The 576,716-nt window shown below is 45.4% G+C and overlaps 1 protein-coding gene and 2 pseudogenes across 1 annotated transcript; 2 read left to right on the forward strand and 1 right to left on the reverse strand.

The window, feature by feature from the left end:
- Positions 1 to 15,124: 15,124 nt before the first annotated feature.
- LOC120989596 (beta-1,4-galactosyltransferase 1-like) lies at positions 15,125 to 342,901 on the reverse strand. Its single transcript, XM_040417800.1, has 8 exons — positions 342,855 to 342,901; positions 341,532 to 341,596; positions 246,009 to 246,125; positions 241,517 to 241,743; positions 179,180 to 179,367; positions 90,974 to 91,096; positions 20,529 to 20,633; positions 15,125 to 15,983 (listed from the first exon to the last, which is right to left on the reverse strand). Exons 1-8 carry the CDS (start codon positions 342,881 to 342,883, stop codon positions 15,839 to 15,841), a joined length of 999 nt encoding a protein of 332 aa, XP_040273734.1. The 5' UTR covers positions 342,884 to 342,901; the 3' UTR covers positions 15,125 to 15,838.
- LOC120991906 lies at positions 81,819 to 83,563 on the forward strand (annotated as a pseudogene).
- A 30,002-nt stretch (positions 342,902 to 372,903) lies between the features above and the next one.
- LOC120992995 lies at positions 372,904 to 373,081 on the forward strand (annotated as a pseudogene).
- Positions 373,082 to 576,716: the final 203,635 nt, after the last annotated feature.

Raw genomic sequence — 576,716 nt, forward strand, 5'->3', positions numbered from 1 at the left:
TTTGGCCTCAATGGTGATGCTGATGATACTCTGCAACATTATTATAACATATCAAGGGGGCTATATATTTGTGCTCTGCTTGGTATGCCAGGTGGCATTTAGACTTTTTATATATAACCGGGCTAACTATTAGTAGGGTAGTGTGGCTGACTAGCCTTATATGTATTACTCTTTATGTTGACTATGTGTGGCCTATATACCTGTGCAGTTTCCGCTCTTCTATTTTTCAACTTTTATTATATGTGTAATTATGTTTCAATAAAATATTTTATATATTTGTTTATTTCAGTTTGGGCTAGGAGTTTATATTCATAGGAGTCTTCTTGAGCTATATTACTATGCCCTTTATTTGCTAATATTTGGCTGAGGTACTTGTTGGTTTAAGTGATATGAGGGCACACCATTGCTGAGGCCAGTCATTGCCTGCAGTGGCACACATGAACCCGGGGACTGGAAGACCAGGTAACTATAAAAAAAAAAAATTCAGCATGCACAATGGCCTGCTGTTGTTAATAAAGGAAAAAAACCTCTTTACAGATTACATCCTACAGTCACAAAACAGATCAAAATCCAATAAACAGTTATTAAATATGAAAAGTGTACCAGAATATTTAGAGGTTGGAAAACATTTTTAGGCCATTATTTTAAAAAATGTAACATACTTTACAGCTGACATTAATAGGTTGTTTGTCCAGTATTGTTTTAACATAACAAACACAACTATGAAAGTCTTAAAATTGCAATGCAGGTTTTTTCTTGATAATCCAGTGAATTATTCCTTTCTCATACAGCAAATGAGCCAGGTTTGTTAGTTTTATTAGCAATAAACAAAGTTGTAAAATTGTCACAAGGGTCATGATGTTGAGGTTTGTGATCAAGACAAGGGTTTCCAGTAAACTCCCAAAATATGGAATGCTGCACGGAAGGTCATTTTCTGTGCTGAACAAAGCCACAGTTGTCATACACTTTGATAGAACTGTATTATGCAATGTTTTTTTTTCTTCATGGGGATCTACATCGTGTGCAGGTATCCTAATGGAACACTACAGTTGAGTAATGCACATTGATTCTTCATGGCCTTTAAGAATTGGAGTGGACATATAGTTGTGTTCAAAATAATAGCAGTCAGACATAACTAACCTGATCAATCACTGTTTTTGGTAGAAATTATATTTCTACATGGCAAATAATTTACTAGCAGGTGTAGTAGAGTAATAGTCATCACATGCATGCTGCTGATTATGTGTAATTGAATCACTAATTGAAAGGGGCATGTTCAAAATAATGGGGAGAGTTTTGTGTACTATAACAGTACACCAATTGATACCTTCTGGCGCAAATACACAACCTCAGTAGATAGGTAAAGGATGTTTTCTTGATGAGTGATGACAACGCGTTTCGGAGTCAATATACTCCTTTTTCAAGTCTAAAACATCACAAAATTTAATTAAAAGGGTTTTTTTTTGTGCAAAAATAAGTTTATATATATATATATATATATATATATATATATATACACACACAAATAAATATACACATAAACATGTAAAAGTAAAAAAAATACGTGGTTGGGAGGGGTTAAAATTGTACACGCATGTATGGATGTATATAGTAAAATAAAGGCAGAAAATAAATATTAATAAAGAGTGTATATATATGTATGTGTGTGTGTGTATATATATATATATATATATACAGTCCTGATCAAAAGTTTAAGACCACTTGAAAATGGCAAAAAATTATATTTAGCATTATATTTAGCATGCCTGGATCTTAACAAGGTTCCAAGTAGAGCTTCAACACGCAACAAGAAGAAATGGGAGTGAAAAAAAACATTTATTAACCACCTCCGGACCGCTGTACGCACAGACGCGTCCTGGAGGTGGTTGTTTCATTCCGAGTGGACGCGCCGGTCGAGTGGACGCGCCGGTGCGTCCTCTCGCGAGACGCGAGATTTCGGTCACAGCCGGCCCGCGCATGCGCATCGCGGGCCGGCAAAAGTTCGAGGAGAATTGCATCAGCAACCTGCCAGCCAATGATCGTCGCTGGCAGGTTGCTGATTTTTTAAAAATCGAATCACAAGCCATATAACAGATCATATTAGTAAATATGATCTGTTATATGGCTTCTCTGCTCCTGTGCTGGTCCTTTTCGTCGGTTGGATCCAGCACAGGAGCAGACTGAACTGTGAGTAGCACCAACACTACACCTTAGCCCCAGATCACCCCCCTGCACCCCAATTAACCCTTTGATCGCCCCTGTCAATCACTAGTGAAAGACAAAAAGTGATCAGTGTAAACTGTCACTTTTTTTTTTCACTAGTATTGGCTGTTAGGTTTTAGGGATAGTTTAGGCCCCTTGGTTAGGTAGTTAGCGTCAGTTAGCGCCCACCGCACCGCAGTCACTTTTATTCGCTGATTAGCGTATCGCTAATCAGCATTTGTACTTTTATAGTATCTGTAAGTGATCAAAACTGATCACAGTCAGATCTATAATAGTATTAGTGTCACCTTAGCTCGCCCTCCACCCAAAACGCAGTGTTTGCCCGATCAGGCCTGATCGGTCGCCCACACGTGCGTTCACCCACGCCCGCCCCACCGCAGTGACAAAAAATTATTATTTTTTGATCACTGCAGATTCACTTTACACGCACTGCGGCGATAAAAAAATCAGTTTTGATATTTTTTATCAACCGCAGCGGCCTCCGGTACTTCGCTAGCCTCCCCTTTGTAAGACAGGTTTGCTTTTTTTCTTGGGTAGTCTCAGGGAATACCCCTAAATTTAGTAGTCCAAAATGTCAAACAGGGGGTATTCTTCTGAAGAGGCCTACAGGATTCTGACCCAGTCGGATGAGGAATGGGAACCCTCATCTGACGAATCTAGCGGGTCAGAATATGAACCTGTAGAAAGCAGTGGCTCTCTGACCCAAAGTTCGGACGAGGAGGTTGAGGTCCCTGGCAGCACCAGGCGTACCCGGCCCCGTGTCGCTAGACCACAGGTTACGCAGGATCCGCTTCAAGAGCAGCAGAGTGGGGCTGTCGCTGCCGGATCACGTGGTGAGGCATACACCAGCAGCGCAGCCCTTCCTGGACCTAGTACCAGCACTGCCGTACAACCTGGTGAAGTAGCGAGCACCAGAAGGGCAGTTGAAGCTGGTACGGTGGCACGTGCAGTAGTTACCCCGTCGCAGCCACCGCGCAGACAGGCCCGTAGAGCCCCTAGAATCCCTGAGGTGCTGGCAAACCCTGATTGGCAGTCACCAACTTCAGCCGCACCTGTAGTTCCCCCTTTCACCGCCCAGTCTGGAGTTCGGGTTGAGACGGCTCAAATCGGTTCGGCCCTGGGATTTTTTGAGCTGTTCTTGACTGCGGAGCTCTTGGACTTAGTCGTGGCAGAGACAAACCGGTATGCCACACAATTTATAACCGCAAACCCGGGAAGCTATTATGCCCAGCCTTTCCGGTGGAAACCAGTCCAAGTTTCCGAACTTAAAATTTTTCTGGGCCTTCTCCTCAACATGGGCCTGACAAAAAAGCATGAATTGCGGTCATATTGGTCCACGAACCCGATTCATCACATGCCCATGTTCTCTGCTGCTATGTCCAGGACACGATTTGAGGCCATCCTGCGTTTTCTGCATTTTAGCGACAACACCACCTCCCGTCCCAGAGGCCACGCAGCTTTTGACCGGCTCCACAAAATTCGGCCCCTCATAGACCATTTCAACCAGAAATTTGCAGATTTGTATACCCCTGAGCAAAACATCTGCGTAGACGAGTCCCTAATACATTTTACCGGGCGCCTTGGCTTCAAACAATACATCCCAAGCAAGCGTGCCCGGTATGGGGTCAAATTGTATAAGCTCTGTGAAAGGGCCACAGGCTATAACCACAAATTTCGGATCTATGAGGAAAAAGATCAGACCCTGGAGCCAGTCGGTTGCCCTGACTACCTGGGGAGCAGTGGGAAGACAGTCTGGGACTTGGTGTCACCCTTATTCGGCAAGGGGTACCATCTTTATGTGGACAATTTTTACACAAGTGTGGCCCTCTTTAGGCATTTGTTTCTAGAACGGATTTGCGCCTGTGGCACCGCGCGAACTAGTCGCGTGGGCTTCCCCAATCGGCTTGTAACCACCCATCTTGCAAGGGGGGAGAGGGCTGCCTTGTGTAACGAAGAACTGCTCGCGGTGAAATGGAGAGACAAGCGTGACGTTTACATGCTCTCCTCCATTCACGCAGACACGACAATCCAAATTGAAAGGGCAACCCGTGTCATTGAAAAGCCCCTCTCAGTCCACGACTATAATGCGCTCATGGAAGGGGTGGACTTCAATGACCAGATGTTGGCTCCCTATTTAGTTTCCCGCAGAACCAGAAGCTGGTATAAGAAGGTGTCTGTATATTTAATTCAATTGGCGCTGTATAATAGTTTTGTTCTCTACAGTAAGGCTGGGAGAACAGGATCCTTCCTCAAATTCCAGGAAGAGATCATCGAGAACCTCCTTTACCCAGGAGGTTCCGTGGCCCCATCCACCAGTGTAGTTAGCCGTCTACACGAGCGACATTTCCCCAGTGTCGTTGCTGGTACCTCAACCCAACCGCCACCATCTGTAGCAGGAGTGGAATAAGGGGTGACACCCGCTATTTCTGTCCTGACTGCCCTGACCACCCTGCCCTATGCTTAGGAGAGTGTTTCCGGAAGTACCACACACAGGTACACCTAGCATAGGGATTGCATCTCACAGGACAGGCACACAGGGCTATTAGGGCCCTTTTACTCACAGCTGCTGCAAACCTCTCCTTTCACCTGGGATAAAGTGCATAACGTACTTTGCCACATCTTTGGGCGATTTGCGCTTTGCACATTGTCCTATGGGGAAGGAGAGGTTTGTTCTATGAAGGTAAAAAAAACTAAACAAAAAAAAAATTACCGGTAAGTAAAAAAGTTAAAAAAGTTAATATGTTCTGTTCTAAAGTTAATAAAGTTATTGCGTTGCGGCCTGGTTTTTTCTTTTTTTTTTTTTACCTTTCAGGTGGACCAACCGATCGACTAGCTGCAGCACTGATGTGCATTCTGACAGAAGCATTGCGCTGCTGTCAGATTACACGCAAGTCGGTGTATGCGGCGCTGCAAGACGAGATTTCTCCTCTGCAGTAAAAGATACGTTTGCCGAGGCATATGAGCTGAGGAGGTGGCGGTGTACATATACTTTGGCAAACACTTTGTATATATAAAAAAAAAAATCCCGGCAATGATTTATTCATCCACATCGATTGATGTGAATGGAGAAATCGGGTTTGCCAGGGCATACGAGCTAAGTGGGTATGGATGTTGGGCGGAGCTCCTATGTCCTAGCAGACGCCTTTCCCCTCCTTTTTCTTTTTTTGGCAGAGATTTTTTTATCCACATTGATCGATGCGAATGAAGAAATCTGTGCCGTTCATTTTTTTTCTTTCAGCCCAGAGGCTGAACGGAAAAAAAAAATCTCATTACCTGTATGCTCAATATAAGGAGAATAGCAGAAACTCCTAATGCTGGGCATACATGTAATGATTGCGGAGACCCTCAAATGCCAGGGCAGTACAAACACCCCACAAATAACACCATTTTGGAAAGAAGACACCCCAAGGTATTCGCTGAGGGGCATATTGAGTCCATGAAAGATTGAAATTTTTGTCCCAAGTTAGCGGAAAGGGAGACTTTGTGAGAACAAAATCAAAAAAATCAATTTCCGCTAACTTGGGACAAAAATTTTTTTTTCCTATGAACTCGCCATGCCCCTCATTGAATACCTTGGGGTGTCTTCTTTCCAAAATGGGGTCACATGTGGGGTATTTATACTGCCCTGGCATTTTAGGGGCCCCAAAGCGTGAGAAGAAGTCTGGTATCCAAATGTCTAAAAATGCCCTCCTAAAAGGAATTTGGGCACCTTTGCCCACCTAGGCTGCAAAAAAAGTGTCACACATCTGGTATCTCTGTATTAAGGAGAAGTTGAGGAATGTGTTTTGGGGTGTCTTTTTACATATACCCATGCTGGGTGAGATAAATATCTTGATCAAATGCCAACTTTGTATAAAAAAATGGGAAAAGTTGTCTTTTGCCAAGATATTTCTCTCACCCAGCATGGGTATATGTAAAATGACACCCCAAAACACATTCCCCAACTTCTCCTGAGTACGGAGATACCAGATGTGTGACACTTTTTTGCAGCCTAGGTGGGCAAAGGGGCCCATATTCCAAAGAGCACCTTTCGGATTTCACTGGTCATTTTTTACAGAATTTGATTTCAAACTCCTTACCACACATTTGGGCCCCTAGAATGCCAGGGCAGTATAACTACCCCACAAGTGACCCCATTTTGGAAAGAAGACACCCCAAGGTATTCCATGAGGGGCATGGCGAGTTCCTAGAATTTTTTATTTTTTGTCACAAGTTAGTGGAAAATGCTGATTTTTTTTTTTTTTCATACAAAGTCTCATATTCCACTAACTTGTGACAAAAAATAAAAACTTCCATGAACTCACTATGCCCATCAGCGAATACCTTGGGGTCTCTTCTTTCCAAAATGGGGTCACTTGTGGGGTAGTTATACTGCCCTGGCATTCTAGGGGCCCAAATGTGTGGTAAGGAGTTTGAAATCAAATTCTGTAAAAACTGACCAGTGAAATCCAAAAGGTGCTCTTTGTAATATGGGCCCCTTTGCCCACCTAGGCTGCAAAAAAGTGTCACACATCTGGTATCTCCGTACTCAGGAGAAGTTGGGGAATGTGTTTTGGGGTGTCATTTTACATATACCCATGCTGGGTGAGAGAAATATCTTGGCAAAAGACAACTTTTCCCATTTTTTTATACAAAGTTGGCATTTGACCAAGATATTTATCTCACCCAGCATGGGTATATGTAAAAAGACACCCCAAAACACATTCCTCAACTTCTCCTGAATACAGAGATACCAGATGTGTGACACTTTTTTGCAGCCTAGGTGGGCAAAGGGGCCCATATTCCAAAGAGCACCTTTCGGATTTCACTGGTCATTTTTTACAGAATTTGATTTCAAACTCCTTACCACACATTTGGGCCCCTAGAATGCCAGGGCAGTATAACTACCCCACAAGTGACCCCATTTTGGAAAGAAGACACCCCAAGGTATTCCGTGAGGGGCATGGCGAGTTCCTAGAATTTTTTATTTTTTGTCACAAGTTAGTGGAAAATGATGATTTTTTTTTTTTTTTTCATACAAAGTCTCATATTCCACTAACTTGTGACAAAAAATTAAAACTTCCATGAACTCACTATGACCATCAGCGAATACCTTGGGGTCTCTTCTTTCCAAAATGGGGTCACTTGTGGGGTAGTTATACTGCCCTGGCATTCTAGGGGCCCAAATGTGTGGTAAGGAGTTTGAAATCAAATTCTGTAAAAACTGACCAGTGAAATCCGAAAGGTGCTCTTTGGAATATGGGCCCCTTTGCCCACCTAGGCTGCAAAAAAGTGTCACACATGTGGTATCTCTGTATTCAGGAGAAGTTGAGGAATGTGTTTTGGGGTGTCTTTTTACATATACCCATGCTGGGTGAGATAAATATCTTGGTCAAATGCCAACTTTGTATAAAAAAATGGGAAAAGTTGTCTTTTGCCAAGATATTTCTCTCACCCAGCATGGGTATATGTAAAATGACACCCCAAAACACATTCCCCAACTTCTCCTGAGTACGGAGATACCTTAGGGTGTGTACTTTCCGAAATGGGGTCATTTTTGGGGTGTTTGTACTGTCTGGGCATTGTAGAACCTCAGGAGCTGGTGACAGGTGCTCAGAAAGTCAGAGCTGCTTCAAAAAGCGGAAATTCACATTTTTGTACCATAGTTTGTAAACGCTATAACTTTTACCCAAACCATTTTTTTTTACCCAAACTTTTTTTTTTTTATCAAAGACATGTAGAACAATAAATTTAGAGCAAAATTTATATTTGGATCTCGTTTTTTTTGCAAAATTTTACAACTGAAAGCAAAAAAATCGTTAAATTTCGATTAATAACAAAAAAAGTAAAAATGTCAGCAGCAATGAAATACCACCAAATGAAAGCTCTATTAGTGAGAAGAAAAGGAGGTAAAATTCATTTGGGTGGTAAGTTGCATGACCGAGCAATAAACGGTGAAAGTAGTGTAGGTCAGAAGTGTAAAAAGTGGCCTGGTCTTTCAGGGTGTTTAAGCACTGGGGGCTGAGGTGGTTAAGCATTCAATTTAATGAAAACAACGAATAAACTGAAACAGGCTGTTTTTCAGCTGATCAAAAGTTTAGGACCACACCTCCAAAAAAAAAACTAACCCCCCCCCCCCCAAAACAGAAATACAACCTCCAAACATGAACTCAGTAATGAGTAGCTCCGCCGTTATTGTTTATCACTTCAAAAATTTGTTTCGGCATGCTTGATGCAAGCGTTTCTATGAGGTGAGTGGGAACATTTCTCCAAGTGGTAAAGACGGCCGCACGAAGGCCATCTACTGTCTGGAACTGTTGTCCATTTTTGTAAACTTCCCTTGCCATCCATCCCCAAAGGTTCTCAATTGAATTTAGATCAGGGGAACACGCAGGATGGGCCAAAAGAGTGATGTTATTCTCCTGGAAGAAGTCCCTTGTCCTTCGGGCATTGTGTACTGTAGCGTTGTCCTGTTGAAAAACCCAGTTGTTACCACACAGACGAGGGCCCTCATGAGGAATGCTCTCTGCAACATCTGGACATAGCCAGCGGCCGATTGACGCCCCTGCACTTCCTGAAGCTCCATTGTTCCACTGAAGGAAAAAGCACCCCAGACCATTATGGCGCCCCCTCCACTGTAGCGCGTAGAAAACATCTCAGTTGGGATCTGCTTGTCATGCCAGTAACGTTGGAAACCATCAGGACCATCAAGGTTACATTTTTTCTCATCAGAGAATAAAACTTTATTCCACCTTTGAATGTCCCATGTTTGCAAGAAAGCACCAAAGTCCAAACGAGCAGTTCTGTGGCGTTCAAGGAGACGAGGTCTTTGAAGACGTTTTTTTGTTTTTGAAGCCCTTCAGTCTCCGATGCCGTCTGATGGTTATGGGGCCGCAGTCAGCACCAGTAAGGGCCTAAATTTCGGTCGAGGATCGTCCAGTGTCTTGACGGACAGCCAATTGGATCCTCCAGCTCAGTGCTGATGAAATTTTTTGGGGTCTTCCACTTGACTTTTTTGTTACATAACCCTTAGGATCATTTAAGAAATTCCAAATGACTGTCTTACTGCGTCCCACCTCAGCAGCGATGGCGCGCTGTGAGAGATTCTGCTTATGCAGTTCAACAACCCGACCACGTTCAAAAAGGGAGGAACGCAGACCCCGCATAGCTTTTCCGAAACTCCAATTATCGAAAGGGTTGGGGGGAATGGCACTACCCGGTGTGAGATCATATAATTTAGCCAGTCTTTTAAGGCATAGTATAGACTGTATCTTCGGATCCAATTTCTACACTAACTCACTGTTGGAGGCCCAATTAGCTCGACCATGGTCTTTGGGGGCACTCCTCCACACGAAATTCTGTGCATTACCCTCTGTGGCCAAACAGAGTACTCTATTGACAGACACCATAGCGGCATGGAAAGGGGTACGTAAAATCTTCAAACTCCCTTTCATGATATCAAAATACATGCCAGTCTGGGGCCACCCGGAGTTTCCCGCAGGTAATGAAGCACAGCATTTTGTCTCGTGGAAGCGAGGGGGTTTGGGGAGGGTTCAGGACTTCTGGGATAGGCAAGCAAATTCCTATTTGTCATTTGCTGAAATGCAGAATAGACATTCACAAATTAAACCGCAACACTTTCTGGCCCATTCCCAGCTAATGGGATTTCTTAGATATAGGGTGAAAGACCTGAGTGGGGAATTCACAGCCAATGCCTTTGATCAGGTGGTAGGAGATGGGTCTAGGAAAAGGTCGCTTTCAGAAATCTATCACGAGATACGGGGACGCAAGCAAAAATATCTAGCAGACAGCCTATTCTCCCACTGGAAAAAAACGTTCCCCTCACTAGATGCAGATACATTAATCCTTCAAGGATGGAACACAGTCAATAAAGTGATAATCAACCAAGTCTGGAGAGAATCACATTTCAGATTTATTCACAAAGCCATTTATGGGTTCCAGTCCTCGTCACCCCTTCCTTCTTCTGACAGATTGACTAAATGCCCTAAGTGCCAGTTGGAAAAATCTGACCTGTGCCACGGTGTATGGTCCTGCTCGGCCTCCCAGAACTTTTGGAAGTTAGTCAAATCCCAGATAAAACGTTACCTGCAAACCTCGATACCCTTGACTCCTGACTTAATGCTCTTCCATGCCCGGCCAAATGGTTCCTATGTGCAACCGATTATACATATCTTATTGTTGGCAGCCAAACGCTGTATTTTTAGGCACTGGCTCAAATGCCGTCAATGACGGAGGTTCTTAATCATGCCAAACATTGCCTGAATATGGAGAGGGTCGAGGCGGAACAGATGGGAGGGCGGTTTATAAACTCTTTTTTTAAGAGTGGTATATTCCGATGAAGACATGCGCACTTTAATGGCCCCATTCATCCTTTCAGAGTGGTACCTGAAAAAGAAAATAGCCCAAACTTTGGGAAGACTTCAGATTGATTGAAGAGTAATGATATTGCATTAAGAGAAGTAGAGAGAGAGTGGGAGGGGGGTTATTTTGTAATTTGTAGTTTGTATTCGACAATGTTTTAATAATGTTGAATAAGATTGAAAAATGTAAATGTACGGCCTGTACCACTGATAATTACTTGTTTTTTTATGTTGTACCCTGTAAAATTTGTTCACTTTATTGAAAATCAATAAAAATTATATTACAAAAAGGGAGAGTTTTTTTGCCTTTGCCATCACAACGTGTGAATACCTGACAGAAAATGACAATGAATCCACATCTTTGCAGAGATTTGGCCTTTTAAAGGCATGTGGTCCTAAACTTTTGATCAGCTGAAAAACAGCCTGTTTCAGTTTATTCGTTGTTTTCATTAAATTGAATGCTCAAAAAATGTTTTGTCTCACTCTCATTTATTCTTGTTGCATGTTGAAGCTCTACTTGGAACCTTGTTAAAGCGAACCTTTCACCTCATTTTCACTTTATTAACTAGCAACAGTACCTTTATAGATCATCTTCAGTGTGTTCTTATACATCCTTGTGCCGCTTTCATGCGCTGTATCTGCCTGAAAAAATCGTCTTATAAAGTTATAATTTCCTGCTCCAACAGTCACACTAGAAGTCAAGGGGGTAGCCCTTACCTCACCTCTGGCTGTACCTCCCCTGCCCTAACCCCGCCTCTATGCACTGTAATTGACAGCCGGCTCAGTCGCCAGGACCGCGCTTGTCAAGGCTGCGCATGCGCCGTCCTCCTCATTCGCCGCTCAATCCCGTCTTTCGCGCAGACTCCTTTATAGTCGGTATTGTACCACTTTTATCTAGAATGACCCCCATTTCTTAGCTCTATTGTTTGCATATGACATTACTAAATGCAATTGTAGACCCAGAACCTAATAGTATAGAGACAAGTATTGTAGGGGAGGATTGGGCTGGAGATATAAGATTTGATAATTGAATGATGGATGGGTTAACAGATGACATGCAGAGGGAAGGGGATGGGGAGATTAATAAAAAAGGAAACTAAATAGATCATAAGATGAGGCAGGGGTGATGTGTGATGGGGCCAATGGAACATGTGGGGGGAAAAGGGGGTGAGAATATGATGGATTGAGGGGAGGGAGGGGCTCCTGTACGGTGTAAATGACGGCAAAATGGATCATTGGCAAGTAGGGAAGGGGACTCATAACTATATTATTGTGTGATGATGGCGAGGGTCGTGGGCAGTGTGCATTGTAATGAAGTGATGGCAAATGAGGGAGTAAACTAATAAGGATAAGGACATAGCCAAGGGCCAGTAGTTGAGATAGAACTGGTCAGAAACAATTGCTTTTCCAGTGATTCGTTTAGGCCATACGGTTCTATGGTTTGTATCTTAAAAATCCAAAACATTTCTTTGCGTCTCAATTTCTGAAAACGGTTTGAATGGGTGGCTGGAATTTGTTTGATTGGTGTTATAGAAAGGTTTGTAGGGTCTTTGTTATGGACTTGGAGGACATGTCTAGATACACCATGTTTGGTAAAACCGTTTATTATATTCCAGCGGTGTTTGTTGATCCTTTCCCTCAACGTTTGGGTGGTGCGGCCTATATACTGTAGTCTGCATGTGCATTCTAATAAATAAATAACGTAGCTCGAGGAGCAATTTAAAAAAGATTTTATCTCAAATTGCTCTCCTGTAGTATTACTTGTAAATCTTGAGATCCGAGAGGAAATATTCAAGCAACATTTGCAAATATAACAAACTGTTGAACACAAAATACCTTGGGGTGTCTTCTTTTCAAAATGGGGTCACATGTGGGGTATTTATACTGCCCTGGCATTTTAGGGGACCTAAAGCGTGAGAAGAAGAAGTCTGGAATATAAATGTCTAAAAATTTTTACGCATTTGGATACCGTGAGGGGTATGGTGAGTTCATGTGAGATTTTATTTTTTGTCACAAGTTAGTGGAATATGAGACTTTGTAAGAAAAAAAAAAAAAATTATAAATCAATTTCCACTAACTTGAGCCAGAAAAAAAAAAAATCTTCTATGAACTCGCCATGCTCCTCAAAAGTGATCTTTATAGCGCCACAGCGATTTTACGGTGTTTTTGCAGTGATCAGGAAAAAAAATATTCGGTCACTGCGGTGGGGCCGACTGAACGCAAGTGTGCACACAAGATCAGGCCTATAGAACATGTCCTATTCTTGTCCGCAATTGCGGACAAGAAAAGGCATTTTATATATAGTTCTGGCAATGTGCAGATCCGCAAAATTCCGGAAAGCACATTGCCGGTGCCTGTGTTTTGCGGATCCACGCTGTCCGTGTTTTGTGGATCCGCAAAACACATACGGACGTCTGAATGGAGCCTTACAGGGGGCTGATCAATGACAGGGGGGTGATCAGGGGTTAATAAGGGGTTAATAAGTGACAGGGGGGGTGTAGTGTAGTGTGGTGATTGGTGCTACTTTACAGAGCTGCCTGTGTCCTCTGGTGGTCGATCCAAGCAAAAGGGACCACCAGAGGACCAGGTAGCAGGTATATCAGACGCTGTTAACAAAACAGCGTCTGATATACCTTTCAGGGGTTAAAAAAATCGCATCTACAGCCTGCCAGCGAATGATCGCCGCTGGCAGGCTGTAGATCAGCTCATTTACCTTCCGATCGTGCGCGCATTCACAGGAAATCTCAAGTCTCGCGAGATGACGCGCCGATGCGTCCAAGAGGAATAACCCGACCGCCCGCAGGACGCATCCCTGCGTTAGGCGGTCGGAAGGTGGTTAAGGAAGGAAGGCAGCAAATGTTGTACATGCTGGTTGCAGTGCATTTCTCTCTGAAATTCTGAGGAAAATGGGTTGTCCCAGACATTGTTGAAAAGAGCAGTGTACCTTGATTAAAAGGTTGATTGGAGAGGGGAAAACATATAATGAAGTGCAGAAAATGATAGACTGCTCAGCTAAGGCTACTTTCACACTGGCGTTTCTGGGTCCGCTTGTGAGATCCGTTTCAGGGCTCTCACAAGCGGCCCAAAACAGATCAGTTTAGCCCCAATGCATTCTGAATAGATAAGGATCCGTTTAGAATGCATCAGTTTGCCTCCATTCAGCCTCCATTCCGCTCTGGAGGCGGACACCAAAACGCTGCTTGAAGCGTTTTGATGTCCGCCTGACGATGCAGAGCCAAACGGATCCGTCCTGACTTACAATGTAAGTCAATGGGGACAGATATGTTTTCACTGACACAATATGGTGCAATTGAAAACGGATCCGCCTCCCATTGACTTTCAATGTAAGTCAAAACGCATCAGTTTGCATTATCATGAAAAAAAATATGCAAACGGATCAGTTGTGAACGGATACAAGCGTTTGCATTATAGGTGCGGATCCGTCTGTGCAGATACCAGACGGATCCGCACCTAACGCAGGTGTGAAAGTAGCATAAAATGATTGCAAATGCTTTAAAATGGCAACCAAAACCTGAGAAGACGTGGAAGAAAGCGAAAAACTACCATTCGAATGGATAGAATAGCCAAAATGGCAAGGACTCAGCCAACAATCGGCTTCAGGAAGATCAAAGAAGGTCTAAAGTTACCTGTGAGTACTGTTACAATTAGAAGACGCCTATGTGAAGCCAAGTTATCTGCAAGAAGCCCCCGCAAAGTCCCACTGTTGAAAAAAAGACATGTGCTGAAGAGGTTACAATTCGCCAAAGAGCACATTGACTGGCCTAAAGAGACATTTTGTGGACTGATGTAAGTAAGATTGTTCTTTTTGGGTCTAGTGGCCGGAGACAGTTTGACAGACGACCCCAAACACTGAATTCAAGCCACATTACACTGTGAAGACAGTGAAGCATGGTGGCGCAAGCATCATGATATGGGGATGTTTCTCATACTACGGTGTTGGGCCTATTTATCGCATACCAGGGATAATGGATCAGTTTGAATACATCAGAATACTTGAAGAGGTCATGCTGCCTTATGCTGAAGAGGAAATGCCCTTGAAATGGGTGTTCCAACAAGACAACGACCCCAAACACACCAGTAAACATGCAACATCTGGGTTCCAGACCAACAAGATTGACGTTATGGAGTGGTCAGCCCAATCCCCGGATCTTAATCCAATTAAATACTTATGGGGTGACATCAAAAATGCCGTTTCTGAGGCAAAACCAAGAAATAGAGAAGAACTTGTGGAATGTAGTCCAATCATCCTAGGCTGGAATACCTGTTCACAGGGGCCAGAAGTTGGTTGACTCCATGCAACACAGATGTACAGCAGTTCTCAGAAACAGTGGTTATACAACTAAATATTAGTTAAGTGATTCAAAGGAAAGCAAAATCTTCAAACATTCTCCAGTTTATATAGTGAATGTTTGAGTTTGTAAAGAAGAATACAAACACTGCTATTTTATTTGAACAGTAATATTCACTTGTCTTAATTTTTTTTTTTAGAGGAACAACACAAATTTGATAACTTTTCTTCATGTTTTGAATTGGAATAGAATGTGTAGTGTTCCCAATGCATTTGTGTGTATGGAAATAAAAGCTATTAGAAGGATTTTGAGCTTTTAAACATACTGCTATTATTTTGAACACAACAGAGAAGATGCATATTTTGGATGAAGGAAATTATTCAGTGGGTCACACATGATTTAAACCTAGACTTTTTCATGACCTGTTCTTTCAATACTCATACTATGTGAAGTAAATCAATTCAGATCTGTAACCATTTCCCCTGAATATTAATATACAATATATGAATGTAGAATAAGCATCAAGTTCTTCAAGCAGATGCACATCTTGCATGGTTGATTTTCAAATGATCAATGGACATCTGTTTAGAGGGATTTGCCTCTACACAATCATAAAAAGTGTATTAAGAAGTTTCTAGGGTTGTAATTGTTCTGTAAAATATCTTCATCCGTTGCATCCACCAGTTCTTCTAGTCTGTACTATGGGGGAGATTTATCAAACTGATGTAAAGTAGAACTGGCTTAGTTGCCCATAGCAACCAATCAAATTCCACTCCTCATTTTCCAAGGAGCTATTTAAAATGAAAGGTGGAATCTGATTGGTTGCTATGGGCAACAAAGCTCGTAATACTTGACACTAGTCCTAGTCTTTACTTTATTCTGAAATTCTTTCATTCTTGTAGAAGCCACAAATGTTTGGAAAATATCCTTCACGGATCATGCTTTCTAGTTGATTGATTCCTCCGGTACACCAATGTCAACTGTCACCATGGTGTATAGTCTATGTTTCGTAATACTGATAACTGTGTAGGTTAATGAATTCAGTCCATCAAAATGCATTCGTTTTGATGCGTTTCTTATCAAATGGACACTAAACATGAAAAAAAAAAAAAAAACATTATATGGAAAATATGAGATATAGAAACATGTAATTATACAATATAGTAAAAATCAAAACATCCACATATATTCAATTAATATGATCCAGATATGAGATTATATCGCTTAAAGAAGGACTCCAGCATTTATTTTGCCTAGTGCAGCAAAGGCTATTAAAGAATAAGAGGTCCATTCACACGTCCGCAAAATGGGTCCGCAATTTTGCGGAACAGGTGCGGACCCATTCATTTTCAAAGGGGCCGGAATGTGCTGTCCAGATCCGCACTTCTGTTCTCCCAAAAAATAGAACATGTCCTATTCTTGTCCGCAATTGCGGACAAGAAAAGGCATTTTCTATGAGAGTGCCTGGCGATGTGCGCACCGCAAAATGCGGAACGCACATTGCCGGTGTCAGTGTTTTACGGATCCGCAAAACACATACGGACTTGTGAATGGACCCTAAAGTAGAGGCTCTTGATTATGTCTTGTACATACAGTACAGACCAAAAGTTTGGACACACCTTCTCATTCAAAGAGTTTTCTTTATTTTCATGACTATGAATGCATCAAAACTATGAATTAACACATGTGGAATTATATACATAACAAACAAGTGTGAAACAACTGAAAATATGTCATATTCTAGGTTCTTCAAAGTAGCCACCTTTTGCTTTGATTACTGCTTTGCACACTCTTGGCATTCTCTTGATGAGCTTCAAGAGGTAGTCCCCTGAAATGGTTTTCACTTCACAGGTGTGCCCTGTCAGGTTTAATAAGTGGGATTTCTTGCCTTATAAATGGGGTTGGGACCATCAGTTGCATTGAGGAGAAGTCAGGTGGATACACAGCTGATAGTCCTACTGAATAGACTGTTAGAATTTGTATTATGGCAAGAAAAAAGCAGCTAAGTAAAGAAAAACGAGTGGCCATCATTACTTTAAGAAGTGAAGGTCAGTCAGTCAGCCAAAAAATTGGGAAAACTTTGAAAGTAAGGGCTATTTGACCATGAAGGAGAGTCATGGGGTGCTGCGCCAGATGACCTGGCCTCCACAGTCACCGGACCTGAACCCAATCGAGATGGTTTGGGGTGAGCTGGACCGCAGAGTGAAGGCAAAAGGGCCAACAAGTGCTAAGCATCTCTGGGAACTCCTTCAAGACTGTTGGAAGACCATTTCAGGGGACTACCTCTTGAAGCTCATCAAGAAAATGCCAAGAGTGTGCAAGGCAGTAATCAAAGCAAAAGGTGGCTACTTTGAAGAACCTAGAATATGACATATTTTCAGTTGTTTCACACTTGTTTGTTATGTATATAATTCCACATGTGTTAATTCATAGTTTTGATGCCTTCATAGTCATGAAAATAAAGAAAACTCTTTGAATGAGAAGGTGTGTCCAAACTTTTGGTCTGTACTGTACCTGTTTTAGTTGATGAGCCAAGTATGGGTGGTCTACCATCTTTGCTTCTTTTTTCCCCACTCATATTTTTCCCCTAACATGACCTAATTTTGCATCTCGCTTGCCATAGACAGGTGGGGTAGAGTCTTTTCCCAACTATGGGGAGCAAGGGATAGGAGTCAGAAGTTCCATGACTCAAAGCTAACTCGCATTGCAGGCTCTCAGTGTATTCCTATGTGATGCAGTTTCACAGTGCTCTCCGCTACTTGAGATTGGTTTCTCTAAATCAGGCAGAATTCTCTAAATCATACAGAATTCACAAATCGCAAACATAAGAACTGGGTGTCAGTGGAGTGGTATAACTCTCCAGCTAATCACTTAAGGAACACATCAGTGCAGTCCTTGTCCCTTGGAGCATCCCACTGGGAGGAGAAAGAGGAACAAGGAGAAAGCTTAGTGGGAAGGAGTGATGTCTGAGAGCTGCCAGGAGGGATTTAATAGATGCTGATGTAATTCTATATTTCACAGAAGGTCAGCCACACGGGTGAGACTGATCTCCTGTAAGAGAATGGAGATGCATATTTAGGGACTACATATGTATATTACGTATATTGTTTGGTTGCCATTGTAGTGTGTTTTCTGTGGGAAATGCAGTGGGTGAGAATAAGTCAGCACAAATGAATATGATCACTAGAGGCATAGTGGGCATTGAGGAACCTGGCTCATCAGAGTAGTCAGATGGTGTGTGGACAACGTGACCATCTTGTCGAGGCCAGAAAGTGGTGGAGTCAGTTCCCTGTGATGTATAACTGCAGCTAAGCTGGAGTTAAAGAAATTCGATTGCTAGAATACTGTTGGCGAGTTTGCATTATATATCCCGAAAACAATTCCTGGAGTGCTTCTTTAAAGATTAAGTATTAACCTAATAATCTTTCTTTAACAGGTTAGAAGAAAGGACAGCTTTTATCAAAAGCCCAGAGACCCCTTTAATGGAGAGTCACGGTTTGGAAAGATTTCAGGCCTCAGCAATTTAAATCTAGAAAATAAACAAATATTAATTTTGAAGCATTTTGCCTTAATCTATAGGAGAGGCAGAAAACCCGCAGCCAATGGAAGCAGGGCAGCCTCTGTATTCTGTCTTGCTCTTATCAATGATCTTGCTTTACGTCAATGGAAATTTTTTTTGCATGCACTAGTTTCCTGGACATTCAGGAAACTAGCGCAGATGCAGTGTGTTTCCATGGAGGCAGTGAGATTTCTGATGGACACATCTGGTTACATGACCCTCTGACCATTTTCAGGATGGGACTGGACAGCATTGCTTTTTACAGTAAGAAAACAGCCCAGAACCTCTGATAAGTATATATTAGTAAATGTCCCTTTAGACAGGATGATATGCAGCAATCTTCTCCACAGTGTGGAGAGGAGAGATCGCTAATGCCATTTCTTGTCCCCATACAGACTTGTTGTTTGTCAGCAGCAGATGCTGTTTACACCACACGATCTGCTGCTGGCAAATGACAATTTTTGTGTCCCCACGAATGATCTATTACCTGATGAACAAACGTTTTGCTTTACGCTGCCAGATAATTTCTAAAGAGCGTTCCTGTGAATTCTCATCCCAGGTTCTCAGCTCATGTTAAAGTCCCTTAAAGCGGTTTTCCGAGAATTTTTTATTTTTTTTATTGATGATCTATCCTCTGGATAGGTCATCAGTATCTGAATGATGGGGGTCCAACACCCGGGACCCCTGCCGATCAGCTGTTTGAGAAGTCTGATTTGAATGAAGGATGCAGTAGGGGAATAGGAAAAACATAGTGACATATGAGAGCGGCTGCTCATGTTCCCGCTCCCTGCAAATCAAGACAGCGAACACTTCGACAATAGCCCTGCTACAAGATATCTTTTGATTATCTTCTATAAGCAGCAGTAAAGGCAAAATATTGGTTCTGCATGTTTACTGCAAATTAACAAATGGGTACAAAACAGTAACTTGAAAGGTTACATCACTGATACACAGCAGTATCAAGCTAATAACAGATCCGTTTGTATTATCTTTAACATTTTTGAACTCTATTGAAAGTCAATGGAGGACGGATCTGTTTTCTATTGTGGCAGAGAAAATTGATCAGTCCCCATTGACTTGCATTGGGGGCCATGATGGATCCGTTTTTTCCCAGGACGGAAAGCAAAATACATGTTGCGGTTTGCTCTCTGGTCTGGGAACGCAACTAAATGGAACGGAATGCATTTTGGAGTATTCTGTTCAGTTTTGTCCCTATTGACAATGAATGGGGACAAAACTGAAGCGTTTTTTTTCAGTATTGAGCACCTATGACGGAACTCAATACTGAAAAATACCGGAAAGTACCCTTAACTATTCCATTCTACTCCTATGCTTACCCCACATACTCCATGGGTCCCCCATCTGAAGTCACTACAAATGAATTAATCAAACAAAATGTAATCGAAACTCTATATGTATGGAAGACACATTACTGTATTAATCCCTAACTATTAAGCAATAATCTTATAAAATTAACTCCAGACTGCCAGCAATTTTAACACATTCTTTTGGGGAAAACAAGGTTTATAGTCATTATAGATATCTATAATAAAAGTTATTGTTATTTATAGTTTGATTAAAGGGGATTTTTTTGGCCTGACAGCCTATTAATTTGAGTAATTTATGTACATCCCCATCACATTTGTGTACATAAATTGTAAATGGCACATGATAGGTGGGAGACCATTTCTAAGAATCAACACGTGCACAATTTTGTAGTAACACTACCTATCAAAAAATAGGGGGTCATTTACTATCCAGAAATAATGCTATATTAGGTGTATTTCTGGCACAGATTGCGGTGCAAAGGTTATTTGCGCCGCAATCTGTGACTTTTCCCTGCATATGCCAGGTCTAAAAAAGTGGGCGTGGTGGGGAAGGGGATGGGCAGGCAGGCTTGTCTCATTAATCGCTTTCTAAGCCTGTTTGAGTTTACTGTAGTTTGCAGAATACATTCAGTCTTATAGCCCAGCTGTATCCTTAAACCTCTGTTAAAAAGAATTTAACATTCTTTTAGATTGCATTGATTTGAATACCCTGCAAAATTTTTACAATTTTGCTTTCATTTAAACAAACCTCTTTGGATTTTGTTCATTACCAACGTCTCTGTGGTGTAGAATTGCTTTTGCTTTTGAAATATTGTAATCATGGCGTTCAATCTGCATCCCTGCAGCTTTTACCCTAAATAAGAGGGGAAAAAGAAGGTTATTCTTTCAATCTGAGCTTGGATTGTGCATCTATGTCAATTGTGAGAGAGGAACTTAGAGGCTATGGATGAACACCTTTTGGGAGCATTTATTTTTACTTAAATGCATGTATTTCAAGATGCAAATAATTTTTGCAACAGGATTTTATTAAACATTTGCAGCATGGAGTCTGCAGCTTCCATATATCACAGTACACAGCAGGCTGCACAATGCCATATACATTTTAATCCCTTAGAGAGTTTATCTAGTGATTCAGTCTCCAAACCCTCTCTCTCCACTCCTGGATGATTTCCTAAGCAGAGTCAGCTCAGCATAGATAAGGCAGAAAGAAAAGAGATTACAGCAGCATCTCCGGTGTATCCTTTAATGAAGCCTTGAGTGCGTACAAAAAGCAAAAATACAACGTTTCGGCTAGATAGTAGGCTTTATCAAGCATGTGAACAATGAAAATAGCAGCCATAAATATTCATAGTTAACTCCTCCCACCAAATGGTGGAACCAATCATCATAAAACCACAACCCACTAATAACATCTGTGTAATTAAAAAGTGAACACAGTAGTGTAGTGTTCTGATATCTAATCAAACAAATCAGTGCCTAATTAATACATGTGTGTACCTTATATAAAAGGATCACCATCTGACAGCCTAGAATGTACCTAGACTCCATATCGGCGTCTGGCCGGGTGCATTGCGCATGTCCGTGACGTCATTGCGTTGCCGTTCCAACGCATGACGTATAATGAATGGGCACCCAACTCATTCTGGGCTCCCTCATGATCGGCGTATACACTCCACTCAGTTACATAGAGGGCGCACATTGTGCGCGTCATCAGACCGAGTCCCATGTGAATCACATGATCGCACGGGAGTCACATGACCGCAATGCATTTATCCATATCATAGATGAATGCAAATGTCACTCTGTAAATAACCATGCAAAATAGATAAAGGGAATTATATGGGGGCAAATATAAAACCATACATATTGTTTGGACATAAAAATGTCTCCTAATGATGATAAATTATTGGACCCCATATTACAAATATTAACCCACCATGTTAATCATCTATATTACATAACAGAGTGTAAAAAAGGGGGCAATATGATCCCTACCATATGCATGAATGACAATAAGGAGTACATTACTACGGCTAGACTTCAGACAGACATAAATTACCAAATGTGAGGTGTGAGTGACAATTAAAAATAATGTCCATAAAAAAACATGTAAAACAAGCCTATACTGAATTGGACAAATAACTAATAGAGTGTACTACCTGTCTATACTATTCACGTTAAATTCAATATTGAGCCCATGGAGTTGTAAAGTTTGTAAGGTAAAGATCCATTTTAACTCTTTCTTTCTAAGGGTACGTTCTCTATCGCCACCCCTTCTCTGAGCGTCAACCGAATCTATGACCCGGAATCTCCCGGAATTGACAGAGTGACCACATTCGATAAAGTGTTTTGCCACTGGTTTATCCATCAATTTTTTTCTTTATTGTACTCTTGTGTTTATTAATACGTTCCCTAATCTCCATAGTGGTTTTACCCACATAAACTAAGTTGCAGGGGCATTGGATCATGTAAATTACTAATTTGGACCGACATGTGTAAAATTCCGTGATGTTATACTTTTTTCCACTGTATGGGTGGACTAAAGTATTTCCCTTGATCATGTTTCCACAATTACAGCAGGCTAGACACGGGAAATTACCTGTTTTTCTAGGCCTCAAATAACCTCGACCCATGTCACCTATATCTGTTTCAATCAGTTTGTCATGTAGGTTAGTGCTCCACTTATATGCCATAAGTGGCGGACTGCCAAATTCCCAAATCGTGGTTAGGCCTCTATGCAAGATCTGCCATTCTTTTCTCAAAACCTGTGCTATATTAGCACTATGGTTGCCATATGTGGATACAAACGGAATACGTCCCATGTCCCTATTTGTTGCGGAAGTGTGGAATGTGGTCTCTCTGTCAATCAGCGAGATATTTTCTCTGGTGTTCTGCAGTAATCTGCCCGTAAATCTCCTCTTCGAGAACTTATTACACATCTCATCAATCCGATTGACAAGTACATCATCCTCTGATACCACTCTCCTAACACGCAGCATCTGACTTCAAGGTAATGAATCAAGCATACGTCAGGGATGGTTACTGTCATGTCTCAATAGATTATTTCTATCAATAGGCTTCTGATATAAATCTGTCTTGACTTTACCTCCCTCTGTATAAACCCTAACGTCAAGGAATTGTAATTCTTCCCGGGAAGCCGTCACAGTGAATTGAAGGCCAGGTACACCACTATTCAGATGATGGTGAAAATTAATCAATGAGTCAATAAAACCCCTCCAAATTATAAAAATGTCGTTGATGTAGTGCCACCAGCACAGGACCCACTCCATAAAGGGAGATGAATATACCAGTCTGTCCTCCACCTCAGCCATAAACATGTTGGCGTAAGTTGCTGCCACGTACGAGCCCTTGGCCACACCCCGCTTTTGTTGGTAAAAGCTGTTCCCAAAGAGGAAATAATTCCTCTTCAGGACCAACTCCAGGAGGTGGAGAACAAACCGGCGAGCCTCAGGAGTGAACCCTGTGCCGGCCAGAGCCATATCGACGACATTCAAACCATATTCATGTGTGATCGACGTATACAATGATACCACATCAAAGCTGACAAGATAAAACTGTACTGGTAAAGTGATGTCACGCAATTTGGTCAAAAAATGGCCAGTGTCCCTAATGTATGAGGGAGCTGCGGTTGCATGGACACTAAGCAATCTATCCAGAAATATAGCAATAGTGCTAAAGATAGAACCCCTACCAGACATTATAGGTCTGCCCGGGGGATCAATCAGACGCTTGTGAATCTTAGGGAAAACATATATGAGGGGGGTAATGGGGTGCTGTACTTTCAAATAATCACATAAATCCTGATCTATAATGCCCTGTTCTTGGGCTGTATCTACTAGATCATTCAACACCCTAGCAATATCCCATTTGGGGTCACATCCCAGTGTTTCATACACTTCCCCATCCTCCAGCTGCCTCCGTATCTCTCCAATATATTTGTCCGTGTCCATCACAACCACAGCTCCCCCCTTGTCTGCAGGTTTGATTGTGATATCCTTGTTTTCAGTGCTTCTCTTTCGCGGTGTGTCATATTGTTTTTTTTTTTATATGTCTGCTTACTACGTTCCTGTAGGGTCCTGATCTGTTTAGTGACCATCTGAATGTATGATTCAATTATGTGATTATTCTGTGGAGGTACAAAGCTACTCTTGTTCCTCAACTCAAACTTCGCCAAGGATAATTCAACTGCATCTTTATTTAGTGTGCTCCTAACATCACCAGTAGTGCTAAAATAAATTTTTTAAGTCTGTCTCCTGAAGAACCGCTGCAGATCTAATTCAATCTCGAACCAGTCAGTGTCAGTCGTAGGACAAAAAGACAGTTCATGTCCCAAGACACTGATTTGATCAACACTCAGTTCAATGGATGAGATGTTTACCACCAGCTGGTTTATTTCTTCTGCGTGCGTCTCATCGGTCTCTTCCGTGCACCCTGGTTGTAGCCCGGATATACAGGGGGAGGCAGATATTTTCTGGGCCCTGTGGTGCTTCCTGCCGCCTCGTCCATGTTTCCTTCCATAGTGTGTTTTGTTCTTCCTAAAAAAACGGATTGTAACGGTCGCGTACACACACTCACAGGGGGGAGGGAAGTGACCACTGCGCTCCACCCTTACCCCTGGCCCTGCCTACTTGCCTTACGAGTCCTAATGACAGGGGACAACTGGACGGCAATCCCTAGCTTGAAATAAGTGCAGGGATGACAGACAGACAAACAACAGAACGTGAACGGACCGAGTCAATACAAAGTACAAATGGAGCAAGCAGAGAATTGTCAGGAGAAGCCGGGGTCATAAATACCAGGAGAGTCGTGAAGTACCAAAGGAGTCAGCAGAGGATCGTCAGGAGGAGGCCGGGGTCAGAATACCAGGAGAGCAGCAAAGTACACAAGGAGCAGGCAGAGGATCGTCAGGAATTCAGCAGGAGGTAAGTACACCAGGAAAGACAAAGTCACAGGTGGAACCTAAATTAACAGGCAACCTGTGGCCAGCAAGCTGCCTGTATTTATAGTGGGGGGTGAGGGTCATGTGACGTGGCCAGCGTCACATGACCGACAGACCAACCAGTCGAGCACCGAGTGATCAGCTCAGCGCTCAAGGCAGACTTAGGAACAGTGGGCCTCCCAGCTAGCAAAGTCGCCCTGGGAACGAGGTCAAACACAGATCCTCGGTCTCGTATCATCATTAGTGAGACATTTTTATGTCCAAACAATATGTATGGTTTTATATTTGCCCCCATATAATTCCCTTTATCTATTTTTCATCTATGATATGGATAAATGCATTGCGGTCATGTGACTCCCGTACGATCATGTGATTCGCATGGGACTCGGTCTGATGACGCGCACAATGTGCGCCCTCTATGTAACTGAGTGGCGTACATACGCCGATCATGAGGGAGCTCAGAATGAGTTGGGTGCCCATTCATTATACGTCATGCGTTGCGACGGCAACGCGATTACGTTATGGACATGCGCAATGCACCCGGCCAGACGCCGATATGGAGTCCAGGTACATTCTAGGCTGTCAGATGGTGATCATCTTATATAAGGTGCACACATGTATTAAATAGGCACTGATGTGTTTGATTAGATATCAGACTGTGTTCACTTTTTTATTACACAGATGTTATTAGTGGGTTGTGGTTTTATGATGATTGGTTCCACCATTGGGTGGGAGGAGTTAACTATGAATATTTATGGCTGCTATTTTTATTGTTCACATGCTTGATAAAGGCTACTATGTAGCTGAAATGTTGTAATTTTTCTTTTTGTACGCACTCAAGGATTCAATGAAGGATACACCGGAGATGCTGCTGTAACCTCTTTTCTTTCTGCTGTTCGGTGGACTGCTGCGGATCTGTGGTCCTGTTGTGGCTGATGCATTCTGGTATTGTTGGTGAGTTCCGTTGGTGCTGCTCTACACCTTTGCCTTTACACATAGATAAGGCAGAGTCAGTTTAATACCATCCCTGCCTTCTTGATCATTGTATACATGGCATTCCATGAGCGCCATGTAGACAGATTAGTAACTTGCAATGCCTTTTACTCCTTCAATTATGATAATGGGCCTTGGGTAGCTGTATGAGCTGCTGGGACTTTGTAACTGGCCCATATGTCATCCCATTTTTTTGGGATGGCACAATGTATTAAAAAAATAAAAAAATACAAACAGGCTTGTACTGACCTGTAGGAGAACAGGTACCCCACAAGGAACAGGTGAATTTATTGGCGGGCCCCAGAGGCAGTAGTGGCACTGCTTTGTAACACCCCTTGTGCTCTGCAAACAACCCCCTCCCCTTGATTGACAAGGGCTAGACATGCTGAGGGCAGAGCTGTGAGCTAGTATGAAAAGATCATATACACTATGTATATGATTCACCACACTGAGACCTGCTCAGAAAGCTAATCTACATATTATTGCTTTATTCACAAGCGGAATATATGAATATAAAGACACCAGTAATGTGTGGTATCTTATAAGCACAGAAAAAAACGACATATCGATGTTGTAATGCTGTAGCTTGGTGCTAAGTGCTTGGTTTGGCATGTAGAAATCCCAGGTTTGAATTCTGGGGGAAACTTCCAGGTTTTTTTCTTCAGTTTTTTTTTCTTCCACATTTAACCGATAATAAATGACCCCCATAGACTTTTATTAAGACCGGCTAGCGTAAATTTTGACCATTTTCTATGCCTAAAACAGGCGTAAAAAATGATAAATGAGAGGAGCCTGCGTCGCCCCCTTCCCCGCCCATGCCACACACCCTTTTTGTGAGTGGAGAAAAGTCGCAGTTTGCGGCGCAAATTACCTTTGCGTCGCAGTCTGAGACAGATATACGCCAAAAAGTGGCGTATATCTGTTAGTAAATGACCCCCTATATCATTATCATATTGAGAATAATGTTTTAGGCTTAAAAAGCTAATAAATGTTGCTGGTTTCTTTAATCATATTTTGTGTCTGTGTATAAATCAGTAAGGCCCCTTGCAGACGAGCGTGTGCAGATTAGGTCTGGATGCGTTGCGATTTCGTTCAGTGAAAAATTTGCGTTTTCGCAAACAAAGTAATTCAGTTTTGTCTGCGATCGCGTTCAGTTTTTATCACGTGGGTGCAATGCGATTTAATGCGTTTTGCACGCGTGTGATAAGAAACTGAAGGTATGCAAACAACATCTCTTAGCAACCATCTGTGAAAAATGCATCGCATCCGCACTTGCTTGCGGATGCAATGCGATTTTCACGCAGCTCCTTAAACTTCTATGGGGCCTATATTTTGCGTGAATATCGCAGAATATAGAACATGCTGCGATTTTCACGTAACGCACAAGTAATATGTAAAAACCAACACACATGTACACAGCCCCATTGAATGAATGGTCCGGATTCCATGCGGGTGTAATGCGTTTGCATCACGCATTGCACCCGCGCGGAATACTCGCTCATGTGAAAGGGGCCTAATAGGTTATAGGTTCCTAAATAAAAATAAATAAAAACTCTATTCTCAATATAGTTAGTAGGAAGGATGAGCGAAGCGAGCTTCGGACGCTACATCCCAAGTCACTTCGCTAAAATATTTGTTTTAATGCTGTACGGAGATCCCTCTTCGTACAGCATTAAAGGGTTTCTGTCATGAGAAATAACATTATGTAGCTGACTGACATTAGCGATGTGCTAATGTCAGTCAGCTACATAACAGTGTGTTTTATAGCTCCCTGCCTGCCGCCGTTCTCTTAAAATAAAGACTTTAAAAATATGTTAATGAGCCTCTAGGTGCTATTAGAGCGTTGCTTCAGCACCTAGAGGCTCGGTCTACGCACCCTTTGACATGCCCAGGTCCAGTTGATTGACTTTCGAGTTCGCCTCAGTGTCCCATAAATCCCGCGCCGTCCCTTTTAGTATTTGGCGCAGGCGCAGTGAGTGAAGGACGCGCTCCTGCTCCCGGCTTCCTTCCTTCGGCGCAGTGAAGAAGCCGGCAGCAGGAGCGCGTCAGCTACATAACGTTATTTCTCATGACAGAAACCCTTTAACCACCTCCGGACCGCCTAACGCAGGATCGCGTTCCGGAGGTGGCAGCCCTGCGCAGAGTCACGCATATATGCGTCATCTCGCGATGGCTGAGATTTCCTGTGAACGCGCGCACACAGGCGCGCGCGCTCACAGGAACGGAAGGTAAGAGAGTGGATCTCCAGCCTGCCAGCGGCGATCGTTCGCTGGCAGGCTGGAGATGTGTTTTTTTTAACCCCTAACAGGTATATTAGACGCTGTTTTGATAACAGCGTCTAATATACCTGCTACCTGGTCCTCTGGTGGTCCCCTTTGTTTGGATCGACCACCAGAGGACACAGGTAGCTCAGTAAAGTAGCACCAAGCACCACTACACTACACTACACCCCCCCCCCCGTCACTTATTAACCCCTTATTAGCCCCTGATCACCCCATATAGACTCCCTGATCACCCCCCTGTCATTGATTACCCCCCTGTCATTGATTACCCCCCTGTCATTGATCAACCCCCTGTAAAGCTCCATTCAGACGTCCGCATGATTTTTACGGATCCACTGATAGATGGATCGGATCCGCAAAACGCATCCGGACGTCTGAATGAAGCCTTACAGGGGCGTGATCAATGACTGTGGTGATCACCCCATATAGACTCCCTGATCACCCCCCTGTCATTGATTACCCCCCTGTCATTGATTACCCCCCTGTCATTGATCAACCCCCTGTAAAGCTCCATTCAGACGTCCGCATGATTTTTACGGATCCACTGATAGATGGATCGGATCCGCAAAACGCATCCGGACGTCTGAATGAAGCCTTACAGGGGCGTGATCAATGACTGTGGTGATCACCCCATATAGACTCCCTGATCACCCCCCTGTCATTGATTACCCCCCTGTCATTGATTACCCCCCCTGTCATTGATCAACCCCCTGTAAAGCTCCATTCAGACGTCCGCATGATTTTTACGGATCCACTGATAGATGGATCGGATCCGCAAAACGCATCCGGACGTCTGAATGAAGCCTTACAGGGGCATGATCAATGACTGTGGTGATCACCCCCTGTCATTGATTACCCCCCTGTAAAGCTCCATTCAGATGTCCGCATGATTTTTACGGATGCACTGATAGATGGATCGGATCCGCAAAACGCATACGGACGTCTGAATGAAGCCTTACAGGGGCATGATCAATGACTGTGGTGATCACCCCATATAGACTCCCTGATCACCCCCCTGTAAAGCTCCATTCAGATGTCCGCATGATTTTTACGGATGCACTGATAGATGGATCGGATCCGCAAAACGCATCCGGACGTCTGAATGAAGCCTTACAGGGGCATGATCAATGACTGTGGTGATCACCCCATATAGACTCCCTGATCACCCCCCTGTAAAGCTCCATTCAGATGTCCGCATGATTTTTACGGATGCACTGATAGATGGATCCGATCCGCAAAACGCATCCGGACGTCTGAATGAAGCCTTACAGGGGCATGATCAATGACTGTGGTGATCACCCCCCTGTCATTGATTACCCCCCCTGTCATTGATTACCCCCCTGTAAAGCTCCATTCAGATGTCCGCATGATTTTTACGGATGCACTGATAGATGGATCGGATCCGCAAAACGCATCCGGACGTCTGAATGAAGCCTTACTGGGGCGTGATCAATGACTGTGGTGATCACCCCATATAGACTCCCTGATCACCCCCCTGTCATTGATCACCCCCCTGTCATTGATTACCCCCCTGTAAAGCTCCATTCAGACGTCCGCATGATTTTTACGGATCCACTGATAGATGGATCGGATCCGCAAAACGCATCCGGACGTCTGAATGAAGCCTTACAGGGGCATGATCAATGACTGTGGCGATCACCCCATATAGACTCCCTGATCACCCTCCCTGTCATTGATCACCACCCCTGTCATTGATCACTCCCCCTGTCATTGATCACCCCCCTGTCATTGATCACCCCCCTGTAAGGCTCCATTCAGACATTTTTTTGGCCCAAGTTAGCGGAATTTTTTTTTTTTTTCTTACAAAGTCTCATATTCCACTAACTTGTGTCCAAAAATAAAATCTCACATGAACTCACCATACCCCTCACGGAAACCAAATGCGTAAAATTTTTTAGACATTTATATTCCAGACTTCTTCTCACGCTTTAGGGCCCCTAGAATGCCAGGGCAGTATAAATACCCCACATGTGACCCCATTTCGGAAAGAAGACACCCCCAGGTATTCCGTGAGGGGCATATTGAGTCCATGAAAGATTGAAAATTTTGTCCCAAGTTAGCGGAACGGGAGACTTTGTGAGAAAAAAATTAAAAATATCAATTTCCGCTAACTTGTGCCAAAAAAATTTTTTTTCTATGAACTCGCCATGCCCCTCATTGAATACCTTGGGGTGTCTTCTTTCCAAAATGGGGTCACATGTGGGGTATTTATACTGCCCTGGCATTCTAGGGGCCCCAAAGCGTAAGAAGAAGTCTGGTATCCAAATGTCTAAAAATGCCCTCACAAAAAGGAATTTGGGCACCTTTGCGCATCTAGGCTGCAAAAAAGTGTCACACATCTGGTATCGCCGTACTCAGGAGAAGTTGGGGAATGTGTTTTGGGGTGTCATTTTACATATACCCATGCTGGGTGAGAGAAATATCTTGGTCAAATGCCAACTTTGTATAAAAAAATGGGAAAAGTTGTCTTTTGCCAAGATATTTCTCTCACCCAGCAAGGGTATATGAAAAATGACACCCCAAAACACATTCCCCAACTTCTCCTGAATACGGCGATACCACATGTGTGACACTTTTTTGCAGCCTAGGTGGGCAAAGGGGCCCATATTCCAAAGAGCACCTTTAGGATTTCACAGGTCATTTACCTGCTTACCACACATTAGGGCCCCTGGAAAATGCCAGGGCAGTATAACTACCCCACAAGTGACCCCATTTTGGAAAGAAGACACCCCAAGGTACTCCGTGAGGGGCATGGCGAGTTCCTAGAATTTTTTATTTTTTGTCACAAGTTAGTGGAAAATGCTGATTTTTTTTTTTTTTTTTTTTTTATCCAAAGTCTCATATTTCACTAACTTGTGACAAAAAATAAAAACTTCCATGAACTCACTATGCCCATCAGCAAATACCTTGGGGTCTCTTCTTTCCAAAATGGGGTCACTTGTGGGGTAGTTATACTGCCCTGGCATTCTAGGGGCCTAAATGTGTGGTAAGGAGTTTGAAATCAAATTCTGTAAAAAATGACCTGTGAAATCCGAAAGGTGCTCTTTGGAATATGGGCCCCTTTGCCCACCTAGGCTGCAAAAAAGTGTCACACATCTGGTATCTCTGTATTCAGGAGAAGTTGAGGAATGTGTTTTGGGGTGTCTTTTTACATATACCCATGCTGGGTGAGATAAATATCTTGGTCAAATGCCAACTTTGTATAAAAAAATGGGAAAAGTTGTCTTTTGCCAAGATATTTCTCTCACCCAGCATGGGTATATGTAAAATGACACCCCAAAACACATTCCCCACCTTCTCCTGAGTACGGCAATACCAGATGTGTGACACTTTTTTGCAGCCTAGGTGGGCAAAGGGGCCCATATTCCAAAGAGCACCTTTCGGATTTCACAGGTCATTTTTTACAGAATTTGATTTCAAACTCCTTACCACACATTTGGGCCCCTAGAATGCCAGGGCAGTATAACTACCCCACAAGTGACCCCATTTTGGAAAGAAGACACCCCAAGGTATTCCGTGAGGGGCATGGCAAGTTCCTAGAATTTTTTATTTTTTGTCACAAGTTAGTGGAAAATGATGATTTTTTTTTTTTCATACAAAGTCTCATATTCCACTGACTTGTGACAAAAAATAAAAACTTCCATGAACTTACTATGCCCATCAGCGAATACCTTGGGGTCTCTTCTTTCCAAAATGGGGTCACTTGTGGGGTAGTTATACTGCCCTGGCATTCTAGGGGCCCAAATGTGTGGTAAGGAGTTTGAAATCAAATTCTGTAAAAAAATGACCTGTGAAATCCGAAAGGTGCTCTTTGGAATATGGGCCCCTTTGCCCACCTAGGCTGCAAAAAAGTGTCACACATCTGGTATTGCCGTACTCAGGAGAAGGTGGGGAATGTGTTTTGGGGTGTCATTTTACATATACCCATGCTGGGTGAGAGAAATATCTTGGCAAAAGACAACTTTTCCCATTTTTTTTATACAAAGTTGGCATTTGACCAAGATATTTATCTCGCCCAGCATGGGTATATGTAAAAAGACACCCCAAAACACATTCCTCAACTTCTCCTGAATACAGAGATACCAGATGTGTGACTTTTTTTGCAGCCTAGGTGGGCAAAGGGGCCCATATTCCAAAGAGCACCTTTCGGATTTCACAGGTCATTTTTTACAGAATTTGATTTCAAACTCCTTACCACACATTTAGGCCCCTAGAATGCCAGGGCAGTATAACTACCCCACAAGTGACCCCATTTTGGAAAGAAGAGACCCCAAGGTATTTGCTGATGGGCATAGTGAGTTCATGGAAGTTTTTATTTTTTGTCACAAGTTAGTGAAATATGAGACTTTGTATAAAAAAAAAATAAAAAAGAATTAAAAATCAGCATTTTCCACTAACTTGTGACAAAAAATAAAAAATTCTAGGAACTCGCCATGCCCCTCACGGAGTACCTTGGGGTGTCTTCTTTCCAAAATGGGGTCACTTGTGGGGTAGTTATACTGCCCTGGCATTTTCCAGGGGCCCTAATGTGTGGTAAGTAGGTAAATGACCTATGAAATCCTAAAGGTGCTCTTTGGAATATGGGCCCCTTTGCCCACCTAGGCTGCAAAAAAGTGTCACACATGTGGTATCGCCGTATTCAGGAGAAGTTGGGGAATGTGTTTTGGGGTGTCATTTTACATATACCCTTGCTGGGTGAGAGAAATATCTTGGCAAATGACAACTTTTCCCATTTTTTTATACAAAGTTGGCATTTGACCAAGATATTTCTCTCACCCAGCATGGGTATATGTAAAATGACACCCCAAAACACATTCCCCAACTTCTCCTGAGTACGGCGATACCAGATGTGTGACACTTTTTTGCAGCCTAGATGCGCAAAGGTGCCCAAATTCCTTTTATGAGGGCATTTTTAGACATTTGGATACCAGACTTCTTCTCACGCTTTGGGGCCCCTAGAATGCCAGGGCAGTATAAATACCCCACATGTGACCCCATTTTGGAAAGAAGACACCCCAAGGTATTCAATGAGGGGCATGGCGAGTTCATAGAAAAAAATTTTTTTTGGCACAAGTTAGCGGAAATTGATATTTTTAATTTTTTTCTCACAAAGTCTCCCGTTCCGCTAACTTGGGACAAAAATTTCAATCTTTCATGGACTCAATATGCCCCTCACGGAATACCTGGGGGTGTCTTCTTTCCGAAATGGGGTCACATGTGGGGTATTTATACTGCCCTGGCATTCTAGGGGCCCTAAAGCGTGAGAAGAAGTCTGGAATATAAATGTCTAAAAAATTTTACGCATTTGGTTTCCGTGAGGGGTATGGTGAGTTCATGTGAGATTTTATTTTTTTGACACAAGTTAGTGGAATATGAGACTTTGTAAGAAAAAAAATAAAAAATTCCGCTAACTTGGGCCAAAAAAATGTCTGAATGGAGCCTTACAGGGGGGTGATCAATGACAGGGGGGTGATCAATGACAGGGGGAGTGATCAATGACAGGGGTGGTGATCAATGACAGGGGTGGTGATCAATGACAGGGGGGGTGATCAGGGAGTCTATATGGGGTGATCACCACAGTCATTGATCATGCCCCTGTAAGGCTTTATTCAGACGTCCGGATGCGTTTTGCGGATCCGATCCATCTATCAGTGGATCCGTAAAAATCATGCGGACGTCTGAATGGAGCTTTACAGGGGGGTAATCAATGACAGGGGGGTGATCAATGACAGGGGGGTGATCAGGGAGTCTATATGGGGTGATCACCATAGTCATTGATCACGCCCCAGTAAGGCTTCATTCAGACGTCCGGATGCGTTTTGCGGATCCGATCCATCTATCAGTGCATCCGTAAAAATCATGCGGACATCTGAATGGAGCTTTACAGGGGGGTAATCAATGACAGGGGGGGTAATCAATGACAGGGGGGGTAATCAATGACAGGGGGGTGATCACCACAGTCATTGATCATGCCCCTGTAAGGCTTCATTCAGACGTCCGGATGCGTTTTGCGGATCGGATCCATCTATCAGTGCATCCGTAAAAATCATGCGGACATCTGAATGGAGCTTTACAGGGGGGTGATCAGGGAGTCTATATGGGGTGATCACCACAGTCATTGATCATGCCCCTGTAAGGCTTTATTCAGACGTCCGGATGCGTTTTGCGGATCCGATCCATCTATCAGTGCATCCGTAAAAATCATGCGGACATCTGAATGGAGCTATACAGGGGGGTGATCAGGGAGTCTATATGGGGTGATCACCACAGTCATTGATCATGCCCCTGTAAGGCTTCATTCAGACGTCCGTATGCGTTTTGCGGATCCGATCCATCTATCAGTGCATCCGTAAAAATCATGCGGACATCTGAATGGAGCTTTACAGGGGGGTAATCATTGACAGGGGGGTGATCACCACAGTCATTGATCATGCCCCTGTAAGGCTTCATTCAGACGTCCGGATGCGTTTTGCGGATCCGATCCATCTATCAGTGCATCCGTAAAAATCATGCGGACATCTGAATGGAGCTTTACAGGGGGGTGATCAGGGAGTCTATATGGGGTGATCACCACAGTCATTGATCATGCCCCTGTAAGGCTTCATTCAGACGTCCGGATGCATTTTGCGGATCGGATCCATCTATCAGTGCATCCGTAAAAATCATGCGGACATCTGAATGGAGCTTACAGGGGGGTGATCAGGGAGTCTATATGGGGTGATCACCACAGTCATTGATCATGCCCCTGTAAGGCTTCATTCAGACGTCCGGATGCGTTTTGCGGATCCGATCCATCTATCAGTGCATCCGTAAAGATCATGCGGACATCTGAATGGAGCTTACAGGGGGGTGATCAGGGAGTCTATATGGGGTGATCACCACAGTCATTGATCATGCCCCTGTAAGGCTTCATTCAGACGTCCGGATGCGTTTTGCGGATCCGATCCATCTATCAGTGGATCCGTAAAAATCATGCGGACGTCTGAATGGAGCTTTACAGGGGGGTAATCAATGACAGGGGGGTAATCAATGACAGGGGCGTGATCAGGGAGTCTATATGGGGTGATCACCACAGTCATTGATCACGCCCCTGTAAGGCTTCATTCAGACGTCCGGATGCGTTTTGCGGATCCGATCCATCTATCAGTGGATCCGTATTCGCTGATGGGCATAGTAAGTTCATGGAAGTTTTTATTTTTTGTCACAAGTTAGTGGAATATGAGACTTTGTATGAAAAAAAAAAATCATCATTTTCCACTAACTTGTGACAAAAAATAAAAAATTCTAGGAACTTGCCATGCCCCTCACGGAATACCTTGGGGTGTCTTCTTTCCAAAATGGGGTCACTTGTGGGGTAGTTATACTGCCCTGGCATTCTAGGGGCCCAAATGTGTGGTAAGGAGTTTGAAATCAAATTCTGTAAAAAATGACCTGTGAAATCCGAAAGGTGCTCTTTGGAATATGGGCCCCTTTGCCCACCTAGGCTGCAAAAAAGTGTCACACATCTGGTATTGCCGTACTCAGGAGAAGGTGGGGAATGTGTTTTGGGGTGTCATTTTACATATACCCATGCTGGGTGAGAGAAATATCTTGGCAAAAGACAACTTTTCCCATTTTTTTTATACAAAGTTGGCATTTGACCAAGATATTTATCTCACCCAGCATGGGTATATGTAAAAAGACACCCCAAAACACATTCCTCAACTTCTCCTGAATACAGAGATACCAGATGTGTGACACTTTTTTGCAGCCTAGGTGGGCAAAGGGGCCCATATTCCAAAGAGCACCTTTCGGATTTCACAGGTCATTTTTTACAGAATTTGATTTCAAACTCCTTACCACACATTTGGGCCCCTAGAATGCCAGGGCAGTATAACTACCCCACAAGTGACCCCATTTTGGAAAGAAGAGACCCCAAGGTATTTCGTGATGGGCATAGTGAGTTCATAGAACTTTTTATTTTTTGTCACAAGTTAGTGGAATATGAGACTTTGTAAGAAAAAAATAAAATAAAATAAAAATCATCATTTTCCGCTAACTTGTGACAAAAAATAAAAAGCTCTATGAACTCACTATGCCCATCAGCGAATACCTTAGGGTGTGTACTTTCCGAAATGGGGTCATTTGTGGGGTTTTTCTACTGTCTGGGCATTGTAGAACCTCAGGAAACATGATAGGTGCTCAGAAAGTCAGAGCTGCTTCAAAAAGCGGAAATTCACATTTTTGTACCATAGTTTGTAAACGCTATAACTTTTACCCAAACCATTTTTTTTTTACCCAAACATTTTTTTTTTATCAAAGACATGTAGAACTATAAATTTAGAGCAAAATTTCTATATGGATCTCGTTTTCTTTGCAAAATTTTACAACTGAAAGTGAAAAATGTCATTTTTTTGCAAAAAAATCGTTAAATTTCGATTAATAACAAAAAAAGTAAAAATGTCAGCAGCAATGAAATACCACCAAATGAAAGCTCTATTAGTGAGAAGAAAAGGAGGTAAAATTCATTTGGGTGGTAAGTTGCATGACCGAGCAATAAACGGTGAAAGTAGTGTATCTCAGAAGTGTAAAAAGTGGCCTGGTCTTTCAGGGTGTTTAAGCACTGGGGGCTGAAGTGGTTAAAATGTACTGCCTCTGATGAGGCAAAGTTAGTTATTCATGATGTCATGTGAGACTTTGTTGAATAACTTCGGTATTGACTGTTACCTCAGAAACAAAGTCTTTTATGACTTCACGAATAACTAACTTTGCCTAATCGGAGGCAGTACATTTTAATGCTGTACAGAGACTGATTCAAGTATTAAAATAATTTTTTTAGCAAAGCGACATCGGGTGTAACGTCCAAAGCTTGCTTAGCTCATCCCTATGGGCTCATGCACAAAACCATATGTATTTTGCGGTCCGCAAAAAACATGCATGAGGTCCGTGTGCATTCCGTATTTTGCGGAATGGAACAGCTGGCCCTTCATAGAACAGTACTATCCTTGTCCATAATGCGTGTAACTTAAGTGTACTCACTGTTAACAGGTGATTCTGGGTCCCCTCATGTTTTAAGGTATTTTCATCATTTCTACACGGCTCCGACGGTCCCTCCACGCACTGTTTACATCTCTGTTTATTTTTTGTCTAACTTCCTGCCACATCACGTGCTTTCAGATGACTCTCATCTCTACCGTGACTCCGCCCCCTCATTGTTATTCCGCCTCCTGCAGCACATCGCCACGTCCTCCATGCATCCGCCCCCCTTGAATCATATTCCGCATAGTTCCCTTGCCTCCTTCATTGTGAACAACACGCCCTGCCCGGTGATGTCACCGGACCGGAGGGGCGTGGCTTAGCACAATCTGTTGCCGCCGAGGTACCGCCCCTCCGAGTGCTCTGCATAATGCCTGTAGCTGAAGGTGACGTCACCGGGCTCCCTGCGAAGCGGAAGAAGCGGCTTCGCTCTGCAGAAGGGACCCGGTACGCCACTGAAAATTTGTGTAATGAATACGGGGCATCAGAAAACTATGGGAAAGGTAGGACAGTCATTTAGGAGATATTTATGTCCTTGTTAAACAATTAAACCAATGTCCCCAATCCCGGACAACCCCTTTAAGCTTAGGATTCCTACATACATTGCAGACAACCTACCACCAAGCTATAGCATTATCACAAAAGGATGTATATTTTTTCTATGCTTATAAGCCTACACATATTATTAGTTTTAATATAATCCTAAATTGTGCTTGTGAATAAAGCAGTGATATGTACACTGCTCAAAAAAATAAAGGGAACACAAAAATAATATTCTTCTGAAATACTTTGTTCTTTACATAGTTGAATGTGCTGACAACAAAATCACACCAAAAAAAAAAATGTAAATCACATTTTTTAACCCATGGAGGTCTGGATTTGGAGTCACCCTCAAAATTAAAGTGGAAAAACACACTACAGGCTGATCCAACTTTGATGTAATGTCCTTAAAACAAGTCAAAATGAGGCTCAGTAGTGTGTGTGGCCTCCACGTGCCTGTATGACCTCCCTACAATGCCTGTGCATGCTCCTGATGAGGTGGCGGACAGTCTCCTGAGGGATCTCCTCCCAGACCTGAACTAAAGCATCTGCCAACTCCTGCACAGTCTGTGGTGCAACGTGACGTTGGTGGATAGAGCGAGACGTGATGTCCCAGATGTGCTCAATTGGATTCAGGTCTGGGGAACGGGCGGGCCAGTCCATAGCATCAATGCCTTTGTCTTGCAGGAACTGCTGACACACTCCAGCCACATGAGGTCTAGCATTGTCTTGCATTAGGAGGAACCCAGGGCCAACCGCACCAGCATATGGTCTCACAAGGGGTCTGAGGATCTCATCTCGGTACCTAATGGCAGTCAGGCTACCTCTGGCGAGCACATGGAGGGCTGTGCGGCCCTCCAAAGAAATGCCATCCCACACCATTACTGACCTAATGCCAAACCGGTCATGCTGGAGGATGTTGCAGGCAGCAGAACGTTCTCCACAGCGTCTCCAGACTCTGTCACGTCTGTCACATGTGCTCAGTGTGAGCCTGCTTTCATCTGTGAAGAGCACAGGGCGCCAGTGGCGAATTTGCCAATCTTGGTGTTTTCTGGCAAATGCCAAACGTCCTGCACGGTGTTGGGCTGCAAGCACAACCCCCACCTGTGGACGTCGGGCCCTCATATCACCCTCATGGAGTCTGTTTCTGACCGTTTGAGCAGACACATGCACATTTGTGGCCTGCTGGAGGTCATTTTGCAGGGCTCTGGCAGTGCTCCTCCTGTTCCTTCTTGCACAAAGGCGGAGGTAGCGGTCCTGCTGCTGGGTTGTTGCCCTCCTACGGTCTCCTCCACGTCTCCTGATGTACTGGCCTGTCTCCTGCCTCCATGCTCTGGACACTACGCTGACAGACACAGCAAACCTTCTTGCCACAGCTCGCATTGATGTGCCATCCTGGATAAGCTGCACTACCTGAGCCACTTGTGTGGGTTGTAGACTCCGTCTCATGCTACCACTAGAATGAAAGCACCGCCAGCATTCAAAAGTGACCAAAACATCAGCCAGGAAGCATAGGAACTGAGAAGTGGTCTGTGGTCACCACCTGCAGAACCACTCCTTTATTGGGGGTGTCTTGCTAATTGCCTATAATGTCCACCTGTTGTCTATCCCATTTGCACAACAGCATGTGAAATTGATTGTCACTCAGTGTTGCTTCCTAAGTGGACAGTTTGATTTCACAGAAGTGTGATTGACTTGGAGTTACATTGTGTTGTTTAAGTGTTCCCTTTATTTTTTTGAGCAGTGTATATTAGCTTTCTGAGCAAATCTCAGTGTGGTGAAGCTATAGTACATAGAGAATATGGTATGTAGATGCTAGGACACAGCTCTACCCTCAACATGTCTAGCCTGTCAATCCTCCAATTTCTCATTTGCATATGAATAAAAACGCATATATCTCTGCAGCTGTTTAGCATACAGACAAAAGAAAGGTATTATTGTAATCAGCATGATGAGCTCTACCAGCCAGTATGCCAGATTTAATGGGGTTGATCCTGGTGACAGAACCACTTTAAACTACCTTACCTGAATGAAGATTTAGTTTTTATATGGAAGTGGTGAATGTCACAAATATATTTACATTACAAAAACTCTGTTTATGTTAACCCCTTAAGAATGCAGCCAGTTTTGGCCTTAAGAACGCAGCCCAATTTTCCAGGGGGGCCGGAGGGGTGAAGATGGGGATATGTCCAGGTTCAGCTCTGAACCCGGACAACCCCTTTAATAATTAATATTTAATGCTTTATGTTGGTATTTTTTTTCAAACATACTTAAAATTTTGGAGGGCTATTAGAAGTTTAAGTTTAGCAACAATTTTTCAAGGAAATTCCCCAAATAATTTTTTTAGGGACCAATTCAGTTCTGAAATGACTAAGGTATATATATTAGAAACCACACATAAATTACCTCATTTTAAACACCACCCCTCAAAGGATTCAAAATGACATTAAGGAGATACGCATTGGTTGCCAGCTGTATTGTAGAGCCGGCACCCGGTCACAATGACGGAGAATGGTGATCCTGCCGAACCAATCATTTAACCCATCAGATGCCACAATCAACTATGATCGCAGAATCCATGGAGTTAGGCGGAGGGATGTGGCTCCCTCTGCCTTCTGATCAGAGCCACCGCAGTGAAATCGTGGGGCTCTGATCGGTTACTATGGTAGCCTGGATGCTGCTGAAGCCGTCCAGTCCTGCCATGGTAAGTTTCCACTGCAGTGAATGCCGTAATGGAAAATACGCAATTTGCCATTTTTAGTCATCTTATCCCCCCCAAAAATTTAACACTGATCAAAAAGTTGTACATACCACAAGACAAGCCTTCATACAGCCCTGTAGACTGAAACATCTAAAAAGTTATGGCTGTCAGAATACGGTGATGCAAATAAATATATATATATTTTTTTAAAGTTAAACGAAATAAAAACTATGCAAGTTTGGTATTACCGCAATTGTATTGAGCCAAACAATAAGGATGTCATTATCTGAAAAAGATAATCCCTCATATAGCGATGTGAATGGAAAAATAATAAAGTTATGGCTATTGAAATGTAGGGAGGAAAAATAAGAAAATGTAAAAATTAAAATCCTGGTCTTTAAGGGGTTAATCCATTTTTATAACATTTTTATAATATCATGGTTTAAAAAAATAAACCTCAATGTTTATTACCCTGATTCTGCAGTTTAGAAATATCTAATCTGTGGCCCTAGTGTGCTACTTGAATCAAATGCAAAAGAAAAGAGAAGCGCACATGGGAAGGACCACTTGAAAAGGCAGAGTCTGACAAATAGTTGCTCACCTGTATGTGCAGGAAGCACAGCACTCAGAAAGGCATATATGTACCACCATTGGCTGCTGCGCAAAGTATCTCGGTCACCAAGAGCGGGATAAACATCAGGGTCCAGGTAAGTAGAATAGGAGTTGGCGCTGCTCATATCAGTGGATGGACAGCGAGGAAATGAACTGTGTTAAATAGCTTTTATTTGGAAAAGAATAACATTTTTCAATCTGACAAAGGGACCCATCTGACCACGAAACATGTTATTCTTTAGTAAAACACATTTTAAACTGTTCATTCACTCACTGTTTATCCACCAATACAAGCAGCACCACCTTCTATTCTACTTACCCTGAATAGTGTCTTAAATACCAGCCTCAGAAATGAAGGTGTACTTGGTGGATTTTGGGAACTCCATTTTATATCTATATTTCTTAGGCACCATTACAGACAGGTACCAAAACTTCTTAATAAGAATCCCCCTCATTTTGGCTCCACAGATGTTTCATAAAATTTATGATAATTTCACCAATGGTAACCTAAAAAGCACCCACAAATAGGGTTGAGCGAACCCGAACTGTAAAGTTCGGGTTCATACCTGGACCCGAACGTTTTCGTAAAAGTTCGAGTTCGGTGTTCGGCAATTTAATGGCGCTTGTTGAAAGGCTGCAGGGCAGCCAATCAACAAGCGTTTAACTAGTGTGCCCTTATAAGCCATCACAGCCATGCCTACTAATGGCATGGCTGTGACTGGCCAAGTGCAGCATGTGACCCAGCCTCTATATAAGCTGGAGTCACGTAGCGCCGCATGTCACTCTGCTGTTACTAGTGTAGGGATAGGATGCTGCTGCTGTGAGGGAGAGATTAGAAAAGACTCTGATATCTGCACTTGGTGGGAAGTCAGAGATCTACAGCGTTTTTTGTTTTGGCGGTGCAATGCAACATTTTTGTACCCTGCCCTGAGCCCAGTGAGACTGAAAAAAAAGTTTTAATCCGTCTGTTAGTAAGGTGGGCGTCGGCGGCCATTTTGTCCAACAGCAGTGCACTAGCATTGCATATGTGCCAGGGACAATCATTTAATCCTGTTCTTGTAGTTCAGTGACAGACATATACCCATTTTTAAAGTGCACCTGCACTGCATATGTGCCAGGGGAAGGGAAAATAATACTGTCTGTGAGTTCAGGGACCCAGAAGGTGACATATCCCCATTTTATTCTGTAAAGTACCCCTGTGCTGCATTTCTGAGAGTGAAATATAATCAGTTAAATCCATCTGTTCTATTGTGGGGTGAAATATTGACATTTTTTGTTGTAAAGTACCTCTGAGGCCTGCATTGCATATGTGACAGGCAGGGGTGATGTATGAACTATTTAAGTTAAAAACCCCCTGTGCTTAATTTGTGAGATTGAAATATAATCTTAGTTAAATCCATCTGTTTCATTTATGGTTAAAGAAACCCTTTTTTGGGGGCAATAAAGTACCTTTTTGCCCTGTACTGCATTTCTGACAGTGCAATAAAACCACCAAATACTGCAGTTACATTTTTTGCTGAAAAATTAAAATTGTTTTTGGTATAAAGTACATTTGCGGCCTACGCTGTGTTCCTGTCAGTCAAATAAAACCATCAAATACCGCTGTTACATTTTTGGGCTTCAAATTCCCATTTTTGGGTGTTAAGTACATAGTAACATAGTACATAAGGCCGAAAAAAGACATTTGTCCATCCAGTTCGGCCTGTTATCCTGCAAGTTGATCCAGAGGAAGGCAAAAAAACCCTGTGAGGTAGAAGCCAATTTTCCTCACTTTAGGGGAATAAAAAATTCCTTCTCGACTACAATCAGGCAATCAGAATAACTCCCTCGATCAACGACCCCTCTCTAGTAGCTATAGCCTGTAATATTATTACGCTCCAGAAATACATCCAGGCCCCTCTTGAATTCCTTTATTGTACTTACCATCACCACCTCCTCAGGCAGAGAGTTCCATAGTCTCACTGCTCTTACCGTAAAGAATCCTTTTCTATGTTTGTGTACAAACCTTCTTTCCTCCAAACGCAGAGGATGTCCCCTCGTCACAGTCACAGTCCTGGGGATAAATAGATGATGGGATAGATCTCTGTACTGCCCCCTGATATATTTATACATAGAAAAAAGATGACTGAGGGGAGATCTAATTACTAACGTGAATAACCCTAATTTTGATAATCTTTCAGGGTACTGTAGTTGCCTGCACACGTGACAGGCAGGCACATAAATTCAGCAAATCCATCTGTTCCATTGTAGGGGTGACATATCGACTATTTTTTATGTAAAAAACCCCCTTGCTTTATCTGTGAGTGTGAAATATAATCTCAGTTTCTAGGGTTAAAAAAAAAAAACTTTTTTGGGGACAACAAAGTAGCTTTTTGCCCTGTGCTGCATTTCTGGTAGTTAAAGAAATACAGTTAAATCAATCAGTTTCATTGTGTGTGAGAATCTTTTTAATTTTTGGCAATAAAGTACCTTTGCTGCCATAGCAGACCGGGCAATAATTTTAAAAAAACCTAATCTTTTCCATTGTTGGGTGACATTAACCGGACAGTTATTTAAAAACGTATTAAAAGCAGAAAAATCGAAGGAAGGCAGGAGGCGCGCGACAAGTGTTAAGGCTGGCCGCAGGCTAGCCTGGATTTGTGGGAGGGGCCGGTACCTGTCTTAAGCAGTCTGGCTCTCCCAGGCAGCACGTCGGCATTCGGACGTCTGCTACTTCCGGGTGTGACGTCATCAGCAAGCGTCCTGCACGAGTCGGATCTCAGAGAAGCCGGGTGTACCTTTCACTTCAGTCTGCAAGCTGTTGAGGTCGTTTTCCAAGATAACTGGTTTGTTTGGGGAGCGTGGCAACGTGGAGGAGGGTAGGAGGGTGTGTAGAGAGGGGGAAGTGTGCCGGAGGATCGCTTCTCCTCACTGCGTTCAGGCACATGCAATTCAAGTTTTGGCACCAATGGGCAGCATTATCACATAGTTGGAGCTCATTGCCTGTCTCAGCATAACCTGTATCTAAGTTCATACAGGGGCTGCGAGTCATCTGGGCTCAGCAGGTTAAACTCTGGCAGCTGGCTCCTGGTGCCATTACTGAGTTGATTACTTACAAGGTTGCTGCTTGTGCACATGTTTGACACTCATCACATACACTACATACATACCTTAGACACATAGTTCGCACATCAGGCAGTTTGACGAAAAAAAAAAAAAAAAAAAAAAAAGGGTACAAGTGGATTGTTAAATAAAGTAAAAAAAAAAAAAAGAGAATTTTTTGGGATTAAAAAACAAAACAAAAACCGTTATCCACCAAGCTTCATCCATACACCTCTAGCATAGGTACATCCGCCAATACAGCTACACGCTCGCACGACATACACACCCCGTGTCATCTCGTAGACTAGTGTCATACGGTCTGTTTTCCACAAATCTTATACTTACATACATCACCTACCACGTCTGTAGGTTCTTTAGCCCGCAGTATTCGTTTTTAATTAATCTGCCACGTCACAGATTCACACAAACTCGGGCTCGCTTCATACGTCAGTGGAAATGACTATCATACTCCCTGTCAGCCTCGAAGGCTTTTCGTTCAATCGTTTCAGGGGAGGGGCTTAGATTCCGTCATCTTGTTTGTCAGCTTACGGGCAGTAGGTCGTAGGGTTAACAGGTTTTTTTTTTTTGTTGTTGTTGTTTTGTGGTGTTTGTTGTGTTGTTTGCAGTGGTCTACGCCATCTGCAACTTCAGCCAGTGCAGGCTCCGGCATGTCTGTGCCACATGTTTTAGGGCACATCCGGTCACGGTCTGCACATTGAAGCCGGCGTGACTGAGCCGGGTGAATGTGGAGGCACTAGACCAGCTGCTGCGGCTTCATCCGGTTCAGCCGTTCCGTACATTCCTGGTGGAAGGGTTTTCACGGGGGTTTCACACTGGGCTCATCACCTTGCCCCAGCAGACTCATGAATGCCCCAACTTGCAGTCGGCTTCTAAACATGCTGGTCTGGTGGATTCACTCTTGGCAGTTGAGCTGGACAAGGGTTTCATCATTGGTCCTTTCCAGTCCCCTCCTTTCTGCACTTGGAGGGTGAGCCCGGTGGGGGTGGTGCAGGGAAAATATTCCAATAAATTTCGTTGATTTAGGATTTGTCTGCTCCACATTCTTCCCACGTTCCTAGTCTCAACTCGTTGATTCCGTCCGAGGAATTTTCCTTGAAGTATACTTCCGTAGACCAGGCTATCCAGGTCATTCTTCAGACAGGCATGGGGGCTTGGCTGTCCAAAGCAGATGTCTCTGATGCGTTCAAACTGCTGCCCATTAGCCCATCTCTCTGGCAGTGGCATGGCATCAAATGGAGAGATGCGTACTATTTCGCCACCAAGTTGACGTTTGGTTCCTAGAGCAGCCCCAGTCTGTTTGACAGGTTAGCGCAGGCACTGGAATGGATTTTGTTGGAACAGGGTTGCCAGAATGTCATTCACTACCTGGATGATTTTCTGTTGATCGAAGAACCCTCACAGGCACCTGTTGACTTGCAGGTTCTCTTGCAGGTCTTCAAGGAGTTAAACATTCCAGTGGCCGAACACAAAACAGAAGGGCCTGCGCAGGTTGTCACGTTCTTGGGGATCTCTCTGGATTCACGTGCCATGTCAGCCAGTCTGCCACAAGACAAACTCAACAGAATCAAATCAGGTGTCCGTTCCTTGCTCATGTCTCAGGTTTGCACCAAGAGAGAATTGCAGTCTGTTGGGCATGTTATACTTTGCCATGAGGATCATTCCTCAGGCTAGATCATTCATTTCAAGATTGCTAGTCTTATTACAACAGACCAGTGATTTGGACGCATCAGTGCATCTTAATGCGAACGCCCGAGCAGATCTGTTCATGTGGGACAGATTTCTCAATGGGTGGAACGGCATTTCCATGTTTATTCCGAGGGCCACTTCTGATTCTCCACACGTATTTTCAGACGCGGCTGCCTCGGTAGGTTTCGCGGCCATATTTGGCTCACATTGGTTTACCGGCTCATGGCCCACACACGTGCTACAGTTGCCGTGGTTTTCTCAGATGTCGGCATTGTTCGAGATCTATCCTATCGTAGCAGCTGCTATAGTCTGGGGGCATAGGTGGTCGGGTCACACGGTGGTTTTCCACACTGACAACATGGCGACCGCAGAGATCATTAACAAGGGCAGATCTAAATCGTTACTCATCATGTCTTTCATGCGTAGATTGACCTGGATAGCTCTGGAACAGGGGTTTCATTTTCATGCCCTGTTTTTAGACGGGGTCAGCAACGTTGCAGCTGATGCTTTATCTCGTTTTGATTTTTCTCGCTTTTTCTTACAGAACCCAGAAGCAGACTCAGTGGGCACCCCGGTACCGGACCGGCGGCTGCTGGTCTTGGATTAGACTCTCTGATGGTGGTCGCCAGTTCACTCATTACCAAGTCTTTGTCGGCCAGTACGTTGCGGTTGTACCTGCCGAGCGTGGGTGGTTTTTTCGAACTTTAAGTTGGCATATCCTAGAGGTGACACAGGTCAGGTCAAGTATATGGTGGCTTTCGTGTCTTATTGTCATTCGGTATTGGCTTTATCCTACAACACCATTAGGCTATATTTGGCTGGGGTGCAGCATTTTTTGGCACTTCAAGAGCCAGACAGACCCTCTATATTTTCAGCTCAAGGCCATCCTCAGAGGCATTCAAAAAAGCCAGGTCACGGTCAAGTCGGTCCGTCGACCTATTAAGGGGGACACGTTTCGTAGCCTGTCGGAAGTTCTCACATTGTCACCATTCGGAGTCCTTCCCAGCCTGGTGATCAAGGCGGCGATGTACTTGGCGTTTTACGGGTTTTTAAGACCAGGTGAAGTGACACAGGCCAGACAAGGGGCGGTGGCTCTCCGCAAGGGAGATTTAGTCAGGATGGGCAGTAACTCATTTGCAGTTGCCTCACAACAAAACAAGGCAGGTAGGTCCCGGCCATGTAGTTAAGTTCTTCCAGACCACAAACGCATGGTGTCCAGTGACAGTCTTGGACAACCTCTTGCTGGCCCTTAGTCTTCACAGCCCCACCGACCCATTACTTCCATTCCCTGTTGGTCCACTGACGTCCAGCCAGTTCATCAAACATATTCGCATCCTGTTGACCAGTGTAGGATTGAATCCGGCTCAATTCTCGGGGCATTCTTTCCGCATCGGTGCGGCATCCGCAGCGTCCAAGCATGGAGTCCCTGTGCATATCATTAAACACTTGGGGCGCTGGCGCTCGGGGTGCTTTGTACGGTATATCCCGGAGCCACAAACGGAGCTGGTCCAAGCATTCAGTACATTGGCAGAGTAGCACCTCAGGCCAATCCTTCCCTCACTGGTGGGTTTTGCCCCCTTTTTCAGGCATACCGACCTAGTGAGGCCAAGGCACACCTCAGGCCAATTAGGTAGGGGGGTGGTGGTTGGGCATCTTCCACTCGTTTAGGTCCTGACCACAATTACCCACTCCTAACAATACAGGACTCTTAAGATGCCCTGTTATTGGAATGAGTAATGAAAAATTACAGGGAATGTCACAGTGGTATTTTGGATGAGGAAACATTATACAGGAGAGGTCCTGCTGCCGCTTTGTTGACTCTAGATTACTTCTGCCTAATCGCACATCCCTGTGACGTCCACGATCCAATTGGATATCCTCCCTATCAACTTTCGATGTTCTTTTATGCGCCTAACATGGTGACCACCGGTAACTGGGAATCATTGTTAAATTTTGGAGAGGGAGTCTGATAAATGGCTACAGCTACTAATTCAAAGCAAGGCAGCATGAGTTGCGAGCTTGCAGGTGAGCTGACCCTGTAATCGCTCATGTGTGCCAGGCTGCCCAGAGGCAACGACAAGCTGTCCTCTGTGGGAGGTATATCGTCTGTGTCCTCTGTATTCCCCCAATATACAAAAACGGTTTGGCAGCACTACTGTCCCACATAAGGGAAAGCCATTCAGGAAAATACCTTGAAGGTAGTGGTGCACGCAGATGGGGACCCTGGCTGATGATCCCAACGTCAGAATATATATACAAGAAATCCGCAGCACTCGTCAATGTGATAAATCCAAGGTGGTTTATTCCATATACAGCAAGATGGTGCGACGTTTCGACCTAACCCGGTCTTTCTCAAGCAAGGTTGCTTGAGAAAGACCGGGTTAGGTCAAAACGTCGCACCATCTTGCTGTATATGGAATAAACCACCTTGGATTTATCACATTGACGAGTGCTGCGGATTTCTTGTATATATACTCTGTATTCCCCCAGCCACGCACCAGTGATGCCCATGAGCTGGTTTGGGTGCCACCCTGCTGTGAACACAGTTCCTCCTCCTCCATCTCCTCCTCCACCACCTCATCATCCTCCAAAACTGTCCCCTGGCTGGACAGTTGTGTACCTGGTGTATGTTGGTGCAAGAACCCACCCTCGGAGCCACTTGTGAATGACTGGCCTGAAACATTTGTAAATGATCCCTCTTCCTCCTCCTGTTCCACATCCTTTTCTATCATCGCCCGAAGCGTTTTTTCAAGGAGACATAGAGTGGGATAGTAACGCTGAGAACGGCGTCATCGGCACTGGCCATGTTGGTGGAGTACTCGAAACAGCGCAACAAGGCACACAGGTCTCGTATGGAGGCCCACTCATTGGTGGTGAAGTGGTGCTGTTCCGCAGAGCGACTCACACGTACGTGCTGCATCTGAAACTCCACTATGGCCTGCTGCTGCTCGCACAGTCTGGCCAGCATGTGCAAGGTGGAGTTTCACCTTGTGGGCACGTCGCATATGAGGTGGTGAGCAGGAAGGCTGAATTTACGCTGCAGGGCAGACAGGCGAGCAGCAGCAGGGTGAGAACGCCGAAAGCGCGCACAGCACAGCATTTTTCCCATCCAAAAAAACCCTGCTCTGCCTAGGTCACAGGGACCTAAATTTCTAAAAGTCGTCTGTTCCATTGTTGGGTGACATTAACCCATTTTGGCCGTCAAAAAAAACCTGCTCTGCATTGTTCACAAGGAACTTAATTTAGTAAAAACGTCTGTTACTTCGGTGGGTGACCGCAAAAAATGAGGAGAGCGTCAAACAAGGGACGTGGCCCTGGTCGTGGTGCTGCTGATGTTAGTGGAGCTCCTGTTGCAGGGAGAGGATGTGGTCGATCTGTGCCAGCTACACGCTCAAGTGAAACACCTTCCTCAGGTGCAAGTAGGCGACAGAACCTTCAGCATTATTTGGTAGGGCCGAATGCGGCTCTACGAATGGTGAGGCCAGAACAAGTACAGGCGACAGTAGATTTGGTGGCTGACAGTGCCTCCAGTTCCTTCACATTGTCTCCCACCCAGTCCCCTGCTGAAAGATCAGAGTTGGCACCTACAGCCCATGGCCATCAGTCTTTCACCTCACCCCCTTGCAAATCAGCCAAGCAATCTGAGCCCCAAGTCATGATGCAGTCTCTTCTGCTTTTTGATGACTCTGCTGGCAGGGTTTCCCAGAGCCATCCATATAGCCCTGCCCCAGAAGTGGAAGAGATTGAGTCCACCGATGCACAGACACTTATGTTTCAGGATGTGTACATGGGAGGACCACCACAGCACGTCTTGGATGATGACGAAACACAGGTGCCAACCGCTGCAGCTTTCTGCAGTCTGCAGACCGACAAGGAGGGCAGGGGTGAAGACTGGGTGGAGGATGATGAGGTCCTTGACCCCACATGGAATCAAGGTCATGCGAGTGACCTGTGTAGTTTGGAGGAAAAGGCGGTGGGTGCACAGAGCCACCAGCACAGCAAAAGAGGGAGCAGGGTGCAAAAGCAGAGTGGCAGTCCCCTAAACAGTTCGCCTGCTACTGCCCACCGCACCAAGGGACCGAGTACACCAAAGCCAGCTCTAAGTAGTTCCCTGGCATGGCAGTTCTTCAGACAATGTGCTGACGACAAGACACGAGTGGTTTGCATGCTGTGCAATCAGAGCCTGAAGTGAGGCATAAACGTTCTAAACCTGAGCACAACCTGCATGACCAGGCATCTAAGTGAAAAGCACGAGCTGCAGTGGAGTAGACACCTCAAAAACCAAGAAAGGTCTCTGGCTCCTCTTGCTTCCTCTTCTGCTGCAGTCTCGGCCTCTTCATCCCCCTCTGTAGTGACAGTGGCACCTGCCACCCCGCAAACAGAGGATGTGGCAGCAACGCCACCACCTCGGTCACCAAGCATCTCCACAATGTCCCATGGAAGCATTCAGCTGTCTATCTCACAAACACTGGAGCGAAAGAGGAAGTACCCCCCTACCCACCCGTGATCCCTGGCCTTGAATGCCAGCATTTCCAAATTCCTGGCCTTTGAAATGCTGTCATTCTGTCTGGTGGACATGGACAGTTTTAAGAATCTGATGGCGGTAGCTGTTCCAGCCGCCACTACTTTTCCAGGCGAGCCATCTATTCCCTGCACAACCAAGTGGGGGACAAAATCAGGTGTGCACTGCGCAATGCCATCTGTGGCAAGGTCCACATAACTACGGATATGTAGACCAGTAAGCACGGTCAGGGACATTATATCTCCCTAACAGCACACTGGGTAAATGCAGTGGCGGCTGGGCCTGAGGCGGATAGCAGTTTGGCGCATGTCCTTCCACCACCGAGGATTGCAGGGCGTTTCTTTTTGCCTCCTGTTGCTTCCACCTCCTACTCCGCTTCCTCATCATCTACCATCTCCTTATCCGGTCAGCGTAACACCTTCTCCACCAACTTCAGCACAGCCATGGGTAAACCACAGCAGGCAGTTTTGAAACTTATCTGTTTGAGGGACAAACCCCACACCGTGCAGGAGCTGTGGATGGGCATGGAACAACAGACCGATGAGTGGTTGGTGCCAGTGAGCCTCAAGTCCGGTGGTGTGTGATAATGGGCGAAATCTCGTAGCAGCTCTGGGCCTAGCCAGTTTGACGAACATCCCTTGCCTGGCGCCTGTGCTGAATTTGGTGGTGCAGAAATTCCTTAAAAATGACCCCAATATGTCAGAGCTGCTGCAGAAAGTGTGGGACGTCTGTGTGTGCTTTCGGCGTTCTCACCCTGCTGCTGCTCGCCTGTCTGCGCTGCAGCGTAACTTCAGCCTTCCCTCTCACCGCCTCATATGCGATGTGCCCACAAGGTGGAACTCCACCTTGCACATGCTGGCCAGACTGTGCGAGCAGCAGCAGGCAATAGTGGAGTTTCAGCTGTAGCACGTACGGGTGAGTCGCTCTGCGGAACAGCACCACTTCACCACCAATGAGTGGGCCTCCATACAAGACCTGTGTGCCTTGTTGCGCTGTTTCGAGTACTCCACCAACATGGCCAGTGCAGATGACGCCGTTCTCAGCGTTACTATCCCACTTCTATGTCTCCTTGAAAAAACGCTTCAGGCGATGATGAAAAAGGATGTGGCACAGGAGGAGGAGGAAGAGGGATCATTTACAAGGGTTTCAGGCCAGTCATTCACAAGTGGCTCCGAGGGTGGGTTCTTACACCAACATACACCAGGTACACAATTGTGGAGGATGACGAGGTGGTGGAGGAGGAGATAGAGGAGGAGGAACTGTGTTCACAGCAGGGTGGCACCCAAACCAGCTCATGGGCATCACTGGTGCGTGGCTGGGGGGATACAGAGGACACAGACGATATACCTTCCACAGAGGACAGCTTGTCTTTGCCTCTGGGCAGCCTGGCACACCTGAGCAATTACAGGGTCAGCTCACCTTCAGGCTCGCAACTCATGCTGCCTTGCTTTGAAGTAGTAGCCGTAGCCATTTATCAGGCTCCCTCTCCGAAATCGAACAATGATTCCCAGTTACTGGTGGTCACCATGTTAGGCGCATAAAAGAACACCGAAAGTTGATAGGGAAGATATCCAATTGGATCGTGGATGTCACAGGGATGTGCGATTAGGCAGAAGTAATCTAGAGTCAACAAAGCGGCAGCAGGACCTCTCCTGTATAATGTTTCCTCATCCAAAATACCGCTGTGACATTCCCTGTAATTTTTCATTACTCATTCCAATAACAGGGCATCTTAAGAGTCCTGTATTGTTATTTATCATCACTACCTCCCCGAGTCGGTAGTGGGTAATTGCCACGCGCCTCCTGCCTTCCTTCAATTTTTCTGCTTTAATAACTTGTCCCACCATCTCCACCCAATCAGATTTCAGCCATTGACTTCCCTTGGATGTGGAATCCCTTTCTTAGGCTCCCTCTCTGTCATGGAATCCTGATTCCCCGTTGCCCATGATCACCATGGTAGGAGGATAAAAGAACATCGAAAGTTGATAGGGAAGATATCCAATTGGATCGTGGACGTCACTGGGACGTGCGACATGGTGGAGCAGTATGTGTGCACACGGCTACACGTACTGACTGATGGGTCTGCCCCCTTCAACTTCTGGGTCTCCAAATTGGGCACATGGCCTGAGCTTGCCCTTTACGCCTTGGAGGTGCTGGCCTGCCCTACAGCCAGTGTATTATCTGAACGTTTATTTAGCACAGCAGGAGCGGGTTATCACAGACAAGCGCAGCCGCAGCCAATGTGGACAAGCTCACGTTCATTAAAATTAACAAGGCAGGGATCCCACAGGACTTGTCTGTACCTTGTGCAGAATAGACATGTATACCGGCCTCACCCAGCCATTGTTGAACTCCAGCGCACTCTCTTCGGGTTTGGGGTCAACTTGAACTTTTTTGCGAAGTTTGGCCGAACCCGAACTTCCGCTCAACTCTACCCACAAATTGATATGCAATTTCTCCTAGTATGGCAATAGCCCATATGTGGTCGTAAAATACTGTCTGGGCACACAGCAGGGCTCAGAAGGGAAGGAGCACCATTTGGAGCATGGATTTGTTTGTTTTTTGCAGGGCAAGCTAAAGTTTTTATTGGTAACAATTTAGTGAACATATGGCTTTTTGATTGCTTTTTATTCCATGTTGGGGGAGGCAAAGTGATAAAAATACATTTGCAATTTCTGTGTTTTTTTATGGGGTTCATCATACTGTAAAAAATGATATTTTAACTTTATTCTGCTGATAAGTATGACTATTTTTTATAGACCTAGAACCCAATATTAAGCCTCTGGCTGCCATGAGAAACACTAATGCTCTAAGATCATAGCAAAGAGGTTTGAAGGGGTATAGAGTGTGTCCCCTCCCTCTGTCAACCACTTAGATGCCACAGTCACTGTGAAGGACTGAACTGTCACTGGGGCTGCTGGAGAAGCCTGAGGGCCAGCCTACTTCCTACAGACTATGGACCGAGAACTATGGAGACCCCCTCAGACCTTTTGGGGTTACAAGGAACTATGAACCCTGATTTATATGTGTAATTTATATGCCACATATTTCCTATTGCCCATTAAATAGGCATGGTGTGGATTCAGCAACACAAAAAGGGTTAACTCTGCACTGAGACTCCCACTGATTGTGTTAGTGATAGGATTAAGATAGTTGATTATAATAGCAGTTGACTCCTATGATACACTCAGGAGATAATCCCATCACATGTGTCTCCTCTTCCCATTCATTCATTATGGAGGTGGTGAAGATATCTGTTTGCATGTTCATTGTTGATTGCGTCAAAGACAATGCCAGTGTGTTTGTTAATTGCGTCACAGACAATGCCATTGTGTTTGTTGAATAGGGTTAGTTTTGTGTTTAAACTGTACAGGATTGGCTGCTATGTCATGTCCTCAGTATGTCATGTCAAGTCAATGCTGTGTGTTCAATAAAGAGTTCCTGTTTTACATTCAACATAGAGCCTCGTCTCGTGTGTGGGGATTGCTATACGCTGAAGATTTGCTATACTCCCCTGGCTATAACTACTAGCTCTTGTAAGAGCTGTTCCTGTTCCTGGTTCCTGTGGTGGTTATGGTGTTGAGAAGAGTGCTTGGGGTCCTCGGGAAGCGCTAGGAGCAACTATAAACGGAGGTAACCGGTTGGGGTGCCAGGAGATCCGTTACAGCCACTAAGAGGTTAAGCAGATAGTTGCAGCAGGAGCACATCGGTAAGTTGCAACAAGCCCCTATTGTAGATTGCACAGCAGTGTTTCCCATTACAGTGCTGTGATTGGTCAGTCAGTATTGACTAACCAATCACAGCACTCACCAGACAGGGAAAACTGACAGGTCACACCGACACTACACAGATGTAGCAGGGTTGACACGCAAATTCTTAACTCAAATTTCTTAACTCATCACGTTATCTTGAAACTAAAGCCACTGAAAAGCAATTGAAGGTGTTTGCTTAAAGGGATTCTGTCACCTCCCCTAACCCAAAATCGGATTTTAAAGCAGTCATGCAGCACAGCTTACCTTGAATCGGCTGTGCTCTTCTATCTTGTAATCCGTCCAGTATTTTATGAGAAAAACGACTTTTATGATTATGTAAATTAGCCCCTTAGTGTGCCCAGTAACGCCCCTCTTACAGTGCCCAAAACGCCTTCCTTCCGACTGCCTAACCGCCCACAGCCTCTCATCCCTCTCCTCCCCCTCCCTCACGGCCGAACGAACTGTCGCGCAGGCGCAGTACCCACTGAGGGCTGCACCAGTGCGATCTGCAGGAGACTGAGGGCAGGAGCTTCATCCTCGTCACTGGGCGTGCGCCGAGCCCAGTGACGTCCGAGCGAGCATCGGACGTCACTGGGCTTAGCGCATGCCCAGTGGTTATTGTTCAAGCTGGCCTTACACATGAGATTAAAGGGAATGCGTCATCAGAAAATGACCTGCTGTTCAAATCATTTCACCTTCCAAGAGCTATAACGTTTTTATTTTTCCGTCTATAGAGCTGTATGTGGGCTTATTTTTTGCGGGACAAGTTGTCAGTATGATCACAACGATACCAAATGCATATAGTTTTTTTTTCTGTTTTACTACTTTTTTTTAATAAACCCCCCCCTTTTTTTTTAAGGAAGAAAACCTTTTTGCACCGCCACTTCCCACAACCCATAACTTTTCTTTTTATGGAGTTGTGTGAGGGCTTGATTTTTGCAGGACCACTTGTAGTTTTCATTGGAATCATTTTGGAGTGAGTGACGCTTTTTGACTGCTTGTTATTAAGTTTTTTCTGTGGCAACTAAGTATAAATTAGCAATTCTGTCTTTTTTTTTTATGGTGTTCACCATAGAGGATAATTTACATGATATTTATATAGTGCGGGTCGTTACAGACGCGGCAATACCAAATATATGGGGGAGAATTTTTTTGCTTTTTTTTTTCATTGAAAAGCGTATTTTCAATGAAAAAAAAAAGCTTTTTTTACTGGAATTTTTTAATTAATAAATGTGGTTTTTTTTCAATATTTTTTTACCACTTAATAGGGGGACTATAACAGACAACATTTAGATTTATTTTAAAATAGAATGCACTTTGATGTCAGTGCTTTACTTACATTGACCAGTAGGCTGCACCAGAGAGACACAGCCTGCTGGAAAATACTCAAGGCTGGTTGAAGGCCTATATCAGACCCCAGCCGACCATATATTAGAGCCCCGCAGTCACATTTGCGGGGCGCCGATGGGAGACAGAGGGAGTCCGCTCCCTCTGTCAGCTCTTTACATGCAGCGGGCACCATTGCCCACAGAATGTGAAGCATTAAACAGCCCGGATCGGCACTCCTGCCCGTCTGTTCTGTTAGAGCAGCACCATGGCTCTCATATGAGAGCCGGACCCGTGCAGCGCTTAGACTGGGCTGCCGTAAAAAAGCACCAGCCCAGCCTAAGGCCCCTTTGTGACCTCCCTAAAAAGGTGTATGGGTGGTCACTAAGGGGTTAATAATGTTTGATATTTTTAATTTTCCATGTCACTTTTTTATATTTAAACTAAAACAAAAAATCCTGCAGTTTTTGCACTGGCCGCTAAGCCTAATAATTGGCACCACTTCTTGGTTTGCAGATCCCTTTACTGCAATTGTATATTATTGTAATCCTGCCTGTAATTATATCACCTCTGTGTATAGATAAGCCTCTTTCACATGTCAGTGTTTTGGTCAGTGACTTCCATCAGTGATTGTGAGCCAAAACCAGGACTGGAGCCTCCACAGACATAAGGTATAAGGGAAAGATGTGCACCTGTTGTATGTTTAGAGCCGCACCTGGTTTTGGCTCAAAATCACTGATGGAAATCACTGACCAAACACGGAAGTGTGAATGAGGCATAAGACAGGATCCACCATTCATAATAGGTGATTGTCAAAGCTTTTCTATTCTTTTCCTTGTACAATGACCTCTGCACAGGCCACAGAGCAACAGATCAGGCGAGATGGCCACGCCTATAATAATTTTCAGGAAATAAAATAAAAATCTACAATCAGAAAATAAAAACTGATATTGAAAAAAAGGAGCTACTATCTGATTTTAACTGGCAGAAAAATTTTAGTGACACATTTTTAAAGGCCCCTTTTACACGGGTTAGTTTTCCGCGCGGGTGCAATGCGTGAAGTGAACGCATTGCACCCGCACTAAATCCGGACCATTCATTTCTATGGGGCTGTGCACATGAGCGGTGATTTTCACGCATCACTTGTGCGTTGCGTGAAAATCGCAGCAAGCTCTATTTTGTGCGTTTTTCACGCAACGCAGGCCCCATAGAAGTGAATGGCGCTGCGTGAAAATCGCAAGAATCCGCAAGCAAGTGCGGCTGCGGTGCGATTTTCACGCGCGGTTACTAGGAGACGATCAGGATGGGGACCCGATCATTATTATTTTCCCTTATAACATGGTTATAAGGAAAAAGAATAGCATTCTGAATTCTTAGTACAATAGGGCTGGAGGGGTTAAAAAATATAAAAAATAATTTTACTCACCTTAATCCACTTGATCTCGCTGTCTTCATCTGTCTTCTGTCTTCATCTTTGCTGTGCACAGGAAAAGGACCTGTGATGACGTCACTGCGCTCATCACATGGTCAGTCACATGATCCATCACCATGTTAAAAGATCATGTGATGGACCATGTGATGAGCGCAGTGACGTCATCAAAGGTCCTATTCCTTAAAGAAGAAGACAGAAGAGATGCCGGCTGCGCGATCAAGTGGATTAAGGTGAGTTCAATTATTATTATTATTTTTTTTTTTTAACCCCTCCAGCCCTATTGTACTATGCATTCTGTATTCAGAATGCTATTATTTTCCCTTATAACCATGTTATAAGGGGAAATAATACAATCTACACAACCTTGAACCCAAACCTGAACTTCTGTGAAGAAGTTCGGGTCTGGGTACCACATTCAGTTTTTTATCACGCGCGTGCAAAACACATTGCACCCGCTCGATAAAAACTGAACAACAGAACGCAATCGCAGTCAAAACTGACTGCAATTGGGTACCTACTCGCGCGGGTTGGACCTTATCCGGAAACGCTAGTGTGAAAGAGGCCTAACTGTTTCTAACAAGTGAGGGTGAACAAACATATGTCAGATATTTCTACATTGTGCATGCTGAAATGAAACACGCTCTGTCTTTTTTTTTTCTCCAACGTCTAGGAGGATCCTGATGAAATCATTAATCTGATGTGTATGACCAGCTTCGCCCTTTTGCTGTAAACTTACTGGTCAACTTTTATTAACTCTTTCTGGGGGGATGAGAAAAAAAACTGCAATACCCCCTTTGATTTTTTATTGTAAATTTGCAACATTCATTTTACAGCATAAATAACATACCGTAACTTTATTCTCTGGGTCAGCATGATTACATCTTTTTATAAGTTTTCCTACTTTTGCACAATAAAAATCTTTTTGTATTGCTGTATCCCGAGTCTTATAACTTTTTATTTATTTATTTTTTTTTTTTTTTCTAGGGCTTTATTTATTTATTTTTTACTTGTAGTTTTCATTGGTACCGTTTTAGGGTACATAATGCTTTTTATTGTTTTTTTGGTAGCAAATACGAAAAAACAGCAATTATGGCACAGTTATTTTTACAGTGTTCACTGTGTAGAATAAATTACATGATAAATGTATACTGTGGGTAGTTAGAGGTTCAGGAATACCGAGATTGTGGAGGGTTTTTATTTTTGCAATTTTTGCAAAATGCTTTTCAATGGAAAGAGGTGTATTTTTTTTTTAACCTGAAGATATTTTTTTAAAATAAAACTTTAGTTATTTAGTTTTTTTTACCATATATTAGTCCCACAAGGGGACTTCTGGGGACCTTCATTAGGGCCCCAGCTTCCGTTCCGGAAATCTCATTTATGGGGTGCTGATGCCTGAAAGAGGGAGCTCCGTAGGTTAAAGGTGTCTAAACGACATGAATCAATGCTTCAGCCAGTTTAAGCTGTTAGATCAGGAACCTGGCTGTCATATGAGAACAGACCTGTACAACGCTTATTCTAGGCTGTCGTAAAAAGGCGGTGGCCTAGAATAAGACCCTTTAATGACTGCCATAAAAAAGGGTATCTGTGGGTATTAAAGGGCTTCTGTCACCCCATTAAACCGTGTTTTTTTTTTCTTTACTAATAATCCCTATAGTGCGATCTCAGCATACATAAGCTAATTAATGATTTTCGTTCAGTAGAATTTGCTAAAAATCGATTTTTGAAATATGCTAATTATCTTGCTACCAGCAAGTAGGGCGGCTACTTGCTGGTAGCAGCCGCATCCTCCGATCGTAATGACGCCCCCTCTGCATTCTGATTGACAGGGCCAGGGAAGGGAATCGTTCTCTGCTGGCGCTGTTAGAATTTGAAATCTCGCGCCTGCGCCGTACCTGTCTTCAGTCGGCGCAGGCGCACTGAGAGGCGGCCGCTCGCTCGACCGCTCTATCCTCAATGCGCCTGCGTCGATGACGTCATCGCATACACCCGCAAGAGAAGACGCCGGCATCGCTGGAAGGAGGCGGAGAGTCTGGATGACGTCGCTAGATGCTCGAATCAGGTAAGTATGTATGTAATAAGCATGCTGCCACAAAAACCACCAACAAAATGGGAATAAAAAACAATAAATGATTTTTATCAAAAGTACAATTATTAACACTATACCACCAACGAATATGAATAATAAGCCCTACTCAATAAATATACAGATGCTTATATATGACACATATATAAATATCTGTATATATCTGTCAAATAGTGTATATATATATACATATATTTTAGTGTAAGTGATATATATCATTATATATGTTTCTTTGTGTATATATTACTATATATAAATATATGTTCACGGACTGGCATATATATACACATAGAAACAGATATAGAGATACACATAAATATATATATATATATATATAGACATAGAGTAATTCCGATATATTATCATAAAGATATATATAGAAAGAGTCGTGATAGACAGGCAGAGAGGGACAGGCAGAGATGGACAGGCAGACATGGACAGGCAGACATGGACAGGCAGAGATGGAGACGCAGAGATGGACAGGCAGACATGGACACGGGGAGATGGAGACGCAGACATGGACAGGCAGAGATCGACAGGCAGAGACGGACAGGCAGAGACGGACACGCAGAGATGGAGACGCAGAGATGGACACGGGGAGATGGACACGCAGACATGGACACGCATACATGGACACGCAGACATGGACAGGCAGACATGGACAGGCAGACATGGACAGGCAGAGAGGGACAGGCAGAGAGGGACAGGCAGAGATGGACAGGCCGAGATGGACACGGGGAGATGGATACGCAGACATGGACAGGCAGAGATGGACAGGCAGAGATGGACAGGCAGAGATGGACAGGCAGAGAGGGACAGGCAGAGATGAACAGGCAGAGATGGACAGGCAGAGATGGACAGGCAGAGATGGACAGGCAGAGATGGACAGGCAGCGATACATAGACAGCGATACATAGGCAGTGATACATAGGCAGAGATACATAGGCAGAGAATGTCTGCCTGTCCCTCTCTGCCTGTCCCTCTCTGCGTGTCCATGTCTGCGTATCCATCTCCCCGTATCCATGGCTGCCTGTCCATCTCTGCGTCTCCATCTCTGCCTGTCCATGTCTGCCTGTCCATCTCTGCCTGTCCATGTCTGCCTGTCCCTCTCTGCCTGTCCATGTCTGCGTGTCCATGTATGCGTGTCCATGTCTGCGTATCCATCTCCCCGTGTCCATGTCTGCCTGTCCATCTCTGCGTCTCCATCTCTGCGTGTCCATCTCTGCCTGTCGATGTCTGCCTGTCCATGTCTGCCTGTCCATGTCTGCCTGTCCATGTCTGCCTGTCCATGTCTGCCTGTCCATCTCCCCGTGTCCATGTCTGCCTGTCCATCTCTGCGTCTCCATCTCTGCCTGTCCATGTCTGCCTGTCCATGTCTGCGTCTCCATCTCTGCCTGTCCATGTCTGCCTGTCCCTCTCTGCCTGTCCCTCTCTGCCTGTCTATCACGACTCTTTCTATATATATCTTTATGATAATATATCGGAATTACTCTATGTCTATTTATATATATATATATATACAGGGAGTGCAGAATTATTAGGCAAGTTGTATTTTTGAGGATTAATTTTATTATTGAACAACAACCATGTTCTCAATGAACCCAAAAAACTCATTAATATCAAAGATGAATATTTTTGGAAGTAGTTTTTAGTTTGTTTTTAGTTTTAGCTATTTTAGGGGGATATCTGTGTGTGCAGGTGACTATTACTGTGCATAATTATTAGGCAACTTAACAAAAAACAAATACAGTATATACCCATTTCAATTATTTATTTTTACCAGTGAAACCAATATAACATCTCAACATTCACAAATATACATTTCTGACATTCTAAAACAAAACAAAAACAAATCAGTGACCAATATAGCCACCTTTCTTTGCAAGGACACTCAAAAGCCTGCCATCCATGGATTCTGTCAGTGTTTTGATCTGTTCACCATCAACATTGCGTGCAGCAGCAACCACAGCCTCCCAGACACTGTTCAGAGAGGTGTACTGTTTTCCATCCTTGTAAATCTCACATTTGATGATGGACCACAGGTTCTCAATGGGGTTCAGATCAGGTGAACAAGGAGGCCATGTCATTAGATTTTCTTCTTTTATACCCTTTCTTGCCAGCCACGCTGTGGAGTACTTGGACGCGTGTGATGGAGCATTGTCCTGCATGAAAATCATGTTTTTCTTGAAGGATGCAGACTTCTTCCTGTACCACTGCTTGAAGAAGGTGTCTTCCAGAAACTGTCAGTAGGACTGGGAGTTGAGCTTGACTCCATCCTCAACCCGAAAAGGCCCCACAAGCTCATCTTTGATGATACCAGCCCAAACCAGTACTCCACCTCCACCTTGCTGGCGTCTGAGTCGGACTGGAGCTCTCTGCCCTTTACCAATCCAGCCACGGGCCCATCCATCTGGCCCATCAAGACTCACTCTCATTTCATCAGTCCATAAAACCTTAGAAAAATCAGTCTTGAGATATTTCTTGGCCCAGTCTTGATGTTTCAGCTTGTGTGTCTTGTTCAGTGGTGGTCGTCTTTCAGCCTTTCTTACCTTGGCCATGTCTCTGAGTATTGCACACCTTGTGCTTTTGGGCACTCCAGTGATGTTGCAGCTCTGAAATATGGCCAAACTGGTGGCAAGTGGCATCTTGGCAGCTGCACGCTTGACTTTTCTCAGTTCATGGGCAGTTATTTTGCGCCTTGGTTTTTCCACACGCTTCTTGCGACCCTGTTGACTATTTTGAATGAAACGCTTGATTGTTCGATAATCACGCTTCAGAAGCTTTGCAATTTTAAGAGTGCTGCATCCCTCTGCAAGATATCTCACTATTTTTGACTTTTCTGAGCCTGTCAAGTCCTTCTTTTGACCCATTTTGCCAAAGGAAAGGAAGTTGCCTAATAATTATGCACACCTAATATAGGGTGTTGATGTCATTATACCACACCCCTTCTCATTACAGAGATGCACATCACCTAATATGCTTAATTGGTAGTAGGCTTTCGAGCCTATACAGCTTGGAGTAAGACAACATGCATAAAGAGGATGATGTGGTCAAAATACTCATTTGCCTAATAATTCTGCACGCAGTGTATATATATTTATGGGCAGGGCTGAATGCGTCTTGGACGTGGGTAAGGCATGCCGAACCTGAACTATGGCTGAGTTGTGCCGGGAGCCACGGGCGTGGGTAAGCCTGGAGAGGGCGTACCCTATTGGAGTGTGTGAAAAAAGGGGTGGGAGGGAGGGGTAAGTGAGACACACCACCTGAGGGAAGGAATTGGCAGGTATATATAGGGAGCCAACGCCCTGCCCACAAATACAGGCTGAAATCAGCCTTAATACTTATGGGCAGGGCTGAATGCGTCTTGGACGTGGGTAAGGCATGCCGAACCTGAACTATGGCTGAGTTGTGCCGGGAGCCACGGGCGTGGGTAAGCCTGGAGAGGGCAAAAAGACAAGTACACTATGTTGTCTAAACCGGTTTATTCATATACTTCCAACTCGCATGACCTATAACGCCAATGACTGAAAAGCCTGGGATATTTCCCTGTGTGGGTTTGGAATGTATCTAATGAAACAAGATGACCTCCAGTGCCCCATGGAACGAATGACATGAGCAGGGACTTGGTGTTTCGACGCCGACGAAGCCGCTCCGATGCGGAACGAGTGACCCGAGATGACTCCTGGGTCGTACCCAAGGCCTGCTGCCAGAGAACGAATATGGGACATGAATTGGTTTGAAGAGAGGGGTTTGTCTTTGAAGGGCAGGAGAGGACTGTTACGAGGCGCTGTCTGTAACAGGGATAATAATTTGTTGAGGATCCGAACTGGGCACCAGTTATTTTGGGTAGGGAAATATTTAGTCTCCGTGGGTGGCCCTGCTTGGTTTGTTTTGGTCAGTGAAAGGCTGAGTACGAAATAGTCATTATGCCACGACAGCTGTTCTTTGCGGAGACAGCCATGTCCCGGAGAGCTGCCAGTGAATTCTCCTGGCCGGAGGGAGCCGTAAAAACTTAAAAACATGGCTGCTTGTATTACCGTGCTGGTCAAGGGCCCAAAAGGACAGCCATCTAGGGCAGAAGACAAATCCCTGAACAGCTTGCTGGACACCCACGGGTGGGAGCCTGTTTTGCATTTTTTTGTATTCCCCTGAGGGCCGCCTTGATTGCCTGGTTTGAAAAAAATAGAAGATCGACCCAGATTACTGAGCATGAAGTGATGTTGGAGGCCCGCTAGGTATAACTTGATGGTATTATAAGAGAGTTTAAGTTGGGAATAACAGAAAGCTATGAACGCCAGCAAGTATGATGTTTCGTCACGGCCGCCCTGAGGGTAAAGGAGTCTAAAACTATCAAACGATTTCAACCCGGCTCTGTAATTCCTGGCCGTATTTGGGGCTAATGATTGACTTATGAGGTGTTTTGCTGTCGAAATCAAAGACTCTAGCCCATCACTAGAGTGTTGTGTGTCGGGATTGAGGCTCCCGTGGGGTCCGCGTCGGGCATCTCCTGAAAGAAAACCAAAAAATTAAATCTAGACAGTGCATCTGCTGCTACATTTCTTTGACCCTGAGACATCGTGGATCCGCCTTTGACTGAACCTGACTTTGATGAATGACTTGCTCTGGATTGCCGCGAACAGAAAAAACCAACAATAAGAGCTAAATAAGGTATATACAGACTGGGATATGCAAGGATAGAACCTCCCAGTGCTATTACCCTCGTTGCGTATGACTTACCTTGCAGGACTTTTAGCCTACTTTGAGAATGATAGTGGCCGGAGACACTTCTAGGAATCTGAGGGAAAACATTTAAGCAAACTGAATAACGTAGCCGTGAGAAAAGGATGGGGACCGTGAAACCCCTTGATTGTCCGGAAGGCTCCTAAAAGCCGAGCCTGTACAGACTAGAACGGGGTGTGGCGAACCCAATATGACATATGATGTGGATACAGCAGTGGCTAACTTGGAGGTCCAGTTGTCACTCAACATTTAGCTCATCCTAGGGGTAACCCGGACAGGACAAATGGTGTGACATGTTATCAGTGGTAGCTGAACCTGGACAACCTATGTGACGTACTACATTAAACATGGCCTGGACGATCCAGGTGACATACTACATTAAACATGGCCTGGACGATCCAGGTGACATACTACATTAAACATGGCCTGGACGATCCAGGTGACATACTACATTAAACATGGCCTGGACGATCCAGGTGACATACTACATTAAACATGGCCTGGACGATCCAGGTGACATACTACATTAAACATGGCCTGGACGATCCAGGTGACATACTACATTAAACATGGCCTGGACGATCCAGGTGACATACTACATTAAACATGGCCTGGACGATCCAGGTGACATACTACATTAAACATGGCCTGGACGATCCAGGTGACATACTACATTAAACATGGCCTGGACGATCCAGGTGACATACTACATTAAACATGGCCTGGACGATCCAGGTGACATACTACATTAAACATGGCCTGGACGATCCAGGTGACATACTACTTAAAAACGTGGCCTGGACGATCCAGGTGACATAACATTAGACTTGGCCTGGACGATCCAGGTGAAATACCATATTGAACATAGCCTGGACAATCCAGGTGACATACAACATTGAACCCGGCCTGGATGATCCAGACGACGCACAACATTAGACTCGGCCTGGACAATCCAGGTAACATACTACGTAAAACTCGGCCCCGTATGATCCAGGGGACATATAAAAACTCGGCCTGGACGATCCAGGTGACGTGTTACATTGGCTCGTTTGAAAAACTAACTGCGTGTCACAACAATGGCGAAATTGAAGGTCCAGTTGTCGCCCAACATTTAGCTCATCCTGGCGTGACCCAGAGGCAAGATAAATGATGTGACATGGTATAAGTGGTAGCTGAACCTAGACTATCCAGGTGACATACAACGCTAAAGTTGGCCTGGACGATCCAGGTGACATACAACATTGAACTCGGCCTGGACGATCCAGGTGACATACAACGTTTAAAGTTGGCCTGGACGATCCAGGTGACATAACATTAAACACGGCCTGGACGATCCAGGTGACATACAACGCTAAAGTTGGCCTGGACGATCCAGGTGACATACAACGTTTAAAGTTGGCCTGGACGATCCAGGTGACATGACATTAAACACGGCCTGGACGATCCAGGTGACATACAACGCTAAAGTTGGCGTGGACGATCCAGGTGACATACAACATTAAATTCGGCCTGGACGATCCAGGTGACATGACATTAAACACGGCCTGGACGATCCAGGTGACGTACAACATTGAACTTGGCCTGAGTGGTCCAGGCGACAGATGATTTAAGTACGCGGTATATGTGATAACTGAACTGATCGCGCGCCGCTGACGAATCTTTCCAGCCAAACCTGCGTTTGGAAACAGGGAGCCTGCCACGCGCAATTTCTGACCCCTGACACCTGCTGGCAGTGTGAATCCCTGCTTCCATGCCGTGACACAATTCTGACCTGCAGGGACCAAGTAACTTACTGGCCCATGTGCTGTTGATTAATATATGCAAATACGCACACCAAAATTGCCCCTGACACAGGCTGGAAGCTGGGCTGCCGCAGTTTGGCGTAACGCCGGCAACAATGCCCACTGCTTCCCATCTGTGCCGCCTCTGCTATATAGCGTCTCTGCTGGGGCAATGATTTATTATCCCCCCTTTTTTTTTTTTTAATCTGGGGTGGATATTTCCGAGTGGGCATGTGGCGCACTCATGGCCGCTGCAGGGAGGGGAAGGGGGACCCCCGTGCTTGCTACCCTGCTTGGACTGGGATGTGCGGTCCCCAAGTGCGAGCCTGGAGTGGACGGACGTGTGTGGGAGGTGTTGCGATCAGTGCTCGGCTGGAGGATGGCAGGCGGAAGTGGATGCGTTCCACCTTGAACTGCAGAACCTTTGTGGAGGAGTGCTACTGCCCGTAGCCGTGAGTAGGCGGGAGCTCATGCTCCAAGAACTTATGTGTAACCGAACGACCTCTCTTGATATCGTGGCGCTGTGTAGCGAATCGCACTTGAACAACCCGACGTGAAGCTGGAAAAAAACAGACGTGAAGCTTGCATGGCAGCTAGATGTGGCTCCTCCTACAAAGTAAGTGAGACACACCACCTGAGGGAAGGAATTGGCAGGTATATATAGGGAGCCAACGCCCTGCCCACAAATACAGGCTGAAATCAGCCTTAATACATATATATATAAAAATATTTATGTGTATCTCTATATCTGTTTCTATGTGTATATATATGCCAGTCCGTGAACATATATTTATATATATATATAGTAATATATACACAAATAAACATATATAATGATATATATCACTTACACTAAAATATATGTGTATATATATATATAAATAGCATATATATATATATTTATATATATATATATATATATATACACACTATTTGACAGATATATACAGATATTTATATATGTGTCATATATAAGCATCTGTATATTTATTGAGTAGGGCTTATTATTCATATTCGTTGGTGGTATAGTGTTAATAATTGTACTTTTGATAAAAATCATTTTATTGTTTTTTATTCCCATTTCGTTGGTGGTTTTTGTGGCAGCATGCTTATTACATACATACTTACCTGATTCGAGCATCCAGCGACATCATCCAGACTCTCCGCCTCCTTCCAGCGATGCCGGCGTCTTCTCTTCCGGGTGTATGCGATGACGTCATCGACGCAGGCGCATTGAGGATGGAGCGGTCGAGCGAGCGGCCGCCTCTCAGTGTGCCTGCGCCGATTGAAGACAGGTACGGCGCAGGCGCGAGATTTCAAATTCTAACAGCGCCAGCAGAGAACGATTCCCTTCCCTGGCCCTGTCAATCAGAATGCAGAGGGGGCGTCATTACGATTGGAGGATGCGGCTGCTACCAGCAAGTAGCCGCCCTACTTGCTGGTAGCAAGGTAATTAGCATATTTCAAAAATCGATTTTTAGCAAATTCTACTGAACGAAAATCATTAATTAGCTTATGTATGCTGAGATCGCACTATAGGGATTATTAGTAAAGAAAAGAAAAAACACGGTTTAATGGGGTGACAGAAGCCCTTTAAGTGTAGGGGTGGATTTGCCATAGACCTTACAGGGAAATTTCCAGAGGAAAAAAAGTCTGCTTTGAGAGCTGCACTTATACAAGCAGACAAACAACGTGAGTTTGTGAGCCTTCGCGTGTTTGAGTTCGTGTGTGTGTTTGTATTAAGTGTGTGACTTTAGATTAAGTGACTTGAGATTCAGGGATTTTAGGAGGGGACTACAATAAGTTAGAGTCTTATCACTGCACCATATTGTATTTTTTCTCTTTTCTTGCGTAATCCCCATTTAGTATGTGTTCCATTATTGACAGCACAGTCCAGTGCACATCTTGTCTAATGAATGCAGTCCTGGAACAGCCGTTTGAGGGTGCAAATCTTTGATCAAAATGTGAGCAAATTGCCCGTTTGGAATCGCAGATCGTGTATCTAACCGGGAGAGTTTCAACACTGAGAAACGTTGACAATTTGTAAAAGAGTTTGCTGCTCACTGAGCAAGCACTCTATGGGGTAGATGTGGCGGAGGGTGGTAGCGAGGAGGCTCAGGTAAGTGAGATAGCTAGCTGGATAATAGTTAATAGAGTAACTAATGTGGGTAACCTTATTAAGACTTAACATTTATTAAGTATACATTAAAATAGGCCCATATCAATTGATAAAAATACAATGGAACTTAAAGGATAACTGTCACATTTAGACCCTAATTTTAATTTTCATATATGTAGTTACTAATAACATGATATTCCAGAATCAGTTACTATTAGACTGACTTACCCCATATTTAATAAGATTTAGCCTTAGCAGCCAGTCTGCATAAAACTGCAATTTCACTATTCAGTTAAGATGGCCGCCACTGCCCTCACCCTGAGGCTAATCCCACCTGCCCTCACTACCCGCAATGCATTGAGCTCCTCACATGCACTAGCCAGTAACAATAGCCCCCCAAAAGTGTCAGTAACCAGAGCCCTCCCCCTAAAGGGTTAATCTCCTGCAGCACAAAGGGGTCCTCTTACCACATGTTGCTTTCATTTATACACTGAGCAGATGGCGGATCTCCCTTCCCTGGTCTGCGCTGCTCCAACCCTGCATTCTCCAGCTCTGCTGAGTGAGGGAGCGTCTGCCAAGCGCAGGGACAGGGAGAAGTGCACACAGCCCAGGCACTGTTATCAGCTGCTGGGGAGGACCTGGCTTTAATCATTTACTTACAGTCCCTGGCTGTCAGTAATGTGAGCCTGCACGCTGCGTGCTCCGTCCTTCAACAGATAGACGGACCATGCCTAGCAACCCTATTTTATTCACAGGTAAAAATAGGCAGTAGAGGGAACAAAAATTTGGAATTAAGGGGTAATTGAATACACAGTGAAAAGTTGAAATAGGGCCACCAAGGTGATATTAATCACCACAATCCAATACGCCAAAAAAATAAAAAAAAAATACGACAGTTATCCTTTAATCAAAAAAAGGGAAAGAGAATGGACGTGATGCCACATCTCTGACCCATGTTTCACCTCCACATGGACAGATGAGTACACTTGAGCGATTGATCACCACTCGTTATGTCACTGTACACCTGTTTGTGACAATGTTATTGTATAACTGCTGATTGTATTTGTAGCCCATACTAGGGCAATTTGGGCACTAGGACTACTTTGACACTAGTGCTATCTTGGCACTACATTGCCACAACAGTCATATTGTCCCCTAATGATTTGGCAAGTGCCATTGAAACGCGTTGGGACACTTTGTGGAGTTGGTGTGAGTGTTGGTTTTCTCTCTGTTTCATCCCTTTGACGAAGCCGGGCAGTCATTGCCGCATTGCAAAGGGACCACCAGGGTCACATAGGAAGATAAACTCTTGAGGGAGCTGTTGGGACATTTAGGGTAAGAGACCTGGTATTGTGTCCCCTTAACCCATTTCAAGTTTATATACTATCCTCATTTTTGGTCCTGTTGGGTCATGCTGTGACGCACATTTCATGGGTGCTGTTACTTGGGCACCGTGATTTGTTATTCTCATTCCCTTTTTTTGATTAAGTTCCATTGTATTTTTATTAATTGATATGTGCTTATTTTAATGTATACTTAAAGGGTTTCTGTCACCCCGCAAAACTAATTTTTTTTTTTTTTGGATAGTTAGATTCCTCATAGTGCGATATAGGAGAATATAATGCTCTTACTTACTTTCATGCGGCCGATTCTTTATAAAACAAACTTTTATAATATGTAAATGAGGGCTCTACCAGCAAGTAGGGCGTCTACTTGCTGGTAGCCGCAGCAGCAATCCGCCCCCTCGCCGTGTTGATTAACAGGGCCAGCCAGGATCTCCTCCTCCGGCCAGCCCTGTCAGTAATTCAAAAATCGCGCGCCTCGCGTCATTCGGCGCAGGCGCTCTGAGATGAGGAGGCTCGTCTCCTCAGCACTCCCTCAGTGCTCCTGCGCCGATGACGTCTTCTCTTTCGGTGATGTCATCGGCGCAGGCGCACTGAGGGAGTGCTGAGGATACGAGCCTCCTCATCTCAGAGCGCCTGCGCCGAATGACGCGAGGCGCGCAATTTTTGAATTACTGACAGGGCCGGCCGGAGGAGGAGATCACGGCTGGCCCTGTCAATCAACACGGCGAGGGGGCGGATTTCTGCAGCAGCTACCAGCAAGTAGACGCCCTACTTGCTGGTAGAGCCCTCATTTACATATTATAAAAGTTCGTTTTATAAAGAATCGGCCGCATGAAAGTAAGTAATAGCATTATATTCTCCTATATCGCACTATGAGGAATCTAACTATCCAAAAAAAAAAAAATGAGTTTTGCGGGGTGACAGAAACCCTTTAATAAATATTAAGTCTTAATAAGGTCACCCACATTAGTTAAGCTTTTTATTTATTTATTGGGTTACTACTACTATCTATCTACTTTTGACCAGAAATACCTGGTTGTGTTAACCTGGATACCAGAAAGCAGGGTAGAGCGAAGAGTGCCAGGGAGGCTAGCACTGATCTGACACACCCCAACAAGTTTGCAAGGTTGGCATATGAGGGGGATGTTCAGGGAGAACAGTGCTGCAGCCGGACCCTTCCTCTGCCAGTCAGGGGAATGTCAGCTTCAGTAAGCAGAGGACCAGGAGAGCAGGGCAGGGCAGACAGGTGCTGGTAGTGGGAGACTCAATTATTACGGGTACAGATAGGGCGATCTATCACAAAGACCGGGATCGTAGAACGGTGTGTTGTCTTCCTGGCGCTCGAGTTCGACACATTGCGGATCGGGTTGACAGATTACTGGGAGGGGCTGGAGAATATCCAGCAGTCATGGTCCATATCGGAACCAATGACAAAGTTAGAGGTAGGTGGAGAGTCCTTAAAAATGATTTTAGAGATTTAGGTCACAAGCTTAGGGCAAGGACCTCAAAGGTAGTGTTTTCTGAAATACTACCTGTACCACGAGCCACACAAGAAAGGCAGCGGGAGATTAGAGAGGTTAACAAGTGGCTCAAGAACTGGTGTTGGAAGGAGGGGTTTGGGTTCCTGGAGAACTGGGCCGACTTCTCTGTCGGGCTACAGGCTCTATGGGATGGGCTGCACCTCAATGGGGAAGGGGCAGCTGTGTTGGGGGAGAAGATGGCTAGAAAGTTGGAGGAGTGTTTAAACTAGGGACTGGGGGGGAAGGTAATTATGTTATAGGATGGGAAGATAGTGCAGATGGAGACCGGGGGCAAGGTAATGGGGCTGTGGGAGGAATGGAAGGAGGGACTAGAACAGTTCAGAAGGAAAGGTGTAGGGTAAAAAAATATCCATAAACCTCTTAATTGTATGTATACTAATGCCAGAAGCCTGACTAATAAAACGGGTGAACTGTAATTAGTGATATTGAGGAGGACTATGACATAGTGGGAATAACTGAGACATGGCTGGATGATAGCTATGACTGGGCAGTTAATGTACATGGTTACAGTCTGTTTATAAAGGAACGCAAAAAACGGAGAGGGGGAGGGGTCTGCCTTTATGTAAAGTCCTGTCTAAAGCCCAAAGTCCGAGAAGATATAAGTGAGGGACATGAACATGTGGAGTCACTGTGGGTAGAAATATATGGAGGCAAAAACAATATTAAAATACTAATAGGAGTTTATTATAAACCACCTAATATACCAGAGTCCACAGAAAATCTGCTAATAAACGAGATACATGTAGATGAGGCTGCAGATCATAATGGGGTCGTTATTAGGGGGGGGATTTCAACTACCCAGATATAGACTGGGAAACTGAAACCTGTATATCTCATAAAGCGGGAATAACCAAAGACAATTACCTTTCCCAACTGGTTCAGGACCCAACTAGAGGGACAGCCACACTGGACTTAGTATTAACCAATAGACCTGACAGAACAACAGATGTGCAGGTTGGGGGACACCTGGGAAATAGTGACCATAAAGTAATAACCTTCCAATTGTCATTCAAAAGAGTGTTTCTTCAGGGAGGAACAAAAATACCAAACTTCAAAAAAGCTAAATTTAGCCAACTAAGAGAGGCCATAGGCCTAACTAACTGGGACAAAATCCTCAAAAATATAAATACAGCCACGAAATGGTATATTTTTATAAGCATCCTAAAATCTAATTGTGAGAGGTACATACCCTATGGTAATAAAAGGTTAAGGAACAAGTGAAAACCAATGTGGATGTCACGGCTGTATGTGAGCAACAATAGTAATACACAGGACAGAGCTACTGACTGGACCCAGAACTAGGGAGGATAAAGGGTGACCCCTGTCCGACCCTCAACGCTCTCCCTATTCTGCTAAAGCACATGCCCGGATCCCAATGGCGGAACGAGGCATGCCCACGTGCCTAAGACTAATGACCACTGTAACCCCTACAATAGTGGAAGGGGCACGGCCACCAGTGCCCTACTCAGTATATGGAGGGAACCGTGGCCACCTCAGATCCAGTCAGAAAATAAACAGGAACACCACAATGTCTGCACACTTAGCTGGAGGTGTTGCAGCCGCAGAGAAGACAGATCCAAGGACAGGCTGGCAATATCCGGAGTGCTAGCTGCAGCAGAACACAGGTCCAGTGAACTGATAGCTACAAGTGAAGAAACTAAAGCAAGAGCTACAACTGAAGTGAGAAGTATAATCCACATCCTATCATAGGAGGAGGGGTGATATAAAGAGAGGGAAATCAAACACATGAAGAACAGCTGTGGTGAAAGAAACCAAAAGTAAACAGAGTAGTGAGAACTCCTCCCAGCTCTAGTAGTGACATCATCACAGGGGTGGAGAAACAGAGCTGTGAGAACGTCCCAAAGCTCTGGTAGTGACAGTGGATAAATAGAACTCTAAAGAAAGCATTTAAATCACTAAAACAGGAGGGTAGCGAGGAAGACTGAAAAATTATAAGGAAAAAAATGGCATATGTAAAAAACCAATAAAAGCAGCCAAACTACAGACTGAGAGATTAATTGCCAAAGAGAGCAAAACTAACCCTAAAATGTTCTTCAATTATATAGATGCTGAAAAGTATAAATCTGAAAGTGTCGGCCCTCTACAGAGTAATGAGGGGGGAGTTGCAGAGAGTTATGAGGAGAAAGCAAAGCTATTAAATATTTTTTTTCTCCACTGTATTCACTGAGGAAAATAAACTGTCAGATAAAATGCAGAATTTAAAAGTTAATTCCCCATTAAAGTGCCCTGTCTGACCCAGGAAGAAGTACAGCTGCGTCTTTAAAAGATTAAAATAGACAAATCGCCAGGACCCGATGGCATACACCCCTGTATCCTAAGAGAATTAAGTAATGTCATAGCCAGACCCTTATTTCTGATATTTAAGGCCTCTATATTGACATGGAGTGTTCCACAGGATTGGCACATAGCAAATGTGGTGCCGATATTCTAAAAGGGTCCAAAAACAGAGCCCGGAAACGATAGGCTGGTAAGTTTAACATCTGTCCTGGGTAAACTGTTTGAAGGTTTTCTAAGAGGTGCTATCTTGGAGTACCTCAAGGAAAATAAGCAAATAACGCCATATCAGCATGGCTTCATGAGGGATCAGTTATGTCAAACTAATTTAATCAGTTTCTATGAGGAGGTAAGTTCTAGACTTGACAGCGGCGAATTAATGGATGTCGTATATCTGGACTTCTCCAAAGCATTTGACACAGTACCACATGAAAGGTTAGTATATAAAATGAGAATGCTTGGACTGGGAGAACATATCTGTATGTGGGTAACTAACTGTCTCAGTGATAGAAAACAGAGGGTGGTTATTAACGGTACACACTCAGATTGGGTCACTGTCACTAGTGGGGTACCTCAGGTTTTGGGCCCTATTCTCTTCAATATATTAATGATCTTGTAGAAGGCTTGCACAGTAAAATATCAATTTTTGTAGATGACACTAAACTGTGTAAAGTAATTAACACTGAAGAGGACAGTATACTACTACAGAGGGATCTGGATAGATTGGAGGCTTGGGCAGATAAGAGGCAGATGACGTTTAACACTGACCAATGTAAGATTATGCACATGGAAAGGAATAATGCAAGTCACCAGAACATACTAAATGGTAAAACACTGGGTAAGGGCTCGTTCACACGACCGTGCCAGTTTTTGCGATCTGCAAATTGCGGATCCGCAAAAAACGGATGCCGCCCGTGTGCCTTCCACAATTTGCGGAACGGACCAGAAGGCCCATTATAGAAATGCCTATTCTTGTCCGCAAAACCGACAAGAATAGGACAGGGCTCATACTTTTTGCGGGGCCACAGAACAGAGCAACGGATCCTGACAGCACACGGAGTGCTGTCCGCATCTTTTGCGGACCCATTGAAATGAATGGTTCCGTATACAGACCGTATGTGGAACGCATAAAACGGCCCGTATACAGAACGCAAAATACGTTTGTGTGAACGAGCCCTAACACTGACATGGAAAAGGACCTAGGAATTTTAGTGAACAGCAAACTAAGCTGTATAAACCAGTTTCAGGCAGCTGCTGCCAAGGCAATAAGATAATGGGTTGCATCAAAAGGGGCATAGATGCCCATGATTAGAATATAGTCCTACCACTTTACAAATCACTAGTCAGACCACACATGGAGTACTGTGTACAGTTCTGGGCTCCTGTAAACAAGGCAGACATAGCAGAGCTGGAGAGGGTCCAGAGGAGGGCAACTAAAGTAATAACTGGAATGGGGCGACTACAGTACCCTGAAAGATTATCAAAATTAGGGTCATTCACTTTAGAAAAAAAGACGACTGAGGGGAGCTCTAATTACTATGTATAACTATATCAGGGGTCAGTACAGAGATCTCTCCCATCATCTATTTATCCCCAGGACTGTAACTGTGACGAGGGGACATCCTCTGCGTCTGGAGGAAAGAAGGTTCCTACACAAACATAGAAGAGGATTCTTTACGGTAAGAGCAGTGAGACTATGGAACTCTCTGCCTGCGGAGGTGGTGATGGTGAGTTCACTAAAAGAGTTCAAGAGGGGCCTGGATGTGTTTCTGGAGTGTAATAATATTACAGGCTATAGCTATTTGAAATGGGTCATTGATCCAGGGAGTTATTCTGATTGTCTGATTGGAGTCGGGAAGAATTTTTTTTCCCTTTAAGGCCCCTTTCACACGAGCGAGTTTTCCGCGCGGGTGCAATGCGTGACGTGAACGCATAGCACCCGCACTGAATCCTGACCCATTCATTTCAATGGGTCTGTGTACATGAGCGTTGTTTTTCACGCATCAGATCTGCTTTGCGTTAAAATCGCAGCATGTTCTATATTCAGCGTTTTTCACGCAGCCCTGGCCCCATAGAAGTGAATGGGGCTGCGTGAAAAACGCATTGCATCCGGAAGCAGGTGCGGGTGCGATGCGTTTTTCACTGATGGTTGCTAAGAGATGTTGTTTGTAAACCTTCAGTTTTTTATCACGCGCGTGAAAAACGCATCAAAACGCATTGCACCCGCGCGGAAAAAACTGAACAACTGAACGCAATCGCAGACAAAACTGACTGAACTTGCTTGCAAAATAGTGTGAGTTTCACTGAACGCACCCTGAACGCATCCGGACCTAATCCGTCACGCTCGTGTGAAAGGGGCCTAAGTGGGGAAAATTGGCTTCTACCTCAGGCCCCTTTCACACGAGCGAGTATTCCGCGCGGATGCGATGCGGGAGGTGAACGCATTGCACCCGCACTGAATACTGACCCATTCATTTCTATGGGGCTGTGCACACGAGCGGTGATTTTCACACATCACTTTTGCGTTGCGTGAAAATCGCAGCATGCTCCTCTTTGTGCGTTTTTCACGTAACGCAGGCCCCATAGAAATGAATGGGGTTGCGTGAAAATCGCAAGCATCCGCAAGCAAGTGCGGATGCGGTGCGATTTTCACGCACGGTTGCTAGGAGACGATCGGGATGGAGACCCGAACCTTATTATTTTCCCTTATAACATGGTTATAAGGGAAAATAATATCATTCTGAATACAGAATGCATAGTAAAACAGGGCTGGAGGGGTTAAAAAAATAATAAAAAGTCATTTAACTCACCTTAATCCACTTGCTCGCGTAGCCGGCATCTCCGTCTGACTCTTTTACTGAATAGGACCTGTGGAGAGCATTAACTATAGTTTAAGGACCTGGGATGACGTCACTCCGGTCATCACATGGTACGTCACATGATCTTTTACCATGGTGATCTTTTACCAAAGAGTCAGACGGAGATGCCCGGCATCGCGAGCAAGTGGATTAAGGTGAGTTAAATGATTTTTTATTTTTTTTAACCCCCTCCAGCCCTGTTTTACTTAGCATTCTGTATTCAGAATGCTATTATTTTTCCTTATAACCATGTTATAAGGGAAAATAATACTATTTACAGAACACCGATCCCAAGCCCGAACTTCTGTGAAGAAGTTCGGGTTTGGGTACCAAACACGCGCGTTTTTTCTCACGCGAGTGCAAAACGCATTACAAGGTTTTGCACTCGCGCGGAAAAATCGCGGGTGTTCCCGCAACGCACCCGGACATTTTTCCGCAACGCCCGTGTGAAAGAGGCCTCACAGTTTTTTTTTTTTTACCTTCCTTGGGATCAACTTACAGGATAACAGGCGGAACTGGATGGACAGATGTCTATTTTTGGCCTTATAAACTATGTTACTATGTATTTTGTGCTGCTCGCAATATTTTGTGATGGACTGTGGTATTTGGCTCTGTTGGGTTGGTATAATGTGCCACAATGTGGTATTGCCGGTCCCGCCTACTTGTGTTTGTCCTGCCTTCCATCAATTTGGACTTGACTAATAATCTTTATTTATTGAGCACCAACATATTCCGCAACGCTTTACATTTCTGAGGGAATTGCACATGCACAGACAAAATCAGACAATATACAGATGTAGGGCTAGTGATCACAGTAGAATCACGTGAGTGCAGAGCGATATCCTGCTTCATTAGCTTTCGAAGCACGTAAAAAGAGTAATGATAAAATTCAGGGTGCAATTTGGGTTTGTAAACAGCAGATGGCGCATGAAACTGCCACTGCTTTACATTGTTAAAGGATTCCTGGTCTATAACATCGTACTGTATACAACAATGATACCGTGCGCTCCTCTGTAGTAACTGGATGTGATAGTTCGGAACCTCTCCTGTACTGCCGTATCCCATATTTGAATGTTTATTGTTTTCCCGTCTAATTCTATAGTCCTGATTTTTTTATTTTTTTTCTGGAAAGTATTTATTACCGGTTACTAGCCACCAATATGCAATGTATGCAAAACAAAGAAACACGCCATTGTTCAAATTTTAAATATTTAACCTGCTATGATATGGACATATAGAAAATGCTTGGAATGTTTTTCAGCCTTGCTTGCAGATTTCAACAATTGTGCTTGACATGTCTGTATCACCTTGAAATAAAACCAAAACTCAACTCAACTATTCCTGAATGGCACAAGGTAGGTTTATAATTGCGGCAACTTGTCAACAAAAAAATTCGAGGAATGTTGTATTTTTTATAATTCTGCATTTGCGGCACACTCTGACGCCATTAATTTCTATTCTAGCAGAGCTACATTGTGATCCCGCTGTGATTCTTGCGCACAGCATCGCAAGACCAAGATCACCATGTAGCCCTAATATTCATCCACTTGTGCGGCACAAAAATCCACGTGGAAATGGACACGTAATGCACATTTTACATCCACAGCAGGTCAATTCTTTCTGTGGATTACCCTCTTTGCACTGAATAGGGTGAAATCCATATCAAATCCATGTATAATCCATGTGGCTGTACCTCCAAGGGGTGAATTTTTTCATGCATAGACAATTTTTCCAACCGATTTAACAACATTTTTACTGGCTGTCATTTGTCATTTACATATAGTAAATATTAGAAATAATGGTGGAGATTTGTGACCAGAAGTTGCAAGTCTTGAAAAATTGGCATAAATCATTAGGAACAAGACACACTTCTTTCTTTACGGCCACTGTATCTCCTGCATATACTGTATGCACCAATAATTTGTGAAACAAAACAATTTTCATACATTTTGTAAATTTACGACCTATTGTAGTAATCATTCCATTTATTTAAATGGGAAAACCTGTACTTAAAGGGTGTGTGATGTATAGTACATGGCTATCTCCTACAGTAGGTCTCAATAATGCCTATACAGTAGAAGTGTCAGACGTCTGTACAGGTAATTTTACTCTCATTTTTACGCGTTAGGCTACTTTCACACTGGCGTTTCTGGGTCCGCTTGTGAGATCCGTTTCAGGGCTCTCACAAGCGGCCCAAAACGGATCAGTTTAGCCCCAATGCATTCTGAAGGGATAAGGATCTGTTCAGAATGCATCAGTTTGGCTGCGTTTAGAAACTGAGCCAAACGGATCCGTCCTGACTTACAATGTAAGTCAATAGAGACGGATCCATTTTCACTGACACAATATGGTGCAATTGAAACCGGATCCGCCTCCTATTGACTTTCAGTGTAAGTCAAAACGGATCCGTTTGCATCATCATGAACAAAAAAAAATTAAAATTATGAACGGATACCACCGTTGGCATTATAAGTGCGGATCCGTCTGTGCAGATACCAGACGGTTCCGCACCTAACGCAGGTGTGAAAGTAGCCTTAGACTTTCTTTGGTCTTTCATGTTATTTTCAGAAAATATAAAAAGGCAGATGAAGAAGCAATGAAAAATGTGAGCGGTATAAACCTCTATAACAGGCCAAACAAGAACATTTACTCTATTCAAGCAATTTACAATATGCCAGCCAATAAAAGCTTACCAACATACTGTAATAAAAACAATCCCAACAGAGGAGCAGTCATCCCCTCATCAGGAAGCTCACTAAAGAAGTACAGCTCTGAGGGCCAAATCCCTGAAAACATATCTACAGTATTGTCAGCAAAAGTGCGAAGGAGGACAAAGAGCTATTCAAGCAAGAAGCAGTCCTGAACCACTAATTCATTATTGATGGAAATATCCTATGCCAGAAATAATACAGTAAAAACATTTTTTTTAAATCTGCAGGATGGCAGTTTACGTCACAGACTTTCACTGCAGATTTTACCCTATGGAAATCCATAGCAGTTCCACTTTTAAAACTTCTGCAGCGAATCCGCATTATATATACAGAAAAGTCCATTATATATACAGAAAAATATCATTCCTAAATGTACTGTAAGGGCTCACATGAGCGGCAAGATTGTATTGGATAATACAGAAGGTAAACCCGCCTTTAATGTTCAGATCGGAACAAGCGCTCGTGTTTGCAATAGCTCCATTACCCCTGAGGACATGTTGGGGGAGCTGTGTCTTTGATGTTTTTTTTTTATTTATTTTTTTAAGAAATAGGGTCTTACTGTATACTAACACAGTAGTAGTGGCGGAGTGTTCTGCAGGCACACTGCACAGCAGTGTGTTATAGTGATAGCTGATAGAAAGGGAGATAATAGCAATGGTAATAGATACAGTACATACATGCTTAACGGATCTAGCATCCATACAACTAAGGCTACTTTCACACGAGCGTTCGGGTGTCCGCTTGTGCGCTCCGTTTGAAGGGGCTCACGAGCGGCCCCGAACGCATCCGTCTGGCCCTAATGCATTCTCAGTGGAGGCGGATTCACTGAGAATGCATCCGCCTGCCAGCGCTCAGCCTCCGCTCAGTGAGCGGACACCTACATACTGCTTAACGGATCTAGCATCCATACAACTAAGGCTACTTTCACACGAGCGTTCGGGTGTCCGCTTGTGCGCTCCGTTTGAAGGGGCTCACGAGCGGTCCTGAACGCAGCCGTTCAGCTCTAATGCATTCTCAGTGGAGGCGGATTCACTGAGAATGCATCCGCCTGCCAGCGCTCAGCCTCCGCTCAGTGAGCGGACACCTGAACGCTGCTTGCAGCATTCGGGTGTCCGCCTGGCCGTGCGGAGGCGAGCGGATCCGTCCAGACTTATAATGGAAGTCAATGGGGACGGATCCGCTTGAAGATGACACCATATAGCTCAATCTTCAAGCGGATCCGTTCCCCATTGACTTTCAATGTAAAGTCTGAACGGATCCGCTCAGGCTACTTTCTGACTTAGAAAATTTTCTAAGTAATAATGCAGACGGATCCGTTCTGAACGGATGCAAACGTCTGCATTATCGGAGCGGATCCGTCTGATGAAACATCAGGCGGATCCGCTCCGAACGCTAGTGTGAAAGTAGCCTAAGGCATCTTTCACACTACCGTTTTTTTTTTTCCGTTATGCAGGCCGTTTTTTTCTTCCGTATATGGTCCGTATAGGGAACCATTCATTTCAATGGTTCCGCAAAAAATACGGAATGTACTCCGTATGCTTTCCGTTTCCGTATTTCCGTTTCGTTGAAAGATAGAACATGTCCTATATTTGGCCGCAAATCACGTTCCATGGCTCCATTAAAGTCAATGGGTCTGCAAAAAAACCGGAATGCATACGGAAATACATCCGTATGTCTTCCGTATCCGTTCCGTTTTTTGCGGAACCATCTATTGAAAATGTTATTGCCAGCCCAATTTTCTCTATGTAATTACTGTATACTGTATATGCCATACGGAAAAACGGAACGGAAAAACGGAACCGAAACGGAAACACAACGGAAACAAAAAAACGGAACAACCGATCCGTGAAAAACGGAATGCAAAACACTGAAATCGACATACTGTAGTGTGAAAGAGGCCTAATAATGAGATATTGACATTGAATGTGATATTTTCTTTTTAATTGATATTAGAAATTTTTTCGTTTATTTCATTTTCATATGTTTTTTAATTAGGTTTCTAAACAGGTTTATGTTTAATGGAACTGTGCTATATTAAATATCTAGTATACATACAAAATATTTTGGATGTTTTCAGATAAACAGTGCCTGTCTTATCTTTATATATAATTTATTAATTTTGAAGGGGTGACAGTAGAAGAAAGAATAAAAAATAGTAGAAAACCTGAGAGGAAAGAAAGCTTAAATGAAAGAAGAAAATAAATGAAGACGAAATCATCAACAAGGGCTCTTATTAGGGCCGCTTAACTATTCAAGAAAGAGCCTCTCTTGAAAAAACCATATACAGTGAAATTACATTTTTATTTTGGTCTAATATTATTTTTTTTCTAGGGATTGAATCTGGAGCAGGAGCACTGAGCAGCACTTCATACTGTAGTTGCTGCTCAGTGCTCTATAAAAGAAATGGGAGGAAAGGGTTAATATCTACCCTTTCAGGGATTGAGCCTGGAGCACTTCGTAGTTGCTGCTCAGCGCTCCATAAAAATCACTGCCCCCTTCTCCATCACCGGTGCTTCAACTGGAGCAGTGATGGAAGGAAGAGGAGGAAAGGGTTAATATCCATCCATTATCTATCTATCTATCACACATTCTGTATTAGGGCTCTTTCACACCTGCGTTCTTGTCTTCCGGCATAGAGTTCCGTCGTCGGGGCTCTATGCCGGAAGAATCCTGATCAGGATTATCCCCATGCATTCTGAATGGAGAGAAATCCGTTCAGGATGCATCAGGATGTCTTCAGTTCCGGAACGGAACGTTTTTTGGCCGGAGAAAATACCGCAGCATGCTGCGCTTTTTGCTCCGGCCAAAAATCCTGAACACTTGCCGCAAGGCCGGATCCGGAATTAATGCCCATTGAAAGGCATTGATCCGGATCCGGCCTTAAGCTAAACGTCGTTTCTGCGCATTGCCGGATCCGACGTTTAGCTTTTTCTGAATGGTTACCATGGCTGCCAGGACGCTAAAGTCCTGGCAGCCATGGTAAAGTGTAGCGGGGAGCGGGGGAGCAGCATACTTACCGTCCGTGCGGCTCCAGAGTGACGTTATGGCGCCCCAAGCGCATGGATCACGTGATCGCATGGCACGTCATCCATGCGCATGGGGCGCTCTGACGTCATTCTGGAGCGCCCCGGGAGCCGCACGGACTGTAAGTATACCGCTCCCCCGCTCCCCGCTCCTACTGTGGCTGCCATAGTAACACTGAAAGCATTTTGAAGACGGATCCGTCTTCAAATGCTTTCAGTACACTTGCGTTTTTCCGGATCCGGCGTGTAATTCCGGCAAGTGGAGTACACGGCAAGTGGATCCGGACAACGCAAGTGTGAAAGAGGCCTTACTCTTCCATGCAGTATAAGTACAACCTCTGTCATGATATTTCTATGTGGTACCATGTGATCTCCGTCGGGTGGCTCGCCCCCTGGGTGTGCATTAATCCGATGTAATCAACCCTCTGAGACCGATGTAACCTTGTTATAGTGGGTGAGGATCCATGCAGTCTCATGAAGTCACTCCAGTATGCTGATGTGATTGCACCATGGAGGCAGTTACTGTACATCAGAGGGGTGACACCACATATGGCAGTATGTACTGCACTATAGCACACACTGACTGCTATACATAACATGGTGTCTTCACACTCACCTCTGCTTATCCCTCCTCTTACTTTAGCCTATAAACAACAGATTGATGCCATCCTGGAGGAGGCACAGCATGGGTAACCGTTCAATGTCCTTTTGATTGTGAATGAACATGTTTTTTGCACTTGCACTTTATTGTTAATCATGCATATACAGATGGACTGATTTATGGACGTAGTATCCGCTGTGTTTATCCTCCAGACTATGTCGCTTTTTCCCTGCACCTATGCTCTTTTTAATTATGTTTGTGAAATATTTGTAATCATGTAATAAAATGACATTAATTTATAAGCAGTCTGGCAGTTATTTGTAGGTCTTTAATTTGCTGATGGTCTAGAAATTATCATCGTGCTCCGTGAAAAACAAAACAAAAAAACAGTAATTTAAAAGATGAAATTGGCCCTATGATATAATAAAGATAGATACTTTAGATTATTCCTATCTCATTATGTTTGCTTTTATTTATTCAACTAGAATTTAGGTCGTAAATTTACAAAATGTATGAAAATTGTTTTGTTTCACAAATTATTGATGCATACAGTATATGCAGGAGATACAGTGGCCGTAAAGAAAGAAGTGTGTCCTGTGCCTATTGATTTATGCCAATTTTTCAAGACTTGCAACTTCTGGTCACAAATCTCCACCATTATTTCTATTACCGTATTTACTATATGTAAATGACAAATGACATCCAGTGAAAATGTTGTTAATCGGTTTGAAAAATTGGCTATGCATAACAAAATACACCCCTTGGAGGTACCTTCATATGGATTATACATGGATTTGATATGGATTTCACCCTATTCAGTGCAAAGAGGGAAATCCACAGAAAGAATTGACCTGCTGTGGATGTAAAATGTGCATTACATATCAATTTCCATGTGGATTTTTGAGCCGCACTAGTGGACGAATATTAGGGCTACATGGTGATCTTGGTCTTGCGATGCTGTGCACAAGAATCACAGCGGGATCACAATGTAGCCCTGCTAGAATATAAATTAATGGGGTGACTCGCATAAAGTATGTGCCGAAAAATGCAGAATTACAAAAAATACAACACTCCTAGATTTTTTTTCTCAGCAGAGGTGCATTTTATTCCTTTGGCATGATACAGTAGTTGTCACTCAACCAAGATCACCATGTACAGTAGCTAAACCCATAATCCCAAAAGCCTATTCACTTACTACCATTATACACTGTATACCTTCTGACCTAAGTACAATGATTGGAAAGGGAACAGGTGCAGCAAGTTTTGATGAGTTTGGGAATTCTAAATACCAGAACCGTACAGTAGGACAATGAGCAGCTCGAACAGAGCCATGATGAATGCGTTTAAGAAATTTTCGACTATGGCAGACAGAATAAACCTCCCCCGCAATATCGGACAAATAATTTATGTGTGTGAACAGAACAAGTGTATGAACAGAAAAGCTTGAAGGGTAGAAGTAACAACACCATAGCTTCTGCATGTCTGTGTATTGCCTGTAGACAAGAAGGTGTAACCCGAACATTTAAAGAAATCTGCGCCGTCTCAAGAATCTCCAAGAACGAAATTGGCAGATGATTTAAGCTGATCTTGAAAGTGCTGGAAACAAATATGGATTTGATTACAACAGGAGACTTTGTCCTGGTTCTGTTCAAACTTGGGTCTCGCCAAACAAGTGCAAATGGCAGCTACTTACATTGCACGCAAAGCTGTGGAGCTGGACTTGACTCGACACACCTGTTGACAAGTTGCCGCAATTATAAACCAACCTTGTGCCGTTCTGGAATAGTTGAGTTCAGTTACGGTTTTATTTCAAGGTGATGCAGACATGTCAAGCACAATTGGTGAAATCTGCAGCAAGGCTGAAAAACATTCCAAGCATTTTCTATATGTCCATATCATAGCAGGTTAAATATTTAAGATTTGAACAGCAGCGGGTTTCTTTGTTTTGCATACAGGGTAAACTGACGGCTAGTAACAGTTAATAAAAACTTTCCAGAAAAAACTAAAAAATCATGTCTATAGAATTAGGCGGGAAAACAATAAACCTTCAAATATGGGATACGACAGGACAGGAGAGGTTCCAAACTATTACATCCAGTTACTACCGAGGAGCGCACGGTATCATTGTTGTGTAGCGTACGATGTTACATCCAGTTACTACAGATACTGATACTACTGATTCATTGCGTACTTTAGTTTAACACTGTCAACTACTGGCCTTGTTGTGTATTGCTGTAGTGAAAGAGGTAGCCATTCGTTAGTAAAGCTATGCTAAAACAGTGATCACTAATGCTGCTGCATCTGTATAATAACAAACTAATCAACAATTAAAACAAGATGAGCCCCTACTTACAGTCTATGAGGATGCAGGAGTGGCACAAAAAGTAAAAAGTGTTTTCCGATGGTTTTTGATAGCCGCTGCACTTGCCAGGGACAGATTAGACTTCAGTTAATTTGTAATTTACACCTTTTTCCTGGTGTAAATGCTAGAAAATTTGCTTGGGCCAATGACTCTGCCTCCTCTATGCCCCCACCACTACCCAGTGCCAAGGATGCTGTTAAAACATTGCATGCACCTAAATTTAGGTGTTCAAATGTTTAAAAATATGCAAAACAAGGTCTTGCAACCTTTTTTTACACCAAAGCAGATGTTATGTTCTTTGATAAATGCCCCATCTTATTTAAATAGAGGCGTACATACACTCACCTAAAGAATTATTAGGAACACCATACTAATACGGTGTTGGACCCCCTTTTGCCTTCAGAACTGCCTTAATTCTATGTGGCATTGATTCAACAAGGTGCTGATAGCATTCTTTAGAAATGTTGGCCCATATTGATAGTATAGCATCTTGCAGTTGATGGAGATTTGAGGGATGCACATCCAGGGCATGAAGCTCCCGTTCCACCACATCCCAAAGATGCTCTATTGGGTTGAGATCTAGTGACTGTGGGGGCCATTTTAGTACAATGAATTCATTGTCATGTTCAAGAAACCATTTTTCCAGTCTTCAACAGTCCAATTTTGGTGAGCTCGTGCAAATTGTAGCCTCTTTTTCCTATTTGTAGTGGAGATGAGTGGTACCCGGTGGGGTCTTCTGCTGTTGTAGCCCATCCGCCTCAAGGTTGTGCGTGTTGTGGCTTCACAAATGCTTTGCTGCATACCTCGGTTGTAACGAGTGGTTATTTTCAGTCAACGTTGCTCTTCTATCAGCTTGAATCAGTCGGCCCATTCTCCTCTGACCTCTAGCATCAACAAGGCATTTTCGCCCACAGGACTGCCGCATACTGGATGTTTTTCCCTTTTCACACCATTCTTTGTAAACCCTAGAAATGGTTGTGCATGAAAATCCCAGTAACTGAGCAGATTGTGAAATACTCAGACCGGCCCGTCTGGCACCAACAACCATGCCACGCTCAAAATTGCTTAAATCACCTTTCTTTCCCATTCTGACATTCAGTTTGGAGTTCAGGAGATTGTCTTGACCAGGACCACAACCCTACATGCATTGAAGCAACTGCCATGTGATTGGTTGAATAGATAATCGCATTAATGAGAAATAGAACAAGTGTTCCTAATAATTCTTTAGGTGAGTGTATAAAGCTGCATGAGCCACCAGCCAATGGAGAACTTCTGAGTGCATGTGGTGTGGTGGATACCGTTGTATGAAAGGATCTGACGAATAATGATGATGGGGGGGAGGGGGGTGAATGAAGAAGATTTAGATTAGGAGATATGATAAGCTACCCTAAAAAGATGTATTTTTAGGGTGCACATAATTAACCAGATTCAAGTTGGGAATGAACCAGATTCAAGAGAACTATTGCCACTCGAGAAAAGTCTTGGAGATGGGGTTGGATTATGGAAGATGGCAGTCATAAATCTTTGGCAGAATGGAGAGCATGGTTAGGGTGGTATACAGAGATGAAGGTGGAGATATAGGGAGGTGTAACACTGTGGAGGGCTTTGTGGATGAGAGTGGGAAGTTCAAATTGAATTGTAAACTGTATGGGCAACCAGTACAGTGACTGGCACAGAGTGTATGCATCGGTGTAGTGGCTGGATAAATAGATTAGCCTGGTTTTTAGTGTTTTGTGGTAGTGCAGGGGTGATGTCATAGGATGAGGGATACAGTTGGGTTTCATCATCATACAGATGGGACAAAAAATAAACTGCTGATAGTCTGTCCCATAGGGCCATTGCTAAGAGGAAAGAGGAGAGGACCTATGATTGAGACAGCAAGAAAAGGAGAAATAAAGCCAGCAAATGATAAACTGACAAAGCAGAGAGAGAGAGAGAGAGAGAGAGGAAGAAAACCAAGACAGAGCAATGTCCCTCAGGCCAATAGATTGAATCATGCTGAGCAGGGCTGGTTTTAGACAAAATGTGGCCCTGGATAAAATCAATAGTGGGGCCCCAAATCTTGTAGTAATGTACTAACAACACAGTTACATTCTGTCGATTCCAGTGCTCCCTCACAGGTTTACACCCCGTAAAGCTCCTCACACAGTTCTTCACCCTAATGGCCCCAGAATATGCCACATGCCCCCTCCCCTCACATCAATGAGTTCCCCTTACTTAAAGGGAACCTGTCACCAGTTTTATGGTGTCCTAACTAAGGGCAACATAAATAAGTGACTGATTCTCTTAGCAAAATGCTGGGTCACTTTCTTTAATTGACCCAGTCAATCGGCCAACATCTTGTATTGAAAAGCTCCAGCTCATAATGATGAGTCCTGAATATTCATGAGCTCCTAACTCTCCCCGCCCACCTGCTGCTGATTTGACAGTTTTTTTTTTCCATATGAATCAGCAGCAGGGGAGTGGCTATAGCTCTGAATTAAATATACGCTGGACTCACTGACATCACGCTGGACTCAAATCAGCTCATCGGCATGCGGCATCTTTGTGTGTATATTATGAGGTAACCATCTGTCACACCAGTAAGTGAATACATCTAAGGTACTTTTTAGTAGTTAATGATTGTATATAATTAGTTAGATTATAATCAAATATCCACATGACAGGTTCCCTTTAAAGCATCTGAGAGTGTTAAAAACTGTAAGCTCGGGATTCCTCTTCAGGCGTGCTTTCCCACAGAGGAGATCAGGGAAAGCACCCTGTTCTAATAATGAGTCGCAGCCTGTACTAGGCTTCCAGGCTCATTGTTAGTATACCCTAGTTCCGGCCACTAGATGGCAGCACTGAACTGTGATAAAGTGATTTCTATACAGAATAATGGAGCAATTTACATCTGATGAGTGTAAGTTGTGGTCCACTTGGGGGACTTAACAAAAATAAAAATAAAAAAAAGTTTTGAAAATATAAAAAACCATAAAAATAAAAAAAATCACCCCTATTCCCAAAAAGGAAAAAGAAACAAAAAAAATATAGAATTATGGGCATCGCTGCATGCGAAAGCGCCAATACTATTAAAATATAAAAAAAAGTTAGCCCATATGGTGAATGGCATAACAGAATTTTTTTTTAAAAAGGCAGTTTCTTTATCTCCCAATAAAATTTTATAAAAGTGATCGTCATACACAGCCCAAATAGTATTGTCAAAAATGATAGATCGTCCTGAAAAAATTGAGCCCCCACACATCTCCGTGGATATAACTATAAAAAAAGTTATGATGGTCAGAATATCGCAATGAAAAGAAAAAAATAATATTTTGTACGAAGTAAGTCCTGATGAGGCTTAGCTTGATGCAGTGAGCAGGCCTATAGAGGTCCTGATTGGGGGTTGCTGTTAGGGTTTGCCACCTTTCCCAACAAAAAATACTGGTTACACAAGTTAAAAAGGTTGGTGTGGGTTAATACGGTTGTTGTTTGATCATATTTTACGTTTTGCTCCATTTTTTTCTCTCAATAAAATCAAACTTTTCACTGTGACACCTTGTATATTTAAGTTTAATTTAGCCTCTATTTTTAAAATGTTTCTGTGGGGATTCAAAACTCACAACCTTCTACATTAAGGGTAAAAAACCTTAACCACTGGGCTGTAGAGCTCAATGCTATGATTTTTGCTGAAAAATCTTATAGAAGTTTCTTTTGTAAGGTTGTGAGTTCAAATCCCCACAGAAACAATTTAAAAATACTGGTTACACAAGTTAAAATGGTTCGTGTAGGTTAATACGGGTGTCATTTGATCATATTTAATGTTTTGCTATTTTTTTTCTTAATAAAATATAATTTTTCACTGTTGGGAACACCCTGTGTATTTAAGTTTTATTTAGCCTCTATTTTTAAAAAGTTTCTGTAAGGATTTGAACTCATAACCTTCTACAATAAGGACCAGAATCTTAACCACTGGGCTATAGAGCTCAATGCCAAGTCAGTACTGAAAAACCTCACAGAAGTTTCTCTTCTGTTAAAATCAGCATAGAAGTTTCTCTTGTATTATACAAGAATAACTTCTATGAGGTCTTTCAGCAGTAACTAAGCATTGAGCTCTATAGCCCTAACGTTTTTACCTGTAATGTAGAAGGTTGTGAGTTCGAATCCCCACAGAAACAATTTAAAAATACTGGTTCCACAAGTTAAAAAGATTGGTGTAGGCTTATATGGGTGTTATTTGATCATATTTTAAGTTTTGCTCCATTTTCTTCTCAATAAAATCAAATTTTTCACTTTTGGTAACACCCTGTGTATTTAAGTTTTATTTAGCGTCTATTATTAAAAAGTTTTTGTAGGGACTTGAACTCACAACCTTTTACATTAAGGGCAAAAACCTTAACCACTGAACTATAGTGCTCAATGCTATGTCAGTGCTGAAAAACATCATAGAACTTTCTCTTCTGTTAAAAACAGCATAGAAGTTGTATTATACAAGAAAAACTTCGATGAGGTTTTTCAGCACTTACTTAGCATTGAGCTCTATAGTCCAGTGGTTAAGGTTTTTGCCCTTAATGTAAAAGGTTGTGAGTTCAAATCCCCACAGAGACATTTCAAAAATGTAGTCTAAAATAGATTTATATACACAAGGTATCCCTGAGCATGCTTGGGAATACCCCTTTCATGTTCATAACACTGGCTCCATATATGGACATATGCATATATGGAGTCAGAGCAGGGACTGAACAGGGGACCCCTTAGAGGATTGGGGCCCTGGGCAATTGTCCAGTTTGCCGGCCCTGATGCTGAGTAGGAGTTGGTGTCAACTAACAAATTATAGATTCAAAACATACCTGGTGGGTCAGATAAGAGGGTTTGGACCTGGCTTGTGCTTCAGAGATGCTATAGAGGTTGATTGATCATGTGTTCACTAATTGAAGTACCAGCGATGCCCAACAATACATGTTAACAGCATTACAAACATACCTGTATGTCCTTTTTGATATTTGTACATAAACTTTAATTCTTATTGAAAACGGATGCCCAGTGCCCAGCTGCGCAGGCTTTGATTTTCAAAGTGTCCAAGCATTCCTCCCCAGGCTTACACCCCTCCCCCGATGTTGTGGGGATTCTTCTACAACTCTCATATGGGCAACCTCTGTTGAGTTCCTGGCACCTGTGCAGAACAGCTCCCTGATGCGATCGCCAATAGAAAGGAATGTAGTGCACACACGCCAGGGGCACAGCAGAGGGTGCCAGAGTGAGAGTTGTAGAAGCATTATCATGATGTCAGGGAGAGAGAAGGAAGCCTGGGGAGGAGTGCTTGGGCACTCAAAGCTTGTCCAGCTGGACACTTAAACAGCTATTTTTTATTAAGAATACAAGTTTGTTTTCTGCACATCTACAAATATCACAAAGGACATACAGGTATGTTTGCAGGATTTGGGCATTGCTGCTACTTTATTATTAATGAAAATGTGCTGACAGACTCCCTTTAACATGTTGACAATTTGGGAGGGATCAGAGGATAGGGTGAGGAGGATGGGCTGTAGGAGAGATAGAGTCTCATTATTGTTCCGGTGCTTATGGAAAGAGTAATCTGAAGTACAAGAGGTGCAGCATAATGTGACTTAAACCTGTGTACCCGGATATTTAGATCTGGCATATGTCATGTATACATGCTATCAACTTTAAGAGGGACACCCCTCTAGAAGACCATTTGTATTGTAATGTTATATATTATGTTGTGGCAGTGCATTTCAGCAGAGGACAGTATTGTTGGCAAAGGTTTACAGGAACAGGGACTGTTCCTCCATCTTGGTAGGAGTGGGCTGATCCTGCTTCCTGCCAGGGGGTGGGAGTTCCAGTGTAGCTAGAGTGAGGAGATAAAGCACATGCCAGAGTTCCTACTCCCAGGAACCAAAGATTCTTCTCTTGAGAGACCAACACATCAGAGAGATCAGCAAAACTTGAAAATACTGCTTCAACAAAGCATCTATATGACAAGATTGCTGAGTGATCAGCGAAATACAGCTCTACAAACAAAATGCTAATGTGAATATATAGTCATCCAACCTGCCACCATACCTCATCAACTGGTGCCAGAAACTGCACTTTGTATTTGCGGTTGCTGGATGTAGCACAAGTTATATTAATAATTACAACTGATAAAAAGAGACTACTATGCTTATTTCTGGCCTAATTCTTCAGACTACATTTTCACTGCACTAATCCCTAGGGGGCAACTGCCTGAGAGAGAGCACACTGCGACACAACATTTCATCAGGGCCACTACCACTCCTATTCTCTGCACCTGCTGCTCAAGGGCCCGCTGCATATATAAATTTTAAAGGATTTTACATATAGTTAGGTCCATATATATTTTGACACTGACACAACTTTTGTTTTTATTACCTGTTTACTAAAACATATTCAAGTTTTAGTTATATAATGGACATGGACATAAAGATAGGTGATGTCCATGAGTTCAAGACTTTAGGCAGTCATTGCCAATAAAGGGTTTTTAGCCAAGTATTAGAAATTAACATTTTAGTTACAATTATTTAATTTGTCCAATTACTTTTGATCCTCTGAAATGAAGGGATTGAGTTTAAAAAATGCTTTAGTTCCTCACATATTTATGCAATCATTTTGTTCAACCCACTGAATTAAAGCTGAAACTCTACAGCTTCAACTGCATCTGAATGGTTTTGTTCAAAATCCATTGTGTTAATGTACAGAACAAAAATTAGATTTTTTTTTTATCTCCGTCCAAATATATATGGACCTAATTGTATGTTTAGAAGAACAAACCTTTCATATAGCTCATCATCTTCTCCTCCCCAGCCCCAAAACATGTTGGAGAAACCATTTACTTGTAAGAACTGCTCCTTTGTAAAAGCCACTACTCCGCCAAACAATGTTTTGTATGGTAACCTGAAAGTATATAACATACAGCATAAAAAAGTTATCAATAATAACGTACATTGCAATAAAGTCTTAACATACATTAAAGGAGTTAGCCTATGAGTATTGTAAAAACTCGAAATCAGATATCATATAGTACTTGACCGTTTCTTCCTAACAAACCTAGAATATGCCCTTTTGAGTATAATAAAGCCTTTATTCTTTGACATATTCACGGGTACTGCACTATGTTGCTGATCTTTTAAAGGGTTACCGCTGTCCTGTGAAGTTTCGGTCGGCAGTGTGGCGTGTGCCTGTGGGGAAGTTTCAGCGTGGGATACGATTTAAACTGCGCTTTCCTTTAACAAGGCGTTTCCAAACTATATCTCCTTTGAAGCGCGGACCTGGACTCTGGTTTATTGATAGAATATGCCCTGTACCTCACATGGATTTATAGATCTGACCATCATTTGCTGTGTTAATTGTATTTCAAGCTGGCAGTTCAAGGGGCCTGCACTTTCTCAGGGACTTGTCTTTTCAGCTGCAGATGGTGGCGATTGAAGGATGTAACTGGGCATGTATGTCAACCTCAGAATTCTGGACAGAGAATTTAGAAAAAGAGCAAACAGCAGGTGGCGTTATATAGATAGATTTCAGTAAATGACTCAGTGCCTATACTACATTTTTAATTACATGCTGTGACAAACTGCCATTTGCCACTGGGCATTATAGAAAACTTATGGCTAGCCTCCTGCCCTACGACTATGGCCCCGGGACATGTTGCCCTTCAGGAACAGTGTGACAGAACTGTGCCGCATGTCTGGACTATTGGTGGGACTGAACGCGGTCAGCGTGTATACTAAAGATTCTGTGGAACTAAAATCGGATGCGCAAATACACGAACACCGCTGACCCTTACCTTCTTCCATACTGAACTTTCAGCTCCAGAGACTAAGTCCCATTCGAAGATGGGACTTAGTCGTTTTTCTGCATGAAATTGACCGATCGCACAGCCCAAATCTATGGAACTGTTTTGGGCAGGAAATTGTGCTTGCGGTCGGTCATAAAGGACTTCCACTTAACTTTTGATCCGCTGGAGGGATTTGTGTGATTTTTGGAAGTGTTTCTGTTTGATGTATGCTGAGTTTAAATATGTAATTTTTATGGAGATGGAATGTATGGTTTTAAAGTTACAGTGTATGTTTAAAAACTGTATTTTTACTGTCTGTGATAGTTATGTTAATCCATAATTATATCACAGACAGAAGGGAGGATTTTGTTTATTTGGGTGGTAATTCCTGCCCTGTTGTTCCCACATGTGTATTGGTGATTTCCCTTTGTCCTGAGAGATAATTGAATTGCTCTTCGGGTGTCTCCACGGCAGAGAGGAGGAAACCATGATGCATTGTGGGGACCTGCATAAATACGGGCGGGTAGCCCTCAATAAAGAGTTCAGTTCAGTTCAGTTCATGTTTTCCTAACCCTTCAAAACGCAGCCTTGTCTTATCTTATTGGAGGGAATTGCTGTATCACGCTGGGGATTGCTATGCTCTGCATATTCCCTGGAGGAGAGATCTTTTCCCACACGGTCCTGAATGCTGGAGGTTCATTCAGGGTGGAAGGAAGACGGCGCGGCTCCAGTTAAGCTACGGCGGTTGTGGAGTCTGCGGTGGTTGTGGTGTCCAGTGCGGTGCTTGTGGTCCTCAGGCGCAAGCTAGGAAGCGTCCATTGACGGAAGGGGATCCGTTACATTGGTGGCAAGCGGTGGGATGGCTTCCCTAGTGCGAGGAGCAGCATCCTGGGAACACCAAGCAGAGCTGGAATATTGGTATAGTCACGTACGGTTTGACGCTATGCTGAAGAGGCGGTTGGCTATCTACGGGCCCCACCTAACAGAGGAACTTGTACTGGAAGTGAGGAGAGAACTGGCAGAGTATCTGCAGCAGGAAGCAGAATATCGGGCAGCAAAAACGTGAGTTACAGGGGGCCGAAGGTGTCGTCCTTCCCCCCCAGCAGCAGTGTGTACCCCAGGGGGCCGAAGGTGTCGTCCTTCCACCCCAGCAGCAGTGTGTACCCCAGGGGGCCGAAGGTGTCGTCCTTCCCCCCAGCGGCAGTGTGTACACCAGGGGGCCGAAGGTGTCGTCCTTCCCCCCCAGCGGCAGTGTGTACCCCAGGGGGCCGAAGGTGTCGTCCTTCCCCCCCAGCGGCAGTGTGAACCCCAGGGAGCTGAAGGTGTCGTCCTTCCCCCCCAGCGGCAGTGTGTACCCCAGGGGGCTGAAGGTGTCGTCCTTCCCCCCCAGCAGCAGTGTGTGTTACAGGGAGCTGAAGGTGCCCTCCTCCCTCCCCAGCGGCAGTGTGTACCCCAGGGGGCCGAAGGTGTCGTCCTTCCCCCCCAGCGGCAGTGTGAACCCCAGGGAGCTGAAGGTGGCGTCCTTCCTCCCCAGCGGCAGTGTGTGTTACAGGGAGCTGAAGGTGCCCTCCTTCCTCCCCAGCGGCAGTGTGTACCCCAGGGGGCCGAAGGTGTCGTCCTTCCCCCCCAGCGGCAGTGTGAACCCCAGGGAGCTGAAGGTGTCGTCCATCCTCCGCAGCGGCAGGGTGTGTTACGGGGAGCTGAAGGTGCCCTCCTTCCCCGCCACCGGCAGTGTGTACCCCAGGGAGCTGAAGGTGTCGTCCTTCCTCCCCAGCGGCAGCCTGTGTTTCAGGGAGAGGAGCGCAGCACCCTCTCTCCCCAGCGGCAGCTTACCATAACAAGGGGAGACACCAATCGCCCAGACGGCGCAGATGGGACCGTGGTCTCTGCGCCTGACCTACCAGGATGCTGGACAGCCTGTCCAGATCCCCCACTACCCTCACCAGGACAACAGGAGGAGGGGGTAAGTACAAATTCCCCTCCCCAGTTAACTTCTAACGTGGCCTCAGGGTTAACAGAGGCGATGTTAACCCCTGCTGACTCCCATGTTCCTCTGGCTACTGAGCCGGACTATGGTCTCAGCACCCCAGCAGAAGAGCTGGCAGCTGGGCAGAGTGCAGTCGGCCTCTGCCCTCCCTCAAGTCCCCACAGCATGTTGCCCCATCACCACAGCAAAATATCCAGGTGCAGTAACTGTTTCTTGTGGGTGGGTCACCCTTGTACCTGTTTGTTGTGGGTAGGCTACTCGGGCATTTGGTTACTGTGGGTTGGTGGATCGACTAACGGAGGCACTGACCGACAGAAGGTCAGGTGCCTGGTTAGTCTTCCTTCCAAAGGGGAGATGTGTGACAAACTGCCATTTGCCACTAGGCATTATAGAAAACTTATGGCTAGCAACCTGCCCTACGACTATGGCCCCGGGACATATTACCCTTCAAGAACAGTGTAACAGAACTATGCTGCATGTCTGCACTGTTAATAGGACCGAACACGGTCAGCGGTGTATACTAAAGAGTCTGTGGAACTAAAATCGGATGCGCAAATACATGAACACCGCTGACCCTTACCTTCTTCCATACTGAACTTTCAGCTCCAGAGACTAAGTCCCGTTCGAAGATGGGACTTTGTCGTTTTTCTGCATGAAATTGACCGACCGCACAGCCCAAATCTATGGAACTGTTTTGGGCAGGAAATTGTGCTTGCGGTCGGTCATAAAGGACTTCCACTTAACTTTTGATCCGCTGGAGGGATTTGTGTGATTTTTGGAAGTGTTTCTGTTTGATGTATGCTGAGTTTAAATATGTAATTTTTATGGAGATGGAATGTATGGTTTTAAAGTTACAGTGTATGTTTAAAAACTGTATTTTTACTGTCTGTGATAGTTATGTTAATCCATAATTATATCACAGACAGAAGGGAGGATTTTGTGTATTTGGGTGGTAATTCCTGCCCTGTTGTTCCCACATGTGTATTGGTGATTTCCCTTTGTCCTGAGAGATAATTGAATTGCTCTTCGGGTGTCTCCACGGCAGAGAGGAGGAAACCATGATGCATTGTGGGGACCTGCATAAATACGGGCGGGTAGCCCTCAATAAAGAGTTCAGTTCATGTTTTTCTAACCCTTCAAAACGCAGCCTTGTCTCTTTATTGGAGGGAATTGATGTATCACGCTGGGGATTGCTATGCTCTGCATATTCCCTGGAGGAGAGATCTTTTCCCACACGGTCCTGAATGCTGGAGGTTCATTCAGGGTGGAAGGAAGACGGCGCGGCTCCAGTTAAGCTACGGCGGTTGTGGAGTCTGCGGTGGTTGTGGTGTCCAGTGCGGTGCTTGTGGTCCTCGGCGCAAGCTAGGAAGCGTCCATTAACGGAAGGGGATCCGTTACACATGCAATTGCAAAAGTATTCAGATCCAGGTGCTGGTTTGAAAAATGCTGACCATTTTCATAAGACAACCCCTTTAACCACCTCAGCCCCCAGTGCTTAAACACCCTGAAAGACCAGGCCACTTTTTACACTTCTGACCTACACTACTTTCACCATTTATTGCTCGGTCATGCAACTTACCACCCAAATGAATTTTACCTCCTTTTCTTCTCACTAATAGAGCTTTCATTTGGTGGTATTTCATTGCTGCTGACATTTTTACTTTTTTTGTTATTAATCGAAATTTAACGATTTTTTTGCAAAAAAATGACATTTTTCACTTTCAGTTGTAAAATTTTGCAAAAAAAACGACATCCATATATAAATTTTGCTCTAAATTTATTGTTCTACATGTCTTTGATAAAAAAAAATGTTTGGGTAAAAAAAAAATGGTTTGGGTAAAAGTTATAGCGTTTACAAACTATGGTACAAAAATGTGAATTTCCGCTTTTTGAAGCAGCTCTGACTTTCTGAGCACCTGTCATGTTTCCTGAGGTTCTACAATGCCCAGAAAGTACAAACACCCCACAAATGACCCCATTTCGGAAAGTACACACCCTAAGGTATTCGCTGATGGGCATAGTGAGTTCATAGAACTTTTTATTTTTTGTCACAAGTTAGCAGAAAATGATGATTTTTTTTTTTTTTTTTCTTACAAAGTCTCATATTCCACTAACTTGTGACAAAAAATAAAAACTATGAACTCACTATGCCCATCACGAAATACCTTGGGGTCTCTTCTTTCCAAAATGGGGTCACTTGTGGGGTGGTTATACTGCCCTGGCATTCTAGGGGCCCAAATGTGTGGTAAGGAGTATGAAATCAAATTCTGTAAAAAATGACCTGTGAAATCCGGTGGGGAATGTGTTTTGGGGTGTCATTTTATATATACCCATGCTGGGTGAGAGAAATATCTTGGTCAAATGCCAACTTTGTGTAAAAAAATGGGAAAAGTTGTCTTTTGCCAAGATATTTCTCTCACCCAGCATGGGTATATGTAAAATGACACCCCAAAACACATTCCCCAACTTCTCCTGAGTACGGAGATACCAGATGTGTGACACTTTTTTGCAGCCTAGGTGGGCAAAGGGGCCCATATTCCAAAGAGCACCTTTCGGATTTCACAGGTCATTTTTTACAGAATTTGATTTCAAACTCCTTACCACACATTTGGGCCCCTAGAATGCCAGGGCAGTATAACTACCCCACAAGTGACCCCATTTTGGAAAGAAGACACCCCAAGGTATTCCGTGAGGGGCATGGCAAGTTCCTAGAATTTTTTATTTTTTGTCACAAGTTAGTGGAAAATTATGATTTTTTTTTATTTATTTTTTTCATACAAAGTCTCATATTCCACTAACTTGTGACAAAAAATAAAAACTTCCATGAACTCACTATGCCCATCAGCGAATACCTTGGGGTCTCTTCTTTCCAAAATGGGGTCACTTGTGGGGTAGTTATACTGCTCTGGCATTCTAGGGGCCCAAATGTGTGGTAAGGAGTTTGAAATCAAATTCTGTAAAAAATGACCTGTGAAATCCAAAAGGTGCTCTTTGGAATATGGGCCCCTTTGCCCACCTAGGCTGCAAAAAAGTGTCACACATCTGGTATCTCTGTATTCAGGAGAAGTTGAGGAATGTGTTTTGGGGTGTCTTTTTACATATACCCATGCTGGGTGAGATAAATATCTTGGTCAAATGCCAACTTTGTATAAAAAAATGGGAAAAGTTGTCTTTTGCCAAGATATTTCTCTCACCCAGCATGGGTATATGTAAAATGACACCCCAAAACACATTCCCCAACTTCTCCTGAGTACGGAGATACCAGATGTGTGACACTTTTTTGCAGCCTAGGTGGGCAAAGGGGCCCATATTCCAAAGAGCACCTTTTGGATTTCACAGGTCATTTTTTACAGAATTTGATTTCAAACTCCTTACCACACATTTGGGCCCCTAGAATGCCAGGGCAGTATAACTACCCCACAAGTGACCCCATTTTGGAAAGAAGAGACCCCAAGGTATTCGCTGATGGGCATAGTGAGTTCATGGAAGTTTTTATTTTTTGTCAAAAAAAAATCAGCATTTTCCACTAACTTGTGACAAAAAATAAAAAATTCTAGGAACTCGCCATGCCCCTCACGGAATACCTTGGGGTGTCTTCTTTCCAAAATGGGGTCACTTGTGGGGTAGTTATACTGCCCTGGCATTTTCCAGGGGCCCTAATGTGTGGTAAGTAGGTAAATGACCTGTGAAATCCTAAAGGTGCTCTTTGGAATATGGGCCCCTTTGCCCACCTAGGCTGCAAAAAAGTGTCACACATGTGGTATCGCCGTATTCAGGAGAAGTTGGGGAATGTGTTTTGGGGTGTCATTTTACATATACCCTTGCTGGGTGAGAGAAATATCTTGACAAAAGACAACTTTTCCCATTTTTTTATACAAAGTTGGCATTTGACCAAGATATTTCTCTCACCCAGTATGGGTATATGTAAAATGACACCCCAAAACACATTCCCCAACTTCTCCTGAGTACGGCGATACCAGATGTGTGACACTTTTTTGCAGCCTAGATGCGCAAAGGTGCCCAAATTCCTTTTAGGAGGGCATTTTTAGACATTTGGATACTAGACTTCTTCTCACGCTTTGGGGCCCCTAGAATGCCAGGGCAGTATAAATACCCCACATGTGACCCCATTTTGGAAAGAAGACACCCCAAGGTATTCAATGAGGGGCATGGCGAGTTCATAGAAATTTTTTTTTTTTGGCACAAGTTAGCGGAAATTGATATTTTTAATTTTTTTCTCACAAAGTCTCCCGTTCCGCTAACTTGGGACAAAAGTTTCAATCTTTCATGGACTCAATATGCCCCTCACGGAATACCTGGGGGTGTCTTCTTTCCGAAATGGGGTCACATGTGGGGTATTTATACTGCCCTGGCATTCTAGGGGCCCTAAAGCGTGAGAAGTCGTCTGGAATATAAATGTCTAAAAAATTTTACGCATTTGGATTCCGTGAGGGGTATGGTGAGTTCATGTGAGATTTTATTTTTTGACACAAGTTAGTGGAATATGAGACTTTGTAAGAAAAAAAAAATAATAATTCCGCTAACTTGGGCCAAAAAAATGTCTGGAGCCTTACAGAGGGGTGATCAATGACAGGGGGGGTGATCAATGACAGGGGGGGGGTGATCAATGACAGGGGGGGTGATCAATGACAGGGGGGTGATCAGAGAGTCTATATGGGGTGATCACCACAGTCATTGATCACGCCCGTGTAAGGCTTCATTCAGACGTCCGGATGCGTTTTGCGGATCCGATCCATCTATCAGTGCATCCGTAAAAATCATGCGGACGTCTGAATGGAGCTTTACAGGGGGGTAATCAATGACAGGGGGGTGATCAGGGAGTCTATATGGGGTGATCACCACAGTCATTGATCATGCCCCTGTAAGGCTTCATTCAGACGTCCGGATGCAGTTTGCGGATCCGATCCATCTATCAGTGGATCCGTAAAAATCATGCGGACGTCTGAATGGAGCTTTACAGGGGGGTAATCAATGACAGGGGGGGGTAATCAATGACAGGGGGGTGATCAGGGAGTCTATATGGGGTGATCACCACAGTCATTGATCACGCCTCTGTAAGGCTTCATTCAGACGTCCGGATGCGTTTTGCGGATCCGATCCATCTATCAGTGCATCCGTAAAAATCATGCAGACATCTGAATGGAGCTTTACAGGGGGGTAATCAATGACAGGGGTGTAATCAATGACAGGGGGGTGATCAGGGAGTCTATATGGGGTGATAACCACAGTCATTGATCATGCCCCTGTAAGGCTTCATTCAGACGTCCGGATGCGTTTTGCGGATCCGATCCATCTATCAGTGGATCCGTAAAAATCATGCGGACGTCTGAATGGAGCTTTACAGGGGGTTGATCAATGACAGGGGGGGTAATCAATGACAGGGGGGTGATCAGGGAGTCTATATGGGGTGATCACCACAGTCATTGATCACGCCCCTGTAAGGCTTCATTCAGACGTCCGGATGCGTTTTGCGGATCCCATCCATCTATCAGTGGATCCGTAAAAATCATGCGGACGTCTGAATGGAGCTTTACAGGGGGGTGATCAATGACAGGGGGGTGATCAATGACAGGGGGGAAATCAATGACATGGGGGTGATCACGGAGTCTATATGGGGTGATCAGGGGTGATCAGGGGCTAATAAGGGGTTAATAAGTGACGGGGGGGGGGTGTAGTGTAGTGTAGTGGTGCTTGGTGCTACTTTACTGAGCTGCCTGTGTCCTCTGGTGGTCGATCCAAACAAAGGGGACCACCAGAGGACCAGGTAGCAGGTATATTAGACGCTGTTATCAAAACAGCGTCTAATATACCTGTTAGGGGTTAAAAAAAACACATCTCCAGCCTGCCAGCGAACGATCGCCGCTGGCAGGCTGGAGATCAACTCTCTTACCTTCCGTTCCTGTGAGCGCGCGCGCCTGTGTGCGCGCGTTCACAGGAAATCTCGCGTCTCGCGAGATGACGCGTATATGCGTCCAGGCGGAATGAATCAACCACCTCCAGGACGCGTCTGTGCGTACAGCGGTCCGGAGGTGGTTAAACTAAAGTTACAAATCCCTAACTATTATCAGGAAAATACATAATAAGAATATATTGTGGTAATATTAACAGAAGAATATTTGGTAAAGTCCTGTGTTCTGCCCATTTTGTGCATAATAAATGTATGTAATGTGCTGTAAAGATTATACTGAAATGTTATGTTTGACGTTGCAGCCATCTAGTGGTCAAAGTTAGTTTTTACTTTGCCAGAACTTTACAGGAAGTGTATTTTTCTCTGATTCAGAGGCAGTAACCTTTAACCTGGAACTGTATTTCCTCCATTTAATGACTGCTCCTGGATCTAGCAGGCTGCATGCAGAGGAGCTCTTGATCTATTCCTGGACTTATGATGGAATTGTCTGTGAGTACTCTCACTGATTGAGTGAGGCTGCTGTATAATGTTTAATGTACTGACACATATGTTTTGTTTATGTTTATATTGTAGTTTTACAAATATATTCAGAAAAGAGAATACATACAGATCTGATGTCTCACGTTTCTTGACTTCTGAATTATTGTTAAGCTGTCTGACTAGTGTTATACAACAGTTCAATAACGCGAAGCAGAACAGTAAAAAGACAACCCACGTGGCGGTCTGGAATAAACTGAGATGCCATTACTGCAGAATGAGTCTAAGATCAGGAACAAAGTACCAGGCTGATGCCATGCTACCGCCGACATAGCAAGGCAGGGAGAACATTCCCAGTGCCCAGCAAGATGATGCAAAGTCGCATGTGTCCAGAACTTCACGGGCTAGCAAGATGTCCTCAGCAAGTTCCTCAGCAGTTAGAGCTCGTGCCAAGGCAGAAGCTGCCCGCGTCCAGCTACAGTACGCAGAAAAAGAAGCCACGATGATGCAGGAGTTAGCAGCAAAGAAAGCTGCCATAGCACAAGAGAAAGCAGCTAGGGAAGCTGCCATAGCACAAGAGAGAGCTAAGGAAGCAGCTAAGGAAGCAGCTAGGCAAGCTGCCATAGCATAAGAAGAAGCGGTTTTAGAATCAAAATTGCTCACCCTGCAGCGACAGACTGTAGCTGCAGTTGCTGAAGCAGAGGCCGCTGCCTACATGGGAACAAGTCGGTCAGGAAGTGAAAAATCATATAAAGACTTAGAGGTTCCAGATAAACCTCTATTCTCTGCAGATCGTACAAGTGAGTACGTCCAGAACCTTACTAATGCGCATACAAAGGAACAGTCTCTTAAACCTGAAGCAAAGGAATTCAGGCCGAGATCAACATACCCCCTGAGCAGGCCCAATCAACCTCATGAGGTCAGCGGCTGCCAGCAAACCAAGAAGGAAGCACCAGAAACCCCTAAGAACAAAAAACAAGTTTTCCCATCACCTCAACCTATAGATTACATACGCGAACAACAATATGCAGTGGATGTCACCAAATATCTCATCCGCAAAGAAATGGTTAGCTCAGGCTTTCTCCAATTTGATGACTGTCCTGAAAACTACTGGGCATGGAAATCTTCCTTTCTGAATGCCACTGAAGGTCTGAACTTATCACCAGCAGAAATGCTTAGTTTAATGATAAAATGGCTTGGTACTGAGTCAGCAGAGCATGCTAAGAGGATGAGAAGAGCAAACCTGTTCAACCCTGCAGCAGGACTCAACATGACCTGGAGAAGACTAGAAGAAACGTATGGATCCCCAGAGGTAATAGAAGGAGCACTGTTGAAAAAACTTGAAGTCTTTCCCAAGGTGGGCTACAGAGACAACATGCGGCTACAAGAACTAAGTTATCTTCTACAAGTTATCTTCTACTAGAGATAGAATATGCCAAAGAGGTTGGCTACTTGCAAGGACTTTCGTATCTAGATACAGCTAGAGGCACTAATCCCATAGTAGAGAAACTACCCTCAAATCTGCAAGACAAGTGGATGTCTGTAGGAGGTAAATTCAAAGAAGATTATGGAGTCGCTTTTCCCCCTTTCTCTGTGTTTTCTAGGTTTGTCCGACAGCAAGCGAAAATCCGAAGTGATCCCAGTTTCGCCTTCACCACCAGCGGCAATCAATCACACAGACCTGAGAGACCTCACAGACCTCACGGTAGGACCTATGTATCCACAAACAAAACAGCTGTACCTTCAGAAGTCACAGACTACCAAAGCACCCACAAGGTACACACCATAGAAAACCCTGATAAACATTGTCCAATACACAAAAAACCACATCCACTAAAGAAATGCAAAGGCTTTAGAAGCAAACCCATTGCAGAGAGGATGTCCTTCCTTAAACAAAACGGCATCTGTTTCAAGTGCTGCGGATCTACTTATCACATTGCCAAAGACTGCAAAATACCAGTAGAATGTACAGAATGTGGCAGTGAGAGACATATTGCAGCTTTGCACCCTGGCCCTGCCCCACTAGAGACTGTAGAACCCAGGAAAGATCAGGGCAGGGAGCAACAATGTAATGTCTAATTGCACCGAAGTATGTGGACAAGGCAAGAGTGCACGATCATGCTCTAAAATCTGTCTAGTGACTGTGTATCCCACTGGCAAGAGAGAAAGGGCAGTGAAAATGTATGCAGTGCTAGATGAACATAGCAACAGATCCCTTGCAAAGTCAGATTTCTTTGATATCTTTAACCTTAAGGCAAGTGCAGTTCCATACACTCTAAGGACATGTGCGGGGACAATTGAAACCACAGGGAGAAGAGCTACTGACTTTACCATTGAATCCTTCAATAAGAAAGTGCAGTTCCCACTTCCTACCCTAATAGAGTGTGGCATGATACCTGACGACAAAACTGAGATTCCATCTCCAGAAGTAGCTCATCACCACCCTCACCTCCGCTCAATTGCTCACCTTATCCTAGCTGTTGAGCCAGATGTTTCTATCCTTCTACTTCTTGGAAGAGATATCCTTCAGGTACACAAGGTACGCCAGCAGATAAATGGACCTTATAATGCCCCCTATGCACAGAGACTGGACATGGGGTGGGTCATTGTAGGAGAAGTTTGCCTGGGGACAGTGCACCAGCCTGACAACATTAGCACTTTGAAGACGTCTGTGTTAACAAATGGACGCACATCCCTTCTCAGTCCCTGTCACAATAACTTCATTGTCAAGGAAAGCTTTGGCAGGTCAACACAACACTGTGACTCTTCTACACTATATGGTAAAGAAGAAGTCAATTCCAACATTGAGACAGACAATCTAGGGATAACAGTATTTCAGAAAACTAAAGATGATGATAAACAGGCCCTCTCTATAGAGGATCAGATCTTGCAGATTATGGATAAAGAGGCTTACCAAGATGACAATCACAGTTGGGTGGCTCCTCTCCCCTTTCGCACACCCAGACGTGTTTTGCCTAGTAACAGGGAGCAAGCCATGAAGCGTTTGAAATTGTCGAGTACAGAATGAAAGTGCACGTATTTGGCAATAGCCCCCTCTCTTGCCGTTGCTATATACTGCATGCAAAAGGTGGCCCAGAAAAATGCAGAGTGCTATGGACAAGAAGCCAAACACTTTGTATTGAGACATTTCTATGTAGATGATGGACTCGCTTCTGCTAGCACACCTGAAGATGCAATATCCATCCTTAGTAAAGCAAAACAAATGCTGGCAGAATCCAATCTGCGTCTTCATAAAATCGCTTCCAACAGCCAAAAAGTAATGGAAGCCTTCCCTGTAGCAGACAGAGCTAAGGACCTTAAAGATCTTTGCCTAGATACAGACACCCTTCCCTTGCAGAAAAGCCTAGGCCTAAGTTGGGATCTAGAAAATGATAGTTTTGTTTTCAGAGTTTCCTCAGAGGAAAAGCCTTTTACACGTAGAGGTATTCTATCCACCGTAAATAGCCTCTATGATCCCCTAGGGTTTGCATCACCTGTGACTATAAGAGGTAAGGCCTTAGTTTGTGAACTGTCATCTGGGAAAAGTGAATGGGATGCATTGCTTCCACAAGAGAGACTAAGTGAGTGGGTTCAATGGACAGAATCCTTGCAAGCGTTAGAGCACCTAAAGATAGACAGATGCTATGTGCCCATATCTGTATCATCAGCTTGCAGGAAAGAACTATGCATCTTCTCAGACGCATCCACCACAGCTATAGGTGCAGTAGCTTACTTAAAAGTAATTGATGGAGAAAATGTGTGTCATGTTGGATTTGTCATGGGAAAGTCCAAATTAAGCCCTAAACCAGCCCACACTATTCCTCGTTTAGAGTTGTGTGCTGCCGTACTTGCAGTCGAAATGTCTGAGCTAATCACAGATGAACTAGACACTGATTTTGATGCTGTGAAATTCTTCACTGATAGCAAGACTGTCCTAGGGTACATTTGCAACACCACTAGGAGGTTCTATCTGTATGTCTCCAACAGAATGAATAGAATCAGGCAGTCTACACACCCAGATCAGTGGTTCTATATATCTACAGATCAAAACCCTGCAGATTATGCCACTAGGCCTACTCAAGCAGCATGCCTTCAGAACTCTATATGGTTCTCAGGCCCATCCTTTCTGTACCAACCACACTTTGAGGATATAGACACTGCTAATGTTTTTCCAGTCATAGAGCCTGAAGCTGACCCTGAAATCAGATTTGAAATTACAAGCTTCAGCACCAAAGCATCTGAAGCCACACTTCACTCACATTGCTTTGATAGATTTTCTTGCTGGAAGATATTAGTTAAGACCCTAGCCAGACTCATCCATGTCGCTAAAACCTTCCAGAGGGAAACCAGCAGCAATCAGGTCAGAAGGTGGAAAAGTTTCCATGAACAAGTCAATCTAGAAGAACTTGCTCAGGCAAAGTCTGTTATAATTTTTTCTGTTCAAAACAAACATTTGCAGAAGGAAATTGACTGCATCAAAAAACAAAAGACATTCCCAAAACTATGCCGTCTTAGGAAGCTTAGCCCCTTTTTAGACAAAAATGGGTTGTTGAGAGTAGGTGGACGTTTGTCTCTTGCAGAACTTTCAGAGGAAGAGAAACAGCCTGTCATTATACCTTATGATCACCACATTGCGACACTGCTTGTTAGGTACTATCATGAACAAGTAGTTCACCAAGGGCGACACATCACAGAGGGTGCAATTAGATCCGCAGGTTTCTGGATTCTTGGTGGCAAACGCTTGGTATCAGCTGTTTTACACAAATGTGTCATCTGTCGCAAGCTGCGAGTAAGGTTACAAAGTCAAAAGATGGCAGAGCTACCAGAGGACAGAGTAATTGCTCAACCACCTTTCACCAATGTGGGCTTAGATGTATTTGGTCCGTGGTCTGTTTTAACCCGCCACACTAGAGGAGGCAGAGCAGACAGTAAACGATGGGCAGTCCTTTTCACTTGTTTGTCCACCCGAGCTGTACACATAGAGCTACTTGAAACCATGTCAACATCAAGCTTTATTAATGCCTTGAGGAGATTCTTCTCAATTCGTGGCCCAGCAAAACTGCTCTGTTCTGACAGAGGAACAAACTTTGCAGGAGCCTGCAAAGCGAATCACAATTGCAGGACTTTCTCCAAGACAGAGGATGTACAGGGCCGGCGCCACCTGTAAGGCGACCTAGGCAGCTGCCTAGGGCGCAATTTAGCAGGGGGCGCCGGAACCGTCCGGTTTAAAAAAAAACCAAACGTTTGTTAAGTGGCCGGCGGCGAACCTCATGCTGCGTCGTGGCTCTAGTAAGCGTGCCAGCCCGCAACTAACTATATGCAGGACTGTGGACACACGGAGATGAGCGCTTCCATTGTGGAAGCGCTCATCTCCAGTCATCTGTATCGCCGTCCTCAGGACAGCGATACAGATGGCTGTGCAGCAGGGCAGAGGAGGGAGAGGTGTGTCCCTTCCCCTTCCTCTGATAGGCTGCCGGCCTAGTGCCTGCAGCCTATCAGAGGCCGCCTGAGCCCTGAGCCGTACAGCGCGGGACACAGGCTGGAAGAGGCCTGCATCGCTGACATGGAGGTAAGTATAAGTGTTTTTTTTTTTGTTGTTGTCAATACTGGTGGCTACTGGGTTGGCACATGATGGGGGTCTCTGGCTACTAGCACATGATCGGGGGGGCCTATGGCTACTGGGACATGATAGGGATAGGGGGGCCCTATGGCTACTGGGACATGATAGGGGGGGCCCTATGGCTACTGGAACATGATAGGGGGGGCCCTATGGCTACTGGCACATGATAGGGGGGCCCTATGGCTACTGGCAAATGATAGGGGGGGGCCTATGGCTACTGTCACATGATAGGGGGGCCTATGGCTACTGGCACATGTTTATGGGGTGGCTCAGGCTACTGGCACATGATATAGGGGGGCTCTGTCTACTGGAACATGATATAGGGGGGCTCTGGCTACTGGCACATGATATAGGGGGAGCTCTGGCTACTGGCACATGATATAGGGGGGCTCTGGCTACTGGCACATGATATAGGGGGGGCTCTGGCTACTGGCACATGATATGGGGGGGCTCTGGCTACTGGCACATTATATGGGGGGCTCTTGTTACTGGCACATGATGGTGGGGGGGCTCTTATTACTGGTACATGATTGGGGGACATCTATGAGGGCACATTTTACAGGCACATTATTGGGGGACATCTATGGGGGCACTTCTTACTGGCACATTATTGGTGGGCACTATAGGGGCATCTACTGAGGCCACAAAGAGCGGCTATTTTTTATGGGGGCTCTGTATAGGGGCATTTTATACTGGGACACATTGTGGTGGGTACTATGGGGAAGGTGGGAGAGGAGTACTATGGGGTCATCTACGGGGGCACTGAGAAGGGGTATTTTATACTTACAAATTATGGGGGACACTGAGGGTATCTACTGGGGCACTATATATGGGGCATTTTATACTGGTACATTATGGGGGGAACTAGGAGGAAGGGGGGAGAGGAGCACTATGGGGGCATTTACTGGGGGCACTATATAGCGGTATTTTTTCTGGCACATTATGGGGGCACTATGGGGACATTATCTCAACTGGGGGAATTACAAGGGGGTATTTTTTGCACTGTCACATTATAAGGAGAATTATTTCTACTGGGGGGGGGGGGGCATTATGGTGGGCTTTATTACTCCCCCATGGTATGACCCGCTACTAGCAGCACCAGCCTCTCCCTGCTCTGCTATCCCTCTGCCCTTTCTCCAAATCCTTATTATGAAATCTTTCTCATTAGGATAAAAGACAACATCAGCTCCGCCGAGCCCCCCAGCCAAAGTGTTGAAGTGGTGTCCGAGATCCCCAAGGGTCAAGCCAAGTAATTGTAAGTTTTCATATGAAATATGTTTATGTTATACACATAGAGCCTACACTGTGCCCCACAATATACAGTTTCTTCTGTAAAAGTCATCAAGTGTCATGGGGTGGGGGGGGGGGGCTTATTGTTTTTCTCCCCAGGCTTGTTTCTTTAGCTATGGCTTAAGTTATGGTAGTTATTCTCCACCATTATTAATAGGGGGCTTTATTGCAACATATACAGTCAGGTCCATAAATATTGGGACATCAACACAATTCTAACATTTTTGGATCTATACAACACCACAATGGATTTGAAATGAAACAAACTAGATGTGCTTTAACTGCAGACTGTCAGCTTTAATTTAAGAGTATTTACATCCAAATCAGGTGAACGGTGTAGGAATTACAACAGTTTGCATATGTGCCTCCCACTTGTTAAGGGACCAAAAGTAATGGGACAACTGGCTTCTCAGCTGTTCCATGGCCAGGTGTGTGTTAGTCCCTCATTATCCCAATTACAATGAGCAGATAAAAGGTCCAGAGTTCATTTCAAGTGTGCTATTTGCATCTGGAATCTGTTGCTGTCAACTCTCAAGATGAGATCCAAAGAGCTGTCACTATCAGTGAAGCAAGCCATCATTAGGCTGAAAAAACACAACAAACCCATCAGAGAGATAGCAAAAACATTAGGCGTGGCCAATGTTTGGAACATTCTTAAAAAGAAGAAACGCAACGGTGAGCTCAGCAACACCAAAAGACCCGGAAGACCACGGAAAACAACTGTGGTGGATGACCGAAGAATTCTTTCCCTGGTGAAGAAAACACCCTTCACAACAGTTTGCCAAATCAAGAACACTCTCCAGGAGGTAGGTGTATGTGTGTCAAAGTCAACAATCAAGAGAAGACTTTACCAGAGTGAATACAGAAGGTTCACCACAAGATGTAAACCATTGGTGAGCCTCAAAAACAGGAAGGCCAGATTAGAGTTTGTCAAATGACATCTAAAAAAGCCTTCACAGTTCTGGAACAACATCCTATGGACAGATGAGACCAAGATCAACTTGTACCAGAGTGATGGGAAGAGAAGAGTATGGAGAAGGAAAGGAACTGCTCATGATCCTAAGCATACCACCTCATCAGTAAAGCATGGTGGTGGTAGTGTCATGGCGTGGGCATGTATGGCTGCCAATGGAACTGGTTCTCTTGTATTTATTGATGATGTGACTGCTGACAAAAGCAGCAGGATGAATTCTGAAGTGTTTTGGGCAATATTATCTGCTCATATTCAGCCAAATGCTTCAGAATTCATTGGACGGCGCTTCACAGTGCAGATGGACAATGACTAGTGTTGAGCGAACTTCTGTTTTAAGTTCGGTGTCTAAAGTTCGGCTTCCGGTTAGCGGAGAATCCCGATATGGATTCCGAATTCCGTTGTGGTCCGTGGTAGCGGAATCAATAATGGCCGATTATGGATTCCGCTACCACGGACCACAACGGAATTCGGAATCCATATCGGGATTCTCCGCTAACCGGAAGCCGAACTTTAGACGCCGAACTTAAAACAGAAGTTCGCTGCAAAAGCAACCAAAGAGTTTTTTTTAAGGGAAAGAAGTGGAATGTTATGCAATGGCCAAGTCAATCACCTGACCTGAATCCAATTGAGCATGCATTTCACTTACTGAAGACAAAACTGAAGGGAAAATGCCCCAAAAACAAGAAGGAACTGAAGACAGTTGCAGTAGAGGCCTGGCAGAGCATCACCAGGGATGAAACCCAGCGTCTGGTGATGTCTATGCGTTCCAGACTCTAGGCTGTAATTGACTGCAAAGGATTTGCAACCAAGTATTAAAAAGTGAGGCACATTTAATACATATAAAACAAAATCACTGAAATATAGTGGCAAATATGGGGGAACTACTCAAAACCCCAAACACTGTAGCGTGTTTCTCATTGGGGGAGCAGTCCCACCGCATGTGGACCGCAGCAAACGACCATCCCCAGCAAAAAATGCGTACAATGGAGGATGCCGGCGTGGTCCACATGCACCACAAAGGCATCCTACACAAAACAGAGCATTGTGCGGATGAAAATATAATTGTATAAATCACAGAAAAAAATGCACCAAACACATATGCCACTGACTATACTAGCTAGTCATAAATGCAGATATTAAAAGCTGAGACTTTTGCCAATATATTCCTGTCAGGAACACATCGGAGCCTATCATATATGACTAGCTAGTAACTTATTGTCAATGCTCTTCCAAGCAGGGATGGCAATGTTAGGAAGGTGGAGGTCAAGATTGCAAAGAATGGGACTTCCAAAATTCATCTTAGACCTATAACTGACATTATAGTTTTAGTTTCAGATTAGCATAGAATTCCATTTCTTGTTTATATGTTTTTTCTGCATAGCAGTAGTTATTTAGGTAGTGACATAATAAATTATGCCAGACAGGAAGTGTTCTGCCCATTTTGTGCATAATAAATGGATGTAATGTGCTGTAAAGATTATACTGAAATGTTATCTTTGACGTTGCTGCCATCTAGTGGTCAAAGTTAGTTTCTACTTCGCCAGAACTTTACAGGAAGTGTATTTTTCTCTGAGTCAGAGGCAGTAACCTTTAACCTGGAACTGTATTTCCTCCATTTCATGACTGCTCCTGGATCTAGCAGGCTGCATGCAGAGGAGCTCTTGATCTATTCCTGGACTTATGATGGAATTGTCTGTGAGTACTCTCACTGATGGAGTGAGGCTGCTGTATAATGTTTAATGTACTGACATATATGTTTTGTTAATGTTTATATTGTAGTTTTACAAAGTTATTCAGAAAAAAGAATACATACAGATCTGATGTCTCATGTTTCTTGACTTCTGAATTATTGTTAAGCTGTCTGACTAGTGTTATACAACAGTTCAATAACGAGGGGCAGAACATCCTGGAAGGGGTGTATATCTCACCCAGGTTTCTCAACTGGGTGAGGTAAGTAATATCCAGGATAGTGCTGGCTTCAGCAAACATAGTTGCTGAAGCTATTTACTTTAGTAGTTCATGGGCTGGATTTTATTGGACTGGGGAAGGTAGGCTTGGTAGTGGGACCTCCCCAGTCCACCCGATTCCAGGGCCTGTTTTCCCCTAAGCCTGAGGGATCTCCAGGTGTTTCATCTGGGATTGTTAATAGGAAATAAAAACCTGTCCCAGGCTGTCAGTCTGGAGGATGTGATGTCTGGAGATAAGTCCAGGAGGCTGGCTGCCGCCCTGACTAAAAAAAAGCCTGATGCCCTGTGTGACCTGGGTTTAATAGGTGAGCCAGATACTGACCTGTATTAGTTAGTGCTCAGAAGAGCAGGATTTGTTTTAAATTTTTGCTGAAAGTGTAAAGGATCTTTAACCTTATTTGAACTTTATCCTGTTGTCTGCACACAAATCTGTCACTGCTGCCCTTCTTGAGAGAGCCCTGACAATATTTTATAAAGGGGTTTTCCAGAAGAGGCTGTGGCACTATTTTGTCTGTCATGAGGGGAACAAGTGAACCCTAAACTCCACCCACAATTCTGTCCCTGCCTACTTGCATGACAGCCCTAAGTGACGCACCTCAACTGGTCGGCGGTTTGTGCTTATTTAAGTGCTGGAGCTTACAAGGTAAAAACAATAATCAAAGCAACAAGCAGGTACACAAATACTGCAAAAAACCCAGAACTGAATTCCTCCGAGTCAAATGTACAAGATCAAAACCAAGAGATTACAATGAAGCCAAATCAGGAAGCAGATCACTAAACAATACCAAGCCAAAGTCAGACTGCCTTCCTGGCAACCGGTTGCAGGCAGGTACACTTTATTTTTCCATTCACATAGCAATGGGGCTTTTTTGGGGGGGATAAGTTGTACTTTATAATGGCACCATTCAATATTGTATACAATTTAGCAAAAAGTTTGGGAAACAAAAATTGGGTTGGAATTGGAAAACAAAACATGGTTTTGTTGTAATGGAGTTCCCTATGCAGTAAAACTGAACAGTTTTCTAAGTACAATTACAATGATATTGCATTTATATATTTTTTGTTGTGTTTTAGTAAAAAAATTAAAAATAATAATTTCTTTCGATCTCCATATTCTGACCCCCATACCATTTTTAGAATCATGTAAACGGAGCTGTGTGAGGGCTCATGTTTTGCATGGTGATGTGTAGTTTTTATTAATACCATTTTGGAGTGTATATGACTTTTTGATCACTTTTTATTACATTTTGTTAGGATTGAAGTAAAGAAAAAAATTGCAAATTAGCAATTTTGATTCTATTTTTCCATTACCGAGTTCACAGTACATGATAAATATGTTTACATTTTAATAGTACAAGACTTTTGGGACACTGTGATGCCCATTATCTTTATTTTTTATATTTTTTTTTATATTTTTATTATGGGGAAAGGGGGGTGTTTTTTTTGAATTTTTATACTTTTTTATTCTTTATATTTTTTTTAAACTTTTTACTATTTTTTTTACACTTCTATTAATATCTCCCCCCTCAGGGGCTTTTGTTATGCAATTCTTAGATTGCTTGTCCCTCAAATTGCAATAAATTACAATTACATTGTGAGGGACATGCACTATTATCCTACTGAGCACTGCTGCCTGCACAGCTCAATGGGAACTACAGCTCTATTAGGCTGGAACTCTTCAGTGAGATCCAGCCTAATATAAACAATGAATTACTTCCCCTATCTCTGCACTGGCAAGGCGTTTCAGCCCAGGGAGTACTGCCTCCTTTGCTGGCTTGATTCATGTTTCAATTACATTATACATAGCTCTTATTCAGGGGTTATGGCCACCCAGCAATTCAGCAGCAGTGGTCATGCTTTCACACCATAGCACCGGTCTCTCTGGTGGCCGAGACTGCTGGAATATGCATAGTCCAACACTTTTTCCTACAGAGTGCAGGTATGACCACTGCTGCTGGATGGCTGTGTGGCCATAACCCCTGGAAACGTGCAATGTATAATGTGAGGGAAAAATAAATCAAGCCAGCAAAGGAGGCAATATGGACAATCATAATACCTTAGTAAGTGCCTTGTATTAACGTTGTCAACATGATAAATGTGATTTGCTGAGGTGAGACAACCCCTTTAATGAAATATATATCAGTATAATTTGTCTCAATCTGCTCAGCTCTTTCTGATCTATAACATGTTGTCTGCAGCATCCAGTCATCTGAGAAATGAACATGTAACACAAGAATATACTAGCACTGATTGTGACAACTATCATATCAAGTACCTATACAAGAAAATACCAGGCTGCATTGAATCAAATATCATATTTATTAGCAAAATTAATAAAATAGATTACAATAAAAACAAGTGCAGGGGAAAGGGTGACATCTACCAGAAGAGGACACAATGGCAGCAATTCATACTGTTCCAATAATTCATCCAGAGTTCTATAAAGTGCAAGTGCAAATAAAAAACCATAACAAAAGAATTACAGAGACAGAATCAATTACCCATATTGTGCCTCCTCCGGGATGGCACCATCCCGGAGGAGGCACAATATGGGTAATTGATTCTGTCTCTGTAATTCTTTTGTTATGGTTTTTTATTTGCACTTGCACTTTATAGAACTCTGGATGAATTATTGGAACAGTATGAATTGATGCCATTGTGCCCTGGTAGATATCGCCCTTCCCCCTGCACTTGTTTTTATTGTAATCTATTTTATTAATTTTGCTAATAAATATGATATTTGATTCCATGCGGCCTGGTATTTTCTTCTATAGGTACTTGTAGTTTAAATATATACCATAGGCATGTGCACAGATGATTGGTATTATGTGGTAGAAGCCTTTTGTTTTTCTTTGGTATCATATCATCAGGGTTCACATGCTACAGATTTTACGTGACTGAAAATCAATTCCATTAATTTGAATGGAGAATTAAATTAAAAACATTGGGGCATTATTTTAGAACTTTTAATCTGGGAAAACAATTTTCACGGGGAACCTATTCACGGGGGGGGGGGGGGGGATAATGTCATCTCAGGTCCTTTAGCTCACCAAATCATGGCATCTATTGTAAATCCCCGGAGACTGGTGGTAGATAACAGTCGCTGCACGGAGAGACCAGGGCTGAGATAATATGGCTGTAGTGTATAGGGACTAAGACTCAGATGGGAAGCACCAGTCTTTAGTAAATGACCCCCTATGTTTTATTTGACTGAAAGGCATGTTTATGATGCCAGTGTGCCCTTTCTGACAATGTTTCTATGTGCACCTATAATGGGCACACTCTGAACAACCTACTTATCAGGGTTTTCCATTAGCATGTCCCATGTTCTATTGGAGAGCGGAAGATAGAGAATGAATGGAGCAGCAGAGCTTATGCCCGACCGGTCGCTCCATCAGATTGGAGGGGAGCGGTAGCCCTGTTCTTGGTGGGGCAACTAATAGATATTACTGTATGGGGTCATCAAGGAGACATAATGTATAGGGGCAACAATGAAACAGGAGTACATATTGTAAATGGGCATTTATTGCGATATATATCGTTATTGCGATAAATTTCTTAATATCGTTATTGTGGGAATATTTTTTGATATCACCCAACCCTAGGGAGAAGTATATGGCATACGAGAGGAAAGTATTAGTGTGAGATATGAACAACACAATGTCATCAGCATACATACTAATGTAGTCTTCTCTAGGGCCCATTGAGATCCTACTATATGTATAATCCTGTTTATGGCGAAGAGCAGAGGTGACAGGGACACCCCTGCCTCATGCCCCTGTATAATGTAAAAGAAGGGCAAATTTTCCATTAACTAGTAGTACCTTAGCCCATGGTTGTTCATAGACAATATACACCCATTTAATAAAGGCCTGTCCAAAGCTAAATCTGTTTAGGACCTCCAAAATGTAAGGCCATTCAGCTGAATCAAATGTCTTTGCAGCATCTAAGGAAACGACCGCCCAGTCACATTATTGGCGTCATCCAATCTTGGAAATCACCTGACCCTTCCTTGTGTTATAGGTGATGGATATACCAGGGATAAAACTAAATTGATTGGGGTGAATGATGTCAGTGTGTCATACTTATTCTGGGACTGGCAGGTGTGCTCCTCTGCAGGCGGTGTTGCTGGCATCTGGTTGGCATGGTAACAAGGCTGTGCAGGAGTGCCAGCCAATTTAGAATCTATGCTGCCACACTGTCATAGATCATGAGACACCAGGTTTCCTGTGATTGGCTTTATTCTTTTGTATCGCCTCAGTAGCCTTATTCAGTGTATCTGCCTACTGGATTCTTGACCTTTTGACTTGGACCATTTCCAGACATCCCAACCTGCAAAAACTCATTTCAGGGAGGTGCACTTCTCATTTCAGGGAGGTTTTCTTTTTTTTTCTTTCACAAACTTTTTATTACATTTTCCAAACATATGCCGTATCTGCACACTTTGCTCTATGGTGTGGAGGAGTGGGCTCATTACCCTGCCCCAAATTATCATATTTATGTATATGATTAAAGGGATTCTGTCCCCACCTATAAGCCCTGTGAGCTAAACCTATGCTCATGTCCAGGGTAGCATTCAGATTTCTAAGGTGGCCTTATAAAAGCTATTTGTGGCTTTATTCTACGGAAAAACAGGTTTTACTAACCTGTCAATCATTGAATTAAGGTGCCCAAGCAGCGGGGGTCTGTGGATGCATGGTGCCCGGCCGCACGAATCGCCGTTCGTGCCCAGTGCCGCCTTCTACTCCTCAGTGCCGCCTCTCCCTCCCTCCTCCCGCTTTGAGATCCCGCGCGTGCGCACAGGCTCAGCCTGATGCGCCATTGCGGACTGCTGGCATCGGCTTCTTCTTGCACTGTGCGCATGCACCGAGAAGGGGACACTGCTACAGGTTGCCGGAAAGGTTTACTGCGAGTAAACTAGAGATGGGAAGTTCGGATCTTTCACATGAATCGGTTCATTCGCTGAGCTGACAAGAAGCAAGTGAACCCTGTGTGTAATTATCTACCCCACTGTAGGAAAAAAACAAGCATCGGGGGGGGGGGGGGGGGATTTAATACTGGGGTAAATAATATATAATTAAAATGGAGGGTTAAATGTGTAAATGTATTTAAAAAAAATACATCTTTCTCAATAGTTCTATAGCTACTGAATGAGACAGAAGAAGATGCCTTTAACATATATATCTCCTTGAGAAGCCAATTTGACCCTAAAGAGTTAATTCAACCTGTAATCTAAACTCTGTCCTGTCACTTATCTTATCTCTCTGCTCTGCTATCAGTGAACCTTTCCGGGATATATTGTCTCACATGCGGGTGTCAGGGAGCCGCTATCTAATAGAGGGAGACTCCCTGAACTTCAGGGAGACTTGAGATCCCTGCATTTCTTCCTGGTTTTGCCCCTGGCTTGGTACTGTATGCGAGTTGTCTATTTCTGTTTTTCCCTGTCTATTCTCCTGGTATTGACTTTGGCTTAGTTCTGACCCTGATTTATGGTTGCAGATTCAATTTAGTTTTGTCTCTCTTGGTCTGACCTGGCTTGTCGGATTCCCTCATATTCCTGTTTCTGTGGCTGCCAGTCTGACACTAGTTTATTATTTTCCTCCTGGTATTCGATCCTGTATAAACCCCTGCACTTTTTCAGGAAGGGACTGTCAACGAGTTGTGGGCTGCTGTCTAGGGGGTATCGTGCAAGGAGGTAGGGATAGTGGAACAGGTCATTTCACGGTTCGCTGCTCCCACAGTGACACAGTGATAAACGCATTAAGTCTATTTGCTAATATTTCCGTGAGAACCTTATAGTCATAACGGAGTTTTTTAAATAGTTCTTGTGTGTAATCTGTCTGGACCCAGAGCCTTGTTCACATTTACCTTGTTAACTTATTACAGGCTGTATTAACAGCACTGGCACCACATACACCAGCTCTTTTCTCTTTTTCGCATATACAGAGCTAAAAACCCATTTAGTAGCTGTGCCTTTTCTTGATCTTCAGTGTCCACCCCTCCTTTACCATTATTTTGTTAGCATTTATATATTTAAATAATTTTTGGGGATTTGTTTTGTTCTCTTTGGCCACCTGCCATTTGTTTTGTGTATTTGCAGATTGTATCTCCTTTTTACAAATGTAATTAAGCCCTTTGTAAATTTCAAAGGCCAGATTTGTGTTTTTAAATGCTCCTTTTTGTCATTTATATGGGTCAAAAACAAAACAAAAAAGGTTAGAGGGCATATCACAACTTTCAGGAGGGCTAACCAGTTACCTACACCTAGCTAGGTAGGGACAATAGACAGAGTGTGCCACTTTAGAAATCCATTTAGGAATGCACAGATTTTTTGCTGGAAGAAATAAGGCAAAAAGATTTTATTTCCTTAAGCACTAGTTTCACTCTGATTACAGCAAAATTTTGAAAAAAATTTGGATGTAGCTGTTAGCAGGTAGGTAGAAAACAAATTCTTCACTATATCCCAAATGCAAAAATATTAATGTAACAGTTGAGCTTGGCTCTCCATTGTAGAGGGGCAGATATGTGTGCTGGAGTTACAGTTAAGGGGGAAAAAACTGCAAGTATTGCAATGATATTGAAAAACTGACTCAATGTTATGCTGAGATCAGTGAGTTGAGGAATGAACTTGCTACTAGGTCACTATTGGAAACTAGTATGCAGAAACTCATAAATGATTTATCCAAACTGGTGTCAGGCTTTTCCTTGTCCCACAGCTCACAGCCACATCCATGAGCATGTTTCCCTCTGAGGGTACATGCACACGTTCAGGATTCATGTGCGGAGCATTCGCACTGAAATCCGCAGGTGTTCGCAGGCAAATCTGTGCGGTCAATCCGCATCAATTGGTGCAGATTTGCATGCGGATTTGGTGCGGTTTCGGTGCAGATTTTTCACATGCGGATTTTATTAAGTGAATGAAGAAAATCCGGTCAGGAAAAAAAAAAATAATTGACATGTCGCGGATTTTAAAATCCGCACCGCAGGTCAAAATCCAGGTCAAATTCTCATAGAATACAATGGACATGACCTACGGTGCGGATTTTCCGCACGCAAATCAGCGCGGAAAATCCGCACGCAATCCTGATCGTGTGCAGGGGGCCTAAAGAAATCTGTGTTTCAACAAGGGCAAAAAGGGGGCTCCAGAGTGTAGGAGATTGAATGTCCCAAGTCCTAATTTTGGGAAATGTATAGGACAGAAACGTAACAAATACAATAAAAACTATTTTCTATGGGGCAGTACAGAAAATCAGTAAAAAGTGAGATATGCACTGTAAAAAGCCTTAAGCCCCGATGTAGGATGCAGTGCATTGGCACTGTTATAAATTTCACAGTAATGAAAATGACAGAAAATACTGTTCTGTAAAATGTTTTACTTGTGGTCAAAATAGCCATATTTCTAAAATTGTTACTCTGTAGTTAATATAAAACAGAAACATTATTATAAGCCCAATTGAACTGGGAAATAAAATAAACATTTTTCTCCAAGGCAAAGTTGTTAGCAGGGCCGGCGTTAGGGGTGGCGGGGGCAAACAGGGAAATTGCCCAGGGCCCCCTTTCCAAAAGGTAACTCCTGCTGTTTGATAGTTAAGTGGGCATACGGTGGGAGCCTTTTTTTTTTTCAGTGACTTTATTTTCCTCCTCCACATGCTCCTGGCCTGCCTCTCTAACATGCTGCAGGGTCCCTGTACACACAGTCACTACTGCTGTCCACTCCGCACATAATGTCTCCCTGTCTCACCAGACCTCAGTGACAGCACAGCATTACAATCCTGATGCCACAAACATCGGGTGTTCTGTGTGGGTTGAGCTAACATAGAGCCGCCCCCATCCTTTGCCTGCACTTGCTCCAGGCTGCAAGGCCCAAACTAGACTGGGATGACTAGGTCTTCTGCTGCATCTGACCCCAGCTGCTGGACTGCAGGGGGCTCCCAGGACCCTCTCTTATGTAAGCACCCAGCCTGTTCCCTCTACAACTGGTAAGTCTGTCATGCCCCAGAGTGGCATTACCACTTCTGCACCCTGCTACTGTCTTTATTGGTTAACCTCATGTCATCTTGTGCATTTATTCCAAGTCCTTCACAATGTGCATTCCTATTTCTATGCAACTGTTGTATTCAAATGTAATATGCCTGGTTCATCAGCAGGTTGCAGCAAATACTGCAGAGCTACAGTTAGGTAGAGTGGAGCTTTCCATTCCATTCTAACCTCTCTCTGTGGAGGAGTGGGCGAGTCCCACTTCCTGCAGGAAGGGTGGGGACTAGTTTCTAGGAGAAGTCTAGCTTAACCTCTGCTAGTTGAAGGAGGGTGTGCTGGGCAAATCGCTGTTGGACGTGCCCAAGCCAAGCAAAGCCAAGCCAGCCAGCGCACCTTCAGCTCTGCTGGATATGGAGGCTACAGTTTAGGGCCTCAGGAACCAGGAGGAGAGTTACCTGGCATAATTAGGAGACAGACTACAAAGAGAGAAGTTGCAGCATAAAGAAGACACTGAGTTATACAGCTACCCTGTCAGTACAGCAGAGCCAGAGAGCAACAGATGTAGTAGAGATGAGTTTGCCTGCCAAGTGTTAATGCTAAAGCCTGCTGGTACCAAGACAAAGTTGGAAGATTGTTTCTGATGAACGTTTACCAAAGTAAAGCTGCTATTGAACTTCATACAAGGTCTGGACTAAATTTATTCTTCATCCCCCAATTCAACTACCGCCTATTTGCTGCTTCGGAGCCAAGGCCTGGGGCCCAGCCGTATCTGGGTAGGAGCACCTTAGCACAAAACATTAAGGGACATTTTGGGCCACCCTATACCACTCCGCCATTCCTACACCTGGGTACCACCACCAACACCATTTCTTAAAGGGACCCTTTGACCTTGTTGCCTTCGTTGCAAGTCCATCCAGTAAAAAACATGCAGCAGTGTCTGTGGAGGAGGGGTACAGGGCTGCTGGGGTCACACTCTCATTATAACAGCCCTGCACTGCTCCCAAGTACTGATGGTCACTGATCTGTGCGCACCCTCTGTGCCCTCTGTTGGTATATACATACAGTCATTTTCCTGTATATGCTGGTATAACCTGGGCATCTCATGTATATAATTGCATATGTATAATATACCAGAAGATGTATAACTTATACCAGCTGCACATATATAATTTTATACAGGAGATGCCCAGGTTATACCAGCATGGTCCATATCACCATATATCACCATATACAAAAAGATGTATAACTTATTCCATCTGTACATATAGAATTATATACAGGAGATACCTAGATTCTACCAGCATGGTCCATATCACTAGAGATGACCTTGCGGTTCGCCCGGCGGTTGTTTCGTGGTGAACTTTGCGTGTACGCGATTCGCCGAACATGCGAACATATGGAGAAATTCGCGCCCGCCATATTCTTTTACATTATGAAAAACTTTGACCCATGACACATCCATCAGGTGCAAGAAAACAAAACACGTCCCACGGCGCGAATTACCGTCTACCAGTCACCAGGATCAAGAAGGAGTCTTTTAATGCAGCAATACAACGCGTTTCGGGGAATCACTCCCCTTCATCAGGTACAAAGGTGCAGCTCCTTTGTACCTGATGAAGGGGAGTGATTCCCCGAAACGCGTTGTATTGCTCCATTAAAAGACTCCTTCTTGATCCTGGTGACTGGTAGACGGTAATTCCCGCCGTGGGACGTGTTTTGTTTTCTTGCACTACATCTTCTTGGGGGCTCCAGGCTTCTCCTTTTGAAGATCCCTCATGGTCCCGAGGCTGCAGACTGCCATATCCAGACGTCCAGGCTTGTTTGAAAATACCTACAATAGTGTTGTGCCTATATCCGCACAACCACACAAGGTGAGCCTTGCCAATTATTTTTGTTCACCATTATACACCCACAGAATTACCCTATGGTGCGCCCATCTGTTTCTCTACAGATTTAAAACCAGCCTGCTACATTACATCCATCAGGTGGTACAGGACAGCCAATTGAGACATTTCAGCACATGGACATACCCCCTACCCAGGGCCGGATTAAGAGCATCATGGGCCTGGTGCTGATGCTGGGCCTTTTTATGGAAATATATAAAATCAAAACGCAAAGCATTTAATTACCATTAAAGTGCCATAATAGAAACGGATCGAAAAGGTTTCTTTTTATGTTTTGGAGATCAAATGCTGGAAACCAGATGTAAGTGTTCGCTGAAGAATCACTACTTCCCTTTGTGTTGCCAAGATAGATGCCAAATGAAGGGGTAGTTGCAGGAACAAAATACTTTAATGGTATTGGATATATATATATATATATATATATATATATATATAAATATAGACAGCATATACTGAATCTCCAAATAAAAGCCAACTGCACTCAGTGTCTTAATTACATATATATTTTATCGATACCATTAAAGTATTTTGTTCCTGCAACTACCCCTTCATTTGGCGTCTATCTTGGCAACATGGAGGGGGACCACAGGAGGGGGACCCTGAGGGTGGGGGCACCCTCAGGGCACTATAGTGTCAGGAAAACCGCTTTGTTTTCCTGACACTATAGTGATCATTTAACATGACTATGAAGATTACTGTTTTCTAGCTGCTGTGGACTGTGGACAACAGCAGCTAGAAACAGTAATTTTCATAGAGCTGTGTTATGATTTATGGACACAGCACTCAGCATGCTTAGCCAGTCAGATAGAAGGCTGGCTAAGCATGCTGAGAGCTGTGTCTAAATAACATAACACATTAAAGGGATTCTGTCACCAGGTTTCACCCCTGTCAGCTAAAAATATGCTGATGTTCAGGGCGTCTTCACGATTCCTAATGTGGGCTTATAAATGTCATCTGTGGGCTTATTTAGCTAAAAAACAGCTTTTACTAACCTGTCAGTCAAACAAATAAGGTGCCCAAGGGGATGTTAATGGATGCAAGGTGCCGGCCGCACCCGCCGCCGTTCGTGCCCAGCGCCGCCTTTCCAGACTTCTGCGCCGCCTCCTAATCCTCTGTGCCGCCTCTCGCTCTCCCTCCCTCCCCCCTCCTCCTGCTGTAAGATCTCGCGCATACAGGGGTTGAGCGAAGTGCCGGCGCATGCGCACTTCGCTGTAAGAAGCCAAATGGAGAAATCTGCACGGGCGCATCAGGCAGAGCCCTGTGCGCAAGCGCGAGATCTTACAGCAGAAGGAGGGGGGAGGGAGGGAGAGCGAGAGGCGGCACAGAGGATTAGGAGGCGGCGCAGAAGTCCGGAAAGGCGGCGCTGGGCACGAACGGCGGCGGGTGCGGCCGGCACCTTGCATCCATTAACATCCCCTTGGGCACCTTATTTGTTTGACTGACAGGTTAGTAATAGCTGTTTTTTAGCTAAATAAGCCCACAGATGACATTTATAAACCCACATTAGGAATCGTGAAGACGCCTTGAACATCAGCATATTTTTAGCTGACAGGGGTGAAACCTGGTGACAGAATCCCTTTAAAGAAATTACTGTTTCTAGCTGCTGTGGACTAGCAGCTAGAAACAGTAATTTCTTTATGTGTTATGTTATTTAGACTGAGCTCTCAGCATGCTTAGCCAGTCAGTAATTTTCATAGTGCTGTTATGATTTATGGACACAGCTCTCAGCATGCTTAGCCAGCCTTCTATCTGGCTGTGCTTCTTGAGAGTCACAGTCCACAGGCTCAGAAACAGCCTGTGGACTGTGACTCTCAAGATGCAAAGCCAGATAGAAGGCTGGCTAAGCATGCTGAGAGCTGTGTCCATAAATCATAACAGCACTATGAATGCCCTCCCTTCCAACTGGATGAGTTTATCTGATACCTGCTCCAGAAGCTGTTGCTGTCTCGTGGGCTGGTGTGGCTGAGCGCTGTGAGCCGTGTGCTGGTCGAAACTGCTGAGCAGGTTGTACACAGCGCAGCGTGCAGGAGGGATAACCGCGGGCGCACTGAGGTCATATCCGGCGGGCCGGCATTACAGGAACCGCACCAGCTGCTCTGACATCCTGCCGCCGGATATCCTGTGACGTATATCTGGCGGCAGGACGTCAGAGCAGCTGGTGCTGTTCCTGTAATGCCGCGGCCCGCCGGATATGACCTCAGTGCGCCCGTGGTTATCCCTCCTGCACGCTGCGCTGTGTACAACAGAGGACTTTTAGCGCGGGCCGCTCCCGACGGCCTTTTGGTAGGCTTTATGGTAGGGGCCTGGAGCTGCAGCTCCATCAGCCCCTACGTTAATCTGGCCCTGCCCCTACCTTATAAATAAACCTGATCTGGCTGCCATTTTACATTCAGTGTTTTGCCAGTGTAGGGAAAGGTTGCTGTGTGGAGCAGGGACAGGCTGTTAGGGACACCAAACGCTAGCTAATAGGGCCACAAAAGTCATTTTAAGGACTAGTATAGGTGTGCTATCTATATGTGTGATACACAGAGGGGTGCAATATACTTATACTTTTATAATGAGTCAAAAACACATAGATCTATATAGTGATAACCTGGAAGTCAGGGGCCTAGGAGCTAGGGGCTTACTAGAGCCATTTTTATATAGGGTAAGGTTTCCGAACAGGGTCGCTCTTATCAGGGCGGGTGGTCTGTGGTTAGGCTATCAGGGCCAGAATAGCACCCCCATGTAGGGCAATATCAGGGACAGTTCTTTGCCCACCCTGTCCTTCAATACCACATCATCATCTAGCCCAGGGATAGATGTTTTTTTCTTTCCCTCCGGGATTAATGGATGTGCACTGGAACCCCTCGGATTGTGGTAGGACATATGGTTTCTGATTTGATGCTGCCGAGCACCTGATTTAGTGCCTCCAAGCACTTGTTATTGCCTACCACATCTATGCTTTTTGCTTAAAGGGGTTCTGCACTTTGTTTAAACTGATGATCTATCCTCTGGATAGATCATCAGCATCAGATCGGCAGGGGTTCCACACCTGGGACCCCGCCGATCAGCTGTTTGAGAAGGCAGCGGCGCTTCAGCTGGAATGTGCTGATCCGCACTTCCGCATCTGTGCAAAAGCAAAAAAATAGAACATGTCCTATTTATGCCGGCGATGTGCGGTCCACAAATTGCGGAATGCACATTGCCGGTGTCCATGTTTTGCGCATCCGCAAAACACTCACGGACCTGTGAATGGACCCTCATAGTAAAATTATTAAAGGTTACTTTTTATCTTTATGTATATTCTAATGGATTGCCTTCCTTGTACAATGTTAATAATATACTTTCTATGTTAGAAAGTATATTATAGTGCATTTGTATTATGCGGCAGTTGTGTGAGGTTCTGCTGCGATACTGCAGGTATATAGAGGGACAAGCGTTATTGGAACAAATAATTTCTACTGGTGTGATATACCAGTCACCCCCCCAAAAAACTGATTGAAGCGGTGTGTTATATACCAATATACTTTCTTTATAGTGCATTTGGGGACTGTATAGAGCATTTGCGCATGCGCGAAAATTATATTGCCGATATTTCACATTGAAAAAAATAATGAATGGAGATCGCAAATTCAAATAATACATCTGGTATGCCACTGTCCATGTTGTGGGACTATTTGTGCACTTCTAGTAATTATTTCTTGGCTGCAAATATGAGCTGAAGGTTTTTCAGGTTCGCCTGCCATTAAAATGAATAGGACCCGCCGCAAACTTGTGGTTCGCGAACATTTGATCGCTTTCGCGAACCGTCCCGGCAGATGTTCGTCCATCACTACATATCACCATATACAAGAAGATGTATAACTTATACCAGCTGTACATATAGAATTATATACAGGAAGTACCCAGGTTATACCAGCATGGTCCATATCACTATATACAAGAAGATGTATTATGTATACCAGCTGTACATATAGAATTATTTACACGAGATAAACAGATTATACCAGCATGGTCCATATCACCATATACAAGAAGATGTATAACTTATACCAGCTGCACATATAGAATTATATACAGGAGGTACCCAGGTTATATCAGCATCGTCCATATCACTATATACAAGGGTATGTATAACTTATACCAGCTTTACATATTAGACCTCTTAAGGACACAGGTCATACAGGTACGCCCTGATGTCCTGGTACTTAAGGGGGGGGGGGGGGGGGACCTCCCTGTAACGGCATACAAGGGAATGCTCCAAACTCCAAACTCCCGAACGGAACCTCACGAATAGCTGCTAGCAGACGAATAGGAAACGCACCCAAGTGGCTTCCACTCCTAGCAATCAGTCTCTAACAGCATACGGTGAATCCCCCCAAGAACGAGACGATGCTCCGTGTTGAGGGTCAAGCAGTGGTCACCCAGAGCTGTGCGTTTTATTGATCTTATATAACATTGGTACACATCAGTACCACCCACAGGGTTTTGTAAAAACAAACTGAAAAGACTAGTGTGGTATTAGCAGGAGGTGCTCAAACCCACATGCAGTCGTGCATATATATATAGGGGAGCAAATCCTGCACTTGTGGCCCGTTGCTAATGGCGATCCCCAGCAAAAATGCATACGGTGGAGGATGCCCGCAGCGAACCACAAGTACCACAATAGACATCCTACACAAGGTAGCAATTGTGTGGATGTCATAATCAATATAACAATATAACAAAATAATAACAAAGACAGGTGCACTCTGCGGTCTTACTAAACCCTCAAACTGATTTTAAAATTGAGAGATTAGTCAACATGTCCTACGGTGTCGGACATGTCTAAGCCCGGGCACCACGCCAAGGTTTCTCAAGTAGCCCGGGACCTAACACTCTCCTAACTGAGCCGTATGGGCAATACCAGAAGCCAGTGGGCAAATTACAGGAGCATGAGGCCGACTCACAAACAACTCACCAGTTACCTCCAGCATGTAACCATGCTTGCAGTGGGAGGAGGGAGGAGTCTGCGAGTCCCACTCAAGACTGGCTGATATAGCCCAGGCCTCACAGGTGCACCTAAATGTGGCCTGTAGATGGAAACTGAAAAGACTAGCGTGGTATTAGCAGGAGGTGCTCAAACCCACATGCAGTCGTGCATATATATAGGGGAGCAAATCCTGCACTTGTGGCCCGTTGCTAATGGCGATCCCCAGCAAAAATTCATACGGTGGAGGATGCCCGCAGCGAACCACAAGTACCACAATAGACATCCTACACAAGGTAGCAATTGTGTGGATGTCATAATCAATATAACAATATAACAAAATAATAACAAAGTTAGGTCCCGGGCTACTTGAGAAACCTTGGCGTGGTGCCCGGGCTTAGACATGTCATACACCGTAGGACATGTTGACTAATCTCTCAATTTTAAAATCAGTTTGAGGGTTTAGTAAGACCGCAGAGTGCACCTGTCTTTGTTATTATTTTGTAAAAACAACCAATAACCACGTACAATACAGTAAAACACTCCCACACAAAATCCTCCCCTCTGCCTGTGATATAATTACCTTACACAATGGGTTGATGTAATTATCACAGGCAGGAGAATACACAATGTCTTCTGTCCTGGAGACAACTGAGGAGTAATTCAATTATCTCTCAGGACAAAAGGAAATGGCCAATACACACGGGGAGACAATAGAACAGACATCACTACTCAAATATACAATGTCCCAACAATTACAATACACATAGACATTTAACACATCCCCAGATGGCTTGGATCTGAGCGCTCAGATGCCACAAACACAGTCAAATCGCCATGGGGTTTAAGTTTTGCATGTGCTGATGAGAGGGCCCATAATCCTGGGGCAAGAGGCTGGCAACCAGGCTCCTCCAAAGCCCAGTGGCGAGGTTAGTTTTGCCACACATCTCCCCCTCCCAGGGAAGGCTAACCAGATACCTGCCCTCACGCCGGTCGGTATCTGAGTTAGTCTGGCAGTCCACCCACAACCAAATACTGGACCTATTGAATTTAGTAGCCTGTCTCTGTCCAGTGAGTCCACCAAGGTTATGTTGGTAACTGGTACTCCCGGTCTCTGTGTTGCTCCCTGGCTTGGAGTGGAGGTTGCTTTGTGGACAGGGATCAGCGGTACTCTGCCCTGGTGCCAGCGCTACCACGGAAGAAGCCTGGTTGGAGCGTGGTTGTTGGAGGGGGAGAACGACTGTCTCCCCTTTGGATACCCAGCTCTGCTGCTGGAGGGGGAGACCGACTGTCTCCCCTTTGGCTAAACAGCCCTGTTGCTGGGGGACAGGACCGACTGTCCCTACCCCCTGTGCTGTAAGTGCAGAGACCACGGTCCCATCTGCACAGTTGTGGGGCTTACTGTCTCCCCCTGGTAAGTTAAGCTGCCGCTGGGGAATGGAGACTAGGCTCCCAATTCCCAACAAATCCTTCTGTTGCTGTGGGATGGAGACTGGGCTCCCAATTCCCAACAACTCAATCTGCTGCTGGGGGGCAGGACCGACTGTCTTTGCCCCCTGTAACTCAGCCTGCTGCTGGGGAATGGAGACTGGGCTCTCAATTCCCAATAAATCACATGGCCGCTGGGGAATGGAGACTCTGCTCCCAATTCCCTGCAATTCACACTGCCAATAGGGAGAGGGGATAGCAAGCTCCTCTCCCATACATATTTCCAGCCTCTGGAGAGGGAGACCGACTGTCTCCACTCCCAATACAGTGTCCTGTTGCTGGGGAAAGGAGACTGGGCTCTCTATTCCCTGTAGGACACTCTGCCACTGAGGAATGGAGACTGGGCTCCCAATTCCCTGTAAATCACACGGCCGCTGGGGAATGGAGACTGGGCTCCCAATTCCCTGCATATCCCACTGCTGCCACCAATGTAAAGGATCTCCTGACACCCCGACTGGGTACCTCCGTTGATGGATGCTCCCAGTGCCTCCCGAGAACTCCAAGCACTCCACTCGACACCGATACCGCCACAGGAACCAGGAACAGGAACAGCTCTTACAAGAGCTAGGAGTAATAGCCAGGGGAGTATACAGCGTATAGCAATCCCCACACACATGAGACGAGGCTCTATGTTGAATGTAAAACAGGAACTCTTTATTGAACACACAGCATTGACTTATATACACATGACATACTGAGGACATGACATAGCAGCCAATCCTGTACAGTTTAAACACAAAACTAACCCTATTCAACAAACACAATGGCATTGTCTTTGACGCAATTAACTAACACAATGGCATGGTCTGTGACTCAATTACCAAAATACAGTTACCAAAACACATTGGGCTAACTCAGTGGTGGGCAACCTTTTTTTTCAACTGAGCCAAATCTCGCCAAAACCACGATTGAAATTTATTTTGAGAGCCACATTTTTAAAACCAAAAATACATAGGATGGTACACTGTTTTTAGTTTCAATAAGTTTTTATTGAGAATATTGTGCATGCAAGTATCCACATAGGTCGGGTACTGTGGGACTCTTTGCACCGGCCCTGTCACGTGGACGTGACCAGAGCCTGTGCAAGGATTTTTTGGCAACACAAGCGAAGCTACATCTCGGTGACCCCCTTCTCCCCCCGCCCCGCCCGCAGCTCACCTGGTCCTGGTTCTGTCTGCAGCAGCTGGCTTCTCCTCTGTGTGGTCCTGATATCTTCGATCTGGTTTGAGGACTGTACTTTTCGCCCTATAAGATGCACATAGGTTTTAGAGGAGTATAATCAGAAACAATATTTTCCATTATACCTCAGGTCAGACCACCAATCAGACCCCCAATGTTAATCATACCTCAGATCAGCCCCCTATATCAGCAGTCAGCACCCCATCCATCATGCCCATGTCAGCCGTCAGCCCCCATCCATCATGCCCCCATGTCAGCCGTCATGCCCCTATGTCAGCCGTCAGCCCCCCATGTCAGCACCCCATCCATCATGCCCATGTCAGCCGTCAGCACCCCATCCATCATGCCCATGTCAGCCGTCAGCACCCCATCCATCATGCCCATGTCAGCCGTCAGCACCCCATCATGCCCATGTCAGCCCCCATCCATCATTACCCCCCATGTCAGCCATCAGCCCCCCATGTCAGCCATCATGCCCCCCATGTCAGCCGTCAGCACCCCATCCATCATGCCCATGTCAGCTGTCAGCCCCCATCCATCATGCCCCCCATGTCAGCCGTCATGCCCCTATGTCAGCCGTCATGCCCCTATGTCAGCCGTCAGCACCCCATGTCAGCCGTCAGCCATCAGCCCCCCATGTCAGCACTCCATCCATCATGTCCATGTCAGCCGTCAGCCCCCATCCATCATGCCCCCCATGTCAGCCATCATGACCTTATGTCAGCTGTCAGCACCCCATGTCAGCACCCCATCCATCATGCCCATGTCAGCCGTCAGCACCCCATCTATCATGCCCATGTCAGCCATCAGCACCCCATCATGCCCATGTCAGCCCCCATCCATCATTACCCCCCATGTCAGCCATCAGCCCCCCATGTCAGCCATCATGCCCACCATGTCAGCCGTCAGCACCCCATCCATCATGCCCATGTCAGCTGTCAGCCCCCATCCATCATGCCCCCCATGTCAGCCGTCATGCCCCTATGTCAGCCGTCAGCACCCCATGTCAGCCATCATGCCCCCCATGTCAGCCGTCAGCACTCCATCCATCATTACCCCCCATGTCAGCCATCAGCCCCCCATGTCAGCCATCATGCCCCCCATGTCAGCCGTCAGCACTCCATCCATCATGTCCATGTCAGCCGTCAGCCCCCATCCATCATGCCCCCCATGTCAGCCATCATGACCTTATGTCAGCCGTCAGCCCCCCATGTCAGCACCCCATCCATCATGCCCATGTCAGCCGTCAGCACCCCATCCATCATGCCCATGTCAGCCGTCGGCAACCATCCATCATTACTCCCATGTCAGCCATCATGCCCCCCATGACAGCCGTCAGCCCCCATCCATTATGCTCCCTAATGGGGGACAATGTTGGAGTCTGCACCATCGGGGGGGGTGACATGATGAGGGACAATGTTGAAGTCGGTACCTGATATATCACTGGGGTCTGGCTGGAGTGGGGTCGGTCTGGTCCTGGCTCCAATCTCAGCTGGCTCTGCCTTAAGGTGTCTTCTCCAGAGTCCAGACTAGAGTCCAGCAGGGTCGGCCAAGTTCCAACAAGTCGTGCCTCAGTGTTACTCTGTGACTGTGTTCTTCTGCTGCCAGCCTGGAGGGGCAGCTTTTACAGGTCATAGCAGACAGAGCAGCTCCGCCTCCTCGCCTCTCTCCGCCGCGGCCCCACTGACAGTCAGTGACGCCTCCTTTGGCCTGAGCGCCGCACGGCACACATGTAGGCAGGACAGCCGCAGGCTGCCGCCCCCGAGAGGAGGGAGGGGAGCGGGCGCCCGGCACACAGAACAGTGCTCCAGACTAAAAAAAAATTCCAAGTAGCCATTGGCTCCTGAACTGAAAAATTTAGGAGCCAAATCAAATTTTTAGTCGCCAAATCGAAACTGAATCAAAATTTTGGTATCGTGACAACGCTACGCCGATCAGATCGGCGTAGGGTTGTTTTGAAACCAAAATTTTGATTCGCTTTCGTCACCATAAAAAAGTATTGTGATACTCAATACCGTGCAAAAAAAAAAAAACAACAAAAAAAGCTGCGTGCATTTCGCATTTTATGAAACATTCGGCCCATAATAGAACAGTCCTATGCTATTTTTTGGGGTGACAAGGTGACTAAAAAGGCTATGTAATATGTTTATTTATTTATTGTTTATATATTTTATATGTAAAATTGGGAAAGGGGGGATTTAAACTTAATATTTTAAAGTACTTTCACATTAGCGTTTTTCATTTCCGGCACTGAGTTCCGTCACAGGGGCTCTATACCGGAAAATAACTGATCAGTTTTATCCCCATGCATTCTGAATGGAGAGTAATCCGTTCAGGATGCATCAGGATGTCTTCAGTTCAGTCATTTTGACTGATCAGGCAAAAGATAAAACCGTAGCATGCTACGGTTTTATCTCCGGCGAAAAAAAATGAAGATTTGCCTGAATGCCGGCTCCGGCATTTTTCCCCATAGGAATGTATTAGTGCTGGATCCGGCATTCAAAATACTGGAATGCACCCGCACTAAATCCGGACCCATTCACTTCTATGGGGCTGTGCACATGAGCGGTGATTTTCACACATCACTTGTGCGTTGCGTGAAAATCGCAGCATGCTCTGTTGTGCGTTTTTCGCGCAACGCAGGCCCCATAGAAGTTAATGGGGCTGTGTGAAAATCGCAAGCAAGTGCGATTTTCACGCATGGTTCCTAGGATGAAAGTCTATTCACTGTATTATTTTCCCTTATAACATGGTTATAAGGGAAAATAATAGCATTCTGAATACAGAATGCTTAGTACAAGGTCAATATAATAAACATTGGTGGCGCAGTGCGCCCCCCCATCACCCCAATATAATAAACATTGGTGGTGCAGTGCGCCCCCCTCAATATAATAAACATTGGTGCCGCAGTGCGCCCCCCCCATCACCCCAATATAATAAACATTGGTGGCGCAGTGCGCCCCCCCTCAATATAATAAACATTGGTGGCGCAGTGCGCCCCCCCATCACCCCAATATAATAAACATTGGTGGCGCAGTGCGCCCCCCCTCAATATAATAAACATTGGTGGCGCAGTGCGCCCCCCCCATCACCCCAATATAATAAACATTGGTGGCGCAGTGCGCCCCCCCCAACACCCCAGTATAATAAACATTGGTGGCGCAGTGCGCCCCCCCCATCACCCCAATATAATAAACATTGGTGGCGCAGTGCGCCCCCCCTCAATATAATAAACATTGGTGGCGCAGTGGGCAGTGCCAATGAGGGTTAAAAAATAAAAAAATAATTAACTCACCTCCTCCAATTGATCGTCTCCTGTTCTTACTTCTTTCTAGTTTCTTCAGGACGCAGGACCTGTGGTGACATCACTGTGCTCATCACATGATCCATCACCATGGTAATGGGCCATGTGATGAGCTCAGTGACGTCACCACAGGTCCTGAAGAAACTAGAAAGAAGTAAGAACAGGAGACCGGCAGCTACCTGATCAACTGGAGGAGGTGAGTTAATTTTCTTTTATTATTTTTAACCCTCATTGGCACTTCCCACTGTGCCACCAACGTTTATTATACTGGGGGGGGGGGGGGGGTGGCGCACTGTGCCACCAACGTTTATTATACTGGGGGGGGGCACTGTGCCACCAACGTTTATTATACTGGGGGGGGGGGGGGGGGCACTGTGCCACCAACGTTTCTTATACAAATACAGGAGGCGGGTGCCGGAATCAAATAGCCGGCACCCGACCTTTGTGACAGGGAGCTGCGATCAGCGGCAGTTAACCCCTCAGGTACCGCACCTGAAGGGTTAACTCAACTGCAGCGGATCGCAGCTCCCTGTCACAGAGGTCGGGTGCCGGCTATTTGATTCCGGCACCCGCCTCCTGTATTTGTATTAACAGGTCAGTTTTCTTCATTGGTGGCGCAGTGGCCACAGCCCCTCCCCTCCTCCTCCTGTCTCTTCTTATTGGCAGCGGCGGGGACAGCAGCAGCACAGGGGGGAGGGAGAGACTCCTCCTGCGCTGCTGAGAACGATCATCTCTTGTGCCCGCCGCTGTATTGAGCAGAGCTGCGGCGGCGGGTCCAGTCGCTAATGGCATCTGGAGCCCTGCAGAAGAGCCGCATTAAAGTGTGTAAAGAGCCGCATGTGGCTCGCGAGCCGCGGCTTGCCGACCACTGGGCTAACTTAATCACTCACAGGCAGAAAACACAAATTTTTCCCAAAACACAGAAAACACCTCAAAACCCCACATATCCCCATAATGTATACATCCATGGATAGCTCTGATCTGGGTGAACAACATATCCAAAAATCCCCCAGATCCGAGCAGGGGTTCCCAAATTCCATGGAAGTCACATTTGGCCGGTCTGTCTTCTCCTTCAAAGTTAGTATATGGGCCATAATCCTGAGGCAAGAGGCTGGCAAACAGGCCCCTCAAAAACCCAGTGGCGAGGTTATTTTCGCCACACTCCCCGTGTCGGCGATCGCCGCAAACCGCAGTTCAATTCAGACCTGTGGTTTGCGGCTTTTACTGGAGGTTGCGGCGGTGATCGGAGGTGCCATCAGGTCCCCAAGCGGCTGTAAGAGGGACCCGATGGCATGGAAGGCAGCGCAATGCCTTCCTTAGGCATCGGCGCTGCCTTCCGGTGACAAGTCTGTGAGATGCAGCCCCCTGGATCTCACAGGCCGGAAGCTGTATGAGTAATACACACTGTATTACTCATACAGCCAATGCATTCCAATACAGAAGTATTGGAATGCATTGTAAAAGGGATCAGACCCCAAAAGTTGAAGTCCCAAAGTGGGACAAAAAATAAAGTGAAATATATATATTTTTTAAATAACGTTTCCCCCCCAAAAAATTAAAGTTTCAAGTAAAAAACAAACAAAAAAAAACACCATTTATCCCCAAATAAAGTTAACATATTAGGTATCGCCGCATCCGTATCGACTGGCTCTATAAACATATCACATGACCTAACCCCTCAGATGAACACAATAAAAAATAAAAAATAAAAACTGTGCTAAATAAAAAATTTTTTGTCACCTTACATCACAAAAAGTACAACAGTAAGCGATCAAAAAGGCGTATGCCCACCAAAATAGTACCAATCTAACCATCACCTCCTGCAAAAATGAGCCCCTACCTAAGACAATCGCCCAAAAAATAAAAAAACTATGGCTCAGAATATGGAGACACTAAAACATCAATTTTTTGGTTTTAAAAAAAGCTGTTATTGTGTAAAACTTAAGTAAATTTAAAAAAGTATACATATTAGGTATTTCCACGTCCGTAATAAAATGCTCCATAAAAATATCACATGACCTAACCTCTCAGGTGAACACCGTAAAAAAATATAAATAAAAACGGTGTAAAAAAAGCAATTTTTTTGTCACCTTACATCAGAAAAAGTGTAATAGCAAGCAATCAAAAAATCATACGCACCCCAAAATAGTGCCAATAAAACCATCATCTCATCCCACAAAAATCATACCCTACCCAAGATAATCGCCTAAAAACTGAAAAAACTATGGCTCTCAGACTATGGAAACACTAAAACATGATTTTTTTTGTTTAAAAAATGAAATCATTGTGTAAAACTTACATAAATAAAAAAATAGTATACATATTAGGTATTGCCGCGTCCATGACAACCTGCTCTATAAAAATACCACATGATCTAACCTGTCAGATGAATGTTGTAAATAACAAGAAAAAAAACGGGACCAAAACAGCTATTTCTTGTTATCTTGCCTCACAAAAAGTGTAATATAGAGCAACCAAAAATCATATGTAACCTAAACTAGTACTAACAAAACTGCCACCCTATCCTATAGTTTCTAAAATGGGGTCACTTTTTTGGAGTTTCTACTCTAGGGATGCATCAGGGGGGCTTCAAATGGGACATGGTGTCAAAAAATCAGTGCAGCAAAATCTGCTTTCCAAAAACCGTATGGCATTCCTTTCCTTCTGCACCCTGCCGTGTGCCCGTACAGCAGTTTACGACCACATATGGGGTGTTTCTGTAAACTACTGAATCAGGGCCATAAATATTGAGTTTTGTTTGGCTGTTAACCCTTGCTTTGTAACTGGAAAAAAAATATTAAAATGGAAAATCTGCCCAAAAAGTTACATTTTGAAATTGTATCTCTATTTTCCATGAATTCTTGTGGAACACCTAAAGGGTTAACAAAGTTTGTAAAATCAGTTTTGAATACCTTGAGGGGTGTAGTTTCTAGAATGGGGTCATTTTTGGGGGGTTTCTATTATGTAAGCCTCACAAAGTGACTTCAGACCTGAACTGGTCCTTAAAATGTGGGTTTTTGAAAATTTCAAGATTTGATTCTAAACTTCTAAGCCTTGTAACATCCCCAAAAAATAAAATATCATTCCCAAAATGATCCAAACATGAAGTAAACATATGGGGAATGTAAAGTAATAACTATTTTTGGTAATTTGCAAATTTTTCAAAATGTAAATTTGGTATTTTTTTATAAATAAAAAATAATTTTTTTGACTCCATTTTACCAGTGTCATGAAATACAATATGTGACGAAAAAACAATCTCAGAATGGCCTGGATAAGTCAAAGCGTTTTAAAGTTATCACCACATAAAGTGACACTGGTCAGATTTGCAAAAAATGGCCTGGTCCTTAAGGTGAAAATGAGCCCGGTCCCTAAGGGGACGATTATTAGAGATGAGCAAATTTTTTAAAAAATAGATCCGGCCGGTGTGCCGTATATTTTAGAAAAATTTGGTTCGATCCGAATTTATTTGCGGCGAATCGCGTAAAAAAACGGATATTTCCTGGCTGCAGAGAGCTTTTATAGTGGTGTAGAACACTGTGCCTTGTAGTAACATGCATAGGGAGTCTGCTGTGGTAGTGGAATAATAAGGAGTCCGTATGACATGCAGATGACAGGCGTCGCTCTTAGAATCACTGCACACTTCACTTATTTGGGGCCAATACTGACCATATAACTCAAGTATGAACTCAGCCTTACAGGTCGATGTTAGTGCCAAGAAGAAGCGCACTCATTTTACACTGTTGTCAGCTGATTCCACATAGATGTCTACAGAACATGTTCTATTAAACGCTTATACAAGTAGAGGGTGTCAGATGTAAGTTTGTGTTGATGTCCCTGATTATTTTGCCCTTCCTCTGATCCGTCAGAACAATAACCCCCAAAAAACGGATCCTGTCTGTTGAGCATCCACCTTCACTCGGTCAGCATTTGGTCATTAATCCATCAGTATTGCTAATGCCAAAAAAAACAGTAGTGGATCCAAAACAGAGATGACACGTGAATGGAATATTTGCATGTCTTCTGTGTTTTGTACCCACTCCTGCTTTTGGCTATCACATCACAACCCGATTCTGCCTTACAGCTGCTACACAGATAGGATCCTTTGTGCGTCTCATTATTCTTTCCTTCTGACAGATCAGAAGAAGGGTCAAATAAATGATGATGTCAGCCAGGCCGAAAGGTAAAATAGTGCCCCAGTCATGAAGTAGGGAGGGTGGGAACAGCATAAGACATCCACAGAGTGGCCCTATGACATAGTGGTGAGGTAGAAGCAGCATGAATAGACCACAGAGTGGCCCAATGACAAAGACTGGAGGTGGCGCAAGCATCAGGAGGAAGCCAGAGTGTGGCACAATGACAGAGTGTTGAGGTGGCGGAAGCATCAGGAGGCCACAGAGTGGCATAATAACATAGTGTGGAGGTGACAGCAGAATCAGAAGACCACAGAGTGGCAAGGTGACATAGTGTGGAGGTGGCAGCCGCATCAGGAGACCACAGAGTGACCCATTCACAGAGTGGAGAGGTGGGTGGCAATACGAGTACCAGCTGAAGATGGTGGGTAAAAGAAGGAGCACTTGGCATCAGATGTGTGTCATCAGGCGGGTGGCAGCTAGTGATGAGCGGCAGGGGCAATATTCGAAATTCGCGATATTTTGCAAATTTTTTGGAGAATATTCGTCATATATTATTATTTTCTTGATTGCAAAAATTGGCAATGTAATATTCGCGTAATGCACGTGCAATACAGGCGTGGATCACTTTTGCTACATTTTCCAAGCTGCTAGTAGTTTCCTGAGACTGGAGAAAATGGTTGGCACGGCAGAACATTAAAAATGGCTTTATATGCAGATAGAGTGCTACAATATATTTGCGATTGCGCTAATCGGCACTAATTATGCGAATATTTTGGCGCAATACGTGAAACTTCACATTTTAGCAGGTCTGTCTACATATTACTGATTGGTGCACTCAGTATTGTTGTGAACTTGTGACATCACAGCACTATGTCTGTAGCATGTATGTATGGACAGCAGAACCTATCACACTACCTAACACACTGCACTGCAACAGCAACAGCTACACTATATGAGGATATAACCTACACTGTCTATCTCCCACTAACTATCTGTATTATATATATATAAGCTATCAAACTATCTATCTAATGTAATGAGTGGAAAGCACAGAGCACAGCAATGACACTGCTGTCTTTCTCAGAACTTTAAAAAACTGTAGAAAATGTCTGCTGGGGAGGTTCTTATATAGTAAGCGGTAGGCAACTTTCCTAATGGTTGCTAGGGATGTTGCTATGCTCAGACAAAGACATTGCAGCCTTCTCATTGGCCCACAAGCAAGAAGCAGGGAGGAATCATAGGTTTAGATGAAAAGACATCTATAATATTCGAAAACACGAATATTTATCACTATATTCTATATATTTTCGAATTCTCAAAGTGCCGATATTCGCGATTAATATTCGCGATTTGAATATTCGCGCCCCCAACACTAATGGCAGCATCAGAATAGTAGCTGAGGCAGGTATCTAGAAGAAACCTGTCTCTTTTGTCAAAGCGTTGGTGTGGCACCATGGATGATCTAGTATGATGCATCAGGCATTGGTGGGTGGAAATCCTGTCTGATCCACGCCTGATTCATCTTGACAAAGGTCAGTCTCTCCACATTTTGGATGGACAGGCGAGTTCTTCTTGGGGTAACTATAGCCCCCCGCCGCACTACCACACTACTAGCCGGGCAGGACAGCTTTTCCAGGGCAAACTCTGCTAGTAGTGGCCACAAATACAGTTTGGCTGCCCAGTAGTCCAGCAGATCTTCAATATGGGGTGGCAGTGTACTGTCCAAGTATGCCACCACTTGCTGGTTCAGGTCCTGCTCCAGGTCTAGCTGCTGCTGGTGAGTAGTTTCTTCACTAGGCGGGTGAAGAAAGCTGCTCATCAGCGACTCTAGACTCAAGTTGCTAGTGATGGACCTGGAACTGCTCCTACCCCCCCACCCTGCCACAGCAGCAATGGCAGAGGAACGTGCGCGCAGAGGGCTCCCCCGGTCAGACCTGCGAGAGGATGGATCATGGCGCAGATAGGCAGCGGCCAACTGACTACATAGGATGTTTCTATAGTAGTTCAGTTTGTCCTCCCTCTCAGCGGGTGTAAAAAAGGCACCCATTTTGGACCGGTAGCGAGGGTCCAACAAGGTGGAGAGCCAGAAGTCATCCTTCTGCTGAATGGTGACAATTCGGCTGTCGCTACGCAAGCAAGTGAGCATGCAGCGGGCCATTTGTGGCTCTGAGGGACTCCCTGCCTCCATCTCCACTGCATTCTGCCATGGTGTGTCTGGGTCCTCTGCCTCGTCTTCCTCATAGCCCTGTAGCTCCTCTGGCTGCTCCTGCTCCTCCTCTCCTGTCAACTGTGTGTAAAAACCACCCATTTGGCTACACATTGGAGCACAAGCAATGTCCTCCTCTTCCTCCTCCAGTTCAGCCCCCACAGGGTTCATGTGGCCGTGAGATCTAGGCGCCACGTCTCGAGTCCCCTGACCAGCCAGATTTACCTGCATCTGTTCCAGGACATGAAGCAGTGGAATGACGTTCATCTGGTAGTTCTGGCGACTGACAAATAACTTGGCCTCCTCAAAGGGCCTGAGCAAACGGCAGGTATCACGCATGAGCTGCCACTGGCTGACATCGAAGTTACATAGAGGAGTACTCCTGTCCCCTTGGATCATCAAGAAATCGTTTATGGCCTTTCTCTGTTCGCATAGTCGGTCCAACAAATGGAGGGTGGAATTCCAACGGGTGGAAAGTCACATATCAGCCTATATTGGGAGATGCCGTTCTGCCGCTGCAGCTCAAGGACGGTGTGCTTTGCGGTGTACAAGTGGCTGAAGTGCATGCAAAGTTTCCTGGCCATTTTTAGGATGTCTTACAGATGGGTGGAAGACTTAAGGAACTGCTTGACAACCATGCAGGGGGCATAGCTCAGCCCTCCTTGACGCAGCGCCTACACCATGTTCTTCCCGCTGTTGGTTCCAATTTTGAGTTGTCGCAGAGAAAGCCAGGATTCGATTTGTTGATGAAGGACACAGAGCAGTTCCTCCACTGTGCGACTCCGTTCACCCAGGCAAACCAGGTGCAGAACAGCGTGACACAGCTGTGCCCTGCACATGTGGTATGCTGGAGGGGCACTGTGAATTGTGCCTGCAGTGGAGGTAAAGGACACGGTGGAGAATGAGGAGGCAGAGGCGGACATTGTCGCAGGACCAACGGTATGACAACGTGAAGGTGGAAGCGGCGTCACCTGGCCAAGTTGCTGGTGTGGATGTGCAGGAACCACATTCACCCAGTGGGCCACAAAGAACATGTACTGTCCCTGACCGTAGTTACAGCTACACACATCGGTGCTGCCGTGCACTTTGGCAGACACCAACAGGCTCAAGGACTGGCCCACCCTCTGTTCTACATGTGTGTGCAGGGCTGGAACTGCCTTTTTGGAAATAAAATTACAGCTTGGGACTCCCCACCTCGGTCCCTCACTTGGAATGGGAGGGACTGCAGCATCAGTGACTTGGACAGGAGCACATTCAGCTTCTGCGCCGTTGGATGAGTGCACGCATACTGTTGTCTCTTGGCAATCGCTTTGTGATCGATTGCTGACGGAATGACTGACGAAGAGTAGGAGGACCAGGAGCATCAGGACCAGCAGATGATGGGAAGAACAGACAGCTCCCTTCGGCTGAGGTGGTAGAGCCTTGACTGCCTGAAATCGGGTGCGTGCCACTGGGTGATGCAGCGGTTGCTTCGGCGGGCTGGACCATCACATCGGAGCCATGGTTCTCCCAGGCCACTTTATGGTGACGCTGCATATGTTCAAGGAGAGAGTCGGCACCTGGACCCAATAAGCGCCGGCAAGGAAAGGAGAAAATTCACTGTGTAATAAAGGAAGTCCCAGCGAGCGCTTGTTATCTTCAATTCATCTGCTTTTTATTTCAGAAATACATCAATAATGGATGCGTTTTGGCCCGTCCAGCTTGCATTGGTATACAAATTCGCAAATTTAAATCACAAATTGCCCCGCCACGTGTGGTGACGTCAGACGCCCAAGAAGGGGGCGGTAATTTTACACATGTCAATCAGTACTCAAATAACATCACATTGTATATCATTGTTACACATAAAAACAACATGTAAATGCCAATTTAAACATTAATACTGATACCACTCAATTGCAGCGAGTCATCTTTGATTAGCTGTCTGGAAAAGAAGAAACGATTGACATAAATCATACTGCAACATGATATTATATCAAGTGCATTATTTCATACTCCCTATTCAGTCATCTGCGCTGCAGTGTGCCCAGAGTATGAATCCAATAAGCTTCCCTACACAGTAATTGATTTTTGATATCACCACCCCTCCTGTGTCTTTTTACCTGTTCTAATATCTGGAATCTCAATTGAGAAATCGAATGTTGAAACTTGTGAAAATGAGATGGTGAAGGTAATAGCAGGTTACCTGTGCGAATGTTGGACTTGTGCTTGCAGATGCAATCAATTTTAAAGGCCTTACCTGTGTGTGGATGGTAAAAGGATTCTCCCTTGATGACGTGGTAACACTGAACACAATGCAATCAAGGTTAAGTACCATTCCTTAGACTGCCAATTGTCCTCTGACTGGAAGTTGTTTTCAGCATACCGATGTCAGCATGGACTAGCTGATTACGATAATTGAAGCCACGCTTATTGCAGATTAAGGGGGTATTTTTAAATTTCATTATCTGTGGGTATGCCTTCTCTAATAATGACCAGTGTTTGCGAACAATCTGATAAGATTTTCTATTAAAAGGATGAAATTTATGTGTAAATGCATTACGGGGGTCTATTCAGTTTTATAGGGGCTACCAAAGCTTCTTTCAATATCTGAGATAGATAACCTCTCAATTCGAATCTCTCCAACATATCCTCTATCCTCCATTCTTGAATCTGTGGGTCAGATACAATTCGTTTGACCCTTTGTATTTGCGATTTGGGAATAGCTTTTTTTAAGGATAAGGGGTGTGCACTTGTAAAGTGCAACACACTATTTCTGTCTGTCTCCTTTCTATATGAATCTGTATGTAGGTTACCCTCCTCATCTTTGATAACCAAAGTATCCAAGTAGCTTACTTTGGTTTGATCAAATGTCATGGTAAATTTTAATTCAGTCAGTATTTCGTTCAGACGGTGGCCCCGCCCACACGCAAAAAATTTCATCAATATATCTTTTCCATAATAAAATATATTCTTGATATTATGGATCATTGTACACATGGTTTTCTTCAAATGATGACATAAATGCATTTGTGTAGGGCGGGGCCACATTCGAGCCCATCGCGGTCCCGCGCCGCTGAAGGTATAAGACGTCCCCAAACATGAAATAGTTTTCATTCAAAACAAGATGGAACAACTTCAACAAAAATTCTCTTTGTATGTCAGTGTATGTACTCAACTGCAACAAGCGTGAAGCAGCCTCAATTCCTCCACTATGACTGATGGAGGTGTAGAGGCTGACCACATCAATCGTGATGAGCCAACTCTCTTTTGAGATCTTCTTTGTATCTTTGATTATGCCCAAAAAATTAGTCTCATTACTTTTTTCAGCACTATCGCTAATGGGGACAAAATTGCATCAACTGATGCCACAATTGGGCGTTCCAGTGGGTTTATGAGAGTCTTATGTACCTTTGGGAGTGTCTAAAACACAGGAGTAATCGGGAATTGATTTATCAAAAACTTGCTAATTTTTTTGTCAATCACTCCCAAAGATACATAATGGTAGACAACAGTGCATATCTTATTCTTGATCCTATATATTGGATCAGTCTAAAACTGTATATGTATCAGTATCAGATAGTTGGCGCATCACCTCTTTCACATAGTTATTTTTGTCCATAATGACAAGCGATCCTCCACATATCTGCGGGTTTAGTGATTAAGCTTTTATCTTCCATAAGGGATTGGACGGCTTGTCTTTCCTGTGAAGTGACATTGTGTGTAATTCCCATCTTCTGATAGAGTCCATTAAAGCCTGTGTTTCTCTGGTGACCAAGTGTATATATGTCTCCACCGGATGTAAATTCCTTGGTGGCATATATCTACTTTTAAGTTGCAGCCCCAGATTTGCCAATTTTAGCTTGCTAATTTTAATGTCCTGATTGTCACTTATACCATCCCCCAAGGGAGAGTTTTTTTCAGAACTAGAGAAGTAAGCTTTTAATCTTATTCTTCTAAAAAATTGTTGCATATCTATGTCCATCTGGAAGCTATCAAAGCGTGAAACTGAACTGAATAATAGTCCCCTTTCCAATGCCCTCAACAGGGCTTATGATCTTAGAAGATAAGTTTATTATTAATGAGGGGGCCATACCTGCGAGCGTGTCTGCATGTTCTGTGATAGTCCGCTGGTGGTCTGGCCGCCAATGTTTGCGGACCGCCCTGCGCCTCCTCCTGGTGGTCGCTGGCTGTTTCCCCTCCGAAAAAAAAGGACGTGGCTCTTGTGATCCTGTCGATTAAGTCCCAGAGCTTGTGGAGCAAGAGTTCTTATGTGGTAGTCTTTTTGATCCTGGTCCCGAACGAGAAGGAAACTCCTGTCATTTATAAACTTTATTCAGCAGATACAGTATTTCTCGTTATCACGCAGGAACTTTGATCTTTTTTTCTCCTCCACCTTCTGTTTATAGTTGGAAATATACAGTGCCTTACAAAAGTATTCACCCCCTTGACTTTTTCGTGTTTTGTTACATTACAGCTGTAACGGGGTTCCGAAGGTGCACTCGGTCTCCCATTAGCCGCAGACCTGCTGCTTAGCTTCTGGAGCGAGGATCTATGTTTGACCTCGTTCCCAGGGCGGCTTTGCTAGCTGGAAGGCCCCCTGCTCCTAAGTCTGCCTTGAGCGCCGAGCTGATCACTCGGTGCTCGACTGGTTGGTCTGTCGGTCATGTGACGCTGGCCACGTCACATGACCCTCACTCCCCACTATAAATACAGGCAGCCTGCTGGCCACAGGTTGCCTGTTAATTTAGGTTCCACCTGTGACTTTGTCTTCCTGGCGTACTTACCTCCTGCTGAATTCCTGACGATCCTCTGCCTGCTCCTTGTGTACTTTGCTGCTCAAATGGTATTCTGACCCCTGCCTCCTCCTGACGATCCTCTGCTGACTCCTTTGGTACTTCACGACTCTCCTGGTATTTATGACCCCGGCTTCTCCTGACAATTCTCTGCTTGCTCCATTTGTACTTTGTAGCTTTCCTGGTATTGACTCGGTCCATTCGCGTTCTGTTTGTCTGTCTGTCATCCCTGCACTTATTCCAAGCTAGGGATTGCCGTCCAGTTGTCCCCTGTCATTAGGACTCGCGAGGCAAGTAGGCAGGGCCAGGGGTAAGGGTGGAGCGCAGTGGTCACTTCCCTTCCCCCTGTGTGTGTGTGTACGCGACCGTTACAACAGCCTTAAGTTCAATGTTTTGTTAATCTGAATTTTATGTGATGGATCAGAACACAATAGTCTAAGTTGGTGAAGTGAAATGAGAAAAACATATAAATAAAACTATTGTTTAGAAATAAAAAACTGAAAATTGGCATGTGCGTATGTATTCACCCCCTTTGTTAGGAAGCCCATAAAAAGCTTTGGTGCAACCAGTTACCTTCAGAAGTCACATAATTAGTGAAATAATGTTCACCTGTGTGCAATCTAAGTGTCACATGATCTGTCATTACATATACACACCTTTCCAAACATGTAAGGGACAATGTTGTTGAGAAGTACAAGTCAGGGTTAGGTTATAAAAAAAAATCCAATCTTTGATGATCCCCAGGAGCACCATCAAATCTATCATAACCAAATAGAAAGAACATGGCACAACAGCAAACCTGCCAAGAGACGGACGACCACCAAAACTCACAGAACGTAGTCTGCCAAGACCCTTTAATGAGGGTCTGTGAACGTTGATGCCACCTGGGTGCAGAATAATTCTCATGCAGATCCTCCTCCCACGCCCTCATGTAAGGTAGCTTAGCCCCTTCCAGGGGTGCATTAAGTAATCCATAAATCTGGGATAATAGGCCCTGCTTACACATTGAATAGGTGACAAATCGTTCAAACGGAGTAAAATCAACAGACTGATTATCAGTACAAAGTGAATGAGGAAAAGAGAAAATCTGTCTAGTTACAAACCGCTCCCGAATAGGGGGGTGAGTATTTGTCTCCGAATTCGGATATGGAAAGCAATTTACCCCTAGTCAGAAACCTATAGAGGGTGCACAGTCTGTTAGAGACCCACCAATCCATTGAGAGTGTTTGAAGGCCTGGGAGGAAAGCAGGGTTACCTATTAAGTATGTCAGCGGTGAGATTTTGGACTGCAATGAGAACTTAAATCTAACTGATCTCCATAAAAGGCCTCATGCACACGACCGTATTTTTTTGCGGTCCGCAAAACGGGGTTCCGTTTTTCCGTGATCCGTGACCGTTTTTTCGTCCGTGGGTCTTCCTTGATTTTTGGAGGATCCACGGCCTGTCACTTACCAGTAGGAGGAGCTCCCAGCCGGACCTGTCACTTACCAGTAGGAGGAGCTCGCGACCGGACGCAGACCATCGCAGCTCGCAGGTAAGTATAATGGTTCTACAAATTGCTAAGTAACCATGGCAACCGGGACTGCAGTAGCGTCCTGGTTGCCATGGTTACCGATCGGAGCCCCAGCGATTAAACTGGGACTCCGATCGGTACACTCCGCTGCCACCAATGATAGGGGGGAGATTTTAATTAGGAGGGGGAGGGAGGGGAGAAGGCCCACTGGCCACCAACGAGTTAACTACAGGGGAGGGAGGGGGGGCCCACTGGCCACCAACGAGTTAACTACAGGGGAGGGAGGGGGGGGCCCACTGGCCACCAACGAGTTAACTACAGGGGAGGGAAGGGGGGGCCGGCCACACTGGCCACCAATGTGTTAACTACAGGGGGGGGGCTGCCCCCTGCTGCCCGGCAGCACCTTCCAGGCAGCAGGGGGCAGTCATGTACACAGTTCTGTTAGTATATTCTAACCTGAAGTGTCCCCATCACCATGGGAACGCCTCTGTGTTAGAATATACTGTCGGTTCTGAGTTTTCACGAAGTGAAAACTCAGCTTTGAAAAAGCTTTTATGCAGACGGATCTTCGGATCCGTCTGTATAAAAACTAACCTATGGCCACGGATCACGGACACGGATGCCAATCTTGTGTGCATCCGTGTTCTTTCACGGACCCATTGACTTGAATGGGTCCGTGAACCGTTGGCCGTGAAAAAAATAGGACAGGTCATATTTTTTTCACGGCCAGGAAACACGGATCACGGATGCGGCTGCAAAACGGTGCATTTTCCGATTTTTCCACGGACCCATTGAAAGTCAATGGGTCCGCGAAAAAAAACGGAAAACGGCACAACGGCCACGGGTGCACACAACGGTCGTGTGCATGAGGCCAAAGGAGGGAAAAGTGTGTTAATATGGAATTAGTGCGAATGGTACCTGCGAGTGGGAGGTTAGACCAAGTTAGCGCTCTCCAGGAATATGGAGCTATTAGAGACTGTTCTAATGAGATCCAAAGTGGGTTTAGGAGACATTTTAACATACATTTTTGAAGTACATATTTTTTCCTGCAACAAGCCAAGTTTGCAGAGGCTTATAAGTGTCAGAATAATAGAACCCCCCAAAAGTGAACCCATTTTAAAAACTAGGCCCCTTAACGTATTTATCTATGGGTGTAATGAGTTTTTTGACCCACTAGTTTATTAAAGAAATTAATGGTAAGAAGGTGGGGAAAAATTTTTTTTTTCATTTTTTTGCACAAAAGTATTAATTTAAAGACATATTTTTCCTACAGAGCACATGAAAAGGAAGATGTACACCCCAAAATGTATCACCCCGTCTCTCCTGTCTTCAGAAATACCCCCATTGTGGCCCTAATCTTATGTCTTAACAAACGGCAGGGCCCAAACATAAAGAAGCACCCAGTTGTTTTCAGAACACAAAATTTGCTTGAAAATGGTTCAGGCCCCATTGCACACTTGTAATGGCGTTGAGCTGCCAAAACATTAGAAAACCCCCATAATGGACCCCATTTTGAAAACTAGACCCCCTAAGGTATTCATCTAGAGGTGTAGTGAGCATTTAGACCCCCTATTTTTTTTTTGAAATTAATGCAAAGCAGGCGGAAAAAAAATATTTTTCATTTTTTACACAAAAGTGTCAATTTAAAGACAGATTTTTTTCTACAGAGCACATGAAAATAAAGATTTACACTCCAAGAGGAGTGGCGACTTCTACCACCATAGGGCTATGGGGATGGAATCGGAGTCCCCGCTATCTGAAAATATTTCCGCCTCTGAAGCGTTGTCAGATTCAGAGTGGTCAGAGCAGAGAAATTCGTATGCCTGCTCTGCACTGAATAATCTCTGAGCCATTTTTTTTTCCTGTACAGCTCAGAAAGAATTTAAAAAAAACTGACCGTCCCTAATAGACTGGTAATGGACAGCAAATGACTGACACCCACTGATGGACTCACACCCACCAACTGACGGAGTGACACCCGCCGACTGACTGACTGACACCCACCAACTCACTGACACCCACCGACTGACTGACACCCACTGACCGCCAGTAACAGACAGACACAGGGTCCCTAATAAAGATAATTGACCGTCACTAATAGACGTCTAATGACGGACGCCTAATCACGGACACCTACTGACCGCCAGTTACTGACGGACAGTTTATAATTATATATTTTTTTTTTTTTTACAGTATGTAATCAAGGAGCCAGGACAGAAGTCTGATCTCTCTCTCCTCACAGAAAAACTGCGCTGAGGGGAGAGAGAAGCACAGCCCCTGTCCTGGCTCTGTTTTGTAAATATAATGGATGTGATCTCCATGATAGGTTTATCATGGAGACCACATGATCAGGGACCATTATTATTGGTCCTTGATGGTTACTGTGCTGAAGGCAGATGTTCATCACATTAACCAGAGCGCATGTCTGCGCCATTTTGTAATTTTTTTAAATTCGTTGTGGGGGGGGGGTGGGGGCGCCCTAATAACTTTATTTAAACATATCTGGGGGCCATATTGCTGGGGGACCCGATCGGGGCATAATTTGAACTTCTCTCTCCTCTCCTGAGGAGAGAGACCTTACTGTGAGCGGCGGTGAGCGGGCCGCTGCCGCCATCTTTCTTGAGGGTAAGGATCGGGACCCAGCTCAGGGCCAGAAGCGCTGGGGAACCCGATCGCTGCACCGGAGACTTTCTCCCTCCTCTCTTACATGAGAGGAGGGAGAAAGTTTAGTGCGGCCAGCTCAGCTACCCGCATTTTCTGTGATCGCCGTGATAAAGTGTATCACAGCAATCACGTGATCAGAGAACGCTCGTCACGGTCTCTGGTCACTTCCCCCCAGCCCTCAGCTACCTCCGGTAGCTGCGGGCACGGAGCTACAGCAATTGATTTTATCGCTAACTTGGGCTGAAGTGCCGCCGTAAAAAGGCGGCGCTCCAGCCCAAGGCCCCTTAGTGACTGCCGTAAAAACACGTATGGGTGGTCACTAAGGGGTTAAAGTTCCGGACCCGAGCCTGCCTATTATAGACCCTAAAGATGAAAAAATTCCAGCACCTGTAATCTTTGAGGGACGATTTCTTTATTCCAGCAGTGGGTAATAAAACATCGATGGCATAATCTTCACACATCCAGTTACAGTCAACGCGTTTCGAACAAATAAATGTTCTTACTCATGACTTGCCCTCTGTCTGCAGTGCTCCACTTGCTTATGAACTTTGTGATTCACCATCCCCCATGTTCTGGGCGGGCGGTTAAGTTCAGGTGTACGCAATGAAGTGTATAATCGCAGGCAGAGAGGCCATCTGTTTTAACCTCTAGTATAGAAAAAGACATTGTACAGATTAAAATTGAAAAAAATCATATAAAGAGGGATTGCATAGGTACAGTAGATATTTAGACTGACACAATGTCGATAAATATTATTATCCTGTGTTCATCAGAAAATTGCAGTGTCTGAATTGTCATGTATAGCAAATACCTCATGTATGATGCAGTTAAAAACAAACATATAGAAACATGGCCATGTGTTAAATATAGGTTCGAAGGGTCTTCCTTATCAATAGCTATACATTAGGTGTTTCCTTAAATTTAAACCCAAGGGGTATCTTGTGTTTAATTTCATAATCCAAAAAGCTTCCCTTTGAAGAGTTAATTTTTGCAGATCATCTCCCATTGATGGAAGAAAAATACGTTCGATTGCATATGCAGAAAAAGTATGCAGACTTCTGTTGTGCGTAGTAATAAAATGTTTTGCAGCATTCGAAATATTCATATATGCGCTGTTCTTAATATAATTTAAGTGTTCCAATAGTCTCGAATAAAATTTTCGAGTTGTACAACCCACATACAGAAGTCTACATTCCACACATTCGATCACGTAGACCACTCCAGTGGAGTTACAATTAATGTACGATTTTATGGGGAAGCTATTATTATCTGAAGAGTCTTGAAAGGTCTTGCAAGGGAGGACATAACCGCATGCTCTACAAGGATGACTGCCGTATCGTGTGAACCCAGTGTATTTTAACCAAGTCTGTTTGCGTTTAGACTTGGGTAAAGAAGTGAAGAGAGAGGGAGACAGTGAGGTCGCAAGAAACCGACCTTAGTACTTACATACAGCAATCAGTTTCATCAAATTCGAGAATCTATCTCAAAGTGCATTTCTTTGCTGTTCGAAGATCCAGTGTTATACCAATTGTTGAGAGATGGACACAGGGTGGTCTCAAGACGACCTCCGTCTCTTGTCTCTATGGAGGCATGTGAGAGACTGCCTGTGAGTTGATTCTAGCACTGTTCAGACCTTGTTCACACACCACGGGCAGTTGAGTGGTAGGACCCCATGCGTGTTGAGACACCGTGACGTGGTGCATGAGGGGCTCCGATATGTTCCTGACGGGAAGATATTGGCAAAGTTCTCAGCTTTTAACATCGGCCTGAGACATTAGCTAGTATTGTTAGTTGCGTATCATTTTGGTGCATTTTTTGCAGTGATTTGTGTATGTATATTTTTTCATCTGCACAATGTATCATTTTGTGTAAGATGTTATTGTGGTACATTTTGTGTAAGATGTTCTTGTGTAAGATGTTCTTGTGGGAGGATTTGCTCCCCCGGTTATAGACACGCTACAGTGTCTGGGTTTGGAGCATTTTCACCCGTTTAGGCCACTTTTTTCAGTGAGTTTTTTGTCTTTATGTGTATGGAATGTGCCACTTTATTTTGTTAATAAAATTATTTTGCACCTGGTAGCTTCTATGTCACATGGTCACCGTGACGTGGTGCACGAGGATCTCCGATATGTTCCTGACTGGAAGCTATTGGCAAAGTTCTCAGCTTTTAACATCGGCCTGAGGAATTAGCTAGTATTGTTAGTTGCGTATCATTTTGGTGCATTTTTTGCAGTGATTACTTTATCATTCAGCTTTATAGCTGAGTGGGTAAAGTCTTTGCATCTAATGTAGAAGGTTGTGAGTTCAAATCCCAGCAGAACATTTTCAGAAATAGAGGCTAAATTATATTTAAATACACTGGGTGTCCCCAAGCACTGACTACATATGGACATAGCTATATATGGAGTCAGAGCAGGGACTCCTAAGCCGTGGACTCACACTGGGGGATTCGCTCACTGTACATCAATCTTCTGCATAGATCTCAGTCGGACCCGGCACCCTCCCCTCTTCAGAGCAGGGGGTGCCTGGTGTAATGCTCGGTGACTTCCAAAGTGTTCTGCTCGAGCACCAGTGCTCCTGAGCACTTTGGTGCTCGATCAACACTAATGTTAATTCCTAATACCAGGCTGGCAGTGTTATTTCATCTAGTCACCCCTAGGTGGTGCAGGCATCATCTATATAAGTAGTTGGGGTTTACTAATGAAGTGAGAGTTGAAGTAGAGTTGAGAAAAATAAGACAGGAAGTAAGTGTATAGAGGAGCAGAACAGGCCCAGTCCACCATGTAGCTGCCTTTTCACCCTCTGGGCCCTGATCAAGCCTAGAGAGCACAAACAAAGTATTTTCAGTGGCACAGCTCAGACAAGAAAGTCTAGTGGAGATTAGAGCTAAGGTTAGCCAATGGACTTCACAAGCACCAGTGACCGGGAGACACTTAAAAGTACCTGGACACAGCCGGATGATTGAAGGCGCCTAATTGTCCTTTACCACATGCCTCTATGGACATAGTGGACCTGAACATATTCAGAAGAGCATCCTGCATAAATAATATAGCAGAGAGTTTGCCCTTATTGGATTGCTCAACATAAGTAAGAAAACATTATATTCAGTACCTGAGTGCTAGCAAGTGGACCTAGTGTAAAACTATATCAGCAACAATCTATTTCTAGCCTGTTAGAGCAACTGCTTTAGGAAAAACTCCTTAACTGACAACTGCCCAGCTTGATAAGAGGATTACAACATATTTGATATTTAAACTATTACCTTCTTCTGTACTAATGGACTGTACTGACTACCTGAAGACAAGTGATTTAGTAAAAGCTTTGTTGTTTACTACAATTGACTCCTCATCTTTTCTACCAACTTCATTTCCACCTAATGGTGCTGGCGTCACAAAAACAGGAGCCCAGCCACCAAAGCACCCTAAGCATACCCATTACCATCAAGGGCACCTCAACTTCAATCTGGCTGGTGTTACCTCCAATAGAGAGTGCCCTGGAGGATTTAGTGCGGTCTTCTCCATCACTGCACGCCGGCCTAATGAGGCTCTGCTAACCGTGAGTACCAAAAACTACTACTACCCCCATCGGCCCACCGTAGCCTTACGGCCTTACGGACACGGTCGCTGCAATTGAGTTTGGTGAGACATGGGAATCATAAAGTGTCTGTGGAAACCAGCTTCCTTTATGCCTTCGTGCAGGACCTCTGCAGGCCTGCTCAGTCCCAAATGCCCATGTGCCATTACATAATATTTCCACATTTTTACATGTATACACAGTGCTAGTGCTGCGATAATAACAGTCGGACCCAGAGTGAAAGGAAGAGGGGAAAGGAGAGTGAGGCAGGAGGGACTTACGTCACTGCACAGATCATCCAATCAGGTGGCAGCTAAGTTCCCCCGCCCCTCTCTTCTTCATCTTCAATGGAATATTCATCCCAGCACCAGCTTTTTCTTCACCTCATGGCATGCTGGGCGCCTGTGAAGAAGAGGCAGGGCAGAGCAGCAGTGACAGCCAGAGAAAGAGTGTGGCCAGCAGCCGCTGCCATGTTAAGCAGAGCCAAAGCTGTAAACAGAGCACCTCTTTAAATACTGACAGTGGGATTAAATCTACACTGTCACTACATTACTAGTCTGTCTCAGAGTGAGACACGGGTATAGAGAGAAAGAAAAAAAGCGAGGGTTAATCCAATCTAGTGGATTACTCCAAGAGATAGGATATAACTAGAGGCGCCAGTGGATGGAGAACAGGAGAAAACAGAGGCAGGAAAAAACAGGTGTATCAGGGTAGGCAGCTGAAAGGGGTGTCCACACTAAAAGAGATCAGTGTGTAAAAGGAAGTGAACAAAAAAGACTTAACAAGTCAAGGAGGTTACACCCCTATAAGAAGCGCCAAAACCCAAAGTGTATAACAAAGAAATATTTGGTATATAATAGAATGATTAAAAGCTGATTTGCCTTTAAATAAAGGTTGGGCGTTCCCCCTATTCAGGGTGACCAAAAGGAAGAGAGTGAGTGGACAATAGACACACCACTATAGCATACCTATAATCCTAATATGTGGAAATAATCACATATATTAGCCATATGATGGTATATTGAAGTAGCAAAAGAAAATAATCAACTCACTTCACGGGGGGTGGCCAGCTGGATAAACTCAAGACACCAGCATGGACCAATAACCCCCCAGCCAGGAGCGCCTGTGGAGTCTTCAAAACTGATAGTTGCCCAGTAGGAAAGAAAAGGCTTCACCTCAGTATTGTTGTTGAAGGATTTGGCTTCTTTAATGTAGAAAACTGGTTCATAAAAGGCTCAACGCGTTTCGGGGTATGCAAACCCCTTCATCAGGAGCAAGTACAGATAAAAAATGCCTATGATAACAATTGTAGTATTTACCTGGAGGCCCTATATATAGGGCTGTGAACATGCTAGTAAAATGTCTTTTGGCGCCAAAGGGGGAACACATGGGAAGCCTCCTAGAAAAGCCCGCTCGCGGCTTTAGCCAGTTAAAAGAAGGGACGGAAGCCGAACTTCCGGTCTACCATGCGCTCCACCCTGGAACGCATCTAGGACTTCCGGTCCGGCAAGCGCTCCAACCTGGAACGCACTGAAAACTTCCGATTCCTCCCTCACGATGCTCAATCGTGAACTTCCGGATCTTGTTTGTGCGCCTCACGCTGGACCGCATAGATGGACTTCCGGTCTGGCGAAAAATGCTGGGTGATACAGATTTTTCAGGACAATGCAGTAGAGAATAGTATAAATACTATGCAATCATATAAAAAAGGGCCGGATATTAATGTGCACTAAAAATGCAAATGCATGCATATCCCACACCATAGAAGACATATATGTCCCCATATATGTATACATCTGCACATGCCAACACAACCAATAAATACATATGTATATACATAGATAAAATATATATATATATAAAATAATAATGATAAAAAATATAATGAAGGGGGAATAAATATGGGGAAAATTTGTTGGCCCCAGTATTATGGTTAAGACTATTATAACTAAAAAAAGTATTATAATCATCCTATATAAAGTGAAATAAGATTATATAAAACAATAATATAGATTATTTAAAAATGTCATGAAGTGTTATATTACTGTAGTTACTTGGTGGTAATTAGGGGATGCCTAAAAAAGTGTAATAGTAAAATAATCTACCTAAAAACAAAGGAGACTCCCATCAATAGTTGACATATTCGAGTGCCTCATTAAGGCCAAAGGGTGTTAGTGTATTAAAGTGATATATCCAAAACATCTCTTTGAGGCTGAGTTGCTGAAAGGAAAAAAAAACATGTTCTAGAGGAATCATTTTTAGCGCAGCCGAATTTCCCCTTATGCTTAAGAGCAAAATGGCGTGATACACTATGGGTTGTAATTTTTCTATTAATGTTGGAGCGTTGCTCATTCATGCGCTCCCTTAGGGTTTGGGTGGTACAACCTACATAATAGAGACCACAGGGGCACAACAGTAAATATACAACGTTCGTTGTGCCACAATTAATGTGGTGTTTGGAAGTGATTTTCTTGTTAGATGCTGGAAGTTGGAATTCGCCTGTCGCACATTGTAACATAGCGCAACACTTACATCTTCGTACTCCACATTTGAATACACCTTTAGTAATTCCTAGTTTCTGGTCGTGGCATGTCGGGATGGTCTTCTCACCAGTTAACTTTGGACAAGAGGGGGCTACTATATTCTTGAGTGTTTTGGCTCTACGGTAAATTAGATTCGGTTGTTGGGGGATGTTTTTACCTAAAATAGGGTCTTTTTGTATATGTGGCCAGTACTTATTGAGAATCTGTCTTATGATTTTATGTTTGGAGTTATATCTTGTAATAAGACTAGGTTTGTACACGTAAGGATTAGTCTGATTCTTGTTTTTTGGTTTAAGACTAGTCATTTGTGTCTCCTTGAGAACTCTTTTTTTTGGATTCTTTAATAAGTTGTAGTGGGTATCCCTTGGTCATAAATCTCTCACCCAACAGGTCTATTTGTTCCCTCATCACCCTATCTTCAGTGCAGTTCCGCCTAATACGTCTCATTTGGCTATAGGGTATGTTACTCTTCCATTTATGATGGTGACAGCTATTAAAATCTAGGTAACTATTTGTATCTACATTTTTTTTTTAAAGTTTTTGTTAGAATTCTGTTATTGACACTATTCAGATGCAAGTCGAGGAAAACAGCTTCCTTCCGGTGGTGTTCTAATGTGAGGTTAAGGTTCCAGTCGTTTGTATTAACCTTATTTATGAAAGACTTCAGGTCCTCAACATCACCATTCCAAATTAAAATGATATCATCTATATAACGTTTATAGAATACGATGTTGGGGTGGCAAAGGAAACCAATCTGTTTCTCAAAGGCCCCCATCAAAAGATTAGCGTATGATGGGGCAAATTTGGTCCCCATTGCTGTGCCTTTTTGTTGCAAGTAGAAAGTGTTATTATGAATAAAATAGTTGTGATGTAAAATAAACTCAATACATTGTAAAACAAAATCTCTTTGCGTCTGTGGCATAAGAATTTCTGCATCAATAAAATCCTTAACTGATCTTATGCCCAATGAATGTACAATATTGCTATAAAGTGCTGTAACATCAAGGGTTGCCCACATGTACTCATCTCTCCACTCGAAGGACTCTAGAGTGCAGATTAATTGGGCAGAATCTCTAAGATAAGCGGGGAGAGAAGTTAAATATTTTTTAAGTAGGCCATCGACATACTCAGACAGATTGGACATGAGTGAGCTAATCCCTGAAATGATCGGCCACCCAGGGGGGTTCTGCAGGGACTTATGTACTTTGGGCAAGAAATAGAAGCGTGCTGTTGAAGGGTGTAGAGCTTTAAGATATGCTTTTTCTTTTTTATCAATCACACCATTTTGATGTCCTTTGTCAATCAATCCGTTTAGTATTTGGATGCATTCCTTGGTGGGGTCATAGCTGAGTTCCTTATAGTACTCTGTATCTGACAGAATTCTGGCCGACTCAGCCTCATAGTATGTGGTATCCATAATAACTATTGCTCCCCCCTTATCAGCACTTTTTATAACTATGTTCTGATTCCTTTTCAGATTTTTGAGAGCTAGCTGGAGATTCCGGTTTAAGTTGTTTGGTCCCGGAACCTATAGGGCAGACTTCTTCTTTTTGGTCCTACTACTGACAGTAAGTTGGTTGGATGGACCTAATTGGGAGAAAGTATCTTTAAACTCCTCCATAACTATATTATAGAAGCTCTCAATATGAGGGCCCCTACTCTCCAAAGGGTAAAAGGACGATTTTCTTTTTAATGGTGGTTTAAGGGGGGTAATACTAGCAGTATCTAAACCTTCTATTTGAGGTACTGGGTGAACTAACGAAGAGAGTTGTGATAATTGGTTTTCTGTCTGTATCATTATATTGGGGGTACACAAATTTCTTATGGAGAAATGACGTTGGAGGGTAAGTTTCCGGACAAATTTATTTAAATCGATGAAAAGTTCAAAGATGTCCGGCTCTGTTGAGGGGAAGAAGGATAGTCCTTTACTGAGTAATTCAATCTCATATGGTTCTAATAGGTATCTGGATAGATTGAAAATCCCTTTCTCTCTTAGTAGTTCTTTTTGTGTTGGTAGGGTAATTACTGGGGTAACAATTTGGGTCTGTTCTTTTTGGGGACCGGCATGTCTCTTTCGGCCTCCTCTACATTCTCTGTGACGGATTTCTGTCTTTTTCTTGTACTCTGGATCGGTGTGTAGAATTGTGTAATTTTCGAGGTTAGGAGTGGTCTGGGAGTGACCTGAATGGAGCTGTGTGTTGAAATTTATGTATTGAGATCTTGGGTGCTAGATAAGTTGATCCTCGGAGGAAGTGAGGTTGGAGTGGTTGGATGTCGCTGGGTGATCAGAGGTGATATCTGGTCTAAAAAAGGACTTTCCTGTAAGCTGGAGGGAAGGGCTAAAAAAGCATCAGGGCTAGACTGAGATAGGGAGTGAGTAGTGATATCTTGTAGTGAAAAGGATAGATCATGTGATGATTTATCCGTTTTAACCTGTTTATCTAATAGATGAATGCGAGTGTCTGGTAATTTACCCGGCTCAATTCTTGGTTCCCTGCAAGATAATGGTGTAACATAAACAAAGAGATTAATGTCAGTGGTCGCATTGGGATTATTGTGGGATTAATGTGACCAGGTATCACCTCTGATCACCCAGCGACATCCAACCACTCCAACCTCACTTCCTCCGAGGATCAACTTATCCAGCACCCAAGATCTCAATACATTAATTTCAACACCGAGCTCCATTCAGGTCACTCCCAGACCACTCCTAACCTCGAAAATTACACAATTCTACACACCGATCCAGAGTACAAGAAAAAGACAAAAATCCATCACAGAGGATGTAAGAGGAGGCCGAAAGAGACATGCCGGTCCCCAAAAAGAACAGACCCAAATTGTTACCCCAGTAATTACCCTACCAACACAAAAAGAACTACTAAGAGAGAAAGGGATTTTCAATCTATACAGATACCTATTAGAACCATATGAGATTGAATTACTCAGTAAAGGACTATCCTTCTTCCCCTCAACAGAGCCGGACGTCTTTGAACTTTTCATCGATTTAAATAAATTTGTCCGTAAACTTATCCTCCAACGTAATTTCTCCATAAGAAATTCGTGTACCCCCAATATAATGATACCGACAGAAAACCAATCACCACAACTCTCTTCGTTAGTTCACCCAGTACCTCAACTAGAAGGTTTAGATACTGCTAGTATTACCCCCCTTAAACCACCATTAAAAAGAAAATCGTCCTTTTACCCTTTGGAGAGTAGGGGCCCTCATATTGAGAGCTTCTATAATATAGTTATGGAGGAGTTTAAAGATACTTTCTCCCAATTAGGTCCATCCAACCAGCTTACTGTCAGTAGTAGGACCAAAAAGAAGAAGTCTGCCCTATCGGTTCCGGGACCAAACAACTTAAACCAGAATCTCCAGCTAGCTCATAAAAATCTGAAAAGGAATAGGGACATAGTTATAAAAAGTGCTGATAAGGGGGGAGCAATAGTTATTATGGATACCACATACTATGAGGCTGAGTCGGCCAGAATTCTGTCGGATACGGAGTACTATAAGGAACTCAGCTATGACCCCACCAAGGAATACATCCAAATACTAAACGGATTGATTGACAAAGGACATCAAAATGGTGTGATTGATAAAAAAGAAAAAGCATATTTTAAAGCTCTACACCCTTCAACAGCACACTTCTATTTTTTGCCCAAAGTACATAAGTCTCTGCAGAACCCCCTGGGCGGCCGATCATTTCAGGGATTAGCTCACTCACGTCCAATCTGTCTGAGTATGTCGATGGTCTACTTAAAAAATATGTAACTTCTCTGCCCTCTTATCTTAGAGATTCTGCCCAATTAATCTGCACTCTAGAATCCTTTGAGTGGAGAGATGAGTACATGTGGGCAACCCTTGATGTTACAGCACTATATAGCAATATTGTACATTCATTGGGCATAAGATCAGTTAAGGATTTTATTGATGCAGAAATTCTTATGCCACAGATGCAAAGAGATTTTGTTTTACAATGTATTGAGTTTATTTTACATCACAACTATTTTATTCATAATAACACTTTCTACTTGCAACAAAAAGGCACAGCAATGGGGACCAAATTTGCCCCATCATACGCTAATCTTTTGATGGGGGCCTTTGAGAAACAGATTGGTTTCCTTTGCCACATCAACATCGTATTCTATAAACGTTATATAGATGATATCATTTTAATTTGGAATGGCGATGTTGAGGACCTGAAGTCTTTCATAAATAAGGTTAATACAAACGACTGGAACCTTAACCTCACATTAGAACACCACCCGAAGGAAGCTGTTTTCCTCGACTTGCATCTGAATAGTGTCAATAACAGAATTCTGACAAAAACTTTAAAAAAAAATGTAGATACAAATAGTTACCTAGATTTTAATAGCTGTCACCATCATAAATGGAAGAGTAACATACCCTATAGCCAAATGAGACGTATAAGGCGGAACTGCACTGAAGATAGGGTGATGAGGGAACAAATAGACCTGTTGGGTGAGAGATTTATGACCAAGGGATACCCACTACAACTTATTAAAGAATCCAAAAATAGAGTTCTCAAGGAGACACAAATGACTAGTCTTAAACCAAAAACCAAGAATCAGACTAATCCTTATGTGTACAAACCTAGTCTTATTACAAGATATAACTCCAAACATAAAATCATAAGACAGATTCTCAATAAGTACTGGCCAATTATACAAAAAGACCCTATTTTAGGTAAACACATCCCCCAACAACCGAATATAATTTACCGTAGAGCCAAAACACTCAAGAATATAGTAGCCCCCTCTTGTCCAAAGTTAACTGGTGAGAAGACCATCCCGACATGCCACGACCAGAAACTAGGAATTACTAAAGGTGTATTCAAATGTGGAGTACGAAGATGTAAGTGTTGCGCTATGTTACAATGTGCGACAGGCGAATTCCAACTTCCAGCCTCTAACAACAAAATCACTTTCAAACACCACATGAATTGTGGCACAACGAACGTTGTATATTTACTGTTGTGCCCCGCTCCAACATTAATAGAAAAATTACAACCCATAGTGTATCACGCCATTTTGCTCTTAAGCATGAGGGAAATTCGGCTGCGCTAAAAATGATTCCTCTAGAACATGTATCTTCTTCCTTTCAGCAACTCAGCCTCAAAGAGATGTTTTGGATATATCACCTTAATACACTAACACCCTTTGGCCTTAATGAGGCACTCGAATATGTCAACTATTGATGGGAGTCTCCTTTGTTTTTAGGTAGATTATTTTACTATTACACTTTTTTAGGCATCCCCTAATTACCACCAAGTAACTACAGTAATATAACACTTCATGACATTTTTATATAATCTTATCTTATTGTTTTATATAATCTTATTTAACTTTATATAGGATGATTATAATACTTTTTTTAGTTCTAATAGTCTTAACCATAATACTGGGGCCAACAAATTTTCCCCATATCTATTACCCCTTCATTATATTTTTTATCATTATTATTTTATATACAGTACAGACCAAAAGTTTGGACACACCTTCTCATTCAAAGAGTTTTCTTTATTTTCATGACTATGAAGGCATCAAAACTATGAATTAACACATGTGGAATTATATACATAACAAACAAGTGTGAAACAACTGAAAATACGTCATATTCTAGGTTTTTCAAAGTAGCCACCTTTTGCTTTGATTACTGCTTTGCACACTCTTGGCATTCTCTTGATGAGCTTCAAGAGGTAGTCCACTGAAATTGTCTTCCAACAGTCTTGAAGGAGTTCCCAGAGATGCTTAGCACTTGTTGGCCCTTTTGCTTCACTCTGCGGTCCACCTCACCCCAAACCATCTCGATTAGGTTTTGGTCCGGGGACTGTGGAGGCCAGGTCATCTGGCGCAGCACCCCATCACTCTCCTTCATGGTCAAATAGCCCTTACTTTCAAAGTTTTCCCAATTTTTCGGCTGACTGACTGACCTTCATTTTTTAAAGTAATGATGGCCACTCGTTTTTCTTTACTTAGCTGCTTTTTTCTTGCCATAATACAAATTCTAACAGTCTATTCAGTAGGACTATCAGCTGTGTATCCACCTGACTTCTCCTCAACGCCACTGATGGTCCCAACCCTATTTATAAGGCAAGAAATCCCACTTATTAAACCTGACAGGGCGCACCTGTGAAGTGAAAACCATTTCAGGGGACTACCTCTTGAAGCTCATCAAGAGAATGCCAAGAGTGTGCAAAGCAGTAATCAAAGCAAAAGGTGGCTACCTTGAAGAACCTAGAATATGACATATTTTCAGTTGTTTCACACTTGTTTGTTATGTATATAATTCCACATGTGTTAATTCATAGTTTTGATGCCTTCAGTGTGAATCTACAATTTCATAATCATGAAAATAAAGAAAACTCTTTGAATGAGAAGGTGTGTCCAAACTTTTGGTCTGTACTGTATATATATTTTTTATCTATGTATATACATATGTATTTATTGGTTGTGTTGGCATGTGCAGATGTATACATATGTGTGCACACATGGGGACATATATGTCTTCTATGGTGTGGGATATGCATGCATTTGCATTTTTAGTGCACATTAATATCCGGCCCTTTTTTATATGATTGCATAGTATTTATACTATTCTCTACTGCATTGTCCTGAAAAATCTGTATCACCCAGCGTTTTTCGCCGGACCGGAAGTCCATCTATGCGGTCCAGCGTGAGGCGCACAAACAAGATCCGGAAGTTCACGATTGAGCATCGTGAGGGAGGAACCGGAAGTTTCCACTGCGTTCCAGGTTGGAGCGCTTGCCGGACCGGAAGTCCTAGATGCGTTCCAGGGTGGAGCGCATGGTAGACCGGAAGTTCGGCTTCCGTCCCTTCTTTTAACTGGCTAAAGCCGCGAGCGGGTTTTTTCTAGGAGGCGGACCGTTACTTTTAGCATCCCATGTGTTCCCCCTTTGGCGCCAAAAGACATTTTACTAGCATGTTCACAGCCCTATATATAGGGCTTCCAGGTAAATACTACAATTGTTATCATAGGCATTTTTTATCTGTACTTGCTCCTGATGAAGGGGTTTGCATACCCCGAAACGCGTTGAGCCTTTTATGAACCAGTTTTCTACATTAAAGAAGCCAAAGCCTTCAACAACAATACTGAGGTGAAGCCTTTTCTTTCCTACTGGGCAACTATCAGTTTTGAAGACTCCACAGGCGCTCCTGGCTGGGGGGTTATTGGTCCATGCTGGTGTCTTGAGTTTATCCAGCTGGCCACCCCCCGTGAAGTGAGTTGATTATTTTCTTTGGCTACTTCAATATACCGTCATATGGCTACTATATGTGATTATTTCCACATATTAGGATTATAGGTATGCTATAGTGGTGTGTCTATTGTCCACTCACTCTCTTCCTTTTTCGTCACCCTGAAATGGGGGAACGCCCAACCTTTATTTAAAGGCAAATCAGCTTTTAATCATTCTATTATATGCAAAATATTTCTTTGTTATACACTTTGGGTTTTGACGCTTCTTATAGGGGTGTAACCTCCTTGACTTGTTAAGTCTTTTTTGTTCACTTCAGAGTGAGACATCCAGGCCAGCCACCACTTATATTCAGTTCTCTGGGTCCTTGGCAGGCAGTGTAAGTTGGAGCATACACCTGATGAGCCTGTTTAGTGCCCTCCCTGGTGTCTGTGCCTCGGTCACTCGCAGCCTATGGAAATTTGAAGAAAATTCCCAGTCCAGAGTCCACTCCTGTGGCAAGCAGCAGCCACCAGGGTTCTCCATTCCAGGATTTGCCTGTTCCTTTATTGGAGTCTAGTTGGTAGGTTGAGGTTCATTATTTACTTAAACTTTACATTAGTTAGGCTGATCCATGGCACCACTGCACTGCTGGGGCCTATACCATGCTATACAATGTACATTATAATCCATACACCATGCCGTACAATATACAGTATAGTTTATACACTGTGCTGTACAGTATAATACATTATAATCCCTGCACCATGCTATATAATATACATTATAATCCCTGCATCATGCTGTACAGTATACATTGTAATCCATACAACATGCTATACAATATTCATTACAATTCATACACCATGCTGTTCAATAAACAGTATAGTTCAGACACCATGCCGTACAATATACAGTATAACACCTACACTGTGGGGTTATTGTGTATATTGTAGGGCATGGTGTATGGATTATACTATATATTGTACGGCATGGTGCAGGGATTATAATGTAATCTTTACAACAGGGTGTAGGGATTATACTGTATATTGTACAGCATGGTGTAGGGATTATACTGTATATTGTACAGCATGGTGCAGGGATTATACTGTATACTGTACAGCATGGTGTATGAACTATGCTGTATATTGTAGAGCATAGTGCATGGATTATAATGTATACTGTACAGCATTGTGTATGGATTATAATGTATATTATACAGCATGGTGTAGGGATTATGCTATATACTGGACAGCATGGTGTATGAACTATACTGTATATTGTAGAGCATAGTGCATGGATTATAATGTATACTGTACAGCATTGTGTATGGATTATAATGTATATTATACAGCATGGTGTAGGGATTATGCTATATACTGGACAGCATGGTGTATGAACTATACTGTATATTGTACTGCATGGGGCAGGGATTTTATAATGCATTCTGTACTGCATGGTGTAGGGATTATACTGTATATTGTACAGAATGGTGTATGGATTATAATGTATATTACACAGCATGGTGTAGGGGTTATACGGTATATTGTACAGCATGGTGTATTAACTATACTATATATTGTACGGCATGGGGCAGGGATTATACTGTATTGTACAGGATGGTGCAGGGGTTACACTGTATGCTCTTTGATGTTACAATTATCTTAGGTTTTCCTATTGCCCACCTTTGATGGTGCTGTGCCCATTAGCGTTTAACGAACATCGTCCGGCAGACGTTCGCAGCGGGCCCCATTCACTTTAATGGCAGGCGAACCTGAAAAACCTTCAGGTCATATTTGCAGCCAGCAAACACTTACTAGAAGTACACAAATAGTCCCACAACATGGACAGTGATATACCAGAGGGGGAACATTGTCAAAAATTCCCACCATTTTTTTTATTTCCTATTTATTTGATGTATACAAATGTGCAGCACTTCACATTTTTGTATCCTGCAGAGTCCATAAAAAAAATGCATACGTTAACGCGAACTTTTTTTCTTCCATGGAACTGTTTGGTGAACGGACGCCACTGTACGGCATCAGTCTGAGGCATCTGTTAACGCATACATTTTTAGTATGCATTAAATGGATGGCAAAAATAGGATGTGAACCCAGCCCTAGTGTCAGAATAAGCATCAGTTCACAGAGGAGCAGTGTGGCGGAGAGGGGAGGCCGCCATGTACTCACAAAGCGCTATCTGGTCCTGGTGGTCAGGAATGAGGACTGTGTTTCCCAAGGATCATTTTCTACTGGGAAATACAGGTCACAGTACAATACACTAGAATCTATATAATATAAAGATATTAGCCCTACCCCCGAATAATAATACAATTAGGTGGTCATTTATTATATAGAAATATGTCTATGTTAGGAATATTTCTGACACAGATTGTGGTGCAAAGGTTCTTAGCACCGCAATCTGCATATTTTTCCCGCTCATGCCAGGTCTAACAAAAGGATGGCATGGGCAGGAAAAAGGATACAATTATGGCCATCCAGATATTGGATACCACCGCCATACATTGACCGGATAACACCTCTGCACAGTGACCGGATAACACAGCCATACCGTGACCGGATAAAAGGGTATAAAAGGAGAAAGTACAGGGAATGACTAGGGGCACTGCACAGGGTGCGGTAAGAGGGTACAATGCAGAGTATAAGAGGGCACAGTACGGGGTGAAGAGCACAGTACAAGGTGGTCGCCGCTGAACATCAGCAAGGCAAACCATGGCCGTGTAAGATCTTCTAAAATGGGCAGAGATTTTCCTGGCCTGCCGCAAGATGTCCTGGACCCCGGGGGTATTTGGCAGCAAATCGCTGCAAGTGTGTCATTTTGCCCTGTTTCAGCGTGCTCAGCAGATTGGCACAGTTGTCGCACACCACTTTACCAACTGTCAAATTGAGCAGGGTTAGCTTCTGATCGGCCTGTGACCGCAGAGCTGAAAGGAGTGTAGGACCGGTGTGGCTCTTGGCTTCCAGGCACAACAGCCACAGCACAGCATGGCAATGTCTCACCTGGCACGTCGAATAGGTTCTGGGGAGCTTGGGGGGTGCAGCAGAAGAAGTGGTAGCAGTGAAAAAGGAGGAGTCAGCCGAGGAGGAGACGGAGGATGGAGTAGGAGGAGGAGAATAAGAGGCAGGCCTGCATGCAATCCGTGGCGGTAACACCAAATCCACACGGTGCCACGGGGTACATGCATGACAGCCATCAGAAGATTCACCCAGTGGGCAGTAAAAGTTATATACCTTTCCTGCCCGTGTTTGCTAGACCACGTGGCTGTGGTCAGATGTATCTTGGCACCGACACTGTGTGCCAGAGATATATTAATTTGCCACTGAACGTGGCCATATAGTTCAGGGATGCCCTTTTGGGAGAAATATTTCCTTCCCGGGACCTTCCATTGCGGTGTGCCAATGGCCACAAATTTTCTAAAGGCCTCTGAGTCCACCAACTTATATGGCAGTAGTTGGCAGGCTAGCGGTACCGACAAGCCAGCGGTCAGCCATTGGGCAAGAGGATTATCCAGCATCTTAATTTTTTTACGATCGAACATTTGGGCCACGGAAGCCTGCCTTGTGCCAGATGAACGCGACGATGGCATGGTGGAAGGTGGAGTGTAGGACAAATGGGAGGGGAGAGGAGAAGGAGAAGAGGTAGGAAGTGGAGCGCCGGGAGTGTGGTTTGTGGCTTCTGACGGCGTTGCTCCCACTATGCTCGGTGATGGGAGGCCAGGTGCCTTCTTAAGGCGGTCGTCCCTAGGTGAGTGTTGGGCTTACCGTGACTTATGCGTTGACAGCACAGGCTGCAGATGGCAACACTATTATCAGCAGCTGACACGTTAAAAAAAGCTCACACTGCAGAGCCATGTGCTGGCGTCCTGGGAGCGCAAGATGTGACCGTGCATGGTGGATGGCTCGCTCCAGATACATTTGCAGTCTGCTTTTTGCCTCCTGTACACTGCGAGTTCTGCCTGCTTCTCCTCCCTATCTGCTGCTCCATCTCTCCTCCTGAACTCCCCTCCTCTTTCACTCTTGTGGGCACCCACGTGATGTCCATCGACATCATCGTCACCTTCACCACCACTGACAGAGATCTCGGAGTAGTCAGCAACAGCGGGGACCACCCTCCTTGGGCTGATCTGGGTACTGTTGTCAGACCGCTGGGTGGTGGCCGTTGCTACCTCCGCTTTCTCATCCGATGCCAAGAATGGCTGCGCATCGGTAAGGTCTAGGAATGGATGGGAAAATAATTCCTCTGACTCAAGTGGAGGCACTATGGTGGTGGTGGTGATGTCTTTGAGGGTGCACACAGCAGAGAGTGAGAAGGGTTCAGATACAGAGGATGAGGAGGGTGCAGAAGCGGAAGGCTGAGTGAGCCACTCAACCAACTCTGGTGCGCCCTTTGAAGTTATCGCACACGCCTTCTCCAACTTCCCACTTAGGCTCCGGCCTGGTGCACCTGCCTGACCCCTACCATCCCTGCGGAACGATCCGTAGTCCGTAGAGAAGAGAAGTATTTGTGGAAGAAGGTATATTGCAGTCTCCAATCAGTATTTGGTGGAAAAAAGTATATAGCAATAGCACCCCTCAATCAGTATTTTGTTGAAGAAGGTATATGGCATCACTCAATCAGTATTTGGCGGAAACAGGTATATGACACCCCTCAATCAGTATTTTGTGGAAGCAGGTGTATCGCAGCCCTCAATCAGTATTTGGTGGAAGAAAGTATATACCAATAGCACCCCTCAATCAGTATTTTGTATAAGAAGGCATATAGCACCCCTTTAATCAGTATTTGGCAGAAACTCGTATATAGCACCCCTCAATCAGGATTTGACGGAAACAGGTATATAGCACCCCTCAATCAGGATTTTGTGGAAGAAGGCAAATAGCACCCCTCAATCAGTATTTGACAGAAACAGATATATAGCACCCCTCAATCAGTATTTTGTGGAAGCAGGTGTATCGCAGCCCTCAATCAGTATTTGGTGGAAGAAGTTATATAGCAATAGCACCCCTCAATTAGTATTTTGTGGAAGAAGGTATATGGCAGCCCTCAATCAGTATTTGGCAGAAACAGTTATATATCACCCCTCAATCAGTATTTGGCGGAAACAGGTATATGGCACCCTTCAATCAGTATTTGGCGGAAACAGGTATATGGCACCCCTCAATCAGTATTTGGCGGAAACAGGTATATGGCACCCCTCAATCAGTATTTGGTGGAAGAAGGTATATAGCAATAGCACCTCTCAATCAGTATTTAGTGGAAGAAGGTATATGGCACCCCTCAATCAGTATTTGGCGGAAACAGGTATATGGCACCCCTCAATCAGTATTTTGTGGAAGCACGTGTATCGCAGCCCTCAATCAGTATTTGGTGGAAGAAGGTATATAGCAATAGCACCTCTCAATCAGTATTTAGTGGAAGAAGGTATATGGCACCCCTCAATCAGTATTTAGCGGAAACAGGTATATAGCACCACTAAATCAGTATTTGGTGAAAACATTTATATGGCACCCCTCAATCATTATTTTGTGGAAGCTGGTGTATCGCAGTTCTCAATCAGTATTTGGTGGAAGAAGGTATATATCAATAGCACCCCTCAATCAGTATTTTGTCAAAGATAGTATATGGCACCCCTCAATCAGTATTTGGTGGATACAGGTATTTATCACCCCTCAATCAATATTTGGCGTAAACCGGTATATAGCACCCCTCAATCAGTATTTGGCGGAAACAGGTATATAGCACCCCTCAATCAGTATTTTGTGGATGCAGGTATATGGCACCCCTTAATCAGTATTTTGTGGAAGCAGGTGTATTGCAGCCCTCAATCAGTATTTGGTGGAAGAAGGTATATACCAATAGCACCCCTCAATCAGTATTTGGTGGAAACAGGTATATGGTACCCCTCAATCAGTATTTGGCAGAAACTCGTATATAGCACCCCTCAATAAGTATTTGGCAGAAACAGGTATATGGCACCCCTCAATAAGTATTTGGCAGAAACAAGTATATGGCACCCCTCAATCAGTATTTTGTGGAAGCACGTCTATCGTAGCCCTCAATCAGTATTTGGTGGAAGAAGGTATATAGCAATAGCACCCCTCAATCAGTATTTAGCGGAAACAGGTATATAGCACCCCTCAATCAGTATTTGGTTGAAACAGGTATATGGTACCCCTCAATCAGTATTTTGTGGAAGCAGGTGTATCGCAGCCCTCAATCAGTATTTCGTGGAAGAAGGTATATAGCAATAGCACCCCTCAATCAGTATTTTGTGGAAGAATGTATATTGCAACTCTCAATCAGTATTTGGCGGAAACAAGTATATAGCACCCCTCAATCATTATTTGGCGAAATCAGGTATATAGCACTCCTCAATCAGTATTTGGCGTAAACAGGTATATGGCACCCCTCAAACAGTATTTTGTGGAAGCAGGTATATAGCAGCCCTTAATCAGTATTTGGTGGAAGAAGGTATATAGCAATAGCACCCCTCAATCAGTATTTTGTGGAAGAAGGTATATGGCACCCCTCAATCAGTATTTGGCGGAAATTGGTATATAGCACCCCTCGATCAGTATTTGGCGGAAACAGGTATATAGCACCCCTCAATCAGGGATTTGTGGAAGAAGGTATATCGCAGCCCTCAAGCATTTGTTTTTTAGGGCAACAGGTATATCACACCCGTTGCAATTAGTTACTCTAATAGCGTTTGTCCCTCTATCTAGCTGCATCGCAACAGAACCGCACACAAATGCTTCACAATACAAATACACTATAATATAATTTTTATGTTAGAAAGTATATTATATCACACCCCTCTATATCACACCTATCGATAGCACACCTATACCAATCCTTAAAAGGACTTTTGTGGCCCTATTAGCTAGCGTTTGGTGTCCCTAACTGTCCCTGCTCCAAAATACAACCTCTTCCTACACTGGCAAAACACATAATGTAAAATCGCTGCCAGATCGGGTTCTATTATAGGGTTGGGGGTGTGGCCATATGCTAAAATGTCTCAATTGGCTGTCCTGTCCCAACTGATTGATGTGTCATGGGTCAAAGTTTGGCACTATGCAAAAAAATATGGCGCGTGCGAATATCGCCATATGTTCACATGTTCGGCAAATCGCAACAGAGCAAAGTTCACCGTGAAACGACTGCCGGGAGAAACCGCAAGGCCATCTCTAGTGCCCATCTCTGAGCCGACCCCACTCAGCAACTGCCAAGGCTTAGAGGATACACTGGTGGAAACCATGCTTGATTCTTGGATTCTGGTGTTAGTCTTGTATTCTTGATGGAATATCGTGAGCTCTAGGAATGCAGCTGAGCTTCGGCCATGTGATACCAAGGAAAGATTTACAGCTGACTTTCTCAACGGTGTAATGGAGGAGGACATAATAAAGGACCAAAGGCCTATAAAGACCTAGCGACTATGAAATCAAGATGAAGATGGACAATTCTTCTGTTTTGTGTTTCTTTTCCCACTTTTCTTTCTTTTCTCATTTTCCACAATGCAGGAGGCTTTTTCCTACTGTGCACCCATTACACAGAAGTTTTTTTATTTTTATCTCCTTCATAGTCTCTATTTTGTTTTCATGTGTCATCTAGGTATACATACATGTGTAGCTTGGACAGTGACCCTATACTTACTGATGAATTTGTATTAGTCAGTAACTCAGTAGGGGGATATGTTACAGGGCTGAGATTCTGTCCTGTTTTATATTTAAATCAGACACATGGTTGAGTGAGTATCTTCACTCTGCCTATGTGGTTCCATATATGAAAGGGAGCTCGTCTGCACTGTGTTCGTGCGGCGAGCGGAGGGACACAAGGCGCAATTCACAACCCAATTGTGGATACAAAGTATTTTTTATTTTTTGTTTAGCAAAGACGACGCGTTTCGGGGTACACAGGACCCCTTCATCAAGTCTAAAAAACACAAAGGTTGATACAATAATATATATATGTATATACATATAAACGGATCAATGAATAAAAGATTTAGGTTAAAACAAAAAATATATGTATAATAATGTAAAAGATCTATATGTATAAAAAATAATAATAATGTTATCTTTTGGAGGTGTGTTAGTTATGAGAAATTTCATAAATATGAGCAAGTATGAGTGTACGTAATAACGGATCAATATACATAATTTAAAAGATATAATTATTTGGACTGGATGAAACAGAAATTGACTAAATAAATAAATAAATAGAGCATCATAAGATGTGCTGAGCCAGTTCATATTAAACTGGAAGTGGTGGGCGGATGTTAATGTACTGGTTGGATGGCGGTATAATGGTGGGTGTGAGCGTTCCAGTGGGTGCTATTTTTTGGGGAGCTGATATAGGTGATGGTGCAGAGGAAGCTAATATTTGTCATGCTGCAGAAGGATCCGAGCACATAAGGATTAAAAGTAGTTGTTTACCTGAGAGATGTGGCCGGTGAGTGTCCTGGTGTAATAGCGCTTCTGCACGTGCAGCCTGCGGTGTGCAGAAGCGCGTTCAATCCAGAAGTTTTAAAGGCAGGACTGAGTGGGGGAAGAGGGCGTGGCAGGGGCATGTCTATGGGCCGGTCATTGGAGTGGGCGGCTCTGCCGGCTGGCTGTTGGAGCGATGTGTGCTGCTGGTGGAGGTAGAGGTGTTGACAGTGGGAGGAATGAGGGGCGTGCTGGAGGGGCGGTCCTAGAGGTTGGATACTGTGCTGCCGTTGTAATAGTGTATGTGATAAGGGGCTGTACGGGGGGAGGGGTGGACGCAGCAATGACTGGTGCTGCGATGCGTTGCCGGTGCTGTGCTGTGGGGTGTGACGGTGGGAATAGGAGTTGGTGCTATCAGGTAAAGACCGTGATATGATGGGGACTGTGTTGGTATGAAGACTGGATCTGATGATGAATCATACGGGTCTGCTACACTGTTGGGAAGGTCGCATGGGTGGGAATGGGTCATGGGGTGAGAGATACAGTCCTGATCAAAAGTTTAAGACCACTTGAAAAATGGTAAAAAATCATATTTTACATTGTTGGATCTTAACAAGGTTCCAAGTCGAGCTTCAACATGCAACAAGAAGAAATGAGAGAGACAAAACATTTTTTGAGCATTCAATTAATTGAAAATAATGATTAAACTGAAACAGGCTGTTTTTCAGCTGATCAAAATTTTAGGACCACATGCCTTTAAAAGGCCAAATCTGTGCAAAGATGTGGATTCATTGTCATTTTCTGTCAGGTAGTCACACGTTATGATGGCAAAGGCATTTTTGAACGTGGTCGGGTTGTTGAACTGCATAAGCAGGGTCTCTCACAGCGCGCCATCGCTGCTGAGGTGGGACGCAGTAAGACAGTCATTTGGAATTTCTTAAATGACCCTGAGGGTTATGGAACAAAAAAGTCAAGTGGAAGACCCAAAAAAATGTCCTCAGCACTGAGCCGGAGGATCCAATTGGCTGTCCGTCAAGACACTGGACGATCCTCGACCCAAATTAAGGCCCTTACTGGTGCTGACTGCAGCCCCATAACCATCAGACGGCATCTGAGACTGAAGGGCTTCAAAAACAAAAAACTTCTTCAAAGACCTCGTCTCCTTGAACGCCATAGAACTGCTCGTTTGGACTTTGCAAGAGAGCACCAAACATGGGACATTCAAAGGTGGAAGAAAGTTTTATTCTCTGATGAGAAAAAATTTAACCTTGATGGTCCTGATGGTTTCCAACGTTACTGGCATGACAAGCAGATCCAAACTGAGATGTTTTCTACGCGCCACAGTGGAGGGGGCGCCATAATGGTCTGGGGTGCTTTTTCCTTCAGTGAAACAATGGATCTTCAGGAAGTGCAGGGGCGTCAAACGGCCGCTGGCTATGTCCAGATGTTGCAGAGAGCATTCCTCATGACTGAGGGCCCTTTTCTGTGTGGTAACGACTGGGTTTTTCAACAGGACAACGCTACAGTACACAATGCCCTCAGGACAAGGGACTTCTTCCAAGAGAATAACATCACTCTTTTGGCCCATCCTGCGTGTTCCCTGATCTAAATCCAATTGAGAACCTTTGGGGATGGATGGCAAGGGAAGTTTACAAAAATGGACAACAGTTCCAGACAGTAGATGGCCTTCGTGCGGCCGTCTTTACCACTTGGAGAAATGTTCCCACTCACCTCATGGAAACGCTTGCATCAAGCATGCCGAAACAAATTTTGGAAGTGATAAACAATAACGGCGGAGCTACTCATTAATTGGTTCATGTTTGGAAGTTGAATTTCTGTTTTGGGGGGGTTTAGTTTTTTTTTGGAGGTGTGGTCCTAAACTTTTGATCAGCTGAAAGACAGCCTGTTTCAGTTTATTCGTTAGTACTAAATTGAATGATCAAAAAATGTTTTGTCTCACTCCCATTTCTTCTTGTTGCATGTTGAAGCTCTACTTGGAACCTTGTTAAGATCCAGCCATGCTAAATATGATTTTTTGCCATTTTTCAAGTGGTCTTAAACTTTTGATCAGGACTGTATGTGGATGTTTTTGCTGAAGAAATATGAAATGGGACGACGCGCTGCAGGGCTTGGGAGGGGGGTAGGGGGATAGGGGAGTGTATGGGGGTGGCTGTCAGTACAATTAGATGTAGCTTGAGTAAATGGGGTGGATGAGAAGGAAGGGAGCTAAATAGAGATGGATAAAGGAAAGGGGGGGGGGGGGGGTTGGGAGACCGTATAGTTGGAGGTATGGTGAGTTCATGGTAATAATGTGCAGAATGGGCTGGAGATGGTGTCGGACTGGATGTCCGGATAAGGGGCCATAAGGGGGATGTCTGGATAAGGGGCGGATGCAGTCAAGAAAATGTGCAGAACTGGCATAAGATGGTGTCGGACTGGATGTCCGGATTTGGTCGGGAAGGGGTGGGAGGGGGCGGTCAGGGAGGAAAGGCGAAGGATGCCCAGTGGTGTGAGATATATGGGCGAAAGTAGTTAAAAACACTGATTCTCCATGCTTTCATTAAGTCCATTGGGTTCAAGTGTGTGGAGTTTGAATATCCAAAACATTTCACATCTTTGGAGGGTCCTGTATCTGTCCGGGCAATGAGCTTCTATATGTTCTATAGGGGTTATGGATAGTTTAGAGGGATCCTGGTTGTGGGTGGCCAGGTAGTGTCTGGAGACGCTATGTTTTAGGTACCCCTTAGTGATGTTGGATCGGTGTTTATTGATGCGTTGCCTTAGGGCCTGGATAGTCCTCCCGACGTACTGTAAACCACATTTGCATTCCAATAGGTAGATCACATAGGATGTGGAACAGTTAATGAAATTTTTGATGTGGAAATCCTCGCCAGTAGTGTTGCTCCTAAAGATTCTGATTTTATTAGAGATATTGGTGCAGCACTTACATAAGGTATGGCCGCACTTGAAGCTGCCAACAGGGCCAGGGGTCCCACTGATATTGCTAATTGTAACGGACCGTTTCAGCAGACAAGGGGTTAAAATCCGTTTAGGCGATATGCCCCTTTTCTGAGAGACAGGCACAGCTACTGCAGAACACCAAGCACCCGAACTGGATACAAAGTAGCACTCCAAACTGGAACCTCACGAATAGCTGCTAGCAGACGAACAGGAATCAGCTTACACTCCTGGCAATCAGTCTCTAACGGCATACAGCGTATCCCCCCAATAACGAGACAAGGCTCCGTGTTGAGGGTCAAGCAGTGGTCTGAGGTGCTGGCACACCCAGCCTGGTTTTTATTACAGTTGTTGCAAATACAGGTCCGCCCACAGGGGTTTGAAATACAGCCAATCAATATGTTACAACACATACAATGTAAGTACACGCCCCTAGGGGACCAGAATGAAGACTTGTGATATAGGACAGATATGCAGCACTGTAGGATACACAGAGACAATACATCCCCACAATGCATCATGGTTTCCTCCTCTCTGCCCTGGAGACACCCGAGGCGTAATCCAATTATCTTTCAGGACAAAGAGAAATCGCCAATACACCTGTTGGAACAACAGGACAGACATCCCCATTTAAACACACAATGGGACAATGGCACAATAGAAACACACCCAGCATTTTCCTCCCAAGCTGACAAGTTACACTTATTATAAATTGTTACAACTTTGTGAGTTTACATTGGCCATACATATAACTTACATAAATTTAAACAGTATAACTTGGGGACAAACCTATCCAAAATTCACTTGAATAGGTTCAGGGGTTTAAAAGTTAGTATATGGCCCATAATCCTGGGGCAAGAGGCCAGCTGCCAGGCCTCTCCAAAACCCAGTGGCGAGGTTGGTTTCGCCACACATCTCCCCCCCCCCCCCCCCCCAGGGAAGACTACCCAAATACCTGACCTCACGCCGGCCGGTACCTGAGTTAGTCTGGCAGCCCACCCACAACCCAATACTGGACCTGTTGCATTTGGTAGCCTGTCTCTGTCCAGTGAGTCCACCAAGGTTATGTTGGAAGCTGGTACTCCCTGTCTCTGGGTTGCTCCCTGGCTTAGAGTCTGGTTGTTGGAGGGGGAGACCGACTGTCTCTACCCCTTGTGCTGTAAGTGCAGAGACCACGGTCCCATCTGCACTGTTGTGGGGCTTACTGTCTCCCCCTGGTGCGTTAAGCTGCCGCTGGGGAGAGGGGGTAACGAGCTCCTCTCCCATACATACTTCCAGCCGCTGGGGAGGGCGACCGACCGTCTCCGCTCCCAATACAGTGTCCTGCTGCTGGGGAAAGGAGACTGGGCTCTCTATTCCCTGCTGGACACTCTGCCGCTGGGGGACAGGACCGACTGTCTCTGCCCCCTGTAACTCCGCCTGCCGCTGGGGAATGGAGACTGGGCTCCCAATTCCTAATAAATCACACAGCCGCTGGGGAATGGAGACTGGGCTCCCAATTCCCTGTACATCACACGGCCGCTGGGGCATGGAGACTGGGCTCCCAATTCCCAGCACATCACTCGGCCGCTGGGGAATGGAGACTGGGCTCCCAATTCCCAAAAAATCATGCTGCTGCTGGGGGGCAGGAACAACTACCTCTGCCCCCTGTAACTCAGCCTGCCGCTGGGGAGGGAGGATGTTGCTCTCCTCTCCCTGCACTTCACACTGCCTTCCCGGCATATCACTCTGCTGCTGGGGGGCAGGAACAACTACCTCTGCCCCCTGTAACTCAGCCTGCCGCTGGGGAGGGAGGACGCTGCTCTCCTCTCCCTGCATTTCACACTGCCTTCCCGGCATATCACTCTGCTGCTGGGGGGCAGGAACAACTACCTCTGCCCCCTGTAACTCCGCCTGCCGCTGGGGAGGGAGGACGCTGCTCTCCTCTCCCTGCACTTCACACTGCCGCTGGGGAATGGAGACTGGGCTCCCAATTCCCTGCTGGACACTCTGCCGCTGGGGAGGGGAGACTGAGCTCTCTCTGTCCCGCAACTGTAATTTCCGATGGAGGTCCACCCAACGTGGCAGCTGACCATCACCTTCTGCCCGGTATAGTAGGGTCTTGAACACTAGACTCCTCACGAACTCCACGTATTTCTCTGATGGATTGAGTCCGAAGAAGTTCAGCCGCAACCACATCATACGGTCAAATTCCTCCACAGAGTATCTGTACTCCACTGCTGGTTCCATCCTGGTGCTTTTAGGGTCGCTGTACTGAGACATGCGTTGCCCTTAAGTTGTAAAATCCAAAGAAATGGTGTCTCCTGTAGCTGTCCTTCTGGCTGTAGGAACGATCCCGCTGCTTGCCACCAATGTAACGGACCGTTTCAGCAGACAAGGGGTTAAAATCCGTTTAGGCGATGTGCCCCTTTCTGAGAGACAGGCCCAGCTACTGCAGAACACCAATGTCCCGAACTGGATACAAAGTAGCACTCCAAACTGGAACCTCACGAATAGCTGCTAGCAGACGAACAGGAATCAGCTTACACTCCTGGCAATCAGTCTCTAACAGCATACAGCGGATCCCCCCAAGAACGAGACAAGGCTCCGTGTTGAGGGTCAAGCAGTGGTCTGAGGTGCTGGCACACCCAACCTGGTTTTTATTAGTCTTTTCAAATACAGGTCCGCCCACAGGGAGGTATAAAACAACCAATCACATATCAGTTACATCCCACATATTCTCTCCCCTTATCCTGAGAGGAAACTCAATTACATATACAGTTAAAACATACTTTCTACCTAACTTTCATAACTCTAAAACCATACATCACATTCACATAAAAATTACATATTCACAATCAATCCATTCAGGGGAACAACATATTACAAAATGGCATGAATCAGACCAGGGGTTGAAAAGTTAGTAAAAGTATCTTTTGGGCCCTGGCTGGCAGCATGGCAATCTGGCTCAAGCAGGTTTTACAGAGACAATACATCCCCACAATGCATCATGGTTTCCCCCTCTCTGCCCTGGAGACACCCGAGGCATAATCCAATTATCTCTCAAGACAAAGAGAAGTCGCCAATACACATGTGCAGACAACAGGACAGACATCCCCATTTAAACACACAATGGGACAATGGCACAATAGAAACACACCCAGCATTTTCCTCCCAAGCTGACAAGTTACACTTATTATAAATTGTTACAACTTTGTGAGTTTACATTGGCCATACATATAACTTACATAAATTTAAACAGTATAACTTGGGGACAAACCTATCCAAAATTCACTTGAATAGGTTCAGGGGTTTAAAAGTTAGTATATGGCCCATAATCCTGGGGCAAGAGGCCAGCAGCCAGGCCTCTCCAAAACCCAGTGGCGAGGTTGGTTTCGCCACACTAATCTTGGCTGTTTTTTTCTTTTTTAGTTTACTCGGGCCCAAGATATTCTTCAGCGACTTTGCCTTCCTGAATGTAATTTGCGGTCTCTGTGGTATATTGGGTTTAAGGTACGGATCATTGGTTAAAATGTGCCAGTGTTTCGTCAAAATTCCCCTCAGGGTTTCGTGGTTGGAGTTATATGTGGTGATCAGTGATGTTTTGTATTGATTAGGATTTTCTGTTTCTCTTGGTTTAGTTTTATTTGCCAGGCATTCGTCTTGGCTTAGGGTGCTTGCCCTGGAGTAGGCATTCTCAATGATCCTACTTGGATACCCTTTGTTCAGGAATGTATTCCATAATATTTGACTTTGTGTAGTGAAGTCCTCATTGGTAGAACAATTTCTCCTTATGCGTTTGAACTGGCTGTATGGTATGTTGTTCTTCCATTTTCTATAATGTGCACTCCTAAAGTCAAGATAGTTATTTCCATCCACTTTTTTAAAAAAAAGTTTTGGTTTGGATGTTTTCATTACAGGGAAATAGACGTACATCCAGATATTCGATTGAGGTAGTCGAGATGTTAGCTGTAAAGGCTAGATTCCAGGTGTTAGTGTTGAGGTGTGAAATTAATGCTTCTGCCTCCTCATTGCTACCCCCCCAGATGATGATAAGGTTGTCAATATATCGTTTGTAAAATATGATCATGTCATTCCAGTTGTGGTTGTTGTATATTAGTTGTTCTTCAAAGCGTCCCATGTAAAGGTTTGCATAACTCGGCACGAAACGCGTCCCCATAGCGGTCCCCCTCTGCTGTCTATACAGGCAGTTCTCAAAGTTGAATATATTGTGTGTTAAGATGAACCGAATGGCGTCTGTAATGAATGTCTTGTGTTCTGGAGAAAGTTGGTTATCCGTTTCTAGGTAATATTGGGATGTGGTGATGCCTGCTTCATGTGGAATGTTTGAATACAGAGATGATACGTCTAGTGTCAGCCAGCGGTAAGTGGGATTCCATTTGATATCTTTTAACAAGGAGATGAGTTGTGCGGAATCTCTTAGGTGGGAACAGAGATTGGTAACATGTTTCTGTAAAAAATGGTCGACGTAATGTGAGAGGTTGCTAGTCAGGGAGTTGATCCCTGATATGATGGGTCTTCCTGGCGGGTTTTCAATGCTTTTGTGGACTTTTGGTAAATGATAGAATATTGATGTGGTCGGATGATCGATGGTAATAAATTCTCTTTCTTTTTTGGTCAATACATGGTTGTCTTCTGCAGTTTCAGTAACATTCCCAGTTCTTTTATGTCCTCAGTGAGTGGGTTGTGGGTAAGGGGTTCGTAATAGGATGTATCTTCCAGGATCCTATGTGCTTCTTTAATATAATCGGCTTTCTTTTGAAGTACGATCCCGCCTCCTTTGTCTGCACTCTTTATTGTGATGTTATCTATGCTGCTCAGTTCTTTAAAGGCATCTTTTTCTTTTGGAGTAAGGTTGGGTTTGGTACTGGTGTTTTTGTTCATGTTTCTGACATCTTTAGAAACGAGGTAAAAAAATGTGTTTATGTGGTTGCCTCTATGATAAATGGGGTTGAAAGAGGAATTCAGTTTGAGTTCGGTGTGTAGAGTGATATCCAAACTTGGGTTTTGTGGGTTGTCTTCTTTCTTAGGTGTGGGTTGTTCAGCTTGAATGGCAAAATGTCGCTACAGTGTGATTTTTTGAATAAACGAGTTTAGATCAACGAATAGTTCAAATTCGTTGAACTTTTCTACTGGGCAGAAGGATAACCCTCTTTGTAGTAAGGTGGTTTGTGCTGGTGTGAGATCATATCCAGAGATTAAAAATTTTCACAGTTGTGCAGTTTTGTTCTGTTTCGGGCTGTGTTTGCTCTGGGGTTTTTTCTTTGGTCCTCTTGTTTTTGGTGTGACGTTTGACGGTTCCTCCTCTCCGTCCTCGTCGGCATTTTTTCTTTTGGTCCCTTTTTGGGTTGGCGCAGTTTTAGTTTTGAAAAAATCCGTTATTGTTGATGTGTTCCCTGATGGATGTTTGAGGACATAAGTTGTTTGTGGGGTCAGGGTCCCCGGAAGCGGTAAAAAAGATACTGATGCGTTATTAATGTGATAGGGGGATTTTGATGAGTTTTCTGGATCGCTGTCGTTATGAATTGTGAGTAGAGAGTCCTCATAAGCAGAGAAATCTAATCTGGTTTTTGGTAATGTGTGTTTGGTAGGACCAAAAGAAGTGGGAGGCAGGTTCAGTGGACACCCCTGGGGACGTTCCAAGGGTGAGATGGGAGAGTGACTGTTTCGTTGTGGTATGGACGTTGGGGTAAAAAAGATAGGGGTACCAGAATGGGTATTGAATTGAATGGCAAAGGAGCTAGATTTAGCCAAGCGCGTGTTCGGATATGGTGGTGTTTTTGAAGAGTTCAGATGAGGGTTGATCGGATGATGTCCATCCGGATTGGAGATGGGCCGATGCCCAACTAAAGACGGCTCTGTGTTTGAAGTTGAGTGGGAACTGTGAGATGGAGTTGTAGTAGGTGATCTGAGGGTGGGTTTGGTTGTGGGCTGGTAACTGTGGTGTATGTTTGCCCTGCGTGAATATGTGCCGGGTTGCTGCTTGAGAGGTACTTTGGAATGTGTGTATGGGTGATTTTGTGTATGATGTGTTTGAATGGAGTGCTTGATGGACGTATGTGTAGTGGATGAATCTATTTTGGGCGGATAGGTTGGGTTTGTGCTTTTGCTTGACCAGAAATGGATATTATTGTTGCTGAAGTCAGTTCTGTCTCTTTTTAGTTTAGCCAATTTTTTCTCAATGAGTTCACTCTCATGCTGTGTGAGTCTGCCTGTGGTTTGTCTGTTAAGCCTGAAGGATTCTGTGTGAGACTTGTGTACCAGGAGTTGGTTGGTGTGTTCTTGTATTTTGTCTTTAAGATTGTGGCAAAGGGACTCCCTTTTTGCTACTAGGCGTGTGATTATGCCACGGGCACACTCTAGGAGATAATTATTCCAGTCTTTTGTAAAGTCTGGATCATTAAGAAAAGGGCTTTTGAATCTCAGGCGAAGTCCTCGTGGGACCAAAGATTTGCTGAGATAGGTTTCTAAAAGGATCCAGTCCAAGTGGTGTTGTATTTCTTCTTTGAGAGTAGACTCCAGGCGAAAAAAACTAGTTCGCTAGGTCTTTTGAGCTAATCGTCTTGATGATGTGGTTCCATAGTCATGACTCCGCCCCTTCCTCTGCCGACATCACAGGTACAATTAATTCTGGATAGGCAGGTGTTAATATAGTAGCAATACACCTAGCCACTGGGGCAATTATCACCCAAGCCAGCTTCCTGTGAAGTCATAGATGGAATAAGTAGGAACACTTTACATTCTAATAAATGCAATAGCACTCTGCAACCAGCACTCTGCCCTGCCTCTATGCTGGATGTTGAATGAGGCATTGGTGTACATTTTGGCCAAAGCGTAATAAGCCACTCACCACGTCAAGGTCGCCTCTATGAGTGGTCCCTAACACTAGTTCCTACCTGTTTATGGGCCATGATAGCCACACAAAGTCCAGGGAGCGCAGGTACAGCATGCACGCCAGGCACACTCTGCTTTTAACCCCGTCCGGTGCCGTGACAGCTTTCATCGGATCCAGGGATGCAAGTACCAACATGCATGCTGAGCCCACTATATACTTCTCCTGGAGCCAAATGGCTACTGGTAGGCGCTGTAAAAGTAGACTCCATTTTATACTGCCTTTAAACCAGCCTCCAGGGCAGACTAACTGGTCAGGTGTGCATGACTGCATGGAAATCGCCACGCCTCCAATATATACTACAAAGAAAAAATGTGGGGGAGTCAGTCAGCACAACCCTGTATGCAGGTGCACATCGCTATGGTGAAATACACATACAAATGCAAAAACACAAATGCAATAGCACTCTGCAACCAGCACTCTACCCTGCCTCTATGCTGGATGTTGAATGAGGCATTGATGTACATTTTGGCCAAAGCGTAATAAGCCACTCACCACGTCAAGGTCGCCTCTATGAGTGGTCCCTAACACTAGTTCCTACCTGTTTATGGGCCGCTCATAGAGGCGACCTTGAAGTGGTGAGTGGCTTACCACAAGCTAAGGGGAAAAGGGGAATATTGACTGTTATCATCTGATAATTGGTAATATTTCGCCCTTTTATATACCAGTAACTTCAGATATTGCTATTGACAATAATTATTGATATTAATAAGCAATATCAACCCTTCTTCAGTAGCAATATAAACTGAGTATAAGGCTGGGTTCACCCAAACATTTCCTTAGAGCACAGTTTTTCACTCTACAGCTGATGTTAAGCAGAACTCACTGAAATCAATGACAAAGAAACAACCATAAAACTGATCATGATACTGAGACCAGTTTTAGTCTCATGAAAATAGGATCTATGAAGCATATTGCCTTTATTTTTATCATACTCTCAGCTTTTTTTTTTTTTTTTTTTTACATCCCATAGACTTCTGTTACATTGCCACCTCTCCACTCTATAGGCAGAGAGGCCAGTTTGAATGGGCAAACGAGCATCATGGAACCCAATCTGAGTTAGGGTCCCAGGGGTTGGGCCCAAACCTATCATGTATTTATGTCATATCCAGTGGATATGCCATTCATTTTTTGTAAGGAGAAGACCTTTTTATAAAAAGAGACAATAGCTGCAAATATTTTCTATAATGTTTATGCATTATGGATTAATGGTTATTTCACATTGAGTACCTGAATTTAAACTTGTCTAAAGAATGAGCCATATGTTTTGGTTGTTCTGAACATCTGTATAAATTTCTCAGATCCATTGGAATGATATCTACATCACTGAAGATAAAGCAATTGTAATCATATTCCTTTAGTGCTTCTTTGTAACCAATATTCATCAGTTTTGCTCGGTTGAATTTTGAATTTCCATGCTGTAATAAAATAAATACATGAATTAACAAATAATACGACAACACTACCCCCTCTGTGACTGTCTGCATCTCAGTCAACCAATAAAAATGGTGCATGTATTGTGAATATTTGGTGCATTACACAACTAAACCTATAACATGTCATGTGATTCATTTTTGAAGTGCAATGCAAGGAAGGCTACATTCACATTTTATTTACCACCATGTTCTACTGAATGCATTCTTTTTTAACAATAGACAGTATTTATGCCAAAAATGTGGCCTTATGTTGGGAAATTCTCCAACATACACACAGAATGTACTGCTAAAACACTGTGTGGAAAGCTTTACATATAAAAATATTTTTTTAATGAGGAACTTTCATGAATCATCTACAACATATTGCTACAGATACAAAAATATAAATAAATAAAAACATTATTTTGTATGATTCAATCATAGCCAGTTTGACTGCTCTCCTGGGTTGTCTTTTTTCACAAAAAAGGTAGAGAACTCCTGGAATCCCAGAAGAATTCTGAACAAAGTTGGTAGTTGCCACTGCATACTGTATTACATAAAGTGCACCTGTGATTTCTGATGATTTTTGAGAATAAATTGTCATTATATGTCCCTGAAGTCTCTTGATTGAGGCAAATCCATATAAAAATTTGTAACAAAAAACGGAAGTAGCACATGCAGATTTTGGTGCAGGAATGCTGAGACATCTGCATGAAAATACGCATAAATTCTTTTTGGCAACCCACATCCATGTATACAGTTGCAAGAAAAAATATGTGAACCCTTTGGATTTATATGGATTTCTGCACAAATTGGTCATAAAATGTGATCTGATCTTCATCTAAGTCACAACAATAGACAATCACAGTCTGCTTAAACTAATAACACACAAATAATTAAATGTTACCATGTTTTTATTGAACACACCATGTAAACATTCACAGTGTAGGTGGAAAAAGTATGTGAACCCTTGGATTTAATAACTGGTTGAACCTCCTTTGGCAGCAATAACTTCAACCAAACGGTTCCTGTAGTTGCAGATCAGACGTGCACAACGGTCAGGAGTAATTCTTGACCATTCCTCTATACAGAGCTGTTTCATATCAACAATATTCTTGGGATGTCTGGTGTGAATCGCTTTCTTGAGGTCATGCCACAGCATCTCAATCGGGTTGAGGTCAGGACTCTGACTGGGCCACTCCAGAAGGCGTATTTTCTTCTGTTTAAGCCATTCTGTTGTTGATTTACTTCTATGCTTTGGGTCGTTGTCCTGTTGCAACATCCATCTTCTGTTGAGCTTCAGCTGGTGGACAGATGGCCTTAAGTTCTCCTGCAAAATGTCTTGATAAACTTGGGAATTCATTTTTCCTTCGATGATAGCAATCCGTCCAGGCCCTGATGCAGCAAAGCAGCCCCAAACCATGATGCCCCCACCACCATACTTCACAATTTGGATGAGATTTTGATGTTGGTGTGCTGTGCCTCTTTTTCGCCACACATAGTGTTGTGTGTTTCTTCCAAACAGCTCAACTTTGGTTTCATCTGTCCACAGAATATTTTGCCAGTACTGCTGTGGAACATCCAGGTGCTCTTGTGCAAACTGTAAACGTGCAGCAATGTTTTTTTTGGACAGCAGTGGCTTCCTCTGTGGTATCCTCCCATGAAATGCATTCTTGTTTAGTGTTTTACGTATCGTTGATTCGCTAACAGGGATGTTAGCATATGCCAGAGACTTTTGTAAGTCTTTAGCTGACACTCTAGGATTCTTCTTCACCACATTAAGCAGTCTGCGCTGTGCTCTTGCAGTCATCTTTACAGGACGGCCACTCCTAGGAAGAGTAGCAGCAGTGCTGAACTTTCTCCATTTATAGACAATTTGTCTTACTGTGGAATGATGAACAGCAAGGCTTTTGGAGATACTTTTATAACCCTTTCCAGCTTTATGCAAGTCAACAATTCTTAATCGTAGGTCTTCTGAGAGCTCTTTTGTGCGATGCATCATTTATATCAGGCAATGTTTTTTGTGAAAATCAATCCCAGAACTGGTGTGTGTTTTTTAAAGGGCAGGGCAGCTGTAACCAACACCTCCAATCTCATCTCATTGATTGGAATCCATTTGGCTGACACCTCACTCCAATTAGCTCTTGGAGATGTTATTAGCCTAGGGCTTCACATACTTTTTCCACCTGCACTGTGAATGTTTACATGGTGTGTTCAATAAAAACATGGTAACATTTAATTCTTTGTGTGTTATTAGTTTAAGCAGACTGTGATTGTCTATTGTTGTGACTTAGATGAAGATCAGATCACATTTTATGACCAATTTGTGCAGAAATCCATATCATTCCAAAGGGTTCACATACTTTTTCTTGCAACTGTAGGTACTATTACACATTCAGCTAGAACAGTGGGTTCTGCACAATGATTACTGCCAATTACCAGGACAGACTTGGACTGCAGCTTTTTTTTAAGTGGCAAGTCTGCTGCTGTGGGCAGCATAAACTGGTGACATGGGCTTTGAGCAAAGCACCAGGTCACCTACTTATTTGACAAGATCTATATTGAGCAGTTTCAGTTGCATTTGATGCTGGAGAGTCATCCAAATAACAGACAGCTCAACAGGAGTGCAAAGAGGAAAATGGTGACTGAGAAATTTGGAGTTTTATCCGCGGAAGTTATGAAGGGGCGCTGGCCTCTACATAACTTTGGCGCATCCACCACCAGTCTAAATGTATGCCAGCTTTCTTGCTCGCTTAAATTTAGACCATTTTCTATGCCTTTTTTGGGCCTAACGTGAGCGGGGAAAAGTCACACATTGCAGCGTAAATAACCTTTGCACCACAATCTACAACAGATATACATCTGAAAACTGGTGTATATCTGATAGTAAATGACCCCAATAAAGTTTTATTCTGATCTGTGCCTGGCGGTAGTGCCATACAAAGAAAATGGCTATCTTACTATGTGCAAATTCAAACTATATTGTTCCACATGCATGCCATTTTGCAACAGACAGCAATTTCACTAGTGCTTGGACAGTTGATAAAATACATGTGTATGTGTCATGTTCTAGGGATCAACAGAACCCCTGAACATATCACAAGCATCCAAAAACCAGGCACATGCATCAGAGAAGACAAAACGAGACTTTATTAAACATGACTAGTGATGAGAAAAATGAGCTTCGGATGTTACATCCAAAATCGCTTTATTCAAAACTTTGGATTAATACTGTATGGAGATCCATCTCTGTACAGTATTAGAATGTATGGGCTACAATGAGTCGAAGTTAGTTATTCACAAAGTCGCGCATGACTTAAAGGGAGTTAATATTAACATATTAACACACTTATGTCCACGGCATCCCCCCTATTAAAACTGTTCTTACCGTTAGTTCCCTGCTAGCATCGTTCGTCCAAAAAACACTTTTATTCCGTATGCAAATGAGGCTGTGAAGGTGCCCAGGGGGTCATTTTCATACCAATTCACTCCCCCTCCTCCGCTTCTGCCCGCCCATCCACCGCGTCTGCCCGCCCTTGGTCTCTTCTCTATCTTTCCTCCTACTGTCCGTAATCCCGCGCATGCGCCGATGACGCGATTTACTGTGTGCATGCGCCGGCCCGGGCCTAACTTACGTTCTGGCCGTGATGCTGTGATCACTGCAAGAACGTAAGTTAGGCCGGGGCCGGCGCATGCGCACGCTAAACTGTGATGCCTCGGCCAGACTGTGGTCATTCAATGCGCACGCGCCAATATCGCGGTCATCGGCGCATGCGCGGGATTACGGACAGTAGGAGGAAAGATAGAGAAGAGACCAAGGGCGGGCAGATGCGGCGGATGGGCGGGCAGAAGCGGAGGAGGGGGAGTGAATTGGTATGAAAATGACCCAGGGGCCTGTGCACCGGCCGTTGCAAGGCCGCCCCTGGGCACCTTCACAGCCTCATTTGCATACGGAATAAAAGTGTTTTTTGGACGAACGATGCTAGCAGGGAACTAACGCTAAGAACAGTTTTAATAGGTGGGATGCCGTGGACATAAGTGTGTTAATAGGTTAATAGGGTCAATCGGTGTGAAAGACTCCCTTTAATTGAATAACATCAGTAATTGATTTTTAAAGGTACTGTAACGGTCACGTACACACACACACAGGGGGAGGATAGTGACCACTGCGCTCCACCCTCACCCCTGGCCCTGCCTACTTGCCTCACGAGTCCTGATGACAGGGGACAACTGGACTGCAGCCCCTAACAGGATACGTGCGGGAAGGACAGACAAGACAAATAACGGATAGTGAACGGACCGGGTCAAAACCAAGAGGACAACGCAGTACAGAGGGATAAGAACAGAAAGGTCAGGAGAAGCCGGGGTCATAAATACCAGGAGAGTCGAGAAGTACCAAAGGAGTCCGCAAAGAATAGTCAGGTGGAAGCCGAGGTCAATATACCAGGAAGGATACGCAGTACAGGAGGAGCAGGCAAAGGATCGTCAGGGAACAGGATCAGGTAAGTACACAGGTTTCCAACAACTGCCAGGAACCTAAATTAACAGGCAACCTGTGGCCAGCAGGCTGCCTGTCTTTATAGGGGGGAGTGAGGGTCATGTGACGTGGCCAGCGTCACATGACCGACAAACTGACCAGTCGAGCATCGAGTGATCAGCTCGGCGCTCAAGGCAGACCTAGGAGCAGGGAGCCTCCCAGCTAGCAAAGCCGCCCTGGGAACGAGGTCAAACACAGATCCTCGCTCCCAAAGCTAAGCAGCAGGTCTGCGGCTGATGGGAGACCGAGTGTGCCTTCGGCACCCTGTTACAGTACCCCCCCTTTTACGAGGGGCCACCGGACCCAATACTTCAGGCGATGGCCTTTAAGGGTGTTCTAAATGAAATTTTCGAACAAGTCTAGGAGCATGAACCTCCCTGGCAGGTACCCAAGATCTCTCTTCAGGTCCATTCCCCTTCCAGTGAATCAGGTACTGCAAGGAATTATGCACTTTCCTGACATCCACTATTTTAGACACCACATACTCGACAGCATCATTAACAAGAACCGCAGAGGCAAGGCTTTCGATGGTACTACCGGTTCAAAATATTTTTTAAGTAGAGATTTATGGAACACATTATGAATGTGGAATGACTCGGGCAGCTCCAACCTAAATGATACCGGGTTAATCACCTCTGTGATCTTATATGGTCCAATAAAACGAGGAGCAAATTTTTTAGAATCTACCTCAAGAAAGAGATTCTTGGAGGACAACCATACCTTATCCCGAACCTGAAAATTCACCGCCCTTGAACGTCTCCTATCGGCCTTGAGTTTCTGAGAACTTTGAGCCTTTTCTAAGTTCGATTGAACCCGGGCCCAAACTGCACAGTTCAGAGGAGAGCCTATCCGCCTCAGGATTAGAGGAGGAGACGGATGACCCAGAATGAAAATGGGGATGGAAACCATGGTTACAAAAGAAAGGTGAAACCCCAGCAGAAGAATTGACACGGTTATTCAAAGCAAATTCAGCCAATGGAAGAAATTTCACCCATAATTGCTGGTCATCAGCAACATACAACCTCAAGAATTGTTCCACAGACTGATTAAGGCGTTCAGTCTGCCCATTACTCTCAGGATGGTAGGCAGAGGAAAAAGACAATTAATTTTTATATTTTTGACAGAAGGCCCTCCAGAATTTGGACACAAACTGCACACCCCTGTCAGAAACAATATTTTCCGGGATACCATGCAATCGAACAATTTCTTTCACAAAAATAGACGCCAGGGTTTTGGCATTCGGGAGTTTAGACAGGGTAATGAAATGGACCATCTTGCTAAACCTATCGACCACTACCCAAACTACAGTCTTACCCTCCGCCGGCGGTAGGTCAGTTATAAAGTCCATCGAGATATGGGACCAGGGTCTACTGGGAATGGGTAGGGGTCGTAGGTTACTAGCAGGGAGAGTCCTAGGTGTCTTGGACCTGGCACAAACCTCACAGGCTGACACGTAGGACTTGACATCCCTAGTTAGAGTGGGCCACCAATAAGATCTAGAAACCAGATCCTTAGTGCCCTCAACACCCGGATGTCCACAAAAGGCAGAATCGTGACACTCACCCAACAGCTGGAGACGAAATTGTACGGGAACAAGCAAATTATCTGTTGGGGTGGATACCGGTGCCAGATGTTGTTCAGACCTAATGCGAGCCGAGATATCTTGGGTTAGAGCTGCTATGAAGATCTTTGCTGGTGGGATGGATTCAGGTGGTACCTCAGTAGGTTGAAAAGCATGGAAGCTCCGAGATAATGCGTCCGCCTTCACGAGTAAAAAACAGAGCCCATCTGGCTTGACGGGGAGTCAACCTCTTAGCAGACTCGAGAAACCTAAGGTTTTTATGGTCAGTGACAACAGTTACACAATGCCTTGCCCCCTCCAGAAAATGCCTCCACTCCTCAAATGCCCATTTAATGGCCAGCAGCTCCCTATTCCCTATGTTGTAGTTTCTCTCCGTGGGAGAGAATTTCCTGGAGAGGAAGACACATGGTCTCAGGTTAGTGAGGCTAGCAGGAACTTGTGAAAGGACTGCTCCTGCGCCGTACTCGGACGCATCCACCTCCACAATAAAAGGTCTCTCCTGATCAGGCTGGATCAGAATGGGAGCGTTACTGAATGCCTTTTTTTAATTTTTCTAATGAAGAAATGGCCTCAGTAGACCAATTCTCCAAATCCACCCCTTTCTTAGTAAGGTCGGCCAACGGTTTAGCAATTACGGAAAAATTAATAATAAATTTACGATAGTAATTGGCGAAACCTAAGAACCGTTATAAGGCCTTTAAGGATGAAGGTCTTACCCATTCCTTAATTGCTAGTACCTTACCAGGATCCATCTTGAAGGCGTGAGGAGTCAGAACATGCCCTTTACCAAGGCTCTCCTTAATATAATCTTCCATGGCCTTGCGTTCGGGCTTAGAAAGATTATAAATTCACCCCTTAGGAAACTTGGCCCCCTCTACTAGCTCTATAGTACAATCATAAGGTCTATGGGGGGGTAGAACCTCCGGGGTTGGTGATGAGAATACATCAGAATATTCCCTAACAACAGTGGGTAAAGTATCAGACTTTACTGAGACCCCAGCCTGTACCACGGACAAGCACAAGTCACACTTAGGCCCCCATCTCACCAACTCATCCTTGGACCAATCTATAGTGGGGTTATGTAGTCTGAGCCAAGGCAACCCTAGTACCACCTCAGCCGGTAGGTTCTCCAGGACTAAAAGGGAACATCTCTCTGAGTGGCACACACCCACGGTTAGAGAAATCTCTGAGGTACATGAGCTCACGGTACCACCAATAAGAAGAGTAGCATCAATAGCCATAACATGGATAGGAGTTGGTAAAGCAAACATTGGAATACCCAATCTTACAGCGTACTCAGAGTCAATAAAGCTGGCCGCTGAGCCAGAATCAATAAAGGCCTTACCCGGCCATTTATCTACCCCCAGAGAAATCGTAATGGGTACCAAAAGCTTACATTTAGAAAAATCAGGGTGTACCTGGTCTTTAGGTTGCCTTGCCTTAGGAGACTTGACAGAGAGGACCTTCTTAGGACACTGGTCTGCGGCGAAGATTCCCTCGGGTCATGCCAATCTGCATGAGTTCCTCGGTGGAGACCTCAGCATTGTCTCTGGGATAGGCCTCTGGCTGGACCACCATCTGGGAAGAGAACTGTTCTTCCTGTCATCTCTCTCTAACCCGTCGGTCAAGTTGGACAACAAGGGTCATCATCTCCTCTAAGGTCTCTGGAAGTTGATAACTGACCAGAAGATCCTTTAAATTATCAGACAGACCTGACCTGAACTGATTCTTCAGGGCTGGTTCGTTCCATCCTGAGGGGACACATCACCTTCTGAATTGGGTGCAATAATCCTCCGCAGGTAGATTGCCCTGAACCAGTGCCTTTAGAGCTGTCTCGGCTACTTGAGCCCTGTCTGGTTCATCATAGAGGTTACCCAGGGCCTGAAAGAACCCCTCCACAGAAGTTAAACAACTGGCGCCAGCAGGTAAAGAGAACGCCTAGTCCTGGGGATCACCCTGTAGTCGGGAAATGATAATGCCCACGTGTTGACTCTCGGGGCCAGAGGACAGAGAGAAACTTCTTCTGGTCTTCAGAAAAGGCTTCTGGGAGCTTAATCTGGGGCTCAAAATGCGGACTGGAGGCCTGAGGAGTGGAAGAACCTTGCCCTAACTCAAAAGAACAGAGTTTTTTCCCTAGCTCCTGCACCATCTGCGTCAGATTAGAGACATGGTCAGTCAGGGTCACCAGAGGATTCATTATACAGTGGTTATTGGGCCTGTTAATCTGTAACGGTCACGTACACACACACACAGGGGGGAGGATAGTGACCACTGCGCTCCACCCTCACCCCTGGCCCTGCCTACTTGCCTCACGAGTCCTGATGACAGGGGACAATAGGACGGCAGCCCCTAACTTAGGATACGTGCGGGAAGGACAGACAAGACAAATAACGGATAGTGAACGGACCGGGTCAAAACCAAGGACAACGCAGTACAGAGGGATAAGCAATGAAAGGTCAGGAGAAGCCGGGGTCATAAATACCAGGAGAGTCGAGAAGTACCAAAGGAGTCCGCAAAGAATAGTCAGGTGGAAGCCGAGGTCAATATACCAGGAAGGATGCGCAGTACAGGAGGAGCAGGCAAAGGATCGTCAGGGAACAGGATCAGGTAAGTACACAGGTATCCAAAACTGCCAGGAACCTAAATTAACAGGCAACCTGTGGCCAGCAGGCTGCCTGTCTTTATAGTGGGGAGTGAGGGTCATGTGACGTGGCCAGCGTCACATGACCGACAGACCGACCAGTCGAGCACCGAGTGATCAGCTCGGCGCTCAAGGCAGACCTAGGAGCAGGGAGCCTCCCAGCTAGCAAAGGCGCCCTGGGAACGAGGTCAAACACAGATCCTCGCTCCCGAAGCTAAGCAGAAGGTCTGCGGCTGATGGGAGACAGAGTGCCCCTTCAGCACCCCGTTACAGGTACCAGTAGGAAACAAACCAGAGTTTGGTTTCAAGTTTTAATGTGGTTTTCCACTTTAAAATTCAACTACCGAAGTTATTCAACGAAGTTAAGTGCGACTTCACGAATAACTTTGGCTCATGGAAGCCCATACATTCTAATACTGTAAGGAGACGGATCTCTGTACAGTATTAATCCAAAGTTATGAACGAAGCGATTTCTGATGATCACTAAACATGACCAAACAAGAAAGACAAAAAACTGGACAAACAGGCAAGGTAAACAGAGTTGCAGATGGATCACCACTGGACCAAGTGCACTGGTTTGACTTGGGACCAAACCCTAAGGGCGTTGTCTTAGTGAGCCCTCAATCTTTACAGTACCCCTGATAGTGGGGGATAGACTTTCCCACGGGTTTACCAGGTCACTACCTCCTGGGATGGTCCGGATGTACTTGGCAGAAACCTGCAAAATAACTAAGGCTGGTGCATAACACCAGTGGCCCAAGCACAAAAATCAAACACAGAACTGGACACACTTCAGACATTGTCCATTTGTGTTTCAGTATGGTTTAAGACAAATGCCCAGACCCCGTGTGGTACGGATGCATGGTGTCACATACAGAGCTGCTCAGACAGGAGACAGGCAGATGCCTGGACCACATGTGGAATGGATGCATGGCGGTCACAGACAGAGCTGCTTAGATATGAGACAGGCAGATGCCTGGAACCCATGCGGAACAGATGCATGGCGGTCACAGACAGAGCCCCTAAGACATGACACCAGAACCCATGTGGAATGGATGCATGGTGTTTCCAGTCAGACAAGGCCAAAGACATAGAGACATGGTAACATTGATGAATTACAAGGCAACCACACAGATCAGGGTACAATGGCAAATACCCAGGCCAGAAGCATACACCCTGCACACAGCCAAGCTGGAGACAGACTCCTCAGGCACACAGCTCACAAGTGTATATAGCTGGTAATCAAGCACACAGACCAGGGAAACTTTCACCTTAGGCCTCATTAACACATACGTGGACCACAGTCCGTGAAAACCCGTTCTGCCGTCCTGCTGAGTGCACAAGCGCACAGCGTCATTGGTTGCTATGACGCAGTGCACTTTGTGCCGCCGCCGCTGTACAGTAATAGACTCGTATAATCTATACAAGTGTATTAACCTGTCTATACTAAAGCCAAGCGACAATCTGGAGGAGTCACCTATGGAAACTTGTTCAGACACCAACTTTGGGGACAATGATTCTAACACCATTTCTCATTCCTTTGTGGAGGAAAAGAATGCAAATGAGCTCTTAATAAGCTCTGCCTCTAATGCCACCAGATGTAAGGCAGCTATCCTATAAGTCAATGTTCAGCTCTTTAACTAAGCCTTGAGACATGACTTGGATATTAAATAAGCCAGCACCTCATCTGCAGACAGCTGTTTCAGGGTGATTGCCCCTCATCAATGCAGAGCAGAGAGTACTGGCTTGCTGGGTGAGAGGCCTGCCAGGGTTAGGGGGGTACTATCTCTCCTTAGAGAGAGAGCACTTTAATCAGCGTGAGGATTAAATAAGCCAGCACCTCATAGTACCCCCCTAACACTCCTGTTCTTAAGGAACTTGCTGATATAAAGGCAGACATAAAACACATAGGCCTCAGAGTTGAAAACCTGGAACAAATAACAAACCACCATTAATAACCCCTTAAGGACCTGTGACTGGTGGACGTGACTTAAGGATCAGCACCCTACATGTACAGTAGCTGCATCTGCCTGATCAGTGGCACGGACCAGGGCACCTGCTGCATACGCCGGCATCAATGAAAACCCCTTGCATGCTGCGGTCAAAGCTGACCGCGGCATGCGGAGGGTACGGTGCCCTCCGCATCTCCATCGGGTCCCCATGCTGCAGTAATGGGGACGCGATGGCAGAGAAGGCAGCCCAATACCTTCTATAGGCATTGCGGCTTGCCTTCTATGGAAGCCTGTGAGATCCAGCCCCTTAGGCTGGGTCTCACGGGCAGGCTGTCAGCATGCAAGCTGACATGCAATGTATTACAATACAGACATAGAGGTTATTGCCACGTCCATAAGGACCACCTCTATAAAAATATCACATGATCCAAACCCTCACCTGAACGCCGTTGAAAAAAAAAATGTATATATATTTTGCTAAAACAATCATTTTTTTGTCACCTTACATCACAAAAAGTGCAACACCAAGCGATCAAAAAGGCATATGCCCCCAAAATAGTACCATTCAAACCGCCACCTCATCCCTACATAAAACAATCAGGCAAAAAAATAAATAAAAAATATATAGATCTCAGAATATGGAGACACTAAAACATGACTTTTTTTTGTTTCAAAAATGCTTTTATTGTGTTAAAAGTGAAAAAAAAAAAAAAAAAGTTGATATATTAGGTATCGCCGTGTCCGTACCAACCAGGTCTATTAAAATATCACATGACCTAACCCCTCAGATGAACACCGTAAAAAAAAAAAAATGGTATAAGAAAAAGCCATTGTTTGTCAACTTACATCACAAAAAGTGTAACACCAAGCGATCAAAAAGTCATACGCACCCCAAAATAGTACCAATCAAACCATCAAACTTAAATAAATAAAAAAAAGTATTAGGTATTGCCGTGTCCGTAACAACCTGCCGTATAAAAATATGACATGAACTAACCTTTCAGGTGGACAAAACTGTGCTAAAACAATAATTTTTTTTGTCACCTTACATCACACAAAGTGTAATACCAAGCGATCAAATAGTCATATGCACACTAAAATATTACCAGTCAAACCGTCATCTCATCCCCCAAAAAATTAGCCCCTACATAAGACAGTCGCCCAAAAAAAAAAAAAAAAACATTTTTTTCAAAAACGCTGTAATATGTAAAACTGAAACAAACAACCAAAAAAACAAGTCGTATTTGGTATTGTCGCATCCGTAACAAACTGCTCTATAAAAATACACATGATCTAACCTGTCAGATGAAAAAATAAAAATGGTGCCAAAACCGCTATCTTTTGTTAACTTGCCTCACAAAATGTGTAATATAGAGCCACCAAAAATCATATGTACCCTAAAATAGTACTGTGGCGAAAATAACCTCGCCACTGGGTTTTGGAGAGGCCTGTTTGCCAGCCTCTTGCCTCAGGATTATGGCCCATATACTAACTTTGAAGGAGAAGACAGACTGGCGGCACAGCTCAAATCTGTGGAACTGTTTTGGGCAGGAAAGCCATGCTTGCGGCCGGCCAAATGTGACTTCCATGGAATTCGGGAACCCCTGCTCAGATCTGGGGGATTTTTGGATATGTTGTTCACCCAGATCAGAGCTATCCATGGATGTATACATTATGGGGATATGTGGGGTTTTGAGGATTTTTGTGTGTTTTGGAAAAAATGTGTGGTTTCTGTCTGTGAGTGATTAAGTTAGCCCATTATGTTTGGTAATTGTATCACAGGCAGAGCCCAATATGTTTTGGTAATTGTATTTTGTTGATTGCGTCAAAGACAATGCCCATTGTATTTTGTTGATTGCGTCAAAGACAATGCTCATTGTATTTTGTTGATTGCGTTACAGACAGAGGGAAGGGGGTTTTGTGTACAATTGCTGGGAAGGTTTCAATACTGTAAATGCATGTGATTGGCTAAAATATAAACTGTCACAGTCTTCTACAAGGGCCCCAGGGGGAGTGTCCCTTGCTAGGAGACCTGCATAAAAGGCTGAAAAATAACCCATTTAAAGAGTTCCTGTTTTACATTCAACATAGAGCCTCGTCTCATGTGTGTGTGGATTTCTATACGTGTATACTCCCCTGGCTATAACTCCTAGCTCTTGTAAGAGCTGTTCCTGTTCCTGGTTCCTGTGGTGGTTTTGGTGTAGAGCGGAGTGCTTGGAGTCCTTGGGAAGCGCTAGGAGCATTCATCAACGGAGGTACTCAGTCGGGGTGTCAGGAGATCCTTTACAAGTACCAACAAAACTGCCACCTTATCCCGTAGTTTCCAAAATGGGGTCACTTTTTTGGAGTTTCTACTTTAGGCGTGCATCAGGGAGTCTTCAAATGTAACATGGCAACTTATAATTATCACAGTGAAATCTGCCCTCCAAAAACCACATGGCGCTCCTTTCTTTCAGTTTCAGTTTACGATCATCAATGGGGTGTTTCTGTAAAACTACAGAATCAGGGTAATAAATATTGAGTTTTGTTTGGCTGTTACTTGCTTTGTTACTAAAAAAAATGGATTAAAATGGAAAATCTGCAAAAAAAGTTGTGACGAATACCACACCTCGTGCCCGCTTGATGTCAACTACGTCAAGCTGATGAGACGCGGTATTGTCCCTGGTTACCAAAAATGTGATGTTACGCCTTCCGGGAGGAGCAGGTAAGGTCAGGTTGGTACAGTTTACACACACACCTCCTGTCCACGCGGGCACAGAGAGGCAACAAGCTGAGAGAGCCTTTTCACTGCCGCAGTAAAAACAGCACTGTCTCAGCCCGGGAAATCTGCCACCATCTTCTCGTTTGATATAAGCCCGGTCTGCTAACGGGATTATACAGGGTCAGAAACCCACCCTGCGGTAGCTTATAGCTAGGCCAAAACACGGACGTGGGGATTTGTGATCGAGATATACAAGATTAAATTATATATTTAATCGCCCTAAGGGCACACTAGATTTAACACAATACAAAGAGAATATACACAGTGGTCTGAGGTTACAGGTACGGGTTATATGGGTACAACAGGGTTAAGCAGTGTAAACGTCAGTTACCGGGTAAGATGAAAGTTCCTTTTGGTTGTGAGATGTTCTTTGCTGGAGTCCACATGAAGGGCCGTGATCTCAGCGAGTTCCTGGGTCCCTCTAAACACATTACATGATGTGACCCTTCCTCAGAGAAAGACACGGCCGCTTGCTGGCCCAAACCTTTTAACCTGTAGCTGGCCCCTCCCCTCCCGGCCTCAGGGAGGGGTCCACTCCCTCTCATCTGGGCTGGCAGCAAATGACCCACAAAACCCTTTAGGGTTCATAGCTCCAGACCAGAGGGTCACAGGGGGATGATTCTGGGACCAACGGACCTGCCTGAGTTCCGGCTACAAGTAGAGTCCAAACCTGGTACGGTTATGTGGTTTCTATGGGGAGATATGGATATCTAACCTCCCTGACCTTGCCCTATCAAACAAAGACCATGGGCATGTACATCGTGGCCACCGGGACACAAATATGTATCAAGTTTGTGCCTGCGATGGCCAGGCGATTCCTAATTCCTCTGGTGGTGAATGGCAAAGTGGTACGGCCAGAGCGCCAGGCTCCCGCGTACCCACCTCCCATTCGTTCTTGACCCATGGAGTCACCTGGACTGAACCTGACCTTGAGGCCACAATGGCTGGCATCAGTCGGTACTATAAACGGCCGCATGTAGTCGGATGCCTGTAGTTCCAGGAAGCTAGAAAGGTCATCCTCCAGCGCCTGGAAGGCCGTCTCGCAGTTGTTTGTCCAATCGACTGTGGAGGGCAGCTTCTTCCTGGTGCAGTCCGTCAGGGGCTTTGCCAGGCTACTATAGTGGGGTGCGAACTCCCTATAGTACCCGGCGGTGCCCAGGAAGGACATCACCTGGTGCTCGTCCCGGAGGGTGAGCCAGGATGAGCTGGCATCCACTCTCCCAGGTTCCGGTTCCATAGCTTCCCTGCCTGCCCGGGGCCCCTCGCTTATGCCAAGCATAAGGCGTAAGGGCGTAAGGGTCAAGCCTGCCTGGCAGATCTGCCCGAGCATCTGCGCCAGATGCTCTCGGGTATCCTTCCCCTGTAGCACCGAAGACGGCAATGGCCTCCAGGTACACGGCTGCATACACTTCAAGTCCCTTAAGCTGCTTGACTCTCTGCTTAAAAGTGACAGGTGCATACTCCATGCCCAAGGGCATCTTGGTGGACGCCATCCTTCCGGGCGTGTTGGCTAACATTTCCCGGAAGGGGCTGCATTCTGGAAGCACCTGCCTCCCGCTCCTTCTGCCTTCCCCGGGCGTGGTCCAGGGTGACCAAGTACATCCTGGCATTGAGCCGCTGGTGCACGAGGTACGGTCCCGCCCAGGCCGCCTGAAGCTTATCCTGAGGTACTGTAACCAGTATCCACACTTGCTGACCCACATAGTGGGTCCTCTCAAAAGCCAACTGGTCGTACCCCCGCTTCTGGACGGTCTGGGCCTGCCCCATACTGTCGTGCGCCAACCGCGACAAGGCCGGCGCCTTTTCCTGGAAGCGCATGACACCCTCGTTGACCGATGCCCCAGGGGTGGCCATGTCTCCCCTCCAGGCCTCTGATTTAGAGGCCCCTGGGTATCTGGTCACCAGAATCTCATGCTCAGCCCACAGAAATTCTGCCCTGAATGGATAGGATACCACAAATTGTCGGTCCCTAGGCCACGCCTCTGGTGAGCCCTGTTGGACCGTTTCCTGGCACAACCGACCTTGGTCCCAGACCGCCCTCTAGAGGTCTGAATCCAAGGGAGGCTGTGCCACATGCTCTGTGAGAGCTTTCAAGCGGGCGCTAGCCCCTAACGCCACCTGAAACCCCTGGTGGGACGTGGTCAGAATAGATGAGACTGCCACGTCCCCTGTCAGTTCTACTAACTGCCGGTCCCTAGGTCACTCCTCCGGCGAGCCCTGCTGGACCGTGACTCGGCACAGCCGTCCTTGGTCCCAGACCCTCTGCTCGAGGTCTGAGTCCGAGGAAGGCAATGCCACTTGCTCCCTGAGAGCGTTCAGGCTGGCGTCAGCCACTAAAGCCCCCTCAAACCCCTGACTGGACGTGGTTAGAATAGACGAGACTGCCACGTCCTCTGTCAGGTCCCTGGGACCTGTCTCCGGGCCGCCATCTGACCGATTGCAAATTGTCAAGGGACCTCCCACCACCCCCACCCACACAGAACACAGTGGACGGTTTCCGGGTCGATGACTGGGACGGATCCCTCGGGCGCTGGGGACACATGGCTTTGAAGTGTCCTGGCTGCTTACACAGGTGGCACAGTCAGGGTCCCCCCCTGACGTGGAAAGTGTAGCAGGGGCGGGTGCCCACTTGGGCCTAGGGGCAGGGCTAGCAGGTGCCGCGTGCGTCTTACCCCCTCTCCAGCCGACAGGTTTACGGGCCTCTGAAGTCCTGTTGTTTGTGTATTCATCGGCCAGGGCTGCTGTTGCGGAGGCCCCTTTGGCTTCTGGTTTCGGAGGTACTGCTGTAGGTCCTCCGGGCAGTTCCACAAGAACTGTTCAGTGGCGATAAGCTCCTTCAGCTGCTGGATGGTGGTGAGCTCCAATCCGGTGGTCCATTGGTCGACCGCTCTCAGCAAGGCACGCATGTGATCGGCCCAGCTCTGGGTAGAACCTCGCTCCAAATTCCTGAGCTTTTTCCGGTATGACTCAGGGGTTAAGTTATACTGCCTGACCAGAGCCTGTTTGATGTCCTCATAGCTCAGGATGGTCTCACTGGGCAGGTACCCGAAGATTTCAAGGGCTTTTCTCCTGAGCCGTGGTGTGAGGAATCTGACCCACTGGTCCTCTGGCAGCTGGTACTAATGGCAGGCCGTCTCAAATGCCCAAAAAATGGTGTCCAGGTCCCCATCCTTGTCCAGTAGGGGAAAGTCCTCCGCCCGCAGTTTGGGAATCCGAACCTCTGGAGACTCACATTGGGCTGGGGAGGGCTGCTGGAATTGGAGCTTCAGCTGGAGCATTTGTAGCTGGTGCTCACGTTCGGCCTGCTCACGATGTTCTGCAGCTGCTGCCTGCTCCCGACATTCTGCAGCTGCTGCTTGCTCTCAACATTCTCGCTCTGCAGCTTCTGCCTGCTCGCGACGTTCTGCAGCCGCCATGAGGAGCTCAGAGGCTGCCTGGTCTCTGGCCAGGAGACGGTTCTGGGCAGCCTGTAGGAGAGCAGCTGAGCCAGCTTGGCTGGGGGATGGGCAGGGGGAGTGAGGCCCACCTCAGACCTCACCTCTGGCAACTGGCTCCTTGGGGACCATTGGCTGTGCTATCCCTCGCCTTCCACCTCCTCTCCGCCCCCCCATCTAGACTGCATCCTCCCCGCCATCATTCAAAGCATCGGCCATCTCCTTAGCTTTTCTCCTTGTGATACTGGCCATCATTGCAATGGATGGTCACTGACACAGACTGCAACCTGATGCCCACACACCTTATTGTATTTGCACTCAGACTGTCTAGTTGATCTTAAGACTCCAGCGGCAAAAGCTACTGCTGGTCATCTTTAGTGTCTGGGAGTATGGGCCTCACACACACACTAGTATCTCGATCCCACTTTGCTGCCACCAATATGTGACAAATAGCACACTAGCTCACGAGTCACAGTATGGTTACGGGTTTACCAAAAAACGTAACATTATGCCCTCCGGGAGGAGCAGGTAAGGTCAGGTTGGTACAGTTTACACACACACCTCCTGTCCACGGTCCGCTAACGGGATTATATAGGGTGAGAAACCAACCCTGCGGTAGCTTATAACTAGGCCAAAACACGGACGCGGGGATTCGTGATCGAGATACAAGATAGCCCGTAAGGGCACACTAGATTTAGCACAATATACACAGAGAATATACACAGTGGTCTGAGGTTACAGATACAAGTTATATGGGTACAACAGGGTTAAGCAGTGTAAAAGTCGGTTACCGGGTAAGATGAAAGTTCCTTTTGGTTGTGAGATGTTCTTTGCTGGAGTCCACATGAAGGGCCATGATCTCAGCGAGTTCCTGGGTCCCTCTAAACACATTACACGATGTGACCCTTCTTCAGAGAAAGACACGGCCACTTGCTGGCCCAAGCCTTTTAACCTGTAGCTGGCCCCTTCCCTCCCGGCCTCAGGGAGGGGTCCACTCCCCCTCTTCTGGGCTGGCAGCAAATGACCCACAAAACGCTTTAGGGTTCATAGCTCCAGACCAGAGGGTCACAGGGAGATGGTTCTGGGACCAACGGACCTGCCTGGGTTCCAGCTACAAGTAGAGTTCAAACCTGGTATCGTTATGTGGTTTCTATGGGGAGATATGGATATCTCCCCTCCCTGACCTCGCCCTATTAAACAAAGACCATGGGCACGTACATCTGTCACGGATGATGTTGCAGATAGCTGGAAGTTATGGATAAACATCCGACTGGCTTTATCCCAAACTAAGGCCTCATGCACACGACAGTATTTTTTCACGGTCCGCAAAACGGGGTTCCGTTGGTCCGTGATCCGTGACGTTTTTTCGTCTGTGGGTCTTCCTTGATTTTTGGAGGATGTCCGCTTGGCCGTGCGGAGCCAAACGGATCCGTCCTGACTTACAATGCAAGTCAATGTGGACGGATCCGTTTGACGTTAACACAATATGGTGCAATTGCAAGCGGATCCGTCCCCCCTTGACTTTCAATGTAAAGTCAGGAGTTAATATACCATAGGATCGGAGTTTTCTCCAATCCGATGGTATATTTTAACTTGAAGCGTCCCCATCACCATGGGAACGCCTCTATGTTAGAATATACCATCGGATTTGAGTTAGATCGTGAAACTCAGATCCGACAGTATATTCTAACACAGAGGCGTTCCCATGGAGATGGGGACGCTTCAGGTTAGAATATCCTATGAACTGTGTAAATGACTGCCCCCTGCTGCCTGGCAGCACACGATCTCTTACAGGGGGCTGTGATCCGCACAATTAGCCCCTCAGGTGCCGCACCTGAGAGGTTAATTGTGCGTATCATAGCCCCCTGTAAGAGATCAGGTGCTGCCAGGCAGGAGGGGGCAGACCCCCCTCCCTCCCCTGTATTACATTCATTGGTGGCCAGTGCGGCCTCCCCTCTCCCCCCCTAATTAAAATCACGTTCCGAATCCCCCATCATTGGTGGCCAGTGCGGCCTCCTCTCTCCCCCCCTAATTAAAATCACGTTCCGAATCCCCCATCATTGGTGGCCAGTGCGGCCTCCTCTCTCCCCCCCTAATTAAAATCATGTTCTGAATCCCCCATCAATGGTGGCCAGTGCGGCCTCACCTCTCCCCCCCCTACTTAAAATCATGTTCTGAATCCCCCATCATTGGTGGCCAGTGCGGCCTCACATCTCCCCCCCCTAGTTAAAATCACGTTCCGAATCCCCCATCATTGGTGGCCAGTGCGGCCTCACATCTCCCCCCCCCCCTTAGTTAAAATCACGTTCCCCCATCATTGGTGGCAGTGGAGAGTTCCGATCGGAGTCCCAGTTTAATCGCTGGGGCTCTGATCGGTAACCATGGCAACCAGGACGCTACTGCAGTCCTGGTTGCCATGGTTACTTAGCAATTATTAGAAGCATTATACTTACCTGCGAGCTGCGATGTCTGTGACCGGCCGGCGCTCCTCCTACTGGTAATTGACATGTCTGTGCTATAAGCAATGCGCCGCACAGACCTTTCACTTACCAGTAGGAGGAGCGCCCGGCCGGTCACAGACATCGCAGCTCGCAGATAAGTATAATGCTTCTAAAAATTGCTAAGTAACCATGGCAACCAGGACTGCAGTAGAGTCCTGGTTGCCATGGTTACCGATCGGAGCCCCAGCGATTAAACTGGGACTCCGATCGGAACTCTCCACTGCCACCAATGATGGGGGAACGTGATTTTAACTAGTGGGGGGAGAAGTGAGGCCACACTGGCCACCAATGATGGGGGATTCGGAACGTGATTTTAACTAGGGGGGGGAGAGGTGAGGCCGCACTGGCCACCAAGGATGGGGGATTCGGAACGTGATTTTAACAAGGGGGGGAGATGTGAGGCCGCACTGGCCACCAATGATGGGGGATTCGGAATGTGATTTTAACTGGGGGGGGGGAGAGAGAGGGGAGGCCGCACTGGCCACCAATGAATATAATATTGGGGAGGGAGGGGGTCTGCCCCCTCCTGCCTGGCAGCACCTGATCTCTTACAGGGGGCTATGATACGCAAAATTAACCCTTTAGGTGCGGCACCTGAGGGCTTAATTGTGCGGATCACAGCCCCCTGTAAAAGATCGGGTGCTGCCAGGCAGCAGGAGGCAGTTATTACACAGTTCTCAGTATATTCTAACTTGAAGCGTCCCCATTACTATGGGAACGCCTCTGTGTTAGAATATACTATCGGATATGAGTTTTCACGAAGTGAAAACTCATATCTGAAAAATCTTTTATGCAGACGGATCTGTGATCCGTCTGTATGAAAGTTGCCAACGGCCATGGATCACAGGACGCGGATGCCAATCTTGTGTGCATCCGTGTTTTTTCACGGACACATTGACTTGAATGGGTCCGTGAACCGTTGTCCGTCAAAAAAATAGGACAGGTCATATTTTTTGACGGACAGGAAACATGGATCACGGCTGCGGATGAACAACGGTGCATTTTCCGAGTTTTCAACGGACCCATTAAAAGTCAATGGGTCCGCAGAAAATTACTGAAAACGGAACAACGGCCACGGATGCACACAACGGTCATGTGAAACCCTAAGAGCTCACCCTGACTGCTAAGCACATACAAGGGTCTCAGAGGTAGACGATTGCATGCCCTCGTACCTAGACTGTGTGACACCTGAAAACCCTATGATAGTGAGGGGACACGACCACCGGCTCCCTGCACTTAATACGGAGGGAGTCAGGGTCGCCTAGAATCAAGCCAGCAAGGAAACACAATACATGAAAGGACTTATCTGAACAAGCAGTAACAGAAGTCTCCAGCAGTGAACACTTCAATCCAGGAAGTAGTATAAACCGCAAAGTGAGGCAGTATGGGAGGGAATATAAAGGGCGGCAATTAGTGTAAATAGGTGACAGCTGGGAGAAGGAAAGGAGATGACAAAGTGAAACCAAAACAAAGAACATCATGCAAGAGGTACAGAAGAACGTCTGCCAGTCCTTCTCAGAGAGCTGGCGGTGACAACATCGTGGCCACCGGGACACAAATATGTATCCGATTTGTGCCTGTGATGGCCAGGCGATTCATAATTCCTTATGACATGTAGGTGCCAACATGTCTGGGAGGTCGCATTGATCCTGACAGGGCTGATACCTCCTGCTGGGGTTTTTTCCTGCAGGATTTAGCTTGGCTCCAAGCTGGTTGACTGAGGTGTGACCTTCTCCACCTGGGGCCTCCTTGAAGCCTGGACCCCTGGGGTTTTCTTACTGACACTCAGATGGCTGGGGGGGGGGGGGTGGAAACTTATTTTGCATGTACACTGAACATGCCAAGAGGTAAATCAAATGACAATCAGGGCTGGGGGCTTTGAAGCAGGGCCCTCCTGTGGAGTTCACTACCTCCTCTATCTGTCAGCAAATGGGGGTGGGAGGACATGGCTGACAGTAAATATTAATCCATATTCCTCACAAAAGTGAAATTCTGAAATTTCATCAAAATTTTCCTTTAATTCTTGTGGAACACCTAAAGGGTTAATAACGTTTGTAAAATCAGTTTTGAATACCTTGAGGGGTGTAGTTTCTAAAATGGGGCCATTTATGGGTGGTTTCTATTGTGTAAGCCCCACAAAGCGACTTCAGACCTGAACTGGTCCTTAAAAAGTGGGTTTTGGAAATTTTCCCAAAAAATTTCAAGATTTGCATCTAAACTTCTAAGCCTTCTAACGTCCCCAAAAAATAAAATGGCATTCACAAAATGATCCAAACATAAAGAAGACATATGGGCAATGTAAAGTAATAACTATTATATGAAGTATCACTATCTGTTTTAAAAGCAGAGAAATTTGGAAAGTTGCAAATTTTTCTATTTTTTTTGTAAATTTTGTATTTTTTTTAAAAAAATTGACTGAAATTTACCACTATCATGACGTACAATGTGTCACAAGAAAACAGTCTCAGAATGGCTTGGATAAGTAAAAGCGTTCCAAAGTTATTACCACATAAAGTGATACATGTCAAATTTCCCAAAAACGGCCTGGTCCTTAAGGTGAAAAGTGGCAGGTTCCCGAAGGGGTTAATTATGGTGAAGCCCTGCACAAGATCGCACCAGCAACACATAAACACGAAGTTGCTCCAATTGCCCTGAAAGTTGATATATAACCTCCTCTAACCTCCTACGACTACCTAAACTTGTTAAATATTTTCATTTATTTTTTATGAATTTTTTTTACCTCTGCAACAGATCTCCTGGCACCCTGACCGGGTACCTCCGTTGATGGATGCTCCTAGCACTTCCCGAGGACTCCAAGCACTCCGCTCTACACCAAAACCACCACAGGAACAAGGAACAGGAACAGCTATTACAAGAGCTAGTAGTTATAGCCAGGATAGTATAGCAAATCTTTAGCGTATAGCAATCCCCCAGTGTCGATCAGTTACCCCTGTGAACCTGGTTGGGAACTGAGGACATAACATAGCAGCTAATCCTTACAGTTTAAACACAAAAACTATGCATTCAACAAACACAATAGCATTGTCTGTGACGCAATTAACAAACACAATGGCATTGCCTGTGATGCACTCAATAACAGAATAGGCATTGCCTTTAACGCAATCAAAAAAATACAATTACCAAAACACAATGGGCTCTGCCTGTGATACAATTACCAAACATAATGGGCTAACTTAATCACTCACAGGCATAAAACACAAATTTTTCCCCAAAACACAGAAAACACCTCGAAACCCCACATATCCCCATAATTTATACATCCATGGATAGCTCTGATCTGGGTGAACAACATATCCAAAAATCACCCAGATCCGAGCAGGCGTTCCGAATTCCATAGAAGTCACATTTGGCCGACCGCAAGCATGGTTTTCCTGCCCAAAACAGTTCCACAGATTTAGGCTGTGCGGCCGGTCTGTCTTCTCCTTCAAAGTTAGTATATGGGCCAGAGTCCTGAGGCAATAGGCTGGCAAACAGGCCCCTCCAAAACCCAGTGGCGAGGTTAGTTTCGCCACACCCTCCCCTCTCCCAAGCTCTGGAAAGCAATGACAGCAATAGTAAATTATGTCTGAGTGACACTGATATACATGGCTACGGGTAAATGCATGTTTAATGGCATTAACATACAACACATCACACCAGCATATGTCTCATGCTTTTTCATATTCCAAAGCTTCCAAAAATTGTCACTTATCTGAGGCAGATGATATTTAAACACACACAGTGTTTTGGGATAAAAAAATAAAGAAAAAGTGGCATTAGTGGCATGATGCATTGCAGCAGCCTTACACAACGTGATGGTAGGTAGGCAAATGGACAGACAGCAAAAGTGGTGAGATGGGCCACCGGCTGCAAGGCGATGTGTATTCATCACAATCATCCTGAGCTGTGAGAAAATGTTGGGAATGATTCAGTAATGATGTATGTATGCTGCTTAATGAAATTGACCCCCCCTCTCCAAAAAAATTGTATTTGGAATCTCAAACGTGTGAAAACTGTATACACATGAATGGACGATTAAGGCATTGGTGGCATGATACATTCAACAGCAGCAGCCATACAGAACATGATGGCAGGCAGACAGACAACAGTGGCAAGATGGGGCACCGCCGGCAAAATGAGGTCTATTCATCGGAATCAGCATGAGCTGTGAGAAAATATCGGGTTTGATGCAGTAATGACGTATGTATGCTGCTTTAACACCCCAAAATATTTGAAAATTTCAACCGTGTTAAAAAAAATGAGTATACATAAACTGACGATTGAGGCTTAACACCAAATTTCACCTTAATACACACTGGTAAATTGCTGCCACAATTGCTGCAGTAATCATGTATATATGCTCATGTAAACTGACGCTTGAGAGGCATTAGTGCCACGTTGCAGGCCACAGCATGCAGCAAATACTGTATATTTATGCTGCTTAAAGAAATTAACCCCCCCACACATACACTTCCTCTCAGAGTAATGTGAGAACCCTTCTTCTTCCTCTCTAGTGCTTTTGTCCCGCTGGCATGTGCATTAAAATGGCACTACAAGCCGTTTTAGTGGATTTGTCTGAAACAAACCTGAAAATATTCGGCTTCATCTGCCATCCGAAAAATACCAAAGTTCGGACCGAAAACGGTTTGGTCCGAACTGGTTCGCTCATCATTACTACTGATGGAAGATCAAGAAAGCCGTAGCAAGAAACACAATATCCGTCTAAGAGGGGTCCCATGTAGCTGCCGAAACTCTCCCAGCTATGGCTCACCAATGTCACGCTTGTGTGTGGGAAAAACACCACACCGAGCATAGGAGGGAAAGGGGATACTGGAATAAAGCATGGAAACTAGGGTAGGAAGATGGACACCTCCTAGAGAAAACCCTAACTTCAGTCCTGACAGACTACCAGTATGAACAGGCACCAAAGGTATGCAAGTTCATACACCAGATACCTAGAATCCTATCTCACCCTATAGGACCCTGGAACTAATGTCAGGACTGAGTCTACCTGTTCCTCCAAAGGGAAGGATGAACAGGAGTCTCCCTCAGGCCTAATAACAAACAGGGAAAGGCAACACACACATATATATATAAACAAAATACAAAAGGGAAAGGAAACACTAATCTTCAATGAAGCTTTGGTAGGACCAGGAACTCAGCTGAGAACACAAGCTAACCACAAGTCCAACAGAAGCTATAAACAGCATAGCGTAGTGGGAGAAACAACAATAAATAGAGAAGGTTAAATGACCACAATAGCCACACCTTGGGAAAGAAGGCATGGCAAGCACCAGAAACAACACAGACGTCATTTCAAACCACGTGTTGCCAGTCTTACAGATCTCCTGCCACCTGTCGCGGGAACATCCATATGTCTCGGTACGTCCGTGACAACTAACTTTTTACCTCATTGTTTTGAGCTGAATCTACGACCCAACCCTGCCTCTTCAGACCCCCCCCCCCAAGATATCATATGTGGAAACTAGAGCTTTGTTGATACGCAATCAGGAGGTATCACAGATATTGCATTTAAAGTAACCAAGATATCTTTGTTCCAGGATCTTCCAGCTAGCATGTTGGCGAACCAAAGTCTGATGAAACCACTGACTGAAGCACTTTGGCCCAAAAAACTACCAGTCTGGTTGTTATTTGGGCTGGCTACGATTAAAGATAAATCAAACAGAAAATGGTGTGGAAAATGCACAAGAAACTAGTAGTGCATTCGTACAACACTCCCTAGAATATTTCAAAACCACATCAACAAATAGGGTAGTGATTAGAGTTGAGCGAACACCTGGATGTTCGGGTTCGAGAAGTTCAGCTGAACTTCCCGTAAATGTTCGGGTTCGGGATCCGAACCCGAACCGAACTTCGTCCCGAACCCGAACCCCATTGAAGTCAATGGGGACCCGAACTTTTGGGCACTAAAAAGGCTGTAAAACAGCCCAGGAAAGAGCTAGAGGGCTGCAAAAGGCAGCAACATGTAGGTAAATCCCCTGCAAACAAATGTGGATAGGGAAATGAATTAAAATTAAAATTAAAAAAATAAAAATTAACCAATATCAATTGGACAGAGGTCCCATAGCAGAGAATCTGGCTTCACGTCAGCAGAGAATCAGTCTCTTCATGCCATAGCAAAGAATCTGGCTTCATGGCAGCAGAGAATCAGTCTCTTCATGCCATAGCAGAGAATCTGGCTTCATGTCAGCGCAGAATCAGTCTTCATGTCATAGCAGAGAATCAGGCTTCACGTCACCCACCCCTGGAACAGGCCACTGTCACACATTTAGGCCCCGGCACCCAGACAGAGGAGAGCGGTCCCGTAACAGAGAATCTGGCCTTATGTCAGCGCAGAATCTGTCTTCATGTCATAGCAGAGAATCAGGCTTCACGTCACCCACCACTGGAACAGGCCACTGTCACACATTTAGGCCCAGGCACCCAGGCAGAGGAGAGAGGTCCCGTAACAGAGAGTCTGGCCTTATGTCAGCGCAGAATCTGTCTTCATTTCATAGCAGAGAATCAGGCTTCACGTCACCCACCACTGGAACAGGCCACTGTCACACATTTAGGCCCAGGCACCCAGGCAGAGGAGAGAGGTCCCGTAACAGAGAGTCTGGCCTTATGTCAGCGCAGAATCTGTCTTCATTTCATAGCAGAGAATCAGGCTTCACGTCACCCACCACTGGAACAGGCCACTGTCACACATTTAGGCCCAGGCACCCAGGCAGAGGAGAGAGGTCCCGTAACAGAGAATCTGGCCTTATGTCAGCGCAGAATCTGTCTTCATGTCATAGCAGAGAATCAGGCTTCACGTCAGCCACCACTGGAACAGGCCACTGTCACACATTTAGGCCCAGGCACCCAGGCAGAGGAGAGAGGTCCCGTAACAGAGAATCTGGCCTTATGTCAGCGCAGAATCTGTCTTCATGTCATAGCAGAGAATCAGGCTTCACGTCACCCACCACTGGAACAGGCCACTGTCACACATTTAGGCCCAGGCACCCAGGCAGAGGAGAGAGGTCCCGTAACAGAGAATCTGGCCTTATGTCAGCGCAGAATCTGTCTTCATGTCATAGCAGAGAATCAGGCTTCACGTCACCCACCACTGGAACAGGACACTGTCACACATTTAGGCCCCGGCACCCAGACAGAGGAGAGCGGTCCCGTAACAGAGAATCTGGCCTTATGTCAGCGCAGAATCTGTATTCATGTCATAGCAGAGAATCAGGCTTCACGTCAGCCACCACTGGAACAGGCCACTGTCACACATTTAGGCCCAGGCACCCAGGCAGAGGAGAGAGGTCCCGTAACAGAGAATCTGGCCTTATGTCAGCGCAGAATCTGTATTCATGTCATAGCAGAGAATCAGGCTTCACGTCACCCACCACTGGAACAGGCCACTGTCACACATTTAGGCCCAGGCACCCAGGCAGAGGAGAGAGGTCCCGTAACAGAGAATCTGGCCTTATGTCAGCGCAGAATCTGTCTTCATGTCATAGCAGAGAATCAGGCTTCACGTCACCCACCACTGGAACAGGCCACTGTCACACATTTAGGCCCCGGCACCCAGACAGAGGAGAGCAGTCCCGTAACAGAGAATCTGGCCTTATGTCAGCGCAGAATCTGTCTTCATGTCATAGCAGAGAATCAGGCTTCACGTCAGCCACCACTGGAACAGGCCACTGTCACACATTTAGGCCCAGGCACCCAGGCAGAGGAGAGAGGTCCCGTAACAGAGAATCTGGCCTTATATCAGCGCAGAATCTGTCTTCATGTCATAGCAGAGAATCAGGCTTCACGTCAGCCACCACTGGAACAGGCCACTGTCACACATTTAGGCCCAGGCACCCAGGCAGAGGAGAGCGGTCCCGTAACAGAGAATCTGGCCTTATGTCAGCGCAGAATCTGTATTCATGTCATAGCAGAGAATCAGGCTTCACGTCACCCACCACTGGAACAGGCCACTGTCACACATTTAGGCCCCGGCACCCAGACAGAGGAGAGGTTCATTCAACTTTGGGTTGCCCCGCAATATAATGGTAAAATGAAATTAAAAATAGTATTGAATGAGGAAGTGCCCTGGAGTAGAATAATATATTGTTAAGGGGAGGTAGTTAATATCTAATCTGCACAAGGGATGGACAGGTCCTGTGGGATCCATGCCTGGTTCATTTTTATGAACGTCAGCTTGTCCACATTGGCTGTAGACAGGCGGCTGCGTTTGTCTGTAATGACACCCCCTGCCGTGCTGAATACACGTTCAGACAAAACGCTGGCCGCCGGGCAGGCCAGCACCTCCAAGGCATAAAAGGTTAGCTCTGGCAACGTGGACAATTTGGAGACCCAGAAGTTGAATGGGGCCGACCATCAGTCAGTACGTGGAGGGGTGTGCACAGGTACTGTTCCACCATGTTAGTGAAATGTTGCCTCCTGCTAACACGTTCCGTATCAGGTGGTGGTGCACTTAGGTGTGGCGTGTTGACAAAACTTTTCCACATCTCTGCCATGCTAACCCTGCCCTCAGAGGAGCTGGGCGTGACACAGCTGCGTTGGCGACCTCTTGCTCCTCCTCTGCCTTCGCCTTGGGCTTCCACTGGTTCCCCTGTGACATTTGGGAATGCTCTCAGTAGCGCGTCTACCAACGTGCGCTTGTACTCGCGCATCTTCCTATCACGCTCCAGTGTAGAAAGTAAGGTGGGCACATTGTCTTTGTACCGGGGATCCAGCAGGGTGGCAACCCAGTAGTCCGTACACGTTAAAATGTGGGCAACTCTGCTGTCGTTGCACAGGCACTGCAGCATGTAGTCGCTCATGTGTGCCAGGCTGCCCAGAGGTAAGGACAAGCTGTCCTCTGTGGGAGGCGTATCGTCATCGTCCTGTGTTTCCCCCCAGCCACGCACCAGTGATGGGCCCGAGCTGCTTTGGGTGCCACCCCGCTGTGAACATGCTTCATCCTCATCCTCCTCCACCTCCTCCTCATCCTCGTCCTCCTCGTCCTCCAGTAGTGGGCCCTGTCTGGCCACATTTGTACCTGGCCTCTGGTGTTGCAAAAAACCTCCCACTGAGTCACTTCGAAGAGACTGGCCTGAAAGTGCTAAAAATGACCCCTCTTCCTCCTCTTCCTCCTGGGCCACCTCCTCCTCCATCATCGCCCTAAGTGTTTTCTCAAGGAGACATAGAAGTGGTATTGTAACGCTGATAACGGCGTCATCGCCACTGGCCATGTTGGTGGAGTACTCGAAACAGCGCAACAGGGCACACAGGTCTCGCATGGAGGCCCAGTCATTGGTGGTGAAGTGGGTCTGATCAGCAGTGCGACTGACCCGTGCGTGCTGCAGCTGAAACTCCACTATGGCCTGCTGCTGCTCGCACAGTCTGTCCAGCATATGCAAGGTGGAGTTCCACCTGGTGGGCACGTCGCATATGAGGCGGTGAGCGGGAAGGCCGAAGTTATGCTGTAGCGCAGACAGGCGAGCAGCGGCAGGGTGTGAACGCCGGAAGCACGAACAGACGGCCCGCACTTTATGCAGCATCTCTGACATGTCGGGGTAGTTGCGAATGAACTTCTGCACCACCAAATTCAGCACATGCGCCAGGCAAGGGATGTGCGTCAAACCGGCTAGTCCCAGAGCTGCAACGAGATTTCGCCCATTATCGCACACCACCAGGCCGGGCTTGAGGCTCACCGGCAGCAACCACTCGTCGGTCTGTTGTTCTATACCCCGCCACAACTCCTGTGCGGTGTGGGGCCTGTCCCCCAAACATATGAGTTTCAGAATGGCCTGCTGACGTTTACCCCATGCTGTGCTGAAGTTGGTGGTGAAGGTGTGTGGCTGACTGGATGAGCAGGTGGAAGAAGAGGAGGAGGAAGCTGAGTAGGAGGAGGAGGAGACAGGAGGCAAAGAATGTTGCCCTGCGATCCTTGGCGGCGGAAGGACGTGCGCCAAATAGCTCTCCGCCTGGGGCCCAGCCGCCACTACATTTACCCAGTGTGCAGTTAGGGAGATATAGCGTCCCTGGCCGTGCTTACTGGTCCACGTATCTGTGGTTAGGTGGACCTTGCCACAGATGGCGTTGCGCAGTGCACACTTGATTTTATCGGACACTTGTTTGTGCAGGGAAGGCACGGCTCTCTTGGAGAAGTAGTGGCGGCTGTGAACAACATACTGTGGGACAGCAAGTGACATGAGCTGTTTGAAGCTGTGTGTGTCCACCAGCCTAAATGACAGAATTTCATAGGCCAGTAGTTTAGAAATGCTGGCATTCAGGGCCAGGGATCGAGGGTGGCTAGGTGAGAATTTACGCTTTCTCTCAAATGTTTGTGAGATGGAGAGCTGAACGCTGCCGTGTGACATGGTTGAGATGCTTGGTGACGCAGGTGGTGGTGTTGGTGGTACATCCCATGTTTGCTGGGCGGCAGGTGCCAACGTTCCTCCAGAGGCGGAGGAAGAGGCCGAGGCGGCGGCAGCAGCAGCAGCAGAAGAGGCCGAGGCGGCAGCAGCAGAAGAGGTAGCAGGGGGAGCCTGAGTGACTTCCTTGTTTTTAAGGTGTTTACTCCACTGCAGTTCATGCTTTGCATGCAGGTGCCTGGTCATGCAGGTTGTGCTAAGATTCAGAACGTTAATGCCTCGCTTCAGGCTCTGATGGCACAGCGTGCAAACCACTCGGGTCTTGTCGTCAGCACATTGTTTGAAAAAGTGCCATGCCAGGGAACTCCTTGAAGCTGCCTTTGGGGTGCTCGGTCCCAGATGGCGGCGGTCAGTAGCAGGCGGAGTCTCTTGGCGGTGGGTGTTCTGATTTTGCCCACTGCTCCCTCTTTTGCTACGCTGTTGGCTCGGTCTCACCACTGCCTCTTCCTCCGAACTGTGAAAGTCAGTGGCACGACCTTCATTCCATGTGGGGTCTAGGACCTCATCGTCCCCTGCATCGTCTTCCACCCAGTCTTGATCCCTGACCTCCTGTTCAGTCTGCACACTGCAGAAAGACGCAGCAGTTGGCACCTGTGTTTCGTCATCATCAGAGACGTGCTGAGGTGGTATTCCCATGTCCTCATCATCAGGAAAAATAAGTGGTTGTGCGTTAGTGCATTCTATCTCTTCCACCCCTGGGGAAGGGCTAGGTGGATGCCCTTGGGAAACCCTGGCAGCAGAGTCTTCAAACAGCATAAGAGACTGCTGCATAACTTGAGGCGCAGACAGTTTCCCTGATATGCATGGGGGTGATGTGACAGACCGATGGGCTTGGTTTTCATGCGCCATCTGTGCGCTTTCTGCAGAAGACTGGGTGGGAGATAATGTGAACGTGCTGGATCCACTGTCGGCCACCCAATTGACTAATGCCTGTACCTGCTCAGGCCTTACCATCCTTAGAACGGCATTGGGCCCCACCAAATATCACTGTAAATTCTGCTGGCTACTGGGACCTGAGGTAGTTGGTTCACTAGGACGTGTGGCTGTGGCAGAACGGCCACGTCCTCTCCCAGCACCAGAGGGTCCACTAACACCACCACGACCATGTCCACGTCCGCGTCCCTTATTAGATGTTTTCCTCATTGTTCCCGTTCACCACAATTTTGAGAATGGCAAATTTGGGAATGCTTTTTCAACCCAGAACAAAAAGTCTGCTTTTACGGTCACTACAAATAACTTGACCAGCTAAAACTGTGCAGATTTGGTTGAATAGAGATGTGAGACCTGTTGTTTTTTTGCGCTGTGTGACAGTTATAGGTTTACTCACAGAATGACACTTCTATCAGCACGCTAGCGTGTGTCTTAGGTTTTTCTGAATGACACTATCAATACCTTCAATGTAAGATTTTCTTTTTGGGATAGATTTCAAGTAGGCCTCAAATACCACAAACTAGTTATTTTAAGAATGGCAAATTTGGGAATGCTTTTTCAACCCAGAACAAAAAGTCTGCTTTTACGGTCACTACAAATAACTTGACCAGCTAAAACTGTGCAGATTTGGTTGAATAGAGATGTGAGACCTGTTTTTTTTTTTCGCTGTGTGACAGTTATAGGTTTAATCACAGAATGACACTTCTATCAGCACGCTAGCGTGTGTCTTAGGTTTTTCTGAATGACACTATCAATACCTTCAATGTAAGATTTTCTTTTTGGGATAGATTTCAAGTAGGCCTCAAATACCACAAACTAGTTATTTTCAGAATGGCAAATTTGGGAATGCTTTTTCAACCCAGAACAAAAAGTCTGCTTTTGCGGTCACTACAAATAACTTGACCAGCTAAAACTGTGCAGATTTGGTTGAATAGAGATGTGAGACCTGTTTTTTTTTGCGCTGTGTGACAGTTATAGGTTTAATCACAGAATGACACTTCTATCAGCATGCTAGCGTGTGTCTTAGGTTTTTCTGAATGACACTATCAATACCTTCAATGTAAGATTTTCTTTTTGGGATAGATTTCAAGTAGGCCTCAAATACCACAAACTAGTTATTTTCAGAATGGCAAATTTGGGAATGCTTTTTCAACCCAGAACAAAAAGTCTGCTTTTGCGGTCACTACAAATAACTTGACCAGCTAAAACTGTGCAGATTTGGTTGAATAGAGATGTGAGACCTGTTTTTTTTTGCGCTGTGTGACAGTTATAGGTTTAATCACAGAATGACACTTCTATCAGCACGCTAGCGTGTGTCTTAGGTTTTTCTGAATGACACTATCAATACCTTCAATGTAAGATTTTCCTTTTGGGATAGATTTCAAGTAGGCCTCAAATACCACAAACTAGTTATTTTGAGAATGGCAAATTTGGGAATGCTTTTTCAACCCAGAACAAAAAGTCTGCTTTTACGGTCACTACAAATAACTTGACCAGCTAAAACTGTGCAGATTTGGTTGAATAGAGATGTGAGACCTGTTTTTTTTTTGCGCTGTGTGACAGTTATAGGTTTAATCACAGAATGACACTTCTATCAGCACACTAGCGTGTGTCTTAGGTTTTTCTGAATGACACTATCAATACCTTCAATGTAAGATTTTCTTTTTGGGATAGATTTATACCACAAACTAGTTATTTTGAGAATGGCAAATTTGGGAATGCTTTTTCAACCCAGAACAAAAAGTCTGCTTTTACGGTCACTACAAATAACTTGACCAGCTAAAACTGTGCAGATTTGGTTGAATAGAGATGTGAGACCTGTTTTTTTTTGCGCTGTGTGACAGTTATAGGTTTAATCACAGAATGACACTTCTATCAGCACGCTAGCGTGTGTCTTAGGTTTTTCTGAATGACACTATCAATACCTTCAATGTAAGATTTTCTTTTTGGGATAGATTTCAAGTAGGCCTCAAATACCACAAACTAGTTATTTTGAGAATGGCAAATTTGGGAATGCTTTTTCAACCCAGAACAAAAAGTCTGCTTTTACGGTCACTACAAATAACTTGACCAGGTAAAACTGTGCAGATTTGGTTAAATAGAGATGTGAGACCTGTTTTTTTTTTGCGCTGTGTGACAGTTATAGGTTTAATCACAGAATGACACTTCTATCAGCACGCTAGCGTGTGTCTTAGGTTTTTCTGAATGACACTATCAATACCTTCAATGTAAGATTTTCTTTTTGGGATAGATTTCAAGTAGGCCTCAAATACCACAAACTAGTTATTTTCAGAATGGCAAATTTGGGAATGCTTTTTCAACCCAGAACAAAAAGTCTGCTTTTACGGTCACTACAAATAACTTGACCAGCTAAAACTGTGCAGATTTGGTTGAATAGAGATGTGAGACCTGTTTTTTTTTTGCGCTGTGTGACAGTTATAGGTTTAATCACAGAATGACACTTCTATCAGCACGCTAGCGTGTGTCTTAGGTTTTTCTGAATGACACTATCAATACCTTCAATGTAAGATTTTCTTTTTGGGATAGATTTCAAGTAGGCCTCAAATACCACAAACTAGTTATTTTGAGAATGGCAAATTTGGGAATGCTTTTTCAACCCAGAACAAAAAGTCTGCTTTTGCGGTCACTACAAATAACTTGACCAGCTAAAACTGTGCAGATTTGGTTGAATAGAGATGTGAGACCTGTTTTTTTTTGCGCTGTGTGACAGTTATAGGTTTAATCACAGAATGACACTTCTATCAGCACGCTAGCGTGTGTCTTAGGTTTTTCTGAATGACACTATCAATACCTTCAATGTAAGATTTTCTTTTTGGGATATGGGAATGCTTTTTCAACCCAGAACAAAAAGTCTGCTTTTACGGTCACTACAAATAACTTGACCAGCTAAAACTGTGCAGATTTGGTTGAATAGAGATGTGAGACCTGTTTTTTTTTGCGCTGTGTGACAGTTATAGGTTTAATCACAGAATGACACTTCTATCAGCACACTAGTGTGTGTCTTAGGTTTTTCTGAATGACACTATCAATACCTTCAATGTAAGATTTTCTTTTTGGGATAGATTTCAAGTAGGCCTCAAATACCACAAACTAGTTATTTTGAGAATGGCAAATTTGGGAATGCTTTTTCAACCCAGAACAAATAGTCTGCTTTTACGGTCACTACAAATAACTTGACCAGCTAAAACTGTGCAGATTTGGTTGAATAGAGATGTGAGACCTGTTTTTTTTTGCGCTGTGTGACAGTTATAGGTTTAATCACAGAATGACACTTCTATCAGCACGCTAGCGTGTGTCTTAGGTTTTTCTGAATGACACTATCAATACCTTCAATGTAAGATTTTCTTTTTGGGATAGATTTCAAGTAGGCCTCAAATACCACAAACTAGTTATTTTGAGAATGGCAAATTTGGGAATGCTTTTTCAACCCAGAACAAAAAGTCTGCTTTTACGGTCACTACAAATAACTTGACCAGCTAAAACTGTGCAGATTTGGTTGAATAGAGATGTGAGACCTGTTTTTTTTTGCGCTGTGTGACAGTTATAGGTTTAATCACAGAATGACACTTCTATCAGCACGCTAGCGTGTGTCTTAGGTTTTTCTGAATGACACTATCAATACCTTCAATGTAAGATTTTCTTTTTGGGATAGATTTCAAGTAGGCCTCAAATACCACAAACTAGTTATTTTGAGAATGGCAAATTTGGGAATGCTTTTTCAACCCAGAACAAAAAGTCTGCTTTTGCGGTCACTACAAATAACTTGACCAGCTAAAACTGTGCAGATTTGGTTGAATAGAGATGTGAGACCTGTTTTTTTTTGCGCTGTGTGACAGTTATAGGTTTAATCACAGAATGACACTTCTATCAGCACGCTAGCGTGTGTCTTAGGTTTTTCTGAATGACACTATCAATACCTTCAATGTAAGATTTTCTTTTTGGGATAGATTTATACCACAAACTAGTTATTTTGAGAATGGCAAATTTGGGAATGCTTTTTCAACCCAGAACAAAAAGTCTGCTTTTACGGTCACTACAAATAACTTGACCAGCTAAAACTGTGCAGATTTGGTTGAATAGAGATGTGAGACCTGTTTTTTTTTGCGCTGTGTGACAGTTATAGGTTTAATCACAGAATGACACTTCTATCAGCACACTAGTGTGTGTCTTAGGTTTTTCTGAATGACACTATCAATACCTTCAATGTAAGATTTTCTTTTTGGGATAGATTTCAAGTAGGCCTCAAATACCACAAACTAGTTATTTTGAGAATGGCAAATTTGGGAATGCTTTTTCAACCCAGAACAAATAGTCTGCTTTTACGGTCACTACAAATAACTTGACCAGCTAAAACTGTGCAGATTTGGTTGAATAGAGATGTGAGACCTGTTTTTTTTTGCGCTGTGTGACAGTTATAGGTTTAATCACAGAATGACACTTCTATCAGCACGCTAGCGTGTGTCTTAGGTTTTTCTGAATGACACTATCAATACCTTCAATGTAAGATTTTCTTTTTGGGATAGATTTCAAGTAGGCCTCAAATACCACAAACTAGTTATTTTGAGAATGGCAAATTTGGGAATGCTTTTTCAACCCAGAACAAAAAGTCTGCTTTTACGGTCACTACAAATAACTTGACCAGCTAAAACTGTGCAGATTTGGTTGAATAGAGATGTGAGACCTGTTTTTTTTTGCGCTGTGTGACAGTTATAGGTTTAATCACAGAATGACACTTCTATCAGCACGCTAGCGTGTGTCTTAGGTTTTTCTGAATGACACTATCAATACTGTGCAGATTTGGTTGAATAGAAATGTCAGGTCTATTTTTTAGGCGCTGGGTGACAGGCTCAACTTGCCCCTGATGTAATATATGGCCAAAAAATAACCACACTGTTGATGGTTAAATGCACTTGGGTGACACAGGCTCAGCCTGCACCAGATGTAGTATATGGCCAAAAAATAATCAGACGTTGATGGTTAAATGCACTTGGGTGACACAGGCTCAGCCTGCACCAGATGTAGTATATGGCCAAAAAATAATCAGACTGTTGATGGTTAAATGCACTTGGGTGACACAGGCTCAGCCTGCAGCTGATGTAGGATATAGCACAAAATAACCACACTATCGATGGTTAAATACACTTGGGTGACACAGGTTCAGCCTGCAGCTGATGTAGTATATGGCCAAAAAATAACCAGACTGTTGATGGTTAAATGCACTTTGGTGACACAGGCTCAGCCTGCAGCTGATGTAGGATATAGCACAAAATAACCACACTATCGATGGTTAAATACACTTGGTGATAGCTCGTGCTGGCGCACCACAAGTCACAAAATGGCCGCCGCTCACCCCAGAAAAAAAGTGATCTAAAAACACTCTGGGCAGCCTCAAAAAAGTGAGCAAGTCAATAATAGCACTTCAATGATCCACAGCTGCAGATCGATCACAGAATGAAGTCTTTTGGAGGAGTTAATCTGCCTAATCTCGCCCTAACATCGCAGCTGCAACCTCTCCCTTATCTGATCATAGCAGAGTGACGTGCGGCGCTACGTGACTCCAGCTTAAATAGAGGCTGGGTCACATGGTGCACTGGCCAATCACAGCCATGCCAATAGTAGGCATGGCTGTGATGGCCTCTTGGGCCAAGTAGTATGACGCTTGTTGATTGGCTGCTTTGCAGCCTTTCAAAAAGCACCAAGAAAGCGCCGAACACCGAACCCGAACCCGGACTTTTACGAAAATGTTCGGGTTCGGGTCCGTGTCACGGACACCCCAAAATTCGGTACGAACCCGAACTATACAGTTCGGGTTCGCTCATCCCTAGTAGTGATAATGGTAGATGAGTGAATTAAAATATATAGTTTTAGAGGAGGACAATGAGAATTTTTTTTTTTTATTAGACCTCAGGTCAGACCACTAATCAGACCCCCATGCTAATTAGAACTCAGCTGAGAGACCCAATCAGACCCCCAATGTTAATAAGACCCCAATAAGACCTCAGCTTAGACCCCAATGTGAATGACCCCCAATCAGACCTCAGATAAGAGCCCCAATCTAAATAAGACCCCCATTCAGACCTCAAATCAGCCCCCCATGCCTCCTATCATCAGCCCCACAAGCTTCTATCATCAGCCCTCATGCCTCTTATCAGACCCCATGCCTCCTATGAGACCCCATGCCCCCTATGAGACCCCATGCCTCCTATGAGACACCATGGCTCCTATGAGACCCCATGCCTCCTATTAGCCCTCATACCTTTTATAAGCCCTCAGCCTCCTATCAGCTTCCATGCCACAGCATGTACACAGAAGCAGGCATGTGTGGCAGGAAAGCCTGCTCCGCCCCTCATCTGCTTGCTCCCGCACTCCCACTGACGTTCTCACCGCAAATCTGCCGGCCGGCTGGTCCCTGCCAACCTCCCCTCCACCAGACGGGGCCAGCCGTTCTCTATCAATGTGCACCAGCCACACCACCTGACCCTACCACTCAGCTGCTGTCCCGATCAACAAGCACGCGCTGCGGACGCCAGGCTCTCCCTATCCAGGTACACGGATGTCTGGCACATCACAGGCTGCTGTTTCTATGCAGCGCAGCCTGCTATGTACCGTGCAATGCGCCCCACATTTTATATGTTTTTGCCCTGTATTCATCCCATAAGACGCACTAGCGTTTCCCCCCCATTTTAGGGGGGAAAAGTGCATCTCATGGGCATGTGGAAAATGGTCAATTTTAAAACTTATGGGAAATTGAGTCAGCACAACCTGTATATAGGTGCAGACCACTATGGCGAAATACATATACAAACTGAGAATACAAATGTGATCGCACTCTATATCCAGCATTCTGCCCTGCCTCCATGCTGCATGAGACATTGGTGTACATTTTGGCCAAAGCGTAATAAGCCACTCACCACGTCAAGGTTGCCTCCATTTGAGTGGTCCCTAACGCTAGCTCCCATCTGTTCATGGGCCATGACAGACACACAAAATCCAGGGAATGCAGGTCAGCGTGCACGCCAAGCACACTCTGCTTTTAACCCCGTCCGGTGCCATTATAGCTTTCATCGGATCCAGGGATGCAAGTACCAACATGCACGCTGAGCCCACCATATACTTCTCCTGGAGCCAAATGGCCACTGGTAGGTTCTATATAAGCAGACTCAGTTTTATACTGACTTTAAAACCAGCCTCCAGGACAGATTAACTGGTCAGGTGTGCATGACTCAAAGGAGATCGCCACGCCTCCAATACATACTACAAAGAAATTTTTGGGGGAAATTGAGTCAGCACAACCTGTATATAGGTGCAGACCACTATGGCGAAATACATATACAAACTGAGAATACAAATGTGATCGCACGCTATATCCAGCATTCTGCCCTGCCTCCATGCTGGATGAGACATTGGTGTACATTTTGGCCAAAGCGTAATAAGCCACTCACCACGTCAAGGTTGCCTCCATTTGAGTGGTCCCTAACGCTAGTTCCCACCTGTTCATGGGCCATGACAGCCACACAAAATCCAGGGAATGCAGGTCAGCGTGCACGCCAAGCACACTCTGCTTTTAACCCCGTCCGGTGCCATTACAGCTTTCATTGGATCCAGGAATGCAAGTACCAACATGCACGCTGAGCCCACCATATACTTCTCATGGAGCCAAATGGCCACTGGTAGGTTCTATATAAGCAGACTCAGTTTTATACTGACTTTAAAACCAGCCTCCAGGACAGATTAACTGGTCAGGTGTGCATGACTCAAAGGAGATCGCCACGGCTCCAATACATACTACAAAGAAATATTTTTGGGAAATTGAGTCAGCACAACCTGTATATAGGTGCAGACCACTATGGCGAAATACATATACAAACTGAGAATACAAATGTGATCGCTCTCTATATCCAGCATTCTGCCCTGCCTCCATGCTGGATAAGACATTGGTGTACATTTTGGCCAAAGCGTAATAAGCCACTCACCACGTCAAGGTTGCCTCCATTTGAGTGGTCCCTAACGCTAGTTCCCACCTGTTCATGGGCCATGACAGCCACACAAAATCCAGGGAATGCAGGTCAGCGTGCACGCCAAGCACACTCTGCTTTTAACCCCGTCCGGTGCCATTACAGCTTTCATCGGATCCAGGGATGCAAGTACCAACATGCACGCTGAGCCCACCATATACTTCTCCTGGAGCCAAATGGCCACTGGTAGGTTCTATATAAGCAGACTCAGTTTTATACTGACTTTAAAACCAGCCTCCAGGACAGATTAACTGGTCAGGTGTGCATGACTCAAAGGAGATCGCCACGCCTCCAATACATACTACAAAGAAATTTTTGGGGGAAATTGAGTCAGCACAACCTGTATATAGGTGCAGACCACTATGGCGAAATACATATACAAACTGAGAATACAAATGTGATCGCACGCTATATCCAGCATTCTGCCCTGCCTCCATGCTGGATGAGACATTGGTGTACATTTTGGCCAAAGCGTAATAAGCCACTCACCACGTCAAGGTTGCCTCCATTTGAGTGGTCCCTAACGCTAGTTCCCACCTGTTCATGGGCCATGACAGCCACACAAAATCCAGGGAATGCAGGTCAGCGTGCACGCCAAGCACACTCTGCTTTTAACCCCGTCCGGTGCCATTACAGCTTTCATTGGATCCAGGAATGCAAGTACCAACATGCACGCTGAGCCCACCATATACTTCTCATGGAGCCAAATGGCCACTGGTAGGTTCTATATAAGCAGACTCAGTTTTATACTGACTTTAAAACCAGCCTCCAGGACAGATTAACTGGTCAGGTGTGCATGACTCAAAGGAGATCGCCACGGCTCCAATACATACTACAAAGAAATATTTTTGGGAAATTGAGTCAGCACAACCTGTATATAGGTGCAGACCACTATGGCGAAATACATATACAAACTGAGAATACAAATGTGATCGCTCTCTATATCCAGCATTCTGCCCTGCCTCCATGCTGGATAAGACATTGGTGTACATTTTGGCCAAAGCGTAATAAGCCACTCACCACGTCAAGGTTGCCTCCATTTGAGTGGTCCCTAACGCTAGTTCCCACCTGTTCATGGGCCATGACAGCCACACAAAATCCAGGGAATGCAGGTCAGCGTGCACGCCAAGCACACTCTGCTTTTAACCCCGTCCGGTGCCATTACAGCTTTCATCGGATCCAGGGATGCAAGTACCAACATGCACGCTGAGCCCACCATATACTTCTCCTGGAGCCAAATGGCCACTGGTAGGTTCTATATAAGCAGACTCAGTTTTATACTGACTTTAAAACCAGCCTCCAGGACAGATTAACTGGTCAGGTGTGCATGACTCAAAGGAGATCGCCACGCCTCCAATACATACTACAAAGAATTTTTTGGGGGAAATTGAGTCAGCACAACCTGTATATAGGTGCAGACCACTATGGCGAAATACATATACAAACTGAGAATACAAATGTGATCGCACTCTATATCCAGCATTCTGCCCTCCCTCCATGCTGGATGAGACATTGGTGTACATTTTGGCCAAAGCGTAATAAGCCACTCACCACGTCAAGGTTAAAACTTAGCTTTTAATAGATATAAAATAGAAAAATAGGTCCCAATATATAATACAGTTGTGTTCAAAATTATTCAACCCACAATGCTGTAAAGGGTTTTAGGGAATTTAGTGTACATTTGTAATTGTGTTCAGAATGAAATCTTACAAGGACTTTTTAAAGAACCAAATGCAAATAAAATGACTTCAATCGTTTTTGTAATACAGTATTAAATGTTTTTTTTTTTGTGATTTCTTCATTGACACAATTATTCAACCCCTTAAAGACTACAACTCTTAAGAACAGAGGTTTATTCAAGTGTTTTCGATCAGGTATTGAAAACACCTGTGGATGTCAAGGAGCAGCAATCAAGCATAATAAGCACCAATTAGGCAGATTTAAAAGGACTGTGATACTCAGCTCCTTCTAGACATTTACTGGTGTGTTTACAAACATGGTGAAGTCAAGAGAATGGTCCAGGAAGACAAGAGAAGAGGTGATTTCTCTTCACAGGAAGGGCAATGGCTATATGAAGATTGCAAAGATGTTAAACATACCAAGAGACACCATAGGAAGCATCATTCGCAAATTCAAGTCAAACTGCACTGTTGAAACGCTACCTGGTCGTGGCAGAAAGAAGATGCTGACTTCGACTGCTGTGCGCTACCTGAAGCGCAAAGTGGAGAAAAGTCCCCGTGTGACTGCTGAGGAACTGAAAAAAGATTTGTCAGATGTGGGTACTGAAGTTTCAGCTCAGACAATAAGGCGCACACTGCGTAATGAAGGCCTCCATGCCAGAACTCCCAGGCGCACCCCCTTGCTGTCTCCAAAGAATAAGAAGAGTCGACTGCAGTATGCCAAAAGTCATGTGGACAAACCACAAAAGTTTTGGGATAGTGTTCTGTGGACTGATGAAACAAAATTAGAACTGTTTGGGCCCATGGATCAACGCTATGTTTGGAGGAGGAAGAACAAGGCCTATGAAGAAAAGAACACCTTGCCTACTGTGAAGCATGGTGGGGGGTCAATCATGCTTTGGGGCTGTTTTGCTTCAACAGGTACAGGGAAGCTTCAGCGTGTGCAAGGTACCATAAATTCTCTTCAGTACCAGGAGATATTGGGTGAAAATGTGATGCAGTCCGTCACAAACCTGAGGCTTGGGAGACGTTGGACCTTTCAACAGGACAATGATCCCAAGCATACCTCCAAGTCCACTAGAGCATGGTTGCAGATTAAAGGCTGGAAATTTTGAAGTGGCCATCGCAGTCACCAGACTTAAATCCGATTGAGAACCCCTGGTGGGACTTTAAGAAAGCAGTTGCAGCGCGCAAGCCTAAGAATGTGACTGAACTGGAGGCTTTTGCCCATGAAGAATGGGCGAAGATACCCGTAGATCGCTGCAAGACACTTGTGTCAAGCTATGCTTCGCGTTTAAAAGCTGTTATAACTGGAAAAGGATGTTGTACTAAGTACTAAGATTGAATGTCACTTGGGGGTTGAATAAAACTGATAATGATGTAAGCACAGAAAAGACATTTGTGGTTATTTCATTATAAATGTTATGTTATATTTGTCTGACTTACAAGTGCCTCTTTGATTTAATTGTAAACAAGATGACTGAAATGATCAAAATCAATGTCAAACTGGCCAAAACACTCAATTTCAGTGGGGGTTGAATAATTTTGAACACAACTGTACTTGATATAGACTAAATACATACATGGAGTGCAAGTAAAGACCCAATATACAAATGACACATGGTGGCCAAGAGTACTAGTGATGAAAAAAGTACAGTACTCGGCGGCACTTAAAAGTGTAAACCAATGGTCCTACCACTCCAGTAGATGCGGTCCTTATTCACCAGCAGCCTCGCGGTAGTGGATGTAATTGGAGGCTAGACTGGATAGAAAGGAAGGGTTAGGAAGGCTGGCTATCTTGCCCTATAGTGCCCTGCTGGGTCCTACAATAAACCCTAATCACCTGGTCACGGACCCCCGCGTTCAGGTGCTACAGGAACCTAACCGTGGAATTAAGCACCCTAATAAGCCCTCTCCTGCCTAATCCCTACATACATGTTTCGCTTTCTAGTGGATAAGAAGCTCATCAGGGGACGACACAAGGGAGCTACGGGCTAATTGGCGACTGGGACGCACGGGTATAAATACCATTCGTACCTCCCTGACACCAAATAAATATCCAGAGCCAAGATAGGGTTTCAATTGGACATGATGGCAATATGGCAGAGGGAAGTTGGTAGATAATAATATCGTTCCTCCTGCCACGAGCAGTGGGGTATGAACCTGATGTAGTCCGCAGTGGCGGTGAGTGCCGCCACCATTTAAACCCTAGCCCCAGAACGAGGCTTGGAAAACGTCCTGCTGTGGCTACGTCACGTAGCGTGTCAAGTCCGCGCATGCGCGGTCAAATACAATCACATGACTGGAGGCTGGGATGCTAGATGGACGAAGGCGAGTATAATGACGCCACCACGTCCAGTCTCGTTAGATCACGCGAGACTGCGGTGACTTAGTTGCCGGGCAACCGGGACGCTCTCTCCGGCCTCTATCACCAGCGCGGACACAGATGTGTGGTCGCGCTACCGTATGGATGGCATTTTAGCAACTTAGATGAACACAAGGTTAGATGAATATGTTGGTCAAAAATGAGCCATTAGAGGAAGGGGTGGGGCGGAGACTAATAGATGTCGCTCACCGCAAATTCAAGCAGGAGCCGACATCTATGCCACTGTAGAAGGGGGGGGGGGAGAGAAGGGGAGTGAAAGGTCTCAGTCAGTCTCAGATAAAGCAGCTAAAGCTAAGCTGCTCATTAAGACCTGTTGGTGAGACAGTATGTAATATGAATATCCAACGGGCTTCGTGCTGGAGAAGGATACAGTCCCAATAGGGTTGTTGCGGGTATCGAAATTTCGATACCCAATCGATACTTTTGTCCCAGTATCGATACAATACCAGGATTTCCATTTTTTCTGCGCAGTCTAGTATCTCTGAACATGAGAGCGCTGCTCTTAGCGTGCTCATTTTCCCTCAGTAGCACAGGGGAGACGGAAGCAGTCCTCCTTCCCCCCAGTGCTGCCGCTTCCACCAATGAACGGAGAGAGGGGCGGGCACACTGCGCCACCAATGATACGACTTTTCCTACACAGAGCGGCGCCCAGAGATGTCCCATCACTTACCATTATTCCTGGGCGCTGCTCCGTTCGCCCGCTGTGCCCCATTACTGTCTCCTCTCCTGATCCATATGCTAATTACTATCGGAGCAATGGGAAGGAGACAGCAGCTTCTCTAGTGGGCGTTCCTTCTCCCTGCGCTGCGATTGGACAGCGCTACAGCCAGGGAGAAGGAACGCCCACTAGAGAAGAGGGTGTCTCCTCCTCATTGCTCTGATAGTAATTAGCATATGGAGCAGGAGAGGAGACAGTAATGGGGCACAGAGGGCGAACGGAGCGGCGCCCAGGAATAATGGTAAGTGCTGAGATATCTCTGGGCGCCGCTCTGTGTAGCCTAATACTGAAAGTCTGGACCCAGTGTAACGGATCTCCTGACACTCCGACTGCGTACCTCCGTTGATGGATGCTCCGAGCACTTCCCGAGGACTCCAAGCACTCCACTTGACACCGATACCACCACAGGAACCAGGAACAGGAACAGCTCTTACAAGAGCTAGGAGTAATAGCCAGGGAAGTATACACGTATAGCAATCCCCACACACATGAGACAAGGCTCTATGTTGAATGTAAAACAGGAACTCCTTTACTGAGGGCTACCCGCCCGTATTTATGCAGGTCCCCATCTGGTGGACACTCCCCTAGGGGACCATATGGAAAACTGTGACACAGGACAGATATGCAGCAATTCAGGATACACAGACACAATACATCCCCACAATGCATCATGGTTTCCTCCTCTCTGCCCTGGAGACAACCGAGGAGCAATTCAATTATCTCTCAGGACAAAGGGAAATCGCCAATACACATGTGGGGACAACAGGACAGAAATCATCATTTAAACATACAATGTCACCACCCTTACAGTAAACACAGACATTTAACATATCCCCAGATAGCTCAAGTCTGAGTGCATATTATTAGGTGAATGGCACTCAGACTACACGAATACAATAAAATCGACATGGAGCCAAAGTCTTTAATTTTACGAACAGGCTCCATGGCATAGCTATCTGGGTACCCTCACTATGTGGCGAAAATAACCTCGCCACTGGGTTTTGGAGGGGCATACTAACTTTGAAGGAGAAGATAGACCGGCCGCACAGCTTAAATTTGTGGAACTGTTTTGGGCAGGAAAGCTATGTGTCACGGCTGAGGATGGGGAAAACCCTCAGCCGTGCGGTATCAGCAGATGGAGTCGCTGCAAGGCCAGGACAGAAAATTAGGGAGCTGGTCACCTCCTACACATCCCTAACTCTGACCCTGTCTCCTATCCGTATGAGCCAACCCTGAAGGTAGGAGGGCTCATACTCCGGAACCTGATATTCCTGCTCGCTCTCAGGGTGGCCCTGGACTAGGAGCAGGGTAAGACGACCCGTTCCTCCTAGACACGGAGGAACAGGAGTCTCACTGGCCAAGATACATAGAAAGGGGGAACATAAACAGACATATGGCAATGACAGGTAAGTGAGACTAGTTCCACACTTACCTGCCACAGACACACAACCTGGAACCCATGTGCAAGTGCTGCTATCCACAACCAACATAAAGGACACAGCACACAACAGACATTACACGGGAACCCAGTAAACCATATGCTGCAATAACAGATAAACCATAAACTAACACCAGACATAACGTTTATGACAACCAGGGTGGCCCTCACTGGCAGATGGTAAATAAGCAGGAGGATGTCTCCAGCAAGCATGGCTGAAGCACCCTCTCTGACTACTGCCTTCCACTGAGGCTTTATAGGGCCAAGTAGTCCAAACTATTAAAATATTAAAAAAATCTATGCGGTGAACGCCGCAACAGAAAAAATAAATAAAAACTGCGCGATTCGCCATTTTTAAAAATGCGGAATGCACGTGGCTTTTTTGGTTTATTTTTTTCGGGTGGTTTCGAATGGTATTGAGTATCGCAATACTTTTTCATGGTATCGAAACCGAATCAAAAATTTGGTATTGCAACAACTCTAGGTCCCAATCTCCCCCACGAGTAGGCCGTCCAAATTTTTTAATTCCCATGGCTTTCAGACATCCTGGGTTACCCTGGTGACAGTCGTGAATGTGTCTAGACACTGCTGTATCTCTTCTGTTCTCAATGTCACAAAGGTGCTCTCCCAATCGTCTGCGTAATTCGCGCCTTGTCTTCCCTATATATTCGATACCACACTCACAGGTGATCTTATAAATTACACCTTGAGTCCTGCAGCTGATGAAATCCCTAATGGGGCATGTTCTTTTTAAATTGGAGCTATAGAATGTTTTGCCTGTCTGTACCATAGTACAGGCTATACAGCCACTACATCTAAAGCTGGCAATTGGTCTGCGATCCAACCAAGTTCCCGGCTGGGGCGCAGGGGTAAAGTGGCTGTGAACCAGCACATCGGGCAAGCTGTTGCCCCTCCTAAATGTAATTTGAGAATATTCGTGTATTAAATCCCTAATATCCGGGTCCATTAAAAGGATGGGCCAATGTTTTTTCAGAATCTCTCTCGTGCGGTCAACACAGCTATCAAATGTGGCAATTAGCCGCATTTTTTTATCTTCTGCAGCTTTCTCTTTAGGTATCAGTAGGTTTGGACGAGCTATCATGGTGGCCCTATGGTAAGCTTTTCTTAGTATATCATCCGGATACCCTCTATTGCGAAACCTAACTCTCGACTCATCAGCTTGTCTCCTGAACTCCATCCCATCAGAGCAATTTCGCTTCAGGCGTAAATATTGTCCATAAAGAATGCCCTTCTTGAGGGGAGTGGGATGGCTGCTGTTCCAATGTAGGACGGAGTTAGTGGAGGTCGGTTTTCTAAAGATTGTAGTTGAGAGTTCATCTATCCCCTTTCTGGAGATAGATATATCCAGAAACTCTCCACAAATTTTAAAAAGGAAAGTTGTGAATCACTCCAGATGACGAACATGTCGTCAATGTACCGGGCCCATAATGATATGGGCCCGATACCTGGTGACATTGTATCTGTGAAGACCCTTGTAGCTTCCCACCAGCCCAGGAGCAAATTAGCATAGGCCAGCGCACATGAACACACCATTGCTGTGCCCCTGAGCTGGTGGTAAAGCCTCGATCCAAAGAGGAAAAAGTTATGGGTCAGCAGATATTCTAGGAGTTTTAAAACAAAGTCATTATGTGAGGAGTATTGACGTCCCCTCATACTTAGATAGTACTCAACTGCTCTAAGACCAGTTGTATGTGGGATGGACGAGTATAATGCTTTGACGTCAATACTCCCTAGTATGGCTTGTCGATCAATAGTTATGGCATCTAATCTTCTAAGTAAATCCATGGTGTCCCTAAAATAAGACGGAAGGGACACCACGAAAGGCATAAGGATTTTATCTATATAGACCCCAAGATTCTGACTAATACTGCCTATTCCTGAAACGATCGGCCTGCCCTTGAGTGGGTTAGTACCTTTGTGAATTTTGGGCATGCTATAGAATGTGGCACTTATAGGACTCTTAGAATAAAAGTGCGTCTTATGGGGCAAACAATACGGTAACTTTTATTATACTTGTGTCTAAAATAACAGACAAAAATAAACTAGATAATCAAAAAACATGGAATGGTCTTACTGGTAAGTAGTTAAATCGATAGACACTCAGTTTGCAGGCTGTTGGGGCCTTGCCGGCATGGGGGAGGGGAGGAGAAATATACTGGAAACTCTACCTAAATTGCCCTGTCAGGTCTGTTGCGCTCCAATGTCCTCCTAAATACGGAGCCACCGCCCTGGCAAGGGCAGCCCCGTCCGGAACCTGGCCCTATTATACAAGCCCTGTCAATCCCTATTTTGTGGGAGGAAAAAAAAGGGCGGAGGAAACCAAGATATGAACACAGCACCAAAAAGGTAGGTTAATGTCCAAAAAAGATGTTGTTCGGACGCGTTTCGTCTTGAAGATATTGCCCCAGTCTCATCAGGGGACCAGGGGCTGCAGTTGAAACCAGAAATTTACATACTCTATAAAAAAAGACACATATGCATGTTTTCTCAATATCTGACATAAAATCAGAATAAACCTTTCCTTTTTTTTTTGCAATTAGGATTACCATAATTATTATTATTTGCCAAATGCCAGAATAAATAGAGAGAGAGAGAGAGAGAGAATGTTTTAAGGCATTTTTATTACTTTCTGCAAAGTCAAAAGTTTACATACATTTCAATATTATTTGGTACCATTGCCCTCAAACTGTATGACTTGGGTCAAATGTTTTGGATATCCTTCCACAAGCTTCTCACAATAGTTGGTCGGAATTTGGGCCCAGTTTGTAACCAGTTTGGCAGTATGCTTTGTGTCATTGTCCATTTGGAAGACTCATTTCCGCACAAGCTTTAACTTCCTGGCTGATGTCTTGAGATGTTGCTTCAGTATTTCCACATAATCTTCTTTCCTCATGATGCCATCTATTTTGTGAAGTGCACCAGTCCCTCCTGCAGCAAAACAACCCCACAACTTGATGCTGCCACCCCTGTGTTTCACAGTTGGAATGGTGTTCTTAGGCTTCCAAGCTTCTCCCTTTTTTCTCCAAATGTAACGATGGTCATTATGGCCAAAAAGTTCAATTTTAGTTTCGTCAGACCACAGGACATGTCTCCAAAAATGTAGATCTTTGTTCCTGTGTGCATTTGCAAACATTAATCTGGCTTTTTTATATTTGTTTTGGAGTAATGGCTTCTTTTTGACAGAGTGGCCTTTCAGCCCATGTTGATACAGTACTCTTTTCACTGTGCATATTGACACAATCTTACCAGCTTCTGCCATCACAAGGTCTTTTGCTTTTGTTCTTGGGTTGATATGCACATGTCGGACCAAAGCACATTTATCTCAGGGACACAGAACCCGTCTCCTTCCTGAGCGGTATGATGGCTGTACATTCCCATCTTGGTTGTACTTGCGTATAATTGTTTGTACAGATGAACGAGGCACTTTCAGGTATCTTGGCTGATTTATTTAAACTTTCCCATGATGCTAAACAAGGAAGCAGTGTAACAAAACACCAATTCAAAAGCGCACATATGATATTACACAAAAATGTATTAGTAGAACAAATCATACAACAAACAACATATCACAAAATAAAATAAATGGCAGCAATACATGAAGGTACTATGACAGTATTAGTTCACCCTGGTCATTCAAGGCCGCATTGTCACATCTACATAGGGTATGCTGTGCAGTAATTATTATACACATATCACTTAAAATCTTTTAAAGTGCACCTATGTACACATCTAGCTACAAAAAATATTGCACAAGTCCCATAAGTAGCCATACCAGTAGCTACTGTTACCTCGCAGAGAGAAATCCAATCAGGAATTAACCTGATAAGTTGGAATACTATCCCGCATACCCTGGTAAGGACAAAACCATCATCAAATGAGAAATAAGTGCTATTACTTATTACTATGCCATTTAGCACTGCCTCCTCTTTCCACCCCCATAGTGCCCCCAGTGCCTCTCTAAAAAAAATTAATACTTGCCTCTCTCCATCAGAGCTTGTGGTGTCCCGGCGCAGGCGGTAACGAACGCCTCACTGTGTCTTCCCACGCCGCGTCATCTCGCGAGATGACCGAGTCCTGCGTCGCTCTACTGCCTTATAGGCTTCAGGCTCTCGTGGCCCTCATTTAAATTTCAGCTGCATGGCGCCCCCTGCAATTTGGCGCCAGGGGGGAACGCCCCCCCCCCCCCCCCCCCCCCCGCTACGCCCCTGCTTCTATTCCAATGTTGTTCTGACAGTTGGCCTAACTGTCCTCAGAGTTTGAACTGGAGGTGTGGATGCTTCATGCTGTCTCCTACACCTACTACAAAGGTGCCTAATAATAAGTCCTCAGGTAATGACTATCTTGCTAATCCTTTTGTCTTGCATAAAAACATGATAATTCCTTAAGTACTCGGCTGCATGCAGTTTATACATTGGTCACCCTGGAAGAGCGATCTATAGGAGTGGATTGCTCACCTCTAGGTACAATGATTGCAGGCCTTAACCCTGGGCTGTGGAGCCCGACAGGGACAGAGTAGAGAGGCTAGGAAGGGGCCTCCCTCCAGGTATTCAGCTACATGGCTGTTGCTTTCTAAGTAAGCTCATGAGAGAACTGCTTTGAACTGAACTCTCACTTGGATTCATCTGAGCTCATCTGATCTGGTTTGATCTTGACTCAACTGCCTAACTTAGGTCTGAGCTAAGCTATTTATACACACTGACACTGCTCCATCTTGTGGAGAAACAAGTGTAGTGCACCCTGACTAGGCCTGTGTAAAGGATCTTTGCATATATAATCATATTGTGACATGGGAGAATATAACAGGAGATAAAATACAAAATGCAGGCATATTACATGACATTAATACATAATTAAAACACGTTTGTGGTGCCCACGGTCAGTAAGTGGGACACTGCACAAACACATGACATCATCATACGGGCAGTCCAGAACTGTTTAAAGTCATAGTAATCTTAGTGTATGTAAACTTTTGACATGGCAGAAAGTAATAAAAAATGCCTTAAAACATTCTGTCTCTCATTTTTCTGGCATTTGGCAAATAATAATAATTATGGTAATCCTAATTGACCAAAAACAGGAAAGGTTTATTCATATATTGAGAAAAAAAATGCATGTCTTTTTATATACTATATGTAAACTTCTGGTTTTAACTGTACCTAAATAGGAGAAAGGGTGATTGCCACAGTTTACCAGTCCGGTATCACCTAGTACACCAAGCGGGGAGCTGATAACATGTCCTACTCCTGGTGGTGCATTAAAGTTTGTCTGACCTGTGTGTTGTGTTTAAAAGTCCCCCTTAGTGTCCACCACAGATATGATAGCCCAGGAATTTAAATAATACTACTCTAAAGGTTGGTTCACATCACTGTCTCATTTTCCGTTCTATTGATCCGTCAGAAGAACAGAAAACAAATAAAAAAACAAAAACGGATCCTTTATTATGAGTATCAGTTATGTTCATTATATTAGCCATTTCCGTTTAAGATCCATTATTTTAGATTGCAGAAAAAGTATTTTATGAAGTACTTTTTCTTCCTTCTTAACCCTAAACGTAAAATAACAGATCAAAATAAAGAATCTTTTTTTTTTTTTTTTTCTGTTCTTCTGATGAATCAGAAGAATGGAAAACAAAACTGTGATGTGAACCTCGCCTAACCTGTGCAATCTTGCATATTCTGACCTGCAATGTGCGCCCTCAGAACATGAGGCCTTGATAGATGATTTTCTCTCTTCATTTGTCTCTTCATTTTTCCTTCCATTTGTCTCCTATGCTGACCAAGCAGATCTGATGCACCCCATCACTCAAGAAGAAATATCTTGTGTGCCCCCTCTCAATTCCAAATGGCAAGAGCGATGGCCCAGACAGTTTACCTATTATTTACTATAAAAAGTTTAATTATCTGCTTTTGCCCCTCTCGCTTTTACAAGGATGTGCACGTCATAAACTGCCTTTATCAGTATACTTTCCGAGGAAGGAAAAGACTTACTATTAGATCTGTTCATGTGTTCCATTGTATGCCGTGTGTGCTGGTTGCTGGATACTGATGGATATATACTGTATCTAGGGCCATGTTGTCGGTGTGGCAGTGCATAGTCATCTCTGCATTATGTGTACTGGCAGCAAATACCTTGTGGTGTGAACATGACCATTGGTACGTCTCTCCTCTCTGTTCTATTCAGCAAAGCAGAGTTTAATTGCCCTTGCTTGCTGTGTGTTCTTTGTTCCGTGTAGAATTGAATCCCTCTTTCTGTTTGTGTGCACCTGTGGGCATCAATAGTTCCCAACAATAGCTCCTCTATCTGCTTCTGTTACCCTTTTCTCTGTCCAGTCTTTGCCACTGTGAATGTATGATCTATGTCCGTTTTCATGTCTGACCTGACCCAGCCTGAGATCCTGCTGTGGTCTGTCTGCTACCCTGTTCAGACTGTGCCTGTGGTTTTCTGCGTTTCTTGATCCAGCCTGTGTTCCTGAGTCCGAGGAGCAGCTGCTAAGTACATCAGGACCATCCCAGGAGGTATCGGTCTGGTCACTAACCTGCAGCGAAGGCCACATACCTGTATAGGTGTTAAGGTTCAATAATGGGGAGGCACAAGAATAACGCCCTTAGGGTTTGACCCAATGTCAAACCAGTTACTTGCCACAGTGGCTCCACATTACCTCTGATCAGTCTTGATCTGTAATAAGTGGATTTGTAACACTTACAACTATATAACAGCTTTAGACCCATTTTACTTCTTAACTGCAACCTGAGGTAGTGGCCAGAATCTGGCCTCTCATTTAGCTCCTCTTCTGCCCTCTATTATAGGTTCTGAACAATGTAGCTTTGTTTGAAATAGAGAGGTGACACATAATACCTCTTGTGTGATACTCTTGACATAAGTAGTAAGAAAAACAAGAATACCCTTATTCTTTCTTGGCACAGATGCCGGGAATGCTTTTGAGTTAACTGGTTATGCATGAAGAGGGTATTGGAAAAGCGCAAATTTCTACCAGTATTTTTCCATGCAATTTTTACTTTATACTCTCACCCTCGGCTAGAATACAAGTGAATTGCACTTTGTCCTCCCTGGCAACTTAGGCCTACCTTTTATGGTATGTTTCCAAAAAAGGGATTTCACTGGAACCGTTAACAAATTAAAACCAACATTTTGAGCCATCCGCACAGACCCAACTTCATGGATAATTATTTTCCTCTGCCTAATTTACCTAAAAAGCTTCTTTATAGCCAAGGTTTACTCCTGGAACACTCCATAGCTAAATCAAAGTTTCTAGTGGGGTGTGAAAATGAATTAGATATCTCTAAAGCTAAGGAAGATGTTGAGTATGTCCTATTGAGCTTGCATTTACATACTAGGAAACACTAGAAATCAATAACTAGGTGTTACCGAACGCCTCAATTTTGAACCAAAATAGGGTTTGTCCCACTGGAAACATGTTGGAGGTGCAGAGAAAGTTCCAGGTCCTACAAGCAGACCCTTCCGGCTGTAAGTTAATGCTGCCATCAATAAGGTATGCTCGGTTACTACCATGCTGGCACCAGAACACATTTTTCTTTGGCTCCCTAGATGCTGTTTTTCCCCCAAAGCAACTGACTTGACCCGAACCCTCCCACCTTGGACATGTAGGTAGCCAGAGTGCAGCCGATCTGTAGGATGGAGGAACTAGCAGGATGGGAGAATAAAAATAGAACTTCCTTCCTGCGAACTTGGTCTCCTTGGTTGTCTTTTGAATACTTAAACCCCACTTCTGCAGAGGTTATACAATAAAACTCCTGTAACATCACTCCTAACCCTGGGCCATACTTTCATACTTCACTTGCTGTTACCGCATAAGCTCTATCACTGGTATGATTTTTGGAACCTCCACACTAACATGAGTACATTTAGTTCTCTATGTTTTTTCTCTTTGTTACAATAATTATATATAATTATATGAATATTGTTAAGAGAGTCCTTATTTTTAGATTTTTAGATTGCTACAGCCTGCGTGCCACACCTCGCTGTTGACTTTATGTGTCATTAACTCTTGGCGTTTAATAAAAAGAGTTGCCAGTAAAAAAAAAAAAAAAAATTATGAATTCAGCTGAGAGCAATGGGAGTTGTTTGGTTGGTACAGTAATATGATCAAGGTGGGGGATGCTTTTTCTCTTTTTTTTTTACTTTTTTTTATCTTTTCATATTTCTGGTACTAGTACTAGTTTGGATGACAGGATAAAGAGATTGTCAGTATTTAATTTAAAAACATCTATCTGCAATAGTTTGCATCTGCTTGCAGGAAACACGTTTAATACAATAAAATAGTTAAGTAGGGGGTTAGATATCATTTGACTTTTCATAAGTTTGGTAATGTTGATTCACCGGAAAGAATAAATACTGTACTAGGTGTATCTCTGACCATGCACTTTTGTTGTTTGAAATTCTGCAGAATGTGTTGGTTGAAAATAATTTTTTTAATTATAAATCCATATAGGCTTACTTTGCTAGAAGGAAACGAGAAAAATATAGCTATAATTAAAAGATTTTTTTGAGGTAACTAGAAGAACGCCTCAATAATAATAGCATGAGAAATAGACTTAAAGGGGTTAACTGAGACCTATAATCCCCCCCAAAGGCCTGGGCTCCTCACACAGATTGTACTTACCTCGCTCCCCGGCACCCGCGTCGCTTCTGATGCCTTCGCGGTCACCTCTGCATCTCCCTGTCTTGCAAATCAAAATATGCGGCGAGCATTTTATTAGTGCATTGTACTCATTATGAGCTAAAATCATTTTTTAAGTTGGTCTTTATTAAAAAATATGGAGTCCTTTACTCTGTACAGAGCTGAGATTCTCTACTAGCAGGATCTGAATTTTCTCTCTACTCTGTCAGACAAGGACCTGATGGGCTCCTTTTCTCTGCTTTCTGACCTTATAAACACTCATAATAGATCACTTCTTATCTTACTGGTAAGAATGTGGCTTAAATAAGTGTTTATGACCTCTTAGTAATTTAGACATAATGTTATTAGATGACCCCGGAACAAAGTGAAAGCGAAAGTAGGATGCACACATCTAGAAAAACAGTAAACACTTTGTGACAGAACAGCTCAATATTTTTAATAAAGACCAATTGAAAAAAAAAAAAATTGGCCTCAAATGAGCAAAATGCAATCATAAAAAAAATTGTCCCAAAAGGTGTACATAGCCTTTAAGGATAAGGCAAGATTGAGGTACATGGCTAAAAGGTGTAAATAGCTGAATAAAGATATATAAAGGATCTATCACCAGACAAATATGAAAAGTGTACATACATAATATAACACAGCCAATAAAGACAACAAAGAAGCGGGCAGCACTACTGGACCACTCCTATGTGGTTACTCTGTCCTATAGACCCCGTTACACCCAGTGTATGTGGTGCACTGCCTTGAATAGTAAGCAAAAATACTTGATTAACAAGTTGTAGAAATGCAAGCGGCACTCACCACTGGAAAAGAATCTTCTTTATTTCGAATACATCGATACAGGTAAAATAGGGCTGGGGCGGACAACCTTCCACCGACACCGCGCTAGGTAGCGACGGCCTTTTCGCACACCTGTGGTAGCCGGAGGAAGCACAGTTGTGTGCGAAACGGCCGTCGCTGCCTAGCGTGGTGTCGGTAGAAGGTTGTCCGCCCAAGCCCTATTTTACCTGTATCGATGTATTCGAAATAAAGAAGATTATTTTCCAGTGGTGAGTGCAGCCTGTATTTCTACAACTTGTTTATCGATTACATAATATAACCAATCTATGCTGCAGAAAGCAGAGATAAAAAGCATTGCCTGGGAAAAGATTATCTCAGAAATAAAGATCACATATTGGTGGGATGAGAAATGACAACAGATTTTATATAACTGATTCAAAAGGGATTATGCAGAAATCTGTAACACTGTATGAGAACCTTTATTTATCCCAATTAGGCTACTTTTACATCTGCATTTTTAAGAGGATCTCAAAACCTGAATTAAAGGGATCAGTTTTGTCCCCATTCATTAATTCATTGTCAATGGGGACAAAATTGATCAGGATGCATATGCATCAGTTCAGTTCAGTTACATTTTGGGGCCGGACACAAAACTGCTGTAAGCAGCGTTTTTGTATCTGGTTTGCAAAACTGAACACACCTGATCAGGCCTGAAAATCAATGTAAAAGTCAATGGTGCCTGATTTGTTTAAAAAAAACGAAAAAAAAAACGAAACGTATCAGGCGCTCATTGGCTTACAATGATTTTCCTGCCTGATCAAGTTTGTTCAGTTTTGATTTAAAGGGGTTGTCTGGGCTGTTCATATTGATGACCTATCCTCAGGATAGGTCATCGATATCAGATCGGAGGGGGTCCGACACCCAGCATCCACGCCGATCAGCTGTTTGAAGAGAAGGCGCGTGCCTCCTCTTCATGGTTTACATGCTCGCCGTCGCATCCGCAGCGGTGAGCAGGTGTAATTACACCCAAGCCGCCCCATTCATTTCAATGGGACGGATCGCTACTATAGAAATGTATAGGAATGAGCCGTCCCATTGAAATGAATGGGACGGCTTGGGTGTAAATACACCTGCTCGCCGTCGCATCTGCAGCGGATAAAATACTGTAGAATAAAATACTGCCATATCACCATACTGTGGACGGTGATACAGTTGAATTCAAGAGGGCACATGGCTGCTGGTCAGGTGCATAATTCCTGATGCCCACAGCATTAATTAATGCTGACAGCATCAGATCATTATGTACCTGGCCAGGAGCTGTGAGTAGGGATTGGGAGGCCCCCTGGGCATCAGCCCAGCAGAAAATTTCCCTCTAGGGTCTATGACCAGTCCACGCTTGAGCACTAAATAGTATTGTTTTTAAGTCATTTTAGGTTTTGTCTGAGATTTTTAATTACTTCGCACAACCCCTTTAAAATCAAGTGGTTTATGTATGGAAATGTAGAAGAGATCCCATTATATGCCAATTAATTTTTATATATTTAAGCATTATATTTGTATTTAAAAAATTTGGTAATTTATGTGGCTCAAAGATAAATGAGAACAAGTCTGTTATATTGCCTTCGAGTGATAAATACATTAGAACCCATTTGAAATAGCTATAATACAAAATATGGCTCTCATAGAGAATATTGATTACATTCCAAAATACTACTGTACTTCTACATACTAAAGATTCTTTCTAAAGCAAACATCCATAAAAGTAACATTTTATAATGGTGCTCTCACCATGAAAATCTTGATGCATCCTATTGTGAGACTTCAGCTTTCGTCTTGATACTCCATACCTCCTAGTTTACATTATTATTATTATTATTATTATTATTATTATTATTATTATTATTATTATTCTAGAACCCAAAGGTCTGTAGTTTGTCCCAAATCTGTAACATCTGTGTGGAGTAATATCTGGAGCCCAGTAATAGCATAGCCAGTATAGAACCTTATGTGAGAAATTGATTACTAGAATTATATACAGTACACAGCTCCATAGTGCCGTATGAGGCACCATCATTTTATGCAGCACTACCGTGATACTGTAAGTGGAACCCAGTCATGTTATACACAGTCCGATAGAGAAACAAGGAGCATCATAACTACTGTATATACGGTAGAGCCCTATAATGAGATGCGGAGGTTGAGAATTATTACAGTCTTAAGCCTCATTCACATGTCAGTGTTTTGGTCAGTGATTTCCATCAGTGATTGTGAGCCAAAACCAGGATTGGAGCCTCCACAGACATAAGGTGTAAGGGAAAGATCTGCATCTATTCTGTGTTTGAAACCACTCCTGGTTTGGGCTTAAAATCACTGACCAAAACACTGACGTGTGAATGAGGCATTATAGTAATATATGGAGCACTATAATTATGCATATAACCCTATAGTAGTACATAGTACCCTACACCCTTGGAATATTCAGCTACTCAATAGTTTTTGACGACGGCTGGCTTCATGATGTCGTAACCCAACCAGCCACCCGGATGTCTCCCTGCAGAGTCAATGACCAAACTGCCCTGATTAAGGCCTCCTGCACACGACCGTTGTGTGCACCCGTGGCCGTTGTGCCGTTTTCCGTTTTTTTTCATGGACCCATTGACTTTCAATGGGTCCGTGTAAAAAACGGAAAATGCACCGTTTTGCAGCCGCATCCGAGATCCGTGTTTCCTGGCCGTGAAAAAAATATGACCTGTCCTATTTTTTTCACGGCCAACGGTTCACGGACCAATTCAAGTCAATGCGTCCGTGAAAGAACAGGGATGCACGCAAGATTGGCATCCGTGTCCGTGATCCGTGGCCGTAGGTTAGTTTTTATACAGACGGATCCGAAGATCCGTCTGCATAAAAGCTTTTTCAAAGCTGAGTTTTCACTTCGTGAAAACTCAGAACCGACAGTATATTCTAACACAGAAGCGTTCCCATGGTGATGGGGACGCTTCTAGTTAGAATACACTACAAACTGTGTACAAGACTGCCCCCTGCTGCCTGGCAGCACCCGATCTCTTACAGGGGGCCGTGATCAGCACAATTAACCCCTTCAGGTGCGGCACCTGAAGGGGTTAATTGTGCTGATCACGGCCTGTAAGAGATCAGGGCTGCCAGGCAGCAGGGGGCAGACCCTCCCCCCCTCCCCAGTTTGAATATCATTGGTGGCCAGTGCGGCCCCCCCCCTCTATTGTAATAATAGGTTGGTGGCCAGTGCGGCCCCCCCCCTCCCTCTATTGTAATAATTCGTTGGTGGCACAGTGTGCACCCCCCCTCCCTCCCTCTATTGTAATAATTCGTTGGTGGCACAGTGTGCACCCCCCCCTCCCTCCCTCTATTGTAATAATTCGTTGGTGGCACAGTGTGCGCCCCTCCCTCCCTCTATTGTAATAATTCGTTGGTGGCACAGTGTGCGCCCCCCATCCGCCCCCCTCCCTCTATAGCATTAACAACATTGGTGGCCAGTGTGCGGCCTCCCATCTCCCCCCCCCCCCATCATTGGTGGCAGCGGAGTTCCGATCGGAGTCCCAGTTTAATCGCTGGGGCTCCGATCGGTAACCATGGCAACCAGGACGCTACTACAGTCCTGGTTGCCATGGTTACTTAGCAATAGTACAATAGTAGAAGATTCATACTTACCTGCTGCTGCGATGTTCGTGTCCGGCCGGGAGCTGCCTCCACCTACTGTTAAGTGACAGGTCTGTGCGGCGCATTGCTAAATGAACCGTCACTTACCAGTAGGAGGAGCTCCCGGCCGGACACGAACATCGCAGCTCCCAGGTAAGTATGAATCTTTTACTATTGTACTATTGCTAGTAACCCACTGCCACCAATGATCGGAGGGGGGGGGGGTATATGGGAGGCCGCACACTGGCCACCAATGTTGTTAATGCTATAGAGGGAGGGGGGGCCAATGGGGGGCGCACACTGTGCCACCAACGATTTATTACAATAGAGGGAGGAAGGGGGGGGGCCGCACACTGTGCCACCAACGAATTATTACAATAGAGGGAGGAGGGGGGGGGGGGGCGGGGGGAGGCACACTGTGCCACCAACGAATTATAACAATAGAGGGAGGAAGGGGGGGGGGGGCGCACTGGCCACCAATGATATTCAAACTGGGGAGGGGGGGGGGTCTGCCCCCTGCTGCCTGGCAGCCCTGATCTCTTACAGGGGGATATGATAGTACAATTAACCCCTACAGGTGCGGCACCTGAGGGGTTAATTGTGCTGATCACGGCCCCCTGTAAGAGATCGGATGCTGCTAGGCAGCAGGGGGCAGTCATGTACACAGTTTGTAGTATATTCTAACTAGAAGCGTCCCCATCACCATGGGAACGCCTCTGTGTTAGAATATACTGTCGGAAATGAGGTTTCACGATCTAACTCATATCCGACAGTATTTTCTAACATAGAGGCGTTCCCATGGTGATGGGGACGCTTCAAGTTAAAATATACCATCGGATTGGAGAAAACTCCGATCCGATGGTATAAAAGGGACTCCAGACTTTACATTGAAAGTCAATGGGGACGGATCCGTTGACACAATATGGTGCCATTTCAAACGGATCCGTCCCCATTGACTTTCAATGTAATTCAGGACGGATCCGTTTGGCTCCGCACGGCCAGGCGGACACCAAAACGACTTTTTTTTTCATGTCCGTGGATCCTCCAAAAATCAAGGAAGACCCACGGACGAAAAAACGGTCACGGATCACGGGAAAACGGGACCCGTTTTTGCGGACCGCAAAAAAGTACGTTCGTGTGCAGGAGGCCTAATTCTTTTGAACCCAAATTCAGAAGCAGATACAAAGAAAACAATTATAAATCTTTGCATTATATCTCCACTATATTTAGTACGCATTTCTGATTTTGGCTTACATGAACAGATTCAAAATACTTGGCAAACGTACAATTTTTGAATAAAGCCTAATTTAACAAAGTCCCAAGTCCCAAGTCCCAAGTGGGTGCAATTTGGGATGTGGTAAGGGAGTACTTACATAAATTCAGTTAAAGGGGTTTCTGGTTAGAGACAGTTATCCCCTATCCACAGGAGGCTGATAGGGGTCCTAATGCTCGGACCCCCACGGATCAGGAGAATGGGGTGCCAGTACCCCATGGAGCCCCCTGAAATAGATGGAGCATCTGGTCAGAAACGTGTGCCGCCATGCCAATTTTCTCTATGGCAGTTCCAGAGATAGCCAAATACAACGCTTGGTTATTGCTGGTGCTCCCATAGAAATGAATGTAAAGCCGAACAGCTGCTCCATCCTTTCCAGGGGTGCTCCATAGGTTATGGGGCCCCGTTCTCCTGATCAGAGGGGGTCCCAGTGGTAGGACCCTGAAGGATTGAATAGTTATCCCCTATCCTATTGAATAACTGGAATACCCCTTTAGTTATTTCTAGAGATGGGACGGGGGATTCATCGAATCCACGAATCCCTCGAATCTTGCTGGATTCGTGGGATTCGTGGACTCGAATCCCGACGTCATTTGCCTGAAACGAATCTGACGAATCCGGTGGGAGGGACTGGGAGGCGGAGCTGGAGGCCGGTGCGTTCACTGTGCTCCGGCCCCTCCGCTCCAGTAGTTATAAAATGTGTAATTGTGATTAATAATCATGCTGCCCCCTCTGTCTGTAGTATTACATGATTCAATAAATCTTACTTACAGGGCTACTGCTATCGAAACAGGCCGGCCGGGCAGACGAGCGGCAGCGTCACTGACTGACGTCACCTGCCTGAGCCGCCTGCTTTATGAATGAAGCAGGCGGCGCAAGCAGGTGACATCAGTCAGTGACGCTGCTGCTCGTCTGCCCGGCCGGCCTGTTACGATAGCAGTAGCCCTGTAAGTAAGATTTATTGAATCATGTAATACTACAGACAGAGGGGGCAGCATGATTATTAATCACAATTACACATTTTATAACTACTGGAGCGGCAATGGGGGGGGGGGTCTGTGGATGACACTGTTAAGGGGTGGGGGGTGGGTCTGTGGATGGCACTGTTATAGGGTGGGGGGGGGTCTGTGGATGGCACTGTTATGGGGTGGGGGGGTCTGTGGATGGCACTGTTATAGGGTGGGGGGGTCTGTGGATGGCACTGTTATAGGGTGGGGGGGTCTGTGGATGGCACTGTTATAGGGTGGGGGGGTCTGTGGATGGCACTGTTATGTGGTGGGGGGGGTCTGTGGATGGCACTGTTATAGGGTGGGGGGGTCTGTGGATGGCACTGTTATAGGATGGGGGGGTCTGTGGATGGCACTGTTATGGGGTGGGGGGGTCTGTGGATGGCACTGTTATGGGGTGGGGGGGTCTGTGGATGGCACCGTTATAGGGTGGGGGGGTCTGTGGATGGCACCGTTATAGGGTGGGGGGGTCTGTGGATGGCACTGTTATGGGGTGGGGGGGGGTCTGTGGATGGCACTGTTATGGGGTGGGGGGTCTGTGGATGGCACTGTTATGGGGTGGGGGGGTCTGTGGATGGCACTGTTATAGGATGGGGGGGTCTGTGGATGGCACTGTTATGGGGTGGGGGGGTCTGTGGATGGCACTGTTATAGGATGGGGGGGTCTGTGGATGGCACTGTTATGGGGTGGGGGGATCTGGGAATGCCAGGGGGAGAGGTGAGAGGCACTATGATACTACTGGCACATTGGGGGGAGGCACTATGATACGGGCACATTATGGGGGGAGATGGCACTATGATATGGGCACATTATGGGGGGAGATGGCACTATGATACGGGCACATTATGGGGGGAGGTGGCACTTTGATACGGGCACATTATGGGGGGAGGTGGCACTATGATACGGGCACATTATGGGGGGAGGTGGCACTATTATACGGGCACATTGGGGGGGAGATGGCACTATGATACCGGCACATGGGGGGGGAGGAGAGAGGCACTCCGCACTTGATACTGGCACATGATTAGGGGGGCATCTATGGGGACACTTACTGGCACATTATTGGGTGGCACTGTGGGGCCACTTCTTATTGGCACATTATTGGGGGGCACTATGGGGGCATCTACTGAGGCCACAAAGAAGGGGTATTTTATATGGGGGGCTCTGTGTGGTACTAGTATTATCAGGGGTATTATCTGTTTCTGCAGTATAGTATTGGGGAGCACAGCGGAACAGTATTGGGGGTGTTAGGATGATTTGTCCAGAAGATGGGAGGATGATGGAAAAGTAGTAAACAGATTTTTTTTTTTTTTGTCAAGCTGCAGAGATGAAAAATGGCTGAAAACTGGTGGTCTGGTCTGAAGGTCTGAAAGGAGAAGATGAGGAAAGAGAACATCTACAAGAGACGTCACTGGATGTAAGAGGTATGTGGCTGTATTACCCTGTATGTTCTGTAGTGATAGGAGCAGGGGTCATAGCAGGGGTCATCGCGGTCATATAGGCTGCGACCGTGACTGGGAGGTGGAGGATCAGACAAACTGACGCGGTCTGACTTTGTTTCTTACACCGTGCATTCACACAATTATGTACAGGATTCGTAGGATTCGAGATTCGAAAGATTCGATATATTCGAGAACCTTTTCGGATTCGGATTCGAAAAAAATTGGATTCGTCCCACCTCTAGTTATTTCACAACATTCCACAAAATTTATATAATTAAATTTTACCTGCTCCACAACATAAATACCATAGTCTGCCTGTTGTTTCTGTAGGAAGGGATGCATGTTATACAGCCAGATCTTAAGATGTGGTTCTCTATTTCGAAATGGGATGATTATAGCAATTTTCTGTAGAGCTGTACAGTTGTCAGGCTTGTTGTGGCCTCCAAATGGTATATTTGCATTTTGTAATTTTGAGTAATCAAAAGACACATTCAGTTCAATATTGTAAGGACCTGTTATTTAAAATAAAGATATACAAGTGATTTAAACATTAAATTGTCTTAGAAAATATAACTTTAGAGTATGTATGATGTTGTCAAAATCTTGACGTTGTCAAAATCTTCTGTGTATTCTGCCACTGTGGTTTCTGCCGCAGTCGTTCACTTCGGATGCTGTGGACCCACTTGTGGTTTAGCCTCCATTGAATGGAGCACAGATACCCTGTGTGGCTTCAAGCTGCGTCTGTCTGGCCACTGCATCACACAGCCTTAAAGTATGAATGAACGCTGGGCTGCAAGCAAAATGTTGTGTGACTACAAAACATGACCAATAAAAGGCTTGTAAAAACACATGAATTTTAAGATGCTTTTTACAAGGTAGAAAAAATGTAGTGTAGCAACACCCTTATTATGCCAAAGCCTCACATATTGTTTAAGAATAATGGGCATGCAGTCATTAAAGAGAACCTGTCACCATAAAATGTAATTCAATCTGAAAGCACCACATTATAGAGCAGGGGGAGCTGGGCCAAATTGATATATAGTTCTGTGGGAAAAGATTTAATAAAATGTGTAATTTACACATTTATATCATTTTTTTTTTCACCTTCTGTGAATACCTATCGGTACAGGAGGGAGGTGTTATCAGTGACTGATGGCATTGTGTGTATCAGTGTGCATATAGCGACAGCTGTCAGTCACTGATAACGCCTCCTCTCCCTACCAATAGCTGTTCACAGGAAGAGGGAGAAGCAAAGATATAAATATATAAATTACAAGTTTACTGAATCTTTTCCCACAAAACTACCTATATCAATCTGCTCAGCTCCTCCTGCTCTATAACATGCTGCTTTCAGGTTGCATTGTATTTTGTGGTGACAGGTCCTCTTTAAGTAAGACAGTATGTAAAGGGATGTTATAAAATGAAAGAACACACAGAAAAAGTTTAGAAAGTTGCTAAAATTTTCATTGGAAAATCACAGAAAATAATGCTCAGCTGAGAGTCTCAGATTTTATCATATCAGAATGAGGGCTTAGTTCATGTATGATGTTTGCATCTATTGTATTAGTGCATTATTTACTGTGATTTTTCTTTCATAAATGTAGCCATGCACATCCGCATATCTAGTTATCATACTGGGCAGGATGTTTTGTATCTTTTTCTGTGATTTTTGATTCAAGTGTAAATGCATTTGTATTTTATCTTGGGAGTAGCTTTTTTGTGCACTTTTGCCCATCTAGCCCACAGGCAACCTTCATTAGGTGGTACATATAGCTGTGCGTGCTCTTCCTCTTATTGGATGCTTGGTGCACACAGAGGTAACATGAAGCAGCACAGTTAAGGTGAAATTAAAAAAAATTAGAATATCGTGCAAAAGTCCATTTATTTCAGTAATGCTAATTAAAAGGAATTGCATTAATGCAGCTTAAAATTAGAATTTTGTGTAAAGTTTCAATATTCTAGGCTCAAAGTGTCACACTCTAGTCAGCTAATTAATACATACCCCCTGAACAAAGAGTACCTCAAAATTGTGACTTTGGGGTTTCATAAGCTGTAAGCCATAATCATCCAAATTATAACAAATAAAGGCTTGAAATATCTCGCTTTGCATGTACTGAGTCTCATATATTAGTTTCACCTTTTAAGTTGCATTACTGAAATAAATGAACTTTGCATGATATTCTAATTTTTCGGGGTTTACCTGTATATGTGCAGGGTCTGCTCTCCTGAATGTCGATGCCCAATGGCATAGGTAGGTTTAGAGTAGGTCCTCCCTCACTGAGACCACCTTGGTGCTGGTAGGCGGGCACAGATGTGTTTTGATCAAAATATATTGGCTGAAAGTCTCAGATTTTATCATATCAAAATGAGGGCTTATTCCATATATAATGCTTGCATCTATTGTGTTAGTGCATTAATTTCTGTGATTTTTCTTTTATAAATGTTGCCATCCACATCTGTATATTCATTTATTACATTGTGCAGGATGTTTTGTATCTTTTTTTGTGATTTTTGATTAGTTTATGTTCTTGAAGGAGTGGCACCGTCAAGTGTGAATGCGTTCCTATTATCTGGGGAGTAGGATTTTTGTGCACTTTTGCCCCGCCTATCCCACAGGTGACCTTGATTAGGTGGTACATATAGCTGTGCGTGCTCCTCCTCTTTTTTGTTGCTTGATGCACACAGAGGTAACTAGGAGCAGCACACTATATGTGCAGGGTCTGCTCTCCTGAACGTAGATGCCAATGGCATAGGTAGGTTTAGAGTAGGACCTGCCTAAGACCACCTTGGTGCGGGTAGGCAGGCACAGATGTGTTTTGATCAAAATATATTGGCTGAGAGTCTCAGGGTTTATCATATCAGAGTGAGGGCTAAGTCCATATATAATGTTTGCATCTATTGTGATATAGTGCATTCTTTTCTGTGATTTTTCTTTTATAAATGTTGCCATGCACATCCACATATTCATTTATCATATCGCTCAGATGTTTTGTATATTTCTCTGTGATTTTTAAAATTTTCTTTGTACAATTGCTAAGCAATTCTATATAAAATGTGTCTAAAAAAAGAATCTCAACATTTTCCAAACTCTGTTTGAATGTACAGTTTTGCCCATAATTATTCATAGCCTTGGCAAATTTTGACTTAAAGTTACTTTTATTCAACCAGCAAGTAATTTTTTGACGGGAAATGACATAGGTGTCTCCCAAAAGATAATAAGACGATGTACAAGAGGCATTATTGTGAACAAAAAACATTTCTCAGCTTTTATTTACATTCGAGCAAAAAGTGTCCAGTCCAAAATTATTCATACCCTTCTCAATAATCAATAGAAAAGCCTTTATTGGCGGCTATTACAGCAATCAAACGCTTCCTATAATTGCAGACCAGCTTTTTGCATGTCTCCACAGGTATTTTTGCCCATTCATCTTTAGCAATGAGCTCCAAATCTTTCAGGTTGGAGGGTCTTCTTGCCATCACCCTGATCTTTAGCTCCCTCCACAGATTCTCAATTGGATTCAAGTCTGGACTCTGGCTGGGCCACTCCAAAGCGTTAATGTTGTTGTCTGCTAACCATTTTTCACCACTTTTGCTGTGTGTTTTGGGTCATTGTCATGCTGAAATGTCCACTGGTGCCCAAGGCCAAGTTTCTCTGCAGACTGCCTGATGTTGTCATTGAGAATCCTTATGTATTGCTCTTTTTTCATGGTGCCGTTTACTGTGATTAGGTTACCTGGTCCATTGGCTGAAAAACACCCCCAAAGCATTAGGTTCCCACCACCATGTTTGACAGTGGGGATGGTGTTCTTTGGGTTGAAAGCTTCTCCTTTTTTTACGCCAAATGAAGGAAACATCATTGTGACCAAACAATTAAATTTTTGTTTCATCTGACCATAACACAGAAGACCGGAAGTCTTCTTCTTTGTCCAGATGAGCTTTTGCAAAGGCCAAGAGAGCTTTTGTGTGCCTTATCTGGAGAAGTGGCGTCCTCCTTGGTCTGCATCCATGGAACCCAGCAGTGTGCAGTGTCCGTTGGATTGTCTGCCTTGAGACATTGCCACCAGCAGAGCCCAGATTCACCAGGATGGCCTTGGTGGTGATCCTTGGATTATTTTTCACCTCTCTAACTATCCTCTTGGCCAGCACAGATGTCACTTTTGGCTTCCGACCATGTCCTCTGAGATTTTCCACAGTGCGGAACATCTTGTATTTTTTAATAATACTTTGCACTGTAGCCACTGGAACTTGAAAACATTTAGAAATGGCCTTGTAGCCCTTTCCTGACTTGTGAGCAGCTACAATGTGCAGCCGCAGGTCCTCACTGAGCTCCTTTGTCTTAGCCATGATTGTCCACAAACCAACTGCAGAGAGCTGCTTTTTTTCACCTGTTGAGTTGATTAAAACAGCTGTTCCCAATTAATCAGCGTAGTTAGGATGCTTTAGAACAGCTTGGACTATTTGGAATGGTATAGAACTTTTGATTTTCCCACAGACTGACAGTTTGTGAAGGGTATGAATAATTTTGGACTGGACACTTTTTGCTCAAATGTAAATAAAAGCTGAGAAATGTTTTTTTTCCCCACAATAATGCCTCTTGCACATCGTCTTATTATCTTTTGGGAGACACCTATGTCATTTCCCATCAAAAAAGTACTTGCTGGTTGAATAAAAGTAACTTTAAGATAAAATTTGCCAGGGGTATGAATAATTATGGGCAGCACTGTATGTTGTATATTATAATTCTGCTTCAGTAAAAATTTGATTAAACTTAGCTTACCTAAGTCGAGAGGTAGAGTGCAGATTGGCAATTTGTGGTGTTTTTTATATATATAATTGCCATCTATCTTCCATGTTGACAGCCAATATTGTACTTCTTTTGTAGTTTTATTTGCACCTATAAGAAAAAATATGCTTCAGAACAGGGTTGCCAACATTATTCTTCTTTTTTTTTTTTTTACTAGAAAACATATAAAAATAATGGTCAGTGAACATTTTCACAAAAAAATCAGAAAACTAAAAAGTAATATACACATATCAGCCACAACATTAAAACTACCTGCCTAATATCTCACCCTTTTATCTCATGCTCACCAGAAAAATGAACTTTTACTCTTAAATGAATAAAAAAAATTTTTAAAACTGTCATCAACTTAGCTGTCCGGGCTCCAGTGCTCTGTGGTTAGGGCATGGCTGCATGAAATGCGCTGCCAGACCATGCTACCCATGAAGAGCTGTCTGGCCGTGCCCCCTGGTGATGTGCATAGCAATGGAGCACAATGCTCTGCTTTTCCCAGCAGCATACATGTGCTGGTGGAGATTAGTAGCTATTATGTTTAGGTGTGTCTGGTTCTGCTTCAGGCCTGAGTGACAGCTTAGCCATCCTAAATCTGTGCAACTTGTGTTCTGGTCCATTCGGCTGCCGAGTCCATGGACCTATCAGGTTCTGATCCAGGGACTCAGCATCCTGTTTAAATCTCTTGCTGGCAATAAGCCTTTGCCAGTGATAGTTTAAGACTCCCTAGCTGTGCTCCTGGTTCTGTGTGCATATGGATTGTTATTATTGTTATTGACCTTGGATTGCCTTTGAGCACTTTCTGTATTGTGTTTTGGTACTGTGTTTCCCATCTGGTTCTGACTTTGGCTTGGCTTTGTGACTACCTTCTGTCTCGTGACTTTGTACTGATTCGCCCTCCTGGATCTGACCCATTCCTTTACGACACTGTCTCTGTGTTGTTCTGTCTCTTTGTGTGTCTGTCTTGCATTGTTGCAGAGTACAGAATGTCAACCAGTTGCAGACTTGCCGCCTAGGGCTTGCACTGCAAATAGGCAATTATAGCGGGCAGGGTTCCCGTTAGGGCTTACTGTCTGTCCCTTCCTGTGCACTGTGGTTACAAAAGATGCGAATTTATGTAAAAAGTTTTTTTTATTAAAATGCAACCAATTAGGGCCTCTTTCACACTTGCGTTGTCCGGATCCGGCGTGTACTCCACTTGCTGGAATTACACGCCGGATCCGGAAAAACGCAAGTGTACTGAAAGCATTTGAAGACGGATCCGTCTTCAAAATGCTTTCAGTGTTACTATGGCAGCCAGGACGCTATTAAAGTCCTGGTTGCCATAGTAGGAGCAGGGAGCGGGGGAGCAGTATACTTACAGTCCGTGCGGCTCCTGGGGCGCTCCAGAATGACGTCAGAGCGCCCCATGCGCATGGATGACGTGCCATGAGATCACGTGAGCCATGCGCTTGGGGCGCCCTGACGTCACTCTGGAGCGCCCCGGGAGCCGCACGGACGGTAAGTATACTGCTCCCCCGCTCCCCACTACACTTTACCATGGCTGCCAGGACTTTAGCGTCCCGGCAGCCATGGTAACCATTCAGAAAAAGCTAAACGTCGCATCCGGCAATGCGCTGAAATGACGTTTAGCTTAAGGCCGGATCAATGCCTTTCAATGGGCATTAATTCCGGATCCGGCCTTGCGGCAAGTCTTCAGGATTTTTGGCCGGAGCAAAAAGCGCAGCATGCTGCGGTATTTTCTCCGGCCAAAAAACGTTCCGTTCCGGAACTGAAGACATCCTGATGCATCCTGAATGGATTTCACTCCATTCAGAATGCATTAGGATAAAACTGATCATGATTCTTCCGGCATAGAGCCCCGACGACGGAACTCTATGCCGGAAGAAAAGAACGCAGGTGTGAAAGAGCCCTAAGCAGTCTTCTGCAGCCATAACAGACACCAGCGCCACCAGAGATGGGACTTATTTTCCCACACATTCCTGTCACGACCATGGTTATGGTCGTGACTCCTGAACCGCATGCTGTTGCCTGCGGTCTGGTTTGGTTGTTCAATCACAGGTGAGGGCCGCTAGTTTGTTGCCTCACTTGTGGTTGCCGCTGGCAACATAAGGTATGTGGCAGTAGAGCAGCTGGAGCTGGTTGCTAGGCTGCTCGCTGTCATAGCAGGCGGTTGTCTCAGGCAACTTGTGTTATTTGTGTGTACACTTCCCCTTTAAGTTGCTGTCTTCCCTTGTCTGGTTTTGGAAGGGTTAACTCCCTTCTTTGTCTGTGAATACTGAGTGTGTCTGAGTGTGGGTGTGACTACTTTCGGCTATAAAGCCTTTCTGGAGACCTGATGCTGAGGGGTACTTCAGCCATGGTTGCTGGAGTCATCCTCCTGCTTATTTACCATCTGTCAGTGTGGGCCACCCTTGTGGTCATAAGTTTATGTCACACATGATGTTATGAAGGTGTGTTTTTGGTATGCTTGTTTATTGCAGCTTATGGTCCTGGGTTCCTGTGTGATGTGTGGTGTGTGCTGTGTCCGTTTGTGTTCTTGTGGACAGCAGCACTTTTGCATGGGTTCCAGGCTTTGTGTCTGTGGCAGGTAGGTGCTATACTTGTTGCATTTAACTGCCATTGCCATAAGTTGTTAATGTCCCCCTTTTCTTGTAGCTTGCCCAGTGAGACTCCTGTTCCTCCGTTCCTAGGAGGAACAGGTCGTCTTACCCTGCTCCTAGTTGAGGGCCACCCTGAGGGCTAGTAGGAATCTTAGGTTTACGGTGTATGAGCCCTCCTACCATCAGGGTCGGCTCATACGGCTAGGAGACAGGGTCAGAGTTAGGGATATGATAGGAGGTGACCTGCTCCCTGATCTCTGTCCTGGCCTTGCAGCGACCAACATCTTCTGGCATTGCACGGCTGAGGGTTTTCCCCATCCTCAGCTGTGACAATTCCATAGACGCTCTATTGGATTAAGAGCAATCGAATTTGGAACACATTTGTTATTTACCTCACCCAGGCCCAGTGTATTCTAGCACACAGTCTTGCTAAGCAACAGGATGCTTTCTCCACTCCTGTTTCAGCTCCAGTTTTGCTGCTCCTGATCTACACCTGATTTTTAACTGTTATATATATTGTGTTCACAGAAGCAAAAAGATAATATGCCTTTAAGATTCATTATATGGATGTGAGGTTAGCTCAATGACAGCAGAAACAACAGAAAGCATAGAGTTAAACTGTTGTTGCTGGGCAGGAGTCTTGACCAATCACAGCCAGCCTTACACACAGCAAGAGTTTTGACCAATCACAGCCAGCCTCACACACAGCCTGTGTGGGAAATTCCCCCAGCAGGAGCTGCTAGAAATTATTATTTACCAGAGAGAGAAGCTTAACAGACATTCACTCCATTAAGAGCTGTGTTTTATGGAAGCAGAGAGGCCAAAATAGGTATTTAAAACAGTTACATAATGTTCCTACTGTTAATATAGTGATTAGAACTGTATACTGAACCAGTTATATGTGTGTTTACTTACAGTTCCACCAATTGCAAATGCCATACAATTGCAAACTACAAAGTTCACAATCCAAATTCAAATTCCATATTGCAATCCAAATTGCATACAACCATACCAGATCATACTCAACCAATCTGCAAATAGTTACTGCTAACTGCATAATGCAAATTGCGACCAAATTCAGCAAGTGAACTATTAGTTAGACCTCAGATATACCTCTCAGAGAGACCATAAAGTGCTTAAATAACTTAAAGTGAGAGTACAGATACTCAAGAGAGAAATATATCCACCATTTTATGTTGAATGACAAGACTGAACAGTTGAACCACCATCTTATGCATACTGCCATTTTGTGATATCTTTTCAACACATGTTATGTACATGGACTATCTGCTGTGAAGGCTGCAGTTTTATATATGAAGAAAAGTTGAAGTTAATAAAGAAGTTATTTCAAGCATTTGGTGTGCTCTTTAAACCTACTGTTTCCATAGAACGGCGCTAGAGGAATTACAGAGTAATAGACAGTCTGGTTAGACTAAAGGTCAGAGATACCAAAATTCTTCTAATGCCACAGCGCAAAAGGCACTTCATAGTGCGGCGCCTGCCACAACCAGATGGCTCCATTCTTCTTGCCCATAGACCTCTATGATGACGGATCAAAACGAAATGCCTCTAAAGGTTTTCATTTTGAATTCCGTCTTACAAATTCCATTATTTTTCGTTATAACATGGAATAATAGAATTTGTAATGCTGATGTGAACCTGCCTTTACCCAATTGCAATATATTTCACGTTTAAGTGCCACAATGTAAACTTGGTTACGTGACCCGATGTGACATCATGCGGAAAGCAGCCAACTGATTTCCGGCTTCCCTCTGATGACATAGCCATGATTTTTTCCCCCCTATAAATATGTGAGTATATGATGAAGGGGTGTGTGTTGAAGCCCCGAAAGGCGTTGAGTGTCTTTAATAAAGCCATCTGGTACCCGAACTACGAAGAATGTGGATTCCATCCTTGGGCCGTGGAAACGGTCCACTACCATCAAACTGACCCAGCACGAGGGGATGGTGACAAGTGACTTGAGTTTACTTTGTACGTCCTCTCGAGTAAAGTCAGCATAGCCAATAATTGGGAATTACTAATATTTTTTTATAATTTTTTTTTTAATGTTCCTTTTATTTAAAAAAAGTACCTGTATGATTATGATTTACTACCATACCACCTATAACACAGAGTGCCTCTATAGATATTTTGCCTTTTTTGGATTCTTGCAGGGTTAGACTGGGCCTAAAAAAAGTAGCTACCCAGCACCCAGCCCACATATAGCAATGCGCTGGGTGTCAAATTTTTCTTTTGATTTTTTTATTTATTTATTTTATGCACTAATATAGCGCTACTATATTCTGCAGCACTTTACAAACATTAGCATCAAGCTGCCCCCAATGGGACTCACAAGTTAAGCCACACCCTTAAATACATAAGCCATCAATAACCAAAAAACTGCTGAAAAAGTAGTCATACCCATCTAATGGAAACAGCATTATGTCACAGTCTACTCACAATGCCATTTGTACTTCTAAGTTGTTACTCAGCTTTTCCAAAGCTCTGAATGGAAATCTAGCTGGAAAAGATGTATCACTATCAAATGACACAGTCTACAGGCCTGTAAGAAATCTAGGCGAATAACTGCATCTTTAGTTGTAATGGCAGCCATGTTAGTTGCCTCCCAGCTTTTCCAGAATCAGATATGAGACAGATAATTATAGCAGGTCATATGCATGTTTGAGGATATGAAGGATGTATCTGGGAACTCCATCCCTTTGGTTCCCGATGATGTGCTGGCAGCACTTTCTCTTCAGGCTCCAGCAGCGGCACACAGGAACTACTCCATGGAGAACATGCTCCCAGGGAAACAAGATCCCTTCTGGGCAGTGTAAATGGTCTAGGGGTGAAGGCCCCTCACCATGACCCTTCCTAGGCACTGCACCACCAGTGACTAGTGGTAGACATGGCCCTGTGTCCTGTATTTCATATTTCCCATGTACTTTCTGCTTACCGCAAAAAATTGCTCCAAAACCCACAGGTGCAATACATGCCACAAAAAAACGCAAAAATGCAGAAATGCGCCTAAAAACTGATGTGTGAATACAGCCTTGTGCTATTGGAAGCTATCACACAAATGGGAACAGCTCCTTACTTCTGGTATATATATACAGTATATATTGTATATATATAATATATAAAGCTGAGTGTATGTGTTTGTATAAGTATATGTCTGCTAAAGGAATCCGCACCGTCGCATTTACAATCACGAAATTTGGCACACAGGTACATCAGGTGTCCAGGAAGGTTTTAGATCGGGTATCAGTCACATTTTAAGGGAACAGAGCTCTGTGAAGGTCACTGTTAAATGGGTGGGGTACTGTGGCAGTGACTGTTAAAGGGGCAGTCGCTGTGTAAGTCTCTGTTAAGGGGGCTGGGAATGGTGGAGGTCAGTTAAGGGGACTGTAACCTATGGTCAGTGTTAAGGGGTGGTTGCTGTAGAAATCACTGTTAAGGGGGCCGGCACCTGTGGTGGTCACTGTCAAGGGGGTGGGGTGCTGTGGAACTCACTGTTAAAGGGGCAGGCTGCTGTAAAGGTCACAGTTAAGGGGGTGGGCTGCTGTGGAGGTCCCATTTTAATGAGACGGGGCACTGTGGGGGGGTCAGTGTTGAGGGGTGGGGGGCTGTGGATGTCACTGTTATAGTGGATACTGTCGATATCTTTTAACAACACACACAAACATTAAATTAAATAGATTAAATATACCCACACAAAGCCGGGTCCTTCAGCTAGTCTATATATACAGTACAGACCAAAAGTTTGGACACACCTTCTCATTCAAAGAGTTTTCTTTATTTTCATGACTATGAAAATTGTAGATTCACACTGAAGGCATCAAAACTATGAATTAACACATGTGGAATTATATACATAACAAACAAGTGTGAAACCACAGAAAATATGTCATATTCTAGGTTCTTCAATGTAGCCACCTTTTGCTTTCATTACTGCTTTGCACACTCTTGGCATTCTCTTGATGAGCTTCAAGAGGTAGTCCCCTGAAATGGTTTTCACTTCACAGGTGTGGCCTGTCAGGTTTAATAAGTGGGATTTCTTGCCTTATAAATGAGGTTGAGACCATCAGTTGCGTTGAGGAGAAGTCAGGTAGATACACAGCTGATAGTCCTACTGAATAGACTGTTAGAATTTGTATTATGGCAAGAAAAAAGCAGCTAAGTAAAGAAAAACGAGTGGCCATCATTACTTTAAGAAATTAAGGTCAGTCAGTCAGTCGAAAAATTGGGAAAACTTTGAAAGTAAGGGCTATTTGACCATGAAGGAGAGTGATGGGGTGCTGCGCCAGATGACCTGGCCTCCACAGTCACCGGACCTGAACCCAATCGAGATGGTTTGGGGTGAGCTGGACCACAGAGTGAAGGCATCTCTGGGAACTCCTTCAAGACTGTTGGAAGACCATTTCAGGGGACTACCTCTTGAAGCTCATCAAGAGAATGCCAAGAGTGTGCAAAGCAGTAATCCAAGCAAAAGGTGGCTACTTTGAAGAACCTAGAATATGACATATTTTCAGTTGTTTCACACTTGTTTGTTATGTATATAATTCCACATGTGTTAATTCATAGTTTTGATTCCTTCATAGTCATGAAAATAAAGAAAACTCTTTGAATGAGAAGGTGTGTCCAAACTTTTGGTCTGTACTGTATATATATATATATATATATATATATACACACACTAGCCAGAATGACCGGGCTTTGTTTGTGTCGTTAAAAGATATCAACAGTATCCCCTATTACAGAGATATCTACAGTATCCCGCCCCCTTAACAGTGACCTCCACAGCCCCCCACCCCTCAACACTGGCCCCCCCACAGTGCCCCTCCTCTTTAAAATGGGACCTCCACAGCAGCCCACCCCCTTAACTTTGACCTCCACAGGGGCCCGCCCTCTTAATAGTGACCTCTACAGCACCTGCCCCTTAACACTGACCATAGGTTACAGTCCCCTTAAAGGGGTTCTCCAGGAATTAAGAAAATGAAAATACTTAAAATATTACTTTATAATAAATACATTCCCAAATACCTTTGATTATTTATAAAGGCTCATGTTGTCTAGGGAGCAATCATCAGGAGAAAAAACAAAGTGGCTGCTGTCCTAATCACACATGAGGACAAGTTACTTCATATCACTGAGCTAAAGCGCTGCCTCATCCTCCTCTCCTACCTGTACGGGATTATTATCCTGAATACAGGCCGAACTGGATGGACAAATGTCTTTTTTCGGCCTTATGTACTATGTTACTAATACAGATGATAAGATCTTCAGCTGAATCTCTGTAGGAATTGAGTTCATGAGGAGACATGAAGTACAGAGAGGACAGGAAAGACTGTAGGCTGTGGTAATGGAGACTGCATATTATAGCTTCTGCTCATTATCCACACCCTCCTCTCTGTACTTTATGTCTCCTCATGAACTCCATTCTTACAGCGATTAAGCTGAAGATCTTATCAGCTGTATACTGACAAACAGAGCATAGAGGAGGATGAGGCAGGTTTTTAGTTCAGTGTTGTGAAGTAACTTGTCCTCCTGTGTGATTAGGACAGGTTTTGTGTGCACTTATAGGACGGCGGCAATTTTATATCTTTTAATGATTGCTCCCTAGAGAAAATGAGCCATTATAACTAATAAAAGGTATTTTGTAATATATTTATCATAAATTAATATTTAAGTATTTTTATTCCCGGAGAACCCTTTTAACTGTGACCTCCACCATTCCCGGCCCCCTTAACAGAGACCTTCACAGCGACTGCTCCTTTAATAGTGACTGCCACAGTATCCCGCTCCCTTAACAGTGACCTCCACTGTACCCCGCTCCCTTAACAGTGACCTCACAGTACCCCGTGGCCTTAACAGTGACCTCACAGTACCCCGCTGCCTTAACAGTGACCTCACAGTACCCTGCTGCCCCTTTAATAGTGGCCTCCACAGTCCCCTCCTCCTTAACAGTGACCTCCACAGTGCCTGCCCCTTTAACAGTGACCTCCACAGCGGCCTGCACCCTTAACAGTAACATCCACGGTGCCTTCCCCTTTAACAGTGACCTCCACAGTGGCTGCCCCTTTATTAGTGACCTCCACAGTAACCCGTCTCATTAACTGTGATTTCCACAATAACCTGTTTCCTTAAAATGTGACCTCCACAGAGCTCCGTTCCCTTAAAATGTGACCTCCACAACACCTCACCCCCTTAACAGTGACCTCTACAGCACCCCGCCCCTTAACACTGACCTCCATAGTGGACCATCCCCTTAACTGTGACCTCCACCGTTCCTTGCCCCCTTAACAGAGACCTCCACAGCACCTTCCCCTTTAACAGTGACCTCCACAGCATCCCGCCCCTTTAACAGTGACCTCCACAGCGTCCGCCCCTTTATTAGTGATCTCCACACTACCCTGTAGCCTTAATAGTGATTTCCACAACACCCGGCTCGCCTTAACAGTGGCCTCTACAGCAATCTTCCCTTAACTCTGACCTCCATATCGGACCCATAACTGTGACCTCCACAGCAGCCTTCCCCCTTAACTGTGCCCTGTCCCTTTAAAGCTGACTTACAGCAGTAAGGAAAAATGGCTGGGTTGTTATGGAAACCTGGTGTAAAACTGTGTGTATGTGGAGACTAAAGCCCCTTTCACACGAGCGAGTTTTCTGCATGGGTGCAATGCGTGACACCCGCATTGAATCCTGACCCATTCATTTCAATCGGTCTGTGTACATGAACGTTTTTTTCACGCATCAGTTCTGCGTTGTGTGAAAAACGCAGCATGTTCTATATTCTGCGTTTTTCACGCAGCCCTGGCCCCATAGAAGTGAATGGGGCTTCAGTGAAAAACGCATTGCATCCGCAAGCAAGTGCAGATGCAATGCGTTTTTCACTGATGGTTGCCAAGAACTGTTGTTTTTAAACCTTCAGTTTTTTATCACGCGAGTGAAAAACGTATCAAAACTAGTGTTGATCGAGCACCAAAGTGCTCGGGTGCTCAAGTAGAACACTTTGGAAGTCAAAGGGAGAACCCAAGCATTAAACCAGGCACCCCCTGCTCTGAAGAGAGGAGGGTATCTGGTTCATAGGAAAAGGCCAGAAATTGATAGAAACACCACTGAAATGGTTTGGGAACAGCATGGGGAGGATGTCTGGATGCATCTTGGACTCCCAGGTCGCTGCTGGGAACGATGTTGTCCGAGTAGAAAGCCACTTTTACACAATGACAATAATACGCACCAAACCGAAGCTAAAATCGAATTTTAGAGGAAAAATTGTTAGGAAACATTCCTTCCTGTATATTTACTTGTATATAAAGTGCAAATGCTACCAAAATTTACAAGGAAGAGGCACTCTGATACAATCTGTATATCACATAAAGGAGGGCCTCATTCACATTGTGGTACAATTGTTCAGGTAGTGGGACTCCTACACTCATAAAACCTATGCCCTAAGTGAAAGGACTGCCAAAAATTACAAGGTACTGGCACTCCAGGCGAGGGCCTGCTGCTGATCTGACCATCTAAAACATTAGGCGTGAGGGTCTGCTGCTTATCTGATCAGCTAAAAAATTAGGGGTAAGGGTCTGCTGCTGATCTGACCATCTAAAACATTAGGGGCGAGGGCCTGCTGCTGATCTAACCATCTAAAAATTTAGGGGTGAGGGTCTGCTGCTGAGCTGACCATCTAAAAAATTAGGAGTGAGGGTCTGCTGCTGATATGACCTACTAAAACATTAGGGGTGAGGGTCTGCTGCTGATCTGACCATCTAAAACATTAGGGGTGAGGGTATGCTGCTAAGCTGACCATCAAAAACATTAGGGGTGAGGGTCTGCTGCTGATATGACCTTCTAAAACATTAGGGGTGAGGGTCTGCTGCTGATCTGACCTTCTAAAACATTAGGGGTGAGGGTCTGCTGCTGAGCTGACCATCTAAAACATTAGGGGCGAGGGCCTGCTGCTGATCTGACCATCTAAAAAATTAGGGGTGAGGGTCTGCTGGTGACTCTCTAAAACATTAGAGGTGAGGGTCTGCTGCTGAGCTGACCCTCAAAAACATTAGGAGCGAGGGCAGCCTAATAAGCATGTTGATATAATGGAGGAGGAGGACGAAAAAAGGAAGATTGAACCATATAACCTTTTTTGTAGTGGAAGGGGTGCATGGGAATACAGTGTATTCAATACACCATAAAAGCCACATTTAAAGTGCCTTTATGTTCAGTCGCTTTCCTCTGGTGGAGTAGAGAAGTCAGGGGCAATCCAGGCCTTGTTAATTTTGATAAGAGTCGACCTGTCAGCATTTTCAGTTGACAGGCGGATGCACTTATCAGTTATTATGCCTCCAGCAGCACTAAATACCCGCTTTGACAAAACGCTGGCAGCAGGGCAGGCCAGCAACTCCAAGGCGTAGAGCGCCAGTTCCTGTCACGTGTCCAGCTTGGACACCCAATAGTTGTAAGGCACAGAGGGATCATTGAGGACGCTCTGCTACGTACTCCTGGAAGAGTGTCATGAAACTCTCCCAGGACTTGAGAGTGTTGCCTTGCCTCTGTTGGAACTGCTGTGTGTTCACCTCGTCTCCCCTCAGTTTCCCAAAGAACTACATACTCTGCCGCCAGCGTTGTCATCTGGAAATTTTTGGAGCAATTTTTCACAAGGACCTTGTGGTATTGCACCATTTTGCAAGTCCTCTCCACCGCAAGAATGAGAGATGAGAAGTTCTCTTTGTAGCGGGGGTCGAGAAGGGTGAACAACCAGTAATCAGTGTTGGCCAAAATGCGTATAACGCGAGGGTCACGGGAAAGGCAGCATAACAAAGTCAGCCATGTGTGCCAGAGTGCCAACAGACAAGACTTTGCTGTTCTCATCAGGAGGATGACTCTCAATCTCATCCTCTTCCTCCTCTTCAGCCCATCCTTGCTGAACAGATGGAATAAACATGCTATTGGTACTACCCTCTGTAACAGTCTCCTGCTCCTCCTCCTCATCATTATCCAATTTGCGCTGAGAAGATGAACGGAGGGTGGACTGGCTATCACCCATTGTACTATATTCCCCCATTTCCACCTCTTCCACATGCAAAGCGTCCGCCTTGATTGTGAGTAGTGGGCATTTCAGTAGAAATAGAAGTGGGATGGTTACGCTGTCGCCGCTCACCATTTGTGTTGATTCTCTCAAAGTTGCGTAAAATCTCACAGAGGTCAGACATCCATGCCCACTCGTCGCTTGTGAAGAGCGGAAGCTGACTGGAAAAGCGACGACTATGTTGCAGCTGGTATTCCACTACTGCCCTCTATTGCTCACAAAGCCTGGCCAACATGTGGAACGTGGAGTTCCAGCGCATGCTCATGTCGCACAACAGTTGGTGAGCTGGCAATTGCAAGCGCTGCTGCAGCGTTGCCAGACTGGCTGAAGCTGTGGATAACTTTCGGAAATGGGCACACATGCGGCGCACCTTCACCAGTAGCTCAGGCAAATTGGGGTAGGTTTTGAGAAACCACTGAACCACTAAGTTGAACACCACTAGGCATGGTATGTGTGTGAGCTTGCTGAGCTCCAAAGCCATCACCAAATTATGGTCATTTTGAGACACAACCATGCCTGGTTGTAGGTTGAGTGGCGAGAGCCACAGCTCAGTCTGGTCCCTTATACCCTGCCACAGCTCTGCGTCGGAGTCCTGTTTGTCACCTAAGCAAATAATTTTCAGCTCAGCCTGTTGCTGCTTCCCCACTGCAGTGCTACACTGCTTCCAGCTACTGACTGATGGCTGACTGGTGCTGCAAGATGAGAATTCAGAGGTGGAAGTGGAGGAGGAGATGGAGGAGGAGAAGGGGGGGGGGGGGGGGAGTTTGCAGACACTAATGTAGGTGGTGGTGAAAATCCTGGTGGAAGTAGGGCCAGCAAACCTTGGCGTCGGTAGCACCTGTGCCATCCCAGGGTACGACTCATTCCCGGCCTCCACAACGTTCACCCAGTGTGCCATCAGGGAAATGTAGCGTCCCTGGCAACAAGCACTTATCCATGTGACAGTTGTTAAGTGGACCTTCCCAATAACTGCGTTGGTCAGCGCACGGGTGATGTTACGGGACACATGCTGGTGTAAGGATGCACGGCACTCTGGGAAAAAGAGTTATGGCTGGGGACTGAGTAACGAGGGACGGCCACCGCCATCAGGCTGTGGAAAGCCTTGGTGTCCACAAACCTAAATGGCAACATTTCCAGGGCCAGCAATTTGGAAAGGTGCGCATTTAGTGCTATGGCCTGTGGGTGGGCGGGTATTTTCGCTTTCGTTCAAAGGCCTTGGGTATTGACATCTGTACGCTGCGCTGGGGACACAGATTAGGATGTGGTAGATGATGGTGCTTGCGAAGGTCCAGGTGCAGGACGGGAGGCATCCGGGCCTGTGTCTTGGACAGGGGATTGGCCAGCACGTAACACAAGGGAAGAGGAGGCAGTGGTGTGACCCGCAGACACTGATTGTGGACCTCGGTTGTTCGGCTCACCTATTAGGTTGCTTTGATGCCATGTGGCGGATCATGCTGGTGATGGTGAGGTTGCTAATGTTCACGCCCCTGCTCATTTTGGTACGGCACAGGTTGCAAATGCCAATTCTTTTATTGTCCGCACTTTCCTCAAAAAAGCGACAGACTGCGGAACACCTACCCCTTGGCAAGGGAGATTGCCGCGAGGGGGTGCTCCAGGGAACAGTTGCGGGCCTATTTGGTGTTGCCCGCCTTCTCCCTTTTGCACCCTAATGCCTCTTTCAGCCTGTTGCGGTGCTGCTGATCCCTCCCCCTCTGTACTGGTGTCCTCGCTCGGCTTGCCACCTTCCCAGGTTGGGTCAGTGATTTCATCGTCCACCACTTCCCCATCCCTTACTGCTCACCTTCAGCATATTAAATAGTATATATGCTTGCAAGTATGTCCCACGTACAGTAGCGCAGTGTCACGGCGGGCGTGCACTCAGATAACGCACCAACCAGGCTCTGGGCGAGAGACAGGGGAAGGGTCACCTACTAACTATCCCTGACCTCTTTCCTTGCACTGCTCAGCCCACCTACAGACCTTTAAGGTAGGTATGAGGTGTCCCCGTGCCTGGGCTGACAAAACCCTGAATTCCCTGAGATGGTGAAGTGGGGAAATAGGAGCAGCCTGCTCGCACAGAACCTGGATGGGATAGATGACACAAAACAACCAAACTTGAAATAACACTTATCTTCCTGAGCTGGAACAGACAGCCAACCTTCCTTCCTAGCTTCCAAGACCACAATGATTAGTATAATCCGCCCAGAGCACTGGGCTGGTGTACTATTTAAACTAATGACCCCACCCAGTGCACTTGATGGGAGGCGGATCCAGCACGGCTCAAAAACAAACACTAAACTCGTGCTGCTATCCTGGCCGACCTCCGCACATCGTCAGAGTTGGGCATGACAGTACCCCCACTTCTACGGGTGACCTCCGGACACCCCGGACCAACCTTATCCGGATGGGACCTATGAAAGGCCCTCACCAGTCGGCTGGCATTGACATCCGACGCCGGAACCCACATCCTCTCCTCAGGACCGTATCCCCTCCAGTGCACCAGGTACTGAAGGGAACCCCGAAGAACTCTCGAGTCGAGAATCCTGGAGATCTCAAACTCCAAGTTTCCCTCGACTAGAACAGGAGGAGAAGGCAATGGCGATGGTTCCACCGGTATCACGTATTTTTTTAGTAAAGACCTGTGGAACACATCATAGATCCTCCAAGTCTGCGGAAGATCCAGCCGAAACGCCACAGGATTGATCACCGCAGAAATTTTATACGGACCAATAAATCTTGGACCCAGTTTCCAAGGTGACACTCTCAATTTGATATTCTTAGTGGACAACCACACCAGATCACCCACACACAGGTCCGGACCAGTCATACGTCTCTTGTCAGCCATTCGTTTATACCTCTCACCCATCCTCTCCAAATTCCCTTGAATCCTCCGCCAGATAGAGGATAAGGCAGAAGAGAATCTCTCCTCCTCTGGCATCCCAGAGGAACCAGACCCAGAAAAGGTACCAAACTGAGGATGGAAACCGTATGCACCAAAAAATGGCGACTTACCCGTGGACTCCTGCCTACGGTTATTCAACGCAAATTCTGCAAAGGACAAGAATGAGGACCAGTCCTCCTGATTCTCAGCCACAAAGCACCTCAAGTAGGTCTCCAGGTTTTGATTAGTACGCTCCGTCTGACCATTCGACTGCGGATGAAAAGCCGAAGAGAATGAAAGTTGAATGCCAAGCCGAGAGCAGAACGCCCTCCAAAGACAAACTGCGTGCCCCTATCAGAGACCACATCCGAAGGAATACCATGCAATTTCACAATATTATCCACAAAAATCTGCGCAAGAGTCTTAGCGTTAGGCAGACTCGTTAGTGGTATAAAGTGAGCCATGTTACTGAAACGGTCAACTACCACCAAAATCACTGTTCTCCGGAGGAACTCGGCAGATCCGTAATAAAGTCCATAGACAAATGCATCCAAGGACGAGATGGAATAGACAATGGAAGAAGTGAACCAGGCGGTCGAGTATGAGCAACCTTTGACCGAGCGCAGGTTTCACAAGCTGTCACGTAATTCTCAATGCTCTTACGTAACCATGGCCACCAGAACCTCCGGGATACCAGATCACAGGTGGACTTACCACCAGGATGTCCAGCAAGAACAGTATCGTGATGTTCCTTGAACACCTTGTATCGTAGGCCCTCAGGAACAAACAACCTCCCTGGGGGACAAGAACCAGGAGACCTGGTAAAAAACAGTGACCATCTGGCCTGCCTAGGGTTCAGACGCTTGGCAGATTGCAGGTAAGCCAATTCTTATGGTCAGTATACACCGTAACGGGGTGAGACGCCCCCTCTAACCAGTGACGCCATTCCTCAAAGGCCAACTTGATAGCCAACAGCTCTCTATCTCCAACATCATAATTCCTCTCGGCGACCGAGAGCTTCTTGGAGAAGAAGGCACACGGGACCCACTTGCCAGGAGATGAACCCTGTGACAGCACCGCCCCAACCCCCACCTCTGATGCATCAACCTCCACTACGAATGGCTGAGACACATCCGGCTGCACCAGAATGGGAGCAGACGCAAAACGCTCATTAATAGCCGAAAAGGCCTGCAATGCCTCATCCGACCAGACAGAGACATCGGCGCCCTTCTTGGTCATATCAGTAAGAGGTTTTACTAGGGTAGAATAATTCGAAATAAATTTTCTATAATAATTCGTAAACCCCAAGAACCGCATCAAAGCTTTCTGATTCTCTGGTCGGTCCCACTCCAGGACTGCCCGGACTTTTTCGGGGTCCATACGAAAACCGGAATCAGAAAGCATGTATCCCAAGAACGGAAGCTCTTGCACCGCAAGCAAACATTTCTCCAATTTGGCATATAACTTATTCTCCCAAAGTATGGTCAAAACCTGTCTCACATGATCCTGATGGGTCTTCAGATCAGGAGAATAAATTAAAATGTCATCCAGGTAAATTACTACGAACCTCCCCACCAAGTGATGAAAAATGTCATTGACGAATCGCTGAAATACTGCTGGCGCATTCGTCAACCCAAAAGGCATCACCAGGTTCTCAAAATGACCCTCGTGCGTATTGAAGGCCGTTTTCCACTCATCCCCCTCCTTGAACCGGATCAGATTGTAGGCTCCTCTCAAATCCAACTTGGAGAACACCTTGGCTCCAACAATCTGATCAAAAAGATCAGAGATCAAAGGCAGGGGATATGGATCCCGGACTGTAATACAGTTCAATTCCTGCAAATCTAAACACGGTCTCAGTGATCCATATTTTTTCTTCACAAAGAACAAACCTACTGCCACTGGAGACTTAGATGGTCTAATATGACCCTTTGCCAAACTCTCGGCGACATACTTTCGCATGACCTCTCTTTCGGGTTGAGAGAGGTTGTAAAGCCGAGACTTTGGCAACTTAGCCACAGGAATGAGATTAACTGGACAATCATAGTCTCGATGAGGGGGCAATTCCTGAGCCCCACCCTCCGAAAAGACATCCGCAAAATCCGAGAGATACTGAGGTAAAGCCGTAATGGACACACCAGAGATAGATGTGCCAAGACAATTATCAGAACAAAACTCGCTCCAACCAATGATTTGTTTCGCTTGCCAGTCTATAATTGGGTTATGTCTAGTCAACCATGGCAACCCCAAAACTATAGGAGCTGGCAAATCCTTCATGACAAAACAAGAAATAATTTCAGCAAGTGAATGCCATGAACAATGTGCGTAAGGCTCCTTTGAGAAAGAGGGGAAGAATCAATTGCAAAAACACGAATCTCGTTCTCTAACGTGCAAGTACTTAGTCCCAGGCCTTGAAGAAAAAGAAAGTCAATTAGGTTTACCCCAGCCCCACAATCAAGGAATACATCAACAAACACATTTTTTGACTCTAGCGCCACCATAGCTGAAAGGAGAAAATGGGAACTGCAGGGAGCTTGCATACCTGTCTGCTCCACCACACCATTCATACTACCAAGTGTGAGGGAAGTTTTTTTTTCTTTTTTCTTTTTCTCTTCCACCTGTGATTTAACATAAGGACAAGAAAAAACTAAATGAACCCTCTTTCCACAATAGTAACATAGATTGTGCACTTTTCTAAAGTCTCTACTATCAGAATGGCAAGATATCTAACCTAACTGCATGGGTTCCTCCCCTACCCCAGAGTTATAAGTAATATCACCCTGGGCAGTAGGAGAAACAAAACCACACGCAGGAGGGATCCCCTGCACGGAGGGACCCTTACACCTCTCTCTGATACGTCTATCCAACCGTATAGCCAAAGACATTGCATTCTCTAAAGTATCCGGGTACTCATGAAAAGCCAGGGCATCCTTCAACCTTTCAGATAACCCCTGACAAAACTGACTACGTAACGCGGGGTCGTTCCACCCGACTCAGTAGCCCACCTCCTAAACTCTGTGCAGTAACCCTCTGCAGTATGTTTACCCTGTAGTAAGTCACGCAATTTCGATTCTGCCATCGAAACCCGATCTGGGTCATCGTAAATCAATCCCAGGGCTTTGAAAAATTCCTCCACCGACCGGAGAGGCAGAGAACCGGGCAGCAGAGAAAAAGCCCAGGATTGCGCGTCCCCATTAAGCAAAGACATGATGATACCAACCCTCTGATCTTCATTACCTGCCGAAAATGGACGCAGACGAAGGTACAATTTGCATGACTCTTTAAAGCGAAAAAAAATCATCCGTACCCCCTGTAAATTTCTCGGGAAGAGAGACTTTAGGCTCCCCACCAATTTGACCTGTACCTGATGCCAGAACCCTCTGACACTGTGTGACCGAACTACGCAGATCCGCAACCTCTAGGGATAAACCCTGCATGCGGTCAACCAGTGCATCAATTGACGCCATCACAAAAGCGCTGAGTGATGGCAGTCACAGTGTGGCGGATTATAATGTCACGGCGGGCGTGCACGCACCAACCAGGCTCTGGGCGAGAGACAGGGGAAGGGTCACCTCCGAACTAATCCCTGACCTCTTTCCTTGCACTGCTCAGCCCACCTACAGACCTTTAAGGTAGGTATGAGCTGTCCCCGTGCCTGGGCTGACAAAACCCTGAATTCCCTGAGATGGTGAAGTGGGGAAATAGGAGCAGCCTGCTCGCACAGAACCTGGATGGGATAGATGACACAAAACAACCAAACTTGAAATAACATTTATCTTCCTGAGCTGGAACAGACAGCCAACCTTCCTTCCTAGCTTCTAAGACCACAATGATTAGTATAATCCGCCCAGAGCACTGGGCTGGTGTACTATTTAAACTAATGACCCCACCCAGTGCACTTGATGGGAGGCGGATCAAGCACGGCTCCAAAAAAAACACTAAACTCGTGCTGCTATCCTGGCCGACCTCCGCACATCGTCAGAGTGGGGCATGACACGCAGGTTTTGTAAGTGTATGCGCAAATAAATTTGACTGAATGTCACTGATATTTAGGATGGGCAAACGTTATACAGGTGATGTAGCGCAGGTAATGTCGCTGCAACCAGCAGAAAAAAAATTAGAGTGAATGTCACTGATATTTAGGATAGGCAAACATTATACAGCAGATGTAGCACAGTTAATGTCGCTGCCACCAACGGCAAACAAATTAGAGTGAATATCACTGATATTTAGGATGGGCAAACGTTATACAGGAGATGCAGCACAGGTAATGTCGCTGCAACCAGCAGCAAAAATTTTTTACTGAATGTCACTGATATTTAGGATGGGTAAACGTTATACAGGAGATGCAGCATAGGTAATGTCGCTGCCACCAACAGCAAAACAATTAGACTGAATGTCACTGATATTTAGGATGGGTAAACGTTATACAGGAGATGCAGCACAGGTAATGTCGCTGCCACCAACAGCAAAAAAATTTGACTGAATGTCACTGATATTTAGGATGGGCAAACGTTATACAGGAGATGTAGCACAGGTAAAGTGAGGCCGTACTGTGACGTTAGTTTAGGGGAGGCCGGCATGATAGGTTTTGGCATGAGGGGGCCGGCAGTGTAGGGGTTAACGTTTTGAGAAGTATGGGCATGGAGTGCAGAGGGGGTGGGTTTAAGGGGTTTATATGAGGAGGAGGTTATTAGCGCCATTTTAGTTTAGAAATCAAAAGAAAAGAACTTACACGATGCAGGTGGTGGAGGCTCTGATCCAGCAGTTGCGGGCAGCGGTGGAGGCTCGGAGACCCGAATGGCTGCATGAGCAGATGTCCGGCTTGCTGCAGGGGGCAGCGATGAGTACAGTCAGCTCACCGCCACGTACTAGACGGCCGCGGCGGGTGCGCCCGTCGGCGCGCCTTAGTCCTGATCAGGGGCGTACACAGAAATCACTGGGCCTCATAGCAAGAGTCTGAATTGGGCCCCCAACCCTGCCCACTACCCACCCCCCGCCCATCCCACCTCCTGGCTCCTCCCCTGCCATCCCCCAATTTGCCAATACATTTTTTATATTTTTTTATCAAAGTGTTAATGTATTTTTACACTATTTAGACATAAAAAACCTATACATATGTGGTATCATTGTAATTAAACTGACCCAGAGAATGAAGGACACAGGTCAGTTTTGCCACAAAGGTAATGCCGTAAGAACAAAACCCATAAAAAGGTGGAAAAATTGTGGGGTTTTTCTTCAAATTCCACCCCATTTGAATTTTTTTTGCCTGTTTCACACTACATTGTATGCCATATTAAAGTACAACTTCTCCCACAAAAAAAAGCCCTCAGACATCTACTGTATGTGAATGGAAAAATAAAAAAGTTATGGCTCAAGGAATATAGGGAAGAAAAAATTTAATTCAAAAATAAAGAAAAACCTCTGGTATCCTAAGGGTTAAAGTGGCTATCTAACCCCTATTATGCCCCCCAAAATGCCCAGGCACTGCATACAGTTAATACTTATGCCCAATGGGGGGGGGGGGTGCAGACAATAGCAGGCTGCGTCGGAAATGAGCCTCCCTAGCGTCACCCGCGATGCTAGGGAGGCTCGTTCCCATTGTGGCCTGCTATTGGCTGCTCCCCCCTATGTCACTGGATGTATTAATCTGTATGACGGGAGGGAGGCAGTGGCGGCTGTGTGGGCATCAGGAGCAATGCGGGTGCTGGGGAATGAGGTAAGTAAGGTGCCTGGCCCCGGGCATTTTGGGGGGAATTATAGGGGTTGGATAACCTCTTTAGCTCATTGCTGCTGATGCTAAGTGTGCACATAGCCACCAATCATATTCTCCCCCCACCCCTGCAATATGACTGTTGTGCTGGGGGGGCCCTGTAGGATCATAGAGGATTCAGGAGGACAGTGTGCTTCCCCCCTCTTCTCCCGGGGAGTGAGGGGGGGAGGAGTAGGAGGAAAGCACACTGTCCTCCTGAGTCCTCTATGATCCTACAGGGCCCCCTTCCCCCCAAACCCCACTGCTTGCTGCTGCTCTCCCCCCATCAAGAATACTCATATCCAACCAATACCATATATGAGCTTTATATTAAGTCTGCTGCTGTCCTCTTACTGTGGCACACTTCTGTGTCCACTGACCAGTCCTTCAGTATGGGCCAGGGGTGGGGGGCACTCACTGGCTGATGACTGTCTTGAGGGCGGGTGGCAAATGGCGGGCAGCACGTGAGCGCAGAGGATAACTCTGCCACGCCGGGTGCATGCCTCTGTTAGGGTGACCAGAAGTCCGGTTTTTAGACTCCTGGTCCTCCGTCCGGCACAAGGCCACGCAGGAAGTGGAGGAACAGACTCTGAGGAGCGCAGCTGCGCTGAGGTACTCACTGGTCTGTGCTGTGGGCCATCGGGGATTGCTCAAAGGGGGGAAGAGCAGGCGCTGGTAATTTTGAAAGGGGTTAATAATAACTACTGTGTGGGTCCTGGTAACAGCTGAAAGGGGGAAATAAATAAGTGTGAAGAGGGGACTGAAAGGAGTTAATAAATACTGTGAATGAGGGACTGCTGAAAAGGGTTTATGTGAAGGCCCTTCACAGTATTTATAAACCCCTTTCAGCAGTTCCCCATTCACAGTATTTATTAACCCCTTTCAGCAGTACCCCGAGGGGTTAATAAATACTGTGAATGAGGGACTGCTGAAAAGAGTTTATGTGAAGGCCCTTCACAGTATTTATTAACCCCTTTCAGCAGTTCCTCACAGAGGTGGGCGTGGTTTATAGGTTTGGGGGGCGTGGTCGACGAGGTCCGTGAAGCCAGTGGCCACCCTAGTCTCTATCTGTGCCTGGCTGCGCTGCTCCTGCTGCCTGGTACACTGGCCAATCAGCAGCAGGATCCTTGCCTGGGTGGGAGCCGGAGCCCGAACAATGGGTGGGGTTGGAGCCGGAGGGAGAAGTTCAAGAACGCCGCCTCAAACTATGAAGAAACTGTCACTGTCTTGTGCAGAGTAGGGGGCGGAGTCTTCCATGCGCTCCGGGCCCCCCAGTGCCACGGGCCCCATAGCAACAGCGTGGTCTGCCTATATTAGCAGTACGCCACTGGTCCTGATGTGACCCCCAGGGCTCGGTGCCGGGTGCAGAGCCCCTCCAGGGACCCTCCGCTGAGGGAGGCTGGCAGAGTGCCTGTGGCCAATTCCTCCCGGCGCGGGAGGAATCCTTGTGCACGGCGGAGCCCAGGATCAGGCGGGCGGATCTCTCCCCCATCTTCAGCAGTGCGAGGCGTGGATTCCGGACCAGGAGCGGCGGGTGCCCCCAGTCCGGGGGAGGCCGCTTGGCAGGGGAACGACGTGGTGTCGGTCGTGGCTGTGCGCGGGGATGGAGGAGGCGCACAGACTGCAGGAGACGAGCGGGCAGCATGATGAAAAAACGGTGGGTCTCACTATGGAGTTGAGTTTTCTGGGTATAGTCATTAACACGGAAAGGATGGAATGTCGATTGCCTGAGGAAAAGGTTCAAGATCTGCGGATGGTGGTGGACCGGGCAAGGAAGTCACCAAAGATCAGATTGAAGTATTTGCAATCATTGCTGGGAAAACTCAACTTCGCGTATCGGATTATGCCAATGGGGAGGATTTTTTGTCAACGTTTAGTGGGGGCTACGGCGGGTGTGACGGCCCCGCATCATTTTATTAGGTTGGGGAGAGAATTGAAAGGGGATCTAGCAGTGTGGGCAGAATTTGTACAGCACTTGGTGGTAGGACTTTGGTTTTGGGTGCAGCTGTGGATAATTTTGATTTTGAGTTGTTTTCGGACACGGCTGGGGGCGCTAGCTTCGGGGTGTACTGTCATGGACAATGGTGTGCGGATAGGTGGCCGGAGGCCTGTATAGAGAGGGGATGGGTTCGGAACTTGGCACTGTTAGAGCTTTTTCCAATTGTGCTGGCAATGGTGTTGTGGGGGGGATCGGTTTAGAGATAAAAAAAATCTGTTTTCATTGTGATAATCTGGGCGTAGTGCAGGCCATTAATAGTATGACTTGGTCGTCGCCGCCTGTGGTCCGTCTGTTACAGCATTTAGTTTTGGTCTGTTTGTCGCTGAATGCTTTGGTGGTGGCGGTACATGTGCCGGGAGTGTTTAACGGTATTGCTGCTTGGGTGGTGGCGGTACATGTGCCGGGAGTGTTTAACAGTATTGCGGATGCCCTTTCTCGTTCACAGTGGGAGCGGTTTCGGCAGTTGGCGCCCGGAGTCCATGTGGGAGCTGTTGGAGGTACCATAGACAGGTTGCTGCAGGATTCAATGAGTACCAAGACGTGGGTGGCTTACAGTAAAGTGTGGAGTGAATGGCAGCGGTGGTGTGAGGAGTTGGGTGCTCATGTGAATGAGGGGGATATCCCGTTATTATTGTTCCTAGGCCATGTGAAGGAGCTGGGCTGGTCTGTGGCGAAACTGAATAAGTGGATTGCAGGGGTTGCTTTTGATTTCAAATTGAGGGGTTGGCCAGATGTGACAAAAACATTTATAGTTAGACAGGTGTTGAGGGATTGGCGGCGCGGGAATAAGGCTGAGGACAGGAGGAGGCCAGTCTCTTTTGAGTTGTTACTAAAGTTGGGTTCGCAATTGGATTTGGTTTGTCGTTCGTGTTGAGAGGTGAGGCTGTTTAAGGTAGCTTTTTCCCTAGCGTTTTTTGGGGCGTTTAGGTTAGGGGAGTTGGTATGTAAAAGCGTGCGGGCTATTGGTGGGGGGTTATTGAGGGAGGACGTTGTTCTTTCATGGGACAGGGTGGTAATTAAGATTCGCAGGTCCAAAATGGATAAAGAAGGTAAGGGAAGTTATGTTCGGTTGTTTGAGGTGCCTGGTTGTTCCCTTTGTCCGGTTCGGTGTTTGCGGGAGTATGGATTGGGTGGTGTGGCGGCGGTGGGTCCATTATTGAGACATGACGATGGGTCATATTTATCGCGTTTCCAGTTTTTGGCGGTGTTTAAGCGTTGTTTACACAAGCTGGGTATTGCAGCGGAGGATTTTACAGGGCACTCGTTCAGGATAGGATCTGCTACAGAGGCGGCTAAGTCAGGGATGAGTGATGAAGTGATAAAAGGAATTAGTAGATGGGAATCAGTTAGGTTCAGGTCTTATATTCGGGTGGGATTGTTGTAAAATTTATGCGGACTGATGTGTTTCTGTGTTTGCTTTGTCGTATTTTCAGGTTTTAGCCCGGCGTTGGTATGGATACTTGTGCACTCGTTCGTGTTTTGGGGTCCTTTGAGGGCGGATGTTCGTCATGAGGGTCGGCAGTTGGGGTTCGGTAGGGACGGTTGTTTGGTGGATTGGGGTGAGAGGTATGTTGTGGGAGGGGGTTTAAAGGGAAGTTCATCGTTATGTTCAGTTGGGGAGGTTCCCGGATGTGTTGGTGCTTCACGTGGGGGGGAACAATTTAGGTGTTAGGCCAGTGAGAGAGTCCCCGGAAGAAGCCAGATCTGCTGGCGAAACGGCGTTGGGTCAGGAGTCGGCCGAGAGATCTTTGCACCATTCAGGGTATGTTTATACTTTGTCCTTTTTATTTCAACCTCAATCTCCACAATCGCCTCCTTTGCACTTTGTTTGGGGCTTTGCTGCTATGAGGTTTTGAGGTATGCTCTTTCAGCTAGCATTCTTTTTCCCTGTTATTTCGTGCATCGATCTCCCGGCCTCTCCTTGGGTCCTGCTACTCATCTGTGTGTCCCACCTTGTGCTGCCTGTTTTATTATATATGTATGTATTGTTTATATGTTTATATATACTTACAATAAAGTTGTTTGGATCTTCATACATATGTAAGTTATTTTCATTCATTTTTTTTTGGTGATTACTACGGGACATGAAGTTTGATTTGTTGTGTTTGTGGTAGTATTCGCCTGCACGGTAACGGTGTGGTCCGACATTGTGCCTCGCCGAGTGTGGCGTGGGGCAGGATCGGTGGAGCGCCTTAAAAAGGCAAGGATTAAGAATAACAGGGTGTTGGGAAAATTTATGGCCAGGAATGGTGCGGTGGCGGTGCGGCATTCTGAATTGAGCTGGGTGTGGGGGCATTTTGGAGGGCGGATGCTGTACATCTAAATGCCGTGGGTATTGACTTGTGGTCTGGTCTTTGGGGCTTCAAGGAGGAATTGAGAGAGCACTTCTGTTGTGGAGGAACACGCAATCCTGAGGGAGGTTTGTCAGGTTGCGCTTGTTGGCAGTGGGAGGTCCTCGAAGTTGGTGGTACGGATGCTTCGGGAAAATGGGAGGGCCTCACTGGTGGGGCTGGACTCCCATGGTTGGACAGTTGGCTCGTGTGAAAGGCGTCCGTCAGTTGGTCTCTGAGCTGGTGCTTTACGGCTAAAGGCAAGATGGATGTGCCAGTTTGGGGAGTTGTGTTAAACAAATTTGGGGCTTCAAGGACCTCACTCGTCAGGGCTAAACATTGTAGTTATGTTATTTATGGTTATGTATGTATTTTATTAATAAATGGCTGCTGTGGCCATTAAAATCCGAATTTGGTCTCGGTGTATTATTTACTAAGTCTAGAGCAGTGGTGAAGTGCTTCCGTGGTGCTTCTGGCTGTGCCTCCGCACCGCAAAAAAGTAGTGCATGCGCTGCAATTGTAATAGACATGTCTGATTTACCTCTACATATCCACAAGTATTTTAGCCTCTGTACCTTTCATACTGCAGCCATGGACGCAGTCATACACGCACTCTCCACATACATGGACGCAGTCATACACGCACTCTCCACATACATGGACGCAGTCATACACGCACTCTCCACATACATGGACGCAGTCATATACGCACTCTCCACATACATGGACGCAGTGATATACGCACTCTCCACATACATGGACGCAGTGATAGACACACTCTCCACATACATGGACGCAGTGATAGACACACTCTCCACATACATGGACGCAGTGATAGACACACTCTCCAAATACATGGACGCAGTCTCCACATACATGGACGCAGTCATACACACACTCTCCACATTCATTGATGCACTCTCCACATAAATAGATGCACTCATACACACACTCAACATATACATAGATGCATTCATACACACACTCTCCACATACATGGACACACTCATACACGCTCAACATATACATGGACACACTCATACACGCACTCAACATATACATAGATGCATTCATACATGTGCTCACCATATACATAGATGCACTCATACACGCACTCTCCACATACATGGACGCACTCATACATGCGCTCACCATATACATATTTATTTTACAATCTTAGATACCCTGCACATGTAGAGGCACTTTTACTGTATTTACATTTAGTCAGATGACTATTGGTTGCCTACCCTTGACATGTGCATTATAATTTTATTAGTCTCAACTTACTTAAATAAAATTTAACTTTTATTAGTTATTTTTAAATATTTAGTGAATGCTTAATCCTAACCTACTATGTTTAAAACTTTCAACAGTCGACCAGTGGTGTGCTATACTTATATTTATTCTTTTGTGTTCTCTGCTTATATTAAAGTGGCAGTTTATTGCATGGCTACCTGTCTTTTCTCTGTGTGTCTCTAGAGCTGTGATGATAGCACATTGCTAACTATGCTGCCTGCTAGCTTACTCTAGGCTTGCTAACTTGTTGTTACAACGTATCATGCTACTTTGTAGCTGACGGCTGTTGATACGCTACACTGGCTAAGATCTATTTGCTTTCCTTGCCTATTCACCTTATCTGTTTAATCACAAGTGGCGGCGCGTTCATTTATTGTCCTGCCTAACAGCTACTCAGTAGCTAGCACACGGTATTAGGGTCGGCTGTGGTCTAAAACCTAATTACTGCCCCCCGACATGTTTCGCCATATACATGGCGTCTAATTATCGGAGGTAATAAATATAACCAATGATGCCGATCTCAGCGCAGACTGCCCGATCCCCTGAAGACGCCATGTATATGGCGAAACATGTCGGGGGGCAGTAATTAGGTTTTAGACCACAGCCAACCCTAATACCGTGTGCTAGCTACTGAGTAGTTGTTAGGCAGGACAATAAATGAACGCGCCGCCACTTGTGATTAAACAGATAAGGTGAATAGGCAAGGAAAGCAAATAGATCTTAGCCAGTGTAGCGTATCAACAGCCGTCAGCTACAAAGTAGCATGATACGTTGTAACAACAAGTTAGCAAGCCTAGAGTAAGCTAGCAGGCAGCATAGTTAGCAATGTGCTATCATTACAGCTCTAAGAGTATATACAGAGACACACAGAGAAAAGACAGGTAGCCATGCAATAAACTGCCACTTTAATATAAGCAGAGAACACAAAAGAATAAATATAAGTATAGCACACCACTGGTCGACTGTTGAAAGTTTAAAACATAGTAGGTTAGGATTAAGCATTCACTAAATATTTAAAAATAACTAATAAAAGTTAAATTTTATTTAAGTAAGTTGAGACTAATAAAATTATAATGCACATGTCAAGGGTAGGCAACCAATAGTCATCTGACTAAATGTAAATACACCATATACATAGATGCATTCATACACACACTCTCCACACATACATGGACGCACTCATACACATACTCTTCACATACAGGGGCACACTCATACACACAGTCACCACATACATGGATGCACTCATACACACAGTCACCACATACATGGATGCACTCATACACACACTCTCCACATACATGGGCACACTCATACACACAGTCACCACATACATGGATGCACTCATACACACAGTCACCATATACATGGACGCACTCATACACATACTCTTCACATACAGGGGCGCACTCATACACACACTCTCCACATACATGGATGCACTCATATACACAGTCACCACATACATGGATGCACTCATACACACAGTCACCACATACATGGATGCACTCATACACACACTCTCCACATACATGGATGCACTCATACACACACTCTCCACATACATGGATGCACTCATACACACACTCTCCACATACATGGATGCACTCATACACACAGTCACCACATACATGGAAGCACTCATACACACACTCTCCACATACATGGACGCAGTCATACACACACTCTCCACATACATGGACGCACACATATACAATACACATATATAGACACCCAGCTTTCCTGCTGTGCCTCTCCCCCATACTCTAATGCCTCTTCACTTGTGCCATGCAGGATAGCAGGGAAGCTGGATGACATTTCATGATATAATTCACCCAGCTTTCCTACTGTACTGCATGTCACATGTGCACACAGTGTCGGACTGGGGTGCCTAGGGCCCACCAGTGGGAGTCATTCTAGGGGCCCACCCTACAGCTGCCATAAACGGAAATATTACTTGTTAATTTTTTGGGCTTACATACATGAATCTTTGCAGTTTAGTACACAATACAGTTTGCAAAACAGAATGGTATTGTGCACTGCACGATATCAAAGTGTTTATCATTAAGCAACTCATTGTAGTTGATAATGTATCTGTTATTTACAGTCAGTAGTAGTTTGGATAGCACTCACACATGGAAATTCCTTATCATGGATGAACCACCCTTTCCCTCATCCTAAACAATATCCAAAGTAAAGTAAATGTTTGTCGGCATCTTCAGATAGAAAAGTGTACTGGAGTGAATAGGCCACCATGTAACCATCCCTATAGGGCAGTGGTGGCGAACCTATGGCACGGGTGCCAGAGGCGGCACTCAGAGCCCTCTCTGTGGGCACCCGCACCCTGGAAAAAGTCTATGGTGTACCAATGTCTTAGACTTTTCCTGCCATTCATCAGCGCAGGGCACACTATGAACAGCAAAGGCGGTGCATTGAATGTAGGCCGGCTATTATAGCTAAATGATAAAGTACATGGAAGATGGACAGTAGTATTCAGGTTAAATTGCTGTGTTGGCACTTTGCAATTAATAGGTGGGTTTTGGGTTGCAGTTTGGGCACTAGGTCTCTAAAAGGTTCGCCATCACTGCTATAGGGTCTTTCTCAAGTGTCTTGACCACTTGAGTAAGACCCTATAGGAATCGATACGTGGTGGCGAACACCGTATTCACTCCAGTAAACTTTTTCATTTGAAGATGCCGACAAACATTTACTTTACTTTAGGCTGACAGTTATTTTTTTTCTGTCTTTGCTATCATGGTGGTATCCATGTATGATGCAGATCCAAAATAGGGTCATGTGCATGAACATCCGTACACAAACCATATAATATTCTACAAATATAGCAAAAGAAAAATGTGAGAAATTATTTTATTGCACAAACAAATGCACTGAATAAATAACATTAAATATTAAACTCAAATATTAAATATTAAACCACTCAAACCACTTACTGCACATAGTAATTGCACAGTACCGTACAAATACAGTAACATTAAAATGGTATTAATGCTATAACTTACAAACAGTTAAAGAATGCCATATTACACAACCAGTTTACAGCAGCATTTTTTGGACAACAGAAGACGAGTTTGCAAATCTGTCAACAATGTCATCATAATCTAAAGTCATGGAAATATCCCTCTCGATGTTCATTATAATGAGGGATTCCAACAGTTCCTATCCAATCAACGATCTCAGTCTATTCATTACAATTTTTAGTTTTGAAAACACACGCTCACAAGAAACCTGAGTGCACGCAAGTGTAAGGAGTGCTTTATAAACAGCAAAAAGATTCGTATATGCAGCTGAATGTAAGTTATGATCGTATAAAAGTCTATAACAGCAAGTCAGGCAGTTTTCACAAGCTGCATGTCTTCCCTCACTGATGTCATCCTCACCATCATTATCATCATCCACATCAAATACATCCGTGGCAGCAGGGAACGTTTTTTTCAAAGCAGCATAGTTCTCTTGGAAACATAGTAGCTCAAGTTTAAGTTGTAAAATATCTACATTGGCCAACTGAGCTACTGTTTTCAAAGACTCAGATGGAATGTCTTTTTGTGTTAATTGGCCAAATCTTCTTGGGTCTAATTGTGATATATCTCGGATAAGGGTTTTATTTTTGGAAAATTTTGCCTCAATACTGGTTATTGCCTGGTCTATGACCACATTAAATATTTGATACTGAAAACCTTTAATGGGGTCAGGAGGAGGCTCATGTTTGGCTAATTCACCAGGCATAGTTTTTTTCTTTGGTTGTCTCTTTTGTGGTAAATTGTGCTCAATCACAGCCTTTACAGATTGCTCATCAAGAACTGTTTCAATCTGTTCAATGAATTGATTTACCAACATAGTTAGATCTGAAAATGAATCCCTAAGGGAAACAATCTGTCTTTTGGCATTCTCGATCATTCGCCATGCCTGTAGAATGTCCAGGCCACGGGTTTGTAGATAGTCAGAAACTGGACTTGCAATTTCAAAAATCTGCATGAATAGAAACGATATCAGCAAGGTTTCATACCTTGTCCAGCCATGAAGTAAACCGTTTGCCTCATTTACAGCCTTACTGTCGAATCTAGGAGAATCTGCAATGTGTTCCAAGCAGTACAACAGAGTGCTATAGAGCTGTTTTGAATAATCATGAGATGAGCCAAAAATTGTGCTCAGTGCCCTTGGCTTACTCCACCAGCGAGTGTCTCCTATATTTTTTTAGCCTAGTTAGTTTTGCTGGGCCCTCAGCATGAGATGATACTTGTTCTGTCCAAACAGATGATCTCTTGTAGGATTCTGAGATAAAAACAGCAGTTTTTTCTAACAGGCCAAAAAATGATTTGACTGGAGTGGCACATTGAGTCACATCAATGATCACTAAATTGAGAACATGTGCGTAACACCAAGTGTATATGGAATTGCACGCTATGGCTTTTATGTGGGCCTGAACTCCATTGTAGCATCCACTCATATTAGCTGCACCATCAAATGAACAGCCAATGATGTTATTGACACTTAGGGAAAACTTTTCTAACTCCTCTTTCAGCTTTGTAAAAATCTCTGCTCCTGTTGTGCTGCTGACATTAATTAGAGAAAACAAACGCTCATACACGTTTCTATCCTTGACGTAGCGCAAAATTATGCTACACTGCTCTTTAACGGAAACATCTTGAGTACTATCCATTTCTACACTAAATTGTACAGCTTTTTTCACGTCTTCGGTTATTTTTTGTTTCACCATACTGCCCATTATTAGAATTAGTCGGTTTATAGATGTTTTGCTTAAGAAAGTAACAAGACTACCTCTCCCTTTACTTTCTGGATTTTTGCTTTTTCGTTTTTTGCTAATGGCTATTACCTCATCAACATGTTTTTTGAACGTGGGATCACATTTGCTGCAAAGTATTGCCAACTCCAGAAAATTGCCATGATTTATTTCAGCATTCAGTAAAGTGTGAGCTGCCTCATCCTTCCCTCTGTAGGCAAGAGCCAGTTTTGAAATACAAAGAATAATATCAATTATTCTTTTAAGAACAGTACGATTTTGCTGAACCTTTTCTTTCCGTCTATTAACTAAGTTGACATTGATCAATGTTTCAATATCTCCTTTCTTTTCTGCAGCTAAATAAGCAGATACAGAGGCTTGATGCAAGTTTGACTCCTCATGTTCTTTAATGCGTGTATAAACATGCGCCTTGATAGCCTTCCACCCAGCAATGAAAAAACTTCGCCTGTTAGGGCAAAAAGCCATACATGTTGAGCAAAAAAGTTCCTGTGTTTCTATACGATAGGACAACCATTTCCTCTGAATTGCACTGCCCCCAGGCACAGACCTAAGATAAGCCTTGTGTGCTTTAAAAGGCAGAGTATAAGTAGTGTCTGACAATGGCTGGATTGGGTGCAGTTTCATAAACTTTAGTTTAGTAGTCAAATTACACATAGGGTCTGGTGCCTCAAAAGCATTACTTACTGCAGATGTGGATGCAGTGGCGTACATATAGGGGTCGCAGGGGTCGCAGTTGCGACCGGGCCCGGCACCCCAGGGGGCCCGGCCGCTTGCGGATCCCTGGCCCCTGCTGCAGCTGCGTCTGGCATCCGATTCCCAATCCCAGTTAAGTTGCCCCCGCCGGGCCCGCCCTCCTCCATCCTCCCTCCTCCATCCTCCATCCTCTCTCCTCCCTCCTCCATCCTCCCTCCGGTCAGCGCCGGCGCCGGACCCGTGAACTCCCGCGAGACCTGTGTGAACTCCTGTGCAGGTCTCGCGGGAACATGCGCGCGCGGCGCGCCTGAATTCAGACGGGATCCGGAAGTGACTGAGAGTCGAGAGGACCGCCGAGGCGCCGACCGACCAGAAGAACAGAAGAATTGAAGTTCCTCTGCCCTGCCAGCCGGTAACTTAACGAAAAGTAAGTAAAAGCCGGGGGGGGGGGGAGCGGACCAGACCCGACCGGACCCGACCCTGGCAGTCCCAGTGTCACGAGGGTATCGAGAACCACGCCTGACTCCGGTATACCCGGGGTCAGGAAGTCGCAGCGGTTGGCTGCACGCTCTATTTAAGATAGGGCTGTTTTCCTTATGGTAGCTTTCTGGGTTTGCTTTGCAAACCCTTTTGGCTCACTCAGGGATCCGTAGCTCCTTCTCCTCAGCTGTTCCTTGTCCAGCACTCCCAGACCTCCTTATATTCCTCTCTCACACTTCTCTGGTTGCCAGAGATAGAGCTTCCTGCCTGGACATCTATTCTGACCTTCTGGAGCTGTGTTGCTGCGTTCGCTGGTAGTTGGTCCAGAACGCTACCCTCCCTGTTGGACCTTTTTGGTTTATTGTGGTCGCCCACCTGGGTGTATGTGTTTGTCTGTTTTGTCTGTCCTCTCCCTGGTGTTTCCCTCTTAGTGATAGTGGTGTGGACTAGCGATCCCACCGGCCTGTTCACTATCTAGGGCTCATATTAGGGAAAGCCAGGGTTTAGGCACGTGATCGCCACACGGGTGAGGAACCCGTCTAGGGACGTCAGGGCAGTCAGGTGCCAGCCGCAAGGTGAGTTAGGGGTCACCACCTTTCCCTCTCCCTTGGGCAGGGCTTTCCCTGTTTTCCTCCCTGTGCTTGACGTCGGTCATTACACCCAGGCTGGCACTCGTCGTCGTCTCTGGCGGCAGGAAAAGCCTGCTCACTGGCACACTGAGCCCCCAGGCAGATGAGGGGGGGGATGACTCGTCTCTGGCAGGAAAAGCCCGCAACAGGGCACACTGAGGCCCCCAGCCCCCTAGGCATCCCCCCTGGCAGATGACCGGGGGGGGGGGTTTAAAGACTACAGTCACTGCCACTCGTCTCTGGCAGGAAAAGCCCGCAACAGGGCACACTGAGGCCCCCAGGCAGATGACCGGGGGAGGGGGGGAGGGTTTACAGTCACACTCAGTGTGCCCTGTTGCAGGCTTTTCCTGCCAGAGACGAGTGCCAGTGACTGTAAACCCCCCCCCTCCCCTGGTCATCTGCCAGGGGGGATGCCTGGGGGCCTCAGTGTGCCCTGTTGTGGGCTTTTTTTTCCTGCCAGAGACGAGTGGCAGTGACTGTAGTCTGTAAACCCTCCCCGTCCCCGGTCATCTGCCAGGGCCAGGGGGGATGCCTGGGGGGCTGGGGGCCTCAGTGTGCCCTGCTGCGGGCTTTTCCTGCCAGAGACGAGTCGTCGTCGTCCCCACTCATGGTAGGGGCGGTAGTGGGGGTGGGTGCGGCGGCGGGTTGGGGGGGCCCATGGATCAATTTCGCACCGGGGCCCCATGGATTGCGTGTACGCCACTGTGTGGATGGTATTTCTGACATTATGTCATAGTCTGAACTTTCTGAATCTCCCTCTTTCTCAAGTTCATCTAAATTACCAGTCAAGTCTTCCGTGTATATGTCTTTTATCGCTTCAGGTAAAGATGATTCACCAGCCTCATCTTCATCAAGTATAGTTGCTTCTACATCTGCCACTGTCTCAGACTGTGCAGGAGCTGTAGAGCAAGATGCCGTTGGTTCCACAGAGTTTTGGCTGGTAGCACCTATTGAGTGCCATAATTTCTGCTGCCCTGGAGCTGATCCAGCTTTTGCAAGATCTTTTCGGGTAGCCGTTAGTCTCTTTTGTGCACCAGTTTTATTTATTTTTTTGGGTGCTTCTTCTGATTTTTCTTCAGAAGCAGAGGGTCGTTTAGAAGACATTGCCCTACAAAATATTATTATTGAAATTAGGACTGCGTGGTTATTCACTTTTTCCTGATTCCGCGTGACCTTTCCTTTACAGAATCATACTAACATAAAGCTGTCACTATGATTCTCTAACGAGAAGGTCATACAGTACAGAGGCACAAAGCATTATCAGTCATAAGTCCAGAACGCACCATCCCTTTCTAACATGGAGCGTGCAAGGAACATGGCAGAAGTCCAGAACGCACCATCCCTCTCTAACATGGAGCGTGCAAGGAACACGCTTGTGTGAAAGAGCCCTAATGCTTAGTTTTTATTATCAACGTTGTCTGTCACCAGTTTTATGCTGCTAGGTTATAACCGCTTCAGCACATGCCAAGTCCCCATATTCATGAACTCAAGGCTATTCCACCGATCTGCCTTTAATTGACAGTTCTTTTCCAACTGAATCAGCAGCAGGGGTTGAAAAAAGCCAGGAGCTCATGAATATTTATGACTCATCATAATGCCCTGGAGCTGGTCAATTAAACAAAGTGATTAATTATGAGCAAAGTTATGGAAAATTTGATTCGGCTGCTTTGCCGAATTTCACAAAGAAACTTGCTTCATGACGAATTACTTTGTCACAAATCGCATTTCTTTGTATGTAGTGGGTGCAATGATGGGGAACCGCGATTGCACTACCCCCTGTCATTGAACCTTTCAGATGCTGCATTCATCGCTGATCGCGGCATCTGAGAATAATAGTGAGTTAATTAGTTAAACCAAAAATACTCACTTTATTCATTTGATCGGCCATCTTGATTGAAGACACCACGCAAAATAGTGCACAGTGAAGTGATGATGTGATCACATGGCAGGCGTGGTGACGTCATACATCACTGTGCATGAGATTTCATGTGGTATCTTCAATCAAGATGGTCGCAGCTGTCTCTTCGTGTGCAAATGGATGAGGCAAGTATGTTTTTTTTTTTTTTTTTTAACTGCCATTTCAGGGAAAATCGATTCAGCTTTGCGGCAAATCAAATTTTTCCTGAATTTCAAATCGAGGTCCACTTCGGATACTTTGGTTCCTTCAGCACTAAAAGTGACCTAGCATTTTGCTAAGGGGTCTGCCACTAGTTTATGTTGCTCTTAGACACCATAAAACTGGTGATAGATGCCCTTTAAAAAAAAAACAGAAATACACCTATTTCATTTTCTATTTATGGGTCACGTTTCTATCATAAAAACCAAAAGCTAACTGTCAATACTAGATTACACCTACCCTGTATCACTGTATAACTGGCTATCAACTGATCCGGCGGTCTATGCAGTATTCTCAGGTCTGCGCAGGAAGAACACGTGCTCTGGTGAAGTCACTTTGCTGTTCACATTGCACAGCATTCCCGTTAGTCCTAGATATAAGAATGCTTAATACTATCATTTCATTCATTGTAAACAGGAAACTGTTCTGCATTACTGTATTTTACAACTGTTAAAGATGTGGCCTATATAGGGATTCTCTGGGAAAAAAGATTTTTGGCAAGTGCCCGCAGCCTGCCTCTCTAAACAGATGATTCATGCTTACCTGCTCCCCACCACTTTGGTTCTCCACACTGCCGTCTGCATATCCATGTTCTGTTCTGCGCTGTGTTTACATCTGGCACAGTGTGGCCATAGTAGTATGCTCTGCTGCAGCCAATGACTTGCTTCAGCAGTGACATGGCCACAAGCAGCATGTCATTGCATGTCATTGGCAGAAGCAGAGCACTTGACTATGCCCATGCTGTGGTGCATATAAACATTGCGGGGAACGGAAAATGGACATTTTTTCCAGTAACAAAGCAAGGGTTAACAGCCAAACAAAACTCAATATTTATGGCCCTGATTCTGTAGTTTACAGAAATACCCCAGATGTGGTAGTAAACCGCTGTACGGGCACACGGCAGGGCGCAGAAGGAAAGGAATGCCATACGGTTTTTGGAAGGCAGATTTTGCTGGACTGGTTTATTTACACCATGTCCCATTTGAAGTCCCCCTGATGCACCCCTAGAGTAGAAACTCCAAAAAAGTGACCCCATTTTAGAAACTACGGGATAGGGTGGTAGTTTTGTTGGTACTAGTTTAGGGTACATATGATTTTTGGTTGCTCTATATTACACTTTTTGTGAAGCAAGGTAACAAGAAATACGGTATTTTTCGCCCCATAAGACGCACTTTTTCCTCCCCAAAAATGGGAGGAAAATGCCCCTGCGTCTTATGGGGCGAATGCTGGCAGTTTAACATCGCTGGACGCGATGTACGGAGCGAGGGCCGGGGGAGGGACTGGGAGGAGGAGCTGGGGGCCGGCAATAGCGGAGGGGCGGTGCGGTCACTGTACTATAGCCCCGCCCCACCGCTCCGGTATACTAATATAAAATGTATTATTGAATTAAAAGTTATTAAACATGCCCCCCTCACTCCTAATAGTACCGTATATCCTAATTTCTTCTGTATAATGCCGGCAGGCAGGACGGGCGGGCGGCAGCGTAACTCCCTGATGTCACGTGCATGAGCCGCCTGCATTATGAATGAAGCAGGCAGCGCAGACAAGTGACGTCACTGAGGGATGCGCCGGCCGCCCGGCCTGCCTGCCGGCATTATACAGAAGAAATTCGGATATACGGTACTATTAGGAGCGAGGGGGGCATGTTTAATAACTTTTAATTCAATAATACATTTTATATTTGTATGCGGCGGGGGCGGCGGCGGGGGGCACACGGAATCTGTGGATGGCACAGTTAAGGGGTGGGGGTCTGTGGATGGCATTTTTATGGGCTGGGGGGGCACTGTGGATGGCACTGTTATGGGCTGGGGGGGTGCACTGTGGATGGCACTGTTATGGGGTGGGGGGTCTGTGGATGGCACATATATAACAGTGCCAGCCACAAATCTCCCCCCTGTAACAGTGTCCGTCATCCACAGATCCCCCCATAAGTGTCCGTCATCCACAGATCCCCCCATAAGTGTCCGTCATCCACAGATCCCCCCATAAGTGTCCGTCATCCACAGATCCCCCCATAAGTGTCCGTCATCCACAGATCCCCCCCATAAGTGTCCGTCATCCACAGATCCCCCCCATAAGTGTCCGTCATCCACAGATCCCCCCCGTAAGTGTCCGTCATCCACAGATCCCCCCCATAAGTGTCCGTCATCCACAGATCCCCCCCATAAGTGTCCGTCATCCACAGATCCCCCCATAAGTGTCCGTCATCCACAGATCCCCCCCATAAGTGTCCGTCATCCACAGATCCCCCCATAAGTGTCCGTCATCCACAGATCCCCCCATAACAGTGTCCGCCATCCACAGATCCCCCCATAACAGTGTCCGTCATCCACAGATCCCCCCATAACAGTGTCCGTCATCCACAGATCCCCCCATAACAGTGTCCGTCATCCACAGATCCCCCATAACAGTATCCGTCATCCACAGACCACCATTAGTTCCAAACCCACAAAAAGCACACCTTTTGGTTAAAGAGTCATAGTTTTTTTATTTTTTGGGCCATTGTCTCATGTAGGTGCTCATTTTTTGCGGGATGAGGTACTATTTTGGCGTACATACGACTTTTTTGATCACTTTTATTACCTTTTTTGGCAAGTAAGGTAGGCAAAATTTCAATTTCATCATAGTTTTTATTTTTTTATGGCGTTCACCATGCGGGGAAAGTAACATGACAGTTTTATAGATCAGGTCATTACGGATGTGGTGATATCAAATATGTGTAGGGAATTTTATTTTTTAATTAGTGATAAATGTGTTTTTTTATTTTTACTTTTTTTCACTTTTTTTTTTACCCAGACCCACTTGGTTCGTGAAGATCCAGTGGGTCTGATGTCAATACAGTACAGAACACTATATAGTGTACTGTACTGTATTTTCACTTTACAAAGTCTGATTAGACTTCTGCCTTTAGCAGAAGTCCAATCAGCACCATGGACAGCCTCTGATCAGCACCATGGTGCTGACACTCTGCAAAACACTCGGCCATCCTGAGAGAGGGGGCGGGCGGATGATTGCGCACCTGCCCGCCCCCAGCACCGCCCTGATGATTGCACAGCCCTCCCGTCCGCACCCCCAACCCCGCTGCGCCAGCCGGCACATAACACAGAGGGCTGCAGGGGGGAAGGTTAAACATAAAATAAAGGCATTTGAAGTTTCTGATCCCCGTGGTCACAGGGATCAGAAACCTCCTGAAAGCGCTGCAAAAATAATGGATAACCAGAAACCCTTTGGAGGAAAAGTTTTATTACTTGGTGGAGATTTTCGGCAAACACTTCTTGTGGTTCCTCATGGTGACCAGACAAAAATTGTTGAAGCATGTATAAAGAATAATAAACTGTGGCAAAACTTCCAAATACTTAACCTTACAAACAATATCCGTTCAGTTGATACTGAATTCAGCAATTGGTTGATCCAAGTTGGCAATGGTGATACACCACACATTGACGGTTTGCCTGAAGACATAATTGAAATCCCTTCAAAAATTTTATGTACAGGAAATATTGTCAACAACTTTTTTGGAGAAAGAATTTTAGTTGCTGATGTCTCAAAGATAACAAAAAAATGTATTCTTTGCCCAAAGAACTCTGATGTTGATAGCATAAATGAAGAGGTGCTAAACATTTTGGAAGGAGATACTGTGACATTCCGTAGCTCAAACTCAATTTGATGACTCAACTGAGGAAGATATGCAGAACTATTCTATTGAGTTTCTTAATGAGTTAACTCCAACAGGAATGCTGAGGTATAAACTGAACCTTAAAAAGGGAGCAATAATTATGCTCCTCAGAAATATAAACACTAAAAGAGGATTGTGCAATGGAACCCACCTCTTTGTTAAAGACTTGAAAAGAAACCTCATTATTGCTCAAGTAATAACAGGTTCAGCGGAAGGGGTCTTTATTCCACGTATTGATTTAGCTCCATCCTCTACTAATTTGCCAATTACCTTAAGAAGACGACAATTTCCAGTTGCGTTAGCTTTTGCCATGACAATTAATAAAGCTCAAGGGCAAACCTTAGAAAAAGTTGGCATTTACTTGCCAGAACCATTATTCTGCCACGGTCAGTTATATGTTGCATTATCTAGAGTTAGAACTTTTTCAGATGTGGTTGTAAAGGTTGTAGATGGTCCTGAACAAGGCAAACTGTTGCCAAATTCTGATAGAATATTTACAAGAAATGTTGTGTATAAAGAGGTTAAAAAATACCTTTTTCCTGAATATCTGATTCAGGTATTGTATTTTGCAGATTGTTACAAACTATACTGTATCGTGATATATACGTTTCCATTTTATTTTTATTATTAATTTACTTTTGACTTCTTTCCAAAATATTTTTGACAAAAGAAATTAAAACAAGAAATACAATGTGGTTAAATTATCTTACTATTTAATATACTGTTTCTTACACTACTGTTCTAGCGCCCGTTATTATAACGGGCTTAATGTCTAGTTGGTATATAACACCCCTGCTTCAAACAGTTTTTTGGGGGGCAACTGGTATATCACACCAGTTGAAATTATTTGTTCAAATTGTGTTTGTCACTCTGTGTAGCTGCGGTAATGTAGCAAAACCACAAACAAATGCTGCACTACCTAAATGCACTATATAGAAAGTAAATTATTATTATATAATAATCCTGCTTCAAACAGTTTTTTTGGGGGGGCAACTGGTATATCACACCAGTTGAAATTATTTGTTCAAATTGTGTTTGTCACTCTGTGTAGCTGCGATAACGCAGCAAAACCGCAAACAAATGCTGCACTACCCAAATGCACTATATAGAAAGTATATTATTTGTATATAACACCCCTGCTTCAATCAGTGTTTTTGGGGGGGCAACTGGTATATCACACCAGTAGAAATTATTTGTTTCAATAGCGTTTGGCACTCTTTGTAACTGCGGTAAAGCAGCAAAACCACAAACAAATGCTGCACTACTTAAATGCACTATATAGAAAGTATATTATTGGTATATCACACCTCTGGTTCAATCATTTTTTTTAGGGCAACTGGTATATCACACCAGTAGAAATTATTTGTTCCAATTATTGTTTGGCACTCTGTGTAGCTGCAGTATCGCAGCAGAACCGCACACAACTGCTGCAGAATACAAATGCACTATAATATACTTTCCATGTTATAAAGTATATTATAAGTATATTACACCCCTCAGTAAGTCACACGTATCGATAGCACACCTATACCAGTCCTTAAAAGGACTTTTGTGGCCCTGTTAGCTAGCATTTGGTGTCCCTAACAGTCTGTCCCTGCTCCACACAACAATCTCTCCCTACACTGGCAAAAGACTGAATGTAAAATGGCGGCCAGATCGGGTTTATTTATAAGGTAGGGGGTATGTCCATGTGCTGAAACGTCTCAATTGGCTGTCCTGTACCACCTGATGGATGTGTCATGGGTCAAAGTTCTTCACAATGTAAAAGAATATGGCCATAGTTCGCCACGATATGACCTCCGGGCGAACCGCAAGGCCATCTCTAAATACACTGCCCGTCCAAAAAAAAAGTCGCCACCAAAATATATTTTGTTGGACCACTTTTAGCTTTGATTGCGGCATGCATTCGCTGTGGCATTGTTTCGAAAAGCTTCTGCAATGTCACAAGATTTATTTCCATCCAGTGTTGCATAAATTTTTCAACAAGATTTTGCATTGATGATGGTAGAGTCTGACTGCTGCGCAAAGCCTTCTCGAGCACATCCCAAAGATTCTCAATGGGGTTAAGGTCTGAACTCTGTGTTAAAAAATTATGTCTCATGCTCCCTGAACCACTCTTTCACAATTTGAGCACGATGAATCCTGGCATTGTCATCTTGGAATATGCCTGTGCCATCAGGGAAGAAAAAATCCATTGATGGAATAACCTGGTCATTCAGTATGTTCAGGTAGTCAGCTGACCTCATTCTTGGAGCACATACTGTTGCTGAACCTAGACCTGACCAACTGCAGCAACCCCAGATCATAGCACTGCCCTCACAGGCTTGTACAGTAGGCACTAGAAATGATGGGTGCATCACTTCATCTGCCTCTCTTCTTTCCCTGATGCGCCCATCACTCTGGAACAGGGTAAATCTGGACTCCTCAGACCACAGGACCTGCTTTCATTGCTCCAGAGTCCAATCTTTATGCTTCCTAGCAAATTGAAGCCTTTTTTTCTGGTTTGCCTCACTGATTAGTGGTTTTCTTATGGTTATACAGCTGTTCAGTCCCAATCCCTTGAGTTCCCTTCGCATTGTGCGTGTGGAAATGCTCTTACTTTCACTATTAAACATAGCCCTGAGTTCTACTGTTGTGTTTCTTCTATATAATTTCACCAAACGTTTAAGTGATCGCCGATCACGATAATTCAGGATTTTTTCCCCGCCACATTTCTTCCTCGAATACAATGGGTCCCCACTATCCTTCCAGTTTTTAATAATGCGTTGGACATTTCTTAACCCAATTTTAGTAGTTTCTGCAATCTCCTTAGATGTTTTCTCTGCTTGATGCAGGCCAATGATTTGACCCTTCTCAAACAGACTAACATCTTTTCCACGACCACGAGATGTGTCTTTCGACATGGTTGTTTAAGAAATAAGAAGCGACTCATTGCACCATTTGGGGTTAAATAACTTGTTGCCAGCTGAAAGATAATCGCCCATGCATTAATTATCCAATAGGAGGCTGTCATGAATATGATGTGGGGGTGCATACTTGTAGTAGTAATTATAGAAGTATATGTGCTGTTTGTCTGTTGTATAAGGTGTAATTTCTGCTGGATAGAAGTGTCCTTTACCAAATGGCTGAGTGCTTTGAAGCCTACATTCTATCCCAGCAGGGTGGAGTCGGGCAGGCTGGGACTCTGCCAGCTACAGGAGATGCAGATGGACAGTTCTCCTCATGTTCCTGTCATATCTAACACCTCTGGCTGCCAGGTACTAGCTTTAAAGAAGCATCTGCTCCCCCTTGATAAACCAGATACTGGAGTAAGGAGGCTCATTTTGGAGGGAGATTTGAAAACTTTAAAACAAAGAGATTTCAATATTCAATGCCCTCCACTCCCTCATTAATTGTCCCCCAATGAAAGAACTAGGATTTGGTTAGTCAATGACTGGGCTGACCGGAAACTGGAAACCAATCCTAGTTCTATAAAATTGTTGCATGGACATATTTTCAGTGTTACACCATGTAGGAGTCACAGCCGTGCTGACGGTTAGCCATTTTCCTCCCCTTCTCCCTGGGGAAGTAAGTTCTTATTTACTGTTTTTACCCATTTATTTTACTCTTACTGTTTTGTATGTTATTTTTACTTTGGCTCATCTTACACTATTTTTTGTGTATAAAATATTCCCTTTATAAGTCCGCCTTGTTGCTCTAAAGAATCCATAGCCTGAACGTGTGACTGTGTGATTGCTTGTGAGCAGAACGTATATACGTGGAGTGTGCAATGTTTCCGGTTTACGTCAAAGTCGGTGGCAGCTGGTGTTTGGGGTGTTGAGTCTGTGCGTGTTTGGGGGTGAACTACACTCACTTAGCGGCCTGAGTGTGTGGTCTGCGCGGAGTGAGAGCTTGGAGATAGTCTGGGGCCCCTGGCAGACCCATCCCTAGTTGCGAGACGTGGGTGCGAACGTGACAGAGGCTCATAACTATTTGCCTAGTTAAATCCAGGTGGCGACTTTTTTTTTGGACAGGCAGTGTACATACACACATATATACGTCCTTTTTTTTTTTTATACATATAGATAGATAGATAGATAGATAGATAGATAGATATAGATTGTGGAGTGCTCTATATAGGGGAATTTTATTCTGTCATAGATTGTGGGTGGCACTATGGGGAAGGAGGGAGAAGAGCACTATGGGGACATATACTGGGGCACTATATAAGGGAATTTTTTTTATTCTGGCACCGATTATGGGGGCATCTTCTGGGGGCACTATATAGGAGTATTTTCTACTGGCACACATTGTAGGGGCACTATGGGGACATCATCTCTACTAAGGGGAATAAGAGGGGGTATTGTTGTACTGGTACACGCAAGGAGGCATTGGCACACATTATGGGGTCACTATGGGGGCATTGGTTCTACTAGGGACACAGAGGAGTTATTTTTTGTACTGGCACAAATTATGGGGGCATTTTTTTGTACTGGCACACATAAGGGGCATTTATATGCTGTTTATTTTTCTGCAGTATAGTATGGGGAGCACAGCGGCACAGTACTGGGGGTGACAGGATAGGGTGTTCAGAGGGTGGGGGGGATGATGGAAAAGTAGGAAACTAAGATGTCTGCTTGTCAATCTCTGCAGAGATGAGAGATGGCTGAAACAAATCTGGTCTGAAAGGAGAAAATGAGGATAGAGAATATCTACATCAGAGTAGACATCACTGGATGAAAGAGGTATGTGGCGATGTATTACCCTGCATGTTTTGTAGTGCTGTATATAATGTTAGGAGGGAAGAGGTTAGTTCGAGAATTTGGCATGGGGGTGGGGGGCGCTGTTTCAATTTTCGCCTCAGGCAGCAGAAAGGCTAGGTGCACCCATGTGTGACAGTAAAACTGTACTAGCATTTATAATATTTTTTACTACTGGAGGAAATTATCATAACCTTATTTGTTTTATGAAGAGGTGAATGGAAGTAGGTAGAAGTAGAAGCCTGGACAGAACAAGTTGTAGATATTGCGCGTTATTTAGGCAAATTTCTGGTGCAGACTGCGGCACAAAGGTTCTTTACAATCTGTGACTTTTCCCCCACTCACGTCAGGTCTAAGAAAGTGGGCATGGTGTGCGTGGGAAAAGGGAACGGGCTGGCAGGCCCATTCCATTCATCATTTTCTACGCCTGTTTTAGGCTTTGAAAATGGTCTAACTCTACACTAGCAAGGGAGATGGCGTAGATTTAGAGGCAGCAGTGGATCCGCTGAAGATTTGTAGAGGCCAGTGCCTCAAAATAACTTCCATGGATTAATCGCCAGTACATAAGGCATGAACCAATCTGCCTTCAAAAGGAAATATTCCCCTACTGATTCAAGATGGGGACAAAACTCGATCAACAAGAATTCTATATATTTTCATAAGCGTTAAAGGAGTTGTCCGGGTAATTTTTTTGTTCTTTGTACGTTTCTAACTAATGAAATGTAAGAGGATTACAATGCACTTCCTTCTGCAGTGGCTCCTTTCTCTGAGATTTCATTGCACAAGAACAGGTAAGGCTACTTTCACACCTGTGTTCGGTGCGGATCCGTCTTGTATCTGCACAGACGGATCCGCACCGATAATGCAAACGCTTGTATCCGTTCAGAATAGATCCGTTTGCATTATTTTTTCAAAAAAAAAGGACGGATCCGTCCTGACTTACATTGAAAGTCAATGGGGGACGGATCTGTTTTCAATTGCACCATATTGTGTCAGTGAAAACGGATCCGTCCCCATTGACTTACATTGTAAGTCAGGACGGATCCCTTTGGCTCCGTATCGTCAGGCGGACATCAAAACGCTGCAAGCAGCGTTTTGGTGTCCGCCTCCAGAGCGGAATAGAGGCGGAACGGAGCCAAACTGATGCTTTCTGAACGGATCCTTATCCATTCAGAATACATGTGGGCTGAACTGATCCGTTTTGGGCCCTGAAACGGATCTCACAAGCGGACCCAGAAACGCCAGTGTGAAAGTAGCCTAGGAGGAAGATCCTGTGTGTATCAGCAGTGTCATTGTACAGCTGGGTCTTGTAGTCCTACACATACAACATGCTGCTGAGTATCCCAGCAGGCAGACATTCCACTCAGGGCAGCGCTATTATTCACTCCCTTTGCAGAGCATTGGGAGAGGCACAGATATTCATGAGGAAAACCTCAGAGATTGTTGCAATTGCAGGTAAATAAAAGCCAGAAGAGAACTAGGGAAATGAGGAAATATAATTTTATTTTTTGCCTAACACTTGCTTAGCTTATGTATATGTATATATACAGGGCTTTTTTTCTCAGAGAAAAGGTGGTGTAACTCACCCCCCCTCCCCTGGCCACGCCCCTACCCAACCCTAGGACCGCCCCCCCTACAACCCCTAAGACCGCCCCCTACCCACCCCTAGGACCGCAAGTAAAATTTGGGGGGGAAGGGGGGGTATAAAAGTCCAGCCCAGCAAAGAAACCCCCCAGATGGGGATGGCACTGTTAATGGGGGATCTGGGGATGGCACTGTTAATCTGTTAATGGGGGGATTTGAGGATGGCACTGTTATGGGGTGGAGGATCTGGGGATGGCATCCACAGATCCCCCATCCCATAACAGTGCCATCCACAGACCCCCCCCATCCTATAACAGTGCCATCCACAGACCCCCCCACCCCATAACATGCCATCCACAGACCCCCGCCACCCCATAACAGTGCCATCCACAAAACCCCCCCCCCCCACCCCATAACAGTGCCATCCACAGACCCCCCCACCCAATAACAGTGCCATCCACAGGCCCCCCCACCGCATAACAGTGCCATCCACAGACCCCCCCACCCCATAACAGTGCCATCCACAGACCCCCCCACCCCATAACAGTGCCATCCACAGACCCCCCCACCCCATAACAGTGCCATCCACAGACACCCACCCACCCCATAACAGTGCCATCCACAGACCCCCCACCCCATAACAGTGCCATCCACAGACCCCCCCTCCTTAACAGTGCCATCCACAGACCCCCCCACCCCATAACAGTGCCATCCACAGACCCCCCACCCCATAACAGTGCCATCCACAGACCCCCCTTAACAGTGCCATCCACAGACCCCCCCACCCCATAACAGTTCCATCCACAGACCCCCCTTAACAGTGCCATCCACAGACCCCCCCACCCCATAACAGTGCCATCCACAGACCCCCCCACCCCATAACAGTGTCATCCACAGACCCCCCCATTGCCGCTCCAGTAGAGACTTATAAAATGTGTAATTAAATGAATAATGATTCCTGCTGCCCCTCAGTAAGATAACTTTCAATATATTGTACTCACAGCCGGCTACTGTTATCGTAATGCAGGCGGCCGGGCAGACGAGCGGCAGCGTCACTGACTGACGTCACGTGCGTGCGCCGCCTACTTTACGAATGAAGCAGGCGGCCCAGGCAGGTGACGTCAGTCAGTGACGCTGCCGCTCGTCTGCCCGGCCGCCTGCATTACGATAACAGTAGCCGGCTGTGAGTACAATATATTGAAAGTTATCTTACTGAGGGGCAGCAGGAATCATTATTCATTTAATTACACATTTTATAAGTCTCTACTGGAGCTGGGGGCCGGAGCACAGTGAACGCACCGGCCCCCAGCTCCTCCTCCCAGTCCCTCCCCGCTGATACATCGCAGGCTGCGATGTCAAAAGGTGGCGGAACGCCGTTCCGGTGCGTTCCGCCAGAAAAAAAGCCCTGTATATATATGTATGTATCAGATTTACAGTGCAATATTTTTTTTTTTTTTCATATCTCGGAAACCCCTTTAATATTATTTTATTCTAAGAAATTATCTATGCCTTTTTTGAAGCCGTCAACTTTTCTCGATGCGACCACCTCCGAGGTAGACTCTTGCACAGATTCCTAGCTCTCCTTGTCCTTTCCATGCAACAGCTTTTGTCCGAAATTTTTGTACAGGTCATTTATATACTTATATTCTGCTGGCCAACACTGCATGCTGATCAACATTGCATGCTGTTGTTTAGCCAATGATCTACAAGTATACCAAGTTCCTTCTCAAAAAGTGACTCACAGTTTTATTCCTCCTAGGGCATGTTGCATGTACATGATAGTAACCAGATACATAACTTTACATTCCCTTACGTCCTACCAGCAGCACAGATGGGGTTAACCACCCCCCGTGGACTGGTAGGACCGGCGGAATGTTTAATGAGCCCAAGCATAATAACTCAATTTAACAATTAAGTATCCCCTTAAAAGAAGGGAGTCAACCCCCCAGCCCACTGTGTTTTTTTCTGTCCTCCCGGACAGGTGGACTAGGCAGTTGATCCCCCCCCCCCTTTCTCCTTGAAAGCGCGGGGATACTTTTTTTCATTGGGTAACGCTGTTGCCTCCTTTTTTCTTGTGTACCTCGTTAGTTGGCCGGCAGCTTAACTGCTGCCAGGCCCCGTGCTGTTGCACCTAGCTGAGGTAGGTTGGCGGCGTCCTCGTTCCAGATTTTATTCATTTTTTTTCCCCGCATGTTTACTCCTGCTGGAGGATTTTCAGTGACCTCTGCTTCTATATGGATTTTTAGTTAAATCTATAGTTTTTTTCTCTGGGGGTGGGAGGGGGGCTGGCTGAGCCCTCCCCTTCCCCTATTTAAGGAAGCAGTGTGCACCAGTTCGGTCTCTGGCTACACATGCTTTTCAAGCTAGCTACCAGAGTCCTGAAGTTGGTGGTGTTCCACTTGTGGTGTCTTTTTCCTCCAGTCCTTATTTGCAGCTGCCTCCTGTCTGTTCTCTCTACCTTTCTCGCTGAGATAGGCAATTTACAAATTTATCTTATCTTATTTGTGCTTTTTTTCCTGCAGTGATGTCATCTCCGCGGGATTCGGAAGGCAGGAAAGTGAGTTCCAAGAGGAAGCATCTAGCCTGCTACGATTGTAGCGCCCTGCTGGAGGACAGCTGTCCCTACTCCAGATGTGACAGCTGTCGTTCGAGGGTTCAGCCCTCTAGTGAACCTACGATGCAGGAGATATATCAGTGGGTGAAGACCTACAGTTGCAAGAAAAAGATTGTCTATTGTTGTGACTTAGATAAGGATCAGATCACATTTTATGACCAATTTGTGCAGAAATCCATATCATTCCAAACGGTTCACATACTTTTTCTTGCAACTGTATGTGGATGGCTCTATTAAGGGAGTCATAGCCCTGCTGGATGAAAGGCTTCCTATGCCTTCCCAGGCCCCTATGGAGACCTCTGTCCCGGTGGAGAGACCTTCTGTGGTCTCCTTAGGTTCTTCCTCCTCGGATGAGGAGGAGCTGACGTCGTGTTTTTTCCCCCCTGAAAAGACACAGAAATTGCTCAAGTCCATCAGGTCGGGGGACCATGATTTTTACCCTGGGGAGCCTTCCGATCCCGCTAGTCGGGCACCTTGTGTCTTCAAAGCAGATGAGACCCTCCTCTCTGTCATGCGTACAGAGTGGAAAAAATACAAAGAAAGGGCCGGTTTTAACAAAGAAGTTTAAATCCATGTTCCCGATGGCTAAACCCTTGGTGGATTCATGGGGGTCCATTCCCAAGGTGGACATGGCTATTGCCAAGTTGTCCAGGCACACTCTGGTCCATGCAGACGATGGGTCTGAGGGTTTCCCGGGATGACATACTGGCTGCCTTCAAGACCATCAACCTGGCTACAGACTTTTTGTGCGATACTGCACAGCTCCAGTTGAAGCTAGCGGCCAAATCCATGGCCCTGGTGTAGGCGGCCCGTAGGCCTTTATGGCTTAAGCCTTGGGTCGCTGACAATTCCTCAAAATATAGCTTATGTGGCCTCCCATTTGAACCCAACCGTTTGTTCGGTTCGGAGCTGGATAAAATCATGGAGGGCCTTTCAGACAAGAAGGGGAAGAGTCTTCCCCAGCTGTCCTTTCGAGGGCGGGGCAGACAAGACCATGGAGGTAGGTATGGCCAGCAAGCAAGGTCTCGAAGGGACTGGAGAGTGCAGCGAAGGGGTTAGAAGCGCTCTCGTGGAGGAGTCAAAGATGGAAAATCCACCTCCTGACTATGGGCCTCTGAGGCTCTTGGATAAAAATTCCGTTACTTCTGCCGTTCTGCCAGTAAGCTTCCCCATTCCTATGTTTAATGTACCTGTCGGGGGTCGTCTCTCCTACTTCAGGGAAGAGTGGATCTGAGAGATCTTGGATCCCTGGGTCCTGAACATCATTTCAGAGGGATATTTAATCAACCTTACCTCTACTCCTCTGGACAGGTTTGTCAAGACCCACCTTCTACAAGCTACCAGACAGGTGATCCTGAAGTCCTACATTCAGGACTACATCTGCAAGGGGGCTTTGGAGGAGGTTCCGGCAGGAGAACGGGGCCTGAGGATCTATTCACCAGTTTTTCTGGTTCCCAAAGCTTCAGGAGATCTCTGGATGATTATCGATCTGAGGTATTTCAATCGGTTCATAAGGAAGGGGAAGTTTCGTATGGAAACTGTCAGGTCAGTAGTTCACGTCCTCAATCCTGGGGATGTGATGGAAACCCTGGACCTCAAGGATGCATATCTGCACATCCCGATCCATCCTGCTTCCAGGAAGTATCTCAGGATCGCGGTCCAGATTTGCGGGGTCGTCAGGCATCTTCAGTTTGTTGCCCTTCCCTTTGGCATTTCTTCTGCCCTCAAACTTTTACCAAGGTGGGGGTTTCTGTGGTGGCAACTTTGAGACTTCAAGGACTGACCATCATTCCTTATCTGGACGACTGGCTTTTGAAAGCCTCTTCTCTAGCGGTCCTAACTCAACATCTTCAGGTAGCAATCTCCTTTCTGTTCCGCCTAGGTTGGATCGTCAACTAGCAGAAGTCGAACGTGAGCCCGTCGACTTCAGTAAGATATCTAGGCTTCATAATCGACTCTCCAGTTGACCCCAGAAAGAAGATCCCGGATTCAGAACACGGCAGAATTCCTTTCCGTTCCCCGGCGAGTCTCAATCCGGACTCTCCTGAAGATGCTGTCAGCGTCTGTGGAAGCAGTCCCTTGGGCTCTTTGGCACCTCCGTCCTCTACAGTCGGAGGTCCTCTCCAAATGGGATGGCAGCCCTTCCGGGCTAAACTCCCTGTGCTCCCTGTCTTGGCGAACTCGGTATTCCCTCAGATGGTGGTGCCATCTTTTAGACGGGAAGTCTATGACCCAGCCAACCTGGATCATATTGACTACGGATGCATCCCAAGTAGGCTGGGACGCTCACCTAGACGACACTCCAGTTCACGGAACCTGGTCTCCTCAGAAGCAGCTTCTCTCATCCAATCTCCGCGAGATTCGAGCAATCCGGCTAGCCCTCCTTCACTTCGCCTCTCAGATTTGGGGCAAAGCGGTGAAAGTCCAGTCAGACAATATGACTGTGGTACTTTACATCAACAAGCAGGGAGGCACAAGATCACCTCCCCTCCTATCAGAGATCGGGGTGATTCTGGATTGGGCAGAGTCGAACCTTTCCCACTTATCTGCGATCCACATTCGAGGCTCTCTCAATATGACAGCGGATCGGCTTAGCCGCGGTCTTCCGACGGTGGAGTGGTCTTTACATCCGGAGATATTCAAGCAGATAGTCCTCAAGTGGGGTACGCCATGAGATGGATCTCATGGCAACAAGGTTCAACGCCAAGGTGGAGAGGTTTTGCTCCCTTTAAAGGGAGGACAACCCCCTGGCGATAGACGCTCAGTCAATATCCTGGAGGTTCAGGCTGGCTTACATCTTCCCTCCGTTTTCCATGATTCCGAGGGTATTGATGAAAATCCGTCAGGATCAGGCCTCGGTGATAGCCGGTGATAGCCATCATACTGTTTTGGCAAAAGAGATCCTGGTTTACCCAGCTCACCCAGATGAGTCGAGGACAATATTGGAGGTTCCTCCCTCAGCAGACCCTGGTGTGTGGGACACTCACCTCTGCTCAGATCTGCACAGATTCAACCTGACAGCCTGGAGGTTGATCAGTCCCTTTCCAGAGTAGAAGGGCTTTCAGAGTCGGTCCTGAGAACGCTGTCTCATTCTAGAGCGGACTCTACCAAGAGAGCCTACTCTCGTATTATGAGGATATTCTCATCCTGGTGTACCTCAAAGGAGGTGGCGTCTACAGATCCACCCCTCTCTGCTATCCTTCAGTTCCTGCAAGACGGCCTTGATAGAGGCCTTGCCCCTTCTACTCTAAGGGTTCAAGTTTCAGCCATCTCAGCTTGCCTCAACCCTCATAAAATGGTTCCTTAAAGGAGCTGAAAGATTAAAGCCCACAGTACTGAGACCCATTCCTCAATGGGATTTATCAGTAGTTCTCAGGGGGTTAGCATCTTCCCCCTTTGAACCGTTAGAGGAGGTGGATTTCAAGTTCGTCACTTGGAAGCTTGTGTTTCTCCTTGCAGTGACTTCGGCCAACAGGGTCTCTGAGCTTCAAGCTCTCGCAGCACATGAGCCCTATACTATCTTCTTAGATGACCAGGTCCTTCTTAGATTCCTCCCGTATTTTAGGACTAAAGTTCCTTCCTTCCAGAACATCAACCAGGTGATATCCCTCTCGGTTCTGTCGACATCTTCCACCTCCTCCGAGGAACCTGCTAGACATCCTCTGGACGTCTCGAGATGTCTCCGGATCTATATGGATAGATCAAAGGAGTTCAGGAAAGATGAAAATCTTCTAATCCTGTTTGCCGGTAAGTTTAAAGGCTGTAAGGCATCCAAACCTTTCATCAGTCGGTGGATTAAGGAGGCTATTAGGGAATCCTTTGTTTCCCAATCTCTGGACCCTTCAAAGTTTGTGAAGGTCCACTCTACTAGAGCTGTGGCTACTTCTTTTGCCGAGAGGAGTCTTCTGCCTCTCGACATGATTTGTAAAGCTGCCTCCTGGAGCTCTGAATCAACGTTCATCTCCCATTATAAACTAGATGCCAGACTAGCTGAGTTTTCGGCCTTTGGGCAGACTATTCTTAGTTCTGCCAGGAAGGAGGGCCCTCCCTAGGGGTTTCTTCTTGCTATCTCCCCATCTGTGCTGCTGGTAGGACGTAAGGGAATCGTTAATTTCTAACGATAATTTGTTTTCCCTTAGTCCTAACAGCAGCACACAAATATCCTACCCTAGTAAGTCTAGTTATTTCTTGCTATAAACACAGTGGGCTGGGGGTTGACTCCCTCCTTTTAAGGGGATACTTAATTGTTAAAACTGATATCATGGGCACCGCGCTTTTAACCCACCTAACACAAAACCCCTATAGCTATCAACCTTGGACTATGAAAACACCACAGTGGATCCTATGTCCTATTGAAGGACACTAAGCATATATTGCAGGTTCTAGATGGCATCAAGTGGAAAGAGGGCTACATCATAGGTACATTGGACGTCAAGTCCTTATATACTGTAATTGAAAATGAAAAGGGCTGCGCTGCGGCTAAACACTTCCTTTAGCAAAAAGGTGATTTAACTAGTACCCAAGTAGAATATATAGGGGAGTGTATTTTATTCATTTTACAAAAAAAATATTTTAAATATAAACAAAATTTTTACCTACAGACGTAGGGTACCGCTATGGGGACGAGGTTCGCACCGGGGTTCGCTAATTTATACGTGGGGCGGTGGGAACAGGATTTTATACACCCCCATGGAGAGCTCCGGGCGGGCCTCGTCCTCTGGCGACGTTTTATCGATGACGTGATTTTTATCTGGGAGGGGGGTGAAAAAGCACTTTTGGAATTTTTGACGGAAATAAATAAAAACTAGTTTTATTTGGAATTTACCTTAACATACAGTAGGAGCGAGATACATTTTCTGGATCTTACTATTTATATAATTGGGGATAATATTTTAACAAAAACGTATGAGAAACCGACAGACTCAAACAGCTATATTACAAGGGGCAGCTGTCACCTACCGCAGTGGCTGGACAACATACCCAGGAGTCAGTTCCTCCGGATCAGACGAAACTGTATAGAGATGGCGGAATTCGAAAAAGAGGCAGAGATATTATATAGCAAATTCGAAGCTAAGGGGTACAATGTAGACAAGCTCAGAGAACAAAAGAATGCAACCAAACAGGTTGATAGGAAAATACTTTTAGAAGAATCAGCAAAAAAAGAGGAAATAGGTATGAAAAATAATAAGAATACAATGGAAAATTATGAAAAAATTCCACCTATCATTGTCCCATATAACGCCCAGACATATACACTGCGTGCAGAATTATTAGGCAAATGAGTATTTTGACCACATCATCCTCTTTATGCATGTTGTCTTACTCCAAGCTGTATAGGCTCGAAAGCCTACTACCAATTAAGCATATTAGGTGATGTGCATCTCTGTAATGAGAAGGGGTGTGGTCTAATGACATCAACACCCTATATTAGGTGTGCATAATTATTAGGCAACTTCCTTTCCTTTGGCAAAATGGGTCAAAAGAAGGACTTGACAGGCTCAGAAAAGTCAAAAATAGTGAGATATCTTGCAGAGGGATGCAGCACTCTTAAAATTGCAAAGCTTCTGAAGCGTGATCATCGAACAATCAAGCGTTTCATTCAAAATAGTCTACAGGGTCGCAAGAAGCGTGTGGAAAAACCAAGGCGCAAAATAACTGCCCATGAACTGAGAAAAGTCAAGCGTGCAGCTGCCAAGATGCCACTTGCCACCAGTTTGGCCATATTTCAGAACTGCAACATCACTGGAGTGCCCAAAAGCACAAGATGTGCAATACTCAGAGACATGGCCAAGGTAAGAAAGGCTGAAAGACGACCACCACTGAACAATACACACAAGCTGAAATGTCAAGACTGATTTTTCTAAGGTTTTATCGACTGATGAAATGAGAGTAAGTCTTGATGGGCCAGATGGATGGGCCCATGGCTGGATTGGTAAAGGGCAGAGAGCTCCAGTCCGACTCAGACGCCAGCAAGGTGGAGGTGGAGTACTGGTTTGGGCTGGTATCATCAAAGATGAGCTTGTGGGGCCTTTTCAGGTTGAGGATGGAGTCAAGCTCAACTCCCAGTCCTACTGCCAGTTTCTGGAAGAGACCTTCTTCAAGCAGTGGTGCAGGAAGAAGTCTGCATCCTTCAAGAAAAACATGATTTTCATGCAGGACAATGCTCCATCACACGCGTCCAAGTACTCCACAGCGTGGCTGGCAAGAAAGGGTATAAAAGAAGAAAATCTAATGACATGGCCTCCTTGTTCACCTGATCTGAACCCCATTGAGAACCTGTGGTCCATCATCAAATGTGAGATTTACAAGGAGGGAAAACAGTACACCTCTCTGAACAGTGTCTGGGAGGCTGTGGTTGCTGCTGCACGCAATGTTGATGGTGAACAGATCAAAACACAGACAGAATCCATGGATGGCAGGCTTTTGAGTGTCCTTGCAAAGAAAGGTGGCTATATTGGTCACTGATTTGTTTTTGTTTTGTTTTTGAATGTCAGAAATGTATATTTGTGAATGTTGAGATGTTATATTGGTTTCACTGGTAAAAATAAATAATTGAAATGGGTATATATTTGTTTTTTGTTAAGTTGCCTAATAATTATGCACAGTAATAGTCACCTGCACACACAGATATCCCCCTAAAATAGCTAAAACTAAAAACAAACTAAAAACTACTTCCAAAAATATTCAGCTTTGAAATTAATGAGTTTTTTGGGTTCATTGAGAACATGGTTGTTGTTCAATAATAAAATGAATCCTCAAAAATACAACTTGCCTAATAATTCTGCACTCCCTGTATGCTAAGGAAAATAGTGAGGAAATATTGGGACATCTTAAAAGAAGACAAAACAATAGGAGGTTTTATACCAACGGCCCCGGCTTTTGTATATAAGAGAGCAGCCAATATAGGTAACATAGTAGCACCAACAAAAAAAGGTGCGGCACTAAATAAATGTGTAACAATAAATAAAAACTCATTAAAGGTTTTTTTTCCCTGTAAAAAATGTATGGGCTGTAGAAAAACAATGGGGAGCACTATTAAACAAACCTCCATAAAGAATACAGAAGGCACATATGAATTCATAATTAGAGACCATATAACCTGTAATATGCAGGGAGTAATTTACGCTATAAAATGCCCCTGTGAAAAAATCTACATTGGTAGAACCAAAAGAACTAAAAAAAAAACGTATAAGTGAGCATGTGTACAATATAAGGAAGAAATCAGAGGGACACCCATTATCCAGACATTTTAAGGAAAAACATAGTGGAAGAATAGAAGGATCATCCTTTGTAGGGCTAGAAATAATAAAAAAAGAAATAAGAGGAGGAGACTATATTAAGAATTTATCAAGAAAAGAAACACAGTGGATATTTAATATGGACACCTTAATGCCGAAAGGCTTAAATGCGGAGGTGGAGCTGTTTGGCTTTGAATGAGAAGCAATTAGCAGCACTGGATGGGTTAATATAGGGGTTTGACGTGTATTTAAGATGAGCTACAGCAGTATCCCACTGATTCCCTGACGAAGAGCGACGTAATTCACTCGAAACGCGTTGGATGGTATTGTGGGACTAACGGCAATCCGTAGCTCCGAAGTGGTGACGTCACCCACTCAGCGCAAGCGAAGGAATTCTTTTGGAAGTTCTGCTACCAGCCGGGGCAGACTCCAGGACTAAGAGCTCACCTAGAGACACAGATCACCCTGCGCAGAAGACACTGTGTGTACCAGCACCTACAACCACGTGCATAGCACGCCGGACCATCGGAGCATCCAGTGTAGCGATCCCAGCACCTAGAGTAAGGTAGGCTCATATGACATAGGATCCACTATGGTGTTTTCATAGTCCGAGGTTAATAGCTATAGGGGTTTTGTGTTAGGTGGGTTAAAAGCGCGGTGCCCATGATATTATTTAGTATGTGCATAGAGATTTAGAGCACGCGACGGGAGTGCGGTGGCACTGCAGCTGTGACCAGTATATAGCGCCAGTGTTTTTTCTTAAATTGTTAAATTGAGTTATTATGTTTGGGCTCATTAAACATTCTGCCGGTCCTACCACTCCATGGGGGGTGGTTAACCCCATCTGTGCTGCTGTTAGAACTAAGGGAAAACAAATTATCGTTAGAAATTAACGATTTATTCACATTGAAACTCATTTGCCAAGTGGATTCCCAAACACTATTGGGTGAATTTACAAGATGATTTATGTCAGGGGTTTTTTGGCATTTATTTTATTCAGTTTTGCAGTTTTTTTGTCGCTTCGCTTTCCCCAAAAAAATTATATAAAGGGATCAAAAAGTCCCCAAAAAGTTTTTAAACACTGTAGGGAGAGCAAAAGCGGGAGCATAGGGAGACTGCAGGGAAAGTGCAGTATTAAAGGGCAGTCTAATATATCGCCATCTGCATCTTGTTGAACTGCTGACATATTCGCAGTTAGGCCCCTTTCATACGGGCGAGTTTTCTACGTGGGTGCAATGCATGATGTGAACACTTTGCACCTGCACTGAATCCTGACCCATTTATTTCAATGGGGCTGTGTACATGAGCGATGTTTTTAATGCATCACTTGTGTGTTGCGTGAAAATCACAGGATATTCTATATTCTGCGTTTTTCACGCAACGCAGGCCCCATAGAAGTGAATGGGGCTGCGTGAAAATCGCAATGCATCTGCAAGCAAGTGCAGATGCAATGCTATTATCACAGATGGTTACTAAGGAGATAATAATAAATAGGGATGAGGTCAATTCACTTTATTATTTTCCATTAATAAAGTTTCACTTTATTATTTTCCATTATAACATGGTTATAATAGAAAATAATAGCATTATTTAGTACAGAGTGATAAGTAAAATGTCCCTTGAGGGTTAAAAAAGAATAAAAAAATTACTCACCTCATCCACTTGATCGTGAAGCCGTTATCGTCTTCTTTCTTCTTCTTGCAGGACCTGCAAAAGGACCACGTGATGAGTGCGGTGACATCAGCGCAGGTCCTGCTGAATGAAGATAGAAGATCCTTCTATCTATCTACAGTCAGCAGGACCTGCGCTGACGTCACCATGCTCACCACGTGGTGAGCGTGATGACATCAGCGCAGGTCCTTTTGCAGGTCCTGCAAGAAAAAGAAAGAAGACGATAAAGGCTGTGCAATCAAGTGGATGAGGTGAGTAATTTTTTTTTGTATTTTTTAACCCTCAAGGGACATTTTACTTAGCATTCTGTATTAAAAAACGCTATTATTTTCCATTATAACCATGTTATAATGGAAAATAATAAAAATCTACAGAACACCGAACCCAAACCCAAACTTCAGTGAAGAATCCGGGTTCGGGTCTGGGTACCACATTCATTTTTTTATCTCACGTATGCAAAATGCATTAAAATGCTTTGCACTCGCATGGAAAAAACTGAACAACGCAACGCAATCGCAGACAAAACTGACTGAAATTGCGTGCACACTCACGTGCATTTCCCATAATGCATCCAAACCTCTTCTGCGACGCCCGTGTGAAAGGGGCCTTAATCTCTTATTTTATATATAGAATTACTGTGCCTCAGCATTAAAGAACGGTTTAATATATCACCATCAGCAGCAACAGCAGTAGTGGCCTCATGACAGAGTGGGGACGTGGCAGAAGTAGCAGCAGTGGCAGCAACAGTGACATTAGTAGCTCCATGACAGAGTGGGGAGGGTAGCAGCAGCAGTGGCAGTAAGGCCGTGTTAACATTACTATTTGTTTCCATTCATCCGTCAGAAGAACAGAAAACAAACATAATCCTGTATTTTGAGCTTGCATAAAGCCTCTTTCAGATGGTCAGTATTTTGTTAGTGTTTTTCATCAGTATTTGATCAGTAATTATAATCCAAAAGAGAGGTTGGTCCAAAACAGAGGTAAAATGTAATGGAATTATTTGCATCTCATCTGTGTTTTGGACCCACTCCTGCTTTTGGCTCACAAATTCTGATCAAATACTGATGCAAAATACTGACCAAACACTGACTAAAAGAATGTATTAGCTACAATGAATTTGGGTCAAGTTGGTGGAGTGATTTATGTGGTTATTTCCGATAACCAATGACTCTCTTCATGTATGGCAATAATCCAGCTGTCATATTTGATCCATCCAGCAAGTTCGGCCCATCTGGGTTTAACCCAAATACATGTTGAAAGCCAAATACACTTAAGTACATAATATGGAGGGATCCTGGACCTTATGGAAGGATCCACATGGGTTAAAATTTTGTTACACTGCACAGTGACGTAGAATTTGTTGTGGCTGTCAGAGTGATGCAATATAAAATTTTCGATAACACAAGGTGTTAGCTAGGAATGATGAATTTGGGTCCAGTTGGTGAAGCAATTTGTCTGGTAATATCGTCGTAGTACCGACGGCATTGTAGTTGCAATAACGACGCAGACTAATTTTTTGCTGAAAGAACGCATTAGCTACGATGAATTTGGGTCCAGTTGGTGGAGTGTTTTTTGTGGTTCATTCCCATAACTGACAAGACTCCTCCCTTCTGCCATGATTGATCCATCCACCAAGATTGGCCCATCTGGTTTAAACCCAAATAAATGGAGTCATTTGACCCCAGGTGGTCCGCGTCTAACATCTACGAAGGACAAGTGGCATTCACCACTAACTATTCTGTAATGCCCTTACATGTGTGGGGCTGCATGTGTTGCACTGAAGGGAACACTTTTTTAATCTACTACTTTAAAAAAAAAATTTTAAAAAAAATTCTTTCCATCACCATTTTTTTACATAACTTTTTGTTATAATCGGACTACAGAGCTGTATGAGGGCTTGTTTTTTTATGGCCGAAATTTAGCTTTTATTGGTACCATTTTTGTGGCAAGTAAGACTTTTTGATCACTGTTACTATTTCGATCAGTGGAAATGACATTTTTATTAATATTTTAATAGTTCAGATATTTTGAAATGAGTAAATACCTAATATGTTTTTTTCATTTATACATTTTTATATGCCAAATTTTAAGTGCGGGGTGATTTAAACGTTACATTTTTTTTTACTTTTACAGTGGCAACTTTTCAACCCCTTAATCGCTATACATCAGGTATACTGGTGCATAACGGTGGCTGAGGAAATGTATGGACCGGGCTGCTACATTGAACCTAAGATCTTTTGATCCCTTGTCCTATTCACCCAAATCGCCATTCCCCGGTCATTGTGTCCAGGTGTCTGCTGTATGATACAGCCGGCACCCACCACATATGGAGCAGGTTCAATGTAGTAGCCCGGTCCATACATTTCCTCAGCCACCGTTATGCACCAGTATACCTGATGTATAGCGATTTGTGACAAATCGACTTTCTTGCTGAAGTTCGGCAAATCAACCAAATTTAATTTTTCAAAACTTCGCTTAGCACTACTAATGAGAAGTGGAACAAAATACCTGTGAGCAGCTGCAGAAGTCTCATTGAGAATCACAATGAGTTTTTCAGTAACATTTTTTATTACTTTTATCAGTTACTTCAGTGATCATTGTGGCTTTTTCCTTCTTTAACGGAAAGGTACCAAAAATTTTGCCAAATGTGTATGTGGGGCAGAATATAGTGATGCAAAGAAAAAAAATATATATTTTATTTTTTCCAGTATTAAAACACAAAAAAAAACTATATAAATGTGATATTGCTGTAATCGTACTAACCCAGAGAATGAAGGTAACAGGTCAGTTTTACCACATACGGAACGACGTAGAAACGAAAACCATAAATCTATGGTGCAATTGCATTTTTTTTTCAATTCTACCAGCTTCCCACTACATCATATGCAATACTAAATGGTGCCATTAGAAAGTACAACTAGTCCTACAAAAAACAAGCCCTCATGTGAATGGAAAAATAAAAAAGTTATGGCTCTGGGAAGGGGTGATCCTGTATATATGCCCTCCTATATGCCCCTGGGATGGCCCTGATAAAGGAATAAAGAACCAGCTAATATAGATTGGCCAAGAGACTACCATAAATACCAAAAATAATAAACAAAATTAGGTGTTTAACCTCAAAGAGTATATAGTCTAGCACAAAACAGTACCAAAAAGTACCAAACAGTGATATCTTTTAACAAATAGTTTCAATGTGTCGATGTGTTTCAATAGTTGGGCCATACTGAACTCAACTCAACTATATCTGATGCGGGGCATCACCCTCTGTATGTTGGCAGTGTGAGATCACTAGACCGCATTCATTTAACCCTTAAAAACACCAGTTACTTATGCAAATCCGTGAAAAGTATCCATTTGCCCACTTTAATGCCAGTTTTAATGCCCAGAAATTGTTTGTGCCAGGCTGAACTCAACTGTATCTGATGCAGGGCTCCACCCTCTGTATTTTGGCAGTGTGAGATAACTGGCCTGAATTCAACACCTTAAAAACACCAATTACTTATACAAATAAGTGTAAGTATCGGTCTGCCCACTTTTATGCCAGTTTTGATGGCCAGAACCTGTTTGGGCCAGGCTAAACCCAACTGTATCTGATGCAGAGCATCAACCTCTGTATGTTGGAAGTGCGAGATCACTGGCCCGTATTCAAAATTCATTAAAAAAATATACAAATGATGTGAATAAGAAACTGATGAATAAGAAACCAACTTCAGCCCCAAATAAGAAACCAAATTCTGCCTCGTGGTAATTCACCAGTGGCTTATGAGTATGGAATGAAAAAGCATAGAAGGTTATGAGTCTGCACATTTGGAGAGACTGCAAATTTTTTAACGCCACTGTGAAAACATTTTGTCACAAGTGGCATTTTATGCAGTCCTCATCACTTTCACTTTCTGAAAAAGGGGGAGTGACGGGGAAAGGACAGGCTACTTGGCCCAGAAAATGTATTTTCTTTGATGCCAGTTTTCTGGCGTAAATAAAGACAGAAATCTTTGGCAGCTCCGAGCTGCCATATATTTCAGTTTAGGAACATGGCGTCACGGCTGTGTCACGGTTTCGGTGTTGTTCGCCGTGACAGCCGTGCATGCTGGTTGCCTGGGGCAATGTGTTGTTTGTTCAGCATGTGTGTGAACTGCTCCTGATTCCCCTGTTCCTTCCCTGTCTGGTGCGTTAGGGGTTAACTACCTGGCTGGTTGTGGTCACTAGGTGCTTCTTATGCCTGTGGCTGGAAGCTAGGAGTCAGTTTTACTCCAGCCTTGGTGTGTGCTGGAGATATGCTCCTGTGCTGGAGATGACATCTGTCCAATGTGAGGGCCACCTAGTTTGACATCAATGTCTCTCCAATGTCTTCCCATTGTGGTTATGTCCTTTACCCTTCCTTACATGTCTCTTTGCATGGTGTGGGTTTTGTTTGGGGTTTTGTTGTATGTCTAGTTGTTGTTCATGTCTGGTCTGTTGGTGTTTGTAGTCCAGCATGTTTGCTAGACATTTCCCCTGTCTGTCTGTGTCTTCACACACTGATAGCAACACCGCAGGAGAAATGCTAGCACAGGCTTCCAGTATCCGTAGTTTCAGGTGCTGCACATCTCGTATCATCTGAAGGCAATCGTCTATGCTGTGAAGATACTAGATGTGCAGCACCTGAAACTACGGATACTGGAAGCCTGTGCTAGCATTTCTCCTGCGGTGTTGCTATCAGTGTGTGAAGAGTGGGAGAAGAGGGTTGCATTGACAATCCAACACAATGGGCAGCACATTGAACACATTTTATAAGTGGTCAGAAACTTGTAAATAACTCATGAAAGAATAAAGTTATGTTTAAACCAAGCACACCATTGTTTTTCTTGTAAAATTCCCAATAAGTTTGATGTGTCACATGACCCTCTTCCTATTGAAAAAACAAAAGTTGGATTCAAAATTGCCGACTTCAAAATGGCCGCCATGGTCATTACCCATCTTGAAAAGTTTCCCACCTCACATATACTAATGTGCCACAAACAGGAAGTTAATATCACCAACCATTCCCATTTTATTAAGGTGTATCCATATAAATGGCCCCCCCTGTAGAACTAGCAAATCTGAAAGCAGAGATGCTGAGAGAACTGTTGTTATGGATAAATTAAAGGTAGAGCCTGTTGTTGGTATCAGAAGCCAAGATCGAAATGCTGAGAGTAAAGAAAAAAGAAAGATGCAATCTTTTGAGAAAATAGAGAGACAAAGAGAGAGAGGTCAAAAAGTGCGAGAGTGCAGCATCGTCGCTCGTGAAAGAGTAGAAAGAGAGTGTCTGGCCATTAGATGGGCACCGGAGGCCTTTAGGTATTATCTACTAGGTAGAAAGTAGGTGTCACGATACTAGTGGAATACTGCTGGAATCCAATGGCAGGGACAAGGCCTGAACACAGGAAGCACCAGAGTTTTGAACAGGAGGTAGCAGGATAGAAGGATGAAACGGAGCCATTACCATTAGCAACGATGCAGGATTGAAGGATGAAGCAGAGCCGAGATCAGACAAGCAATGGGTCAGGGCAGGCGGCACAGGAACGTAGTCAGGCAATCTGGGTCGGCAACAGGAAGTAGCATGGGTAAACCGCAGGGAGGAGGAACAAACCGGAGAGCAAGTTCCAAGCGAGAGGACTGCACAAGCAGGAGCTCAAACACAATACTCAAGCAATTAGTAACAGGCGTGAGAGGTTTAAATGTGAAACAGGAAGTAAGATGGCACCCAGCTGAGACACAATCCAGCATCTTAACTGAGGGAAAACTTGAGAGTAAGACAATCTATACTAAACAGACATAGCAGGATGATTCCTGAAAGTGGGTGTTTGTGACAAACCAACCTCTGCTGGCCTGGGTGTGGCAGAATAAAGAAAAAAATGTGACACTGACCACATTTTCCAAAGGGCATGGTATGATGTGGAGAAATGCCCAGAACTCTGGTCTGGAGAAGAGGGGGAGGGGGGATATGTGGTGATGTGTACAGTAAAAGTCCTGGAAGGAATGTACAGTCGTGGCCAAAAGTTTTGAGAATTACATAAATATTGGAAATTGGAAAAGTTGCTGCTTAAGTTTTTATAATAGCAATTTGCATATACTCCAGAATGTTATGAAGAGTGATCAGATGAATTGCATAGTCCTTCTTTGCCATGAAAATTAACTTAATCCCAAAAAAACTTTCCACTGCATTTCATTGCTGTCATTAAAGGACCTACTGAGATTGTAGTGTCCCACTAGGTAAAGGTGGGCACTCCACAAGGGTTAACAAGTCTTTTTGCATTAATGTGATGTTTAATGTTCATTTCCCTGTGTTTTCTGGGTGTCAGACCTGTTAGGGTGTAGTTTAGCCTCCTAGACGTTAGAGGGGGCTAGAGAGCCCTAAGTATATATAGGTAGGCACAGACAGGGCAGAAGTAGTTCAGTCCCGGTGGCTAGAAGTGTATCCTAGTCAGCCTGTAGTTCCTGAGTCTAAGCTTAGCTCAGAAGATTACCCCAGAAGAAGGACTTACCTCCTGGGAGAAACCTGCAGTTATCCTCCAGCAAAGCAAAGGCAATACAACCAGCTCAGACAAGTAAACTGATAGGCAGAGGTACTATAAGATAAAATCAAGGGTCAATACGGGAGGAAGATTATTTACCAAGGATTAAAGCCAGCATTTAGGCATCCGGGCCTTGGGATACAGCCAGACAGAATAGCTGTGGAGATAGTGAAGCCTGGACTGTGAAGCATTAATTGTATTACCCTCCAAGTATCTTGCAAGATTATACCTGCCATATTATTGAATGTAAGCCTGCTTGTGGAACATTGATATAAGGAACTGCATTATCATCTCTGTACAAAGTTGGACTGTTTTCCAAGTAAAGCAACGTTTGGTTTACCATACCAGCTGTGTACCTCAATTACTGCTACTAGAAACCGGTGTGCCACCGTTACAGGCACTGGCGTCACGATCCTTAACCACCTCCGGACCGCTGTACGCAGATTCGCGTTCCGGAGGTGGCAGCCCTGCGCTCAGCGACGCATATACGCGTCATCTCGCGTGAGCCGGGATTTCCTGTGAACGCGCGCACACAGGCGCGCGCGCTCACAGGAACGGAAGGTAAGAGAGTTGATCTCCAGCCTGCCAGCGGCGATCGTTCGCTGGCAGGCTGGAGATGTGTTTTTTTTAACCCCTAACAGGTATATTAGACGCTGTTTTGATAACAGCGTCTAATATACCTGCTACCTGGTCCTCTGGTGGTCCCCTTTGTTTGGATCGACCACCAGAGGACACAGGTAGCTCAGTAAAGTCCCACCAAGCACCACTACACTACACTACACCCCCCCCCCCGTCACTTATTAACCCCTTATTAGCCCCTGATCACCCCATATAGACTCCCTGATCACCCCCCTGTCAATGATTACACCCCTGTCATTGATCAACCCCCTGTAAAGCTCCATTCAGATGTCCGCATGATTTTTACGGATGCACTGATAGATGGATCGGATCCGCAAAACGCATCCGGACGTCTTAATGAAGCCTTACAGGGGCGTGATCAATGACTGTGGTGATCACCCCATATAGACTCTCTGATCACCCCCCTGTCATTGATTACACCCCTGTCATTGATCAACCCCCTGTAAAGCTCCATTCAGATGTCCGCATGATTTTTACGGATCCACTGATAGATGGATCGGATCCGCAAAACGCATCCGGACGTCTGAATGAAGCCTTACAGGGGCGTGATCAATGACTGTGGTTATCACCCCATATAGACTCCCTGATCACCCCCCTGTCATTGATTACCCCCCTGTCATTGATCAACCCCCTGTAAAGCTCCATTCAGATGTCCGCATGATTTTTACGGATCCACTGATAGATGGATCGGATCCGCAAAACGCATCCGGACGTCTGAATGAAGCCTTACAGGGGCGTGATCAATGACTGTGGTTATCACCCCATATAGACTCCCTGATCACACCCCTGTCATTGATCAACCCCCTGTAAAGCTCCATTCAGATGTCCGCATGATTTTTACGGATGCACTGATAGATGGATCGGATCCGCAAAACGCATCCGGACGTCTGAATGAAGCCTTACAGGGGCATGATCAATGACTGTGGTTATCACCCCATATAGACTCCCTGATCACCCCCCTGTCATTGATCACCCCCCCTGTCATTGATTACCCCCCTGTAAAGCTCCATTCAGATGTCCGCATGATTTTTACGGATCCACTGATAGATGGATCGGATCCGCAAAACGCATCCGGACGTCTGAATGAAGCCTTACAGGGGCGTGATCAATGACTGTGGTTATCACCCCATATAGACTCCCTGATCACCCCCCTGTCATTGATTACACCCCTGTCATTGATTACCCCCCTGTAAAGCTCCATTCAGATGTCCGCATGATTTTTACGGATGCACTGATAGATGGATCGGATCCGCAAAACGCATCCGGACGTCTGAATGAAGCCTTACAGGGGCATGATCAATGACTGTGGTTATCACCCCATATAGACTCCCTGATCACCCCCCTGTCATTGATTACACCCCTGTCATTGATTACCCCCCTGTAAAGCTCCATTCAGATGTCCGCATGATTTTTACGGATGCACTGATAGATGGATCGGATCCGCAAAACGCATACGGACGTCTGAATGAAGCCTTATACGGGCGTGATCAATGACTGTGGTTATCACCCCATATAGACTCCCTGATCACCACCCCTGTCATTGATCACCCCCCTGTCATTGATCACCCCCCTGTCATTGATCACCCCCCCTGTCATTGATCACCCCCCTGTCATTGATCACCCCCCCTGTCATTGATCACCCCTCCCCTGTCATTGATCACCCCCCCTGTCATTGATCACCCCTCTGTAAGGCTCCATTCAGACATTTTTTTGGCCCAAGTTAGCGGAATTTTTTTTTTTTTTTTCTTACAAAGTCTCATATTCCACTAACTTGTGTCAAAAAATAAAATCTCACATGAACTCACCATACCCCTCACGGAATCCAAATGCGTAAAATTTTTTAGACATTTATATTCCAGACTTCTTCTCACGTTTTAGGGCCCCTAGAATGCCAGGGCAGTATAAATACCCCACATGTGACCCCATTTCGGAAAGAAGACACCCCCAGGTATTCCGTGAGGGGCATATTGAGTCCATGAAAGATTGAAATTTTTGTCCCAAGTTAGCGGAACGGGAGACTTTGTGAGAAAAAAAATAAAAAATATCAATTTCCGCTAACTTGTGCCCAAAAAAAAAAATTTCTATGAACTCGCCATGCCCCTCATTGAATACCTTGGGGTGTCTTCTTTCCTAAATGGGGTCACATGTGGGGTATTTATACTGCCCTGGCATTCTAGGGGCCCCAAAGCGTGAGAAGAAGTCTGGTATCCAAATGTCTAAAAATGCCCTCCTAAAATGAATTTGGGCCCCTTTGCGCATCTAGGCTGCAAAAAAGTGTCACACATGTGGTATCGCCGTACTCAGGAGAAGTTGGGGAATGTGTTTTGGGGTGTCATTTTACATATACCCATGCTGGGTGAGATAAATATCTTGGTCAAATGCCAACTTTGTATAAAAAAATGGGAAAAGTTGTCTTTTGCCAAGATATTTCTCTCACCCAGCATGGGTATATGTAAAATGACACCCCAAAACACATTCCCCAACGTCTCCTGAATACGGCGATACCACATGTGTGACACTTTTTTGCAGCCTAGGTGGGCAAAGGGGCCCACATTCCAAAGAGCACCTTTAGGATTTCACAGGTCATTTACCTACTTACCACACATTAGGGCCCCTGGAAAATGCCAGGGCAGTATAACTACCCCACAAGTGACCCCATTTTGGAAAGAAGACACCCCAAGGTATTCCGTGAGGGGCATGGCGAGTTCCTAGAATTTTTTATTTTTTGTCACAAGTTAGTGGAAAATGATGATTTTTTTTTTTTTCATACAAAGTCTCATATTCCACTAACTTGTGACAAAAAATAAAAACTTCCATGAACTCACTATGCCCATCAGCGAATACCTTGGGGTCTCTTCTTTCCAAAATGGGGTCACTTATGGGGTAGTTATACTGCCCTGGCATTCTAGGGGCCCAAATGTGTGGTAAAGAGTTTGAAATCAAATTCTGTAAAAAATGACGAGTGAAATCCGAAAGGTGCTCTTTGGAATATGGGCCCCTTTGCCCACCTAGGCTGCAAAAAAGTGTCACACATCTGGTATCTCCGTATTCAGTAGAAGTTGGGGAATGTGTTTTGGGGTGTCATTTTACATATACCCATGCTGGGTGAGAGAAATATCTTGGCAAAAGACAACTTTTCCCATTTTTTTATACAAAGTTGGCATTTGACCAAGATATTTATCTCACCCAGCATGGGTATATGTAAAATGACACCTCAAAACACATTCCCCAACTTCTCCCGAGTACGGAGATTCCAGATGTGTGACACTTTTTTGCAGCCTAGGTGGGCAAAGGGGCCCATATTCCAAAGAGCACCTTTCGGATTTCACTCGTCATTTTTTACAGAATTTGATTTCAAACTCCTTACCACACATTTGGGCCCCTAGAATGCCAGGGCAGTATAACTACCCCACAAGTGACCCCATTTTGGAAAGAAGAGACCCCAAGGTATTCGCTGATGGGCATAGTGAGTTCATGGAAGTTTTTATTTTTTGTCACAAGTTAGTGGAATATGAGACTTTGTATGAAAAAAAAAAAAAATCATCATTTTCCACTAACTTGTGACAAAAAATAAAAAATTCTAGGAACTCGCCATGCCCCTCACGGAATACCTTGGGGTGTCTTCTTTCCAAAATGGGGTCACTTGTGGGGTAGTTATACTGCCCTGGCATTCTAGGGGCCCAAATGTGTGGTAAGGAGTTTGAAATCAAATTCTGTAAAAAATGACCTGTGAAATCCGAAAGGTGCTCTTTGGAATATGGGCCCCTTTGCCCACCTAGGCTGCAAAAAAGTGTCACACATCTGGTATCTCCGTACTCAGGAGAAGGTGGGGAATGTGTTTTGGGGTGTCTTTTTACATATACCCATGCTGGGTGAGATAAATATCTTGGTCAAATGCCAACTTTGTATAAAAAAATGGGAAAAGTTGTCTTTTGCCAAGATATTTCTCTCACCCAGCATGGGTATATGTAAAATGACACCCCAAAACACATTCCCCACCTTCTCCTGAGTACGGAGATACCAGATGTGTGACACTTTTTTGCAGCCTAGGTGGGCAAAGGGGCCCATATTCCAAAGAGCACCTTTCGGATTTCACAGGTCATTTTTTTACAGAATTTGATTTCAAACTCCTTACCACACATTTGGGCCCCTAGAATGCCAGGGCAGTATAACTACCCCACAAGTGACCCCATTTTGGAAAGAAGAGACCCCAAGGTATTTCGTGATGGGCATAGTGAGTTCATAGAACTTTTTATTTTTTGTCACAAGTTAGTGGAATATGAGACTTTGTAAGAAAAAAAAAAAAAAAATCATCATTTTCCGCTAACTTGTGACAAAAAATAAAAAGTTCGATGAACTCACTATGCCCATCAGCGAATACCTTAGGGTGTGTACTTTCCGAAATGGGGTCATTTGTGGGGTGTTTGTACTGTCTGGGCATTGTAGAACCTCAGGAAACATGACAGGTGCTCAGAAAGTCAGAGCTGCTTCAAAAAGCGGAAATTCACATTTTTGTACCATAGTTTGTAAACGCTATAACTTTTACCCAAACCATTTTTTTTTACCCAAACATTTTTTTTTTATCAAAGACATGTAGAACAATAAATTTAGAGCAAAATTTATATATGGATCTCGTTTTTTTTTGCAAAATTTTACAACTGAAAGTGAAAAATGTCATTTTTTTGCAAAAAAATCGTTAAATTTCGATTAATAACAAAAAAAGTAAAAATGTCAGCAGCAATGAAATACCACCAAATGAAAGCTCTATTAGTGAGAAAAAAAGGAGGTAAAATTCATTTGGGTGGTAAGTTGCATGACCGAGCAATAAACGGTGAAAGTAGTGTAGGTCAGAAGTGTAAAAAGTGGCCTGGTCTTTCAGGGTGTTTAAGCACTGGGGGCTGAGGTGGTTAAAGGGACCTTGCCCCAGGCACTCAAAACACCTGCAACATCCAGGGCACCTCATCCACCATCAGGCCTGGTCCCTACATACAGAGTGTGCCCCAGAGGAACTATGTGTCAGCCTCTCCTTCACTGCTGCATGCCTGCCCAGGGTTCTCCTCCAAACAGTGAGTAACCCTCGATTGCCCATAACCGTGACCTCACTTCGCAATACCCTGCAGGTCTGGATTGCTGCATAGATTGGCGTCACGAACAGGATACGATCATTCCTGCGCCATTGTTGGATTACAAAACTGTGTGCCATTATCCACCTAAAAAGTGACTAAGCCCTACTTGTTTATTGGAAAAATTGCTGGGCCAAAGAACTGTAATAATCGCGGTGTGAAGATTTTATTGCATGTTTGCCGTTTATTTAAGTCACAGCTTGCTGTCAGTGAATAGACAGCGATGTGCTCAAAGATGGCCGCTTAACCTGACTGGATTATTACTGCACCTCGTGTACTCGTTTGGCGCGAAAAAGGACAAGGTGAAGTTACCGCCCAGCCTGCAAGGAGGAAGAAACGCCGCCCTGTCGGGAAAAAAGTACCGCCTACCTGAATCCCGGAGCTGCAAGAGGCCGCGCCTACCTTCTGACGCTGAACGTGGGACTCCCGTCTGACGTAGCCACGCATCTCGCGAGACTTGGAGCGAGCACCGCCGGAGTAAGTACTAACTTTATCCTTCACCGGCCCCCTTCTGATTACTATACCGGAGCAGCTCCGACCCCTGCTAGGGTACCGGAAAGGTCCTCCCTTAGCAGCAAGAGACTTTACTTTGAAAAAAAAAGGGGACTCTGACATTTCAGCTCCGGTCCGCTCCGCTGTCATTTAAAGGGCCATACCCACCTAGTAACACTATGTCCGCACCTGAAGGAGCAGGGCAGGCGGCACCAGAAATGCCTTTTGAAGTACCCGCAACTGACAATAGGGCACCTGCCTCCGCGGCAGCATCAAGCCTGATGCCATTAACCATGCCGTATTATTTTGGGGCCCCCTGGTTTCCACGATATTCAGGGGAAGCCCATAAATTAAAGGACTTTAGGGACCAGATACTGGCCTTATTCCGGCTCTATCCTATATCTGCAGAACAACAAATGGATATCCTCCTAGCTCAGTTAGAAGGGGCCGCCCGCAGGGAAGTCATGTCCTGGCCCCGTTCTGAAAAGAGTAGCCTGGAGCAGATTTTTGTTCGCCTCGGCACCACATTTGAGGCCAGAACGGTGTCCGAAGCTAAAATGCGATTCTTCAGCAGGAAGCAGCAACCTGGGGAGTCGCTCCGTGATTTTGCTCTGTCCTTGCAAGAGAACCTGAGGGCTGTGGTCCAAGTGGACCCCAAGGAAGCTGAGGATCAGGACAGGACTCTTAGAGAACAGTTTATTGCAGGTATAAGTACAGAGCATTTAAAGGGCCAACTGAGGATGCTGTCAGCCCAACATCCCAATTGTGCATTCTTGGACTTTAAAGAGCTGGCCATCAACATTCTAGGCCAAAACCCGGCCGCAGGGCCAGCAGCCTTGCATGAGTCTCAGGTTTGTCAATCAAAGACTGTCAATGTGGGGCCGGCTGGAGTCAGTCAAGCCACTCAGGCTCCAGTAACAGATGTAGTGGCAGCACTAATGGAGCAAGTGAACCATCTCACTCTGAGCTTAGAGAAAGTATGCAAGAAAATAGAGGAGTGGGAAAGACCAATACTGTTGGAAGATGAAGGCCCTTTTCCTCCAAGGCTCCCACCTGCATATAGGGATATCTACCCAAAAGAACCTGATGGACGGCCAAATTATCGGTCTAGAAATCGAAAGCAGCCTGTTTGCCACTATTGCAAAAAATATGGACATACTGAATAAATGTGCTGGCAGTTAAATGGGCAACCCCTGAGGCAGAGGACCGCCCCTCGGGAGGTAGAACAGTAGGTCCATAGGATCCAAGCTGGATGCCTAAATACGTGGGATCCCGTCCAAAAATTTAAATATGTATCAACGGGATACCCTTTGGATACGGGGTCACAGGTCACCACCATCCAACGACCTGCCTTGGACAAGTTCTGGGATCCAAGTCTCCTCTCCCTGCCACCAGAGTCCTGGCTAGATATCATTGCCAGCAACGGGAAGCCAGTGAAAGTCCATGGATACTGGGAACCTACTCTTCAGGTGGGAGAGGCCACCTTACCACAGCAAGGTGTAATTGTGGTACAAGCAGGAGATAAAGGAGGACACCCTGTGATCCTAGGGACTAATGTCCTTAAAAACTGTTACTCTGAAGTGCTTGAGGCATTGAACCAAACAATATCCTCAGCCTCGCCTGCTTGCAGACGGGTCATTCAAAAGACTATCAGCGTGCTGTGCTCTCAACAAAGGTTCGCCAACAAAAAAGGGGAAATTTGTACTGTTCGGATCCGGGACAACCGGCCAGTAATCCTGCCTCCAAATTCCCAGATCATCCTTTGGTGCCGTGCGGTGTTAGGGATTCAGGGTCAGGACTATCAAGCCCTAGTGGAACCCATCCAGATTGAGAATCATCCCTTCGTACGGACAGCCAAGAGTCTGGTGACCGTGTCCCAAGGTAAAGTGCCTGTCCGTTTAATTAATTTTGGTGATCACCCCGTTACTCTTTTTAAGCACTGCCCCGTTGCTCAGCTTTTCCAAGTGTCTTTCCAGGATGTGATCCGTCTGCCTGCCACGGAGACGTTCCAGACTGCACAGAGCAGCAGCGCCCCTGCTAGCGCCTCTACAGTATCCTGGTGGGAAGAACTTCATGTGGGGAACGAATCCACCCCGAAGGAGCAAATAGAGGGAGTTCTGAATCTGGTGAAAGAGCACCACAAGGCTTTTAGCAAGCACTCCACGGACTACGGAGAGGTCAGTGTAATCAAACACACCATACCCACTGGCTCTCATCCTCCTATCAAGGAGAGACACAGACCCATACCACCTACTACCTATCAGTCTGTGAAAGAGATGATACAAGAGATGAAAGACTCTAATATAATCCGGGACAGTCACAGTCCCTGGGCTGCGCCTCTAGTCCTTGTGCGAAAGAAAGATGGCAGTATAAGGTTCTGCGCGGATTACAGAAAGATCAATCAAATCACCCACAAAGATGCTTATCCACTACCACGCATTGAGGAGTCCTTGAGTGCCCTGAGGTCATCAGCCTATTTCTCCACCTTGGACTTAACTAGTGGGTACTGGCAAGTACCTATGGCCCCAGAAATTCGAGAAAAGACTGCTTTCACTACACCTATGGGCCTGTTTGAATTTAACTACATGCCGTTTGGACTGTGTAACGCTCCAGGGACGTTCCAACGGCTGATGGAACGTTGTTTAGGCCATAGGAACTTTGAAACCGTATTGTTATATCTAGATGACGTCATTATATACTCCAAGACGTATGAGGACCACCTAGAACACCTGGCGGAAGTGTTCCAAGTCCTTACCAAATATGGCCTCAAAATCAAGCCATCTAAGTGCCACCTGCTGAAACCAGCGGTAAAATACCTAGGGCACGTTGTCAGTGCCGAAGGAGTACAGCCTGATCCTGATAAACTTGCTGCTGTCCGCAATTGGCCTACTCCTACCACCGTAAAAGAGGTGAGAAGCTTTCTCAGCTTTGCAGGGTATTACAGGCGTTTCATCCCCCATTTCGCACAAATTGCGGATCCAATCCAGGAACTCCTGAGGGGGCACCCTAAGAAGAGTCCAAAGACTCCTATTCCTGTTGAGTGCAGCGAAGAACGGGAGATTGCCTTCCAGCTCCTCAAGAAGAAGCTGACCGAACCCCCTGTTCTGGGTTACCCAGATTATCAAAAGCCGTTCCACCTCTACACAGATGCCAGTAAAAGAGGCCTGGGGGCTGTGTTGGTTCAAGTGCAAGATAACAAAGAGAGGGTAATTGCCTATGCCAGCAGATCCCTGAAGGGAGCTGAGAAAAACTACCAGAACTACAGTTCCTTCAAGCTGGAGTTTCTTGCCTTAGTGTGGGCTGTGACCGAGAAGTTCAAAGACTATCTCGCTGCCACGCCATTTGTGGCCTTCACGGACAATAACCCCCTGGAGCATCTGAATACAGCCAAGTTGGGGGCTCTGGAACAAAGATAGGCCTCCCGCCTTGCCAACTATGACTTCACTGTGAAATATCAGGCAGGCCGCTCCAATTACAATGCTGATGCCCTGTCTCGGCTACCCACTACAGAAGCCCGAGATGAACCAAAAGATGCCTGGGAAGAAGTGGAAATGCCAGCGTACTACAATAAATTTGCCCAGCAGGATAATATCGACACTGAAAACCATCCCGCTGCTGATCCTTCCTCACCAGATATTCCTGAGTCCAGAGGCGACCAAGAAAGGTGGATTAAGCTCCAGTCCGAAAGTAGAGTCCTCGGTGAACTGCTCGACTTCCTTACCAGTGGGAGAACTCCTGAGAGAGTCCGCAGGAAGAGTGCAGACCCAGAACTGATGAGACTGTGGAGACATCGCCACCTACTTTTCCTTCAAAGAGGCCTGTTGCTTAGAAGGAGCCTGGACCCAGTGTCCTGTGATAGGATATATCAAATCCTCCTACCACGTTGAGATGCCAGTCTGGTGCTAGAAATGTATCACAACCAGTCCGGACACTTCGGCGTGCAGAAGACTGAGGCCACCATTCGCAGAAGATTCTATTGGATTGGGATGAGAGACGATATTGAGAAATGGTGCTGAGAATTCACTGCCTGTGCTGTGGGGCGAACTGAGCGTCATGACCAGAGGGCGCCTCTCCATCCTATCGTAAGTAAAACTCCTTTAGAACTTGTTGCTATTGATCATGTGAAGTTGGAGCCGAGTCGCTCAGGGTATACTTATGCCATGACCATTATTGATCACTTCACTAAGTTTGTCATAGCAATGCCTGTGAAAGACCTGACAGCTAAGACTACAGCAGAGGCGTTCTGGAAGTATTTCCTTCTGCCCTACGGCTGCCCAGAGAGAAGCCTCACCGACCAAGGTTTGAGTCACAGCTGTTCCAACAGATGTGCCTGCTGCATAACTGCCAGAAAGTCCGGACCACCGCCTATCATCCACAAGGTAACGGACTCTGTGAAAAGATGAATCAAACTCTCATCGAAATGCTGAGAGCAGTACCCTCAGAGACAAGGGGTAATTGGCCTATTCTGCTGCCACAACTCATGTATACCTATTACAACACAATTCACTGCTCCACCGGTTACACACCTTTCTATTTGATGTTCGGCCGTCAAGGGAGGTTGCCTGCTGATCACTCCCTAGATATACAAGTGCCTGATGTCATTAATCCACTACCATAAACTGACGTCTCCTCACTGCCAAAGAGATCGTTCAGGAATGCATGGAAAATGCCCGGGAACGACAACAAAGAGACTATGAGCTGGCTGCTCATGCGGAACCCTTAGCTCTGGGAGACCTGGTGTGGTTGAAGAACAACCATAGAACCAGTAAATTGGACGGCAAGTGGGAAAGGATTCCCTATGTCGTTTCTGCCATTCCTAACGCTGAGGCTCACATTTACCAAATCTCTAGAGAAGGTAAAGGCTCTCAAGTTGTACATAGAAATAGTTTAAAACCATGTATAGAAGGAGAACCTGCAGCAGAGGACATTGAACCAGAATCTCCTGAGCCCGAGTTGCCAACCCAACCTGCTGATCCTATGCAGGCTGTTGAGAACCTGATACATGGTAAAGATCCACTTCATTGGTTTCTCACTCCCTGGTTAAACCTGGTAGTACCTGCTCCTGTCCCAGGATGAACCCACTTCAGCTCCTGTTATTTCTTCACCTCAGAGTGTACCTGAAGGAGCTCCAGAGTCTGTGGACTCCTCCAACCCTCCTGAACCAAGTCAGGAGGAATCTCCGCCAGTAAGAAGGTCCACGCGGTCTACCAAGGGGCACCCACCTGTGAGATTTGGGGACTACATTATGGGCCCAGGTAGCCCCTCACTGGAAACCCCTGTTTAACCCTCTGCAAGCCTTGGGTACGGACTCATTGTGTTCCTTGAGCCTCTAAGAATTGTTATTTGTTCTGCATTTTCTATGGACTATTATTATGGACTATCCTGGTATTATTGATACGCTGCACCAGGTCAGCGCCCCTGTTCCCTTACAATTATCCTGAGAGAAGAGAACGGCGCCCCTTGTCACCGCACTTTCAGTGAAACTGTTTATTATATTTCAATTGCTAAAGTGGTGATTACTGTATATGCCTGTTCTCCATTTTGTCTTTCAGGCTGCAGTATCCAGCTGGGCAGGGCCCCTCCATGTTGCGCTGAGGACGGGCAACATTGTAGCATGGGGGTATGTAGTGTCCCACTAGGTAAAGGTGGGCACTCCACAAGGGTTAACAAGTCTTTTTGCATTAATGTGATGTTTAATGTTCATTTCCCTGTGTTTTCTGGGTGTCAGACCTGTTAGGGTGTAGTTTAGCCTCCTAGACGTTAGAGGGAGCTAGAGAGCCCTAAGTATATATAGGTAGGCACAGACAGGGCAGAAGTAGTTCAGTCCAGGTGGCTAGAAGTGTATCCTAGTCAGCCTGTAGTTCCTGAGGCTAAGCTTAGCTCATAAGATTACCCCAGAAGAAGGACTTACCTCCTGGGAGAAACCTGCAGTTATCCTCCAGCAAAGCAAAGGCAATACAACCAGCTCAGACAAGTAAGCTGATAGGAAGAGGTACTATAAGATAAAAGCAAGGGTCAATACGGGAGGAAGATTATTTAGGATTATTTACCAAGGATTAAAGCCAGCATTTAGGCATCCGGGCCTTGGGATACAGCCAGCCAGAATAGCTGTGGAGATAGTGCAGCCTGGACTGTGAAGCATTAATTGTATTACCCTCCAAGTATCTTGCAAGATTATACCTGCCATATTATTGAATGTAAGCCTGCTTGTGGAACATTGATATAAGGAACTGCATCATCATCTCTGTACAAAGTTGGACTGTTTTCCAAGTAAAGCCACGTTTGGTTTACCATACCAGCTGTGTACCTCAATTACTGCTACTAGAAACCGGTGTGCCACCGTTCCAGGCACTGGCGTCACGATCCTTAAAGGGACCTTACCCCAGGCACTCAAAACACCTGCAACATCCAGGGCACCTCATCCACCATCAGGCCTGGTCCCTACATACAGAGTGTGCCCCAGAGGAACTTTGTGTCAGCCTCTCCTTCACTGCCGCATGCCTGCCCAGGGTTCTCCTCCAAACAGTGAGTAACCCTCGATTGCCCATAACCGTGACCTCACTTCGCAATACCCTGCAGGTCTGGCGTGCTGCAAGATCATTTCAGTAATCGTCTTGTTAACTCAGGTGAGAATGTTGACGAGCACAAGGCTGGAGATCATTATGTCAGGCTGATTGGGTTAAAATGGCAGACTTGACATGTTAAAAGGAGGGTGATGCTTGAAATCATTGTTCTTCCATTGTTAACCATGGTGATCTGCAAAGAAACGCGTGCAGCGATCATTGCGTTGCATAAAAATGGCTTCACAGGCAAGGATATTGTGGCTACTAAGATTGCACCTCAATCAACAATTTATAGGATCCTCAAGCCTTAAGAAGGCTTCAGGGCATCCAAGAAAGTCCAGCAAGCGCCAGGATCGTCTCCTAAAGAGGATTCAGCTGCGGGATCGGAGTGCCACCAGTGCAGAGCTTGCTCAGGAATGGCAGCAGGCAGGTGTGAGCGCATCTGCACGCACAGTGAGGCGAAGACTTTTGGAAGATGGCCTGGTGTCAAGAAGGGCAGCAAAGAAGCCACTTCTCTCCAAAAAAAACATCAGGGACAGATTGATCTTCTGCAGAAAGTATGGTGAATGGACTGCTGAGGACTGGGGCAAAGTCATATTCTCCGATGAAGCCTCTTTCCGATTGTTTGAGGCATCTGGAAAAAGGCTTGTCCGGAGAAGAAAAGGTGAGCGCTACCATCAGTCCTGTGTCATGCCAACAGTAAAGCATCCTGAGACCATTCATGTGTGGGGTTGCTTCTCATCCAAGGGAGTGGGCTCACTCACAATTTTGCCCAAAAACACAGCCATGAATAAAGAATGGTACCAAAACACCCTCCAACAGCAACTTCTTCCAACAATCCAACAACAGTTTGGTGAAGAACAATGCATTTTCCAGCACGATGGAGCACCGTGCCATAAGGCAAAATTGATAACTAAGTGGCTCGGGGACCAAAACGTTGACATTTTGGGTCCATGGCCTGGAAACTCCACAGATCTTGTGTTTGATGACCGAACCTGCTAAGGTTTGGAGCCTGAGACCCTGTCTATAAGCTGTGCTTAGAAGTGAGTCAGGGAAAAGTTCTGTGTATTAGGAAGTGCTTAGACGGGCAGGTGTTTATTTTAATGTTTAAGTTTGTGTGGGTGCTAAAGTGCCACAATAAAGCACCAGTTTGGACATTAAATCCAGTTGTCTGCAAAGAAGTCTGTGATTGCGACCCCCTGAGAGTGAGCGATCCCTTACAATCTATAGCCAGTTTTAGGGCTATATAGGAGAGAAGAGAAGCAGTGGAGGCAGCAGCAGTCAGCCTGGAGCGCATATCCACAGTTCAGTAAATAGAAGATGAGGAATGCTACTAATGCCACTTCAGAGTTATACATTTTTTATTAGAAATGTGCTCAGTAATTAAAGTATATTACAAAAATGGTCATTATTACTGTCCCTACACAAACTGTCTGACTGTGGATTGGAGTATTTTTTCCAGCTTAATTGGCATCAACAAATCTTCCCCAGGACTGTGACTGTGACGAGGGGACATCCTCTGCATCTAGAGGAAAGAAGGTTTGTACACAAACATAGAAGAGGATTCTTTATGGTAAGAGCAGTGAGACTATGGAACTCTCTGCCTGAAGAGGTGGTGATGGTGAGTTCACTAAAAGAGTTCAAGAGGGGACTGGATGTATTTCTGCAGCGTAATAATATTACAGGCTATAGCTACTAGCGAGGGGTCGTTGATCCAGGGAGTTATTCTGATTGCCTTAATTGGGGAAAATTGGCTTTTACCTCACAGTTTTTTTTTTCCTTCCTCTGGTTCAACTTGCAGGATGACAGGCCGAACTGGATAGACAAATGTCTTTTTTCAGCCTTATGTACTATGTTACTATGTTACTATGTTCTTCTGAGGTTCTCAGAAATCCAATTTGTTAGATAAATGACTATGATTTTTGACTCATTTGTTTGGTTTGGTTATCTTTATCTACCTTATATGAAGGGTTCTCAAACCTTTAAGCACCACTATATATCCAACCAGTAACAAACCTTAGTTAGAGTTTTGTCAGCCAAACGTTCTCATTTTCAATTGCTATATCTAAAGGCTATGTACACCTTTGGGGGCAATTTTTTAAATTTATTATTGCATAGTACTTATTTTGAGCTAAAAACATTTTTTTAATTGGTCTTTATTAACAATATGGAATCCTTTTTGTGTACAGAGCCGAGATGCTGTAGTAGCAGCCTGTGGATTTTCTGTCTTTTCCGTCAGTTGGGGAGCAGACGGGCTCCTTATCTTTGCTGTCTGACATTAACCCCTTAGCGCAGAACGCCGTGCATGTACGGCGGGGAAAACTGTGCCAGAACGCAGAACGCCGTACATGCACGGCGTTCATTTAAAAGCTCCCCTGCCGAGATCGCGCACCTGATGCGCATATTACCGTGCTGTATCGGGGACCAAACATCTCCCCCTTGACTGCCAGGGACCGATCAGCAGTGGTCCCGGCCGCAGATCACCGCCGCAGATCCCGTTCGTTCAAAAGAGCGATCTCACGCGCGTGCGCATGCGCGCACACATCTCCTCCTCTTCTGGCACCCGGCTGTCGCTGAAATGAGAGGATCGGAGACGAGAAATAGCTGTCTGAACATAATTCATTGTGATTGGTCCACAGTCAGGACCAATCACAATGAGTTATGTACAGGACGCTATCTCTCACCTTCGATCCTGTCATTTCAGTCAGAGAAGTTGGAGGCAGTGCAGTTAGACCTGTGATAAAACACACACACCAAAAGTGCCCCTCATCTGTCCCCTGTGATCCTCATCACCCCTCATTTGTCTCCTGTTCCCTTCATCACCCCACTTATTAGTCCCCTGTGACCCTGTGCCTGTGTGCTGTCTGCCAATAGTGACAGTACATCAGCACCCCAGTCCCTGTCATCCATACCTGTTTTTGGCAAATCATTAGGGTTAGTTAGGGAGTTATTAGGGTTAGAGCTCTTGTTTTAGGGTAAGTTAGACGTTTATTGAAATAAAAAATAAAAAATAAAAAAAAAAAAAATAATAATAATAAAAAAAATTATAAAAAAATAATAAAAAAATATTGGGGACGTCCGTACTTGTCCCCGATTATAAATACTCTGTTTCAAACCCCCCCATACCTCCGAACCTCTATCTTCTACCAGTGATATAAAGCTCCACAATTTTATTTTTCCATATATATAAATTTTACAAAATGTCTCAACGGGTGTACAGCGCTGAGGAGGCTTATGAAATACTTGCCTCAGAGTCTGACGCTGACAGTGGAGAAGAAGAATCTTTTCTTGTGTATAGCTCTTCATCTGATTCCTCAGTTGACGAACCCTCTCACAGACGCAGTAGAGTTAGCAGCGCATCAGCTTCTACAAATGACCCCAGCTGGACTTCTGCTACTAACTTTGTACCTCAGTTGCCGGACTTTACGGCCACTACAGGCATTCATGTGAACACTGCAGGTTTCACGGAAGCTGATTTTTTCCACCTTTTTTTTTCTGATGAATTGATAGACATGATAGTGGAGCAAACTAATATTTATGCCAATCAATTTTTAGCCGCCCACCCGAACTCATACTATGCAAGACCCCTTCAGTGGACTCCCACGACCCCTTTGGAGATGAAAAAATTTTGGGGTCTAATACTTAATATGGGGATAATTAAAAAACCATCACTACGGTCATATTGGAGTAATGACCTTCTACATCACACACCACTATACCGCACCATTATGTCCAGGACCCGATTCGAAAGTCTCCTGAAATTTCTACATTATAACAATAATGCCGATTCTCCACCCCCTAATGATCCTGGATACGATCGTTTATACAAAATTCGGCCCATTATAGATCATTATAATGTCAAGTTTGCCCAAGTCTACACCCCCCAAAAGCATCTGTCCATTGATGAATCCCTTGTGCACTTCAAGGGCAGACTGCATTTTCGCCAATACCTGCCCAACAAACGGGCCAGATATGGCATCAAACTCTACAAACTATGTGAAAGCCAAAGTGGCTATACACATAAATTTAGAGTTTACGAGGGAAAAGATTCAAAAATTGAACCCCCAGAGTGCCCACCTCTCCTTGGAATAGCAGGAAAAATAGTATGGGACTTGATTCACCCCCTGCTAGGTCAAGGGTACAACTTGTACCTTGACAACTTCTACACAAGTGTCCCACTACTGAAATGCCTGTTTTCCAGAGACACTGTTGCATGCGGTACTATCAGACGAAACCAAAAACATCTGCCTAAAAATTTTATAGATCAAAGGATAAGAGTGAGGGAAAGCAGGGCAGTTTGCAATGATAACATGATGCTTGTTAAGTACAAAGACAAGCGTGACGTCTTTGTACTTACTACCATACATGCCGACAGATCAACCCCTGTTCCAGTACGTGGATCCACAGAATCAGTCCCCAAACCTGTGTGCATCCAGGACTATAATAAGTTTATGGGAGGGGTGGATCTGTCAGACCAGGTACTGCAACCATACAGTGCCCTCCGCAAAACTCGGGCATGGTATAAAAAATTGGCATTGCACCTGACGCAAATTGCCCTCTATAATGCTTTTGTAATTTACAGAAGTGCAGGAAACAGAGGAAAATTCCTGCACTTTCAAGAAAAAGTAATAAAGAACTTTTTATTTGGGGAACAGGAAAGGGAAGGGAGCAGGGCCACAGGAAGTGAGAGCAGAATAATACGAGGACAGCATTTCCCTGGGGTAGTTCCCCCCACAGAGACACGGAGAAGGCCACAAAAAAGGTGTCGGGTATGCTCCAGAAATGGAATCAGGAAAGACACAATTCATCATTGTGAGACGTGCCCCTCAAAGCCAGGTCTTTGCATAAAAGATTGCTTTAGAATCTACCACACCTCTGTTGACTTTTAACTAAACCCCCTTTGATCATTTTATAAAACACCCCCTTGAAACTGTATGCTGGTAAAAATTCTAATTTCCCGTTTCTCCACATTTCAATTGGCATTCTAATAAAACCCATAACAAAGCTAAAAATTCTCATTACACCCCTAGATGAATACCTTGACGGGTGTTGTTTTATTCTACCATACAGCAGTTTACAGCCACGTATGGGGTGTTTCTGTAAACGGCAGAGTCAGGGCAATAAAGATACAGTCTTGTTTGGCTGTTAACCCTTGCTTTGTTAGTGGAAAAAAATGGGTTAAAATTGAAAATTAGGCAAAAAAAAGAAATTCTCAAATTTCATCTCCATTTGCCAATAACTCTTGTGCAACACCTAAAGGGTTAAAGACGTATGTAAAATCAGTTTTGAATACCTTGAGGGGTGTAGTTTCTTAGATGGGGTCACTTTTATGGAGTTTCTACTCCAGGGGTGCATCAGGGGGGCTTCAAATGGGACATGGTGTCAAAAAAACAGTCCAGCAAAATTAGCCCTCCAAAAACCAAACGGCGCACCTTTCACTCTACACCCTGCCGTGTGCCCGTACAGTAGTTTACGGCCACATATGGGGTGTTTCTGTGAACAGCAGAGTCAGGGCAATAAAGATACAGTCTTGTTTGGCTGTTAACCCTTGCTTTGTTAGTGGAAAAAATGGGTTAAAATTGAAAATTAGGCAAAAAAATGAAATTCTCAAATTTCATCTCCATTTGCCAATAACTCTTGTGCAACACCTAAAGGGTTAAAGACGTATGTAAAATCAGTTTTGAATACCTTGAGGGGTGTAGTTTCTTAGATGGGGTCACTTTTATGGAGTTTCTACTCCAGGGGTGCATCAGGGGGGCTTCAAATGGGACATGGTGTCAAAAAAACAGTCCAGCAAAATTAGCCCTCCAAAAACCAAACGGCGCACCTTTCACTCTACACCCTGCCGTGTGCCCGTACAGTAGTTTACGGCCACATATGGGGTGTTTCTGTGAACAGCAGAGTCAGGGCAATAAAGATACAGTCTTGTTTGGCTGTTAACCCTTGCTTTGTTAGTGGAAAAAATGGGTTAAAATTGAAAATTAGGCAAAAAAATGAAATTCTCAAATTTCATCTCCATTTGCCAATAACTCTTGTGCAACACCTAAAGGGTTAAAGACGTATGTAAAATCAGTTTTGAATACCTTGAGGGGTGTAGTTTCTTAGATGGGGTCACTTTTAGGGAGTTTCTACTCTAGGGATGCATCAGGGGGCTTCAAATGGGACATGGTGTAAAAAACCAGTCCATAAAAATCAGCCTTCCAAAAACCAAACGGCACACCTTTCACTCTACGCCCCGCTGTGTGGCCGTACAGTAGTTTACGGCCACATATTGGGTGTTTCTGTAAACGGCAGAGTCAGGGCAATAAAGATACAGTCTTGTTTGGCTGTTAACCCTTGCTTTGTTAGTGGAAAAAATGGGTTAAAATGAAAAATTAGACAAAAAAATGAAATTCTCAAATTTCCTCCCCATTTGCCAATAACTCTTGTGCAACACCTAAAGGGTTAACAATGTATGCAAAATCAGTTTTGAATACCTTGAGGGGTGTAGTTTCTTAGATGGGGTCACTTTTAGGGAGTTTCTACTCTAGGGGTGCATCAGGGGGCTTCAAATGGGACATGGTGTAAATAAACCAGTCCATAAAAATCAGCCTTCCAAAAACCAAACGGCACACCTTTCACTCTACGCCCCGCTGTGTGGCCGTACAGTAGTTTACGGCCACATATTGGGTGTTTCTGTAAACGGCAGAGTCAGGGCAATAAAGATACAGTCTTGTTTGGCTGTTAACCCTTGCTTTGTTAGTGGAAAAAATGGGTTAAAATGAAAAATTAGACAAAAAAATGAAATTCTCAAATTTCCTCCCCATTTGCCAATAACTCTTGTGCAACACCTAAAGGGTTAACAATGTATGCAAAATCAGTTTTGAATACCTTGAGGGGTGTAGTTTCTTAGATGGGGTCAGTTTTAGGGAGTTTCTACTCTAGGGGTGCATCAGGGGGCTTCAAATGGGACATGGTGTAAATAAACCAGTCCATAAAAATAAGCCTTCCAAAAACCAAACGGCGCACCTTTCACTCTACGCCCCGCTGTGTGGCCGTACAGTAGTTTACGGCCACATATTGGGTGTTTCTGTAAACGGCAGAGTCAGGGCAATAAAGATACAGTCTCGTTTGGCTGTTAACCCTTGCTTTGTTAGTGGAAAAAATGGGTTAAAATGAAAAATTAGACAAAAAAATGAAATTCTCAAATTTCCTCCCCATTTGCCAATAACTCTTGTGTAACACCTAAAGGGTTAACAATGTATGCAAAATCAGTTTTGAATATCTTGAGGGGTGTAGTTTCTTAGATGGGGTCATTTTTGGGTGGTTTCTATTATGTAAGCCTCGCAAAGTGACTTCAAACCTGAACTGGTCCCTAAAAATTGAGTTTTTGTAAATTTCGGAAAAATTTCAAGATTTGCTTCTAAACTTCTAAGCCTTATAACATCCCCAAAAAATAAAATATCATTCCCAAAACAATTCAAGCATGAAGTAGACATATGGGGAATGTAAAGTCATCACAATTTTTTGGGGTATTACTATGTATTACAGAAGTAGAGAAACTGAAACTTTGAAATTTGCAAATTGTTCCAAATTTTTGGTAAATTAGGTATTTTTTTGTGCAAAAAAAAAAAATTTTTTTACTTCATTTTACCAGTGTCATGAAGTACAATATGTGACGAAAAAACAATCTCAGAACGGCCTGGATAAGTCAAAGCGTTTTAAAGTTATTAGCACTTAAAGTGACAATGGTCAGATTTCCAAAAAATGGCCTGGTCCTTAAGGTGAAAATGAGCCCGGTCCTTAAGGGGTTATAAACACTCATTATAGCTCAGTTCTTATCTTACTAATAAGAATGTAGCTTAAATAAGGTTTATGACCTCTTAGTGGTTGAGAGATGGTTTATTAGATGATCAGCACAAAATGAAAGTGAAAGTGCTAGTGACACAGTTGTGTCCAGTTGTGACAGGATGGCTCAATATTTTTAATAAAGGCCAATAGAAAATATCATTTTTATCCAAATATGGATAAGATAATATGGAGTAAGATGCAATCATAAACAAAAATTGCCTCCGAAGGTGTACATAGCCTTTACAGTTACACAATAACCTGTACTTGTCACTACCAGAGCTTTGGGACGTTCTCACAGCTCTGTTTCTCCACCCCTGTGATGATTTCACTACTAGAGCTGGGAGGAGTTCTCACTGCTCTGTTTACTTTTGGTTACCTTCCTCCCAGCTGTTCCTCATGCGTTTGATTTCCCTCTCTTTATATCACCCCTCCTCCTATTGTAGGGCGTGGATTATAGTTCTCATTTCAGTTGTAGCTCTTGCTTTAGTATCTTCACTTGTAGCTATCAGTTTACTGGACCTGTGTTCTGCTGCAGCAAGCACTCCGGATATTGCCAGCTGTCCTTGGATCCGTCTTCTCTGCGGCTGCAACACCTTCAGCTAAGTGTACAGACATTGTGTACCTGATTATTTTCTGACTGGATCTGAGGTGGCCACGGTTCCCTCCATATACTAAGTAGGGCACCGGTGGCCGTGCCCCTTCCACTATTGTAGGGGTTACAGTGGTCATCAGTCTTAGGCACGTGGGCATGCCTCATTCCGCCATTTCGATCCGGGCATGTGCTTCAGCAGAATAGGGAGAGCTTTGAGGGTCGGACAGGGGTCACCCTTTATCCTCCCTAGTTTGGGTCCGGTCAGTAGCTCTTTTACTGTGTATACTGTTGTTGCTCACATACAGCCGTGACAGTACTTTGAGGCAGCATTTTTGTGATAGTATCAGTGATATCCCAATTCCAAAACTGCATTCTCATGAATACTAATTTAACCTGTTCCGGACATAGGGCGTACCGGTATGCCCTGATTTCTCGATCGTTAAGGACATAGGGCATACCGGTACGTTCTATGAATTTCCGATCACCGCCTGTCGGGATTCGAACCCGTGACCAGCCACATCCCAGGCCGTAGCCCTGCTTACTAGGCTACTGTCCTCTCTGGACATTACTCCCTAAAACCTATTATGTAACCTCAGTCTTGCCAAGCCTTTCTCATCACCCTTGATTCCCCACACCTGGTACTTCCCTATATAAGTCCAGCCCCTTGCACTCTAGCTTGCTGATTATTGAGCTCCTGAGCCTTGATCAAGCTTCTCCTCATCTGCTGCTCCTGCTACTACTGAAAGACCACTGCTGACCAGGAATTGCCTACCGACTACTCTTCTGCTTGTCCCTACCTACTGAACTGCTACCACCGTTGCCATCCGGATTGTCTGACCACGCTTACTGCCGCCTGCCCTGACCCACCGCCTGCCTACCGACTACTCTTCTGCTTGTCCCTACCTACTACCTGCCTGCGGTCCTTGCCACTGGGCTCCACTCCTACCTCCAGCCAGCGGTCCTCTGACTCAGGTGAGCCTGTAGGATTGTTACACCGCCGCTCGGCGGGCGGTGATCGGAACCCGGTGCCTGCTCAAATCATTGAGCAGGCACCTAGGCTAAATGCAAGGGGGGACCCCCCCCCCCCCCGCCCCCCCCCGTGTAGGCGATCGCAGCAAACCGCAGGTCAATTCAGACCTGCGGTTTGATGCGTTTCTGGGTTATTCGGGTCTCTGGGGACCCGATAACCCGGAACAGGATGGTGATCAGTGGTATGATCCTGGGCTCTGAACAGATGGGGGGTGCACTTGTGGCCCGTTGCTAATGGCAATCCCCAGCAAAATGCATACGGTGGAGGATGCCCGCGGGCGGAGGGAGGAGTCTGCGAGTCCCACTCAAGACTGGCTGATATGTCCCAGGCCTCACAGGTGCACCTAAATGTGACCTGTAGATCCCTGCCTAATATAACTTGTCCCTAGCCTTTCCCTAAATACCTGGGGGTGCTGGGGCACAGATCGGGTGCTGGATCCTGGGCTCTGAACAGATAGGGGGTGCTGGCGCTGAGACACGATAATACACCATCAATCACCATCCTTAGATCCTGAGAGGTGATGGTGACATCACCTCTCAGGATCGCTCTCTTTGGTCGGCTGGGCAGGCGGTTCATTCAAATTTTCTGCCCAGCCGACCAAAGAGAGCGATCCTGAGAGGTGATGTCACCATCACCTCTAAGGATCTAAGGATGGTGATTGGTGGTGTATTATCGTGTCTCAGCGCCAGCACCCCCCATCTGTTCAGAGCCCAGGATCCAGCACCCGATCTGTGCCCCAGCACCCCCAGGTATTTAGGGAAAGGCTAGGGACAAGTTATATTAGGCAGGGATCTACAGGTCACATTTAGGTGCACCTGTGAGGCCTGGGACATGTCAGCCAGTCTTGAGTGGGACTCGCAGACTCCTCCCTCCGCCCGCGGGCATCCTCCACCGTATGCATTTTGCTGGGGATTGCCATTAGCAACGGGCCACAAGTGCAGGATTTGCTCCCCTATATATATGCACAACTGCATGTGGGTTTGAGCACCTCCTGCTAATGCCAACCTGTCTTCTTAGTTTGTATATATAGATTCCTGGAGGTGTATAAACTCCAATTTAAATGTGCCTGTTTTCCATCTACAGGTCACATTTAGGTGCACCTGTGAGGCCTGGGACATATCAGCCAGTCTTGAGTGGGACTCGCAGACTCCTCCCTCCTCCCATTGCAAGCATGGCTACATGCTGGAGGTAACTGGTGAGCTGTTTGCGAGTCGGCCTTATGCTCCTGTAATTTGCCCACTGGCTCCTGGTATTGCCCACACGGCTCAGGTAGGAGAGTGTTAGGTCCCGGGCTACTTGAGAAACCTTGGCGTGGTGCCCGGGATTAGACATGTTCTACACCGTAGGACATGTTGACTAATCTCTCAATTTTAAAATCAGTTTGAGGGTTTAGTGAGACTGCAGAGTGCACCTTTCTCTGTTATTGTTTTGTTATATTGTTACCTTGTGTAGGATGTCTATTGTGGTACTTGTGGTTTGCCGCGGGCATCCTCCACCGTATGCATTTTGCTGGGGATTGCCATTAGCAACGGGCCACAAATGCAGGATTTGCTCCCCTATATATATGCACAACTGCATGTGGGTTTGAGCACCTCCTGCTAATGCCAACCTGTCTTCTTAGTAGGGATATTTAGGGAAAGTTAGTTGAAGAAAAAAAAAATGAAATGTTTTGGTTGCACCACCCTAAATTGGGTGTCTGGGGTCCACAGTACAGCTGTGTGACCCTAGACCCCCCAGGGGGGCTGCATCTTGCCCCCCTGCCCCACCCTAGTACGAGCAGCTCTGGGGCTCGTACTAGTTTTCCGGCCCACCAGTTAAATCCACCGGAGCCCCCTGCCGGTGAACTTGTCTGGTGTAACCAGAGCGTTATGAGCCCGTGATTCCTGATTTTGAAGGCCAATCAGGAATCCAGATTTCCACAGTGGGCTTCGGTGAATATGACTTTTTTAGTCTTTTTTTCAGTGACCACTTTGTAAATCTAGGGGGTTGAGCCCGCACAACCTGCCTGCAGGTGCACATCACTATGGCGAAATACATACACAAACGGAAAATGCAAATGTGATCGCACACTGCATCCAGCACTCTGCCCTCCATGCTGGATGAGACATTGGTTTATATTTTGGCCAAAGCATAGTAAGCCACTCACCGCGTCAAGGTCGTCTCAATTGAGTGGTCCCTAACTCTTGTTCCTACCTGTTCATGGGCCATGACAGCCACATAAAATCCAGGGAATGCAGGTCAGCATGCAAGCCAAGTACACTTTGCTTGTAACCCCGTCCGGTGCCATTACAGCTTTCATCGGATCCAGGGATGCAAGTACCAACATGCATGCTGAACCCACCATATACTTCTCCTGGAGCCAGATGGCTAATGGTAGGTTCTATATAAGCAGACTCAGTTTTATACTGACTTTAAAACCAGCCTCCAGGACAGATTAACTGGTCAGGTGTGCTTGACTCAGAGGAGATCGCCACGCCTCCAATATATGCTACAAAGAAAAAAATATAGGGGGTTGAGCCCGCACAACCTGCCTGCAGGTGCACATCACTATGGCGAAATACATACACAAACGGAAAATGCAAATGTGATCGCACACTGCATCCAGCACTCTGCCCTCCATGCTGGATGAGACATTGGTTTATATTTTGGCCAAAGCATAGTAAGCCACTCACCGCGTCAAGGTCGTCTCAATTGAGTGGTCCCTAACTCTTGTTCCTACCTGTTCATGGGCCATGACAGCCACATAAAATCCAGGGAATGCAGGTCAGCATGCAAGCCAAGTACACTTTGCTTGTAACCCCGTCCGGTGTCATTACAGCTTTGTAAATCTAATGGTGGAGCAAACAAACCTGTACGCCCAACAGTTTGCTGCTCAACACCCGGGCTCCCTTTTGGCTAGGCCCGGTGGCTGGACGCCGGTCAGTGCAGCCAAGATGAGGACATTTTGGGGCCTCATGCTGCATATGGGCCTAGTCAAGAAACTTAGTGTCAGGCATTACTGGAGTGGGGACGTCCTCTACCAGGCCCCACTTTACAGTACGGCCATGACACGCTCCCGGTTTGAGGCCATCCGGAAATGCCTGCATTATTCAGATAATGCAGCATGTCCCCCCAAGGTGATCCTGCCTATGACCGCCTGTACAAAAACAGGTCGGTCATCAATCACTTTGGGGCCAAATTTGTACAGGCCTATGTACCTGGAAGGGGGGTCGCGGTTGATGAGTCTCTCAATGCGTTCAAGGGGAGACTTCCAGTATGCTCCCTCTAAGCGGGCGAGGTATGGCGTGAAGCTGTACAAACTTTGTGAGAATACCTCAGGTTACACTTACAAGTTTCGTGTGTACGAGGGGCGAGATTCCCGTATTCAACCCCCAGAATGTCCCCACATTCTGGGTGTTAGCGGGAAACTTGTGTGGGACATTATGTACCCACTGCTAGATAAAAGTTATCCACGTACAGGTGGTAACCCTTATACTAGTATCCCCTTGTTCCAGTCCCTCGCCGCCAGATCCACGTGTGCTTGTCGGACCGTGCGGAAAAATCAACGCAGCCTCCCTACCTACCCCCTCCAGGTACCTATCCCCACGGGTGAGACTCATGCCCTTACCACTGGAAACCTGTTGCTGGTCAGATATAAGGACAAGAGGGATGTCCTTGTACTGTCCACAATTCATGGTAACGGTAACACCCCTGTCCCTGTGCGAGGTACCGCGGCAACGGTCCTCAAGCTCGATTGTATGGTCGACTACAATCGGTATATGGGAGGAGTTGATCTCTCTGATCAAGTCCTCAAGCCATATAACGCCATGCGCAAAACCCGGGCATGGTACAAAAAAGTTGCGGTCTACTTGTTACAGGTTGCCTTGTACAACTCTTTTGTGCTGTCTCGGAGCGCTGGCAACACAGGGACATTCCTTCAGTTCTATGAGGCAGTCTTCAAGGCCCTGATCTTTTCTGACCGGGAAAGAGCAGGCCGGAGTACCTCGGGAACTGTAGGCGCCCGGATCGTCCCTGGCCAACACTTTCCAGGTGTGGTCCCCCATACTGGAAAGAAGGGACGGACCCAAAAAAAGTGCAGAGTGTGTCACAGGAGGGGGATACGGAAGGACACCACTACTCAATGTGACACGTGGCCCGATCATCCGGGCCTCTGCATTATTGGTTGCTTCAGGGAGTACCACACGTCTATGGAGTACTAAATTTATATCCCAATTTAGCCACTGACAATCGGATAAAAAACTGGTTCTCAGACTTGAGACAAACTAAAAATTGTAATAGCAAGCGATCAAAAAGTCATATGCCCCCCCGCCCCCAAAATAGTGCCAATAAAACCGTTCTCTCATCCGCAAAAAATTAGCCCCTACCTAAGATAATCGGCTAAAAAATAAATAAAAAAATGACTCTTAGACTATGGAGATAAAATGTTTTTTTTTTTGTTTATAAAAAGATAATATAGTGTAAAACATAAATAAAATAGATATATTAGGTATTGCCGCGTCCGCAAGAATCTGCTCTATAAAAATACCCCCCCCTTACCCTTCAGATGAACACGGTAAAAAAAATTAAAAAAACGCCGCAAAAAAAAGGTATTTTTTTGTCACCTTATATCACAAAAATTGTAATAGCAAGCGATCAAAAAGTCATATGCCCCCCAAAATAGTGTCAATAAAACAGACCTCTCATCCTGCAAAAAATGAGCCCCTACCTAAGATATTCGACTAAAAACTAAAAAAGAAATGACTCTTAGACTATGGAGATACTAAAATGTTTTTTTTGTTTATAAAAAGATAATAGTGTAAAACATAAAAAAAATTAAAAAAGTAGACATATTTGGTATTGCCACGTCCATATTTGGTATTGCCGAATCTGCTCTATAAAAATACCCCCCTAACCCCTCAGATGAACACGGTAAAAAATAAAAAATTAAAACGGTGCCAAAAAAGCAATTTTTGGGCAAATTTTCCATTTTAATCAGTTTTTTTCAATAACAAAGTAAGGGTTAACAGCCAATCAAAACTTTATATTTATTACCCTCATACTGCAGTTTACAGAAACACCACATATGTGGTCGTAAACTGCTGTATGACGAAACGGCAGGGCGCAGAAGGAAAAGAACGCCGTATGGTTTCTGGAAGGCAGATTTTGATGGCCTTTTTTTTTGGCACCATGTTCCATTTGAAGCACGCCTGTACAAAAACAGGTCGGTCATCGATCACTTTGGGGCCAAATTTGTACAGGCCTATGTACCTGGAAGGGAGGTCGCGGTTGATGAGTTCTTTTCCGCCAGTATGCTCCCTCTAAGCGGGCGAGGTATGGCGTGAAGCTGCACAAACTTTGTGACAATACCTCAGGTTACACTTACAAGTTTCGTGTGTACGAGGGGCGAGATTCCCGTATCCAACCTCCAGAATGTCCCCACTTTCTGGGTGTTAGCGGGAAACTTGTGTGGGACATTATGTAACCACTGCTAGATAAAAGTTATCCACGTACAGGTGGTAACCCTTATACTAGTATCCCCTTGTTCCAGTCCCTCGCCGCCAGATCCACGTGCGCTTGTCGGACCGTGCGGAAAAATCAACGCAGCCTCCCTACCTACCCCCTCCAGGTACCTATCCCCACGGGTGAGACCCATGCCCTTACCACTGGAAACCTGTTGCTGGTCAGATATAAGGACAAGAGGGATGTCCTTGTACTGTCCACAATTCATGGTAATGCAACACCCCTGTCCCTGTGCGAGGTACCGCGGCAACGGTCCTCAAGCTCGATTGTATCGTCGACTACAATCGGTATATGGGAGGAGTTGATCTCTCTGATCAAGTTCTTAAGCCATATATCGCCATGCGCAAAACCCGGGCATGGTACAAAAAAGTTGCGGTCTACTTGGTACAGGTTGCCTTGTACAACTCTTTTGTGCTGTCTCGGAGCGCTGGCAACACAGGGACATTCCTTCAGTTCTATGAGGCAGTCTTCAAGGCCCTGATCTTTTCTGACCGGGAAAGAGCAGGCCGGAGTAGCTCGGGAACTGTAGACGCCCGGATCGTCCCTGGCCAACACTTTCCAGGTGTGGTTCGCCCTACTGGTAAGAATGGACCACCTCAAAAAAGTGCAGAGTGTGTCACAGGAGGGGGATACGGAAGGACACCACTACTCAATGTGACACGTGTAATAGCAAGCGATCAAAAAGTCATATGCCCCCCCCCCCCCCCAAAATAGTGCCAATAAAACCGTTCTCTCATCCCGCAAAAAACTAGCCCCTACCTAAGATAATCGGCTAAAAAATAAATAAATAAATGACTCTTAGACTATGGAGGGAAAATGGTTTATAAAAAGATAATATAGTGTAAAACATAAATAAAATAGACATATTAGGTATTGCCGCGTCCGCAAGAATCTGCTCTATAAAAATACCCCCCCTTACCCTTCAGATGAACAAGGTAAAAAAAAAAAAAAAAGGTGCAAAAAAAGGTAATTTTTTGTCACCTTACATCACAAAAATTGTAATAGCAAGCGATCAAAAAGTCATATGCCCCCCAAAATAGTGTCAATAAAACGGTCCTCTCATCCTGCAAAAAATGAGCCCCTACCTAAGATATTCGGCTAAAAACTAAAAAAGAAATGACTCTTAGACTATGGAGATACTAAAATGTTTTTTTTGTTTATAAAAAGATAATAGTGTAAAACATAAAAAAAGTAGACATATTTGGTATTGCCGCGTCCATATTTGGTATTGCCGAATCTGCTCTATAAAAATACCCCCCCTAACCCCTCAGATGAACACGGTAAAAAATAAAAAATAAAAACGGTGCCAAGAAAGCAATTTTTGGGGAAAATTTTCCATTTTAATCAGTTTTTTTCAATAACAAAGTAAGGGTTAACAGCCAATCAAAACTTAATATTTATTACCCTCATACTGCAGTTTACAGAAACACCACATATGTGGTCGTAAACTGCTGTATGACGAAACGGCAGGGCGCAGAAGGAAAAGAATGCCGTATGGTTTCTGAAAGGCAGATTTTGATGGCCTTTTTTTTTTGGCCCCATGTCCCATTTGAAGCACCCCTGATGCACCCCTAGAGTAAAAACTCCATAAAAGCAACCCCATCTAAGAAACTACACCCCTCAAGGTATCCAAAACTGATTTTACAGAAGTTGTTAACCCTTTAGGTGTTCCACAAGAGTTATTGGCAAATGGAGATGAAATTTCAGAATTTCTATTTCTGGTAACCTTGCCTCACAGAAATCTAATATAGATAAACCAAAAATCATATATACCCTAAAAATAGTCCCAACAAAACTGCCACCTTATCCCATAGTTTCCAAAATAGGGTCACTTTTATGGAGTTTCTACTCTAGGGGTGCATCGGGGGGCTTCAAATGGGACATGGTGTAAATAATCCAGTCCAGCAAAATCTGCCTTCCAAAAACCACACGGCTCTACGCCCTACTGTGTGCCCATACAGTAGTTTACGGCCACATATGGGGTGTTTATGCAAACTACAAAATCGGGGCAATAAATATAGCATTTTGTTTGGCTGTTAACCCTTGCTTTGTTATGGGGAGAAATGGATTAAAATGAAATTAGATCATTTAAATTTTTTGGCAAATTTTCCATCTCCATTTGCCAATAACTCTTGTGCAACACCTAAAGGGTTAACAAAGTTTGTAAAATCAGTTTTGAATACCTTGAGGGGTGTAGTTACTTAGATGTGGTAACTTTTATGGAGTTTCTACTCTAGGGGTGCATCGGGGGGCTTCAAATGGGACATGGTGTAAATAAACCAGTCCAGCAAAATCTGCCTTCCAAAAACCACACGGCTCTACGCCCTACTGTGTGCCCGTACAGTAGTTTACGGCCACATATGGGGTGTTTCTGCAAACTACAGAATTGGGGAAATAAATATAGCATTTAGTTTGGCTGTTAACCCTTGCTCTGTTACTGGAAAAATTTATTAAAATTGAAAATTTGCCAAAAAATCTAAATTCTGAAATGTTATCTCCATTTGCCATTAACTCTTGTGGAACACCTAAAGGGTTAACGACGTTTGTAAATTTAGTTTTGAAAACCTTGAGGGGTGTAGTTTCTAGAGAGGGGTGGTTTCTATTATTTAAGGCTCACAAACTGACTTCAGACCTGAACTGGTCCCTAAAAATGGGGTTTTTGAAAATTTCTGAAAAATTTCAAGATTTGCTTCTAAACTTCTAAGCCTTGTAACATCCCCAAAAAATAAAATATCCTTCCCAAAATGATCCAAACATGAAGTAGACATATGGGGAATGTAAAGTAATAACTATTTTTGGAGGTATTAATATATATTATAGAAGTAGAGAAATTGAAACTTGGAAATTTGCAATTTTTAAAAAAAATTTGGTAAATTTGCTATTTTGTTATAAATAAAAATATATTTTTTTTAACTTCATTTTATCAGTGTCATGAAGTACAATATGTGACGAAAAAACAATCTCAGAATGGCCTGGATAAGTCAAAGCGTTTTAAAGTTATGACCACTTAAAGTGACACTGGTCAGATTTGCAAAAAATGGCCTGGTCCTTAAGGTGAAATAAGGCTGTGTCCTTAAGGAGTTAACCTAAGAAGAAATCCAATCATTAGGGGAAAATCACTACAAAAATCACAACAAATAGAGCATGCTGTGCTAAAAACTCTTGCTAACTCTTTTAGCTTAAAATCGTAACCCCTTCCCAACTGCCCATTGGATATATACACATACCCCGTGCAGATAGCACGTATATACACGGTCAGGCAGTGCTTTAATCTCAGTGCCATCTAGCAAGAACAGGTCGGGTCCTGGCTGTGAGACACAGCGGGGACCCTGAGGAGAAGACAGGAGCGGTTTATTACCGCTTCTGCCTTCTCTAGTACTGGCAGCAGAGCAGTTCCTGAGCGCAGGGAGGGAGAGCAGGAATCTGCCGAGCCACTTCCCCTGTTAGTCCTGGCAGTCATGTGACTGCCGGGTGTCTTGGGGCAGGAGCAGAGCTGCAAGGTCTAAGGAGACCCTGATCAGCTCTGCCCGCATGTAATGCCCCCGCAAGGAGCTGTTTTGCTCTTTAACTGGGGCTCCTGAGGATGCTCCAGTTACAGTGGAAGCAGTAAAAAAAAAAGGAAAGTGTCCTCCAGAGGTCTTTTAATGACCTCCTGGGGGACATATTAGGTGCCAAAAATAAATTTAAATATAAGTAATAAAAAATACAAATAATAAAAATACAAAAGAAAAAGCAAAATGCCATCTCTAACGGAATCCGTCACCAGTTGCCTCGTTGACTCAAACCTACACATGTTATACATCAAAACTATCGTCACAAAATAGAAAACCCATTGTAATAATACATTTTTTGTGTCAGTTTTAATATTTAAGAAATGAAAAGCTATAATTTAAAAAATATTACTTTTTAATAAGAAATTAAACCTAAAAAAGGAATAAAAATAGCCTCGACATTCAGGCCTTTTTTAGGCTCAGTCATGAAAGAGTTAATTAATTAATAAATTTTTTTATAAATTGTCACTCACATATACAGTATATGACATCTAAATGTTAGGCCTCATGCACACGACCGTTGTTCGGGTCCGCATCCGAGCCGCACTTTTTGCGGTTCGGGTGCCGACCCATTCACTTCAATGGGGCTGCAAAAGATGCGGACAGTACTCCGTGTGCTGTCCGCATGCGTTGCTCCGTTCCGAGGCCCAGCAAAAAAAATAAAGCATGTCCCATTCTTGTCCGTTTTGCGGACAAGAATAGGCATGTCTACAATGGGTTGCCCGTTCCATCCCGCAAATTTTGCGGTCCGCAAAAAACAGCACGTCGTGTGCATGAGGCCTTAAGAATACATCTTAAAAAACAGTACCAAATTACAAAGTCTGATCTTTTGGCATACTAAATATTACTCCCTTTCTTCTAGGTATTTTATAAGACAAAAGGCAGATTCGTAAAAGTAAACACAATAATATGTGTGTATTACAGACCTCCCAAGTGTCCCTGTGTCCCTCCTTAAATGTCCCTCTTTTTGATGTGAGGTGTAGATTTGCATTATTACATTTACAATATTGATCCAGAAAGTGTGTTTTCTATCTGTATATAAGAGCCTGCTTTGTATATTATTTCATTATTAGATGCAGTTTGGATTTTAGAAATTTCTACATTCTGATAATTTTTGTGCTATTATATAAAAGAAAACTATCAATATGTATAGGTATGCAGAAAAAATGGATCTTTTATACAACGAACCATAAATGTCCCCCTTTGACTGTCCAAAAAGTTGGGAGGTATAGTAATATGCCCTCTTCAAGCATGTGGATAATATTCTGAAGAATTAAAGCAATCAAATATAAATGCCTAGGTGATTTTAAAATGACAGACACATATGTAATTTACACTATTGTATTTTAACACCATGTTAAAATAGTATAATTTACAAGGCCCTCATAGTATTACATCCCATCAGATTAATAAAAGAAACAGTTTATGAATTTTTAAATACTACAAATATCACATATGAATATTTTAAAGTAGATATCCAAACAACTTACTGTGTACTGAATAAGCTGTGGTGTCCATATTTTCAAAGTATGTGTCCAATATAATGATTTTGAGGCTGAAGATAAAAATAAATATACACAAAAATGCCATAAAAGGTTTTGTGTAACCAATTCGGTACATCTTTATACTCAGCATAAAATTTTTCCAGGCAAACATAATATGCAGTATGCTGTCATTGTCAGTGTACATGCAGATTGTATAACAATAAACACACCCATCTTAGCACATCCTTCTCCCTACATGCCAAATAAAAAACATTAACCACTTATATAGCACTCAGGTTAGGTTCACAACTTCACATCATGTTTTTTCTTCCAGAAACATTCAGTCAATTCATTCTATGGACACTACTATAGTCTTAAAATTATAGAGGCAGTAGCCTCAAACCATATGTTGTCTCCCTTCCCCCCACAAAAATAATTTATATACATACAGTATATAGTTAACAAAAAATACCACCATATCAGGAACAAATATTACCACTAGACACTGAATATTGTGCCCCAGATGATAATAATGCACCACACAGTAAAAGTGCCCTATTAAAGTCCTGCACAGTAATAAGTCCCCTTATGTGCTCCTATATAATAATAATGTTCAGCGTTGTGTCCCTTAGGTCCGTGGTAACCCGGCCGGGATTCCTGCTGACAGCAGAAGCGCACGGCGTCATTGGTTGCTATGACGCCGTGCGCTTCATGCCGCCGCTGCTGTACAGTAATACACTCGTATAGATCATACGAGTGTATTACTGTAGTGCAGCGGCGGAACACGGCCGTATACATGAGGCCTTACAAAGTAATAATGCTGCTTGTGCCCCCTAAACATTAATAATGTGGCTTTGACAGTAATAATGCCCCTTTTCTGATGCAACATGTTAATGCCCCTATGACTGTCCTCCATCATCTGCTACCCTCTGTTACATTGTTTCCCATGCACACGTCTCTTTTACAAACTGATTACCATGTCCCATTTGTGTCATGTGTCATGCCCCCTCTCTCACAGCCTGCTCCCCATGATCTCCTCCCTCAAAGACTGCTCTCCATAGTCCCTTTGTTACACAGATTGCTGTCATGCCCCCTTCTCCTACAGATTGTTTTCTATGCCCCTCTCTCCACCTCCCTCTCTTAAACTGCCTCCATGCTCCTGTTATTACAAGCAACAGGAGTGCACCGAGAGGGGGGGTCCAACAGGTCTGATTTTTTTTCCAGTTATGTCTGCACCGCCAATTAGGTGAGGCGATCGCCTTGGGCAGCGCGGCCCTGGATCTAAGTGGGGTCAGCGGTAGGGCAGTAGTAGTGGAGATGAGCTCTTACATTGTGGAAGCACTCATCTCTATATTCATCTGTATCCCGGTCCTGAGGACGCTGTTGCGGCGGGGTAGCAAGAAAAAAACAAGAAAAAAAAACTAAGTGTAGCAGCACAATGGAAAACTGGGGTAAATACCGTTCCTTATTGTGGTGGTGCCTGCCGTGTCGGAAGTCAGTCTCAAACTCCCCCAACTCTAGATGCACTTTTAAAAAAAACGCAGCACTCTCCAGTCTTGAATTTCCAAGGGTTTATTCACCAACACTATGCGACGTTTCGACCTGTGTGGTCTTTATCAAGCGGCGAGGTAGGGGAGAGGCCTCTCCCTTCCCCGTTCCTCTGATGGGCTAATGCTTACATCAGAGGCTGGCTCAGGCTACACACTGATGTCATTATCATTGCGCCGCCTGAGACGGGCAACATGCAGTGCTGGACACAGGCCAGAAGAGGCCTGCATCACATTACTGACAGCCGTATGGAGGTAAGTATTAGCGCTTTTTTTTTTGGCACAATACAGGAGAGAAGAACTATGGGGGCATATGGGGCAGTAAGAAGGGACATTTTTTGGAGGGGGAGAGGAGCACTATGGGGGCATCTGGTGCACTAAAGGGGCATTTTTTACTGGCACATTATGGGGGGCACTATGGGGGAGAGGAGCACTATGGGGGCATCTGGTGGCACTAAAGGGGCATTTTTTACTGGCATATTATGGGGGGTACTATGGGGGAGAGGAGCACTATGGGGGCATCTGGTGGCACTAAAGGGGTATTTCTTACTGTCATATTATAGGAGGCACTATGGGGAGAGTAGCACTATGGGTCATCTGGTGGCACTAAAGGGCCATTTTTTACTGGCAAATTATGGTGGACACTATGGGGGCATCTGGTGGCACTAAGGGGGCATTTATTACTGGCACATTATGGGGGGCACTATGGGGGAGCAGAGCACTATGGAGGCATCTGGTGGCACTAAGGGCATTTTTTACTGGCACATTATGAGAAGAACTATGAGGAAGAGGAGCACTACAGAAGCATCTGCTGGGGACACTAAGAAGGAGCATTTTTACTGTCACATAATGGGGGCAATATGGGCAGAGGAGCTCTATAGGGGCATCTGCTGGGAACACTAAGAAGGGGTATTTTTTAGTGGCACATTATAGGGGCACTATGGGGGAGAGGAGCACTATGGGGGCATCTGCTGGGGGCAATAAGATGGGGTATTTTATACTGCCACATTATGGGGGCACTGTGGTAAAGGGGAAAAGAGCACCATGGGGCATTTACTAGGGGCACTGTATAGGGATATTTTATACTGGCATACATTATGGGGGCACTGTGGGACATTAGCTGAACTGCGGCACTAAGAAGGGGTATTTTTTTGTACTGGCACACAGAACGGAGCCCTTTTTGTACTAGTTTAAATAATTAGGGGGAATCTTTTGCACTGGCACACATTTTAAGGGGACATTTTAGTACACAATGAATTCACTGTGCAGGAAAATGAAGGCAATATACGTCTCTTTACTAACTAATGGTATCACGGTGAAAAGAGGCGTTAAAAGAATAAACTTTATTAGGTTCAGAAATAAAATGAAAATAAGGGGGACTGTGTGTTCAAGCCCACAAACAAGGTACAATATATAAACACGTAATAGCTAAATGGCAAAACAAGAATGAAAGACAGAGGACTATAACCAAATAAGTTGCGTCTTATTTTATGACCCTAAAAGGCCTTTATATACCATAAAGCAAAAACCGATATCGAGTGCACCGCACAGTTAAATTAATTGAACTATTCTCCTGTTGGTGATTAGTGATGGCCTTGCAGTTCGCGGCGAACTTAGCACGTTCCAATTTGCCGATCATGTGAACATATGGCGATGTCCGCGCGCTCCATATTCTTTTGCATTGTGCCGAACTTTGACCCATGACACATCAATCAGGTGGGACAGGACAGCCAATTGAGCCGTTTCAGCACATAGACACACCCCCAACCCTATAACAGAACCCGATCTGGCAGCCATTTTATATCATGTGTTTTGCCAGTGTAGGGAGAGGTTGCTTTTTGGAGCAGGGACAGGCTGTTAGGAACTTAGGGACACCAAATGCTAGCTAATAGGGCCACAAAAGTCCTTTTTAGGACTGGTAACGTTGTGCTATCGATAGGTGTGATACACAGAGGGGTGTAAAATACTTATAATATACTTTCTAACATAGAAAGTATATTATAGTGCATTTGTATGCTTTCAAAAAATACTGATTGAGGGCTGCGATCTATCAGCTTCCACAAAATAGTGATTGTTTTCCATATACCTGCGTCCACAAAATTACTGCTTGAGGGTGACATAACAGCTTTAATTAACAACTGTTTGAGGCCTGCCATATATTAGCTTCCGCAAAATAGTTAAAGAGGTTTTCCATATACTTGCGTCCACAAAATTACTGCTTGAGGGTGATATACCAGCTTCAATTAACAACTGATTGAGGCTTTCCATATATAAGCTTCCACAAAATAGTGAGAGAGGTTTTCCATATACCTGCGTCCACAAAATTACTACTTTAGGGTGATATACCACCTTCAACTAACAACTGATTGAGACCTGCCATATACCAGCTTCCACAAATACTGCTATTCTCTAGGAACTTTGGCACAGGGTCATTTTGAAAATGACAGGCAGAGGAAGAGGCAGGCCATTCTGCAGGGGTGGTAGGGGTCGGGCAGGTGCACCCAGCCGAAGCCTAAGTGGGAAGTTGGAGAAGGTATGTGCGAATATGTCAAAGGACACACCAGAGTTGGTTGAGTGGCTTCTGCACCCTCCTCATCCTCTGTATCTGCACCCTCCTCACTCTCTGCTGTGTGCACCCCCAAAGACACCACCACCACCATAGCCCCTCCACTTGAGTCAGAGGAATTATTTTCCCATCCATTCCCAGACCTTATCGATGCTCAGCCATTCTTGGCATCGGATGAGGAAGAGGAGGTAGCAACGGCCGCCACCCAGCAGTCTGACAACAGTACCCAGATCATCCCAAGTAGGGTGGTCCCCGCTGTTGCTGCCTACTCCAAGATCTCTAATGTCAGTGGTGGTGAAGGTGACGATGATGACGTGTCGATGGATGTCACGTAGGTGCCCACAAGAGAGGAAGAGGAGAGGAGTTCAGAGGGAGAGACGGAGCAGCAGATAGGGAGGAGACGGCGGAGAAGCAGGCAGAACTCGCAGTGCACAGGAGGCAAAAAGCAGACTACAAATGTATCTGGAGTGAGCCATCCACCATGCACGGTCACATCTTGCGCTCCCAGGACGCCGGCACATGGCTCCGCAGTGTGGGCTTTTTTTAACGTGTCAGCTGCTGACAATGGTGTTGCCATCTACAGCCTGTGCTGTCAAGGCATAAGTCGCGGTAAGCCTAACACTCACCTAGGGACGACCGCCTTAAGAATGCACCTGGCCTCCCATCATCGAGCACAGTGGGAGCAATGCCGTCAGAACCCACAAAGCCACACTCCCAGTGCTCCATGTCCTGCCTCTTCTCCTTCTACTCTCTCCTCCCATTTGTCCTCCATTCCACCTTACACCGTGCCGTCGTCGGGTTCATCTAGCACAAGGCTTCCGTAGCCCAAATGTTCGAGCGTAAAAAAATTATGATGCCGGAAAATCCTCTTGCCCAACGGCTGACCACTGGCTTGTCGGAAATGCTAGCCTGCCAACTACTGCCATATAAATTGGTGGACTCGGAGGTCCTTATAAAATTTGTGGTCATTGGCACACCGCAATGGAAGGTCCCCGGAAGGAAATATTTCTCCCAGAAGGGCATCCCTGAACTATATGACCATGTTCAGCGACAAGTTAATATATCTCTGGCACACAGTGTCGGTGCCAAGATACATCTGACCACAGACATGTGGTCTAGCAAACACGGGCAGGGAAGGTACATAACTTTTACTGCCCACTGGGTGAACCTTCTGACGGCGATCAAGCATGTAACCCGTGGCACCCATGTGGATTTGGTGTTACCTCCACGGATTGCATGCAGGCCGTCCTCTTCTTCTCCTTCTCCTACTCCATCCTCCGTCTCCTCCTCAGCTGACTCCTCCTTTTCCCACTACTACAGCCTCTTCTGCTGCACCCCCCAAGCTCCCCAGAATCTATTGGACGTGCCAGGTGAGACGTTGCCATGCTGTGCTGCGGTGGTTGTGCCTGGAAGCAAAGAGCCACACCGGTCCTGCACTGCTTTCAGCTCTGCGGTCAGAGGCCGATCAGTGGCTAACCCCACTCAATTTGACAGTTGGTAAAGTGGTATTCAACAATGGTGCCAATCTGCTGAGTGCGCTGAAACAGGGCAAAATGAAACACGTGCCGTGCATGGCACACGTCCTGAAATTAGTTGTGCAGCGATTCGTTGCCAAATACCCCGGGGTCCAGGACGTCTTGCGGCAGGCCAGGAAAATCTCTGGCCATTTTAGAAGATCTTACACAGCCATAGCTCGCCTTGCTGATATTCAGCGGCGACACCACTTGCCCGTCAGACGTATGATTTGTGACTGCCCGATCCGCTCGAACTCCACCTTGTATATGCTTGATAGGCTTCTCCAGCAGAAAAGTGCCGTTAACGACTACCTGTACGAACTCTGCGGCAGGACAGGTTCTGGGGAGCTTGTTTTTTTTTTCACTGCGCCAGTGGCTGCTCATGCGCGATGTATGCAGACTTCCGCGGCCATTTGATGAGATCACCAAACTGGTCAGTCACAGCCAGGGCACCATCTTATGCCTTCTTTCTGGAGCATGCATTGCGTCATGTCATTGATCTGCAGCATCCCACTCCTGTACGTGGGTACTGCAAATCATGTTAGGATGTATGTTGTACCATGTTGAATTGCACTTTTGTATAAAGATCCCTGTTAAGAGGCTGTTAGATGTACTACACATATTTCACCACTAGATGGGAATAGCAACACAGTGTATATATATATATATACAGTACAGACCAAAAGTTTGGACACACCTTCTCATTCAAAGAGTTTTCTTTATTTTCATGACTATGAAAATTGTAGATTCACACTGAAGGCATCAAAACTATGAATTAACACATGTGGAATTATATACATAACAAACAAGTGTGAAACAACTGAAAATATGTCATATTCTAGGTTCTTCAAAGTAGCCACCTTTTGCTTTGATTACTGCTTTGCACACTCTTGGCATTCTCTTGATGAGCTTCAAGAGGTAGTCCCCTGAAATAGTTTTCACTTCACAGGTGTGCCCTGTCAGGTTTAATAAGTGGGATTTCTTGCCTTATAAATGGGGTTGGGACCATCAGTTGCGTTGAGGAGAAGTCAGGTGGATACACAGCTGATAGTCCTACTAAATAGACTGTTAGAATTTGTATTATGCCAATAAAAAAGCAGCTTAGTAAAGAAAAACGAGTGGCCATCATTACTTTAAGAAATTAAGGTCAGTCAGTCAGCCGAAAAATTGGGAAAACTTTGAAAGTAAGGGCTATTTGACCATGAAGGAGAGTGATGGGGTGCTGCGCCAGATGACCTGGCCTCCACAGTCACCAGACCTGAACCCAGTCGAAATGGTTTGGGGTGAGCTGGACCGCAGAGTGAAGGCAAAAGGGCCAACAAGTGCTAAGCATCTCTGGGAACTCCTTCAAGACTGTTGGAAGACCATTTCAGGGGACTACCTCTTGAAGCTCATCAAGAGAATGCCAAGAGTGTGCAAAGCAGTAATCAAAGCAAAAGGTTGCTACTTTGAAGAACCTAGAATATGACATATTTTCAGTTGTTTCACACTTGTTTGTTATGTATATAATTCCACATGTGTTAATTCATAGTTTTGATGCCTTCCTAGTCATGAAAATAAAGAAAACTCTTTGAATAAGAAGGTGTGTCCAAACTTTTGGTCTGTACTGTATATATATATATATATATATATATATATTAGTTAATAATATAAGCAGCACTGCAGGGCCAAAGTAAAATAGGGTGCCAGCAGATGTTGGAGCGATCCAATCTCCCAAAAATTGTAGAAAACTAAAATATTCCACGGCACTCCAGAGAAAGTAAAACGAATGTAACTTTAATTCACTAACGCAACATTTTGGTCCACCCACTGGAACCTTCCTCAAGCAGTGACAAACATAGTGGGTATAGCAGCATATATATAGGAGGTGAGCAATTTACAACATAATTAGTGTAATTAGGCAAAAATATAAATAATAAAACATTCAAATACATCATAGTGTCCATAAGTGTATAACATAATTGCCATCATTTATGCAAATTCATCTGGTATTCAAAATGCATGTAAAACAAATATATAAAATACATAAAAATATAATTAATACTCAGGTGAGACTAATCCATAATTAGTGCACAGGTGAAAGGACACGTGATAGTTAAAAACATATTTCATCATGAACCAGTAGTGATTACCACGGCAGACATGAGGATCTCGGTGTGGACTGTGCATGACTGCGCATGCGCGATGTGTGTTTCCAACTTACGCCCGAATGGAAAGCACCGTTGGAACGCACACATCAGTTCCTCCTCGAGACGTCATCAAATGGGAGCCTCCCAGGGAGCTTAGTCGCATACATAGATCGACAAATTACAAATCACGCGACCGGAACTCATGTAATTCAGCTCCTGGTGATCACCTGACAGGTAGCTGGCGATACAACACAGGCTCCAAAAACAAAGTCCAGTCACATGATCGGATCTGTCAAAAAGTTTAATTACGAGTCCCCATGTATTCTTATCTCCTATAGATATCCCATCCCATCAGACCATACCAATAATAAAATGCTATATCTAGAATTATTAATATGGCAAAAATGTGGAGCGTGGAATCACAAATTCAAAAATATATTGTGTAGTTTGTTAACATATAGATGAGAGTAGAGCCACCCGCACTCCACCACATGGTGAGTGTGAGAGAATAGCCGGTGATGACAACAGTGGTAGCCCCTCAGCATAAGAGGCATGGGACTGTAATGACCGGCGTCACGCAAAGGGAGGGAAATGGGAAGGCCCTGTCCAAGGGAGAGGGAAAGGTGGTGACCCCTGACTCACCTTGCGGCTGGCACCTGACTGCCCTGACGTCCCTAGACGGGTTCCTCACCTGTACGCCGATCACGTGCCTAAACCCTGGCTTTCCCTAAGATGAGCCCTATGTAGTGAACGGGGCAGTGGGATCACTAGTGCGCACCACTGACACTAAGAGGAAAACACCAAGGAGAGGACAGAAAATACAGACAAACATATAATCCCAGGTGGGCGACAACAGCAGACCACGAAGGCCCAACAGGGATCCGGAGGGTAACGCTCTGGAACAACAACCAGGGATCACAGCTACTCAGCTCCAGTGGGTCAGTATAGAAGTCCAGGCAGGAAGCTCTATATCTGGCAACCAGAGAAGTGTGAGAGGGGAATATAAGGAGGTTGGGAGTGCTGGACAAGAAACAGCTGAGGAGAAGGAGCTATGGATCCCTGAGTGAGCCAAAAAGGGTTGCAAGGCAAACCCAGAAAGCTACCACAAAGAAACAGCACAATCTTTCTACTTAGAGCGCGCAGCCACCCGCTGCGACTTACTGACCCCGGGTATAACTGAGTCAGGCGTGGCTCTTGACACCCTCGTGACAGGGACCCACCACAATCTGTCAAAATACTGTCCCATATACTTGTATCTCTCAGGGCAAAGAGATAAGTACAGTACAGACCAAAAGTTTGGACACACCTTCTCATTCAAAGAGTTTTCTTTATTTTCATGACTATGAAGGCATCAAAACTATGAATTAACACATGTGGAATTATATACATAACAAACAAGTGTGAAACAACTGAAAATATGTCATATTCTAGGTTCTTCAAAGTAGCCACCTTTTGCTTTGATTACTGCTTTGCACACTCTTGGCATTCTCTTGATGAGCTTCAAGAGGTAGTCCCCTGAAATGGTCTTCCAACAGTCTTAAAAGAGTTCCCAGAGATGCTTAGCACTTGTTGGCCCTTTTGCCTTCACTCTGCGGTGCAGCTCACCCCAAACCGTCTCGATTGGGTTCTGGTCCGGTGACTGTGGAGGCCAGGTCATCAGGTGCAGCACCCCATCACTCTCCTTCATGGTCAAATATCCCTTACTTTCAAAGTTTTCCCAATTTTTCGGCTGACTGACTGACCTTCACTTCTTAAAGTAATGATGGCCACTCGTTTTTCTTTACTTAGCTGCTTTTTTCTTGCCATAATACAAATTCTAACAGTCTATTCAGTAGGACTATCAGCTGTGTATCCACCTGACTTCTCCTCAACGCAACTGATAGTCCCAACCCCATTTAGAAGGCAAGAAATCCCACTTATTAAACCTGGCAGGGCACACCTGTGAAGTGAAAACCATTTCAGGGGACTACCTCTTGAAGCTCATCAAGAGAATGCCAAGAGTGTGCAAAGCAGTAATCAAAGCAAAAGGTGGCTACTTTGAAGAACCTAGAATATGACATATTTTCAGTTGTTTCACACTTGTTTGTTATGTATATAATTCCACATGTGTTAATTCATAGTTTTGATGCCTTCAGTGTGAATCTACAATTTTCATAGTCATGAAAATAAAGAAAACTCTTTGAATGAGAAGGTGTGTCCAAACTTTTGGTCTGTACTGTATATCCAACAATCCACTGTGTCAACTGAGTCATTGACATCAGGTCACACTTCCAATGAAATGAGACCCTAATGTCTCTGGGGGCGGCACTGGTTGTCCAATATCTACAATTAGACAATGGACCCACCAATTGCTACCACTCTCCATATCTGACACATTGTGGGTACCTAGGATACAAGTATACAGCCCTTACATTTCTCACCCCAAAAGAGGCAGGGGTCAAAAGTAGGAATCCACAATATCCCACATAATTACCAAAACACAAAGCAGAATAATGCATACTATAATTAAATACAGTCATAATGGGAGAGGAAACTAAAATAGAAACAAAAAAACATGTGAGACCTAAAATACATCATTCATATAGAGTAGTTCAATCTTGATATATATCCTCTTGTCTGCAAAGGGTCACCACTGGTCTTCATTGCTCTTCTGTTGTAGCAGCAATGTAAATTTTGCAGAATAAATAAATTTGGAATTTGTCGATCTATGTATGGGACTAAACTCCCTGGGAGGCTCCCATTTGATGACGTCCCAAGGAGGAAGTGATGTGTGCGTTCCAACAGTGCGTTCAATTCTAGCATAAGTTGAAAACACACATAGCGCATGCGCAGTAATACACAGTCCACGCCAAGATCCTCATGTCTGTCGAGGTAATCACTACTGGTTCATGATGAAATATGTTTTTAACTATCACGTGTCCTTTCACCTGTGCACTTATTGACACTATGATGTATTTGAATGTTTTATTATTTATATTTTTACCAAATTTCACTAATTATGTTGTAAATTGCTAACCTGCTATATATATGCTGCTATGCCCACTATGTTTGTCACTGCTTGAGGAAGGTTCCAGTGTGTGTGGACCGAAACGTTGCGTTGGTGAATTAAAGTCACATTCATTTTATTTTCTCTGGAGTGCCGTGGAATATTTTTGTTTTCTACAATTTTTGGGAGATTGGATCACTCCAACAACTGCTGGCACCCTATTTTACTTTGGCCCTGCAGTGCTGCTTATATTATTAACTCTGCTGTTTGGTGTGTATCCACATGAGCAGGCACGCAAGCAATATGAATGCCACAGAAAATACGATGTCGACTGGGGACTTTACACCAATTTTTTTTTCTTATACCCAAGATAATGCTGACAGGATTTTAAATGCGCATAGAGGAGATGCCAGTTTTCTCTCCATTCCGACTACATTAGAAGTTAAAATAAACTATGAAAGAGCTAGAAAGAGAATGATTACATTGGATTTACATCTGACTACATTGTGTGAGTACTATAAAGTTTCACGTATTCCCAGATGTATGCGAACTAATTGTCAGCCAACAATGTATATGCAGGACAATGAGTTCAGAAAAAAATATGAGATGATTGCTAACAAATTTTCATCGGATTTGATATTGCTTAACATGGAATTCTTACAGAGGGACCTGATGGACACTATCAAACAAAGGGATGTTGCTGAAACTAGTGATGAGCGGCAGGGGTCATATTCGAATTCGCGATATTTCGCGAATATTTTGTAGAATATTCGTCGAAAATTAGCAAATTCGAAAATTCACGATTTTTTTTTTACTAAAAAAATCGGAAAGGTAATGATTGTGTAATATGCGAATTTTCAGAATTCGAATTTTCGGATTCGAATTTTTTATTGCAAATCTTTCAACTTACAACTATTAGACAAAGAAGATTATATCACTATATTAGCTAAATTGCTCTATTCGATTTTTTTCGAATATTCTCTATATTGCTATAACTTTGTTTTTTCGAATATTCGTAATATTCTAAAACAAGAATATATAGCAATATAGCGAATATTCAAAAAAAAAAGAATATAGAGCAAAATTCGCAAACACTACTACACCTAAAGTCAAATATATTGCAGCCTTCTTATTGGCCCACAAGCTAGAAGCAGTGAGGGATCATGTGTACTGATAAAAAAATAAAAAAAATAAAAAAATTAAAAAATCAGAAAAAATTCGAATATTCGAAAATTCGAATATATATAACTATATTCGAAATTTTCGCGAATTTTCGAAGTACCTATATTTGCAATAAAAATTCGAAATTTGAATATTCGTGATCAACACTAGCTGAAACAACATTGAAGACTCTTCTATCTACAGATGAATTTGATTTATATTTATCTAAATTTGCCCCCTTTTTGGAAAAACTACATAAAGAGACCCAAGATACAAAACGTAGTAAATGGCAAAGGGACACCATTGACTATAATACTGGTTCTGTATATAACTGGACAGGACAACAACAAACATTTCAACACTATAATAAAAAAAACTAAAAAATAGATAAAAAGAATCAAAAGAAGGTCCACAATGATATCTTCTTTATATGGATGTGTACTGACACAGATCTGGAGTTGTTCTTTTCCTTTCTGAACAATATAGATGAAAACATCAAGTTCACTATACAATCCTCTAAACAGGAAATCCAATTTTTGGATACAAAAGTGACAATAAGTGACAAAAAGGTGGAAACTAATATTTACAATACACTATTACATTTGAATAGTGCACATCCCAAATCAATGATTAGATCTTTGCCTTTTAGTAAATTCTTAAGAGCTAAATGAATTATTAGCTGCCCTGAACAACTCGATCGAGCCCTGGATAGGATGCAAGATTCCTTTAAACAGAGAGGGTACCCTAAATCGATCTTGGGAACACATAGGAAGAGGATAAATGAATACAAAAGGGAGGATCTACTCATACAGAACAACAGTTCAAAAAAAATAATGAACAGAATTCCGCTAATTACTACATATTCACATAACAGCATGAAGTGAGGAACATTATACACATACATTGGGTCATTTTAAATCAGGGTTAGAAAAAGTAGAAGGATTTAAAAACTTACCTCTTATGTCCTATAAACGTCCTACAAACTTGAAAGACAAATTGGTGCGTGCAGATATAGGGCCTCAAAAGAAAACAGGACAGACCTTTTTAAGAACTCCAAAAATGGGCTGCTACCCGTGTTTAAATTGTATAAATTGTAAATATGTTTGTAAAGGAACTACTTTTACAAATCCAATGACTAAAAAAGGATATAAAATTAACTAGTTTTTAACTTGTGACACTACATACATTATTTATGTTTTATGGTGTCCATGCCATCTACTATATGTAGGGGAAACTACATTAGATTTAAAAACGTGCTTCAATCAACATAGATATACAATCCGTAAGAAACGAATGGACTTGCTAGTCTCTCGAATATTTTACAGAAGCAGGTCATTGTGAGAAAGACATTAAGTGTATGATTATTGATCATATTTCAACCTCGCGTAGAGGAGGAAATAGAATTCTGGCGCTCAAAAAACCTGAAATAGAGTGGATTGTTAGATTAAATACACTAAAATCAAATGGATTGAACGTTGATTTCAGACCGTGAATTTGTACATAGATATTGAGATAGATATGTAATTGGAGATATGGATCCCGCATTGGGAACATTTGAATACTGTCATATATCACCATCTTGTGGTTGTATGTGGGTGTAACTTTTGTAATTTATTTTTTTTCTTCTGCAGAACTTTGCTGCTACAACAGAAGGGCAATGAAGACCAGTGGTGACCCTTTGCAGACAAGAGGATATATATCAAGATTGAACTACTCTATATGAATGATGTATTTTAGGTCCCACATGTTATTTTGTTTCTATTTTAGTTTCCTCTCCCATTATGACTGTATTTAATTATAGTATGCATTATTCGGCTTGGTGTTTCGGTAATTATGTGTGACATTGTGCAATCCTGCTTTTGACCCCTGCCTCTTTTGGGGAGAGAAATGTAAGGGCGGTATACGGTACTTGTATCCTAGGTACCCACAATGTGTCAGATATGGAGAGTGGTGGCAATTGGTGGGTCCATTGTCTATTTGTAGATATTGGACAACCAGTGCCACCCCCAGAGACATTAGGGTCTCATTGGAAGTGTGACCTGATGTCAATGACTCCGTTGACACAGTGAATTGTTGGATATACTTATCTCTTCGCCCTGAGAGATACAAGTATATGGGACAGTATTTTGACAGATTGTGGTGGGTCCCATGCCTCATATACTGAGGGGCTACCACTGTTGTCATCAGTGGCTCTTCTCTCACACTCACCATGTGGTGGAGAATGGGTGGCTCTACTCTCATCTACATGTTAAAAAACTATACAATATATTTTTTAATTTGTGATTCCACGCTCCACATTTTTGCCATATTAATAATTCTAGATATAGCATTTTATTATTGGTATGGTCTGATGGGATGGGATATTTATAGGAGATAAGAATACATGGGGACTCGTAATTAAACTTTTGGACAGATCCGATCATGTGACTGGACTTTGTTTTTGGAGCCTGTGTTGTATCGCCGGCTACCTGTCAGGTGATCACCAGGAGCTGAATTACAGGAGTTCTGGTCGCGTGATTTGGAATTTGTCGATCTATGTATGTGACTAAACTCCCTGGGAGGCTCCCATTTGATGACGTCCCGAGGAGGAAGTGATGTGTGTGTTCAAACGGTGCTTTCCATTCTAGCGTATGTTGGAAACACACATCGCGCATGCGCAGTCATGCACAGTCCACGCCGAGATCCTCATGTCTGCCGAGGTAATCACTACTGGTTCATGAAGAAATATGTTTTTAACTATCACGTGTCCTTTCACCTGTGCACTAATTATGAATTATATTTTTATGTATTTTATATATTTGTTTTACATGCATTTAGAATACCAGATGAATTTGTATAAATGATGGCAATCTTGTTATACAACAAAAGAATTTAGACCAGAATCACAGGTGCATATCCATGAAGCAAACATGATTATAAAAAATAAAATGGCTGCACACTATTATACATACAAACAATAGAGCTAAGAAATGGGGGTCATTCTAAATAAAAGTGGTACAATATCGACTATAAATGGGTCAATGGAAGCTCTTAGTGCACATATTTGATCAAACGTGTGTCGGGCCCATCTACAAGGCGTCAAGGTGGCTCCCACTGATGGGTCACTAACACGAATATACTGCCTCTCTTTGGACTTACCTAAGCCTACAATATTCAGGGCAGTGTAGGAACCAGCTACATACGTACTCTGCTCAGAAATCCCAGGTAGATGGGCGTGTTCAGTCTAAAAGAGGAGCTACCCTCAATATATACTACAAAATAATTTAGACTAGAACCTTCAGAATTACAGGTGCATATCCATGAAGCAAACATGATTATAAAAAATAAAATGGCTGCACACCATTATACATACAAACAATAGAGCTAAGAAATGGGGGTCGTTCTAGATAAAAGTGGTACAATACCGACTATAAATGGGTACATGCTGAATTGCAATTTTGTATAAAGATCTCTGTTAACAGGCTGTTAGGTGCGCTACACATATTCCACCACTAGATGGGGATAGCACCACTGTATATATACCACAGTTCAGGCCTAGTTAGGTAGTTGGAGTTAGGCCTCCTGCACACGACCGTTGTGTGCACCCGTGGCCGTTGTGCCGTTTTACGTTTTTTTTTTTCGTGGAAAAGTCGGAAAATGCACAGGTTTTCAGCCGCATCCGTGATCCGTGTTTCCTGTTCGTCAAAGAAATATGCCGTGTCCTATTTTTTTGATGGACAATGGTTCACAGACCCATTCAAGTCAATGGGTCCGTGAAAGAACATGGATGCACACAAGATTGGCATCCGCGTCCGTGATCCGTGGCCGTAGGTTACTTTCATACAGACGGATCCGAAGATCCGTCTGCATAAAAGCTTTTTCAGAGCTGAGTTTTCACTTTGTGAAAACTCAGAACCGACAGTATATTCTAACACAGAGGCGTTCCCATAGTGATGGGGACGCTTCTAGTTAGAATATACTACGAACTGTGTACATGACTGCCCCCTGCTGCCTGGCAGCACCCGATCTCTTACAGGGGGCTGTGATCCGCACAATTAACCCCTCAGGTGCTGCACCTGAGGGGTTAATTGTGCATATCATAGCCCCCTATAAGAGATCAGGGGCTGCCAGGCAGGAGGGGGCAGACCCCCCTCCCTCCCCAGTTTTAATTTCATTGGTGGCCAGTGTGCGGCCCCCCCGCCCCCCCTCCCTCCCTCTATTGTATTAATTTCATTGGTGGCCAGTGTGCGGCCCCCCCCGGCCCCCCTCCCTCTATTGTATTATCATTGGTGGCCAGTGTGCGCCCCCCGGCCCCCCCTCTATTGTTTTAATATCATTGGTGGCCAGTGTGCGGCCCCCCCGGCTTCCCCTCTATTGTTTTAATATCATTGGTGGCCAGTGTGCGGCCTCCCCTCTCCCGATCATTGGTGGCAGCGGAGAGTTCCGATCGGAGTCCCAGTTTAATCGCTGGGGCTCCGATCGGTAACCATGGCAACCAGGACACTACTGTAGTCCTGGTTGCCATGGTTACTTAGCAATATTAGAAGCATCATACTTACCTGCTGCGCTGTCTGTGACCGGCTGGGAGCTCCTCCTACTGGTAAGTGACAGATCATTAAGCAATGCGCCGCGCCGACCTGTCACTTACCAGTAGGAGGAGCTCCCGGCCGGTCACAGACAGCGCAGCAGGTAAGTATGATGCTTCTAATATTGCTAAGTAACCATGGCAACCAGGACTACAGTAGTGTCCCGGTTGCCATGGTTACCGATCGGAGCCCCAGCGATTAAACTGGGACTCCGATCGGAACTCTCCGCTGCCACCAATGATTGGGAGGGGGGGGGGAGGCCGCACACTGGCCACCAATGATATTAAAACAATAGAGGGGGGGCCGGGGGGGCGCACACTGGCCACCAATGATATTCAAACTGGGGAGGGAAGCTGCCTGGCAGCCCCTGATCTCTTACAGGGGGCTATGATAAGCACAATTAAAACCTTCAGGTGCAGCACCTGAGGGGTTAATTGTGCTGATCACAGCCCCCTGTAAGAGATCAGGTGCTGCCAGGCAGCAGGGCACAGACATGTACACAGTTCGTAGGATATTCTAACTTGAAGCGTCCCCATCACCATGGGAATGCCTCTGTGTTAGAATATACTGTCGGATATGAGTTTCACGATCTAACTCAAATCCGATGGTATATTCTAACATAGAGGCATTCCCATGGTGATGGGGACGCTTCAAGTTAAAATATACCATAGGATTGGAGAAAACTCTGATCCTATGGTATATTAACTCCTGACTTTACATTGAAAGTCAATGGGGGACGGATCCGTTTGCAATTGCACCATAATGTGTCAACGTCAAACGGATCCGTCCCCATTGACTTGCATTGTAAGTCAGGACGGATCCGTTTGGCTCCGCATGGCCAGGCGGACACCAAAACAACTTTTTTTTTCATGTCTGTGGATCCTCCAAAAATCAAGGAAGACCCACGGACGAAAAAACGGTCACGGATCACGGACCAACGGAACCCCGTTTTGCGGACCGTGAAAAAATACTGTCGTGTGCAGGAGGCCTTAGAGTGTGGAAGTTGGAGGAGATGGAGTGATGAGCAAGAGGGAAGGAGAAGACCCCCTCCTCTCAGCTCTCTCTTGGGCTCCACGGCCCAGAGGAGCCAATTCATTGTCTCAGTGTCAAGTAAGGAAAGCAGGCAGAGGTGAAACCTTTATTCTACCGTCTACTCTTCCGGAGTGCCAAGTGGAATTTACTCATTTCTATGTGGAAAGACAAAGGAAGGACAATAGCCATTATTCTAGGCTCTAGGTGCCTTTGTATCAAGGTGAAGGATTTATTAGCTTCCGGCAGCCTCACCGTTACTTCAAGGACAGACAGGCCATCTGTTGCATCACTTGTGTGTAGAAGATAAGGACTTGAACCACCTTTACTGAGATTAGAACAAGGCAAAGAGCTGACTGGCAGTGAGTACACAACCTCCTATGATACCCTGAGATATAGCCACATATGGGGGCCTTCATGCTCCAGTGTTTGAAGAGGGACCCCGTATAAAAAGCATAAAGGTCAAGGACCTGTACTGGGTGGCAACGTACTTAGACCCCCGGCACAAACACAAAATGGCGTACATACAGGGAGTGCAGAATTATTAGGCAAGTTGTATTTTTGAGGATTAATTTTATTATTGAACAACAACCATGTTCTCAATGAACCCAAAAAACTCATTAATATTAAAGCTGAATATTTTTGGAAGTAGTTTTTAGTTTGTTTTTAGTTTTAGCTATTTTAGGGGGATATCTGTGTGTGCAGGTGACTATTACTGTGCATAATTATTAGGCAACTTAACAAAAAACAAATATATACCCATTTCAATTATTTATTTTTACCAGTGAAACCAATATAACATCTCAACATTCACAAATATACATTTCTGACATTCAAAAACAAAACAAAAACAAATCAGTGACCAATATAGCCACCTTTCTTTGCAAGGACACTCAAAAGCCTGCCATCCATGGATTCTGTCAGTGTTTTGATCTGTTCACCATCAACATTGCGTGCAGCAGCAACCACAGCCTCCCAGACACTGTTCAGAGAGGTGTACTGTTTTCCCTCCTTGTAAATCTCACATTTGATGATGGACCACAGGTTCTCAATGGGGTTCAGATCAGGTGAACAAGGAGGCCATGTCATTAGATTTTCTTCTTTTATACCCTTTCTTGCCAGCCACGCTGTGGAGTACTTGGACGCGTGTGATGGAGCATTGTCCTGCATGAAAATCATGTTTTTCTTGAAGGATGCAGACTTCTTCCTGTACCACTGCTTGAAGAAGGTGTCTTCCAGAAACTGGCAGTAGGACTGGGAGTTGAGCTTGACTCCATCCTCAACCCGAAAAGGCCCCACAAGCTCATCTTTAATGATACCAGCCCAAACCAGTACTCCACCTCCACCTTGCTGGCGTCTGAGTCGGACTGGAGCTCTCTGCCCTTTACCAATCCAGCCACGGGCCCATCCATCTGGCCCATCAAGACTCACTCTCATTTCATCAGTCCATAAAACCTTAGAAAAATCAGTCTTGAGATATTTCTTGGCCCAGTCTTGACGTTTCAGCTTGTGTGTCTTGTTCAGTGATGGTCGTCTTTCAGCCTTTCTTACCTTGGCCATATCTCTGAGTATTGCACACCTTGTGCTTTTGGGCACTCCAGTGATGTTGCAGCTCTGAAATATGGCCAAACTGGTGGCAAGTGGCATCTTGGCAGCTGCACGCTTGACTTTTCTCAGTTCATGGGCAGTTATTTTGCGCCTTGGTTTTTCCACAGCTTCTTGTGACCCTGTTGACTATTTTGAATGAAATGCTTGATTGTTCGATGATCACGCTTCAGAAGCTTTGCAATTTTAAGAGTGCTGCATCCCTCTGCAAGATATCTCACTATTTTTGACTTTTCTGAGCCTGTCAAGTCCTTCTTTTGACCCATTTTGCCAAAGGAAGTTGCCTAATAATTATGCACACCTGATATAGGGTGTTGATGTCATTAGACCACACCCCTTCTCATTACAGAGATGCACATCACCTAATATGCTTAATTGGTAGTAGGCTTTCGAGCCTATACAGCTTGGAATAAGACAACATGCATAAAGAGGATGATGTGGTCAAAATACTCATTTGCCTAATAATTCTGTACAGGGTGTATTTCCAGCATCACAGAGGGCTGTCAGAATGCAGCATTTCCAGGCCTTGCTGCAAGAGATGCTGCATTCTGCTGTTGCGGGCACTGGCAGAGGAATTTCCAATCACAGCGAAACAGGTGCGGGTACAATCCTACCGCACCTGCAGAAAGAGGGCGGTTTGAAGATGTGTTGGTCACTTTGGATATGAGATCATTCTTGCAACCAACCCATGGCTCTCTGGATCCAGCCTCAGGGAACGCCTAGACTGACAGGTGTCCGACTACATCGGGATAACGGCCAATGTGGACGCTCTCAGAAGCGAGGAACCCCTTGACTACTGGGTGTGCAGCCTTGAGCTGTGGCCAGAGCTGGCACAATTTGCCCTAAAAATCTTGGCTTGCCCCTCGTCGAGTGTCCTGACTGAAAGGAGTTTCAGCGCAGCAGGGGGGATCGTGATCGATAAGCGCACTCGCCTAGCTCAAAACAGTGTGGACTACCTCACATTTTTAAAAATGAATGAGGCATGGATTTCGGAGGAATTCAACACCTGTGATGACCACGTGTAATATAATTTCCTCATGCCAGCCCAAACATATCCACCAACACCCAGAACAAAGAATGGTCCTTGCCTTATGTATATACAGCGGCATAAAAGGAATTTTATGTCAGGTGAATGCCTACCTTTTGGGGCCTGTACTGGCCGACAGTTACATATTTATCCTGTGACTGCCTAATGTACCTCCAGCCACAGAATCCAAAATTCTTTGCTGTCAGGTGAATGCCTATTGCCTAATTTTTGGGGCCTGTACTGGACGACAGGTACATAAATATCCTGTGACCGCCTAATGTACCTCCAGACACAGAATCCAAAGTTCTTTACTGTCAGGTGAATGCCTATTGCTTAATTTTGGGGGCCTGTACTGGCCGACAGTTATATATTTATCCTGTGACTGCCTAATGTATCTCTAGCCACAGAATCCAAAGTTCTTTGATGTCAGATGAGTGACTATTGGGGGGGCGGAGCTTGACCGCGGACTGGATGGCAGCTTGAGAGAGCTCTCTCCTGCCACGTACCTACACTAGCGTTGAATTAGCCTACTAAATCGCCTAAATTATGGGCAAAATAGGTAGATACCAGCCGAGAGAAGGTGAGGGTTCTACCAAGCCGAAGATGAATCAAGCGGCAGTCACGAAACTCTTCACTAAGAGACATGCAGGTTCTCCCGCTCCACTGGCTAAGATGGCGCTGGAACCCGCCGAGCAGCGAGACTCTGAGGAGGAACGTCATTCGAGTAGTGATGATGAGCAAACACCGAATGAAATGCTCACAGCGGCGGTGCTTAAGAAAACCCTGACCCAGGCACTGAGACCGGTAAGAGAGGATTTAGCAGACATAGAAACGGACTTACAAGCCCTGGGGTTCCGGACGGAGGCCCTGGAGACGACGTGCTCGGAACTCACCGATCATGCCTCAGGTCTAGCAGCTAGAACGGAGCAGCTGGAGGCCCATGTTAACACGGCATACACACTGATCGAGGATCAGGAAAACAGAAGCCGCCGGAAAAATATAAGAATAAAAGGGCTCCCGGAATCCTGGGCAGGGGACGCGCTCCCTAAAGTGGCGCAGGAAATATTTGCTGGACTTTTAGATAAGGACCGGGCAAATGCGGTCATAATAGAGCGGATACATAGAGCTCTCCGATCAAAGCCGACTGACCCACCAAGGGATGTAATATGCGTTATCTTATATTGTTATCTTATGTGGACACGGCTGCGATACTTCGCTCGGCAAGGGAAAGATCTCCGATTTGTTATGAGGGGGTCGAGATCTCTCTTTACCAAGATATTGCTCCCTCTACTCTTCAAAAACGTAGAGTGCTGCGACCACTGCTCGACAGGTTGAGAGAAAGAAACCTGCAATATGCTTGGTTGTTTCCTTTCGGGATCTCGATAATAAAGAATGACAAGAGGATCATCATCAAGACCCCAGCTGACCTTGAAACCGCATGGTCTACACTCGGCATTGAACCTGTAGAGATACGGTCATGGTCACCTGCAGCTGATCTGGTTCATCTGCCTCCTTGCCGCGTACAGAGGAATGGCATACTTTCACCCGCCCGAAACCTCAAAGAATGAAGAGACCTTCAGCTGCCGTCAACTCACCTCATCGCTGATCTCTAGATCTTCTCATATGGGTTCTATCTTCAGAAAGAACTGCACGGGACATCTATAGTTGGCATGTTCCTGCAGGTTGTTTGCCTGATTAGCCGCAAGTGGTTCTGTTTAATTCTTCACCACTACGGAATGCTCATTGAGAAATCTTTCATCTTCTAATTTGCCTAAAGTTATAAGTTGCTCAGAGCCGTCTGAAGTCTAATTACATCTGAGGACTCCCCTGCACAGGAGATCTGTAGCAGGGTAGAAGACGGTTTATGAGACCCCTTATCTCTTGTTTTTATTGTAATTATGAATGATTCCTTAATGCATTGTTATATATGTAGTCTGGGAGGGAAATGATAGTCCGTCTCCCCCACTTCTATAGGATATGCATGGGAAACTGGGTTAAAGATGTGAGGAGATATCAGTGGGTTAGCTAGAGTTGTCCTATGAATGGGACATGTTTCTGCACTAAGAGGAGGAGATGGAACATCTTAGTATTGAATAACTAATAGTAACTCAGTCATATGTACTGAAAGTCGGAGTAAGTCTGCTCCATCTGCTTCCTCCCTCCCTGTTCCCATCTCCTCTCTTTGTTCTCCCTTCTTCCTCTTAATTAAATCCAAGGGCCCCATGTGCTACTGGAAGAGGGAGTTAACAGTTTAACTAATGAGGGTTTTGAGTTTCAGAGAAGTTTGACGAGATTGGGATGAAGCGATGGTTTTCTGATCTATCTCTGCAACCATATTAGCTAACTACTTTACTCCCCTCCCTCCTTCCCTCTCCAAGGGAGCAAAGCTGACAGTTGTGTCAAGGCTTAGGTTAATCGGCGATTTGCTGTATATGTTGTGCATAACGCTATGTGTTTGTACGCCACAGGTCAAGACCTGTTCATATTTTGAACGTCTCTCACCCCTTGTCACTACCAGAGCTTGGAGGAGTTCTCACTGCTCTGTTTCTCCGCCCCTGTGATGAGCTCTTTACTTTCTGTTTCCTTCCTCCCAGCTGTTCCTCCTGCGTTTGATTTCCCTGCCTTTAAATCACCCCTCCTCCTTTTGTAGTGTGTGGATTATATTTCTCATTTGAGTTGTAGCTCTTGCTTGAGTATCTTCCCTTGTATGCTATCCTTTCACTGGACCTGTGTTCTGCTGCAGCAAGTACTCCGGTTATTGCCAGCCTGTCTTTGGATCCGTCTTCACTGCGGCTGCAGCTCCTTCAGCTAAGTGTGCAGACATTGTTGTGTATCTGTGTGTTTTATGACTGGATCCGAGGCGACCACGGTTCCCTCCATATACTGAGCAGGGCACCGGTGGCCGTGCCCCTTCCACTATTGTAGGGGTTACAGTGGTCATCAGTCTTAGGTACGCGGGCATGCCTCGTTCCACCATTTGGATCCGGGCATGGGCTTAGCAGCATAGGGAGAGCTTTGAGGGTCTGACAGGGGTCACCCTTTATCCTCCCTAGTTTGCGTCCGGTCAGTAGCTCTATTTTCTGTGCATGCTCTTGTTGCTCACATACAGCCGTGACACCCCTATCTTTGAGTGCTAACTCATTTTTTACTTGGCTTCATTGATTTGAGGCTCACTCTTACCTAATTCACCCCTTCTTTTCCTATTTGATCTTTAGCACTTTATCTTCTTATTCTTCTGACTCTTATTATTTTTGTGTTCTTCTCTTTTTTTTTGTCTCTTTCCCTCTTAACCTTCCTACGATTTATCTTCTTCTATTTTATTAAATCTCAGTTCTCTTTTGCTTGTTCTTTCGGTCTAGAGGAAAGTACCCCCTGGAGCATGTGCGACATCAAATGCGCCTCTTTTAATGTGAGGGGCTTGAACACCCCGAACAAGAGACGTCATGTACTGGACATACTCAAGAAACTCAGAGCCTCCATTCTCTTTCTACAGGAGACCCATTTTAAAAGCCACAAAATTCCGAAATTGCCTTCCAAATATTTCACTAACTGGTACCATTCATGTCATACTTCCTCAGCTTCTAAGGGAGTTTCTATAGCTGTGCACAAATCTATCCCTATTAAGATATTGCAACAATACAAGGACCTAGAGGGGAGGATGTTATTCCTAAGGGCTCAGATATATAATGCCAGGTTTACATTGGCAAACATTTATTCCCCCAATCACGCGCAGGTGCCTTGGTTGTTAGATGCTCTAGATAAGCTTAAGTTGTTTGCAGATGGTTCGATTATTTTAGGTGGTGATCTGAATGTCACGCTAGACCCTTCACTTGATTCCTCGACTTCTAGGTCAAGTATCTCTAAAAGTGCTTTAGCGAAATTGAAGTCTAAATTGTCTGAACTCTCCCTTACAGATGTCTGGCGGCTGCAGAACCCCTCTGCTCGGGATTACTCATACTTCTCCCAGGTGCACAACTCGCATCAGAGGTTAGATTACCTACTAGTTCACGCATCTCTACTGCCGAGAGTAACGGATACAGGTATTTCGGTCCTTACAGTTTCTGACCACGCACCAGTTCATTTATCATTCACCTCCACTAATGACACCCCCACGTCATGGAGATGGCGACTTAACGAGCAAATATTAGAAAACGCTGAAGCATTCTCAGATATACAGGCTCAACTTTTGGTTTTCTTTGACCTGAACAAACACTCGGGTCCCAAGTTCCTAATAGTTTGGGAATCGCACAAAGCTTTTGTCAGGGGACTCTTCATCTCGTGGGGGTCTAAACTCAAGAAAGATCGACAAAAAACTATAGATGAACTGTTAGAACAGATCACAATATTAGAAAAAGACCACAAAAGCTCTAGATCGCTGGAAACACAGGAGAAGCTCCGTGTTCTCAGGGAAAAACTTATCACCTATTTACAGAATAAATCCGCCAAGGAATATTTGCATTTTAGACACAAGCTATATGCTCATGGTAATAAAGGAGGGAAGCTCATGTCTACATTGCTCAAGAAAGAAAAAGCTAGACAACATATCCATGAGATCAGGGACCATACAGGGAAAGTTACATCATCCCTTCCTGAGATGGCTGAAGCTTTCCATAAATTTTACTCCGCATTGTACAATATAGACAAAACAGGCGTTATAGCTGGTACTAATCAAAGGCAAAACTTAATTGATAGTTTTTTTAAGAGATATTTCTCTACCGCAACTAGATCAAGCCATGATCAACTCCCTAATTGTACCTATCACACAAAAAGAAGTGTCTGAGGTCCTTGCCTCCTTTCCCCCTGGGAAGAGCCCAGGCCCTGACGGTCTTCCCTTGCTTTACTACAGGAAATTCAAAGAGGTGCTTCTGCCTCATTTAACAGAATATTGTTCCTCACTGTTTGGGGGTGACCCTCTACCAAAGCAGACTCAGACGGCACACATCACTCTTATAGCTAAAGAAGGGAAAGATCCAGCAGAGTGTGGGAGCTATAGACCCATCTCACTTCTGAATTTAGATTTGAAAATATGGGCCAAACTCTTGTCCTTAAGGATAAAAAAGCTTCTACCCCACTTGATAGGAGAGGAGCAATCAGGTTTTGTCCCGGGAAGGGAGGGGAGGACCAACATGACTAAATTGCTTACAGCAATACATCAGGCACACGCTGAAGATAAATCATTGGTCCTTTTCGGAGTAGATGCCGAGAAGGCCTTTGACCGAGTTAACTGGCTCTTCATGCACTCAACCCTTTTGAAATTTGGCTTCCCCACGGCTTTCATAGAGGCAATCTTTTCGCTGTACTCTCACCCGTCAGCCTCACTCTTGGTCAACGACCATTTGTCAACCCCATTTGAAATAACAAATGGAACTAGACAGGGCTGCCCTCTCTCTCCCACGCTTTTTATACTAGTCATGGAGACTTTGTTACAGAAGGTGAGGCAACATCCACTTATTGGAGGTTTCTCTATGCCAAAAGGGGAATTGAAAATGTTGGCGTTTACAGATGACCTTTTGTTTCTGTTATCTGATCCTGAGAGAGGGTTGCCCTGTTTGGCCGAACTGTTTGATAGCTTTGGTGCGGTGTCAAACTTTAAAGTTAGCGTCACAAAGTCAGAATTATTGAATATTTCCCTAGCAAAACATAGACTTTGGAGACTTAAGGAAGCTTCACCTTTTGTTTGGGCTCAAGCTTCTCTCAAGTATCTGGGAGTAAATATTCCCTCCTCCATACACAAAATATATGATGCGAATTTCCGTCCACTTCTAGCAGAGATTCAAAAAATCCTTGCAGACTATGATATTCCTCTGATCTCATGGATTGGTAGGAAGAATGTTATCCAAACATATGTGCTCCCAAAGGTCCTTTACAAACTACAAATGCTGCCAATAGCCCTGCCACAAGCTTTCTTTACCAGATTGAAATCACTTTTCTCGCGGTACTTATGGAAACAAAAGCGGCCTCGTCTAGCGCATGCTCTTCTCACTAGACCTGTGTGCAAAGGTGGTATAGGGCTACCCGACGCGTATACATTATATAAAGTGATTCAATTGAGGAGATGGTCCAATCTAACTGCTTTTTCCGACCCACATGGTATCTCCGAGTGGTCGAATAAGGCATACAAGGGAGACCTGCTAAGGGAAATGTGGATCCCCTCCAAAAAGCGTACCATGTATAACCCGTCGGATATCAATTAGTTTTTTAAGGGAGCCTCATGCGTGTGGGCGCTGTTGTCGCCGGAGTTGGCACCTGGGATCTCGCCATTGATGCCCTCTAGTTTAATACCTGTGGTTACTGGGAGAGAATCAATGACCTTTAAACCTATGTGGGATCAACTATCCCATATCTCTGTATCAGATTTGTTCCCGAGTGGAGGGGTTCAGTCTTACGTTCTTGCATGTCTCGCATTTTAACAGTTGTTGCACAGACTTTCTACGAGATAACTATCCCCTTAGAGAGATCACCGACTTTGAAAAAGAGCTGTCGCTGCCGACCACCAGGCTTAATAAGTTGTCTAAAATGATGGCCATTGTAGGAAACGTTAGGCACTTGAGTAGTCCTGGTTATATTACATCCTGGGAAAAGGAACTGGATCTTTCCCTCACGGATCTGGAAACTAGGCAGATTTTACAGTATTCCCATGGTTACTCAAGATGTATACGTCTGCAAGAATCTCACTACAAAATACTAGCTCGGTGGTACAAGACCCCGGAGTTTCTTTACTTACATGGTCTAGCTCCCACTAACCTGTGCTGGAGATGTAATTTGCAAATAGGCACACATGCCCATATTTGGTGGGAATGTTTGGTTATCCGCCCCTTTTGGTCCGAAATAGAAAAGATAATAGAAGAAATTGTGGGGACAAGGCTTACGCTGAATCCGGCAATGGTCCTTCTGGGATGCCCATCGGTGGAAGTACGCCAATCTTCCTCATCTTTAGTTACTTACCTTCTTGCTGCAGCGAAGTCACTGATTCCCCTGAAATGGCTGAGTATGGTACCTCCCTCCACCAAGGAATGGCTTGAAAAAATACATCAAATCTGTAGGTTCGAAGAGATGTCCAGTAGATCATGTCGCGCTCACCATAAGTATCTTCATATTTGGAGTCCCTGGCTATCCTCATCTTATGGTAAAGACTCGCAGGTTAGCTTTGCTTCCTGAAGAGTTGATTCGCTTCAGTTGTCGCTCATGGAGACTTTCCCCTCTTCTCTTTTTTCTATTCTCTTTCTCTTTCTTTCCTCTTTCTTTCCTTTTTGTCCTTTATTTTTTTTTTTTGTCTCTTTGCTTCACTCCTTTTCTTTTATTGTTCTCCCTGGTTTGTAACTCTTTTGTTATGCATCAATGTCACTAAGTTAGTAATATGCTATTGTAATTTGAGAATGTTGATGCTAAGCATCAGGAGATTGTAACCTCTAGTGTGATGTAACACTGATCTCATGCTATTTCCTGATATTTTATGTTTCATCCATTGAAGTCATGCGTCCCACTGAGGGGCTTTGTTGTACTTGGACGTTGTAATAATGGATGTCAATATGTCTATATAACTCAATAAAAACAAAGTTGATAAAAAAGATGAGTGACTATTGGCAAATTTTTAGGGGCTGTACTGGCCGACAGGTACATTTTTATCCTGTGACCGCCTAATGTACCCCAGCCACAGAATCCAAAGTTCTTTGCTGTCAGGTGAATGCCTATTGGCTAATTTTTGGGGCCTGTACTGGCCGACAGTTACATATTTATCCTGTGACCGCCTAGTGTACTTCCAGCCACAGAATCCAAAGTTCTTTTCGGTCAGATGAATGCCTATTGGCAAATTTTTGGGGTATGTACTGGCCGACAGTTATATATTTATCGTGCGACCGCCTAATGTTTCTGAAGCCACAGAATTCAAATATCTTTGCTGTCAGGTAAATGCCTATTGGCTAATTTTTGGGGCCTGTACTGGCCGACAGTTACTTATTTATCGTGTGACCGCCTAATGTACCTTCAGTCACAGAATCCAAAGTTCTTTGCTGTCAGGTGAATGTCTATTGCCTAATTTTTGGGGCCTGTACTGGCCGACAGTTGCATTTTTATCCTGTGACCACCTAATGTACATCCAGCCACAGAATCCAAAGTTCTGTACTGTCAGGTGAATGCCTATTGGCTAATTTTTGGGGCCTGTACTGGTCGACAGTTACATATTTATCCTGTGACCGCCTAATGTGCCTCCACCCACAGAATCCAAAGGTCTGTGCTGTCAGGTGAATGCCTATTGCCTCATTTTTGAGGCCTGTACTGGCCAACCGTTACATATTTATCCTGTGACCGCCTAATGTACCTCTAGCCACAGAATCCAAAGTTCTGTGCTGTCAGGTGAATGCCTATTGGCAATTTTTTGGGGCCTGTACTGGCTGACAAATACATATTTATACTGTGACCACCTAATGTACCCCAGCCACAGAATCCAAAGTTCTTTGCTGTCAGGTGAATGCTTATTGCCTAATTTTTGGGGCCTGTACTGGCCGACAGTTACATTTTTATCCTGTGACCGCCTAATGTACCTCCAGCCACAGAATCCAAAGTTCTGTGCTGTCAGGTTGTGAGATTGTGGATAAGCTCTGCCTGTATAAGGTTTATGTTTAAAGTGTACTTAAACTGTCATTTGGCATTCCGGGCACTAGAAGCCACTGTTTTGCAGCTACAACCAGCAGACTCTGGGATTTGCATATGTAAAGTAGGTGATGACTCATGCTGCTGCTTGTGAGTGAACCAGGAAGTGTTGATCTGACATGGTGGAAGGATTGTGCTGTGAGGGACTGAATCCGATTCCATCCTGGCTTGCAGATGTCCGGCAGTGAATGGACACTCAAAGGAAGGAGAGTAGCTGTCATCTCCTTACTGAATCCAGCTCTTTGAAAGAGAGGTTATCCCAGGAAGACCAGTTTCAGTGTGTGGACAGAAAGCCTCATCATCAAGCAAGGCCGCACGGTTGCTGAGAGCTTGGTGGCCATCCCGGGTAAGCGGCATCCTAGAGCCCAGAACAGACGAAGGTCAGTACACCTGTTTACTCCATGCTTTACACTAGTGGCGCCTGAAAAACAGAGACTAAGCCTAGGCCTGAAACTAGATAGCTAGTTAGGGTTGTGTTATTGCCAGGTTGTTCGGGACTGTTCTGCGGCGAGGTATTGACGTTGCAGGCTCTGCTGTGTCCGCCATCGGCTAGGTCAGTCCTCTGTAGCGGCACAGCACGACTTGCAGGCTCTGCTGTGTCCGCCATTGACTAGGCCTGTCCAGTGGGCAGGGACATTTACTGTGGGTCCGGGATATAGCGTTTTCTATGCGTATTTGTATTGTTTTGGTTATGCCTGTGTTATTACTTTTTGCCTAAGTAATGTTTCTGTTCTTGCATATTAAGCAGGTGTCAGTGTCACTTTCCTTGTCTGTGACTTCGCTGTATCCTGGGGAGCCCAGCCCGGTACACGGCTTACAACTTAGCGTAGTTGGCAGCATACAGCAACCGTTATGGACGGGAACGCGGCGGGAGATCGTCACCCGGTGCCAGTGGTGCCGGATCAGGACCCAGCCCAGGGTGCACAGGCGCAAGTCCAGCTTGCCTCCAACAATATGGCTACCCTAGCAGGATACATCGCTGTAGGGGCGCTGCTGCGTCATCTGCCAAAGTATGACGGTAACAACATGACATTGCAGGACTGGACTGAAAGGGTGCGAAGTGCAGTTAAAATGTGTAACCTGACCCCCGAACTGCGGGCCGAGGTTGCGTTGGGAGCACTAGAGGGTGACGTCAGGCGGACAGTGATGGTAAGGCCTGACTCCGAGAGAGATACCGTAGAGAAGATATTCTCCCTGCTAGATAGAGCCCAAGGGGGGCGGGCCAAAGTGGTACAGTTACGGAGTCACTACTTTAACCGACCCCAACGAGAGGGCGAGACCCTGATGCAATATTCCAATGCTCTACAGGAGACACTGAATGAGATACAAAGACGAGACCCTGAGGCTATGGGCGCCTTCCGGGAGGTGGATCGGCTCCTACGGGATCAGTTCATAGTGGGGCTCTCCAATAAATTCTTACAAGATAAATTACAAGAGATGACCCGAACAATGGCCGATATAACATTCTACAGTGTCTACTTAGCCGCCGTAGAGAGAGTGGAAGAGCCCATACCTGCGGCAGCAAGAGTGATGAATAGCACGCATGTAACAAGGGACCGGCCGGGGTCTGAAGAATCGGAGTCCTTGAAGGATGTGGTTCAGGCCCTGCGGGTGGAATTTAAAGAGCTTCGGCTGGAAGGTTCAGAAGTGTCCCCAACCAAGTACGCTACGGGAGGTACGGGCGTTCGTGGGACTGGCCGGCTACTACAGGAGGTTTATACCCAAATTCACTCATCTGGTGGGCCCGTTAAACGAGTTGCTAAGAGGCACGGCTGGGGGCCTGAAGAAACACCCAGTCAACTGGGGGCCCCGGCAACAAGAGGCGCTGACCAATGCCCTGTTCCTGGCTTACGCGCGGTTTGATACCCCATTCCTGCTGTATATAGAGATGTCGCGAACATAAAATTTTCAGTTCGTGAACGGAGAACGCAAATTTTCGCAAATGTTCACGAACCGCCATAGACTTCAATAGCCAGGCGAATTTTAAAACCCACAGGGACTCTTTCTGGCCACAATAGTGATGGAAAAGTTGTTTCAAGGGGACTAACACCTGGACTGTGTTATGCCGGAGGCGGATCAACCGCAAACAGTCCATTTGCACAACCGCAAACTCCCCATTTGCACAAGGTTGGATACCAAGCTAGCCATGTCCCATTCCTTGTCCTCACTGACGTCATTGAAGGTCTCTTCCTCCACCCAGCTACGTACAACACCAAGGGTCCCCGAAAGGTGACAACAAGCCCCCTGGGATGCCTGCTGTGGTTGGTCTTCCACCTCCTCAAAGCCACCTTCCTCCTCTGACTCCTCTTCTTCAGACTCCTCTCTCTGCGTTGCCGCAGGTCCAGCAATCGACGACGACAAGGCTGCTTCTGGTGGTGATGGTGACCACAACTCTTCCTCTTCATGCTTATCTACGGCCTGATCCAGCACTCTTCGCAGGGCACGCTACAGAAAAAACGCATATGGGATGAGGTTGATGATGTTGCCTTGGGTTTGACTGACCAGGTTTGTCACCTCCGCAAAAGGACGCATGAGCCTGCAGCCATTGTGCATAAGCGTTCAGTAACGCGCCCAAAAAATACCCAGCTCCGCAGAGGCTGTCCTCTTTTTTTTAAATAAAAAAAAATCTGTTCTTAACAGTTTAATCTCTGTTTTGTCCCCTATCAGGGGCCGGTGTATGGAATAGATTTTAGGAACCAGAAGATGGAAAAAGATGCTTGGTCGGTCCTCTTACTTCCAATTTGGGGCACTGCGCGTATGCCTTGCAATGTACTGTGCCACCAGATATGAGTGGTGTGTTTAAGTAGTACTATTCCTATCAGTTTAATCCCTGTTACGTCCCCTATCAGGGGATGTGTATGGAATCGATTTTAGGAACCGGGAGATGGAAAAAGATGCTTGGTCGGTCCTCTTACTTCCAATTTGGGGCACTGCGCGTGCGCCGTGTAATGTACTGTGCAATCCCAATATGAGTGGTGTGTTTAAGTAGTACTATTCCTATCAGTTTAATCCCTGTTACGTCCCCTATCAGAGGCCGGTGTATGAAATAGATTTTAGGAACCGGGAGATGGAAAAAGATGCTTGGTTGGTCCTCCTAGTTCCAATTTGGGGCACTGCGCGTGCGCCGTGCAATGTACTGTGCCACCAGATATGAGTGGTGTGTTAAGTAGTACTATTCCTATCAGTTTAATCCCTGTTACTTCCCCTATCAGGGGACATGTATGGAATAGATTTTAGACAACCGCAAAGAGTTGTCAATAGTTGACACACTCATGACATAAATTTTATTCCTCTATGCGTCAATCTTGGTGTAGTGATGACTGTGCTCGTGCGCACGTTTGGGAGATTGCAGGCGATGGGGTTTTTTCAAAGCCTATGGTCGTGCTGAGGTAGTTCAGTGACAGTTAAGTGACCCATAAAACAATGATTCTGCAGTATGGGCCCATTGTTGGCCTAGTAGGCTTTAATGATCACCTTAGATGATCACAAAGAAAATTTATGATTTTTCTATGCAAAATGATCCAGCCGAACGCTTTTGGTCTGTTCACAATGAAGCAACGACCTTATCATCTGGGGTGTGCCAACATTGCCATTGCCAACACACTCATAGAAGTGGTCGCTTCATTGTGATACGCAAGCCCCTTCACCACAACAAGGTAACGATCACGAAGGGGAATTGACACATGTATGTGCCTTTTTTTTTGTTTTGTTTTTGCAGCCACAGTGCAGCACCAGAGGCCAGAAAAATTAGGCATGTACACAAGCCTGAAAAATTAGATATTGTTGCAGCCGCTGCTGTCGCAGCGGCCAGAAAAATTTATGTTTTCCAGGCAGGCAGAAAGTGCACTAAAACATTTTGGCTTGAACCCTAGTTGGTGGCAGATAAGTCACGCAAGTCATCCGGCATGCAGAGATAAAATACAGCCCGCGTGTGGACCATTTTTAGCCCAAGGCAGCTCATCTCATCACCAGGCCTTTATTAGTCAAATGTATCGCCCACTGTCAGTCCCTTCGGGATCCATTCATCTTAATAAAGGTGAGGTAATCTAGACTTTTTTGACCTAGGCGACTTCTCTTCTCAGTGACAATACCTCCTGCTGCACTGAAGGTCCTTTCTGACAGGACACTCGAAGCGGGGCAGGCCAGAAGTTCTATTGCAAATTGGGATAGCTCAAGCCACAGGTCAAGCCTGCACACCCAGTATTCAAGGGGTTCATCGCTCCTCAGAGTGTCGATATCTGCAGTTAAGGCGAGGTAGTCTTCTACCTGTCGGTCGAGTCGTTCTCTGAGGGTGGACCCCAAAGGGCTGTGGCGATGCGTAGGACTTAAAAAGCTCTGCATGTCCTCCATAAACATCACGTCTGTAAAGCGTCCTGTGTAGTGTACGGGAGCTGTAATGCCCGTCACTACAGAAGGGTCACTTGTGTGCTGTCGTTTCCCCTTATTTATGGGGAAGTTGGTATGAGTCATCTGCATAAAATGTAATGTAATGTAATGCTATGTACTTCCCTGTTACTGTAAAATGTGCATGTACAGGCCTGCTAGGGGTGTCATTCCAGCTCTTAGTCACTAGAGGGAGCTAGGGAGCCCTAGTTTATATAAGGCCCAGTCAGGGTAAGGAGAGGCAGTCTTAAGTCTAGAGTTAAAGAGTTGGAGTTGGAGTTTAGACTATGTCTGAGTCAAGTCCAGGCCTGAAGCCTGCAAACCAGGAGAGGGTATTGCAGTCCCTGTAACCGGGTTCCAGATCAAAAGGAGAAGGTTCCCCTCCTGAGTTCATATATGCAGAAGCAGGAACACCACCGTTAATCAGCCGGAGGAGACTGGGGAGTTCAGAAGTTTCCAGAGTCAGTGCTGGGAGAGACAGAGGCAAGTCCAGAAAAGCAAGAGGTACTAAAGATAACAGAGGAGGTACTTGATCATTATAAAACCAAGGATATAAGCCAGAGCTAGGGCATTGGGCCTTGGAGAAGAGTTTCTATGTTCCAGGATCAGTCAGGAATAGAGTGCAAGCCGCCTGTACTACAAATCCTGTGTTTCATAGGAAAAAATGCGTATAGCAGCACAACGAAAAATTAAAGTCTTATCTTGTGGTGGTGCCAGCCGTGTTGGGAGCCAGTCAGAAGTTCCCCCTTGGATGCGTCATATAGAAGAAACCGCAGCACTCTCCTGTCTTCAATTCAGTGGAATTTATTTCACCAGCAAAAAAAAAAAAAAAAAATGCGACGTTTCGACCGTAAAGGTCTTTCTCAAGCAACCTTTGCTTGAGAAAGACCGTTACGGTCGAAACGTCGCATTTTTTTGCTGGTGAAATAAATTCCACTGAATTGAAGACAGGAGAGTGCTGCGGTTTCTTCTATATGACAAATCCTGTGTTTAACACTCTGAAGTCACCTTGCTATATATTGCCTGCATCAAATGTACTGAAACCAGCTGTCTGCAAAGGAACTGCGCTTCCATCTATGTCCATGTATGATGACTACTAAAGTTTGAGTTCTGTTTTAACCTCCTCAGGACCGCCGTACGCAGGATTGCGTCTTTGCGGCGGTCCTGTTGTTCTGGGTGGACGCGCCGGTGCGTCCTCTCGCGAGACGCGAGATTTCCTGTGAACGCGCGCACACAGGCGCGCGCGTTCACAGGATCGGAAGGTAAGCGAGTGGATCTCCAGCCTGCCAGCGGCGATCGTTCGCTGGCAGGCTGGAGATGTGATTTTTTTAACCCCTAACAGGTATATTAGACGCTGTTTTGATAACAGCGTCTAATATACCTGCTACCTGGTCCTCTGGTGGTCCCCTTTGTTTGGATCGACCACCAGAGGACACAGGCAGCTCAGTAATATGTTGCACCAAGCACCACTACACTACACCCCCCCCGTCACTTATTAACCCCTTATTAGCCCTTGATCACCCCTGATCACCCCATATAGACTCCCTGATAACCCCCCTGTCATTGATTACCCCCCTGTCATTGATCACCCCCCTGTAAAGCTCCATTCAGATGTCCGCATGATTTTTACGGATCCACTGATAGACTGATCGGATCAGTAAAAATCATACGGACGTCTGAATGCAGCCTTACAGGGGAGTGATCAATGACTGTGGTGATCACCCCATATAGACTCCCTGATCACCCCCCTGTCATTGATTACCCCTCTGTCATTGATCAACCCCCTGTAAAGCTCCATTCAGATGTCCGCATGATTTTTACGGATCCACTGATAGACTGATCGGATCCGTAAAAATCATACGGACGTCTGAATGGAGCCTTACAGGGGAGTGATCAATGACTGTGGTGATCACCCCATATAGACTCCCTGATCACCCCCCTGTCATTGATTACCCCCCTGTCATTGATCACCCCCCTGTAAAGCTCCATTCAGATGTCCGCATGATTTTTACGGATCCACTGATAGACTGATCGGATCCGTAAAAATCATACGGACGTCTGAATGCAGCCTTACAGGGGAGTGATCAATGACTGTGGTGATCACCCCATATAGACTCCCTGATCACCCCCCTGTCATTGATTACCCCTCTGTCATTGATCACCCCCCTGTAAAGCTCCATTCAGATGTCCGCATGATTTTTACGGATCCACTGATAGACTGATCGGATCCGTAAAAATCATACGGACGTCTGAATGCAGCCTTACAGGGGAGTGATCAATGACGGAGGTGATCACCCCATATAGACTCCCTGATCACCCCCCTGTCATTGATTACCCCTCTGTCATTGATCACCCCCCTGTAAAGCTCCATTCAGATGTCCGCATGATTTTTACGGATCCACTGATAGACTGATCGGATCCGTAAAAATCATACGGACGTCTGAATGCAGCCTTACAGGGGAGTGATCAATGACTGTGGTGATCACCCCATATAGACTCCCTGATCACCCCCCTGTCATTGATTACCCCTCTGTCATTGATCACCCCCCTGTAAAGCTCCATTCAGATGTCCGCATGATTTTTACGGATCCACTGATAGACTGATCGGATCCGTAAAAATCATACGGACGTCTGAATGCAGCCTTACAGGGGGGTGATCAATGACAGTTGGGTGATCACCCCATATAGACTCCCTGATCACCCCCCTGTCATTGATCACCCCCCCTGTCATTGATCACCCCCCCTGTCATTGATCACCCCCCTGTCATTGATCACCCCCCTGTCATTGATCACCCCTCTGTAAGGCTGCATTCAGTCTTTTTTTTGGCCCAAGTTAGCGGAATTTTTTTTTTTTTCTTACAAAGTCACATATTCCACTAACTTGTGACAAAAAATAAAATCTCACATGAACTCACCATACCCCTCACGGAATCCAAATGCGTAAAATTTTTTAGACATTTATATTCCAGACTTCTTCTCACGCTTTAGGGCCCCTAGAATGCCAGGGCAGTATAAATACCCCACATGTGACCCCATTTCGGAAAGAAGACACCCCCAGGTATTCCGTGAGGGGCATATTGAGTCCATGAAAGATTGAAATTTTTGTCCCAAGTTAGCGGAACGGGAGACTTTGTGAGAAAAAAATAAAAAATATCAATTTCCGCTAACTTGTGCCAAAAAAAAAAAAATTCTATGAACTCGCCATGCCCCTCATTGAATACCTTGGGGTGTCTTCTTTCCAAAATGGGGTCACATGTGGGGTATTTATACTGCCCTGGCATTCTAGGGGCCCCAAAGCGTGAGAAGAAGTCTGGTATCCAAATGTCTAAAAATGCCCTCCTAAAAGGAATTTGGGCCCCTTTGCGCATCTAGGCTGCAAAAAAGTGTCACACATGTGGTATCGCCGTACTCAGGAGAAGTTGGGCAATGTGTTTTGGGGTGTCATTTTACATATACCCATGCTGGGTGAGATAAATATCTTGGTCAAATGCCAACTTTGTATAAAAAAATGGAAAAAGTTGTCTTTTGCCAAGATATTTCTCTCACCCAGCATGGGTATATGTAAAAAGACACCCCAAAACACATTCCCCAACGTCTCCTGAATACGGCGATACCAGATGTGTGACACTTTTTTGCAGCCTAGGTGGGCAAAGGGGCCCACATTCCAAAGAGCACCTTTCGGATTTCGCTGGTCATTTACCTACTTACCACACATTAGGGCCCCTGGAAAATGCCAGGGCAGTATAACTACCCCACAAGTGACCCCATTTTGGAAAGAAGACACCCCAAGGTATTCCGTGAGGGGCATGGCAAGTTCCTAGAATTTTTTATTTTTTGTCACAAGTTAGTGGAAAATGATGATTTTTTTTTTTTTTTTTTTTCATACAAAGTCTCATATTCCACTAACTTGTGACAAAAAATAAAAACTTCCATGAACTCACTATGCCCATCAGCGAATACCCTGGGGTCTCTTATTTCCAAAATGGGGTCACTTGTGGGGTAGTTATACTGCCCTGGCATTCTAGGGGCCCAAATGTGTGGTAAGGAGTTTGAAATCAAATTCTGTAAAAAATGACGAGTGAAATCCGAAAGGTGCTCTTTGGAATATGGGCCCCTTTGCCCACCTAGGCTGCAAAAAAGTGTCACACATCTGGTATCTCCGTACTCAGGAGAAGGTGGGGAATGTGTTTTGGGGTGTCATTTTACATATACCCATGCTGGGTGAGAGAAATATCTTGGCAAAAGACAACTTTTCCCATTTTTTTATACAAAGTTGGCATTTGACCAAGATATTTATCTCACCCAGCATGGGTATATGTAAAAAGACACCCCAAAACACATTCCCCAACGTCTCCTGAATACGGCGATACCAGATGTGTGACACTTTTTTGCAGCCTAGGTGGGCAAAGGGGCCCACATTCCAAAGAGCACCTTTCGGATTTCACTGGTCATTTACCTACTTACCACACATTAGGGCCCCTGGAAAATGCCAGGGCAGTATAACTACCCCACAAGTGACCCCATTTTGGAAAGAAGACACCCCAAGGTATTCCGTGAGGGGCATGGCGAGTTCCTAGAATTTTTTATTTTTTGTCACAAGTTAGTGGAAAATGATGATTTTTTTTTTTTTTTTTTTTCATACAAAGTCTCATATTCCACTAACTTGTGACAAAAAATAAAAACTTCCATGAACTCACTATGCCCATCAGCGAATACCCTGGGGTCTCTTCTTTCCAAAATGGGGTCACTTGTGGGGTAGTTATACTGCCCTGGCATTCTAGGGGCCCAAATGTGTGGTAAGGAGTTTGAAATCAAATTCTGTAAAAAATGACGAGTGAAATCCGAAAGGTGCTCTTTGGAATATGGGCCCCTTTGCCCACCTAGGCTGCAAAAAAGTGTCACACATCTGGTATCTCCGTACTCAGGAGAAGGTGGGGAATGTGTTTTGGGGTGTCATTTTACATATACCCATGCTGGGTGAGAGAAATATCTTGGCAAAAGACAACTTTTCCCATTTTTTTATACAAAGTTGGCATTTGACCAAGATATTTATCTCACCCAGCATGGGTATATGTAAAAAGACACCCCAAAACACATTCCCCAACTTCTACTGAATACAGAGATACCAGATGTGTGACACTTTTTTGCAGCCTAGGTGGGCAAAGGGGCCCACATTCCAAAGAGCACCTTTCGGATTTCACTCGTCATTTTTTACAGAATTTGATTTCAAACTCCTTACCACACATTTGGGCCCCTAGAATGCCAGGGCAGTATAACTACCCCACAAGTGACCCCATTTTGGAAAGAAGAGACCCCAGGGTATTCGCTGATGGGCATAGTGAGTTCATGGAAGTTTTTATTTTTTGTCACAAGTTAGTGGAATATGAGACTTTGTAAGAAAAAAAAAAAAAAAGAAAAAAATCATCATTTTCCGCTAACTTGTGACAAAAAATAAAAAGTTCTATGAACTCACTATGCCCATCAGTGAATACCTTAGGGTGTGTACTTTCCGAAATGGGGTCATTTGTGGGGTGTTTGTACTGTCTGGGCATTGTAGGACCTCAGGAAACATGACAGGTGCTCAGAAAGTCAGAGCTGCTTCAAAAAGCGGAAATTCACATTTTTGTACCATAGTTTGTAAACGCTATAACTTTTACCCAAACCATTTTTTTTTTACCCAAACATTTTTTTTTAATCAAAGACATGTAGAACAATAAATTTAGAGCAAAATTTATATATGGATGTCGTTTTTTTTTGCAAAATTTTACAACTGAAAGTGAAAAATGTCATTTTTTTGCAAAAAAATCGTTAAATTTCGATTAATAACAAAAAAAGTAAAAATGTCAGCAGCAATGAAATACCACCAAATGAAAGCTCTATTAGTGAGAAGAAAAGGAGGTAAAATTCATTTGGGTGGTAAGTTGCATGACCGAGCAATAAACGGTGAAAGTAGTGTAGGTCAGAAGTGTAAAAAGTGGCCTGGTCTTTCAGGGTGTTTAAGCACTGGGGGCTGAGGTGGTTAACATCACGTGGTTCCTCAGTTATTCCTGCTATCAGCAAACGGCGTGCCACCGTTTAATTGGCACTGGCGTCACGAACATTACTTATCATTACCTGCCCTTGCAGAGAGTCAGCTGTCTCAGGTTAGTGTCACAATTGCACTACAACACCCAGGAACATTTCTACACCTAACTTGAGTACGCTGCACCTCTCTTTTGGCGTCACGAACAGGATACGCACGCTTTCTAGTGCAAGAAGCGTGAACTTTGTGCCTTATACAGTTGCCCTGTGACCAAAGTGACATATTGCCTGTTTTATTAAAGTGGACTTTGTGGACTGAAAAACATACCAAAAGTGTCCCTAAAACCTCCAAAAAGCGCTGTGCAGTGTTGCGCTATCAAGAGGAAAGAAATCGCCACATCGGAGTGTGGTTTTATGGACTTTTTACCATCCTGCTTGCTGTCAGTGAATAGACAGCGTTTCTTGCTAAAAGATGGCCGCTGAGCTTGCTGGATTTACTGCTGCGTCATCTTCATCCCGAAAATGCGGGAAAAGTTGGCGCCTTTTCACTGAAAAAGCGGGAAAAGGTTCAAGGTCAGGCGCCACCGCCTGTCTGGATATTTGCATGTCTGCCAGCATGGACTCCGCCTTCCACATACTGGAATACCTGGGGGGCGGCCTCCCAGTACAATGGGAGGATCTGGCTGAACTTATTGGCGCCACCCTGTCGCTCTCCAGAGAAGGATCGAGCATGTTGGAGAGTGAGGACTGCTTTGCTGCGACGTCCGCGCCTGAGTTACCAAAAATGACTGATATCGGTGTAGAGCCAGAAGACGCTCCACCGGCCTACTCTCCGGGACCGGAGAGACCCGCCTGCCCGCCACCGAGGAAAGAAACAGAGCCCTGCTATGGCTCTTGGAGAGACTTTTTTCAGCCCTCTTTCAAGTGGTCCGCGTTAATGGCAGAGATTCGGGAGGCCGCTATAAAGAGAAATACCCAAACTAAAATATATTATGAAGAGCTAACCAAGTCGATTCACGAGCGGCACACGAATACCCAACCCCGCCTGGAAAGGAGGAAGGGGTTGGTGGTGTCCTTTGACAAGACCCGTGGCTACGGGTTCATACAAGACTACCTAACTGGCAGAGACTTATACGTTAACAGGAGATCTGTCAAGAGGGATTACCTCCCTTCATATCAGCATAGCCTCCACGAAGGAGAGGAGGTGGAGTTCACCCCTGCCGAGAGTCTGCGAGGCCCATATGCAACTGCCGTGACCCGTCCCAAGAGGGAACCGGAGGACTGGGAGGCAGAAGAGGACTATTCTGGCTGCGAGCGGGAACCTGAACGCTCTCCAGAACAACCAGCCCATCACGCGTTCCAGGAGCGGGGCTCTTTCATTGGTCCTAATGTATTCTGGCAGCCAACCGTGTTGGAGAAATGGGTGAGTCCCTATCCGTCCCCCGAGCTGCCTCGCCGGGAGAAGACCATCCAAGACCTGGAAAATCTCAAAGGACTCCGCGTTACCCTGGAGAATATCCGGAAGGGTAGGAGACCCGATGCGCCACCGGAGCCTGCAGCGGCCGCGTCTGATGCATCCTACACCGTACCTGCGCCGGCGGCGCCAGCAGGAGACAGCGACTCTGACACTGAAAGTATAGGTGACCAGATCGTTCGGCTGGAGGAGAAGTTGCGGGAGCTGCGCAAGATTGCCACCGCCAGGATCCAGACGCCGCCTGAGAAGGACGAGGTAAGGGTGCCTGTCACCACCCGTAAACCACCTTCTTCTAACATTGCTCCGTCAAGGTCCCAAAGAAGACCTGCTAATCCGGTGATTTGCTGCACAGAGCCCACCGGACCGCTTGCGGCGGCGGTATCAAGTCCACCGCAACCTACAATCATTATGCCTGGACCGGTACGGTCCACCAGTGTATTTACCCCTAGGCCTATGGGGCCAATTCCTATTAGGGGTCCCTTCACTTTGCAGCTGCCCCCTGACACTGTGATGTGGGCACATCCTCCTGTAGAGGACTACTACAGGCCATATTTGCCAGCAGAGCCGGGTGATTATGACAGACCCTTTTGAATTAGCCTGCTAGGCCTTTGATTTATTTTGCCAAGAGATGATTTTGAAAATTTAACTCTTCCAGGACAGAAGTCCTATGTTTCTGGTCCTTTGTTGCGGCTGCCAGTTTATCCACGGCTCAGTGGTAGGTGTCACCCACTGAAATAATAAAGTCAACAAAGCCAAGTTTGTTTCCAGGACCTCCTGCCTGCTTCTGCTATCGCACACCAAGTTGTGCCTGTTCCGTTGTTGCACCTTTTACCCTTAACCCCCTTTTCAGGTTGATCAGGGGTATTACAGCACTTGTTTTTAGCTGTCATTTTTATTGTGCAACGGAACTCCAAGAAAATGTGCCCAGTGATAGACTCAAAAGTACCTGAGCCTCTGAGATCTTTGTTTTTAAGGGAATGTGCCCAGAGATGGACTCCACCGCACGAGAGCCTCTGTGATTTATACAAAGTAACCTGGGTACGGACTCATATTTGTTCTTTGAGCCTCCAAGAACTTTTAAAATGTTTACATTGTTTTGCTGTTCTATTAAGGACAATTTGCACATATGGACTATCCTGGTAATAATGTTACGCTGTGCCAGGTCAGCGCCCCAGTTCCATTCACTATCCTGAGAGAAGAGAACGACGCCCCTTGTCACCACACTTCACCTTTGCCAATTGGACCTGATATGAATGTAAATGCAGATGAATTACGTATATGTATGCCTGCATGTGTCTTTTTCTATTTCAGGTGAAAATTCCAGTTGGGCGAGCCCTGATGGAGTACGAGGTCGTACTCAGCTTAAAGCAGCGGGGTATGTAGTGTACGGGAGCTGTAATGCCCGTCACTACAGAAGGGTCACTTGTGTGCTGTCGTTTCCCCTTTTTTATGGGGAAGTTGGTATGAGTCATCTGCATAAAATGTAATGTAATGCTATGTACTTCCCTGTTACTGTAAAATGTGCATGTACAGGCCTGCTAGGGGTGTCATTCCAGCTCTTAGTCACTAGAGGGAGCTAGGGAGCCCTAGTTTATATAAGGCCCAGTCAGGGTAAGGAGAGGCAGTCTTAAGTCTAGAGTTAAAGAGTTGGAGTTGGAGTTTAGACTATGTCTGAGTCAAGTCCAGGCTTGAAGCCTGCAAACCAGGAGAGGGTATTGCAGTCCCTGTAACCGGGTTCCAGATCAAAAGGAGAAGGTTCCCCTCCTGAGTTCATATATGCAGAAGCAGGAACACCACCGTTAATCAGCCGGAGGAGACTGGGGAGTTCAGACGTTTCCAGAGTCAGTGCTGGGAGAGACAGAGGCAAGTCCAGAAAAGCAAGAGGTACTAAAGATAACAGAGGAGGTACTTGATCATTATAAAACCAAGGATATAAGCCAGAGCTAGGGCATTGGGCCTTGGAGAAGAGTTTCTATGTTCCAGGATCAGTCAGGAATAGAGTGCAAGCCGCCTGTACTACAAATCCTGTGTTTAACACTCTGAAGTCACCTTGCTATATATTGCCTGCATCAAATGTACTGAAACCAGCTGTCTGCAAAGGAACTGCGCTTCCATCTATGTCCATGTATGATGACTACTAAAGTTTGAGTTCTGTTTTAACATCACGTGGTTCCTCAGTTATTCCTGCTATCAGCAAACGGCGTGCCACCGTTTAATTGGCACTGGCGTCACGAACATTACTTATCATTACCTGCCCTTGCAGAGAGTCAGCTGTCTCAGGTTAGTGTCACAATTGAAAAAAATAGGGGGTTGAGTCAGCACAACCTGCCTGTAGGTGCAGATCACTATGGCGAAATACATATACAAACGGAAAATGCAAATGTGATCGCACACTACATCCAGCACTCTGCCCTCCATGCTGGATGAGACATTGGTTTATATTTTGGCCAAAGCATAGTAAGCCACTCACCGCGTCAAGGCCGTCTCAGTTGAGTGGTCCCTAACTTGTTCCTACCTGTTTATGGGCCATGACAGCCACATAAAATCCAGGGAATGCAGGTCAGCATGCAAGCCAAGTACACTTTGCTTGTAACCCTGTCCGGTGCCATTACAGCTTTCATCGGATCCAGGGATGCAAGTACCAACATGCATGCTGAACCCACCATATACATCTCCTGGAGCCAGATGGCTAATGGTAGGTTCTATATAAGCAGACTCAGTTTTATACTGACTTTAAAACCAGCCTCCAGGACAGATTAACTGGTCAGGTGTGCAATGACTCCAAGGAGATCGCCACGCCTCCAATATATACTACAAAGAAAAAAATAGGGGGTTGAGTCAGCACAACCTGCCTGTAGGTGCAGATCACTATGGCGAAATACATATACAAACGGAAAATGCAAATGTGATCGCACACTACATCCAGCACTCTGCCCTCCATGCTGGATGAGACATTGGTTTATATTTTGGCCAAAGCATAGTAAGCCACTCACCGCGTCAAGGCCGTCTCAGTTGCACTACAACACCCAGGAACATTTCTACACCTAACTTGAGTACGCTGCACCTCTCCTTGCCGGCGTGGTCGTGGTAGGAGGATTACTTTCACCTCTTCCCCTGTTAGATTCCCATTGTGCTGTGACATCACCCTTATACGCTGTGTAAAGCATACTTTTTAATTTATTTTGGAACTGCTGCATCCTTTCCAACTTGCGGTAATTCGGTAACATTTCAGGCACTTTCTGCTTATACCGGGGGTCTAGTAGCATGGCCACCCAGTACAGGTCGTTCTCCTTCAGACTTTTTATATGAGGGTCTTTCAACAGGCACGACAGCATGAAAGACACCATTTGCACAAGGTTGGATGCCGAGCTACTCATGTCCCGTTCCTCGTCCTCAGTGATCTCACTGAAAGTCTGTTCTTCCCCCCCAGCCACGTACAACACCACGGGTACCAGATAGGTGACAATGAGCACCCTGGGAGGCCTGCTGTGGTTGGTCTTCCTCCTCCTCCTCAAAGCCACATTCCTCCTCTGACTCCTTCCTCACACTCCTCTTCCAGCGTTGCTGCAGGTCCAGCAAGCGATGCTGATAAGGCTGTTTCTGGTGGTGATGGTGACCACAACTCTTCCTCTTCACGCTCATCTACGGCCTGATCCAGCACTCTTCGCAGGGCACGCTCCAGGAAGAAAACAAATGGGATGATGTCGCTGGTGGTGCCTTCGGTGCGACTGACTAGGTTTGTCACCTCCTCAAAAGGACACATGAGCCTACAGGCATTGCGCATGAGCGTCCAGTAACGTGGCAAAAAAATTCCCAGCTCCGCAGAGGCTGTCCTAGCACCCCGGTCATACAAATACTTAACGGCTTTTTATTGTTGGAGCAGGCGGTCAAACATTAGGAGTGTTGAATTCCAACGTGTTGGGCTGTCGCAAATCAAGCGCCTCACTGGCATGTTGTTTCGCCGCTGGATATCTGAAAAGTGCGCCATGGCCGTGTAGGAACGCCTGAAATGGCCACACACCTTCCTGGCCTGCTTGAGGACGTCCTGTAAGCCTAGGTACTTATGCACAAAGCGTTATACAATCAGATTCAACACATGTGCCATGCATGGCACATGTGTCAACTTGCCCAAATTCAATTCCGCCAACAAATTGCGTCCGTTGTCACACACCACTTTGCCGATCTCCAGTTGGTGCGGAGTCAGCCACTGATCCACCTGTGCGTTCAGGGCGGACAGGAGTGCTGGTCCGGTGTGATTCTCTGCTTTCAGGCAAGTCAACCCCAAGACGGCGTGACACTGTCGTATCCGGGATGTGGAATAGCCCCTGGGGAGCTGGGCTGTGCCGTTGATGTGGAGCAAGACGCAGCAGCAGAAAAGGACTCAGCCGAGGAGGTTATGGAAGAGGATGGAGTAGGAGGAGTAGAGGAGGTGGCAGCAGGCCTGCCTGCATGTCGTGGCGGTGTCACCAACTCCTTTGCAGAGCCACGCATTACATGCTTGGCAGCCGTCAGCAGGTTTACCCAATGCGCAGTGTAGGTGATATACCTGCCCTGACCGTGCTTTGCAGACCAGGTATCAGTGGTCAGATGTACCCTTGCCCCAACACTGTGTGCCAGACATGCCATGACTTCCTTTTGCACAATCGAGTACAGGTTGGGGATTGCCTTTTGTGCAAAGAAATTTCGGCCTGGTACCTTCCACTGCGGTGTCCCAATAGCTACAAATTTTTGGAAGGCCTCAGACTCCACCAGCTTGTATGGTAAACGCTGGCGGGCTAAGAGTTCCGACAAGCCAGCTGTCGGACGCCGGGCAAGGGGGTGAGTTTGTGACATTGGCTTCTTATGCTCAAACATGTCCTTGACAGACACCAGACTGTGGGCAGATGAGCAGGAACTGCTCAAGGCGAGAGACGAAGTGGCGGATGGTTGAGAGGGGGCAAGGGGGACAGCAGTGGTTGACGTGGCTGAAGATGCTGGACCAGGAGGAGGATGGCGGCTTTGAGTTTGTGTGCTGCTTGTACTCCTGTGTTGATCCCATAGGCATTTGTGATTTGAGATCATATGCCTTCGCAAAGCAGTTGTACCTAGGTGGGTGTTGGACTTCCCACGACTCAGTTTCTTTTGGCACAGGTTGCAAATGGCATCGCTGTTGTCAGAGGCAGACACACACAAAAAATGCCACACTGCTGATCTCTGCAATGACGTCATTCTGGTGGTGGCAACAGCATGCGTTGATTGGCGTACTGTCTGGCTGACCCCGGGTGCCGATGCATGCTGTCTGACTGTGCCACTAGCTCCTTGCGACGACCTCCCCCTGCTTCCAACTCGTCTCCTCCTCCTCTCTGTCTCACCATCTAAACTTTCCCCCTGTTCTTCTTCTCTTGGAGCGGGCACCCACGTGACATCCACGGACACATCGTCATCATCAACCACTTCACTTGTATCTGACAACTCAGCAAAGGAAGCAGTACAACATCATCATCATCACACCGTACGTCCATGTGTGTAATGCAGCCTGACTGAGACATATCCCTGTTATCTACATCCTCTGGCAATAATGGTTGCGCATCACTCATTTCTTCCAACTGATGTGTAAATAACTCCTCTGACAGATCAAGTGAAGCAGCTGTGGTGCTAGTGTTGGTGGTGGCGGCAGGCGGGTGAGTGGTAACTTGAGAGGTGCCCGAAGCTGAGCTGGAGGAGGATGGTGCGTCAAGGTTCCGAGCGGAAGCTGTAGAAGATTGGGGTGTCCTGTGTTAGCCAGTCAACTATGTCCTCAGAACTTTTTGAGTTCAGGGTACGTGGCCTCTGAACATTGGGTTTTATTCTAGGGCCAAAGGGAATCACAGCACCACGACCACGACGTGGTTTAGTTGTACTATGCGTGCAAGCTACTGTGACACCAGATATGCGCTGGTGACACTATGCACTTGCGCTGGTGACACCAGACAGTTGCGCTGGTGACACTATGCACTTGCAGGGCACGAAACACACAAACACGTGCAGGCAACTGACTGCTATTTATTCACAGTCAAAATTGTTTTGTTTTTTTAAATGTAATCTACTGTGACACCAGATATGAGTTGTGCTGGTGACACAATGCAGTTGCAGCAGGGCCTTAAACATACAAACACGTGCAGGCAACTGACTGCTATTTATTCACAGTCAAAATTGTTGTTTTTCTTTAAATGTAATCTACGGTGACACCAGATATGAGTTGCGCTGGTGACACTATGCACTTGCAGCAGGGCCTTAAACACACAAACACGTGCAGGCAACTGACTGCTATTTATTCACAGTAAAAATTTTTGTTTTTCTTTAAATGTAATCTACTGTGACACCAGATATGAGTTGCGCTGGTGACACTATGCACTTTCAGCAGGGCCTTAATTACACAAACACGTGCAGTCAACTGACTGCTATTTATTCACAGTCAAAATTGTTGTTTTTCTTTAAATGTAATCTACTGTGACACCAGATATGAGTTGCGCTGGTGACACTATGCACTTGCAGCAGGGCCTTAAACACACAAACACGTGCAGGCAACTGACTGCTATTTATTCGCAGTCAAAATTGTTTTTTTTTTAAATGTAATCTACTGTGACACCAGATATGAGTTGCGCTGGTGACACTATGCAATTGCAGGGCACAAAACACACACGCGCATGCAGGCAACTGACTGCTATTTATTCACAGTCAAAATTGTCGTTTTTCTTTAAATGTAATCTACTGTGAAACCAGATATGAGTTGCGCTGGTGACACTATGCACTTGCAGGGCACAAAACACACACGCGCGTGCAGGCAACTGACTGCTATTTATTCACAGTCAAAATTGTTCTTTTTCTTTAAATGTAATCTACTGTGACACCAGATATGAGTTGCGCTGGTGACACTATGCACTTGCAGAGCACGAAACACACACGCGCGTGCAGGCAACTGACTGCTATTTATTCACAGTCAAAATATTATTATTTTTTTAAATGTAATCTACTGTGACACCAGATACGAGTTGCGCTGGTGACACTATGCACTTGCAGGGCACGAAACACACACGCGTGTGCAGGCAACTGACTGCTATTTATTCACAGTAAAAATTTTTGTTTTTCTTTAAATGTAATCTACTGTGACACCAGATATGAGTTGCGCTGGTGACACTATGCACTTTCAGCAGGGCCTTAATTACACAAACACGTGCAGTCAACTGACTGCTATTTATTCACAGTCAAAATTGTTGTTTTTCTTTAAATGTAATCTACTGTGACACCAGATATGAGTTGCGCTGGTGACACTATGCACTTGCAGCAGGGCCTTAAACACACAAACACGTGCAGGCAACTGACTGCTATTTATTCGCAGTCAAAATTGTTTTTTTTTTAAATGTAATCTACTGTGACACCAGATATGAGTTGCGCTGGTGACACTATGCAATTGCAGGGCACAAAACACACACGCGCATGCAGGCAACTGACTGCTATTTATTCACAGTCAAAATTGTCGTTTTTCTTTAAATGTAATCTACTGTGAAACCAGATATGAGTTGCGCTGGTGACACTATGCACTTGCAGGGCACAAAACACACACGCGCGTGCAGGCAACTGACTGCTATTTATTCACAGTCAAAATTGTTCTTTTTCTTTAAATGTAATCTACTGTGACACCAGATATGAGTTGCGCTGGTGACACTATGCACTTGCAGAGCACGAAACACACACGCGCGTGCAGGCAACTGACTGCTATTTATTCACAGTCAAAATATTATTATTTTTTTAAATGTAATCTACTGTGACACCAGATACGAGTTGCGCTGGTGACACTATGCACTTGCAGGGCACAAAACACACACGCGTGTGCAGGCAACTGACTGCTATTTATTCACAGTCAAAATTGTTCTTTTTCTTTAAATGTAATCTACTGTGACACCAGATATGAGTTGCGCTGGTGACACTATGCACTTGCAGAGCACGAAACACACACGCGCGTGCAGGCAACTGACTGCTATTTATTCACAGTCAAAATATTATTATTTTTTTAAATGTAATCTACTGTGACACCAGTTATTTGTTGTTATTTTAAAAATGCAAGCTACTGTGTTACGAGATATGAGTGGTGGCACTGGGCAAGTGAGCACAGTATACGCTGTGAGCCTGACACACACGCTGGCAGGAAACTGCAATTAGATTACACAGGGAAAAAAAAAGAAAAAAGCAGACTGATGTTCTAGCCCTAAAAATGGCTTTTTGGGGTGCTGTCCTTACAGCAGAGATCAGATGAATCTTTCAGGACTGTAGTGGACGCTGAATACACTAGCCTAGCTATCGATTTCCCTATTAAATCAGCAGCAGCTACACTGTCCCTCCTCTCACTAAGAATGCAGCTTCCGAATGAATCTAAAATGGATGCTGTCCAGGAGGTGGGAGGGTCTGGGAGGGAGGGTATGATGCTGATTGGCTGGAATGTGTCTGCTGACTGTGAGGTACAGGGTCAAAGTTTACACAATGATGATGAATAGGGGGCGGTCCGAACATCGCATATGTTCGCCCGCCGCGGCGTACGCGAACAAGCTATGTTCGCCGGGAACTGTTTGCCGGCGAATAGTTCGGGACATCTCAAGCTGTATACTGATGGAAGCCTACATGGTCTGGGGGCCGTATTGTCCCAAGTCCAGGATAGACGGGAGAGAGTCATCGCCTATCGGAGCCGGTCCCTAAGAGAGTCAGAACGCAACCCTGATAACTATAGCTCCTTTAAACTGGAACTACTGGCACTGGTGCGGGCCATGACCAAAAGGTTTGCAGAATACCTGACTGGTGTAGAAGTGACCGTAATGACGGACAACAACCCGTTGGCACACCTAGAGAATGCCAAGTTCGGCGCACTCAAGCAAAGATGGTTGGCCCGCCTCTTTAAGTACCATTACCGCATCAAGTTCCGGTCCGGTAGGGAGAACGGCAACGCCGATGCACTCTCTCGAGTTCCAGTAGGACAGTCGACTCAGAGAGCCGATGAGGAGTTAGAGGATACTGAAACTCCTGACCTTGGTTGCTTACCTCTGTTCCCGGATGTGGCACATTCACATTCAAGTGGGGGGGCATCTGGAATGACGCTGGTGCTGGGGAAAACGTTGACTGATTGGGAGAGAGTCCAGAGCTGCAGTACCGGCAACAGATTGTCATTCCCATGTCGTTGGGACCGGAGGCCGCCAGGGAAGCTCATGAAAAGGGAGCTCATTTTGGGAGCGACAATACGTTCAAGTGGCTCCAACGGCTGGTATACTGTCCAGATCTGGCCGACATGGTGGCCGCGGCACGTCTTAAGTGTCAATCCTGTGGGTTGAGTAAGAGTACTGAACAGCGGGCTCCTGTGCAGACCATCCGCACCTCAGCGCCCCTAGAACTTCTGATGATCGATTATGTACAGATTGGATATTCTACCTCGGGACACTCGTACTGTCTAGTCATGACAGATCACTTTACCAAGTATGCGGTGGCTGTGCCCACCAGAGACCAAACCGTAGAGTCGGCCGCCGAAGCTGTCTGTAAACACTTTATACAGGTGTTTGGGTGTCCACGGAGGATACATTCTGACCAGGGAGCATGCTTTTAGGGTACTCTAATGAATGAACTGTACCAACTGTATGGGATTGAACGCTCCCGAACCACTCCATATCACCCACAAGGAAACGGGGTGTGCGAACGATTCAATCGCACCTTGCTTCAGATGCTGCGGACTCTGGAAGACAGTCAGAAAGCCCAGTGGCCCGCATACCTACCTGAGTTGATGTGGGCCTATAACAACAGAGTACACAGTACCACCGGAAACTCTCCACATATGCTCATGTTTGGATGAGCCGGATGGGAGATTGAAGATCTCCACATGCCTAACCCGATGGAGCCCACAACGAGAAGTACCACCGCATGGGTGCAGGAGCACCGCCACCGGCTGAGAGCGGTCCACAAGGTTGTGGGGGAGCGCCTGGGACAGGTGGTACAACCTAACCCAAGAAACTAGATAGCTAGTTAGGGTTGTGTTATTGCCAGGTTGTTCGGGACTGTTCTGCAGCGCAGTATTGACGTTGCAGGCTCTGCTGTGTCCGCCATCAGCTAGGTCAGTCCTCTGTAGCGGAACAGCACAACTTGCAGGCTCTGCTGTGTCCGCCATCGGCTAGGCCTGTCCAGTGGGCAGGGACATTTACTGTGGGTCCGGGATATAGCGTTTTCTATGCGTATTTGTATTGTTTTGGTTATGCCTGTGTTATTACTTTTTGCCTAAGTAAAGTTTCTGTTCTTGCATATTAAGCTGGTGTCAGTGTCGCTTTCCTTGTCTGTGACTTCGCTGTATCCTGGGGAGCCCACCCCGGTACACGGCTTACAGCTTGGCGTAGTCGGCAGGATAGAGCGATCCAAAGGTCTGTGCTCTCAGGTAAATGCCTATTGCCTAATTTTTGGGGTATGTACTGGCCAACAGTAACATATTTATCCTGTGACCACCTAATGTAACTCCAGCCACAGAATCCAAAGTTCTTTGCTGTCAGGTGAATGCCTATTGGATAATTTTTGGGGCCTGTACTGGTCGACAGTTATATTTTTATCCTGTGACCGCCTAATGTACCTCCAGCCACAAAATCCAAAGTTCTGTGCTGTCAGGTGAATGCCTATTGCCTAATTTTTGGGGCCTGTACTGGCCGACAGTCCAAAGTTCTTTGCTGTTAGGTGAATGCCTATTGAATAATTTTTGGGGCCTGTACTGGTCGACAGTTATATTTTTATCCTGTGACCGCCTAATGTACCTCCAGCCACAGAATCCAAAGTTCTGTGCTGTCAGGTGAATGCCTATTGGCAAATTTTTGGGGCCTGTACTGGCTGACAGTTACATATTTATCCTGTGACCACCTAATGTACCTTCAGCCACAGAATCCAAAGTTCTGTGCTGTCAGGTGAATGCCTATTGGATAATTTTTGGGGCCTGTACTGGCCGAGCGTTACATAGTTATCCTGTGACCGCCTAATGTACCTCTAGCCACAGAATCCAAAGTTCTGTGCTGTCAGGTGAATGCCTATTGGCTAATTTTTGGGGCCTGTACTGGCCGACAATTACATATTTATCCTGTGACCACCTAATGTACCCCAGCCACAGAATTCAAAGTGCTTTGCTGTCAGGTGAATGCCTATTGGCTATTTTTTGGGGCCTGTACTGGCCGACAGTTACCTCTTTATCCTGTGACTGCCTAATGTACCTCCAGCCTCAGAATCCAAAGGTCTGTGCTGTCAGGTGAATGCCTATTGCCTAATTTTTGTGGCCTGTACTGGCCGACAGTTACATATTTATCCTGTGACAGCCTAATGTACCTCCAACCACAGAATCCAAAGTTCTTTCCTGTCAGGTGAATGCCTATTGCCTAATTTTTGGGGCCTGTACTGGCCTACAGTTACATATTTATCCTGTGACCGCCTAATTTACCTCTAGCCACAGAATCCAAAGATCTGTGCTGTCAGGTGAATGCCTGATGCCTAATTTTTGGGGCCTGTACTGGCCGACAGTCCAAAGTTCTTTGCTTTCAGGTGAATGCCTATTGGATAATTTTTGGGGCCTGTACTGGTCGACAGTTACAGTTTTATCCTGTGACCGCCTAATGTACCTCCAGCCACAAAATCCAAAGTTCTGTGCTGTCAGGTGAATGCCTATTGGATAATTTTTGGGGCCTGTACTGGCCGAGCGTTACATAGTTATCCTGTGACCGCCTAATGTACCTGTAGCCACAGAATCCAAAGGTCTGTGCTGTCAGGTGAATGCCTATTCCCAAATTTTTGGGGCCTGTACTGGCCAACAGTCCAAAGTTCTTTGCTGTCAGGAGAATGCCTATTGGATAATTTTTGGGGCCTGTACTGGTCGACAGTTATATTTTTATCCTGTGACCGCCTAATATACCTATAGCCACAGAATCCAAAGTTCTGTGCCGTCAGGTGAATGCCTATTGGCAAATTTTTGGGGCCTGTACTGGCTGACAGTTACATATTTATCCTGTGACCACCTAATGTACCTTCAGCCACAGAATCCACAGTTCTGTGCTGTCAGGTGAATGCCTATTGGATAATTTTTGCGGCCTGTACTGGTCGACAGTTACATTTTTATCCTGTGACTGCCTAATGTACCTCTAGCCACAGAATCCACAGTTCTGTGCTGTCAGGTGAATGCCTATTGGCTAATTTTTGGGGCCTGTACTGGCCGACAATTACATATTTATCCTGTGACCACCTAATGTACCCCAGCCACAGAATTCAAAGTGCTTTGCTGTCAGGTGAATGCCTATTGGCTAATTTTTGGGGCCTGTACTGGCCGACAGTCACCTCTTTATCCTGTGACTGCCTAATGTACCTCCAACCACAGAATCCAAAGTTCTGTGCTGTCAGGTGAATGCCTAATTTTTGGGGCCTGTACTGGCCGACAGTTACATATTTATCCTGTGACCGCCTAATGTACCTCCAGCCACAGAATCAAAAGTTCTGTGCTGTTAGGTGAATGCCTATAGCCAAATTTTTGGGGCCTGTACTGACCGACCGTTACATAGTTATCCTGTGACCGCCTAATGTACCTCTAGCCACAGAATCCAAAGTTTTGTGCTGTCAGGTAAATGCCTATTGGCTAATTTTTGGGGCCTGTACTGGCCGACAGTTACATTTTTATCCTGTGACCGCCTAATGTACCTCCAACCGCAGAATCCAAAGTTCTTTGCTGTCAAGTGAATGCCTATAGCCTAATTTTTGGGGCCTGTACTGACCGACCGTTACATAGTTATCCTGTGACCGCCTAATGTCCCTCTAGCCACAGAATCCAAAGTTTTGTGCTGTCAGGTGAATGCCTATTGGATAATTTTTAGGGCCTGTATTGGCCGACAGTTACATTTTTATCCTGTGACCGCCTAATGTGCCTCCAACCGCAGAATCCAAAGTTCTTTGCTGTCAAGTGAATGCCTATTGCCTAATTTTTGGGGCCTGTACTGGTCGACAGTTACATATTTATCCTGTGACCATCTAATGTACCTTCAGCCACAGAATCCAAAGTTCTGTGCTGTCAGGTGAATGCCTATTGGATTATTTTTGGGGCCTGTACTGGTCGACAGTTACATTTTTATCCTGTGACCGCCTAATTTACCTCTAGCCACAGAATCCAAAGTTCGTGCTGTCAGGTGAATGCCTATTGCCTAATTTTTGGGGCCTGTACTGGCCGACAGTCCAAAGTTCTTTGCTGTCAGGTGAATGCCTATTGGATAATTTTTGGGGCCTGTACTGGTCGACAGTTAAAGGGGTTGTCCGAGGTCAAAATTATTTTTTAAAAACAGTTTACTCACTATTACTAGCCGAGTCAAGGTTCCCCAGATGTATTTAGGTCGTTTTTACACTGCTGCATGGCTCCTACGGTCCCCAACAGATTGTTGACATAGTTGTTTATCTGTGCGATCACTTCCTGCCGCACTGCACTGTGGGTCCCAGCGCAGCACGGCATCTCCCACTTTCTACAGTCTAACATCTCGTCCCTGCACCCGCCCCCCTCATATCGTCCACTCCTCCATCTATCCGCCCCCTTATAGAAAGCTGCATGACCAATGACGTCACCGGACTGGAGGGGCGTGGTTTAGCGCTATGTCGGCCAGCCTTGTTACCGCCCCTTCTTCAACTCTGCATAATTACTTAGGCTGCCGGTGACGTCACCGGACTGGAGGGGCGTGGCTTAGCACTATGTCGGCCAGCCTTGTTACCGCCCCTTCTTCAACTCTGCATAATTACTTAGGCTGCCGGTGACGTCACCTGACTGGAGGGGCGTGGCTTAGCGCTATGTAGGCCAGCCTTGTTACTGCCCCTTCTTCAACTCTGCATAATTACTTAGGCTGCCGGTGACGTCACCGGACTGGAGGGGCGTGGCTTAGCGCTATGTAGGCCAGCCTTGTTACTGCCCCTTCTTCAACTCTGCATAATTACTTAGGCTGCCGGTGACGTCACCGGGCTCCCTGAGCAGCCGGAAGAAGAGGCTGCGATTGCCTGCAAGGGACCCGGTACGTCACCGGGTCTAACAAAACAATCACTTCCGGCTAATAATTTCATATATGAAAACTGGGCTTCACAAATATCTGTCAAGGGTAGGACATGCATGTCTGTAATATGTATGTCACTATAGTACTATTGCAACCATGTCCCCAATCCCGGACAACCCCTTTAAATTTTTATCCTGTGACCGCCTAATGTACCTCCAGCCACAGAATCCAAATTTCTGTGCTGTCAGGTGAATGCCTATTGGCTAATTTTTGGGGCCTGTACTGGCCAACAGTTACATATTTATCCTGTGACCACCTAATGTGCCTCCAGCCACAGAATCCAAAGTTCTGTGCTGTCAGGTGAATGCCTATTGCCTAATTTTTGGGGTCAGTACTGGCCGACAGTTACATATTTATCCTGTGACCATCTAATGTACCGTCAGCCACAGAATCCAAAGGTCTGTGCTGTTAGGTGAAAGCCTATTGGCTAATTTTTGGGGCCTGTACTGGCCGACAGTTAAATTTTTATCCTGTGACCGCCTAATGTACCTCCAGCCACAGAATCCAAAGTTCGGCAGGCAGGGGCCCTAGGGTCGGCTGGGGATACTCCAGAAGGCACGACTGGGGCCACCTGTCCGATTTCCTCAGGTGTGGACATGGCGTTGCTAGGTGGGTATGGCCCTTTAAATGTAGCAGAGCCGGCAACAGTTTTAAGTTGGTACTCACTCCGGTGGTGCTCGCTCCAAGTCTCGCGAGATGCGCGGCTACGGGCGTCGGACGTCCTGCGTACAGCGTCAGCAGGTGGGCGCGGCCTCTCGTAGCTCTGGGACCCAGGTAGGCGGCACCTTTTTCTCCAGACAGGGCGGCGTTCTTCCTGCTCGCCGGCTGGGTGATGACTCCGCCTGGTTCTTTGCGCGCCAAAGTCCTCTTTTTCGCGCCAAACAGTTCACCGGGCGCACTTGTAATCCACCTCAGGTTTAAGTGGCAAAATGGCTGTCTATTCACTGACAGTAAGCGGTGGCTTAAACAAGCAGCAAACAGTCCAGAAAACGTTATCTTCACACCGCTAATTCTTTTCAATTCTTTGGCCCAGCAATTTTGAATAAAACAATAGGGCTTGGTCACTTTAAGGCAATCTTTAGCACACAGTTTTATATCCGCAATGGCGCAGGAATGTTCCGTAAATCCTGTTCGTGACGCCAATTTATGCAGCACGCCAGACCTGCAGGGTATAGCGAAGCGAGGTCACGGTTATGGGCAATCGAGGGTTGCTCACTGTATTGGAGAACCCTGGGCAGGCATGCGGCAGTGAAGGAGAGGTAGACACAATTCCTCTGGGGCACACTCTGTATATAGGGACCAGGCCTGATGGTGGATGAGGTGCCCTGGATGTTACAGGTATTTTTAGTGCCTGGGGCAAGGTCCCTGTTGGATTCGTGACGCCAGTGCCTGTAACGGTGGCACACCGGTTTATAGGAGGAATAACTGAGTACTCAGTGGATAAACCAAACGTTGCTTTACTTGGTGAACACAGTCCAACTTTGTACATACAGTTAAAGTTGATAGTGATGATAATGCAGTACCTTGAACAATACTCCACAAGCAGGTAGACTTTAAATAGTGGCAGGTATTAAATCATGCAAGATACTTGGAGGACACAACGGTTAATGCTTTGCAGTGCAATGCTGCTCTACCCCCTTCAGCTATTCTAGCTGGCTGGATCCCAAGGCCCGGATGCCTAAATGCTGGCTTTAATCCTTGGTATATAAATCCTTCCTCCAGTATTGGCGCTTGCTTTACTTTATAGGACCTCTGCCCATCAGGGTACTTATCTGACCTGGTATTGTCCTTACTTGTTTGGGAAGCTGCAGGTTTCTCCCAGGAGGTGCTGTCCTGCAACTGGGGTGTCTCTACTGAGCTAATCCTAGCCTCAGGAGCTTCAGGTGGACGAAGTAACTCCTCTAGTCCCCTGGAATGAACTAACTTCCCCTGTCTGGGCCTACCTATATATGACCAGGGCTCTCTGGCTCCCTCTAACGTCTGGGAGGCTAAACTGCACCCTAATAGGCCTGACACCAGTTAACACAGGGAAAATGCATACACATAACATTACAGGTAATAAAAACACATTAACCCCTTTTGTGCAGTGCCCACCTTTACCTAGTGGGACACTACATACCACCACGCTATAACGTTGCCCGTCCTCGGCGCAACATGGAGGGGCCCCGCCTGGCTGGATACTGCAGCCTGAAAGACAAAACGAGAACCGGCATACATGGCAAATATCACAGCAACAATACAAACATTGACAACCAATATGACCGCAGGGAATGGTGAAAAGGGGCGTCGTTCTCTTCTCTCAGGATAATGGAAGGGAACAGGGGCGCTGACCTGGTGCAGCGTATCAATAAACCAGGATAGTCCATAAATGCAAATTGTCCATAATATAACAGTAGAACAATATAAAACGATGTAAAGTTCTTGGAGGCTCAAGGACCAAATATGAGTCCGTACCCAGGCTTGCAACAGAGTTAAACAGGGGTTTCCCGTGAGGGGCTACCTGGGCTCATGATGTAGTCCTCAAACCTCACAGGTGGGTGTCCCCTGGTAGAACGGGTAGACCTCCTTAGTGGCGGAGATTCTTCCTGCCTGAACTCAGGAAGGTCAAGGGAGCTCACCGCCTCTGGAACTTCTTCAGGAACTCTCTGAGGTAAGGTCTCCTGAGACGGGAGACCAACAGGAACAGGAGTAGGAACCAGCAAATTCAGCCAAGGCGTGAGGGCCCAGTGGAGTGGCTCTTTATCGTGGATCAAGTTCTCCACAGCCTGCATAGGGTCCATAGGTGGAGCCGGCAATTCTTCCTCAGAAGGCTCAGGCTCCATCTCCTCCGCCGCTGGTTCTCCTTCGATACAGGGTTTGAGGCGGTTCCTGTGAACAACTTGGGGACCTTTTCCTTCTCTGGAGACCTGGTAAATGTGGGCTGCAGCATTAGGTATGGCAGTGATAAGGTAGGGAATCCTTTCCCATTTGCTGTCCAACTTACTGGTCCGGTGATTGTTTTTCAACCAAACCTTGTCTCCAAGAGCCAGGGGTCCCGCATGGGCAGTCTGGTCGTAGTCTTTTTGCTGGCGTTCCCGGACATTCTCCATGCGTTCTTGCACAATCTCCTTGGCATTAAGAAGACGCCTCTGGTGCTCCACTACCCAATCAGTCCTGGGCAGTGGGTTGATCACATCCGGCACTTGTACCCCCAGGGAGTGATCCGCAGGTAATCTCCCTTGTCGCCCAAACATCAGATAGAACGGGGTGTAACCGGTGGAACAATGGATGGTGTTGTTATAAGTGTACATCAGTTGTGGCAACAGAGTAGGCCAATCACCCCTCGTATCAGGGGGTACTGCTCTCAGCATTTCAATGAGAGTTTTATTCATCTTTTCACAGAGTCCGTTACCTTGCGGATGATAGGCGGTGGTCCGGACTTTCTGGCAGTTGTGTAGCAGGCACATCTCATGGAACAGCTGTGACTCAAACGCAGACCCTTGATCGGTGAGGATCCTTTCTGGACAGAAGGAAATGTTTCCAGAACGCCTCCGCTGTAGTCTTGGCTGTCAGGTCTTTCACAGGCACTGCTACGACAAACTTGGTGAAGTGGTCAATTATAGTCATGGCATATGTATATCCAGAGCGACTTGGCTCCAACTTCACATGATCAATCGCGACCAATTCTAGAGGAGCTGTACTTACAATAGGATGGAGAGGCGCCCTCTGGTCATGGCGTTCCGTCCGCCCCACAGCACAGGCAGTGCATTCTCGGCACCATTTCTCGATATCTTCTCTCATCCCAATCCAATAGAATCTCCTCCGTATAGTGGCCTCCGTCTTTTGCACACCGAAGTGTCCGGACTGGTTGTGGTACATATCGAGTACCAGGCTGGCATCCCGACGTGGCAGGAGAATCTGGTAGACTCTATCACAGGACACGGGATCCAGACTCCTTCTGAGCAACAGGCCTCTTTGAAGGAATAGTTGGTGGCGATGTCTCCACAGTCTTACTAGTTCTGGGTCTGCACTCTTCCTGCGGATTCTCTCAGGGATTTTCCCACTGGTAAGGAAGTCGAGCAATTCACCGAGGACTCTACTTTCGGACTGGAGCTTAATCCATCTTTCTTGATCGCCTCTGGACTCAGGATCATCTGATGAGGGAGGATCAGCAGCAGGGAGATTTTCAGTACGGATATTATCCTGCTGGGCAAATTTCCTGTAGAACGCGGGCATTTCCACTTCCTCCCAGGCATCTTTTAACTCATCTGGGGCCTCTGTAGTGGGGAGCCGCGACAGGGCATCAGCATTATCATTGGAGCGGCCTGCCCGGTACTTCACAGAAAAGTCATAGTTGGCAAGGCGGGAGGCCCATCTTTGCTCCAGTGCCCCTAACTTGGCCGTGTTCAGATGCGCCAGGGGATTATTGTCCGTGAAGGCAACAAATGGTGTGGCAGCAAGATAGTCTTTGAACTTTTCAGTCACAGCCCACACTAAGGCAAGAAACTCCAGCTTGAAAGAACTGTAATTCTGGTCATTCTTTTCGGCTCCCTTCAGGGATCTGCTGGCGTAGGCAATTACCCTTTCCTTGTTGTCTTGCACTTGAGCCAACACGGCCCCCAGGCCTCTTTTACTGGCATCCGTGTAGAGGAGGAACGGCTTCTGATAATCTGGGTAACCCAGAACAGGGGGTTCCGTCAACTTCTTCTTTAGGATTTGAAAGGCAATTTCTCGTTCTTGGTTCCATTCAACAGGAATAGGGGTTTTCGAGCTCTTCTTTGGATGCCCCCTCAACAGCTCCTGGATGGGATCCGCAATTTGTGCGAAGTGCGGGATGAAACGCCTGTAGTACCCTGCAAAACTGAGGAAGCTTCTCACCTCTTTCACAGTTGTTGGAGTAGGCCAGTTGCGGACAGCAGCAAGTTTATCAGGATCAGGCTGTATTCCTTCGGCACTAACAACGTGCCCAAGGTATTTGACCGCCGGTTTCAGTAGGTGGCACTTAGATGGCTTGATCTTGAGGCCATATTTAGCAAGAACTTGAAACACCTCACCCAGGTGCTTTAGATGGTCCTCATACGTCTTGGAGTATACAATGACGTCATCCAGATATATGAGTACAGTCTCAAAATTCCTATGGCCTAGACAACGTTCCATCAGCCGCAGGAATGTTCCTGGAGCGTTACACAGTCCAAACGGCATATAATTGAATTCAAACAGGCCCATAGGTGTAGTGAAAGCAGTCTTTTCTCGATCTTCTGGGGCCATGGGTACTTGCCAGTACCCACTGGTTAAGTCCAATGTAGAGAAATAGGCTGATGACCCCAGAGCAGTCAAGGACTCTTCAATGCGTGGCAATGGATATGCATCTTTGTGGGTGATTTGATTAATTTTTCTGTAATCCACGCAGAACCTTATGCTGCCATCTTTTTTTCGGGCAAGAACTAGGGGCGCAGCCCAAGGACTATGGCTGTCCCGGATTATATTAGAGTCTTTCATCTCTTTTATCATCTCTTTCACAGACTGATAGGTAGTAGGCGGTATGGGTCTGTGCCTCTCCTTAATAGGAGGATGAGAACCAGTGGGTATGGTGTGTTTGATTACACTGACCTCTCCATAGTCCGTGGAGTGCTTGCTGAAAGCCTGGTGGTGCTCCTTCACCAGCTTCAGGACTCCCTCTATTTGCTCTTTTGGGGTGGATTCGTTCCCCACATGTAGTTCTTCCCACCAGGATGTCGTAGGGGTGCTGCTGCTCTGTGTGGTCTGGAACGCCTCCGTGGCAGGCAGACGGATCACATCCTGGAAAGACACTTGAAAAAGCTGAGCAACGGGGCAGTGTTTAAGGAGAGTAACGGGATGATCACCAAAGTTAATTAAGCGGACAGGCACTTTACCTTGAGACACAGTCACCATGCTCTTGGCTGTCCGTATGAAGGGATGATTTTCAAAGGGAATAGGTTCCACTAGGGCTTGATAGTCCTGGCCCTGGATCCCTAACACCGCACGGCACCACAGGATGATCTGGGAATTTGGAGGCAGAATTACCGGTCGGTTATCCCGGATCCGGACAGTGCAGATTTCTCCTTTCTTGTTGGCAAACTTTTGTTGAGCACACAGCACACTAATAGTCTTTTGGATAACTCTTCTGGAAGCAGGTGAGGCTGAAGATAAAGTTTGATCTAATGCGTCAAGCACTTCAGAGTAACAATTTTTCAGGACGTTAGTCCCTAATATCACAGGGTGTCCTCCTTTATCTCCCGCTTGTACCACAATCACGCCTTGCTGTGGCAGGGTGGCATCTCCCACCTGCAGGGTAGGTTCCCAATATCCATGCACTTTCACGGGCTTACCGTTGCTGGCAATGATATCAAGCCAGGACTCTGGTGGCTGGGTGAGGAGACTTGGATCCCAGAACTTGTCAAAGGCAGGCCGTTGAATGGTGGTGACCTGCGACCCAGTATCCAAGAGGGCTTCAAAGGGTATCCCGTTGATGCATATATTAATTTTTGGACGGGATCCTACATACTTAGGCATCCAGCTTGGATCCTTTGGACCTACTGTTCTACCTCCCGAGGGGCGGTCCTCTGCCTCAGGGGTTGCCCGTTTAACTGCCAGCACATTGATTCAGTATGTCCATATTTCTTGCAGTGGTGACAGACAGGCTGTTTTCTGCTTCTGGGCCGGTACCTTGGTCGCCCATCAGGCTCTTTTGGATATACGTCTCCATATGCAGGTGGGAGCCTTGGAGGAAAAGGACTTTCATCTTCTAGTAATAATGGTCTCTCCCATTCCTCTATCTTTTTGCACACCTTCTCTAGACTTAGAGTAAGATGGTTCACTTGCTCCATGAGGGCTGCCACTACATCCGTGACTGGAGCTTGGGTGGCCTGACTGACCCCTGCAGACCCCACATTAACAGTCTTTGGCTGACAAGCCTGGGGTTCGTAGGAGGCTGCTGGCCCTGGAGCAGGGTGCTGGCCTAATATACTGATGGCCAATTCTTTAAAGTCCAGAAAGGCATAGTGGGGGTGTTGAGCTGACAACATGCGTAGCTGGCCCTTTAAATGCTCATTACTTACGCCTGCAATGAATTGCTCTCTAAGAGTCCGGTCCTGGTCCTCAGCTTCTTTAGGATCCACTTGGACTACAGCTCTCAGTGTCTCTTGTAAGGACAGGGCAAAATCACGGAGCGACTCCCCAGGTTGCTGCTTTCTGCTGAAGAAACGCATTTTAACTTCTGACACCGTTCTGGCCTCAAACGTGGTGCCCAAGCGATCAAAGATCTGTTCCAGGCTACTTTTCTCAGAGCGGGGCCACGACATGACTTCCCTGCGGGCGGCCCCTTCCAACTGAGCTAGGAGGATCTCCATTTGCTGTTCGGCATTTATGGGGTAAAGCCGGAACAAGGCCAGTATCTGTTCCCTAAAGTCCTTTAACTTATGAGCTTCCCCTGAATAACGTGGGAACCAGGGGGCCCCAAAATAGTACGGCATAGTTAGCGGCATCATGCTTGGCGGTGCCGCGGCTGCAGGGGCCCTAGGGTCGGCTGGAGATACTCCAGAAGGCATGACTGGGGCCACCTGTCCGATTTCCTCCGGTGTGGACATGGCGTTGCTAGGTGGGTATGGCCCTTTAAATGTAGCAGGGCCGGCAACAGTTTTAAGTTGGTACTCACTCCGGTGGTGCTCGCTCCAAGTCTCGCGAGATGCGCGGCTACGGGCGTCGGACGTCCTGCGTACAGCGTCAGCAGGTGGGCGCGGCCTCTCGTAGCTCCGGGACCCAGGTAGGCGGCACCTTTTTCTCCAGACAGGGCGGCGTTCTTCCTGCTCGCCGGCTGGGTGATGACTCCGCCTGGTTCTTTTCGCGCCAAAGTCCTCAAATATCTGTCAAGGGTAGGACATGCATGTCTGTAATATGTATGTCACTATAGTACTATTGCAACCATGTCCCCAATCCCGGACAACCCCTTTAAATTTTTATCCTGTGACCGCCTAATGTACCTCCAGCCACAGAATCCAAATTTCTGTGCTGTCAGGTGAATGCCTATTGGCTAATTTTTGGGGCCTGTACTGGCCAACAGTTACATATTTATCCTGTGACCACCTAATGTGCCTCCAGCCACAGAATCCAAAGTTCTGTGCTGTCAGGTGAATGCCTATTGCCTAATTTTTGGGGTCAGTACTGGCCGACAGTTACATATTTATCCTGTGACCATCTAATGTACCGTCAGCCACAGAATCCAAAGGTCTGTGCTGTTAGGTGAAACCCTATTGGCTAATTTTTGGGGCCTGTACTGGCCGACAGTTAAAATTTTATCCTGTGACCGCCTAATGTACCTCCAGCCACAGAATCCAAAGTTCGGCAGGCAGGGGCCCTAGGGTCGGCTGGGGATACTCCAGAAGGCACGACTGGGGCCACCTGTCCGATTTCCTCAGGTCTGGACATGGCGTTGCCAGGTGGGTATGGCCCTTTAACCACTTCAGCCCCCAGTGCTTAAACACCCTGAAAGACCAGGCCACTTTTTACACATCTGACCTACACTACTTTCACCATTTATTGCTCGGTCATGCAACTTACCACCCAAATGAATTTTACCTCCTTTTCTTCTCACTAATAGAGCTTTCATTTGGTGGTATTTCTTTGCTGCTGACATTTTTACTTTTTTTGTTATTAATCGAAATTTAACGATTTTTTTGCAAAAAAATGACATTTTTCACTTTCAGTTGTCAAATTTTGCAAAAAAAACTACATCCATATATAAATTTTTCTCTAAATTTATTGTTCTACATGTCTTTGATAAAAAAAAAATGTTTGGGTAAAAAAAAAATGGTTTGGGTAAAAGTTATAGCGTTTACAAACTATGGTACAAAAATGTGAATTTCCGCTTTTTGAAGCAGCTCTGACTTTCTGAGCACCTGTCATGTTTCCTGAGGTTCTACAATGCCCAGACAGTACAAACACCCCACAAATGACCCCATTTCGGAAAGTACACACCCTAAGGTATTCGCTGATGGGCATAGTGAGTTCATAGAACTTTTTATTTTTTGTCACAAGTTAGCGGAAAATGATGATTTTTTTTTTTTTTTTTTTTCTTACAAAGTTTCATATTCCACTAACTTGTGACAAAAAATAAAAACTTACATGAACTCACTATGCCCATCAGCGAATACCTTGGGGTCTCTTCTTTCCAAAATGGGGTCACTTGTGGGGTAGTTAAACTGCCCTGGCATTCTAGGGGCCCAAATGTGTGGTAAGGAGTTTGAAATCAAATTCAGTAAAAAATGACCTGTGAAATCCGAAAGGTGCTCTTTGGAATGTGGGCCCCTTTGCCCACCTAGGCTGCAAAAAAGTGTCACACATCTGGTATCCCCGTACTCAGGAGAAGTTGAGGAATGTGTTTTGGGGTGTCTTTTTACATATACCCATGCTGGGTGAGAGAAATATCTTGGTCAAATGCCAACTTTGTATAAAAAAATGGGAAAAGTTGTCTTTTGCCAAGATATTTCTCTCACCCAGTATGGGTATATATAAAATGACACCCCAAAACACATTCCCCACCTTCTCCTGAGTACGGAGATACCAGATGTGTGACACTTTTTTGCAGCCTAGGTGGGCAAAGGGGCCCATATTCCAAAGAGCACCTTTCGGATTTCACAGGTCATTTTTTACAGAATTTGATTTCAAACTCCTTACCACACATTTGGGCCCCTAGAATGCCAGGGCAGTATAACTACCCCACAAGTGACCCCATTTTGGAAAGAAGACACCCCAAGGTATTCCGTGAGGGGCATGGCGAGTTCCTAGAATTTTTTATTTTTTGTCACAAGTTAGTGGAAAATGATGTTTTTTTTTTTTGTTTTTTTTTTCATACAAAGTCTCATATTCCACTAACTTGTGACAAAAAATAAAAACTTCCATGAACTCACTATGCCCATCAGCGAATACCTTGGGGTCTCTTCTTTCCAAAATGGGGTCACTTGTGGGGTAGTTATACTGCCCTGGCATTCTAGGGGCCCAAATGTGTGGTAAGGAGTTTGAAATCAAATTCAGTAAAAAATGACCTGTGAAATCCGAAAGGTGCTCTTTGGAATGTGGGCCCCTTTGCCCACCTAGGCTGCAAAAAAGTGTCACACATCTGGTATCCCCGTACTCAGGAGAAGTTGAGGAATGTGTTTTGGGGTGTCTTTTTACATATACCCATGCTGGGTGAGAGAAATATCTTGGTCAAATGCCAACTTTGTATAAAAAAATTGGAAAAGTTGTCTTTTGCCAAGATATTTCTCTCACCCAGCATGGGTATATGTAAAATGACACTCCAAAACACATTCCCCACCTTCTCCTGAGTACGGAGATACCAGATGTGTGACACTTTTTTGCAGCCTAGGTGGGCAAAGGGGCCCATATTCCAAAGAGCACCTTTCGGATTTCACAGGTCATTTTTTACAGAATTTGATTTCAAACTCCTTACCACACATTTGGGCCCCTAGAATGCCAGGGCAGTATAACTACCCCACAAGTGACCCCATTTTGGAAAGAAGAGACCCCAAGGTATTCGCTGATGGGCATAGTGAGTTCATGGAAATTTTTATTTTTTGTCACAAGTTAGTGGAATATGAGACTTTGTATGAAAAAAAAAAAAAAAAAATCATCATTTTCCACTAACTTGTGACAAAAAATAAAAAATTTGAGGAACTCGCCATGCCCCTCACGGAATACCTTGGGGTGTCTTCTTTCCAAAATGGGGTCACTTGTGGGGTAGTTATACTGCCCTGGCATTTTCCAGGGGCCCTAATGTCTGGTAAGTAGGTAAATGACCTGTGAAATCCGAAAGGTGCTCTTTGGAATGTGGGCCCCTTTGCCCACCTAGGCTGCAAAAAAGTGTCACACATCTGGTATCTCCGTACTCAGGAGAAGGTGGGGAATGTGTTTTGGGGTGTCATTTTACATATACCCATGCTGGGTGAGAGAAATATCTTGGCAAAAGACAACTTTTCCCATTTTTTTTATACTAAGTTGGCATTTGACCAAGATATTTATCTCACCCAGCATGGGTATATGTAAAATGACACCCCAAAACATATTCCCGAACTTCTGCTGAATACGGAGATACCACATGTGTGACACTTTTTTGCAGCCTAGGTGGGCAAAGGTGCCCAAATTCCTTTTAGGAGGGCATTTTTAGACATTTGGATACCAGACTTCCTCTCACGCTTTGGGGCCCCTAAAATGCCAGGGCAGTATAAATACCCCACATGTGACCCCATTTTGGAAAGAAGACACCCCAAGGTATTCAATGAGGGGCATGGCGAGTTCATTGAAAAAAAAATTTTTTGGCACAAGTTAGCGGAAATTGATTTTTTTTGATTTTGTTCTCACAAAGTCTCCCTTTCCGCTAACTTGGGACAAAAATTTCAATCTTTCATGGACTCAATAAGCCCCTCAGCGAATACCTTGGGGTGTCTTCTTTCCAAAATGGTGTTATTTGTGGGGTGTTTGTACTGCCCTGGCATTTGAGGGTCTCCGCAATCATTACATGTATGCCCAGCATTAGGAGTTTCTGCTATTCTCCTTATATTGAGCATACGGGTAATGAGATTTTTTTTTTCCGTTCAGCCTCTGGGCTGAAAGAAAAAAATGAACGGCACAGATTTCTTCATTCGCATCGATCAATGTGGATGAAAAAATCTCTGCCAAAAAAAGAAAAAGGAGAGGAAAGGCGTCTGCCAGGACATAGGAGCTCCGCCCAACATCCATACCCACTTCAGCTCGTATGCCCTGGCAAACCAGATTTCTCCATTCACATCAATCGATGTGGATGAATAAATCATTGCCGGGATTTTTTTTTTTATATATACAAAGTGTTTGCCAAAGTATATGAACACCGCCACCTCCTCAGCTCATATGCCTCGGCAAACGTATCTTTTACTGCAGAGGAGAAATCTCGTCTTGCAGCGCCGCATACACCGACTTGCGTGTAATCTGACAGCAGCGCAATGCTTCTGTCCGAATGCACATCAGTGCTGCAGCTGGTCGATCGGTTGGTCCACCTGAAAGGTAAAAAAAACAAAACAAAAAAGAAAAAACCAGGCCGCAAAGCAATAACTTTATTAACTGTTGAACAGAACATAGAAACTTTTTTTTAAACTTTTTTAACTGAACGTTTAACTTTTTTACTTACCGGTATTTTTTTTTTTGTTTAGTTTTTTTTACCTTTATAGAACAAACCTCTCCTTCCCCATGGGACAATGTGCAAAGCGCAAATCGCCCAAAGATGTGGCGAAGTACGTTATGCACTTTATCCCAGGTGAAAGGAGAGGTTTGCAGCAGCTGTGAGTGAATGGGCCCTAATAGCCCTGTGTGCCTGTCCTGGTGAGATGTGATCCCTATGCTAGGTGTACCTGTGTGTGGTACTTCCGGAAACACTCTCCATAGCATAGGGCAGGGTGGTCAGCACAGTCAGGACAGAAATAGCGGGTGTCACGCCTTATTCCACTCCTGCTACAGACACGACATCTTTTTCGGGGTGACGGTTGGGTTGAGGTACCAGGAACGACACTGGGGAAATGTCGCTCGTGTAGACGGCTAACTACACTGGTGGATGGGGCCACGGAATTTCCTGGGTAAAGGAGGTTCTCGATGATCTCTTCCTGGAATTTGAGGAAGGATCCTGTTCTCCCAGCCTTACTGTAGAGAACAAAACTATTGTAGAGCGCCAATTGAATTAAATATACAGACACCTTCTTATACCAGCGTCTGGTTCTGCGGGAAACTAAATACGGAGACAACATCTGGTCATTGAAGTCCACCCCTCCCATGAGCGCATTATAGTCGTGGACACAGAGGGGCTTTTCAATGACACGGGTTGCTCGCTCAATTTGGATTGTCGTGTCTGCGTGAATGGAGGAGAGCATGTAAACGTCACGCTTGTCTCTCCATTTCACCGCGAGCAGTTCTTCGTTACACAAGGCAGCCCTCTGCCCCCTTGCAAGACGGGTGGTTACAAGCCGTTGGGGGAAGCCCACGCGACTAGTTCGCGCGGTGCCACAGGCGCAAATCCGTTCTAGAAACAAATGCCTAAAGAGGGCCACACTTGTGTAGAAATTGTCCACATAAAGATGGTACCCCTTGCCGAATAAGGGTGACACCAAGTCCCAGACTGTCTTCCCACTGCTCCCCAGGTAGTCAGGGCAACCGACCGGCTCCAGGGTCTGATCTTTTCCCTCATAGATCCGAAATTTGTGGGTATAGCCTGTGGCCCTTTCACAGAGCTTATACAATTTGACCCCATACCGGGCACGCTTGCTTGGGATGTATTGTTTGAAGCCAAGGCGCCCGGTAAAATGTATTAGGGACTCGTCTACGCAGATGTTTTGCTCAGGGGTATACAAATCTGCAAATTTCAGGTTGAAATGGTCTATGAGGGGCCGAATTTTGTGGAGCCGGTCAAAAGCAGGGTGGCCTCTGGGACGGGAGGTGGTGTTGTCGCTAAAGTGCAGGAAACGCAGGATGGTCTCAAATCGTGTCCTGGACATAGCAGCAGAGAACATGGGCATGTGATGAATTGGGTGCGTTGACCAATATGACCGCAATTCATGCTTTTTTGTCAGGCCCATGTTGAGGAGAAGGCCCAAAAAAATTTTAAGTTCGGAAACTTGGACTGGTTTCCACCGGAAAGGCTGGGCATAATAGCTTCCCGGGTTAGCGGTTATAAATTGTGTGGCATACTGGTTGGTCTCTGCCACGACTAAGTCCAAGAGCTCCGCAGTCAAGAACAGCTCAAAAAATCCCAGGGCCGAACCGATTTGAGCCGTCTCAACCCGAACTCCAGACTGGGCGGTGAAAGGGGGAACTACTGGTGCGGCTGAAGTTGGTGACTGCCAATCAGGATTTGCCAGCACCTCAGGGACTCTAGGGGCTCTACGGGCCTGTCTGTGCGGTGGCTGCGACGGGGGTAACTATTGCACGTGCCACCGTACCAGCTTCAACTGCCCTTCTGGTGCTCGCTACTTCACCAGGTTGTACGGCAATGCTGGTACTAGGTCCAGGAAGGGCTGCGCTGCTGGTGTATGCCTCACCACGTGATCCGGCAGCGACAGCCCCACTCTGCTGCTCTTGAAGCGGATCCTGCGTAACCTGTGGTCTAGCGACATGGGGCCGGGTACGCCTGGTGCTGCCAGGGACCTCCACCTCCTCGTCCGAACTTTGGGTCAGAGAGCCACTGCTTTCCACAGGTTCATATTCTGACCCGCTAGATTCGTCAGATGAGGGTTCCCACTCCTCATCCGACTGGGTCAGAATCCTGTAGGCCTCTTCGGAAGAATACCCCCTGTTTGACATTTTGGACTACTAAATTTAGGGGTATTCCCTGAGACTACCCAAGAAAAAAAGCAAACCTGTCTTACAAAGGGGAGGCTAGCGAAGTACCGGAGGCCGCTGCGGTTGATAAAAAATATCAAAACTGATTTTTTTTATCGCCGCAGTGCGTGTAAAATGAATGTGCAGTGATCAAAAAATATATATTTTTTGTCACTGCGGTGGGGCGGGCGTGGGTGAACGCACGTGTGGGCGACCGATCAGGCCTGATCGGGCAAACACTGCGTTTTGGGTGGAGGGCGAACTAAAGTGACACTAATACTATTATAGATCTGACCGTGATCAGTTTTGATCACTTACAGATACTATAAAAGTACAAATGCTGATTAGCGATACGCTAAACAGCGAATAAAAGTGACTGCGGTGAGGTGGGGTGGGCGCTAACTGACGCTAACTACCTAACCAAGGGGCCTAAACTATCCCTAAAACCTAACAGCCAATACCAGTGAAAAAAAAAAAGTGACAGTTTACACTGATCACTTTTTTTCCTTTCACTAGTGATTGACAGGGGTGATCAAAGGGTTAATTGGGGTGCAGGTGGGTGATCTGGGGCTAAGGTGTAGTGTTGGTGCTACTCACAGTTCAGTCTGCTCCTGTGCTGGATCCAACCGACGAAAAGGACCAGCACAGGAGCAGACAAGCCATATAACAGATCATATTTACTAATATGATCTGTTATATGACTTTGGATTGGATTTTTTGAAAATCGCCAGCCTGCCAGCCAATGATCGTTGCTGGCAGGCTGGTGACGAAATACTTCTTTTAATTTTGCCGGCCCGCGATGCGCATGCGCGGGCAGGCTTTGTGCGAAATCTCGCGTCTCGCGAGATGACGGTATATGCGTGACTCTGCGCAGCGCTGCCACCTCCGGAACGCAATCCTGCGTTAGGCGGTCCGGAGGTGGTTAAATGTAGCAGAGCCGGCAACAGTTTTAAGTTGGTACTCACTCCGGTGGTGCTCGCTCCAAGTCTCGCGAGATGCGCGGCTACGGGCGTCGGACGTCCTGCGTACAGCGTCAGCAGGTGGGCGCGGCCTCTCGTAGCTCCGGGACCCAGGTAGGCGGCACCTTTTTCTCCAGACAGGGCGGCGTTCTTCCTGCTCGCCGGCTGGGTGATGACTCCGCCTGGTTCTTTGCGCGCCAAAGTCCTCTTTTTCGCGCCAAACAGTTCACCGGGCGCACTTGTAATCCACCTCAGGTTTAAGTGGCAAAATGGCTGTCTATTCACTGACAGCAAGCGGTGGCTTAAACAAGCAGCAAACAGTCCAGAAAACGTTATCTTCACACCGCTAATTCTTTTCAATTCTTTGGCCCAGCAATTTTGAATAAAACAATAGGGCTTGGTCACTTTAAGGCAATCTTTAGCACACAGTTTTATATCCGCAATGGCGCAGGAATGTTCCGTAAATCCTGTTCGTGACGCCAATTTATGCAGCACGCCAGACCTGCAGGGTATAGCGAAGCGAGGTCACGGTTATGGGCAATCGAGGGTTGCTCACTGTATTGGAGAACCCTGGGCAGGCATGCGGCAGTGAAGGAGAGGTAGACACAATTCCTCTGGGGCACACTCTGTATATAGGGACCAGGCCTGATGGTGGATGAGGTGCCCTGGATGTTACAGGTATTTTTAGTGCCTGGGGCAAGGTCCCTGTTGGATTCGTGACGCCAGTGCCTGTAACGGTGGCACACCGGTTTATAGGAGGAATAACTGAGTACTCAGTGGATAAACCAAACGTTGCTTTACTTGGTGAACACAGTCCAACTTTGTACATACAGTTACAGTTGATAGTGATGATAATGCAGTACCTTGAACAATACTCCACAAGCAGGTAGACTTTAAATAGTGGCAGGTATTAATCATGCAAGATACTTGGAGGGCACAACGGTTAATGCTTTGCAGTGCAATCCTGCTCTATCCCCTTCAGCTATTCTAGCTGGCTGGATCCCAAGGCCCGGATGCCTAAATGCTGGCTTTAATCCTTGGTATATAAATCCTTCCTCCAGTATTGGCGCTTGCTTTACTTTATAGGACCTCTGCCCATCAGGGTACTTATCTGACCTGGTATTGTCCTTACTTGTTTGGGAAGCTGCAGGTTTCTCCCAGGAGGTGCTGTCCTGCAACTGGGGTGTCTCTACTGAGCTAATCCTAGCCTCAGGAGCTTCAGGTGGACGAAGTAACTCCTCTAGTCCCCTGGAATGAACTAACTTCCCCTGTCTGGGCCTACCTATATATGACCAGGGCTCTCTGGCTCCCTCTAACGTCTGGGAGGCTAAACTGCACCCTAATAGGCCTGACACCAGTTAACACAGGGAAAATGCATACACATAACATTACAGGTAATAAAAACACATTAACCCCTTTTGTGCAGTGCCCACCGTTACCTAGTGGGACACTACATGTGCTGTCAGGTGAATGCCTAATTTTTGTGGCCTTTACTGGCCGACAGTTACATGTTTATCCTGTGACCACCTTATGTACCTCCAGCCAAAGAATCCAAAGTTCTTTGGGCCTGTACTGGCCGACAGTTAACTATTTATCCTGTGACCGCCTAATGTACCTCAAGCCACAGAATCCAAAGTTCTTTGCTGTCAGGTGAATGTTATAACCGAAATAAAAACAATTCATGACCAACATTTTAATCCTTAGTTTAATCACTCACTTTCATTGTTTCACAATCATCCACTGCTGTTTTACCTTTCATACGCTCGACCAAGTTACATGCTGGGACAAATATGGATACCCTAAGTGCTCTTTCACACGAGTGGATCCCGTGCATGGAATCCACTGTGAGAAATAGAGCCAAGCCCCGTTCTGGACAGCAGAGACACGGAGAATTAACATGATTGATAATGCTCTTTGCCTCTCTGTGACCTTTTTGCTACAAAATCACAGTGACAACTTTATCTCACTGTGAATTTGTAGGAAAAAGATTAGAGCGGCATAGAGCATTATTAATTATGTTAATGCTCCGTGTCTCTGCTGTCCGGAACGGGGCTTGGATCTCTTTCACGCAGCAGATTACCCGCACGGCATCCGCTCTTGTGAAAGAGCCCCTAAGTCTGCCCGACTCTTTCACTACTGGAGTCTCACTTATTAAGACATACCTAAGCCTCCCAGGTACACGGCACTCGCAAGGAGATTCTTAGTTCAGGGTAATCTTTATACAGGGTATCCCTTTAACCGTGTCATTCATTTTCTTAAACTTCCAAACTTCCATCTTTAGGCATTACAGCTTTTTTCAACAACTTGCTACACACTTTCACATCTCTAACTTTTTTTTCCATCACTATTTGTCTGGCAGTTTTCCCTTTCAGGTTCCTGCTGTCACAGATGAGAGTGGGGGAAACCCTCAACCGTGCGATGTTAAAGGATAATGGAAGCTGCTAGGCCAGGACCACAGGATCAGGGAGCAGGTCACCTCCTATTGCGTCTCTAATACTGACCCTGACTCCTATCCGTATGAGCCAACCCAGATGGTAGGAGGGCTCATACTCCGGAACCTAGGGACCCTACTAGCCCTAAGGAAATCCCTGGACTTAGGAGCAGGGTAAGACGACCTGTTCCTCCTAGACACGGACGAACAAGTGTCTAAATGGCCAAGCTGCAAGGAAGGGAATACATATACAGCCTATGGATATGGCAGGTGAGTGAAACCACTTCCACACCTACCTGCCACAGACACACTGACTGGAACCCGTGCTCAAATGCTGATGTCCACACCAAAAATAAAAAGGACACAGATCACACACATAAACACACAGGAAACCAGATCCATAGCTGCAAAGAGGATAGACACCACACAAACATAAACATAACATCACGACATGTCTTTTATGACCACAAGGGTGGCCCTCACTGGAAGATGGTATAAGGATACCAGGAGGATGACTCCAGTAAACCATGCCTGGAGTACCCCTCAGCTACAGGCTTCCAGCAGAGGCTAAATAGCCAAAGTAGCCACACCCACACAGACACACACTGGGAAGGGAGTTAACCCTTCCAACACCAGACTAGGTAAGGTAACCACTTAAAGGGGAAGTGAACATACAACTAAATCCTGTGCACACCAAACAAACAAAGTGCACACATAAAACTACACATTGCCAGAGGCAAGCGAATGCATAGACAGCGAGCCGCCTAGCCACCAGCTCCGGCTGCTCCACTGCCAAGAACCTTATGTTACCAGCGGCAACCACACGTGAGGCAACATACTAGCAGCCCTCACCTGGTTGAGAACAATACCAAACCGCGGGCAACTGCATGCGTCACAAGGAATCATGACCATGACCATGGTCGTGACACCTGCCCAGTCCACCCAGCAGATTCCCCATAATCTGCTCCGTGTGATACCTTACTATGACAAATACTTTCACTTTTCTTAGCATTTATCTGCTAGCCGTCACCTGCATTCTCTCCTTAAATTTTTCCACCTTTAAGAATCCAGACATCCATCCTTTCAAACCATTCTTTCCTGCTGAACAAAGAAGAGAAATCCGGCTCACTTCAGGTGAAGTATAATAGCTTTTTATTCCAGCGAAGTAAAATCCGTGAACAAGTGTACATAAATCAATCTACGCGTTTCAGACCTCTTAGGTATGTGAGTCCTTCCTCATGACAAGCATGCATATGAAATGGGAGCACCTCCTTATGTATCCCAAACTAACCCCAGGTTGATGAGTATCACCTGGGAGGAGGAGACATGGGGGGGTGTTCCCATGCAAATTAACAAAGCTAAAAAAACAAAAAAAAAACGTATAGACCAAAATCAAAGCAGACGTAAGAAAGAGACTGAGGTATAAATGCTACCATTAAAACAATTATCATGATAATGAGTGAAAATCAAAATTCAAAGAGAGCAATAGTCATAGGGTCAATACATATACACAAAGGAAAAGAAAAGAAAACGCCATGATCTCATGTCAATATTGTAAGATGAGATCATGGTGTTTATTGAGCCCGAAGGGCTGGCGAGATCCTAGCTGGAAGATCCAGAAGGCCTCCCTGTTAAGGAGTTTCCTTCTATGATCTCCCCCCCTAGGCGGCAAATAAACCCTTTCTATGCCCTTGACTTGTAAATGGGACACGTCTCCTGCATGTGCAACTGCAAAATGCAGGCTGGCTGCAGAGACATTCCGGTCTTTATAATGTGGCACATCGGATATGTGTCTGCGGATCCGATTTTTTAACGGATTGGTGGTGCAGCCCACATATAGCAAAGAGCACATTGTACATGTGATAAGATAAACCACATGTTTGGTGTTGCAATTAATATAAGACTGGATATTATATACTTTTCTATTAGTCATAGATTTAAACGTTTTCTCAGTGGTCATGTGGTGGCAACAAATGCATTTTTTGTGTCCACATTTGAAGTTACCTTTGTGTTGTAACCAAGTGGCTTGTGATTTTTTTCCCTCTGAGAAAAAGCTAGGGCTGATAATGTTGCCTAGGGTGGGTGCTCTCTTGGCCACACACTTGATTCCGTTAGACACAATATCAGACCAGTCGCCATCAAAATTAAGTACGTGAAAATATTTTTTCTTAATTTTACATATGGCAGAAAATTCTTGGCTGTATTGTGTAACGAAATAAGTTGCTTGTTTGCTGTGGTCAGTATCCGCTGGTTGTCTAGATGCCGTGGACTGTTTGGGAAAAATGAGGGACTGTCTGTTCATTTTTTAAACCATTTTGGTAGCATGTTGTATATTCATGTGTGAAAAATCCCTGCGTAGCAATCTTTCAGTTATATTAGAAGCTTCCCTTTCAAAAGCCTTCTCATCGGAACAATTCCGACGGGCACGTATCAATTCACCCTTAGGGATACTATGGATGGTGTGGGAGGGATGGCATGACTGGGCCAATAATATAGTATTCCCAGCAAGTTGTTTCCGGTGGGTAAATGTATTAACTATGTGGGCGGAGACCTCCCCCCTCAGGCACAGATCCAAAAACTGGATCTCAGTTTGATGAGTGTGAAAAACGAATTGTATGCAGTCCACCTTGGAATTAAAATATTCCATAAGCTCTGGTATGGACGCCACATCGCCAGACCATACCATCAGCAGGTCGTCGATGTAACGTCCATACCAGAGCAGGCGGTCCATTCAGTCCATTCAAATATGCCGACTTTTGCTGAAGCAGATAACCAATTAAAGAGCAACCTAGAGAAAGTAGAGGAGGATCTTATGCTATTTAAACAGAGCAAATTCAATAGGGACCTGCTTGACTACAGTAATAAGGCAGTTTATACCTGGGCCGAGATACGTAACAACACACCACGCTCCATTCTACGCAGATCCCGCTCAAGGCAAAAAAGATCTGGCCGAGTATCATTCAGCTCCACAGAACGAGAGTCACAGGAGTCTTCACCAGATACCGCTAACCTCCCCATTAACAACCTGGAAAATGATCCCAACCTCTGCATGTCACCCGTGGCCCAACACAGGAAAGAATCAAAAAACGACGGGCAGGCCGGAGGCACCGGAAGAAATCATCGCTATCCATCCAGGCAGAGAAGATAACTGAGGACATACAAGTCATTAACCTGTCGGCATCCATTATTTCATCGCAACAGGTCAAGGTTTTACAAAAGGGACTTTCGTTCTCACCTACATACCACTTCAACCTTTACCGCACGATTCTGGATGTCAACAGATTCGCCCGGAACCTCACACTGAGGAAGCATTTCCGGGGGGGAGCTTTGGGAGATGCACCAGATGCCGCTGTTTCTTCTCCGCTGCAAGCTCCACAGGACTCTGTTATTAACCAGGGACTTAACAGCACGGCTCCTTTGACTACATCTACTTGCGGTCAGAGTAGTAAGTCTGTCACTGTCAATGCTATGTCCACATTATATAGTAACACCATGAGTTTTGCTGATCTGGTTCAATGTAACTCCCTTCAAACTGCTATCAGCGATGAGGGGGGCTACATTAATACTTCCCCATATTTTAAAACACACAATAGGGATTTTTACCCTATCCAATCCCGATCAATTGCTCTTGATAAATACCAGGAATTGGTAGAGAAAGAATTATGTCTCTTATATGATACCTCTAGAGCACAGGGATACTCCAATATGACCGCAGCAGAAAAAATTGCCCTTCGTGATCTATCGGAAAAAGGGAGGACATCATCTTCAGAGAGGCAGACAAGGGGGGGTCTGTGGTTGTACTGGACAAAGGCTTATATGGATCCCTTTTAACCACTATGTTATATGACATTGGGGTTTACGTTCGCCTGTCCAGTGACCCACTAAGGGCTTTTCAATCAGAAATGAAGAATCTCCTGGAGTTGGGGCTGTCGTGTGGTTGTCTTAGTACCAGATAGAGGGAATACATTTTTGTGGAACACCCCATAGCTCCTATTTTCCATGCATTACCTAAAGTCCACAAAAATGTATATTCCCTCCACCCCTCAGACCCATTGTGGCTGGTATAGACTCTTATTCAGAGCGCTTCTCTGAGTGGGTGGACTCCCTGTTACAACCGCTGATGCCACTTATTCCGGGCTTTTTGAAGGATACGAGGGCAGTATTACAAGCCTTCGCTGACTTTGAGTGGAGGGAGGGCTATTCGTGGATAACAGCGGACATTACGTCCTTGTACACTAATATCCCCCACAATCTTGCTGTTATCTCATTGAGATGGTTTTTTGAACATTATAATGATTACACCCAGGTACTCAGGGAGTACGTTGTTCAGGTGGTGGACTTCCTCCTCAGGCACAATTATTTTTTGTTTGGTGAGAATTTTTATCTCCAGGTGTCGGGGGTGTCGATGGGGGCCAAGCTCTCTCCCTCCATTGCAAATATATTTATGGCATGGTGGGAGGGACACTTTCTCCTCATCGACACCTCTCCACTACTGGACCGCCTGCTCTGGTATGGACGTTACATCGATGACCTGCTGATGGTATGGTCTGGCGATGTGGCGTCCATACCGGAGCTTATGGACTATTTTAATTCCAAGGTGGACTGCATACAATTTGTTTTTCACACTCATCAAACTGAGATCCAGTTTTTGGATCTGTGCCTGAGGGGGGAGGTCTCCGCCCACATAGTTAATACATTTACCCACCGGAAACAACTTACTGGGAATACTATATTATTGGCTCAGTCATGCCATCCCTCCCACACCATCCACAGTATCCCTAAGGGTGAATTGATACGTGCCCGTCGGAATTGTTCCGATGAGAAGGCTTTTGAAAGGGAAGCTTCTAATATAACTGAAAGATTGCTACGCAGGGATTATTCACTCATGAATATACAACATGCTACCAAAATGGTTTCAAAAATGAACAGACAGTCCCTCATTTTTCCCAAACAGTCCACGGCATCTAGACAACCAGTGGATACTGACCACAGCAAACAAGCAACTTATTTCGTTACACAATACAGCCAAGAATTTTCTGCCATATGTAAAATTATGAAAAAATATTTTCACGTACTTAATTTTGATGGCGACTGGTCTGATATTGTGTCTAACGGAATCAAGTGTGTGGCCAAGAGAGCACCCACCCTAGGCAACATTATCAGCCCTAGCTTTTTCTCAGAGGGAAAAAAATCACAAGCCACTTGGTTACAACACAAAGGTAACTTCAAATGTGGACACAAAAAATGCATTTGTTGTCACCACATGACCACTGAGAAAACGTTTAAATCTATGACTAATGGAAAAGTATTTAATATCCAGTCTTATATTAATTGCAACACCAAACATGTGGTTTATCTTATCACATGTACAATGTGCTCTTTGCTATATGTGGGCTGCACCACCAATCCGTAAAAAAATCGGATCCGCAGACACATATCCGATGTGCCACATTATAAAGACCGGAATGTCTCTGCAGCCAGCCTGCATTTTGCAGTTGCACATGCAGGAGACGTGTCCCATTTACAAGTCAAGGGCATAGAAAGGGTTTATTTGCCGCCTAGCGGGGGAGATCATAGAAGGAAACTCCTTAACAGGGAGGCCTTCTGGATCTTCCAGCTAGGATCTCGCCAGCCCTTCGGGCTCAATAAACGCCATGATCTCATCTTACAATATTGACATGAGATCATGGCGTTTTCTTTTCTTTTCCTTTGTTTATATGTATTGACCCTATGACTATTGCTCTCTTTGAATTTTGATTTTCACTCATTATCATGATAATTGTTTTAATGGTAGCATTTATACCTCAGTCTCTTTCTCACGTCTGCGTTGATTTTACTTCGCTGGAATAAAAAGCTATTATACTTCACCAGAAGTGAGCCGGATTTCTCTTCTTTGTTCTTTGGATTTTCACCGAACCAGGTGCGGCATCCATGCACCACAGGTGATTCAACCACTGCAGGTGAAAGCTGCCTTACAATTTTCTATATTCTTTCCTGCTCTCCATCACTATTTGTCTGGCAGTATTTCTGGCAGTTCCTCTTTTTGATCCCCAGACTTACTCTGTGAGGTCCCCATGGTCTGCCTCAGTCCAATCACAGGACTTGGGTCTGGCTCACAAGGCACTTTACACCCCAAGTACTAAATACGTACACAACTGGCCAGCCAGGCTTTCCCTAGGTCCTCCTACCTCCGACAATAGTCCTTCTGGTACACCTAGTCAGGACTTTTCTGCAGACCCCTCTGACCACATCAGTGTTCACCGTGTGCTAAAAATAAAATGACGCCCTTATTCTTCAGCTTAATATGATTATGGGGATACCAAAGTTGTATTTATCACTTTAAAAAATAATTAAAACCTTTGGAAAAAATCTAAATATTTTTTGCATCACCATTTTCTGACAGCTATAACTTTTTTATATTTTGGTCTGCAGAGCTGTATGATGGCTTATTTTTTTGTGGAACAAACTGTAGATTTTATTTGTACCATTTTTGTGGTATGTATTACAGATCACTGTTGTTCAAATTTTGTTTTTATTTAATAACTATTAGCCGGAACCTAAGGGATTAGGCTAGAACCTGGGATCTTTTAATCCCTTGTCCAATTCACTCTAAGGGCTCATGCACATGTCCGTTGCCCGGCCGGTGCCTGCATATTGCGAACCCGCAATTGGTCCGCAATTCGGAAGGTCGGTGTGGAACGGAGGCATGGAGTGCTTCCATGGTGTTTCTGTGCGTGCCTCCGCAAAGCAAAAAAATAGAACACGTTCTATTTTTTTGCGGTGCGGACGGATCACGGACCCATTCAAATTGAATGGGTCTCGATCCGTAGCAGCAGCCGCACGGATGTTGCCCGTGCATTGGAAAACTCAAATTGCGGTCCCCAGTGGACGGAATGGCCGACCGACGGTCGTGTGCATGAGCCCTAATAGAGATCTATTAGAGTCAATGGGATTTTGATGCACTCCCTGCTGAGCTATGCCTCTTGTACAGCTTAGAAAGGAGGTTACTACGACACTCCTGGGAAGCAATTTTACTGCAGAAGCTCGAATCGGAAAGAAGAGGGAGCCGCATCCCTCTGTCTTAACTCACAGATGCCGCAATCACAGTTGATCGTGGCATCTGAGAAGTTTAATGATAGGTTTAGTTGCGATCGCCATTCCCTGTGATTGCAGCCGGGTGCCTGCTGTATTTTTACCCTTTTCTATTTTTACGCTGTATGTTTTTATAAATTCTATAAATACATTTTTTTATCATAATTTTTTAGTCAGGCTGTAGAACTTGACTGTGCAATACCCTGCTTTTCAGTGCTTTACTCATAAACAACGTATTATGCTCTGCCAGTGGGGGCTCCAATGGGGTATTACAAGGACATCCATCCCACTTTCTAAAGGAAACCTGTTAGCAGCTGTTATCAGGGTTGCCAACCTTCCTTTAAAAAATTTCTGGACAACTTAACAAAAAATCACGGACAGCCTAAAATTTTTACGGACATACACCCTGCCTCTTTTTAGAGACCATGCCCCCAAATGTCTTAAACAGAATGCCCTTGAATCACAAACACCCCATAATTAAGGGGGTTGTCCATTAAGACCCCATAGTGCTCCCAGAAAGTAATAAGGTCCCTCTATAGTGATCTCGGTAGTTATAATGCTCTCATATGGAGCCCCCAGTAATTATCACGCACCCAGTAACTTAAATACCCCATGGTGCCCCCAGCAGCTTAAACACTCCCCTATAGTGACCCCAGCACTGTCCTATAGTTTCTGAGCAGCTTAAATGCTCCCCTATATTGCTCTGGTAGTTTAAATGGTTCCTTATGGTTTCCTAAGTAGTTTAAATGGTCCTCTATAGTGCACCCAGTAGTTAAAATGGTCCCCTAAAGTGCTCCCAGTAGTGTAAATGGTCTCCTATAGTGACTTGAGTAGTTTAAACAGTCCCCTATAGTGCCTCCAGTAGTTTAAATGGTCCTCTATAGTGTTCCCTGTGTTATAAATGGTCCCCTATAGTGCCCCCCGTAATTTAAATGGTCCCCTATAGTGCTCCCAGTAGTTTAATGGTCCCCTATAGTTCCCCCAGAAGCTTAAATTGTCCCCTATAGTGCCCCCAATAGTTTAAATGGTCCTCTAAAGTGCCCCAGTAGTTTAAATGGTCACTTATAGTGCCCCTAGTAGTATAAATGGTCCCCTATAGTCCCCTGCAGCCTAAAAAATACCCTGTTTTGGCAGACTGTCCGTAGATCTACGGACGGTTGGCAACCCTGGCTGTTATCCATTATTGTGACTGGTTTACAGTCATGATTTTCTGTCTTCTGGCCAATTCTGCATAATGAAGAAAATCTTGAGTCATTCAAATGCCATTTAGGAGTCATAGTGGCCAGGTACATCATAGGAAGCCCGGCATTCGGTGCATGTGCAGTAAAGCAGGATATACTGGTCTCTTCTTTAACTGCGCACTGCTTCATTATGCAGAAATAGACATATAGTTTATACTTACCCCCCTCCCTCATATACATCAGGGGCTTGGCTGACGAATTAATCCCTTATATACCCCAGTCAGCGCTGATTGCGGCATGGAAGGTGATTGTGGAGTGTGCGGGTCCCCGCGCTGCGAAGGCAGCCCAATGCCTTCCATAGGCATTGGGGATAGCCTTCTACGGAGGCCTGTGAGACCCAACCCCACTGGTAATACACTGACAGGCAATGCATTAAATACACATGTATTGTAATGCATTGCAAAGGGGATCAGACCCCAAAAAAGAAAAATAGACATATTAGGTATCACCGCATCCGCATCTACTGGCTTTATAAAAATATCACATGAGCCACCCCGTCAAGTGAATGCCGCAAAAAAAAATTTAAATCAAAACTGTGCCAAAACAGCTATTTTTTGGTCATCTTGCCTCACAAAAAGTGTAATACAAAGCAATCAAAAAGTCGTATGTGCCCCAAAATGGCACCAATCAAACTGTCATCTCATTCCGAAAAAAATTAGTCCTACATAAGATTATCACAAAAAAAAATAAGGCTCTAGGACAATAGCAACAAAAAAACAAGATATTTTTCTTTTCAAAAATTCTTTTACTGTGTAAAACTTGAAGGGGTTCTCCGGGCCCTTAATATTGATGACCTATCCTCAGGATTGGTCATCAATATCAGATGGACTGGGGTCTGACACCTGGCACCCCCACGCCGATCAGCTGTATAAGCACACGGCGTGCGCACATCTCCCTTCTGTCTTCCTATTCACTGCTGATATGCCATAGATATAGCAGCAGCAGGAAGAGAGACGGGAAAGGGCGCATGCACACTACATGCGCCTTCCCTTCATTGAGCTGATCAGTGGGGTTGCTGGGTGTCAGTTGAGGATAGGTGTCATGCGCTGCTCAGGTTATGTGCGGAGGTCTGCCAGGTTAGCAGCACGTGTGTAGCCTTTTGTTTTGAGTTAAGCTGTATCCGCCTCCCTTCAAGGGTGGTTTGGGAAGGAAGGAAAGAAGTTTGCTTGCTTTCTTGTGGTTGTCTGTCTAGGCTGTTTGAGAGACTCCTGGTCCTGAGGGAGCAAGCTGCCCCTTTCACCATCTTAGGGATTTTAGGGAATATTCAGCCCAGGCACGGGGACACGTTTATTCCCACCTTCAGGGTCTGAACGTGGGCATAGAAGTCTAGGGAGAGCTGGTAGGGATTTGTCAGGAGGTGACCTTTATCCCCAGCTTCTTGCCTAGACACTTGTATGGTGGTATTCTGTGTATCTTGTATCCTGTCCACCGTGACATTATAACCCACCAATACTTTGACTGCCATTTCTCAGCTGTTTTGAGATGGAGTCAATTGATGCGCTAGTTGATCGCATGCAGGGATTATCCCTAGAGGTTGCTGATCTGCGTAATTCGGTTACACGGTGTCAGAATGCTCTGGCATCAGGTGCAATAGGAGGAAGTCAAATTTATGGGGAGCCTAAAGTCGCTCTCCCTGATAGATTTGCTGGGGGTGTGGATGACTTTATCCGCTTTAAAGAGTCATGCAAACTGTATTTTCGGCTGTGTCCATCTTCGTCTGGTGATGAGAGTCAGAGGGTAGGGATAATCATATCCCTGATTAAAGGGGACGCGCAATCCTGGGCCTTTTCTCTGCCGTCTGGTTCTCTGGCCCTCCGGTCGGTGGAAGAATTTTTTAAAGCCTTGGGATTAATTTATGATGATCCAGATCGGGTCTCGATGGCGGAATCTAAATTGCGTAATTTATTGCAAGGTGAACATACTGCAGAGGCTTACTGCGTTGAGTTTAGGAGATGGGCTACTGAATCAGAGTGGAATGACCCAGCGTTACGTAGTCAGTTTTGTCAGGGGTTATCTGAGAGATTGAAAGATGCCCTTGCTTTTCATGAGTACCAGGATACATTAGAGAATGCTATGTCTTTGGCAGTACGGTTAGATAGACGTATTAGAGAGAGGTGTAAGGTTCCCTCTGCGCAAGGGAGCCCATCTGTGAGTGGTTTCGTCTCATCTGCTCCCCAGGGTGATATGACATGTAACTCTGGGGTAGGGGAGGAACCCATGTGTCACGGAACCATGAACCAGACGTACAACAAGAGATAAGTGAAAATAAGAAGGCTTTATTAAAAATAAAGCTGTAAAGCAAAAGTCCAAACGGATGGTGAAACCGAGCAGAGTCTTTGCGAAGCCAGAGGTCAGGAACCAGAAGGGTAGTCAGACGAAGCCAGGATCAGGAACCAGCAGGGTAGTCAGACGAAGCCAGGATCAGGAACCAGCAGGGTAGTCAGACGAAGCCAGGATCAGGAACCAGCAGGGTAGTCAGACGAGGCCAGGATCAGGAACCAGAAGCAGCAGCAGTCTTAGAAGCATGTGAACACAAGAGGACCAAGCAAGGAACTGAAGCCACAGACCTCCTATATATATGAGCTAGGCATCCAGCTCCTCCCAGGGGAAGGAGGAGCCGCAGGGTGGAAGGCTACAAGAAACCCAGGACCCAAGATGGCCGCCAGCACATGTCAAACGAAGGAGAGCAGCAAGCAGGTAAGACCATGACAGTACCTCCCCCTCAAGGGCCCCTCCTCCGCGGAGCACAAAACGGTTTCTGAGGGAAGCGTGCGTGGAAGGCTCGGAGCAAGGCAGGAGCATGGACATCTGCGGAGGGAACCCAGGAACGCTCCTCTGGACCATAACCACGCCAATGGACCAAAAACTGCAACCGACCGCGGACCAGGCGTGAGTCCAGGATATTGCTCACCTCATATTCCTCACGATTGCCCACTTGGACCGGACGAGGCCGAGGAACCGAGGAAGTGAAACGATTACACACCAGTGGCTTCAACAGGGAGACATGAAACACGTTGGAGATCCGCATGCCAGGAGGAAGCGCAAGGGCATAGGCTACCGGGTTTACCCTGCGAAGCACTCGGAAGGGACCAACAAAGCGAGGCGCCAGCTTGGGAGTGGGCACTCGAAGGTTGAGGTTGCGGGTGGACAACCATACACGGTCTCCGACCTGGTAGGAAGGAGCAGGCGCTCGTCTGCGATCAGCCTGGAATCTCTGGCGCTGCGCAGAGACCTCAAGGGACTTCTGGATCTGTACCCAAGAAGCACGTAGGACGGAAAGGTGATCCTCCACAGCCGGAATATCCTGGGGAGAGAATACCTCCGGTAACACGGCAGGTTGGAACCCATAATTGGCCATGAAGGGAGACGTCCCAGAGGAAGAGTTCACCGCCGTGTTCCTGGCAAACTCAGCCCAAGGCAGGAGGTCAACCCAATTGTCTTGGTGATCGGAGACATAGCAACGAAGGAATTGCTCCAAGGCCTGATTGGATCGTTCTGCGGCCCCATTGGACTGAGGGTGGTAGGCCGAGGAGAAGGAGAGATGAATCCCCAACTGGGAGCAAAAGGCGCGCCAGAACCTGGACACAAACTGACTCCCCCGATCCGACACAATCTCCTTAGGCAAACCGTGCAACCGGAAGACCTCCCTGGCAAAAATCGTGGCCAACTCTTGTGCAGAGGGTAACTTCTTGAGAGGAACACAGTGGCACATTTTGGAAAACCGATCCACAATCATGAGAATGACCGTATGGCCTCGGGATGCAGGGAGGTCCACAATGAAATCCATCCCCAGGTGTGACCATGGGCGCTCCCCGGTGGCTATGGGTTGCAGAAGGCCCAACGGAAGGTGCCGAGGGGACTTACTCTGGGCACAAACGGAGCATGCCGCTACATATGCGGCGATGTCGGAACGTAGGGAAGGCCACCAGAACAGACGTGAAACAGCCCAGGACAGCTGATTCTTTCCAGGATGCCCCGCGGTCTTGGAGTTATGGTAGGTTCGCAACAACCGAGTGCGCAACTCCTCAGGCACAAAACATCTGCCGTTGGGTCTCCCAGAGGGAGCACCAGATTGAGCCGCCAAAATCTGCTCACCCAGGGGAGAGGTCAGGCTGGTGCGAATGGCGGCCAGGATCTGATTCGGAGGTATGACCGAAGTCGGAATCGACTCCTCCCTGGACAGCTCGGAGTACTGCCGTGATAAGGCATCCGCCCTGATGTTCTTGGAACCGGGTAGGTAGGAGACCACGTAATTAAAACGTGACAAGAACAGAGCCCATCTGGCCTGACGTGGTGTCAATCTCTTGGCCTCAGAAAGGTAGGTCAGATTCTTGTGGTCCGTCAGGATGAGAACCGGAACCACCGAACCCTCGAGCAAGTGTCTCCATTCTTTAAGGGCCTGCACGATGGCCAATAACTCCCTGTCACCAATCTGATAGTTGCACTCCGCGGAAGACAGTTTCCGGGAGTAAAACCCACAAGGAAGCAGAGGACCCTCTGGTGTTCTACGCTGAGACAGAAGGGCGCCTACTCCCGTCTCAGACGCGTCCACCTCGAGGACAAAGGGCAACCCAGGGTTGGGATGCGACAGAATCGGAGCCGACACAAAGGCGGACTTTAGGGCCTCAAAAGCTCGGATGGCCTCGAGCGGCCAGACCTGGGAATTACTGCCCTTCCTGGTCAGATCCGTGAGAGGCTTGGCCAGCATGGAAAAGTCCCTGATGAACTTCCGATAATAATTGGCGAAGCCCAAAAAGCGCTGCAGGGAACGAAGACCACTGGGCTGGGGCCACTGTAAGACAGCCGAAACCTTCTCAGGATCCATGGAGAACCCCTCAGCGGAAATGATGTAACCTAAGAAGGTTACCTGGGATCGGTGAAATTCGCATTTCTCAAGCTTACCGAACAGCTTGTTCTCTCGTAACCGTTGCAACACTCGTCTGACATCCAGAATGTGGGCCTCCATGGATTCAGAATATACCAAGATGTCATCCAAATAGACTACCACACACTGCTGCAACAGGTCACGGAAAACATCGTTGATGAATTCCTGAAAGACTGCGGGCGCATTGCACAACCCAAAGGGCATAACCAAGGATTCGTAATGACCGGTCCTGGTGTTAAACGCGGTCTTCCACTCATCGCCCGCCTTGATCCTTACCAGGTTATATGCCGCCCTCAGGTCGAGTTTGGTAAAGACCGTGGCCCCTTTAAGGCGATCGAACAGCTCGGAGATCAAGGGTATCGGGTAAGCGTTCTTGATCGTGATGCGATTGAGACCCCTGTAATCGATGCAAGGCCTCAACTCACCGCCCTTCTTTTTCACAAAGAAAAATCCAGCCCCTGCCGGGGACGAAGATTTGCGAATGTGTCCGCGTGAAAGCGCCTCCCTCACGTACTCCTCCATGGCCTCATTCTCCGCTACCGACAGTGGATAGACTTTGCCACGAGGAGGAACGGCACCAGATTGTAACTCTATGGCACAATCGTATGGGCGGTGCGGAGGTAGGGCAACCGCGCGCACCTTATCGAATACATCCCGGTACTCCTCGTATTCAGGAGGCAACAGAGAGTCCGAGGAAGTACACAGCAACTTGACAGACCCATGGATGCAACTAGCCCCACACTGCGGTGACCACGAGAGGATCTCGACCGATCTCCAATCGAAAGTCGGATTATGCTTCTGGAGCCAGGGGTACCCCAAGACCACCGAGTAGTGTGGAGACGAAATAACCTGGAGGCAGACCGACTCTCTGTGAACGGCACCAATGGCTATTCCCACTGGAAGGGTCTCATGAGTCACGTGTGGCGGCAGAAGGGGTCTGCCGTCTATCGCCTCAAGAGCCAGTGGGGAACCTCGAGCCTGCAGAGGAATGGAATTGGCGGCAGCGAACACACTATCAATGAACAAACCACCAGCACCAGAGTCCACCAACGCCTGGGTCGTCACCGAGCCCCCGACCCAGGAAAGGACAACAGTGATCAGTGGTTTGTCAACACGGGAAACCGGGGACGAGGAGACTCCACCCAAGATCTGCCCCCGACAGGATCTCAGGGTACGAGCGTTTCCCGGACGGTTCGGACATGCCAACCGAAAATGCCCACCGAGACCACAGTACATGCATCGGCCCTCGCGTCTCCGGAGTGCCCTCTCCCTCTCGGACAGGCGAGCAAACCCCAGCTGCATGGGTTCACCCCCAGACAAGTCATCCCCAGGAGGCGTGGGAGGAGAGGGAGGCACGGGTGGGACAGCAAACGTAGGCACCAATCTGTTAGAAGACCTCCGCAGGTTCTCCTTAAAGGAAGGTCTCTCCCTGAGTCTGGTGTCAATCAAAATCAGGAAAGAAATAAGAGACTCGAGCTCAACTGGTAGGTCCTTAGCTGCAACCTCATCCTTCAAGGCATCCGAGAGACCATGAGAGAAAGCAGCGACCAGAGCCTCATTATTCCAGCCCACCTCTGCTGCCAGGGTACGAAACTCAATGGCGTATTCAGCTACGGATCGTGAACCCTGTCTGATGGACATAAGGAGCTTCGCAGCAGAGGCAGCACGAGCCGGCACATCGAATACCTTCCGAAGAGAAGCAACAAAACCGGAAAACTCGGCAACCACCGGATTGTTGTTCTCCCATAAAGGGCTGGCCCAGGCCAAGGCCTTGTCCGAGAGCAGCGAGATCAAGAAGCCCACCTTTGATCTCTCAGTAGGAAAGGCATGTGGCAGCAACTCGAAATAAATGCCCACCTGGTTAAGGAAACCTCGGCACTGAGTTGGCTCTCCCCCAAAGCGCTGTGGAAGAGGGGCAGAACCGGTCATACCCCGAAACACCGCAGGCGCAACAACAGGTGTCGGGGTAGACTCTGGCGCAACAACCGGAGCGGCAGTAGGAGCGAGCCCAGGAGCGACAACCGACCCATCGGCAACGGGAGCGAAATGAGCCGTGCGTTCAAGCAGGGTTTGCAACGCCACAGCGAACCGACCCAACAGGTGATCCTGCTGATCAAGTCTGGCAACCAGCGTGGGTAGCGAGGATGGCCCTGTACCGTCAGAATTCATGGCTTGGTCCTAATGTCACGGAACCATGAACCAGACGTACAACAAGAGATAAGTGAAAATAAGAAGGCTTTATTAAAAATAAAGCTGTAAAGCAAAAGTCCAAACGGATGGTGAAACCGAGCAGAGTCTTTGCGAAGCCAGAGGTCAGGAACCAGAAGGGTAGTCAGACGAAGCCAGGATCAGGAACCAGCAGGGTAGTCAGACGAAGCCAGGATCAGGAACCAGCAGGGTAGTCAGACGAAGCCAGGATCAGGAACCAGCAGGGTAGTCAGACGAGGCCAGGATCAGGAACCAGAAGCAGCAGCAGTCTTAGAAGCATGTGAACACAAGAGGACCAAGCAAGGAACTGAAGCCACAGACCTCCTATATATATGAGCTAGGCATCCAGCTCCTCCCAGGGGAAGGAGGAGCCGCAGGGTGGAAGGCTACAAGAAACCCAGGACCCAAGATGGCCGCCAGCACATGTCAAACGAAGGAGAGCAGCAAGCAGGTAAGACCATGACACCATGCAGCTGGGTCAGGTGTCTATCCGTTCTGGTAGTAGGAACTTTTGGAGGTTGCATAAACTATGTTATTACTGTGGAAAAAGTGGTCATTTTATTTTTGCTTGTCCTTTTGTTAAACCGCATGTTGATGAGAAAGAATCACAAAGAGGTTTACTTAAAAAATAAAAATAAAAAAATCCCTGACTCTTGGTAGTGTGAATGGGGTGGTGTAGCAAGCAGGTATGCAAGATCCCTGTAATACTCGTTTTCTCCGTCCAGCTATGGTGGCGCTAGACTCAAGAAAATTTATTCTTGAAGTATTCATTGACTGTGGTGCTGGGGTAAACCTTATTGATTTTCTTTTTCTTCAAAATCTGGGTCTAAGTACTTGCACTTTAGAAAGAGAGATTCCGGTTTTTGCAATTGATTCTTCCCCTCTTTCTCAAAGGAGTCTCACTCATATTGCTCATGGTATTCAGTTAAGGGTGGATGATTCACATGTTGAGATCATGTCTTGTTTTGTCATGAAGGACTTGCCCGTTCCTATAGTCTTAGGTTTACTGTGGTTGACAAAACATAACCCAATTATAGATTGGCAAGCAAGACAGATCATTGGTTGGAGTGAATTTTGTTTGGACAATTGTCTTGGCACATCTATTTCTGGTGTGTCTACTACGGCTTTACCTCAGTATCTCTCAGATTTTGCTGATGTCTTTTCGGAGGGTGGGGCTCAGGAATTGCCCCCTCATCGTGACTATGATTGTCCAGTTAGTCTCATCCCAGGGGCTAAGTTGCCAAAGTCTCGGCTTTACAATCTTTCTCAACCTGAAAGAGAGGTCATGCGGAAGTATATTGCCGAGAGTTTGGCAAAAGGTCATATTAGGCCATCTAAGTCTCTGGTTGCAGTTGGTTTATTCTTTGTAAAGAAAAAGGATGGATAGCTGAGACCTTGTTTGGATTTCCAGGAATTGAACCGTATTACGGTCCGGGATCCGTATCCCTCTCCTTTGATCTCCGATCTTTTTGATCAAATTATTGGAGCCAAGGTGTTCTCCAAGTAGGATTTAAGAGGGGCCTACAATCTGATCAGAATCAAGGAAGGGGATGAGTGGAAAACGGCATTCAACATGCACGAGGGTCATTTTGAGAATCTGGTTATGCATTTTGGGTTAACTAACGCGCCAGCAATATTTCAGCAATTCGTCAATGACATTTTCCATCATTTTGTGGGGAGGTTTGTGGTAGTTTACTTGGATGACATTCTAATTTACTCTGCTAATCTGAAGACCCTTCAGGATCACGTGAGACAGGTTTTGTCGATCCTTCGGGAGAATAAATGATATGCCAAATTGGAGAAATGTGTGTTTTCTGTGCAGGAGCTTCCGTTTTTTGGGATATCTGCTTTCTGACTCTGGTTTTCGTATGGACCCCGAAAAGGTCCGGGCGGTTCTGGAATGGGACCGACCGGAGCATCAGAAAGCTTTGATGTGGGTTTTGGGGTTTACAAATTATTATAGAAAATTTATCTTGAACTATTCTACCATTGTAAAACCTCTGACCGATATGACTAAGAAGGACATCGACGTCTCTGTCTGGTCGGATGAGGCATTGCAGGCCTTTTCGACTATTAAGGAATGTTTTACGTCTGCTCCCATTCTGGTGCAGCCCGATGTGTCTCAGCCATTTGTGGTGGAGGTTGATGCATCAGAAGTGAGGGTTGGAGCAGTGCTGTCGCAGGGTTCATCTCCTGGCAAATGGGTTCCGTGTGCTTTTTTTTCCAAGAAGCTCTCGGCCGCCGAGAGGAATTATGATGTAGGAGATAGGGAATTGCTGGCCATCAAATTGGCCTTTGAGGAATGGCGTCACTGGTTGGAGGGGGCGTCTCATCCCGTTACGGTATATACTGATCATAAGAATTTGGCTTACCTGCAATCTGCCAAGCGTCTGAATCCTAGACAGGCTAGAAGGTCACTGTTCTTTACCAGGTTTAATTTTGTTGTTACTTTTCGCCCGGGGGTTAAAAACATCAAGGCAGATGCATTGTATCGCAGTTTTCCTGGGGGATGTGATTCAGAGGATCCTGCTCCGATTTTGGCTGATGGGGTGGTGGTCTCCGCTCTGTACCCCGAATTGGAGATGGAGGTGTTGGGAGCCCAGGAGGGGGCTCCTGGTTCTTGTTCCCCAGGGAGGTTGTTTGTTCCTGATGGACTGCGATATAAGGTATTCAAGGAACATCACAATACTGTCCTTGCTGGACATCCTGGTGGTAAGCCCGGGTTACGTAAGAGTGTTGAGGATTACGTAGCAGCTTGTAACCTGTGCACGGTCAAAGGTTGCTCACACTCGACCTTCTGGTTCACTTCTTCCTTTGTCTATTCCGTCTCGCACTTGTCTATGGACTTTATTACGGATCTGCCGAGTTCCTCCGGGAAAACAGTAATTTTGGTGGTTGTTCACCGTTTTAGTAAAATGGCTCACTTTGTATCGTTAGCTAGTCTGCCCAATGCCAAAACTCTTGCTCAGATTTTTGTTGATAATATCGTGAAATTACATGGCATTCCCTCGGATGTGGTTTCTGATAGGGGCACGCAGTTTGTCTCCAGGTTTTGGAGAGCGTTCTGCTCTCGTCTTGGCATTCAACTTTCGTTCTCTTTGGCTTTTCATCCGCAGTCGAATGGGCAGACAGAGCGTACTAATCAAAACCTGGAGACCTACTTGAGGTGCTTTGTGGCTGAGAATCAGGAGGACTGGTCCTCATTCTTATCCCTAGCAGAGTTTGCTTTGAATAACCGTAGGCAGGAGTCCACGGGTAAGCCGCCATTTTTTGGCGCATACGGTTTTCATCCTCAGTTTGGTACCTTTTCTGGGACTAGTTCCTCTGGGATGCCAGAGGAGGAGAGATTTTCTTCTGCCTTGTCTTCTATCTGGCGGAAGTGAATTTGGAGATGGGTGAGAGGTATAAGCGAATGGCTGACAAGAGACGTATGACTGGTCCGGACCTGTGTGTGGGTGATCTGGTGTGGTTATCTACTAAAAATATTAAACTTAGAGTACCATATTGGAAACTGGGTCCAAGATTTATTGGACCTTACAAAATTTCTGCGGTGGTCAATCCAGTAGCGTTTCGTCTGGATCTTCCGCACACTTGGAGGATCCATGATGTGTTCCACAGGTCTTTACTGAAGAAATATGTGAAACCGGTGGAACCATCGCCATTGCCTCCTCCCCCTGTTCTGGTTGATGGAAATTTAGAGTTCCAGATCTCTAGTGTTCTCGACTCAAGAGTTCTTCGGGGTTCCCTTCAGTACCTGGTACACTGGAGGGGATACGGCCCTGAGGAGAGGATGTGGGTTCCGGCTGTGGATGTTAGTGCCAGCCGACTGGTGAGGGCTTTTCACAGATCCCACACGGATAAAGTTGGGCCGGGGTGTCCGGAGGTCATCCGTAGAAGGGGGGGTACTGTCATGCCCTGCTCAGGTTATGTGCGGAGGTCTGCCAGGTTAGCAGCACGTGTGTAGCCTTTTGTTTTTGTTTTGAGTTGAGCTGTATCCGCCTCCCTTCAGGTGCACTGGGTGGAGTCATTGGTTTGAGTTTAAATTACGTCCACTCCCAGTGTCTTGTGCGGGTTATAGCTTCTGTCTGGCTCAGAGGAAGGAAGGAAGGATTTGCTGTTCCTGCTCAGTAAAAAGATAAGTTGGTTTTGCTTTCTTGTGGTTGTCTGTCTAGGCTGTTTAAGAGATGCCTGCCCCCTCCAGGTCCTGAGGGAGCAGGCTGCCTCTTTCCCCCTTTCACCATCTTAGGGATTTTAGGAAATATTCAGCCCAGGCAAGGGGACATGTTTATTCCCACCTTCAGGGTCTGAATGTGGGCATAGAAGTTCAGGGAGAGCTGGTAGGGATTTGTCAGGAGGTGACCTTTATCCCCAGCTTCTTGCCTAGACACTTGTATGGTGGTATTCTGTGTGTCTTGTATCCTGTCCACCGTGACAATAGGTCATCAATATTAAAAGACCGGAGAATTCCTTTAACAAAAATAAAAAATAGTCATTTTCTGTTCACCTTGTCTCACAAAAAGTGTAATACCAAGCGATCAAAAAGTGGTATGTACTCCAAAATGGTACCAATCAAACCGTCATCTCAATCCACAAAAAATTTGCTCCTACCTACAGGTGAAATGCAAAAAATTAGAATATCGTGCAAAAGTTCATATATTTCAGTAATGCAACTTAAAAGGAGTTGCATTAATGCAACTTAAAAGGAGTTGCATTAATGCAACTTAAAATTAGAATATTGTGAAAAGGTTCAATATTGTAGGCTCAAAGTGTCACAATCTAGTCAGCTAATTAATCCATAACCCCAGAGCAAAGGGTACCTGAGATTGTGACTTTGGGGTTTTCATAAGCTGTAACCCATAATCATCCAAACTATAACAAATAAAGGCTAGAAATATCTTACTTTACATATAATTAGTCTATCTCATATATTAGTTTTACCTTTTAACCTTTTACTGAAATAAATAAACTTTGCACGATATTCTAATTTTTCGAGTTTTGAGTTTCACTTGTAAGACAATCACCCGAAAAATAAATAAAAGTATGGCTCTCAGTAAATGGCAACACAAAAAAAGTAGTTTTTCTTTTCAAAAATGCTTTTACTGTGTAAAACTTAACAAAAATAATAAAAATACATATTAGGTTTGCCGCATCCGTAACAACCGGATATATGAAAAAAATCACATGATCTACCCTGTCAGGTGAATGTTGCAAAAATAAGTAAATTAAAACAGTGCTAGAATAGTCATTTTTTTCACCTCACCATACAAAATTCATAATATCGAGTGATCAAAAGGTCATATGTACCCCAAAATGGCACCAATGAAAATGCCACCTCATACTGCAAAAAATGAGCCCTTACCTAAAACAATCGCCAGTAAAATAAAAATTGGGCTCTCAGAGAAAAAAAGATTTTTTTCTTTTCAAAAATGCTTTTACTGTGTAAAACTCGACAAAAATAAATAAATAGACAAATATTATATATTGCCCAAAAATTAAAAACCAAGGGCGCCCATGAACCAATCCATCAAAATCTGCACTGCAAAAGTCATATGGCGCTCCTTCCCATGTGCCCCTACAGCTGTTTACCACCACATACTGTATGGGGTGTTACCTTATTCAGGAGAAAATGGTTAACAAATTATGGGGTGCTTTTTCTCCTGTTACCCCTTCTGAAAATGAAAAATTTGGGGCAACATTTTATTGGAAAAATGTCAACTTTTTTTATATATATATATATTTTTTCATATAATCTTTATTAGAGTTTTATAAATTGTTAATATAACATATATGTGAAAACAAGTACGATAGGTCATCTACACAAGACAGTGTTTCTTTGGCATCTTCTCAATACAGATTATCAATGCGGAGGGAGGCCCAAACCTATCCTTCTGACAGCTAGCGAAAACAGTCAGGATTTAAATATAGCCCTCATTAAACTTTTTATTTTCATAGCCAAGTGTTTCTAAATTCCATAAAACACCTAAAGGGTCAAAGTGCTCAGTACAACCCTTAATTCCTTGAGGGGTGTAGTTTCCAAAATGGGGTCACTTTTTGGGGTCTCAATGGTATGGGGGTACCTCAGGGTCTCTTTAAATACAAAATGGTGCCTAAAAAACATTCTAGCAAAATCTGCCCTCCAAAAACCATATGGTACTCCTTTCCTTCCTACCACTGCCATATGCCCCTAAAGCAGTTTACCACCACATATGAGGTATTTCTGTAAACTGCTGAATCCAAGTAATACATATTACAGTTTATTTTGCTGTTAACTCTTGCTGTATTGCAAGAAAAAATGTATTAACATAAAAAATCTACAAAATAAAAGTTTGTAACATAAGTTTTGAATAATTTTAGTAGTGTAGTTTCTAAAATGGGGTCATTTATTGGTGGTTTTACTGTATTACATAAGCCCCTCAAAATCACTTTAACTGAATTAGTACTTTAAAAAAAAAAAAAAAAATTTTTTAACAAAAAGTACTTAATTAGGCTACTTTCACACTAGCGTTCGGGGCTCCGCTTGTGAGTTCCGTTTGAAGGGGCTCACAAGCGGCCCCGAACGGATCCGTCCAGCTCTAATGCATTCTGAATGGATGCGGATCCGCTCAGAATGCATCAGTCTGGCTCCGTTTGTCCTCCGCTCCGCTCCGCTTCATGGTAATGCAAACGGATCCGTTCTGAACGGATCTAAGCGTTTGCATTATAGGTGCGGATCCGTCTGGGCACATACCAGACGGATCCGACCTAAACGCAGGTGTGAAAGTAGCCTAAACTGTAAACTTTCTAACATCCTATAAAAATAAAATTATGTTTACAATATGATGCGCACATAAGGCTACTTTCACACCTGCGTTTAGGTCGGATCCGTCTGGTATGTGCCCAGACGGATCCGCACCTATAATGCAAACGTTTAGATCCGTTCAGAACGGATCCGTTTGCATTACCATGAACAAAAAAAAAAAAAAAAAAATTTTTTTTTTGTTTGTTGTTCATGATAATGCAAACGGATCCGTTTTGACTTTACATTGAAAGTCAATGGGAGACGGATCCGTTTGAAAATTGAGCCATACTGTGTCAACTTCAAACGGATCCGTCCCCATTGACTTACATTGTAAGTCTGGACGGATCCGTTTGCCTCCGCACGGCCAGGCGGAGCCCTGAACGCTGCAAGCTGCGTTCAGGTGTCCTCCTGCTGAGCGGAGCAGAGGACAAACGGAGCCAGACTGATGCATTCTGAGCGGATCCGCATCCATTCAGAATGCATTAGGGCTGGACGGATCCGTTCGGGGCCGCTTGTGAGCCCCTTCAAACGGAACTCACAAGCGGAGCCCCGAACGCAAGTGTGAAAGTAGCCTAAATTAGACATATGGGGAATGTTGATTGATAACTATTTTATGAGGCATTACTATCTGTCTTAAAAGTATAGAAATTCAAATTTAGAAAATAGTAAATTTTTCAACATTTTTGTTAACGTTGTTTTTTTTTGTAAATAAAAGTGAAATATCTCGACTGAAGTTCTCAGAATGGCTTGGATAAGTATAAGTGTTCCAAAGTTATTACCACATAAGGTGACACATGTCAGGTTTGCAAAAAATTGCCTGGGCAGGAAAGTGAAAACAGGCATGGAGTAGAAGGGGTTAAAATAATAATATGTGTAATTATGCATTGCCTTTAAAACAGTCTGGTCAGTAAATCTATGGTAGGCATCATGGCGACCAATAACAGGCCAGCACTACACTGCATAGATCTGGAGGCTGATGAATCCAAATGAAATGTAATATGAGAATACGAAAACTATTGCATTGGTATTTTTTTAGAAATCTATTTCTTGGTGATAATTGAATGCCACTGCCAGGTACATGAGGTACATGGCTTGGTGGTCTTCTGGCAACATCACTGTATGTATGGAAATCCCCAAGAGGAGCAGGAAGTAGTGCCTTCAATAGCTTCCCAGCTTGGTGTCATAAGCAGAATGGAAGAACACAGGAATGGGCAGGCTATGCTGTCCTCCAGCACTCTGTCCTTGCCTGCACGAATATTAATAAGCACATCCTTATAATCAAAAACAGGGATGAGTACTGGATGGACACTTCTTGGATGATCATTATAAGAGCAAAATGAGTGATTTTTATCCCCTGGCAACCAAAAGGAATCCAGACATAACACACAGCTCTATAAAGCAAGCATTCCAAAAACACATCCCAGCCTGAGAGCACAAGGCTTTTTATGAAGGACCAGCACCACCTACAGCCAATGCAATGCTATTAATATGATTATAAATAGAGTATGTAGTTCAGATTTTGGAAGAGGAAAGAAGAAGGGGGTGGCAGCGCTGCATGAAAGGAGTTCCATGATATCTTGTGAAGAGGATATTAACTTTATTGATGTTAAAACAATGCGTTTCGGGGTCAAATGGACGCCTTCATCAAGGAAGTACAACATTGTTAGAAAGAAACATGGGCAGTTAAAAGGGTTGTTTTAGTGGTAATTGCATAACGAAACTTGAAAAGGAACTCGTAGACAAAAAAAGACAAAAAACTGGAGAGGGATGGAAATGATTATAGCACGTGTCAAGACAGGTCCTGAACAAGGAGTCCTCTGACCAGGAATGAACCTCCATCCCAGCCCCAGTTCACAATCGGAATCAGGGGACCAGACCTAAGGCTAAGAACTATATTAATAGGAAATTCAGGCAGAATATACACATCCGTAAAGAACCTGTTCGTTCCATCACAACCCACAATATTCCCACAGTCACACAAGACTCCAATACATTGTAGGGACCCTATCCCTGTAATCTCGGTCTCCCAAGTTACCTCATTCTCCAATAAGGGTATTGTTGAGTCACAGGTGGTGGCCACTCCCACTCCAGACAGGTGGAGACCATCTTCTTTTGAGCCTCACATTTCAATGGCTAACAACAGTACTCCCCCAAGGTCTATAGACAACTTACATAAAGCCAATATATCACAAACCCTTGCTGACTGCCAAGCCAAACACCTCGCCACTCTAGAATGTATCATTGTTTTCAAGGCTAACAGTACCCATCTACTGAGCTTTGCTAACACTTCTCATGACAGCACTGCAGCCAAGCACCCCTCTTCCTTGATCCAATTTTCTCCAACAACCCGCTCACATCTACCAGCCATTAGTTTGACCGTTTGACCCTTGATTCCTCCCTACTTACAGTACATAATACTAGTTTGGATTCCCTGCGGGGACCGAGTACTATAGAGGCTCCCACAGTCTGCAAACAAGGTCTGTTCTCACCTTTGGTCCAAGAGGATCCTGCTGCCGACCACTCTCCTTCCCTCAAGACACCTATCACCACTCTAATGGACAACACCAAGGCTAGAGAAGGAGTCAAGGTGCCCACTCCAATCCTCTTTTTTTAGGCTCTCCCTGTCATGCCCCACTCTGACGATGTGCGGAGGTCAGCCAGGATTGCAGCACGAGTCTAGTATTTGTTTTGATGCTGTGCTGGATCCGCCTCGCATCAGGTGCACTGGGTGGAGTCATTAGTTTAAATGGTCTCCAGCTAAGTGCTCTGAGCGGATTATACTGTTCATTATGGTCTGGGAAGTTTGGAGGGAAGGTTGGCTGTTTGTTCCTGCTCTCAGCAGATAAGTGTTGTTTCTTGTTTGGTTGTTTATGTCATCTATCCCATCCAGGTTCTGTGCGAGCAGGCTGCTCCTTTCTCCCCACTTCACCATCTCAGGGAGTTCAGGGTTCTGTTAGTATAGGCTGGAGGACACAGAAAATCTACCTTCAAGGTTTGTCTGTGGGCTGAGCATTGCAGGGAAAGAGGTCAGGGATAAACTAGGAGGTGACCCTTCCCCTGTCTCTCGTCCAGAGCCTGGTTGGTGTGTTATCTGTTAAACTGTGCACGTCCGTCGTGACATTATAATCCGCCATACTGTGACCGCCATTGCTCAGCGTTTATGTGATGGCATCAATTGATGCACTGGTTGACCGCATGCAGGGTTTGTCCCTGGAGGTTGCGGATCTACATAGTACGGTCACACAGTGTCAGAGGGTGTTGACTTCAGGTACAGGTCAAATTGTTGGGGAGCCTAAAGTCGCTCTTCCTGAGAAATTTGCAGGGGGTACTGATGATTTTTTCCGTTTCAAGGAATCATGTAAGTTGTACTTTCGATTGTGCCCATTTTCATCAGGTAATGAGGATCAGAGGGTGGGTATCATCATGTCTTTGCTGAAAGGGGACGCGCAATCCTGGGATTTTTCCCTGCCGCCCGGTTCTCTGGCTCTCCGGTCGGTGGAGGAATTTTTTAAAGCCCTGGGATTGATTTACGATGACCCAGATCGAGTTTCGATGGCAGAGTCAAAATTACGTAACTTACTACAGGGTAAACATACTGCTGAGGTTTACTGCACAGAGTTTAGGAGGTGGGCTACTGAGTCGGGGTGGAACGACCCCGCGTTAAGTAGCCAGTTTTGTCAGGGGTTATCTGAAAGGTTGAAGGATGCTCTGGCTTTTCATGAATACCCAGATACTTTGGAAAACGCAATGTCTTTGGCGATACGTTTGGATAGACGTATCAGAGAGAGGGGTATGGGTCCCTCTGTGCAGGGGATTCCTCCCGCATGTGGTTTTGTTTCACCAGCTGCCCAGGGTGATATTGCTTGTTATTCTGGGGTAGGGGAGGAACCCATGCAGTTAGGTCAGATATCTTTCCATTCGGATAGTAGAGACTTTCGTAAAGCGCACAATTTATGTTTCTATTGTCATTTTGTTTTTTCTTGTCCGTATGTTGAACCACAGGGGAAAATTATAAAGAAAAAAGAAAAAGAAAAAAAAAACTCCCTCACACTTGGTAGTATGAATGGTGTGGTAGAGCAGACTGGTATGCAAGTTCCCTGCAGTTCCCGTTTTCTCCTTTCAGCTATGGTGGCGCTAGAGTCTAGAAATGTGTTTGTTGATGTTTTTCTTAATTGTGGTGCTGGGGTAAATTTTATTGACTTTCTGTTTCTTGAGGGTTTGGGTCTAAGTATTTGCACGTTAGAGAACGAGATTCGTGTTTTTGCCATTGATTCTTCCCCTCTTTCTCAAGGGAGCCTTACTCACGTTGTTCATGGTATTCATTTAAGGGTGGGTGATTCACATGCTGAGATTATTTCCTGTTTCGTCATGAAGGATTTGCCAGCTCCAATAGTTTTGGGGTTGCCTTGGTTGTCTAAACATAACCCAATTATAGACTGGCAGGCGAGACAAATCATTGGTTGGAGCAAGTTTTGTTCGGATAATTGTCTTGTCACATCTATTTCTGAAGTGTCCGTTACAGCCTTGCCTCAGTATCTCTCAGATTTTTCGGACGTGTTTTCGGAGGGTGGGGCTCAGGAATTGCCCCCTCATCATGACTATGATTGTCCTGTGAATCTGATTCCGGGGGCTAAGTTGCTTAAGTCTCGGCTCTACAACCTCTCTCAACCCGAGAGAGAGGTCATGCGAAAGTATGTCGCCGAGAGTTTGGCAAAGGGTCATATTAGACCATCTAAGTCTCCAGTGGCTGTAGGTTTGTTCTTCGTGAAGAAGAAAGATGGATAACTGAGACCGTGTTTGGATTTCCGGGAGCTGAATCGTATTACAGTCCGGGATCCATATCCCCTGCCTTTGATCTCTGATCTTTTTGATCAGATTGTTGGAGCCAAGGTGTTCTCCAAGTTGGATTTGAGAGGAGCATACAATCTGATCAGGATCAAGGAGGGGGATGAGTGGAAAACGGCCTTCAATACGCACGAGGGTCATTTTGAGAACCTGGTAATGCCTTTTGGGTTGACGAATGCGCCAGCGGTATTTCAGCGATTCGTCAATGATACTTTTCATCATTTGGTGGGGAGGTTCGTTGTAGTCTACCTAGATGACATTTTAATTTATTCTCCTGAGCTGAAGACCCATCAGGATCATGTGAGACAGTTTTTGACGATCCTTCGGGAGAATAACTTATACGCCAAATTGGAGAAATGTTTGTTTGCGGTGCAAGAGCTTCCATTTTTGGGATACATGCTTTCTGATTCTGGTTTTCGTATGGACCCCGAAAAGGTCCGGGCGGTTCTGGAGTGGGACCGACCGGAGAATCAGAAAGCTTTGATGCGATTTTTGGGGTTTACGAATTATTATAGAAAATTTATTTAGAATTATTCCACCCTAGTCAAACCTCTTACTGATATGACCAAGAAGGGCGCTGATGTCTCGGTCTGGTCGGATGAGGCATTGCAGGCCTTTTCGGCTATAAAGGAGCGTTTTGCTTCTGCTCCCATTCTGGTGCAGCCGGATGTATCTCAGCCATTCGTGGTCGAGGTTGATGCATCAGAGGTGGGGGTTGGGGCGGTGCTTTCGCAGGGTCCTTCTGCTGGCAAGTTGGTCCCGTGTGCCTTTTTCTCCAGGAAGCTCTCGGTCACCGAGAGGAATTATGATGTTGGAGATAGGGAGTTGTTGGCGATCAAGTTGGCCTTTGAAGAATGGCGTCACTGGTTAGAGGGGGCTTCTCACCCCGTTACTGTGTATACAGACCATAAGAATTTGGCTTACCTGCAATCTGCCAAGCGTCTGAACCCTAGACAGGCCAGATGGTCATTATTTTTTACCAAGTCAATTTCGTGGTTACCTTTCGCCCAGGGGTCAAGAACGTCAAGGCAGATGCCTTGTCTCGTAGCTTCCCTGGGGGAGGTGATTCAGAAGATCCAGCGCCGATTTTGGCGGATGGAGTGGTGGTCTCCGCTCTGTACCCTGAATTGGAGATGGAGGTGTTGGGAGCTCAGGAGGGGGCTCCTGGTTCTTGTCCCCCAGGGAGGTTGTTTGTTCCTGAGGGCCTACGATACAAGGTGTTCAAGGAACATCACGATACTGTTCTCGCTGGACATCCTGGTGGTAAGTTCACCTGTTATCTGGTGTCCCGGAGGTTCTGGTGGCCAGGGTTGCGTAAGAGTATTGAGAATTACGTGACAGCTTGTGAAACCTGCGCTCGGTCTAAGGTTGCTCATACTCAACCGCCTGGTTCACTTCTTCCATTGTCTATTCCATCTCGTCCTTGGACACATTTCTCCATGGACTTTATTACGGACCTACCGAGTTCCTCCGGGAGAACAGTGATTTTGGTGGTAGTCGATCGTTTCAGTAAAATGGCTCACTTTATACCACTAACAAGTCTGCCTAACGCTAAGACTCTTGCGCAGATTTTTGTGGATAATATTGTTAAATTGCACGATATTCCTTCAGATGTTGTCTTTGATAGGGGCACGCAGTTTGTCTCCAGGTTTTGGAGGGCGTTCTGCTCTCGACTTGGCATTCAACTTTCTTTTTCGTCGGCTTTTCATCCACAGTCGAATGGTCAGACGGAGCGTACCAATCAAAACCTGGAGACCTACTTGAGGTGCTTTGTGGCTGATAATCAGGAGGACTGGTCCTCATTCTTGTCCTTAGCAGAATTTGCATTGAATAACCGTAGGCAGGAGTCCACGGGTAAGTCGCCATTTTTTGGCGCATACGGTTTCCATCCTCAGTTTGGTACCTTTTCTGGGTCTGGTTCCTCCGGGATGCCAGAGAAGGAGAGATTCTCTTCTGCCTTATCCTCTATCTGGCAGGGGATTCAAGGGAATTTGGAGAGGATGGGTGAGAGGTATAAACGGATGGCTGACAGGAGACGTGTGACTGGTCCGGACCTGTGTGTGGGTGATCTGGTGTGGTTGTCCACTAGGAATATCAAGTTGAGAGTGCCATCTTGGAAATTGGGTCCAAGATTTGTTGGTCCGTATAAGATTTCTGCTGTTATCAATCCTGTGGCATTTCGACTTGATCTGCCGCAGACTTGGAGGATCCACGATGTCTTCCACAAGTCTTTACTAAAAAAATATGTTAAACCGGTGGTACCATCGCCATTGCCTCGTCCTCCTGTTCTAGTCTAGGGAAACTTGGAGTTTGAGATCTCCAGGATTCTCGACTCGAGAGTTCTGCGGGGTTCCCTCCAGTACCTGGTTCACTGGAGGGGATACGGTCCTGAGGAGAGGATGTGGGTTCCGGCGTCAGATGTCAACGCCAGCCGTCTGGTGAGGGCCTTTCATAGGTCCCATCCGGATAGGGTTGGTCCAGGGTGTCCGGAGGTCACCCGTAGAAGGGGGGGTACTGTCATGCCCCACTCTGACGATGTGCGGAGGTCAGCCAGGATTTCAGCACGAGTCTAGTATTTGTTTTGATGCTGTGCTGGATCCGCCTCGCATCAGGTGCACTGGGTGGAGTCATTAGTTTAAATGGTCTCCAGCTAAGTGCTCTGAGCGGATTATACTCTTCATTATGGTCTGGGAAGTTTGGAGGGAAGGTTGGCTGTTTGTTCCTGCTCTCAGCAGATAAGTGTTGTTTCTTGTTTGGTTATTTATGTCATCTATCCCATCCAGGTTCTGTGCGAGCAGGCTGCTCCTTTCTCCCCACTTCACCATCTCAGTGTCACGACCGCTATCCCAGCAGCAGTCGTGTCTCACCAGACGGAGGGGAAGGGGGACCCCTATCTACGGATGGGAAATAGAATGGCCACCCCTGACTAACCCTAAGCTGGCACCTGTCTGCCCTGATACCCTAGACTGGGTGTGAACCCGTGCGGCGAGCAGGATGCCTAAACCCTCAGTCACCCTAACAAAACTAGACTGGGGAAAGGCCGATGGGAGCACTAGTCACCATCACTCGTGTCTAGGAGAACAACAGGGGAAGACAGCAACAAACAAACAATCAACAGCAGAGATAGACTTATCCAGTCACGAGCAGAGAAGGCAATCCCAAACACGACAGTCCACGCCGGACAAGAGCTCCACAGCAACACCGTCAAATGATTTCCTTCAAAGGTCAGAATAGCACTGGAAGTAAGGACTATATCTGGCAATGACTGCAAGTGAAACTGAAACTAATATAGTAGCTGGGAGTGGCAGACAGGACTCACCTGAGAAGGATGCCTACAAACTCCCAGTCAGGACAGAAAGGTTCACAAGGCAAACCCTGAACCACGGAGCAAACTCACAAGCTATCGCGAGTAGCAAGTCGCTGCGACCTTCTCCTCCCAGACCTGTCTGGATCAGTCACAGTCGTGACACTCAGGGAGTTCAGGGTTCTGTTAGTATAGGCTGGAGGACACAGCAAATCTACCTTCAAGGTTTGTCTGTGGGCTGAGCATTGCAGGGAAAGAGGTCAGGGATAAACTAGGAGGTGACCTTTCCCCTGTCTCTCATCCAGAGCCTGGTTAGTGTGTTATCTGTTAAACTGTGCACGTCCGCCGTGACACTCCCCAACTCTAGAAGAGCTCAGTCACTCGCATCACTCAATTTTTCCCACCCAATACTACAAAAAGGAAACATATGGAAGAAGTAGAAAGAGAGGGAAAAGAGGAAAGAAAAACAAAAAGGTAGGTTCTCTAAGTTCTTCAAGTACACTGCCACTGTGAGTGGAGGGTCTACTAAAATATTCAACCTTTATTCACATACTCTAAATGCCCATGAAATCGGTGTACTTTATAAAAATGCATCCTTTTGTCCCCCAAACAGTGTTATCCACTTTGAATTGTATTTGGATTTGCAAAGATTCCTAAGAAAACTGACCCTGAATAGACATTTCCAGATCAAGGTGAAAAATCGAGTTCTAGCTCAGAGCCCTCTATCTCACTCTCCGGTTGCACATGACTATTGCCTTCATCCAGGTCTCAAAGTTCCTTCCACTTTTTATCTTGTAGAAAGCCAGGGACAATCATGTGACAGTATTGTATTCTTACCAAGATATATCCACGATCTGTTCTTTATTTGGAGAGGTGACAATATATTTATTTGGACATTCCATACTGAGTTAAATAAGAACACATAGGTCATCAAATTCTCTCAGAGTTACAGCATGAACGAAATTGAGTTTCTTGATATAGTGGTTACTCATTAAGCCAACCGGTTTCTCACCTACACATATTTTAAAACTGTTGATAGCAACAGTTATCTGGATTCTTATATTGATGGCTCTTCTCGAGCCATCACTATTAGAAATACATAGTAACATAGTATACAAGGCCGAAAAAAGACATTTGTCCAATGAGTTCGGCCTGTTATCCTGCAAGTTGATCCAGAGGAAGGCAAAAAAGGCCCTGTGAGGTAGAAGCCAATTTTCCCCACTTAAGGGGGAAAAAAATTCCCTGGATCAACGACCCCTCTCTAGTAGTTATAGCCTGTAATATTATTACACCCCAGAAATACATCCAGGCCCAGCTTGAACTCTTTTAGTGAACTTACCATCACCACCTCCTCAGGCAGAGAGTTCCATAGTCTCACTGCTCTTACAATAAAGAATCCTCTTCTATGTTTGTGTACAAACCTTCTTTCCTCGAGGCGCAGAGGATGTCCCCTTGTCACAGTCACAGTCCTGGGGATAAATAGATAATGGGAGAGATCTCTGTACTGACCCCTGATATATTTATACATAGTAATTAAATCTCCCCTCAGTCGTCTTTTTTCTAAAGGGAATAACCCTAATTTTGATAATCTTTCAGGGTACTGTAGTTCTCTCATTCCCGTAATTACTTTAGTTGCCCTCCTCTGAACCCTCTCCAGCTCTGCTATGTCTGCCTTGTTCACAGGAGATCAGAACTGTACACAGTACTCCATGTGTGGTCTGACCAGTGATTTGTAAAGTGGTAGGACTATGTTCTCATCACGGGCATCTATGCCCCTTTTGATGCAACCCATTATCTTATTGGCCTTGGCAGCAACTGCCTGACACTGGTTTTTACAGCTTAGTTTGCTGTTCACTAAAATTCCTAGGTCCTTTTCCATGTCAGTGTTACCCAGTGTTTTACCATTTAGTATGTACGGGTTATTTGCATTATTCCTACCCATGTGTATAACCTTACATTTGTCAGTGTTAAACCTCATCTGCCACTTCTCTGCCCAAGCCTCCAATCTATCCAGATCCATTTGTAGCAGTCTACTGTCCTCTTCCGTGTCAATTACTTTACACAGTTTAGTGTCATCTGCAAAAATGTATATTTTACTATGCAAGCCTTCTACAAGATCATCAATAAATATATTGAAGAGGATAGGGCCCAGTACTGACCCCTGAGGTACTCCACTAGTGACAGTGACCCAATCTGAGTGTGTACCATTAATAACCACCCTCTGTTTTCTATTACTGAGCCAGTTACTTACCCACATACAGACGCTTTCTCCCAGTCCGAGCATTCTCCTTTTATATACTAACCTTTTATGCGGTACAGTGTCAAATGCTTTGGAGAAGTCCAAATGGTTGTTAAATATTCCTTATAGCCAGTTCCAGAGGGTAAGAAAAAAAAACTGTATAGTGGACCCTATCTTTTGTAGCCAGGCCCAACTACTCAAAAGAAGGCTTAAAGAGAAAGGCTAGCCATCTAAGCTAATTGAAAATGCGTACCAGAGAGCTAAGGCACTTAAGTTAAATTGTATTATCACCTTTTACTCAGAACATCACAAGATTAGAAGGCTCTTTGTAAACACTGGCCATTACTTAGAAGTGACCCATTTTTAAAGAATAGCACTATGCAGCTACCCGCTATTACATACCATAGAACCCCCAGCATAAAGATTGTATCAGCACCCATTAGACAGCATAGACCTGACAAGATTGGCAACGCACAGACTTATCTAGCGGTCTAAAGATGTTGAGCCAAGAAATGCCAATGTTGCTTAGTGATAGGCCATAGAAAGAAGTCTTTTTGGTCTAACATAATAAAAATACATTTCCTGTTAAACACAATTTCACCTGCAAATCTGAACCCATTGTCTATCTCGCTGAATGCGCCTATGGCCTCCAGTATGTGGGACGCACCATACATGCGTTGTACAATATCAGAAGGAAATATCTGAAACAAGGTTTATCCAAACATTGCGCCCTCAAACATGAAGGGAACCCAAAATACATTTGGATTATGGAGACAGTGCATACTGTATATCCGTAGAAACATTTCAGAGATTTGAGGCCATTAGGAAGCATGAGCCCTTTTACATTTATAAGCTACAAACAATCCAACTATATGGCCTTAACGAAGTGACATAAGTGGTTCTGTAGCCTTTTATTATTCTGCAGAGTATGTTATTGGCATTTTTCTATTTATTGTTACTTTTTACCTATTTATTATTGCTCTAATCTTGTATCTTTTTAGTATATTATATTCATCCTCTGAACTTGCTTTGCATTTGCACTCTTACACTACCTCCTCATTCCCTCTCTGTTGGTGGCCCGCAAGGCTCTGTCCTAGGACCCCTGCTCTTCTCTATCTACACTTTCGGCCTGGGACAGCTCATAGAATCCTATGGCTTTCAGTATCACTTTTATGCTGACGACACACAAATCTACCTCTATGGTCGACACATCACCACCTTACTATCCAGAATCCCACAATGCCTATCTTCTATATCCTCCTTCTCCTCTTGCTTTCTAAAACTTAACATGGATAAAACATCATCTTTGCCCCATCCCGCTCAACCTTCCCCAACAGACCTATCTATCACGATCAATGGCTGCACACTCTCCCCGGTCAACCAAGTCCGCTGCCTTGGAGTGACCTTGGATTCTGCCCTCTCCTTCCGACCACACATTCAAGCCCTTTCCACCACCTGCCGCCTCCAACTCAAAACCATCTCCCACATCCACGCTTTCCTCAACTTTGGGTCTGCGAAAAATACTTATGGGAGAGGCTTAGGGCTATGATGAGGGGGAAGCACTTCCCCTGACCTAAGCTGGCTGTGTTGTGCCGGGAGCCAGGAGCGAGGGTAAGCCTAGCAGTGGGCGTACCCTAAAGGGAGTGTTTGAGAACAGGGGGGGTGGGTGGGTATGAACAGAAGTGCCCTGAGGAGCTGGGGGCTGGAGCTTAAGAAGGTAAGACGCCCCTCCCACAAATTCAGGCTGACTTTTCAGCCTTCCACTTATGGGAGAGGCTTAGGGCTATGATGAAGGGGAAGCGTTTCCCCTGACCTAAGCTGGCTGTGTTGTGCCGGGAGCCAGGAGCGAGGGTAAGCCTAGCAGTGGGCAAAAATAGACGAGGAGAGCAGAGTAGTGTCCAAAACATTTAATTCCTCTCAGAGAGCAAGGTTACAGAAAGCCTGGGAAATCTCTACGTTTGGGTTCGGGATGTACCTCGTGAAGCAAGAAGAACGCCAGCGACCCATGCATTTGATCACATGCGCCGGGACCCCATTTTTGATGCGGAGGACGCGGCCCCGATTCGGAGCAAGTGTCCTGTGATGGCCAGCGGGTTGTAACCGAGACCTGAAGCCAGCGTTCTGATGTGGGACAAGAACTGGATTGAAGTCAGGAAACTCCCACGCCAAGGAAGCAGCGGGCCATATAGGGGGGCATCTGGCAACAGGGCTACCAATTGACGGAGGACCATGACCGGGCACCAATCGTTCGAAGTTTTGAAGAACCTGACCTCCGAGGGAGGCCCAAGCTGATTGGATTTCGTGGAAGGGAGCCAGAGGACAAAAGGGTCATGGACCCAGGACAATTGCCGCACCTGCAATCCCTGACGTTTAGGGGAGGTGCTGGTGAACTCACCTGGCCTAAGGAACCCATAAAACCCGAGGTACATGGCTGCCTTAATAACCAAACTAGGAGAGGGCCCAAAAGGATGTCCATCCAGGGCGGACGACAGTCTCCTAAACATCTCGCCGGAGACAGGCTGTCTATGGCCGGTAGGGGCATCCCCGCACTTCTGGATCCCCCTATGGGCCGCCTTGACTGCCTGCACTGAAGAAATGGAACCTCCATTTGAATTATGAAGCATGGCGCAGTGCTGTATCCCCGCTAGGTACAGCCCAATGGTGTTAAATGACAGCCTGAGATTGCGGTGACAGTGGGCTATGAACGCCAGGGTGTAGGAGACATCGTCCAAGCCACCTTGCGGGTGGGACCTGGAAAAACTTCGTAAACCTTGACGCCGGCTTGGTAGTTTCTTGATGGTATGGAAAAACCCCTGAGCATTTTCAGGCAAATATATTGGATCCTGAGCGATTCAGGCAACTGCGTACACCCTGTGGGAAATAAGACCTGAGCGATTCAGGCAAATGCGTACAACCTGTGGGAAATAAGACCTGAGCGATTCAGGCAAATGCGTACAACCTGTGGGAAATAAGACCTGTGCGATTCAGGGAAATGCGTACAACCTGTGGCAGGCAAATGCGTACAACCTGTGGGAAATAAGACCTGAGCGATTCAGGCAAATGCGTACACCCTGTGGGAAATAAGACCTGAGCGATTCAGGCAAATGCGTACAACCTGTGGGAAATAAGACCTGAGCGATTCAGGCAAATGCGTACAACCTATGGGAAATAAGACCTGAGCGATTCAGGCAAATACGTACACGCTGTGGGAAATAAGACCTGAGCGATTCAGACAAATGCGTACAACCTGTGGGAAATAAGACCTGAGCGATTCAGGCAAATGCGTACAACCTGTGGGAAATAAGACCTGAGCGATTCAGGGAAATACGTGACCTGAGTGAATCAGGAAAATACATACAACCTGGAAATACCGTCAACCTGAAAGAGACAGGAAAATACAAAACCTGAGTGATTCAGGGAAATACATAACCCTGAGCCATTCAGGAAAATACATGACCTGAGCGATTCAGGAAAATACATGACCTGAGCGATTCAGGAAAATACATGACCTGAGTGATTCAGGGAAAATACGTAAAACCTGAGTGATTCAGAGAAAACATGAAACCTGAGCGATTCAGGAAAAAACATAAAACCTGAGCGATTCAGGTAAATACATAAAACCCGAGCGATTCAGAGAAAGCAAAAAACCTGAACGATTCAGGTAAATACATAAAACCTGAGCGATTCAGGGAAATACATAAAACCTGAGCGATTCAGGGAAATACATAAAACCTGAACGATTCAGGGAAATAAGACCTGGGTGAATCGTGGAAATACGTGAAAATTTTAGCTAATCAGGGAAATATATGAAACCTGAGATTCAGGAAAATACACCCTGAGATATTCAGGAGAAAACACAACCTGAGTGCATCAGAAAAGACTCCCCCCCCCCCCCCCCCCCCGAAAAAAAAACAAAAAAAAACAAACATATATATATATATATATATGTATTAAGGCAATTGCCTGGATTTGTGGGAGGGGCTAAATTCCACCTCCAGCCTATTTAAGGCACTCCCCTTACCTGGCTCCTGTACCGTCTGAGGTCTGAGCTGCTTGAGAGTTACTTGAGAGTTGCTAAGTTACTGGAAGTTCTGCGCCAGCGGTGTCCTGGATTTTCGGTGCTGACCTTTTTCCCGTCCATCCAGTTCCTACCCGAGTTCGTCGTAGATCACATCATTATTGCGCCTGAAACTGTAAGTCAACCACACGGTACAGCACGGGGCCTCATCATTGTCCCCCTGTACAACTCATTTCTTGCATTTTTCATCATTGTATTGACTTGTGCAGCGCCACATGGCCGTCCGGCACATGCGCCGCTGTGGCGGGGCCCGCTCTGCCTCTGGTTCCTGTGCCTCCGGCCCTCCTGTCAAGCGGCTGATGGCGGGTGGCCGCGTCCTGATGGCCGATCTGCGCATGCGCGGCTGGTTCCGTCCGGCGCATGCGCAGTGTCCCGGGTTGTATCCGACCGCTGCAATGGTTGCAAGGGCCGCCGGCATCCGGGTTCTGCCCGACGATCTCAGCCCCACTTGAGTTGCTGGCCAGCGAGGCCCACAGAGCCTTCAGTACCTGACACTTGAGACGCAATGCAGCACGTACGCAGGGACCGCTGTGATGCATCCGAGTGCCCGGGGTTATCCACCCACAACGATCGTTGCAAGGATTAGCGAGGCTCGTGCCGGTCGGCTGGGGAAGGCGGGGCAGCAGTAATCATCCCACCATGTAGGTGCTGTAGGTTCATTTAGCACTGAGACTGACGCTACTTGACCTTAGGGGAGAGCATTTGATCCATCCCCAGCACACTAATGTTATTTCATGTTTCACAGCCACAATATAAATTCAGAGATGCAGGCAGTAAGTCATTTCATTACTACCCTATGGATAAACAAATGGTGTGGGAAACCTAATAAGTGTCACTTTCATACAAGGTTCCTGCTCGCTGAGTGCATACTGTGCAAGCTGTTACCTAGACATAAGCAAGGCTGCAGACACACGATTAGGAGGAGGAGCATGGGTTTCACTTCAGGTGTACTTATAATCATCTTCCATTTCACAATGACCTTCCCTTGTTTAGCACTGACCCCCAAAAAAAAAAAAAAAAATTTTTAAAGGGGTATGACGCCTGCATAGACCATGCGGTTCACACATTTCTTTTGTTCCCTTGTCATGCATACTCGGATTGTATCACACGTCTTGATCCAACCAATCATACGTTCCAGCAGAAATGTACATGCATTCATACTTACGTTTATGATCCCATCCAGGTCATATGTCTGTTTCGCACCACAGTCCACACTCGTCATACTACTTTCTTTTACCCCTTTTAGGCGGTCAAGCTTAGATATATTTTGCTCTACACGTGTGTTCTGTGAATTTTCTTACTACCAGGTACGTACACCTGCTCATACGGCTTTCTACCATACATTTCATGTGATTCCGCCAGGATTAGGGTCACAGGCACCCCACTAGGTCTACCCCGTCTTGGCAATCGCCATCAGTTAGTGGTCCCGCGAGGCCAACAACCCGCCTCAAACGTTCAGAGGCATCCGCCCATTGAGCCACACGTTAGCTAGCCGCCTCGCATGTTGCATAGAGAGGGCCTCACCTGTCACTCCCTTCCCCTATTTTCTGTCTTACAGTCACCGAGAGGCATAAAACTCCTGCCACTACGACGAGTGGCCTCATTAACCCCTCGCGCCAACGCATAGATAGAGCCTCTCAAGCCGCTTGGCAATTAGCAGGGCCTCATCTGTCACCAAACAAGTATAAACTTTCGCCGTCCGGCCTAGCTAGCCTGCCAGCACAGTTGGTGGTTTTTCCTACACTAATCAATTGTTTTGTTTTTAGTATGTCTCTGGAAGGGGTAGAGGACTTCTCCCTACCTGGCACCCTGGCTAGATCTGTCACTCCTACTCAGGGAGAGGACCTAGCCAGTCCAGCATCAATCAGATCCTGGACGATCCCGCGCATAACAACAGAGTTGAGGAGACGGCAAATCCCCTACCCCGCTACGGCAAGGAAAGAGGAGCTTTTCGGGCTACTACGCGCATCCACAAATAACATGGATGCCGGGGAAGGACCTAGCCTGTCCTTTTCAGGGGACGTACATGCCATGCTATCCTCACTCATGGCGTCTATGAGTAAGGTCAACTCCAGGCTGGAGAAACTGGAGTCGGTCACCATGACCCTTTCCTTGGCAGGGCCTCCTCCTGCGGCTTCACAGGCACCAGCCGGCTTGCAGGTGGTCGCGCCAACTATCAATCTGGATGACCAGGAAGTCAGCCCGGCTCATATGATACCGGAGCATATCAAGAGAGATATCCTGGAAGGTAAGGACGTCAACCTGGCTTCCCTGTTGATTGCCTCCCAGGATATTGTCGAAAACAAGACTTATGCATACGACGATGTTTCGGTTGTGGTCAAGTCTAGGGATGTCCGCCTAAACAGGAAACTGACTGATAGGAATCTCTGAGTCCCACTTGGTACCCCTGGCACCAAACTTCTAGTATCGGCTTGGTTTGAGTCCCTTTCTGACGTCAGGAGAGCGCTTCACTCAGTAGGTAACAAAAGACACAACAGTGATGTACTGAATGAACACTCTGAGGTTTATTTTTAATGCACACAGGTTATATAGAGGGGGCTTTACCCTCTTTATTAGCATATCATCGTATGTTATGTATTTAACCTATCATATTAACACGTTTCATTCTACACTCAGAGAAATAGAAACAAAAACGGAACTTCCATATTAGGAATATTGTCCGGGAGTAGTGCCAAAGAGATAAGATTCAGGGTTACAGAGAATAGAAACCTTACAGTATATTAGTTTCACAGCAATCAGAGTTAGTACCTAACATAGAAACAAAACTTCAGCAAAAAGCAGAATTCATGTCATTCATGAATTCCTATGTCATCCGGCGTGCACGTGAGGATGTGACGTGCTAGTGGGTGAGGAGGGAGGGCCATGGGAGAGACAGGAGGAAGGACGGTCTACGACAGGTGAGGGAGCGGTTATCCCCATGCTCACACACACGCTGCACATGCTGCACAGTCGCTGCTCAGTCGCTGTAACGGCCCCGTAGGGAACCACCGGGACTGTTTGAAGTCCATCGCGCTGCCCTGGAGATAGCGGCCTGAAAACCCACGCCGCATTGTGCCGCGACACTGAGAGACAGCCTATGCAAGCCTATACAAGCCTATGCAAGCGAATTGTGAAGGACATAGGAAGGCGAGCGGGGCAAGCTCGGGCGGGACGGCACCAGCTGATCACAGTTTCTCCAGCCAGGCAATAATCTACAGACGTGAGTATGGTGAGCCAGCGAAATGCTGAGCTCTGAGGAAATCTCCGCACCACTCCCAGAGGATTCAAGAGACTTGAGGTATACTCCTAAAAACTGTCATTAAGCCTTATTAAAAAAGGACCGGGAGGGGTTGTATATAGTTATTATAAAAGAGAGACACACTGGGTCTGTCGGGAGAGTTTGGTTTGATAATCTGCATATTTCCTAGTATTTCCTTTGTATGATAAGTAGGGCATAAAACATAGACACTGACTATATCCGGGAAATGTACCCTGCAAGGTGGATTGGGACATAGGAAAAATCCCCACCTGTAAACAGGAAGATTCAAACTACGGAGGAAATAGTGAATTTAAAAATTAGTTGGATTTGCCGGTCCTAAATGAACCTGAAATGTAGGGCAGACAAGGACATATATATTTACTAAAGGAAGACTAAACATACTACAGCTGAAAAATTGGAACAGGCAGAGCCACAAACCTGTACAAATATATGTGTTCTTTTTTTTTTTTTTGTGGTCTCTTTTCTCTTTTTCTTTTTTTTTTTTCTTTTTCCCCATTCTATAGTGGTGGTACGAAGGACAACTATAAAACCCTGGGGACCCCAGAGTGTGTCCCTCTCCTCTCCCTTGCCGGAGTTCCACCTCTCTCTCTATCTCGGGTTAACAAACTAAATTGGAAGAGAGAGATTGTGAAGGGAAGGAAATTCAACGCCACTCTTTACCCCTTTCCTATATGTCCTTACAGTGAATGTTAAATAGGGGAAGCACTATTAAAATTATCGCTTTAGTAGGAGCAGATACGATTTCTCTTGGAATCAGAACGAGTGATACCCTATAATAGGGAGGGGGGGGAGGAAAAGAAGGAGGAAAAAAAAAAAATATATATTAACAAACACTCGGGTCTTAAAAAGGGCATTAGATATCCTGAGTAAAGTCGGATAGAAAAAGAGAAAGAAAAGGGAAGAAAAAAGGGAGAAAGAAGGGAGGGGGGAGAGAGAGGGAGGGGGGAAGGAGAGAAAGGGAGAAAACACCGTGTAAGTCTCCAGTCCAATACAGGACAATCCCTGTCTTTACAAAGTCTGTATTTATCTGTTGGAAATAAAAGGCCAAGCTGGGGAAGAGAATCAGAAGGAAGGTAACTAATATGAGCAGAATGACAAGCAGATCAACTAAGGGAGGACCGCCTACTACTCCAAGCAACATAACAGCAACAAGTTCAATAAGACCCTTCGTGACCAGAGGAGAAAGTCCACGAGCCCTGGATATACAGGGGACAACAAAGCAACAACAACAAGTAAATAAAGCAAAAAGGATTGAAAATAAGAAGTCTCAGAGTGAAACATCTAGAGAAACCTCTATGGAATCAAGAGACGAGGGGTCTTTAGCAGGGGGACTGGAAAGCAGCAGAATGGACGAACAAAGAACAGATGCTCAGCCCCTCTCAAAAGGAGTAATGGCAGAGATGCTACAAAAATTGGAAAACACAATAACGGGGGAAATACAAAATCTTCGGATCGATTTTGGCCATATGCACTCCAGACTTGAATCAGTAGAAGAACGGATAGAGAAACAAGAACAAGAATCAAACCGATTAAAAGATCAGATAGAGCAGATTCAACTACAACAGAGGCATACTCTCTACAAACTAGAAGATCAGGAAAACAGAAATCGGAGACAAAACCTGAGGATAAGGTCAATACCAGAGAAGAAGGGTGAAGACCTCAGGACAATAACACAGATGATATTTAATCCACTATTGGGAAAACCGGCAGAAAACCCAATCATGATTGAACGGGTACATCGAGTCGGAAATCCGAAAAGAGGCTCCTCGGAGCGACCCCGAGATGTTATAATAAGGTTCCGATTTTTTGTAGACAGGGAAGAAATCTGGAAAAAGCTGAGGGGACAACCCCAGATAGTTTTTGAAGGGGTAAATCTCCAGATTTTCACCGATGTAGCCCCAGAAACCCTGGCCAGGAGATGGTTGTTAAAACCACTCCTAAAACAGATGATAGATTTGAATATCAAATACACCTGGGGATTCCCTGCCTGCTTAATTGGGACAAGAGAGGGGAGATCAGCAACATTGAGATTTCCCGAGGACTTAAAGGAGTTCTGCAGGAAATTAGACATTCGGGAGCCCAATCTCCCGGGCTGGAGTTAGGGGAGGGGAGGGGAAGAGGGAGAGAGAGGGCCCTTTTTTGGAGGCCCCCCGCCCTCTCCGTTCTCTCACTCTCACTATCCTGACAGATCTTTGGTCATACCATGCCACCTCAGGATCTTTCTCTTGGATGGCCTAAGGTTTCCGTGAAAGATAGGGGGGGGCACCTCAAATCTCACCCAGAGCGATCTGAACCAAGATATGGTAGTTGGTTCAGGGGTCTTTAATAGGCCAATTGGGAAGGGGGGAGGAGGGCAGGGGGGGGGAAGGGGGGAGGGGGGGAAGGGGAGGAGGGGTGGGGGGAGGGAAGATACCCTATCTCACCAAAACAATCAGAAGTAAGCGTAACCTGAAGAAAAGAAAAATTAAAGATGCCAGTAATTAAATGTCTATCATATAACGTAAAAGGCCTTAATAGTCCATTTAAGAGGCATAAGGTCTTAAAAGAGCTGAAGAGGTATAGGACAGACATTGCCTTCCTACAAGAAACCCATCTTACACTGGGATCAAATATAAGGCTATACTCCCCCGATTTTCCTACATGGTATTATGGAGATACCATCTCTAATAGGGCCAGAGGGGTAGCAATTGCAATAGCAAAGGGGACACGGTTTGTTGTAACAGACAGACTGACAGACCCAGAAGGGAGATTCCTTTTCATAAGAGGAAAATTGGAAGAGGTGGATTATACCCTCGTAAATATATATGCGCCAAATACCTCCCCGATGAAATATCTTTCGGGAATATTAGGGAAATTAAAAGATTTCGGGAGGGGAAAGATAATATTGGGTGGTGATTTAAACTTCTGTATGGACCCAAAGGTGGATAAGACACATCAGACATCGGAAACCCAAGAAAAACAACTAAGAAAAGTAAAAGATAGCCTACATAGAAGCCAACTAGTAGATACATGGAGGATCTTTAATCCGAGCCAACGAGACTTTACATTTTATTCCCATGTTCATGGGAGCTACTCTCGGATCGATCACATTTTTGTTGAACATAGAATGTTGGAAATGGTGGTCGAGACGAGAATAGAGACCATGACGATATCCGATCACGCACCTATTAGTATATCTATAAATATCTCAGGTAATCAAAGACCCTATCAAAATTGGAGACTAAATGAGGAACTACTGATAGAAGAAAAAAGTCTATCGAGGGTTAAAAAAGAATTAGAAGAGTATTTTAAGATAAATGAGACAGATGAAATTTCTGTAGCAACATTATGGGACGCCCATAAGGCGGTGATAAGAGGGGTTCTGATCTCTGAAGGAGCAAGAAGAAAAAAAGAAGAGAAAAGCAAAAGGGAAAAATTAATAGAGGAGATCTTCAACCTAGAACAACAACATAAGATAATGGGAAAGCAAAGAGATTTATACCTGAACCTAGTTGATAAGCGGAACAAACTTAAAGAACTAATGGATCAGGAAACAAGAAGGGATTTTAACTTAATAGCAAGAGAAAGATATAAATGGGGAAATAAAACAAGTAAACATTTGGCTCGGATGGTAAAAAAAAAGAAATCAAGGAACCATATAGAAAAAATTAAAAATGAGAAAGGAGAGGTTTTACACACAACAAAAGACATCGCAGAAACATTTCGACTATATTATGAAAAACTCTACTCGGTTGAACAAAAGAATTGGCAAAAAGGAGAGAAAGAAAAAAAGATCATAGCATTCTTAGAAGAATCAGGAGTACCAAAAATCAGTCAAATAGATGCAGAAGGGATGGACAGGCCAATCACGGAAAATGAAATCGAATTAGCACTAACAAGCTTAGCCTCAGGTAAAAGCCCGGGCCCAGATGGCTTTACAGTAATGTATTATAAAAAATGCAAGGAGATACTCGTACCAAGGCTTTGTCAGTACTTTAATGGCCTCGGAAAGGAATATAATTTAAGTAAGGAGGCATCAGAGGCAACTATTACCATCATTCCAAAGGAGGGCAAAGATATGGGAAGTTGCCAGGGCTACCGGCCGATATCTTTGCTAAATACAGATTTAAAATTATTTGCAAAGGTATTGGCCGGGAGAGTTAGACAAGAAATGACAAAATTGGTGTACCCGGACCAGACGGGGTTTATCCAAGGAAGAGAGGGAAGAGACAACGGAGTAAGAACACTCCTGATAATTCAGAGAATGAAGGCGGTGGGGTCCCCAGGTCTACTCCTGTCGATAGATGCAGAAAAAGCATTCGACAGGGTAGACTGGGGACTCATGCTGCTCACTTTGAAGGAAATGGGGTTTGGGCGGAGGATGATGGAATGGATTGCCACCCTATATAGATCCCCCACGGCCAAAATAAAAATAAATGGTAGCCTCTCCCAAGCCTTTTTAATGAAAAATGGAACAAGACAGGGGTGTCCTTTGTCACCACTCTTGTTTGTGCTATCATTGGAACCCCTACTGGCTAGGATTCGTAAATGTCAAAAAATAAAGGGGGTCAAAATGGGAGAGGAGGAACACAAACTCGCTGCTTTCGCAGACGACGTCCTCTTCTATTTAGAGGAACCTAAAACATCAATCCCAAACCTGTTAAACTTATTCAGCGATTATGGAGAATTCTCAAACTTTAAATTAAACATCACTAAAACGGAGATCATGAGTATAAACATAAGTAAGGTAGATGAGCAACTCCTGAAAGCGAGGTTTCGGTTTGCTTGGGTTAAAGAACTCAAATACCTAGGGATACTGCTAACTAAATCAATCAGGAAAACCTATGCGATAAACTTCATCCCCTTACTAAATGAAATTAAGACAGAAACAAAGAGGGTGGAAAACAGAGTAATTTCATGGATAGGACGAATTAACTATTGTAAAATGGTTATCTTACCAAAAATCTTATATAAATTTCAGATGATCCCTATAGCCCTTCCAAGAACACTGTTCTCTGCCCTTAGAAAAGTAATTATGAATTACATATGGAGAAATAAGAAACATAGGATATCACTCCAGACGTTAAAACAACAAAAAAAAAGGGGGGGACTAGCGGTTCCGGACATTAAGGGATACTATGACGCAGTGGTATTGACAAGGGTGGTGGAGTGGGCCAGAGCCAATAAAGAAAAAAGGTGGGTAAGATTAGAAAATGAATTATCACAGGTGAGGTTGGATAAGATAATCTGGAACCCCCCTAAATTTAGGACACTGGAAAAAAAAATTTTACACGAGATAACAAAAAATGCACTTAAAATATGGGACACTGTTTATAGGAAAACTGAGAAGGTATATAATTCACCTCTTATAGCACTGAAAAATAATGATTATTTTGCACCAGGCAAAACACAGGTAGGGGGAAATTGGATTAAAAAGGACACGGCACAATTAAGGGATATAATAAATGAAGGCCACATTAGAACACTACAGGAGTTAGGACTCCAAAAGAATTTAATGGAAATTAATGAATGGAGGTACCGGCAGCTAAATCATTTTGTCCAAGAACTCCCACACCCATTGAGGTCAGGAGACCAGTTATCAGAACTGGAAAAAATATGCACCATAGATAGATCCAAGGGAACCACCTCAAAGCTATACGGATTTTATTAAAGATGGAGGAGCAGAGTATACCTCCATTCATTAAAAAATGGGAAAGGGAACTTGGGACACAGAGAGATAAGGTTACAATAGAGAAAATGTTGGCCCTGACACACTCCTCTGCGGTGGACAGTCGCACTGCGGAGATGAATTTTAAATGCATAACCGGGTGGTATATGACACCAGATAAATTAAGAAAATTTAAAGAAGGGCAAACAGGAGACTGCTGGAGGGGATGTGGATCACTAGGAAATATGGCCCACCTTTGGTGGGGATGCCCTAAGGTTAAGAGGTACTGGGAAAAAATATTGTCCTGTGTGGAAGAGATTACAAAGAAAAAGATTGAGATGGACCCATGGGTTGTCTTATTCCATGGAGGGAAAGAAAGTATAAAAAACTATAGGAATACCCTTGTACCGCACTTATTGAATGCCGCAAAGAGATTAATCCCAAGGGGGTGGCAAGAGACGGAGTGCCCTCCAATTTGGGAATGGATCGATGCGGTTGAAGAAACCTATAAAATGGAAGAACTGAAAGAGGGAATAGAGGGCAACCACATTTTACATAGTACGAAATGGGACAACTGGAGAATCTTTAAGAAATCATGGAGCTACGCGGAAAAATTAAGGGAAGACTTTTAAAAAAAAAAAAAAAAAAAAAAAAAAAAAAAAAAGTTATCCTAGGAAAAGATAGAGAAAACCAGAGATACAAAGAGATTGTTTGTGGTGAGATAGGTGGGGGGGGGGGGGGGGGGAGGGGAGGACAAGGGGATAAAATGGTAATGGTATAAAAATTAATCATATAAAAAAAAAAAAAAAAAAGCAGAATTCATTTTGACATAATAAAGAACATGGATTCCTTTCAAATCCCCTCTTAAGAACCTTTAGTGGATCACACTACATGGTTCTTTCCTTTCTTGTCCTTTTTCTCTCTATATGATATTAGGTAATTCTTATACCCATCTGGGCTTCGATCCTCCTGGGGTAGAGTAGTCTGATATAATGACATATTAGAGAGCCCTTTTTCTAGCATTCGTCTCACACAAGGAATAACACATAATGCTACTACACCTATTACTACAATTACTATTAGTATGACAATCCCTAGTTGCATGAGACCTTGTTTCCAACTTGTGAACCATCCAAAGTATTGATCCCATGGATCATTTATACCTGAGTTCTTTTTCAGTTCTACTGACAGATCTTCAAGCTTCTTTATAGCTATTGTGACCTTACCAGTGGGGCCAGTATTATTTGGTATGTATGGGCAGCAGGAGGTTGGATCAATCAATACTCGGCACACTCCGCCCTTCTCTGCAAGAATCATATCCAACACCATTCGATTCTGGAATGTCATGATCGAGTCTGCTTGTAGTTCTTCTGCTACCCCTAGAAATGCATCTCTGGTATAGTTTACAAACCTTTGCTGATTGTAGTATATGTAATTTATCCAATCAACATTTTTATTCACAGTAATAATGGGAAATATTGATTCAAATCCGGCGGCTACTTGATATCTAGCTTTGAACTCATCTGGGACCCCTCTTGGAACACCTATTGCATCTATATACACATGGGGGTCAAAACTTGAAAGGGGGCTGCTTCTTTTGTTTATCTTTAGCACCCCTTTGTCTATAATATCTGATTCAGTAAAAATGTGCATGTTCATTATAGCTTTGGCAAGCGCACATTCACCTTTCCAGGCACCTTCCAATCTGGATCTTATCTTTCCATCTCCACAGATTCAATACACATCTCCTATGGAGTACACTTGGTTCTGAGTGAGGGATATGTTCAGATTGCTGTATTTGTGACAATAACCTTTGGTGAAATTCTGTACATTCCTCCCATGTGTACTCCCCTTGTAACATGTGTAGTTACCTGGATATACCTGGATACCTGCCCCTGGGCGAGGATTTTTTTAACAAAAAAGGGTATTTTGATTTCCATTCTGTACATGCACTGTGGTTATAAGACATATTAACAAAAAGAGTCAAAAAACATTCTTCAACACTTTCTGGTAACACTAGGGGTACGGTACCTAGGTGTGGCTTGGCAGCACCGCATATGTAACAGTTACTTTTATTCACAGAGGCTGCACTATATTTCATCCACTCCAGCCACAAATTAACATCAGAAAAACCCGTCCCCATGGCCAAAGTATCCTCATATGTGGGATTAGATATGGCCCTTAGGTTTTTTAGAGAAACTATATGCGGGGCTAGTGGGTTTTTGGGGACACCTGTGATGGGCTGGTATTCCTTAGACTTATACATATCTCTGAGTTTGAACATTTGTGTTACCTGAGAAGTCTCAGCTCCCCACATTTTATGGAAGTACCATCCCAATACATAATCTCCTTCATCATATTTACCAGGGTTGTCTATTGTCAATACAATTTTCATTTCCGCTGACCTTTTTTTGCAATAATTCAATAAGGAGGTGTCCACATAACACGTCCCTCTCTCAAGGAGTGTCATTCTAGTCAAAAGGGACTTAGAATTTTTATCCCTCCTTTTGAGGGCGCTTTCTGGTTTATATCCCCATTCTGTCCCTGTATTCCATCCCACTGATCCCCAGTATCCACAACCTTTTCCCCAGTATGAGTCTGTTACACATATATAGGCCTGTCCTTCTACATAGTCGTTGGAACAATAGTTATAATATGAACATGTTTTCAATATATCACAAAGGCAAAAGGTGTAGGTAGCTACGTGAGTGTTAGATGAATTATACCAAAAGGTGATGACGCCGCCCTTGCTAGTTGCGGCTACTTCTCCCTTACTACTAATTGGTAAAATCAACAAGATTATTGAAGCAATCTTAGTCAGTACATTCAACCATTTCCCAGAAAGGGGTGAGGAGCTCATCATGTTGGAGGTCAGGGCTGTCTGCCCCCGTTAGTACCTCTGGGCCTTGTTGGAGGTCAGGGCTGTCTGCCCCCGTTAGTACCTCTGGGCCTTGTTGGAGGTCAGGGCTGTCTGCCTCCGTTCCTGCCTCCTCTCTTGTTCTCACAAGCTTCACTCGGGTGGCGTGGATCCAAGTTGGAGACTGTTCAGTCAGCACGGCTGTTCTGGTTACTGCGACCACGGTAGTGGGTTGGCCATATGCGAAGTCACCTTGGGATTTTCCTTTCTTCAGTGTTTTGATCACTACCTCATCCCCCACCCTGTATGGGTGGGTGGGTTCCTGTGGAAGAGAGGGAGACTTACAAGCAACTTTTTCCTCAGTTTTATTAAGAACCTGTATCAATTTGGTGACATATTCTTCCCTTATTAAATCAAGATCACCTTCCTGCACTATCATTGGGCGTCTTGCCCAGGGGGTGGGGAAAGGCCTTCCCATGAGTATCTGTAAGGATTCTCAATACTGTTATATCCTACCCCCTCTTTGCAGACTAATCCTGTCTTAGGATTTTTCTGCAATACTGGATAACACCAGTCTTGCTGTTCCTGTTCAGTGGAATATCTTTGAAGATCAGTAAGCATTTGTGACATCTCAGGGGTTGGAGGTGCCAAACATGGCATCTCCCAATGGTTACATGGACCTGTGGGGTTGCATTTGGCCACTCGTTTCGCCACCTTATCTGCCAGCGCATTGCCCTGTGAGACATGATCCTTACCATCTGCTGCCGTGAATCCTCTCCTCTGTCAAATCATACCATGGTCCCACACTACCCCATGTGCGTACCTACTATCAGTATAAATGGTGACAGATCTATCAGTATGTAGAATACATGCTCTAGTGAGTGCAATGAGCTCAGCTGCCTGCTGTGTTGAGTGTGGATGTCGTTGAGTAGGCCTATAACATCATGTGTAGTGTGCAAAAATGGTGTAACGTCACATTGTGAAAGGAGTTGCCAACTCTACCATCATAGCACAGGCTGCAAGAGAACACAGACATGCCGGCATCCCTTGAACAGGGGTGGGCATTACCTTTGAGAAAAATACACAAGGACGCAACTTGCCTCCGTGTTCTTGTGTCAGTACACCCGCCATGGTTTTACAATTTTGTCGTGCAAACATGTGGAAGTTTGTAGTCAGGGAGGCCTAATCCTGGACTTGACATTAATGAACATTTCAGATAATCAAATGCATTGTACATTTCTGAAGACCATCTTATTAAATCAGGTTTGTCCTGCAGTGTTGCCTGTCTCAAGATATTATCATAGTAGGAACAGTCTGGGATCCATTGTCTGCAGTAGTTTATCATTCCAAGGAAGGATAGCATTTCCTTCTTGGAGTGCGGGGTGACCAATCCCGCTACAGACTGAACTCTCCCTGGACTGATCCTCCTTTCCCCCTTTTTCAGGACAAACCCCAAGTATTCGACTTGCTGTTTACACCATTGCATTTTCCCTAATTACACTTTGTGTCCACATTCAAACAACCATTGTAACAGTGATATACCATCCTCAATGTTGGCCTCCACTGACATACTGCACAACAGTAAATCATCCACGTATTGCAACAACACGGAACCTTGGGGGGGGGGTGCCATGGTTTTAACGTGGCTTGGAGGACTATGCTGTACACTACAGGTGAATCAGCACATCCCTAGGGCATTTCTGCCCCAGGTCAGTTGACATCTGTCAAAGGAAAAAGCAAAAATTAGTCTGGTCTTCTTGTCAACTGGGATAGAAAAGAATGCATTTTTCAGATCTATCACACTGAACCAAACAGCGTCTGCTGGAATGGCAGATAGTAATTGAGTGATGTCAGGTACAACAGGGGCTATAGGCACAATGATGTTGTTGATGGCCCTTAAATCCTGTACAAAGCGGGCAGTACCATCTGCCTTTGTCACTGGATTCACGGGCGTGCTGTAGGGTGAAATCACCTCTTCCAGGATTCCCTTTTGTAGGAATTCTTTTATCATTGGCCTAAGTCCATCAAGTTTCTCTTTTGGCAGTAGGTATTGTTTCTGGAACACTGAAATGACACCTGGTTTTACAGTAGCTTTGTAAGGTGTGCAATCTATGAATCCTGTGTCATATTCATTTGAAGACCATAATGCAGGGTTAATGTTGTTAAGTTCTGGGTGGTTCTGTATGTTTGCAAGAATCAGTGGCACTGGTGTAGAGACTGGAATGAGATCTGAGTGTACTCTTATGCCCTGATTTTTGGCTGACACTTGTAAGTCAAGCTTAATGAACAAATCTTTACTTAACACACTTGAGGTTGCACTGCTATCTACCATGAATCCTACTCTCAGTTATCTAAGTCCACCCCTTTTAGTCGGACGCTGTGGTCCACCTTCTGTCCGTGAGAACAGAGCTCTGATGTGAAGCACAACACTTAACATGTAACACATAACTTCAAACATTGAAACAAACAGATCTGACAATACAGACATAAACGCACAAAAGGCCCATAAAAACTTTTCATTGACTTCAATAATAAAAAAAATTTACAGCTTGATCAATGCTGTTGGCACCAATAAAAACCAAAAACTTCCAAGAAAAATAAAATAAAATTCTCAATGCGCATATTATATGAAAACAAATATCGTACTCCATACACATTCATATACATTTCATGTACTCATCTTCACAAAACAGCTCATAACCACGCCCTTACACATAAAAACTGAATTGCACACACAGCTCTCCTAAAGCATCCATTAGGGCTCTTTCACACTTTCAACTCCACTACAACTCAGAGCCACACCCATTCACATTCCACTGAATCATTTGTCTTCCAACCTAATCACACAATTGTCTTTGTTTCATCCCAAAACTTGCAGCACAGACAAACACAGCTTTCCACACCACACCCAGAATTGCTGATGGTCTGTCGCTGTAAGACAATATACATGTTATAATCATAAAGTCATTTTGTTAAACCCAAATCATTTTATATGTCAGGTGTTCTTAGTTAATGTTGTACATATATAATAATTCTTGTTAAAAACTGGATTCTCACATTACACTGCTGGGGAAAGAAAATTATTGAACAATTTTATAATAATATTACACATATAACATCACTTACTCTGCAGGATTCCCTACTCCTTTGTATTATGTAATCCATATCCTAGGACGGGTCATGGTCAAAATGTGGCCATGCTTCTTTGTCTCCCAGACAAAGACCCTTTATCATGTCCATGTGGTACGGGCTATTATCGCCGTCCCTGGGAAAAAGTGGCTAGCAGCTTGCATGAACTCAGTCCATCCAGCTAAGTTATCCACCCATGGGTTAAATAGGAAGTAATTTGTGGGACTACACCGTGCAACATAAACTTTGCATGTTTCTCCCGTCTCAGGTTTGGGATGATTTGTTTTAGACCCTTGTGACCCCTTTCCGTCTGATATTTTAATGATGCTACTTTCCTAGGACTGGCTGCACTGAAGCGTTAAGGATTCGACAAATTAATGCTGTCAACTAGGCAAAGGACTCAGGTCTGATCAGAAAATATCAGAGTGTCTCATCAAACATATAATTTGTTGCTTTGGTCTGCCGCTTGTGTTCACCTATCTGCGGGTTAATGGATTGCTCCCAGCCGGGTGTGGGGCGTATTGCAGACCTCCGCAACACAGTAAAACAACAATGCAATGTCCTTAAAACTCTATGCAAATAGTGAACTTCAGTCCGTACACTTACCCCCCGGACATCAGTATCCTTATCTCAACTCTAATAATCTTATACTTTAAAACAACGTTAAAAGAGTCAAACCAAGCTCCATCCTTGTCTCCCTGAGACAATATTATGTAGTGCGCACTATATTTTCTCTGAGTGATCCTCACGGCGGACTCCCGGAGTCCCCGGGTCACTCCCCCAGACTCCCGGAGTCTGTACCCTGTATCCCTGATACAGTAATTATACTAGAAGTTGTAGGTTCTACTTACTAGATCGAGACGTGGTCCTCGGATCGGCCAGAGGACAATAACAGATGCCTTCCTTACCGAACACGAGGAAAACCTTCTCGATCCCCGGACGCGAGCCCCCAAACTGATAGGAATCTCTGAGTCCCACTTGGTACCCCTGGCACCAAACTTCTAGTATCGGCTTGGTTTGAGTCCCTTTCTGACGTCAGGAGAGCGCTTCACTCAGTAGGTAACAAAAGACACAACAGTGATGTACTGAATGAACACTCTGAGGTTTATTTTTAATGCACACAGGTTATATAGAGGGGGCTTTACCCTCTTTATTAGCATATCATCGTATGTTATGTATTTAACCTATCATATTAACACGTTTCATTCTACGCTCAGAGAAATAGAAACAAAAACGGAACTTCCATATTAGGAATATTGTCCGGGAGTAGTGCCAAAGAGATAAGATTCAGGGTTACAGAGAATAGAAACCTTACAGTATATTAGTTTCACAGCAATCAGAGTTAGTACCTAACATAGAAACAAAACTTCAGCAAAAAGCAGAATTCATTTTGACATAATAAAGAACATGGATTCCTTTCACTGACTATCCCCGAATTTGTTCTAGCCTTCGGCATCTACAGGGATGTCATCTGTGCGGTCTACCCCAACAGAAGAGAGGAGTTCGATCTCTATATGCACAAGCTGGTAGACCTGGGCAACAAATATGGTGGCTCAGCTTTTTATGACTACCATAGTTTTTTTTCTGCGAAAGTGTCTGGAGCCTTCTCCCAGTACGGAATCCGCTCCAACTGGGCCAAGATCGATACTGTCATATTTTGTAGACACTTTGCGGGTCTAAGAACCCCGGCCTGTGCATACTGCTCCTCCACAGCCCACACCACAAATTTTTGTCCCAACACGGCGGACAGACATGCCCCCACGCAAGGAGCCGGTCCCTCTGGGGTTCCAGAGAAGTTATCACGGGACAAACTGGGACGCCCAATCAAGTTTCTGGGCAAATCCCAGATATGTAATAACTTCAATGTGGGGTCCTGCAATTACAGCGGGTGTAGACTATTGCATGTATGTACAAAATGTTTTAGGGCACATGCCAAGACCATGTGTCCGAATAAAATGTATTCAAAGCCTTACCTAACGTCCATCAATATGCCAGTTTTCACTGCATTCATGTCCCAGCACCCGTCCAGACATCTCATAGATTTTCTCATCTCGGGTTTAACAGAAGGCTTCCATACAGGTATCCTGCACATACCAATCGGCACCCTGGAATGCCCCAATCTTCAATCCGCCCAACACAATCCCACAGCGGTCGACACCCTCATAGCCCAAGAAGTAACTGAGGGTTTCGTTTTAGGGCCTTTGAAAACTCCCCCATTCGCAGAATGGCGCACCAACCCCATTGGTATCGTCACAGGGAGATCCACCCAGAAACAGAGACTCATCATTGACTTGTCGGCACCCCACTCTTCGGCCAACCCCAGTCTCAACTCCCTCATTCCCTCTGAGGAATTCTCCCTCCAGTACACCACCATAGATCACGCCATTACCGCCATTATACAAGCAGGGGTTGGAGCTTGGCTCAGTAAGACCGACATCACCAACGCCTTTAAATTACTACCGATACACTTTACACTATGGCACCTTCATGGCATCAAGTGGTCCGGGAACTACAATTTTTTCTCCCGGTTAACCTTTGGGTCCAAGAGTAGCCCGGCCATTTTTGACACATTTGCTGAAGCATTATGCTGGTTGCTTTAAAACATAGCAAGGTGCCCTACGGTATTACATTACCTTGATGATTTCCTACTGATAGAAGAGAACACTTCCCCCCCCCCTTCCCCCCACCAGTCTCAGAGCCACCATCAAGCTGTTTGAGGAACTAGGTGTACCCATCTCCCCCAAGAAAACAGAGGGGCCAGACACGGTTATCACCTTTTTGGGTATCCAATTAGATTCAGCCACGATGCAAGCCAGCTTACCACACGACAAGATTCGGAACATTCTCACTTACATTGACAACTACATTCGGCTCGGTACCTGCAACCGCAAGGAACTACAGTCCCTGCTGGGCTCCCTGAATTTTGCCATGCGTATTATACCTCAAGGTCGCTCATCCCCCTCCATTTGGTCAGATGCAGCATCTACCACTGGCTTTGCGGCAATTTTTGGGAACAATTGGCTTTGGGGCAGCTGGCCTTCAGCAGTTCAGGATCTTGAGGGGTTTTCCACTACCTCAGCTCTTTTTGAGATCTATCCCATCGTGGCGGCTGCCGTAGCGTGGGGTCATTTATGGGCAAACATGCCAGTCCGTTGCTATTCAGACAACCAGGCGACATGTCAAATATTTAACAAAGGTCGTTCCAAATCTCTCACAATCATGAGATTCCTGCGGAAACTCACTTGGTTGGCAGCTTGCAATAATTTTTCCCTATATTGTTTCCATGTCCCAGGGGTGTGTAACACAGCTGCTGACAATCTCTTGCTTTAAATTTCAGGCGTTTCATCAGGCTCTCCCATCAGCGGCGCCCACAGCCACCATCACTCCAACTTTTCAACAACTAATACTGGACTAGAAACCATCATGCAGCATAGCAGGACATTGTCCCAATTAGCACTGTCAGATAATACACACAGAACATACAGCAGAGCTTTCACACTATTTAAAAGATTCTTTCTGGAACATAACATCACGCACCCTTTTGTCATGACTTCTCTTTTGGGGTTTGCTTCCTTCTGCCACCTTAAACTCAAAATGGCGGAACGAGGCATGCCCACGTACCTAAGACTGATGACCACTGTAACCCCTACAATAGTGGAAGGGGCACGGCCACCGGTGCCCTGCTCAGTATATGGAGGGAACCGTGGCCACCTCAGATCCAGTCAGAAAATAACCAGGTACACAACAATGTCTGCACACTTAGCTGAAGGTGTTGCAGCCGCAGAGAAGACGGATCCAAGGACAGCTGGCAATATCCGGAGTGCTTGCTGCAGCAGAACACAGGTCCAGTGAACTGATAGCTACAAGTGAAGATACTCAAGCAAGAGCTACAACTGAAATGAGAAATATAATCCACGCCCTACAATAGGAGGAGGGGTGATTTAAAGGCAGGGAAATCAACCGCAGGAGGAACAGCTGGGAGGAAGGAAACAGAAAGTAAAGACTTCATCAAAGGGCCGGAGAAACAGAGCAGTGAGAACTCCTCCAAACTCTAGTAGTGACATCATCACAGGGGTGGAGAAACAGAGCTGTGAGAACGTCTCAAAGCTCTGGTAGTGACACCCATAGACAATCATATCTTCAAAACGTTATCCAACCTACTAGACTCAAAGCCATTTGACATCAATACAAACTCCATCATCAAAACAGCAATATACTTGGCTTTCTACGGATTCCTAAGGCCGGGAGAATTCACTACAACCTCCATGACCCAAACTACTCCTTTCCTCCTTTTTTGCCACTTGTCAAAACACATGGATCATTACATCCTGACTTTACCTCACTCCAAAAACAGTCAGCACATACCCGTAAACATTCCATACTATCCCACGCACAACAGATGGTGTCCAGTCAGGGTTCTTGATGCCTACATACAGCGTCATAACTTTCTACCCTCACAACCATTACTACAGCTGCAAGGTTCAGTACTCACCACTACCACCTTCATGACCTACGTCAGGTCTTTGCTCACACAACTGGGCCTCAACGCAGCCAACTACTCAGGGCACTCCTTTCGTATAGGAGCCACGTCCACAGCCTCCAGTGCGAACATCCCAACTCATGTTATCAAAACATTGGGGCGCTGGAAATCATCCGCTTACTCACGGTACATACCTAACCCAGTACAGGAATTAAGGGATGCTTTTAAAAACATGACTGGTTGAGAAATGCGTACGTATTGATTGTCTGTCAATAAACTTGTTTACTTCAATTTTGCCCTCTTCTTTCTCAGGCCTACCTTGTCCTCGATTTCGGCACACCACAACCGACTGCGCTTATTTCCCTGTTTTTCCAGGGTTCCTCACTGTACTATTGTAAGCGCCTAACACAAGTATTAAGGCAATTGCCTGGATTTGTGGGAGGGGCTGAGTTCCACCTCCAGCCTATTTAAGGCACTCCCCTTACCTGGCTCCTGTACCATCTGAGGTCTGAGCTGCTTGACCCTCCCACCACACCACTTATTCACACTCATTCCTTTCCATATCTTTTCCTTGGGTAGGCCCTCTTCTTTCTCAGGCCTACCTCGTCCTCGGTTTCGGCACACCACAACTGAATGCGCTTATTTCCCTGTTTTCCCAGGGTTCCTCACTGTACTATTGTAAGCGCCTAACACAAATATATATATATATATATTTCCTTTTCTTTCTTTTTTTCTTTTTTTTTTTCTTTTTTTTCTTTTTTTTTATATATTTTTTTATTTTTATTATATATATATATCTTTTTTTTTTTTCTATCTTTTTTTTTTTTTTTTTGAGCGGTGGCCGAGTGACCGGGCGAGAGTGGAAAGGAAACAGGAATGACCATGGTATAGAAAGGATCGCAACCTACCCGAATCAACGGACAGCGATGCCAACTCTCCGGCGATACTGAAGACCTAGGAATGGAGGCTCGTGATGAATAAAGGAAGGCTCCGAGCTGCGGAGGAGCATAAAGCCGCCACTCGGCTGGACCTTACCTGAAACCGTGGAGTGACCGGACACGGAGGAGCCCTGCGACACAATTTAGGATGGATCGAAATTCCGGTGGCCTGAGGCCCTGCTTACATGAAAATAAGCTTGCGTTGGTACGAGACCTGGAGAGAGGTGCGATCTGGTGGCACTGGAATGAAGCGACGGAGAACCAGGATGCAGCCTGGGCGCCATGGCCAACTGCTGGATGACCCTGAACTGCCAGAATCAGGGCCCGAAGTCGCGCTGCATGCAACGAGACCTGCGGGAAACAGGAATCCAGACATGCAGGACACGAACCGGGTAACCAGGAACCAGCTGGACCGTGCTGAAAACCCCTAAGCGTTCCAGGCAGATGCATGGAACCTGAGCGATTCAGGCAAATACATTGAATCCTGAGCGGTTCAGGCAACATGGAGTCCTGAGCGAATCAGGCGATTACATACACCTTTCGTGAAGATGACGGACCCTGGGTGCGTCGGGCATTACCTTGAACCTGGGTGGACCTGGCCACTACCTACCCACTGAGAGACCAGGGAAAAATACAGAAGCCTGAGCGATTCAGGCCAATACCTAAACCTGAGTGATTCAGGGGAATACATAACCAGACTGTTCCAGGAAAAATATGCAATAACTATATGTGACCGGAACGTAGTACGACCGGTGCCTACAAGAAGGCTTGTGTCGGTCTGGGTACGTACCTGGGCTTAGAGGCTATTACATGTACTGATGTCTTGGGTCACCTGACCTTGGTCCAAATGTCGTACAAGTGAACGGTCAGGACACGTTCCTGAGAGGACAAATCCATAAAGTTCGGAAGGGAAAGAGAACATAACTGGGGAGGATGACAAGCCTGGGCGAACCAGGAGACAGAGGTAGGTGTGAGCCTGGGCGAACCAGGAGACAGAGGTAGTTGCTGTCACGGGGTTCCGAAGGTGCACTCGGTCCCCCATCGCCCGCAGACCTGTTGCTTAGCTTTGGGAATGAGGATCTGTGTTTGACCTCATTCCCAGGGCGGCTTTACTAGCTGGTTGGCTCCCTGCTCCTAAGTCTGCCTTGAGCGCCGAGCTGATCACTCGGTGCTCGACTGGTTGGTCTGTCGGTCATGTGACGCTGGCCACGTCACAGGACCCTCACTCCCCACTATAAATACAGGCAGCCTGCTGGCTACAGGTTGCCTGTTAATTTCTAGGTTCCTGGCTATCTGTTGGACTGCTGAATACTTACCTGATCCTGTTCCTTGACCATCCTTTTGCCTGATCCTCCTGTACTGCGCATCCGTCCTGGTATTTGACCCCGGCTTCTCCTGACCATTCTTTGCTTTATCCTTTGTACTTTGTAGCTTTCCTGGTATTGACTCGGTCCGTTCACGTCCTGTTGTTTGTCTGTCTGTCATCCCTGCACTTATTCCAAGTTAGGGATTGCCGTCCAGTTGTCCCCTGTCATTAGGACTCGCGAGGCAAGTAGGCAGGGCCAGGGGTAAGGGTGGAGCGCAGTGGTCACTTCCCTCCCCCCCTGTGTGTGTGTGTACGTGACCATTACAGATTAAAAGGCCCAATAACCACTGTATTATGAATCCTCTGGTGACCCTGACTGACTATGTCTCTAATCTGACGCAGATGGTGCAGGAGTTAGGGGAAAAACTCAGCTCTTTTGAGTTAGGGCAAGGCTCTTCCACTCCTCAGGCCTCCAGTCCGCATTTTGAGCCCCAGATTAAGCACCCAGAAACCTTTTCTGGAGACCGGAAGAAGTTTCTCTCTTTTAAGGAGAGTTGCAAACTTTACTTCCGTTTGCGCCCCGTGTCCTCTGGGCCCGAGAGTCAACGCGTGGGCATTATCATTTCCCGATTACAGGGTGATCCCCAGGACTGGGCGTTCTCTTTACCTGCTGGCGCCAGTTGTTTATATTCTGTGGAGGGGTTCTTTCAGGCCCTAGGTACCCTCTATGATGAACCAGACAGGGCTCTAGTAGCCGAGACGGCTCTAAAGGCACTGGTTCAGGGCAATTTACCAGCGGAGGATTATTGCACCCAATTCAGAAGGTGGTGTGTCCCCTCAGGATGGAACGAACCAGCCCTGAAGAGTCAGTTCAGGTCAGGTCTGTCTGATAAATTAAAGGATCTTCTGGTCAGTTATCAACTTCCAGAGACTTTAGAGGAGATGATGACCCTTGTTGTCCGACTTGACCGACGGGTTAGAGAGAGACGACAGGAACAACAGTTCTCTTCCCAGATGGTGGTCCAGCCAGAGGCCTATCCCAGAGACAATGCTGAGGTCTCCACCGAGGAACCCATGCAGGTTGGCATGACCCGAGGGAATCTTCGCCGCAGACGTGGAGAATGCTTTTACTGTGGAGATTCTGACCATTGGATCAACCAGTGTCCTAAGAAGGTCCTCTCTGTCAAGTCTCCTAAGGCAAGGCAACCTAAAGACCAGGTACACCCTGAATTTTCTAAATGTAAGCTTTCGGTACCCATTACGATTTCTCTGGGAGTAGATAAATGGCCGGGTAAGGCCTTTATTGATTCTGGCTCAGCGGCTAGCTTTATTGACTCTGAGTATGCTGTTAGATTGGGTATTCCTATGTTTGCTTTACCAACTCCTATCCATGTCATGGCTATTGATGCTACTCCTCTTATTGGTGGTACGGTGAGCTTATGTACCTCGGAGATTTCTCTAACCGTGGGTGTGTGCCACTCAGAGAGATGTTCGCTTCTAGTCCTGGAGAACCTACCTGCTGAGGTGGTACTAGGGTTGCCTTGGCTCCGACTTCATAACCCCACTATAGATTGGTCCAATGGGGAGTTGGTGAGATGGGGGCCTAAGTGTGACTCGTGCCTGTCCGTGTTACAGGCTGGGGTCTCAGTAAAGTCTGATACTTTGCCCTCTGTTGTTAGAGAATATTCTGATGTATTCTCATCACCAACCCCGGAGGTTCTACCCCCCCATAGACCTTATGATTGTACCTTAGAGCTAGTAGAGGGGGCCAAGTTTCCTAAAGGACGAATTTATGATCTTTCTATGCCCGAACGCAAGGCCATGGAAGATTATATTAAGGAGAGCCTTGGTAAAGGGCATATTAGACCTTCTGTCTCTCCTATGGGGGCGGGGTTTTTCTTTGTTACGAAAAAAGATGGTGGTCTTAGGCCATGTATCGATTACCGGAGATTAAATAAAATCACTGTCCAGAATAGATACTCCCTCCCATTGATTCCGGATTTATTTAACCAGGTCCTGGGGGCAACCTGGTTTTCCAAAATTGACCTGAAAGGGGCATACAATCTAATCCGAATCAAGGAGGGAGACGAATGGAAGACAGCGTTCAATACTCCGGTAGGACACTTTGAATATCAGGTGATGCCTTTTGGACTCGGCAATGCCCCAGCTGTGTTCCAAAACTTCATGAATGACATTCTTAGGGAGTTCTTAGGTAAATTTGTTATTGTCTATCTTGACGACATTTTGATATTCTCTCCTGACTTCGAATCCCATGTGTCTTATGTTAGACAAGTATTAGAGGTGTTGAGGGAGAATCAGCTATCCGCTAAACAAGAGAAATGTGTCTTTGGTGTGCAGGAGATTCTGTTTCTAGGGCATGTTCTGACTCCTCACGCCTTCAAGATGGATCCTGGTAAGGTACTAGCAATTAAGGAATGGGTAAGACCTTCATCCTTAAAGGCCTTACAACGGTTCTTAGGTTTCGCCAATTACTATCGTAAATTTATTATGAATTTTTCCGTAATTGCTAAACCGTTGACCGACCTTACTAAGAAAGGGGCGGATTTGGAGAATTGGTCTACTGAGGCCATTTCTTCATTTGAAAAATTAAAAAAGGCATTCAGTAGCGCTCCCATTCTGATCCAGCCTGATCAGGAGAAACCTTTTATTGTGGAGGTGGATGAGTCCGAGGACGGCGCAGGAGCAGTCCTTTCACAAGGTCCTGCTAGCCTCACTAATCTGAGACCATGTGCCTTCTTCTCCAGGAAATTCTCTCCCACGGAGAGAAACTACGACATAGGGAATAGGGAGCTGCTGGCCATTAAATGGGCATTTGAGGAGTGGAGGCATTTTCTGGAGGGGGCAAGGCATTGTGTAACTGTTGTCACTGACCATAAAAACCTTATGTTTCTCGAGTCTGCTAAGAGGTTGAATCCCCGTCAAGCCAGATGGGCTCTGTTTTTTACTCGTTTTGATTTTTCCATCACGTTCAGGCCGGGAAGTAAAAATGTGAAGGTGGACGCATTATCTCGGAGCTTCCAGGCTTTTCAACCTACTGAGGTACCACCTGAATCCATCCTACCAGCAAAAATCTTCTTAGCAGCTCTTACCCAGGATATCTCGGCTGGCATTAGGTCGGAACAACATCTGGCACCGGTATCCACCCCAACAGATAAGTTGTTTGTTCCCGTACAATTTCGTCTCCAGCTGTTGGGTGAGTGTCACGATTCTGCCTTTTGTGGACATCCGGGTGTTGAGGGCACTAAGGATCTGGTTTCTAGATCTTATTGGTGGCCCACTCTAACTAGGGATGTCAAGTCCTATGTGTCAGCCTGTGAGGTTTGTGCCAGGTCCAAGACACCTAGGACTCGCCCTGCTGGTAACCTACGACCCCTACCCATTCACAGTAGACCCTGGTCCCATATCTCGATGGACTTTATAACTGACCTACCGCCGGCGGAGGGTAAGACTGTAGTGTGGGTAGTGGTGGATAGGTTTAGCAAGATGGTCCATTTCATTCCCCTGTCTAAACTCCCGAATGCCAAAACCCTGGCGTCTATTTTTGTGAAAGAAATTGTTCGATTGCATGGTATCCCGGAAAATATTGTTTCTGACAGGGGTGTGCAGTTTGTGTCCAAATTCTGGAGGGCCTTCTGTCAAAAATGTAAAATTTCATTGTCAATGTTAAATAGGAAGTAATTTGTGGGACTACACCGTGCAACATAAACTTTGCATGTTTCTCCCGTCTCAGGTTTGGGATGATTTGTTTTAGACCCTTGTGACCCCATTCCGTCTGATATTTTAATGATGCTACTTTCCTAGGACTGGCTGCACTGAAGCATTAAGGATTCGACAAATTAATGCTGTCAACTAGGCAAAGGACTCAGGTCTGATCAGAAAATATCAGAGTGTCTCATCAAACATATAATTTGTTGCTTTGGTCTGCCGCTTGTGTTCACCTATCTGCGGGTTAATGGATTGCTCCCAGCCGGGGGTGGGGCGTATTGCAGACCTCCGCAACACAGTAAAACAACAATGCAATGTCCTTAAAACTCTATGCAAATAGTGAACTTCAGTCCGTACACTTACCACCCGGACATCAGTATCCTTATCTCAACTCTAATAATCTTATACTTTAAAACAACGTTAAAAGAGTCAAACCAAGCTCCATCCTTGTCTCCCTGAGACAATATTATGCAGTGCGCGCTATATTTTCTCTGAGTGATCCTCACGGCGGACTCCCGGAGTCCCCGGGTCACTCCCCCAGACTCCCGGAGTCTGTACCCTGTATCCCTGATACAGTAATTATACTAGAAGTTGTAGGTTCTACTTACTAGATCGAGACGTGGTCCTCGGATCGGCCAGAGGACAATAACAGATGCCTTCCTTACCGAACACGAGGAAAACCTTCTCGATCCCCGGACGCGAGCCCCCAAACTGATAGGAATCTCTGAGTCCCACTTGGTACCCCTGGCACCAAACTTCTAGTATCGGCTTGGTTTGAGTCCCTTTCTGACGTCAGGAGAGCGCTTCACTCAGTAGGTAACAAAAGACACAACAGTGATGTACTGAATGAACACTCTGAGGTTTATTTTTAATGCACACAGGTTATATAGAGGGGGCTTTACCCTCTTTATTAGCATATCATCGTATGTTATGTATTTAACCTATCATATTAACACGTTTCATTCTACGCTCAGAGAAATAGAAACAAAAACGGAACTTCCATATTAGGAATATTGTCCGGGAGTAGTGCCAAAGAGATAAGATTCAGGGTTACAGAGAATAGAAACCTTACAGTATATTAGTTTCACAGCAATCAGAGTTAGTACCTAACATAGAAACAAAACTTCAGCAAAAAGCTGAATTAATTTTGACATAATAAAGAACATGGATTCCTTTCACTGACTATCCCCGAATTTGTTCTAGCCTTCGGCATCTACAGGGATGTCATCTGTGCGGTCTACCCCAACAGAAGAGAGGAGTTCGATCTCTATATGCACAAGCTGGTAGACCTGGGCAACAAATATGGTGGCTCAGCTTTTTATGACTACCATAGTTTTTTTTTCTGCGAAAGTGTCTGGGGCCTTCTCCCAGTACGGAATCCGCTCCAACTGGGCCAAGATCGATACTGTCATATTTTGTAGACACTTTGCGGGTCTAGGAACACCGGCATGTGCATACTGCTCCTCCACAGCCCACACCACAAATTTTTGTCCCAACACGGCGGACAGACATGCCCCCACGCAAGGAGCCGGTCCCTCTGGGGTTCCAGAGAAGTTATCACGGGACAAACTGGGACGCCCAATCAAGTTTCTGGGCAAATCCCAGATATGTAATAACTTCAATGTGGGGTCCTGCAATTACAGCGGGTGTAGACTATTGCATGTATGTACAAAATGTTTTAGGGCACATGCCAAGACCATGTGTCCGAATAAAATGTATTCAAAGCCTTACCTAACGTCCATCAATATGCCAGTTTTCACTGCATTCATGTCCCAGCACCCGTCCAGACATCTCATAGATTTTCTCATCTCGGGTTTAACAGAAGGCTTCCATACAGGTATCCTGCACATACCAATCGGCACCCTGGAATGCCCCAATCTTCAATCCGCCCAACACAATCCCACAGCGGTCGACACCCTCATAGCCCAAGAAGTAACTGAGGGTTTCGTTTTAGGGCCTTTGAAAACTCCCCCATTCGCAGAATGGCGCACCAACCCCATTGGTATCGTCACAGGGAGATCCACCCAGAAACAGAGACTTATCATTGACTTGTCGGCACCCCACTCTTCGGCCAACCCCAGTCTCAACTCCCTCATTCCCTCTGAGGAATTCTCCCTCCAGTACACCACCATAGATCACGCCATTACCGCCATTATACAAGCAGGGGTTGGAGCTTGGCTCAGTAAGACCGACATCACCAACGCCTTTAAATTACTACCGATACACTTTACACTATGGCACCTTCATGGCATCAAGTGGTCCGGGAACTACAATTTTTTCTCCCGGTTAACCTTTGGGTCCAAGAGTAGCCCGGCCATTTTTGACACATTTGCTGAAGCATTATGCTGGTTGCTTTAAAACATAGCAAGGTGCCCTACGGTATTACATTACCTTGATGATTTCCTACTGATAGAAGAGAACACTTCCCCCCCCTTCCCCCCACCAGTCTCAGAGCCACCATCAAGCTGTTTGAGGAACTAGGTGTACCCATCTCCCCCAAGAAAACAGAGGGGCCAGACACGGTTATCACCTTTTTGGGTATCCAATTAGATTCAGCCACGATGCAAGCCAGCTTACCACACGACAAGATTCGGAACATTCTCACTTACATTGACAACTACATTCGGCTCGGTACCTGCAACCGCAGGGAACTACAGTCCCTGCTGGGCTCCCTGAATTTTGCCATGCGTATTATACCTCAAGGTCGCTCATCCCCCTCCATTTGGTCAGATGCAGCATCTACCACTGGCTTTGCGGCAATTTTTGGGAACAATTGGCTTTGGGGCAGCTGGCCTTCAGCAGTTCAGGATCTTGAGGGGTTTTCCACTACCTCAGCTCTTTTTGAGATCTATCCCATCGTGGCGGCTGCCGTAGCGTGGGGTCATTTATGGGCAAACATGCCAGTCCGTTGCTATTCAGACAACCAGGCGACCTGTCAAATATTTAACAAAGGTCGTTCCAAATCTCTCACAATCATGAGATTCCTGCGGAAACTCACTTGGTTGGCAGCTTGCAATAATTTTTCCCTATATTGTTTCCATGTCCCAGGGGTGTGTAACACAGCTGCTGACAATCTCTTGCTTTAAATTTCAGGCGTTTCATCAGGCTCTCCCATCAGCGGCGCCCACAGCCACCATCACTCCAACTTTTCAACAACTCATACTGGACTAGAAACCATCATGCAGCATAGCAGGACATTGTCCCAATTAGCACTGTCAGATAATACACACAGAACATACAGCAGAGCTTTCACACTATTTAAAAGATTCTTTCTGGAACATAACATCACGCACCCTTTTGTCATGACTTCTCTTTTGGGGTTTGCTTCCTTCTGCCACCTTAAACTCAAAATGGCGGAACGAGGCATGCCCACGTACCTAAGACTGATGACCACTGTAACCCCTACAATAGTGGAAGGGGCACGGCCACCGGTGCCCTGCTCAGTATATGGAGGGAACCGTGGCCACCTCAGATCCAGTCAGAAAATAACCAGGTACACAACAATGTCTGCACACTTAGCTGAAGGTGTTGCAGCCGCAGAGAAGACGGATCCAAGGACAGCTGGCAATATCCGGAGTGCTTGCTGCAGCAGAACACAGGTCCAGTGAACTGATAGCTACAAGTGAAGATACTCAAGCAAGAGCTACAACTGAAATGAGAAATATAATCCACGCCCTACAATAGGAGGAGGGGTGATTTAAAGGCAGGGAAATCAACCGCAGGTGGAACAGCTGGGAGGAAGGAAACAGAAAGTAAAGACTTCATCACAGGGGCGGAGAAACAGAGCAGTGAGAACTCCTCCAAACTCTAGTAGTGACATCATCACAGGGGTGGAGAAACAGAGCTGTGAGAACGTCTCAAAACTCTGGTAGTGACAGTACCCCCCCCCTCTACGGGTGGACTCCGGACACCCAGGACCCACCTTCTCAGGGTGAGCCCTATGAAATGCCCTGATGAGGCGAGTGGCTTTAATGTCCGACACCGGAACCCACATCCTCTCCTCAGGACCATAACCCTTCCAATGAACGAGGTACTGAAGAGAACCGCGGACAATGCGAGAGTCCACAATTCTGGAAATCTCAAACTCCAGATTGCCATCAACCAAAATCGGAGGAGGAGGCAAAGAGGAGGGTACCGTGGGCTGGACATATGGTTTTAAGAGAGATCTGTGAAATACATTATGTATCTTCCAAACCCGTGGAAGATCAAGACGGAAGGCAACAGGATTGATGACTGACAAGATTTTATAAGGCCCAATAAACTTGGGACCCAATTTCCAGGAGGGAACCTTCAGTTTAATATTTCTTGTAGACAACCACACCAGATCACCCACATTCAGGTCCGGACCAGGCACACGTCTCTTATCAGCCACACGCTTATACTTCTCACTCATCTTTCTAAGATTACTCTGAATCTTTTGCCAAATGGTAGACAAAGACGAGGAAAATCTCTCCTCCTCAGGTAAACCAGAAAGAGCCCCTCCCGAGAATGTCCCAAACTGCGGATGGAACCCATATGCACCAAAGAATGGTGACTTATCAGAAGATTCCTGACGACGGTTGTTCAGAGCAAACTCAGCAAGAGGGAGAAATGAACACCAATCCTCCTGGTTCTCTGCCACAAAACAGCGCAAATATGTCTCCAGATTCTGATTGAGTCGCTCAGTCTGACTATTCGACTGCGGGTGAAAAGCAGAAGAGAAGGACAGCCGAACCCCCAGGCGAGAACAGAAAGCCTTCCAGAACCTGGACACAAACTGCGTGCCTCTATCGGAAACAATATCAGAGGGAATGCCGTGCAATTTAACAATATGGTCGACAAAAGCTTGCGCCAACGTTTTAGCATTGGGTAAACCAGGGAAAGGTACGAAATGAGCCATCTTGCTAAAACGGTCCACCACCACCAGGATCACCGACTTCCCTGAGGAACGAGGAAGATCCGTGATAAAGTCCATGGACAGGTGTGTCCAAGGACGGGAAGGTATGGGTAACGGGAGAAGGGAACCTGAAGGCCGTGAACGAGGGACCTTAGCGCGAGCGCACGTCTCACAAGCAGCCACAAAACCCTCCACCGACTTAAGAAGAGCCGGCCACCAAAATCTCCGAGCAATGAGATCTACCGTGGCTCTACTCACGGGGTGACCAGCAAGAACCGTATCATGATGCTCCTTGAAGAGTTTGTGACGTAGCTCAGGAGGCACGAACAACTTCCCAGAAGGACAACGGGCAGGTGCCTCAGTCTGGGCAGCCTGGACCTCGGCCTCCAAATCGGAATATAGAGCAGAAACAACTACCCCCTCCGCCAAAATGGGACCCGGGTCCTCGGAGTTTCCTCCTCCCGGAAAACAGCGAGAGAGAGCATCAGCCTTCACATTTTTGATCCCAGGTCGGAATGTAACGACAAAATTGAATCTGGAGAAGAACAGAGACCATCTGGCCTGTCTCGGATTCATACGCCTGGCCGACTCCAAGTATGCCAGATTCTTATGGTCGGTAAAAACGGTGATAGGGTGCCTGGCCCCCTCCAACCAATGGCGCCATTCCTCGAAAGCCAACTTGATGGCCAACAACTCCCTATCTCCCACATCATAGTTTCTCTCTGCCGGGGAGAGTTTTTTAGAGAAAAAGGCACAGGGTCGCCATTTGGCAGGAGAAGGGCCCTGGGACAAAACTGCACCCACACCCACCTCGGAAGCATCCACCTCAACAATAAAAGGTAAGGAAACATCGGGATGCACCAAGACGGGAGCAGACGCAAAACTCTCTTTAATCTTAGAAAAGGCTGCAAGCGCCTCCTCCGACCAAGAGGAAAAATCCACCCCCTTTTTTGTCATGTCAGTAAGGGGTTTGACAACAGAGGAATAATTCAAAATGAACTTTCTGTAATAGTTCGCAAAACCCAGAAAGCGCATCAATGCCTTCTGATTCTCAGGAAGCTCCCACTCAAGTACAGCACGGACCTTCTCCGGATCCATGCGAAAACCAGAAGCAGAGAGGAGAAAACCCAGAAATTGAATCTCCGATACCATAAAAAGACATTTCTCCAGCTTGGCGTACAATTTATTTTCCCGCAGAATCTGCAGAACCTGAAAAAGATGATCCTGATGGGTCTGAACATCAGGGGAAAAAATCAAAATATCATCAAGATACACCAATACAAATTTCCCCATTAAATGGTAGAAAATACTATTAACAAAATGCTGAAAGACGGCCGGAGCATTCATCAGGCCGAAAGGCATAACGAGATTCTCGAAATGCCCGTTAGGGGTATTAAAGGCCGTTTTCCATTCATCCCCCTCTCTGACCCTGACCAGGTTGTACGCGCCTCTCAAATCCAATTTGGAAAACACCTTGGCCCCAACAATTTGGTTGAAGAGGTCCGGGATCAGAGGAAGGGGATAGGGATAGCGAATCGTGATACGGTTCAGCTCCCTAAAATCTAGGCAAGGTCTCAGAGAGCCATCTTTTTTTTTAACAAAAAAAAAACCCGCGGCCACAGGTGACTTTGAGGGACGAATATGCCCCTTATCGAGACTCTCGGAGATATAAGTTCGCATTGCGATTCTTTCCGGTTGTGAGAGATTGTAGAGGCGTGCTTTTGGCAGCTTGGCGCCGGGAATGAGGTTAATGGGACAGTCAAACTCCCGGTGAGGAGGTAGCTCCTGAACACCGCTCTCGGAAAACACGTCCGAGAAATCAGAGAGAAATGATGGCACAGTTTTAGTAGACACCTCTGCAAAAGTCGCTGTGAGACAATTCTCTCTACAAAAGTCACTCCACTCATTTATTTGCCTTCCTTGCCAATCAATAGTGGGGTTATGTCTAGTGAGCCAGGGTAACCCCAAAACTAGAGGAGAAGGCAATCCGTTAAGGACAAAACAAGATATATCCTCCACATGAGTGTCACCTACAGCTAGCCGGATATTGTGAACAATGCCCTTCAGAGATCTCTGTGAGAGTGGAGCAGAGTCAATAGCAAAAACAGGTATATCCTTTTCTAATGTGCAAACCTGAAAACCATGCATGGCTACAAATTGAGTGTCAATAAGATTGACGGCCGCTCCACTATCGACAAAAATCTCACAAGAAATGACCTTGCTCTCTAGCGCCACCCTGGCAGACAGGAGAAAACGGGAACTGCAGGTCAGAGGAAAAGTATCAATTCCTATATCAACTTTGCCCAAAGTAGCAGATGAAGCAGAACTTGATGATTTACCTTTTGAGGTTTTTCTCTTATTATCGCTCTTAGTACAGTTCAAGAATCTCCTAGACGGACAAACATTTGCCAAATGACCTATGCCCCCACAACAAAAACACACCATACTCTGAGGACTAAATCCTCTTTTATCAGGGGCAAGTCGACCTAGCTGCATGTGCTCCTCCTCAGAGGGGAGCGAGACAGGATGAGGCCCCTGCACACTGAATGAGTCCGCACCATTGCCTCTAGACTGACAATGGCTGGACAGAGAGGTCTTGTTTCTTTCTCTTAGACGCCTGTCAAGGTGTACCGCCAATGACATGGCAGACTCTAAGGACGTTGGTCTCTCATGGAAAGCAAACGCATCTTTCAATCTCTCTGAGAGACCATGACAGAACTGACTCCGGAGTGCAGCATCATTCCAACCTGAATCAGCTGCCCATCTCCGAAATTCAGAACAATAAAGCTCCGCAGACAGTTTGTTCTGGCATAAAACACGTAAGTTAGATTCGGCCAGAGCAACACGATCCGGGTCATCATATATCTGCCCCAGGGCCACGAAAAATCTTTCCACGGATCGAAGGGAGGGATCCCCTGATGGCAGCGAAAAAGCCCAAGTCTGAGCATTACCCCTGAGCAGGGAGATGACAATCCTCACCCTCTGCTCCTCCTTACCAGAGGAGTGGGGACACAAGCAAAAATGGAGTTTGCATGCGTCTCTGAAGCGAACAAAATTCTCACTGCCCCCGGAGAATGTTTCCGGAAGTGAGACCTTTGGCTCGCAACAGACTCCATGAGCCGGAGCAGAGCCCAATGCTTGAAGCTGAGTCATAGATTGACGGAGATCCGCTACATCCAAAGAAAGACCCTGCATGCGGTCAACCAGGCCAGAAAGCGGATCCATGTCAAAAAAGGACGGTTTTGGTGGATTATAATGTCACGGCTGTATGTGAGCAACAAGAGTATACACAGTAAAAAGAGCTACTGACCGGACCCAAACTAGGGAGGATAAAGGGTGACCCCTGTCAGACCCTCAAAGCTCTCCCTATGCTGCTAAAGCACATGCCCGGATCCAAATGGCGGAACGAGGCATGCCCACGTACCTAAGACTGATGACCACTGTAACCCCTACAATAGTGGAAGGGGCACGGCCACCGGTGCCCTGCTCAGTATATGGAGGGAACCGTGGCCACCTCAGATCCAGTCAGAAAATAACCAGGTACACAACAATGTCTGCACACTTAGCTGAAGGTGTTGCAGCCACAGAGAAGACGGATCCAAGGACAGCTGGCAATATCCGGAGTGCTTGCTGCAGCAGAACACAGGTCCAGTGAACTGATAGCTACAAGTGAAGATACTCAAGCAAGAGCTACAACTGAAATGAGAAATATAATCCACGCCCTACAATAGGAGGAGGGGTGATTTAAAGGCAGGGAAATCAACCGCAGGAGGAACAGCTGGGAGGAAGGAAACAGAAAGTAAAGACTTCATCACAGGGGCGGAGAAACAGAGCAGTGAGAACTCCTCCAAACTCTAGTAGTGACATCATCACAGGGGTGGAGAAACAGAGCTGTGAGAACGTCTCAAAGCTCTGGTAGTGACACCCATAGACAATCATATCTTCAAAACGTTATCCAACCTACTAGACTCAAAGCCATTTGACATCAATACAAACTCCATCATCAAAACAGCAATATACTTGGCTTTCTACGGATTCCTAAGGCCGGGAGAATTCACTACAACCTCCATGACCCAAACTACTCCTTTCCTCCTTTTTTGCCACTTGTCAAAACACATGGATCATTACATCCTGACTTTACCTCACTCCAAAAACAGTCAGCACATACCCGTAAACATTCCATACTATCCCACGCACAACAGATGGTGTCCAGTCAGGGTTCTTGATGCCTACATACAGCGTCATAACTTTCTACCCTCACAACCATTACTACAGCTGCAAGGTTCAGTACTCACCACTACCACCTTCATGACCTACGTCAGGTCTTTGCTCACACAACTGGGCCTCAACGCAGCCAACTACTCAGGGCACTCCTTTCGTATAGGAGCCACGTCCACAGCCTCCAGTGCGAACATCCCAACTCATGTTATCAAAACATTGGGGCGCTGGAAATCATCCGCTTACTCACGGTACATACCTAACCCAGTACAGGAATTAAGGGATGCTTTCAAAAACATGACTGGTTGAGAAATGCGTACGTATTGATTGTCTGTCAATAAACTTGTTTACTTCAATTTTGCCCTCTTCTTTCTCAGGCCTACCTTGTCCTCGATTTCGGCACACCACAACCGACTGCGCTTATTTCCCTGTTTTTCCAGGGTTCCTCACTGTACTATTGTAAGCGCCTAACACAAGTATTAAGGCAATTGCCTGGATTTGTGGGAGGGGCTGAGTTCCACCTCCAGCCTATTTAAGGCACTCCCCTTACCTGGCTCCTGTACCATCTGAGGTCTGAGCTGCTTGACCCTCCCACCACACCACTTATTCACACTCATTCCTTTCCATATCTTTTCCTTGGGTAGGCCCTCTTCTTTCTCAGGCCTACCTCGTCCTCGGTTTCGGCACACCACAACTGAATGCGCTTATTTCCCTGTTTTCCCAGGGTTCCTCACTGTACTATTGTAAGCGCCTAACACAAATATATATATATATATTTCCTTTTCTTTCTTTTTTTCTTTTTTTTCTTTTTTTTTATATATTTTTTTATTTTTATTATATATATATATATATATATATATATATATATATTTTCTATCTTTTTTTTTTTTTTTTTGAGCGGTGGCCGAGTGACCGGGCGAGAGTGGAAAGGAAACAGGAATGACCATGGTATAGAAAGGATCGCAACCTACCCGAATCAACGGACAGCGATGCCAACTCTCCGGCGATACTGAAGACCTAGGAATGGAGGCTCGTGATGAATAAAGGAAGGCTCCGAGCTGCGGAGGAGCATAAAGCCGCCACTCGGCTGGACCTTACCTGAAACCGTGGAGTGACCGGACACGGAGGAGCCCTGCGACACAATTTAGGATGGATCGAAATTCCGGTGGCCTGAGGCCCTGCTTACATGAAAATAAGCTTGCGTTGGTACGAGACCTGGAGAGAGGTGCGATCTGGTGGCACTGGAATGAAGCGACGGAGAACCAGGATGCAGCCTGGGCGCCATGGCCAACTGCTGGATGACCCTGAACTGCCAGAATCAGGGCCCGAAGTCGCGCTGCATGCAACGAGACCTGCGGGAAACAGGAATCCAGACATGCAGGACACGAACCGGGTAACCAGGAACCAGCTGGACCGTGCTGAAAACCCCTAAGCGTTCCAGGCAGATGCATGGAACCTGAGCGATTCAGGCAAATACATTGAATCCTGAGCGGTTCAGGCAACATGGAGTCCTGAGCGAATCAGGCGATTACATACACCTTTCGTGAAGATGACGGACCCTGGGTGCGTCGGGCATTACCTTGAACCTGGGTGGACCTGGCCACTACCTACCCACTGAGAGACCAGGGAAAAATACAGAAGCCTGAGCGATTCAGGCCAATACCTAAACCTGAGTGATTCAGGGGAATACATAACCAGACTGTTCCAGGAAAAATATGCAATAACTATATGTGACCGGAACGTAGTACGACCGGTGCCTACAAGAAGGCTTGTGTCGGTCTGGGTACGTACCTGGGCTTAGAGGCTATTACCTGTACTGATGTCTTGGGTCACCTGACCTTGGTCCAAATGTCGTACAAGTGAACGGTCAGGACACGTTCCTGAGAGGACAAATCCATAAAGTTCGGAAGGGAAAGAGAACATAACTGGGGAGGATGACAAGCCTGGGCGAACCAGGAGACAGAGGTAGGTGTGAGCCTGGGCGAACCAGGAGACAGAGGTAGTTGCTGTCACGGGGTTCCGAAGGTGCACTCGGTCCCCCATCGCCCGCAGACCTGTTGCTTAGCTTTGGGAATGAGGATCTGTGTTTGACCTCATTCCCAGGGCGGCTTTACTAGCTGGTTGGCTCCCTGCTCCTAAGTCTGCCTTGAGCGCCGAGCTGATCACTCGGTGCTCGACTGGTTGGTCTGTCGGTCATGTGACGCTGGCCACGTCACATGACCCTCACTCCCCACTATAAATACAGGCAGCCTGCTGGCTACAGGTTGCCTGTTAATTTCTAGGTTCCTGGCTATCTGTTGGACTGCTGAATACTTACCTGATCCTGTTCCTTGATCATCCTTTTGCCTGATCCTCCTGTACTGCGCATCCGTCCTGGTATTTGACCCCGGCTTCTCCTGACCATTCTTTGCTTTATCCTTTGTACTTTGTAGCTTTCCTGGTATTGACTCGGTCCGTTCACGTCCTGTTGTTTGTCTGTCTGTCATCCCTGCACTTATTCCAAGTTAGGGATTGCCGTCCAGTTGTCCCCTGTCATTAGGACTCGCGAGGCAAGTAGGCAGGGCCAGGGGTAAGGGTGGAGCGCAGTGGTCACTTCCCTCCCCCCCTGTGTGTGTGTGTACGTGACCGTTACAGATTAACAGGCCCAATAACCACTGTATTATGAATCCTCTGGTGACCCTGACTGACTATGTCTCTAATCTGACGCAGATGGTGCAGGAGTTAGGGGAAAAACTCAGCTCTTTTGAGTTAGGGCAAGGCTCTTCCACTCCTCAGGCCTCCAGTCCGCATTTTGAGCCCCAGATTAAGCTCCCAGAAACCTTTTCTGGAGACCGGAAGAAGTTTCTCTCTTTTAAGGAGAGTTGCAAACTTTACTTCCGTTTACGCCCCGTGTCCTCTGGGCCCGAGAGTCAACACGTGGGCATTATCATTTCCCGATTACAGGGTGATCCCCAGGACTGGGCGTTCTCTTTACCTGCTGGCGCCAGTTGTTTATATTCTGTGGAGGGGTTCTTTCAGGCCCTAGGTACCCTCTATGATGAACCAGACAGGGCTCTAGTAGCCGAGACGGCTCTAAAGGCACTGGTTCAGGGCAATTTACCAGCGGAGGATTATTGCACCCAATTCAGAAGGTGGTGTGTCCCCTCAGGATGGAACGAACCAGCCCTGAAGAGTCAGTTCAGGTCAGGTCTGTCTGATAAATTAAAGGATCTTCTGGTCAGTTATCAACTTCCAGAGACTTTAGAGGAGATGATGACCCTTGTTGTCCGACTTGACCGACGGGTTAGAGAGAGACGACAGGAACAACAGTTCTCTTCCCAGATGGTGGTCCAGCCAGAGGCCTATCCCAGAGACAATGCTGAGGTCTCCACCGAGGAACCCATGCAGGTTGGCATTACCTGAGGGAATCTTCGCCGCAGACGTGGAGAATGCTTTTACTGTGGAGATTCTGACCATTGGATCAACCAGTGTCCTAAGAAGGTCCTCTCTGTCAAGTCTCCTAAGGCAAGGCAACCTAAAGACCAGGTACACCCTGAATTTTCTAAATGTAAGCTTTCGGTACCCATTACGATTTCTCTGGGAGTAGATAAATGGCCGGGTAAGGCCTTTATTGATTCTGGCTCAGCGGCTAGCTTTATTGACTCTGAGTATGCTGTTAGATTGGGTATTCCTATGTTTGCTTTACCAACTCCTATCCATGTCATGGCTATTGATGCTACTCCTCTTATTGGTGGTACGGTGAGCTTATGTACCTCGGAGATTTCTCTAACCGTGGGTGTGTGCCACTCAGAGAGATGTTCGCTTCTAGTCCTGGAGAACCTACCTGCTGAGGTGGTACTAGGGTTGCCTTGGCTCCGACTTCATAACCCCACTATAGATTGGTCCAATGGGGAGTTGGTGAGATGGGGGCCTAAGTGTGACTCGTGCCTGTCCGTGTTACAGGCTGGGGTCTCAGTAAAGTCTGATACTTTGCCCTCTGTTGTTAGAGAATATTCTGATGTATTCTCATCACCAACCCCGGAGGTTCTACCCCCCCATAGACCTTATGATTGTACCTTAGAGCTAGTAGAGGGGGCCAAGTTTCCTAAAGGACGAATTTATAATCTTTCTATGCCCGAACGCAAGGCCATGGAAGATTATATTAAGGAGAGCCTTGGTAAAGGGCATATTAGACCTTCTGTCTCTCCTATGGGGGCGGGGTTTTTCTTTGTTAAGAAAAAGATGGTGGTCTTAGGCCATGTATCGATTACCGGAGATTAAATAAAATCACTGTCCAGAATAGATACTCCCTCCCATTGATTCCGGATTTATTTAACCAGGTCCTGGGGGCAACCTGGTTTTCCAAAATTGACCTGAAAGGGGCATACAATCTAATCCGAATCAAGGAGGGAGACGAATGGAAGACAGCGTTCAATACTCCGGTAGGACACTTTGAATATCAGGTGATGCCTTTTGGACTCGGCAATGCCCCAGCTGTGTTCCAAAACTTCATGAATGACATTCTTAGGGAGTTCTTAGGTAAATTTGTTATTGTCTATCTTGACGACATTTTGATATTCTCTCCTGACTTCGAATCCCATGTGTCTTATGTTAGACAAGTATTAGAGGTGTTGAGGGAGAATCAGCTATCCGCTAAACAAGAGAAATGTGTCTTTGGTGTGCAGGAGATTCTGTTTCTAGGGCATGTTCTGACTCCTCACGCCTTCAAGATGGATCCTGGTAAGGTACTAGCAATTAAGGAATGGGTAAGACCTTCATCCTTAAAGGCCTTACAACGGTTCTTAGGTTTCGCCAATTACTATCGTAAATTTATTATGAATTTTTCCGTAATTGCTAAACCGTTGACCGACCTTACTAAGAAAGGGGCGGATTTGGAGAATTGGTCTACTGAGGCCATTTCTTCATTTGAAAAATTAAAAAAGGCATTCAGTAGCGCTCCCATTCTGATCCAGCCTGATCAGGAGAAACCTTTTATTGTGGAGGTGGATGAGTCCGAGGACGGCGCAGGAGCAGTCCTTTCACAAGGTCCTGCTAGCCTCACTAATCTGAGACCATGTGCCTTCTTCTCCAGGAAATTCTCTCCCACGGAGAGAAACTACGACATAGGGAATAAGGAGCTGCTGGCCATTAAATGGGCATTTGAGGAGTGGAGGCATTTTCTGGAGGGGGCAAGGCATTGTGTAACTGTTGTCACTGACCATAAAAACCTTATGTTTCTCGAGTCTGCTAAGAGGTTGAATCCCCGTCAAGCCAGATGGGCTCTGTTTTTTACTCGTTTTGATTTTTCCATCACGTTCAGGCCGGGAAGTAAAAATGTGAAGGCGGACGCATTATCTCGGAGCTTCCAGGCTTTTCAACCTACTGAGGTACCACCTGAATCCATCCTACCAGCAAAAATCTTCTTAGCAGCTCTTACCCAGGATATCTCGGCTGGCATTAGGTCGGAACAACATCTGGCACCGGTATCCACCCCAACAGATAAGTTGTTTGTTCCCGTACAATTTCGTCTCCAGCTGTTGGGTGAGTGTCACGATTCTGCCTTTTGTGGACATCCGGGTGTTGAGGGCACTAAGGATCTGGTTTCTAGATCTTATTGGTGGCCCACTCTAACTAGAGATGTCAAGTCCTATGTGTCAGCCTGTGAGGTTTGTGCCAGGTCCAAGACACCTAGGACTCGCCCTGCTGGTAACCTACGATCCCTACCCATTCCCAGTAGACCCTGGTCCCATATCTCGATGGACTTTATAACTGACCTACCGCCGGCGGAGGGTAAGACTGTAGTGTGGGTAGTGGTGGATAGGTTTAGCAAGATGGTCCATTTCATTCCCCTGTCCAAAACCCTGGCGTCTATTTTTGTGAAAGAAATTGTTCGATTGCATGGTATCCCGGAAAATATTGTTTCTGACAGGGGTGTGCAGTTTGTGTCCAAATTCTGGAGGGCCTTCTGTCAAAAATGTAAAATTTCATTGTCAATGTTAAATAGGAAGTAATTTGTGGGACTACACCGTGCAACATAAACTTTGCATGTTTCTCCCGTCTCAGGTTTGGGATGATTTGTTTTAGACCCTTGTGACCCCATTCCGTCTGATATTTTAATGATGCTACTTTCCTAGGACTGGCTGCACTGAAGCGTTAAGGATTCGACAAATTAATGCTGTCAACTAGGCAAAGGACTCAGGTCTGATCAGAAAATATCAGAGTGTCTCATCAAACATATAATTTGTTGCTTTGGTCTGCCGCTTGTGTTCACCTATCTGCGGGTTAATGGATTGCTCCCAGCCGGGGGTGGGGCGTATTGCAGACCTCCGCAACACAGTAAAACAACAATGCAATGTCCTTAAAACTCTATGCAAATAGTGAACTTCAGTCCGTACACTTACCACCCGGACATCAGTATCCTTATCTCAACTCTAATAATCTTATACTTTAAAACAACGTTAAAAGAGTCAAACCAAGCTCCATCCTTGTCTCCCTGAGACAATATTATGTAGTGCGCACTATATTTTCTCTGAGTGATCCTCACGGCGGACTCCCGGAGTCCCCGGGTCACTCCCCCAGACTCCCGGAGTCTGTACCCTGTATCCCTGATACAGAAATTATACTAGAAGTTGTAGGTTCTACTTACTAGATCGAGACGTGGTCCTCGGATCGGCCAGAGGACAATAACAGATGCCTTCCATACCGAACACGAGGAAAACCTTCTCGATCCCCGGACGCGAGCCCCCAAACTGATAGGAATCTCTGAGTCCCACTTGGTACCCCTGGCACCAAACTTCTAGTATCGGCTTGGTTTGAGTCCCTTTCTGACGTCAGGAGAGCGCTTCACTCAGTAGGTAACAAAAGACACAACAGTGATGTACTGAATGAACACTCTGAGGTTTATTTTTAATGCACACAGGTTATATAGAGGGGGCTTTACCCTCTTTATTAGCATATCATCGTATGTTATGTATTTAACCTATCATATTAACACGTTTCATTCTACGCTCAGAGAAATAGAAACAAAAACGGAACTTCCATATTAGGAATATTGTCCGGGAGTAGTGCCAAAGAGATAAGATTCAGGGTTACAGAGAATAGAAACCTTACAGTATATTAGTTTCACAGCAATCAGAGTTAGTACCTAACATAGAAACAAAACTTCAGCAAAAAGCAGAATTCATTTTGACATAATAAAGAACATGGATTCCTTTCACTGACTATCCCCGAATTTGTTCTAGCCTTCGGCATCTACAGGGATGTCATCTGTGCGGTCTACCCCAACAGAAGAGAGGAGTTCGATCTCTATATGCACAAGCTGGTAGACCTGGGCAACAAATATGGTGGCTCAGCTTTTTATGACTACCATAGTTTTTTTTTCTGCGAAAGTGTCTGGAGCCTTCTCCCAGTACGGAATCCGCTCCAACTGGGCCAAGATCGATACTGTCATATTTTGTAGACACTTTGCGGGTCTAGGAACACCGGCATGTGCATACTGCTCCTCCACAGCCCACACCACAAATTTTTGTCCCAACACGGCGGACAGACATGCCCCCACGCAAGGAGCCGGTCCCTCTGGGGTTCCAGAGAAGTTATCACGGGACAAACTGGGACGCCCAATCAAGTTTCTGGGCAAATCCCAGATATGTAATAACTTCAATGTGGGGTCCTGCAATTACAGCGGGTGTAGACTATTGCATGTATGTACAAAATGTTTTAGGGCACATGCCAAGACCATGTGTCCGAATAAAATGTATTCAAAGCCTTACCTAACGTCCATCAATATGCCAGTTTTCACTGCATTCATGTCCCAGCACCCGTCCAGACATCTCATAGATTTTCTCATCTCGGGTTTAACAGAAGGCTTCCATACAGGTATCCTGCACATACCAATCGGCACCCTGGAATGCCCCAATCTTCAATCCGCCCAACACAATCCCACAGCGGTCGACACCCTCATAGCCCAAGAAGTAACTGAGGGTTTCGTTTTAGGGCCTTTGAAAACTCCCCCATTCGCAGAATGGCGCACCAACCCCATTGGTATCGTCACAGGGAGATCCACCCAGAAACAGAGACTCATCATTGACTTGTCGGCACCCCACTCTTCGGCCAACCCCAGTCTCAACTCCCTCATTCCCTCTGAGGAATTCTCCCTCCAGTACACCACCATAGATCACGCCATTACCGCCATTATACAAGCAGGGGTTGGAGCTTGGCTCAGTAAGACCGACATCACCAACGCCTTTAAATTACTACCGATACACTTTACACTATGGCACCTTCATGGCATCAAGTGGTCCGGGAACTACAATTTTTTCTCCCGGTTAACCTTTGGGTCCAAGAGTAGCCCGGCCATTTTTGACACATTTGCTGAAGCATTATGCTGGTTGCTTTAAAACATAGCAAGGTGCCCTACGGTATTACATTACCTTGATGATTTCCTACTGATAGAAGAGAACACTTCCCCCCCCCTTCCCCCCACCAGTCTCAGAGCCACCATCAAGCTGTTTGAGGAACTAGGTGTACCCATCTCCCCCAAGAAAACAGAGGGGCCAGACACGGTTATCACCTTTTTGGGTATCCAATTAGATTCAGCCACGATGCAAGCCAGCTTACCACACGACAAGATTCGGAACATTCTCACTTACATTGACAACTACATTCGGCTCGGTACCTGCAACCGCAGGGAACTACAGTCCCTGCTGGGCTCCCTGAATTTTGCCATGCGTATCATACCTCAAGGTCGCTCATCCCCCTCCATTTGGTCAGATGCAGCATCTACCACTGGCTTTGCGGCAATTTTTGGGAACAATTGGCTTTGGGGCAGCTGGCCTTCAGCAGTTCAGGATCTTGAGGGGTTTTCCACTACCTCAGCTCTTTTTGAGATCTATCCCATCGTGGCGGCTGCCGTAGCGTGGGGTCATTTATGGGCAAACATGCCAGTCCGTTGCTATTCAGACAACCAGGCGACCTGTCAAATATTAAGTTCCAAATCTCTCACAATCATGAGATTCCTGCGGAAACTCACTTGGTAGGCAGCTTGCAATAATTTTTCTCTATATTGTTTCCATGTCCCAGGGGTGTGTAACACAGCTGCTGACAATCTCTTGCTTTAAATTTCAGGCGTTTCATCAGGCTCTCCCATCAGCGGCGCCCACAGCCACCATCACTCCAACTTTTCAACAACTCATACTGGACTAGAAACCATCATGCAGCATAGCAGGACATTGTCCCAATTAGCACTGTCAGATAATACACACAGAACATACAGCAGAGCTTTCACACTATTTAAAAGATTCTTTCTGGAACATAACATCACGCACCCTTTTGTCATGACTTCTCTTTTGGGGTTTGCTTCCTTCTGCCACCTTAAACTCAAAATGGCGGAACGAGGCATGCCCACGTACCTAAGACTGATGACCACTGTAACCCCTACAATAGTGGAAGGGGCACGGCCACCGGTGCCCTGCTCAGTATATGGAGGGAACCGTGGCCACCTCAGATCCAGTCAGAAAATAACCAGGTACACAACAATGTCTGCACACTTAGCTGAAGGTGTTGCAGCCGCAGAGAAGACGGATCCAAGGACAGCTGGCAATATCCGGAGTGCTTGCTGCAGCAGAACACAGGTCCAGTGAACTGATAGCTACAAGTGAAGATACTCAAGCAAGAGCTACAACTGAAATGAGAAATATAATCCACGCCCTACAATAGGAGGAGGGGTGATTTAAAGGCAGGGAAATCAACCGCAGGTGGAACAGCTGGGAGGAAGGAAACAGAAAGTAAAGACTTCATCACAGGGGCGGAGAAACAGAGCAGTGAGAACTCCTCCAAACTCTAGTAGTGACATCATCACAGGGGTGGAGAAACAGAGCTGTGAGAACGTCTCAAAACTCTGGTAGTGACAGTACCCCCCCCCCCCTCTACGGGTGGACTCCGGACACCCAGGACCCACCTTCTCAGGATGAGCCCTATGAAATGCCCTGATGAGGCGAGTGGCTTTAATGTCCGACACCGGAACCCACATCCTCTCATCAGGACTATAACCCTTCCAATGAACGAGGTACTGAAGAGAACCGCGGACAATGCGAGAGTCCACAATTCTGGAAATCTCAAACTCCAGATTGCCATCAACCAAAATCGGAGGAGGAGGCAAAGAGGAGGGTACCGTGGGCTGGACATATGGTTTTAAGAGAGATCTGTGAAATACATTATGTATCTTCCAAACCCGTGGAAGATCAAGACGGAAGGCAACAGGATTGATGACTGACAAGATTTTATAAGGCCCAATAAACTTGGGACCCAATTTCCAGGAGGGAACCTTCAGTTTAATATTTCTTGTAGACAACCACACCAGATCACCCACATTCAGGTCCGGACCAGGCACACGTCTCTTATCAGCCACACGCTTATACTTCTCACTCATCTTTCTAAGATTACTCTGAATCTTTTGCCAAATGGTAGACAAAGACGAGGAAAATCTCTCCTCCTCAGGTAAACCAGAAAGAGCCCCTCCCGAGAATGTCCCAAACTGCGGATGGAACCCATATGCACCAAAGAATGGTGACTTATCAGAAGATTCCTGACGACGGTTGTTCAGAGCAAACTCAGCAAGAGGGAGAAATGAACACCAATCCTCCTGGTTCTCTGCCACAAAACAGCGCAAATATGTCTCCAGATTCTGATTGAGGCGCTCAGTCTGACTATTCGACTGCGGGTGAAAAGCAGAAGAGAAGGACAGCCGAACCCCCAGGCGAGAACAGAAAGCCTTCCAGAACCTGGACACAAACTGCGTGCCTCTATCGGAAACAATATCAGAGGGAATGCCGTGCAATTTAACAATATGGTCGACAAAAGCTTGTGCCAACGTTTTAGCATTGGGTAAACCAGGGAAAGGTACGAAATGAGCCATCTTGCTAAAACGGTCCACCACCACCAGGATCACCGACTTCCCTGAGGAACGAGGAAACGAGGAAGATCCGTGATAAAGTCCATGGACAGGTGTGTCCAAGGACGGGAAGGTATGGGTAACGGGAGAAGGGAACCTGAAGGCCGTGAACGAGGGACCTTAGCGCGAGCGCACGTCTCACAAGCAGCCACAAAACCCTCCACCGACTTACGAAGAGCCGGCCACCAAAATCTCCGAGCAATGAGATCTACCGTGGCTCTACTCCCGGGGTGACCAGCAAGAACCGTATCATGATGCTCCTTGAAGAGTTTGTGACGTAGCTCAGGAGGCACGAACAACTTCCCAGAAGGACAACGGGCAGGTGCCTCAGTCTGGGCAGCCTGGACCTCGGCCTCCAAATCGGAATATAGAGCAGAAACAACTACCCCCTCCGCCAAAATGGGACCCGGGTCCTCGGAGTTTCCTCCTCCCGGAAAACAGCGAGAGAGAGCATCAGCCTTCACATTTTTGATCCCAGGTCGGAATGTAACGACAAAATTGAATCTGGAGAAGAACAGAGACCATCTGGCCTGTCTCGGATTCATACGCCTGGCCGACTCCAAGTATGCCAGATTCTTATGGTCGGTAAAAACGGTGATAGGGTGCCTGGCCCCCTCCAACCAATGGCGCCATTCCTCGAAAGCCAACTTGATGGCCAACAACTCCCTATCTCCCACATCATAGTTTCTCTCTGCCGGGGAGAGTTTTTTAGAGAAAAAGGCACAGGGTCGCCATTTGGCAGGAGAAGGGCCCTGGGACAAAACTGCACCCACACCCACCTCGGAAGCATCCACCTCAACAATAAAAGGTAAGGAAACATCGGGATGCACCAAGACGGGAGCAGACGCAAAACTCTCTTTAATCTTAGAAAAGGCTGCAAGCGCCTCCTCCGACCAAGAGGAAAAATCCGCCCCCTTTTTTGTCATGTCAGTAAGGGGTTTGACAACAGAGGAATAATTCAAAATGAACTTTCTGTAATAGTTCGCAAAACCCAGAAAGCGCATCAATGCCTTCTGATTCTCAGGAAGCTCCCACTCAAGTACAGCACGGACCTTCTCCGGATCCATGCGAAAACCAGAAGCAGAGAGGAGAAAACCCAGAAATTGAATCTCCGATACCATAAAAAGACATTTCTCCAGCTTGGCGTACAATTTATTTTCCCGCAGAATCTGCAGAACCTGAAAAAGATGATCCTGATGGGTCTGAACATCAGGGGAAAAAATCAAAATATCATCAAGATACACCAATACAAATTTCCCCATTAAATGGTAGAAAATACTATTAACAAAATGCTGAAAGACGGCCGGAGCATTCATCAGGCCGAAAGGCATAACGAGATTCTCGAAATGCCCGTTAGGGGTATTAAAGGCCGTTTTCCATTCATCCCCCTCTCTGACCCTGACCAGGTTGTACGCGCCTCTCAAATCCAATTTGGAAAACACCTTGGCCCCAACAATTTGGTTGAAGAGGTCCGGGATCAGAGGAAGGGGATAGGGATAGCGAATCGTGATACGGTTCAGCTCCCTAAAATCTAGGCAAGGTCTCAGAGAGCCATCTTTTTTTTTAACAAAAAAAAAAACCGCGGCCACAGGTGACTTTGAGGGACGAATATGCCCCTTATCGAGACTCTCGGAGATATAAGTTCGCATTGCGATTCTTTCCGGTTGTGAGAGATTGTAGAGGCGTGCTTTTGGCAGCTTGGCGCCGGGAATGAGGTTAATGGGACAGTCAAACTCCCGGTGAGGAGGTAGCTCCTGAACACTGCTCTCGGAAAACACGTCCGAGAAATCAGAGAGAAATGATGGCACAGTTTTAGTAGACACCTCTGCAAAAGTCGCTGTGAGACAATTCTCTCTACAAAAGTCACTCCACTCATTTATTTGCCTTCCTTGCCAATCAATTGTGGGGTTATGTCTAGTGAGCCAGGGTAACCCCAAAACTAGAGGAGAAGGCAATCCGTTAAGGACAAAACAAGATATATCCTCCACATGAGTGTCACCTACAGCTAGCCGGATATTGTGAACAATGCCCTTCAGAGATCTCTGTGAGAGTGGAGCAGAGTCAATAGCAAAAACAGGTATATCCTTTTCTAATGTGCAAACCTGAAAACCATGCATGGCTACAAATTGAGTGTCAATAAGATTGACGGCCGCTCCACTATCGACAAAAATCTCACAAGAAATGACCTTGCTCTCTAGCGCCACCCTGGCAGACAGGAGAAAACGGGAACTGCAGGTCAGAGGAAAAGTATCAATTCCTATATCAACTTTGCCCAAAGTAGCAGATGAAGCAGAACTTGATGATTTACCTTTTGAGGTTTTTGTCTTATTATCGCTCTTAGTACAGTTCAAGAATCTCCTAGACGGACAAACATTTGCCAAATGACCTATGCCCCCACAACAAAAACACACCATACTCTGAGGACTAAATCCTCTTTTATCAGGGGCAAGTCGACCTAGCTGCATGTGCTCCTCCTCAGAGGGGAGCGAGACAGGATGAGGCCCCTGCACACTGAATGAGTCCGCACCATTGCCTCTAGACTGACAATGGCTGGACAGAGAGGTCTTGTTTCTTTCTCTTAGACGCCTGTCAAGGTGTACCGCCAATGACATGGCAGACTCTAAGGACGTTGGTCTCTCATGGAAAGCAAACGCATCTTTCAATCTCTCTGAGAGACCATGACAGAACTGACTCCGGAGTGCAGCATCATTCCAACCTGAATCAGCTGCCCATCTCCGAAATTCAGAACAATAAAGCTCCGCAGACAGTTTGTTCTGGCATAAAACACGTAAGTTAGATTCGGCCAGAGCAACACGATCCGGGTCATCATATATCTGCCCCAGGGCCACGAAAAATCTTTCCACGGATCGAAGGGAGGGATCCCCTGATGGCAGCGAAAAAGCCCAAGTCTGAGCATTACCCCTGAGCAGGGAGATGACAATCCTCACCCTCTGCTCCTCCTTACCAGAGGAGTGGGGACACAAGCAAAAATGGAGTTTGCATGCCTCTCTGAAGCGAACAAAATTCTCACTGCCCCCGGAGAATGTTTCCGGAAGTGAGACCTTTGGCTCGCAACAGACTCCATGAGCCGGAGCAGAGCCCAATGCTTGAAGCTGAGTCATAGATTGACGGAGATCCGCTACATCCAAAGAAAGACCCTGCATGCGGTCAACCAGGCCAGAAAGCGGATCCATGTCAAAAAAGGACGGTTTTGGTGGATTATAATGTCACGGCTGTATGTGAGCAACAAGAGTATACACAGTAAAAAGAGCTACTGACCGGACCCAAACTAGGGAGGATAAAGGGTGACCCCTGTCAGACCCTCAAAGCTCTCCCTATGCTGCTAAAGCACATGCCCGGATCCAAATGGCGGAACGAGGCATGCCCACGTACCTAAGACTGATGACCACTGTAACCCCTACAATAGTGGAAGGGGCACGGCCACCGGTGCCCTGCTCAGTATATGGAGGGAACCGTGGCCACCTCAGATCCAGTCAGAAAATAACCAGGTACACAACAATATCTGCACACTTAGCTGAAGGTGTTGCAGCCGCAGAGAAGACGGATCCAAGGACAGCTGGCAATATCCGGAGTGCTTGCTGCAGCAGAACACAGGTCCAGTGAACTGATAGCTACAAGTGAAGATACTCAAGCAAGAGCTACAACTGAAATGAGAAATATAATCCACGCCCTACAATAGGAGGAGGGGTGATTTAAAGGCAGGGAAATCAACCGCAGGAGGAACAGCTGGGAGGAAGGAAACAGAAAGTAAAGACTTCATCACAGGGGCGGAGAAACAGAGCAGTGAGAACTCCTCCAAACTCTAGTAGTGACATCATCACAGGGGTGGAGAAACAGAGCTGTGAGAACGTCTCAAAGCTCTGGTAGTGACACCCATAGACAATCATATCTTCAAAACGTTATCCAACCTACTAGACTCAAAGCCATTTGACATCAATACAAACTCCATCATCAAAACAGCAATATACTTGGCTTTCTACGGATTCCTAAGGCCGGGAGAATTCACTACAACCTCCATGACCCAAACTACTCCTTTCCTCCTTTTTTGCCACTTGTCAAAACACATGGATCATTACATCCTAACTTTACCTCACTCCAAAAACAGTCAGCACATACCCGTAAACATTCCATACTATCCCACGCACAACAGATGGTGTCCAGTCAGGGTTCTTGATGCCTACATACAGCGTCATAACTTTCTACCCTCACAACCATTACTACAGCTGCAAGGTTCAGTACTCACCACTACCACCTTCATGACCTACGTCAGGTCTTTGCTCACACAACTGGGCCTCAACGCAGCCAACTACTCAGGGCACTCCTTTCGTATAGGAGCCACGTCCACAGCCTCCAGTGCGAACATCCCAACTCATGTTATCAAAACATTGGGGCGCTGGAAATCATCCGCTTACTCACGGTACATACCTAACCCAGTACAGGAATTAAGGGATGCTTTCAAAAACATGACTGGTTGAGAAATGCGTACGTATTGATTGTCTGTCAATAAACTTGTTTACTTCAATTTTGCCCTCTTCTTTCTCAGGCCTACCTTGTCCTCGATTTCGGCACACCACAACCGACTGCGCTTATTTCCCTGTTTTTCCAGGGTTCCTCACTGTACTATTGTAAGCGCCTAACACAAGTATTAAGGCAATTGCCTGGATTTGTGGGAGGGGCTGAGTTCCACCTCCAGCCTATTTAAGGCACTCCCCTTACCTGGCTCCTGTACCATCTGAGGTCTGAGCTGCTTGACCCTCCCACCACACCACTTATTCACACTCATTCCTTTCCATATCTTTTCCTTGGGTAGGCCCTCTTCTTTCTCAGGCCTACCTCGTCCTCGGTTTCGGCACACCACAACTGAATGCGCTTATTTCCCTGTTTTCCCAGGGTTCCTCACTGTACTATTGTAAGCGCCTAACACAAATATATATATATATATTTCCTTTTCTTTCTTTTTTTCTTTTTTTTCTTTTTTTTTATATATTTTTTTATTTTTATTATATATATATATATATATATATATATTTTCTATCTTTTTTTTTTTTTTTTTGAGCGGTGGCCGAGTGACCGGGCGAGAGTGGAAAGGAAACAGGAATGACCATGGTATAGAAAGGATCGCAACCTACCCGAATCAACGGACAGCGATGCCAACTCTCCGGCGATACTGAAGACCTAGGAATGGAGGCTCGTGATGAATAAAGGAAGGCTCCGAGCTGCGGAGGAGCATAAAGCCGCCACTCGGCTGGACCTTACCTGAAACCGTGGAGTGACCAGACACGGAGGAGCCCTGCGACACAATTTAGGATGGATCGAAATTCCGGTGGCCTGAGGCCCTGCTTACATGCGTTGGTACGAGACCTGGAGAGAGGTGCGATCTGGTGGCACTGGAATGAAGCGACGGAGAACCAGGATGCAGCCTGGGCGCCATGGCCAACTGCTGGATGACCCTGAACTGCCAGAATCAGGGCCCGAAGTCGCGCTGCATGCAACGAGACCTGCGGGAAACAGGAATCCAGACATGCAGGACACGAACCGGGTAACCAGGAACCAGCTGGACCGTGCTGAAAACCCCTAAGCGTTCCAGGCAGATGCATGGAACCTGAGCGATTCAGGCAAATACATTGAATCCTGAGCGGTTCAGGCAACATGGAGTCCTGAGCGAATCAGGCGATTACATACACCTTTCGTGAAGATGACGGACCCTGGGTGCGTCGGGCATTACCTTGAACCTGGGTGGACCTGGCCACTACCTACCCACTGAGAGACCAGGGAAAAATACAGAAGCCTGAGCGATTCAGGCCAATACCTAAACCTGAGTGATTCAGGGGAATACATAACCAGACTGTTCCAGGAAAAATATGCAATAACTATATGTGACCGGAACGTAGTACGACCGGTGCCTACAAGAAGGCTTGTGTCGGTCTGGGTACGTACCTGGGCTTAGAGGCTATTACCTGTACTGATGTCTTGGGTCACCTGACCTTGGTCCAAATGTCGTACAAGTGAACGGTCAGGACACGTTCCTGAGAGGACAAATCCATAAAGTTCGGAAGGGAAAGAGAACATAACTGGGGAGGATGACAAGCCTGGGCGAACCAGGAGACAGAGGTAGGTGTGAGCCTGGGCGAACCAGGAGACAGAGGTAGTTGCTGTCACGGGGTTCCGAAGGTGCACTCGGTCCCCCATCGCCCGCAGACCTGTTGCTTAGCTTTGGGAATGAGGATCTGTGTTTGACCTCATTCCCAGGGCGGCTTTACTAGCTGGTTGGCTCCCTGCTCCTAAGTCTGCCTTGAGCGCCGAGCTGATCACTCGGTGCTCGACTGGTTGGTCTGTCGGTCATGTGACGCTGGCCACGTCACATGACCCTCACTCCCCACTATAAATACAGGCAGCCTGCTGGCTACAGGTTGCCTGTTAATTTCTAGGTTCCTGGCTATCTGTTGGACTGCTGAATACTTACCTGATCCTGTTCCTTGATCATCCTTTTGCCTGATCCTCCTGTACTGCGCATCCGTCCTGGTATTTGACCCCGGCTTCTCCTGACCATTCTTTGCTTTATCCTTTGTACTTTGTAGCTTTCCTGGTATTGACTCGGTCCGTTCACGTCCTGTTGTTTGTCTGTCTGTCATCCCTGCACTTATTCCAAGTTAGGGATTGCCGTCCAGTTGTCCCCTGTCATTAGGACTCGCGAGGCAAGTAGGCAGGGCCAGGGGTAAGGGTGGAGCGCAGTGGTCACTTCCCTCCCCCCCTGTGTGTGTGTGTACGTGACCGTTACAGATTAACAGGCCCAATAACCACTGTATTATGAATCCTCTGGTGACCCTGACTGACTATGTCTCTAATCTGACGCAGATGGTGCAGGAGTTAGGGGAAAAACTCAGCTCTTTTGAGTTAGGGCAAGGCTCTTCCACTCCTCAGGCCTCCAGTCCGCATTTTGAGCCCCAGATTAAGCTCCCAGAAACCTTTTCTGGAGACCGGAAGAAGTTTCTCTCTTTTAAGGAGAGTTGCAAACTTTACTTCCGTTTACGCCCCGTGTCCTCTGGGCCCGAGAGTCAACACGTGGGCATTATCATTTCCCGATTACAGGGTGATCCCCAGGACTGGGCGTTCTCTTTACCTGCTGGCGCCAGTTGTTTATATTCTGTGGAGGGGTTCTTTCAGGCCCTAGGTACCCTCTATGATGAACCAGACAGGGCTCTAGTAGCCGAGACGGCTCTAAAGGCACTGGTTCAGGGCAATTTACCAGCGGAGGATTATTGCACCCAATTCAGAAGGTGGTGTGTCCCCTCAGGATGGAACGAACCAGCCCTGAAGAGTCAGTTCAGGTCAGGTCTGTCTGATAAATTAAAGGATCTTCTGGTCAGTTATCAACTTCCAGAGACTTTAGAGGAGATGATGACCCTTGTTGTCCGACTTGACCGACGGGTTAGAGAGAGACGACAGGAACAACAGTTCTCTTCCCAGATGGTGGTCCAGCCAGAGGCCTATCCCAGAGACAATGCTGAGGTCTCCACCGAGGAACCCATGCAGGTTGGCATTACCTGAGGGAATCTTCGCCGCAGACGTGGAGAATGCTTTTACTGTGGAGATTCTGACCATTGGATCAACCAGTGTCCTAAGAAGGTCCTCTCTGTCAAGTCTCCTAAGGCAAGGCAACCTAAAGACCAGGTACACCCTGAATTTTCTAAATGTAAGCTTTCGGTACCCATTACGATTTCTCTGGGAGTAGATAAATGGCCGGGTAAGGCCTTTATTGATTCTGGCTCAGCGGCTAGCTTTATTGACTCTGAGTATGCTGTTAGATTGGGTATTCCTATGTTTGCTTTACCAACTCCTATCCATGTCATGGCTATTGATGCTACTCCTCTTATTGGTGGTACGGTGAGCTTATGTACCTCGGAGATTTCTCTAACCGTGGGTGTGTGCCACTCAGAGAGATGTTCGCTTCTAGTCCTGGAGAACCTACCTGCTGAGGTGGTACTAGGGTTGCCTTGGCTCCGACTTCATAACCCCACTATAGATTGGTCCAATGGGGAGTTGGTGAGATGGGGGCCTAAGTGTGACTCGTGCCTGTCCGTGTTACAGGCTGGGGTCTCAGTAAAGTCTGATACTTTGCCCTCTGTTGTTAGAGAATATTCTGATGTATTCTCATCACCAACCCCGGAGGTTCTACCCCCCCATAGACCTTATGATTGTACCTTAGAGCTAGTAGAGGGGGCCAAGTTTCCTAAAGGACGAATTTATAATCTTTCTATGCCCGAACGCAAGGCCATGGAAGATTATATTAAGGAGAGCCTTGGTAAAGGGCATATTAGACCTTCTGTCTCTCCTATGGGGGCGGGGTTTTTCTTTGTTAAGAAAAAAGATGGTGGTCTTAGGCCATGTATCGATTACCGGAGATTAAATAAAATCACTGTCCAGAATAGATACTCCCTCCCATTGATTCCGGATTTATTTAACCAGGTCCTGGGGGCAACCTGGTTTTCCAAAATTGACCTGAAAGGGGCATACAATCTAATCCGAATCAAGGAGGGAGACGAATGGAAGACAGCGTTCAATACTCCGGTAGGACACTTTGAATATCAGGTGATGCCTTTTGGACTCGGCAATGCCCCAGCTGTGTTCCAAAACTTCATGAATGACATTCTTAGGGAGTTCTTAGGTAAATTTGTTATTGTCTATCTTGACGACATTTTGATATTCTCTCCTGACTTCGAATCCCATGTGTCTTATGTTAGACAAGTATTAGAGGTGTTGAGGGAGAATCAGCTATCCGCTAAACAAGAGAAATGTGTCTTTGGTGTGCAGGAGATTCTGTTTCTAGGGCATGTTCTGACTCCTCACGCCTTCAAGATGGATCCTGGTAAGGTACTAGCAATTAAGGAATGGGTAAGACCTTCATCCTTAAAGGCCTTACAACGGTTCTTAGGTTTCGCCAATTACTATCGTAAATTTATTATGAATTTTTCCGTAATTGCTAAACCGTTGACCGACCTTACTAAGAAAGGGGCGGATTTGGAGAATTGGTCTACTGAGGCCATTTCTTCATTTGAAAAATTAAAAAAGGCATTCAGTAGCGCTCCCATTCTGATCCAGCCTGATCAGGAGAAACCTTTTATTGTGGAGGTGGATGAGTCCGAGGACGGCGCAGGAGCAGTCCTTTCACAAGGTCCTGCTAGCCTCACTAATCTGAGACCATGTGCCTTCTTCTCCAGGAAATTCTCTCCCACGGAGAGAAACTACGACATAGGGAATAAGGAGCTGCTGGCCATTAAATGGGCATTTGAGGAGTGGAGGCATTTTCTGGAGGGGGCAAGGCATTGTGTAACTGTTGTCACTGACCATAAAAACCTTATGTTTCTCGAGTCTGCTAAGAGGTTGAATCCCCGTCAAGCCAGATGGGCTCTGTTTTTTACTCGTTTTGATTTTTCCATCACGTTCAGGCCGGGAAGTAAAAATGTGAAGGCGGACGCATTATCTCGGAGCTTCCAGGCTTTTCAACCTACTGAGGTACCACCTGAATCCATCCTACCAGCAAAAATCTTCTTAGCAGCTCTTACCCAGGATATCTCGGCTGGCATTAGGTCGGAACAACATCTGGCACCGGTATCCACCCCAACAGATAAGTTGTTTGTTCCCGTACAATTTCGTCTCCAGCTGTTGGGTGAGTGTCACGATTCTGCCTTTTGTGGACATCCGGGTGTTGAGGGCACTAAGGATCTGGTTTCTAGATCTTATTGGTGGCCCACTCTAACTAGGGATGTCAAGTCCTATGTGTCAGCCTGTGAGGTTTGTGCCAGGTCCAAGACACCTAGGACTCGCCCTGCTGGTAACCTACGACCCCTACCCATTCACAGTAGACCCTGGTCCCATATCTCGATGGACTTTATAACTGACCTACCGCCGGCGGAGGGTAAGACTGTAGTGTGGGTAGTGGTGGATAGGTTTAGCAAGATGGTCCATTTCATTCCCCTGTCTAAACTCCCGAATGCCAAAACCCTGGCGTCTATTTTTGTGAAAGAAATTGTTCGATTGCATGGTATCCCGGAAAATATTGTTTCTGACAGGGGTGTGCAGTTTGTGTCCAAATTCTGGAGGGCCTTCTGTCAAAAATGTAAAATTTCATTGTCAATGTTAAATAGGAAGTAATTTGTGGGACTACACCGTGCAACATAAACTTTGCATGTTTCTCCCGTCTCAGGTTTGGGATGATTTGTTTTAGACCCTTGTGACCCCATTCCGTCTGATATTTTAATGATGCTACTTTCCTAGGACTGGCTGCACTGAAGCGTTAAGGATTCGACAAATTAATGCTGTCAACTAGGCAAAGGACTCAGGTCTGATCAGAAAATATCAGAGTGTCTCATCAAACATATAATTTGTTGCTTTGGTCTGCCGCTTGTGTTCACCTATCTGCGGGTTAATGGATTGCTCCCAGCCGGGGGTGGGGCGTATTGCAGACCTCCGCAACACAGTAAAACAACAATGCAATGTCCTTAAAACTCTATGCAAATAGTGAACTTCAGTCCGTACACTTACCACCCGGACATCAGTATCCTTATCTCAACTCTAATAATCTTATACTTTAAAACAACATTAAAAGAGTCAAACCAAGCTCCATCCTTGTCTCCCTGAGACAATATTATGTAGTGCGCACTATATTTTCTCTGAGTGATCCTCACGGCGGACTCCCGGAGTCCCCGGGTCACTCCCCCAGACTCCCGGAGTCTGTACCCTGTATCCCTGATACAGAAATTATACTAGAAGTTGTAGGTTCTACTTACTAGATCGAGACGTGGTCCTCGGATCGGCCAGAGGACAATAACAGATGCCTTCCTTACCGAACACGAGGAAAACCTTCTCGATCCCCGGACGCGAGCCCCCAAACTGATAGGAATCTCTGAGTCCCACTTGGTACCCCTGGCACCAAACTTCTAGTATCGGCTTGGTTTGAGTCCCTTTCTGACGTCAGGAGAGCGCTTCACTCAGTAGGTAACAAAAGACACAACAGTGATGTACTGAATGAACACTCTGAGGTTTATTTTTAATGCACACAGGTTATATAGAGGGGGCTTTACCCTCTTTATTAGCATATCATCGTATGTTATGTATTTAACCTATCATATTAACACGTTTCATTCTACGCTCAGAGAAATAGAAACAAAAACGGAACTTCCATATTAGGAATATTGTCCGGGAGTAGTGCCAAAGAGATAAGATTCAGGGTTACAGAGAATAGAAACCTTACAGTATATTAGTTTCACAGCAATCAGAGTTAGTACCTAACATAGAAACAAAACTTCAGCAAAAAGCAGAATTCATTTTGACATAATAAAGAACATGGATTCCTTTCACTGACTATCCCCGAATTTGTTCTAGCCTTCGGCATCTACAGGGATGTCATCTGTGCGGTCTACCCCAACAGAAGAGAGGAGTTCGATCTCTATATGCACAAGCTGGTAGACCTGGGCAACAAATATGGTGGCTCAGCTTTTTATGACTACCATAGTTTTTTTTTCTGCGAAAGTGTCTGGAGCCTTCTCCCAGTACGGAATCCGCTCCAACTGGGCCAAGATCGATACTGTCATATTTTGTAGACACTTTGCGGGTCTAGGAACACCGGCATGTGCATACTGCTCCTCCACAGCCCACACCACAAATTTTTGTCCCAACACGGCGGACAGACATGCCCCCACGCAAGGAGCCGGTCCCTCTGGGGTTCCAGAGAAGTTATCACGGGACAAACTGGGACGCCCAATCAAGTTTCTGGGCAAATCCCAGATATGTAATAACTTCAATGTGGGGTCCTGCAATTACAGCGGGTGTAGACTATTGCATGTATGTACAAAATGTTTTAGGGCACATGCCAAGACCATGTGTCCGAATAAAATGTATTCAAAGCCTTACCTAACGTCCATCAATATGCCAGTTTTCACTGCATTCATGTCCCAGCACCCGTCCAGACATCTCATAGATTTTCTCATCTCGGGTTTAACAGAAGGCTTCCATACAGGTATCCTGCACATACCAATCGGCACCCTGGAATGCCCCAATCTTCAATCCGCCCAACACAATCCCACAGCGGTCGACACCCTCATAGCCCAAGAAGTAACTGAGGGTTTCGTTTTAGGGCCTTTGAAAACTCCCCCATTCGCAGAATGGCGCACCAACCCCATTGGTATCGTCACAGGGAGATCCACCCAGAAACAGAGACTCATCATTGACTTGTCGGCACCCCACTCTTTGGCCAACCCCAGTCTCAACTCCCTCATTCCCTCTGAGGAATTCTCCCTCCAGTACACCACCATAGATCACGCCATTACCGCCATTATACAAGCAGGGGTTGGAGCTTGGCTCAGTAAGACCGACATCACCAACGCCTTTAAATTACTACCGATACACTTTACACTATGGCACCTTCATGGCATCAAGTGGTCCGGGAACTACAATTTTTTCTCCCGGTTAACCTTTGGGTCCAAGAGTAGCCCGGCCATTTTTGACACATTTGCTGAAGCATTATGCTGGTTGCTTTAAAACATAGCAAGGTGCCCTACGGTATTACATTACCTTGATGATTTCCTACTGATAGAAAAGAACACTTCCCCCCCCCTTCCCCCCACCAGTCTCAGAGCCACCATCAAGCTGTTTGAGGAACTAGGTGTACCCATCTCCCCCAAGAAAACAGAGGGGCCAGACACGGTTATCACCTTTTTGGGTATCCAATTAGATTCAGCCACGATGCAAGCCAGCTTACCACACGACAAGATTCGGAACATTCTCACTTACATTGACAACTACATTCGGCTCGGTACCTGCAACCGCAGGGAACTACAGTCCCTGCTGGGCTCCTTGAATTTTGCCATGCGTATCATACCTCAAGGTCGCTCATCCCCCTCCATTTGGTCAGATGCAGCATCTACCACTGGCTTTGCGGCAATTTTTGGGAACAATTGGCTTTGGGGCAGCTGGCCTTCAGCAGTTCAGGATCTTGAGGGGTTTTCCACTACCTCAGCTCTTTTTGAGATCTATCCCATCGTGGCGGCTGCCGTAGCGTGGGGTCATTTATGGGCAAACATGCCAGTCCGTTGCTATTCAGACAACCAGGCGACCTGTCAAATATTAAGTTCCAAATCTCTCACAATCATGAGATTCCTGCGGAAACTCACTTGGTTGGCAGCTTGCAATAATTTTTCCCTATATTGTTTCCATGTCCCAGGGGTGTGTAACACAGCTGCTGACAATCTCTTGCTTTAAATTTCAGGCGTTTCATCAGGCTCTCCCATCAGCGGCGCCCACAGCCACCATCACTCCAACTTTTCAACAACTCATACTGGACTAGAAACCATCATGCAGCATAGCAGGACATTGTCCCAATTAGCACTGTCAGATAATACACACAGAACATACAGCAGAGCTTTCACACTATTTAAAAGATTCTTTCTGGAACATAACATCACGCACCCTTTTGTCATGACTTCTCTTTTGGGGTTTGCTTCCTTCTGCCACCTTAAACTCAAAATGGCGGAACGAGGCATGCCCACGTACCTAAGACTGATGACCACTGTAACCCCTACAATAGTGGAAGGGGCACGGCCACCGGTGCCCTGCTCAGTATATGGAGGGAACCGTGGCCACCTCAGATCCAGTCAGAAAATAACCAGGTACACAACAATGTCTGCACACTTAGCTGAAGGTGTTGCAGCCGCAGAGAAGACGGATCCAAGGACAGCTGGCAATATCCGGAGTGCTTGCTGCAGCAGAACACAGGTCCAGTGAACTGATAGCTACAAGTGAAGATACTCAAGCAAGAGCTACAACTGAAATGAGAAATATAATCCACGCCCTACAATAGGAGGAGGGGTGATTTAAAGGCAGGGAAATCAACCGCAGGAGGAACAGCTGGGAGGAAGGAAACAGAAAGTAAAGACTTCATCACAGGGGCGGAGAAACAGAGCAGTGAGAACTCCTCCAAACTCTAGTAGTGACATCATCACAGGGGTGGAGAAACAGAGCTGTGAGAACGTCTCAAAACTCTGGTAGTGACAGTACCCCCCCCCCCCCCCTCTACGGGTGGACTCCGGACACCCAGGACCCACCTTCTCAGGATGAGCCCTATGAAATGCCCTGATGAGGCGAGTGGCTTTAATGTCCGACACCGGAACCCACATCCTCTCATCAGGACTATAACCCTTCCAATGAACGAGGTACTGAAGAGAACCGCGGACAATGCGAGAGTCCACAATTCTGGAAATCTCAAACTCCAGATTGCCATCAACCAAAATCGGAGGAGGAGGCAAAGAGGAGGGTACCGTGGGCTGGACATATGGTTTTAAGAGAGATCTGTGAAATACATTATGTATCTTCCAAACCCGTGGAAGATCAAGACGGAAGGCAACAGGATTGATGACTGACAAGATTTTATAAGGCCCAATAAACTTGGGACCCAATTTCCAGGAGGGAACCTTCAGTTTAATATTTCTTGTAGACAACCACACCAGATCACCCACATTCAGGTCCGGACCAGGCACACGTCTCTTATCAGCCACACGCTTATACTTCTCACTCATCTTTCTAAGATTACTCTGAATCTTTTGCCAAATGGTAGACAAAGACGAGGAAAATCTCTCCTCCTCAGGTAAACCAGAAAGAGCCCCTCCCGAGAATGTCCCAAACTGCGGATGGAACCCATATGCACCAAAGAATGGTGACTTATCAGAAGATTCCTGACGACGGTTGTTCAGAGCAAACTCAGCAAGAGGGAGAAATGAACACCAATCCTCCTGGTTCTCTGCCACAAAACAGCGCAAATATGTCTCCAGATTCTGATTGAGGCGCTCAGTCTGACTATTCGACTGCGGGTGAAAAGCAGAAGAGAAGGACAGCCGAACCCCCAGGCGAGAACAGAAAGCCTTCCAGAACCTGGACACAAACTGCGTGCCTCTATCGGAAACAATATCAGAGGGAATGCCGTGCAATTTAACAATATGGTCGACAAAAGCTTGTGCCAACGTTTTAGCATTGGGTAAACCAGGGAAAGGTACGAAATGAGCCATCTTGCTAAAACGGGCCACCACCACCAGGATCACCGACTTCCCTGAGGAACGAGGAAACGAGGAAGATCCGTGATAAAGTCCATGGACAGGTGTGTCCAAGGACGGGAAGGTATGGGTAACGGGAGAAGGGAACCTGAAGGCCGTGAACGAGGGACCTTAGCGCGAGCGCACGTCTCACAAGCAGCCACAAAACCCTCCACCGACTTACGAAGAGCCGGCCACCAAAATCTCCGAGCAATGAGATCTACCGTGGCTCTACTCCCGGGGTGACCAGCAAGAACCGTATCATGATGCTCCTTGAAGAGTTTGTGACGTAGCTCAGGAGGCACGAACAACTTCCCAGAAGGACAACGGGCAGGTGCCTCAGTCTGGGCAGCCTGGACCTCGGCCTCCAAATCGGAATATAGAGCAGAAACAACTACCCCCTCCGCCAAAATGGGACCCGGGTCCTCGGAGTTTCCTCCTCCCGGAAAACAGCGAGAGAGAGCATCAGCCTTCACATTTTTGATCCCAGGTCGGAATGTAACGACAAAATTGAATCTGGAGAAGAACAGAGACCATCTGGCCTGTCTCGGATTCATACGCCTGGCCGACTCCAAGTATGCCAGATTCTTATGGTCGGTAAAAACGGTGATAGGGTGCCTGGCCCCCTCCAACCAATGGCGCCATTCCTCGAAAGCCAACTTGATGGCCAACAACTCCCTATCTCCCACATCATAGTTTCTCTCTGCCGGGGAGAGTTTTTTAGAGAAAAAGGCACAGGGTCGCCATTTGGCAGGAGAAGGGCCCTGGGACAAAACTGCACCCACACCCACCTCGGAAGCATCCACCTCAACAATAAAAGGTAAGGAAACATCGGGATGCACCAAGACGGGAGCAGACGCAAAACTCTCTTTAATCTTAGAAAAGGCTGCAAGCGCCTCCTCCGACCAAGAGGAAAAATCCACCCCCTTTTTTGTCATGTCAGTAAGGGGTTTGACAACAGAGGAATAATTCAAAATGAACTTTCTGTAATAGTTCGCAAAACCCAGAAAGCGCATCAATGCCTTCTGATTCTCAGGAAGCTCCCACTCAAGTACAGCACGGACCTTCTCCGGATCCATGCGAAAACCAGAAGCAGAGAGGAGAAAACCCAGAAATTGAATCTCCGATACCATAAAAAGACATTTCTCCAGCTTGGCGTACAATTTATTTTCCCGCAGAATCTGCAGAACCTGAAAAAGATGATCCTGATGGGTCTGAACATCAGGGGAAAAAATCAAAATATCATCAAGATACACCAATACAAATTTCCCCATTAAATGGTAGAAAATACTATTAACAAAATGCTGAAAGACGGCCGGAGCATTCATCAGGCCGAAAGGCATAACGAGATTCTCGAAATGCCCGTTAGGGGTATTAAAGGCCGTTTTCCATTCATCCCCCTCTCTGACCCTGACCAGGTTGTACGCGCCTCTCAAATCCAATTTGGAAAACACCTTGGCCCCAACAATTTGGTTGAAGAGGTCCGGGATCAGAGGAAGGGGATAGGGATAGCGAATCGTGATACGGTTCAGCTCCCTAAAATCTAGGCAAGGTCTCAGAGAGCCATCTTTTTTTTTAACAAAAAAAAAAAACGCGGCCACAGGTGACTTTGAGGGACGAATATGCCCCTTATCGAGACTCTCGGAGATATAAGTTCGCATTGCGATTCTTTCCGGTTGTGAGAGATTGTAGAGGCGTGCTTTTGGCAGCTTGGCGCCGGGAATGAGGTTAATGGGACAGTCAAACTCCCGGTGAGGAGGTAGCTCCTGAACACTGCTCTCGGAAAACACGTCCGAGAAATCAGAGAGAAATGATGGCACAGTTTTAGTAGACACCTCTGCAAAAGTCGCTGTGAGACAAGTCACTCCACTCATTTATTTGCCTTCCTTGCCAATCAATAGTGGGGTTATGTCTAGTGAGCCAGGGTAACCCCAAAACTAGAGGAGAAGGCAATCCGTTAAGGACAAAACAAGATATATCCTCCACATGAGTGTCACCTACAGCTAGCCGGATATTGTGAACAATGCCCTTCAGAGATCTCTGTGAGAGTGGAGCAGAGTCAATAGCAAAAACAGGTATATCCTTTTCTAATGTGCAAACCTGAAAACCATGCATGGCTACAAATTGAGTGTCAATAAGATTGACGGCCGCTCCACTATCGACAAAAATCTCACAAGAAATGACCTTGCTCTCTAGCGCCACCCTGGCAGACAGGAGAAAACGGGAACTGCAGGTCAGAGGAAAAGTATCAATTCCTATATCAACTTTGCCCAAAGTAGCAGATGAAGCAGAACTTGATGATTTACCTTTTGAGGTTTTTCTCTTATTATCGCTCTTAGTACAGTTCAAGAATCTCCTAGATGGACAAACATTTGCCAAATGACCTATGCCCCCACAACAAAAACACACCATACTCTGAGGACTAAATCCTCTTTTATCAGGGGCAAGTCGACCTAGCTGCATGTGCTCCTCCTCAGAGGGGAGCGAGACAGGATGAGGCCCCTGCACACTGAATGAGTCCGCACCATTGCCTCTAGACTGACAATGGCTGGACAGAGAGGTCTTGTTTCTTTCTCTTAGACGCCTGTCAAGGCGTACCACCAATGACATGGCAGACTCTAAGGACGTTGGTCTCTCATGGAAAGCAAACGCATCTTTCAATCTCTCTGAGAGACCATGACAGAACTGACTCCGGAGTGCAGCATCATTCCAACCTGAATCAGCTGCCCATCTCCGAAATTCAGAACAATAAAGCTCCGCAGACAGTTTGTTCTGGCATAAAACACGTAAGTTAGATTCGGCCAGAGCAACACGATCCGGGTCATCATATATCTGCCCCAGGGCCACGAAAAATCTTTCCACGGATCGAAGGGAGGGATCCCCTGATGGCAGCGAAAAAGCCCAAGTCTGAGCATTACCCCTGAGCAGGGAGATGACAATCCTCACCCTCTGCTCCTCCTTACCAGAGGAGTGGGGACACAAGCAAAAATGGAGTTTGCATGCCTCTCTGAAGCGAACAAAATTCTCATTGCCCCCAGAGAACGTTTCCGGAAGTGAGACCTTTGGCTCGCAACAGACTCCATGAGCCGGAGCAGAGCCCAATGCTTGAAGCTGAGTCATAGATTGACGGAGATCCGCTACTTCCAAAGAAAGACCCTGCATGCGGTCAACCAGGCCAGAAAGCGGATCCATGTCAAAAAAGGACGGTTTTGGTGGATTATAATGTCACGGCTGTATGTGAGCAACAAGAGTATACACAGTAAAAAGAGCTACTGACCGGACCCAAACTAGGGAGGATAAAGGGTGACCCCTGTCAGACCCTCAAAGCTCTCCCTATGCTGCTAAAGCACATGCCCGGATCCAAATGGCGGAACGAGGCATGCCCACGTACCTAAGACTGATGACCACTGTAACCCCTACAATAGTGGAAGGGGCACGGCCACCGGTGCCCTGCTCAGTATATGGAGGGAACCGTGGCCACCTCAGATCCAGTCAGAAAATAACCAGGTACACAACAATGTCTGCACACTTAGCTGAAGGTGTTGCAGCCGCAGAGAAGACGGATCCAAGGACAGCTGGCAATATCCGGAGTGCTTGCTGCAGCAGAACACAGGTCCAGTGAACTGATAGCTACAAGTGAAGATACTCAAGCAAGAGCTACAACTGAAATGAGAAATATAATCCACGCCCTACAATAGGAGGAGGGGTGATTTAAAGGCAGGGAAATCAACCGCAGGTGGAACAGCTGGGAGGAAGGAAACAGAAAGTAAAGACTTCATCACAGGGGCGGAGAAACAGAGCAGTGAGAACTCCTCCAAACTCTAGTAGTGACATCATCACAGGGGTGGAGAAACAGAGCTGTGAGAACGTCTCAAAGCTCTGGTAGTGACACCCATAGACAATCATATCTTCAAAATGTTATCCAACCTACTAGACTCAAAGCCATTTGACATCAATACAAACTCCATCATCAAAACAGCAATATACTTGGCTTTCTACGGATTCCTAAGGCCGGGAGAATTCACTACAACCTCCATGACCCAAACTACTCCTTTCCTCCTTTTTTGCCACTTGTCAAAACACATGGATCATTACATCCTGACTTTACCTCACTCCAAAAACAGTCAGCACATACCCGTAAACATTCCATACTATCCCACGCACAACAGATGGTGTCCAGTCAGGGTTCTTGATGCCTACATACAGCGTCATAACTTTCTACCCTCACAACCATTACTACAGCTGCAAGGGTTAGTACTCACCACTACCACCTTCATGACCTACGTCAGGTCTTTGCTCACACAACTGGGCCTCAACGCAGCCAACTACTCAGGGCACTCCTTTCGTATAGGAGCCACGTCCACAGCCTCCAGTGCGAACATCCCAACTCATGTTATCAAAACATTGGGGCGCTGGAAATCATCCGCTTACTCACGGTACATACCTAACCCAGTACAGGAATTAAGGGATGCTTTCAAAAACATGACTGGTTGAGAAATGCGTACGTATTGATTGTCTGTCAATAAACTTGTTTACTTCAATTTTGCCCTCTTCTTTCTCAGGCCTACCTTGTCCTCGATTTCGGCACACCACAACCGACTGCGCTTATTTCCCTGTTTTTCCAGGGTTCCTCACTGTACTATTGTAAGCGCCTAACACAAGTATTAAGGCAATTGCCTGGATTTGTGGGAGGGGCTGAGTTCCACCTCCAGCCTATTTAAGGCACTCCCCTTACCTGGCTCCTGTACCATCTGAGGTCTGAGCTGCTTGACCCTCCCACCACACCACTTATTCACACTCATTCCTTTCCATATCTTTTCCTTGGGTAGGCCCTCTTCTTTCTCAGGCCTACCTCTTCCTCGGTTTCGGCACACCACAACTGAATGCGCTTATTTCCCTGTTTTCCCAGGGTTCCTCACTGTACTATTGTAAGCGCCTAACACAAATATATATATATATATATATATATTTCCTTTTCTTTTTTTTTTCTTTTTTTTCTTTTTTTTTATATATTTTTTTATTTTTATTATATATATATATATTTTTTTTTTCTATCTTTTTTTTTTTTTTTTTGAGCGGTGGCCGAGTGACCGGGCGAGAGTGGAAAGGAAACAGGAATGACCATGGTATAGAAAGGATCGCAACCTACCCGAATCAACGGACAGCGATGCCAACTCTCCGGCGATACTGAAGACCTAGGAATGGAGGCTCGTGATGAATAAAGGAAGGCTCCGAGCTGCGGAGGAGCATAAAGCCGCCACTCGGCTGGACCTTACCTGAAACCGTGGAGTGACCGGACACGGAGGAGCCCTGCGACACAATTTAGGATGGATCTAAATTCCGGTGGCCTGAGGCCCTGCTTACATGCGTTGGTACGAGACCTGGAGAGAGGTGCGATCTGGTGGCACTGGAATGAAGCGACGGAGAACCAGGATGCAGCCTGGGCGCCATGGCCAACTGCTGGATGACCCTGAACTGCCAGAATCAGGGCCCGAAGTCGCGCTGCATGCAACGAGACCTGCGGGAAACAGGAATCCAGACATGCAGGACACGAACCGGGTAACTAGGAACCAGCTGGACCATGCTGAAAACCCCTAAGCGTTCCAGGCAGATGCATGGAACTTGAGCGATTCAGGCAAATACATTGAATCCTGAGCGGTTCAGGCAACATGGAGTCCTGAGCGAATCAGGCGATTACATACACCTTTCGTGAAGATGACGGACCCTGGGTGCGTCGGGCATTACCTTGAACCTGGGTGGACCTGGCCACCACCTACCCACTGAGAGACCAGGGAAAAATACAGAAGCCTGAGCGATTCAGGCCAATACCTAAACCTGAGTGATTCAGGGGAATACATAACCAGACTGTTCCAGGAAAAATATGCAATAACTATATGTGACCGGAACGTAGTACGACCGGTGCCTACAAGAAGGCTTGTGTCGGTCTGGGTACGTACCTGGGCTTAGAGGCTATTACCTGTACTGATGTCTTGGGTCACCTGACCTTGGTCCAAATGTCGTACAAGTGAACGGTCAGGACACGTTCCTGAGAGGACAAATCCATAAAGTTCGGAAGGGAAAGAGAACATAACTGGGGAGGATGACAAGCCTGGGCGAACCAGGAGACAGAGGTAGGTGTGAGCCTGGGCGAACCAGGAGACAGAGGTAGTTGCTGTCACGGGGTTACGAAGGTGCACTCGGTCCCCCATCGCCCGCAGACCTGTTGCTTAGCTTTGGGAATGAGGATCTGTGTTTGACCTCATTCCCAGGGCGGCTTTACTAGCTGGGTGGCTCCCTGCTCCTAAGTCTGCCTTGAGCGCCGAGCTGATCACTCGGTGCTCGACTGGTTGGTCTGTCGGTCATGTGACGCTGGCCACGTCACATGACCCTCACTCCCCACTATAAATACAGGCAGCCTGCTGGCTACAGGTTGCCTGTTAATTTCTAGGTTCCTGGCTATCTGTTGGACTGCTGAATACTTACCTGATCCTGTTCCTTGACCATCCTTTTGCCTGATCCTCCTGTACTGCGCATCCGTCCTGGTATTTGACCCCGGCTTCTCCTGACCATTCTTTGCTTTATCCTTTGTACTTTGTAGCTTTCCTGGTATTGACTCGGTCCGTTCACGTCCTGTTGTTTGTCTGTCTGTCATCCCTGCACTTATTCCAAGTTAGGGATTGCCGTCCAGTTGTCCCCTGTCATTAGGACTCGCGAGGCAAGTAGGCAGGGCCAGGGGTAAGGGTGGAGCGCAGTGGTCACTTCCCTCCCCCCCTGTGTGTGTGTCTACGTGACCGTTACAGATTAACAGGCCCAATTGTGCTGTTCCTTTCATATTGAATTTCTGCACTGTATTATTTCTTGTTTTACCTATGTTGTTTAAGTCTATTGTTCTCTGCTGCCATCTGCTGGCCGGAATTCGTATGCTGCACGCCTCGTTCGTTGTCTATTAAGTTTTATCTCTGGGCGTGGTTTTAGCAGCCTTGGGCCTGGTCACTTCCTGTAGCCTTTTTCAGTGCTGCATTCTTTGTGACTGGAGACCCACACCTCGGCTTGTGAAGGCATCAGTTTTTGACCAGCAGTTGCCTCAGCAGTAGCCTCAGCAGTTAGCCTCAGAAAAGACATCCACATGACAGCATCTACTGCATTCCTGTATTGCATCACTGTATGTCACTGCTCTGGATCAAATAAACCCACGTTTGATTGCATCCTCATGTCTACGTCTGGATCCATCTAACCTGAGCATCTGCCGGTCCGGTCTGCTCCACTGCTTGGATACGAAGGTAGGCCAGTCACAAAGCCATTATCAGTTACACCTTCAATCGCCTTCATGTGGGGACAGAACAGTCAAAAACTGCCTTAAAGCCTTGTACCCCAGTCAATACCCGTCTGAATGTCCAATGCCGGCTACAGGTTCCCTCAGAGCCCAGTGCCACACTCAGGAACCTCCCCTGCAACAGGCCCACTCCCAGCAAATCTGCCCAGCAACAGTGCATGTCCCATAAGCCTAAGGGGAAGCACGGCGTGTCCGCAGTAGATATACTCTCGCCTGGAAGTCCTCCACTACTCACCAAGCCACTTTCTACATCCTATATTAACCCTTGCTCGCATGATATAAGAACTGTTCACGCACGCGGGGCCTCCCTCAAACCAAAACCCCGCAATTCACTAAAAGGACTTTGGGAAACTCATCGGGGTGCCTCATCTGAGCCGCACTGCAATTTTCAGCCCCCAATTCAAAAGTTCGATTTCTTAAAGAGACAGCGCACCTTAAATCAAAATGTCCGAAAAGGACCTCGTACAGTTCCCCAGTGATGAAATAAAGCAAATGCAACCTGATACTGATCATTATGAAGAGCTGGAGGTAGAACCCACACTTCCAGCAGACCAAGTCACGCGACTAAGGCGCTCTCTCAAACCAACTATAAAGATCACAGAAAACTATCACACCAGGAAAGATGAGCTATGTGACAACCTGGAAGAGCTATGGGAACGAGTTTCCTCCCTCATATCAGGACTTAAGTCCTCCTCAGGCGATGCCACCAGCTTACAAGTTGCCGTCGGGCGGCTGAACGCAGCCTATGAAAGATACAAGAGACTGTCCACAAGGTATATAACCTTTCTAAAAGACTCTAATATTGAAGAAGCCCCGTCAGAATTGTGCAAGGCAGAATCAATAGACAGACAAAGAGACGCCATGGTGCTGGGTGCTAAAGATAAAGTGGAACTCCGTATCTCTCATTTGCAAGAAACTAGATCACACAGATCGCATTCATCCAAACATTCCTCGCGGTCCTACAGATCATCATGCTCTAGAAGCTCCGCCCTGAGCGACAGATTACTAGAGGCCCGCATAAATGCAGAGCAATCCAAAGTGAGGCGTTCCTTCACCGAAAAAGAAGTCCTTGCGAGGGCAGAAGCAGAGGCAGTGGCCAAGAGGGCAGAAGCGGTAGCCAAGAGGGCTGAAGCGGAGGCAGAAGCCAAGAGGGCTGAAGCGGAGGCGGCGGCCAAGAGGGCTGAAGCGGAGGCGGCGGCCAAGAGGGCTGAAGCGGAGGCGGCGGCCAAGAGGGCAGAAGCGGAGGCAGAAGCCAAGAGGGCAGAAGCAGAGGCTTGAATAAAGATCCTTGAATCAGAGAGGGAAGAGGAAATTGCATTAGCAAAAGTAAGACTACTTGAGCAAGCATTGAGCCAAGGCCTTGATTCAGTCTGCTTACCACCAGAGGAGATAGACGATCCAGTTGATCGCACCAGCGACTATGTACTGAAACAGTTATCTGCACCACCCCCAGTTTGCAGTACTGTCCAAGCCAACAACACTGAAACCTCCAAGTCAGCTCTACCTGCAGTGCCAGCGATACCCACAGCACCCGAGCAATCCAATAACAGTTGCCCAGACGCGCCCTCTCAAGGGCAGTTATTACAGCAAGATGGCTACCAGGTGTTTCCTGGCCTACCTCCACAGCTCAAGCAGCAGTCATCAGAATCTACCGAGGCTAGACCACAGCTCAACCCTGCAGCAACATCATTCTACCCGGAAGCATCTCACCCTTTCACGCCACGCAGCCTATACGCCCCAGGGGCATCACAAGTTGTCATGGCAACAAGCAGTGAGAAATCAGATATGTCTGAGTTTGCCAGGTTTTATGGTGAGCAGAGAGCTAATTAACACCAGTCTCTCAAAATTTGATGACCGTGCGGAGAGCTACAGAGCCTGGAAGGCAACCTTCAAAGCTGCCATCGCCAACCTCAACCTAACCGCAGAGCAGGAGCTCGACCTCTTGATCAAATGGCTGGGCCCAGGCTCCACAAATCGCATCAAGAGCCTTAGAACTGTCTATGTGGGACAAGCAGAAGCAGGTCTCGCTGCAGCCTGGCAGAGACTCGAACGCACCTTTGGCAGTGCAGAAGCAATAGAGAAGGCACTATTCAGGAGACTGCAGAACGTCCCCAAGATCAGTCTCAAGGATGTCCATAAGCTTCAGGATTTAAGTGATTTGCTCATGGAACTGGAGCTCGCCAAAAGAGACCCTCGTCTGTCCGGGCTGTGCTACCTGGATACAGCCCATGGGGTGAACCCAATTGTCGTGAAGTTACCATACAGCCTGCAAGAGAAGTGGGCGGCATCAGTCTCAAGGTACAAAAGAGCGCATGACGTCACTTTTCCCCCATTTATTCATTTCTGTAGATTCATCGATGAACAGTCCCAGATGAGGAATGACCCCAGCCTCGACTTCCTGGAGTTCAATACTACAGCCTCAGTGACACCATCATCAAGGTATGAAAGTATTGTACATAAACACAGAGACTTTAAGAGCAGCGTGAATGTTAGAAAGACTAACCTACCATCATCTGCAGTACCCACTGGTAGACAGTACACTACCTCATCAGGAGACAAGGCCTTTAATCGTGAATGTCCCATTCATAAAAAACCACACTCGCTGAACAAATGCAGAGGATTTAGATCCAAAACCATACAGGAGCGCAAGAAAGTCCTCACCGAGCTTGGGGTATGTTTCAGGTGCTGCGCTTCATTGGAGCACATGGCTAAGGACTGTAAGTCCATCATCAAGTGTGAGGAGTGTCATAGTGAAAGACATGCCTCAGCTATGCACCCAACTCCACTCACAAGGGATTCACCTGCTGCTGTCACCACCAGTCCTGCTCAAAGTCATGGCGGGGAGCCCCAGAACCACGCTAACACAGCCACTGCTGTTTCCTGCTCATGCTTGGACGTATGTGGGGAGGGCCAGAGTGAGAAATGTTGTGCCCGCATATGCCTAATCAAGGTCTACCCGGAGGGGCTACCAGAAAAGGCAGTAAAAATGTATGCCATCATTAACGACCAAAGCAACCGCTCCCTAGCAGGACCTAAATTCTTTGAAGCCTTTGGAATAAAGGGACCGTCAGAACCCTACATCCTAAACACCTGCTCGGGTTGCATAGAGACTAGCGGCAGGAGGGCACAAGGATTCATCGCTTGTTCCGTCAGTGTAAATACGGAAATACCTCTACCAACGCTGATAGAATGCGATCAAATACCCAACCATAGGGATGAAATTCCTACCCCGGAAGCTGCATTTCATCATCCACACCTAAGGCACCTAGCCAACGTTATCCCACCTATGGACAACAACGCCGAGATTCTACTCCTGCTTGGCAGAGACAATCTAAGGGTACACAAGGTGCGTCAACAGTGTAATGGTCCCGACTATGCACCATACGCCCAGAGACTGGACTTGGGATGGGTGGTCATAGGAAATGTATGCTTGGCCCAACCAAGAATCCGCTCTTTCAAAACGTACGTGCGTGGAGATGGACGCACAACTTGCATTAAGCCTTGCCCTCATCACTATGAGGTGAAAGAGAAGCCTCCAGACCTCATACAACCACCTGACGACATTCCTCCCTTTGCCGACAACTTGGGAAGATTAGTCTTTCACACAAGCAAGGACGATGATAAAGTAGCTTTGTCAGTAGAGGACAGAGAATTTATCAAGATAATGGACAATGAGTTCCTTAAAGACGAAACCAATCACTGGGTTTCTCCATTACCCTTCCGAGCTACCAGGGTGAGACTCCCGAACAATAGGGAACAAGCTCTCTCTAGATTTAACTCTCTTCAGCGTACCATGAACAGTAAGCCTGAGATGAGAGAACACATCGTTGCCTTTATCGATAAAATATTCCGCAACAACCATGCAGAACCAGCTCCTTCCTTAGGGAAGAACGACGAGTGCTGGTACTTGCCTTCATTTGGAGTGTATCACCCACGGAAACCTAATCAAATTAGGGTTGTTTTCGACTCAAGTGCCAAACATCAAGGTGTATCTCTTAATGATGTCCGTCTCACAGGTCCTAATCTGACGAATAACCTAGTTGGAGTGCTGATGAGGTTCAGAAAAGAGCTCGTTGCCATCACCGCTGACATTGAACAGATGTTCCACTGCTTCGTAGTCAGAGAGGACCACCGGAATTTCCTCAGGTTTCTGTGGTACAAGAATAACGACACCAACGCAGAGATGGCAGAATATCGAATGAGGGTACACGTATTTGGAAACAGCCCTTCACCTGCCGTGGCAACTTAGGGCCTTCGGCGAACTGCATTAGAGGGAGAATCCAAGTACGGTAAATACGCCAGAGACTTTGTAGAAAAGGACTTCTATGTAGACGATGGACTCAAATCACTACCGACTGAAGAAGCGGCTATCGATCTGCTCAAAAGGACTCAAAGTATGTTGTACCAAGCTAAACTTAGACTACACAAAATTGCTTCAAACAGCCTGACCGTTATGAGGGCCTTCGAATCAGGCGATTATGCACCAGGATTCAAGGACATTAACTTGGGACTGGACAGTCCACCTGTGCAGAGGAGCTTGGGCCTCAGATGGGATCTCTCGGCTGACTCCTTCGGTTTTCAGATAAGTTGTGCAGACAAGCCATTCACAAAGCGAGGCGTCCTATCAGAAGTAAACAGCCTATTTGATCCGCTGGGATTTGTAGCGCCCATCACCATACAAGGTAAATCTCTACTGAGACAGTTTTCTGAAACAGTCAAGGATTGGGATACCCCACTTCCCTCCGAGAAAGAGCAAAAATGGGAAACCTGGAAGCGATCCTTGTGTGCCTTGGATGAGATCCACATCCCGAGATGCTATATTAAAACTTCACTTTCCTCTAGCATAAAGAAAGTACTCCACGTGTTCTCGGACGCCTCCACGGAGGCCATCGCAGCGGTTGCCTATCTGAAGGTGACAGAACCCAACAACCAAAACCACGTTGGATTCGTCTTTGGTAAGGCTAAGTTAGCCCCCAAGCCCGATCATACTATTCCCAGACTGGAACTTTGTGGGACCGTGTTGGCAGTGGAGATTGCGGATTTCGTACAACAAGAACTGGGTGTCGACATAGCCGAAGTCCAGTATTACACCGACAGTAAGGTCATTTTAGGATACATCCACAATCAGACCAAGCGATTTTATGTGTACGTTAGTAACCGCATAGAGAGAATCAGGAGGTCCTCCAAACCTGAACAATGGCACTATGTACCAACCGAACTTAATCCAGCAGATCACGCCACTAGGCCTATGTCTATAGGTTCCTTTATTAACTCTACTTGGCTTACAGGTCCAGAGTTTCTGCTTGAAGAGGCGGACGTATGTGTACAGGAAGTTTTCAGCATCCAGGATCCGGATAACGATCCAGAAATCCGCGCTGAAGTTAGTGCATTAGTCACTGGAACAAAGCAAAATGCCAGCTTCAGTTGTCAGCGCTTTGAACGTTTCTCCAGTTGGATGAGACCCATCGAGAACGTCCCTGATGGGTGAATAGGACTGTATCTAGCTTCGCAGATCTTCTCCATTCCAAGTTGGAAAACAGGACTATCTATGTTTGCATTCTAACATGTTTTCTTTTACAGGTTGTTTATATTTTATGGACATTCGTCATAGTGAAATCCCCAAAGTGAATTTCAGACGGGGAGTGTGCTGTTCCTTTCATATTGAATTTCTGCACTGTATTATTTCTTGTTTTACCTATGTTGTTTAAGTCTATTGTTCTCTGCTGCCATCTGCTGGCCGGAATTCGTATGCTGCACGCCTCGTTCGTTGTCTATTAAGTTTTATCTCTGGGCGTGGTTTTAGCAGCCTTGGGCCTGGTCACTTCCTGTAGCCTTTTTTACTGCTGCATTCTTTGTGACTGGAGACCCACACCTCGGCTTGTGAAGGCATCAGTTTTTGACCAGCAGTTGCCTCAGCAGTAGCCTCAGCAGTTAGCCTCAGAAAAGACATCCACATGACAGCATCTACTGCATTCCTGTATTGCATCACTGTATGTCACTGCTCTGGATCAAATAAACCCACGTTTGATTGCATCCTCATGTCTACGTCTGGATCCATCTAACCTGAGCGTCTGCCGGTCCGGTCTGCTCCACTGCTTGGATACGAAGGTAGGCCAGTCACAAAGCCATTATCAGTTACACCTTCAATCGCCTTCATGTGGGGACAGAACACCAATAACCACTGTATTATGAATCCTCTGGTGACCCTGACTGACTATGTCTCTAATCTGACGCAGATGGTGCAGGAGTTAGGGGAAAAACTCAGCTCTTTTGAGTTAGGGCAAGGCTCTTCCACTCCTCAGGCCTCCAGTCCGCATTTTGAGCCCCAGATTAAGCTCCCAGAAACCTTTTCTGGAGACCGGAAGAAGTTTCTCTCTTTTAAGGAGAGTTGCAAACTTTACTTCCGTTTGCGCCCCGTGTCCTCTGGGCCCGAGAGTCAACGCGTGGGCATTATCATTTCCCGATTACAGGGTGATCCCCAGGACTGGGCGTTCTCTTTACCTGCTGGCGCCAGTTGTTTATATTCTGTGGAGGGGTTCTTTCAGGCCCTAGGTACCCTCTATGATGAACCAGACAGGGCTCTAGTAGCCGAGACGGCTCTAAAGGCACTGGTTCAGGGCAATTTACCAGCGGAGGATTATTGCACCCAATTCAGAAGGTGGTGTGTCCCCTCAGGATGGAACGAACCAGCCCTGAAGAGTCAGTTCAGGTCAGGTCTGTCTGATAAATTAAAGGATCTTCTGGTCAGTTATCAACTTCCAGAGACTTTAGAGGAGATGATGACCCTTGTTGTCCGACTTGACCGACGGGTTAGAGAGAGACGACAGGAACAACAGTTCTCTTCCCAGATGGTGGTCCAGCCAGAGGCCTATCCCAGAGACAATGCTGAGGTCTCCACCGAGGAACCCATGCAGGTTGGCATGACCCGAGGGAATCTTCGCCGCAGACGTGGAGAATGCTTTTACTGTGGAGATTCTGACCATTGGATCAACCAGTGTCCTAAGAAGGTCCTCTCTGTCAAGTCTCCTAAGGCAAGGCAACCTAAAGACCAGGTACACCCTGAATTTTCTAAATGTAAGCTTTCGGTACCCATTACGATTTCTCTGGGAGTAGATAAATGGCCGGGTAAGGCCTTTATTGATTCTGGCTCAGCGGCTAGCTTTATTGACTCTGAGTATGCTGTTAGATTGGGTATTCCTATGTTTGCTTTACTAACTCCTATCCATGTCATGGCTATTGATGCTACTCCTCTTATTGGTGGTACGGTGAGCTTATGTACCTCGGAGATTTCTCTAACCGTGGGTGTGTGCCACTCAGAGAGATGTTCGCTTCTAGTCCTGGAGAACCTACCTGCTGAGGTGGTACTAGGGTTGCCTTGGCTCCGACTACATAACCCCACTATAGATTGGTCCAATGGGGAGTTGGTGAGATGGGGGCCTAAGTGTGACTCGTGCCTGTCCGTGTTACAGGCTGGGGTCTCAGTAAAGTCTGATACTTTGCCCTCTGTTGTTAGAGAATATTCTGATGTATTCTCATCACCAACCCCGGAGGTTCTACCCCCCCATAGACCTTATGATTGTACCTTAGAGCTAGTAGAGGGGGCCAAGTTTCCTAAAGGACGAATTTATAATCTTTCTATGCCCAAACGCAAGGCCATGGAAGATTATATTAAGGAGAGCCTTGGTAAAGGGCATATTAGACCTTCTGTCTCTCCTATGGGGGCGGGGTTTTTCTTTGTTAAGAAAAAAGATGGTGGTCTTAGGCCATGTATCGATTACCGGAGATTAAATAAAATCACTGTCCAGAATAGATACTCCCTCCCATTGATTCCGGATTTATTTAACCAGGTCCTGGGGGCAACCTGGTTTTCCAAAATTGACCTGAAAGGGGCATACAATCTAATCCGAATCAAGGAGGGAGACGAATGGAAGACGGCGTTCAATACTCCGGTAGGACACTTTGAATATCAGGTGATGCCTTTTGGACTCGGCAATGCCCCAGCTGTGTTCCAAAACTTCATGAATGACATTCTTAGGGAGTTCTTAGGTAAATTTGTTATTGTCTATCTTGACGACATTTTGATATTCTCTCCTGACTTCGAATCCCATGTGTCTCATGTTAGACAAGTATTAGAGGTGTTGAGGGAGAATCAGCTATCCGCTAAACAAGAGAAATGTGTCTTTGGTGTGCAGGAGATTCTGTTTCTAGGGCATGTTCTGACTCCTCACGCCTTCAAGATGGATCCTGGTAAGGTACTAGCAATTAAGGAATGGGTAAGACCTTCATCCTTAAAGGCCTTACAACGGTTCTTAGGTTTCGCCAATTACTATCGTAAATTTATTATGAATTTTTCCGTAATTGCTAAACCGTTGACCGACCTTACTAAGAAAGGGGCGGATTTGGAGAATTGGTCTACTGAGGCCATTTCTTCATTTGAAAAATTAAAAAAGGCATTCAGTAGCGCTCCCATTCTGATCCAGCCTGATCAGGAGAAACCTTTTATTGTGGAGGTGGATGCGTCCGAGGACGGCGCAGGAGCAGTCCTTTCACAAGGTCCTGCTAGCCTCACTAATCTGAGACCATGTGCCTTCTTCTCCAGGAAATTCTCTCCCACGGAGAGAAACTACGACATAGGGAATAGGGAGCTGCTGGCCATTAAATGGGCATTTGAGGAGTGGAGGCATTTTCTGGAGGGGGCAAGGCATTGTGTAACTGTTGTCACTGACCATAAAAACCTTATGTTTCTCGAGTCTGCTAAGAGGTTGAATCCCCGTCAAGCCAGATGGGCTCTGTATTTTACTCGTTTTGATTTTTCCATCACGTTCAGGCCGGGAAGTAAAAATGTGAAGGCGGACGCATTATCTCGGAGCTTCCAGGCTTTTCAACCTACTGAGGTACCACCTGAATCCATCCTACCAGCAAAAATCTTCTTAGCAGCTCTTACCCAGGATATCTCGGCTGGCATTAGGTCGGAACAACATCTGGCACCGGTATCCACCCCAACAGATAAGTTGTTTGTTCCCGTACAATTTCGTCTCCAGCTGTTGGGTGAGTGTCACGATTCTGCCTTTTGTGGACATCCGGGTGTTGAGGGCACTAAGGATCTGGTTTCTAGATCTTATTGGTGGCCCACTCTAACTAGGGATGTCAAGTCCTATGTGTCAGCCTGTGAGGTTTGTGCCAGGTCCAAGACACCTAGGACTCGCCCTGCTGGTAACCTACGACCCCTACCCATTCCCAGTAGACCCTGGTCCCATATCTCGATGGACTTTATAACTGACCTACCGCCGGCGGAGGGTAAGACTGTAGTGTGGGTAGTGGTGGATAGGTTTAGCAAGATGGTCCATTTCATTCCCCTGTCTAAACTCCCGAATGCCAAAACCCTGGCGTCTATTTTTGTGAAAGAAATTGTTCGATTGCATGGTATCCCGGAAAATATTGTTTCTGACAGGGGTGTGCAGTTTGTGTCCAAATTCTGGAGGGCCTTCTGTCAAAAATGTAAAATTTCATTGTCTTTTTCCTCTGCCTACCACCCTGAGAGTAATGGGCAGACTGAACGCCTTAATCAGTCTGTCGAACAATTCTTGAGGTTGTATGTTGCTGATGACCAGCAATTATGGGTGAAATTTCTTCCATTGGCTGAATTTGCTTTGAATGACCGTGTCAATTCTTCCGCTGGGGTCTCCCCTTTCTTTTGTAACCATGGTTTTCATCCCCGTTTTCATTCTGGGTCGTCCGTCTCCTCCTCTAACCCTGAAGCGGATAAACTCTCCTCCGAACTGTGCACAGTTTGGGCCCGGGTTCAATCGAACCTAGAAAAGGCTCAATGTTCTCAGAAACTCAAGGCTGATAGGAGACGTTCAAGGGGGGTAAACTTTCAGGTTGGGGATAAAGTATGGTTGTCCTCCAAGAATCTTTCTCTCAAGGTAACTTCTAAAAAATTTGCTCCTCGTTTTATTGGACCATATAAGATCACGGAAGTGATTAACCCGGTATCTTTTAGGTTGGAGCTGCCTGAGTCATTCCACATTCATAATGTGTTCCATAAATCTCTGCTTAAAAAATATTTTGAACCGGTAGTACCATCAAAAGCCTCGCCTCCGCCGGTTCTTGTTAATGATGCTGTCGAGTATGTGGTGTCTAAAATAGTGGATGTCCGGAAGGTGCGTAATTCCTTGCAGTACCTGATTCACTGGAAGGGGTATGGACCTGAAGAGAGATCTTGGGTACCTGCCAGGGAGGTTCATGCTCCTAGACTTGTTCGTAAATTTCATTTAGAACACCCTGAAAAGCCATTGCCTAAAGTCTTGGGTCCGGTGGCCCCTCGTAAAAGGGGGGGTACTGTCACGGGGTTCCGAAGGTGCACTCGGTCCCCCATCGCACGCAGACCTGTTGCTTAGCTTTGGGAATGAGGATCTGTGTTTGACCTCATTCCCAGGGCGGCTTTACTAGCTGGGTGGCTCCCTGCTCCTAAGTCTGCCTTGAGCGCCGAGCTGATCACTCGGTGCTCGACTGGTTGGTCTGTCGGTCATGTGACGCTGGCCACGTCACATGACCCTCACTCCCCACTATAAATACAGGCAGCCTGCTGGCTACAGGTTGCCTGTTAATTTCTAGGTTCCTGGCTATCTGTTGGACTGCTGAATACTTACCTGATCCTGTTCCTTGACCATCCTTTTGCCTGATCCTCCTGTACTGCGCATCCGTCCTGGTATTGTGACCTCGGCTCCCACCTGACTACTCTCTTAGGACTCCTCTTGTACTTCTCTGCTCTCCTGGTATTTGACCCCGGCTTCTCCTGACCATTCTTTGCTTTATCCTTTGTACTTTGTAGCTTTCCTGGTATTGACTCGGTCCGTTCACGTCCTGTTGTTTGTCTGTCTGTCATCCCTGCACTTATTCCAAGTTAGGGATTGCCGTCCAGTTGTCCCCTGTCATTAGGACTCGCGAGGCAAGTAGGCAGGGCCAGGGGTAAGGGTGGAGCGCAGTGGTCACTTCCCTCCCCCCCTGTGTGTGTGTGTACGTGACCGTTACAGTTGCGTGCCTGGGCGATCCAGGAGGCAGAGGTAGGTGTGAGCCGTGGCGAACCAGGAGACAGAGGTAGTTGCGTGCCTGGGCGATCCAGGAGGCAGAGGTAGGTATGAGTCTGGGCGATCCAGGAGACAGAGGTAAGTATGAGCCTGGGCGATCCAGGAGACAGAGGTAAGTATGAGCCTGGGCGATCCAGGAGACAGAGGTAGGTGTGAGCCTGGGCGAACCAGGAGACAGAGGTAGTTGCGTGCCTGGGCGATCCAGGAGGCAGATGTAGGTATGAGCCTGGGCGATCCAGGAGACAGAGGTAGATGAGAGCCTGGGCGAACCAGTAGAGCAGGGAGACAACAGCATATAACGTGAAAGCACATACATATATCACGTGGCCCTGTCGCCACCATAGAACAGATGACTGCAGTGAGTGTTTAGTGACCGCTGATCGCGTATGGCGTGTGATAACGACCTAGCCTACTCGTGGTGAGACCCCCAGCTCTCTTTGACCACCGCACTAAAACTAGCGCCCTTCCAGCCCAGCGGGGCCCCAGGAGCCCTCCCCCTATACGAGGGGACCGAGGATGACTTTGTCTTCCTCCTACCTGGCGCTGCGTGGCACGGCGGGAGTGTGTATGAGATGGCTGGTTTGTTGGATAATCCTGCTGAGGGTTTTTTTATAATTTTTTTTCGTTTGTAGACGTGGGCCGTTGTTACCCAGGGGCTAGACACCCCTATTTACTTCGTATATGGCCCATTTTGGCGAAAGGGGGGGGGACCCAGTGGGGACCGAATTTACCTACACTGGAGCTGCCGCACTGGAGCCGCCAGGTCGATTAAGTCTGCCGGGCCTGAGTGAAGATTCCGGCGTGCGCTCCACTCTGGAACGCACGCCGAACACGTGACCAGGAACCCAGGCCTGGCGGAGGATTTCCTGGAACGCACGACGTCGCTGGAACGCGTGACGGGCTGCAACGGCGCCCAAGCAAAAGAAGGGATGGGGGAGGCCTTGTGGAGGGGGTAACCGCATGTCGAACCCTGCCCCCCCTGCCGCCTCAGGAGGGAGGTAAAAATTTCTTGGACCAGGAATGTGTATCGGCGTGCGTTCCACGCTGGAACGCACGCCGACCCAGAGAGCCGGAAGTATGTGACCGCCGCTGGAGGAGCCCTTGTGGAGCAGGGAGCATCATCGCACATTATTTACCTCTCCTGAAGACGTGAACGGCGGTGTATGGAAAACGAAACGAAGCAGATGAAGCAACTCACGACGTGCACGGATGCAGTACCAGAGCAAGCGACTCCTTATCCAGCTATGAACAGAAGCACCCTGAGAAGCGCCCTTTTCAGCCTTCCACTTGTACATGCCCTCATCATCTCCCGCCTAGACTACTGCAACATTCTCCTCTGTGGCCTTCCATCTAGCACCCTCACACCCCTCCAATCTATCCTCAACTCTGCTGCCCGAATAATCAACCTTTCACCTTGTTACTCCTCTGCCTCTCCCCTCTGCCAATCCCTTCACTGGCTTCCCAATGCCCAACGAATTCAGTTCAAAATTCTAACAAATGCATACAAGGCTGTCCACAACCTGTCTCCTCCCTACATCTCTGAGCTACTTTCCCGATACATCCCCACACATAATCCCCGATCCTCACAAGACCTCCTTCTCTCCTCTTCTCTTATCACCTTTTCCCACGATCACCTCCAGAATTTCTCCCGTGCATCCCTCATACTCTGGAACTCACTACCCCAACATATCAGACTCTTACCTACAGTGGAATCCTTCAAAAGAAACCTGAAAACCCACCTCTTCAGACAAGCCTACAACCAGTGACCCAGCTGCCTCTATTCCGCCATTACCAGCTTTACCCTCTCCTACTGTGTCCTTCTCCCATACCATGTAGATTGTAAGGCCTCACGGGCAGGGCCCTCTCTCCTTCTGTACCAGTCTGTAACTCAACTTGTTCATGCTTAGTGCAATTGTATGTATTATGTATGTATACCCCCTTTTCATATGTACAGCGCTATGAAATTAATGGCACTTTAAAGGGAACCTGTCACCGGGATTTTGTGTATAGAGCTGAGGACATGGGTTGCTACATTGCCGCTAGCACATCAGCAATACCCAGTCCCCATAGCTTTGTGTGCTTTTATTGTGTAAAAAAAACGATTTTATACATATGTAAATTAACCTGAGATGAGTCCTGTCCCTGACTCATCTCACGTACAGGACTCATCTCAGGTTAATTTACATATGTATCAAATCGTTTCTTTTACACAATAAAAGCACACAGAGCTATGGGGACTGGATATTGCAGATGTGCTAGCGGCCATCTAGCAACCCATGTCCTCAGGTCTATACCCAAAATCCAGGTGACAGGTTCCCTTTAACCCCTTAGGGACCCATGACGTATCGGTATGGCATGGTTCCCGAGTCCTTAAGCACCCATGAAGTACTGCTACGTCATGTGTTGTTCCGATCACCGCTGCCCAGCGGGCGGTGATCGGAACAAGGTGCCTGCTCAAATCATTGAGCAGGCACCTCGGCTAAATGCGCGGGGGGGTCCCGTGACCCCCCCCGTGTCGGCAATCGCCGCAAACCGCAGGTCAATTCAGACCTGCGGTTTGCGGCTTTTCTAAGTTGCGGCGGCGGTAGTGCCATCGGGTCCCCATGGGGCTGTGGGGGGGACCCGATGGCATGGAAGGCAGCGCGATGTCTAAGGAAGGCATCACGCTGCCTTCCAGTGAAGAGCCTGTGAGATCCAGCCTCCTGGATCTCACAGGCCGGAAGCTGTATGAGTAATACACACTGTATTACTCATACAGCTAATGCATTCCAATACAGAAGTATTGGAATACATTGTAAAGGATTAGACCCCCAAAAGTTCAAGTCCCAAAGTGGGACAAAAAGTAAAGTGAAAAAAAAGTTGAAAAAATAAAGTTTTCCCCAAAAAAATGTAAAGTTTCAAGTAAAAATTAACAAAAACGTCATTTTCCCAAATAAAGTTAAAAAAAATTGGTAAAACATGGGGGAAAAAAAAAAGTATACATATTAGGTATCGCTGCGTCCGTATCGACCGTCTCTATAAACATATCACATGACCTAATCCCTTTTAATAAAAATTAAAAACTGTGCTAAATAAACCATTTTTTGGTCACCTTACATCACAAAAAGTACAACAGTAAGCGATCAAAAAGGCGTTTGCCCACCAAAATAGTACCAATCTAACCGTCACCTCATCCCGCAAAAAGTGAGCCCCTACCTGAGACAATCGCCCAAAAAATATAAAAAACTATGGCTCAGAATATGGAGACACTAAAACATCTTTTTAAAAAAAAAAAAAAAAAAAGCTGTTATTGTGTAAAACTTACATAAATAAAACATATTTGGTATCACCGCGTCCGTATCGACCGGCTCTATAAAAAAATCACATGACCACCCCTCAGATGAACACCGTGAAAAATGTTAAATAAAAACTGTGCTAAATAAACAATTTTTTGTCACTTACATCACAAAAAGTGTAATAGCAAGCGATCAAAAAGTCACACACACCCCAAAATAGTGCCAATAAAACCATCATCTCATCCCGCAAAAATCATACCCTACCCAAGGTAGTCGCCCAAAAACTGAAAAAATTATGGCTCTCAGACTATGGAAACACTAAAACATGATTTTTTTTGTTTCAAAAAAGAAATCAATGTGTAAAACTTACATAAATAAAAAAAAGTATACATATTAGGTATCGCTGCATCCGTGACAACCTGCTCTATAAAAATATCACATGATCTAACCTGTCAGATGAATTTTGTAAATAACAAAAAATAAAAACAGTACCAAAACAGCTATTTCTTGTTACCTTGCCTCACAAAAAGTGTAATATAGAGCAACCAAAAATCATATGTACCCTAAACTAGTACCAACAAAACTGCCACCCTATCCCGTAGTTTCTAAAATGGGGTCACTTTTTGGAGTTTCTATTCTAGGGGTGCATCAGGGGGGCTTCAAATGGGACATGGTGTCAAAAAAACCAGTCCAGCAAAATCTGCCTTCCAAAAACCGTATGGCATTCCTTTCCTTCTGCGCCCTGCCGTGTGCCCGTACAGCGGTTTACGACCACATATGGGGTGTTTCTGTAAACTACAGAATCAGGGCTATAAATATTGAGTTTTGTTTGGCTGTTAACCCTTGCTTTGTAACTGGAAAAAAATAATTAAAATGGAAAATCTGCCAAAAAAGTGAAATTTTGAAATTGTATCTCTATTTTCCATTAATTCTTGTGGAACACCTAAAGGGTTAACGACGTTTTTTAAAATCAGTTTTGAATACCTTGAGGGGTGTAGTTTCTTAGATGAGGTCACTTTTATGGAGTTTCTACTCTAGGGGTGCATCAGGGGGGCTTCAAATGGGACATGGTGTCAAAAAAAACAGTCCAGCAAAATCTGCCTTCCAAACACCGTATGGCATTCATTTCCTTCTGCGCCCTGCCATGTGCCCGTACAGAGGTTTACGACCACATATTCACATATTGGGTGTTTCTGTAAACTACAGAATCAGGGCTATAAATATTGAGTTTGGTTTGGCTGTTAACCCTTGCTTTGTAACTGGAAAAAAAAATTATAAAAATGGAAAATCTGCCAAAAAAGTGAAATTTTGAAATTGTATCTCTATTTTCCATTAATTCTTGTGGAACACCTAAAGGGTTAACGACGTTTGTAAAATCAGTTTTGAATACCTTGAGGGGTGTAGTTTATAGAATGGGGTCATTTTTGGGTGGTTTCTATTATGTAAGCCTCGCAAAGTGACTTCAGACCTGAACTGGTCCCTAAAAATTGTGTTTTTGAAAATTTCTGAAAAATTTCAAGATTTGCTTCTAAACTTCTAAGCCTGTAACTGAATCGCGCATGCGCCGTCCCCGATGCCGTCCCCGCGCGCGTGAGGAAGAGAAGACAGGCAGGCATCGGGGACGGCGCATGCACGATTCAGTTACAGGATCGCGCTTGAGTCCGACGGCGCATGCGCCGCCTGTACAAGCGTGGTCCCGGCGACTGAGCCGGTGTCAATTAGACTGCATAGAGGCGGGGTTAGGGCAGGGGAGTTACAGCCTGGAGTGAGGGAAGGGCTACCCCCTTGACTTCTAACGTGACTTGTGGAGCAGGAGAAGAGTACTTTATAAAGCGATTTTTTCATGCATATACATGGCAGAAAAGCAGGACAAGACTGTATGATAACACAATGAGGATGATCTATAAAGTACTTTTGATAGTTTATTAAGTGAAATGCAGGTGAAAAGTTCGCTTTAACCCCTTAGTGACCACCCATACGTGTTTTTACGGCGGTCACTAAGGGGCCTTGGGCTGGAGCGCCGCCTTTTTACGGCGGCACTTTAGCCCAAGTTAGCGCAAAAATTAATCTCTGTAGCTCCGTTCCCGCAGCTACCGGAGGTAGCTGAGGGCTCGGGGCAGTGATCAGAGACCGTGACAAGCGGTCTCTGATCACGTGATCGCCGTGATGCACTTTATCACGGCGATCACCGAAAATGCCGGCAGCGGAGCTGCCCGCACTAAACTTTCTTCCTCCTCTCATGTAAGAGAGGAGGGAGAAAGTCTCCGGTGCTAGGATCGGGTCCCCCAGCGCTGCAGGTCCTAAGCTGGGTCCCGATCCTCACCCCCACCCCCCTCTTACCCTCAAGGAAGATGGCGGCGGCGGCCCGGCGCATGCGCAGACTTAAAGCCGGCCGCCGCCGCTCTCTGTAAGGTCTCTCTCCTCAGGAGAGGAGAGAGAAGTTTGAATTATGCCCCGATCGGGTCCCCCAGCACCCCGATCGGGGCAATATGGCCCCCAGATATGTAATAATAAAGTTATTAGGGCGCCCCCCCCCCATCTAATCAAAAAAAAAAATGCCACAGACATGCGCACTGGTTACTGTGCTGAAGATCTGCCTTCATCACAGTAACCATCAGGGACCAATAATAATGGCCCCTGATCATGTGGTCTCCATGATAAACCTATCATGGAGATCAGATCCATTATATTTACAAAACATGGCCAGGACAGGGGCTGTGCTTCTCTCTCCCCTCAGCGCAGTTGTTCTGTGAGGAGAGAGAGATCAGACTTCTGTCCTGGCTCTAAGAATACTTACTGTGAAAAGAAAAAGAAAAAAAATCAAATTATAAACTGTCCGTCAGTAACTGGCGGTCAGTGGGTGTCCGTGATTAGGCGTCCGTCATTAGACGTCTATTAGTTACGGTCAATTATTTTTATTAGGGACCCTGTGTCCGTCTGTTACTGGCGGTCAGTCAGTGTCAGTCAGTCGGTGGGTGTCAGTGAGTTGTTAGGTGTCACTCCGTCAGTCGGTGGGTGTCACTCTGTCAGTGTGTGTCAGTCAGTCGGTGGGTGTCAGTCAGTTTTTCTAGGGACGGTCAGTTATTTCTGAGCTGTACAGAAAAAAAAAAAATGGCTCGGAGATTGTTAAGTGCGGAGCAGGCCTACGAATTTCTCTGCTCTGACCACTCTGAATCTGGCACCGCTTCAGAGGCGGAAATATTTTCAGATAGCGAGGACTCCGATTCCATCCCCAGACCCCATAGCCCTATGGTGGTAGAAGTCACCACCTCCTCTCATTCTCCACCCAGCGGTCCCGTCCCTTCTGCTACGTGGGTTCCTGCCACTTCATTTTCCCCCCAAGTACCCCAATTTTTATCCACTCCCCAAATTAATGTGGATGTCGGCAATTTTACCCCTTATGATTTTTTTCATTTATTTTTGGATGATAACGTCCTTGAGTTAATTGTGCAGCAAACTAATTTGTATGCCACACAGTTTGCTGTACAAAAGCCCACGTCTATTTATGTAAGACGGTGGACCCCCACAAGTGTCCCTGAAATAAAAAAACTTTTGGGGCTTACCCTGGACATGGGCATTGTAAAAAAAACCTCTGTCCGATCCTATTGGGCTGCGAGTACTGTCCACTCAACCCCTGTGTTTGCAGCAGTTATGTCCCGTAACCGCTATGAAATCCTAATGCGGTTCATGCATTTTTCAGACAATTCCCAAGTCCCCCCCAGAACTGACCCAGCCTTCGACCGCCTAAATAAATTGAGACCCCTTATTTCCCTCCTTACAGATTTATTCTTGAAATTATATACCCCTGAGAAAAATTTATCCGTTGATGAGTCCCTTTTTAGTTTTAAAGGCCGCCTTTCCTTCCGTCAATATATTCCCTCCAAGCGTGCCAGACATGGGATAAAATTATATAAGGTGTGCGAGAGCACAACCGGCTACACCTGTGGTCTGTCTATTTATGAGGGCAGAGACTCCCAACTTAACCCCCCAGGCTGCCCTGAAAATATTGGGACATCAGGAAAAATTGTGTGGGATTTATTGGCGCCATTCCTGCACAAAGGGTACCACGTGTACACCGATTATTTTTACACTAGTATACCCCTTTATAAATCCCTCCATGCTGCAAACACAGGGGCTTGTGGGACAGTCCGCAAAAATAGAGTGGGATACCCACAACCGCTGGTCTCCAAACGTTTGGAGAAAGGAACATCCTTCGCCCTCGCAAGTGACCAGCTGCTTGCTGTGAAGTGGAAGGACAGGAGGGATGTCTACATGCTGACCACCTTGCATGCAGACACCACAGTGGCAGTTAGGGAGAGGGGGGCTACTGCGGACAAGCACAAACCAGTCTGTGTGACAGACTATAATAAATTTATGGGAGGTGTAGACCTCTCGGACCAGGCGCTTCACCCCTACCTGGTGAAGCGAAAAAACAGGGCCTGGTATAAAAAGGTAGCAATCTACCTCATCCAGATTGCTACCTACAATAGTTTTATTTTATTTAAAAAGTCCCAGGGAAACCTCAACTTCCTCGAGTACCAGGAGAAGGTGATTGAGAGTCTCCTGTTTGAGTCCTCCGCCCCTAGGAAAACCTTCGAATCGGAGGACGTTCGAAGGCTTTCAGAACGCCATTTCCCTCACCCCGTCCCTGCCACTACCAGCAAAACGTATCCCCAGAAAAGATGCCGGGTGTGTAGCAAACATGGAAGGAGGAGGGACACCCGGATTTACTGCTCCAGTTGCCCATCACAACCAGGCCTCTGTAATTACCCCTGCTTTGAAACGTACCATACGGTTGCGAAATATTAATTTTATTTAAAAAGAACGGGGGGGGGGGGGTTCAGGAATTCAATTTATTCTCATTTTCTGTTTAGTTTGTGGGCTTTCCAGGGACGGAGGGATCCCTTTGGGATGGGTCGTAGAGACAATTTTTTTTTCCAGACATTGGAATTAATTTTACCTTTTCTGATTTGTTTCCTTACATTTTGGAGTGTACATCTTAATTTTCATGTGCTCTGTAGAAATTTTTTTTACACTTTTGTGTAAAAAATGAAAATTACATTTTTTCCGCCTGCTTTGCATTAATTTCTACAAAAAACTAGGGGGTCTAAATGCTCACTACACCCCTAGGTGAATACCTTAGGGAGTCTAGTTTTCAAAATGGGGTCCATTATGGGGGTTTTCTATTGTTTTGGCAGCTCAACGCCATTACAAGTGTGCAATGGGGCCTGAACCATTTTCAAGCAAATTTTGTGTTCTGAAAACAACTGGGTGTTCCTTTATGTTTGGGCCCTGCCGTTTGTCAAGACATAATATTAGGGCCACAATGGGGGTATTTCTGAAGACAGGAGAAACGGGGTGATACATTTTGGAGTGTACATCTTCATTTTCAAGTGCTCTGTAGAAAAAAATCTGTCTTTCAATTGACACTTTTGTGTAAAAAATGAAAATTACATTTTTTCCGCCTGCTTTGCATTAATTTCTACAAAAAACTAGGGGGTCTAAATGCTCACTACACCCCTAGGTGAATACCTTAGGGGGTCTAGTTTTCAAAATGGGGTCCATTATGGGGGTTTTCTATTGTTTTGGCAGCTCAACGCCATTACAAGTGTGCAATGGGGCCTGAACCATTTTCAAGCAAATTTTGTGTTCTGAAAACAACTGGGTGTTCCTTTATGTTTGGGCCCTGCCGTTTGTCAAGACATAAGATTAGGGCCACAATGGGGGTATTTCTGAAGACAGGAGAAATGGGGTGATACATTTTGGAGTGTACATCTTCATTTTCAAGTGCTCTGTAGAAAAAAATCTGTCTTTCAATTGACACTTTTGTGTAAAAAATGAAAATTACATTTTTTCCGCCTGCTTTGCATTAATTTCTACAAAAAACTAGGGGGTCTAAATGCTCACTACACCCCTAGGTGAATACCTTAGGGGGTCTAGTTTTCAAAATGGGGTCCATTATGGGGGTTTTCTATTGTTTTGGCAGCTCAACGCCATTACAAGTGTGCAATGGGGTCTGAACCATTTTCAAGCAAATTTTGTGTTCTGAAAACAACTGGGTGTTCCTTTATGTTTGGGCCCTGCCGTTTGTCAAGACATAAGATTAGGGCCACAATGGGGGTATTTCTGAAGACAGGAGAAACGGGGTGATACATTTTGGAGTGTACATCTTCATTTTCAAGTGCTCTGTAGAAAAAAATCTGTCTTTCAATTGACACTTTTGTGTAAAAAATGAAAATTACATTTTTTCCGCCTGCTTTGCATTAATTTCTACAATAAACTAGGGGGTCTAAATGCTCACTACACCCCTAGGTGAATACCTTAGGGGGTCTAGTTTTCAAAATGGGGTCCATTATGGGGGTTTTCTATTGTTTTGGCAGCTCAACGCCATTACAAGTGTGCAATGGGGCCTGAACCATTTTCAAGCAAATTTTGTGTTCTGAAAACAACTGGGTGTTCCTTTATGTTTGGGCCCTGCCGTTTGTCAAGACATAATATTAGGGCCACAATGGGGGTATTTCTGAAGACAGGAGAAACGGGGTGATACATTTTGGAGTGTACATCTTCATTTTCAAGAGCTCTGTAGAAAAAAATCTGTCTTTCAATTGACACTTTTGTGTAAAAAATGAAAATTACATTTTTTCCGCCTGCTTTGCATTAATTTCTACAAAAAACTAGGGGGTCTAAATGCTCACTACACCCCTAGGTGAATACCTTAGGGGGTCTAGTTTTCAAAATGGGGTCCATTATGGGGGTTTTCTATTGTTTTGGCAGCTCAACGCCATTACAAGTGTGCAATGGGGCCTGAACCATTTTCAAGCAAATTTTGTGTTCTGAAAACAACTGGGTGTTCCTTTATGTTTGGGCCCTGCCGTTTGTCAAGACATAAGATTAGGGCCACAATGGGGGTATTTCTGAAGACAGGAGAAACGGGGTGATACATTTTGGAGTGTACATCTTCATTTTCATGTGCTCTGTAGAAAAAAATCTGTCTTTCAATTGACACTTTTGTGTAAAAAATGAAAATTACATTTATTTTCACCTTCTTAGCATTAATTTCTTTAAAAAACTAGTTGGTCAAAAAACTCATTACACCCATAGATAAATACGTTAAGGGGCCTAGTTTTTAAAATGGGTTCACTTTTGGGGGCGTTCTATTATTCTGACACTTATAAGCCTCTGCAAACTTGGCTTGTTGCAGGAAAAAATATGTACTTCAAAAATGTTAAAATTTATGTTAAAATGTAAAGTCTCCTAAATAAAAAAATAAAAAGTAAAAAAATTTTGTGAGTGCAGCCAAAATAAAGTATAGATGTGGAAATATATTTCTGATAAAAAAATATTGAATAGTATTTATGTATGTATATGAAATATTGCAGTTGAAAATAGGAAAATGTGCCAATTTTTACAAATTTTCATAAATTTTCACTTTTTTAATAAAGATACGCATATTTTATCGGTATAATTTTACCACCTAAGTAAAGTACAATATGTGACGAGAAAACAATGTCAGAATTACTTTGATGTGCAAAACCGTTACAAAGTTATTCTAAGCTAAAATGACACATGTCAGATTTCCAAAATTTGGCTTGGTCATTAAGGCCCAAACAGGCTTGGTCACTAAGGGGTTAAGGTGAAATAGGGCTGAGTCCTTAAGGGGTTAATAATAAATAATAATAATAATTTTCCAGGGTATCATTTTAAGGAGCATTGGTGCCCTCTAGTGAATTGTCATGTAATTACAGGGTCTTATATGTGAGGAGCAATATTCCCTATATGTTTCTACTAATAATCCATGTTTTTCTTAACTGTTTTACTGGTAACCATTTCCTTTAAAGGGACTCTGTCACCACTTTCTAACCCCCCCTTTTAAAAGTATTGTTATCTCCATGGCGCCCCTGTGATTACAAAGGTGTTGTTAGAAGATAAATTCGCCGTCTCCTTTTGATAAAAAGAGCTTTTATCTAACCTGTCAATCTTCTTGATAAGGTGCCCAGGGCGTTTCTGTTGGTCTCAAGCTGCCGCCCGCCGCCGCCGCCGTTGGTGCCCAGCTCCTCCCCTGATGCTTTCAGCGCCGCCTGAATGTAATGAAATCCGCCTCCGGCTCTCGCTCAGTGCCCCCTCCTCCTTTTCAAAGATCCCGCGCGTGCGCACAGGCCTGTGCCTGATGCGCCCGTGCGGACATTTACAATCAGCCTCATTGAGCGAAGTGCGCATGCGCGCACTTCGCTCAACCTCATCATCAGACGAGCACTGCAGCCAGCCACTCAGAGCCTGCCAAGCGCTGTATAGAGCCGCAGGCTCTGAGTGGCTGGCTGCAGTGCTCGTCTGATGAGGAGGTTGAGCGAAGTGCGCGCATGCGCACTTCGCTCAATGAGGCTGATTGTAAATGTCCGCACGGGCGCATCAGGCACAGGCCTGTGCGCACGCGCGGGATCTTTGAAAAGGAGGAGGGGGCACTGAGCGAGAGCCGGAGGCGGATTTCATTACATTCAGGCGGCGCTGAAAGCATCAGGGGAGGAGCTGGGCACCAACGGCGGCGGCGGCGGGCGGCAGCTTGAGACCAACAGAAACGCCCTGGGCACCTTATCAAGAAGATTGACAGGTTAGATAAAAGCTCTTTTTATCAAAAGGAGACGGCGAATTTATCTTCTAACAACACCTTTGTAATCACAGGGGCGCCATGGAGATAACAATACTTTTAAAAGGGGGGGTTAGAAAGTGGTGACAGAGTCCCTTTAATTTTGTACTAATGTATCACTAATATTTTTTTATTATTATTATCATTATTTTTCTTTACTATTTAAATACATATTTATGTATGAAATGCACGCCTCTTGCTCCTATGGAAGGTACTTGTCAATCAAATGCTTGATTTTAACGGCCAAAACAGCCCTTTATAACTGTCCATGATATTTTCTTCTAACATTGGTGTACTTTACTGATGAAGTGGTCAGTCCAATCATGAAACGCGTTGTTTTAACATCAATTGTCACGGTGCAGTTTTGTAGTAGGAAACTCCACACCGAACACCGATGAGAAATGGGAAGAGGGACTAGGCCAGGAAACTGGGGACAGGGAGCAGGTCATCTCCTAATGCCACCCTCAGCCTAGCCCTGACTGCTATCCATATGAGCGGACCCAGATGGTGGGATGGCTCATACACCGGAAACTCGGACCCTGAGTCGCCCTGATGATCCCTGGAAATAATTTCACAGCTAGGGACGACCTGTTCCTTCCCAGATGAATGAACAAGCATCTCCCTAACGCCTAGTAACCAGAGACAACAGGAAAACAACAAAACTTACTGTCATGTCTTAGAGCGGGTCCACCTGACCCTTAGAACATAACACCACAACAGTAAGACACCACGCTCACATAGAGAGATGACAGTGAGGAGCAAACTGGATCGGCAGGTAAGAGTCTAGTGGCAAGAATAACCATTGACCCAAGAACACCGGAATACTTGGTCACTTACCTTCTGCGGCTGCTGGAAGGCACACGAGCAGGCCACACCACAACGAACTGGAACCCATGAAAATGTACTGGTACTGGAACACCATACCAGACTCAGTACAAAACAACAAACAAAGGAACCAGCTCACCAGCAACTGCCTGGACCCCCATGCGGACAGGATGCATGATGGCCCCAGGCAGAGCTGCTCACTGACTTGTTGTTCCCCCTCCAGGAAACCCTGGAGCCCTCTCACTGGGCACAGACAAACAGGGGGATGTCTAGCATCCATGCAGGACTATACACACAATAGACAAACCAGACATGGAACAACAACTAGACATACATCACCAACCCTGAATATAACCCACACCACACATAGAATAAGGAAGGTAGGGTAGAATACATAGAGGAGACATTGATGTCCCACAAGGTGGCCCTAAAGGACTGGGCAGATGGTATACCCAGGAGAGGAGCATAGCTCCAGCACCAACAGAAGCTGGAGTACCACTAACTCCAGGCTACCAGCCACAGGCAATATAAGCACCTAGTGATCACACACAGTCAGGTAGTTAACCCCACACGCACCAGACAGAAAAGGAACCAGGAGAAAGGAGCAAAGCGCACACACAGGCTGAATAAACAATACGTTGCCCCAGGCAACCAGCATGCACGGCAAACGTGTCACGGCAAACAACAATGAGACAGTGACATAGCCGTGACATCAATAAAGTTAATATCCTCTTCACAAGACATCATGGAACTCCTTTCTTGCAGCGCCACCAAAACCTCCTTCTTCTTGCTTCCAAAATACTCTTTGTTCATTAGCAAGTTCCATATTATAGCAAGTAATCTGAGTCATTGTGTGCTTAAAGTGAACCTTTCACCGGGATTTTGTGTATAGAGCTGAGGACATGGGTTGCTAGATCACAGCTAGCACATCCGCAATACCCAGTCCCCATAGCTCTGTGTGCTTTTATTGTGTAAAAAAAACTATTTGATACATATGCAAATGAACCTGAGATGAGTCCTGTATGTGAGATGAGTCAGGGACAGGACTCATCTCAGGTTCATTTGCATATGTATCAAAAAGTTGTTTTTTTTACACAATAAAAGCACACAGAGCTATGGGGACTGGGTATTGCTGGTGTGCTAGCGGCCATCTAGCAACCCATGTCGTCATCTCTACACCCAAAATCCTGGTGACAGGTTCCCTTTAACACAACCATACCAGGTGAGAGGCCTTCCATTTCTACCCTGCACACACGGTTCTACTCTTCTCTATTCTGACGTAGTTGAGACTGATAGTAAATTAATAGCAGTTTTAGCACGTCAAGTAAAAATGAATAAACGTGTGATCAAAATGGCTGACCACTGTGACCCACTCAGATCCCAATTCAGAGGATCCCATCAAGTTTGAGACACATATAAGTTACTGGGATTTACAGGCATTAAAACTGGTTACAGGTAGCGAAACTGACATTCACAGAGACAGACCTCCAACTGCATTTTCAAAGTGCAGAGTAAGGCCTCATGCACACGACCGTTGTGTGCATCCGTGGCCGTTGTTCCGTTTTCCGTGATTTTCTGCGGACCTATTGACTTTCAATGGGTCCGTTGAAAACTCGGAAAATGCACCGTTGTTCATCCGCGGCCGTGATCCGTGTTTCGTGTCCGTCAAAAAAATATGACCTGTCCTATTTTTTTGACGGACAACGGTTCACGGACCCATTCAAGTCAATGGGTCCGTGAAAAAACAGGGATGCACACAAGATTGGCATCCGCGTCCGTGATCTGTGGCCGTTGGCAACTTTCACACAGTGAAAACTGTCGTGAAAACTCATATCCGACAGTATATTCTAACACAGAGGCGTTCCCATAGTGATGGGGACACTTCAAGTTAGAATATACTGAGAACTGTCTACATGACTGCCCCCTGCTGCCTGGCAGCACCCGATCTCTTACAGGGGGCTGTGATCCGCACAATTAACCCCTCAGGTGCCGCACCTAAAGGGTTAATTGTGCGTATCATAGCCCCCTGTAAGAGATCAGGTGCTGCCAGGCAGGAGGGGGCAGACCCCCTCCCTCCCCAATATTATATTCATTGGTGGCCAGTGCGGCCTCCCCTCTCCCCCCCCCTTGTTAAAATCACGTTCCGAATCCCCCATCATTGGTGGCCAGTGCGGCCTCGCATCTCCCCCCCCCCTTGTTAAACTCACGTTCCGAATCCCCCATCATTGGTGGCCAGTGCGGCCTCACATCTTCCCCCCCCCTTGTTAAAATCACGTTCCGAATCCCCTATCATTGGTGGCCAGTGCGGCCTCACCTCTCCCCCCCCAGTTAAAATCACGTTCCAAATCCCCCATCATTGGTGGCCAGTGCGGCCTCCCCTCTCCCCCCCTATTAAAATCACGTTTCGAATCCCCCATCATTGGTGGCCAGTGCGGCCTCACCTCTCCCCCCCCCAGTTAAAATCACGTTCCCCCTATCATTGGTGGCAGTGGAGAGTTCCGATCGGAGTCCCAGTTTAATCGCTGGGGCTCCTATCGGTAACCATGGCAACCAGGACGCTACTGCAGTCCTGGTTGCTATGGTTACTTAGCAATTTTTAGAAGCATTATACTTACCTGCGAGCTGCGATAAGTATAATGCTTCTAAAAATTGCTAAGTAACCATAGCAACCAGGACTGCAGTAGCATCCTGGTTGCCATGGTTACCGATAGGAGCCCCAGCGATTAAACTAGGACTCCGATCGGAACTCTCCACTGCCACCAATGATAGGGGGAACGTGATTTTAACTAGGGGGGGGAGATGTGAGGTCGCACTGGCTACCAATGATGGGGGAACGTGATTTTAATTAGGGGGGAGAGGGGAGGCCGCACTGGCCACCAATAAATGTAATACAGTGGAGGGAGGGGGGTCTGCCCCCTCCTGCCTGGCAGCACCTGATCTCTTACAGGGGGCTATGATACGCACAATTAACCCCTCAGGTGCGGCACCTGAGGGGTTAATTGTGTGGATCACAGCCCCCTGTAAGAGATCAGGTGCTGCCAGGCAGCAGGGGGCAGTCATGTACACAGTTCGTAGGATATTCTAACTTGAAGCGTCCCCATCACTATGGGAACGCCTCTGTGTTAGAATATACTGTCGGATATGAGTTTCACGATCTAACTCAAATCCGATGGTATATTCTAACATAGAGGCGTTCCCATGGTGATGGGGACGCTTCAAGTTAAAATATACCATCGGATTGGAGAAAACTCCGATCCTATGGTATATTAACTCCTGACTTTACATTGAAAGTCAATGGGGGACGGATCCGTTTGCAATTGCACCATATTGTGTCAACGTCAAACGGATCCGTCCACATTGACTTGCATTGTAAGTCAGGACGGATCCGTTTGGCTCCGCACGGCCAGGCGGACACCAAAACGACTTTTTTTTCATGTCCGTGGATCCTCCAAAAATCAAGGAAGACCCACGGACGAAAAAAACGGTCACGGATCACGGACCAACGTAACCCCGTTTTGCGGACCGTGAAAAAATACTGTTGTGTGCATGAGGCCTAAGAGTGGACTGGGTACCTATGTAATTTGAATGTGTACTGTGTTGACATTCCTCTGATCAACCACCACTGCCTGCTGTACTACAGAATTGCCATACAGGGCCATCCTCCTACATCCTCCTACATTGGAGCTCCACAGCGCATTATGCTATTGTTCATCTGAGCGCTCCAGAGCTCTAATAAAGAGGGATGCTTAAAGGGAACCTGTCACCAGTTTTATGGTGTCCTAACCAAGGCCCCTTGTTTTACTATGCATTCTGTATTCAGAATGCTATTATTTTCCCTTATAACCATGTTATAAGGGAAAATAATAATGATCGGGTCTCCATCCCGATCGTCTCCTAGCAACCGTGCGTGAAAATCGCACCGCATCCGCACTTGCTTGCGGATGCTTGCGATTTTCACGCAACCCCATTTATTTCTATGGGGCCTGCGTTACGTGAAAAACACACAAAGAGGAGCATGCTGCGATTTTCACGCAACGCAAAAGTGATGCGTGAAAAATCACCGCTCGTGTGCACAGCCCCATAGAAATGAATGGGTCGGTATTCAGTGCGGGTGCAATGCGTTCACCTCCCGCATCGCATCCGCGCGGAATACTCGCTCGTGTGAAAGGGGCCTAAGGGCAACATAAATAAGTGACTGATTCTCTTAGCACAATGCTGGGTCACTTTCTTTAATTTACCCAGTCAATCTGCCAACATCTTGTATTGAAAAGCTCCAGCTGATAATGATGAGTCATGAATATTCATGAGCTCCTGACTCTCCCCGCCCACCTGCTGCTGAATGACAGTTTGTTTCCATATGAATCAGCAGCAGGTGGGCAGGGGAGTGGCTATAGCTCTGAAATAAGTATACGCTGGACTCAATGACATCACGCCGGACTCCAATCAGCTCATTAGCATGCGGCATGCGGCATCTTTGTGTGTATATTATGAGGTAACCATCTGTCACACCAGTAAGTGAATACATCTAAGGTACTTTTTAGTAGTTAATGATTGTATATAATTAGTTAGATTATAATCAAATATCCACATGACAGGTTCCCTTTAATGTGCATGCACCGGCCCTGTGAGGGGATTTTATAATACAGCAAGCAATGGTAGTGGGTCAGAGAAACTACCACAGAACTCACAGTCTCAGAGGTCCAAAAAACACAGTTGCATCTCTGTGGACATGTTAGCAGAAGTAGGGAGTTTGCAGAGTGGACTGTGTCACATGACCAGCAGAGACATAATGGTAATTACTGTAAATGACAGAAATTTTTATTATAACAGCTGCAGTTGATAGAGAGCAGCTTGTTACCTCATGAACAACCCCTTTAAGCATCCAGCTTGACAAAAAAGGACCAAACAAGCATAGTAATCAATATGTATTGTGCATAGTTTGACAAGTCTATATTTCCTTTTGATTCAAAACTTATGGCATAATTTACCATTTTATACCTATAACATTAGTTTTTAGTGATAGACATGGAAATCATTTTTATGAATATATGTGAAATTCAATGTTTCTTTTGCAGGATGTTACCATCAAGACCCAGCAAATAAATCTGGTTTAGAAGCTGCTGCAAGTATTTTAGACAGTATGGGATTCGGGTTTTCAAAATCACCACCGCCAGGGAAACTACGTGACAAGGCGTCCGCCTTGACATTCTTAATCCCAGAACGATAGGTGACAGTGAAATTGAATCTGGTGAAAAACAGGGCCCATCTGGCTTGTCTTGGGTTCATTCGTTTCGCCGACTCCAGATAAGCCATATTTTTGTGACCAGTGAATACTGTGATCGGATGAATCGCCCCTTCCAACCAATGAAGCCATTCCTCAAAAGCCAATTTAATGGCCAACATCTCTCTGTTACCAACATCATAATTTTTCTTAGCAAAGGGATAGTTTTTTCGAGAAAAATGCACATGATCGCCATTTACCAGGTGATGGGCCCTGTGACAAAAATGCTCCTACCCCTACCTCGGATGCGTCCACTTCCACAATAAACGGTTGGGACATACAGTCATGTGAAAAAATTAGGACACCCTTTGAAAGCATGTGGTTTTTTGTAACATTTTTAATAAATGGTTATTTCATCTCCGTTTCAACAATACAGAGAGATTAAAGTAATCCGACTAAACAAAGAAAACTGAAGAAAAGTCTTTTCAAGATCTTCTGTAAATGTCATTCTACAAAAATGCCTATTCTAACTGAGGAAAAAGATAGGACACCCTTGCCCCTAATAGCGAGTGTTACCTCCTTTGGCTGAAATAACTGCAGTGAGACGGTTCTTGTAGCCATCTACCAGTCTTCGACATCGGTCTGAGGAAATTTTACCCCACTCCTCAATGCAGAACTTTTTCAGCTGTGAGATGTTTGAGGGGTTTCTTGCACGTACAGCCCTTTTCAAGTCACCCCACAGCATCTCAATGGGATTCAAATCTGGACTTTGACTTGGCCATTCCAGGACTCTCCATTTCTTCTTTTTCAGCCAATCTTTGGTTGATTTACTAGTATGTTTTGGGTCATTGTCATGTTGCATGGTCCAGTTCCGCTTCAGCTTTAATTTTCTAACTGATGGTCTCACATGTTCTTCAAGCACCTTCTGATACACAGTAGAATTCATCGTGGATTCTATGATGGTGAGCTGACCAGGTCCTGCTGCAGCAAAGCAGCCCCAAACCATGACACTTCCACCTCCATGCTTCACAGTTGGTATGAGGTTCTTTTCTTGGAATGCTGTGTTTGGTTTACGCCAAACATGTCCTCTGCTGTTGTGTCCAAATAATTCAATTTTGGACTCATCTGTCCAAAGAACATTATTCCAGAAGTCCTGGTCTTTGTCAACTTTATCGCTGGCAAATGTCAGTCTGGCCTCGATGTTTCTCTTGGAAAGCAAAGGTTTCCTCCTTGCACACCTCCCATGCAAGTTAAACTTGTACAGTCTCTTTCTGATTGTAGAGGCATGTACTTCTACATCAACAGTAGCCAGAGCCTGCTGTAGTTCTCGAGATGACACTTTAGGGTTTTTGGATACCTCTTTTAGCATCTTGCGGTCTGCTCTTGGGGTGAACTTGCTGGGGCGACCAGTCCTGGGCATGTTGGCAGTTGTTTTGAAAGCCCTCCACTTGTAGACTATCTTCCGGACAGTGGAATGGCTGATTTCAAAATCTTTTGAGATCTTTTTAAATCCCTTCCCAGACTCATAGGCTGCTACAATCTTTTTTCTGAAGTCCTCTGACAGCTCTTTTGCTCTCACCATGGTGCTCACTCTCACTTCAACAGTCAGGAGCACACCAAACTAAATGTCTGAGGTTTAAATAGGGCAAGCCTCATTCAACATGCAGAGTAACGATCTACTAATTATGTGCACCTGGTGTGATATACCTGTGTGAGATCTGAGCCAATTTAAGAGGGAATACATGTGAGGGTGTCCTATCTTTTTCCTCAGTTAGAATAGGCATTTTTGTAGAATGACATTTACAGAAGATCTTGAAAAGACTTTTCTTCAGTTTTCTTTGTTTAGTTGGATTACTTTAATCTCTCTGTATTGTTGAAACGGAGATGAAATAACCATTTATTAAAAATGTTACAAAAAACCACATGCTTTCAAAGGGTGTCCTAATTTTTTCACATGACTGTATCTGGCTGAACCAATATGGGAGCAGAAGAGAAGCATTCCTTAATCACAGAAAAGGCTTGCAACGCTGAATCAGACCATACAGAGACATCCGTTCCTTTCTTAGTCATGTGACCCCCCCGTATCGGCGATCGCCGCAAACCGCAGGTCAATTCAGACCTGCGGTTTGCGGCTTTACCTGCGGTTTGCGGCGGCTGTGCGGCGGTGCCATCGGGTCCCCATACGGCTGTGGGGGGGACCCGATGGCATGGAAGGCAGCGTGATGTCTAAGGAAGGCATTGCGCTGCCTTCCGGTGAAGAGCCTGTGAGATCCAGCCCCCTGGATCTCACAGGCCCCGGAAGCTGTATGAGTAATACACACAGTATTACTCATACAGCCAATGCATTCCAATACAGAAGTATTGGAATGCATTGTAAAGAAATTTACCCCCCAAAGTTCAAGTCCCAAAGTGGGACAAAAAAGAAAGTGAAAAAAAAAGTTTAAAAAATCAAGTTTTCCCTCCAAAAAAAAGAAAGTTTCAAGTATAAATAAATAAAAACTTCATTTTCCCCAAATAAAGTAAAAAAAAATTGGTAAAAAATAGGGGGGGGGGAGTATACATATTAGGTATCGCCGCATCCGTATCGACCGGCTCTATAAACATATCACATGACCTAACCCCTCAGATAAACACCGTAAAAAAAATAACAAAAAAAACTGTGCTAAATAAAAAAAAAATTGGCACCTTACATCACAAAAAGTACAACAGCAAGCGATCAAAAAGGCATTTGCCCAACAAAATAGTACCAATCTAACCGTCACCTCATCCCGCAAAAAATGAGCTCCTACCTGAGACAATCTCCCAAAAAAAAAAAAAAAATATGGCTCAGAATATGGAGACACTAAAACATCATTTTTTTTGTTTGAAAAAAGCTGTTATTTTGGAAAACTTACATAAATAAAAAAAAGTATACATATTCAGTATCACCGCGTTCGTATCGACCGGCTCTATAAAAACATCACATGACCTAACCTCTCAGATGAACACCGTAAAAAATAAAAAAATAAAAACTGTGCTAAATAAACAGTTTTTTGACACCATACATCACAAAAAGTGTAATAGCAAGCGATCAAAAAGTCATATGCACCCCAAAATAGTGCCAATAAAACCGTCATCTCATCCCGCAAAAATCATACCCTACCCAAGGTAATCGCCCAAAAACTGAAAAAATTATGGCTCTCAGACTATGGAAACACTAAAACATGATTTTTTTTGCTTCAAAAATGAAATCATTGTGTAAAACTTACATAAATAAAAAAAAGTATACATATTAGGTATCGCCGCATCTGTGACAACCTGGTCTATAAAAATATCACATGATCTAACCTGTCAGAAGAATGTTGTAAATAACAAAAAATAAAAACGGTGCCAAAACAGCTATTTCTTGTTACCTTGCCTCACAAAAAGTGTAATATACAGCAACCAAAAATCATATGCACCCTAAACTAGTACCAACAATACTGCCACCCTATCCCGTAGTTTCTAAAATGGGGACACTTTTTTGGAGTTTCTACTCTAGGGGTGCATCAGGGGGGCTTCAAATGGGACATGGTGTCAAAAAAAACAGTCCAGCAAAATCTGCCTTCCAAAAACCGTATGGCATTCCTTTCCTTCTGTGCCCTGCCGTGTGCCCGTTTGTCACGAGGGTGTCAAGAGCCACGCCTGACTCCGTTATACCCGGGGTCAGGAAGTCGCAGCGGTTGGCTGCACGCTCTATGTAAGATAGGGCTGTTTCCTTATGGTAGCTTTCTGGGTTTGCTTTGCAAACCCTTTTGGCTCACTCAGGCATCTGTAGCTCCTTCTCCTCAGCTGTTCCTTGTCCAGCACTCCCAAACCTCCTTATATTCCCCTCTCACACTTCTCTGGTTGCCAGATATAGAGCTTCCTGCCTGGACATCTATTCTGACCCTCTGGAGCTGTGTTGCTACGTTCTCTGGTAGTTGGTCCAGAACGCTACCCTCCGGATCCCTGTTGGACCTTTGTGGTCTATTGTGGTCGCCCACCTGGGTGTATGTGTTTGTCTGTTTTGTCTGTCCTCTCCCTGGTGTTTCCCTCTTAGTGACAGTGGTGCGGACTAGCGATCCCACCGGCCCGTTCACTATCTAGGGCTCATTTTAGGGAAAGCCAGGGTTTAGGCACGTGATCGCCGCACGGGTGAGGAACCCGTCTAGGGACGTCAGGTGCCAGCCGCAAGGTGAGTCAGGGGTCACCACCTTTCCCTCTCCCTTGGGCAGGGCTTTCCCTTTTTCCTCCCTGTGCGTGACGCCTGTCATAACACCGTTCAGCTGTTTACGACCACATATGGGGTGTTTCTGTAAACTACAGAATCAGGGCCATAAATATTGAGTTTTGTTTGGCTGTTAAGCCTTGCTTTGTTACTGGGAAAAATGGATTAAAATGGAAAATTTGCCCAAAAATTTAAATTCGGAAATTTCATCTCCATTTGCCAATAACTCTTGTGGAACACCTAAAGGGTTAACGACGTTTGTAAAATCTGTTTTGAATACCTTGAGGGGTGTAGTTTCTTAGATGGGGTCACTTTTATGGAGTTTCTACTCTAGGGTTGCATCAGGGGGGCTTCAAATGGGACATGGTGTCAAAAAAACCAGTCCAGCACAACCTGCCTTCCAAAAACCGTATGGCATTCCTTTCCTTCTGCGCCCTGCCGTGTGCCCGTACAGCGGTTTACGACCATATATGGGGTGTTTCTGTAAACTACAGAATCAGTGCCATAAATATTGAGTTTGGTTTGGCTGTTAACCCTTGCTTTGTAACTGGAAAAAATTCTAAAAATAGAAAATCTGCCAAAAAAGTGAAATTTTGAAATTGTATCTCTATTTTCCATTAATTCTTGTGGAACACCTAAAGGGTTAACGATGTTTGTAAAATCAGTTTTGAATACCTTGAGGAGTGTAGTTTCTTAGATGGGGTCACTTTTATGGAGTTTCTACTCTAGGGGTGCATCAGGGGGCTTCAAATGGGACATAGTGTCAAAAAAACCAGTCCAGCAAAACCTGCCTTCCAAAAACCGTATGGCATTCCTTTCCTTCTGCGCCCTGCCGTGTGCCCTTACAGCGGTTTACGACCACATATGGGGTGTTTCTGTAAACTACAGAATCAGGGCCATAAATATTGAGTTTGGTTTGGTTGTTAACCCTTGCTTTGTAACTCGAAACAAATTATTAAAATGGAAAATCTGCCAAAAAAGTGAAATTTTGAAATTGTATCTCTATTTTCCATTAATTCTTGTGGGTTAACAAAGTTTGTAAAATCAGTTTTGAATACCTTGAGGGGTGTAGTTTATAGAATGGGGTCATTTTTGGGTGGTTTCTATTATGTAAGCCTCGCAAAGTGACTTCAGACCTGAACTGGTCCCTAAAAATTGTGTTTTTGGTAAAATTTCTGAAAAATTTCAAGATTTGCTTCTAAACTTCTAAGCCTTGTAACATCCCCAAAAAATAAAATATCATTCCCAAAATGATCCAAACATGAAGTAGACATATGGGGAATGTAAAGTAATAACTATTTTTGGAGGTATTACTATGTATTATACAAACCGGATTCCCAAAAAGTTGGGACACTAAACAAATTGTGAAAAAAACTGAATGCAATGATGTGGAGATGGCAAATGTCAATATTTTATTTGTAATAGAACGTAGATGACAAACGTTTAATCCAAGTAAATGTATCATTTTAAAGGAAAAATACGTTGATTCCAATTTTCACGGTGTCAACAAATCCCAAAAAATTTGGGACAAATAGCAATAAGAGGCTGAAAAAAGTAAATTTGAGCATAACGAATAGCTGGAAGACCAATTAACACTAATTAGGTCAATTGGCAACATGATTGGGTATAAAAAGAGCTTCTCAGAGCGGCAGTGTCTCTCAGAAGCCAAGATGGGTAGAGGATCACCAATTCCCACAATGTTGCGCAGAAAGATAGTGGAGCAATATCAGAAAGGTGTTACCCAGCGAAAAAATTGCAAAGACTTTGCATCTATCATCATCAACTGTGCATAACATCATCCGAAGATTCAGAGAATCTGGAACAATCTCTGTGCGTAAGGGTCAAGGCTGTAAAACCATACTGGATGCCCGTGATCTCCGGGCCCTTAAACGACACTGCACCACAAAAGGAATGCTACTGTAAAGAAAATCACAGAATGGGCTCAGGAATACTTCCAGAAACCATTGTCAGTGAACACAATCCACCGTGCCATCCGCCGTTGCCAGCTGAAACTCTACAGTGCAAAGAAGAAGCCATTTCTAAGCAAGATCCACAAGCTCAGGTGTTTTCACTGGGCCAGGGATCATTTAAAATGGAGTGTGGCAAAATGGAAGACTGTTCTGTGGTCAGACGAGTCACGATTCAAAGTTCTTTTTGGAAATCTGGGACGCCATGTCATCCGGACCAAAGAGGACAAGGACAACCCAAGTTGTTATCAACGCTCAGTTCAGAAGCCTGCCTCTCTGATGGTATGGGGTTGCATGAGTGCGTGTGGCATGGGCAGCTTGCATGTCTGGAAAGGCATCATCAATGCAGAAAAATATATTCAGGTTCTAGAACAACATATGCTCCCATCCAGATGTCATCTCTTTCAGGGAAGACCCTGCATTTTTCAACAAGATAATGCCAGACCACATTCTGCATCAATCACAACATCATGGCTGCGTAGGAGAAGGATCCGGGTACTGAAATGGCCAGTCTGCAGTCCAGATCTTTCACCTATAGAGAACATTTGGCGCATCATAAAGAGGAAGGTGCAACAAAGAAGGCCCAAGACGATTGAACAGTTAGAGGCCTGTATTAGACAAGAATGGGAGAGCATTCCTATTTCTAAACTTGAGAAACTGGTCTCCTCGGTCCCCAGACGTCTGAGTGTTGTAAGAAGAAGGGGAGATGCCACACAGTGGTGAAAATGGCCTTGTCCCAACTTTTTGGGGATTTGTTGACACCATGAAATTCTGATTCAACATATTTTTCCCTTAAAATGGTACATTTTCTCAGTTTAAACTTTTGTTCCGTGATTTATGTTCTATTCTGAATAAAATATTAGAAGTTGGCACCTCCACATCATTGCATTCAGTTTTTATTCACGATTTGTATAGTGTCCCAACTTTTTTGGAATCCGGTTTGCAGAAGTAGAGAAATTGAAACTTGGAAATTTGCAATTTTTTTTTATTTTTTGGGTCAATTTGGTATTTTTTTTATAAATAAAAATGAATTTTTTTGACTTCATTTTACCAGTGTCATGAAGTACAATATGTGACGAAAAAACAATCTCAGAATGGCCTGGATAAGTCAAAGCGTTTTAAAGTTATCAGCACTTAAAGTGACACTGGTCAGATTTGCAAAAAATGGCCAAGTCCTTAAGGTGAAAGAGTCCTTAAGGGGTTAAGCAACAAAATAATCACACCCACCCTGGCTCTCATCCCCAGATGAATGTGGAGTACCATTTGAACACTTCCCTGAACCGAATAAAATTTTCACTCCTACGCGTTTCGTCCATACCAATGACCTGGGCTCATCAGGGGAGATACAGTTCAATAACCTAACAGGCATCAATATTAACATGAATAGGACACAATCTTCCTCATCATGGATGACACTAAAATGAGATTGTCACCAGTGTCAGGCTGTCAATAATTGCAGCCATACACTACCAATCAACACTCTTGGATAATACAGTCAGAAAAACTATAGACAGGGTCACAGCCCTATACAGATTTAGGGGATAGATATAATCCCTTTATGGACACAGACATATAAACACTGCACCATATCCATTTATACACTAATAAAGTGCCTGCCGATCATATACAGCAGTGGTCGCACTAATTCGTTCATGTGCACCATAACATAGATAGTAATTATGGTACTTATGGTACTTGCGTGCCCAGGGTGACTACATGGGGGTGGTTGCATGCGTCCATGTAATGATGCCGCAGCCCACCATCTTCTGGCTTGGCCAGTGGTGGTCTATAAGGAGATATAATAAAGAGTATATATCTTAGCCATCGCATCTACCTGTATTGCTAACCTTAATTATTTTCTTTGGGTGTTTGTTATAATGGGAGTTTGTTATTTTATACGTATTATATAATAAAGGCTACGTTTTAAGGCAGGTGGTACCCTGTGATTATACAATTTATACATACCATCCGTGTTTATTCTCCCTCTGACGGGATATTGTCTTAGCTGTGATTACTACACTACTAGGATCAGCCAACAGTGGTCTCTGCATCTGTGAGACGGTCGTGCGGAGGTCATCCACCTCCAGACACAGCCCCTATAGTTATATTAGAAAGACCAGCACTGCGTTTTCTTTGCTGAACAGAAACTTCTTTATTCGTCACCCATGTGACGCGCGTTTCGGCATAAAATTTGCCTTTATCAAATAACAGGTGATGATAGCTCAATACAACATATACAATGCACCATTTAAATACACCTTTTGAATAGCCCGTCCCCTAATCACGTGAGCGGTCATGAGGCTCTAATTGAAGGCATACGCCCCCAGTCACATGACTAGTCACGTGATTGTGACATCATGTTGCTATGTAACCCAATGTAAACAAAACTCAAACAGTGGAAAAAGAAGAAATAAAACATGGCAGAGTATATATCTACATTCATACACTACTGCAGCGTCTGAGTCATCAATGATCCATTATAGAACCGGATACAAACATATTATAATGTACATATATTCTTTTAACCTCATAGGTGCCAAAAGTTAATTTAAATGAAGCTACTCAGTGAATATTCTTTATTAAGGCCTTTAGGGGCAAGAGTCTCAAGCCGGTGGATCCAATATGCTTCACGCTGGTGGAGCATCTGGATCGGATTTCCTCCACATCGTGGTAGGGTCACTTCCTCTATAATTTGAAAACGTAATTGTGAGATATGATGTTTTTTCTCAATAAAGTGTTGAGGGATAGGTAACAGAATATTTTCTTTCCTAATTGTGGATTTGTGTTTTCCCACTCTATCTTTTATACGCATAGTTGTCTCTCCAACATAACATAACCCACAAGGACATTTTAGTAAATAAATAACAAAGCTACTGTCACATGTAAAGTGACCCCGTATTGGGATTTGTTGTCCTGTATGTGGGTGTGATATGTTGGAGCCCTTAATAACATTTGAACAATGAACACAGTTCAGACAGGGAAATGTTCCCTTTCTGACTGTGGAGAGAGTGAGTTGTCGCAAGGACGTCCTGCCACTACCTATGTCGGCCCGGATGATCTTATCTCTAATATTATTATTACGTTTGTAACACATCATAGGTAATTCCCTAAATTCCTGAATTGTAGGGTATGATCTTTGTAAAATACTCCAGTGTTTATTAGCAATTGCTCTTACTCGATCCATCCAGGGGTGGTATTTAACAATAAGTGGTATTCTCTGTGCTTTCTCTGTCTTTTTTTGTAGTTCTGTGGGATTTTCTACCTTATACCTCTGTTCACGTAACAGCTGAGACAGATAACCTCTATTCACAAATTTTTGTGTCATTTCCTGCATCCTAAGACTAGCCACTCTTTTAAATTGCGAGAAAGGTAGTGATTTTTTTTACAGCTGCAGGGTGATTACTGTGGAATGATAACAGGCTATTTCTATCGGTTTCTTTGACATATAAGTCAGTTGTAATCCTGTTATTCATTCCCCTAATTACCCATGTGTCAAGGAAGGAGACACAGTGTGGATCTTGGTCTTATGCTGTTAATATGATCCATAACGGACATAAGGGTCTCAATGTCGCACCGCCATACGCAAAAAAAATCTCGTCGATAAAACGTTTCCAAAATATACAATGGTTTTGATATAGCACATTTGGGTAGATATACTCTCTCTCAAAATGTGCCATATAGCAATTTGCGTACGGCGGTGCGGCATTGGACCCCATCGCGGTCCCACACCGCTGCTGGAAAAATGTATCTTGAAATAAAAAATAGTTACGTCGCAAGACAATAGAAAGTAGAGACAGAAAAAAATCCCTTTCAGCCTGCGTGTATGGGCTCTCATCTAATAATGTTTGAACAGTGCAGTGCCGTCCATTTGTTTGAATTAATAGCCCCTATAGTTGTCCTGTCAGTGCAGCGATAACATCCATGGCTGAACTGATACAGACAACAAAATGACGGTTATTCGGCGGTTTATAATGTCACGATCAGTGTCTGGGAAAAACTCCACACTAAACACAGGAGGGAAGGGGAACAGTAACTGGGTCGGGAAACTAGGGAAGAAACAGGACACCTCCTAAACAACTCTAATCCGTCCCTAACTACCTATCAATATGAATAGACCTTGAAGGTAGGAATATTCATATGCTGTATACCTAGGCCCTTATATCCCTATAAAGAGGTTAGGACCAGAGACAACCCATTCCTCCCCAGATGAACGAATGGAAGTCTCTGTCTCAGGCCCAGATACAAACATACAAACAACAGGGAATATAACAAACACAAAACAGTTACCAACAGACAAAACTTATCTGAAAGTAGAAAACTGGCAACTCCAGAAGCACCACAGAGTACAACCAACCAGCTAGTTAGAAGGCAGGAAGAAAATCTATAAACCACACCTCCTAGAGTGAGAAGCGGCTACTTATGGGAAAGGTAGTTTACCAACAAGCAACACCTTGGCATTCACCAAAACACAGACACAATAAGATCCACAGTGAACTTATCAATTTAACCCATGAGTTGCCAGTCTCTCCAAACTCCTGGTACCTGCCACGGGAACGTCCGTGACATTTACAGAGTAATGAGGGGGGAGTTGCAGACAGTGACGAGGAGAAAGCAAAGCTATTAAATACTTTTTTTCCACTGTATTCACTGAGGAAAATAAACTGTCAGATGAAATGCAGAATGTAAAAGTAAATTCCCCATTAAAGGGGTTGTCATACCCATAATTTCACCCATGCAGCCCCCCCACCCGAGATGAGCATCGGAGCAGTTTATGCTCCGATGCTCTCCCTTGCCCTGCAGAGGAGCGAACAGGGCAAAGGCTCTTTTATTTACTACTAGCAGAAGGACCCGGCTTCCCACAGGTATATTTCATCTATTTCATTTCATGTTTGTGTGTGTTGTTAAAAGATATCAACCCCCATAACAGTGACCTCTACAGCACCCCACCCCTTTAACAGTGAACTTCACAGTCCCCCACCCATTGACACTGACCACCCCCACAGTGCCCTGGCACTTTAAAATGGGACCTCCACAGCAGCCCATCCCCTTAACTTTGACCTTCCCAGCAGCCCGCCCCTTTAACAGTGAGTTTTTACAGCACCCTACTCTCTTGAAAGTGACCTCCTCAGGGGCCTGCCACCTTAACAGTGACCTCCACAGTACCTTGCTGCCTTCACAGTGACCTCACAGTACCCTGCTGCCTTAACAGTGACCTCCACAGCAGTTGCCCCTTTAATAGTGGCCCCTGCCCCCTTAACAGTGACCTCCACAGTGTCCGCCCCTTTAACAGTGACCTCCACAGCGGCCTGCCCCCTTAACAGTAACATCCACAGTGAATGCCTCTTTAACAGTGACCTCCACAGCACCCTGCCCCTTTAATGCTAGGGCTACACGACGACATGTGTCGCGTGACATTTTGTCTCAACAATTTTTATAATGATAGGCTATGTTGTCACACTGCGACATGTGACATGCTGCGACTGCGACATGACAATTGCAAAAAATCCATCCAGGAAGAATTTTTCTGCGACTGTCACATCGCAGTATGTCACATATCGCAGTGCAACACCATAGACGATCATTATAAAAATTGTCGCTCGACATTGGTGCAACATCAATGTCGCAAGACACATGTAGTAGTGTAGTCGTGCCCTATGTGTCATGCGATGTCGCGCAACACATGTCGCCGTGTAGCCCTAGCCTAAAGCTGACCTACAGCAGTGAAGAAAAAAGATTGGGTTGTTATGGAAACCTGGAATAAAACTGTGTGTATGTGGAGACTAAGGGCCTGCGAGCGTCTATTGGCTGATATGGGACATGTGACTGTGTGTATGGCAGTTGGGATATGAAGAGAAAGACTTGCAGGCATGTATTGGCTAATGCAGAGCAAGGGATGTGTATACCAAGTTTTGTTGAAATCGATGGTTACGTTTTTGAGTGATCGCGGAACATACATACATATGTCCTTCTTTATATATATAGATAACACACTGCTGAGTGGAGGCTTCCGCTCAGCAGTGTGTTCTATGACGTCACAGGCTCTGATGGGCGGACTTTAGCACTGCCCTAGCCGTTTTACAGGCTAGGGCAGCGCTAAAGCCCGCCCATCAGTGCCGGTGACGTCACCGGGCTCACTGCTGGGCGGAAGCCTCCGCCTGGCAGCCTGAAGGAGAGCCCAGTTCATCACCGGAACTCCACAAAATGCCTTTGCCCTGCACGATTCAGCGCAGGGCAAAGGAGAGCCTTGGAGCATGAACTGCTCTAATGCTCTTGTCAGGGGGGCTGCCTGGGTGAAATTCTGGATATGTCCGGGTTCAGACGTGGCCTTTCTGACCCAGGAAGAAGTACAGAGGCGTCTTAAAAAGATTAAAATAGACAAATTGCCTGGACCAGATGGCATACACCCCCTTTTTCTAAGAGAATTAAGTAATGTCATAGCCAGACACTTGTTTCTAATATTTAAGAAATCTGTATTGACAGGGAGTCTTCCACAGGACTGGCGCATAGCAAATGTGGTGACATTATTCAAAAAGGGGTCAAAAACAGAGCCTGGAAACTATATGCCGGTAAGTTTAACATCTGTCGTGGGTAAACTGTTTGAAGGTTTTCTAAGAGAAGCTATCTTGGAGTACCCCATTGAAAATAAGCAAATAACGCCATATCAGCATGGCTTCATGAGGGATTGGTCATGTCAAACTAATTTAGTCAGTTTCTATAAGGAGGGTAGTTCTAGACTTGATTGCAGCGAATCAATGGATGTCGTATATATGGACTTCTCCAAAGCATTTGATACTGTAGCACAAAAAACGGTTAGTATATAAAATGAGAATGCTTGGACTGGGAGACATTTTCTGTATGTGGGTAAGTAACTGGCTCAGTGATAGAAAACAGAGGGTGGTTATTAATGGTACACAATCAGATTGGTTCACTGTCACTAGTGGGGTACCACAGGGGTCAGTATTGGGCCCTATTCTCTTCAATATATTTATTAATGATCTTGTAGAAGGCGTGCACAATAAAATATAAATTTTTGCAGATGACCCGAAACTGTGTAAAGTAATTAACACGGAAGAGGACAGTATAACCAGGGCTTTTTTTCTGGCGGAACGCACCGGAACGACGTTCCGCCACCTTTTGACATCGCGGCCTGCCATGCTCCAGCATCGCAGGCTGCGATGTATCAGCGGGGAGGGACTGGGAGGAGGAGCTGGGGGCCGGTGCGTTCACTGTGCTCCGGCCCCGCCGCTCCAGTACAGTTATAAAATGTGTAATTCAATTAATAATGATTCATGCTGCCCCCTCTGTAGTATAACATTCAATATATCCTACTCACAGACGAGCGGCAGAGTGACTGACTGACGTCACGTGCCTGCCCGGCCTACTTTATGAATGAAGCAGGCGGCGCAGGCACGTGACTTCAGTCAGTCACTCTGCCGCTCGTCTGCCCGACCGGCCTGCATTACAATATAACAGTAGCCCTGTGAGTAGGATATATTGAATGTTATACTACAGAGGGGGCAGCATGAATCATTTTTAATTGAATTACACATTTTATAACTGTACTGGAGCGGCAATGGGGGGTCTGTGGATGACACTGTTAAGGGGTGGGGGGGTCTGTGGATGGCACTGTTATGGGGTGGGAGGGGTCTGTGGATGGCACTGTTATGGGGTGGGGGGGTCTGTGGATGGCACTGTTATGGGGTGGGGGGGTCTGTGGATGGCACTGTTATGGGGTGTGGGGGGGGGGTCTGTGGATGGCACTGTTATGGGGTGGGGGGGTCTGTGGATGGCACTGTTATGGGGTGGGGGGGTCTGTGGATGGCACTGTTATGGGGTGGGGGGGTCTGTGGATGGCACTGTTATGGGGTGGGGGGGTCTGTGGATGGCACTGTTATGGGGTGGGGGGGGTCTGTGGATGGCACTGTTATAGGATGGGGGGTCTGTGGCTGGCACTGTTATAGGATGGGGGTCTGTGGATGGAACTGTTATAGGATGGGGGATCTGTGGATGCCATCCACAGATCCCCCATAACAGTGCCATCCCCAGATCCTCCACCCCATAACAGTGCCATCCCCAGATCCCCCATTAACAGTGCCATCCCCATCTGGGGGGTTTCTTTGCTGGGCTGGACTTTTATAGTCCCCCAAATTTTACTTGCATCCCTGTTCTCTAAAGGGGCGGTTTTAGGGGGGCGGTCCTAGGGGTGGGTAGGGGTGTGGCCAGGGGAGGGGGGGGTGAGTTCCACCACCTTTTCTCTGAGCAAAAAAGCCCTGAGTATAACGCTACAGTTTAGAAAAAAGATGACTGAGGAGAGATCTAATTACTATGTATAAATATATCAGGGGTCAGTACAGAGATCTATCCCATCATCTATTCATCCCCAGGACTGTGACTCTCACGGGGGCACATTCACTGCGTCTGGAGGAAAGAAGGTTTCTACTTATGATGAGTGAGCATACTCGGCCGAATACTTGTTCGGTTCGGGCATCGCTATTCTTGGCATATACTGTCCTGCATCCAAAAACTGTTTCTTTAGAGCAAATTCCAATAATCTGGGCCTAATCTAGTGTCCATATTCTGTGTGTTTCTGTGACATATACTGTCCTGCATCCAAAAACTGTTTCTTTAGGGCAAATTCCAATAATCTGGGCCTAATCTAGTGTCCATATTCTGTGTGTTTCTGTGACATATACTGTCCTGCATCCGAAAACTGAGTTTGTATTGCAAATTCCAAAAATCTGGGCCTAATGTAGTGTCCATATTCTGTGTGTTTCTGTGACATATACTGTCCTGCATCAGAAAACTGTGTCTTTAGCGGACTGCAAAGCAATCTGCGCCATATAGTGACAAAACCATTAATATGAAGAAGGTGAGCACTAAGGTAGGGGGAAATGGGCATGATGCTGATGGTGCACGCAGAGGCCGTGGCCCTGGGCACAATGAAACTGTTCCTGCTGCCAGTGCACCAGAAAAGAAAAACATCCACCTTACCCAGCTTCATGTCCAATTTAGCTGGGCGGTGTAGGACAACACTGTCCAAGTCGGACCAGTGCGAACAGTTGGTCGGTTGGATTGTTTAAGCACCACCCTATCTTCCACAAAGTCCAGCCAAGAGTCTGGTCAACCGAATACTCTCTCTGATCATCCTTCCTCCCACCATGGAGAGGCTTGCCAAAAAAGTGATCCCACACTCGGATATTCCGAGGAGCTCTTTCCAGCGCCACTATTACATTTGGCCCTCGCGCCCAGCATGTTTGAAGAGGGACCTGAGATATTGTGCCCTGATTCCCTACCTCTTGAGCCTTCACAGTCTCAAGAGGTGGATAATGATGAGACACAGTTACCAATCACTTAGGTTGTGGTTAAGTCAAGTCAGGAGGATGAGCAGAGTTAGGAAGTGGAAGAGGAGGTGGTTGACGATGAGATCACTGACCCAACATGGGAAGGTGAAAAGCCAAGTGAGGACAGCAGTACAGAGGGGGAGGGATCCGTAGCACCGCAACAGGCTGGAAGAGGCAGTGGGGTTGCAAAAGGGAAAAGTCGGCCCACACCAAACAGGCCCGCAACCGTTACACCCAGCACCCCCATGTGTACATCTACCTTGCCAAGGGGTAGGTGTTCCGCAGTATGGCGCTTTTTTTAGGAAAGTGCAGACGACAAAAGAGTGGTAGTTTGCAACCTGTGCCGTACCAAAATGAGCCGAGGTGTGAACACTAGCAACCTCACCACCACCAGCATGATCCGCCACATGTCATCCAAGCAACCTAACAAGTGGGCCGAACACCTGGGTCCACAATCTGGGTCTGCGGGTCACACCACTGCCTCCTCTTCCCCTGTGTTACGCACTGCTGGCCAATCCCCTGTCAAAGGCTCAGGCCCGGATGCCCCTCGCCCTTCACCTGGACCTTCGCATGAACCATCAGCAACAACATCCACTCCCCTGTCCCAGCGCAGCGTCCAAATGTCCATAACATAGTAATTTGAACGCAAGCGCAAATACCCACCCACCGACAGGCCATAGCACTAAATGCGCAACTTTCGTAATTACTGGCCCTTGAAATGTTGCCATTTAGGCTTGTGGACACTGAGGCCTTCCTCAGCCTGATGTCGGCGTCCGTCCCTCGGTACGCAGTCCCCAGCCGCCACTATTTTTCATGGTGTGCCGTTCCCGCCTTACACCAGCATGTGTCCCAGAACATCACCCGTGCCCTGACCAACGCAGTCACTGGGAAGGTCCACTTAACCATGGACACATGGACAAGTGCTGGTGGCCAGGGATGCTACATTTCCCTGACTGCACACTGGGTGAATGTTGTGGAGGCCGGGAGTGAGTTTTACCCTGGGATGGCACAGGTGCTACTCACGCCCAGGATTGCGGTCCCTACATCCATTAGGGTCTCCGCCAGCAGCTATATTATTGGCTCCAACCCCCACTTCTACTCCTCTGCCGCCTCCTCCTCCACTTCCACCTCCAACAGCAGTCAGCCATCAGTCGGTAGCTGGAAGCAGTGTAGCACTGCTGTGGGTAAGCGTCAACAAGCCATGCTGAAGTTGATCTGTTTAGGGGACAAACAGCACACTGCCGCATAACTATGGCAGGGTATAAGGGACCAAACCGAGCTGTGGCTCTTGTCACTCAACCTACAACCAGGCATGGTTGTGTCTGACAATGGCCGTAACTTGGTGGCGGCTTTGGAGCTCAGCAACCTGACACACATTCCATGCCTAGCCCAACCTACCCCAATTTGCCAGAGCTACTAGTGAAGGCGCGCTGCGTGTGTGCCCATTTCTGCAAGTCGTCCACAGCTTCAGCCGGTCTGCTAACGCTGCAGCAGCGCTTGCGGCTTCATGTTGCCCGCCGAGAGCATATCGCTCCCTCTCTTAATGCCTTGCACTGGCTCCCCGTCCAACAACAGGTGATGTTCAAGATTGGATGCTTCATGCATAGGGTATTCCATGGTGTGGGGCCCTTGTACCTGCGACGTAAATTCACCAGGTGAATGGATTGAGGACATTGAGGTCTAGTAATTCAGCAAATTTTAACATCCCGCAAGTTAACAAGATCAGACGTGGAGGTAGATCCTTTTCGGCTCAAGGGGCCAGATTTTGGAACCACCTACCTCTGGTCCTGAAAATGATTCCCAGTCTTCTCTCAATCAGACTTGCACTGAAAACCTTACTTTTCAAACAGGCGTTTGATCTTCCTATATAACACTTAATTTTGGTTCATATAATTTTGGGGGTTTCCTAAATCTTAGTCTATAAATTCACGGTTGGTAATGTCCCTTCTATTTTAAAGATACCTTTTCCTCACGTTGTTCTCTTCACATTCGCTATATCTCGTCCAAACCCTTTGAACCTTGAGATCCCCCTACCTTCCCTCCCTTTTTTTGATTTTCCATTTGATAAGTGCTCGGAAATTGGTCTCTAGAATAGGTGCCTTATTCTCTAGGCCTTTGCGGCCCATGGTAAAGTGTCATGCCTTCTTCTTTTCCTCCCTTGTTGAATCAGCCAGCTAAGCGCATCGAGGCCCTAAGGGTAAGACTTCATGTACACAAGACTATACATCATCATCATCAGCTCACCGACTGTTGTGCGACGTGAGCACGTGCTGGAACTCTACGTTCCACATGTTGGGCAGACTTTGTGAGCAGCAGAGGGCAGTTGTGGAATACCAGCTGCAACATGGTCATCGCCTTTCGAGTCAACTGCCACTATTCGCAAGTGAGGAGTGGGCATTGATGTCAGACCTCTGTGAGGTTTTAAAAAACTGTGATGAATCCACACAGATGGTTAGTGGCGATAACACTATTATCAGCGTAACCATTACACTGCTGTGTCTACTCAAACGATTGCTGCTCACAATTAAGGACGATGCTCTGAATGTGGCAGAAGAGGAAATGGGGGAGGACATTACACAGGGTGATAGCCAGACCACCCTCAGTTCGTCTTCTCAGCGCAAATTGGACCATGAAGAGGAGGAGGAGGAGCTGGAGACAGTTGCCTCTGCTACAGAGGGTAGTATCCATGGAACTTTAATTCTATCTGTTCAGCATGGATGGGCAGAAGAGGAGGAGGAGGAGGAGATGGAGAGTCATCCTGATGTCGACATTGATGTCTTGCCTGTTGGTACTCTGGCACACATGGTTGACTTCATGTTAGGCTGCCTTTCCAGTGACCCTCACGTTATACGCATTTTAGATAACACGGATTACTGGGTGTTCACCCTTCTCGACACCCGCTACAAAGAGAACTTCTCATCTCTCATTCCTCTGGTGGAGAGGACGAGCAAAATGGTGCAATACCAGAAGATCCTTGTATTAAATTCATTGGTGTTACAGAGGGTAGTATCCATAGAACTTTAATTCTATCTGTTCAGCATGGATGGGCAGAAGAGGAGGAGGAGGAGGAGACGGAGAGTCATCCTGATGTCGAAATTGATGTCTTGCCTGTTGGTACTCTGGCACACATGGTTGACTTCATGTTAGGCTGCCTTTCCAGTGACCCTCACGTTATACGCATTTTAGATAACACGGATTACTGGGTGTTCACCCTTCTCGACACCCGCTACAAAGAGAACTTCTCATCTCTCATTCCTCTGGTGGAGAGGACGAGCAAAATGGTGCAATACCAGAAGATCCTTGTATTAAATTCATTGGTGGCCAGTGCGGCCCCCCTCCCTCCCCAGTATTAAATTCATTGGTGGCCAGTGCGGCCCCCCTCCCTCCCCTGTATTAAATTCATTGGTGGCCAGTGCAGCCTCCTCTCTCCCCCCCCCTAATTAAAATCACCCCCCCATCATTGGTGGCAGCGGAGAGTTCCGATCGGAGCCCCAGTTTAATCGCTGGGTCTCCGATCGGTTACCATGGCAGCCAAGACGCTACTGCAGTCCTGGCTGCCATGGTTACTTAGCAATTTTAGAAGCATTATACTTACCTGCGCTGTCTGTGACCGGCCGGGCGCTCCTCCTACTGGTAAGTGAAAGGTCTGTGCGGCGCATTGCTTATAGCACAGACCTTTCACTTACCAGTAAGAGGAGCACCCGGCCGTTCACAGACAGCGCAGGTAAGTATAATGCTTCTAAAATTGCTAAGTAACCATGGCAGCCAGGACTGCAGTAGCGTCTTGGCTGCCATGGTAACCGATCGGAGCCCCAGCGATTAAACTGGGGCTCCGATCGGAACTCTCCGCTGCCACCAATGATGGGGGGGGGGGGTGATTTTAATTAGGGGGGGGGAGAGGGGAGGCCGCACTGGCCACCAATGAATTTAATACTGTGGAGGGAGGGAGGGGGGCAGCACTGGCCACCAATGAATTTAATACTGGGGAGGGAGGGGGGCTGCACTGGCCAGCAATGAATTTAAAACTGGGGAGGGAGGGGGGTCTGGCCCCTGCTGCCTGGCAGCACCTGATCTCTTACAGGGGGCTATGATACACACAATTAACACCTCAGGTGCGGCACCTGAGGGGTTAATCGTGCAGATCACAGCCCCCTGTAAGAGATCGGGTGCTGCCAGGCAGCAGGGGGAAGTTATGTCCACAGTTCTTAGTATATTCTAACTTGAAGCGTCCCCATCACTATGGGAACGCCTCTGTGTTAGAATATACTGTCGGATCAGAGTTTTCACGATCTAACTCAAATCCGATGGTATATTCTAACATAGAGGCATTCCCATGGTGATGGGGACGCTTCAAGTTAAAATATACCATCGGATTGGAGAAAACTCTGATCCGATGGTATATTAATAGGTAGGGATCGACCGATATTGATTTTTTAGGGCCGATACCGATAATTTGTGAACTTTCAGGCCGATAGCCGATAATTTATACCGATATTCTGGGAATTTTCATTTTTGAGAAAAAAAAAAAATTCCTACACAAATCTGCTGAAAATTAATATGTTTATTGTTAATGTGTATTTTTTGGTTTATTGTTAATGTGTATTTTTTTTTTATAAATCTTTTTCATTTATACTTAATATTTTTGTATTTTTTTTTTTACTAACTTTTAGCCCCCTTAGGGACTAGAACCCTTGTCCTATTCCCCCTGATAGATCTCTATCAGGGTGAATAGGAGCTCACACTGTCCCTGCTGCTCTGCGCCACCAATGTTTTTACTATTGGCCGGGATTGGGGTGGGGGGCGCACTGCGCCACCAATGATTAATACTGGGGGGCTTGGGGGGGGGCGCACTGCGCCACCAATGAAGAGGAGTCTTTCATTCATTTATATACAGGACGCGGGAGCTGGCTGCAGAATCACATAGCCGGCTCCCGACCTCTATGAGCGGTGGCTGCGATCCGCGGCACCTGAGGAGTTAACTACCGCGGACCGCAGCTAGTACCGCTCATAGAGGTCGGGAGCCGGCTATGTGATTCTGCAGCCAGCTCCCGCCTCCTGTATATGAATGAATGAAAGACTCCTCTTCATTGGTGGCGCAGCGGCCACAGCCCCTCCCCTCCTCTTGTCTTCTCTCCTGTCATTGGCGGCAGCGGCAGCGGCAGCAGCAGCATCACAGGGGGGAGGAGACACTGCTTCCTTCTCCCCTGTGCTGCGGAGGGAACACAGAGAGCGCTGAGAGCAGCGCGTTCTATGATCCCAATACGTTATCGGTATATCGGCAAAATAGATGCCGATACCGATAACGTTCAAAATCCTCAATATCGGCCGATAATATCGGCCAAACCGATAATCGGTCGATCCCTATTAATAGGGACTCCTGACTTTACATTGAAAGTCAATGGGGTACTGATCCGTTTGCAATTGCACCATATTGTGTCAACGTCAAACGGATCCGTCACCATTGACTTGCATTGTAGGTCAGGACGGATCCGTTTGGCTCCGCACGGCCAGGCGGACACCAAAACGCTGCAAGCTGCGTTTTGGTGTCCGCCTCCAGAGCGGAATGGAGGCGGAACGGAGCCAAACTGATGCATTCTGAATGGATCCTTATCCATTCAGAATGCATTGGGGATGAACGGATCCGTTTGGGGCCGCTTGTGAGAGCCCTCAAACGGATCTCACAAGCGGAACCCCAAACGCTAGTGTGAAAGTAGCCATAATAATGTTTTATTAATGTATATTTGGTTAAATATAATGTAATGTATAACATGTAGTTGTTTTTTTATTTTTTATTTTTTTAAAAAGCAAGTTTTTTTAGTTTCATAAAAATAAAATATATTCCAAAATATTATTTTTGGTTTTGCACATTTTTTTTTTTTATAATAAAAAAAGTGTTTTCTATAAATGTGGACAGTTGAATGGGTATCGCAGACCACATTTAAAGTGAATGGATCCTATATCTGCATGCGGCGGTCCCACGAACAGATGACACAATGGATGTTAAAAAGGGACACACATCAAATAAGACTAAAAAAATGAACTTCACATTCAAATATTACACTATACACACTTATTACACGTTTTTAACTGATTCCTTTTTTTTTTTTTTTACCTTTTCAACTAATATTTTTTCTTCTTCTGTAAAATTATTATTTTTCCTATTTTTTTCATCATCAAAAAGATCTGTCATCAAAGATGGGTCCATGTTTGCCATGTTCTCTCAGGTACAACTGATAATGAAGTAAATTTTGCGACTTTTCTGTCAGAAATCTATAAACGTGCGACTTTTTCGTAAAGACGTGCAACTTTTTTAAAGCCATTTACTGAAAGATAAACTGCTACCGTCAAACCACATTTATCACAGTATTAAAGGACCATTAATAAATCTGACTTAGGCCTCATGCACACAAAGGTTTTTGTGGTCCACATCCGAGCCGCATTTTTTGCGGCTCGGGCGCGGACCCATTCACTTCAATGTGGCCGCAAAAGATGCGGACAGCACTCCGTGTGCTGTCCGCATCCGTTGCACCATTTCGTGGCCCCGCAAAAAAAATATAGCATGTCCTATTCTTTTCCGTTTTGCGGACAAGAATAGGCATTTCTACAATGGGCCGCCCGTTCCGTTCTGCAAATTGCGGAAGGCACACGGGTGGCTTCCGTTTTTTGCAGATCCGCGGTTTGCAGACCGCAAAAAAAAACACGGTCGTGTGCATGTAGCCTTAGCCAAAAGTGACTTTGGACATATGTAAAAGTGGAGTAAGATGAAAGTGTAATGAGAAATCTAGCCCTATGTTACTATTGTATTTTTACTTATTTTGAGCTAAAAATATTTTTTTCACTTGGTCTTTATTAAAAATTTAAACAGTTGCCGTTCCATTTGTAGCCCTTATTATTGATGAGCGAAGAGAGCTTTGGATCCTAGATCCGAAGTCGCTTTGGTCAAAACTTTAAATACTATACGGAGATTAGTCTCCGTACAGAATTCAAACGTATGGGCTCCGGCGAGTTGAAATGAGTAATCGCAGAGGTTTCGCGAGTCTTCGGTGAATAAATTCGGCTTTCGATTTTTAAACTTGAAAAACATTTTAAAACAGGAATCCCAAGTCAGCTTCGGTACCGGCTGGACCCTCGGTACTGAAGCCAACTTCGGAAACTAAGTTTTAAAATGGTTTTAAAGTTGAAAAATCAAATCTCAAAGTTATCTCGTGGGACTTTGGTGATAGCGAATTTCCCCCGCAGGAGCCCATACATTTTAATGCTATACAGAGACGGCTCTCCGTACAGCATTAAAACAGAGTTTAGAGTGAATCGACTTCAGATCTTGGAACCGATGCTCGATTCGCTCATCTCTTCCCCATATCTCTGAACTCCTTACAACTCATGAACACTTATTTAAACCCTTTAGGACTCAGACATTTTTCACCTTAAAGGGGTTCTCCGGGAAAGATAAAAATGAAAATACTGAAAAAACATACCATTATAAATAAACTCTTAAATGCCTTTATTTACAATGGCTTGTTTCGTCTAGGGGCAGTCAGTGAAGGAGTTAAAATGGTCGCTGTCAGATTTAAAAACAGGAAAGCCGTCCTTCTGAAGACACTGCAGGGCGGCCTGTATGAGAAAGCAGAACATCCAGAAGGCGTCTGGAAAAAGAGGAGATCTCCCCAGAAGACACAGACGCCTTCTAGCAATCGGCCCCCTTGTGTGGCGCCCACACATTGATGAAGAGGGGTTGTGTGACGTAAAGGGGCAGGCCTACTACCAAAGGTATGGATTGTATAAAGGGGCGTGGCAACGCTGGCACAGTGCACTGCTGCGGGAGCAATCAGAAAAGTTGTCAAGTACATACCACCCAACTTTATGGATAGTCAAAGAGGGACACTTACGGCTTTGTGTGTAACATCCAATCACAAGCCGTGGTGGGTTATGACTGCAGCCAATGATTGGCTAAGCAGCATTCACATACATTTTCTGCCATGTTAAGGCAGTAGCAGGAAGTGGGGTGAGGGGTAATTCCGTTTTATTTTTACAGCATGTGCAACCCCTTGGACATCGTGGAACACCACTTTAAATATTAGCACAAAAAACATCTGATTATAGGAATTGTAGAGTCCAAATTGGCACTAATAATGATAACATAACGTATTTTTCGCCCTATAAGACGAACCGGCCCATAAGATGCACCTAGGTTTTAGAACAGGACAATAAGAAAAAAAAAATATTTTCATTAGATCTCTGGTCAGACCACCAATCAGACCTCCAATCAGACCTCAGCTCAGACCCCTATGTGAATGACCCCCAATCAGACCTCAGATAAGAGCCCCATGCCTTTCATCAGCCCCCATATGCCTCATATCAGCCCCCCATTGCCTGTTACCAGCCCCCATATGCCTCACATCAGCCCCCCATTGCCTGTTACCAGCCCCCAGTAGCCTCATATCAGCCCCCATTGCCTGTCACTAGCCCCCAGCAGCCTCATGTCAGCCCCCATTGCTTGTCACCAGCCTCATGTCAGCCCCCATTGCTTCTCACCAACCTCATGTCAGCCCCCATTGCTTGTCACCAGCCTCATGTCAGCCCCCATTGCTTGTCACCAGCTTCATGTCGAAGATCTGAAGAAATACGAGGCAGCACTGCTGGTGCGTCCAGCGCTATAGGTACAAAAGCGTGGAAACTGTGCGACTCAGTCAGGTGGTTGCACTAATCAGTGGTGCTCTGCTATCAAAGAAAGTCCACAATGTAGCAAGCGGTATTGTAGAAGAATAACGATAGCGGCACTCACCCAAGTGTTGCGAAAATCTTCTTTATTCGTACACTTCAAATACAAATTCAGCGGGCTGGGGCGGACATAAGCGTGTTTCTGCTGAGTGATCAGCTGGCGACGGCCGTTTCGCGCACTTGCGCTTCCTCTGGCCTCAGACCTAGTCACGCTACCTGTGCGCTCCTTTTAAAGTGTCTCTGTTGCCTCGGCAACCATTGACGCTAGCGGAACAAGCAATCAACTGCCTCGCTTAAACTAAAGTAGAAGGTAGGGTACTGGACTAAAAACATCCCTGACGCCTAAGTGGTCTGTTTGCATGTATACATAAATTCGCTTGTTTTATATTTATTTTTATAAACATACACTTGTCATTGCGGTCATTTAATCCCAGGGGGCCCATCGCAGACGTGCGGATAATCCACTCCGCCTCCTTTTGCATGAGGAGGCGGTCTCTATCTCCACCTAATACAGGGGCAGGGACGTGTTCCAGGGCTGCAAATTTCAAGCATTTTGTATTGCCATCATGTTTATTGCATATATGTTCGATGAGCCTGGGGCACCCTTTTCCTGATCTGACTGAGTTTATACTGTATGTTCCCTGAATCTTTCATACATAGGGCGGATCCACAGGAGCAAAGTATCAGGTAAGGGCTCTTTCACACTTGCGTTGTCCGGATCCGGCGTGTACTCCACTTGCCGGAATTACACTCCGGATCCGGAAAAACGCAAGTGTACTGAAAGCATTTGAAGACGGAACCGTCTTCAAAATGCTTTCAGTGTTACTATGGCACCCAGGACGCTATTAAAGTCCTGGTTGCCATAGTAGGAGCGGGGAGCGGTATACTTACCGTCCGTGCGGCTCCCGTCGCGCTCCAGAATGACGTCAGAGCACCCCATGCGCATGGATGACGTGATTCATGCGACACGTCATCCATGAGCGTGGGGCGCCCTGACGTCACTCTGGAGCGCCCCAGGAGCCGCACGGACTTTAGCGTCCTGGCAGCCATGGTAACCATTCAGAAAAAGCTAAATGTCGGCTCCGGCAATGCGCCGAAATGACGTTTAGCTTAAGGCCGGATCCGAATCAATGCCTTTCAATGGGCATTAATTCCGGATCCGGCCTTGCGGCAAGTGTTCCGGATTTTTGGCCGGAGCAAAAAGCGCAGCATGCTGCGGTATTTTTTCCGGCCAAAAAACGTTCCGTTCCGGAACTGAAGACATCCTGAACGGATTTCACTCCATTCAGAATGCATGGGGATAATCCTGATCAGGATTCTTCCGGCATAGAGCCCCGACGACGGAACTCTATGCCGGAAGAAAAGAACGCAGGTGTGAAAGAGCCCTAAGGCTACTTTCACACCTGCGTTAGGTGCGGATCCGTCTGGTATCTGCACAGACGGATCCGCACCTATAATGCAAACGCTTAGATCCGTTCAGAACGGATCCGTTTGCATTACCATGAACAAAAAAAATAAAAAATTTTTTTTTTTTGTTCATGATAATGCAAACGGATCCGTTTTGACTTTACATTGAAAGTCAATGGGGGACGGATCCGTTTGAAAATTGAGCCATACTGTGTCAACTTCAAACGGATCCGTCCCCATTGACTTACATTGTAAGTCTGGACGGATCCGTTTGCCTCCGCACGGCCAGGCGGACACCCGAACGCTGCAAGCTGCGTTCAGGGGTCCACCTGCTGAGCGGAGCGGAGGACAAACGGTGCCAGACTGATGCATTCTGAGCGGATCTGCATCCACTCAGAATGCATTAGGGCTGGACGGATCCGTTCGGGGCCGCTTGTGAGAGCCTTCAAACGGAACTCTCAAGTGGAGCCCCGAACGCTAGTGTGAAAGTAGCCTAAACCACGTATTTTGTCTTGCATGTGGTAAAATGTTTAACCCTATGTTTAATGCCTGCGAAAAAGATGTACTTGCCCTGTAAGGCATACTGGCAGAAATAACAATCACCACAATTTTAACTCCCAACTGGTATACGTTCAGTGAGCCAATTTTTTGTTTTTGTTTCCTTCAGTCTACTCCTCACTAATTTGTCTTTAATCGTATGGCACTTTTTGAAAGTAATAAGCGGTTTGTTACATGTTAAATCCTGGAGCCCCTCCTCATTTTTGAGGATGTCCCAGTTTTTGAATATAACCTGTTTAATCGTGTCTGCTACAGGACTGTATTTAAAAGCAATGCAAACCTATCTGCGGTGTTTTTTCTCTGACTGCTTTTTCTCTTATTAAGTAACTCGCTTTGTGTGAATTGACCTGCTCTTTTTATGGCTGTGTCTAATTCAGTTTCAGGGTACCCCCTGACCAGAAGTCTCTCTTTAAGTTCCTGAGCCTGCTGTGTGTACCCTGCTTCTGTACTATTAATGCGCTTTAAACGTATGAACTGTCCATATGGGACTGCTTGTTTCACGCTACGTGGATGATAGCTGTCATAATGAAGTAGTGAATTTGTGGCTGTTGGCTTACGAAAACCGGTGGTGACTATAGTGTCCTCCTCTATTGTGACGAGTACATTGAGGAACTCCAATGTTTTACCTCCAAAATTTATTGTAAATTTCATATTCATGTCGTTCTGGTTATTTAAAGACTGGACAAATTCTTCACACAACTGTCTCGAGCACTGCCAAATCATAAAGATATCATCCACATAGCGTAAAAATTATTTTATGTATTGCAGATAAGGGTTTGAGATGGAACAGACATAACGGTCCTCAAACACTGCCAAGTACAAGTTGGCGAACGTGCAAGACACAGGTGTGCCCATGGCCGTACCATAGATCAGTCTGTACCAGCATCCCGTGAATACGTTATTGCTAAGTACAAAATTAAGTGCTTCTTGGACAAACGAGCAGTAGAGAGCACTCTTATCAGTATTGCTCAATACCTTGATGACCGCCTGCACACCCTCCCCATGGTGGATACGGGTGTACAAGCTCTCCACATCAAGGGACACCAAATTAAAATCACCTTGCCAGTGGAACTGTGCCAGTGCTTCTAGGAAGGAATTGGTGTCACGTAAATATGTGGGAGCATGTGATAAGAGTGGTCTCAACAGCCAGTCCAGATATTTAGATAGTGACTCCGTCACTGACCCTATCCCCGCCACAATGGGGCGACCAGGGGGATGGTTCAGTGACTTATGAATCTTAGGTACAAAATACCAAGTCGGTTTCTTGGGGGATGGTGGTACAAGCCGGTCCATGATACGGGCCGTGAAAAAATTCATCTCAATGTATCGTGTTAACAGTTCGCAGAGTTGTACCTGGATGGCAGGGGTAGGATCCTTTTCAAGTTTTAAGTAGACTGAGGTATCCCCCAACTGTCTATATGCCTCTTGTAAGTAGTACTCCTTGGTAAGGAGTACAATGTTGCCCCCCTTGTCAGCTGGTCTTACTATGACATCCTCCCTATTAGCTAGCCACTTAATAGCGGACCATTCTTCATTAGTAATATTGCTTTCCACCTTAGGATATACCAAGGCCTTTACATCTCTTAATATTTTTTTGTGGAAGATGTCAATGCTACTCCCAGCGGGCAAGGGGGGACAGTATGTAGATTTTATACCCCCCTCAAAGCGACCTGCTTCTGAAGAGGGGACAGGAGGGCCACATAGTTCTACATCAGCCAAAAATTCTAAACAGGTAATTTCCATTTCATTATAGGCTTCATCAATTTTAAAACCCAAAAGGTTAGTATGGCCGGGATTTCACCTTCCCTCTTGGAGCCTAGTATGAAATGGGAGTTACTGTACATTTTATGCAGTTGTAATTTTCGTATAGCTTTGAACAGATCTATCTCGAACCTTACTGGATTAAAGTTCTCGACTAGGCTAAAGCTGAGTCCTTTGTTAAGGGCACTTATACAGGGAGGTGGTAATTGAAGTGCAGTCAAGTTGATTACGAGACTCTCTTTGGACGTGGTGGTAGAGGAGAGTGTCATTGACGCCATGACACTTGCTTCCTGTTGCGTGATGACATTCTTGACGGTCTCCTTTCTCCTTTTCCTTCCCCTTCTTGTGCTGCGTCTAAAGGGGGTATATTATCTACTACACTTCTATTTGTATTGGTATCATCGGACATGCTGGAATCACTGTCCGTTGTCCAATAGTCACTTTTACTTTTCCTCTGTGGGCGTCTTCTTCTCTGCCTTCTTTTATTCCAGTCGAATATTTTGCCGCTGTCATAATCGCATTTATCTCGCAGAAATGTATCCTTTTTTCTTTCCTTTACTTCAGACTGTGTAATGACTAATTTCTTATTTAATCTTTTTTCAAAGGTCGTCAATTGATTTTCCGTCAATCTTTGTGCAAGTTCACTCTGCGTTTTTTAGGTACTCACTGATTTTATTATATTCTTGTTCTTCCCGTTTCAATACCAAGGCAAGTATTTGGGAGGAAAAATTCATGTGTAGGTCTTTCCATTCTGCTGCGAATGCTTCACCAGCCTTGTGTCAGCCCTCATTGCTTGTCACGAGCCACCATAAGCCTTATATTAGCCCCCATCAACCTGGAATAAAATAAAAAAGCACTTACCTCTCCCGCTCCGGACGCCGCCGCTCCTCTCCTCCAGCACGATCCTCTTCATCCTACCGCCGGCTTGCAGTGAAACGGTGCGCACAGCATGAGGTCATAGAGCGCCCTCATGCTGTGCACTGCCCTACACAGCCGACAGCCGAGGACCAGGAAGCGCTTCCTGGTCCTCCGGTACTCCTGAGCGCTTCCATAATGGAAGCACTTCATTAGTATTCGCCCCATTTGGGGGGGGAAAAAGCATCTTCTCAAGTACTCCTGAGCGCTTCCATAATGGAAGCACTTCATTAGTATTCGCCCCATTTGGGGGGGAAAAAAGCATCTTATGGGATGAAAAATATGGTAT

Source organism: Bufo bufo, chromosome 2 (assembly GCF_905171765.1).
Source record: "Bufo bufo chromosome 2, aBufBuf1.1, whole genome shotgun sequence".
NCBI classification, from domain to species: Eukaryota; Metazoa; Chordata; class Amphibia; order Anura; family Bufonidae; genus Bufo; species Bufo bufo.

Coding starts and splice junctions, on each gene's coding strand:
- LOC120989596 (XM_040417800.1), bottom strand. CDS start 342,883: ATGAATATAGAGATGAGTGCTTCCACAAT. Junction 20,634..90,973: donor GATGATGAGCTATATGAAAG/GTTTGTTCTTCT, acceptor CCTCTTATTTAG/GGTAAAAGCTGCAGGGATGC. Junction 15,984..20,528: donor AATGAACAAAATCCAAAGAG/GTTTGTTTAAAT, acceptor TTTCATGTTTAG/TGTCCATTTGATAAGAAACG.